Source organism: Manis pentadactyla, chromosome 5, assembly GCF_030020395.1.
Source record: "Manis pentadactyla isolate mManPen7 chromosome 5, mManPen7.hap1, whole genome shotgun sequence".
Classification (NCBI taxonomy): domain Eukaryota; kingdom Metazoa; phylum Chordata; class Mammalia; order Pholidota; family Manidae; genus Manis; species Manis pentadactyla.
In genome coordinates, this window is record NC_080023.1 from 58,190,819 (window position 1) to 58,767,534 (window position 576,716).

The 576,716-nt window shown below is 38.0% G+C and overlaps 3 protein-coding genes across 7 annotated transcripts; 1 reads left to right on the forward strand and 2 right to left on the reverse strand.

Moving 5' to 3' along the window:
• Positions 1–85,500: 85,500 nt before the first annotated feature.
• Positions 85,501–402,192, forward strand: SLC4A4 (solute carrier family 4 member 4). 4 transcript variants are annotated; one of them, XM_036878971.2, is made up of 26 exons: positions 85,501–86,081; positions 125,112–125,185; positions 142,355–142,534; positions 215,573–215,708; positions 225,131–225,291; positions 231,694–231,846; positions 270,234–270,310; positions 297,642–297,799; positions 304,295–304,382; positions 306,605–306,759; positions 307,387–307,506; positions 309,627–309,801; positions 321,999–322,132; positions 328,309–328,580; positions 340,271–340,341; positions 351,273–351,464; positions 362,853–362,966; positions 364,729–364,890; positions 377,777–377,955; positions 379,099–379,171; positions 386,485–386,553; positions 388,895–389,068; positions 391,219–391,380; positions 394,748–394,844; positions 397,195–397,274; positions 397,928–402,192. In XM_036878971.2, exons 2-25 carry the CDS (start codon positions 125,113–125,115, stop codon positions 397,236–397,238), a joined length of 3,219 nt encoding a protein of 1,072 aa, XP_036734866.1. In that variant the 5' UTR covers positions 85,501–86,081; position 125,112; the 3' UTR covers positions 397,239–397,274; positions 397,928–402,192. The 4 variants fall into 4 exon arrangements, with proteins under 4 accessions (XP_036734866.1, XP_036734865.1, XP_057358284.1 ...); XM_036878970.2 differs by having other exon boundaries at positions 85,502–86,081; positions 231,694–231,873; XM_057502301.1 differs by lacking the exon at positions 85,501–86,081 and adding an exon at positions 124,643–124,769 and having other exon boundaries at positions 231,694–231,873.
• Positions 402,193–512,796: 110,604 nt separating this feature from the next.
• LOC130683960 (AF4/FMR2 family member 3-like) lies at positions 512,797–513,866 on the reverse strand. The gene has a single exon (XM_057503245.1). It carries the CDS (start codon positions 513,820–513,822, stop codon positions 512,797–512,799), a length of 1,026 nt encoding a protein of 341 aa, XP_057359228.1. The 5' UTR covers positions 513,823–513,866.
• Positions 513,867–525,091: 11,225 nt separating this feature from the next.
• Positions 525,092–563,834, reverse strand: GC (GC vitamin D binding protein). 2 transcript variants are annotated; one of them, XM_036878973.2, is made up of 13 exons: positions 563,634–563,834; positions 552,488–552,557; positions 551,833–551,965; positions 549,931–550,142; positions 548,676–548,808; positions 548,275–548,369; positions 544,848–544,977; positions 543,619–543,821; positions 542,881–543,010; positions 542,282–542,379; positions 540,202–540,334; positions 534,058–534,112; positions 525,092–525,646 (listed from the first exon to the last, which is right to left on the reverse strand). In XM_036878973.2, exons 1-12 carry the CDS (start codon positions 563,689–563,691, stop codon positions 534,083–534,085), a joined length of 1,425 nt encoding a protein of 474 aa, XP_036734868.2. In that variant the 5' UTR covers positions 563,692–563,834; the 3' UTR covers positions 525,092–525,646; positions 534,058–534,082. The 2 variants fall into 2 exon arrangements, with proteins under 2 accessions (XP_036734868.2, XP_036734867.2); XM_036878972.2 differs by lacking the exon at positions 525,092–525,646 and adding an exon at positions 530,461–530,619 and having other exon boundaries at positions 563,634–563,832.
• Between the last annotated feature and the right edge of the window lie 12,882 nt (positions 563,835–576,716).

Genomic DNA, 576,716 nt, shown 5'->3' on the forward strand with positions numbered 1-576,716 from the left:
GGCATAAGTATGTCAAATGAGAGGAATGAATAGTTTGAATTTTCTAGGACTTGGATCTGTTATATGCATATGCCATTTCCATGTGTTTTGAAGTTCGCTAAAGGAGTTCTTTTATGTACTAGCTTAAAAGTGCAGTTTGAGTGCAAGATAACCCTTAGTACCAAAATGATGGAAAATTGGAGGGGGAAATGGTACAGGAAGCGGAATTTACCTTCCAATGAATGATTCCTTTATTCCTCTCCTCTACCACTACCATTCACTATCAAATTTTCCTCCTTCGCAAATATAATAAAACTTGTTTACATATAATACATATAATTTATGTACAGTCTATATTCATATATGTTTATTGCTTTAAACTTGTTATTCAGTTGATGCTTTTTTTTTTATAAAATAGGTTTATCCTCAAGTTTATTAGTAATGTGACTACTCTGAATCCATTTTAGTTTTTTGCCTCAAATAAAATAAATATCACAATCTATGTCCTTTGCATTAGAAAAAAGTTGACTCAGAAGTCAAACTAGGTAACTACTTTAGTTTTTGGTTTAGCTTTTGTGATAAGCTTTAAAATGTTTTAGATACAGAATATCAAGTATCATAAATAGAACAAAAGTACCATATACAAAATCCTTTCACATAACCATCTTTTATCCTTGCAAGTCTGTGGTAGTCAAAATTTATGACCATTTTACAGATGCGAAAGTCTAAGGGATTTCTCAAGATCCCACAAAAATTAAAGCTAAAACAAGAACCCAAATATTTTAACTCTAGCATGACAGTTCATTTTATTTTAGTGAATAATGACTCTATTTTTACCTCTTATTTAAGGTTATTTTTCTTCCTTAATGTTGAGCAGTATTTAATGCCCATTTAAAATAGCAATTTGAAAATAAAAATTTGATAACAAAAGTAGCTTAAGCCATGATTGTCTCATAGTTAAATCAGTAGTTATAGCCCTTTGCCACTTGAGGTCATTATATACTTGATTATTCCTCTGCTCTGGCTATAATCAAAGCAAAATTATTTAGATGGGGAGTGGTTGGAAAAAAGATGAGCTGATGAGAAGTTTTGGGCATTGCCAAAGCAAAAGCATTAATCAATTAATAAATACTTGATTGAGTGAGATTTTATGTGTACAGATTCAGGAGGAAAAAAGAAAATGAGCTGCCAGATTAAATATAGGCAATCAAAACGGCAGTGCTTTTGAAATTATTTCACTATATATATATATATATATATATATACATATATATATATGTATATATATATATATATGAAAGTGCTATACAACTCCCAGCTGTTTCTCTAAGGAATTAGATTGAATAATACCAATTGCTAAATTTTTTATGAGATAGTACTTGGTTAGATAATTATATTTAACAGTTTCCCGGGATATTTCATTTTCTAATGTTCACTCATTAGACTGCATATTAAGCACTGTCTTGCAAGACTTTTTTACCTTTTACTTAGCAATATATATATACAAAGAGGCTTACAGTTATTTTTACTATTCTGTGGAACTAAATGGCACTTAAAGAGATTATTGTTTTTCTAAGAAGAAAGGTTTACTTAAAACCAAGAGGTGGAAGTGATTCAGTGACAGAGGTAGGTGACACCTAATCTTTAATTGACCCATATTCTGAGACATACCGCTTTTTAAGGTTACTTGGTGTCACTTCAAAGGATGGTGATGAATGCTGATCCTTTGATGATACTGAATATATTTACACGTATATGTATGGTTTTTACTATTATCCCTTATTTAAACTTACAAGATTCAATCAAAAGTAGGACAGCTCCTAAAGCTGCCATTTTGTTCTTGCTGATATTGTCAGCTGGAGTGGAAACACTTTATATTAAAAGAGTAAATTAGGAAATTGGCTAATGTTATGAAACAATTTATGGTCCATTTGGCTCAGCAACCCTATTTTATGTTATACAATGCTTAGAATACTATCAACTCACAGGCTTGGGAACAGAATAGGCAATATGGGCATAAGTTATTATTTTGCTGATGTTTGATAGGAACTGATTTCTGGATTAATAAGTGAAATAAGCCTGTTAAGTATGGTAACTAACTGAACAGACTGACCTTAAACAGACAACTGAATATTGTCCTCTTCAGAATAGTTACCTTGAGAGACTATACATTTATTCCAAAGGTTCTGCTCTCATTCAAAACACTCTTGGATCTGAATTTAGAGGAAGAATCATATACATATATATTTTTTTAAATAATTATTTTTTATTGAAGGGTAGTTGACGCACAGTATTACATTACATTAGTTTCAAGTGTACAACACAGTGGTAGAACATTTATATACATAATTCGAGGTTCCAGCTATCACCCTACCAAGCTGTTACAATATCTTGACTATATTCCTTATGCTATACATTACATCCCGGTTACTTATTTCTTTTACCATTGGAAGTCTGTCCTTTTTTTTTTTTTTTTTTTTGTGAGGGCATCTCTCATATTTATTGATCAAATGGTTGTTAACAACAATAAAATTCTGTATAGGGGAGTCAGTGCTCAATGCACAATCATTAATCCACCCCAAGCCTAATTTTCGTCAGTCTCCAATCTTCTGAGGCATAACAAGTTCTTACATAGAGAACAAATTCTTACATAATGAATAAGTTACATAGTGAACAGTACAAGGGCAGTCATCACAGAAACTTTTGGTTTTGCTCATGCATTATGAACTCTAAACAGTCAGTTCAAATATGAATACTCATTTGGTTTTTATACTTGATTTATATGTGGATACCACATTTCTCTCTTTATTATTATTATTTTTAATAAAATGCTGAAGTAGTAGGTAGATACAAGATAAAGGTAGAAAACATAGTTTAGTGTTGTAAGAGAGCAAATGTAGATGATCAGGTGTGTGCCTGTAGACTATGTGTTAATCCAAGCTAGACAAGGGCAATAAAACATCCACGTATGCAGAAGATTTCTCTCAGAACAGGGGGGATGAGGTTCTAAGCCTCACCTCTGTTGATCCCCAATTTCTCACCTGATGGCCCCCCTGCGACTGTGCCTGTCTTAGGTTGTTCCTCCCTTGAGGAATCTTACCCGTCTCTGGCTAACCAGTCATCTTCCAGGGCCATACAGGGAAATGTGAAGTTGGTAAGTGAGAGGGAAGCTTTATTGTTTGAAAAGGTTAGCTTTTTACTTCTTTGCATATTTATGCCCTGTGGCTTCTATGCCCAGCATTTGTCTTGAGGTATCTTTACCACTTGGAAGAATTATGATACTCGGTAAATTTGATATGAGGCACAAATTCTATTTAAGGGTTGTAATTAGGAAGGAAGAAGAAAAGCTATAGAAGTAGCAGGCGGAAGAAAACATGGGAAGATTGATTATTTCTTTGACATATCTTCTTGTAGAGTAACTTCAGCATATATAGGTTTTAAGCTACTACTTAAATTGCGCACACACATTAACATAATAGGAGTATAGTTACATAACCAAAGCATATCTGTAATTACCAGCCATCTCCAGTGAAACCAAGAAAACCAGTTAGGCACCTTAGGCATTTGTGAAAACTTATCTATGATATGGTGGATATTGTCCAACTGAACTTGAACAGTCTGAGAGAAATCAGACAAATTAAAACAACCCATTCCTGGGGACTGTTCACATGCCATATGTTCTTTTAACAGTAAATAGTCTGTAGTTGTAAGACTTTGGAGCGCTACAATTTGCACTTCTCCAAATTCTTGGTTGAGTTCCAACAGTATAGATCCAGTCCAATTTGTTGTTTTACTGTATGCACAGGCCAGCTTAGATAACTCCTTCCTCATTCCCATGGCAAGTCCAGGAACTGGTGGGATGAGTGCATCTACAGCTGTAGCAGTGCGTGGATCTTTGTTGGGGTTTTTTGATGATCATCTTCTGGCATGAGTCTTCCAGAGAGTGCAGATGTTGGAAGTTCTTTTTCATATCGTACCTTAGTTAATTTTCGGGGTAGCCCAATTAGGCTTTGATCCTCTGTATAAACACAAACAGACCCTTTGCCTACACTTTTATATGCCCTTTATACCCTTGTGTAGAACTCATTGGAGGTTACCACACAGGAACTGCCCTTTTTTTTTTTTTTTTGCTTTGTTTTTGGTATCACTAATCTACACTTACATGACGAATATTATGTTTACTAGGCTCTCCCCTATACCAGGTCCCCCCTATAAACCCCTTTACAGTCACTGTCCATCAGCATAGCAAAATGTTGTAGAATCACTACTTGCCTTCTCTGTGTTGTACAGCCCTCCCTTTTCTCCTACCCCCCCATGCATGTTAATCTTAATACCCCCCTACTTCTCCCCCCCTTATCCCTCCCTACCCACCCATCCTCCCCAGTCCCTTTCCCTTTGGTACCTGTTAGTCCATTCTTGAGTTCTGTGATTCTGCTGCTGTTTTGTTCCTTCAGTTTTTCCTTTGTTCTTATATTCCACAGATCAGTGAAATCATTTGGTATTTCTCTTTCTCCGCTTGGCTTGTTTCACTGAGCATAATACCCTCCAGCTCCATCCATGTTGCTGCAAATGATTGGATTTGCCCTTTTCTTATGGCTGAGTAGTATTCCATTGTGTATATGTACCACATCTTCTTTATCCATTCGTCTATTGATGGACATTTAGGTTGCTTCCAATTCTTGGCTATTGTAAATAGTGCTGCAATAAACATAGGGGTGCATCTGTCTTTCTCAAACTTGATTGCTGCGTTCTTAGGGTAAATTCCTAGGAGTGGAATTCCTGGGTCAAATGGTAAGTCTGTTTTGAGCATTTTGATGTACCTCCATACTGCTTTCCACAATGGTTGAACTAACTTACATTCCTACCAGCAGTGTAGGAGGGTTCCCCTTTCTCCACAGCCTCGCCAATATTTGTTGTTGTTTGTCTTTTGGATGGCAGCTATCCTTACTGGTGTGAGGTGATACCTCATTGTAGTTTTAATTTGCATTTCTCTGATAATTAGCGATGTGGAGCATCTTTTTATGTGCCTGTTGGCCATCTGTATTTCTTTTTTGGAGAACTGTCTGTTCAGTTCCTCTGCCCATTTTTTAATTGGGTTATTTGTTTTTTGTTTGTTGAGGCGTGTGAGCTCCTTATATATTCTGGACGTCAAGCCTTTATCGGATGTGTCATTTTCAAATATATTCTCCCATACTGTAGGGATCCTTCTTGTTCTATTGATGGTGTCTTTTGCTGTACAGAAGCTTTTCAGCTTAATATAGTCCCACTTACTCATTTTTGCTGTTGTTTTCCTTGCCCGGGGAGATATGTTCAAGAAGAGGTCACTCATGTTTATGTCTAAGAGGTTTTTGCCTATGTTTTCTTCCAAGAGTTTAATGGTTTCATGACTTACATTCAGGTCTTTGATCCATTTTGAGTTTACTTTTGTATATGGGGTTAGACAATGGTCCAGTTTCATTCTCCTACATGTAGCTGTCCAGTTTTGCCAGCACCACCTGTTGAAGAGACTGTCATTTCGCCATTGTATGTCCATGGCTCCTTTATCAAATATTAATTGACCATATATGTCTGGGTTAATGTCTGGATTCTCTAGTCTGTTCCATTGGTCTGTGGCTCTGCTCTTGTGCCAGTACCAAATTGTCTTGATTAGTATGGCTTTATAGTAGAGCTTGAAGTTGGGGAGTGAGATCCCCCCTACTTTATTCTTCTTTCTCAGGATTGCTTTGGCTATTCGGGGTCTTTGGTGTTTCCATATGAATTTTTGAATTATTTGTTCCAGTTCATTGAAGAATGTTGCTGGTAGTTTCATAGGGATTGCATCAAATCTGTATATTGCTTTGGGCAGGATGGCCATTTTGACGATATTAATTCTTCCTAGCCACGAGCATGGGATGAGTTTCCATCTGTTAGTGTCCCCTTTAATTTCTCTTAAGAGTGACTTGTAGTTTTCAGAGTATAAGTCTTTCACTTCTTTGGTTAGGTTTATTCCTAGGTATTTTATTTTTTTTGATGCAATTGTGAATGGAGTTGTTTTCCTGATTTCTCTTTCTGTTGGTTCTTTGTTAGTATATAGGAAAGCCACAGATTTCTGTGTGTTGATTTTGTATCCTGCAACTTTGCTGTATTCCGATATCAGTTCTAGTAGTTTTGGGGTGGAGTCTTTAGGGTTTTTTATGTACAGTATCATGTCATCTGCAAATAGTGACAGTTTAACTTCTTCTTTACCAATCTGGATTCCTTGTATTTCTTTATTTTGTCTGATTGCCGTGGCTAGGACCTCCAGTACTATGTTAAATAACAGTGGGGAGAGTGCGCATCCCTGTCTAATTCCGATCTCAGAGGAAATGCTTTCAGCTTCTCGCTGTTCAATATAATGTTGGCTGTGGGTTTATCATAGATGGCCTTTATTATGTTGAGGTACTTGCCCTCTATTCCCATTTTGCTGAGAGTTTTTAACATGAATGGATGTTGAACTTTGTCAAATGCTTTTTCAGCATCTATGGAGATGATCATGTGGTTTTTGTCTTTCTTTTTGTTGATGTGGTGGATGATGTTGATGGACTTTCGAATGTTGTACCATCCTTGCATCCCTGGGATGAATCCCACTTGGTCATGGTGTATGATCCTTTTGATGTATTTTTGAATTCGGTTTGCTAATATTTTGTTGAGTATTTTTGCATCTACGTTCATCAGGGATATTGGTCTGTAGTTTTCTTTTTTGGTGGGGTCTTTGCCTGGTTTTGGTATTAGGGTGATGTTAGCTTCATAGAATGAGTTTGGGAGTATCCCCTCCTCCTCTATTTTTTGGAAAACTTTAAGGAGAATGGGTATTATGTCTTCCCTGTATGTCTTATAAAATTCCGAGGTAAATCCATCTGGCCCGGGGGTTTTGTTCTTTGGTAGTTTTTTGATTATCGCTTCAATTTCGTTTCTGGTAATTGGTCTGTTTAGATTTTCTGTTTCTTCCTGGGTCAATCTTGGAAGGTTATATTTTTCTAGGAAGTTGTCCATTTCTCCTAGGTTTCCCAGCTTGTTAGCATATAGGTTTTCATAGTATTCTCCAATAATTCTTTGCATTTCCGTGGGGTCCTTCGTGATTTTTCCTTTCTCGTTTCTGATACTGTTGATTTGTGTTGACTCTCTTTTCTTCTTAATAAGTCTGGCTAGAGGCTTATCTATTTTGTTTATTTTCTCGAAGAACCAGCTCTTGGTTTCATTGATTTTTGCTATTGTTTTCTTCTTCTCAATTTTATTTATTTCTTCTCTGATCTTTATTATGTCCCTCCTTCTGCTGACCTTAGGCCTCATCTGTTCTTCTTTTTCCAATTTCGATAATTGTGACATTAGACCATTCATTTTGGATTGCTCTTCCTTTTTTAAATATGCTTGGATTGCTATATACTTTCCTCTTAAGACTGCTTTTGCTGTGTCCCACAGAAGTTGGGGCTTAGTGTTGTTGTTGTCATTTGTTTCCATATATTGCTGGATCTCCATTTTGATTTGGTCATTGATCCATTGATTATTTAGGAGCGTGTTGTTAAGCCTCCATGTGTTTGTGAGCCTCTTTGCTTTCTTTGTACAGTTTATTTCTAGTTTTATGCCTTTGTGGTCTGAAAAGTTGGTTGGTAGGATTTCAATGTTTTGGAATTTTCTGAGGCTCTTTTTGTGGCCTAGTATGTGGTCTATTCTGGAGAATGTTCCATGTGCACTTGAGAAGAATGTATATCCCGCTGCTTTTGGATGTCGAGTTCTATAGATGTCTATTAGGTCCATCTGCTCTACTGTGTTGTTCAGCGCTTCCGTGTCCTTACTTATTTTCTGCCCAGTGGATCTATCCTTTGGGGTGAGTGGTGTGTTGAAGTCTCCTAGAATGAATGCATTGCAGTCTATTTCCCCCTTTAGTTCTGTTAGTATTTGTTTCACATATGCTGGTGCTCCTGTGTTGGGTTCATATATATTTATAATGGTTATATCCTCTTGTTGGACTGAGCCCTTTATCATTATGTAGTGTCCTTCTTTATCTTGTTACTTTCTTTGTTTTGAAGTCTATTTTGTCTGATATTAGTACTGCAACCCCTGCTTTCTTCTCACTGTTGTTTGCTTGAAATATGTTTTTCCATCCCTTGACTTTTAGTCTGTACATGTCTTTGGGTTTGAGGTGAGTTTCTTGTAAGCAGCATATAGATGGGTCTTGCTTTTTTATCCATTTTGTTACTCTGTGTCTTTTGATTGGTGCATTCAGTCCATTAACATTTAGGGTGACTATTGAGAGATATGTACTTATTGCCATTGCAGGCTTTAAATTCGTGGTTACCAAAGGTTCAAGGTTAGCCTCTTTAGTATCTTACTGCCTAACTTAGCTCGCTTATTGAGCTGTTATATACACTGTCTGGAGATTCTTTTCTTCTCTCCCTTCTTGTTCCTCCTCCTCAATTCTTCATATGTTGGGTGTTTTGTGCTGTGCTCTTTCTAGGAGTGCTCCCATCTAGAGCAGTCCCTGTAAGATGTTCTGTAGAGGTGGTTTGTGGAAAGCAAATTCCCTCAGCTTTTGTTTGTCTGGGAATTGTTTAATCCCACCGTCATATTTGAATGATAGTCGTGCTGGATACAGTATCCTTGGTTCAAGGCCCTTCTGTTTCATTGTATTAAATATATCATGCCATTCTCTTCTGGCCTGTAGCGTTTCTGTTGAGAAATCTGACGTTAGCCTGATGGGTTTCCCCTTATAGGTGACCTTTTTCTCTCTAGCTGCCTTTAGCACTCTTTCCTTGTCCTTGATCTTTGCCATTTTAATTATTATGTGTGTTGGTGTTGTCCTTCTTGGATCCTTTCTGTTGGGGGTTCTGTGTATTTCCGTGGTCTGTTCGATTACTTCCTCCCCCAGTGTGGGCAAGTTTTCAGCAATTATTTCTTCTAAGATACTTTCCATCTCTTTTCCTCTCTCTTCTTCTTCTGGAACCCCTATAATACGGATATTGTTCCTTTTGGATTGGTCACACAGTTCTCTTAATATTGTTTCATTCCTGGAGATCCTTTTGTCTCTCTCTATGTCAGCTTCTATGCGTTCCTGTTCTCTGATTTCAATTCCATCAATGGCCTCTTGCATTCTATCCATTCTCCTTATAAACCCTTCCAGAGTTTGTTTCATTTCTGCGATCTCCTTTCTGGCATCTGTGATCTCCTTCCGGACTTCATCCCATTTCTCTTGTGTATTTCTCTGCATCTCTGTCAGCATGATTATGATTCTTATTTTGAATTCTTTTTCAGGGAGACTGGTTAGGTCTGTCTCCTTCTCTGGTGTTGTCTCTGTGATCTTTGTCTGCCTGTAGCTTTGCCTTTTCATGGTGATAGGAATAGTCTGCAGAACTGGGACGAGTGACGGCTGGAAGGACTTCCTTTCTTGTTGGTTTGTGGCCCTCCTCTCCTGGGAGAACAGCGACCTCTAGTGGCTTGTGCTGCGCAGCTGCACGCAGACAGGGTTTCTGCTTCCTGCCCGGCTGCTATGGAGTTAATCTCCGCTGTTGCTGTGGGCGTGGCCTGGCTCGGGCAGTTACTCCAAAATGGTGGAGTCGCGTTGGAGCAGGAGCTGCTGGGAGGCTATTTATCTCCGTAAGGGGCCTCCCTGCTCCCTGCAGCCCAGGGGTTAGGGTGCCCAGAGATCCCGGATTCCCTACCTCTGGATTAAGTGACCCGCCCTGCCCCTTTAAGACTTCCAAAAAGTACCCGCCAAAACAAAACAATGCCCACCGAAAAAAAAAAAAGAAAAAAAATTTTTTTTAATTAAAAAAAAAAGGTGGTCGTTCGTTTTTCTTTATTCTCCGGTGCCAGCCTCAGGCCTCTGCTCACCGGTCTTTCTGCCCTGTTTCCCTAGTATTGGGGTCCTATCCCTTTAAGACTTCCAAAAAGCGCTGGCCAGAACAAAACAGCAAAAAAGCAAAAAAAAAATGGTCGCGCGCTTTTCTTATGTCCTCTGTCGCCCAGCCTCCAGTGCCTGCTCACTGTTCTTGCTGCCCTGTTTTCCTAGTATCGAGCGCCCTGCACTCTGGCCTGGATGGCGGGGGCTGGGTGTTCGGCAGCCCTGGGCTCCGTCTCCCTCCCGCTCTGCCTATTCTTCTCCCGCCGGGGGCTGGGGGGAGGGGCGCTCGGCTCCCGCGGGGCCGGGGCTTGTATCTTACCCCCTTCGCGAGGCGCTGGGTTCTCTCAGGTGCGGATGTGGTCTGGATATTGTCCTGTGTCCTCTGGTCTTTATTCTAGGAAGGGTTGTCTTTGTTATATTTTCATAGATATATGTTGTTTTGGGAGGAGATTTCCGCTGCTCTACTCACTCCGCCATCTTCCGCCCCTCCGAATCATATATTTTTTAATGACCATAAATCATTTAGTGACTAAAGTGGGTAGCAAAACTTGAAAAGTTCTTTTGACCATGAGAGAAGGTAACAGTGAGGCACTTAGATCTCTTCTTGTTCAGTTAATGAAATATATGTGAAGGAAATTAATACGTTTTTCCTAATTCATTTGTTTTGAGTAATGTCAGATTCTAACCTGAACATATAGCCTTCTGCGTATGGTTACTTTGAAGGCACTAGTAAGTATAGGAGGTTCTGTTGATAGTTAAAAAAAATTGTGTCCCATTATGTTTGCATCTGTTGTATTGTTAAGAATTTATCTTTAACATTTTTAACATCACAGAGGCAGTAGTGATTAGGAAGGCTCCCAAGACAGACTGCTGGCCTCAAATCCTGGCCCTGCCACTTAATATCTAACTTCGGACAAGTAATTATAATCTTGGTCAAGTAGAATATTTCAATTTATATTTATTTATAATATATCTCAATTTAGCCATTATTAGTGGTTCTATTATTTTCTTTTATTCAGTGTCTTAGTTGCTGAAAGCATCTGGAAAATTGGTAAATTTGTGTGGCTATTAGAAAAGAGTGAATATGGTAGAACTATAGTAGGATATCCACTGTACTTTTAAAGTGGAAATAGCTTTAGTATGATCACCTTTCCCTCTTTCTTTCTATTGTATAAATGTATGGTATATTTTTGTGTAGAGAGATTCACCAAACTATTTATTATGGTTATCTTTAGTGAGTGGGATTGGAGTAGTGGTTGAGATTCTTGGGAGAATGCCTTTGGTATAAAAATTTAAACTTGGGCAATTCATTTAATACTTAATTTACTTATTCAGCAAATAATTATTGCTGTCCTACTGCCTACCGAGAACTGATGAAGGAACTGCTCTTCCCCTTGAATTTTGAAGCTATATAAAGGAGATTAGATTGCTACCCAAGTTCTTAGCATTTTCCTTTATTTTCTGTACTTTATGTTTTGAGTGGTGCTGAATATAAGTATATTATGTTATCTCCATTAATGTTCCAGAAAATCATAATTTTCATTTGTGAATGAAAAGTTCTGCTTATTTTAAAATATAAAATTAGCTTTATTATTTTTAGATTATAAAAATAATAAATATTTGTTACTAACACCAAGAGACCTCATGGGAAGTAGATGGGATTATTAAGCTATGGTTTTATTTATAGCTTACATCAAGGTACATAAGGATCTTTGTATCCCTTCAGAAGATAGGTTGCAAAAAAGAACTCTCAATATTTTTAAATAATCTTTAATGTCTATTTATTTAGAAATTGACCTTGCTTTTTCTATTCTTGTAAAACTTAGAAGCCTATTACATTTGTTTAACTAAAAGAACACTATGATTAGTATTATGAGTCCAATATTTCAGCGCTGGGAAGTGATGAAAAGAGCAGAATGCTATATTCCCCACTTCACCGAAACTGTTACCCAAATGTTCCTGTAAGGCTATGGTTGTAAGCTGTAGGCAAAAATCCTGCATTGGCCTCATACCTGTTGGGACTGCATGCAGTTAAAGAATGCTATCTTTGGTGGAACAGTGCAGGTAATATAATACCTGGATAATACTTGATATTATTTAATAAGGACAAAAAAAGTTAATGAAACGTTTGACTGGTTTCTATCTCTTGGTGTTCTGCAATGTCTATTATATTGAAAACAGTAATCAACATAAAGGAGAAAGGGGAGACATACCTAATTAATATATCCACTGGATATGTTAATTTCTATTGATTTATAATTTAAGATGATTTTGCTTATATGTCCAGTTGACCTTCAGTTGGTAGTGATATTAAACCTATTTTTCCTTTCTGTATAAAAGTATGGTATGCCCATTAAAACAATTTAGAGATTGCACAGATGTTTGAATAAGAAGAAACTCCTGAATTCCATCATTCAGAGGTAACACTATCCTAGCAGACTGTTATCTTCCAGCTTTATGTACTTGCATCTACAAAGAAGCATTTTTCTTTTTTACTAAACAGAGATAACACTCTAGATTCAGTTTTGTGCACTGCTTTTTTTCCTTAAATTATATTATAAAAAATTTCCATTTCTAAGTTATTTTTGAAAATGCAAGTAAGCCCATAATTTCTTAATTCTACAAGGTTTGAAATGTATAGAAAATATGAGAAGAAAAAGAAATTTGTAGTCTTACCACTGAGAAATAACCACTTACACATTAGTATTTCCTTCTAAGCTGTGAGATTCTTTGCTCCCACCTTCAAACAAAACTTAAATGTCTATGGTAACTCCTTTTTAGTTTGTATTTTTGAGTGAATAATAATTTTGAAAAGTGAATTTCTTTATCACTATAAAATTAATATGATTTGTAAATTCATATTCTTAGTATATAGAACTTTTCCATTGGTAAAGAACCTCTAATCCAAGATAACTTGTCATTTTTCCCCATAAAATATATTTTTACATACTTACATGTATAGATAAAATTTAAAAGTTGAATCCTTATACTATATTATGTTGGAATCATTAGGGAGATAGTGGTATGTTTGTGTGTGTGTCTGTGTGTGTGTTGGCAAATAGAGAATCTGAAGGTAAGATCTGCCTCTTTTTTATCTGGATGACCTAGGGAAATCTGCAACTTATGTGAGCCTGTTTTCTCATTTTTCAGGCTGTAATGCTAGAACCTTTCCAAGGCACATGTTGTAAGGGGCCAATAATATAAAATCTGTGAAAGGATTTCTTAAATCATAAACCAAACAGAAGTGTTAACAGTTAACTACTCAAAGAGCTCTATCAAAGAAAAATAAAAGTCAAAGGCAATTCTTGATGCCAGCAAGTTATGGTCAGAGTTCCTTTCAAAACAAATGGAAATTAGGTATGGGAACCATCCTGTAAGAAATGCAGAAGGTAACATTGCCTTGGCTTTCACATCTTTCTTAGTAAAATGTACAAGTTTTTCTAACCAACCACATGGAAAGATCCTAGGGCAAAGAGAATATAGTTCTTTTTGTACGATTCTAATTTTGAACAAGCCATGTTTATGTACCTAGCACTTAGAAGAAAAGAAAAAGCAAGAGAAAAATGGTGTATCTGCTCGCTACCACCTGCTATTTTTAGATTGGCCAGGAAGCCCTATTTGGCTGCCTTTGCCCATCCCATTTGGCAACTCTTGAGCCTGCATCATTCACAGATACAAGAAGCTTAGAAGGTAGAAAACTGAATTTATTTTATTTTTCTGATGTAATTGATGGAAAAAAACATCATCACAAGCAATTTGAAGGACATTAGCCATAAGTAAAACAGAGTTTTCATTTAGTGAGATGGGTTTATGCAACACAGAAGACATGATGTATTTCTACCTTTCTGCCTTAATATGGGGTGAGGAAGGGAGAAACCTGTCCTGATTTGATTTTTATTATTAAGAGAAATACTAATTTAGAAGATTCAAATACCATGCATATACACAAATACATATATGCTCACAAGTCTTTATGACCTTTTAGAATAAAATCCTTAGAAAAGAAAGACAAACATGAATGCCAAGGAAAGAAGCACAGAAACAATCATAGAAATAACAGATTTTAAGATTAATGTACTAAGTGAATTTAAAATCCAACATAATAGAAGGTAAATAGAAAAATCTAATTTTCTATTTACTTGGATAAAGGATATAATATTATATCCATGGGTCAGTTTTAAATGAGTATACATATGGGTATTTTACAGATAATAAAATTTCACTTACTATCTACTTTCTATAAAGTGTTCTGAAACACTTCTGTTGTTTGGTATAGTAATTTACCGAAAGCTTATTAAGAGGCAGGTTATATATGCTATGTAATTTTTCTTTACCTATTTTATGTGATCATTTTACTAGCTTCCTACATTAACTTACTTTTAACTGTTAAACTTTGTTAAATTACCGTATTCCTATAGCTGAAGAATTTTATTAAACATGTTAAATGTTAAGTGCTCAATAAATGTTTTCTGTTATTATAGTTGTAAATTATAATTATTTTGATATTTTTAATATGTGCACAAATTCTAATACAATTACATTAGACAATTCATTTAAACCCAGTCCCATTACAAGCCATTTTAATTATTTTGCATAATTGCACATTTAAGATGAAATTCACTTTCTCATATAGCTGTTCCAAAGTTGATGTTTTCCTCCATTTTCAAAAGGATTTGAGAAAACTTACTTTGTAAGCTTAGTCTTATGTCTAACAGTAATACAAAATAATTTTGCCTAGGAAAAGCTATAGATATTGCTCTATTTAAATTTGTGATTATGAAATCAGTAATATATAAAGGAGAATTCATGTACAATGACTTAAATTCAAAGATAAAAATATTTTTACACATCTAATTGTAAAGGGAGTTCAGGAAGCATTTGTAAAGTGCTTTATTGTTTGCAAAGGACCTTTGTGTACTCTATTATTTAATCCTCACAAAAATACCCCTGTGAGGTAAATAGTATTCCTTTTATAGAGTAAAAAACCTGAGGTTCACAGAGATGACAATTTGCATGTGACAAAGCCAAGGTTTCAGCAAGAGACTGGGTTACTGGGATGCATTCTGTGAAACATGCCAACGCAGGAAGGGATTTGTAGAAGGTTCTTGGGGGTCCTTTCAAGTCCCTTCTATAGTTATAGGTGGGAGGCAGCATGGTGTAGTTGGAAGCACAAGGGAAGACCTGGATTTACTATATCCAGGCCTTGAGCAAGTAATTTGCTTCTCTTAACCTCAATTACTCATCTGTAAAACAGGAACTGTTTTTAATACCTTGGAGTATTATTGAAAAGAAAAGATAATGTAGAAAAGGGCTAGGCACTTAAGTGTTCATTGGAGCTATTGTTAATATATATAAATCCAAATGCAGTAGTCTGTCCAAAATAACCATAAATGCCACGTAATCCACCAGAGCCATATCTTTGAAGGTGTGTGTAGTGCTATTAATTAGCATCTACTTTTGGTGAATGAGGAAAATGAGTGGAGAATTTGCTGAAGAGCAGAGAAAGGAATTGCAGAATTGAACTCATGGTTGTGTTTTGAAGTGGAAACCAAAATCAAAAATAAAAGCAATGCAGATGGAAGGAAGAACATTGTAGGAGTAAGAAATAGCCCAGAACCTAGCTCAGAGCTAGGAAAGTTTATGAGAATCACTTGGCTACATTCTGGGCACACCATTTTGGGCCAACATATGTCAGAGAATCCTCCAGTGACCTCTGTGGTTCAGGGAAATGGAAAGGTTTAGCAGTGGAGTGGAATGGCTCACACTGATTGACCTAAGTGGAAATTTTGGCTGTGCTACTTGCTAGCTGTCTGACTTTGGACAAGTTACTTGATATCTCCTATCTCTTCTGTGCAAGGAGGATAACGAAACTTAACCTTGTGAAGTTGTTTCAAGATTAAATAACATATATATGTAAAATGTTTTCTTGCTTTATTTACTACTTCCTCTGCCAACATAAATATAAGATTTGTATGGGCAGGACCTGTGTTTTGTACCTGTTGTGTACATATAATCATACATCCTCTAATTTTATTGAATGACTAAAAAATGAACTTGTCAAAGTGTGTGTGTACAAGTATATATATGTATTATAAACATGCATGTAATAAGTCCATATACCTCACTGGATGACTCAAGGAAAATACTCCCCAACTGCAGTGGCATTATAAAATTTTTGTTATAATCCATCCTTGTCTAAATTTCTATTACATTTATTGCCCAACCATTTAAGTAATATTTAATCACATATTGTTTTACGTCATTATGTTTTATGTTCCTAATTGGACTGTTAGGCTCATTTAGAGTAGAAAGTGGTATTACTCCATCATCCAGTCCAATGCTATGCTTATAGTATTCTTATTGGAATAAGAATATGTTGTGAATTACTGGGCCACATAACCAAGAATTTATACTTGATACTGGGGATTGGTCAATGTAGAGTTTTAGCTGAAGATAAAGAAAATGTTTTCTTCAGTTGTCTTCAATGGAAATTTGTAAGATGAAAGACATGATGTCAGTGGGCAGGAAAAGGACAGAAAGATCTATATGAGAGTATTTATGTGCTAATCGCAGAACAGAATTTGTGTTGGTGAATATTTTGAGTTATTCTTTGACAAACATGATCTCTCTTCTGAGTCTTTGTACGTGTTGCCTGGAAAATTCCCCTTACTCCCTCTCCTTCATTTGTTCCTAAAAGTCTTTCTGTTTTCAGCTCAATGTCACTTTCTCCAAGAAGCCTCTGCAACACTAACCTAAGTCTGGATTAAGTGCCTCTCTCTCAACTTTGTTCCCATAGCACCCTATACTTTCCCTATCACAACATATATAAAATTATATTGTAATTTTCTGTTTGTGTCCTCTACTAGATGATAACTCCATGAGGGGTAGGAGTTATATATGTACCATTATACCCTAGCACAGTGCCTATTCCTCAATAAATATCTGTTGAATAAACAAATGAAAAATGTCCAAAGGAAAGGAAAAAAAGTCTTCAAAATAGTAACCATCACCTATTGGATGTCTGTTGAGTGACTGGGCCTTCATGTAAGTTAATTCTTAATCCTTGCAACAATCCAGATGGGGCAATTGAGTTTAGAGAACTTAACTTGCAAAGTAATACTGCTGAGATTTTAACCAGGATCTCTAAATCTAGGGCCTCTGTTCTTTGCACTTGATAATTCTGCTTCTCTCATGTTACATTTGTAAAAGTTGTTATAGGCTCCAGAACATTTTCACTCCTTATGACAGCCTTGTAAAGCTAGGCATTATCTGTCATTTTATATATAGTAAATGGCAAAGCCACGATTTTCAAATGAAATATTCTGGATACAGGTTCATTCCCTTTTCCCTGATAACAGCTGTCTCATTTTGGAGGATTCAAAGATGTAAGGCCTTTAAAAAATGGTAACATGATTTTGCAAATGATAAGGAATTTTTGATTTATAAATAATAGAAACAATTGCAGGTAGTTGTATTTTAGCAGGGCTAGAATAAATTTCTGTATCTTCTCATTTTTTTCCCCAGAAGATACAAATTAATAAAGTTGGGAATAATTGCTATTAATACTATCATGTTCTTGATATTCTTTTCTGGCCTCATATTGGTATGTGCTCAGAATTCATAGGATACTTACAGAAGAGACTGCTGATGGGACAAAATGGTACTGTTGGATGACTTCATGCAGCTCCTTTACCACTGGTCATCCTTCTTGTAGCACTTGGTTTTGCAGTTACTTTGCTTATTCCACGTCCCTCAAATTGTGGCTTCTGGTAGGAGGGACTTCGGGGGTTTGCCACAAAGTTCATTGACTTTGGCCACTGTTAGTCTATGACTTTACTTTGCTCTTTACCCTCTTACCAAAAATTACTTCCGTTGTGAAGTAAAGGGAGTGGGAATGAGGTAGTGGGGAGAGTGTTGCAGTTTTGACTGAAACAAGCTGAGGCTCAGCGTGAAAGGAAGCAAATCTCTATTATAACACCTTCCAAAAAGTGGAGAAGCCTCCCATAATGGGGAGAAAAGAAAGTTAAGTGTGAAAAGGAGTACAAATCTATTTTCTTAGTCCTGCTGGAGTTTGGCAGCTGCTTTAACACAGATCACCAGACTAAGGCAATGCAAATGCAAAATATCTAAAAGGAATTCTTTTTTAATTTCAAGAAGTACTTTTCAAAGCATTAAAAGATTATCGTTTTCTAAAACAACACAAAATTGCATTATAGTATCTTACTAAAATGTTAGATTTAAGTGAAAGACTTTAAAGCCATTTGAAAAATTGAAAATAAATTGCCTTAAAGCAAATATAATCCCAACATATATCTTGATTGTCAGCTACTTTGTTCTGCTCTGTACTGTTCTGTAAATGTTTAGTGAAGTCACAGTTCATTATTTACTTTTCTTTGATCTCTCTGCCAGCTAAATATATTTGTGTTTCTGTTTTCCTTGTGACTGCATTTGTACTATCTGCAATTGGGATTGTTGCTGCATTGCTTAGTTTTACTCTTTCTGGGGCAGAAAGAGAAGAATGTGGATAAGCTGTGCCCAGGTAGTCTGTGGTTGAATATGAGAAAATCCCCAGCTAGTTTTCTTTTAATTGGAGTATAGTTTATATACAGTAAAGTTTCTAAATTTTAAACAAACATTTTAAAGCATGTATACATGCATCTAACCACCACCCATCAAAATACAGAATATTTCCACTATCACAGAAGGCTCCCAGATGTGCCTTCCCTGATATATCTGCTCCCAAGCATAATCACTATTCTGATTTCCATCACTATAAATTAGTTTTGTCTGGACAACCATTTTTAACAGTGCTTCTCAATGTGAATGGGAATGATTGATATAAAATTTTGGAATTAGGAGCAAGTTCAAATTCCTTGGGATAACATGTATAACAGTTGTGGTACAGCCATCACTTCCTAAAGGCAGAGAAATTACCATCTGGTTCCATTCAGTTCCACATTAGCGGGCAGGGTTTTCCCTCAGATATACATCTCCTCCACAGAGGATGTCCAAGTTCCCCACTTTAAGTCTCACTCTGTTCAACGGACATCTTAAGAGTAGCCAGGTTAGTTGGCCGATACCCATAGGCAAAGCATCCCTAAGGGATCCACACTGAGAATAACTCATCTCTGAGTCCTTTTCTCTGTGTTTCTGGACCTAAAAATTTCTCACTCATACTTTGAAAGGATCCTTGGTCCTGGACCCCACCCAGGTCTGTTCTCCATCTCTACTTGTCCCTATCTCAGCTCCAGACATATTTACTCTGAACAAAAAAGCTGGAAGCATACATCTATACTTTTTCTGTCTCACACTTAGCCCATTAGGTTTTTGGGTTTCTATTTCTGCTCCTGGGCTAGGAGAAGGTAATTGTATTCTTGGAGATAATTTCCTATCAGTACATATAGATTTGCCTTACTCTTAGAAGGTTGCATATATACCATTATATTAGATATATCCCAATTGTTCCAAAGTTTCGACATTTTGTTAAATAAATGTCTTTGTACATGTCTTGTCACATCACATGTATTTAAAATGCATGGGGTAAATTCTTAGAAGGGATTTCTGAGTGAAATGTGTACACTTAAAATTTAATCTAATAGTGCCAAATTGCTCTCAGTTGAGCTGGTACCAATTCCCACCAACCATGTATAGATGCTCCTTTTTTTTAATTGAAGTTTCATTGATATACAATCTTATATTGGGTTCAAATATACAACAGTGGTTCAACAGTTACCCATACTATCAAATCCTCACCCTCACTAGTGTGGTTTCTATCTGTCAATATAAGAAGATGTTACAGAATCACTAGCTATGTTCTCCCTGCTGTATTACTATCTGCGTGACCAACTTATATTGAGAATTTTTGTGTGCTTTTATCCCCCTCACACTACCCACCCACACATCCAAACACCTCTTCCATGGTACCACCAGTCATTTCTCAGTGTCTACGAGTTTACTGCTAGTTTGTTCATTTTGTTTTGCTTTGTTTTTATATTCCACAAATAAATGAAATCATATGGTATTTGTCTTTCTCCACCTGGCTTATTTCACTTAGCATAGTACACTCTAGATCTATTCATGTTGCAAATGGCAGGATTTTTTTCTTTAATGGCTGAATAATATTCCATTGTGTGTATTTACCACCTCTTTTTTAATCCAGTCATTTATTGAGGGACACTTAGGTTGCTTCCATATCTTGGTTATTATAAATAATGTTGCAGTAAACATAGGGGTGCATATATCTTTTTGAATCATGGATTTTGTTTCCTTTGGGTAAATTCCTAGAAGTGTAATTAGTGGATTGAATGGTATTTCTATTTTTAATTTTTTGAGGAACCTCCATACTGCTTTCCACAGCAATTATACCAATTTACATTCCCACCAACAGTGTAGGAGGGTTCCCATTTCTCCACATCCTCACTGATTTGTTGTCTTTTGGATAGTGGCCAGTCTAACAGGTTGAAGTGATACCTCTTTTTCTTGGTTTGCATTTCCCTGATGATTAGCGATGTGGAGCATCTTTTCATGTGCCTGTTGGCTATTTGTATTTCTTTGAAGAAATGTCTGTTCAGGTCTTCTGCCCATTTTTAATCAGATTATTTATTTATTTTTATGTTAAATTGTATGAGTTTTTTTCACTTATTTTATATGTTAACCCCTTATCAGTTAAGTCATTTACAAATATATTCTCCCATACCATAGGTTGCCTTTTTGTTCTGCTGCTGGTGTCCTTTGTCGTACAGACAAGCTTTTTAGTTTGACGTAGTCCCACTTGTTCATTTTTTATTTTGTTTTTCCCTTGCCTGAGGAGATGTGTCCAGGAAAAAATTGCTCGTATTTATGTTCAAGAGGTTTTTGCCTGTTTTCTTCTAAGAGTTTTATGGTTTCAGGTCTTATATTTAGGTCTTTGATCCATTTCAAGTTTACTTTTGTGTATGGAGTTAGACAGTAGTCTAGTTTCATTCTCTCTCGGGTAGCTGTCCAGTTTTCCCAACACTGGTTGTTGAAGAGGATGTCATTTTCCCATTATATTCATGGCTCCTTTGTTATATATTAATTGATCATGTATGCATGGGTTTATATCTGGACTGTCTATTCTGTTCCATTAATTTATGGGTTCTTGTGCCAGTATCATACTTTTTTGATTACTGTAGCTTTGTAGTACAAGTTGAAGTCAGGGAGTGTGATACCCCCAGCTTTGTTCTTTCTCAGGATTGCTTTGGCTATTTAGGATCTTTTGTGGTTCCATTTGAACTTTAGAATTATTTGTTCTAGTTCATTGAGAAATGCCTGTGGTATTTTGATAGGGATTGCATTGAATCTGTAAATTGCTTTGGGCGGGATGGCCATTTTGGCAATATTAATTCTTCCTAACCATGAGCACGGGTTAGCTTTCCATGAGTGTCTTACAATTTATTTATTTTCTCTCATGAGTGTCTTATAGTTTTCAGAGTACAGGTCTTTCACCTCCTTGGTTAGATTTATTCCTAGGTTTTCCATTCTTTTTGATAGACCTGTAAATGGAATTGTTTTCCTGATTTCTCTTTCTGCTAGTTCATTGTTAGTATGTAGGAATGCAACAGATTTCTGCATATTAATTTTGTATCCTGTAGCTTTACTGAATCCAGTTAGCAGTTTTTGGTGGTAGATGCTCTGTTTTATACTTGTTGAAAATTTGTTTTTAATGTGCTTATCGCATTTTCACCATGTGGAAATTTTATATTTTTATGTATTTGAATTTATCAGTTTCTAATGATTTCCAGGTTTTCTGTGGTAAGGGCCTCCCCTACTCTGAGTCTATTAAAAAATTCTTGTTTCTAGTGCCTTATTTCTTTTTAGTGTTTAAAGCTTTTTTGTTTTAATTTTTTTATTTTGATATAATGTTGAACAACATTATGATTAGTAGACTCCCCCCATTATCAAGTCCCCCCCACATACCCCATTACAGTCATTGTCCATCAGTGTAGTAAGATGTAGTGTTTAAAGCTTTTATGTGCCAAAAATTAATCTTGGTATGAAAGATATAACAGTTTGTTTTATGGCTGGCTAACCTCATTGTTCCAAAACCATTTACTTAATATTCCATTTTTACTCCTACTGATGTGGAATGCTACCTTTATACTAAATCCCCTAATATATTTGTCTGTTTCTATACCTTATATTCTGTGATTCATCTGTACGTCACTCATTCAGTGGCACCATTGGGGAGGCTTCAAAATAAGATACATACTGGGCTTGTTCGCCTCTTATTATTAATTTAATATTTTTAGCATTTCCAAGTTTCTTGGCTGTTTTCTTCTTCCATATGCACTTTAAATACACTTTGTTATTTTTCCAACAAATATTCTGATGGTATTTTATTGGGATTGTATCACATTTATAGATTAGAAAGAATAGCTGTCTTTCTGATGTTGAATCTTTATAATCATGAACTTCATAATCATTTGCATATATTTACGGTTATCTTTTGTATTTCTTAAAGTCTCAAAATGTTCTTCGTAGTTCCTGCACATTTCTTATCAAGTTCTTTCCTAAATATTTTGCCATGCTTTTTAAAATTGTAAATGGGATTTTCTCTTCCTCTACATTTTTAAACTGATTATATTAATACATATTAAGGCAATTAATGTCCATATTAATTTTGTGGTCATTCACATTGCTGAATTCTATTTTAGTTGTAATTGTTTTTTTATACCTTTAAGTTGAAGCAATTGGTAGATGATCTGCAAATTAGAATGGTAGCTCCTCCTTTGCTACCTAATTTTTTCCATTGACCAATTTCTATGACTACTGTCTCCTTCAGAACAATGTTAGATAATAATAGAATGGTCACTGTTAACATTTAAATTTGTGAGTGTTCAAAATAGCTATAAAATGTGTTTCCACCATAAAGAATATGTTTTTAAAAGGGAATGACAGAACGACAAAATGTTTCCTGAAAGAATATTTTATATTTTTAATATTTTAGGTGTTTGGCATTTGTTTAAATGAATCTTTTCAGTGATACCTTCCCTGACCACCTATTTAAAATTGCACCTCTTTTCCCTGCTAGTCTTTCTTATCCTTTTTTCCTGGCCTATTTTTCTTCATAGTATTTATCACAATTTCACAAGCTATATATTTCACTTATGTAATTTACTTTTTTTGGTTGTTTTATTGAAGTATAGTTGATACACAGTACTTTATTGGTTTCAAGTATACAACATAATGATTAGACAGTTATACACATTATTAAAGCTTACTCCAAGTATTGTATTTACTATCTGTCAACATAGAAAGTTGTTGTAAAGAACTATTGACTATATTCTCTATGCTGTACTTTCATCCCTGTGACTAATTTATATTATTTTTGAGATTTTGTGCCCTTTCACTTACTTAATTTTATAATATATGTTTCTCTCCACTGGAAACAATAGCAGGATTGTTACCTATTTTCTGTTTACTGCTGTATAATTAACACCTAGAACAATAACTAACACTTAATAAATGCCAAAAAATACTTGACGGATGAAACTTCCTAAGAAAATTGAGGAAAGGTGCCATGAGAGAAATATGCTAGCCTCCATTAGATGTCAGTAAAGAATAGGAATTAATTACCTGAAGAACTAGGTGAGATTTAAAATTTGTTTTTGATATTATCACATTTTAAATTTGTTATATTGTCTTTTTCTCCATAGTGACGAGCAATAAATGAACATTTTCAAATCCCAGTGGGTCTGCTAAATAAGGACAGGGTGGTGGTAGCTGTAAAGAGAACAGGCTGAGACCTGAAGCAGCAGGAATTCCCAGATAGCTCCTAAGTGCCATTCATTTTGAAGAACAAAATACTTCTCACTTGTTTTGCAGCAGTGACCACAAAAATATTTCACTAGAAAGAGAATTTACCAGGACTTGAACAGCAGAGTACGATCTTAATATCTCAAAACAGATTTTCTTTTCTTTGTACCTAATTTACCATTAAAATTAAACACACTAAAATTCTTCCTTTCACTAAAGTAGTAAGAAACTTCATTCTAAAAGAGGTAATTTAAGCCCAGGATGTAACTATGATTACTAAGAAAAAGAAAAAAAGGAAGAGAGGGAGACAGGAAGGAAGAAAAAGGGAAAGTTTATGAGATTTAGACAAATTAGATAGTAAAATTTTGTTCAAGTTCTGTTGGGAAATTGTTCTAGTGGCCTCAGTGCGGGGAAATGAGTTGCTTAGCAGTGACTGCTAAAAGTACAGTAACTAGAAAGATGAGGTTATTGCATGCTGGCACATATCCCTAGCTAGTGCTTAGTAGCTGTTTTGAGTTGCAGTTCTGATATACTGTCGATGCTTCTCCTTAAAGTTTGCTTACCACAGGATGGGGATTAAGCTGAACCTAGAGGACATGTATCAATGCTTAATTCAGAAGCAAAAATTTGGGATCTCTAGCTCAGAGATGCTCTTCACATTTGTGCTATTATTAGCACAATGATTAGGCTGAATTTAGACATAGCCCTCTATTCTGTTTCACCTGATGGGAAAATAGAAGGTTACTGCATTTAGACTGAAGGAAATCATGAATGTCAGCCTGCTATTAGCATTGTTTTCAGATGAAAAATGCAAGAGTCACATGTTAGGATCTTGAAGTGGATTTCAAAGTAGTCTGCTCATCAAAACTAGTCTGTCCCCTCCTTGGTATTGTGATTCCTGTTAATGGATTCCTTTCCTTCCTTCCACTTGATCACAGATACAAGTAAAGGACTGACTTCAGTGCAGTAAAGGAAGTATAATCCCATCTTTTGTCTCAGTTCAATGAGAGACAAGACAAAAGACCTTACCATGCTCTGTAAAGTACTTGGTGGTATCCAGCTTCACTTCTTACTACTTTCTTTGCTCGCTTCACAGCCGACTGGTCTCTTAATTCTTGACTATGCCAAGCCCACTCTTGTGCTAGGGACTTTGCCCTTGTTGGTTACTCTGCCGGTTATATTTCTGCCCCAGATCTCTGTGGCTTGCTTCAAGCATTTCCTTCAGGTCTGGGCTGAAATGTCATCTTATTAAACATGCCTTATTTGACTACCCTATCTAAAATAACATCTCCTTCTCCCTGCTTCTCTTTCCTACTACTTTTGTTTTTACCCTGTTGTATGTTCGCTTACTGTTTTTATCACCATCTGACCAATTATGTATTTGTTTATAGTCTGTCTTCCTCCACTAGAATGTAATCTCCATCAGAGCAGGGACTTGTTTTGTTCACTGCTGCATTCCCAGTGCCTAGAATGGTGTCTGAAAAGTGAAGCAGATGCTTAATAAATGTTGGTTGAATGAATAAAGGCAACTTTAGTCCTTGGCACTTTAACATACAGGTTTTTTTTTCTCTTTAGTATGCATAATTTTTCTGTGGCACATAAAGATGTATTATTTAGCATTAGTAGTTATTTAGTTTTGGAAAATTTTTTGTAAGTATGAACATTAGAAAATAATATAATAGGATATGGTGAAGTTTCTGTATGAAGTTGGTTCATACAGAACCAACTATATTCTATAGTTTTATGTAGTTATATTCAATGTAGTTCTATACTCAAAAGTTATAATTTTGGTTCCTACCTTTTTTACCCATGATACTCAACGTTAGGTAGACAAAGATAAAGACCAAAATATGATATATATGCAACTCTTCATTATCCATCCTAATGCATAAGCTACTTGATATAACTATTTTGCTTGTGTTTGGTTTTTATACTTTCCCTGAGTTAAAGAGGATCAGTGTTTTGGTTGAGAACATTTAGTCATAGGCTTTTCAAGGAGAAAAAGAAAATAAGAAAAAAAATGAGTATTGTAGCAGGTGTTTTTGTTATCTGTTCTGCTTATGATGCCTAAGAAAGCAAGACTAGTTATGGATCACTCTCCTCTTATCCTTTTTTCCCCTGCTGCACTCCCTTAATTTCTGCTAACACAGGTAGATTAGAGTATTCTGTACATTAAGAGACAAGATTTACTATCCTACAAATAAACCCAATCACTAAATATACATTATTTAGAAATCAGTGCAAATATGTTTATGTTAGTCAAGTGTAAGTCTGAGGAAAAGGCATTTCAGATAGAATGGGTCTTTTTTTTATCTCGTTACTTGGAAAATCTTGGTAAGAAAAGATGAGATTCCAGAAAATACAAGAAAAAAAAGGATGTATTCTCTGTAGAAAAGATGGTACAAGAAAATAACATGGATACAGGAGTATTATGGTCCCATGAAGGTATGCTGAAAGTTAACTGATTCATTGTGGGCCCTCAAAATGCATCAAATCATCTTTGAATGTACAATTAATGTTCATTTGTACTATTATTCTTCATTTAATTATGTGGCATTATCTGAATGCCCACTATGTGCCAATTTTTTGTTTGTTGCACTTAAGAATACAAAATTGAATGAATAATAGGGCCCTACCCTCAAATGTTCACAACCTAATTATGAAGAAAAACATTTCAGTCAGTAAGTGTGATGAATTCCTTAGAAATATACCAGCTATGGGGAAAGTTACAGAGTTGGCCCCCAGAAGGGAATTATCAATTCAAGCTGGGAAGGATTTGTCTGAGGGGAGCACTGAGTAGTAGAATTTAGGAAAGGCATAAGGAAGGAAGATATCTTGTCTGCAGGTAAGAGTTAGAATGATGTTTAAAAAAATTAATTCATACAACAAAAGAAAAAATAGATACATTGGATTTCAAAATTAATAACTTTTGCTCCAAAGGATGCGATTAAAAGTAAAAAGACAACCCACAGAATGGGAGAAAATTTTTGCAAATCATGTGACTTGTATCTAGAATACATAAAGAACTCCTACTACTAAACAATAAAAAGATAAATAACCCAACTTAAAAAACAGGTAAAAGCATCTGAATAGCATTTCTCCAAAGAAAATACATAAATTGCTAATAAGCACATAAAAAGACACATAATGTAATATCATTACTCATCAGGGAAATGGAAACTAAAGTCAAAATGAGATAACACTTCACACCTTCCCTGCTAAGATGCCTATAATAAAAAAGATAGCAACAGGTGTTGGCAAGGAATGGAGAAACTGGCATTATTTTCACGAGTTTCATTCACACTCAGATGGAGGGGATTATAGAGCCTTCACACCAGGGGTGTAAATCTTGGAGACCATCTTAGAATTTGCCATCCACTCTTAGTTTTCTGCCCAAATTTCTCTTTATCCTTTTGTTCTACCTACTGCAGGATTTTGTCAACTTTATCTTCTAAATCTTGGATTGAATATTTTAAAAAATGTTGGCAAGCATATTTAACTTCAAAGAGTACTTTCATATTTCTTGAATGTTTAGTTCTTTCATCTAAGAGAGTTTGTGTGTAATAACCTTTCATGTCTGTCTCTGAGTTTGATGTATAGTTGAATTTTTTTTATCAGTTTGCATAAACTGTTTCCTCAGAATTTTGTTTTCCTTGATTTTTTTTTTCTCCTGTTTACATGTTGCAGCTTCTGACTTTCATGTTGGAGTTGGTCCTTTAATGTTTAGTGACTCCTTACTGTCCATCCACATTTGAAATGAGTTACAGAGAAGGTGATTGGAAGCTCTGCAGGCTTGTGTTCTGGTTGGTTTTACTGTACAGTGATTGGACAGGGACCCAGCTTTTCTGTTAGAGGACTCAGAAATGCCAACTTGGGTAGTTTCTCCAGAGAATTCTTCAGCCTCTTGTGGGGACAATGAACTGTCAGCATTCTGGAAGCTGAATGGGGGAAGGAGTCCTGGGTTCTATGATTCAGCATGCAGATTTTTAGTCCCCTTGCTTTCAGTATGGGGAACCTTATCCTTGCCCCTGGCTGAGACACAGCTGTTTTAATATCTCAGTGAATAAATCTGTCTTCTCCCAAGGAGTTGTGTGGGTTGAGGAAGGGCATCTTGGGGTCTAACTATCTAATAAAACCTTCTAATTATTCTTTCTGTTTGAGTCACACTGAGGGAAAAAATACAAGATTAGTGTGGCACAAACCTTATATAATTTAGGGGCTCCCCTTTAAGGAAAAGAATAAAAAATTATAACTGATCTTTGGTAAGCCTATGTAAGAGAGTAAAACTTCATTACTTCTCTCTTTTGCTTTTATATATACTAGTGCCTTCAATTTTGCAGGTTCTGGGTAATAAGTTGAAAAATTTCTGTAAAGCTGCTTAAATCTCTGCTCAGATAAATCAGTTTCATTTGTCCATCTACTTCCTACCTTTAGCTGTTTTGTTGACCTCTCTCCATCTGTTATTTCTCTGTTGTTATCTTTTTTCTTCTGAGTGTTTAGGAGGAAGCAAAGAAAAATCAGAGTGATCTGTCAGGTTTAACCCTGAGCTTCTGTAAACTCACTTTACAGTTGGAAGAGATCTTAGAAATTCAGGGGTCCTTAACCTGGATTTTAAGGAGATCTGTGAAACTTCTACCCAAATTTTGTGCAGAATTTTGTATGGAAGCATTTGTGTCTATTTTTTGGGGGTAGGAAAGGATCTATAACTCTTATTAGATTCTCAAAAGTTAACATCCCTTGATATTCACAGTTAAGGAAATTGTGGTTAAGAGAGATAAAGGTTAGACATCTCCTTTCCATGTGACTGGCAATAGAAAGGTCCTTGGTTCTTAGTAGCGAAGTCACCTAGGGGGAGAATATTTCAAGCTATGAGCTTTCTAACTTCAGTTTTGCTTAGTATATTCTAGTCCTCTCTCATGGGTGTATAAATATGGACACATACAGAATCTTTGCTTTTCCTAGTTGAAGGTCTTCTCTCTCATTTAGACTGTTTTATCTCCCCTTGTGGTGAAGTCATTTTCTTAGAGAATGATGTCCATGGTTGTAAATAAAGTGTGAGGATCTCAACTTGCACCTTAACTGTGTTTATCCCAGGTTTGGCCATTCTGGGTAGTCTGTGTCTTAGGTCTCTTAAAATTTCAAGGCCTCTAGGAGTCTATATAGCAACTGCAGCCTACACAGCAATAACTCATCCTAAAGGAATAAGTGTTAAGAGGCATCCTAGAGTAGGTTGGTGTCTTGCCAATGGGTTTCAGCCCCGGACAAGTTCACAATGGATTCAGTGTGCCAAAGAAATGACAGTAAAACGTTCTTGGGGTGAGAGGGTTATATCCAACTTTTATTTCCAGGGTGGCACTAAAATATTCTCCACTCAGAGCAAGTCTGCATGTAGCAAGCCAGTCTCTGCCTCTGGGCCTCTCTACCTGTGCAGCTGTCCTCTGGGCCTCTGTCCTCAGTGCTGCCACCACTCCAACCTCTGCTCTGCTCTCCTGCAGTCTTATGGCTGTGCCACCCTGTCATCTAGAGCACTGGGCAGAGCTCTTTATATAGAGTCAATACCAATGTAATGCCCACACGTGTGTAGTGAGCCAGCCAGCCAGGGCCAGGTGAGAATCCTGGTCACAGGAACTTTCATTTTATCCACAGTTGGGGATTGGTAACTTGGGGATACATTGAGGCATTCTTCAACTCATACTCTGTCCAGGCCCCATGGATCTCTGAGTGCTAGGGAGGGCCTTCATATAAAATCTCAAGGAGATATTCTCATGAAATCTCTGGAACACTGGAAGAACAAAACATTGCTGCTTTGGGATTCATATAACAATTTAGAACTGAAGTCATGAAAGGTTATTCCCTATTTTGGTGGAATTGTGATAGAATGTCGTTACAACAGTTTCAGGGTATTTCTATGGGAAGGTGAGAGTTTTAGAGGCTATAGTAATCATCTTAGAGGTCAGGAAATCACAAATATGATGGTCATTGTTTAGCAGCAGAGAGAACTGTGGTCATTGCTGGTAGGACACTGAGGTAGTGAGAACATGGGACACGTGCAATGTGGGAGAGCACCTATGGCTGTAGAAAGGACATGTCCTTTTGTGCTTATAATTTCAGATAGGCTATTTGATTAAAAACTCAGCAATCAGAGTGATTTCCCAGTATCATTGAACCTTCAAGTCCTGTGATAGGATTTGATTTTCACCAAAATAAGTGCTGTGATTCATGTATGGATCATTTTCCACAGAGGCAAGGCTGCCAGCAAGTCTTCATATGTCACTGTCTGGAGATTACAACCCTGTGGGTACTAAGTACTCAGTGGAATCAATAAAAATAGGAAATGTTGGTTCTGTGGGAACTGTGTCCCACAATCCAGAAATGCTAATAAGCAGTTCTGCCTATGTGCTGTCAGCAACAGCCCTCTCTGGGGGGATAATATATTGATCAGCCTCTAGAGGTCAGTGACTTCCCCAGTGAGAGAAGCCTGGCTAATCCCTTAGTTTCTCCGACGGCAGGTCCGGAAGGATCCTGTTGCCAGGAAGCGAAGGTAGTTGTTACCGTGACAGCAGGAGTGCAGCGTGCTTCTTTCTCTCCTGGTCCCCATGTGATCCTTCGTTGTGACGCCTGTGTGTTTATACCTGTGCAAGACTGAGGAAGGTAGACAAGTGACGTGTCACATATGCCCCCTTCAGGAGGCTGGGCCGGGCCCACTGGGATTGCTGGTCAGTCTCCCTTTACTCCACTCTCAGATGTCAACTGATGGGACTGCGTAAGCCAGAGAAGGAATTCTCAGGGAAGGCAGCATGATTCCTGATATGGGCAAAGTGCTGGGTAAGTAAGGGCACCTGAACTTTCAACAAACTGATTGAAATTCTTAGCACTGGACACATGTAAGAGGATGACTGTCTTTCTTTCCAGTGGCCTTACATGTTGCTGGACAATTCTCAACTTCGCCTCAGAATTACCTCAGGTGTTTGCACTCTCCCTGCCATTTTCACATTATTTTTTCTATCTAGTTTCTATTCAAACACCTTGTAAATTGAGGATTTCTTGTGCTGTGGCTTCTAAGCGTTCGGGGGTGAGTTGGGGGCATTAGATTGGAGGTGACTCTGGCTACCGTTAGTGTCAGTGGCTCCTCACGTCGCCTGGATTCATGTACACAGTTGTCCCTGATGCAGGGGTACCGTCAGTCATCATCTCTCTTCCATCGTCAGGCTTCAGACTAAATTTCTAGGTACTGCATAAATTCTATTTAAAACAAGTGTCAGTATTTAATGTTTCTCATTGTTTATAAATGAAGAGATGGTTATCATGACAAATATTCCTAAGTGAATATATTTGATCACTTGCAGTTTCTCCCTCTCTCCTCTCCCGTTTCCCATTCCTTCTTTCCTTAACCAGAAATCCTCTTCGAAAAGTCCATACCTGAGAGGGATGAAAAACACTGGAAAGAATGATCTAATTCAAACTTGTGTTTTATTTTATTATGGGTTTTTCCTCTGAAGCACAAGGTCTTTCATAAACATGCTGTCTTTCACAGCATCAAGTTACAGTGACATGACCATCTTAGGCTTTCCCACCCTAGAAGCACAAAAGCACTCACATTTCAATTGCTCTATGCTCCACCTACCTATTACAGTTCCCGTGGAGTTCCCTCCCTCCACGTACTTGTGGAAATTCCCCCACAAGATGTGCTTCATTTCTCCCTGCAGAGCCTGGGCTGGAGCTCCCTCCCAGGGCCTTCTAAAGTGGGTAGCCATAGCTGCCAGCACTGGAACTCTGCTGTGGCGGTAGTCTGGCTGCAGATCCAGAAATGCGGATGCTACCACCTCACTGGTGCCAGCATGCTACAGTGCTGCCACTGCTGCCTTGGTGTGACCCTTGTCTCAGGCAACCCAGCTAGAGGTACTTCTGCAAAGGGAGAAAAAGAATGCTCCCTTTCTCTATGGTACAGTGAAGATGACGGGTTCTGGGCTGGGTTAGCCGGAAAGCGTAATGACTTAGCTATACAATGTTTTCTTCTGAGTGGAACTGCATTGCTCCTGCTGCAGCCAGAACTTCCACATGGAACTAATCTAGTTGGAGCTTTGATGTTGCAGCTGCCTTTGAGCCTGGTAAGCTGGGACTTTGCTGCCACCAACACCTCATTTGGGATCCCTGCTAATATCTTGGCCAATTTTGTTTTTGAGAATGCAAAATAGAATGTTTCTGTTTTTGGTTTTGAGAATGGTGGGAAGGCTTGTGCCCAAAAGTTTTAAAATTGTGATACAGCTCTTAATTCATATGCACAGGGTTCAAACATGCTGCTGGAAGGCATGTGTGCCCTTGGGTTCTGATATCAGCTGCTGAATTCACTGCACCTAACCCTTACATCCTTTGCTGAATTTACTACACCAGATACCTTGCTCCCTTTGGTAAATTTCCTTTTGTCTCTTGTTATATCTTATTTTATTTGAGATTCACCCAGTTAATCAGACACAGTTGTATATGTGTGAAATCTAACTGGGGTCAGGATTTAATTATTTTCCCAGGAGAATCTGTAGTCTCAAGCAATCTATTTTATTCCAATAGATTGTGTTTGTTGGAGGAATGAAGAATGGTGGATGGCCTCTTATTCTCCCTAACTTGGATGTGTCTGAATCTCAGCATCAGTTCAGCCAAGGCTCTTCATTTGTAATCAGCCATAGTTCACGTTTCAAATATTTTATTTACATAGAGCTCCCTGACCCATAGGATACTGTATCTCTGATCTCCCTTTCTCTTCCCATGCTTTTTAACCTTTACTTTGATATCTTCCCCTTCCCTAACCTGCCTACTCAGAACAGCTACCAAACTGCTCCATGTTCCTTGTGTTTACCAGTGGCTGGTCAGTTTCTTTCCCATGACCTTCTTTCCTTTTCCTCAGAAAGAGAATGTAAAATGCCTATAAATTCCCCATCTCACAGTACTTATTATTTCTCACAACTTTTCCCACCTCAGTGGTGCAGTTGAAATGATAAACTATTTCAATCATTCAAAATAATGTTGAAATAACTACTGCAAATATTCAGGAATCTATAGATATAAATACAAATACCATGTAGCCAACCTCCTACATTTAACACCTGTGAACATTTTGAAATAAATACAACATAACAGATATAATCAAAGTCCTCTGCTTACTTCTCCCTAACCCATAAAATCCTTAAATCCCCCAGAAGTAAGCATTCCTGAGGTAGGTTTTTTTCCTTCCCATCAATGTTTTACGCATTTCATTTACATGTATGTATCAATATTAGTATATAATATTTTATGGGTTCAAAAATTAAATATATTCACTACATAACATCTTCCAACTTGATTTCTTCATTCAAACTTAGGTTTTTCAGATTTTTTCCATGTTGTTATCAACATATGTGCGTCTTGCCAATGGGTTTCAGCCCCGGGCAAGTTCGCCATAGATTCAGTCTGACCAAAGAAATGAGAGTAGAACATTCTTAGGGTGAAAGGGTTATACCTAACTTGATTTCCACAGTGGCAGGTCAATTCCTCAAATCCCATCCACTCAGAGCAAGTCTGTATGCAGCAAGCCAGTCTCTGCCTCTGGGCGTCTCTGCCTGCACAGCCGTCCTCTGGGCCTCAGTCCTCAGCGCTGCCATCACTCCAGCCTCTGCTCTGCTTTCCTGCAGCCTTGCAGCTGTGCAACTGTGTTGCCCAGAGCACTGGGCAAGGTCTTTATATAGAGTCAATAGCAACATACTGCCCACATGTGTGCAGTGAGCTAGTCAGCCAGGGCCAGGTGAGAATCCTGGTCACAGGAACTTACATTTTATCCACATGTGTGTGTGTGTGTATTTAGGTGTAATTTATTTGTTTTAACTACTATACAGATTATATTTAAGAATATACCACACTGACTTTATCCATTTCTCAGTTGATAGGTCACATAGCTGCTTTGAAGAAGAAATTCTCTTCTTTCACACTTTTCCAAATTTTGCTTTCTTACCTCTGAAAAATTTCATTACTAATTCCTGATTCTGATTACTGGCTCAATGCTGAAAGCCTTCTTATTTTACTTGGCTCCAGTGTTGAAGCAAGTAAATTGGTACTTGATCCAAATCCAAAAGGCAACTTAAGGACAAGAAAGGAGTACAGAGTTATAAGATGTGAAATGATGACTTAAAGATGCTCTAAGGATTCGTATGACCTTGGTAAAGATGGTGTGACTGGAACAGCAAGACTATGGTGCTCTGTGGTAAGCCTGAGCTTGAAGTCTAGCTCCATTCTTTTCTGGTCATGTAAACTCGACAATTCTCTCTAAACCTTTAAATCTCTAAAACTTAAATCATGTATACCTTATAGAGTTATTTTGAGTGTTAAATAATTCATATAAGACTTGAAGAGCCTGGCACAAGGTAAGTATTCTAGTCATTTTCATTACAAGTAATGGTTACCAGCTTACTTGAGTATGTATGTCTCTATTTTAGTAGCGGTGTTCTAACTCTGCCTCTTAGCTGGAGGTGGTGTGTGTATGTATTCAAGTGTATTCAAGGCAGATTGGGTAGGCAGCTACTTTAAAGCTCTTATAATCTTAAGCTTATATGAAATGTCCTCCAACACATGCTTTAAAGGCAAGATGGACTTTTTGATATGTTGAGAATTCTGTATTAATTCAAGGGAATTGCTCAATATCCCAACATCTTTTAAGAGCATTATCAATAATGGGATATAAAGATTGTGTTAAGTAGACTCAGATACACTGAGGAGTGACTGGTGGTTATCATGGGGAAGGGGTTTGAGTGGGGAGGGTGCCGGGATAAATGGGCACAAAAGTTCTCAATCATAATATAAGTTGGTCACGAGGATAGTAGTACAGAATGGAGAATATAATCAGTGATTCTGTAACATCTTCCTGTGTTGATAACTATTAGTAACTGCAGTAGTGGGGGTGAGGATTTAATAATATGGGTTACTATTGAACCACTGTGTTGTATACTTGAAATCAGTATAAGATTGTATATCAACTGCACTTCAGTAAAAAAAAGATTGTGTTAAAGTATGCTTCATAAAAGTAACTACATAATTCTGCATTAAATATAATTTAAAATGGCCTTCTCATATGTATGTTTTAACCTAATCTGAGATGTCCATGGAAGAGAAGGGTGTATATGTGCAGATAAAGGTAGTGGTAGGCTGTCAGGTTCAGGAGGGACACTTTGTGGCCTGAGGGATTTCAGTAACTTTGTCTTCATTCCCATAAAACCTGTGTATTACTGCTCCTTGAAGGCATTATTCAGCCAAATACATACAAATGCTATTAAAAGAGAGAAGGTTTGTTATTTGCTGGGAAAAATGCTAAGGCTAGAGGTAGAATGGGAACTCTTTCAGAGTGGTTTTATCTTCCAAAGTCTCAAATAATTAGTAGGAGTTACTCAGAAGTTGGTTATTTCAACCGCTCTAATACAGCAGTGACTGTGATGATTATAGCCAGACACAGAAGGAAGTGCTGTCAGATGGGAGTGTTGAGCCCAAGGAAAATCCTCACAGGAGGCTGTTCATTGTGGAGTAGTTTGAGACAGTGATGCACTAATCCTGAGGATAAACTGAGGGGGTGTTGGTTAAATCCCAAACTCTCAAGCAGTCAGCCATGGTTCGTGGGCCCTCCCAGTTAGTCTGAGTACTTATTCTCTTTATTTGGTGGGCATTCTAAAATTTTCAGTTCTTGCACAGGGACAAAAACTGAAAAGGTATGGGCTTTGGGAAATACTGCACGCCTCTGTCAGAACCTGGTTCCTTATACTAGTTTTGCATCCATTTTCCAGAATTACATGCATAATGCAAGACTTTCCTCTCTCAAATATAATAATGTCTGTATTAATGACTAAGATAACATGGACATTTTTTTTTACTGCATTTGTACAGTAACTAGTAAATCTTTGAGGATTACATATGGGCTATATATAATAATAACTCAGTAAGGAAATATGTGGATAATTTTCACTAAGGGATACAAGATAATGTAAACAGGAATAGGCAGTCTGTTAAGGATAATCTGGTTGTAATTTCCATACTAAGACTCATTTTAAGTATGAGTTTTTCTTAGAAAATTCAAATCCTTATGGTTGATGGATTTCAATAGATTTTTACTTTCCTACATTTTAATAGGATACTATTTTTCTTATATTGGCTTATAGGGACTTTTTCATACTGATAACCATTTTAAAATTAATATTTATATTTATATATTTCAAATCCCAAAAAGAGATTAGGAGTAGCTAGCCTTATAGCAGTTCTTGAAGAGATTTGCTGAGACAAGTTTCCTATATATTTTCTAGGAAGAAATCTTTGATTTTCAGTATTTTGCCAATTAATGGAAATTTGTACATCATATTACCTCAGCAATAAGAGTTCAGAAATCTAAAAATAGAATGCCAAGAATAGAATGTAAAAGGGGGGAAAGAGGAAAGGAAATGAAGAGGAGATTCTTACATGGACTTAAGTTATCATGAGGTATCACACCATCAATGAAAAACCTTATATTGTTTCAGATTCATCAAGTAATTGCTATTTTTCTTCTTATAGATACCCACACCTGTTTCACAACCTCCCTTGGCTGTAAACCTGAGCACTGATGCTTGATCTATTGTAAGTCTGAATGTCATTTTTGGAAAATTACAGCTTTGCATTTTAACCTCTCCTGTCTTTACTTAAAAAAAAAATTTAAATCATAAATGGATTTTAGGAACAGAAAAGCCTTTTCGTTTCTGTTAGCAAATGTCTGACCTTGTTCTGAATTGATAAACTGTAGGTCTACTTTACTAAAATAAACTCCCAGAGTTCCTCTTGTGATCTTGGTGGGTGCTCAATAAATCATTGATATTGTTGATGATGAATCTAGTCAATAAAAGCATGTGGACATGCATTTTTCCCTTTTGTGACTTGATATAAAATATTTCCTTTTCAAACTGTTGTAGGGGGGTAATTATTTGTAGATCTTACAGCAGTGGGTTATTTAGACATCCTATTATAAGTTAGATACGATAGTTTTTATCTTCACATGGAAACAAATTGGAGAGAAGTAATGAGCCACCATTTGGAATTGTTGGCAACTTTATATGTTCAAAAAAATGAAGTCACAAAAGCAGGAGAACAAAAGGCCTCATCTTGGCTGATTAGAGGATTTAACCAACCAGCAGTTGGTGTTGGCACCAAAATGTCAGCCAGACTGTTAAAAAAAAATATCAGGGGCTGATAACTCTGTCCTTTGTGGGGAAAAGATCTAAAATGTGTTTGTCATTATACCTTTTGATACAATGTTTCCCTTAGGGTACAAATTTCCCTTATGAATTTTTAATTGGAAGAAATGTGGATATGGCATTGCAAGAAAAGCCAAAAGGGGGATACACAGTAATAAAATGTAGTGGCTCTTCCTCAAGGAAGCTTTATGTATCCTTTGCAGTTTGGGAGGCAGAGTATTAAGTCTTGTATTGTCAGGGTATCTTCTCCTGCCTGTATCTAAGCACCCAGTGGCTCACTGATGCTGATGTTCAGAGGGAAAGACCAGGAAAAATGGATAGGAGAGGTACTCACATTTATTGTAAAGTGCCTCTGCAGTGTGGAGTGACAAATACAGGATCCTTCTCCAAACATTAAGTAGTGTGTTTCTATTTTTGGCATCACATTATAAATAGGACTCATGCTTATTGTGATACAGAAAAAAATGCCTTTAAGGAGATTTATGTTCTCGTCTACCATTTTGTAATATTTAAACCTACAGTATTTTTATAGATGATGCTAATTTGTTAGTGAGGTTTATTAGCTATATGAGTCTCAGCCCTTGGTACAAGTAAGGATATGTGGTCAGGGGAAACTCTAAAAATGTTTTCTGACAAACCCCAATATACTAATATGGAGTATTAGCTGCACACGGTGAGGTTAGCCAAGTTCTCTATTCTCTCTCTTTTTTTCTAATTAAAAAAATTTTTGCACATTTTTGGATTACAAGAAGCTGTATATTTTGTCTGAGTCTTTATTCTCCCAGGACAAGAATGGTTGTTTTTCTTCCTGCAGTTGAAGTTCCCTGGAGCCAAGTCATACATTTTCTAGCTTGAGTCGGCTGACTTTTGTGTTACATATGCCCCATCAGTTTTCAGTGGACAGGCTAAAAGCTAAGCAATTGAGGTTTTTTTTTAACCTATGGAATTGGACTTGTTTCAAATTGTTGACCATTAAAACCCTATGTGTGAGTTTCACACACTGCATAATATGAGCTTTCTCTTTCATCAGCATAATCTGTTCAGAGGAGTACTATGAGCCTAACCATGGTACAGAGGGGTTCCAGTCTTCACGGTGAGCCTTTGGGATCTGGGATCAGACCCTAGGATATAGGGTCCTAGGGTCCTGAGGAGTGACTGGTGGTTTCTTCCCTCCTGTCTGGTTAGGCGCAATAGCTAGCAAACAGCAAGTAAAACCCTTCATCCTGGAAAAGATCTATGGGCAGAGCATTTGATCACAGAAGAGCAGAGATGAGTTTCAGGAAGGATACAAAAGGCCAGATGGCCCTGCAGAGGTCTGCCAAAATTTCAGAGGCCCTAGGACAGCCAAGCCAACGAATGGACTGCGCTCTCTCTCTTACATGGACAACACTAAGGCAAGGAGTCCTGGTTATTTAGCAAAAAAATATGTGTCCAGGATTAGAAAAAAGTGGGACTTTCTATCTAACTGCTTCCTAATATATTGGCTGGACTTTGTGATCCTTGCATCTGCTGCCTTTTGTTCATTTGCTCATTTGCTCATTGATTGCACAGGTTCTGTTTGGATAGTGTTTGATTTTTACTGATTGCCCTCTTTCCTTTACATAATTACTTATTGAGTGACTGATAAAATCTGGGCCCTGATTTAAAGTTGGATATATATCATGAACAAGATGGACATGGCTTTTGCCCTCATGGAGCTTGTAGCCTAGCAGGAAAAATAGAAAATGGAACAAGTAGAACAATAATGCATAATGAAGAATATGAAAGAGAAGGTACATAGTCCTGTAGGTACACATTGCAGGGGAACCTAGTGTAATGCAGAGGTCAGAGAAGATCTCCCTGGAAGGGATATATAGGCTGAAACCTGAAGGATAATTAGGAGTTTGCTAGTGAAGTAATAAAATATGCCAGATAAAGAGGACAGTGTGTATGAAGTTGTGAAATTGAGAGATATTTTGGCGTAGTTGAGCAACTGGAAGGTAAAGAGGAGGGAAGAATAAAATGGAAGTCCTGGAGGGTTTCTGTAATATCTCTCCCTTCCTATATCCTAGGGTCTAGGCAGGCATGAGGGAGGCTGGGAGAAGGTTTTGGTGGGCATGGAGATTTAAATTTTGGGGGGAGGAAGTACTTCTTTGGAAGTGGAACATGTCTCCAGAAATGCATCATGGGGACAGGGATTGACTTAGAAAGGCAGGGGATTGGGATCAGGTTAGGGTTAAATTATCCATAGAGCATGGCTGCTTGTGTGGTTGGAGGGTGAAGTGAATGGGGAACAGTTTGAGAATCAGTAGGATGTAGAAATAACTTGAGGAAACCTGGATGGTATGTGTAGAGACAGAGAGAGGCTTAAAAGAATCCTGAGAAACACTGACATTTAGCTGACAGACAGAGGAAGCTGCAAAAAAGATTGAGAAGGAGAGGCTAGAAAGAGAGAAGAATAACTAGCAAAGAGTATCACAGAAGTGACAAAAGAGTCTTTTCAGTCAGACATACCTCAGGACTCAAAATTCAAGCAGGCCAGGGATGGGGGCAAAAAATCCAGTAATTAAAATTAATAATAATTTAATGAAATATTTTTAAAAACCTAAGTTAGTGTGAAAATCTATGATGGGCAAAACAGAACTTTTAAATAAAGACATAGTAAGAATTATTGAAATTTTTTTCCCTTAGGCTCCAATAATTTTCCTTGGGATACTAGTACACTATGAGATTTAGAATCTTTTATATTTAAAAGTTTGGTATTTTGTTCATAGAGAGAGTGATAAATTGTATTAAATGTAGTTGAGGAGTCAGTCAAGAAATGGGTTGAGTCCATTCGATTACAGGATAAGCTATTGGTATTAGATCTTTTCTCCACCTTGTTTTAGTAAGTCATAATGGAGGTTATTTGATTGTCTCCAACATAATCACCACCTCCTAAAACAGCTGAGTCCTTTTCTGAATTAGAAGATTGTATAAATGCAAACATGTTTTTTTCTTAAAAAATTTTTTATTGTGGTAAAATACATGTATCATAAAATTTACCATCTAACCATCTAAGTGTACAGTCTAGTAATATTAAGTACCTTTATACTGTTGTGTAACAATCACCATCATTCATCTCCAGAACTCTTTTCACACTGCAAAACTGAAACTCTATACCCATTAAAAACCTTTTTTGATTTAAAGTTTATTTTGCCTGTTATTAGTATAGCCACTCCCACTTTCTTTTGGTTACTCTCTGCATGGACTTTTCCCATCCTTTCACTGGTCTCTTGTAGACAGACAGCTTATAGTTGGATCATGTTTCCCCTCACCCTACTCATTTTGCCAATCTCTGTCTTTTGATTAGAGAGCTTTAACTCATTTACATTTAAAGTAGTTACTGATAAGGAGGGACTTCTGTCATTTTGCCAAGAGCTGTCTAAAATTAACTCCAATTTACTGTCTAAGCCTTCCCCTGCAAGTTCTGAGTCTTTATTAGACTCCAGAGTTCCAAAATAGTTAACATCAGGCAGATTTTGCCAGTGTAATTGTTGTCTTGGTGGGGAAACAGATTCCTGGTACTCCCCAACCCACTATCTTCCCAGGATCCTCTCTCCCCAAAGATACATTTTTAACTTTATGATACCTTTCAGATTAACTTTAAGGTGAAGTAAAATAATTCCTTAATTTTATGAAGGAATTCATAAAATTCATCTTCATAAATTCTCTAGATGGATCCTTATTCTTGACTAAATTCATGGAGCAGGCATATCTGAGGGTCAGCAATATATGCATATGTACTGGGGAGCCAGGTAACTAGATATAATGGCTAAACAAGTCCATGTTAAACCTGAGAGAAGTCAATTGCTGTGTTGGTGTAGTTTGTTTTTTTTTTTTAACTGTTTGTGAGCCACTAGATTCTTTTTAAATAATTTGCTTCCTGATAGGCCTCTCAGTTTGAAGTTCTATGTATAAATCTGTGTTCTATGTATAATCTGAAGTTCTATGTATAAAATTGTGCTACATATGGTACAATCCCCAGATCCCTCTCTAATAAAGATATTTATCTACTTTCCTTCTCAAGTGCTCTCTGTTGCTCTTTATCATACCTCAGGTCCTTTTATGCTTAGATGTTATTTTTTAATCTAATTATGGTTAGGATACCTTAGCAGATTAGAAGTAACATGTCATATCCCAACTATCTCTCTAAAATCTAGGGACCTCCAACTTCACCTCTCAGTGTATCAAAAGCTTAAGTACATTTACATGGTAAAAAATTTTCATTTATATCTCGTAAACTCAACCTCTGGCCTGAGGATGACCAGTCATCATGGTTTGGCTAAAACTGTCTGGGTTTTAGTACTAAAATCCTGTGTTCTAGTAAACCGATCAGTACTAAGCAAACCTGTACAATTGGTCACCCTATGAGACCTACAAATATTCCCTGGATTCCTTTAGTACAGTCACCTAACTCTTCCACGTCTAAGAATAACAGGTGACTTTGCTTATTTTACATGTTCACGTTCTTGCTAATTTCTGAGAATTTTGTTCAAGGATATGAACATTTAGAGTAAAAAGGGAGTTAGGATATCCTGAATTAAAACAATCTCCTTTTGCAGGTGAATAAAATCTCAATTGCATGAGAAAGTTTTGGCCATTTTCATTCCACTCTGGTGACCATGGTACCAGATTTCTGCAATGTCTTCAAATATCTTCTTTCCCACTAATTAAAAACAAATGATTATATTGGAACATCAGCTACAGTAACAGGAAAAAGTAGCTTTCAGTTAGTTTTAAATTGTCCAATAATCTTTTCCTAATGCCTCTATTTGCGTCACTGGCATTTTACCTTCCCTCGTGTCTAAAGTTCAGTGTCTCTTGTGGATTACTCATATTATCTGAGTGTGAAAATAAATATGGTCAGATTAATTAGCATCAGTTTTAATAAGATCCCAAAGTAATTTTACACAATGCTTCCTGGGAAGAAAGAAATTAAGCTTGATAACTGAAATGATGGGATCTAAAATAGAAGCAAAGCAAAGGGCACGAAAGAAAATAAGCAAGGAAAAGGGAGAAAGATTTTGTGTGTACCGTGTAATGTGGACAAGGTTTTCTTTTCAGAATCACATAATAGGCCTTTGTTATTTTGCCTCCAAGGAAGTCAGAGTCCAGTGATTTTCAAATACGTAGACTAATCTGGTAGGCTTGTTGAAAATTCAAATTCTTGGCTCCCATCCTTGGTCATTCTGATTCAGTAGCTCTTGAGTGTGACCTGGGAACGTCAATTTCTAATAATCTTCAAAAGTGATTAAAATGCATTTGGTCAAAGTAGAGATGTTTGGAAACCACTGAGCTAGGCTATTTGAAGAGGCTTTCCTATTTTTCACTTTGGGAAAAAATATTTAATGGTTCTTCCTCAGACTTTACTTTTTTGAGATGGCAAGTATTATGTTTCTTTTAAGGAGAGGAAAATTGAGAAAGTTAGAGTCACATTTTAACATGCAAGAATATAAGAAAAAGAGGATCTTTATCAAGTTTCATCTTGAAGGGTATATTAAGGTCCTGAAATAAGACCTTCTAGTAAGAGTGTGTGTGTGTGAATTCCTCCAGAGGGCATGTGGGACTGTGCAAGGCAATTTGTACATTCTACACTTGACCATGTAAAGAGACAGGGTAGAGGTGGCCCCTGGAAATTGCACAAGAGTCCAGAATTTTTCAACACTTGTCTGACCTGTGCTGTACAGATTGTCCAGCTCTAGTTGAGTAAAGAAATGGCTGAAGTCTCTCTTGTTCACTACCCGTTATTGAATTATCTCTTATTAAGTATATGTTTATGCAGCCATGTACATATACGCACATACCCTGAAGAGTCCTCTGGGAAACTAACACAAGGCCCCAAGTTCTTAATTATCAGAGTGGATTCCCAGCCCTTTCACTTAATGTTATACCAGAAGATGTGCTTGGCAATTAATTAGATGAGCTGTAAAACTAGAATCCTGACCACTTGTGGTCATTAAAGATCCCAGGGCATTTTCCTTATGGCAGGTGGAGTCCTGGAGTAATTCCAACCATGGTAATTAAATTAGGTTCTGCCCATCTTCCCTTTACACTTTCAAGTGGACTTTGTTCCCTCTCTATCCTTAATTGCAGTGTACTTGAACATTATTAAGGAACCAGTAGACTCTACAGATGACTACAGTGTAGTAACAGTGTCTCCTAATTTATGGAGTGAGATTCATTGGGTCAGTGGTGGACAGGCATACTTTGCACAAAAGGGAAATTGTTAGATTGGCACCTAAAGAGGCATGAAATCACTCCTGAAAAATTAAGACTGTTGAACATTTCATTATATAATTAAAAGTACATGTCCTAATAGCTTTCAAAAGTCTTTTTATTTTGCTTTTCCTTTATTGATGATATTTCTGTAAACAAAGTAATTAATAGGCATACTTTGTTAGCAGACTGAATCTATGTGTTTAATAACAAAACACCAAATATAAAAATGCTGATCTCAGTCACTAGGCTAGAGGTAGAAATAAGAACAGTGAGACATACTGGGAACCAATTTGATGGCTTGAAATTTGCTGATGCAGAATTCTACCTGTTTCTTCATTATAAACAATTAGTCTCCTTCTTTCTAATCTTCTAATACATTTTTCCAAAGTGGGGAGGTTTTGAGGGCTGTATACTTTCTCTTATAAGTTACAGTTTTTCATTCCTACAAATTGTTTTCTTCATGCAAATTTTTTAAGCAAATGAGAATTTGGTGAGCTGTATATTTACTGAAAATAGAGTGCTGTTATGGAAGGTGAACAGACTCCTAAAAGTTATATTAGCAGGATAGTTATTATTATTATTTTATTATATGTCTGTTTCTGGGAATTAAAATTCTGTCCAAAATATTTTTAAAGATATGAATGAAATTTTATTTTTTTCCATTTGAAAAGTATTCAACCCACATTCTGTTAAGAGACCCGAAAGCCCTTTATTTGGCATGCAGATTAACTCATACATATTCAGGAAAGTAAAATGTACTCCTCAGTTTATATGTGTTGTCAACATGTTTAAGTCCAGTTGGAAATTGTTTTTGTCTGCTTTTGTTATTATTGTTAAACTAATTTTCTTTTTCAAGTAATACACCTGGTTCAAAATTTCTTACTTTTAACACAACATGGGTCAGCACCCACACCCACACACTCATACAATGCTCAAAACTTGAGAATTGTGTAACTATTTTCTGTGCATCTCTTCTTTAATCCACAGTAAATATTGCTTCACTTTAACTGGATAAAAGAGAAAAAAAATAGAAGTCAGAAAATGGATACCAGCTGGTTTTCATTATAAGAAAGCTGGTTTTTTTAACCTGGGTTAATGTGAGGAAGAATTTTTAGTAAGTGCATGAAGGATGCTTGTAAAAATGTTTTAAGTATAAATATATTCCTGTAATGAAAAGAAGTGGGATTTTATCCTTAGAGAGTCTTTCAAAGTAGCAAAAATTCTCAGAAATATAGATGGTTTGTGAATATATCTGTCCTGTACTTGAAAAAAAATTGTAGGTAGTGATTATTTGTTTGTTTATTTAAATGGTAAAAATTTAAAAGCTTAAAGAAAGGAAAAAAGGGAGAAGCAGTACATCAGATGGTGCTATTTCTTATACCTGTTTAAAATGACTTAATGGAATTTTAGCTACAGGTAGCTGATTGAAACGTGTTCATCTCCCTTTTCTTTTAGAGACTTCTCTAAAATGAAAGTAAACAATAAAAACTCTTTGCACTGGCAATGTCAAAGAAATTGGGATAAAGGGCATTCTCTAATGGGAGAATTCCCACATTATTAATGTAGCATGGGGATTTACCTTCTATGGGTGAAGTCCTAGCCCTTTCAAAATAGAAGGGGTCTGATGTACTAACTATATTAGTTCAAAATAACTTCTCATTTCCATAATAATTTTGTCTTTGATGCAAAATTCAGAAGTTTATTTCTTAATTTTAAACATACTTTCTAGTTTTTATTTGGTTATTGATTTCTAACTTAATTGCTTTTGGAAATCGTATGTTCTATTTCTATTCCATTAGTAGTTTCCCTAGAAATTATAGCATGAATATTTAATTCATCAAAGTCTAAAGTTAATCAATACCTTTACCTTTTTCCTTGGACGATACAAGGTCCTTAGGACACCTTAACCTCATATCTCACTCCTCTTTTGCATGGTATTGTTGTCATTAATTGATTAATCCACAGGATATTATTATTATTGATTTATATAGATAATGTTTATTTAGATTTTTAGAAATCTATGTACTTACCACTTTATTTTGCTCTTCATTTCTTTTTTCTTCTTTAGCACTCCATCTAGGAGTACTTTTCTTTGTGGCCCAAATACACCCATTAGAATTTCCTTTACTAAAGATCTATTTGTGTTGAACTTTGTTTTTGCTTTTCTCAAAAAAAGCCTTATTATGTCTTTATTCTTGAACTATTACTACCTGTATAATTCCACTTGGTAAGTAGTCTTTTTTTAGTATATTAGAAATATTATGCCACTATGTTCTGGCTTCCAGTGTTGCTGTTGAGAAGTTAACTGTCAACCTATTACTTATTTTTAGTTGATCTCCTTTTATCTCCAGATGCTTTTATGATTTATTGCTGTTTTTGAGGTTCTGCTGTTCATCATGATGTGTGTCAGTTCGAATTTCTTTTTATTTATCCTATGTGTCACCTCCAAAGCATTTACCATTGCTTCTATCAGGCAGCAGCAAACACCAGTCTGGGATTGCCTTAACCACATTCGTGGCTTCGAGGTTCCTTGACCACCCAGGTGACAATGCTTCACTATTTTTTGAAGTTGTTGTCCTTTGGAACCTTACCTTACTGATGAGAATCTAATTCTCCTTTTAGAATTTCTACAACGTGTAGGCCCTGGGCCTTGATATTTTTTCCTTGGGTTTTCAAATGCCATCAGAGCTATACTGCCTCATGCTGCCTTATCTCTCTAGTCTCTGCTTTCCTTTCAGTTTTGGCCTGCTAATTGCTTAATACCTTGTGATCTCTTTGGTGCTTTAAAGAAGATTGAGCCAATATTTGATCTGGAAATTTTAGTCATTTTCAGTGGGATGGTGGCCTGAATAACCTTTTCAGTCATTGTTGGAAATCAGAAATATTTCAACATAATTCTGGAACCATGAAGTAGAAGGAAAACTGATGTAGCTAAGTGTAGAATTTGACCACTGAGTGTTTTCAGAAGAGGACATATAGAAATTTGATTTGCCCCAACAGAACTTCACAAAGGTTTCAGGTTCAGAGATGCCAGATAAGAAGAAGGTGGAGGGGGATTATACAGCCTCAACGAGACTGGTTGCATAACACTGGCAGCAGGTGCCATCCACTCCTTAAGTTTTTTTGAAGAAACTGAACTTTCCCAGACCTCCACATGCTAGCCTTGGAGGTTCCAGATGATTCCCTTAGACATGTCCTTGCCTACCCACCACAAAATGAAATCCATTGGTTAAAACAGTTAATGTACACAGAAGTTCCAACCATTTTTTTCATGTGTATGTGCTTCATGTCAGTATGGACAGGCAACCAAAGAAAAGCAAAGAATTGTGGGAAGTTTGTTTTGTGAAAGAAGAGATAGAAATAAATGAATAAACAACATAAATCCAGAAGAAACAGCAGCAGTACAGAAAACTCCAAAAGACAAAATAAAACTTATGCCCTTGTAGAGATAAGATAGTACTTTCATAAAACAAGAACAGAATAAAATGAAAAGATAAAAGAGAACAAGAAGGATTCTATTGAAAAGTAAAAATGTAATAGCTTAAAATACCTCAACGGGAGAGGATCATTCATGATAGAACAAAGTCAAAGGTAAGGAAAATAGGAGAGAGGAGATAAAGGAGCAGTCAACTGATTGGTGGTCTAGGAAGAGATAGAGGAAATGGAGAGGAGGAATTGGTTAATTATGTAATATGAAATATGGCAGGTTTCTTGATCAAAAGGGCACAATGAATGCAAAATGAATGAATGCAAAGACCCATATCAAGGCAGATAAGCATTACATTGCAATATGCTGTGTAAAAAGAGAAAGATCTAAAAGCTCGCAAAGAGAAAAATTTAGGTTACTTTCAAAGAGGAAATACTCAGAATGTCATTGAATTTCTCAAAGCAACACTGATTGGTACAAAACAATAGAGGAATAACCCTAAAATTTGAGAGAAAAGGGTTTGAGTCTAGAATTCTATGTCTCAGTGAACTATCAATAAAACTGGCGAAGAATAAAGACTTTTTAAGATGTCCAAGGGTTCAGGAAATTTACCGCCCTTTCGTAAGAAATTTGCTGAAGATATATTCTAGTGAAACAACAGAAAAAATCTTTAAAAAGTAGATTTAAGACAGAAAAAGTAAAGAAGAGTCATTAAAGTCCCAGGATAACTCCAGGGCCAGAGGCCTAGACTAATCAAATTGCAGTAAGTTGCCAGAGGGTTTCCGGGGGGGATTTATTTCTCTCCACATCTGCAAAAGACTCCATAGTATTACTGATATGGTAGAGAACTTAGAAATAAAAATGGAGAATTATTATCATAAAGATCCTGTAAGAAGCAAAGAAAGGCAATTAGAAACTTTAGGGAAAACAATTATCCAAGAAAGAAAATGTATCTGTCTCTTCAGTGAATGACATTTATATGATCATATTACACAAATGTTGTTTATTAATTTAGTAAAAATAATTATATAACAAGTAGTATGCTGATAAATTTTTAAAAATAGCTCTAAAAATATACACATTTACATACATTTATTATAAATTTTACTTATATAGAAGATAAATAGTCCATAACTTAGAAATAATAATTAAAAATATACAAAATTCTTCTGTAAATTCCATAAAGCAATTGATTCTCAGTGTTTTTGTTGGGTTTCTGCTAAATTCTATAGACAACTGATTGTTGCAACTGACATATGAACATACTTCTGATATAAATGTTAATTGAATTTTCTTTTACCTTAACAAGTAAGAAAACAGTGAAACAATGAAGACATATATAAAAACTTCAATGACATAAACAACTTCTTTTCTGAAATGAGTAATAATTTTTGAATTATGGAAAAAATTCCCTAATTTTTTTCTTTTATTCACAATATAATGGAATTACTGAGGAGTCTGTTCACTGAGGATGTTTTGCATCAATGGAGTACAGATTAATATTTTAAAGTTTCACCTAAATAAAAAACTTTTCTCTATTATTTTCCTGAGCTGAAAGTCTAGACAATCAACCAACAAACAAATCAGGCCCAGATTTGTAATATTTGATGATTTCTGTGGTGAAATGCTCCAGCCATGGTCAATATCAAGCTAACAATGTGATCTCACTGAACACAAAGTTGGCAAAGTATGTGTAGTAGCATACAATTATACAGTATCTCTATAATACACATACAATAAATGTATGTAATTTTAATAGCATAGATAACAGTAAAATGTAGTAACATAATTAGGAAGTATAAGTTTTGAGTGTTTATTACCTTTGTTTTTAATATAATTTATTTCATTACACATCTGTGTAATTTAATATTTAATATAGCTATTTTTAATACTTGGCTCACAGAATTCTGAAAACAATTGGCTCTTGCAATCTGGCACAAGGAGGTTCCAACATACCACTAGATGGTACAGGTGCCATCTATTGTGGGTATAAAGTAGATTAATCTTCACTGTTCATAGCATAAAGCAAACAGATGATGAATAAAGATGTTAAATGAAAAATAAGTTTTTCTAGGGATTTAATGTAATCACTAAGTTATTGAAATATAATTATAGGAAGAAGAATGGGGAGGCTGAGCGGTTATAGGGCAGGACAAAGCATATGTCTTTTTGACTCTGTGATCTTGTTTTCTTCAGGTAAATCCCAGCAGTGGAATTCCTGGGTCAAATGGCATTTCTATTTTTAGTTTTCTGAGTAACCTCCATATTGCTTTCCACAACAGTTGAACCAGTTTACATTCCCACCAACAGGTAGAAGGGTTCCCCTTTCTCCACATCCTCGCCAGCATTTGTTGTTCCCTGTCTTTTGGATGTTGGCTTCTTTGAGCATATTTCATATGACAATTACCTTGTAATATCTTCTAAAGACAAAATAGAAAGATAATTTATAGTTTCCCTTAGTATGACTGATCAAAATTTGTTTTCTTAAATTGATAATAATTTGCTATTAATTAGTACTGTTATACAGATTTTTGGGATTTAGGCAGATTCTGAGGAACCTTTATCATGTTTATATTTGAGCTATTAGATTTTGGGGAGGCTCATATTTTATCATACAAGACTAACCTTAAATGTTCTTTGAACTAACAATACTAACCAATCAAAGCAAACTCAAATGCATCTTAAAAACTGCCCTTATGTTGCAGTGAGCTACATAATTATATAACCAAATGATTCTTATGCTATATACTTTGACTTACTGATAAACATGTGTAGGAGTTCTGTCATAGGAACGCTTGTTCTTATTTTCTTTGCTAGACTGGTGGCAATTTTGTATGCCACTTTATCTGGAACTGCTAGATTTCATCAGGGCAAGATAAATGAGCCATGCTAAGATGTGCTCTGATAGATGGCAATATGTGAAATATGTGACTTCACACACAGACATCTTCACTGATAATAGTATTGCCAAGGTTGATGTCTTACAAACACAAGATGTATGATAAATTAATTCAGTTTCATATAAATAAAATAAAAAAACTAAAAAAAAAATAAATTACTTAAAGTTGAATATGACAGGATAATTTCCATGAGAACTAAGTCTTTTGCACATATCTGATGGCTGGAAGAATTTTCCTCAGCTTAGCTTCTGGTTCTATAATTTCAAACTTGTTTCTCTCCACTAACACATATTCTTGGCCTTTCATGCCATAGAACACATTCATATTATGATACAACCTCTGTGCACTTTCACATCCCAGTCACACATGAGTCAGTACAGTGGGCAGGAACATTCTTGGAAGGCATCCTCCAATGGGCTGGTAATAACCTAAGTGCACATGCAAGAACCTCAGGACCACATAAAGATACCCCACCAAACCCAAGCTGAGTGTACCCCTAACTGTACTTCCCTTTATTTGGATTCCAAAAAAAATGCTTGCAGCTATTTGTGCCCCATATAACACTTAAGAGGGGTAGCAGAGAGAAGTCAGAATGGAAAGGAATATCCATCCTAATTGTGGCCACACTACCTTAGCTGTATCTCACCTCTGCAGGGTTTTCGGAAATGTAACAAGGGAGATGCTCATGGAAGTGAGGAGTCCTGCACTTTAGCTTCATTAGCTTCATGGTGAATTTGTCTCTATCTTCAGAAAGTGAAGGGAAACAGTTACAAGTATTTTAATTGTGCTTAAAGGCATTTGGCACTTAATAAAATATAGAATCTTGCTGCACATTCTTTCAAAATTCCTTCCTTATTAAAAAATGAAAAAGAAACTCATTTGCCTATCTTTTACCACCTATGTCAGCCATTAAAAATAAATAGGTGTAGAACCAGATTTTGAATTGCTACTCACCAAATGTTAATCAAAGGTTAGCAAAAAGTGTATTAAATCATATTGCTTGCATTAAAAATATTGATTTTTTTCACAGATGACAACAAAGGATTTTTGTACCATATATACAGAAAATAAAAGTATTTAAAATATTATTTATTTCACCCTTTAACTATAAAAATAAAAATATTTGAAATAGTGTTTATTTCAACTTTTAAACTATGTTATACAAAGTACATAATACATCAATTTGTTGTACATGCATTATGTGTATACATATATACATATATCCATACACTTATACCCATTTAGGGGTATGCTAAAACATCTTTACTAATAAGATACACAATCCCAAATACTTGGGTATCATTGAATTAGCCTTTAATGACCCTCAAAATCTGACTTTAAAGGACCTCAACTCTAGCTAGCTTGAATTATTCTCAGTCCTTAAAACAAGTCTTTGTATTCCTATGTAGTATCATTACTCAAGTAAGTCCTATCCCAGCTTTCCACTTGGAATATCCCCTTTTTCCTGGGCAGTGCAGATCATATCTATCTTCAAAGACCTATTCTTCAAAGCCTCCCTTGATTTCTTCAGTTTTCAGAGTTCCCTCAATCAGTTAAATGAATATTACTTACTATCTTTAATATGTTGTTGGCACTAAGTGAAGGCCCACTTTAAGGTATCTCTTTTATTGTATTATTTATTTTAATGCATATATATCATTTTTTGCAGCTTCTCAAAGGCAAAAACCCCTCTTTTGTACTTTTGTATCCTCACAGCACCTAACAAGTCTAAGTTAATAATAGATCCTCTCTGAAGATTTGTGGAATCAATACCTTTTTTGGAAAAAATCAAGTTAAAGGGAGATATCTCTGAAGTTCACAAAACCCTCTGTGGGGCTGGGGGATATGTGTGAAGGCAATCATAATGACAGGCTTTTTCTTTCCAGTGACACACTAGGAGAAATGTCTCCCCTTTACACATCTCTCCCATGCTGAGAATGTAGTCCCCACAATGAACGCCAAGCAAGTGGGGTACCCTAGAGTCTCAAACTGTGACACCGACTAGAAAGAATAGCTTTATTTAGAATCACAATGAGATTAACATATTCTTTTCAAATGAGATCATTTTATCTTCTCAACAACTTAACTTTTCTGCCTTATTCATCATAAGAACACTTTCATTAACACTGGCAGATGGGAGGGTGGGGCTGTGCCTGTCCATCTTGCACTACTTTGGCATCTCTGGAGAAAGAAAACAAATAGATGAAAAAGAAATCCTATCTCGTTTTTAGGTATCCTTGTGGTGGTTCCTTTCTGTATTGCCTTTATGGAAGTGCATTTTCACTGTCCCTCTAGAGATGCTGGCTCTTTTTTAACAGCAGAGATCCTCCTTGCTCAGCAGGCCTCCAGGATCAAGCAGCTAAAAGTGTGAGATTTGGGGGAACTGCATGACTTAAACAGATCATTAAAAAGCCATTGTGCTGTAACCAGGTTTATGATGTCTTTTCATCTCAACACCTGCCAACATCTCTAAGTTCTAATTAGCTGCCAATCAGGGTAAAATGCTCAGAAGAAGCATCCTTGTGCCTTGTGCCTGGAATGACTATGTGGAAGTATATGCAAATTACTTGGATTAAAGATAAGAGAGAATCTGTACTTAATAGAATGAAAAGCTATATTAATGTAGGATTATCAGACACTGGCACATGTGTTATTGACCTTGTAATGATGCCAGACTGACTAATACTGTGATCTAGAGCCCAGACATCCTGCACACTGGTAAAGCGTGCTGGCTGTGGCCTGGCTAGTTCCTTTTGAATCACAGGGAAATCACAGAGTGGGAAGAACCAAGCATCCAATAATCTGAGTGTGTCTGGGGTCCCAAGTCTGTGAGATTGGGACAAGCTCTACCCTGAGCCACCCACCTTTTCCCATCTGTATCTATCTCTTACTGTGTATCAGGCGCTCCAGATGGAGCTTCCTGTGCAATTGTTAATTATTATTATTATTTTTATCTCTTCACCCATAATGTCTCTAAATCTCCTGGCACTGCGGCTGTTGTCTTTGTTGGAAAGAGATGATAGCCTTCTGAGATGGTGATGGCGGCATTTCTTTGTGAGCTCTCAGGAGCAATGTGGATACTATTTAAGTTTTAAAAAATAATAATTATGTCCTGACACTTTAAAAAAGTGAATTTCTTTGTAATTAGTTCTAGTGTTTAGGACTGCTTTGAAATTTGCTAGGGTTTTCCCTTTAAACAAGGAAAAAAGATTCAGCTTGTTTCCCTTATTTGGGATCCTTTGGGATGAAAAGCACTACAGAAATGTAAGCTATTATTAATCCGCCCCTTCTCCAGACACATGTCAACGGGGACTCTGAAATGTATATGGGCTGATGGTGCTTCTCAACTCAAAGGAAACTGCAAAATTATTTTTAAGCATATACTTTGAATTTGCCCAAAGCCCATCTATTTCCATGGAAATGGAAGTGGTGTCGTGTGGTTGAAGCTCCTGTTGGCTTCAGCAGTTGCAGCAGGTTCAGCTGGCTGGATGCTACCTCCTGGATAATACCAGTGCTTTTCCCTAAGTGTTTTGTGTAGCAAGATGGGGAGTGGGTTTGGTTCTTTCTCGAAGCAGGGGGGTAAACAGTTCTTGCAGGTTGCCTCTGAAGCTTTGCATTCCATAATAGAATATTGATGACTATTATGTCTTTTGCAATTGCTTACAGCTGTTGCATAGCAAGAGGAAGAGAAAGTCATCATGTCTTTCCCATGTAGCTTTACCAGTTGTGTGCTTAGTTGGAATTTTTGAGTAGTACTTCCTTTTCATTGTTGGTTCACAGTTGATGTTGACTGACCCCAAACAATTCAGAAATGATGGTTTCCAGTACCATTGTCCTCCATGGGATATTAACCTGCATGTGTGTATCACTGTTGGCCACTGAATAGGCAGGGCAGAGAGACACTTATGACCACCCCAGTGCAGATGCACATGTGGAGAAGAATGTGGTGGGAACAAGTGGGCTCCAAGCACCGTAGGAATAGACACAACTGCAGAGCTGCATTGTGTATCAGTTCATGTAAGTGCATTGGTGAAGTTCCATGTTCACCAGGGTAGCATTTGTGGAAATTTGCAGTATTTTCATTAAAACTGGGAAATGAAGGAAAGCACTAGAGCCCTTTTTAGTTCCCTGTCCCTGAACTCCTCAAGAATTTTAAGAGTCTTAGGTTAGTACCATGGGATGCATCAAAACATCCTATCAAGATCCCAGTTGGACTCTATTTCTTGGATAGCTGTGAGGCTAAGTCTTCACAGTGTGTTTCAGTTATCTTTTCCCCCTGAAACTCAGTGGTTTAAACTAAAATCGTTTATATTCTTATGATTTTTTTAGTCTTTGTTCTCTTTGCTGTTCAGTCTAGAAGATTCTGTTGATATGTCCTCAAGCTCAGAGATTCTTTCCTCAGCTGTGTCTGGTCTGCTGCTGAGTTCATTGTAATTATTCGTCATTTCTGTTACAGTTTTTTTTTTTAATCCTAGAGTTTCTTTTGGTTCCTTCTTAGGATTTCTATCTCTTTGCTTACACTGCCCATCCAGTTTGCATACTGTCTACTTTATCCATTAGTATCTTAGCATATTAATCATCATTGTTCTAAATTCCCTGTCTAATAATTCCAACATCCCTGTCATGTCTGTTTCTGATGGTTGCTCTGTCTCTTCAAATTGTGTTTTTGCCTTTGGTATGCTTTGTAGTTTTTCTTGATACCTGAGCATGGTGTACTGAGTAAAAGGAACTGCTGTAAAAGATTTTTAGTAATGTGGTGGTAATAAGTCAGAGGAAGGAAGTGTTCTATAGTCCTGTCTTATGATAAGGTCCAGTCTTTCAGTGAGCCTACACCTCTGGACTGTGAACCTCACATATGCCTCTCAGGGATTCTTTCTCCCTCTAAGGTGGGACAAGATGGGCTGGAGTGGGCTGAAATTGGGTATTCCCTTCTCCCATGTGGAGGCAAGATATTTCCCTTCCAGGTCAGGTAGGCTTTGGTAACACCCCAGCAGGTTAGGCCCTGGTTAACTAGTTCCCCCTGAGGGCAGGCCTTGTTAAGAAGAACAGAGTACTCTGGCTACTTCAAAATAGTTCCTTATCGGGTACAAATTTCCAATTTTAAAATAAATAAGTCACAAGAGTGAGAAGTAAAGCATGGGAATATAGTCAATAAGATTGTAATAACTTGGTGTGGTGACAGACGGTAACTACACCTATGATTGTGAGCATTTCATAATGTATATAACTATCAAATCACTATGTTGTACACCTGAAACTAATATTGTATGTCTTCTATACTTAAATTTAAAAAAGAGGGCTCGTTCCCTTTCCCTCTGCTGGAAACATGAGAAGATTTTTCTCCTACATTTACTATGGAAATCTAGTTGAGTGTATGCATGTGAATTTCACAGTATTGTGGGTGGGACCCCTGTGACCAGGTCCTCCTGGAGTCTTCTACTCTCACAGTTGTCCACACTGAGTTTCCAGCAATTCCTCAGTTACAGTACAGGTTTTCCTGCCAGGTGCTGCTTCTCAGCGTGGTACCTGCCAGTAAATTGTTACTCTGTGTATTCTCGTCTCTTTCTTTCCAGTATTGGTGGCAGTGGTTTTCCCTGTGTCCTCCCATCTCCTACGGATCCAAGAAGAGTTGTTCATTTTTCAGTCTGTTTAGCTTTGACTTGTTAGGATAGAGTGGCAACTTTAAGATGCTTACATGCGGAACTGGAAAACTTGTTTATGATTCTTTATTTTGGCTATGATTCAGCAAGGACAGTGTTATTCTGCCCCTTGTGCTGTTATCTCCCAGGACGTTTCACTCCCATGGCTGGCAGATTGGTGCTCAGCTGGGGCAGTCGGCCAAGGGCACCTCTGGTGGCAGGACTCCTGGATTCCTCTCCAAGTAGCCAGTCTGGGCATCCTCACAGCAAGGTGGTCCAGGACACTCAGGTTCCTTGCATTCTAACCAGCTTTCCCCAGAGTGTAAAAGCAGAAGCTCTGCCCTTTTGAAGGCTTAGTCTTGAACTGGGCTCAGAGCATCACTTGGGTCCAATGTCAGGGTATCTCAGATTCAAGGGAGGGGCTACACCAGGATGTGAGGACCAGGAAGTGTGTTTCACTAGAGGCTATCAATGTAATAGTCCTCCACTTGGTTTCCTGGTTCTGGTGGCTGTCTCTGCCTTGATACCCCCATTCTAAACTTGACACCCACATTCCTCAATGTTCTAGGGTCCTGCCTTCCTTTTGCCAGAACTTCCAAGGACTGAAGTCCTTCTCTCCAAGTTTGTCCTCATGGCAGTTACCAAATACTTTGTCCTGCCTTGTCAGCACAACCACTAATTCCCCCCAGGAAGTTTTCTGGAGGCTGCCTATCAAATTGCCTCAGGCTTTGCTATGTTCCTGACTCTCAGTTAGAAGCCTGAATATAACTAGGTACATGGTACAGTGTGCCAAGGAGTGTGGGGAATTGCAAGAGAAAAACACAAACCGTCTTCTCTAAAAGTTGATTTTACTAAAAAATATTGGTTTAAAAATTTCTCTGTTCAATTGTTTTTTTATATGAAAGCTTTTCCATAAAAGCACATATGAATATGTCATGGAATAAAACACATCCTATTGAATACTTAAGATAGAATGCAAGGCTTCAAGCACATTTAAAATTTAGTGTAGCTGTTTCAACTTATACCCCCCAGACTCCTGGGGGCCTGGGTGTACCCTTGCATGTCACTGCAGGTCTGCTCAGTTTCTGTTACTAGAGACTCTTTCTCGTCTTGCTTATCCTGCCACCCACCCAGGCCCAGATAAGACCACCTTGTGGCCTGAACTCTGACTATGGTACTTCTGATGCTTGTCTACAGCAGCTTCCCTGTGAAGGGGGAAAGCTGTTCCATGAAGGTGGAAAAGTACATTGTTTCTCTATCCTCTGCCTAGGGCCCAAATATTGTTCTAAACTTTGCTCCATTAAAATCAAGCCCTGCCATTTGCTCTGTATACCTCCACTGCCACTTGCTTTCCCAGGCTTTCTATACCACTGACTGAGAACACTCAGTCAATACAACACTGGATGGGATCACTGTAAGTGGAAGACCGAGAGGCCAGGGATTTCCTCCTCTGTTGCTGTCCTTAGCATGGCGGAGAGGCTCCATGGTGCCACTGGGAACTCTAGCAACTCCTCCTTCTGACTCCATGGTATTCTGCGAAGTCTCCAAAGGCTGCACTGCCCTTAGGCTGAGTCAGTTACTGTGACTCCAGTCCTGTCTCCCCATTGGGGAAAGGATGGTGCCTAGAGAACTTAGGGGTGACTTTTAGACAGGCCTCAGGAATGCCAGCAAGTTTTGTCTCCTCTGTGTGCAGCAGAGGCTGGGTGGAGCCTCTACTGAAGCAGGTGACATAAGGCAGTGGACTATGGTCAGTGCTTGACTCCCATGGTTGCTGGGAGTCGACTGCTGAATTCCAAGAAGACTTTAAGTGACTAAGAGGAATTAGGTTGCTCTTTAACATGACTTAAATATTTTCACTAGATCCCAGAAGCGAATGCTTGACTACTTGGAGTTGTTGAGGTCCAGCCAGCCTGTCTCCTGAAAGAACTTATTATTTTGGATTCAACTGAGACCCTTAGCAAAAGACTTTTGAATTTGTTCTAATTAAGTTTTCAAATCCTCAGAACTCTCCTAGAGGTTTGTAGTGCTGCAGAGACGGGTCTTAAGTGAGCCACTAGATCTTAAACCTTTCCATATCCATAGTCCTGTCATTTTGAATGGCTAGATTTAGAGCCTAGTGTAGCCACGCTCTCTGTGAGCACAGTCTCAGGTATTCATCACAAATCCCATTTTGATGTTTCTGAATCCAGCATTTGTCTCATCCCAGAGCCTTTTGCTAGGTGCTCTGGAGCCAGGGAATTCAGTACTAAGCAGTCCTTGAGGATCTAGAGATGAGCAGACCCAAATTTGTAAGCCCAGTATAGTTAGAGAAGAACCCTCATGCTTAGCTAAGTGATTTCCTCACTAATCTTACATAGGAATATATGTTTTGAGTTCTCTTGAGAGAGAGCCAGAAGTTCACCTGACACTTGGAACAGATTAGAACAGAGCTAATTATTGCCCTTTAGGAACTCCTGAAGAGTCGATGGTAGGGTGGGGTTGCCTATAAACCCCATATGTGATGTATACTATCTTCTGAGGAGCCATCTGGTATGGGCCATCTGAGATTCCAAATTAGACTCAAGACTCAATTACTTCATACTTTCAAGGATCAGTATACTGTTCAGAGCAAAGGTCTGCTGTCAAACTGGTTTGAAATACCATTTCCTCCTATGCTAACTGTGTAACCTTGGATAAGTTACATAATCTCTTGCAATCTCACTTTTTTTTTTCATAAATATATGGTAACAAGTACCTACCTAAAGGAATGTTGGGTGGGCTAAATGAGATGATCTGTCTGGCATGTAGTAAACCCTCTGTAATTCTTAAAATAATATCAGTAATAACACTGGCATTTTTGGTACAATTTAATTGTAAGTCTGACACAATATTAAGCATGTTACATGCTTTACAAACAAAGAGGCTGTGTTGCTATGATAGGCTAATGTTAGCTAAGAGATGAAGAAGCTGAGACTTCTGCCTGAACCCAAAACCTGCTCTTATGCTTGATCAAAGACAGATCTCTCTGTGTTCTGACGGCTCCTTCCTGTAAGGGGCTGCAGGAACCCTTCAGAGGAAGGTGGTGGAATGACAGTCTGGCTTTGCTACCAGTTCGTCCACCAGTTCTCTGAGTTGGAGTGAATCTCTAACTTAAGCTTGGCTCTGGTGCAGACTTAGGCCTAGACTCCACTCTAATCAATGAGAACATTATCTCTAGGCTAAGAGGCATTTTACTGCTGACTCTGCTCTGAGTTATGATAGATGCCTCCATCTTGGACTCAAGTCCTGATAACTGGATCCCTGTCATATTTCCTTTGGTGTCCGCTTTATACTCCACCCTGTACCTTAGTTCCTGAAGACTCATCCTCCACTGATTGCCAATCCATGAAACTCCTTGATACTGATTACTTCTCTGCCTAGACATCAGTCTATTCTCTGGCCAGGATACCTGAACACTCTCCCCAGTGTTCCTCCTGTGATATATAAACTAATGCTTCCTGGATTATCTTCTTACCCTGAATGGATCTTTTCATTCATTCATTCTTTTAGTAATATTCAGTGGACATGACTATAAGCTTCCTGATCTCAAGACACCCACAAGGTTCTTTAACCTCTCTTTTAGAGGCTTCTTCTCAGAGCATGAACAAAACTTCATTTCTTCTGAGAAATAGTTCCTGGTTCTGCCATAACTTCATTCTTATTTGCTTTCTGCACATTTCCTAGACATTCAACAGTCTTAGGATTGAAAATTCTCAAGTGGTTGCTGCCTGTGCCCCTTGGAAACTTGAGCTCTGAGGGAAACTCTAATCACTGATTCCACCTGAAAAAAAGTGGAGATGAATAAGGGCACTGCAGTTGAGGTATGTTGTGTTAACACAGGGAGACTCCTGTTTCTGGTTTGTTCTGCTTACAGGTTTAAAGGCAAAGGATCACTTTAATGGAAGGTTCATTCACAAAGACCCCAAACTAGTTTGGTTGGCAAGGATGGCTCCAAACAGGCAGAGAAAATGCTCTGGGGATTTGCTCTTTTGCTGATGTTGGGCCCCACTAAAAAGATCTTGTTGGTTTTTCTGTATAAGAATGCTCCATGGATATGTTTTCTGAATTTGTTTCTATATTTAACAGTGTCATAGCAGGACTTCAAGAGACAGACTTCGTGCATTATTTCAGTGTGGCCTTGGAATGACAAACCAGGTAGTTAAGCTGATTAATGAGGGGTATGCCCTGTCACCACTTCAAATAAAAGGAAGTCAGAGGGGTCAATAAGTGAACTCTTTCTAGAGGCCAGTTTTATCACCCCTATTAAAATATTATCACTACCCATTTCTTGGCTGCCTTACTAATCAATTCTTTTTTAAAAAAAAAATTACTTTGATTTTTAGGCCAGGCTCTTTCCCAAAGCCTGCCCAGGCAAACAAGATAAATCACAGGTGGCGATCACACCAAATGATGGTCATGTTTAATGTTAACTCTCCTATAAAACTCTAAGCAGTTTCTATGGGAAAGAACTGTCCTTAGTAGGAATAGAAAGGTGCAATCAAGGGCACACCAAGACCTTCCATTCTTTTCAGTTTGAGAAATCAGTGTATTATTAAATCTCATTCAATTCATATTATCTCCAAGGATCTCTGTAGTCAGTGAGCAAAGTTCTCTTGAACAAGCATATCTCAAGGTTCATAGATTATCCAAATACTGTTTCTTCTCTGAACTGATTGTATCTTTCCACCTTTATCACAGTGATTCACACTTCCCTGCCAGGAAAACTGGATTTTCTATTTTGCAGGGAGGGAAAGAGGCTGGTAGAGTATGTTGGACCAGAAGAAAGGGTACAGGTAAAAATCAATGAGTTAATGAGTGCTCCATCTTTTTCTGTTTAACCACAATGGATCATACAACTGGGAGTGTAGTGGTGATTAATCTAGTTCATCAAGCTAAACTGCTTCTTTTGGGGATAGTTGAGGTGCTCGCTTTTCTGTTTCCCTTTTCTTGGATTTTCTAGTAAATGCCTTCAATTTCCACTTATATTTGTAACAGATATCACAAACACATGATTTTGACTCTCCTTTCAAAGCTGCTGCTCCTCACCCCCAACTGCTCCATCTCATTAAAAAGCATCATTTAGAGCTCCCTAAGGTGCTCAGGTTCCAAACCTAGGGTTTCTTTTTGATTTCTCTCTTCCTCACTTCCCCACACTGTGGCAACCCATTGGTGGTTTACTTTCACAATGTGTATCAAATACAACCACTTCTCATCACCTTCATTGCTATCACAGTGGTTCAAGACAACATCGGTCATCTCTCACCCGGATGCCTGCAGACTCCTAAGCGTCTGCTCTTTCCCTCCTTCAGTAAAATCTTAGAGCCAAAGTGATCATGCAACTTCCTTGCTCAAATGTTTAAATGAGTTCCGGTCACATTTAGAACAAAATCTAAATCTCTTAAGAGTGTCTGCAAGAGCCTTATGATCTGTTTTTTGTGTTCATTTTCTGCTGTTCTTTCCCTCATTCATGCTGCTCCCACCACATGGCCTCAAGCACTGTAAGATTTCCCCATCTCAGACCTTATGCTCTTGCTCTTTTCTTCTCTTGGATTATTTTTCTCTTACACCTTCACCTAGCTTGCTCTTTCACTTCACTTGGGTCTCGGTTCAAATATCTTCACCCCTTCAGAAATGTCTTCTTGACCACCTTACATAAATAAGTTTTAAAACTTTGTTTATAGTTTGTTTTCCCTAGTGGAATTAATTCCAAGAAGTCAGGGACCTCATGTGCCTTCCTCATTAGTATCCCCAGCACCTAGAACAGTGCCCAGACCATATTAGTGCAGAATAAATATTGAACAAATGGATGAATCTATTTGTGTATATACTCTTCTGGAAACTCGACTGGAGAGAATTAAATATATTAAAGATCAGCAAGGCTCTAGAGCCACGGTTTGGAGAATAAAAAGAGAGAGAATAAGGAAGAAGACAATACTGGTTCCTTAGGCAGCTGCTTTCTAATATTCCCCATTTTTAGTCAGAAGGCTTAAACTAAACTAAAATAACACTGATAATTTATTATGCCTAAAACATAGGAGCAGGGAATACAAAGTTGCATAACACATGGCCCCAAATACTTATATGGGGTGTGCGTGTGTGTAAGAGGGACAGATCTTACTTAAAAAGGAGAAAGGAAACTTTTCCTACAAACTGCAGGTAGTAATTGCTCTGTAGTCCAACCTAATATATAGAAATGCTATAAGATGCTGTGTAGTTAGAGTATAGCTCTAGGACAGAGCTTCGCAGTGAATTTGTAAGTTACAAGTGTGCTTCATGAGCAGCCTCGTCTTTTTGCTAAAACCAAAATAAACATATTAAAAGTAAAACTAAATACTATGTATAAAAAAGAATGGGAAGCAGGTAAGCACTATGCATAAAGCAAAGGAGAAAGATAAATGTTTTGGAATCCACGGAGGTAAACTTTCTGAGACCATGTAGTGTCATTTCTGTGCACCTGCAGCATTCAAACTCAACCTGTTCTCATTGTCTCTCTTTTAGGAGAAAATAGTCATCCATCATGTTACCAATGCCAAGTATCCACCCATGACATTTATAGCAGAGGCTGCATCCTGTTACAGGGAATTCACCAACCCGAGTCTCATTCTCTTGGCAGTACCTTTCCGTGTTCTCCTTGGAGATGATATCCAGCAGTTGGAAATACTGTAGAGTGAACTCAACTCTGTGAAGTCATTCCAACAGATTAACCAGTTTTTTCAGGAGAGAATTATGTGTGTGTTTGGGTTGGGGGGAGTTGGGAAATATGTGGGTTTTGTTGTTAACAAGAAGCCTTTCTCTTCCTCTCCTTTCAAATTTCTCTTCATTAACTTCTTTAGTCTTCTTTCTCCTTTTTGTTCACACACTCTCCTCCCTCTGCTCTTCCTGTCCTCTTTTCCTCCTCCTCACCTCTTCTATTGGCTCCCCAACTCTCACTGGAGTTGGTGGGTGATGACAACCAGTGAATAATAAGCAGTCAGAGAGATGATTTCCAAAGTCAACTGTGGGAAACCAAACCACACGCCACAGTGATGCTTTTCCTTCCTTTCTTTGCACACTTCTCCCTTGTGCGAACCAAGGAACTTTTTTTCTGCCAGTGCCAATGATGGAGTGGAGCTGCAGGGAGAGGAAATAGGAAACAAATGGGGCTTGACTTCATCATACCAGTTCTTCTGTCAGAATATCAAGTTAATTTATAGCATCATAACATGGGACATCATATTTGAGGATGTGGAATTAAATCAAGTAGGATCTCATGTTTTCTCAGGAGAAGGTCTTTCTGAGCAGTGGGCCTGAGGAGGCATTGCAGTCATCTGTCTGCACTGTAGCCAGAAAACTAGCTGTTTTTCCACATTTCTAAGGCAGTGTTTGTTTTGGCTGGATCCCATGTGCCTAGTAAAGCACTGGTCTGGCCTGGTGGTCCTGAGGGAAGATAGAGCACTTCCAACAGTGACTCTAGGGGGAACTAGGCTGGTCTCAAGGAACCCTGGGCCTAACCCAATGAGAGATGAAGTTCTTTCTTCCATGTTCCTCCTTGCCTTTTGAAGTTCAGGTGGGTGACTAGATTCAGAAGCTTATTCCACAATGCCAGGAGGAGAGTCATGGAATCACAGAACCTTAAACTGAAAAGGATTTTAAAGGTCATGGACCCACTATTGACTGATTCTCCTTCCTTCCTTTTGGCATCTGAACAGTGACAGTGAACTTCCCAGGTCCTGAGATAGTACATCCAATATTTATCATTTCAGAGACAGCTCTGATGATTGGAAAATTCTTCTTCCTGTTGAGTTAACATCTGTCTTCTGCCTAAAATGTTCCCATTGTTCCTTCTCAGTGTTCTACTGGTGTCCTGTGAAACAAGTCTTGGATCAATCTTAAAGGAAACTGGGTCTCCCAGACCCCTTAAAAGAATGAATCTCCTAAGGTCTTCAGTAAAAAATACCTCAACCCTTGAAGCTGGGATTAAAGGAAGTGGTTGAAGCAAGTGTACCACAAACTCAGTGAGCTTAATCAAAATGGCATAATTCTCCTTGAAATTTTCTCATTATTAATTTTTTAGAAGATGGCATGGAGGCACTCTTCACTATTATTATTATTAGTTTAAAACCAGAAGCCTGAAAGTAGATTCAACACCAAGAAAAAAAATCATATGCAAATTCTCTTTCCCAAGTGATCAGAGTCTTTTTTGTGATCTCTCCTCAGATATGACTTAGGGGCCTTGGTTCAAAAAGGTCATAGAACTACAGGGCACAGCTTTTCTTTAGCAAGGAACAGGAAGTTCTAAATTTTGTATGTTAAAAGCATGGAGTGTGAGAGCGTTAGATTTCTTCAGCTGCAAGATCAAACTAGAGGCAACCTCTAACTTCTTTCAGGAGTGAGTCCAAAAATCTATAACTGTCCATAGATATGGAGGTGCTTTTTACTCTGTTTTTCACTATTTATTTGTTCAACAAATGTTTATTAAGCACCAATTAAATGTCAGGAACTGTGCTCCAAACAGCTGGGGGTGGAAAACGGACAGTGTGCTTGTTTTACCTTCTGAGGCTTAACTTGGAACTAGTTTTGTCAATTCTGTTGATAGGTTTGGAAGAAATTTGCTGTTTGCTAATGGCTTTTCTCTTCCAATCACTATGAAAATGTGGTGGGGCCAGAGTTTTACTGGCCTGCTTTCAAAGATGGCATTATTTTTTTGATCCATCAAATGGAGCTGCTAAATCCAATTAGCCACCTGGCTTAAGTGTTCATAAATTTAAGCATGAATTTTATTATATATTAATATTATCTGCTTATAAACACTTTTTGTTTGGCATATGTTTATAAAACCATTTTTATGCTTCAATACCCCTTAAATTTTATGGCTGATAAAGAAAATACACTGCTCATCTTGAGTATTGTTACAAAAATAAATGTTGAGCCCTAACAATCCTCAGAGTGTCCAAGCAGTGAGTTTCCGTACACAGTCATGTTGCCTAGGGAAACGAGATTATCTGGGAACAGAGAGACCAACTCAGGTTTGGCTGAGGGTGGTGGGCAGAGGTAGCCACTAGGTTCTGGGGAAAACCAAGAGCCGTATGGTAATACTTGGCTGGGAAAACTGATGTCCTTCTCATAAACGGAGATGGTCTGCAAGTTGCCTTCCTCTGGGAACCAAGGTTTAGGTTCAGCCAGAAATAGTGGTATGTAAACACCCTGATTTCCTCATATACAGGCAGAGAACTGAGCCAGTAAATACACAGAACCTTTTTTAGTCCACAGAAAGCAAATGAAAGCCCAGTTAAGTGTGTTAACTAAATGAAAGGTACATTCAATTTCCAAAATGCTTTAAAGGTCCTGCCAGTCAGCAGAACTAGCAGAAAAGATGATTTAAAAAATGAAATCCTTTGCATTATTCCATCAGTTGGTCCCAACTAGCAACCCTCTGAATAAGGGCACAGAGATGGGACTAGGAGCAGCACAGGTGGGGGTGCTTGGGGACTTGTGACCTAAATTCCCCTTTTGGCAGCTTGCTTTGTCCTTTAGGCTGCTAAGTGCTCTGGGGCCATCCTCCTTCTGGTTTTAGTTGACCATATCTTTCACATTAGCTCTCCTCACTTTTTTCTTGTTTTTCTTTTATCCTCTTGTAAAGTCTAAAAGAATGTGGGGATGGTAATAGAAGAGTAGTTACAGTGTGATCAGGTGTTGGAGGGGAAATATTTTGCTTTCTGAAAGTCCATGCCTAAATTATTCTCATGTGATACTATTTTATTCCTAACTGTGGAGAAATGAGGATATCCTGCACTGGCCTAATAGCAGCCACTAGCCACATGTAGCCACCCATGTGGTGATCAAACACTTGAACTGTGATTAGTAGACTAAATAACTGAAAATTTAATGATACATTTTAGAGGAATGAGGAGAGAATGTATTTGTACAAGAGAGTGTAAAAAAGAATTCTGACAGGAACTCCTGTCCCTCCACTGTACAATCAGCAAAGAATGTGGGTAAGTTAGTTAACAATTGGGGTGGACATGATTGGAAGATTATTAGGAAAATGTATATTGGGCTTAGTTAAAGAAAAATAGAAAGAGAATAATAAATATTATAAGCACTAACCCCCCGAGGTAGGCAGAAATGCTAAAATACATTAGTGACTAAGTCAGGAGGTCAAAGATAGTAATGGTACATGTTATAGATTAAGGAGGAACTAGAAAAAAAAGCAAATTTATGCCAGTTAAAGAAGAGTTGTAAATGATAGGTCATTTATTATTTCTTGTATTTGTGAAGGAGAATTTGATGATTCATGCTATGGAAAAGATTAACATAAGTCTGTTTTTGTATCATTTTTAAAATGAAAAAATTAGATTTCATCTATAAGTCATTTCACTCTTATAAATTGCCAAGGGTTGGAGTATGGCCTAAATTTTCAAACTGTGGCTTGCAGCCTACTAGTGGGCCACAAAGTCACTTTAGTGGGTCACAACGAGCATTTGAAAAAAGAATAGCATAGAAACTTAGCTTGCATTTCCTAATATAAGGGAAATTACGGTTTTGTGAAATTCGTTTTTATCATGTGTGTTTGTGTAAGGTAGGTATGGGGTTGAAAAAGTCTGAAAGCCCCCAGTCCAGATGACTTCTCATAAATCCTTGAAATTCTGGTGTATAACAATTCTGCATATAATGTGCTTTGAGTTCTGTAGTTGGAAATTGTTTTGTAGGATTTTGGGTATTTCTTCCATCTAGGAACAGCACTAATTTCTGTTGAATGGAATTTGACTTAGGTGTCTCCACTTTGGACTGCAAAATAGGAGCATTTAATTATTAAAGAGCCAAATAAAGAACAAACTTCATTAATGTCATCTTTAAGGAACTTCAAAAATGTGCAGCTGGTAAACATAATTAAGGGGTACCTCCAGTACATGAAATTATTTCTTTAACATTTCTGTTGCATTTTTCTGAATGACTTTTTTAGTATTATTCAGTTGGGGACATTCTAAGTGTATGATTAGATTAAATGTCTGTATGATTTTTTTTTAAAGCCTGTTTGGTATGACAGGTACTGGAAACATTTATTTACATTTCTTGATAATATATGTATTCATAAACTTTGCACATCATGACTCTTTATAGAACAGTCAATGCAGAATTTACAAGAATATACATAATCTCTGCTGTCTTTTCATGCACTAATTTAATAAAAAGTAGCCCAGTGCATCATTCCTTATGTTTCTTTGCTATTTTCCACAAAAGCCCAGTTTTGGACTTGTGGGAATGCTGATGCACTGACTAAACAGGCCAATTCTGTGGCTTAGAATTCCAGAGTGCTGCGTAAGAGGCTGTGGTGGTGGGAGGTAATTAGATTTCCTGATAGCCTGTACTGTTCATGCACTGGTTGGAGATTTTGAAGGAGGTTGGAGGTGTCACCTCTTGAAGGATTCTTGACACCTGAGCACAGTCAAATGAGATGAATGATTTTTAAATTTGTAGCATTAATGAAAATCGCATTACTGTGATGTGTTTTCACACCATGCACTGCTATGTGCGTACCTCACATACATGGGACATATTTTTGGTGTGTCATCATAGCCATCTTTGGTCACAAATTTTACAAGTGAAGATTATGGGAATGCCATCACAACTGCATCTAATATAATCAAATGTATTGATATGAAGACAGGGAAATTACACCTTGAGAGAAGTTGGCTTATGTCCAAACAAGAAGTACATCCGTCATGATTCTGTAGGCGGCTCATATAAAAGTATCATATCAAAAGAGAAACAGTAGCCCTTGGAACAATATGAGGCTTATTTTATAGTGAAGCCATCTTTGCTACCACTATTATTCTCCTATGGATTTATTGCATTTCATCAGCAATAGTTTTTGGCCTCTTTTTAGCAATGCTGAGGCAACATTTCCTTTTGGCTCCAGACTCTTAACAGCTTTAATTAATACTACTTATTCAGCTCATGCTTTGCAGTTTTATTTTTGCAAATGATTTATAATCATTTTTATTAGTTATTCTAAATTGAGATTTAGAATGGCTTGTCATAAAGAAAATGCTTCATGTTTGAGAATGGAGACTATTCCTACCCGACATTTGTCTAAATAGCATAATTATGGCTGTATTACTCATGGATTGTTAATTATTTATTCCTTAATCTGTAGATGTAAATACACCACTTCAACTTCAATTATGGAAGGTCTACAAACCTGAATTGTGAAGTTCAACTGTTATCTGTAAGAATTCTTAAAGCAAAGTTGAGCATGTGTCTATGGCTAAAACATTATTAAAGAAAAAGGAAGTTGGAGTAATGATATAACTTATTAGACACTAATGACAATCCAAATTTAGTAGTGTGTGTAATGATAATGCCATTAGAAATCAAGAGTATTAAAATAATAAGTAAATCTCATGTAAATCAGAATACATCACTTTTATATAAAAATTATACATGTTAATAGAATGTATATTAATGTGTTTGTGACAAGATCAAACTGGTAATTGGAAAATACCTTTCTCATGTGATACGAATCAAGATTGTCATTAGAATGCTTATTTTTGAATTGAATTTTCTAGATTTCACATACACCAAAAGGACAAAAGATTAGCATAAGCAGTATTTTAATGACTTTGCATTTACCACTTTACATACATTTTGTGGTGTAATGTACAAATTCAAAGCTCTGAAATTAGGAAACTTATAATGAAATGTAATGTTCTTATTACATTACTCAGTACACAATTTTCAACTAATTGCTGATTATTCAAATACCTTCTAATCTTGAGATTATGTGTTCCTCAGTTTGCCTTTTTGTGCTTGCCTTATGGATATCACACTATCCAGGTAAGAACCTTTGGGGGAGGAGGCCTCCAGAAGGGAGAAGGGGTGACGCAGTGACTGTTCCTCATTCGCTGGCCCCAGACAAACAAGGCAACAGTGGGAAGAGGAATATAAGACTAAGAAACTATGTGTACCAGGGAAGCTGGCATCCACCTGATTTAATACCATGTTTTCAGAATTTAAGTCCAATTTTCAGACTATCAAGTGATGAGAAATAGATTTCATGAAAAATTTTCTTTCCCTTTAAGCATGATGTATACAGGAGAAATAAACTATAAAGAACAACCTGGGTTTATGGGGAAAGGTCCAATTAAAAAATCAGAATGTCAGGCAAACACTTCCTGGACTCAGTGTGTCTCTTTTTTTAGGAATGGGTAATATAAACATGTAGCCTCATAGCATCTGCATAGATAGTAAATACGATAAAAAGATTTATGAATGTATAACTGTGACCTGAATGAAAGGGCATGTCCAAACACAATGAATCCAATTTCCTACTTACACTGGCAAAGAAACCAACCACTGTGCCTAAAAAAAACCCATTTAGTTTTATTAGCTAAATAAACAGACTAATCAACACCACTGATCCCCTGCTCCACTTAACCCAAAGCTTTTTGAAAAGCTGGGATGTTTCTCAAAGGCAAGCTACAGATTTTAAATGCTGAATTGAGGTTTTAAATACACCAGAACTCAAGTGACAGTTTCCATGGTGACCTTCCTGCAGCCACTTACTTGGAATGGCAAAGTACCTCCCCTTCAAAATCAAGTCCCTAAGTGCCTTTAGTCTTGTAGCAATGTGCTGAAAAGGAATGGCTGGCTTTGGAAAGGATATTTGGTATTGGCAGGCACTTCTTATGTCCGCATAGATTCTGATTCCTCATTGACCAGATTCTGGGGGTTTTGCTAGAACAACATCCCTTTTTGCCACCCGTGGTGTCTGGGTCAGTGTATGGAGATGGAGAGTATGGGTAAGGTGTGGGTAGGCCAGGAAGAGATGAGTTAGCTTGTGTGCCCTTTTCAGGTTGCAAGTACCCACAGAGGAGTCTTGTGAACTGGAGAACAGAATCCTCTAGTCACATGTTCCATTGTTTTTACCTGCAAGATCTTAAAAGTTCAGTCTTTTTACCCAGGAAACACTTGGGTGGATTTCACAATGCCTCATATATAGTTTATTAAAAAATATATATCTAATGAAGTAACAAAATAAAAATAATGAGATATAACTTATAAAAGAAATATATAGATTCGCAATTTGTGTGCATGTGTGTGCATAGCTATACATCTATGTCTATATAATAAAAGAATATGCCAGAATCTCCTGTATTGCTAAATGATGATCAACAAATTTATCTGAAAATTTGGGTAGTTTTCCATTGAATTAGGGTTCAAAAAATAAAAAAGATGTGGCTTTCTGCAATATGGAATCTATCATAACAATAGCCAACACTTATTGAATGCTACCTATGTGCCAGAGCCTCTAAGTACTTTTAATTCATGTACTTTTCACAACAACTTGATGAAGTAGATACCTTTACAAATGTTAGGACTGAGCCTCGAAGAAAGAAGTTAGGTAACATTGACCAAGGTCATACAGGTAGTAAATGAGTGTGCCAGGATTTAAAGCCATGTAGTTTGAATCTAGAGGAGACAGTCTTATCCATGACCTAATACTATGTCTTCCTTGATGACTACTATTTCCAAGGAATGAAACACATTTCCTATAGTTTTATTTTATACACATGTCCAGGTAAGTGTTACCTCCAGGAGTTTTTTTTCTTCTCTCTCTAAGAGCACAGGGCTAGCCAGTACAAATGTGAAATTTTGCTTGATACCATTTTTTGGGTGCTTGGAAAAATTGTAGTTCTTCTATATATCAAGCTATTCTCATGTGGAACTCCATTTTATTTCTATAGCAATATAATAGGAAACAGAGGGACATTCACCTTATAGATTCAGAAACCAGCTTAAAAAGTGATGAGAGGAGCCAGAAACGGGGAAAGATGGAAGCAAGGGGATGGGAATGCGCTGTCACACAACTTGGGGAGGGCATCATGAGAGGGAAGAGAGCAGGGATGACAGATGAGGAAAAAGTCGGTGCTTAGAGACAAGGAGGGAGCTATGGAAAACACAAACTTAGTCTAAACAAAGCATGTAATTAAAGAGAATTAGACAAATACATTCACAGACTAGCAATGCAGTATTTACAGCTAGGAATATGTTTTCACCACATTTTAAAAGTAAAAAACAAAACACTGAAACAACTTTGATAATTCTTTTAAAAATGGGCTTTGCACTAATTTCTCCTCACCAGCACATTCTCCTTTCATATACTGGCTAGGTATAAAAAAATGAGGCTTTGATGAGATTTGAAGGAAGATCTATATGGTAGAGAAGTAGGGTACCTTCAATAATAAATATTTACCATCCACATAAATATAAAAATCTTAAGAATGCATAGAATTGCAAAGAAACTATTTCTGCGATATCGGTCAGGGTTCTGTGCCTGAGGAAGGAGGTGCCTATCAAGGTGCAGAGGGAGAAGAGACTTCAGTGTTTCCATCTTGACTTGCTTCCCCTTAGAAGATGAAACCCTGAGTGCGCCACAGGGTTCTGATGGAGATACCACCTTGCGCTCTCTCCCACAAGGCAAATAAACCTCTCAGCATGCGATAATAAACAATTTGTGTGATTCCCCTAAAGGCAAGTACAGTGTTACAAAGTGAGAAAAGTGTCCTGTGGCAGTTTGATGATTTCATTAACTTGTGCTCCAAGAGCGTTTACTGCGCTATGCAACATCGTCATCCCCAGCCCAGCGCCCTGCTGTGTTTTCCGGAGGGGATGATGCGGCGCCAGGGACGGTGGGGGCAGAAAGTGTTCTCCAGCTGCCGTCCTGACAGCTCCCCAGACTTCCAGTGGGCAGATCTCCATCTATTCTCTTTCAATGATGGCTGTTGTCTAACCCTGTTTGTAATGAATCAATTGCCGATTTGTATACTTACTTAGTATTTATTTTCCTTAGAAACTTTACAGTAAGCCCCATGAGGACAAGGACGACATCATGTCTTGTTAATTGTTTATTCCCACGACTGAGCATAGTGTTTGACACATAAACTCTATAAATTGCTGAATGAACAAAAAACTAAGTTCAGAGTAAAAATCAAAACAGGAGGAGCATGGGATGTGATGAAAGAAAGACATTAGAGATTAGAGACTCTAGGTCTAACATTGTGTGTTAGAATAATTTTATTAAGACTTACTAAGGTGAAGGAAAGGCACAACGGTGGGAGAGAATAATATCTACTCTCATGGCGTATCTAATTCTGTTCTCAGAATTTACAAAAGGAATAAAAAGGCATAGAAATGGATGTGTTTCTCTTTCATTCTGACCATACTCCCACCCCAATCTATGAACTGGATGTAGGATTACAGTGGGGTTTGCAGTTCCACAGGAAATAAGGGAATGAATTTAATAATGAAGACATATCGGTGTTTATTTCCATGCCAAGCGTGGCCTTAGTTCTGTCAACATCACTTTGCAAAGAATATTCTTGCTCACCCAATTGAAGATAGAATACAGATCGAGGCATTCAATATGTTTGAAGGACTGAGAGGATTATTTAAAATTACTTTGGCACTCTGTGTCTTTTCTTTGCATGGTTACTGAACTCCAAGTAATATCCCACCTCTGCCACCAGCACTGACAGCCCATCAGCCCAGTAATAGTAGAGATTGCTCAGAGAAGAACAGTAGAACCAAGCTTCAAACCCAGGGTGGTATGACTTCAAAACTCATGCTCTTTTCTGTTTCACTCTTGTTACAAAGTGTAATATTCATAGGCAGGTCCTCCTGTAAGGAATAGGACAGTTACACCCCCTGTGACACCACTAATCTCAGGTAAATGCATGATTATTAGTCAGATTAATTCCAAGGTTTTAGTGTCTCACCTCAAGGCTAAGTGGCAGAACGCCTGAGTTCTGCTGACTTTGCCCTGATCTCTTGTCCTTATCTTTTTAAAGGAGTCATGCTTCATGTGAGTGCGTATGAATCACTAATCAATGTTGAGCATGAGACAGTGGATTAGATTAGTTCAGGAAAGTACTAAGATCATTACTATGAAAGAACGTTTTATCATTATGCTTGATTTGAGTCAAGGTGTCTTAAAACTTGGAAAGACAGTGGAAAAGAAAAATAATTATTTAAGGCTACCATACAGAGTCAAAACTTCTTTATGTAAGATTAGGAAGACAAGACACCCAAGTACTCAGCAAATGCATTTATTTGATATTTCAATTCCATGTATTTTTTCACCTACTCTATTGCTCCTGGCTTTTTTGAATACTATTTTTGGTGACATTTTCTCTTGAAAACAATGTTCCTAAAATTGTTCTATGGTTCTTTATCAGTCATTACTGATTCAATCTTTGGCTGAGATGAGGGGCTCAGGGAGCTAGAAATCAGAATAAGAGGTAGAAAGGAGATGACTTGTTAGAAAGTGATTTGGTAACCCAAACTGGGAAGGAAATAAAAATTTCAAGTCAGGTTGACCATATCAGACACATCATTTGGCCATAGAAGTAGGCAGGCCATTAAATATTTTATAAAGATAATCATTTGCTCCACTCTTTTCCTTCACTTATACTTAATAATGAGAGTGGCTAAGGCGTGGGCTTTATTTTTGTCATTACAGTGTCATCAGATTGTCTAAATGAAATGGGTGTGTCCCCTGCACTGTGTGTGACACTAGTGCCCCTGAGGAGCATGCTCTACATTAGCCCCATCAGCCATGAGTTTTGATTGAGATGCACCTACACAAGGGGGTAGAATGCTTTGATAAATATTTAGAATATTTATCACCTTCCTCCAACTCTTAAATACTGGATATAGTCTTTTGGTCTATTTCTTTGTGCAGTGGTGTCCCAGAGTAATTTTATAGCATTCCAGTCATTGATGTAATATGATAATCGACTTGTCTCAGTGTGTGGCAACATGGTTGAGCAAAGAGGCATGCTACCATCTGCAATAAAACAGAACAAGAAGTGTGAAGACATACTAAGAAGGCTTGAAAGGTAGATCTTTTCAAATAAACATGATTACATTCCAGTGTGTTTTATTACTGTAGTCTGTCTTTAGTTTCAAGCAGGGGTTGATGAAGTGTGGTTCTTCTGGCCACACCCATCAATCTTCACATTGCCTACAGCTGCTTTCTCACTACGGCAGAGTTAAGGGTAGTTGAGGCAGAACAAAGGGCTGGCGAAGCCAGAAACATCTCCTTTCTGACTCTGCAGAAAAAGTTTGGTGAGCCTTGGTTTCAACTAATTTCTTATTGGGTATATATTTATGAACTATAATTCAAACTATTCAGAAAAACAAAAATTGTTTTGAAGTTGTTATAGTACATTGTTTAAAAAATTACATGACTGTATAATTCCCCAAATGAAGATTTCCAAATGGCATCTGGGACACTCTAAGGCTTTACAGACTGAGTAGTTTATTTCTGTGTGAAGAAATGAAAAAAAAAAAGCATATAAGCACATGTAATTGCTGTTTGTTAGGTGCTTCCAGAATCTTAACACTCCAGATAAAATACACCAATATTGTTATTACCCATGTGGCATAATAGTGAAGGCATATGTAGAGTCAACAGCCTTGAGTTGAGTTTATTTTGCCCATAAAAGACTAAAAGTTTCATATTGATTATGGATCTGCAAGAATAATCAAAACTTACTGGCTCACTGAGGAGTATAACATGATCAAAGACCACCACTGTCAGAGCCAGGAGGCAGTGGCTCAAATGATTGTTCTTTTGGGGGATGTAATTTATTATTAGCACTTGCTGAAGTCACTCATATGAAGGAATTATCGGTCACTAAGTATTTCTGACTGTTGTAGAGGCAAAACATTGATTTTATTCATTCACAAGATAGCAGGTTAAGATAATTCCTGTGAAAATAACTTACTTTCAAAATTTAGTATATTCTGTTAAAATGGCTTTCAAACCAAGATATTATTTTGAAAGAAATATTCTAATATTCAAGCCCAAATTCTTCTGTCTTGCACTTGAAAGAAAGATGAAGAGAAAATATTGACTGTTAAAAAAAGAAAAAACAGAGGACTATATTTGAAAACAAAACAACTTGGTGTTCCAATTCCCAGCCATCTGTCATAGCTGGGAATTTTATCTATTAGCTGTCTATTTTATTGGCAGCTCTATTCGTGTGAACTTAGAGATATTTGCAGGAAAACTTATGGAACGTAAGGGAATGCTTGTGGAATTTAGGGAAAATCACAAGATTTGAAATGTGCATATGTGCAACAGGTCTTTAAAATATGGCTTCATTTGACTCTAGCTTGTATCAAACTTAAATATGTTATTACCAAACTTAATTTGACCAAGAAGAATTAAGTGCCAAATCTATGTCTGAATTTCAGATTCCTTGTCTGTTCTATAGCCACTGCTGAAATGGTTACTCAACCTTCATTTGAGTAAGTAAGATGACATCTGGTTTAAGAATTTTGTTTGGGGATTGCATACTCCACTAGGAAGATAGTGCTGAACTGTACAGGCAGAAAATCAATAGGATTATAGTTTAAATATATTTATTCCCAAAATGTTTGACTGGCTGATCTGGTTGCTCTTGCTGCTTAATGAACTACCCCAACATTTAGTAACTTACAATAATCATGTATTATGCTCATTGATTCTGTGGGTCAGGACAAAGCTTGGCAAGATGGCTTGTCTTTGCTCCACATTGTCTAGGATCTCAAATGAGGTTTGAGGGCTGGGGTGATTTGGTGGTGGGGGGCAGGAATCATCTGGAGACCCCTTCACTCATCTGGCTAGTGTCTGTGTTGGGAAGACTTGGAGACTGGAACTTCCAACTGGACTGTTTACAAGTGGTTTCTCTGTGTGGCTGCGCCAAGCAGAGTGGCTTGGAGCCAAGCATGGCAGGACTTGGGACGGCTGGATTTCTTACATGGAAGTGCAAGGCTCCACGTATGGCTGTTCCAGCAAAGAAAGTGATAGTTGCATCATCTCTTATGGCCATTCATCCTCACTTCCACTGGTTCTATTGATGAAAGCAGTCCCTAGGTGATCCAAATTCAAGTAGAAAAGAATTAGACTCTAACTCTTTATAGGGGAGTAGTAAGGTCACATTGGAGAAGATTTGGGAATGGGAGATGTGGCTGAGAACCTCTTTGGGAAATACAATCTGCCACACTGGCCACAGAAAAAGTGAGTACACAACTGAGGAAATGTGCGGGTTCAGTGAAATGTTGGCATTTCTGTGATGTTGGTTGTTCATTAGAACTGGATGTCATCTCAAGAGGCATCTCAAGTGTACTATGTTCACAACAGTGTTCTATGTCTTCCCCCTAAATTAAAACAGTGGTTTTTGTCTTCTCCAAACTTGGTCCTCATCAGGTGCCTCTGTGTTAAAAAATGGCACCATTTCCTGGCCAAAACTTAGGAGTCATTCTTGATTTTTCTCGTTTTCTTCAACTGTTACCTTTAATCTGTCAAGTCCACCCAGTTCTACCTCCAAAATGCCTCTCCAGTTCATCTACTCTCCATCTTCAGTGCTCTGCCCCTAATGCAAGCTGTCAGCTCCTCTCCAGTCCATTCTCCACTTAGGAGTAAGAACGAAGTTCCCAAATCTTAAATTTGATTATGTGATACTCTTGATTATAAATCTTCAGTAGCTTCTGATTACTCTTAGCATATGATGCTAATTCCTTCCTGGATCTGTAAAACCTTGAAAGATCTGGCTCCTGCCTTTTGCAAACCTCATCTCCTACCACTCTCGCCTTTGCTCCTTGTGCTCCACCCTTACTGATCTCCTTTTGTTCTTCAACCTTCAAGAGTCTTTGAACCTGCTGTTTCCTCTGCTTGGAGTACTTTCCCCATAGTTTTCTGCATGGCTGGCTCATTTAAAGTCAACTGTTACCTCCTTAAGCAAATCTGAAGTATTCTCTCCTTTCTCATCATATTAATTTCTATATTGGAAATTATTATTCTATATATTTGTTCACTTATTTATTGCCTCTCTTTCCAACCAGAATTAACTGAAGATAGTGGCCTTGTCTGTCTTGCTCACCCTGCTTTTTCAGTACTTTGTTAGATCTTGTGCACAATAAGCATTCCACAAATACTTTTTTGGATGAATAAATGAAAGATTGGTTAAAACAAGGAGGAACATATACTTAAATCCAATTTTTCTTAAAAAGTTATCCATATTCTACTAAAGTCCATTACTGAACATAAAGATGATTTTTACATTAATGGCCTCAGAAAAGTAAAAACTTACAGGTGTTTTTAAAATTTCAACCTGACTTTTCAAGAAAGACCTTACTATATTTGAAGTTATAATTGTTATCAACTAAACCTAGGTTTCATTTATTCAATATGTCATTTATTCCTTCTGTTTTTAGTGAAAGCCTACTGTATGCATGGGACTGTACTATAGAGATGAAGAATGTAAAAAAAAAACTGTATGAGATACATTTCTCATTTTTACAGAGCTTATAATTTTGTGGGAGAAATGAGGAACACATACCTGAAGCTTCATTACATTGAGCTGGTTTAAGGGACATGTAGGTGGCAAATCTACATCACTATGGAGGACAAAGAGGTCTTTTTATGCTGAACTAGTCAGAGAAGATAATATGTATTAGGTAGTATGTTAACTGGATATTTAAAAATAAAAGGCTTTCAGGGACTCTCTTGTCCCTTCCTGGCGTGAGCCAGGAGCTGTGTCCTCTCACTTTAATTTTAAATAAAAGCCTCTGCCTTCCTATCCTAAAAAAATGAAAATAAAAATAAAAGGCTTTCAATAGGTGGAGATGGAACCAGAGGAAAGAAAGGAATTCCTGGTAAAATAAGTTAGTGTGAGCAAGTGACCAGAACCAAGAAAACAAAATACATGTTTAGGAAATTGTGAGAAGTCTGGGTTGTTGGAGCACCAAGCTATGTATGTGATCAGTAGCAAATTCAGCTGGTTGAAACCAGGTCATGAAAGGCCACTAACTCCAAACTAAGTCACTTGGACTTCATTCAATAGTTGATGAAGAACATTGAAAGTGTTTTTTTTTTTTTTTAAGGGAGGACAGGAGCTTAATCAAAACAGACCTGCTTTGTGTTCAGTTTAGACTGAAAATGGAGATGTGTAGCGAAGAAGCAGTTGTGGAGGTAAGGAGCCCAAAGTTTTCCCATCAAGGACCAAAGACCATGTAACTCAGCTCCTTCCATGTACCTCCTAGGGGTAGAAGGAGTTACCACGATATGGTGGAGAGAGAAGGGGCTTGGGCTTAGTTTCAGAACACTGGTTCTACAACTTCGGTGCTTGTATGACCTGAGGTCAGTCACTTGATATTTCTTTGCCTCTGTTTCCTTAATTATTAAATAGGGATAGTTTTTATCCTATGGTAAAGGTTTCCATGAGTATAAGGAAGTGCTTGACAAATGATAGTTAATATTAATTGTAGAATGTGGAATTGAATTTATTTGCTTACAGTCTTTTAGCATTACGTTGGACTACTTCCATTTGCCTTCATTGATGGTCTACGCTAAAATAAAGCATGATTATGAGAACAGCTTGTTAGACAGAACCACTGTTCCTACCACATAATATTTTCTTCTGTATTCTCTAAAAATCATCTCCATCTTCTTAATTACTCTGCTCTTTATTCCAAATAGTAACTGCAGTGTCAGCCAAAACTTCTGAAGTGTTGTTTCTCTAGATGGAATGTCTTTTACTCTTGCCAGGATAGAAAAAAGTGTTAAATAGGTACTCAATATTTATTGTAGTTTAATTAATCAAAGCAGCAGTAATAGAACTTGAGGGCCACTGACTGGACCAGAGAGACCCACCTAACACTCTTTCTTCTACTTTGTTCCATTTGCTTTAATTCTTTCTTCCTCTTCAGGGCTTATTTTAATACCTTCCATGGACTAGGATGCCAGGCTATTGATTCCAAGGCACCACTAAATTTATGAAGAAATGTGAGTACTAAGAAGTGACTTGGGGTTATTTTCCCTGGATCATAGTTGTCAAAGTACTTAAATGGAAAATTGAGAGGAAAGGAATTTACCTTGCAGTAATTTGAATGTGACCCCTCTTTCCAGATTCTGACTTACCGTTACATATGCTAACACAGATATTGACAAATTTTTGCTAAATACTAACATTAAGCTTAAGCAAGTAAGAAGAGCTAAAGGAAGTTTGTCACCAATTTCTGTATAATTCTGGAATGAAATGTTAGCTTTTGGTAAACAGAGATTAGAGCCTCAAAATTTAACTTAGGGATGAAGATTGCTAGTACAAGGCCCAGGCCCTATACACCAACACAATGATAACAATACCAGAACACCAAGAAAAGGTTTCCTTCCCTCACTTGTATCTTAATATGAAAAATCAAAAAGTCAAGAAGGAAAAGTACAAGCAAATACCATGGTCTTACCTGTTTGTGGAAAGTTATTAATGACCTTCAGACATATATGCTGTGTGTCTGTTGTATGCCCTGTAGGGATGATAGTAGCTAGAAAACACACAGATATGACTGAAGTTAAAAGAAAACATTACTGAAAAATCTCATTTTAAATAGCTGTGATAAAGAAGTAGCCATGTTAAAGAAGAAAATAAAACCAAAATACAGTGTCTTCAACTTCCAAAAATTCTGGTTCAGGATAGCTGAGTTCTCAGAAGTATATGTAGGTGTTGCTATCAATGTGTATGTGTATTCTGTCAGATTCGGCTGGAGTTGGAGCAGTAAATGCAGTTCAGGTGTCACATTGCGTGGTTTTCTCCAATAATTAGCTAACTCTTCTGGATCAGATGTTTTAAGTCAAAAGAAAGACTAACTCTTAACTCCAAACTTCCTCAGAATTGAGGAAATCTGAAACAGCTGCCATGTGTGAGAATGTATGGGGTTCTGGTGTTCATGTGGCTCCTTGTGGTGACAGCAGTGATGCCATAACTAAGAATAGGGTTACTATGAAGACTAAGTGAGCTCATTTATGCTAAGTAATTAGAACCATCCCTGGAAGATGGTAACAACTATGTAGGTGCTGATGATTATAGTATTAGTACTGTAAGTTGGATTTGTCAGATATTGCATTCGTAATACTTTCCTTGCCAGAGAGCAGGAACTGTCAATAGAGAGCCTGTTCCATATGAATTTTCATACACAGAAGGGCAATTCTGGAATTGTGTTGAGATAAGAGCACAATATTACCAACTGGGTTTAGAAAGATGGCACCAGATTCGGATGCCCCTTGCCTTTTTTCCTAGCCTCTCTCTTTTGTACCAAAAGCCAGTGTGTCCATACTCACAATTAGCCTCCATAACCACAACATAAAAAAAAAATACGATATCAACTGTAAACCATAAATTTAAATTATACAAAGAAGAAAATATGCCAGAATATTAGCAGTCTTCTCTGAAAGAGGATATTTCTCACTGTTATTCCTTTTTCTATACTTTAGGGCTTTTTAATAATGAAGCTATATTTACTATTATAATGGAAAAAGGAGCATATTTTCATTTTTGAAAACCTTGAGTTATAATCTGAGGCACAGCAAGATGCTGTATTGAGGAAATTTAAAGAATTGAGGAAATCTGAAACAGTTGCCATGTATGAAAATGTATGGAGTTCTGGAATTCATATGGCTTCTTTTGGTGATGGCAGTGATACCATTACTAGTAATAGGGTTATTATGAAAATTAAATGAGTTCATTTATGCTAAGTAATTAGCACAGTCCCCCCTAGAAGATGGTAACAACTCTGTAGGTGCTGACTGTTATAGTATTAGTACTGTAAGTTTAAAAAATTTTTATTGTTTTTATTTGCCCAAATGCAAGAAAAGCAGCAATATCCTTCTGAGGATCTTTTTATCCCCCAATGCTGATTTGAGCAGAGCCCAGGTGGCAGCGAGCAAACACCGTTCAGCCCTGAGCCACACCCAGTAACTAGGAAAGGCTCGGACTTGCCAGTCCTGTCTTTGGCATCACGGCAGTCACTGCTACAGTTTGTAAGGACGTCAATCTCACTGTCAATCAGAAGGGTTTCTGTTTAATTATATACTTATTTGTATGGAAACATAGCTGTAGGCATGTAAATGGAATTTCTTATATACTTTAAATTCAAATTTAAATTAAAAACTCAACAGTCTTTCCAGATGGCTCAATATTTAGAAAAGTACAAGAATACAGTGAAACGTCTCCTTCCTATGCCTACTCAAAAATCACCTAGTTTTCTTCCTAGGAGGCAAATAATACTTTTAGTTGCTTATGTATCCTTCTGAGATATTTTATGTACATGCAAATAAATACACAGATGTAGTCTAGAAGTTCCTGTATGAGAAGTATGATGTCCTAAGGAATTTGTGGAGTCTGAATCTGTCTTAACAGAATTATTTTCCAGTTGAGTAAGACTCTATGTTTAATGTTTCAAAAAGAGTAGATGACATCAATCATTCTGTAAGTAATTATTGAGTTTCTACTATGTATAAGGCACCATGCTAGATGCTGTTTGTCCTGTCAAGTTGCTTTAAAAATTTTTAATATTTATGCATCTTGTCGTTCAGCTCTGTGTGCTCAAACATCACCATATCAGAGGCCTTCCCTACTCCTACCTGAAAGTAGTTCTCCTTTGCCCTCTCACCATGTTTTATTTCTTCTCGAGCTGGGGTGATTCTGTAACTTTTTACCAATTTCTCTTTTGAGAGTGAAAGGGAGTGCTGTTTTTATTACACATGGATAACAGCAGTAAACTGGACCTGTAAAATGGAATGGTTGGCCACCCTATTCACAGCATGTACTACTTCAGAGCTTTTTGTATTCCAACGAAATGGAAGTTATCTTGTCCATTTATTTGTTTACTTGTAAGCTCCATGAAGCAAGAACTCGTGTCTGCTTGTTTCAGGAATCCATCACCTACAGGGGTCTTTGACACTTAGTGAGTAGGTTCTTAATAAATATTTGTGGACTGAATGGATGATCCAATCATGCTCCGTGTTCTGTGTAGAAGTAAGCATCCATTGGTCAGCAGTGAGAAATTAAAAGGTCATAAAGGGCAGATTTGCTCAGAATATTTCTTACATCAGGATGGTGGATAAAGGGGCCAAGTTTTAATATTCATATTTTAATCTCACAGCATTTCCTGTAGATAAATTGGACTGGCTGATGGGCCCTTAAAGTGTCAACTTTGTTTTGTTACTTGCAAGGAGACTGAGGTGCTCTGGTCTCTAAGATAGGCCTGGCCTGGGAAACAGACCTGTGGGACAAGAATGGTCATGGCCCAGTTTGATCCAGTGGTCGGTTAATCTGTAGAAAAACTCTCTCCATGCAATGGAACAGCTGTGTCCATGTGAGTTAAGCAAGGGCAACTTTAGAGCAGCCTGCCATCTGGGCTTATTTATCGCCTGAGAAGGTGGGAGGCCAGCTGGAGACAAAGGAACAAGCACCTTTCTGTATATGGGAGGTGGCCGGTACACACACGCACGCACACACACACACACACGCACACACACACACACACGCAGAAGGGAGGTGGCCAGTGTGGTCGGTCACACACACACACACACAGAATCCAAGGTCCCTGCGAGTTGGTTCTGGCAGAGAAGTCTGATGTAATTCTCTATTCTCTGACCTAAAACCAGACCAATCTTATAACTCAGGGGGCATAGATTTTAGTGGCCTAGTAGTTCATTTAAGTTTTCCTTTTCCTTTCTAAACAGAGGCCTGTGTCCCGTGTTACGCTGATCCATGGGAGAATTGCTGTAGGAGGAAGAGGCTGAAATGCTGGCCTGGGTTATTAAGCAGCATTCATAATAAATGTGTCAATACCATTTCTGAAAAATTTACATGTTTATCACAAACATATTGTTCACATTGTATTAGAGGAAAATATTCTGGTATCCTATCAGAACTTTTTTTGTAATTATTTTGATTTTACTGCTTTATCCCTTGATTTTACTGCTGAGGGAAATGAGGACCATAGAGGTTAAATAATATGACTCCCTCACCATTAAAAGAGATAGGCTCCTATTTCTAGAAGTTACAACCTCTCCTAATATTTGACTTTAGATATGTGAATTAAAAATGACAGTCAGATACAGTTAAGAGCTTAGTAGTTTAAGCTTTGAAGCAATTTACAGCAAGTTTAACCAAAGTTATTTTCCCTAGCTTATGCCATGATGGCACCTTGTAAAAATAGTGTTCACCTTTATTTTCACCTCATTTAAAGGGATTACAGCTATTTTTAAACCAGGGTTTTGAAGAAAGGAATATAGATTTTAACTCTAGGACAGTTGAATTTATCCAGAAATTTGTCAGACTGAATATGAACTTTCTGGGGTGTAAATGAAACAAAAATGAGGCCATTAAGTGATATTTTTCTCTCTTTCTCTATATCTTTAGTTTCATCCCAGCCTACACCCAGGATGAGAAGAAAAAGTGATTTTCTTACCTTACTCATACATCATGAAGTGGTTGCACTGATTACAGAGTGGCAATTTTAATGATATTGCAATGTTTAATAACAAAACAACTGCAAACTAACAAACATCAGCACAAAGAAAACCTTACTCTGTATAGCAAAGTATTTATCTAACTTCCACCAAAGAGCTCAGTATTTAAAGAGGACCTGATATTGCAAAACATTTCTGATCATTCTTTGAGGTTTGTAGTATCCACCAACATCTTTTTGCTTAGGCCCCCAAGTGAATGTAATAATTTTGGATAACTCCAGGATAAACATTCAATGATATATTTCACCTTCCTTTTCTTTTCCAATAAAATAAAATAATGAAAAAACTCCAATATAATAATTATGAGTTCTGCTATTGTTGAACAAAGTGCTTTATAGATAATATTTAGTGACAAGCCATCACTTTCCTTATTTTTTATTGAGGGAACATAAATACAGAAGTCTTTAAGTACAAAAATGCAGAGGTCTTTAACAGAGGTGTGACTATTCCAAGTCACACAAAGATTAGGAAAACTCTTTATGGCAATAATCCTATCTGTGGGTCAGCTCTGTACTCTTCTTACTTTGCATAATTAACACAGGGCCAATTAGTTGCATTATTTTACTACATGCAAATTTTCTTGTTTTGAAATCAAATAGTGTCAAGCTTATGCAAGACCAGAAAGGCCTTGAATGCCTATTCAAAAACTTTCGTCATTATTGTTGGAGATATGATGTCAGAAGGTTTCACCACCTGCTGCCACTAGATGGTGCTTGTCATTGAAACAAAATTCTTGCATCTTGCTTTTTTCTTTAGATGTCTGTTCCGACCTTGGGTGATAAGAAAGAAACTTGATTGATAACCTAAGTAGTGGGTAGGCAGTCCAGAAAGTCATTTAGTGCAGACAGTTATTGATTAAAAAAACAAATCATTATTAGTGAAGATTACTTACACTGTTTTTCTAATTCCATTAATTTTTCTGTTCATTATTCTTGTCAACAATCTGTGTGAACCCTAAGACAGAACAAATAAAGCTTTCTTTGGGCTTATGAAAAATCAAGAGATATAACTCAGGTTTTAGGACAGATGAAAAAAGATCTCAGGATTCATTGTCCTCAGCCAGAAGAGTAATAGCAAAGGTGACCCCATGCAGAGTTAACAAGAAAAGTTAATTAATGACCTTTCAAAGGAGAAACACATGTATCTCAATTACTGGACAATAATCGATAGGAAAGGAAATGGAACATGTTTTTTTAATTGTGGGATAGCAAACATCAAGTAATGAGAATGATAACAGAGATTGTTGGCTCTTTGCCAAAGACAACACTTCCTCTCATTAATTTAAGGCACACACATACCTCACCCTCTAGTGCTCTAATTGCCCCCCTGCTTCTCACCCCACACACCACCTTTATACCCTTTTCAGGGTATAATTTTGCCAATCTTGATAATGGCTCCAGGAGTTACCTCTTTGGTTTGCTTGAAGGACAGTTTGATATATTTTGCAGCAGAATATTGGAAAACACAAGTTTCTTGTCCTTTTCCTTTCCCCAGCATTCAGTAACGCTGCCTATTCTGGCTGGTTCACGATTATAATGAGAAATTGCCAGCTATGTTGAAATACATAATCCACTGTGTGAAAAACTACTGAACAGCAGTGGCAAATTCTTAATACTAAGTGGCTTCCCTTTGCCTGTGGGCTTACTTTGGGGTTGCTGATTCTGGCTGTGTGCTCAGGGACTGAAAGTTAATTTTAATGTTAGTCTATAAACAAAATATAAGTATGCAGACAAAAACTTTAAAGCTAAAATTTTTAAAAATTTCTGTTTTGAATTTCCCATGTCACTGCAGTGGGTCATGTAGAATGTGTGAACATATATGTGAGCCAGATGTAACAACAGCCAAACACACAACTTTAGTATATTTTAATTTCAGCCGTTAGATAGCTTGTGGTGCCTTCTGGACATTGACTAAGGATTTTAAACATAGCAAATTTTAGAAAACGTACAAGCTTATACTAACTTCCAAGCACTGGTGAGGTACAATGGATAATGTCAGGTTTTAAATATTGAAAAGAAAAGCCTCTGTCCCCAAATTATTTTCCTCTATATATTTTTTTCCCTGGAGGTCTTACTAGTTATAGCTTAATATTGAAGAAAGAAAGAACCAGGAGCAGGTAGTCTGGACGTGGAGCTATTTCTCTTGGGCTTTACGTGTTTGGTGGTTACTATTGAAAATGTAGTTTAGTCAGTGACTTCCACACTTAAATATTTTTACACACACACACATATATATAATACGTATTAATAGGAAATGCATATATGCTTATGTAATATACTGTGTGGCTCAAATTCATTAAGTGACTACTCTTTAACAGTACTCAGAACATTAGATGGTGTCACTGCTGATAGTTGGTTCATATCTTAATGGCTTACTAAACTGATCGTAATGGGGCTGGGTTACTGATACATTATTAGTACTATTTGCTTGGTAAATGGTACTTAAACCTCATTAATTAGTCTCAGGGACAGAGTAAATACAAATGATCACTTTGTACTACGCTCAAGTAACTGCTTGGATGGCTAAAGATGTTTCCCAAAATGCTAGAGGAAGACAGGAGCCATCAGTGACCTAAGCGAAGGGCAAAGTTGAGAACGATGCTCTGTCTACACTTTGTTTGCTATAAGTGAACGAAGACAATTCCGTGTGTCGATAGCACTCTACCTATATCCTCAAGTTTATAAAGTAGCATAAAGAGTGATCTGGGGCTGAGAAAAGCGAGCAACTTCAGTTCTGCGTGAGAGAACAGGCTCTCGCCAGCGGGGAACTCTTGTGAATAGGACAAAAAGCTGGACCTAACAGCCCGTTCAGGGCGTGAGAAGGAACCCAGGAAGGCGAAGCCCGGTCGGGAGCCGGGTCGTTGGCCAGGTCCAGGCAGGCGCGGCGCGGCGCGAGGCGCCCGAGCCCCCGGCGGAGGCGGTGCGGCCCCAGGCCCCTCCCCGCGCCGCGGATGCCCGGGCGGCTGACGCCAAGCGGCGGCCCGGAGAGTGGGGGCCGGGCGGGAGCGAGCGAGGGCAGGGCAGGGGGCCGGCCGAGGCCACTCGCGGCTTTAAATATGGATCGCGGGCTCGCGCTCATGGCACAGCCCGCGCCACGGCCGCCTCCCGCGATTCCCTGTCCCCGGGCTCGCTCACGAGGGGTGCCCGGGCCGGCACCACTGCTGCAGTGTGGTTACTGGCGGCAACCCCGGAGATCCCCATAAATATGCAGGAGCTGCGGAAGGCAAAGTAGAGTAGCCGCCAGCGCTCTCACGCTCTCCCCCGCCGCACACCCCGAGGGCCGTGTAGACATCTCCCCCGGCCACCTTCTGCCCCTTCCTCGCGGGCCGTTCAGGTTCCCGCCGTGCCGGCTCCGGGGGCCCTCCCAGTCCGACGCCTCACCCAGTTCACGCCTCCCTCCGCCCCGGAGCGCGCACCCACCCGGGCGGCAAAGTTGTGACTACTTGGCCGCCGGTGGCCCGCAGCCCGCTCGATCCGCGCCTCGCGCCGACAACTTCCCGCCGCTCGGCCCCGCCGCGTCCCGGGCCCGCGCTTGCGGGGATCCCGCGGGGGCCCAGCCTCCAGCCCCGGCGGCGCGCCGGGCAGGGCTTCGGCGGCTGCGGCGGCGGTGGCAGCGGCCGCTGCGGCCCCACACTCCGCCGCCAAACTGGAGGAGCGACGGAAGCCGGACCCCAGGAGGTGAGCGCTCGGCCGCGGCAGCGGTGGAGAGGGTCGGCCGCGCCCCGCGTCTCGCGGCGGCGGCGGGCCCGGGGGCCGGTCTGGGAGGGCGCGCAGGCGGCCTGGGCGCGCTCCGGGCGGGGAAAAGCGGTCAGCTGCGGGCCGGGCATCCCCGGACTGGGCGCCGGCCGGGTGTGGAGGCTGCTCCCGCGGAAACGTACTTCCCTCCGCCTCACACTTTTTTTCCTCTTCAGCGTTGAGAGGAGGAGTTTGGATTGTCCTGTTTCTCCCCCACTGCAGAGTCCCCTGCGCGCAACCGGGCGTTGCTGCCGGGACGGTGGGGCCCGCGGACTCGGCATGCTGGGCTCGGGCGCGGTGACACGTGTATGCCTGTGAGCCTGGGTGGTCCCTGGGCACCTGCTCGAGGGGGAAACATCCCCAAGTCCATCAGCGGGAGGAGTTTTGCAGGACTTGGTGCTCCCGAATCCGCGGCCCCCACTTCATGGCCGGCTCTGGGACGGAGCATTCACATCTCTCCCTGGCACGCCGAAAGCGGGGGGTGAGTCAGGCAGATTCTCTGTAAGTGGCACACACAATTATATGCGATGGATTCGGAAGGCGGAGGCCGAGGTCAAACTGGGCTTTCTCCTGGCCAGCGACAGCGCAGCTCTTCCTCAGGCACTGGGCGGCGTATGCGCCTGGGCGAGGACAGGTGATCTCTCCTCCGTGACTGCATTTCACCCAGTCCTTGCCGGGCCGGTGATCACAGTCACCAGAGGAGGCAGGAACCGGTTACTCCATCAGTAAACTGCAGCAAACACAAGGAGCAAGTTGTTAAAGAACAAAGGGAAAAATCCCCAAATTCTGAACTTGATGTGAAAGATGGAGAAGGAAGCCATTCTGCCTCTGTTCTACCATTTGTAAAGCACTTTTTTTTCTTTCAGTTCCTTGTGAACCTTCTGTTTTTCCCACCCTTCATTCCTCCCCCAGGCCTTACCAACTCAGCCTAATTGCCCACAGCAAGTTCTGGATTTCCAATCCTGACATTGAAGAGCAGTTAACCACTTTGGTTACCCTCCTCATTCTTTTTCCCACTTCCCTTCAGTGTTGGAGAAAGTTGCTGCAAATGGGAAATTGTGAACACCAGGCAGTACTAAACACACACTTGTCTCCAATCCTGGAACAATTCCTTTCCTGAAAGGCACTACAGTGTATGACATTTCCCTTTTTTCTTGTATCTGGGACTTGGAGTTAGAGTATTACCTGAATGAAAGTGTACATTGCCCTTTAGGGTTTATTTACTTTTTTCATTTTGATTTTAACAGTTTTCTTCAATGCAGTTAGAAAAGTATTCAGTGACTTCTTAAAGCCAATGTAGTATCTTTTGAAAAGATTTCTGACTTAAGAACTCCCTCCTTGTATCTGTCACATTAACATTTAAATAATTTTCCTGGTCATTATAGCACTTAGTTTGAAGTTATTAGTGTAACTTCATTCCACGGAAGCATGTCAGCTATTTTTCTATAGCTTTCATAACTGAGAAAAAAACTTTTACTTTCATTTTAAAGTTAAATGTAAGATAGGATTCTGTTCTCTGTATATTAAATCTTGGAATTGAATTGTTTTAACTTTCTCTCAGAGTCTCCAATAAGATGATGCAAAAACTCCAACATTTATGGATGAAAAGAGGGAAGTAGTGCCCTTAGGAACTGTTGAGGCACAGGCAGGACATATATAAGCTTGGGGTTGGGGCAGGTGAGATGGGATATTTGGATAGTTCCAGGCAGGTCTACCTCTGAGAAACAGGAAACTAAGATTGCTCCCCCCTCCTCACCAACTCCCTTACCATATTGTATGACAGTGTTTTCAAAAATGAGGTTTTCCATATCTCTTAATGTTTCAGAATCATTCTGAAGACTTACTAACATCTATAAATCACCTCGGCCATGAGATTGTCACAATGTAGTCAGTTTATAGTGATTTCTTTCAGGTCATTTTCTCAGTATATAACTTTACATGTTACAATATTAGGGTTATTATTTAGACTTTTAAGTGATTAGACCCCAATATTTTGGGTTTACAATAATGTGCGAGGGGAATACAGGGAATCATAATATTTAGAGAAAAAGAAATGCCATAGAAATCGGGTAACTTTGGGACAACTTCCAGCACACGCTGGTGGTAATTTCATTTTTCACTGGGCTCTGCTAAGTACAATTTTGAGGTTCTAATTCCTTGTTCCGATAACAAGAGAGAGCGTCTGGCCATAGCTTGCATCTTAAGGAAAAACACACCACTTAAGGAAAGGAAATGCACATTAGCTGGTCAATCACGTAGATAATCAGGTTTGCCTGCCTGCCTCTGAGGGCGCTGCAGTCCGCAAGGACTGTTGTCAGGGGAGCGCGGGGAGAGAATCCCCTGCTGCTCAGAGAGGCAGCGCGCCGCGGCCGCTTGGTTCCTGCAGTTTTCTTTCTGATCATTTTAAATAATATGAATGAAATCTAAGACTGGAGTTGGTAGACATTAATATTAGGGGTAGAAGGACAAACTGAGAAGAGAAAAAGCTAAGGATAATAAAAGTTTCTACAGAGTTTTTCCTGGATTGCTGAAGGAAGGAACCAGGGTACAGGACTTGATGGGGTAAAGGAGGGGATAGGCAGAACTCTTCCGGCCGGCACAGGGTCTGAGGCCTGCCTGTGAGTTAGGAAATTTATGTATTTTGGGGGAGTCATTTAGCAAAATAGTTTGGGAACATCCAGGAAGGTGATAAGGCCTTACAAAACTAGGTCTTGCTACTTCCAGAAATTTTTTGCCCAAGGTGAGAACTTTAAAGGAAGGAAAGAATAATGCTTCTCTCATAGAAGGCCAGGGCTCAGTTGTATTCCATATACATTTTACCGTTCTCCCAATATACAAACATTTGCTATGTTTGTGTCACGAAACAGACAATATTCTGCTGCCGTTCTAACGTGAAGACAATATTTTATGTGGCCTGTAGTGCACACCTTAGTTACTTTTCCAGCAATGAAGATGGAGCCTCCTGACCCACCCTTTTACTTGGTTCTTTTGTCTGATGTACATTTACATACACAGATACTCGCTCCCTCTCTCTCAAATACTATTCATTTGAAGAGGTGGCTGATTTTATTTTCTCTTAAACCTTATTTATGACTGTCATAATGATTTCGTGGCACTGACTTTTATTGCATTTCTCTAGTCTTAGCAGCTCAGTGGCACTTCAAACAAGGCATCAAAAAAGCCAGCTATCAGCGGTGATGGATTTATTGCTGTGGCAAAGAAGAGATAAAACTTTTTCTTCCAATCTTTTTCATGATATCCTTCATTTATTCCTTAATGATCAGGTTTTACTTGTTTTTGAATTATGTATTCAAAAAAGATGGTGGTAGAAAGAGTAAGGGTGAAACTACATGTATCTGTAGCTGTTTTCGTGAGTCAAAACATCATCTTCTTCCCTGCAGACTAAGTAGATGTAAGGGGTTACTATGCTCATTGAAAGATGAGGAAACTAAGACACAAAGAACTTCGTAAGCCTTTCTTGAACTAAATGGAAAACTGTTGGTGGAGGTAGGAATTAATATTTCATCTTTGCTCTAGTGATACCTGTTTAATTGAATGACTGTTATCAAATGAATGTTGCCTTAGTCACAGCTGAAGATACTAAAGCCCGATGAAGTTTTCTCCTGGTTTAAAGAGATGCTTTCCATTCCCTGTTTGTAATTCTGCTCCACAGCAGCCACTTGCCTCAACTTGATTTTAGGTCTCTCAGTGCCAGGGAGTTCCCTGTGAAGGGTTTCTCCTTCTGTGTACCATGTTAGCTCCTGTCTTGACAGAGGACTTCATGGAGATAGAATCCAGAAAGAAGTTACATGGAATTAGGATGTTAAAGGAAATAACCACTGGCTGATATTTTGGAGTTTTGTTTTTTAACTTTGTGGATTATTGTGTAGAAAAAGGGTATCCTCAGATTAACCCGAATTTCTGTATTAGAAACCTTAAAAAGGTTTTAAACCCATAGTATATTTTCTGGGGGAGTTTAAAAATCAAAATTAATACAAATACAAAATGAGAAAGGACTATATATTGTCTTTAAAACTAATATAATGTTCTGTGAATGATACGACTAGAAAAGCTCTTTGAAATGTCTTATGTAAGAAGTTGGCAGTTTCTTTTCTTTTTTTAAGTATATTTACTGATTGATAATCTCCTTTATACTATTTTCAAACAAGTAAACTTGTGGGATCTGGAATTCCATGTTAGTTAATTCTAGTTTTAACCCAGAGTTCTAGTTTTCACTGATGGAGTTCAGTAACAACTTTATCTATTTGCAACTCCTGTATTTGACATATTCTCCAAAAAAAGCCTCTGAGCAGGCAAAATAGGGAGTAAAAAGAAAAAGACTTACATTAAAGAGGGTTCACTTTACTCATAGGAGATCAGTCAGAATCTCTTTACTCGTAACTCACATACTGTTTTTATATGGCTGGTTGTAGGATTTCTAATCCCATGGCAAACAGTAAAATAGAAATTAGGACAGAAATGGCCTAATATCAGCAGACACATGGGTAACATTGAAAAATGCCACAGGATCACTTGGTATTAAAGGAAGAACTAGACAAAATTTGAAAAGCAAACATAAGAATTAGAAGAGGCATGGTGCTTGAGGACTGGACATATCCTGAGGGCATCCCTTCTCACTCATTCCCTTTCTCCTTTCCTCCTTCCTCTCCATCTACTTAAGTTTTTATTGAAATACAACACTTGTATAGAAAAGTGCCATGTCACTGAGTCTTAACTAAACAGCTCAGTGATTTAGTGAGATGAACCCATCCATGCAACCAGCACCAAGGCCAAGGTGCAGACCAGTGTCAGCAGCCAGGAACCCTCTCTCCCTCCCCACCACGTCATTTCCCCCCAAAGGTCACTTCTCTCCTGACTTCTGAGACTATAGGTCACTTTGGTCTATTAGTGAACTCTCTTCTAGGATACATGATGTGTCCTCTTGTGTCTGACTTCTTTTGTTTGTGAGATTCATTCATGTTTTGTGTGTGTACCAGTGTGTTTCTTCTTGTTGCTCTGCAGTGTTTCACTATGTAAGAATGCACAACTTATTTATGATTTTGCTCTTGATGGACATGTGGGTTGTTTCCCATTTTGGGCTATTAGAAACAGTGCTGCAGTGAACGTTCTTACATATGACGTGGGACACGTGGGAATTTGGGTTGTGTGTGTGTTGTGAGTTCAATTGCTGGGCTGGTCTTAGTGGATTGTGCCTTTTTTCACAAGTGGTGCCAAGTCATACTCTTCTCAGCACATTATTAGGGTTAGGAGAGCGTTTCCACGTCTTTACAAACAGTTGCTATTCTCTGTCTTTTTTGTTTTAGCCATTTGGGTGGATGTATGTGATATCACCTGTGGTTTTAATTTGTATTTCCCAGGGTAACTTTTGTTTCTTTTTATATGTTTATTGGCTATAGTGTTTTTGAAGTACTTGTTCAGGTTTTTTGCTCTTCGGGTTTTTGTCCAGTATGTTATTCCAAGTAACAAAGATTTTAATACTTGGGAAGGAAATTTCTCTTATTTGTTTAAAAAACTCAGCTAACCAGGCAAACTCATTCACCAATGCCTCCATTTAATAAGTAAAATAAATGGGGGAAGATAGTAGAAATATTTTGAACTTGTAAACATCATAGTCTGGATCTGTGAAACCCTGTCCTTAAGAAACCAACTTGAATACAACACTAACAAACATGGAGAACTTATCCTCAGTTCTTAACATAGAAGTGGAGCATTTTGTAATGTGCTATTGCCCAGTGACTGATGGAGATATGCATTTGGAAGATATGGGTTGGAGACCCTGTGCTCTTACTTGCCAGTTATTTGATTTGGGAGGGTTTAAAAATCATCTTCTTTTCATTATTAAAATGATTATAAAACCTAATGCACAGAGGTGTTATGAGGTGATCTTAATGAAACTATTTCAGAATGGTAAATGGCCATACTTTGTTATTGTTGTTGTATTCCATAACACTCCTTATTCTTGAGTTGAATTGGGTCAGCACTGAGAACAGTTCCCGATGCATTAGTAAATGTTTGTTGGCTGAATGAACCACACATTTAAACATCTTTCTTAAGCTGTTACTCTGAGTGATTCAATCTATGTTTTAAACATTTTTTTCTCCAGGACTTTTACTTTTTATTGCTAAAGTGAGTTGGGAACAGGCTTTGTTAAACATCTGCTTGAAAAATTGAGTCTCATAGCCAGCAGTTTGAGATCACCTGTTTGACTATATAGCTCATATCAAATTTATGCCCCCAAGTAACACACACAGGACCTGGATAACCCTTGAAAATGATTATAGTGCTCTTCACCCCATGGGTGAGCCCCAAAAGCTTATGCTCTGAATATTTTTAGCTTCTATAATTAGAATGCTGGCCAACAGATTTCCAGATTTAAATACTGTAATGGGGTCTCCAGTCCTGATACATTGGAAGCCATGTTTCATGCAAAATTGAATGTTTAATGATGAATAAGAGGCTGAAAACTGGAGCTTGTAGAGGCTTTTCAGCTTAATATGGATAGGCATTTCTTACATATGTTGATTATAATACCAAGAGCAAACTTGCTCTTTATACAAACTGATAAATGTTTGTGTAAAGCTGCAATTGTTAATTCTTTGAAGAATCTGATTCTCAGCTGTAGGTTTGACTTTGTAACCCTCTATTTTCTGCATTGGAAAAAAGGTTTAGTGCCGTATGTCTACTTTTAAATTAAATAGAATTAAAATGTGTATGCTTTTTGCTTTGAAGAATTACAAAATGAGTGATAGTAGGTATCTCTGCAAAATCAGGCGTGTCTCAGAAGGAACTTGGATTTTGATGTGGAAATCTAATTAATTTACCCAATGACTGATTTTTTCCTTTTTTCTTGAGAATTTTTAATTTTTTTTCTTTTGAGAGCAGACAGTGGTCTTCGTTGGGTGGCTGTCATCATTTAAGTATACCTGTTTTGTGGTAGTCAGTACTGAGCATATGATATTCCTTCAGAGTAACATACGTTGGTCTACATCTTTGTGAGCATCCCCCATATATGTTTCACCCAAATATGGATGCTTTAGGGTGATGTAGTGGAAACAGAATTGTCTGGTACCGTGGACAGCTTTTGTTTTTTGTTACAGACAAAATGCTATGTATGGAAAATTGAAATAAATACAAAGGGTAATTATGGGAAGCCTTGTTAAATGACTGTTTTAAAAACAGTGAATTTCAGAAAATCTCATCTTCTGTTCTGTTTGATTTCATTCCTGTAAGAAGTTAAACTGGGTCATTTTAAAACAAATGCATCCAGGCATATCTGGTTATTTGCTGTGTTAAATGCTGGAAGAAAGGCTCCCTTCTGTATTACTCAGCACTTGAGTCATTTAAAAAAATGGCGTTATGGATTAAGGGAAGAACAACTGTTTAAAGAATAGGAGCATGACAATGATAATGTCTAGACTGATAGCCCGTATTAATGGGATTAGTGCTTCCACTTCTTGTGCTCTTTAGCATGGAAACCTGTTGTCTATATGGCTTGATGGGATATTCCTTCTGTTAATACAAGCCAGGTTTTGTACCTTCTCTCCCAGAATGATCATGAATGAAGCTATGAAAGTGTTACTTGGTGAAACATGTTTGTTCTGAGTGAGGGTTCAGTGAAATCGTCAGACTGAAGGTTTGCCTGGTCCCCGAGTGTGGATGTCTGCACATCCTGAAATTCCCCTCTGCATGTTGCATGTTGACCGCAGCTGCAGGGAGACCTCACACTAGAACTGCTTCAAAAATTCCTTCATTCCTTTGACCTCTAGAGACTCTGTCCTTAGGAATGTGAGATGAGTACTCATGATGTTAGCCGAGGAGGGCCTCATGGTAGGAGACTGCTAAAGTACTGATTGCAATCGCCTTTAGAAAATTGCTGAGCGTTAATAGATTAAGGAGAAACAGCTCACACGTTTGCACTTTTACAAGTTGAGCTCCTTTGCCAGAGAAGAGAGAAGGTGATAGGAAATGTCTCAGAAGACTTAGATAAATGAGATCAGATAATTTCCTTGGGAAAAAAATACATTAAGAAATGAAACAAAAACACTAATCCAAAAACATCAGAAGAAAACATAGTTCAAGCACTCACATGTTTTTACTGCCACAACTTTAGGTAATGAATTATACACTTTAATCGATCGCTCTGTTCCTTACTGCTCTGCCCTGCTCTTTGCTTCATATGTGTTCATGTGGGTCCTCTTACACTTTATGCTTTTTCCATGCAAGAACTGTGTCAGACTATCTTTTCTGGTCCTCACAGTGGCTAGCATATTTTATAGTGAAAATATTTATTTAATGGAATGATAATTAGTTAAAAAATCAACATTCAGAGATACCCAAATTTATCTAAACTCTTGTTTCTCCTAGAGATATTCCTCCTGTTAAAGTAGCTCTGATCATTGCTTTTAGGTCTTATCCAACAGTTCCTGTGAAATTTGTTGTCATGAAGTTTGAAATCTAGTAACTTTTGGGATGGAACTTTGTTGTTAGGGTTTGCAATGGGTTCTAATTCCTCAGGAAAATTACCTAACCTTTCTGATTAGATATGAATGTATTATATCTGTCCTCTGAATTGGACCACAGTTTCATTTACTGTTCTTTCTGAGATTGAAAATGAGTCATTAGTGTTTTAGAAACAACTTTCATTTTTATACACTCACAAGAAGTTGTGAAAATATAGTACATTTGTTAAATAGCCTTCACGGAGCTTCCCCTTGTGAGTACAGCTTTGAGGTTTGTGAAGAGGTGTTCGCCTAAAAAGATTTATAAGGAAATGTAATTTTTATGCCTTCTCTGAAGAATATATGGTAGGTATTGTCAAAAATGCAGAATTGGTTACATCTAGTATTTTCTGGATTCCAGTAGGAAAAGGTGCTCCCATAGTAGGCAAGGGGAAAGAGTAATTCATTCAGTCATTCCGTTATTTACATCTGTGAATTTTGTGTTCACCTCATTCAAATAATTTTTTTATGTCAATCATATTGAGCTAGGAGTTTTAAATTCAGATGTTGCTCTAATAACATCTTTGGAAGATAAAAATGTAAGTGAAGAAAAGTACTATTGTTAGGGTACCATGATAATACTTCATTTTATGTAAAGGTAAGAGAATATCATTATAGTATATGTGTGTGTGTTAGGTGTTTATTATTTGCCTTGTAATATATGTGCCTTACAATATATGTGAATGTACATTATGTTGAGACATTTTAGAATAGGTGTTTTATTTATTATATATACATATTTCAAATGCACTCTGAATATGTTTCACTATTCTTTAGTATATTGGTAAATTTTACATTTGAACACATATTTGAGTTCAGTTATCACTCCTTAATGGGGATCTTCTGATGCTGTCTGTCTGTGTTCCTGCATGTGGCCAAACCACCTGGAATGCTCCCGTGGAGCTCTGGTTTTGCATTGCGAGGCAGACATAACTGGGAAAGGTCTTGAGAAATGCACTGTGTATCATGAGAATAGAGGAGTGTCTTTCAGAGAACAGACGGAAATCTACTTGAAATGCTTATAGTCTGAACAATGAAGTCTGAAAGGAGACCTCACCTAAGCCTATAAGGTCATGAACACTTGCCAGCAAATCTGAGAACACCAGAGCCAGGAGGGCCACTTACAATTGGGAGAAATAGGTTTAGCATAAATCAGTTTAAATTTGTGTACTAAGTATTTACGTGAGCAGTTTCTCCAAGAGGAGAAACTGGCTTCCCCAAGAGGAGAAGGTCTAGAACAAACCTTGGGGTAGATTAAATATTCATATAATTTAAGAGAGATTTTTTTGGACAGTGTTCTCTCTTTACCTAGGACTTTCTCATAGCACTTTGTCAAGTTACTTATCATTTTGTAGAATGATTTCTGTTCTTTGATGTTACTAGCAGATGTCACTAAATGTTGGTCTGGAGGATTGTGGGTCTGACCTCACATTATGTTTCCCATAAAGTTTACTTGCCTCAGCTTATCTTATCTCAGCTCTTGACCTTGCCCAGAAGGCACTAGAATAAATGCATTGTTACAGTTGAGGTTATAAAGTGATCAGATCTTTGGGACCTCCTTGTAAAATTTCTCTGCATATGGTCTGTACTTTGTTGCTGATAAAATGAAATTGGACGTTATTTTTGGATTGAAATCAATACATTTGGCTCTAGGTTCATTTGGGATAATTCCACTAATCTGAAATAGTTTGATTTCCCAAAGAAATGAAATATTATTTTATTTTGTGCAAGTTTAAAAATAATTATGTTGGATACTTTTCTTAAAGTAATATTATGCTCACAAATAAAATAGCTTGGACAGTCCAGTGCCATATATTCCTGTTTGACCCACAGCTTTTAGCTTCTGTGATGGAAAGACTCTAGTACATGGTGTGTCTACAGTGTCCTTTGTAGAAAAACCAGAGCAGCAGAAAGAACCAGGTTAGTGCATGTGGCTCAGGCAGCTGCTTGAGGCAGGAACTGGTGGAATAATTTCTTAGGCCTGTAGAGACAGTGAGGGCTTCAGTCCTAAGGTGGGTGTCCAGGAATATGGGATCTATGGAACTCTGATGACTTGGGGGATTGTGAAGGGATGATGTGAACCCTGAAGCATGGGTAGTAGGTGTCATGAGGTCAGAGTCTGTGGAATCCAGAAAGGGGAAATAATATTTTGAGGAGACAATTTCTGGGAAATTGTGAATCTGCTTAAATTGTGGGAGTGGTCTATTTGTCTACTGTCATTAGAATATGAAGTATTCACTGTAATTGAATATCTGATAACTGAAGCTTACCTAATTAAGAGGCCAAACTAAAATGGTCTTAAAGTATGTTTCTGCTGTCTATCATTCCAAAATGAATTGCACACTCCTGTCTCCTTTCTTAACAACGTGTTGAGTATACTTCCTCTCTTGTTCCTCTCTCATGGCCATCATTCCACAATTCAGCGGTGCTCTCGGGTCTGGAGATGGGTGAGCAGTTGCTCCTGCACCACACGCTTCCCTGCCATTGTGCTTCAAACATTCTCTTTGCTTTTTCTTTCTGTTGTGAAGATCATGTCCTAGCTGTGTCTAAACAGGGCTTAAGGGCCTCAACTGTTTGCTTACATGCTGGGCAGTGACCCCCCCCAAGGTATCTGTTTTGATGAGTTGAACCTTTATGAATGAATGCAGGTTTGACTATGGCTGGGATGAGAGGTGGGAGAGAGGGGGAAAGGAGGGTATGGTGCTTTTTGCTATGCCCTAGGGACGAGGCTTAGCCACAGTGAGAGACAGGCTTTAAGGGAAAGCTGAAGGATCCATTTTCATGAGGTCTCTGAGAGGGTTGCTTTGGGATCCAGGTAGCAGAGTGGGGCTCTAGGGTAGGTGGCCTGAGGCAGTGATTGTATGAGGGTTTAGCATCTTAGGAGACCAGGAGAGAGCATCTTGGGTAGGAAAGTGGCATTCTTAAGTAGGCTGGTCATCCTCAAGAGGCCCAGGGGAAGAACATGAGCCTGGAGCCTGGGCTTGAATCCTCCTGCCTTAGGTTAGGTTCCCTGGGAAGCAATTTCTGATGGTGCAGGATGTTTACAGCGGCTTGTGCTGAGGGAGCAGACCTGTGAAGGGAGTGAAGGAGGTTGGCTCAGGAAGAGGGAGGAGTTGAGGTTCGATTCCACAGCAACAAAGGCCTCAGCTGACTCCACCAGGCGCTGGAGTCAAGAAGCTGCTGCCTTGGGGAAGGCCCCAGATCCAAGGATACCCTGCAGAGTCCCCACTGGAGGTCAGGGAACCAGGCCTTCTCACCCTGCACGAGCCAGTCATGAGATGTGGGCTGCCCTTGGGCTGGGGTGACCACAGGTCGGGTGGCTCTGTCTGGATAAGACAGTTTTCAGAGTAAGGCTGCATCATCAGTCATCACACTGCCACTGGTGGGGGGTGCCCCTCGGTTCTGAAGCACCCATAGTCTTAATGCCTCAGGATTTGGGCCACTCATTGCTTCCAGTCTTCATCTGCATCTGTCTCATTTTAATTCCTAGGGTTCAAGTAAGTTAATATATACAGAATGCTTAGAAAAGTCCTTACTAGCACATGGTAAGGATAATTTAGGTGTTAGTTATTATGCTCATACCTAGCATGATCTTTCCCTTATAATACGGTTCTTTTATTAAACTATGAGTTTGAAGGCTAATGCTCTCATTAATCTTTCTAATTTTCTTTGTAAGAGGAAAACACCTGACAATATCTTAGTAAGAAATAATATGAGGTACTATGTATTTTAGTACTATTTGCATCTTTGATTTCTGGGAAATTTTACCAGAGAAGGACAAAAGGAATCATCACTGATGATGACAGTGGAAGGAGTTGGACATTGGGTGAATGAGATCTTTAGGTGTGTACATGTGAGTTCTCAGCCTCTCTCCAGGTGAGTTAGAGAAGGCCCTCTGCGCTCATGGGGAGCGGCCCGCCGGCTGCTGCAGAGTTGAAGAGTGAATCGGTGAAAGCAGCTCATGTCCAGGTAATGTTGTTGGGCTGGGAAGGTCCTTAGAGTCTTGGTCTTTCCTGTCACTCTGGTTCTAGAGCTAAACGTCACAACATACAATCAATAAATACAGCATTATCATTTAATTAAATTGTCTCATTTCTTAAACATTTCAGAATGATTTCTTTTCAATATTTTAATATTTAAATCCTATAAATGTAGGGCAGATCACCTGGAGTGTTTTAGAAATTTGGTTTGACTCAAAGTAACGTTCTCATGGAAGCTCAGTCTCTGCCACCTCATTTCTCATTCACTTGAAGACATGGTTAATTCCTTTGGACAGCTTTTATCTCCTTCATATTCATAGATGGAGAACATTTCATTTGAGATGACTGCCCTCTCCACCCTCTGCCCAAGTATGGCAACTATATCATAGTAAGTTGTTCACTTTTCAAGAATTATCAGATTCAGAGATGATCGAGAACATAGGCCAGAAACTACTTCTGTAAGCCCTCAGATGTGTCTTTTTTTCTGTCTGTACCAGCAGCCCAGTGTCACACACCCTGTGAAGCCAGTAGAGCAGAGGAGAAATACTGTAACCCCTCCTTTGCAAGAGTATTTTTAAAAAGACTTTCCTTAGATCCATTTTCCTCCCTGTTTTTAAGTTGCTTGTGGCTATTCTCAATTTCTTTTAAAGAAATGAGACTTAGTGGATGAACCATGAAAAATAATTTACCTGCATGTTTATTATACAATATCTGTAGAAGATGAGGATTATAGGGAATACAATATCAAGCTGAGTCAATGAGAAATTTTGTCTTGGCTATTTTGACATTAATCTAATTTTCAAGTTGCACAGTCTGTTGTGGGTTCCTTGCAGAATCCTGTCCTCTTGTTACACGAGCCAAGAGCTGAATGGAGATCATCCCCATGTCAGCAACCAGCGGGTCCTTTTTTTATTATTATGGTTAGGAATGTCGAGCATATTTAAGGTTTCATTTCCACATTTTTGGTGGGGAGATGTTTGGAAGGTGAATATAGATAAAAGATTTAAGGCTGACAAAAAGATGTGTAAAGGTATTAAAGTGACAAAAATTCTTCTTGAAACAAACCCTTTCTAAAAGCAAAGATGACTTTTAAAATTTCATTTTGGGATTAAAATATATAAACCCTCTTTTTTAGAGAGATGTTGTTGAGCCTGATTTGATGGGAAACAAGTCCCTTATCCAAGAAGATTATGTCGATACAGCTTTTAATTCTCAAAAACATGAAATTATGAATTTGTATGGATGTGTAGGAGAGATGAAGTAAAAAGAAAAAAAATTCAGATAAAATTTATTGTCTCCAAAATGGGCATAGGTGTAAATCATTTTACTTTGTGTATTTAATCTCAAATTGACCACAATAATTGTGTGATGGCTTTGCAGAGCACGGCCTGCAAGTGACTCTCCACTTAAAAACCACTTAATGCTGCCCTCTATTTTTTTCAGCACGGATGCAGGTGGGTTTTAATTGGATTTTAGTTTATACTTTGGTGAAAAAACAGCTCTTACTTGTGGGCCATTGTTTTGAGTTTTAAAATGAATAAGTTTAAGCCAGAAAATACAAGAGATAAGGAGGAAAATACGTCTGACCAGAGTAATTTTTTATTTAAATAGAATAGCATATTGCTTTCATTTAGAGCATTAATTAAGGCCAATTCTTAGGTAGTTTGTCTAAATTTATGCACATAATGCAGTAAATGTTTGCTTAAATGATAACTAATACAGTAGAAGTACATTGAACTTTAATTATTCTCAAAGTTACAAATGAAATATTTAGTAAATTCACTGTTTATTATATTACTTAAAGAAAAGGCAGGAGAGGAAGGACACTTAATAAGCATATTGCTGTAAATGCCAGTGGAGGCACATTAGAATTTACACTTCTCTGAAAATTAAGGACTATCTTTTTACTCATGGCATTTCCAAAGGTTGGCCAAAGGGAAAGGAAAGGAAGGTTCAAAATGGGTGTTGGCTGTTTGGTCAAATGGTCTAAATAAAATGGAAAAAGAAAACATGGACTTATACTAATGGTTCAGTTTCCAACAATAAGCCTGGTGAGTTCACTTTAAGTGTGGTTTGCTGAAAAATGATGATGATTTTTAGCCCTTTGCTTCTGATCACCAAAGCACTTTCCAAATATTGAATAATTAATTTCCTCAACCCTCACATGGGGTAGAATAGCAAGCACATCTTTCTGTTTACCAGGATACCATTAGGGATAAGCCTGGAAATGTTGGTTTTTATTTTTAGAGGTTTCTCTGCTCTCCAAGGTGACCAGCTTTTTCAGTGCTCTCCTGGTGTTCAGTCACAGGGCCATAGGGGAATTCACAGGTCAAGGATGCTGAATTCTTGAAAATGTTTCCTTCTCGTTGTTCACTTTCCATCTTTCTCTGCCTGATCATATAATTTAATAAATGGAATAGTAAGTATTAGTTAACTCTCAGTAATTAGTACAGCCTCTTCTTATCTGGAAGATTCAGAATTTGGGAAGCCTGGTGGAACTATGAGAACAAATCTAAGCGGCCAAAAAGTCACGTCTGAAAATAGTTTTAATAAATTAAAGAAATGAATCTTTCATAAAATGATTTTGTATCTTTAACTTAATCTTGGAGTCTGAGGAATGAATATACTATTTATATGCTTAATAGTGCATTATAAACAGTCGAGGTATGTATCATATATAGAGAACAAGCTCACATTAAAAAAATTCGGCAACAAGAAAGAATATGAGAGGCTAATTTAGACAAAATAAGTACAGAATAAAGTGGGTAATTGAACACTGGAGTTAGTACATCTAAAAGGACTTTGAGATGAGAGAGGCCACGAGTGAGGGTGTGGCATGGCGGGAGCCTTAAGGAACGCATGTGGGCGGGACTCAGGCGCTGGGTTCTGGTGGTGGCCCTGGCCTAACTGCGTAATGCTGCAGTGGCTGGGCTGATTCCTGGCTTGTTTGTGTTGGCAGCGTCAGGATGTCTACTGATGAGCTCTCTGGGGAGATTAGGATGAAGTCGCTGTGGCAGACGGCAGTGGCTGTCCATCCCTCAGGTCCTCAACCTTTGAAATAGAGAAGAGCAAGGACCTTTTTTTGAGAGCAGCTAATCCCTTTATGCACCGAGAAACTCAGCAGATAACGAAGAGAATGCTGTGATGATTATTTCTGATGAATGCTAAGTTTCTTGGTGTAGGAGTAACACCTTTAAAAGCAGAGCAGAGTGAGAATCTTCAGGTCCTTTCAAGGAGATGAAGTCTTAGGAATCGAATGTGCTGGTTCACACCTGCCTACTGAATTCAGGGGCAGGATCTTAATCTTGAGGGCTGGAGTCCATGACTGGGCTTTTAGGGGCCCATGTGCCCCCCGCTATTGTATACAGAATTTGTATAAATATATGTTTTTGGAGGAGGGCATCCAGAGCATTCGATGTTGCTAAAGCTGTCCCACACACCAAACATTTACTATTTAATATGGACTAGTGTCCCTCAAGAATGGTTACTTAGTTCCCTCCAAATAGCAACAACAGCAAAAATACAAATTTCCAGCTGTCTACTTCCCCAAAATCTCTATGGAAGGGAAATGAGAACCTATCAGCTCTAGGATATCACTTTGAAAAATCTCATGTTTTTATGTTATCAGAAACATCAGAAAGTGCAATGATGCAATCAAAACCAGTGAACATTGTTATTTAAGTACAGTACATTAAATTTGGAAAGGTAGTGATCGAGTCTTTCTTATCTGTAATCAGTCATGGGGCTTTCATACTATCAGATCTGAAGAAGGTGTGCTCATAAGTATAAGGCAGATTCAGTTGTGCATTTGTAATTTAGCTTATATCCAGACATGATGTGCTTTGGTAGTACTTTTTTATGGGAAAATGTTCATTCAATATGTGATAGAACTCGTATGGCAATTAGGGGAATTCTTTGCCTTACGTAGTTCCTTTTATAAGCAATATTTTAAGGTTAATTTAATCTTTGTAAATATGATCATGTTTATGTGAAATTTTGCAAATTAGATCTTGATTTTAGTTCATAAAGGGAAGCTTAATATTTAAAGGAATAATGCAATATAAGAGAATTGGTCAATTGTGCAAAATAAGACCAACAAATTAGAGTTCTTTGAGTTCATGGATGACCTTTGGGGAGCAGGGGTTCAATAACCTCATAAAATTATAGCAACGTTTTAATTAAATATTCATATACCCATTTTGAGAATCCACAGCGTTCATCATTTTTAAAAGGTCCATTGCCTCCCAAAAAGAGTAAGAGTCATTAGCTTGTAGTATTTATATATGCTTATCTAAAAAGAAGTCTTACACAATTTTGAAGATTTTGCTCAACTTCAGAAATTTAAATAGGTCATTGATAAGGAATAAATGGTACAACAAAATGGAGTTCAAAAGTGTTCAGGGCTGCTATGATCCAAATGTTTGTGTCACCCTAAAATTTGTATCTGAACCCTTGAGGGAGATAGTGGCAGGTAGGGCCTTTGGGAAGTGATGAGGTGATGAGGCTGGTGCTCCCCAGTGCCTTCTGCCCTGTGAGGATACAATGAGAATCTGCCATCTGGGGAAGGGCCCTCATCTGCCCATGTGGGCACTTTGATCCCCAACTTGCAGCCTCTGGAACTGTGAGCTATACATTTCTGTTGCCTCTCAGCTTCTTTTCTCTGATTTAAGTGTTTAGGGCTGAGGACAGTGACTGATAAGTATATATTAGATTTGACAACTGTATAAGAAAATAAACAAGAAAGATTAAACCAGTGACTCTGGATTAACTGAGGACCTGGGATTGAATATATGGGTTGAAATTCATTGATAATTCATGAGTTTCATTATGACTGGTAATTGGGATCATTTCACCCATGAAATGCACATTCATTTTGATTATTGGAATAAAAAAGGAGACAGTGGCATTCTTACCCAAGTGATTGATTTGGGTTTCATTTTTCTACCATAGATAGGCACTGAAGGCAAATCATGCAGTGGTTAAGTATTCACACTCTGGCATCAGGCTGGATGGACATATTACTTAGCTTTTTAAGGCTGTGGTCTTGGGCAGGTCAGTTGACATCCCTGTGACCTCATCTGTAAAATACGCATGACAGTAGTACTGATCTCATAGGATAGTTGTGGAAAACTCTAGTGTATATTGACAAAGTACCTGTGTCATGGTAAGGACTTAATAATTGTTAGTTTATGGCAACTTTTGGAGTGATGTCTGCCAATAAGCTAGATAGGGTAGTACAGGCTGAAAGGACAGCAAGATGAAATGGGGTGTTGGATGTATTCCAGACACTATAATCATCCTGTGAGTAAATGAGACTTGACAGTTTATGTTATTGATGCTAATCTGAAGATTTATGGAGATGTTTCTTTAATTTAATATGTCTAGACACATGGGTCCTTCAAATAGAATATTTCTAAGCTTATCAGTTCAAAATTACAAAAATTAAAAAAAAATCTATAACCATTTGTGAGTATAAATTTATAGGATGTGCTCACATATCCTTAAAGGGAAGTATGCCTACAGGTATAAATCACTGTTGATTTTTAAAGTTAAATATGATTTCCCATCGTTTCATGGATATTTAACTTTCTTTTGTTCACATACACGCACAACCACGCAAAACAAAGGTCGCTGACTGAAGTGCATTTTAAGATGCTGAAATCAGATCATTTAGTAATAAACTTAATTTCCATCTTTCTGCAGTGGTAAGGGAAGCTTTGGGAGTGGGCAAGTTAGGCAGAATTTTGCTGCTTCAAATTCTCTGTGAATCACTCATGGTCTTCCAAACAACTTTGCATATCTAAGAGTTGCACAAAAGCTTTTTTTTCCTTATGTAGAAGAAAATTAGTGCTTGAGTTCTATTTTTTCTCTTTTATATCTAATAAATTTTTGGAAGATTTCCTTCCTTTGAGAAATTAAAATAATATAAAACAAGGTTATTATTATAGATATGTAGATATACTATTGGCTAATCATATCTCCAGAATTGAAAAAAAGATATGGAAATAAAGTCTGATATTACAGTTTATCACATTACATTAAAAGGGCTGTATTTTAGTGTGTGGAAGTAAAACTTGGCTTCTTTTTTTTTTTTTGGTACTAAAATCTCATCTCAATTTATCAGTTACAGTTTTCTTTCCTACTATGGTCTTTGCTTTCATTATGTTCATCTGATTCTTCTATTTCAAGTCACCTTCCTGTTTATGATTGTGGGAAAAACAAGTTAAGCTAATTGCTTTGGGTTCTAGAATGTCTGCATCAGTGTCCTGGGTTGTTTGTACCATCTCCTGAGGGTCCTAGATGGTACTCAGATAATCCTTCCTTGGATCTAGGATAATTGTTGAAATATGAACAAAGGAAAGTTTGACATGACATGAATATATCTCAGCTTTTCTCTGGAGTTTCCAGACTTGAAATTGACTAGTAATTGGTTGGAATATTTGGTTGTGAGAAATGACTGCAGTCACACTAGAAACCTCTGATCTTTAGAATGGTTCTGTGCTCTTTATGCCATATTAACAGTCTTCAGAACATCTATGTCATCTATTTCATGCCCTTGAGATTTAATCTCATGATCAGAATAAAAACGGCATAGTTGACCTTCCATGATACACTCACATACATATTTTTTCAGTGCTCAATATTATATGGAAATCTAAAGGAACTCCTACATGATTTATGCTATTGGACTCAGTATATTTTACTTTTGAAATTAAAATTGGCATTTTTATTTAATAGTCAACTATTGTTCTGACCATCATATTGGGATTTTAGGAGAAAAAAGCATAGTCTATGTTCTCCCATGTACGTGTCCAACAGCCCACTGATAGGGGGAGGCGATTCAGACACATTTAGGAAGTAGAATACCACAAGGATGCTCTAAGAACAGGTTCAAGAGCATGTAGGGTAAATGAGGTTCACAGATGAGATGCCAAGGCAGTGGAAACCCTTCTTTTTCTCTTCCTCTTCTTTTGAATACAATATCAGATCACATAGCTTCAGATAATAAAGATGTATCATAACATGGTTATTAGTAAGCTCTTTGTAATGCATTTTGAACATGTCAGTTTTATTCTTCTGACTTTCCTCAGAATGCTATGAGTGTTTCAGCCTGTTAGAAAGAACTTACATGCCCTTACATATGATAGGGAACTCAATTTGCTCAGTATCCCCTTTTCAGTTATACATTATTTCCCTCAAGGTATTGTGGAAAAGCTAGGTTTTAAAGGTAACTTAACTTTTTGATGGTTAACTGTGCCAAATGAAAACTGTCTTTAGTAGTGACAAAAACTTATGGCTGCCAGAAAATGGGAAAAATAAATGATAATCTGATCTTGGATTAACTATTTACAACTTTCAGGAAATGCCAGTTTTATTTCATTATGATCACTATTTTTATTTTGTTGTTCTTGTATGTTTTTGGGGGCTGTTTCAGTGCTTTCTGCGATCTCTCCCCTGTCTCCTGAGGTGCTTGGCTGTGAAGACCTCAGAGACTTGGACATTTATGCATTTTGCAGGGGGAGGACTATGACCCTGGTTATCTCTTCAGTTCCTTTTGCTTCTTACCTGTGCTTCCTTTGGGCAAGCAGATGCTGCCAATCTGGAGCTCGTCATTTTCTGAATAGTAGGCAAGAGATGGCTAGCATTCTTTTTCTTTTCGACTCTTGAATAGCCGTTATCTGATTTAAGGAGAAATCATGCCATTTATGTCAAAAAAAGGTAATTACTTAAATATACTCACAACAGCAGTTGCCAGAAATGTTGAAGAAATTAGTGTCATCTTTGAGCAGGTTTGAGTTTTTGGTCAATGTATTGTATGTGTTAAAATGACTAACCTTGGTAATTTTTCAGGAAGAAATTTCTTATGGGTTGTTTCTCACAAAGAAGATATTAGTTGTGATCTCTCTCTCTCTTTGTGCCTCCCTCCTTCCACTTCCCAAGCCCAACCCAAGTAGAAGCCTAGGGAAATTAACCCAACTAGGAAAAATAGTTTCTTCTTGCTACCGGGAATGCTGTGTTTATAGACCAAAAGGACGTAAGAAATGTCTGTTAATGTTGAACAGGTATATTTCTCAGAGTTTGAAGCTATGCAGAATTATCTGTTAATGTGTCTTTCTACCTCAGTAGCCTGTGGCTTCTCAGGGAAGTGGCTGTATCTTACTCATTTTCTGTGTCACCAGTCTCCTGCATGGACTTCCATGGAGTAGGTTCTCAATAAAAAGTTCAGGTGAACTGACCTGGAGATGTACAACTGTAGTGAGAAGACACAATATTGGATAATCAACGTTGGAGGAACTGTATGACAAATCTGAACAGATTTCAAACCAAATATACAACAAAGAAAACTCACATTCAGAATGTCTTTCTTTTTAATTTATCTGGGGGACATTTATTCACTTGCCCATCCATGTGGTTTTTAGATTGCTTTCAAATATCTTTGTGTTTTAGAGTGACTGCATCATATACTTTTCCCACAAAAACACTCTCACGAGCAGTTTATCTTTTCATAATTACCTTCTCTCTTCCTTTGCTTACTCCTACACTCTTTGGGCTTTGGGTGGTGATTTAAAAAGGATTTATGCTTTATTTGCTTTTAACAATATAAAGAACCAGTGATTCTCCTATGACTCTATACTATGGTAAATTTAGATCTGTCATTCTTTGCTGTATTTAAAAGACAAAAGTTTTTATATACTGCCTCTGAAACTCCAGTTTGCAAAATTGAAACATCAAAATGGTACATGGTAGCTTACACTGTTCCTGAGTTTTTTTTTTTTTTAGATCAGGAGGATAGAAAGACATTTTATGCCTATAACACAAAACACTGACAATCAATATCTATCCATATTATTAACAATATACCAGCAAATACTAGCAGTGACCTTAATGTTGCTGCATTCTGAAGTTTTAAAAATACATGTGTGCGTTTATTGTAGCTTCCTGATAAATGTGAGCTTGAATCTGAAGATATGGGATCCTTCCTTAGGTAGACAGACTTTTATAAATCTACTCTGCTAAGAAGGTGGAGAATTTGGCAATTTAGTCATGTCCCCCATAACTTTAAACACATATTAGTTACAGTATTTCTTCAATTTATCTAATTTGTTATTTTTTGTGTGGAGAGCTTATAGTGCTCCATGGATCTTGTGATAACCACCTAGACGCAGAATTATATGTTAATTCAGGCCCAAGGTTTTCAAAGGGAGCCTTGTCACTTGTAGCTGAAGGAACAGACATGAGGAAGCAGAGCTGTTTGGAGTTTCTGTGTTGGGGTTGTAAAATTTACAACCAGCTTCATTGGTGTGATGACTATAGTGCAGATCACCAAGGAAGTCAGCCAGTTGTCAGCCTGTCTCACTGGCCATTTTGGAGACAACTTAGATGCTACCCAAGAAAATCTAACCTTCCAGCCTTACTTACACAGTGTGTCTGCCCTCAAAGAGTCTGTCTTCCATCTGAAATAATAAATTCAGGTCTCATTCCAAAATTATCTGATTCCCTCCTGAAATGTTGAGGTCCCCATCTCTATCATTATTATTATTATTATTTGGTTTGGAATACTTTGGCTTTTTCCTAATGCCGTATGCACTGAGCTTTAGTTTCTCACTTGGTTAGATTCAGGGTTAATGTTAATAATTGTCACCATCCTGTGTTTAATCCTTAGTATCAGGAGTGGGTCGAGGCAGTTTGTCTGGCTGGGGAAGCAGCAAGGAAGCGGCTCAGTTCTTTGGCGCTGGACCAAAGTGGGGGTTTGCCCTTGCTTGGAGCTCAGGGGGATACACCTGCCACGACCTGCCCTGATCTGAGGGGCTCACCAGCAATGAGACAAAGGCCAGGAGATTACAGATCAGAATTGGGTTCCACTGGGCAGAGTTATGCTGGGATTGGAGGACTATGGGATGTGAAAGTGTGAGGCAGAGTTGTGACTGGGTGAACGAGGAGGTGGTGGCCTGTATTAAAGAGACTGGGATAGCATGGGTATGAGGGAGCCAAGCAGTGTGATCACCACAAAGCCAAAAACTCCTCCAGTGCTGGGCAGAGGCTTCTAAACTAAGAGCTCAGTGTAAGATCTCTGACATCTTGCAAGTCTGATTCACCCTACGTGCACTGTGTTGCTGACTTGCATGTAATTTGTCCCCTCCTTTATTCTCCTTCCTAGTGATAATCCTGAATTTTTCTCTATGAAAGATTCATAGGGACGTTACAAGAGCGCAGTAAAGTGGAAGTAGGGGACCCTCTGTTCTTGTGCCTGGGATTGCAGACACCAGAGCCTGACTTCCAGGCCCCTTCCGTCGGGGATCCTGCGTTGCGACTGCGTCCCAGGTGCTCTTCACCCGCGGCCGTCGCTGTGATTACGCGCCCACGGTGCATCAGGAGGTGGAGTGAAGGGTGAAGAGCACAGGCGGAACCCTCCCTCTCCGCCTCTCCCACTCAGGCTTTGTCCAGCTGGCACTGCTGCCCCAGCCATTTCTCCTGGTGCGGCCCCGGCCCGTTCTGTGGACGGCCGTGTGGAGCACTGAACTGTGTGGGCGCCCGCTTTGGCTCTGGCTCACGGTGCTGAGGGCTGTAGATGCGCCTCCTAACCTGGCTTCCGCGGCCTTGTATACAGTACTTCAGAGGCGCCACCCTCGGCCTGGGATGGCACTGGCCGACCCCTGTTAGAAAAATCATGGCCCCACGGCGACGGAAGAGAATTTAGGGGGAATGGTTTGTCCTGCTACTCCAGGTACATTGCGGGTTTTCTGAGCTATTTGTATTTTCTGATCAAAAAGTTAGTGGGATGATGGGTTTACTAGTGCTTCTGAATCTTTTTCACGTCATAGAATGCCCACTAAGAAGCAATATTTGTACGGATGTCTGGGCAAGCAGTTGACATCTTGCGTCCGGAGCCGGGGTGGGAGTCCGGCGTGCGCCTGGCCCTGCCCAGCAGCCCCCAGGAGTGTGCATTGGGCTGCGGTGCCCACTTACGACTTATTCCCAGCACACTGGCTGGGGACCATCAGAGTTTACAGCTGACTCAGTACCAGCTTTGTCCAAGTGAAGTAAATTCTGCTCTAGGAACTTGGGTTAAGATTTTGCTTCTGCAATTTCTTCATGTGCTTAGGACCTTTGTTTGTCTAAATTGCCTTATCTCTAACCTAGATTCAACATAGTACCTATCTTCTTACTGGCTGTGAGGCATGTTGAGAAAAACCAATAAATTGTGTGTGACTCCTTTGAGCACCTTCAAAGTAATACCCCAAAATGATCAGGTGGTATCAGAAAACTTTGCAAGTCATTTTGTCTGCCTGCCCTTCCTCTACTCAGTCTTGTTGATTGTACAGAGATGAAAACATCACAGATGGGCTTTGGGATTTTTTTTGAATTCATTAATTTGCTTTTGACTGCTTTTTTGGTTTACTAAGAACTTTGTATTCTGGTCGTGTCCAAGGGGCAGATGGTTATGCTTTCAAAACACCTTATTGCCATAACAGCACCCGTTTAAGTCGTCAGCACACTGCTCCCTGTTTCACCATGTCCAGTGCCTTGATTTGGTCCTGTGGAGAAGTGATGCCCTTCCGCTGACCCCCCAGCGGTCACTACTTTTGTACCTTTTGAACTAGGATGGAGGAGGACATATCAGATGAACTCTTGGGCGCTTTCACAGCCAGTAAAGGAGAGCATGCGTTTCCCAGTCAGACAGACCTGGGTGTGACTCTCCCTTCTTCCTTTCTTAGGCTCTGCGCTCTCAGGCCATGCTCTGTGGAAATGGGTTTCTTCCTCTGTAAAATGTATCTAGTGGTAACTGTAGAGCTCATGCATTGTGGAATAACAAGTGAGTGGTCTCCAGGGAGCAGCCAATAGTGGATGCACAACAAAGTGTATCTGTAATTGTCATTAGAGATAATTTTTTCGTGTTACACAGAGTCAGTATTTCTACTACACAAGAGAAATGATTGCTCAACTGTGACATTTGACATTTGTATTTTAGGATAGCATTAATTTCAGAAAATTAGCTCTTACTAAAGATAAGTTAGTGAAGACCTTGGGATACATTTGTTTGCTTCTTTCCTTGCCTGTGTCTCCCACTCACTTCTATTTTTATTTCTCTTTTATTCTGATTTAAAAAAAAGTAGTACTTGGGGTCATTTCTAAGCTTTTCCTGGTCACAAAAATTGCACAAGCAGGTTTGTGTTTCACAGAGTGACCACCTTTCAAAAATACTCTGCTGGCTTGTGTCCAGTCCCCAGCCATGTTCCATTCAGTCCTCCGAGTATTATCAACAAGTTGAGAAATTTGACCCGGTATATCTAGAGGTATGTGCTGATAATTTCTTTCCTTCATGCCCCTGTACTTTATATAACGTTTAGACAAGGAAAGCCTCTCTCATCCTTTGTTCCCCGGCTTCCACCCTGGGACTCATGCGCTTGGAAAAGGCTTTGGAAGAACCACCACCTGGCTCTCCTTTCTGTTTCTTGTGTGGGAGCAGCATGGCAGGAGAGCATTGGAATCAGGCAGAGCCACCGGCTGGCAGCGTGACCTTCATGAACTCGTGCCTGTCTGGGAAAGGTTAATAATAATAATAATCCTAGCTGCGCGTGTTGCCTCCAGCTCCATGCCAAATGCCTACCCTGCAGGGCCCTTCTGTTACATTATCTCATAGCTTCCCGACAACTGAACGCTGCAGGTATTGCTAAACCCATTTATGAGATGAGAGAACTGAGACCCAGAGAGTTGATAAGTTACCTTCACTTATAAAAATTATTCTTTACTAATTTTTTTAAGAGACATGTTGTGAGTGGGACAAGATCAGGAAAACGAAAATTGGACAGGAAATACTACTTTAGATCTGCCAGACATCAAAGTTTCTTTTCTTAAGCAGACTAATGCTTACAGATACTGAGTAAGAAGATGTTTCTATTAGTGAATGGGCCATCAATGCTAATGACAAAACAATGCAGATCAGTAGTGTAATGAAGTAGTAAATGACTTGACTACTAACAAAATGTCATTTGTATTGCATAGTGGGGAGTTTTTATCTGTCAGTGCTTATTATATGTTTGTCTTTCAAAGCCCATAGTAAGCAAAAATCTAACAGAAACCAGTGATGCTCAGCGGATCATCACATCAATTTGGTCTAAGTGTCATATGTGTACTTAGCTTTCTGTCCTGGTGTTGACTGTTAGTTTTGAAGAACTGTAAGCACAGGCAGGAAGACTTACAAAAGAGACTTGGAGGTCTCTGTCAGGTCTCACCTGCACTGTATTTGGCTACGACGACTAAGCTGGGAGGACTGAAAGTCAAAACAAACGGAGATTAGAGAGAAAATGATCTTAATTTCTTCTAAGACTCTTCTTGGCAAAGGGGATTTTTTTCTTCTGATATTTAAATGAGGAAATAACTCTTCTTTTTAAATAGTGGCTCATGAAATTAATTCATGTTGGTGATAGTTCACAAGTAAGTCCCAAACCTCCAGAGGGGGTATGTCAAGACCCTGAACAGATCTTTAAGAGCTGAGTGATATTATACTTTGCTCTTTAGTGTCATGTACTTATCCAGATAATTGATTTTTGAGATAAGGAGAAAAGTAAATATAAAACATTGCCTTAGACAATGTGAAAGTGATTTCTTCTTCGAACAGGTTTGTCTCAACTGATGATGGTTAATTCTGTGATTATTTATTAGAGGTAATACTGGTATTTATCCTCCAACTTTAGTTATTGTTTAATGACCTTTCTAACCAAGTGCCTGCTGCTTCTAGTTACTTTTGGAGTACTATCATTATATATGGTTGTTTGAAACTCAAGATGTATTTCTACATAGAAAACAATATTAGAATGATGCTTAGCATTCCATTGGAACCCTCACAAGTTACTTCACCTATCATGTACCTGAAACAATATGTTCAGCACTATACTATATTATTAGTAATTTTAATACTTTTAGCTGACATATGGGTTCCATTAGAGGCTATATAACCTTGAAAACTTGCTTACATCTTCATTCTCACTGTTATCACCTGTAAAATAAGAATAATAATAACATTTATTTGTGGACTGTGTTTAAATAAAGCACTTATTGCATGAGCTTTTATTATTATTACCCTAATTTGACTACATTTGCAGTAAATAGATTTTTGTGAGTTGGCTTTGGAACCTAACCAACAAATGCAATATTATTTCTTTGGGGATAATAAGTGTCCTGTGTCTGGCAAGAAGGGAATGTTGTGTCTCTGGGAACATTCTTCTTCTGTGTGTCCCTTGTACCCGGCCAGTGTCTAGCAATAGAAGGCACTGTGGCAGTTCTTGGATACCTTTCATTCTTCCAAGATCCCAGGGAAAGCTCACTGTCTTTTGCACAGAAACCATATATTTGTGTGTACAGGCCATCCTGACTTTGACAGACTCAGCTTTCCTACAAACTGTACTTGGGTATGTATGAACTCCCATCATCTACCTTGTTCTGCACACTCTTCGGTGTGCCGGCTGACACATGGAGGGACATTTGCAGCAACACTGGGCACCACCCGCTTAACTGAGTGCCAAGCCAGCTGCTCAGTTTTGTCTGTGTCGCCAGGTTTATGTGTGCCTCGGTGTTTGTCACTGCAAATGTTTGGGTGCCAGTTTTACACAATGGAGGGGAAAAATTAAAAATGCTGATGCTAATAAACATAGACCTTATGAACTTTGTTTTGCTTTGGTTAAGATGGAGAGCATTAGATGTGCAAGGTACCCAGTGCTTATATGAGAACCTGTGTATTAAGGTGTAAAGGAAAAGAAAAAACATGAAATGCTTAATATACATTTTTATTTATTATGTCTAAAATGAGGGATATAAATGTGGGTTTTAAGTTTTTTATTCTTTGGGAACAGACCCATTTTTTATAACATGTAAATACACTTGTTATGATTTTTATAATATATGTTTTCTAGAATCCACTAGGCATAGAAGAAGGGAAGCTTGTATAGGATAATTTTAAAGTTTTTTTAAAAAAAACTTTTTATTTTAGAGAATTTCACACATGAACAGAAGAAAAGAGAATAGTATGAGGAAATCCTGTGTATCCATTACCCAGCCTCACAGTTACTAACGTGGTGCCGATTTTGTTTCACCCCCACCCTCCACTCTTTTTCTTTTTGTTGCTGGAGTATTTTAAAGCAAATCCCAGATCTTATCATTTCACCAATTAATACTTTATTTCTAAGAAATAAAGACATTAAAAAAACCCAGTGTCTTTATCATACTTAATTAACAATAATTCTTTAGTGTCATCTAATACCCAATTAATATTGAAGCTTCCTTAATTGTCTCAAAAAAGTTTTGAAACAGTTGATTGGTTTGAATTAGGATTTCATCCTTCCTATCGCATTTGATAGTTATGTCTTGTAGGTCTCTTCTTTCCTACCAGGTTGAAGAGGATGTTTTTCAGCTGGGGAGCACTGTACTTCTGCAGGGTGGCCCGCTCCTTGGCAGCCAAGAAACCACTAGAGCCAGACAAACATTTATTCCATCCTTAGTTGTGGTGACAAGCTGAGAGCATTTCCCCACAAAGGGCAATAGATGTAACTATGGAATTGGCCATCTTCCTGTGTCCTTTCATTCTTATAAAATTAATCCAAAAAACTTATAGTTAAAAACAATTTCAAATGTATTCCTTTATTCAAAGCATAGATTTGAATCATGGGGGTTAAAAAGCCACCAACAAATCAATTGCATGCTAGTCTCCTGATATCTGCATATCAATCACCTGCTCTGACATCTTTTAACACTAAGGGTTGCCACCGCTGGGCAAATTGAGGCAGGCAACGATTTCAGTGGCAGCTCCTTGAGCCATGAACATTGAGGCTAGTTTGGCAGAAGTCAATGAAGATTATATGAATAAGTTAACTTAGCTTGGCCTTACTTCTGAGTACTGATACATTGCTTAGCACTTGCACAAGGCTAATGTCAGTGGGCAGGTGCTGAATGCTAGGGATAAAGTTTCCTAAGGCATGTCAGCCTACTCTTTGATTCGCAGACACAGGACTGGGTCAGGTTCTGGCATGGCGGCTGTAGGGCAATGGCCCAGCAGAACCCACCTGTAACTTCTGTGCTACACTAGTTATGGCCTCTGGAAGGCCTTCTGAGCAGAAGTAGATTCTCGGAAGGACCTTAATGCAAATGATTATATAGTGATGAAGATTCAAAAAGTAAAGAAGATTGTAAGCCTGAGGAAATATTGCTGCCACTCAGAACCCTCTAGGAGTTTCTAGTTGCTCAGAGTGTCAACGCCTGTAGAACTGCCTCCCAGGCCACGCATCCTTCCCTGCCTGTGCCTTTGCCTCTCTTACCTTGCCTCCTGCTCTCCATGCTCACTCTGCTCTAGCCACTGGCAACTTCCAAGTTCCAAGAATCTGCCAGCTCTCTGCTGCCTCAGGGCCTTTGCATCTGCTATTTCCACACACACTCCCTCACCTCCCTCAGGGCTTTGCTCCACTGTTGCTCAGTGCTGCCTTCCCTAACTGCATATTTAGAATTTCCCCCATGCTCGCCCCACGAGCATCCCCTAAATCTCTTCCTTGCTTATGCTTTTCCATGGAAGTTTCACCTTCTAACATATTAAACTTTTTACTTACTAAATTTTGCTTATTGTCTATTTCCTACCATGGATTTACTGTACCTAGAATAATGCCCAGTCATAGTAGACACTCAGTGAATTATTTAAAATGAGTGAGTACATGAGTTAAACTCTGAAATATTTGATCACAAGTATACAGAGAGATTCCTTGGGGAAAATGAAGGATAAACTTTGAACAGCATTATGGAAAGAGACATTTTAGTAAGGGAATGGAGACCAGATAGAGAGGTTCTCTTCATTGTTCACGTAACAGTGAACTGTACTCCTAAAGTTTATGAGATAAAAGTTGTTTTTCTGCTTGGCAGAGTAGCCCAGTGATGTACTCTTCCGGCTTTTGATGTAGTAGATCCTTGGCATGTGTGAATCCAACAATTGTGATTTCAGCTATCTGCTGGTACCCCTGAATGGTCATACCCTGTAGTCATCTGTGCTTTGTAGAGACACATGTGGTGTCTCAGCACTGCAGGTCATCCCAGTTGCCTTCTCTTCCTTGAGAGTTCAGAAACGTATGAAGCTACACTTGACCACATGTTATATCAGAAATTATGCTACACACGTATTTGTGAATTTGGGCATTTGCAAAACGATTGGGGAGGGAATGGTTCGTGAATTTCAAGTGTCTGCATATACTCTATAGGTGTTCTGGTGAGTCTGCTCTTTCACCAAAAGTCGGTTTAATATTTGTGATCCCAGTTCCTAAAGAGTTTGGAAAAGATTAATCAAATCAGCTAAAGAGAGGCAGCATGACTTGTAGTAGTACAATTATAGACTTGTAAAGCTGGACTGCCTAGGTTCAAATCCTGACTTCAATAGTTATTAGCTGTGTGACTCTGGACAAGTTATTTAACCTCTCTGTGCCTCAGAGATGATGATAAAAATGGCACTTACCTCATTGGATTGTTGTGAGAATTAAATGACTTAATATTTGTAAAGCAGTTGTTAATAGTATGTGACACATAGCTCAACCTAAGTGATTGCTACATAAAAATAAAGACATTTATTTGGGAGGCCTGTTAGAGGATGCTTCAGCCATCAGCCAGTGGGCCTGCCAAGATAGGGAAAGAGGTGAGTGCAAGTGATAAGCTTTCAAGTTATAAGAAAGCATATTTAAGGTAAGCAGTATGGAAAAAAAAAAATTCTTGAAGGTAATGATAGCAAAAAAAAAAAAAATACACAGCAGATTTCAAATACTTAGCTAAAAATTAAAATGTAAAACATCAATTACATGTTAAAATGATAATACCTTACATCTAGTGGGTTAAATAAAATATATTGTTACAGTTAAAAAAAAATCCTTGAAGGTAATGCCTGATAGGCATGGATTAGTTAATTACGCAGGAGTATGGTAGGGTGGTTAAAACTGTGGACTGCTGAGTTCAACTGCCTACCTGGTTTTCTTGTCACACTGACTGTGTGACTTGGGGCTAATTACTTAACTTCAAATTACAATTCCCAAATAGGATGGGGAAAGTACTCTCCTCATGGAGTTGTTGAGGATTGAATTAAATAATCATTGTAAAGTGTTTAGCAGAACTCTCTGGCATATGGGAAGTGTTTAGACATGGGACTTTAAAAAATTCGTAGGTGATGAGAGCCCCTGCATGGTTACGGGTGTTGGGATCCTTAAGCTGTCACCCTCAGCCTGTCCTGTTGCTGAACCAATCAGACAAAACCTCACAGCCCTGAGAATGAAGTAGTGCGTGCCTGATGCCCAGCTCAGTGCCTGGCAGGTAGCAAAAACCCAGTCAAATGCTGGGAACCTCATTTCCGCCAGCAGGCTTGGGGGTTCAGGGTGGAAGATGCAGAGTGTGGCTGCCACCCTGGGTGGAGGTGGGAAGGGAAGGCAGGCGCCTGTCTCCAGCATCAGTTCTAGTTGTCAGAGGTGTGTATGTCAGGGGCTGTACCTGACTCGATGCCATCTGGCATCTAAAAACTTTTATTTATTTATTCCAGAAACTTATTTAGTATCCTAAATCACTTCAGAAGTGTTTTAGGCTAATATTAAAGGACACAGAATTGAGAGGTTACCTAATTTTATCAACATCATGCACTAAAGAGCACAGCTGGGATTTGTGCTTAGTTTTGCCTGGTTTTGCATATATGTAGATGGGCCAGTTTCTGTACCTGACCATCATATAAAATAATGTTCCCAAGGGAAAAATTTTAAAAAAGCAGATTTGCAAGTGAGTTGTTTTGAGTTTTTTGAGGTGTTTGTAGATTCATATGCATATTTGAGAAATAGTGCCAAGAGCCCACTGGTATACTTTGCCAGTTTTCCTCAGGGTTACATTTTACAAAACCTCAATACAATATCGCAACCAGGATATTGGCACTGATACAATCCACTGAACTTACTCAGATTTCCTCCGTTTTACTTGTTCTCCTTTTCTGCGTGTTTGTGTGTATTGAGTTCTATTTAATTTTATCACCTGTATAGAATCGTGTATCTACCACCATAGGGAAGGTACTGGACAGAGCCAACTCCACAGGGTCCCTCATGTTGCCCACTTACAACCACAAACACCCCCTCCCCCAATCTCCCCCATCCTATTCTCTGGCTACCACTCATCTACCCTTCAGATCTAAAATTTTGTCACTTCAAAAAGTGTTATGTAACTGGAATCATACAGTATGTAACCTTTTGGGATAGATTTTTTTTCCACTCAGTGTGATTCCCTGGAGAGGCATTCAGTTTGTTTGTTTTGTGTACCAATAGTCTGTTCCTCTTTATTGCTAAGCAAGTCTTCCATGGTATGGGTGCACTATAGTGCGTGTAATCATTCACCTATTGAAAGACATCTGGGCTAATTCTAGTTTTTGGCTATGACAAATAAACCTGCTATGAACATTCATGTAGAAGTTTTTATGTGAACATAAGTTTTCATTTCTCTGGGATAAGTGCCCAAGAATACAAATGAACCTTTAATGCAATGCGTAAATCCAGAATTATGTTTGGAGTGATCCTGCTCTGGATTATGTTTCCACCTTTCCTCCAGTCCACAGTCTGAACTCATGTGGGGCTGTCACCCATTTCTCCCTGGCCCTGGGCCTGTGTAAATTTCCAGACTGATTAGGGCACTCCTGCACTCTGCAGAGGGGATTTGCTTTGCTTTGTTGCCGGCTGACCTCCAGAGTGCCTCTCCGTTAGTCACGCTCCTTAGGTTTGCCACACTGAGGTCTCTGCCCCAGCATGTAAGTCTGCAGCTCCAGCCACCTCTACAGTGAAGCCAGCCAGTGTGTTCTTCTCCCTTCCTTCCTGCGGGAGTGAAGGGCCCTTGTGGGACCTGGTGACGATTTGAAGGGCACTGTTGGAGCTTTGCCTCCGCTCTGGCCTCTGCTTCCCTGTAGTGAACGCACGTTGCCAAAAGATGGCAGTGCTCTTTGCGGCCGCTGAGATTGCTCTCCCCTGTCGCCTGTGGTTTGGAGAATCGATATTCATGTTTTTTTGTGTGTGTGTTGAAATGTGCACAGCAGATTTTCCAAAACAACAAAGGCACCAATAAAATGCTGTGTGGTTTCAAAAATTTGAAAGACAACATCACGTTTGCAAATGATTTATAATGAAAATAATTCCCCACTTAGAAAGGATTTGAATAGGGAATAGAATTCAGAGATGTGTGTGTGAGTGTGTAATTTCAGATGTCAGTATGGGTTGTTGCATTCTGTGTAGCTCCTGAAAAAGACCTGTGAAAATGCTGGTTTTTGCCCCCCCATCTGATCTATGACCAGCATAGTAGCAGGGACAGTGGGCTTTTGAGCTCTGAGATTTGAGATTAACATCTCGTAGTCCTCAAGTAAAGGCCCTTATGTGCGCTGTAAATATAATTGCTAGGGCAGCAAGGGCTAATGATAACAAAACTCTTCATTTCCTTGTATTTGTCCAACCCCTGTGTGCGTCACTTCGGTGTGTGCGGGCATGTGGTAAGGAACTGTTTAAACATTTGCTATCCACAGGAAAGTCGTTGTAAAGTGAGAGATTATGGGGTTCACTGATGTCGTAAACAGATCAAGCTAGTGAGAATAAAGCGAGATGAGTTTAAATATGAGGTTAACAACTACACTTAAGCTGTATGAACAGGAAGAACCAGCGGTGCCAAACTCAGATACGGACGTGTTGAAAACCGGAGCTATTCTGCTCCTCGAGTGCTGTCCCCGGGGGCCTTTTTGGAAGTAGTCAGAAAGCCCCCATGTGAGGGTGCGGAGGGCAGTGGGCTGGCTTTGGGACTGGGCCACAGTGCAGAGTGTGTCCTCTACTGTGCATGCCAGGGTGCCAAGGTCGGGGGGGTCTGTCTTCCTCTTCTCTGCATCTGAGTGCTGCTCACGCTATGGCCACACTCCTGGGTGACAAGGGAACAGGTGGCTCCACGTTAAGCAGCAGGCTTTGTGCTAGTGCATCCGTTGGCAAAAGCCTCAGGTTAGGAGAACTGCTCTGTATAAAGTTCTAACTCTGAAACCAGATGCTGTTACTATAGAGACGGTGAAATGCCACCGTGGGAGGCACACCAGGGGAGGATGGGAGAAGGGGGGTGGGAGGGCAAGTGAGGCGAGTCTGAAGGCTAGCTTACCCAGACCTTCAACCTTTAGCAGCACGGGGACAGCAGGCTGGCATTCTGCTACTTGGGTGCTGGCAGCCTGCCACTTGCTGACCAGCTGAGTGGCAGCTGCTTGCGCGGTGCAGACTTGCTGGTGAGCACGTTGGCAGTTGGCGAGGGCCCTTGGGGTGGGAACTCAGGGGAGTGGAATGTAGATGGGTGCCCAAGGCCCAGTGGTTGACAGTTTTGCACAGATGTTTCTCGTGGTGGGCTTCAGTCACCCTCTCGAGTCTGTCACTGGTTAGGACCTGCTGGGGAAAGCTGGTCCGATTGGCAGTGGATTTGACTTGTGTTACAGTTGAATCATATTAGTGTCCCAGAATAATGGAGAATGAGAGAAACGCCATGTTGGGTGTGGACTTCTGAGGAAGGGGTGTAACTACTGCTGTCAGAGGCCCTGCTGAAGGAAGGCATTATTGGCTCCTTGTGGATTTTATACTGACTGGTGTGACCCTTATCCCCGTGATGCTTGTGGGAAGCTTCCAAATCTATTCTGAACTTTGCCTCACGCTGGTGATGTGAGCAGCCCAGGGAGTTGTTGAGAAGGTGCTCTTTCCCTGCTTCACTCCAGCAAGTGCAGCACATGTGCAAGGAACATTCTGAGAATGGATTTGGGGTCCTGATTAGGGACTAGATGAGTTAATTTCTTCCTATTGATAGAGGAGAAAACGGGTTGGGCCAGATGGTCATTTAAAAGTTATCTTTCTTACTAATAATAGCAAGTAACTGCTGGGAGAATTTTAGGGGAGGAATGCAAGTCCAAGGAACTGATGTTTGTGGTGTAAAGGTGAGAAAAAGCTGTAAAATCCCTATGCCTGGTGCAGAAGGCCAGATGCGCCATGCTGGCCTCGCCCTTGAGGAGAGGGATGCCCTGGGAAAGGCTGCTGGCGCGGGCAGGTGTGTGTTTTCAGTCCGTGGTACCTATCTTCTTGGCTTCCTGCAGAGAAGAAGCTGCTTGCAGATGCTCTGCATTGTCCATCAGGAAGAAGAGGTTTTTAATTACTTGCTATGTATAGTCTTGGAGGGAATGCGAAATATGTGTCAAAGAGCCAAGGAATGCAGCGGTCATTACCCTTACTTTGACTCCGATGGGGCATAGGGACAGTGCTCCAGGCAGGCCGGGTGGCTTCTCAGCCCCGGAAGAGCCCCTGTGGTCTCCTATAGTTTTTACTAGTTTTCTGCCTTTACTTCTGCTTTGGTTGGTTGTTGCATGCAATTTTGGGAAGGGCTTAGGCTAAACATTTGTTTAGGAAATTATATAAAAAGATCAACAGAAAGACTTTACAACCAGCTCGATTAATGGGGGGGTATAGAAATGATGCTCTACAGAAACTGCATTGGATTCTGTAGTTGATAGGACTGGAGAGGGTTAGTTCTATGAAGAAATGTGGGCTGAGCTCCTCTTTGTTTTCCAAAGGGGAGACCGTACTGTTAATACACATGCAGTAGAACAGGGCTACGGGATTTTGTTGTGCTTCTGAGGTCTTCTAAGAAAACTTCGCCATTAAGCAGCCATCCTTATCTCTGTTTACAAACGTGTCTGTCCTACTGATGTCCTACTTGTTCCTTGGGCTGACTCTCCTGGATTGCTGGGGAAACCTTCTGGGAGGCAGATGTGATTACAGTAGAGCCCTCATGTATCTTGCTCATCACTGAATCTCCAGTGCCTCAGAGTGTGTCTGGAACTTAGTAGGCACTCAGTGGATATTTCCTGAATGAATGATTGGGGGAGGGTGGGAAGGAGACGGTATGACTGAATGGCTGTGTGTGCCTAGCACTGTGTACGGTATGTTTTGCATGCTCTGGTCATTGTCACCGCTGACCTCCATATTGCCAAGTTCAGTTTTCACTTCTCCGTCTCCACCTCGACAGCCTTTCAGTAGCAACATTCTCCTCTTTTATTTCCTTGACACTGCCCTTCCCTGGTTTTCCTTGTACCTCTGGCTGCTTTTGTTCCTCTGTCCTGCTTGTGAATGTTGGCATGCCTCAGCACTTGGTCTTGGATATACACCTCTATTTCAAGATTTTCTTCCTGGATGACCTCATGTAGTCAGAACTTCTGATACCGGTTGTATTCACTGAAGCTCCAATCTTCATCTTCAGCCCTAGCCTCCTGAGATATAGACTTAGACATTTAGGTATGTGCCCCATAGCTTCTTTTCATACGTAATAAACATCTCAACCATGAAGTGTCCAGAAAAGAACTCTGATTCCTTCCCCAAAACCTGTTTCTCCCACAGCTTTCCCTGGGTTCTTGAGATAGTTTCCAAGTATCTTTGGTCCTGTTCTCCATTTTTCATATAGCAGCCAGAGCTGATGCTTTCAAATGTAAAACAGCTCAAGTCATTTCCCATCTTAAAACTCTCAACTATAGTTAATAATACTGCCTTGCATATTTGAAAGTTGCTAAGAGAGGCTGTCTTAGAAGTTCCCATTACAGGAAAAAAACCCTTTGTATTTATGTGTGGTGATAGATGTTAACTAGTTATGATCATTTCACAATATATACAAATATCAAATTATTATGTTTTATACCTGAAGCTAATATAATGTTATATGTCAGTTATACACCAGTAAAACAAGACAAAATAAAAGAAACTCTTCACAGCTTCTGTAACCTAAACTTCTGATGGCTTACCATAGCCTGCATGGGCCTGATTCCCTCTAGCATATTGTCCACTACCGCTGACCTTCTGTCCTTCTGTCAGCCTCACTGACCTCGTTTCTGTCCTGGGAATATTCTAAATCTGTTGCCACCTTAGGGCTTTTGCACTTGCTCCCTTTGCTTGGAATGCTCTGCCCTCAGGTCTTCCAATACCTGGTTCCTTCTATCACTTTTGTCTCTGCTCAAACATCATCCCTTCAGAAGCCTCAGCTGAATCACCTTATGCCAAGTAGCCCCCTGCCTCATTTTATTTTCTGCAAAGCACTTAATGCTCTCTAAGATTACCTTGTTCATCTGTTTATTATAGTTTCTTAGGCATTTTGTCTGTCTGATTCACAGATGTATTCCCCTCTCTCTGAAGAGTGCCAGGAGTGCAACAGACACTAAATAAATATTTGCTGAATCAGTGAATATGCTTTCTCATTTAATTTTCATGGGACCTGAGCCTCAGAGAGGATGGCAAATGACTTCTCAAGTCTTCAAGGCATTTTCTTTTCTCCTATAATCCTGATGGTGGATTCATATCCTATTTGCATTTAGGTTTATATTTTTAGTTTGAGTTTAGAGAAGGAAAAAGATACATATCAGACTGAACTATTTTATATGAGACTTGTATCTCTGAAAGGTGATATTCTGCAGGTGTCTGAAGGTAATGAGTTTCTTCGTGGCATTGCTCACCAGTAAAGGTCAAGGTAAAAAGAGAAGAAAGGAAAAAAGAAAGGAAAGAAACTACTTTTATAAAACACGTAATAGTTGCTAGGCACAAAACTGAGTGCTTTCATGTCTGTTGCCTAATTCGAATCTCAAAACAATCCTGAAAAGTTATTATTACCTTGAATTTTACAGATGGAATAACTGAAGTTCCAAAAAGCTAAAAACGCTTTGCTCGAGGTGATACAAATGCTAAGTGGTAGAACACATTTCTTTTTTGCTATTATTAATGTACAATTACATGAGCAATATTATGGTTACTAGACTCCCCCTATTAGCAAGTCCCACCACATACCCCATTACAGTCACTGTCCATCAGCATAGTAAGATGCTATAGAATCACTACTTGTCTTCTCTGTGTTATACTGCCTTCTCCGTATCCCCCCCACTACATTATGTATGACAATTGTAATACCCCTTTCCCCCCCTTATCCCTCCCTTCCCACCCAACTTCCCTAGTTCCTTTCCCTTTGGTAACTGTTAGTCCATTCTTGGGTTCTGTGAGTCTGCTGCTGTTTTGGGTAGAACACATTTCTTAAACTGAGCTCTGCCTGACACCAAATTTCTGACTTTTTATGCTAACTTGGTTGCCTGGTGGGATGGATATGTTCCTAAAATAGAAAGGATGAAAATGTGAATTCACTGCATATCCACATAGACTGTAACATATCTGAAGCATAAGAATAAGTGTTATAGACAATATGGAAAAGAGACCTACAGTATGCAATGCCTGAGCATATAACTGGATAAGCAGAATACAGAGTGAACATTTGGTTTTCTGGCAGAGCTCATGTATGGTATGACATAGAGCAGCTGCCCCCAGAGAAAGTTCTTTGTTTCTAGACTGGTATGACACAAGCAGCATTTGAGCAATTCGGGATTTCTTTCTGCTTTCACTATAAATAGAGTTCATGGAATTCTGTATGTCAAAGTTAATGCAATGAAGAGGAGTCACAATAAGATAGAAATAAACCTTAACTCATTCTATAAACTAAGAAGCAGGTTTGGCATCAGGAGGCCAAAAACACTGTCATTACTTGGATGGATTCTGAGCTCTTATTTAGCATATGAAATTGCAGAGTAGATCCTATTATGTAAGGAGACATGAAGACGGCATAATGTGGCTACAACTTTGTGCCCTTCTGAGAAGAGCTAAAATGACAGTTTAAACAGAGAGAGATGTGTGATAAGAATGTGGAAAATGAATGAATGAGTGGCATATATATGTGACAGTTGCTGAAGCCGGGTTGCTAGATAATCCTCAGATGTCAGATTTCCGTAAGGCCAACATGTGACTCAAAGCTTGCCACTCAACAGAGAACACTGGGCTGGGCTGTGTTAGGAGGCTGGCTGGAAGCTAGGCTCCCACTGTGCACTAGCCTAACTCCCTGTCGCTTCTGTGTGTGGGTGTGCATGTGTGCGTGCGTGTGTGTGTGTGTGTGTGTGTGTGTGTGTGAGGGTATACATTTTTATGTAGTGGGTGGGTGTTTAAAGAGCTAAGCACTGAAGCTGGATTTCCACAAACGATCATCACGAGCACTCCAGACACACCAAACTTCCTCTCTTGGTATTTTTTTTTTTTTTTGCCTTCATCTTTTCTATTTTTATTTGCAAGTCACAAACGGGAGAACCCCCAACATCCAGCCTACAGGATTGAGATGACTTTCTCTCACCTGTCCATGTGGGTGCCTTCTCAAGGTTAGAACTGAAGCTATGTGGGACCGGCATATTCCCCAGCACCAGATCAGAGGAGCTGCGTGCAGAAGTGGCAGACACCAAGGGGAGAGTGACTCTGCCCTGTGAACATGAACAGCAGCTTGCAGGTCAACCTGCCCAGGAGCTGGGCTACTTCCAGTGGCTCACTCCAGGAGAAGTCTGAGCATTCTTTTTTTCTTTTTTATTACTATAGGATGGAGGATGAAGCTGTCCTGGACAGAGGGGCTTCTTTCCTTAAGCATGTGTGTGATGAAGAAGAAGTAGAAGGTGAGATTTTTGGGTCTGGGGAAGTATATATTCATGTGTCTATGTCTTTGTAGATAACACCACTCACACATTTCATGTATCTTTTATTTATGAAATTAAAAACCAAAGCTTTCCTATGGAGTTTCATTAATCTCTACATTTTCCTTCAACACAAAGTAATTTTAAGAACTTCACTGGACCATCAGAATATGAATCAGTGTTGTCCTGCATGGTTAAAACGGTGGTGGTGGGGGTCTCACTTTGAGGCAGGTGCCCCTATTAGTGTGCTTCTCTGTTGAAAATAAATATTTTGCTGGATAATATTAACCACCTTCTAATGACTAATTCAAGGAAGCTTCTAGGTTTATATAAATGTGTTTGGCATCATCTTCTAGCAAAGATATCTAACAAGATAGCTTGTGGGGTAGAGAAACAGATGTTACAGAAGGAAAATGATACTATTTGTAGGAAAAATGGATCTCAATTGAGGATATAAAGAGGAGTAATCATGGATGTGTCTCAGAAGAAGATGGACAATTTCTTGCTTAAACACCTCCAGGACCTCTTTGCTAATAATGTTCCCCAGTGCCTGTTAAAAACCAAATAAGAGTTCATTTCATCCAGTGCTATGCTGTTTGTAATGTGCATTCTCTTCTCCTTTCCTGTGACTTCACACTAATGTGGGAATAATACTGTTTATTTATTGGTGAGAAGGCAGGGCTTCATTGTTATTTATTAATGTAATTGCATGAAGGCATCAGAGATGTGCAAAGTATTATTAATAATTTTAATCAGATTTAAAAGATAATCAGAATTATAGACAGTACTCATACAGTTAGATGAAACCTACAGGTGAACTCTGTCATACATTCTGCTCTTTAAAATCACCTGAGAGACAATTCATATGTATTTTGGAAACTCTAATCTGATTGTTGCCATTGGCTAAACATTTAATACTTGCTGAACACTTGGACCAGGGTGGTGGTGGGGTTGGGCAAAAAAGGGTGGGTGGTGTGTGTTTGGAGTGATTCTTTCACCAGACTGCACACCAGGTCCCAGGCAAGCAATGCCCCTGTGCCACCTGGAGTAGTTTGACTAGTGTGGCCATTGTGTCCTTTCTCATGTTTCCTTAGTAAGTTTCTTTTGACCATGTAGTGGTGGAGCATTGGGCCCTCTACCCCCACCCATTTCCCTTCTTCCCACATTTATGCTCTTGAGACTGACTAATAAGAATTTGATGCCTAAGTTTCTTAGGGAAAAGGAAACTACAATATTTTCTTTCATATTGTTTTATGGGTTCCTTGCACTTTTATAACATGACTGTGGGAAAATGTCAAGTTGGTGAATGCAAAATAGTAAAACTTTTGTCTTCTGATTCTTAACCTATGATATTAGGTCTCCATTGTGGTGATTCTGCCACCGTCCCAGTGTCAGGGAACAGTTAAGAATCTTAAAGTTATAGCATATGAATGTAAGAAATATTATAGGATTAAGCAAATATTCTATAGTTTCAGGACAATTAGAGTAGAAAAATCAGTGAGAAAGCCTGGGAATGAGATGTACTCTGCGTGTGTGCGTGTGCGTGTGTGTGTGTTTTCCTTGAGAATAATGTTCTAGCTAAGTTCACAGGAGATGTAAATCGCCTCTTGAGTTCGTAAGGTCTGTGGGATTGACTGCACTCTACCGCAGTAGGATATTGTACATGGGCTTCTTAAGGCCTTGACGAAGAGGTTTATTTCCTGAAGTATTTCCCTTGATTTTCAAGCACAAAAATTAAGTCAACAATGTAATGAATAGGACACAAATCTGTAGCCAGGTTTCTTAAAGGAGAAACAAAAAAGACAACAGAAATGGTAAAGCATCTGTGAAATTGTTTGGCTTTGTGATGATTAAAGTTGCCACATGGATTTTGTGTATTTTCGTATTCTGACAAGACTTCTATTTTAATGGTTATCTTTCATGTCAATGAGAGCCTGAGCTGATGACATTTCTTTCAAGGCAGGTTGAGCTCGTTACCTGTTGCTGAATCTTGAGGCCCCATGGGATGGTTGCTTACAGTGTTGTTATGTGGTGGAGAATGTCCAAGAGTGCAGGCTGCTCTGTAGTACAAGTGCTGAACTACAACCAGGAACCATTTGTTTCTAATTCAGTGTCCTTCCCAGTGATGCTCACATTTTCTCAACTTGGCTTCATCTAGTGGGAATGGGAGGACATACATTTTTATAGTAACTCTAGGTGAAAGTGTGAAGAAGTTGAAATGGACCTGGTGCTTGATGGCTTCGCCACGGTCCTGCTAGTCAAGAAGGAAGCAACAGACAACTTGGCTGTCAGGACCTCTAATAAGGATTCATATTTTGAGTGGGATTGTTTTCTTCAAGGACCCAATATGAGTTTATCTCTTATTTTTAATGCATACAGAAGTGTGTATCTCTTTTGTCTCTGAAATAGCTGAGTTTGTGGTCCATTGATAGCAGAAATAAGGGATCCAGTTTTAAGGATCAGAAATTCAAATGGCAAGATGCTGGAACACCTTAGTTTTGTGTTATCAAATATGTTTCCTTTTATCCAAATAGTTATTGCTCTTGCTTCTAGGATAAACATGGTTGAACTATATTGCAGCACACTTGGCAGAAGTCAACTTAAAATAAAACTTTGTTTTTTAAAAGTAATTGGCACAAATAAGATGTACTACCAATAAGCTATTATTAGGGTGACTAAGGTGCAATAGCTCTGGGTACTGTGAAATGTTCATGCTTTTAGAATGTTTCTTAAGGTCCCCTAATTTGGGGTCATTGGATTCAGATCAGCCTGAAGGCAAGAAGAGCCAGATGCTCTTCACGGAGGGGAGAGCGAGACTTCCAGCCACACCCTCAGTTCACCTGGTAACTTTACTCTCAGTGGGTGGCATGACACTTAATCCACATTCTCAAAATTCAAGAGAAAAACTGTCAACTGCAAAACTCAAAAAATAGAGTGAGTCAGAAGAGGAGTCATCCTCTGTTTAAATAATGAATTTATCTGTGTGGAGCAGATTTAAAGACCTAAATCTCATTGCCACATAATTTCCCTCATGTGCATTTGTGTTACTCATTTGAAGAGATACTCTTTAAAAAAGGAAACCAAGTGCCAATTTTAATCTTTAAAATAAAGAGGAGTTTTTATATCCTCTCTTTCATTGGCTGTCTGGTACTGTGGATGGCTTTGTAAAGTTAACATTTTGGCACAGAGTGGTTACTGTGGGTAAAGTCATTTAAAAATTCCTATGTTTCAGAGGCTCATACTTGCTTCTGTACCAAAGGCTAGTTCCAGTTCAGGCCGTTCCACAGAATTATTGTGTAGATGACAAATTGATATTAGCAGAAGGATCCAGAAATGCCGACCATGAGGAGCAGCACTAAGATTTCATTTCAAACACACTTGGAGGAAGTTGCCAAATTTTGTTGGGTGAACCAAGGTTGAGAGAGGAAGAAAGAGTCCCAGGTAGCTCTTTCCAAACAGAAGGAAATCCTATGGATGTTTTATCCTTAAAAAGTCAGCCAGGATTTTGGATCTGTATGATATAAACAGATTACTTAATATTCTCAGATTTTGCAAGAGGGGAAAAGAGCAAACTCCACCTTATCCTTTGAGATAAGGCCTTGGCTCTGTAGGGCTAGGTGACTTCCCAGCAAAGCCTTGGCAACTCTGACTTTATGAGGAGGGGCGTTTTCTTAACATCAAGTCTAACCAGCAGCTCAGGAAGCATAAAGTACAGCAAGACAATATTGGCTGAAGTATGTCTCCATTTCTGAAGTTTGATTGGTGCTCTCAAAGTTATTATGATACATTGTTGTGGTTTTCCTCTTCCATTCAAAACCAAGTCCAAAAGGAAGTGCGCTCCCATCTGTCCAAATGGAAGAATAATTCCACAAATTCCCATGTCTGCTGATGGACATTAAAAGGAAGAGTATTGTTGAAAATGCATGGAATTTACAAGAGGATTATTTTTAGGGAAGTAGAAGTTATTAAGTAGGGCATGGTCTGAAAGAGAGTAGACATTCATTGACTATTAAAACAATTGAATAAATGAATAGATAACAAAAACTAAATGAAGCTGTGTAGAATTACTCCATGTAACCTAAAATCTTTGTTTAAATTTTTAGTTACAGATTTTGTTCCCTTAGTATTCTTAGGCAAATGAGATAAGAATGCACAATGGTCCTGTCCTTGCTATTACTCCTGTTTGACTTTGCATAGATCATTGACATATTTATCTCATTTATCTATAAGAAAAACAAGCTCCTAAAACACCTCTGCCTTATTCTCTTTTTTCTACTTCATCTTTTGAAGAGAGAGACTAAAATGATGAAAGGGTGGCTATTGTCTTTTTGGAGATCAGGATCTCAACATTTTACAGACATGAAATCATAATGACCTAAACCTATTTTTCACTAGAGGATATTGTGATGATGTATTTATGTATACTGGAAGAGGTAGTATTCTAGAAAAAGTGGGGCTGGGTAGACATTTGTTAATAATTACAATGTGAAAATGTAATTGCCAAGAAGGAGTGAATGAAAACCTATCAGATGGGAAAGGAGGGGCCCAGGCAGGGCTGGGGCTATTCTGAGCCCTGGATATAAGTGTCCGGTTGCATTTTGCTGACCTCTTCTCCGCTGTTCACTCTAATTGCTCATAAGCAGTGTGTACAGAGGAGACCCTCAGGCAAACATTGCTGAAGGAAAGCCTTCTTAAAAGAAACATGTACCCACACATTGGAGAGCTTTAAAGGAGTGTGGTGAGGTGTTTAAAGTTGATGCTTGAACAGCAACTTGGGTTTCCCAGGGCGGGCTGAGCCCAACTTGGCCCTGCTTCCTTCTCATCAAGGCTTCTGCTGAAAGCCTGCCAGAGGCCCTAAAGCAGGCAGCACTTAGCTCAGGAGCTCTGTGACTCCTCCTGCTGAACTGTGTCAGTGAAGAGAAATATTTGTACGTAGATTTCTTTAGTTTAAAGGAAATCTGATGATAATTTCATGGGTTTTGATGATAATTTCATGGGCTGCATAGGAACCAGCCATTCCTTCCTAGAGTTTTCCAGTTGTAGAGAATTCCCTGGCAGTACCATATGGGCTGAAGCCCTCCTGAAGCCACTTTCTGTTCCAGGTGTCTCATTATTCTATGACAATTAGCCATTACAAATTGAACTCGATACTTGGATTGTGTTTTGCAAGGATCCAAAAATTCTGAAATAATACACTTGCAGCAATTTTGTCTACAGATTGAGTTTCTTTTTGGAAGCATTTTATCTGGTTATATTTTTGAGACATTGATATTTACTTTTGGGACATTTTATTTGATGTTTGTTTATCTCATTAATTTTATTCCTAGATTGTTAAAGCAGGGTGGCTAAACATCATTTTGGGAATAAAAGTTTTAAAACTTGTGTGAAGTCTATTGTCAAATCATTGCATAAGTGAAGGAAGCAAATTACAGTTTGGGTTTTGGGTTTTCTTGCTCTGTTTTAATAATTACCAGAAACAATGTTGCTACTGTATCTGGTATTAGGAATAGGAGTGCTGTATATTATTTCATTCCCTCTGCTCTTTCTTTTTGATTGATAAAGCCTCATTAATAATTTTCAATGATTATTATCATTCCAAAAATTCTAACTGGATTAAATGTTTTTTATTTGCTTAATTCATTTTTACTGACATCTATCCTTTGCCTTCCTAACCACACTTATACTTCTTGTATTGGAAAAGGTAAGCAAAATGGCTAAGTGAAGTTTCCCAAGGCCTGCTGTCTATTTTTCTTTGGTCATTCTGATTCCATTTAAGCTTTGGGTATGAGATCTGATTTTCATGGTTAAACTGACCTAATGTACATCACCCCTAATTTGTTAGATTATCTCTTTTTCCAAGAAGAGGCATATTAACTGTAACTGTAAGCAGGATAAAATAGAAGTGTGTGCCTATTGTCTAATAAAGCCTGCAAAATTTCTTCTTCTGGAAAACAGATTTAAGTGTATGGTATTTTCCCACCAATGAGGAGGATTCAAGGGTCTATTATGTGGATATGCAATGTATATACACATATATTATTTATGTATTTGTGTGTATATTCCTTCCCCCACCAACACACACACACACATACAGAGACTAGAATAATTCTGTTCCCTACTGGCTATTATGTAACTTAGATGCCAACTAAGTGAGATTATGTAACAATATAGAAATAATACTATGTATTCAAATCTGAGCTAAATTTCTCCATCTTTATCACAAGATTCAGAATTACCAGAGGAATTGAGAACTAGGGCTGATAAGGGAGAGTAGAGTGAGAATAGAATAAAGCTGAATAAAGCTTAGTTGAGGCTCTCTTACTGCTCTGGTTACTCTGGTGGTGAAGTTTTGTTTGATTCTATTTGACTTTGCTTGGCTGATAGCATTTAAGGGATTGAAGTGAGAGCCAGCCATACAGGAGTTCACAGGCGGTCCCCAGCATTGTGCTCCTGAAGTTGCTCTTTGCAGGTTGGATGAAGGTGGAGGCAGGGAGGGTGGCGAGTGACAGCCACTGAATCAGTAGTACAGGTGACTTAAATAACTTCCTTCTCAGAAGAGCTGCAGAAGCTTTTAAATCTGGTTGTTTCTATCTTTCCATAGAGTTAGAATTAGAAGGCAGCTACCCTAAGGGCTGTATCCAATGTGTTCACCTTTCTTTATACTCTGATGACTTTGAAAGGAGAACAGACTCTACCTGAACCTCAAGACGTTGTTCTATTGACCCTTTTCATGGGTCAATGCTCAGTAATGTTTACCAGGCCAAAACTTCTGGAAATACAAATAAGTTTTGACTTTTCATATTACTGGCCAGCATATCAGCTTTAGAGGACCAGAATTGCACATTTATAGATTGGTTAAATCACCATACCACCTCTAGCTGATCATTAAATTTTCAACAAATAATTCTACTGAAAAACAAAGGAAATGTCTTGGTTGTAGAATGGAAGCTCAAAATTAAATCCAGCGGATGCATGAATTTGGCAAATTAAATCAGTATATGATTGTTCAGGTACTTCGGTCTGTGCTGTGGGTTAGAGAGCACTGTGGACAACCAGGAGTCTCAGAACCTATTTCTGTTCCTGGCTCTGCCCTGCCTCTCTGGGTGACAAGAGGCCAGTCATTCTTGTGTAGTTACATTTCTATCATGTAAAGTGAGGTTAATAACCTATCTTTTTATCTACCTACCAGAGATGCTCTAAGGATTCTTAGATAATACCATCAAAATACTTTGATATTTGCAGTAAACCATTGAAAAATTAATTTCTGAATCTCAGTTTTTCATACAAAGAGATAGCATTTGAACCTCCTCACCCTCTAGCTTTGCTAGGAGTTTAAGTAAATTAATTTGAAATGCCCAAGGTGAACCGTATCAATAAGATACTATCTCCCTTAGATATATTCCCTGCATGTAATTTATCTTCATGCTTGGTAGTTTCTTGCCAGTGGTTGCTGTGAGTGCAGTATGCTTTTGGACTAAAGCTAATACTGATAACCTGGTAGTCAACAAATTAGTTGACTAGTACTATGTTAACTCTTCTTATTAGCTAACTGATGGAGGATACTTTTTTCTTCTTCTTCTTCTTCAATCGTATCAAAATGTTAAGAACAGTTGTAGATATAAGCTCTAATGTGTTGCTTTTTCAAGTTACATGTATTATGTATTATGGAATGTTATGCCATATTCCAATTAGAACCACAATCAGTATTCAGTTAAATAAACCAATCATTATTTAAGGACACAAGGTTGGCTGATAATATAGAGAGTGTATCATGTATGTGGTTGAGTTTACAAGGGAGACAAGGGTATGTACTTCCCATAGAGTGGCATCAAGTTGGGACCAGGAATTAGCTAGGTCAGGAGTGATGGAAGCATCACCAGCAGGCATGTAGAAGGCCCAGAGGGGAGAAAGAGGCAAGTTTACTTGAGAAGTGGAAATAAGGCAAATGCGGCTAAGTGATGTGAACAGGGAGAAAGTGGCCTGAGGTGGATAGGACTGAAATAATTCATGGTTTTTATGCTATGCTAAAGGTTTAGGATTTTATTGAGTGTGCACTGGGGAGGTTGCCAAAGGGTTATAAGCAGGCAAGTCAAAATTTGCATTAAAAAAAAAAACCCTTTGACTGCTAGATGGAGAGAGTATCCTGAGGAGACAAAGACAAAAGTGGGAGACTGTTGCTAGGATTCAACTGATAAATGACTTGGGGTTGGATTAGAGTGGGAACAAAAGAGACAGAGACAAATGGGCTGAATTGCCAGGACCTGCTAATGCACAGATGGGTGGATGGGGATGATTATTGCTTCTGGATTTCTTAGGAGCAGTTTGGGAGATTCATGTGCCGTTTTGTGGAGGCTTGAGGTCTGTTCCCTCTGGAGTGGGAAGGGAATTAAGAAAGAGAGATGGATGAGAAGTAGAAGAAGCACCTGCAAGAATCAGAAGTGGGAAGAATCAAAAGGAGAAGAATAAAATAAAGGTGTTGAAATAGCGGATGAAGAGGTGAGAGGGAAAGAAGCCTGGCTGGCCTCACTTTTTCATAAGCTCTTCCTTTTCGGAATGAGCACTGCCCTGGAAAAGTCAGGAAGCCAGGATCCTTGTCCTTGTTATTTCAGTTACTGGAAGCAAATCATTTTAACCTTTCCAAGTCTCATCTATCCATCTGGAAGGTGAGAACATAGAACTACACTTTCTCTAAGATCTTTGTAGCTCTAAACATTCTGTAACAGTGCTAAATATTTTAATTGGTTAAGTGTAGTGGAGCAAATAGAGGAAAAGGTGAAAGGTTCTCTATGACTTCTCAAAGTGACCAGTGGTGGTGGGTGGGAGGACAGATGTCACAGATGGAACATCTGATGTTCTGGGGCAGCTTATGGAACTAAGGGTGGTGGGTTCGAATGGGTCATTCTGTGCTGATAAGACAGAGACAGTTTTGGAGAATTCCTGAGCCTTTTTTTCTTTAGGTAATTATTAACCTGAAATGAGTGATTTTTTTTTTCTGGGGGTGGGGGGTGGCTGTATTTTGCAGTGGAAGACAGGATGTTGGTCGACTGCTACTGTGGTCGTGGGAAAATGGGACAGGGGGCCTTGTATATCCAGGAGCACCAAGAATCCCAGTGCCTGCATCATTAGCTGGTTATTTGGCTTCAGCTGGTTCACTGGTAAATGGAAAGAGTGAACCAGGTGATGTTTCAGGTCATTTCAGCTCTAAAACTGTGATTATGTGCTACTCTTTCAATCAGTGTCATCCTTCTCTTTGTTGGCAGCATGTGGAAAATTACAGTCATGAAGATTCTGGGACTGGGCTGAACTAGGCAAATTTTCCCAAGTTCTTGGTCACTGTTTCAGCTATAGCATTATCCATCTCATTCACCTGTATACAGGTATGTGAGAGGAGGGAATCATGTGAACTAATATTAAATATAGCTGATTAGCCACGAGTGCATTAGCTGCATGGTGGATTATCTGCCTATAGCAACTAAAGACCATCCTTCCTATTGCCCAGTCAGGGCTTAAGCCAGTGCTAAATGGGAAGCCCTAATAGAGTGTGAGACAGACAATGTGGTTAGGATGAGAGTGTGAATGAGTGCATTTATATGTCTCCCTAAGCTGCCTGTCTGGCTGCAATTGCAAATCCAGTCGTCAATGACCACTGGATTAGCCATTGTTCTCTCTCTTCCAACCCTACTTCCCATTCTGTTGTGCAAATGGTGACCACAGAGGAATACTGGAAATGGTCAGTTCTCTGTGTTTGGCTCATAGGTGGCTTTTGCCTGGTGGCATATGTACTGCACATTAAAATTCTCCAGCTCTTTGAGGGTTCTGGGCATCAAGATGAGTGGCAGGTTCATCTCTTTCCGTTGGGTGCTTCCTCGTTGCTCTGAACCCCGCCCTGCCTGGCACTGGCCTTCCCAGGCCGTTTGGCTCCACTGTTCCCTGTTCAGTAAAATGAAAGGCCAACACTCACTGCCTGAAAGCTCTTGGGAAACTCTGCCCAGAGCAGAGCGGACACTGCCAGGCACTTGTTGCTGGGCAGGGTGAGGGGAAGCTGAGGCTGTGGAAGGTGTTGCCTCTTCAGAACATGTAGGCTCTGTATGAGGACTAACGCAGGTGACTGAGGGGCGACTTAGACTTGATTGGAAGTTGGCTTTTTTGTTCTGCTTTCAGGAGTGTGTTTGCAGGAGAGCAGAGCGAGGGGCTCAACGGGGGTGGGAAAAGGGAGAAATTGTGCTGTGCTTCTTTCCCCTTTGGAAAAGGAAGGGGGAAAGAGGATTAACACCTGTGTGGCACCTTTTTGTGCCAGGCGTGGAGGGTGACATTTCTTGTCCACATGATTCAATTGGGATAGTCCGTAAGCATGACACCTATCTATCTCTGTATCTATACATTCATATCTGGATTGATATAAATATAGAGCTATAGATATAGATTATATTTTATATCTATAGATATGAATATAAAAGAAGTTTTGCTAGAGCAAAGTTGAAATTACTTTGGAGAATCAACTTGTTAGAGATTGTGAAGCACTTTAGGAACTGCAGTTTAGAAAAGATAAAGTGATTTTTAGTCCTGTTTATTTATTATGGTGGGCTTTCGTACTCCCTTTAAGTGCTTGTTCTAACTTAGATACTTTCAAATAATTGATGATAACTGAACACGATGAGGAGTTGTATTTCTTTAAAAATGTTCACTAATTCAGACTTTTCATATAGTGCCAGCTAGTTTTTGCTTCTAGTATCAGTTATTGGTCAGGAAACTTCCACACTGGCCTTAGGGTCCTCACCTTTACTGAAGGACTATAATTAGAACTATTTTGCTAAAAATGAGCACTTAAAAGGCAGGTGCACTTAAAAGGAGAAACATTTGCTGAGCCAAAAGACAGGAGTTTAGCCAAGTAATAAGCTCAACTCCCCTTCAAGACTTTTTTCCTGTAGCTGTTCTTGTCTAGAGATTATCATCATCATCATTATCAAATATTAAATATTAAAAGTACTGTGCTCAGTAAGCGCCAGGTAGCAAGCTGAGATTCCTTATCAGTCTTGCTTGGAGAGCCTCAGGTTGCCTTAAGGATTTCTTGGAGGCTCTCAGTGAACCAAATTCCCAGGCAGTTGAGTGGGAAGGAAAGTATTTCCCTGTTTTTCATTGCTTTTACTATTTATTTGCTTGCATGCCCTATCCTAAATGTAATTGGTGGTGTTAATATTAAAATAGTTCCTCATAAACATTCAAAATGATCTATAAATAGATCACATACATAATATGCAATTACCTATTAATAAACAGCTACATTATTTTTTCACTGTGAAAATTTGCTCTTATCCAAAATAGAAAAATAGGCAGCATTCCTTGCCCTGGGTAGTGCTATATGTGCCCCATGTGGATCCTCATGCAAACTTTCACCAAGGGCCACCGGCACCTGCTAACTGCAGCATTGCACCAAGCCTTTGGGAGGATGTTTTCTTGTCATGAGCTAGTATTTATGCCCAAGCACATTAGCAATGTTACTTTGATTATATCTTATTAGAGCTGCTTGTGGACACTCTGATGGGTTTGTGAGTAATAAGTTATTTCTATTTCATTTATTAAAGTGTTTAGGGTTATACATGCTGATCTATTATATTAAGTGCCAAACATACAACCTCCATGGTCTCTGGACTTGATACTATGATTCTGTTTCAGGTTCTTATTCAAGTACTTCTAAAAAAATCTTGGAGATTTGTTTTGATCCAAGAAGTAAAGTCTATAGCATCTTTTTATAATCTATTGCTCATCCAGGGACTCTATCTCCTCTTCTTCATTTTGCTTTTCATAATTACAAAGATATAATAAATATCTCTTTTAATTTTGCTTCCCTGCCCTACATTCTGCTTGGCAACAGCTACAGCATGTTTTAGGCATCTTGGCATAAGATCAGTTTACTTTAGATAAGCTAGGAAAGGCAGTATTTAACTTATGTTTTGAGAATATTGCTGATTAGTTCTGAAAGAATGACATAAAGTGCTAAGTGTTATGGAATCTTTGCTTTGAACTGAATTGAACAGAAATTCAGTTGATCATAGAAGAAACAACAATGTAGATAAAAGTGAGATTTGGAACATCCCCCAATGTTTAATTAAAGATGCAGGCAAGAGGATAGGATGGCAAAGATTTTACCTGTCCTCTGGTATCTTTGAGATAGATATATATTTATAGGTCTAAATCTTTGCCTAAAAATCTACCTTCCCCCCAGGCTACCCCCAGCTGTGCTCATCCTCCTACCTCCCATACTGAGTGAGGTTAGTGTATAAAGTGCATGTCATGAAACTGTCTGCCCACCACAGGGTAGCCTGAGATTTGTGTCTTTTGTTTCCAGCAGCTAGCATGAGAAAGGAACCATAATCAGTTATCAGATTGATAGTATAAATACAGCATCTGTTGCATCCCCCTAAACCCCCAAAACCAAAAACAAACAGCACCTCAGTGGTGATGAAGTACTCATTGTTCTTACACTGAACCGGAGAGAGAATTGGTGGGATGTATTAGCTGGGGACTTACCCTTGTAAATATCCTTAACTTTCCTTAACCTTTGGCTTCTTGCGTGTACAGTGGGGATAATAGCAATATTTAATTCATGCAGTTGTGAGGACTGTGTGAGGCAATAGATGTAAGAGACCTAGCCAGAAACCAGCACATTTGCAAGTCTTCAAGAACTGGTTGCTATTATCTGTGTGTATGGTAAACACAGCAACATGTTTCCTAAAGAAGCTAATAGATCTAATTTTGCAAATAGAGGTGTATACTGTTGACCACCCAGTCCTCTATAGAACTTTTAGTTTGGCTGATGGAAATCCTTTTCTGGTTTGATGGATTTAATTCTGCAGAGTTTTAAGTCATCCTGGGTGGTGAAGTGGGTGTCTGTGAAAGCCTCTTTAACTTGAGTGACTACAGAGTTTGTAAGTGTGAAGAGTTGTCTGTTGCCTTGAAAACATGAGCGCAGCTACCAATGCCCTTAGTTTAGAAATATCTTAGGAATTGGAAGAATTGGACATGATAGCATCACTATACTTCTATTTTAAATTGTTTTAATTTTTTTATTGAAGTATCATTGATATACAATCTTATATTGGTTTCAAGTTTACAACACAGTGGTTCAACAGTTACCCACGTTATTAAATCCTCACCCCAGTAGTACAGTTACTATCTGTCAACACAGGAAGATGTAACAGAATCATTGACTATATTCTCCATGCAGTACTACTATCCCCGTGATCAACTTATAGGATGATCGAGAATTTTTGAGCATCACTGTGGTTCTCCTTTGACTGAGGTGAAACAAATGTGAAGGGGAAGAAAAACCAAGGATCACATAGTGGAAGTTTCTGATATTCAGAGATTACCAGGAAAGCCATGTTTTCTTCCTAGTAGTACTGGCTGTGGGATGGATTGTGAGATATTCCCAAGACATTTAGAGCTTGTTGGGAACTTGTACCATCTGTCAGAGAAAGGCATGCATGGTATTTATTTGAACACATGATACTGAGGCCACTGCCAAATCAAGGGCTGAATGCCCTTTGACTCACACCTAAATGTGCACTGTCAAATGGAGGTTTCAGTAACTTTACTTCATAAAATTTTGAGGAGCAAGAATGTACTCTTTAATAACATTTAAACCAACTGCCTTTTCCTTATGAATTACAACTATTAAAAATTTATTTTGCTCCTTTTAAAATTATCTTTAGAAGCAGTTTTTATTGAAATTTCTAACAAGGTTTTTTTTTTTTTTTGAGCCTACAATTCCCTTATAAATTAAGCAAGTAACTGTCTCTGATTCATTGAGCATCTTAATGTTTTGCAGACTCTTGTTGGATTGGAAAGCTGTCAGGTTTCTTGTTTGCATTTTACATGTAAAATAATACTGGACCCTCAGCCTTTGTGGCTTTCCTAAGTGCTTGATATCATATTATAAGTTGTAATTTTAAAATAGCCATCAGTCTTCATGACATATCTCTGATACCAGTAAAGATATTTTATTGATAATAAATATTGAGATTCACCTATGATATTCTTCATATTCTGTGAATATTCTTAATATTCTATTATGATCACAGTAGCATATGGTAATCAGTAATTCTGTTTCTATTGATCCTGAAGACAGGTGTTCTGTGGGGGAAATAAGAATATTTCCATTTGAACTCATTTTACTCTTGGTACTTTTTGTTACTGCACACATATGCTTATGAAATATTTGAGCATCACCTTGAGAAACCAGGCTTTACCTTCAGTCCCCAAAGCGAGCTGAAGTGGAGAGTGAGTGGGAAGTCACTGATGGAACACAAGAACTGTCTCTGAGCTCCTAAAGGTTTTTAGTCTCAGGACCATATTCCTTTCCTTTGATCTGGACACAGACAGAAAAGGAAAATTTAGTTACCAGTAATATATGAGAGGAGAAAAGAGGATGCTTTGAGTTTTGAATTGAATTGATGCTCGAGCTTAGTGCCATGATCTCCTCTAGCAGCTCCTGGAAGGCATTACCTCCTTATTCAGGGAATATTTTACTGTACTGTGAGGATCCCTACAAAAAGTTCTCTAGCCCTCTGTGGGCACCAGAGAAGTGTAACTTCCCAGGGTTGTCACTGAGAGTATTCAGATGCCCAAGAGTGGTTGTATATGGGATGGGGGTGGGAACAGAGAATGACTGCAAATGGGCATGCGGGATCTTTTTGGACTGGTGGAAATGTTCTAAAATTAGACTGTGGTGGTGGTTGCACAGCTCTGTGGATATTCTAAAAATCATTGACTTGTGCCTTTAAAATAAGTGAGTTTTATGGCGTGTAAATTATACCTCAACAAAGCTGATAAAAAATTGTCTGAAACTTGGGATGTCCTGAAAGGAATTCCGTCACTGCCTGGTATCAGGGCCCGTTGGGCAGTACCAATCTGAAAGCGTCCCCATCTGTGTGAAGGTGTGATGGAGTGAGCAGGAAAGGCCCCAAGGCAGGAGCTGGAGGACAAGAGGAGAGACTGAGTCCCACCCATACGGCAGGGAGGAGGCCTGTGATCACGATGGGAATGAATGGTGCCCCTTTGCTGGTGATTACAACTCCAGCTGGGTTCCAAAAGGTGAAGAACATTCCTCTCCTTGGGCTTTGAAAGCTCACTTTCTGAATGGCCCTAACTCTTTCATTAGCTTGCTAGCTTGACCGTAACAACATTATCACCAGGAAGCATATTTTAAAATCCTATCAGCCCATACTCACTGTCTTTTCAATGATTTGTCAAATGTGCTTTGCAGATTTGGGTAAATATATTTTTAAAAATTTCCCTGTATAACATCAATATGACTAATGTAACTTAACCACATCTTTCTTTTTCTGCTTAGTTGCTATTATTTAATAAAGTGTAGAGAACATTTAACGTGACAGGTTTTTTTTTTTTTAAAGTGCAACCTCTTAATTTTTTATGTTTTCCTAATTCCTGAATAAGGGCAACCAAGCTTCCAGTGTTTGATTTACTAAAGAAATTGGTTGGCTCTGCTTACATATGTTGTGTGATTTGAGATAAAGCTGCAGGACTCCCTAAGTGATCTGGGGCACAGGAAACAATTGACACTGTTTCTTAATCCACATAGTTTCTCAGACATTTCCTGCTTCCTAGTATAATAAAGCTTTCCCATGAGAACAATTTACTTGCAAAGGGTTAGGCCTGATAAATTTCTCATTGGCACTCATTCTGTGGGGGGCATGTTACCGTGCTTTGCAGGAAGCTGAGTTGGTATATGTGTTTGTATGTGTGCTGGGGAGGGGGGAGGTTCATTCCAGGTATTAGATACTTTGTTTTGAATGCTCACACCTTCACTTAGGGTATGGCATTCCGTGGTTGCAGCTTCTTTCTGGAAGGAGCATTTAATTGTTCCAGTACTTTCAATCTGAGGGAACACCCCCATGAATTATGGTGCTTTTAGATACACCTGATAAGTTACTGTGGAAAGTTATTCATGACCACCTACATCAGATGTGCTGTCGTGTATGTGTGGTACATGTTAGGTGTGACATTACCTGGAGCATTGTAGAGTGGTCATCAAGGAATAATTCCAGAATGGGAAAGGAAACCCGCTAATGAGAGCATCTAATCTAATTTGTAGGTCAAACGAAAAGTTCTCACATTACCTCAGATATGGTGGTTCCCATATTCAGAAGTTGGGCTGCATATAAAGTGAAAGTAAAAGTTTCCCAATTAAAAAAAAAGGATGTGAAACTTTGGTTTCTTTTTCTCTCCTGTCTTACTAGATTTTATAAAAATTATACCACTTCTCAGTTTTACAGCATCTTCCATCTAGAGAACTAAAAGCATTTTACAATCTTTTTTCTTCATGCCCTTCTCTTCAAGGCAATTTTTGCTGGGCTGGGTTTATTTTTATCATTGCAACAACCAGTTTTTAGAAACTTTTGGAAACGAAAAAAGAAAAATGAGAATGGCACTGTAGCTGACATTCATTTTAGCTGTTTCCTAGTGTGAACATTTGAGTATTTCTAAAATCTTCTCTCCAAGTATGTCTTATTATTTCTGTTTGTCCCAATTCTAAGTTGCTGTTCTGCTGATTGGGTAAAAAAAAGTTTTTTTTTTTTTTTTTCCGGAAATGATTATCTCCAGCAGAATAACTTCTTGAACTTTGAGTTAGGTCTTTATTTTTTGCCATTCCAAGAGCTCTTTTCTCAGTACCCTGTTCAATGTAGTCACACTCATAGATGGTTAGAACTGGAAGGACCTTCAGGGATTACCCAGTGTAAGCCTCTCATTATACAAATGCTGTGTTTGAGGTCCAGAATAGATAAGGGACATGTTCAAGGTCAAATAGTTAATTGGTGGCAGAGGTATAACTAGAATCAAGGATTCTTGATTTCCGGCTCAGTATTCTTTGGTTTTCCTAAACAAAAGTAGTTTATCTGGATAGACTATCTAGAATATACCTTTGCAGAACCCTAGTGTTAATCAATAGGTTGAATTACACTTTTGCTCAGAAAATTGTAAGGAAAATTTATTTTTCCAGTTTTAGTGTGACAAATATGAATGATAACATTGATGTCAAAGACATTTTCTTCTAAGCTGTGTGAATCTGGTGGAATTTATATGCAGTAGAGATGAGATTGGAAATGACTGGTGATTTGTGTTCTTCCTTAGGCCACCATACAATCTACATTGGGGTCCATGTGCCGAAGAGCTACAGGAGAAGGAGACGCCACAAGAGGAAGACAGGGCACAAAGAAAAGAAGGAAAAGGAGAGAATCTCTGAGAACTACTCTGATAAGTCAGACGTGGAAAATGCCGATGACTCCAGCAGCAGCATCCTGAAACCTCTCAGTGAGTACTCGCGGGCTGCTGGTGCCTCTCTTACTCCTGTATCCTTGGGGCAGATACTCTGTAGGCTCTTGTGGCCCATGGGAGGGATGCAGTGATTCGGGGATTGTCTCCTCTGAAGGGTAATGTCTACAGAGACACTTTCCTTGTTTCAGCAGGCTGGTCTAGGAAGAGATCTGGTAGGATCTGAGTGGATTAGAAAAGATCTGACAAAGTTAAGGCCTGGTGTTGTAGTTTACATTATGACTAGTGAAATAGGTCAGAATGTTATAGATGGTGTTTAACTACAGTAAGCAGCAGTGAATGGAAGACTCAAACTTTTGAATTGTTTCCTGCTTAGAAATAGACAATACTGAGGCAGTAGGTCAAGGTGAGAATTATATAGATACAGCATGTATAGGGTTATAGATGACATTTAACCAGGTTGCTGGCCAGGTTGATGATTTAAAAAGGAATAGTGGAAAGGTATGCTGTAAATCAGAGAAGAATGTAGAGTGGCCCAGCTGTTGAAATGTTAAACATATTAGATATTGTACATTGGATAGCAATGTGATTAAGGACAGAACAGCAGGAGGCCAAAGAACACCCGGGATTCAAGTGATAGGGTGGACTGTGTGTATATTCTTTTTCTTACTTGTGGTATGGAGACTACTTGGCTATCTGGGTAACTTTGCAGCTGAAGTAAGAATGACTTTAAGAGTAGAAGGGAGAAGCAGTAGAAACAGATGCCAATTTTGGGAGATTCTCCAACAGGAGTTACATAGTGACAGCTTTCCATGTTGGCAGAGCTCTATACAGTCTTTATTTCTTTGCTACAGTTGCAGAAATACAGAACTGCAATAAAATGCATTGTGGGTGGCCCAGGGAAAGATACAGTTCAGTCATTGCAAGTGATGAGAGTCCAGATTAGAATGAACAGCTCAGAGGGTTGAAAAGTGAATTTAGAGTTAAAGAGAGTGTGAAGTACAGTGATGTGAGTCTGTGTATCTTTCATAGTCTCAGTACTGGAACTGAGCAGGTGGCTTAGAAGCTAGAGAGGTGCAGTACAGATGAACCACTAAAGTAAAGAGAAAACATCTGAGGAGAGCTTGGAGATGGACCAGTAAATTAAAATTTAAAGGTGTTGGAATAAGTGTGAGGCAGCAGAGCCCAAAGGGCAGGAGATCAAAATTATGTACCTCTCGGGCTGGAATGTTGGGGGAGTCTTTCTGAAAGGAATCCTTCATATACTGACAAAAACAATGGGGTTTTAAGCAAAGTCCTTGAAATGCAGATAAAAAAGGTCACAGTTAATAGGAGGAACAAGAGATAACATCCCTTTACAAATGAATTACTACTGTTTATCTTGGTTTGCTGTTTGTTTTTGGCGAGGCCTGAGCCAGAAACCAGGATGCTCTCACCAGGGTATGTGAGCTCACTCAGCGGTGTGTACATTTGCCTTCTCTCCCACCCCCTCTTGCTCATAAGCCATGCCTTGTTCTGCCATCTAAGAACTAGAGTACATTATCACTGTAGATACTAAAAAGGGAAGAGAAGCTCACCTAGACAAACGGGCTAAGGGATTTTGAGATAATTTTGTACCAACTTTTCAGGAAGGGCAATGGAAATAATGCCAGTGATACTCTAGTAGGTAGTAGGGAGTGAAGAGATCAGAAAGATACTGAGACTGGGTGTGTGCCAACCATGGGAGTATTTTATGTGGCATTCGGGGACCAGTTAGAGCACAGCATGTAAAATAAACAAGGCAGTCCATTCCCTTTACCCTTAGAGGTCTCTGCCCTGGGGACTGCGTTGTGTTGTATACTTGGTTTCTGAAGGAATTGTACATAGAGACCGTTGTTAAGGACCAAATTGCTCAACGATCATAAGGAAATTATTTGTAAATGTGCATTTTCTACTTATTTTCCTGCTAGTCAGTAAGTTATGCTGAAATGTGCCTTTGATAGATTTGATATGAGTCATCCAATTTGACATGAAGGTCCTCTTAGAATTACCACACTTTCTCTACTGCTTATCACAGAGACTAGATGGATTGGCAGCTGGTTTATCTGGGGCAGTTCTATTTAAAAGTCAGAATTGCTCCCAGGTATAGAAAGACATTTAAGCCTATGATTTGGAGGTTAAAATCAGCTACAGACCTCTGGCACCTACATGACAAAAAAAATCCTATGGGAAAACTCTCTTACAGAAATATCTGCCTAGTACACCATTATTGCCTTTTATGATCAGCCACAGTTTCTATTATCCCTGGGTCTGGGGTGTTTGAGTTACTTATGTATCTAGACACACCACGTTCTATAGACCATATTCCTGCATGGGCCTGCATTGTGTCAGATGATGCTTACAACTTTTGAAAAATCCCCACAAATAGAGTAACTTGATGAGAATCATCCTGATTCTTTGTTGCTAACCCATATGCAGTCCATCAGTGGCTTCTGTTGGTTCTGCCTCTCAAAGTCATCTGAATCTGTCTACTCCTTTTCAGTTTGGCTGCCACATTCTGGTTCAGGAATCATCATCTCTTGCTTAGACAACTCCCTCCATTTTTCAAGTCCTTTTTTCACAGTGGCAACAGCGATCATCCTAAAATTTAAATTGGATCATGCCATTCCTCTGTTGAAAATGTCCTGTTATCCTTAGAGTAAAATCTCAGGTTGGCATCATGGCCCACATTGTCTCTCCAGTCCTGCTTTGTGTCATTCTTTCCTTGCTCGCTTTATTTTAACCACATTGATTTTTCAGTTCCTTGGTGCCCAAACCTTTCCTGCCTCAGGGCCTTTGCACATGCAATCCTATCTTTCTGGAATGGTCATCTCATTCTTGTCTGGTTAGCTTTTCTCTCCCTTTATGTTCCAGCTTTAAAATTTTTGCTATTCAGAGAAGCCTCTTCCTATTACTATACCCACTGGAAGTTTTCTAGAGTTATTCTTTCTCAACTCTGTTTCTCATACTACGTTTCAACTTCAATTTTGCGAATCTACAGTTTTGTCTTGTGCTGAGGCTAGCTTGTGAGCTCCCTGAGTGATAGGATCAGATTTGTATAGTTCACTGTGTTATCTCCAGCACCTAGCTCACTGCCAGGCATACAGTATGTGCTTCACAAATGCTTATTGAAGAGCAGTTGAATGGATGGATTGCTACTACAGAGGAAGATATAAACATTGCTTTTATTTGTCTGAGTATTTCCCATTATAAAGATCTAGCTGACTTTCTTGTTTTTAATCTTTGCACATAATCTTTATATTTCCCTGTACTGCCTTCTTCCTTACCACATAAAAGCTGTCCTAACTTTTAATTATTTCACTTTTGAAAGTGCTTTATTATTTTAACTACTGCTAAAGTGGTATTTTGGTCTGGGTGGCTGATTCCTGAGAGTGTTCAGTTGCTTGTCGCGCACAGCTGATAAAAGAAATCGGTCCACAGGGCACATGGATTCATTGCATACACTTAAAAATACTCACTATTCCACAGAGAACTCAGGCAGTTCGGTTTCAGAAGCCACATTAAGGAGGCATGGAATTGAATAGTAAAGGGCATTTAGAAGAAGAAACAAGCCAAATGTCTTCCAGTATTTAGTCACATCAGGAAGATGTTGTAATGAGCAGATTCATTTAGTTCAGAGATGCTTTTTCTTTTCTCTGTGGCTCTGGTGTCAAGGCAGGGCTTCTAAAAAGTGAATGCACGTTTTGAGCTTTGAGGATGAAGCTAGCTAGTGTCATCTCCTCTCAGAGCTCAGCAGCAGCTCCAGATCCTTGCACAGCTGCACTTTCCAGTGGGTGCCGAGCTGGTTTGGGACACAGATAAGGAAATGTGTCTGAGAAGTGCGGTTTGCTGAGCAATGGCAGAGAGGCTGGGGAAGAGTGAAATGGAAGCAAGCAGGAGGAGAGACCAGGGAATGAGGAGGTGGTGTGGAGTGGGTGGTGGAGAGAAAAGTTAGATTGTGCTCTTTCTTAAAAATAATCCTTTTACCTCCTCCACCATGTACTTTTTTTTTTTTCCTATGTTAGCAGCTGCCATCCTCTGAGGGGTGCTCAGAAAGTGGGTGGGAAAGTGGTCCTTGATGAGACAGTCTTTGGAAACACAGCACAACTTCCCACCACAGATGTTTTTGACTTCTGAACTTCTCATCTTGTTAGTGTCCTGGGATATTCATGGGAAAATTCATAAGCCACTTTGTGACTACAGAGACTCCAAGGTTGTATAGAATGTTAGGAAACAGAGCTATGAACAGAATATCCTGTTCAGCATATTGGTCTGATGTGTAATATATTTCTTAATAAGCTTGAACATGCATCAAAGCCTGCAGGTGCTGCCTCTCACCCGTATGTCTTCGCCCATTTGGAATCATACCGCTAGGTATGTGTATACAGATGCTCATTCAGTCTTGCGGTATTCTTTTTTAGCAACTTGGATGTGTGCCAGAACTGATGGATTTATGCTAGTGAACATTGTTGTGTGAGCCTGAAACAATGGATGCCAGTTGGTGATCCAGCTATATTCAGGAAGCTGAAACAGAGAAACGGGTAGCTGCCTTTGTTTGGTGCTTCTGGGTGAATGCAGAATACCCTTCTCGAAGAGCCAAGATTATTTAAGGTTTTATCATTTGCCTTCTGCTTTTCCCAATGCACAGTCCATGCCTTTCCCCAACCCAGCCTCATCCTTCTTGGTGCATTTCTACTTTCCTTTGATTTTTAAAATGTTTTCAGGCAAGACCCTTAATTCTCTTGTCATAAAGTAAGATTTCTTTGGTTTTCTGTATGCTAATAGCATATCCCCCAAAGGAATCAGTATGCAGGAGAGAGGGGAATCTTTAGAATGTGTGTAAAATGAGGAAGATTCTGTCCCTGTTAAGAAACAAAACAAAACACAAATGCAGAAGAACTGTACTGCTTCTTTCATCCTCTTCTGTTTTTCATCTTATGTAAGGAGGAGAAAGTTCTTCATCTTTAAGTCTGAAACAATGGCTTTTTATGTTAAAAATAATCGAAAGCTTAGTTTTCTTTCTCAGAAAGAGCACTTGTAATGCAATTTTACTGTCAAGGTTAGTAGCTCATATTTGAGCCAGATCGAGTCTGAATCCGAGCTCATACTAGCAGTGTAACTTTGGCAAGATACTAACCTCTCTGTGCTCCAGTTCTTCATCTGTAAAAAAGGGATAATGATAATTCATAGCATCCTGAGTATTAAATGAGCAGTACATCTGGCTAGCAATTATTTTTTATTTTCTCTGAACACTTTCTTCAAGCTCTTTTCCCATTCATTTTACACCAGTAATGCCCAAAGCTTCAAGCTAAAACTTTGTAGAGGATTAATTCCCTGTTAACACTAATCATTATTTTTTAAACTCTTCCGGCCTTTTCTGCTACAAATTTCCACTAGCTTTTCTTTGGCTTAAGCTGTCAGTGTGGCTCCTGGCTTCCAGAGGCATCTTTGGGAGAGCGAACTGCAGTTCAGTCTTTTAACTCACCAGCCTGGATGCTGGGGGGACAGGTGAAGGGCCTGGGGAAACAAGACTTGCAAGACACAGAACAATACCTCCTGTGGTAGTCGCTTGTGTACAGTACTACCACCAGCAAATGACTCTGCCTGCCACGTGTGTCTAGTTTAACAGTTGGCATTTAGTTAGCAGTTGGAATTCCCAGTTCTGGGCTCCTACAAACCAATGGGCTGTTTGCTCTTTTCATGGGAAGGCTCTTTTATGGACTCTTTCTTAGTGAAATTAATCAGGTCAAGAAGGGCTGTTGGGTGGGACAAGTCAGCAACTTGAAGGCAGGGCTGTGCAGGAAGGAGAAAGGTTTGGCATACCTGTGTTTTCGGTGGCACTGGGTTGCTCTGAATGTTGTGTTTCGTGTGGTATGAATAATTGCCATTTATTCCTCAGTGGTGCTGATGAATACAGGAGCACTGTCGTGGTGCTTCTGTCTTTAGCCAGTTAACTACATACGTCTCTTTGGGAGCCTTGCATTTCTGAAATGCAGTTCTTGTGAAGTCACTTTGGAATGCCCTCCAAGTGGCAGTTCTTACGCTACGAGAGGGTGTCACTTCTTATTGCCTCCGACTAGTCTGTTACAATAGTTACTCTGCTTTATCATGCCATGGGTTGTTATGAATACTGTGCTTACATGTGTCATGGGAGACTTGATGTTGCCGCTATTTATAGTGACTCATGAATCTGGGAGGCCTCAGAGGGCTCTGCTGTGCTCCGGGTGCTGGGGTATTTGAGTCTAAAGAGAGATTGTGACTTGGGTTCGAAAATAGGGGAAAACCAGAGCCATGTGTAGAATTTAAGATGTGAAATATCCTTTAGTGAAGTGAATGGGGGTGTAAGTGACTCCTGCCACAGGCATTACCACCTACACAGAAGGCAGGGCACCTCCTGTGGTCTGGGTTCAGGTTTATAAGACAGGAAGCTTGAGGCGTGATTGTGTTTGTGAGTCTTTGTGCGATTGGAATGCCCTTGAGAGAATGAAAGACTCTGGCAAGGATCTTCTTGAAATGGTATCCTGTTTAGGAAACTTCTCATATTGAAGGAAATAAATCTGTATGAGGTCTTAATACCAGGGATTGAGATTCAGGGCTTTGTGAGTTTGAGTTGCTGATGCAGAAGTAGTTAGGATGGGGGACCACGGGGGACCATGAGTATACACTATAAATAAATTCTCCGGAATTCTTCCATGACTACAATCAGGACACAGGAATGTTGGATTCTTTTAATAACTTTCCCATGGATGGGGAGTGTTACTTCACTTTTCAGCACATTTTTATAGAGGTGTCGTGAGCACAGAGTCACCATTATCCTGGCTACCTATATAATCAAAACTCTCAATTGTCCTCAATTTTTTCGTGTTCTTTTTCTTCCATGGCCAGCCACTCACTGAGTCCCATTTGCTTTTCCTTCAAAAGGTCTCTTATGTCTGCCTTTTCCTTTAAATTCCTAAGGCAACATCTTATTTGGGTTTTCAGCCTTTGGGTTCTTTCTTGAAATAGAAGAGAAATATTTCAGACAAGGCTGCCAGATGTCAAAATATCACGTCCATCTAGTTTCTCCCTAATTAAACAAACAAGCAATTAAAACAAAAACCTTCTAATGCTCCTCAATACTTAAAGCAGGTTCCTAACTTGGGGTTCTTAGACATGAAGAGCAAATTGACAATGTAATGAAGTTCCTTTCCTCTGCTGTTTTTAACATTTGAAGTAGTTTAATGAAAATCACAGGTTTCCTCTGTTTCAGCAAGCCTTAGAGAGTGCACTTATAACCAGCTCATAGTGATTCTCTCAGCTTTTGAACTCCTGAGGCAGGTCTTGCCCACATTACATATTCTGCAACTTAGACCTCTGCTGCTTCAAGTACCGACTTACTCTGTCACTCAGGTATGTGTCATCTCTGCAGCAGTATTGTTAGGGCCGCAAGGGCAGGAGCGACATCTTCTACTTATTTTGAGTCATGTTCTGAAATAGCATATCCTTTGACTCAATGCATAAATAAAATGTCCAGAAATTACCAATTAGTGAAAAATATTCTGATCTGCCTGATGAAACAACAACTAGAGAGGAAATGTTACATACTTATTCAGCATTAACAAATACCTTACCTAAAAAAATGTTATTCTGCCCAACCTAAATCTTAGTGAAATGTGATTAAGACAGAAATCACCAGAGCTGTGCAATAGGATGAGTTGAATAATGGTGAAATGAAAAGAGGGAAGGCCAGGAGAGGCCATTTTTTTCCCAAGCCATATAGTTCTACAACTTTGTTTTGCAATGACTAATTAGAACATAAATACAAGAGAAATTCTCCATGTTTTCAAAACAGAAATAAAAGTGCTACCCTGCATATACTTTTTCTCATGGGAAGATATTAAAATATGTGAGATTATACAGGTCAATGTAAGAATGCAAAATATTATTTGTGATGGCATTTCTCTAAAGAACCATATGGCATAATGAGTTGGAATAAGCCTGCCCTTGCTTATTTAGGACTCATATTCCATGGTGGTGAGTGAGGATAGCATATAAAAGAGGCTACTTAAGAGAGTGAGATTTGTTAATTACCGAATGTGTCACCAAGGCTTTGTGAAGTGTCTTACATAGAGAATGTTAAGAATTGTTTATGTATGTGCATTATGGATAAACAGATTAATCCATATCAATGCAGAGATGAACTTAGATGACCTTTGTACATCCTTCTCAGAATTATGATTTAATGATTTTGAAACGAGAACATCCCTAAATTTTTTTTCTTTTGCTGTTTGCCAAATAAGCAGAATTCCATTTTTCAAAAGAGCAGTATGCCCTTGCTACCCTCTAGAAGCCATTTTTGGTAGAGATGTTACTGTGATTCAGCACTTCATATTAAAATTATCCTTTGTCAGTTACCAAAATTTTACCACAAAGACCACAAGAGAAAGCAATTACATTTAACTGATTCTGCTTCATTTATGAGGCTTTGGGAAGGAATAATTTAGGTGTAATGGAAAGTGTAACTTCTGAATGCAAATTCACAATAAACATGTGGACCACATAGCTAGCTGTGTTCATTCAAATTGAAGTTGTTTTCAGCAGAAAATAGGGCAATTTCTGTTGCCAAGTAATGGGAATAGCAATTTCTGTAACTAGAAATTCACTGTAAATTCGCCCAACATCCTGAACACATTGCATGAGCAACTATAAAATCCTAAGTCAATTCTTTGTCTAAAGTAAGAGTGGCTCTTTATTTCTTGTGAAACTACTGAATGCCCCAAACAAACAAACACCAAGGAAACAGCAAAAAATTTCAAAAATATTTTTGGATTATTTTTTTATTGAAGTCCACACCCAGAAACAGCTAATACTCTTCTCTTGTTCCTCCAATTCTTAAATAGATTTTGAGCAAAAGGTACTCTGGTTAAGAAGGGCCGAAGGTGGATAACTAGTATTCACTGGCCACTTCATTTAAATCAAATGCTACTCTAAGATTTTGAAAGTGTGAGTGAAAAGTGTGGGGCTTGAGGAAACTTTTATGAGCTATCACTTGCGTGCTCAAATCAAATTTGTAAGGTTTATGGATTTTCCCCCCTCACCCCTGCCACAAAACTGACTGGGAATCTGCCCATGCTATATTCTCTCTAAGCTCCTTTTGTTCTGTTATGATTCTTTCTGAGATTTGTGAAAACATCTAGAGGTGAATATAATGGGGTAAATTTGAGGATCTTTTTTGCACTCTTTGTATACAGTGAGCGGCAAGCTTTCCCTTCCTGGCGGGCGGCGGGAGTGTAGGCTTTAAGAGCGGGAGTGGGCAAGCTTTATTTTACTAGAAGGCTCATACAGTTTAGATGGAAAAGAAATCAGTCAAGGGCCTTGTATAAGAAGAAAAACCAACCTGGAGAATGTTTTTATTTTTAAATCACAGTTGAGCTTTAAAAATGTCATTGAGTTGTGTATTTCGGCCAGGTGTAAGATAGAGCGAGAAAACGCGTGAATGACGGTGAAGGTAAGAGGAGACAGATGAGGCGAAGAAGTCTGAGAGAGAAGTGGAGGAGCCTGACTGTCAAGAAAGACAGCAAGACCAAAGAAAAACAGGAAAATCACTGGGCGAGTGGCAAAAGCTAACACTGCACCTCAAAATAGAGCCTGTTGCTGTGGCGTCTACCTGCCTTACCTTTAGTTCCCTGAGGATAGTTTTTTTCACCATGATTATGAACTGATTACAGTGATACCTAACTCACTTCCTTTCATTCCTATACTTACATTACCTCTTTGTATTGGCTTTAGAGTCTTATAAAACTCTAGTTTTTGTCTTATACTAGTTTTTTTCTTAATACTTGTTTTTGTTTGGTCTAGAGTGTGTGTGTGTGTGTGTGTGTGTAATACCAGAACACCACAGAGTAAAAACTTTAGCACACTAAAAAGCCCTTTAAAATAGTCTTTTGTCTTCTAACAGGTCATTTATTGTAACTCTGCCATTCAGTTTATCTCCTTATGGGAGAGTACCACTAGTATTTGTTCAGACACAGACAAAGCTGGAGGATAGTACTTACTTTCTACAGAGGCTCCCCCAAGTGTCCACACAAAGTCCAAGACTGGCCCCTTAGTAATCTGCCTGATGACAGTGGAAAATCAAAATGAGGCAGTGGTACTTTTTTGGAAGACAGCTGGGCCTAGGAGAATTTTTGTAAGCAATGATCTGTTCTTTAATTGAAACCACTGGATGTGGTTAGTAGTTTATTTTAAAAACACCATATGTTAGTCCATTCCTGTATATTGTGACAATCATGGTTTAATCAAACCCTGCTTGTGGCATTTCTGTTCAGTGTTCATAAAAGAGCAGCCTGCTTCCTTGATATGCTGAACTCTGTGCCAAATGCCAACACATTCACAATTACAGTTTGGCTTTTAGGCAATTATGCAACTTTTTGAGTATGTGGTAGGTTTTTATTTATTTTCTCACTTTCACTAATTTGTCATATTCTTAAATGGAAAAATATTTTCTTAGCCTTTTGTTTGGTGAACAGTGACTTTTACTCCTTTTTGCATGGTTCCCCTGAGAGGAAATAAGCTAATGTAACTGCTTTTTGACTCTTCTTCTGGCCAGAAAGCCAAACTAATGTAGGATCTCATTGAGACATGATCTATTTATATGAACCATAAGCTTGTAAACTTGTCATCGTCCTTCATGGTTCTGGGGAGGCACCCCCTTAGCCACTGCAACGCAGTGGGAAAGACATGCAGCCAGAGCCCTGAGCCTTCAATTCAGTGCAGTGTGAGTCAGTTTAGTTCATTTCAGTTTAATCCATTTTGATCCAATACAAGAAATATTAATGGAGTACTTCTTTTCAGGCATCATCCTGGGCACTGGACCTGCAGAGATGAAAATTCCATTAAAAAACTAACATTTTAGATGAAAAAAATGACAGAAATCAGACAAATTTCAGAGAATGTGATAATTGCTATAGTGGAGTTTACATAAGGTGGTATAAGAGCATAGAGGAAGGTGCCTGTTTGGCAAGGGGATGGGGAGAAGGCCTCACGGAGGAGGAAGTAGCCCCTGAGTGGAGCCTTGGAGTGGCAGGAGTATGCCAGGGGGTGGGAGAGGGAGGGTGGGGACCTAGATAGGTTTCACTGCCCCATTCACCCAGGAATGGACTACAGCTAGTGCACAGCAATGTGCTTCTACCAAAACATCCCTTCTTCCTTAGAAAGAAAAAATATGGTTGATTTCTTTTTGTACTTAAGTTATCACAAAAGTTCATTTCAGGAGACCCTGCTTATTAGTCTGTGTGATACCCATTCTCCTCTTCTTTACCCTCAAAACTTCATTATGTTTATGACAGAAATGTGTCAAAACCTAAATGTGCTAAAAATCTTGATTTCCCAGGTTCCTTTGTGGCTAGAGGTGGCCATGTGACTTAGTCCTGACCAAGGAGATGTCAGCCTAAGTGTAGTGGGTGGTGTTTAAAGAAATGTATTGTTTCCTGATGGAAGGGATAGGTGGCTGGCTCACACTGTAATGGGTATTAGTGAATAAATATTTTAGTTCCATTATTTCCTCCATAAATAGTAAAAAAATTGTCATGTGATTTTGTTTCTATAACATAAGACATGGCATCTCTTAACTTTGTCATTATCTCTGGTGAACCTGAATAAGCCCTTACATTTTCTAGGTTTATCTGTTTATATGTTGATTTATCCATTCTCTCTTTCCTTACAAAGGAAGGTTATGACAAGTAATAAGAATGACTCTGTCTATAACGTAACTTGAATTTCACTGACAAAATGTTGCTGATAATAATAATAATAATGATAATAATAAATATTTGTTGAACACAAGCTCTCACCTAGGTACTCTGCAGGTACCCACCCAGAAATAATCTTAGTTTTCCTTATTAAAGCTCTCTGAGGTTAATGTTCTCTTTTTTGGGATTGAGGACCCTGAAGCTCACCAAAGTGGGTAACTCACCTGACATTACATGGTTGGAAAGTAGCTTTCCTGGGACACTGGAGTCTGACTCCAAGCAAAGGATCTTAACCATGGTACTAGAATGATTATGAAAAAGGTCAGATTAGGCTTTCTCAGAGCTTTGTGCTAGAGGGCATGAACATCGAAACACATTGTACAATCCACATTCAATTTGTATTGTCAATGTTGATTCTTTATGTACTCAGACTGCTCTGCAGAGTGATAAAGAACAAGCAAAATAAAAAACAAAAGCAAAAAAAAAGAGATATTACATAAATATATAATAGAATATTACTCAGCCATAAAAAAGAATGAAATCCTGCCATTCGTAGCAACATGGATGAACATAGAGGGTATTATGCTAAGTGAAATAAGTCATACAGAAAATGACAAATGCCATCTGATTTCATTTACATGTGGGATCTAAAAAACAAAAGAACAGACAAGATTGAAGTGGACAAATATAGAGAACAGACTGGGGGTTATCGTGGTGTGGGGAAGAGAAGAGTGAAATAGGTGAAGGAGAAAAAAATTAGTGAGGATGTTTGATATCTTCATCTGGGTGATGGTTACGTGAGTTTACACACATGTCAAAATTCATCAAACTGTACATCTGTGCATTTTATTATATGTACCTCAATATAAAAGACTTTAAAAATAAAAAAAATCTTTAAATAAAAAATTACTTAAGCAAAATAGATTAAGAAGGCTTTCCTTTTGTTCCTTGAAATTCTTTGTTTAATCCAGAAATCTTAGCTTTGAATCTGAGACATCAGGCACCTTTTTATTACAGATTTTCTAAGTAAATAACTTCACTGTTTGAGAAAGCACATTAAAAAATCTATGACTAAAGTAGCTAAAATGGACTAGATGAAATGGGTAGTATGGATGGATGTTGCTGTGGACAGATAGTTTTCCTTTCTGGGTGAAATGAACTATTTATGTTAAAACCTGTTATCTGTTTTATAAATAAATCTATCAATCATCATTTGTTCATCCATTCTTTAAACTTTATTTTGAATTTTAAAGTTTTGAAATTTGGTCATTTATCTTGGTTATGTACTTTGGAAATATTTTGGTTTCAAGTGATTTATTATAAAATGTCACTCAACTTCCCTGCTCTAGGAAGTCCTTAACACTCTGGTCTGTTCCTTCTCAACAAATGGAAATCATGAGAAAGTTACTCAGTCCTGAGGACTCTAGGAGGACTTTTTTTTTTTTGGTATCATTAATCTATAATTACATGAGGAATATTATGTTTACTAGACTCTCCCCATCACCAAGTGCCACCCACATACCCCATTACAGTCACTGTCCATCAGTGGCCACTTACCCATCAACTGTGAGTCTTCTGCTGTTTTGCTCCTTCAGTTTTTTTCTTTGTTCTTATACTCTATATATGAGTGAAATCATTTGATACTTGTTTTTCTCCACCTGGCTTATTTCACTGAGCATAATACCCTCTAGCTCCATCCATGTTGTTCCAAATAGTAGGATTTGTTTTCTTCTTATGCCTGAATAATCTACCATTTGCAACAACATGGATGGAGCTGGAGGATATTATGCTCAGTGAAATAAGCCAGGTGGAGAAAGACAAATGCCAAATGATTTCCCTCATTATGCTTTTTGGGTGTTGAGGCATGTGAGTTCTTTATATATTTTGGATGTTAATCCCTTGTCAGATATGTCATTTACAAATATATTTTCCCGTACTGCAGGATGCCTTTTTGTTCTGTTGATGGTGTCCTTTGCCATACAGAAACTTTTTAGCTTGATGTAGTCCCATGTGTTCATTTTTGCTTTTGTTTCCCTTTCTCAAGGAGATGCGTTCAGGAAGAAGTTGCTCATGCTTATACTCAGATTTTTGCCTATGTTGTCTTCTAAGAGTTTTATGGTTTCATGACTTACATTAAGATCTTTGATCCATTTCGAGTTTACTTTGTACATGGGGTTAAACAATAATCCAGTTTCATTCTCTTGCATGTAGCTGTCCAGTTTTGCCAACACCAGCTGTTGAAGAGGCTGTCCTTTCCCCATTGTATGTCCATGGCTCCTTTGTTGCATATTAATTGACCGTATATGTTTGGGTTAGTATCTGGACTCTCTATTCTGTTCCACTGGTCTGTGGGTCTATTCTTGTGCCAGTACCAAATTGTCTTGATTACTGTGGCTTTGTAGTAGAGCTTGAAGTTGGGAAGCAAGATCCCCTCCTGCTTTATTCTTCCTTCTCAGGATTGCTTTGGCTATTCGGGATCTTTTGTGGTTCCATACAAATTTCAGAACTATTTTTTCAGTTCATTGAAGAATGCTGTTGGTATTTTGATAGGGATTGCATTGAATCTATAGATTGCTTTAGGCAGGATGGCCATTTTGACAATATTAATTCTTTCTAGCCAAGAGCATGGGATGAATTTCCATTTGTTAGTGTCCTCTTTAATATCTCTTAAGAGTGTCTTGTAGTTTTCAGGGTATAGGTCTTTCACTTCCTTGGTTAGGTTTATTCCTAAGTAATTTATTCTTTTTGATGCAATTGTGAATGGAATTGTTTTCCTGATTTCTCTTTTTGCTAGCTCATCATCAGTGCATAGGAAAGCAACAGATTTCTGAGTCTTAATTTTGTATCCTGCAACTTTGCTGAATTCAGATATTAGTTCTAGTAGTTTTGGAGTGAAGTCTTTCGGGTTTTTTATGTACAATGTATGTCATCTGCAAATAGTGACAGTTTGACTTCTTCTTTACTATCTGGATGCCTTGTATTTCTTTGTTTTGTTTCATTGCCATGGCTAGGACCTCCAGTACTGTGTTGAATAACAGTGGGGAGAGTGGGCATCCCTGTCTATTTCCTAATCTTAGAGGAAAAGCTATCAGCTGTTCACTGTTAAGTATGATGTTGGCTGTGGGTTTGTCATATATGGTCTTTATTATATTGAGGTACTTGCTGTCCATACCCATTTTGTTGAGAGTTTTTATCATGAATGGATGTTGAATTTTGTTGAATGCTTTTTCAGCATCTATGGAGATGATCATGTGGTTTTTGTCCTTCTTTTTGTTGATGTGGTGGATGATATTGATGGATTTTCGAATGTTGTACCATCCTTGCATCCCTGAGATGAATCCCACTTAATCATGGTGTATGATCCTCTTGATGTATTTTTGAATTCAATTTGCTAATATTTTGTTGAGTATTTTTGCATCTATGTTCATCAGGGATATTGGTCTGTAATTTTCTTTTTTTGTGGTGTATTTGCCTGGTTTTGGTATTAGAGTGATGCTGGCCTCATAGAATGAGTTTGGGAGTATTCCCTCCTCTTCTATTTTTTGGAAAACTTCAAGGAGAAGGGGTATTATGTCTTCTCTATATGTCTGGTAAAATTCAGTGGTGAATCCATCTGGTCTGGGAGTTTTGTTCTTGGGTAGTTTTTTGATTACCAATTCAATTTCGTTGCTGGTAATTGGTCTATTTAGATTTTCTGTTTCTTCCTTGGTTAGTCTTGGAAGGTTGTATTTTTCTAGAAAGTTGTCTATTTCTTCTAGGTTATCCAGCTTGTTAGCATATAGATTTTCATAGTATTCTTTAATAATTCTTTGTATTTCTGTGGGGTCCATTGTGATTTTTCCTTTCTCATTTCTAATTTTGTTTATGTGTGTAGATTCTCTTTTTCTCTTAATAAGTCTGGCTAGGGGTTTATCTATTTTGTTTATTTTCTCAAAGAACCAGCTCTTGGTTTCATTGATTTTTTTGTATTGTTTTATTCATTTCAATTTTATTTATTTCTTCTCTGATCTTTATTATGTCCCTCCTTCTGCTGACTTTGTACCTCATTTGTTCTTCTTTTTCCAATTTCAATAATTGTGACTTTACACTATTCATTTGGGATGGTTGTTCCTTCTTTAAATAGGCCTGAATTGCTATATACTTTCCTCTTAGTACTGTCTTCAGTGCATCCCACAGAAGTTGGTGCTTTTTGCTGCTGTTGTCATTTGTCTCCATATATTGCTTGATCTCTGTTTTAATTTGGTCATTGATCCTTTGATTATTTAGGAGCATGTTGTTAAGCCTCCATGTGTTTGTGGGCCTTTTTGTTTTCTTTGTACAATTTATTTCTAGTTTTATACCTTTGTGGTCTGAGCAGTTGGTTGGTAGAATCTTAATCTTTTTGAATTTACTGAGGTTCTTTTTGTGGCCTAGTATGTGGTCTATTCTGGAAAATGTTCTATGTGCACTTGAGAAGTATGTGTATCCTGCTGCTTTTGGGTGTAGAGTTCTGTTGATGTCTGTTAGGTCCATCTGTTCTAGTATGTTGTTCAGTCCCTCTGTGTCCTTACTTATTTTCTGTCTGGTGGATCTGTCCTTTGGAGGTTCAAGGGTAGCTTCTTTACTATCTAACCATCTGGTGAGTTGAAGTCTCCTAGGATGAATGCATTGCATTCCATTTCCTCCTTTAATTCTGGTAGTACTTGTTTCACATATGTTGGTGCTCCTGTGTTGAGTACATATACATTTTTAATGGTTCTATCCTTTTGTTGGACTGTCCCCTTTATCATTATGTAGTGTTCTTCTTTATCTCTTGTTACTCTTTGTTTTGAAGTCTCTTTTGTCTGATACAAGTACTGCAACTCCTGCTTTTTTCTCCCTATTGTATGCATGAATTATCTTTTTCCATCCCTTCTCTTTTAGTCTATGTATGTCTTTGGTTTTGAGGTGAGTGTCTTGCAAGCAGTATATAGATGGGTCTTGCTTATCTATCTATTCTATTACTCTGTGTCTTTTGATTGTTGCATTCAGTCCATTTACATTTAGGGTGATTATTGAAAGGTTTGTACTTATTGCCTTTGCAGGGTTTAGATTCATGTTTACCAAAGGTTCAAGGGTAGCTTCTTTACTATCTAACCATCTAACTTAGCTCTCTTATTAAGATATTATAAATATAGTCTGATGATTCTTTATTTCTCTCCCTTCTTATTCTTCCTCCTCCATTCTTTATATGTTAGGTGTTTTATTCTGTATTCTTGGTGTTTCCTTTGACTGCTTTTGTGGGTAGTTGATTTTGTTTTTTGCCTTTAGTTAGTGTTTGGTTGGTCTGCTTTCTTTGGTGTGATTTTATTTTCTCTGGTGACATCTATGTAGCCTTAGAAGTGCTTCCATCTAGAGCATTCCCTTTAAAATATCCTGTAGAGGTGGTTTGTGGGAGGCAAATTCCCTCAACTTTTGCTTGTCTGGGAGTTTTTTAATCCATCCTTCATATTAAAATGATAATCATGCTGGATACAGTATTCTTGGTTCAAGGCCCTTCTGTTTCATTGCATTAAATATATCATGCCATTCTCTTCTGGCCTGTAAGGTTTCTGTTGAGAAGTCTGATGATAGCCCGATCTTTTCTCTCTCTCTGGCTGCGTTTAATACTCTGTCCTTGTCTTTGATTTTTGCCATTTTAATTCTTATATGTCTTGATTTTGTCCTCCTTGGGTCCTTTGTGGTGGGAGATCTGTGGGCTTCCATGGTCTGAGAGACTATTTCCTCCCCCAGTTTGGAGAAGTTTTTACCACTTATTTCTTCAAAGACACTTTCTATCCATTTTTCTCTCCTTCTTCTGGTACCCCTATAATGTGAATATTGTTCCATTTGGATTGGTCACACAGTTCTCTTAATATTCTTTCATTCCTGGAGATCCTTTTTTCTCTCCCTGCCTCAGCTTCTCTGTATTCCTGTTCTCTGATTTCTATTCCATAAACAGTCTCTTGCACCTCATCCAGTCTGCTCTTAAGTCCTTCCAGTGATTGTTTCATTTCTGTAATCTCCTTCCTGACTTCCTCCCTTTGCTCTTGCATATTTCTCTGCAGGTCCATCAGCATGGTTATGACCTTTATTTTGAATTCTTTTTCAGGATGACTGGTTATATCTATCTCCCCAGACCCTCTCTCTAGGGTTGTCTGGGTGATTCTTGACTGGACCAGATTCTTCTCCCTTTTCATGACAATACAGGTAGTCACAGGCAGGTGGCACTTGTGTCAGCTGGGAGGACAAAGTCCCTTCCTGCTTGCTGGTCTCTTTGCCCTTCTCCGCTGCCTGTGTCAGTTACCCACACATCAATCCTCTGAGCTGCTGTGGGTGCGGCAGCCCTCAGGGTAGCCCAGAGCCCTGCGGGGAGTGGCAGGTGCGCCGTGTGTGTTCTTCTGTGAGAACGGCACCCCTTCACACCTTGATCCAGTTTCTCTGTCTGTACTGGGCAGTTGCGTGCCAGCAGCAGCCTCTGAGTGTGGCCCGTGTAGCTGTGCTCTGGGAGGAGACTGGGCGTTTGCTGTGGGTGGGGCCGCTCTGTGGCTGCTCTGCCGCTGTGGTGGTGCAGTGCTGGCTGGGAGAACAAATGGCAGGCTGCTTATCGCCGTGAGGGGCTTTGGGGCTGGGTTACCCCCCAGGGGCTTGGGGCGCCTGAAGTTTGTTAGGATTCCCAGCCTGCTGGGCTGAGTGTGCCGGGACGATTCCATCCAGCTTTTAATCCCCTGTCCCTTTAAGACTTTCATAAAGCACTCACTTTTCTTTTGTCCCAGTTAGAGCCGGCTGTGGGGATCTGCTCTCAGATTTTACTTTTTCCGCTTCTCTAATATCCAGTACACCATGCAATGTGTGTCTGTACTCCCGGTGCAGATTACTAGGGCTGGTTATTTAGCAGTCCTGGGCTTCCACTCCCTCCCGCTCTGATTCTTTCCTCCCACTGGTCAGCTGGGGTAGGGGAATGCTCAGGTCCCTCCACGTCATGGCTTTGTATCTTACCCTTTTTGTGAGATGCTGAGTTCTTGCAGTTGTAGATGTAGTCTGACTGTTGTACTGTATCTCCTGGTGTCTCTGTTAGGCGTAGTTGTATTTGTTGTATTTTCAAAAATATATATGGTTTTGGAAGGAGATTTCCTCCGCCCTACTTACACCACCATCTTGGCTCCTCCTTATACGTCTAGGGAGACTCTTAAACTGCAGGATCACAGCCGCATCAGGAGAGATGAGAGACCTCATTTGTCTACCCTTCCTTCCATCCAGAATATTTATGTCAGATGTTCTGTGTGCCAGGTTCAGTGTTAGCTGCTGGGGATATGATGGTGGGCAAAATTAAAGACAACTTTCTACACTTAGGGAGTTAATAGTCTGTTTGGAGTTACAGTAACTGATCCAACACCTATGCCAATAAATGTTAAATTGCACCTATGGTGAGTGATGTGTGGAATGTGGCCCATGGTGCTATAAAATCTGATAATAGTGGGATTTGACCAAAATAGGGAGATCAGGAAATGACTTCTGTGAGGAAGTCATACTTGACTTGAGATCTGAAGGATGAGAAAGTAAAGAATTTGGTGAAGTTTGAAGAGAAGAACCCTGCAGGTAAAACACCTGACCTGGCTCCATGCCAGGAGGAAGTGTGGACGCAACTGCACTCGTGTATGACGTGCGCTATCAGCACTGCTGGACTACATGAGGCCTCTGGGAGAAAAAATCCACCTGATACATAAAAAAATTCAGTTTGCATTGACTGATATCTGTCAAGGTGAAAGGTGCCAATTTCAGGCTAATAATTTGGCTTGTAGAATGCCATATGCACACAGTAAGGTGAAGCATCGGTTTTTTATTTGAGTATAAATAGAACTTTTTGCTTTCCTGCTTCATCTTTCCCAAGGCTGTTTTATCTGCTGGACCTCCAACTTCTGTTTATGTGTCATTGCTGTCTTTTCTGCAAATACATCTTCCTACTGTATCTGTGTGTCAAATAAAGGATCTGTTTTTGAGCCCCTAGTGAGTCTCAGCAAAAGCTTTGGCATTGGCAGGAGAAGTGCATTCCTACCTTCTCTAGGGGCTCTGTGACTGTCTATTGTGATGTAACTCTCTGGGCTGTCAAGATCGTCCCAAGGGTACCAGTGCTACAGTTAGAATATAGAAGGGTGGTGGGGCAAACCATTCTGGGTGAATTTTTCAGGAACATTAACTTTAAATCATAAGCATGCCTTTTCTATCTGTGACTCACAAGATGTAAGGAAGAGAAAGAAGATTGAATGACAGGGTTAAGAGGATTCAAAACCTCATCTCTGCTTCTGCTTACTCAATAACTTCCTTCCAGAATGGCTTTTCATATATCACAAGAGTGGGCAATGATATCTTACTATGGCAGTTAGTACTTATTCTGTTAGAGCCAGGGCAGGAAGAGAAGTTTCTGATGCAAAGGGAGAATTTGTTTGGCCAGAGGAATTATGGAGCCTTTATATACTAAGTACATTAGTATATTTTTGTTCACTGTACTTTTTAAGTCCATGATCAAGAAATGTGAATTTTCCCTAAAAAAGAAATCAGAAAAGGTCCCAGGAGGACCTCATTGACTCTAGCAAAAATGTTTTTTATAGCACTTCTTATGTCTTCACACTTGACTTTTTCCTCCTTTGATCCAAGTTGCATTTTTCCATCCAAGGTATTTTGGATGACATTGAAAAATGTCCTTGGGCTTTTTGTGCACAGTTCAAAGGGCATTCAGAGTTGACTAAGGTGAGGTGACTATATGTTGCAAGATATTTTAGTTCTGGATATTGCTATATAATTTACAAAGGCTTTTATGAACAGTTGTGCAGTTGCTCCATCCTTGATGCCATTAGGGTGAGAATTATTTCTGTTCTAGAAATACGAATCAGATATTCCCACAGGCTAATAACTTGTCTGAGGTCACACATCCTGTATTGGAGGAGTCAGGCTTAGGAGAAGGTCTTTGATCTCTTGGTCTAGCTCTCTTTATACTGTATCATGAAGCTATAATGCGGGACTGGTTGGACTGAAAAGGAGGGGCATCTGATCTGGTGCAGTCAAGTCCTGGAGGATTCCATTATTCTTTTCTCCAAAGCTTGGTGTATGCAAAATTAGAAAATTAAAGCTATGAATAGTTGTTTTCCACTTGATTGGTCTAAAGTCAACTGAATCCCAGAGAAAACTCCACTGAAAGCAGGTTGCCTTGGAAATGGATGAGCATAGCAGTATAAGAGCGTTTACTGTATCTAGAATTCCAGCAGTTTAGGTGATAGTTGTGTCTTTCTGAAGGACGTGGGCAGACTCTGAACGGGCTGTTCCTGTGGCTCACCAGCTTGGCCATTTTTGCCCTTACTTCAGCAGTCACTCATTTTCACAGATGTCTTTTAAAAATCCTCTTTTGTTGTTACTCCTCTGAGTCCAGAATATACAGAAGTAACTGCTTCTTGGCATATTGCGTAGCTAGTCCTTGCCTACCAAATAGCTGGTGTGAGGAAATGCATGCTGACTGCAGTAGGAACATGCCACATTTGTACAGTCATTTAGAGAGAATAAAAGGGCTGTCACCTCCATGACTGTGTCTGATCCTTTTAACAACCCTGTGAGAAATCTAATGTCTGTTTTATCATTCCCTTATTTTACAGATGAAGAAGAGCAGGATGTACAAAATGATATTGCACAGTGGTTAGGACCTGGGCTTAGAGCCATAGTGTGAGTGCAGATTCCCATCTGCCTTACTTACCAGCTTTTTGATGGGGGGCCAGTCACTTGACTGTTCTAAGTCTCAGTTCTTAGAATCTGTAAAAAAAGGTAAGAAAAGTACCTGTTTTGCTGGGTTGCTGTGAGGGCTGAATGAATTATGAGGTCTTCAGGGGCACTGGCAAATAGTAAGGCTCAGTTTACTCAGGCATACTTCAGAGAGATGGCAGATGCAGTCTCAATAAAGGCAATGTTGCCATAAAGCAAGTCAAATGGATTATTTTGGTTTCCTGGCATATAAAAGTTATGTTTATGCTACACTGTAGTGTGTTAAGTGTACAATACATTATGTCTTAAGAAAACAATATCCATACCTTAATTAAAAAATACTTTATTGTTAAAAAGTGCTAACCATCATCTAAGCTTTCAGGGAGACATAATCACTGATCACAGATCACCATAAAAATATAACAGAAATATTGAAATCTTGTGAGAATTACTAAAATATAACAGATATGAAGCAAGCAAATGCTGTGGGAAAATGGCACCAATGGACTTGGTCCATGTAGGGTTGCCCCAAAACTTTCATTTGTAAAGAAAAGTGAAGTGCAATAAGGTATGCGTGTATTAGTTATTATCATTAAGCGACTTGATCATGTTCACACATTAGCAAGGAGCAGGGTTGGGACTTGAACCTGTGACTTTCAGTTCCACCTTTACCTTACCATTTTCCAGCATACCATTCTGCAGCAACTGCCTTGTTTCTCTTGTCCAGGGGCAGGCAGCTGCTGCACTGAGTTACTACTGAGGGGGAATGGGTTTTTGGAATAAAAGACTTTGAGGTGCAAAGAGAATATCTGAACTCCTAGAATAAGTCAGCAAATTATTCTAAAAATGGAGAAACACCTACCCTTCCTATTATTAAGAGCTGCTTAGTTCTAGCCCTAATTTAGCTTTAAAAAAAATCTCCCATCTCTGAATTACATTAACAGTGTGTGAGTACTCTCAGAGGTGCCAGTTGAGTGACATATATCCGCTGTCATTGGTAGGGGATTAAGGACAGATGCTTATTCCCACGTTGTAAGCCCCTTGGTGACCCACAGTCAGTTCCTGTGGGTGGGTCTTGTGAGCGGGAGGGTGCAGCTCACATGCTCATGAGGAACCATGGCCTCATCTACATTGTTCTCTAAGCAAAATCAGTTTGATGAATGGCTGGACAACAAATAGGCTTGAGATGTTTACTGAGTTGGGATGGATCCTTGAGGGGTTGCCATTTGTTTCCATTATGCCTCATCTTCTCTTTAAGGGGGTCCTGGTCCTGGAGCTCCCCGGCCAGCCTGGGTGGTGGCTGCCTCGGGCCCAGCCCAGCATGTCTTCTGTTCACCTGCAGGGGTCCTCAGTGCCGCACCATCGCCTGCGTGTGGCGCCGTCACTGTTGTGCGAGTTCCCCTCACCTTTGGTTAAAGAAATAATAATACCTGAGTCTACAGAGCGTAAGAGGTTACAAAGCCCAGTTGTATACATGAATGATTTTGAGAGGTCTTTGGAGGTTAATTATTCCCCCTTGCCATGAGAAACTATTGATCTGGGAGGTTAAATGAATTGCCCAATGAGAGAATAAGTGTGAGAAATACTAGGGACTTGAACATCTCAATTCTGGTGCCCCTTTCATAAGACTTAATATTTTCCTTCTGGCTGAGTTAATTAGCTCATAGCTTCTCACATTCTACAAAAGATTTGGGCATCTTGTAATAATTCAATATGGGTGAAGATAGATGTCAAAACCGGAGCAATGTACAAGATGCAGAACCACTAGGACCAATGTAGTTCTAGAGTTAAATTCAGTTTGTCTCTGAGCTTCCTGGGAGCCAAGATAAAAAGAGAGACATAATTGGTTACATATTTCTTATCAGTAAAGGAAAAGCATGCTGAAGGATTATATTCTAAAAGAAATGTTTCACTTGATATTTTAGATATTGGGCAATAAGAATAATTGAAGATAATGCTCTCATCCAAATTTTATAGCTGTGCAATAACATAAAAATGCATGGCAAGGGGGCTGACATTTGTTGGGTGCCTATTGTGCATCCAGCACCCTGCTAGGGACTTTGCATACCTTTTTTTATTTAACCCTCATAAACATTTAATTATTTTAACTACCTTTTAAAGGTATCATTATACCAATTTAATGATAAGGAAACCACCTCAAAGAATTTATATAACTTCCTCAAGGTCACATAGCTAGTAAAGGAGACCAAGACCCTGTCTGACTCTAGGTCCATGCTCTCCCCACTCTGTCATACTTCAAGGCGTTAAGTTAACTAGAAGCAAGTATGTTGTCTTCTAGTGGTTCTTCACTATCCAGGTGTGTTTTTAGAGGACCCAGAGTAGATGGTCATCTTCTAAAAATCATTTCTTTCATTCGGGCTTTGGTAGGAGGTGGGTCGTAGAAAAGCTCCTGTTGCTACTTGACCTAAACTACGTATAATGGTTATTTGTTGTTGAGTACTATGCACATCATAAACATTATCTTCTTTAGTCCTCCCAGCAGTCCAGTGAGGGAGGTACTACTATTATTATTTCCATTTTGCAGATGAGGAAATGGAGGCACACTGTGGTTAAATGATTCACCAAGGGTCCTACAGTTGCTCAGTGGTAGACTCAAATACAGATCTCTCTGACACTAATGAACATGCACTTCACCATTGTGCTAGTGAGTCTCTTGTTAAACAAGTGGCAAAATTGTTAATTTCTTGAACAACCAAGATTCTAATCTGGTCTCCTGTGTGGATGGAAGATCATCTGACCTCAGCACTGAGACAGTCTGAAGGGATACCTACAGGCAAGTCCAAATTTCCTTGAAAGGCGGCTGGGTCAGCTTCAGCATATGTTCAAGCTTTAGTGTGCATATTCCTTATTGTACAAGTATGAATGATATGGCTTTGACATGAAAAGTTATCAAAGAAGTTGTTCCTAATGACTTTTACAACCACAGGAAAACCTTAAAAATGTTTCAGTGGATTTTATTTTAAGGGGTCTCTGAAGAATGCCCAAGGGTGAAATAACTACTAGATACAGGGTGTCAAGAATTGATATGGATGAGTTTAAATTTGGAGAAATCATATTTAATGATTTTAATTCACATTAGTTAATATAGGACTGTTCTTTTTTTATTGAAGTGTCGATACACAATCTTGTATTGGTTTCAAATGTACAACAGTAGTTCAACAGTTATCCATATTATTAAATCCTCACCCCCTCTAGTGCAGTTCCTATCAATGTAGAAAGATGCAGAACTGTTCTTTTTGACAGTTCCTCAATGTTATGATCAACTGTGTAAGTGAAGTCACTCCCATTTTGTGATTATTTTAATGATAATAACCACCACTTCTACTGTCACCACAGCAAGAACAGGTAACATTCACTGACTATTGGTCCAAGTGTTTGATAAGTAGTAGCTCATTTAATACTCATAATAAGACTATAAGGGAAGTATAATTATTAACTCCTTTTTATAGGTGAGGAAACTCACCCAAGATGATAAATGGCTTTTGCAAGTGATATTACATCCTTAAAAATAGAAATGAAAAATAATGGCCATAGGATGTAGAAAACAGCATTAAGATTGGTAGCTTCCTTAGAAGGAAGATAATTTTGCACAGTCTAGTTCTTGTGGTGAGGGAAGTAGGAAATAACTGGGAGTCTGTTGAGTTCGTGTAGTTTGGTTAATAATTGGTTTCAGTGCAGAGTCAAAAGCTGGTTTAAAGTCCAGAAAAATTAAAATCTTGTGACATTGTTCTTGACACATTTCCTCACAAGGTAAGGCACATTGTTTCAGTTATTGAGAGTAGCAAATTTTTGCCTAAATCCACTTGCTCCTTAAGATGAATATTGGATTGAGATGTCTAGATGTGTATTGATGAAAAACTGTTGTAATGTTTTGGGAGATTAGTGTAGCAATTAAAAAGTCTGTAGCTCTGAGAAGCATATTGGCTATTGGACGCTGAAATCAGATTGACCTGAATAAGGTGAATGGCCTTGAGCTAGTTTTACCAACTTCTCTCAGTCTCAGTTTCCTCTCCTGAAAAATGGAGACATACTACATAACTCATATAGTTACTGTGATGAGATAATCAATATAAAGTGCTTAGCCTAGTGACTGGCATGTAAAAGCTTTCAATAAATATGTGTCATATAAGATTGTCCATTAAAAATGGAGTAAACTATTTTCTGAGTTCATTCAGATAGAATTATACATGAAGAATTAAAGCAAACAGTTTGACAAGGATGGGGTGTCACCAAATAGAATATTCCTGAGTGGTTTAGGTGTCAAAATTTAAGTCTGCACATGCAATTAGTATCTTTGGAGGAGTTTGAGGCTCTAATTGTCAAAATCTGTAGAAATATTTGTTTTCTAATCTGAAAGCAGTGAAGGTATCCTGTGGTAGAGCAGAGAGCACAGAGCCACACTCCAAAGGTGGATTTCTCATCCTGCTGTGCTGTTTACCAGCTCTGTGAGGTTGGCCACTTCACTGAATGTTTTTGGGCTTTGATTTCCTGAGCCCGGGTGTTAGGGGCTAGTACAGGTAATCTCTAAGTGTTCTTCCAGCTACCATGTTCTATTGTAAATTAACTTAGCTCACACGAAACTAGGTAAATTAATCAGTAAAAAAGAAAAGGTTGCCAGAAGAGAGCTTTTTCAGAAGATAGTCACAAATAAAATAGAGAGGGACTAAATGAAATTGAAACAAAACTCCAAAGTAGGTTGCCGGAGATTATGTTTTTTATTCCAGAATGTCCCTTAGGGCCAAATGGCCCTTCATTGTCTTTCCTTGATTCCTTTGGAGAAATAGCCTCAGTTCATTCATAGCTGAAGATCTTTTGCTTCCTTCCTGGAATGAAAAAAAATTCTTTTAGATTCTTTCACTGCAACAGCAGGAGTGGCCCCAAAGGGTGCAGTCCCAGGAAACGTCCTTAACTGTTGCCAGTGGCAATACAACCCTTTTCTGAGTCTTCCTAAGCTGTCACCAGAGTGAACATATGAATGAATCAAATGAATAATGGAGATAAATCCAAATAACAGAACACAGTTTTTTTTTTCTCCCCAAAACCAAATTTTGTCTTGAGCAAATGGTCATTTAAATTAGAGATACAGTTGGCATGGGGCCATGGAAAGTCTTGTCACTTTCTTTCTACAGTACTTCCTGAAATGTTTCCCTTTCATCTGGGACTTGTTCAGACTGGCTATCATAATTTTCCTTAAAATAATGGTGACAAGAAGTGATGATGTAGGGTACATTCTAGAACTGTTTTTTTTTTTTTCCTTTCAAGTTTCAAGGTAATAAGATTTTTGTCAGACATTTAGCTCTTCCTTCTCTGAGAGTGCTCTTTGAGAGCAGTACTAATACACAGCAGGTCAACAGCACAAATTACTTAGTTGAGCCTCCAGGTTTAATGTATGAGACAACTGAGGACAAGTGACTTGGCTAAGGAGGCCCACAGAGTTAACTTAGACCTCTAGCACTCCTAGTGTTTTCTCCACCAGCCATATTTCCTTCCTGTGTTGGCTGCAGCTACCTAATTCGTACATCGTAACTTGAATTTGCCACAACAGTAACCATCTTCCACTAACATTAGAACTTTAGAAGAGTGGAAGGATTTTCCTTCTTTCTGAAGCCATGCTGCTAAATGAGGTTGAGGGTCAAATCCCTGAGGATGTGGGCTGCCCTGCTCTCCTGAAGAAATAAATACTAGAAAAGCAAAGTGAAAGCATACGTGGTGGAGCTAATGCCTCCAAGGCAATTAGTGAACAAGTGAGATCTAAGGTCAGGTAGGAGGACTCTTCAAGGGGAGAGAGTGTGGCCATTAGCCTGGAGGAATCCTGTGGCAGTGCAAACTGGAATAATATAGGCTTTCTAAAAAACTTTTTATTTTGAGAAAAATAGATTTACAGTTAATTGCATGAGATAGTACAGAGGGGTCCTGTGTACCCTTTATCTCACTTCCCTCATTGGTTACATCTTATATAATTGTCATGTAATATCAAAACCAGGAAATTGATACTCTACTATGTGTGTATATAGTTTCCTGTCATTTTATCACTGCACTATAGATTACTGTAAACACCATTGCAATCAAGGTCCAGATTAGTTTCATTACCAGAGAGACCTTCCTAGGGCTCTTTATAGTTACACCCTCTCCTTTCACCTCATCTCTAACCTTTGACATCTGTTAATCTGTTTTCCAACTCTATAATTTTGTCATTTCATGAATGTTACATAAAATGAATGATACAGTATATGAACTTTTTGGATTAGCTTTTTTTTCAGTCAGCCATCAGTATTCCCTTGAGATACATCCAAATTGTTGCAAATAGTTCATTTTTGTTGTTGTTGAGTAGAACTATGGTATGGATATGCCATAGTTTAACTATTTACCCACTAAGAGATTTTTTGGTTGTTTCTGGTTCAGATTGTACAAATAAAGCTGCTTGAAACAATTGTGTACAGACTTTTGAATGGACATCATTTCATTTCTCTGAGATAAATGCCCAGGAGTGGAGTTGCTGGGCTGTATGATAAATGGATATTGAGTTTTTAAAGAAACTGTCAGTTTTTCAGGGTGTATGTACCATTTTGCTTTCCCACCAGCAATGTATGAACAGTCCAGTTTCTCTGCATCCTCACCAGCATTTTATGATGTCAGTGTTTTTTATTTTAGCTGTTCTAATAGATATGAAGTGATAATCTTGTTCTGGTCCTAACCTGCAATTCCCTAATGGTTGATGGTACTGAGTACATTCTTATTTGCCCTGTGTATATCATCTTTGGTGATGTATCTCCTTGTAGCTTTTGTCCATTTTCTAATGAGGTTGTTGTATTTTTTTTATATTGAATTTTGAGATCTGTTTTGAGAGTTCTGAAACTCTCTGTATTGTGTTATGGAAATGCCCCCTCTGATATAAAATATGTATGAAGTGTTTATGTGTATCTAATACTACAGTGGATGAATTGATTGACAGATTCTATTTCAAAAATACTTGGAGGATTATAATGCCATGTTAAATATTATGTGTCCTCTTGGAATTGTCAACCCATTCGCAATATCTCAGTATTAGCAGTGAAATGTAAACTGTTGATTAGAACAATGCATGACATCAGTGACTGGTAGCATAGGGCATTCTACTAATTTTCTCTCTTTGTTGTTCTCTTTAATTTTCTAAATTGAGTTGACTACATGATGCATATTATTGCCTTCTTATATTTCTTTTTATATAACCTCAGTTCTTGCTCACTGGTAGAAGTTCTGAAGAAGAGCAGCATTTTAATGAGCCCTGCTTAACTTTGGTTTGAGATTTGAACAGAAAAGGAATGGAAAAATTCTCTCAGGTATTAGGAAAGAAAAGTAGCTGTGGTCTGATGAAGTTACAAGTGGGCTCTGTGGAAAGCCAGCAAAGAGTCCATTTGGCCAGCTCACTATAATGTACAGCAAGTGGGGATGTTAGCTGAGTTAGGAAAGGAGGTAATCTTGAGGCCGATTTTAATGGACCGGAACCATATGCCAATTAGTACTAATTGTAGAACACATGTGACTGGTGCCTGCATTTTTCAAATATGCAGAGAAAAAGGGACGATTTAAAGCTGAGGTCTGACAAATAGATTTTGTTTATAAATCTGATGAACAAAATTTCGTTATGGAAAGGCCTACAAAGTGCCTGTCATGCGTCTCTGAAAAGGTATGCCACTCTTTGTCTTTTATGACAACCTAAGACTGTTAGCATCTCACTGCGGGCAGCAGACAGTGCCTGTGGCACTGCCGATGTGTCTTATATTCTTTAATGTCATCGTGATGGTCATCTTCTCTCTCCCTCCTTCCCTGCTCCTCATTGCTCTTTTATTGTCTCAGGAAGCCTTTAAATGACAACCCCACTTCCATCTATGATCTTTGCATGCCCTTTCATGGAGATGTCTCCTGAAACAAGAGGCTGATCTAGGTACAGTGTGTCGGCAGGAGCTGAGTATGTGCAATCCTGGCGTTTGACTCACCGAGTTTCTCTTCTTTCATTAAAGTCACCCATGGCTGAATTAGTTCTGCCTCAGTTGCTTTGAATGTCTTGGCCTGTGTAGGTGGGAAGCCATCAGAATCTTGGTAGGATGTGGTCTGAAGGACACTCTTGTTTCATACGTGCAGGTCCAGAGCCTCATCACCCTAATTTCCAGGGAAGGAAATGTTAGCCTGCAGGGAGAGCAGCTTTTGAGTCAACTTTACTACCATCTGACCCCCATTCTTTCTTTATGAGTCATGGTTGTAGATGACCAAATTGTATTTGTGAAGAATTTGTTGCAATTTACAGCAGTTGGGTTTGGTATGAAACCTTGATTACTTCTCTTCTACAGAGCTTCCACTGGCTTTGCATGTGTTCCAGGTCCTAGGGAACTTGCGCCAGAGCTCAGTGTAAGCTGATCCCGGGCTGGACCCGGCGTCATCCTTTCAGACCCAAGTGAGCTTTTTATAGTCTGCTTGCTACAGATCTCTCCTCCTTTTGCTTCTTGATTTATGCTTAAGGAGGAGAGTGAATGATCATCTTAGAATTTTCTCAGTAGTCAGCTTTCAGGAACAGAGTCATTTTTTTCCCTTTGTCTTGACTTGTAAGGTCTATAAACTTCAGTTGGAAGCGGAGCCCATGGTGATAAGGGTAATAGGAGCAATGCTAGTAGTAGTATGATGTCATAGGCAAAAATAAGCCTCTATCAGTTATATTTCCCAGAATGGAAATAAAGGGCTCCTACTTGTAATTCAGATCGGGATCATTTGAGATGTAGTGCTCTCTGCCAGGCTCATGGCTACTCCTTCAATGGTAGAAAGACGTGATTTTTACCACAAGTATTTTTTATAGAATTTGAGCATGAAGGGAGTTAAAGGACCAGCTATTCTGTCTCCCACAAAAGCAGAAATCGTTGCTATGCTTTTTCTGACTGGTCATAATTTACAGTCCAAGGGCCTGGAGCTCACTGCTTGCACTGTGGTCCATACCATTTGTGGAGAGTTTAATTGTTAAAATGCCTTCCATTACATTGGATCAAAGTCAGCCTTTCTGTGATTTTGACCCTTTGGTCTTAGCTGTGCCCTTGATAAATACTTTTTCCCTTTTCCACATTACAGCCCTTGAAGATAAGATGGAATTGTAACATAGCTCTGCTTCGGGTGACTTGATATTTTTCTGTTATGTGCTGTTTATCTATCTTCTTCCAAGTCACTGCTAACGATGTTGAATAGAACAGGATATTACTTCTCTAAGCTGATCTGGTTTCATTAATCTAGTCTCTGTGTGGACGTCTCTCTGAACTGTTGCATTTATACTATGATGATGACATACTTATATGACCTGGTCTTGGAGCCCCTTTGGTCCCATGCATGCTTTTGTTCCCCATTCTTATCTTGTATGTCTCTGTAATTGTACACTTCAGGTTGGCTTCTCATTCTGCTCTATATTGCCCCTAGTCACCTTTGGTTTTCTGCTGTTTCCTCCGTTAGTCATTTTGGGTAGCTACCTGCCAACCTACTTCTCTCACTGATAGCATTGGACTGGTGCTCCCAGCTGGGGAGTCTCTGTAGGCTATTGTTTAGCCACAGAATAATATTCCTTGGCATGGGCTTCCTGACTGGTATCCTGCAGGGAAGCAAAGTCAGTATCTGGAGCACTTAAGAAACCTGACTTCTTAATGATGGCCAGTTTTAAACAGTTCCTGGATTACTCAATGAGATGTTGTTAAAAAGATATACTTAAAAGAAAAGTTTAATCTTGATTTTTTTGAACTTTTTCTACCCTGTCCATTTCAAAATTTGTACTTAGATTAAGATTTTATGGTAAGATCTATTTCCTTCTTTGTTTTCTAGTAATTTTCCATAGTGACAAATGCTAGCTGTGTTTATTATGATGTTTTATGACAAAACTGAAGGAGCAATTCTCAAACTGGGTTGGACCTCAGAACCACTTGGAGGTCTTGTTAAAAATTCAGACTTTTGGCTTCACTCCCAGAGATTCTGACTAAGTAAGTTGGGGTGTTTCTCAGGAGTGTTTTATGCAAGTGCTTCATGTGGATTATTTTGCAGGTGGTCAGTAGACCAAACATTGAAAAGCCTGGGATGTAAAGGACAATCTGTTTCTACTTACAAGTTGGTGCATGCTTTGTACTGTATTGTCAAAGGGTCATTTGCTTTGGAGACTCATATTTTTCCCCTAGCATGTGTCTCTTCTTGTGCTTTATTTCAATACAGAAACATCCAACCAAACTGGAATCATAAACAGCAGTTTCTATAATTTTGTGCAAAGTTAGGTCAGACATTATTTGTTGTCTTTAGTTATGATATCCAGAAAACACTTAACTTACTAAGTTGGACAGAATAATTTACATTACATTTGCATATAGCTATACCATCAGGCAGTATTTTCACTGCATGATTATTTTTATTATTATTATGACTTTCTTTTTTTAAGTTCACTCTTGGTGAGGTTAAATAACAGTAACTTCTTGAGACCAGGTCTTTAGTAAATGGTAGAGCCAAGATTTGAGCTAGATTTTTCTGATACCAAAGTTCATGCTCTTACAATGGATAGTGTGAAGGCAGATTGCCAAGACTGATTACACTCCTCTAATTAGATGTCTCTGTCCTCAGAAGGATGTGTGGAAGTATTTCCAGGCAAGTTACCAGTACCTATTACAGCAAATTGCCAGTATATGTTATACAAAGCCATGCTACAAGTCACTCTAGAAAGAACAAAAAGTAACAGAGAGAAAGAACTAACCAGGAGGAAAGTAGACAAAGTATAAAAATTAAAACCAAGTGAAAGGAAATCCAATTGTGTATTTTAGAAAACTTGATAAAAATAACATTTTATACTCTTCTCTCACTGAAAGTGAAAAGGGTGGGAAAGGAATGAATTCTGGTCTATATACATTCTGATGTTAGCCATTGTTCTGGAAGAAGCAGTAGAGTTGTCCTGTGTTTTATAGGCTTTTGGGTATCATTCAGTCTTTCATGTATGAGATCATATTTCCATTACTAATACCAACTGGCATTTGACCTTTCATGTTTATGCTTTGGTGGTGATTGTCTCTATATCTTCAATGTATAGTATGGCCTTTGTGTTTTAAATCAGAAGTTTGCTTTCAACTGATGCATCTTGTGTTGTACTAATGCTTTCCTGCCATTGATAGAAAAGTTTCATTGATACTGTATGGGTGTCTATGAAAATTAAAAATTAAAAATTTTGGTTTTAGTAGTTTTGATTTTAGTAGTTCAGTAGTTGTGTTGGAAAATGATCACTTTTAACACAGAAGAAACAAACAAAAATTTAAAATATATGTATATTTTTTGCCCTGAATCCTCTCAATTATGGGACAAAATAAAGTATTTTTTATTTACTAAATTTTACCAAGATTCATTGTAAATAAATGACTTGAAGCATCTTTTTTTATCTCAAGTCAAACTTTTATCATGACCTCATCTCTTACTGATGGTAATGAAAATCCCCGGGATTTAATGTCTTGACATCTTTTAATTCTCTGTCTACCAAAGTATATTTAGCAATGTCTATATCCATCTGTATTTTCATACTTACCAATTACGTATGGATAGTTTTGGTTCTGATAGTCTAGGGGACTGTGCCAGAAAGAGTCAGCATTCAGAATAACATCTTATTTGAACGGATTGTATCTTGCGTGATGCCCTACTGAACAGCCATGGGTGGAAGGTCTGGGATACATCAGTTCACACTTATGCTTTCTAAATGCTTTTCTTTCAGGGAGAGTCGCTGAAAATGTCAGAGGCTCTGCCCTGATGGAGACAGTGAGCCCAGGCAGCTCTTGATGGTTTGGCTTGAAAACAAGGAGTTGGAGAGTAAGTGCAGGGCAGGGCCTCTAGGGGAGCTTCCAGGGCATCTGGAGCCATCAGGCCTGTGTGCTCACTCAAAATACCTGTTGTAGTTAGTTATTTATCCAATTGGAAAAATATCCATAGAAATACTGTGCAGAAAATCCTGATGATTTCTTCATTCTATCCTATGAGTAAGAAAAAGCTTATTCTAGTTCTCTTTTCCTTTCCTTTGTATGACTGGCATCAAAATATGTATGACCTTCGTGTGTCTTGGTGAAATGCAGACTGCTTCTCACTGTCAGGGTGATTGGAGGAACTGTATTCTAGGTTCCCAAACTTTAGGGTCTTAAGCAGAGGCCTAGGCTGACCTCGGTAATGTGCCTTCTTATGCCTTTGAGAGCAGCGTGGAGCAGAGCAGGTGAGGGAACCAGGGTTCCAGTAGAGGCAGGAGTAGTTAGGCTGGGCACGAAATGATTATTTTTCCTCCAGCAGGTGGACAAGCTAAAGAGGAAAACATGAAAGAGGATTTAAAGCCCATTTAAAGAAGGAAAGTGTTGATAATGGAATATTTTAAAACTTTTTAATTGAAGGAAATTGTATCTCTTCTGCTGGTTGAAACGTACACTAGATGTGTAGTGTTTCTTATAGGATTCGGGTATAGGATTATGATACTGGCCAGCCATGACAACTACTTTATTAACAACTAGTTAATGGATACTTATCAATTATTCTAAATGTTTTAATATAAGAACTAAAGTGTTACTATAAATAAGAGAGATTCCCTGCTTCCAAGGAGTTTCATAGTCTAGCAGGGGTCAAGAGAAAATGTACCTATGACACAAGTTGAGGTCACATCCAAGTAACATATCAGTAGGTGGAGAAAAAAATAGCTAAGTATCAAGTGATTGAAGAGTAGTGCTAAAGACTTGGGGCTGAGGTAGGAGCTGGGTTTTGAACTACATAATGAAGGAAGAGAGAGAAACATAATTGGCAAATGGAAATGGGAAGAAACGTATGTGTGAGGACACAGATTTGGAAATTACTATAAGGAAGTCATGTGTGGTGATTCTTGGCACACTGGCTTGGTTGACATGAAACTTCCATGGCCACGGATAATTTGTAATGAATTTAATTATTGGTTTGATGCAATAGACTGAAGGAATGTCCCATAGGTCCTTGAGTTCATGCAATATGCTGAAAAATGATAGCTATCATAGTTATTTATGTGGCGGTACCCATGATGAGTTGGAGTGATAGAGGTAGAGGTGGCAAGAGTGTTAGGGGGCTGCTTTATAATCCAGGTATAAAGTAATGAGAGTTGACTGTGGGGCATCAGGAAAGTCTGCTGGTCTGCAAAACAAGGGGCTCAGTTTTTGAGGTGTACATTTCAGGTGTCAGGGGTCATAGCCTCAGATGACCAACCAGTAACTGGAGTTGGGATTATAATTTGAGAGGCCAAGCCTAATTGTTGGCTTTTGAGGCATCTGTGCAAGGTGATAATTCAGTACTGTGTGTAGTATGTGTTTCATAGTGATGAATACTGAAGGAGAATGCAGAAAGCTAAGTTTTGAACCTTAGAGATGTTGCCAGGGAGGGTGGAGGCAGACAAAGAGAACAGTCAGCAAATGAGACAAAGAGGTAGCAGAAGAACATGGAGAACATTCAAGGAAACCATGCGAGGAGAGAATTTCAACAGTGTTAAATGAAGCATAGAGGTCAAGGGGACTGAAAACTGTAGAAGGGCCTATTGGATTTGTTAAGGGGAAAGGTTTTTGGAGACTTAGAAAAATGGGTTTCTAGCGAGGTTTCATTGCAGAAGTATATCAGGCTTTTCTAGGTACTCTGCATGACAACGAGATAATGTTTAGTAAATAAATCCCTGTATAATTGCTTCAGGACATATGACTGAATATCTGCATCTTCAGTATTTCAAGGAAAATTATGAGGTCACCTCAGGGTGGAATTAAGGTTAGATTTCTCATACTACGGAAACTGGTCAAGTGATTCGGTGGGTCATGTGAGAGAGAACCCTCAAAGCTGAATTGGATTCACAAAATCATATTGGCTCTGGGGAGGGTCTTTGGGAAAACATAAAACACAAACCATGTTTGAAGGCCTCTCCTTGGGTGCTGTTATTTGGTGGATGCTAACAGATGATCTTGAAGTGTTCCTTAGAAATGTTGAACTGTGGAAAATAGTAAGAATCAGATTAAAGTTTATGAAAATAATTAACATTAATTTTGTGGAAGTGGAGGCACCAAAGAAATTTTGGTCAAGTTCAACCCAAAGCTCTAAATGTAATGACCTGTTATTAATGTGATGCTAAAAAATCATAACTGTTTTGTAAGAAACATCAGTCTAGTTGAATAAATGGAGCTGATAGGTTTGACATGGTGAAGAACTCAAATTGGAAAAAAGCAGGCAGTTTTTCATGATTCAAAGGAAGAAGTTGGTAGAAAGTAAAGTTTTCAATTTATCTCCTAGTTCAGTAATTAGTGGTAGTCTCATAAATTATAAAACCTGAAACTGTAGTTATAATGGGATCTAACAGGTTAATTGGATGAAAATGCAGTGCTTTTTTTGGAGAGTTAAATATGTGATTTTGGAGTTCTGATCACATGACAACAAACTAATTAAGTAGAGATGAAGGTAAAGATGGGATTAAAGTTTTCTTTTTCTTTCCTTTTATGCTCATTTTTCTTTAAGTCCAGAACTAACTAGCAGTTTAATACAGTTTTGCTATAATTGAGGATGTGACTTTAACGTTTCCACAAATTTTTATGTCTCTACAGAAAAACATGACTTATTTGTGCTGTTTCTCTAAATAAAATATGGTCTTTTCCAGTGTCCTATAAAAGGCAATTTATTTAGGAGAACTTGAAACTATGCTTAAGCTTCGAGTGCATGGGAATCTGAAAATTTCCTGGTTTTCTGTTGAAGTTGGTCCTTCACTGATATTCATTATAGCATGTTTCTTCTTGATTTCCCGAAAGCTGCTGTGTGATACAGGATGCATATTGAATTGAGCCAATAATGTTCAAAGGCCTGGAAATTTTCTAAATTCATATATTTGAACTCCACCTTGTTACCAAAAAGATCCAAGGTGACATATAGTTATTACATCAACTAAAAGAATACAAAATAAATTATAAATAAGTGGGAAATGAAAGGGAAAAAAATGATAGAAACTTAAGTATAATCAAGAAAGAACAAATGTAAACCATCAAGTAGTCATAGTCAGGTGGCACTTTTGTTTTTAAGTTTTCTACCAACCAGGAAAAAATTACAACACTTGATTACTTATTCAGTTTATAGAGACCATGAGTTAAAAACCAATCACTTGCTTAGGAGAAGCACAAGTATCACCAACAAGAATACAGAAAGAAATGAAGAGGACTTCGTGGAATGCAAGGAACAACTCCCTTAACAGCATCCTGATTGGAGACCAGTCAAGTGCTCCAAGTTCCACTGAGCTGGCTCCTTGAGTCCACAGAATTCTGGTGCCAAATGAAAAATCCTTCTGCAAAGTCAATTCAGTGGTGGGTCTTCAGGGTCAGTTAGATAATTTTCTTAGTACATATATTTAGGATAACTTTTTTTCCCACCGCATGTGTTTTGAACTTTCAGAGCATCCATTACAAACCAGGACATACCCCTGTCACTCATAAGGTCTGGGTACTCGCACTAAAAGCATTGGCTACAAGCTTTCTTCTTCCTGTGGGCCAGCAGGTTGGGTGAGCTCTCATAAATCAGTGAAGGGTGAGGTAATTGTTACATAACTGGTTTTTGGAATACATGATAAAGACATTCCAAGGAAAAGGGTCTGCAGTTCCTGAGTGAAAATATAAAAGAGAATTTAACCTGACAAAATTTTTCAGAAAGAGCTTTCACTACTCTTTCAAAAACTAGGAGTGTATTAGTAACTATTGTAGATTCTTTCTGGAACAAGGTGGAACATTCAGAAAAATGAACTAAGAAAAATAGGAAGATTTCTGTGTGATTAAGGGAGAAGAAAATTCTCCAGTTAGGAACCGTTTCCTCTAGGAAGCTGTCTGGAGTTGCAGTGGAAAAGATTCCCCTGACAGGGATGCACCTCATCTCACTCTAGAGTGTCCTGATCATTGTATTTTCCTTGATGCGGGACTCAAGTTGCTGCAGAGCTTCGTAAACTCATCGCATTAGATCATGGGTTGATGTAAAGTTCATGTTTGGATGTTTTCAACTTGGTTGGCTCCTGGCTAGAGGAAGAATGTATGTCTACAGTGGGCCCTGAAACAGATTAAACATGTTTGAAATGTTTTTTTATGTCAATGGAGTGGGTAGTAATATTTCTTTTGCAGTGAGCTAGCAAGTGTGCCTGTTAAGAGCATTCCTGAACACAGGATGAATCAGAGACCGATTAGCTGTAATTTAAGTAGGGCATCTGGAAACTGCTCATGAGGGAGGTTTTGTCATTAATTATATAAGATACACATGCCATTGATTTAAGGACTAAAGACAGAGATTACACCTTACCAAACTGATTTCTGTCTCATTGTATGTTCTCTTTTAATTTAAATTTTAGGACTTGCTGCTTTAAAAGTAGTTGGCTTTCTTTAGCCAGTGATCTGTAAAGAACAAATGGTACCCATAACTGGTACAAATATTACATGTACAGTTATGTTTAATTTAAAACATGACAAGTCACTAGTCAAAAAGACATATTTTAGTTTTTATTCTCGCAAAGAATTCAATCCTGTTCCATAAAACAGATTCTTTACAATGCATTGCTCTTCTGAGTTCTTTCATTTGCTTTTCTACAATTTTGAGCATTTAGGTCTGCCAGAGTTATAAAGTATGTTTATCTAGACCTTTAGTTTTTAGGTATGGATGAGTGGGGGAAATAATCTCAATGACAGAAGTGGGGAACAGGCCTCATTTCTGTAGGGAGTGTAATTGGGGACAAAGGACTAAAGTTTAGGACCATTATGGCTGTAGATGTGGATTGAGGAGTGACCTACTTCAAAAATACTTTTCTTCTTGTAAAAGTAATAAATGTATATATGTGTTAAAGAAAATAAAATTCATATTGATAAGCAAAAAGGAGAATGTAACAATGATCTAGGATCTGTAGATGACCATTAATATTTTAGACATATCCTCCTCCATTTTTATATGAAACATACATATTTGTGACAAAAGGCTATTGTACTATAAATACTACCTTTGTAATCTGCTCCTTCTCTCCTAATAGTATCTCATAAACATGTTCCTAGATCATTATACAGTGTTATAACCATCCCAGTGTCATTTTTAATGGCTGTTGTACAGATGTATCATAATTTATGTAATCATTTCCTTGTTTTGGAGTGTTAGGCCCCTCCTCACTTTGATTATCATAAGTAGTGCTTATTTAACAAGATCCCTGTTGTTAAATCCTGGAGCACATCCATGGTTATTTCCTCAGACTAGGCAGAACTGAAAGCTTTTGCCACACAGCCTCACTGTCCTCCTCCAAGTCGATATTAGTTCACTCCTTGACCAGTGACAGATGAGAAGGAGTGTTGTGGTAGCATCCTCCTTTGAGGGAATAGCTGAAGCTTCGCCATCATAGTGTGACTTAGAATGATTGACTCTTTAGCCCAGCACCTGGGACCTCCTTCTTAGGGGCTGGGACATTCTTCGGCTCCTACTCTATTGCATCAGGTAATATTTTAGGCTGACTCCTTCCTGAGCCAGATGCCTTCTTACAATTTAAAATCACATGCCTGGGTCAGTCATGGACTGTGGCAAAGGGAAAAGCTCCTTTCCTCTCCACACCTGCCTTTCTTTGAGGTCTTCTCCCCCAGACCCATCCACGATACTGTTGCCCTGCTTAGAGTTCAAGTCATTTCCCATCAGACTCTAGCACACCAAAACTGGGGCCTGCTGCTCTATCTGTGCGCTTAGAGATGGGCAGGGATTGTCTCTTGATCCTCTGGGGCACATTAGGCCCTGGAGCTGCAAACCCTAGTTATTTATGTAGCAACTCTGGACTGGTTTCCCTTTGGTTTGGAATACACTGATTCTTTTTAGTGTCCGTGTAAGAGATTTTCAGGAGCTTTACCTTGATTTTCCTAAGAGAGGAGGCAATCCTAGAGCTGAATCTTCAACATTGATTGGAGAAGAGAATTTTTATAGTCCCTTCTGCCTTATCACTTTAAGAAAACCTAAATAATGTCACTTACTTTAAATTAAAGTGGGCTCAGCCATGGCAGCAGCTGCCCATTCCTCCATTGCTTAGTAGTTGTTTCCAGGTCCTTAGTGGCCCTGCCTTCAAGCAAATCTTTTAAATGTGTTTTTTCATTTTCTTTCTTTCTTTCTTTTACCTTATACAAATAAAATATAATTGTATCTTTCTTTCCATAGTTCAAACATTATGGAGCAAGAAATCAAAGCTTCTAATCGCTTTGTTCTTGATCCCTTTCTTCTCGGGGTTTTTCTACTCCTTCCTCTTTGGATTTATATACATTTAAATGCACATCTAGAAAAATATTAACCTGTATTTTGCAATACGTATAATTAGAAATTGACCTGTTTGTATGTGATGACTGATAAACTGTGAACCTAAAAATCCAATTTGAACCTTTTAGCAGCATTTCTATAAGAAATGTCTGGATGAATGGCAAAGCTCTAGACTCTTCAAGTTTATTTTTTAATTCAGAGTTGGATGGATGTATTTTTTGTTTGGGGGCCATTGGTTACTTTTAGATGTTATCAGACTATATCATAATGTTTTAAACATCAATAAAGGATATGGGAAGACTGAACTATGATTTGATAATTTTTAATAATTATAGGTATTGTCACCTTAATTGTTTTCCTAATTTTAAATAGTGGCTTATTTATGTGTATTTGGCATGACTTAGAGTTGATCATCTCAAATAATTCTCCATTTATCACACATGCTTGAAAATCTGCTCTTTCAGGTTAAAAGAGAGAAATAGTCTGTCCTTGTAGATACATCATTCTGCAGACATATCAGTTTGCCTTATTGGCTGGATGATAGGAAATAAAGGGCAGAAAAAAAGAAATTCTCCTCCATTAGATATTATTTTGTTCTCACGTATTATCTGGATTTTAAAGTATTATTGGAAAAAATATCCCTAATCCTTTATTAAAGATAAAAGACTAGCTCTTACAAAGTATAGGTTGTTTGCAGAACTGAGAAATATTGGAAATATGTCTTGGCTCATCTAGTTGGCCACTCTTGGGAACCAGTAACACCAAGTGGCTCAGCTTAGTTGCACTCAGTGTCAAGAGACGTTCCAGGGTTTCCCATGTGTTGGGAGGGGACCCAAGACAAAGAGGTCCTTGTCAAACTCAGCTAGAGACTTGGCTGTGGGACAGAGTCCTTGAAGAATCTGTGTTAGCTGTGCCCTGCCCAGTAGCATACTGCCACAGTGCTCGTTCTGCAAACTATCAGCATCGTGGAGTGAGTTTGTGTCTCCAGGCAGGCACTCTGAGCTTCTTTAGCTTACTGGCTCCATTATTATCCCTGAACACTGGAGCTGACATTCTCTGTAAAATCACATCATGCATCCATGGTTAAAAACTGCTTTTTGTTTTTTTATGTGTGGTTATTTCTGTAGGAGACATAGTACTATCTTTACATCTACCTTTCTGCTTTGTCAGAAATTTGTATGTTAATGTACATAAATATATGCATATTTATGTTTTAGATATATAAATACTTACATATACTTAAGATTTATGTGAAGTTTTAAAATTTACCAACGCATTAGTTTATTTTGCCACAGTAAAGAGCATAGTATTTGAAATCAGAAGACCTGCGTTTAAGCTCTGCTGCTGCTTCTTAACTCTGCCTCTGAAGCTGTTTCTTTTTCTTTTTTTTGTTAAATTAAAGTATCATTGATATACATACTTATGTTGGTTTCAAATATAACACAGTGGTTCAACAGTTACCCATATTATTAAATCCAGTTACTCTTTAGCCAACATAGGAAGATGTTACAGAATCATTGGCTGTATTCTTCATGCTGTACTACCATTCCCATGACCAACTTATATTATGAAGCTGTTTCCATTTTCCTTTACCATCCTGATTAGGACCGTGAGCCTCAGTAAGGTAAAATATTCAAAGCACTTTGTCCACTATACACTGCCAAACAAATGTTAATCATTGTTAGTATTTTATACTCTCTCCAGAATAATCAAACATTATACTGTATGAATGTTATGTGAATGAAAGGCTCATGAAGAGAAGACATGAGCAATACTGGCATAGGTCTTTTTATTGCTCTTTGTTATGCTTTTGTACAAACTGAAGGTTTGTGGCAACCCTGTGTCAAGCAAGTCTGTTGGCACCATTTTTCCAACAGTATTTGCTCCTATCATGTCTCTCGCATTTTGGTAATTCTTGCAGTATTTTAAGCCTTTTCATTATTATATTTGCATTGGTTATCTGTGATCAGGGGGATGAAGTCACAGATCCTCCCACCACTTCCCTGCCCCATGGATGGCAAAAATGAATCTCTTGGCTGATTCCATAGTTCATTTATATCCAGAATAAAACTTTCCTCTGGAAACATAAATGATGTTCACATCATGAACATCTAGATATGGGAGATGTCCTGCTTCAAAAAAGATATTGTAAGAATACACATAATAGCTAGACTAACAAATACAATTTACTTTATTTTATTTCATTTTTGTATTGTAGAGTCAGAGATGAATAAAGGTGAATAAGAGAACAGAGATGAATAAAAGCTTAGTTCCTCTATAGCTTTCTGAAAGGCTGCATTTGAAGGATTAGGTTCAATTGTTCAGGTTGATAGTGTTTTGTACTTTACATTGATGCTTAAAAAGTAGCATTTATCAACTCTTAAAATAGTAATTTTATGAGTCACCAGATACACAAATATAGTCAAATGTGTACTATACTTTTTAGAGAAATTATCTGGTTGTTAGGGTCAAAATGAGAATCCTTGATCACAGTAAACAGTAAAAGAAACAGTTTAGGAAAGAAGATACAGTATTTCCTGAGGTGAGTTTCACATCCTGGAAAATGTGTTTCCTCCATTGGGCACTGGAGCCATCTTCAGGATAGAAAATGTCAACAGACACAGTTCAGTTTCAGGCATGGGTATGCCCTGTGTTTTCCAGTTTGTAGAAGGGTTTCTGATTATCAGTTGGGACTTGGTTTTCATCTGTCCAGCTTCATTTGTGAGTGGCCAGTTTCCTTTCACCCTGTCGCTTCATCTTCAATTTGTTTGTTCTTTGCATTGGGAATGCTTAACTTTTCTGTTGAAGATATTCTCTGGGGTCCAACTTAAGTGAATCTTAAGAAATTTTATTTGTTAGTGTAGCTATCATGTATTCTTACATCTTTTTTGAAGCAGGACATTTCCCATATCTAGATATTCATGATGTGAACATCATTTATATTTCCAAAGGGAAGTTTTATTCTGGGTTTGAATGAACTGTGAAATTAGCCAAGAGATTCATTTTTGCCATCCATGGAGCAAGAAAGTGGTGGGAGGATATGTGACTTCATCCCCCGGGGCACTGACCGGCCTCCCTGTCGTCTAGGCCATAGGAAATGGGCATGTGGAAGCTGGAGCTGAGAAAATGCATAACACTTACTTTGATAAGACTGACACATTCCCTGTTTTGGCCTCTGTGTTTGCTGCTTGATGCTTTTGTTGTATTGCAAAAGATGGTATAGCTTAGTAAGATGTTATTTCAGTTTCAAGGTAGGAATGACATTGTTATAAATTTGGGGACGAGGCACATATTTATGTTTGGAGTTGTGTATTTAGTTTTGTGGTCTTGGAAGTAGTGGCGATTTTTTTGAGTCTTAGTAAAGGAAATACTTAAAACCCCTGAAGCAACCAGGTTATTGATAAAGTGTGTATTGTAGTGGTAGAAAGAGCAATGTGCTTAGAGTAATGAATCTTTAAAAAAAATTCATGGCTCTTCTAATAGCTTGCTGTACATAGATTTTTCCATTAATGTCTCTGACATCTGTTTTCTTGTTTAGAAAATGATATTTCTATATTTTCTAAGATCCCTTCCAGATCTAAACTTCTGTGACTCTGAGATTTTTCTCAATGACTACATTCACCAATTTCTTCCACTGAATATGACAGTAATAAATATTCCTTATCAGTGAAAATTACCTTTAAAGAGATGTGGCAAAGAGAGTATGTGCAGATGGGCCTCTGGGTCCTGAACCTACTGGTTGCCTCTCCAGCTGAACTGTGCTGCCTGTGGTGTTGGGTCCTGGCTGCCTGGTTCTCCACCTCTATATGAACTGAAATTCTGGAGGGTAGGCATGATATCAGTGCCTAGATTTCAGCAAACTGTTTCTAGACAGGACACGTATATTTCAGTGGTGACCTTCAGGGGTGATGATGCTCTCTCCTTCACTGTATGACCTCAGGTGACACTAAGATTGGAACTTAAGGGAAGGAGGATGGAGCCATGGTAGGCTTAAATAGGGCATTTTGGAGGCGCCAACATCATATACTCACCTGAGCAAATGGATTTTAGATTATTTCTCAAATTCCACCATGTTTCCTTAAACTTCTTCACTTTTTGTACTAATCATTTTTCTGGTGTTTACAATACATTCTATTATAAATGAGGTTTACCATCTGCCAGAAAGAAAAGTACAAAAATCAGGCTGTGGCTGTCTTTTACTCTCTCAAAAGTAATTTCCAGTAGATCTTATTTTCCTCTACTTAGTCTCTCCTATGCATGTGTTAGTGATCTTGAGTCATGCATCTCACGAACTTGAGGCTCATTACAGATATAAATCTGAAGATTTAGTAGAAGAAGGGAGGGAGAGATAACCACTATGATGGGATGGGGAGGGGAGTTGATTGGTTATTCATGTAATGCTTTTTGAGACTAAAGAAAAGCAGATTGGTTGTTTATAATAAAATTTAGCCCAAATGGAATTTGCACAGTTGTAAGGTTCATTTCACAGCAATGCAATATGCCTATTAGCGTTTCACACATCTCCCTGTCACTCTGTCAGAATGTTTGCACATGACTTTGTTGCTCATACTTAAAGGTGCTGTTTGTCTCTTGGCATCTTTCCCAGGGACAATTGCTTGAAAAACAACTCTTCTAGTATACATAGATGAAAAGTACCTATTTATGACCCATCCTATTTCAGTTTTTGATTTTTTTATTAGGAATCACAATTTCTGTTACTATTAGCAGAAAGAATAAGATGGGAGGCCATAGTTTACCATTGCAGTCCAGGGTTGAGATCACAAGCCTGTGTGTGACTTTGAAGACTGTCTGCTCTTTCTCGACAGAGTTGCTACCATAACATACCAGATGAATGTTTTATCTCCTTTACTTTCCTTGTTTCCCATTTTTTCTCCCCCTCTCTCCTGTTCATCCCCCACTTCCCTCCCTCCCTCCTTCATTCCTTTCCTTCCTTTCTTCCCCTCCATATTTAAGTACTTGCAAGAAAAGGGCACCAATGGCTTGTTTTGCTGCATCTCCAGATTCTGTTTTATCACTGTCTGTTGAGTGCCTGTTACACTCTTGGCTCTGTGCTAGGCCCATTCCTATGCATTGTCTCATTGAATCCTCAGAGCAGTCCTGTGAGAATGCTATTTCATCCCCATTCCATCGATGAGGAAACTTCTGCCTGATTCACACAGCTGGTATGCAGCAGAGTCTGAATCTGAAATTAGGCCTCCTGGATCCTCCCTCTACTGGGTAGGAACTCTGTGTTTCAGTTTGGAAGTGCTCTTTTTGAAAAAGAGCCACACCTTCATGTAGAAGCAAGACAGCTGTGACTAAATGAGGACAACATGAAACTAGATTCAGTTCCAGGTTCCCCAGTTTATTTAGTTGGCTTTGAACAAATTTTATAACCTCTGTATGTTAGAGTCCATGGGATAGTAAATGTCATTCGATATGTGTCTCTATTCATTGTCATTTATACTTATAGTTTTGTAAGACGCTTGAAACTAAATCCCAACACAGTTGTCTGTACAGCACAGCATTTAATAGAAGTTTTATTACTTAAATTGATTGTTAACAAATGTGCTGAGCAGAATCCAATTATTCAATGGGCCAATCAATTCATATTTATTGAATTCCTACTCTGTGACTGATAACTTACATTTATTATCTCATTTAATCCTTATTCCTGTGAGTTCTATCCATATATGATAAAAATGAGGCTCGTGAACTCATGGAAATAGCAAGCAGAATGTTGGTTGTAGGGCTATGGGCTGGGGGAAATGGACAGATTTTGATCCAAGGGTACAAACTTCCAGTTATAGGATGAAAAATTCTGATGATCTAACGTACAGTATGGTAACAGCAGTTAACAATACTGTATTATATACTTGAAAGTTGCTAGAGAGTAAATCTTAAATGTTTTCACCACACACGTATAAGGTAATTATGTGAGATGAGGTGTTAACTAACCTAATTGTGGAAAGCATTCCACAGTATGTACTTGTATCAAATGATAACATTTTATACCTTGAACTTTCACCAACTTTCACACTTATATGTTAATTACATTTTAGTAAAGCTGGAAATAAATGAGGATCATAGAAGTTAAATAACTTTCCCAAGGTGCTGTTACTAGCAGAGTGTGGAGCTGGGACTTGGGTCTCTGAGAGCACAAAAGGAGTACAGTGGCCACAAGTGTGGAATTTGAGTTAAATTTAGTTCCCAGTTGTGTTTCTTACTCGCTGTGTAACCTTGGGCGAATGATATGACCTCCCTAAACCTTAATATTTAGAACAAACTATTTTAGAGGGCTCTTGTGAGAATAAAATTGCAGCTATGCATGTCTGTAGCACAGCCTGCCACCGTGAGGTATGTGATGGCCTCCACCTATAGTGGTTTACTGTGTTCATTGAGAGATGAAGCAGAAAGATGAACTGTAAACAAAATCATGTATGTTTCATACTATATGATAAAATGGTAAAACATGCAGTTTTATCAAAGAGAAGACTGGTGTGGAGCACATGGTGTATCAGAACTTGTACCAGGGCTGGGCTACACAAACTCTTTTCCCATCTTTGCCACTTGTGTACTGCAGATCACTGAGCAAATTATCCACTTCTGTGTTCCATTTGTTCATTCGTTCCTCGGTACCTAGCATTATTATATGCAAAGAACTTAGAATGGGGACTAAGTATAAAGAGTAGTAATCATTTAATAGCTAATAGAAATTTTTATTTTTCATTTATGTATGTCTTTGCCCTGAGTTCATTTACCAGTGATGCCACCTCACGAACATTCATTGTCATCTGCAAAAATAGTATTCTCCTGTATATTTTCTGATTGACAGGGGACAAAAAGAGAAGGTGACTTATTTTAGGAAGCAGGTTGCATTTTCATGACCTCCTCCTCTTGGTTTAAAGTACTGATCATAAGGTCCTGGTTAGTGCCACAAGGAACTCACATGTATTTTGCTAATTACAAATCATGCTTCTTGGTGGCCCCTTTAACTGCTAAAATGACCTCCAGATTCTGATTTTACTTCACTCTTTATTAATAGTTAACAAACTGTTTAATGCATGGCAGGAAAGCCAAGTAAGCCTGAAGCGTTTAGAAAACTGCATGTGAATTAGTTGTAAACTGTTCCAGTAAACATTAAATGGGCAGCAATTACTTAAAGTGATTGCCTAAGTTTCATTAAAGTATTTAAGAGAAAAATGTGCAGTTAATGCTGCTTTAATTATAAGGAACTCATTAAGGCAGCTTCAATCTGGGGTTTACCAAACCAGCCCAATTTACAACCTTACCCAAGGCATCTGTTAAAAAACAGATTCCTGACGTGCCTCCCTTCCCCCCTCACACCTACTGAGACTAGGGAACCTGGTAATCTGTGTTTTTTAACTACCTCAGGTAAATCTGATGATCAGGCCTGTTTGGAAAACACAACTCAGGTGTTGTCTGGCTAAAAGCCTGTTTCTTTTTGCTTTAAAAATCGGAAAAAGAGCTTAAAGATCTTCACTATAACTGGTTATCAAGGGAGGTTAATAGTGGTGAATATAGAGTGAGAGTAGTTGAGAAAATGGAAGTCTGTGAGGTTTGGATTGCCTTTCTTGAATCGTCACCATCAGAAGCAACACAATTCACTGGGCTACAGCAGGAAATGCTATTTAACTTTATTTTAGATTTACAAGTTTTCTGTTTTTTTTTTTTGTGTGTGTAGGTGAGAAGTATGGATGAAAGTAAGGTAATCTTATCAGATGTTGTCTGATAATGGAAGTAGTGTATTTATGAGCAAGGTTGCAAAAGGAGTGCTGAGCACACTTTTGGAACAAGTAGCCTAACCACAGATGACTGGAAACAAACAGCAGGAAGCTATATTCTCAAGGTGTGTGCAGCCAGAACACAAAGATGCTGAGATGCAAAGAGCAGTCGACTTCAGTAGGTGACTACAACTATTAACTACAGCTTTACATCTATATTCACTGTGATAAAAACTGCCGAATGAATATTCCCTTTCCACTCCCCAACTGTGGCACTACCCTAAACAGCTTTCTATAACACACACCTGGGTCTGCCACTCCCTGCTTGGCTTGAGACCCTCTTCCGTATTGGTATTATGGGATAAAGTCTAAAGGCCTTATCAAAGTATATAGGGCCATTCATGATTTAGCTCATATCTGTTTTTACAGTCTCCTCTCTCTACTCTTACCATATTTTCATTCACTGCTGCAGCCACATGGAACTGTAGGCTTCCAAAGCATTGAAAAAAATATTTTCTATTAAGGTATTATTGATATACACTTTTATGAAGGTTTCCCATGAAATAAACATGTGGTTACTACATTTACCCATATTATCAAGTCCCCACCCATACCCCAATGCAGTCACTGTCCATCAGTGTAATAATATGTCACAGATTCACTATTTGCCTTCTCTGTGCTACACTGTTTTCCTCGTGAATCCCCCCACACCATGTGTACTAAACATAATACCCCTCCCCTTTGGTAACCACTAGTCCCTTCTTGGAGTCTGTGAGTCTGCTGCTATTTTGTTCCTTCAGTTTTGCTTCATTGTTATACTCCACAAATGAGGGAAATCATTTGGCACTTATCTTTCTCCTCCTGGCTTATTTCACTGAGCATAATGTCCTCCAGCTCCACACATGTTGTAGCATATGGTAGGATTTGTTTCTTTTTTATGGCTGAATAGTATTCCATTCTGTATATGTACCACCTCTTCTTAATCCATCCATCTACTGATGGATACTTAGGTTGCTTCCATATCTTGGCTATTGTAAATAGTGCTGCAATAAACATAGGGGTGCTATGTCTTTTTGAGTCTGAGAAGTAGTATTCTTTGGGTAAATTCCAAGGAGTGGGATTCCTGGGTCAAATGGCATTTCTATTTTTAGTTTTATGAGGAACCTCCATATTGCTTTCCACAATGGTTGAACTAGCTTACATTCCCACCAGCAGTGTAGGAAGGTTCCCCTTTCTCCAAATCCTCGCCAGCATTTGTTGTTCTTAGTCTTTTTGATGCTGGCCATCCTTACTGGTGTGAAGCGATTTCTCATTGTGGTTTTAATTTGCATTTCCCCGATGATTAGTGATGTGGAGCATCTTTTCATGTGTCTGTTGGCCATCTGAATTTCTTCTTTGAAGAATTGTCTCTTCATATCCTCTGCCCATTTTTTAATTGCGTTATTTGCTTTTTGGTTATTGAGGCATGTGAGTTCTTTATATATTTTGGATGTTAACCCCTTGTCGGATATGTCATTTACAAATATATTCTCCTATACTGTAGGATGCCTTTTTGTTCTGTTGATGGTGTCCTTTGCCATACATAAACTTGTTAGTTTGATGTAGTCCCATGTGTTCATTTTTGCTTTTGTTTCCCTTTCTCAAGGAGATGCGTTCAGCAAGAAGTTGCTCATGCTTTTACTATGGAGATTTTTGCTTATGTTGTCTTCTAAGAGTTTTATGGGTTCATGACTTACATTCAGGTCTTTGATCTATTTCGAGTTTACTTTTGTGTATGGGGTTAATAATCCAGTTTCATTCTCTTGCATGTTGTTGAAGAGGCTGTCATTTCCCCATTGTATGTCCATGGCTCCTTAATCATATATTAATTGACTATATATGGTTGGGTTTATATCAGGGCTCTAGTCTGTTCCATTGTTCTATAGTTCTGTTTTGTGCCAGTACCAAATTGTCTTGATTACTGTGGCTTTGTAGTAGAGCTTGAAATTGGGGAGCATAATCCCCCTAGCTTTATTCTTCCTTCTCAGGATTGCTTTGGCTATTTGGGCTCTTTTCTGATTCCCTATGAATTTTAGAATGATTTGCTCTAGTTCATTGAAGAATGCTGTTGGTATTTTGATAGGAATTGCATTGAATCTAGAGATTGCTTTAGGTAGGTTGGCCATTTTGACAATATTAATTCTTCCTATCCATGAGCATGGGATGTATTTCCATTTATTGGTATCTTCTTTAATTTCTCTCATGAGTGTCTTGTAGTTTTCAGGGTATAGGTCTTTCACTTCCTTGGTTTGGTTTATTCCTAGGTATTTTATTCTTTTTGATATAACTGTAAATGGAATTGTTTTCCTGATTTCTCTTTCTGCTAGTTCATTGTTAGTGTATAGGAATGCAACAGATTTCTGTGTATTAATTTTGTATCCTGCAATTTTGCTGAATTCAGATATTAGATCTAGTAGTTTTGGAGTGGATTCTTTAGGGTTTTCTATGTACAATATCATGTCATCTGCAAACAGAGACAGTTTAACTTCTTCCTTGCCAATCTGGATGCCTTTTATTTCTTTGTGTTGTCTGATTTCCATGGCTAGGACCTCCAGTACTATGTTGAATATAAGTGAGGAGAGTGGGCATCCTTGTCTTGTTCCCAATCTTAAAGCAAGAGCTTTCAGCTTCTTGCTGTTAAGTATAATGTTGGCTGTGGGTTTGTCATATATGGCCTTTATTATGTTGAGGTACTTGCCCTCTATACCCATTTTGTTGAGAGTTTTTATCATGAATGGATGTTGAATTTTGTCAAATGCTTTTACAGCATCTATGGAGATGATTATGTGGTTTTTGTCCTTTTTGTTGATGGGGTGGATGATGTTGATGGATTTTCCAATGTTGTATCATCCTTGCATCCCTGGCATAAATCCTACTTGATTATGATGGATGATCTTTTTGATGTATTTTTGAATTCAGTTTGCTAATATTTTGTTGAGTATTTTTGCATCTACATTCATCAGGGATATTGGTCTGTAATTTTCTTTTTTGTGGGGGTTCTTTGTCTGGTTTTGGTATTAGAGTGATGCTAGCCTCATAGAATGAGTTTGGAAGTATTCCCTTCTCTTCTATTTTTGGAAAAATTTAAGGAGAATGGGTAGTAGGTCTTCACTAATTGTTTGATAAAATTCAGTGGTGAAGCCATCTGGTCCATGAGTTTTGTTCTTAGGTAGGTTTTTGATTACCAGTTCAATTACATTGCTGGTAATTGGCCTGTTCAGATTTTCTGTTTCTTCCATGGTCAGCCTTGGAAGGTTGTATTTTTCTAGAAAGTTGTCAATTTTTTCTAGGTTATCCAGTTTGTTAACATGTAGATTTTCATAGTATTCTCTAATAATTCTTTTTATTTCTGTGGTGTCCGTAGTGATTTTTCTGTTTTCATTTGTGATTCTGTTGATGTGTGTAGATTCTCTTTTTCTCTTAATAAATCTGGCTAGGGGTTTATCTATTTTATTTTCTTAAAGAACCAGCTCTTGGTTTCATTGATTTTTTGTACTGTTTTATTCATTTCAATTTTATTTATTTCTTCTCTGATCTTTATTATGTCCCTCCTTCTGCTGACTCTGTGCCTCAGTTGTTCTTTTTTTTCCAGTTTCAATAATTGTGACTTTACACTATTCATTTGGGATTGTTCTTCCTTCTTTAAGTAGGCCTGGATTGTTATATACTTTCCTCTTAGAACTGCCTTTGCTGGGTCCCACAGAAGTTGAGGCTTTTTGCTGTTGTTGTCATTTGTCTCCATATATTGCTTGATCTCTGTTTTTATTTGGTCATTAATCCATTGGTTATTTAGGAGCATGTTGTGAAGCCTCCATGTGTTTGTGGGATTTTTCATTTTCTTTGCATAATTTATTTTTAGTTTCATACTTTTGTGGTCTGAGAAACTGGTTGGTACAATTAAATCTTTTTGAATTTACTGAGGCTCTTTTTGTGGCCTAGTATATGATCTATTCTTGAAAATGTTCCATGTGCACTTGAGAAGAATGTGTATTCTGCTGCTTTTGGGTGTAGAGTTCTGTAGATGTCTGTTAGGTTCATGTGTTCTAATGTGTTGTTCAGTGCCTCTGTGTCCTTACTTATTTTCTGTCTGGTTGTTCTGTCCTTCAGATTGAGTGGAGTGTTGAAGTCTCCTAGAATGAATGCATTGCATTCTATGTCCCCTTTTAATTCTGTTAGTATTTGTTTCACGGTGCTCCTTTGTTGGGTGCATAGATAATTATAATGGTTATATCTTCTTGTTGTATTAACCATTTTATCATTATGTAGTGTCCTTCTTTGCCTCTTGTGACTTTCTTTGTTTTGAAGTCTATTTTGTCTCATACAAGTACTGCAACTCCTGCTTTTTCCTCTCTATTAGTTGCATGAAATATCTTTTTCCATCCCTTGGCTTTTAGTCTATGTATGTCTTTGGTTTTTAAAGTGAGTCTGTTGTTGGCAGCATATAGATGGGTCTTGTTTTTTAATCCTTTCAGTGACTCTATGTCTTTTGATTGATGCATTCAGTCCCTTTACATTTAGGGTGATTATTGATAGGTATGTACTTATTGCCATTGCAGGCTTTGGATTCATGGTTACCAAAGGTTAAAGGTTAACTTCCTTACTATCTAAGAGTCTAACTTAACTCACTTAATATGCTTTTACAAACACAATCTAAAGGTTCTTTTTTCCCCCTCCTTTTACTTTCTCCTCCATTCTTTATATATTAGGTATTATATTCTGTACTCTTTGTCCATCACTTGATTGACTTTGGGAATAGTTGATTTAATTTTGCATTTGCTTAGTAATTAAGTGTTCTACTTTCTTTACTGTGGTTTTATTACCTCTGGTGACAGCTATCAAGCCTTAGGAACACTTCCATCTATAGCAGTCCCTCCAAAATACACTGTAGAAACGGTTTGTAGGAGGTAAATTCTCTCAGCTTTTGCTTATGTGGAAATTGTTTAATCCCTCCTTCAAATTTAAATGATAATCTTCCCAGATAAAGTATTATTGCTTCCACACCCTTCTACTTCATTGCATTAAATACATCATGCCACTCCCTTCTGACCTGTAAGGTTTCTGCAGAGAAGTCTGATGATAGCCTGATGGGCTTTCCTTTGTAAGTGATCTTATTTCTCTTTCTGGCTGCTTTTAATACTCTGTCCTTATCCTATATGTCTTGGTGTTGTCTTCCTTGGGTCTCTTATATTGGGAGATATGTGCACCTCCATGGCCTGAGACACTATATCCTTCCACAGATTGGGGAAGTTTTTGGCAATTACATCCTCAAAGACCCTTTGTATCCCTTTTTGTGTCTCTTCTTCTTCTGATACCCCTATAATGCAAATATGGTTATGTTTAGATTGGTCACACAGTTCTCTCAATATTCTTTCATTCTTAAAGATCCTTTTTTTCTCTCTGTGGCTCAGCTTCTTTTATTCTACTTCTCTAGTTTCTCTTAAATTTTTCATCTCCTCCACCATAACTAATCTGCTTTTAATACCCTGTGTTGTGCTGGTCAACAATTGGATCTCCAACCTGAATTCATTCCTGAGTTCTTGGATATTTTTGTGTACCTCCATGAGCATGTTAATGATTTTTATTTTGAAATCCCTTCAGGAATATTCATGAGGTCAATTTTATTTGAATCTTTCTCAGGTGTTTTATTCATAATTTTACTTTGAACCAGGTTTCTGTGGCGTTTCCTATTTGTATATGGTGCCCTCTAGTGCCTGCTAGCTCTACTCTCTGGAGCTGCTCAGTCCCTGAAGCAATGTCGGGGGTCACAGGGGAGTGGTATTGGTGCCTAGGTGGAGGAAAGAGCTGTTTCCTGCTTCCCAGCTGCTATGCCTGCCTCCACTGCCAGAACCCATGGGCCGAGCACACACGTATAAGCCTCTATGCTTTCCGTTTTTAGTTGCTGTGGTTGGGGCTTCCCTCCGGCTGGTCTAACACCAGGGTAGGATATGCCAGTTTGTAAGCCAAGTGGGGCTGGCCAGGAGAAAGGTGCAGTAGGCTGCATAACACGGAGGGGGTCCTTGGAGCTGTGTAGCCAGCCAGGGAGCTGGAGCACCTGAAGATTTAGGAAGTTCCTAACCTGCTGCACAGAGTGCACCTGGACAATTTTGTCTCCCTGTCCTTTCTCCTGAGCAGTAAGCTCTGTGCAATCCTTGCCTCTTTAGCAGCCCTCTTGCTGTTACGAAGTCTCTCAGACTGCCTGCCTTTCTTTTGTCCCAGAGCAGCCGGATATGGATCCCTGCTTTCCACAAGCAGCTGGAATCTCAGTCTCCATAGGTATTCTTCCTGTCTTAGCTTTCCAACTCCCTAATCATGAGAGTACCATGAAAGCACCATGAAATGTGGGTTTCTGCTCCCAGAGCAGATCTCTGGAGTTAGGTATTCAGCAGTCCCAGGCCTCTAACCCCTCCCTGCTCCGTTTCTCTTCCTCTCGGGGTGGGGGAAGGGCTTGGGTCCTGCTGGGCCATGACTTTGTTGCATTACCCTGTTCCATGAGGTTTATTCTTTTCTCCAGGTGTATGTGGTTTGTCACAGCCCTCTTTCCTGTTGCTGTTTCAGGATTAGTTGTATTAATTATATTTTCATATTATATGCAGTTTTAGGAGGAAGCCTCTCACGCTGCCATCTTTAATTCCACAGCATTTTAAGGAACAAACATCAACATTTTTCTGTTATAGCCCCTAGCATAGTGCAGCAGGGGCTTAGTACACAGTAGGTGCTTAATCAGTGTTTATTGGATAAATAAATAAATGAAAAGCAGTTAACACACTTACTGTAATTATCTGTTTAAATGTGGGATTTTCCCTTTTGGGATTTGAGCCCACCCAGAGCACTGTAGTATGTGCCCAGTTTCTGACACATTATATATACTCATCACAGATTTCTGAATGAATCGGTAGCTTGATAGAATCACACACTACAGGTACTTTGTATATTCATGGTCAACCCTTAGTTATCTATGCTATTGAAGGGAGCTTGGATAACCCCAAAATATTAAATAATAGTATGTTTGATTTTCTTGGAATTTATAAAATTATCAAGCCAAGCAATGACTATCAGAATCTTGAGAGCTGGATAATTGGCTGACTTTCTAGGTTCCTCCCTTTCCTATGAAATTCTTTGTTTTTCTCTTTAAGTCCAATAGCATCAAACCTAATACTCATGCCAATACCACATATTTAGGCAGAGCTAGCTTGTTCTAAAAACTCTCTGTGGTTCACACCTCACCACGATTAAGAAGGCAAGTGTTTTGAACTTTGTAAGGACTTTGACTTGAATTGGAGTTCCTGGGAAAACAAAAATAGACAAAAGATATTGAATAATCACTGTATTACTTTATCATAGTTAATTTAGACCATCTTCAATAAATCCGAGAAGACTTCCTTCTCACACCTGGCTCAGGTACTCCCAGAGGTGAGTGCTATGAAGCATAGGCCAAACAGATAATATTCACCTGAAGCATCACTTTTACTTGGTGTCTTGCCTATAGGGGTGACTGGCCCCAGGCAAGTTCAGTCAGACCGAATAACAACAATGGAGCATTAGGGATAAAAGGGTTTATACCAAGCTTTTTTCTCATGGTGGCAGGTTGTGTGCTGGAATCACGTCTGCCTCTGGGACAGTCTGAATGCCATAAGCCCATCTCTGACTCTGCCTCTGGGCCTCTCTGCAGCCTCGCAGCCCCAGAGCACTGGGTGGAGCCCTTCACAGAGAGTCAGTAATAGCTCATTGCCGACAGAAGTGCAAGCCTGAGCCCTTCACAGAGAGTCAGTAATAGCTCATTGCCAACAGAAGCGCAAGCCTGCACCTGTGAGCATTGCCTGTGCACCATGGGCAATCGGGCCTTGCTCAGGTGAATCCTGGCTGTAGGAATTTCTGTTTTCCCTACACTTGGATATTTGGAAAGAAATATTTTTGTAATAAACATAGAACTATTAATTTTAAGTACAATATCCATGAGACTCTTTAAAGTTTAAAGACAAAGCATGGAGATTTACAGAGATATTTCGAGGCTGGGCAGATGCCTCACTTATCCCCTCTTATTAAAGTTTTGAAGAACACACACATTAGACTTAAGGATTGATTTGTGACATGGAAGATTTAATTACTATAGCATAGACATTTTCAATTAAAATACACCTATGATGACAAATCCCCTTTAAAGCCTTAGGTTTTTTACTTCCTTGCTGAGGGCTGAAATTTCCTCACCCTATCATGGACATAAAAGACAGTGGTACAAGCATTACCTTCGCTTAGTTGCATGAGAAACCAGTTAGGACCCAAAGCTTCAGAGAGATGCCTTCCTCTTTTTGAGAACAAGCTAAATCATGAACTGCTTTATTTAGAGCCAGTTGGAGGTACTTCTGGCAATTCCAAACCATTTAAAAAACAAAAGTTATGGTTATTAATTTTTGAGGCCACAAAAGCATGAATCAACATTATAGCAGTGTCAGTATCTCAGTAGGAACTGGTTTCAACTGAACTGTGGCAGCAAAATAAATGTTTGCAGATTGTTTTGACAGAATGTCATCCAGTGGGCTTCAGTTTATTTGCCAGCCGCTTTTCTTTTGAAACAGAGTTGCTGCACTTAAAGTAGAGAATAAAATCCTCCCTCTGAACATTTCTGGACCTTAGTAAATGACTCTATTTGCGACATTTGTAATGTAGATCTGCATATGTTTTTAATAGGAACTGAATATGTTGCTAAGAGATGAGCCTCCAAATGTGTTCACCAAGGCAGAGATTAGGGCAATGGATCCCTATAGCCAAGTGGTCATTTTTGGTGGTACACCCTTGTACGGCAGGCCTTTTAAAAACATAGGACACATGTTTTTAAAGCTTTCAATACAGCACTGTGAAACAGAATGTGTGTTTTTTTTTTAGTTAAGGTACTGAATTGTTGTAAGCACTGCTGTAACCTTGACAGATAGTTTTAAAAATTGTAATGCTCCTTGGCTAATCTTTATAGGTACTAATTTTTTTTTCTGAGATTTTATGATGATGTGTGTATGTACTGTTAGGTGACTGCATTCTTATTGCCCAGTGTATATCAATTACTGAAACTTAGATACATGCAATCGTAAAGTTACGTTAGTTTATTCTCTGGAATGAATGTCTTATGTTTTTTGAAAGTTGCTTGATGAGTTTGAAGAAAACAATTTACCAAAACAATAACATCCATTTTATACAAAACTCCTCCTGTATGTGTTTGTATGTGTTTCATCTGAATCTTTAACAGATCTGTAGCCCCCAAAGGTAAAACTGACAAGTTAATAGGCTGAGTTGTTTGAGCTCTGGAATGAATTTAGACAGCTCTTACAGACATTCATAATTGGAGGAAAATAAGTTAAAAGGAATAGAATGGACGGCTTGTTGAAAAGTAAAGGAATAATGGCTCAATCCCAAGCTAAGTGTAGGAAAAGTTTAGCACTCATGGAAGGCATTTGGTGATATTAGTGCTTGGTTACATTAAAGGGAAAAAAATACATTGTTATTCAAGATTTTAACATGCCTCACTTTCAAAGAGTTCAACTCAATGACCAGATACATTTTGAAGATATGGACTATTAGCTCTTGAAGGGTGCCCTGTATTCAGAAATACAGTAGAAATAGAGATGAAGGGGGAAGCACCCTATAATAAAGAGGATGGACCTTGGGGTCAGCCAAATCTATGGCTGCATTCTGAGTCTAGAATGAAAACAGCATGAAAGTTTCCCATTATTAAATTTGTGATCTGGTTAAAGTGCATAACCTCTTTGAACATATTTCGTTTATGAATATAGAAATAATAATACTTAGGTTGTAAGAGTGTCCTTAAAAGAAATAATATATGTTCCTGATAAGTGCTATTTAGTGATGGATGTTCTTAATAATATTTCCAATCAAGTACATTAACTAATATTACAATTTAAACTACTCAGCTGGAAAAAAATAGAAAACAAGCTGAAGATCCTCTTCAATAAATCCCATATTAGTAACTGCCTTTTGAATAGGGCTGCATGTGATGATCAACTGATGGAAGAATGAAACGCTCTGATAGTGGAAAATAGAAGTATAATAAATTTTGGAAGAAAAGATTGTAGTGTGTGTGTAGCCCAGTCTGCTTATAGGTGTTACATCCCAAATAAGATTGTAAGCAAAGTTATTGTTCTCAAAGTCTCTGGTCCTTTAAAACAGGAATAAGGCCAAGATGAAACCCACTTACTTCTGAAGTGGATTTCAGCATGTGAAAGAATACATCTTTTTTTTTTGACTCAGCTCAGAACATACTAATTTCATAGGCAAACTAACCATTATTCATGGAAGCATATACCATACAAAATTTCCTGAAAAATTTTAATTTCAGTTGATGTTTCTGAAGTGAGTTCTTGGTCATTTCCATCTATATGATTAAAATGAATCACTCTTAAGGAGAAAATTTAGTGTTAACTGGCTTAGTGTCCATATAATAGAATTTTAACATTTAGGTCTATTTTATATTAGTGGCCAAGAAAAAATAAGTAGAAACTGACTTTCAGAATCTGTTTAGGGGATTCATTTGGCTGGGGTCACAAGTAACTATTAGATGGCATTGTGGGGTGTGTGTTAAAGTAGGATTAGATGAATATGACATTATAAGAACTGGGCATTGGCCAATTTTTCTCCAAGTATGCAAGGCAGAAGTTCAGAGTTTATTTAATAACTATAATTATTTTTATGTAAACCAACAATGGAATCTGTAAAAATATTTGAGCTCTTGTTTTGAAAAATTAAGACTTTTTTTAGGAATATGATTGAGAACTGATTTACAAGGGTAATTTCAACATTAGTTTTGTTCTACCATAGAGAGAATCACACTTCCTAAAATCTCTATTAGGCAAGAGTAGAGACTGGGTGGATATATCTTAGGGTACAACAGTCATAATATGTGTGCATTTTGGGTGCAGCTCAGAGATAACCAGTGTTGTTTAGTATTTATTGTGTATCTCTTGAGTTGCTGATAGTATATTTGATTTGAAGACACTCCTTGAAAAGAAAAGGTGGCTGTCAGTACTGACCTGTGAATCAAAACATCTGCTCTGCACCAAATTTCAACATTCATTCCTATAAGTCATCGTTGGGCAAAGTTTAGTTCCTTTCAGCACATATTCTTCTTTGTGATCCATCATGCATGCCTTTCCCTTTCTGTCTTTGGAAATCCTCATCCTTATTCACACGTTTTTTCTTCTTCCAGCGAAGTCGTAGCTTTTTGGTCATCTTAAATACTTAGTGTTTACTTAGGTCTCTGGAGTTGGTAATGTGCCTTTGCCTCTTAATTTTTGTTGTCACAATTGATGATAAATTCATTGATAAAAGAAGAGTAAATATCTCATTCATCGTGCAGCTCTTCTATGCAGCTAGTGCTGAAACACTTCTAATTAATGCACGCCACACATCTTCGACTAAATAATGATAAATCAGGGTGAGAATATTGCTCAGGATTAGTTTCCCCTCCAAATGCCAAATTCAGTTTTTTCAAACTTTGCATTTGCAACAGGAAAGATGAGATCAAAAACAACAGAATGAATAGTGTATTATTAGTGCTTTTATTAGTGTAGTATAAGTAGATCCTTTAATATAATAGTACTGTCTTACATTTCTGAATATATTTTTGTAAGCTAGAAGAGTAAAATTCAATTGCACCATCTCTTGTGATCTCTTCACTTTTCCTGTTGTTGTTATATGTCAGCAGATGTGGAAGCTGAGTCAGAGTGTACAGGGGGATTTTGCTCAGGTGGAATTGCTGAGCATGGCATCTAGGTTAGACTTTTGATTCTGTCATCCCACCCATGATTATTGTTGACCGGGGTCCTGGTGTCATGAGGGTAAATGCCCTGTGCCATCACCAGACAGGAGAGCATGCTTAGAGCACCATCTGAGCAGTGAATGATCCCTAAGCTGTAAAGATCCATTTCCCCTGAAGTTGTGCTATCCAAGTGCTGCAAACACTTCAATGATCATGTGGGGGAGTTTTGCTGACATATCAGCAAGGTTTGGAGAGTCTTTAGTATTGTATGTGAATCCTCCTGAAAATGATTTGAGAACAACCCTCCCCCAACCCCCACCCCCAGCAATAGTGCTATAGTTCATTTTCATAATTAGGAGAGAACTTGAGAGTTTGTATTTAATATTTGTCTTGACTTTCAGGCCCTACTTTTTTACCTACCTATCAATATTGGGTTGCTTTTATTCAGTTTACCCTAGCTTCCTGTTCTTAACTTGGCAACTTGACCTTGAGTCCCCCTTCCGGGTCCTTGAGGTTTGTGGCTGGTGTCTGTTGGCTTGGACACGTGCACCTTGGCCTCCTTGTACGGGTTTTGGTTCATCGTGTTTTTCTGGCCCAGAGGGCCTCCTGTTGCCTTAGCAGGAGTGCCCTGTCTCATTCTTTATCGCTCTCTATAACTGAACCCCAGATTCCCCACTTTGCTGGTGGCTCTTTCCAGCCCTGCCCACATAAGGAAGGTGACAGAGGGATTTGGACAATTTTCAGGTAAAAATACCTGTTTTCTGCTTTATAAGGTTGCTAAAACATTTTAAGAACATAGTTGTAGGAAAGACAACTCATGTAGTCTTTGAGCTCATGTAGGTCTTGGAAAGTGTGATAAATTGACAAATGTATCTCTAAACTGGCTTAAACTGACTCATGATGGGGTTTGATAAATACACTTTCAATGAGCACCATCTGAGCAGTGAACGATCCCTAAGCTGTAAAGATCCATTTCCCCTGAAGTTGTGCAATCCAAGTGCTGCAAACACTTCATTGATCATGTGGGGGAGTTTTGCTGACATATCAACAAGGTTTGGAGAGTCTTTAGTATTGTATGTGAATCCTCCTGAAAATGATTTGAGAACAACCCTCCCCTCAGGATTAGTTTCCCCTCCTATTTCAATGAACAATAAAATGGGATCAACTAACTTTTTAGAAACATTTTAGAATAGAAGAGCATAATTTGTTACAGAAATAAACTTCTTTCTAAGTTATCCATACAATTAAAGAAGGGGTGGTCTGAGAAGACAAAGGAACTCTTAGGTTTTATGATTGATATTTAATGAATTGGAAGTTCTGCACCCAAGAAAGAATAGTCATGCCTCACACATCACTGCAAGCCATAGAAGTGACTAAATACTTTCTCTGCCTGTTCTTTCTCAACAGGAAGCTCTTAATATCAAATCACTTTTAAAGTAGCCCTCATTTACCTCCCCCCAATGAACTGAGGTTATCTCCAGATGATGTGAAGTGTTATATGTAGGCTTTTTATATAAACAATTTTAGATAGAAAGAGTCTAGTGAAAACATACTGTTTTGAAAAGGATAACTTCTTTATTTCTACTAATGTAACTGTGAAATACATAGATGGTTCATAGCATGCTTTAATAGGAAATCAAAGTCCCTGACCAGCTCATATCCACACTCTGATCTCTGTTTTCCCTCAGCTTCGTGTAGTTTAGCTCTGTGAGTAATTTAGAAAGAAGGAAGTTTATTTCTATAACAAATTGTGCTCCTCTATTCTAAAATGTTTCTAAAAACCTGCTGATCCCATTTTATTGTTCTTTGAAAATGGATTTAGCAAATCTCTCTTGATAATTTGGGAAAATACCTAATGAAACAACATGAAAACTCATTTATATTAATTAGACTGGTTGTTCACACTGCCATTTCTCAAGAAGTTGAACTCAGGTTTTACAAGTGATCCTTTAGGTTCTGGCCTGGTTTTGAGGTCTTGGCTGGCCAATGGACATCTGTGGTCGGCTGGCTTCCCTAATGCAGAGTCTTGGGTAGATTAAAACAAGGCAAATGAAGCACTGTGTTGTCTGAGAACACTGAAACTATAAATGTCAAGTAGGCAGTGCTGGGGGACCTGTTGATAGTTTTTTCCTTTGCTGAGAATGTAATTAAGCTTCAGAGAGGTTGGGGATTGCTGCCACTCATTCTGGATCCTGAACACAGAGTGAACTTACGACAGAAAAGAAGAAAAGCTTACCGTAGAACCCTGTTGACATTTCTGTATTTTGTTTAGAGTGCTAGCAAAATCTTCAGAGCATTTATGGGAAACATGACCTTTTTTTTCCCCTTTGGAAAGAAACAGCACCCATGTATTGTTTCCTTGATGCCACCATAACCTACTTTCCCTTTTTAATGGGATTATATTTTGAGTCACATTTCTCAATATTGCTATCTGGCAAAAATAGGTAAAACTTTTGGCAATGTTGGGGGAAGACAGAAATCCTAAAGATTCTTAAGGCTTGGTGCCTTTGTCTTTTTAAGCATTTTGACAGAGTGTCCAGGAAGGAGGGTGCCTTCTTTTATAAGTGGTGTCATCTAATGGCAGCATTAGCATGGGGGCTGTGACATGAATGTTGGAGCAATAAATTTAGCTACTTTCTATAAAAAATAGTTGCACTTGAACAGGTCTGCATAATTTATTTTGGGAATCATGAAGATTTCCTAATGTTGATGAGAATTAAGTTCCAACTTCAGAAACATCAGGGTATAAATTGTGCTGGTAATTGTTTTGAGTCGAACCTGGAGAAAATGCTGATGTGTTCACTCTTAAGCAGAGTGATTCATCATATAAACCTTATCATGGACAGCTCTGACCGAGCAAAGAGAAGTGAATAAGAGAGAGAGAAATTAAAGGAAAATGAAAATGGGAGCTATGACATGCATTAGGAAGGTTTAAGTCTTTTAGGAAGAGGTTGCTGGGTAGCTATATTCTTTACCATCTTAATTATTGGGTAAGTTCTTCTTTATAGAAAGCATCTTATCTTTCCATGCCACTTGCATGAAGCCCCTCATCCTTGTCCCCATTATTCTCTGCCCATGGGGTTATTTTTAGACATGTGTGGCTGTTCAGTCTGCTAGCTTTCAGATCCATGCTCAGTCCTGTTACATGATTCAGAATTAGCTGTTGGAACCCATAGATAGCAGTAAAGGCAAATGTGAGCAGGTTGATTGTTTTGGACATTTACTGAGAAAGATAATTGAGCTCCGGCAGTTTCAAGTACCGTAGAGAAGTGATAAATATGGCACTGATTTGACATGACTCTCCTTGAATTATCAATTAAAAATCCCTTAGTTGGTTTGCTTTCCTTATAATAATGTTGTTGATGTTAATTTTAGAAAATTTGGAAATTACACATAAGCAAATGAGGAAAACAGCAGTATCAATAGTTCCATCATTTGGGGATAATGACCATTAATGTGTGGTATATATCCTTCAGGTGTCTTCTATACATACTATACATACTGTATAAATTAGTAAGCTTTTAATTGTAAGTGCAAGAAATCCAGTGGAATAAACATCAAAGAAAGTATTGATTCATGGAAGGAAGGATCTTGGTATAGCTGGGTCTTTGGGGAAAGTAATTTGGTCTGAACAAAAGACTAGAAAGAAGTTAAAAGCAAGAATCAGAAGTTAGTGCTTATCCAGATAGGTAAGGCATTAGGTACCTTGTAATTTTAACAAGGTGAAATATCCTGGTGGTTAATAGTGAGTGAATGGACATGGTTACAGGAATTCCTATTCCTTCCTTTTGGAAATTCCTTGGCATGTGGCAGGTGTCAAAAGACTTAATTTAGGACTCAAGTAGGGTTAGGGCAATACCCCAAACTGTACTGACCCATCAGATCCACGTTGTCTGTCATGACATTCCATCTAGACTTCTTGGTCACCTGCTTCCCCCTGCCCCCCACACCATGTTGCTTTGGCACCCCAGGTATTGCCTCCTTGGGAACTTTGGGCACTGAATCCCTTGGCATGGTATTAGCATTGCCATGCTGGGCCCTGGGGCTGGTGTCTGTGATGTGGTACTCTCCCCAGGTGGTTTTGCTGACAGAGGGCATCAATAAGGTGTCTGGAACCCAAAGGATGAACATGTGTGAAACATCCCTTGGGGACTCAGAAACTGCTTGAGAGGCAGATTTATCCATGGGTGTGTGGTCTTGTGCTATACAACTCAGGCAGCGTCAGTGAAATTGGGTGATGCCTGTTTCATTGAGCCCATCTTCTCCCCAAAGGCTATGCTAACCTGGATTAAGTAAAGAAGGGAAAAGGATATTGTATAAAGCCTAGACAAAAAAGTAAAAAAATTTAGTTTTACCAGTAGTTAGTTTAGTTACTGTATTAGCAGCTTTGGCTGCCGTAACAAAATGCCATGGATTGGATAGCTTCACTAACAGGAATTTACTTCTCACAGTTCTGGAGGCTGAAAAGTCCCAGATCAAGGTTGTTGGCATCTTGGTTTCCTGGTGAGGGCCCACTTCCTGGCTTGTAGACGGCAGCCTTCTCACTGTGTCCTCACATGGTAGATATAAAGAAGCAGGGAGCTCTCTGGTATCTCTTTTTGTAAGGGCACTAATCCCATCATGAGGACCCCATCCTCATGACCTCATCTAATCTTAATTATCTCCCAAAGGTCCCATTTTCAAATACCATCACATTGAGAATTAGGGTTTCAACAGATGAATTTTGGAGGGACATAATTCAGTCCATAACTGTTAAGTAATATAGGTCACCACTGAGGCTGCTAAACCCTTAAATGACTGATTTGTATTTTATGTCTCTCTGATAGTCTTAAAATATTGAAATACTATTAATATATAATTAATATAATTGGAATAATTAACAAAAGAATCAGCAGACCAAAGAGGCCTTGAGGCAATGTTTTTTTCAATACTGTATAGCCTGGTGTTTCATAGATAACATTTATTTGACTGTTAGACATCACTGGGACTACTTCTTGGTGAATAGTTTAGCAGCATGTTAAAAACACATAGTAATATTACCAGTGAGAGCCTAGTTTTAATTTTTCCAGCCCACTGTGTTGGCAGAAATTATGAGGAAGGAAGACAGAATAAGTTGGGGAATGTAAGGGCCACCACCATTTTGTACTGAAGAATTTTGAATGTCTTATAGATCTAACTTAAGTTTTAATAACACTTTTGTATTGTAAACCATAGGTAAGTTATTTTTCTTAACATTATGAAGATGAAAGGCTAAGACATAGGTATGCCCCAAAAATGATGTAGTGGACTTCAGTTTTTATCATCTTTTGCTAGCTGAAAGTGAATTTACTCTGCTCCTAAGGAACATAGTTTGGTAGTTTCCTGAAATCTAGGCTCTTAGTGCTGGTGACTCTTTATAGCTGAATAATAATGTCATGGCATATTAAAGGTAATTGTCATAATTGACAGCTTTTCATGTGTGGGAGCTTATTAATACATGGATACCTAAGTATTTTTAAAATTATCCATCTTAATGAATGCTATTTGACTGTTTCAATTTCTTAGCTAATTTGAAACAGAGAAAGTAACCATCTAATTTACCTGTCTAGAGCATGCCAGCATGTAAGTCAATAGTCATTTTCTGGATTTGTTGCAGTAGAGGTAGGTTAAGTCATGGAGAAAGTCTAGATGACTTGTATCGATCAGTCTCAGAAAACTTGGATTTTATAAAAACAAGTTCTTCAATGCAATTATTTTGAAGATGCTAATATGTGGGTGGTTAAAACAAGTTAACTTTATCCTAATCCATTAAAATGGAATCCTGGATATGTATATCAGGCCTCTTTTGGTTTTACATGACAAAAATAAAATCCCAGATTACTTTCATTTACTTAAAGGGAATTGTCACATGATGGAAAAATAACTGACTTCAGGTATGGCTGGATCTATGTACGTAAGTGATGCCATCATGAAGCTGTGTCTGCCTTGGTTCTGAGTTCTCCCGTGCTCACTTTATTCCTAGGCAGGCTCTTACCTTAAGGTTGCAATATGGCCATCTTCACTCAAAGTATTTATTACCATCTTAGCACCTTAGCATAAAGTGAACATCTATTTCCTGGTAGTTCCAATAAAAGGCTGACACTTTCACTTACTGATACTTCCTCTGATTGGCCTGGATTAGGTAAAGTGTCCACTCAAAATTAATTCTATTTATGAGGAGTTTTGATAATCTTATTCTCCAGAGGTGGCTCAAAGGGTGTGACTCAGTCTCAATGGATTTAGGAAGAGGGTTCTAAAGGAAAACGGGATACTGTTGCCAGAAAAAGAGATTAGGGGTGCTGGATGAGCAATAATAACATAGCCACTGCAATTGTGTGTGTGTCTTTTAGAGATTTATATGCATATCAAATTTTATTTATATAGCTGTTTCTCATTTATTATAGTTACTAATGTAAGAAATGAAGTTTGAGGATATTTATATATACATTTAAATGTATTTTTAGCATACATCAGTAGACTAATAATTAGGTAAATTGTGTAAGTTTTAACAACCACTGTATTGACCAACAACCTTTATCTCAGAATGAAGGAGAGAAATGAATACTTCAAATGATAACTGTCTAAGCCAGTTAGTGATAGCACACTAATAACTTAAAGAAATAAATAGTTTTTCTTTTTATACTTTGGTTTAGAGCTAAGAATTTACCAGATGGTGGACTCTGCCAGAGAGAAATACAAAATCTGAAAGTCCTCATTTAACCCACAGAAGGGAATTTGCATGTAAAGTTGTCATGCTCAGTGTGAACTTTTCATTATGAACATTATTTCGATAAATAATTTTTTTTTTCGGTAGCCTGCAGGGTGGCCACAGTAGGATGCTTCCCAGACCAAAGATAAAAGGACATATTCACAAATTGCCTTTTAGTGGATAATGACCCAAATGTTCAATTAATTTGCTGTAGGACTATTTCATATGCCATTATGATTTCTGCCTCTTCTGAAATCCAGCACATTGACTGTCTGTACTGTTCATACTGTAATCTGCACCCAATATGTTTTCTTTTAAATTAGACCATCCACTGAAGAGTGGTGGCTAAGGAATGGGTTTGGAAATAATAACACAAGTGGGCTTGAGTTCTTATCACTTACCAGTTGTGTAATCTTGGGGAAGTCTCTTAGCCTCCTAATACTCATTTCCCCTATCTGTAATATAAGAGTAATACAAGAGACTAAGTATGGTAGTGATTTCATAAGCTGTGTCAAATAAATGATGTAATAACATTCAAAAGTGTTAGCCATTGCATATTGCATTTTTATTTATAGAATATTTCCTATTGCTGTGTGTTATTTTCCCATCCATAAGTTCCTTGAAGACAGGGACCTTATCTAAAAAATATTTTGCATCCTCTCAACAAATGGAATCCTGTATTGTACACACCAAAAACTAATAAATATTAAGTTACCAAATACGAGTGTAAAACTCTACTTCAGTTATTGTTATTGTTAAGCCTCAGGGAGACAGAAAAGAAGCAAAGAGAGGTTTTTTTGTGAGGAACTAGGGCAGAAAATATGTATGTTCATTCTTTCATTCATTCTCTTGCTCACTTTTTCATCAGTTGTTTTTAATATAACTTCACTGTGCACAAAGTAGGCACCGAGAGTAATTTAGGCAAAGGGAAGAACCAGATTGATTGGCTTAAGAAAGGTGCAAAGACCAAGTACAACAATGAATAGCACACAAACCAGTGGGTATTAAATGCCTTAATAGAAGCACAGATTAAATGTTTGTGGTCACTCAGGGTAGGAGGAGATTGCATCTAGCAGAGGAAAATACCTTACTTGAAGTGTTCATTCTTTTATTTGTGGCATACTCCACAGTGGTGAGTGGAAATACAGGTAGTGATGACTGTATTTTGGCTATGGTGCAGCTCATGCAAAGGTGGATTAAGGGGAAGGGTAGACTAAGAATAGTTTTCACAACTTAGATATTTTCCATTTCAGAGCCCTTAATTGTAAGCTACTTTCGGAAAGGTTATATTTTTTGTGTACTTGAAAAAGTCCAAGGTTTATTCATCCATATCTAATTCATTAATGTAATATTTAAAGTGCACAATACTGTGTTGGTCTTTGAGGAAGGTACTAGAAAGACCTTGTCTTCTAGGAGCTCAGTGGTCCAATTGGAGAAAGAAGTCGTATCTACAAAAGTTGGGTAATAATGAGCAGGCTGTATATTTGTTGATGCCTAAATGAGTAATTCAGACACACAGTGTTGTTATAGTTTGAATAAAGGAAAAATATATGTTTCTGTGAATAGTTACTATAGGTTATTAGAGAAAACAGAATTTTCATCTAAGCATTAGAAATTGAGTCAGTTAGATAGAGAAGAGAGAAAAGAGTGAGTATTCTAGATGGGAGAAAATGAAAAGGACCTGAAAGTGAGCAGGTATATTCTCCTGTCACAATATACTACTGGGTTGCTGTGGGAGACAGGATTGGACACAGACTGGGGCCAGAGGGACAGGAAAGGCAAACTGAGCATCGGCTCGTCCAGCCAGGCCTGGTGGAGAAGGTGCCTCTCGCATACCATCTTTGACTGGCAGATAGTGGCTGCTCTGAAGCCAGGCTGAGCCTCAGGGAACGAATGTGATAATGTCTAAGTGATGTCTGCTGTGGGTGCTGGCGGTGGGAGCAGGCTTGGGCAGCGCTGTCACGGATTTTCTTTTCTTGTTAGCGAGGGGGACGTGGGGGCGCTGCTTCTCCCCAACCCCCGTAGCCCATCACATTGTCATCCTGCAAGTGGACACTGGGCAGAGGTGTCCCTCCAGGGAATTCTACAGCTACTCAAAAAAGCCCAAAACACATTCTGAGCAGAGGATAGAATGAAAAAAAAAAAAAAAAAGAGGCAGATTAGAATCATTAATTTGGTTTTGATCTACAGGCCTTCTGTTTTGACAGAGGTGATTGGATTAACTTGACAGTTTCTCTCTCTCCCTTCCTTCCTTCCTCCCTGCCATCTTTTCATTTTTTTTTCCAGGTTCTCTTTTATGATGAAACTAGGTTAGTTATTACTTAGAATCATAGTCTATTCATCTGTAATGCAGGTTGATTTTCTGATGTTTTCTTGCCCCAGAAATTAAAGCAAGGCTAAAGTGGTTTCATTATTCCCCTTGTTCATTTATTGGCTGTTTCCCAGTGTGCAGGTACACCCTTGTGTTCTCATTATTAAAGCTACTTAATTCACTGAAGTAACACATGCAGACCTTTGGCTTTTCTCTTTCCTAGTGCATGTATTTTCTATGTGTAGGTGTTCTCAAGGTCAATATCTGCACTTTCTTAGAAGCTGAGCAGGGTTTAATGTTAAGGGCAAGTGATCTGAAACTAATTTAAACCTTGCATTAGCTACTATAATGATCATCATCATCCCATTTTTCAGGTGGGGAACTTGAGACACAAAGAGTTTAACTAACTTGTCTCAGCATGTAAGTAGCATATAAGCCACACAGCATACAAGTATCAGAGTTTGGATTCAAATCCAAGCAGTTTGGTTCCTGAATCTCAGAGTGGTGCTGTCTTATATTTAGCTCACTTCCCTATCTGATCAAAAGTTACGGGAAAAAAATGAATTCCTAACGTACTTTCATTAGGGAGACCCACACTCTGCATAGCTTTGTTTTAAGAATGATGTTAGAAATTGGGAAGGGTAATTGCTGGCCCGGGAGGATGCCACTACCACAGGTTGATATTTACAATACAATTACTGTGGTCTCTTACTTGTAATTCCCCAGGGAAGCTTAACAGGAACAACTGAGGAACAAAACTTACTAGTGTACAATCTGGTTTTTGACACATGAATTTGAAATTTTATCACAAAGGGATTGTAATTCTGGTGCCCAGAGGCTGTATTTAATAAATAAGACAACTTATAAAAGGTGTTTAGACGTGGTGCCTAGACAACAGGACCAGGGCTACGTTACAGCCTCCTTCCGTTCCACTTTGCACAAGTTGCCCCTGAGTTGCTGTCTGGAAGGCAGTAAGTCATGTTTTCCTAGCTCCCGAATGCCAGACCTCAGAGCACTGGTCTGTGGATTAGAGCTGAGCAGAGATGTGTGCTATGTCTATCAGGAGATTCTGTTCTTTAAGCAGGAGAAACATTTATTATTCTCCGTTAGAGGTGTGGACAACCCATGTCACATTTTTTAGAAATGGACAAAAAATTGATTCTCTAAAATGTAGGGTTTTCCTTTCTAAAAGTTAGTTTTACCTCAGGGATCTTTGAGGTTGAATGTTGAGGAAAGTCAGTCAAATTTGGGATTGTCAGTTTCAAAACCACTATGATGAATAACTACATTTCGGGTAGTGTGAGCACCCTACTCCTTAGAAGCATCTGGATTCTAAATTCTGCCCATCATTACTCACCTTTCATAATTTTTTCATGCCCTCTCTGATCCACTAAAATAGTTACGCTTCCTATTTTTTTATTGGAAAGGCATTGCAAATGTTTTTATACAAAAGTCCTGGAACTTTAGATTTTTTTTTTTTGTCCTGGAGATATTAAGAAATTCTAAAGCCATTTTTATTCTAATTACAGAAGTAAAACATATTCTGTATTGATATGTATTCAATTGCCTTATTTTAATATTCTGCAAGCACAGAACAGTTTGCGGATATTTTTGTTTGTTGATTTATGTACTAATGTATTTAACCAATTAATTGTTTACTAATTAGTTAATTAGTTAATGTTTGTTTCTTCTGAAATGTAAACTTGATAAGAAGAGAGATCTTTTTTTTCAGGTTCTTTGCTTTATCTTCAGAACCTGAAACAAAGCTTATTTGGAGATAGACAGTACTCAATAACTATTCCTGAATGAGTACATGAATGAATTATGCCCATGTTAAAATTGATGGAAAAGTGAGAGAAAGAAGATAGCAACCCTAGAAATAAACTGTATAACTTTAAAAAGATGAATATACAGGCAGTCCTTGCTTTGCACAGTAGTGCTGGACCATAAAAATGACTATTCAAATTGAAATTATGTAGAACAATCCTAACAATGGGACTAGTTATTATTGTTCTTTAACCTTAAAATTTTTTTGCCAAATCGTTATAATGTCTCTTGCTCTTGGCTATAAAAGTGTAGGGAAATGAAAAAAAAACAGTAAAACCAGTATATATAGTACATGCTAATTTAGAACAGAACATTAAAATTAAAGTATTATACTTCTTTGTAAAACCTTATCAGGAGTAGTTTGAATAGTGCTTGCCTTCTTCCTATTTATAATTTATGAAATGGAATGAGCATCTTTTATTTATTTTTATTTTTTATTTTGGTATCATTAATCTACAATTACAGAAAGAACATTATGTTTGCTAGGTTCCCCCCTTCACCAAGTCCCCCCCACATGCCCCTTCACAGCCACTGTCCATCTGCGTAGTAAGATGGTGAGCATCTTTTCTATTCCCAGATGAACTGCATTCTCCTCTCTAAGTTTGGACCAGCTTCCAACATTTTATCCTTTTGCTTTCCATGTCAAGAAATGTCTCTCCAAGAATTCCTTTCATGTGAAATTTTTTTTGTCAGCATCACTTCCTCTGGGACATCTTTATCTTTTAGGTGCAACCACTTTCCTTATTTATGCTTGATAAGTTGCCTTTACTATATATTTCGGCTTTACATCTAGGTCTCTCAAATGGCAAGTGGAAGCATTATAAATATTTCCATGGTCAGCTGTGTCTTCTACAACTTCATTTACATTTGACACAGATTTTTGTTTCTGTGCTCTACTTGCATCTGTGTTGCCAATTCCTTCTTTTGATTACCCATGCTGTATGAATTTATTAGGAGACAGAAGGCAGTGCAAGGACACACTTTGCTGTCTGTACATAACTAGACGACAAATGTGCAGTGACCAATCACTGACGGACTTTGAAAGAAACATTATAATTGGTAATACTGACCTAGTGCACAAGTTATTTAAATAGTAACTTATGCACTGAAGGGCTAGCAGGGAGTTTGTTCTTCATACTCATAGTTAATATACTATGCTGACTGGAATTTGAACTGTGTTATTGGGGGACTAGTGTTGTTTGACTGAATGAGGTAACTGAAATCCACACACATTAGAATCCTGCAATTTGAGGGCTACCTCAATTCCAAACTTTATTTTATGGATATATATGTATTTTTTCTTCATGAAAGTGAGATCATTTTGTGTATATGATTTTCAAATTTTTTTCATTTAATATTTTATGGTATATACATCAAAGAACAATAATCTTGACTTCACATTTTATGACTACATGGCATTATATTGAACAGTATAGTTTATTTAACTAATCCTCCTTTATGTACATGTAGGCTTTTTCTGTTTTTTCTCAGTTATTACCAGTGTTGCAGTGGTCACCTCTGTATCTCAGTCTTTGAGATAACTATTATTTATTTGAAACTAATGTCCTTATGGTAAAATTGCTGGCTCATAAGATATATACACTTTTAAAACATTTCCCCATCTTTCCATATTTCCCTGTAGGGTGTATTCCCGTTTAGGCTTTTATCAGTGATCTATATTGAGAGGTGCTGGCGCTTCTGTCTTAAACCTGTGCCAGCATTGGGATTATTATGTTTTCTAATTTTTGCTATTTTAATGGGTAAAACATGTATTGCATTTTAGTAATTAGTTTTGGTTACTAGTTAGGTTGATTATTTTTCATGTGCTAACTTGTAGTAAATATATTTTGGTCTATGGAATTTTATTCTGTATTATGGTAGTTTTCATATAGTAATTTTTTTTTTATTAGGTAGTTTGAGTACACATATTTCTACAAATTTTTGTGTGATTTTTAAAAAATATATCTATATATCTGTGTACCTGGACTGCATTCACATGTAAGCACCGTTTTTCATTTTGTCCAGGAATTATACAGTATCCATGGGCCTTAGTTTTACAGTATGACAATCAGTTTTCCAAATGCTTTCTTTCTTTTTTTTGTTTGAAGAAAGAGAAAATAACCCCAAACCTGGGGGAAGTTCTAGTTAATTTTTCATTACATGATTTTTAGGAGATGGGGTCAAAAGGAGCTAGTAGGACATTCAATTATGTGCTTGAGTGTGTTGGAAAGTTTTTTTTTTTCCCTGAGGTGTACAATATTTTACTTAGGCTTGTTTTTCAAGTGTGTTGAAGTGTGACTAAACATTTTTGGTACTGCCATTTTGTAAAGAGACCCTGTCTTGTTAAATATTCTTAATCAACTTTGCAGTTAGCCGGTTATGGGGAGTGAGGAGCCTGGGCGTGGGCTTTAGGCATTGGACGGAGGGAAGGCGGGTGGGAGGCGGAGTCCCGGGGAAAGGTCAGGGCTGGGGTGTTCCCACTGCTGCAGAAACAGTGATTGGCTCAAGCTGGTTTCTGTCTAATAATGTTGGATGGGTCATGAGTGGTGAAGGAGGGAGAGTCATGCAGTTGGACCTCAGTTCATCTGAGAGCTGAAGGTTCTTTGTCAGACACCACTCAGAACTGGAGTCCTGTCCTGGAGAGTGCTGGAGAGTTGAGATACAGTTCAGACCCAAAGGAACCGAGAAGGACTTTGATTCCTTTTCATCTTTAGGTTGGCATAAGGGAGGCTCAGCAAGCAAGATGTCCACTGAAAATGTGGACGGGAAGCCCAACAGCTTTGGGGACAGAGGAAGAGCTCCGAGCTACACTTTCCTCAGGGTCGTGCAGCCCATGTTTAACCACAGCATTTTCACTTCCACAGTCTCTCCTGCGGCAGAACGTATCCGATTCATCTTGGGCGAGGAGGATGACAGCCCAGCACCCCCTCAGCTCTTCACCGAACTGGATGAGCTGCTGGCTGTGGACGGGCAGGAGATGGAGTGGAAGGAGACAGCAAGGTGAGGCATGACTGACCGTGTGCAGCACTGACTTGGGGGAACAAGCGTGGGCCAAGGAAGCTGTCTGTGAGCAGCCTTCTCCAACTTTGGCACTTTGAATCACTGATGAGCTTGATGTTGAATGCACTCAGGAATAAAAGGATTCTTTTCTTCTCTTTTTCATTTACAGGGAAGCAGGACACCTTTTATTTCACGCTGAAATATTGTTTCATTGATCCATGTTGTTTTAATTTTAATCTTTATAAGGAATTAGAAGTAAATTTACATTCACATGCTATTTAATAGTAAAATATTTAAAAAAGATACAAGCACCCAGACATGACAGCCTAGAGATATGTGTCCACATTCTCCACATACCAAGGTATCTCATAAAATCATGTCTGACTTACTACCCATTCCTGGTTAGGAGGGAGATTGCGAAGACAATGACTGTTAACCCACAAACTTGCTATTAATTCAAGTAAAAACCTGTCATCTTTTACATAGAAAGCAAGTAGAAGATTCACTTGAATTTGGAGTTTAGAGGCCTGAGTTCAGTTTCAGACTCTGTCACCTGTTAGCTATGTAACACTCACTTTTCAAAACTTTGATTTCATCATCAATAGTGGATAAATATCTACTACATATATGTATGTATGCTATATAAGATAGGTACTATATGTAAATATAGTATTCAACACATGTCTACATCACTGATACATACATACACATATGTATGTATGGAAATGCTTTATAAGTTGTTAAGCATTATGCAAATATCTAAGTTTTCTTTAATCTCACAGTAACAGAGCTTTTTTTTCTTTGGATATATAGGTTCAGTTATGTGCTCCACACTAAATCTTCTATGGCATGTAACAATTATGTTTATATAAAGACTTTGATATAATGCAGTTAATGATCTCTCAGTCATCAATACATGGAGATTCAGCATGTTTCACTTTCACAAACAAAACAATTTTAAGATTGCCTTTTATAGTCTGTAATTTAATTCAAATCAGTTATGTTCAACCAGTGTGTTTTGAATGCATGGTATGTGTTAGGCACTGTTTTGGGTACTGGGAATACAGAAGAGAGCAACCGAAGTCTATGTGGAGATCACTATATCTTACAAAAAAGTTTTAAGTGAGTTCAACATAATATATTTATTTACAAGCTGGGGCATGAGGCAAGCAAGTCATCATCCTAGCTTTGGGTTCAAAAAAAAAAAAGCAAAGATAGGTGAATGTCTCCTGTGGATATAGAAGGGAAAGGGATTTATGTCTGCTCTTCTGGTTCTAGTTATGTCATTAAAGAGTCAGAAAGAAATTATTTTTAATCATCTATGATCAGTAAGAGCTGATGATATATAAAGGAGCACTGACCCAATAGCCTTTCCTTTTCTGGATGAAGATTGTTTCAAGAGTTAAAGGCAGAACTTTTATTTTCTGGGGCATCTCTTAAAAGCTTTATACATCAAGTTAATTGGGTTTCTTTTTTTTTTTTTTGTAGTTTTCATTTAGTTAATCAGACTTGTGCTTTATAAGATTATGGATTTATTATTATTTCCACAGTACTAAGTACCATTGAATGTCTTCAGCCATTTAGGATTTTTAATAGTGGAGAAGTCATAAATTAATTCATTTGATAATGGCAGAGAAGCTTTTATTCTTCACCAAGAATTTCTGTGTAGCTTATCCTTATGGAAAGACCTGCTTTTAAAAAGTTTAGTAGGAAAAAGCGTTTAGTGGAATCCATGGATAATTTCCTATCTTCTATAACTTAAACTGTGCTCAGAAAAAAGTCATTACAGTTTACTTCTGGCCCTCACAGTAGCATGAAGGAAAGAGACTCAATCTTAAATATCTTATTTTCTATTTGCTGAATAAGTCTTCTCTTTCTAATATTCAGACACCAAGAGTGGGTGTGCTTGTTTGAACTCTTCTGTTGGATAGCAAATTAATATTTTCTCCTAGTTAAAAAGCTTCCCTGTCTAATCTCTAATGCTCTCCCATCTCTAATGCTCCCTCTTGAAGCTCTTCATTCTCTGCTCTTTGGGGTAGAGTGATTGTCTCTTGTTACCCTCTCTCAATACCAATATCCTGGATATTAAAAGTCCTCCAGAAAGTATACTTTTAGTTCACAAAACAGCTTCCAAAAGGATTTCAAAGTGAAAACTTTTGCTGGAATCCCCATCTCATTCCTTCTTTCCCTTCTTTCTAACAGAGGAAAGTAGAGGACCGTTGGGCCGGTGCGGCCTGAATCAGGTGTTGGCGAGGTCTGGGTTTGTCTTGGCTTTGCTGCTAACGAGCTGTTTAACTTTGGACAAGTCATGTACTCATGCAGTCTTCCTGAGCTTGAGTTTCCTGTTTTGTCAAATAAGGGTCATTTTGTAAACCACTTTTTATTGCATTATAGTTCATATACAATATTATATTTGGTTTCAGATGAACAATTTAGTGATTCATCAATTATATTCATTATTAGATGCTCACCCTGACAAGTGTGGTTAACAAGGATCATTTTTTGTTGCATGATATATGATCTCTCACATCATACATGTTTTATAGGTCTAAAATTCCATTGCTGTGTATATACTGGTGTCATCAGCTGTGACTAGAAGAGCTACTTTGAATCTTATTTTCATCTTGAATTTTTGTGTGGGTGTCTGTCATGGAGTAGAACTCAGGTGTAGCTTTCTTTCTTACTTTCAGCCAAAGGTAGACTCTGCTTTATTTTATATGACCCCTGGTCCTAGAAGTGTGGAGAGATCACAGTTTGTTGTGTCCATTGAGAGATCACACTCAACATTGAATGAGATGGATGTAGTATTTTCATTTAAGAATCTTAAAAATTCAAGTGGTCTGAATACTTTGCCATCATTATCCTTAAAGATTTTATTTCCTTGGGACAATGTGTGTCACTTTTGATGATATTATCAGTGCCCCAGAGACTGTACTGCTGGAGAGGAAGTGTGATGGGAGTACACAGTGTGTCAGGAGGAAGTTGTTTACTGAACTTCTGGTCTACTTACCCAGATCTGCTCCTCCTTCAGAGTTCCCTACTGCAATGAACACTTCCATTTTTCTAGTTGCTCAGGCCAGAAACATCAGTCTTCCTTGACTCCTGCCTTTCTCTAAACCTCTTACTTGATCCATTGGCAAATGCTGTCTCTTTTACCCTCAAAAATATTCAGGTATTTAGAATCAAACCACATCTATTATTTGGTACTTAATCCTGGTCCACCCACCATTTCTCACCTGGATTACTGCAAGTGCTGCCCCATTAGTTCATCTGCTTGCATCTGCCCTTACCTCCCTCATGAACTAGCCACCGTGATTTCTTTGATCTCATCCTCTACTTCTTTTCCCCTTGTTTGCTCCGCTGAAGCCTCACTGACCAGTCATGCTCCTGTGAAAGGGACTTTGCACTTGATCTTACCTCTTTCTGAAATGCTCTCCTTTCTGCACCCCATAGTTATCTGTAAGGTTCATTTCCTCACCTTCTTCAGGTCTTTATTCAAATATCACCTTCTCAGTGGCTGCTCTCTCTAAAATTGAAATCTTCCCCCCTTATGCCCTAACCCCCATGTCCTCCATTATTTTGGTCCTTAGCCCTTATCACCACTTAACATATTACATATCTTGTTACGGTCTCTTGTAAATAAAATTAAGCTCCATGAGGGCAGGAATTTTTGGTTGTTTTGCTCACCACTGTATTCCTAGTGCCAAAAACTACCTGGCTCATAGTCCACAATCACAAAATAGGTAGTAACAGAATGAATGAATAGAGAAATAGAAGCTTGATTCATAGTATACTGCTCCACCTAAATCCTAAATTGGGAGGTTTGGAAGTGATTGTACCCCCAGAAATGATTCAGATTTTCAGTAATCTTTTACTTCATACAACATACTCTTTCAGATTGTTTTTGTATTCATTTCTGACTACCATTTCTGATGTCCATTTACCAGATATGACAAGTTCTTCTTTTTTTCCATTTAAAGCTCTCCAGTCTACCAAACTAGTAAAAGTTTAGGACTTAAAAGGGATTCATATTCTATATGAAAATATGATATGAATATTTTTCTCACTAACTTATACAATTGAGAATTCTTTGCTTTACTTTGAAAACCCTAATTCATAAATTAATTTATTCCATAGAGAACTAACCCATCAGACTTCTTCAGCTTAATTTAGTTACTACTGTGAGCCCACACCTCCACGGAACACAATACTACCCTTTTAATGGTTTATACTTTTCAGTTGACTAATTATTTGATATAACCAAGAATATCCTACACTGATTCTCAGTATTACTGCAGTTCTAGTCCTACTCAGGAAATTCAGGTTTTAGCTCTTTGTCTCAAAGAATAAAATGAATGGTTTCAGTAGTAGGGAAAGTATCCCAAATTAAGACTTGGAAAGCACAGTAGTCATATAAAACTATGACTAACAGAAGTCTTAATTCATATTAAGTTCAAAGTATAACCAATGCTACTACCCTCTTTTCTTTACATCTTTCCCCTGCTCTTCCCTTTCCTAAAAGTTAAAACTTTGAATTTTCATTTGCTTTTCCACCTTAGAGCCCAAGTTGAAGACTGTACATGCAGTAGAATGATCAGACCTGGGAAATGTATGTGATCATGGAGTCAAAGACTACTTTTTTTTAAAAGGGTACTCCTGAGTCTGCAGTCATTAGAATACTGAGAATCAGGAATTTAGCAGTAATTATAATAGGATATTTAGTATTAGTGAAGAAGCCTGTGCTTCTCATTAAGAATTCTAAGTGGCTAGGCATTAGCTAATTGGTTCATGAAGCAAACTGGTAAAAGACTGTGTCATGGTCCAGCTTTGGTGCTGGCCCAAAGCCAGGAGGAAAGCCTACCATCCTCTTCCTACCCAGGCTCTTTACTTTGAATCAGTGATGTCTCTGCAAAAATAGTGACTGGCTCTCTGTTTTTCTTCAATGAATATTATGATGAACAGTATTAGAATTTACCACTGCTATAAGAACTTAAAGATCTCTCTCCCAATGTCATTCAAATTTTACTGCCAAACCTGGGTAAAAAGGAAAGCTGTCAGAAGTTTCAACAGGCCAACAAGGGAAAAGGCACCCATGTTTCACTGGTAGTGGGACAGCACAAATGAACGCCCATTTGTGTTTCTCCTCAGCAGACTCAACTGGCCTTCTTCTGGAGAACCTGATTTCAGGGCATGGCCATCAGGCACAGATACCTACACTTCCACTGCGGATTTGGAGAGAGGGTGCTGTCTTCCTAATCTATGCTGACTTTTCTATCTCTTCTCTACTGGATTACTTTGGAGCATTCCATTTCAGACCAAGTTCATATTTTCTGTAACAGAACGGCTGAAGGAAAAGGAATTTAATCATCTATATAATTATTTGTAGTTACATGCACTGTTTTGCAATAGCTTTCACAGTTGATCTAGACATTTAAGGGTTCACATTAAAAATATTTCTCTCAGATACATGCTAGTATTAGCTTCTTTTGTGTGTGAGGAGATACTTATTAGTTAGCAAGAAATTTATGATCATTTTAATAGCTTTATGTAGTTGGATTATGTTCCAGGGCAAAAGTCATGTCTGTTTTCCACTGTAAAATTTGGCTTGTGTTCAAGTTAGAGGTCTCGTCTTTTCTTAATTATAGTTAATCATCTGATTGGAAAGTTGCAAAATTAGTGATTCCCAGTGGGCCTCGTTTCTTCAACAAAACGAGTGAAGTTCTGTTTGGCTGGCAGTCCCTCAGAGTGTGTTAAACTACAGTGTACTCTATCGTTGTTCTTCTAAGACCTTGGAATAAATAAACTTAGCCTGATAAACTCTTCCTCCAAGGTTACAACAGTTTAGTAATTGCAGGCTTTTGAAAAGCTAACTTCTGAAGTTAATTTTCTCATACATGTCAAGTACCAGGACAAAAGGAAAAGTAGGAAACTTTCTGTAAATATATTGTTTTTCATTATTGTTAAGGAGGGTAGATAGTGGCTTTTAGTATACTTTGCAATAAAAATATCTGTTTTTTAATGTAATTACATGGTTCTAAAGCACCTCTACAAATTCACAGGCGCTTGGATAGGCTGAACCTTGGTACCTTTGCCTTAGCCTTTTCTTTAATGGGTTCTGAGTTGAACTGAGTAGTTTTTAGTTTTGTTTTTCAAATTTGTCCTTGATATGTGAAGAAGATAGACAGAATATGTGTAGTTTCTGGAATGAAACTACTGGCAAGCAATCTGTTTAAATGGTCAAACTATTACTTTATGCCTGGAAGCATGTGTTGGAAGTATAATTAGCTTCTTAAACAATCAGAACAATACACTTTAAAAGAATTTAATAGTCATTATCCCAGAGTTCCTCATATGCTGTCAGCTATACTATGACTTCATCACAACATTCAGTGTGTACTGAACTCAGAACGAAATAGATGCTAAACTGAACTGTGAGATAATATTTGTACCTTAAGAATGTAGATTCTAAGGAGCTGGCTAATTTTGAGACTTTACATTGCCATTCCTTTATGGTTAAATCTTTTATTTTATTTTTTGAAGAGCTAACTTCTGAAGTTAATTTTCTCATACATGTCAAGTACCAGGACAAAAGGAAAAGTAGGAAACTTATTGTAAATATATTGTTTTTCATTATTGTTAGGGAGGGTAGATAGTGGCTTTTAGTACACTTCACAATAAAAATATCTGTTTTTTAATGTAATTAAATGGTTCTAAAGCACCTCTACAAATTCACGGGTGCTTGGATAGGCTGAACCTTGGTACCTTTGCCTTAGCCATATACTTTAATGGGTATATCCTAGAAATATTTATTAAACACTTACTACCATATTCTAAGGGATGAGGTTTCAGGAATTAAGACTATGGTTAAATCTTGACCTAAAGGGCTGCATGTTCCAGGAGAGTGAGTAATGCTATTCCATAAATCCAAGATAGTTGGGGTTTATGATTTCTAAATATTTTTTTGAGTGTACTGGTTCAAAGTCATATTTAAGTCCAGTGAGGTTACCTACAATTTAAACAGGGGGTCGGGATTACAGAAATAAAAGAACAGTCACAAAGAATGCAGTGGTTTTGTTCCTTTTTTTTTTTAGAGAAAATTTTATTGAACTTACATACTTCGGACAGTTGAGGATGATTGATGGCAGAAAGAGCCACTGTCATATACTGTATGTAAATGAGAAGTAATTTTCTTCCAAGAGATGGTTTTGGCAATACAGATTTGTGGCAACTGATAGACAGGGGACTCATGTAGGCTGTATGAAATACTGAATTTCTGGCTGGCCCTTGTTATTCATTTTGTGCTTCTATTCTATGACCAAATATTCTGTCCTTCAGCTAATACGAATTCTCAGGAATAAAAACAAGGAGTAAATAAAATTGTTTTTGATGATTAAAAAAATACACCAGACATTATGATTTCACCATCAAAGACAATTTTATTAACCTTGTAATTAGATAATATGATTGTATGTAACCTTGAATTGGTTTCATATATTATGGAATCATCTATCTTCCTGAATCTTATCTTGAGCAATAAATTATAATATCAGTATTGTATCAGATCAATATCAGATATAAATATGACTCATATGCCAGTTACCAACAAACATGGTTAGAGAGTGTGTGAACAAGCTTGAAAAGGTAATACACCTAAAGTTAACCAATGTAATAAACTCTGTAAAATGATTACTCTCGAAATAACCCCTATTGCCTCTTACCGTTTTGGCAAATTCATGCAATTCTATAAGAGTTTGATGTAAAATTGTCATTTTTCTCCCACTTCCTTTGATTTCTGTGGTGTTAATAGCAACCAAAGTGAAAAATTGCTAATTGAATTACACACACACACACACACACACACACACACACTCTCATAAGAATATTAAAGGTCTCTCACTCTCTTTTGGAGTGTTTTGCAACCATTTTTGTAGAACAAAATCAAGTCTGAAGTTTTTGAACTTGGGTGATGATGTTGGTGTTTTAACTTGTGAGGAAAATGTAAAAATCTCCACTGTTTATGTTGTTTGGGATAGAGGGGGCATAGATTTGAGGATGTGATTGAGGTAAGGTTACCATTGACCTGTGGGAGTTTCCTGGATGGGAAAGGCTTCCTGACAGGAGAATGGAGGGCTTCTGGATATGACTAAAGTACTCATGAATCACATGAGTGCTGGGCTTGATTAAAATTCTAAGTTTTCTTTGACATTGTGACTGATCTCTTGATCTACTTTCACTCCTGGTTCTACTAATGTATTTTTTTTTCCTCTTCTGAGGGCGGAGAGCAATCTATAAATAATACCTTATGTAGAGCTTCTTCTGATTTCTGCCCTTTGTTCTCATCTTCAGTGAGTTAGGTGAGAGTTTAGCTTTTCTAGGAAAACATTTTTCAATCATTAAACCTTTGGGTGAAGAATGTAGAAAAACAACTTTTAACCCCTTCTTCATCTTTTTTCAATATCTTTCAGAAGGGTTGAAGTGAGAGAAAGAAGCGCTGGGTCATAATGAATAGTAAAATGATGACGCTTTCCTGTTTTCCTTGACCAGTGCAGTTAGAGTTCTATATGTGTAATATGTGGGATATAAAGACTGTCAAATGTATTTTCTTTCATTTTCGTTAAACGTTTTTTATTGCTATATTGCTAAGTTATCAAAATGTTTAGGAGTATTGAAAGAAGCAGCTGTGAAAGTGTGTTTGTTCCATTGAGAAGGTTGATAGATCTCATTATCAAAGTAACTGTGTTTCATGAGCTTGTGCATTTGTAAACACATGTGGAGCCAGACTCGAAAGGTGAAGCTTCTATTGGAAACTTAATGAGAGGGGAACATGTGTCAACTGAGAAATATATATACTAAAGTAAGACATATATTTAACATATATATGCAAATATATATATATTAAAGACCTGGCCCTCTTTAAGCATTAAAAGGGAATTTTATATTCATTTGACCACATACTGTATTTTTCAAATTTCAAGATAATTATTGGGTCATAGCTGATATTTCACCTTGTATAAACTTGCTTCATGAAGTCACAACATAATTCTCACAGTGTTGGTTATTTTTATACACCATAGGTTCTACCCACATGGAGAATTTTGAAATGTGCATTTTTTCAATTTTTGAAAGATTTAGTTAAATAATCATTCTTAAGGATTTCAGGGTTACATGCAAACAGATATAACACCAAAGATGCTTTGGCTCCTTTTGGTTTATTTTCTTTCTTTCTAACATTAGCGGAAGGAGTGGTGTAGTGACTTTGGTGTATTTATAAAGGTAATGCAATTAATGATATAATAAGTTTTTAAGACTTCACGAGAGGAGCCATTGGAAGCATTGGTGGGAGTGGAGATGGAGGGGTTGATGTTGCTATTTCCAGAGGAAGTTAGAACAGTTTTAATTGCTATTCATTAATATGTTCCTAGGTGGATTAAGTTTGAAGAAAAAGTGGAACAGGGTGGGGAGAGATGGAGCAAGCCCCATGTGGCCACATTATCCCTTCACAGCTTATTTGAACTGAGGACATGTATGGAGAAGGGATCCATCATGCTTGACAGGGAGGCCTCTTCCCTCCCACAGTTGGTGGGTAAGTATGTTGTTTTAAGTTCTCGTCATTTTTTCAGCCTTACCTGCCTATCCATGAGTCTCCGTGAATACAAATGACTTCTAGTGTAAGCAGAGTTGAATATTCTATAACATTTATTCTCTTTTTTATATTATAAATTAGTATGGCTTTTACAGAAATTTGGAAAATGTTAAAGAAAATAAAAAAGTATCCATCATACCACTATTGGTCATAGGTATTGTTAACATTTTGGCACATTTTCTTCTAGGTTTTTTCCCAATCTTCTCTCTTATGCTTTAATTTTTTGTTATTTTTTATTACAATTGGGATCATGTTGATCATATTGTATACATAAAGATTTGCATTTACTTCCTTTGCATATTATAATGAGATCAGTGTTTGAATAACTCCCCCACCCATCCCCATCCTTGGTTACATTGGACTAGAAGTCTGGACACCAGATTTCTAGAACTCTTGAACTTAGATATTGCACTGAGCTTCTCTGGGCCTCAGTTTCATCATCTGTAAAATAGGATTTAAATCCTCTGTAAGAAGGAAAATAGTCTAGTTCCAGATTTGGGGCTAATGTTGTAGGTAGAAGTCAAGCTCATTTAACTATAGTTAGAGAAAGGTGGTATGGGGCCAGGAGCCAACAGAACCTTATAGGTTAGTGACTGAGTTGGGTCACATTGATGCCAAGGATCATTTTTACAACCATGGGCAAGTCACTGAACCTCATGGTGTAGGGCAGCTTTGACATATTTGGCAATTAGTGTTGTGTAATGGATAACTCATCATGTTGAACTCCTTGGGCACACATTGCTGCTTTCCAAACAGTAGTAATTGTTTCCTTTTCTAGCCTGAGGCTGGTGTAAGCTGCCTTACTATCTTTCAGATCCAGGTTTGCTAAAGATCATGTTTCCTTCAAAAAGAGGGGCAGGGGATGTGCTTGGTATTCCTAGAAAAATTCTACACCCAAGGTGACTACTGGACCTGTTTGGATGACTGTGCTTTCCCACTCTAGGGTGCCTGCTTTGGGATTGTTGGGAAGAGGATGTGGCTCATGGCCCTATGGGAAGTGACCAGGGTTAAATTTGTGTGCAATTTCAGACTTACTAAAAAATTTCTCTGACTGTCACAGAAGGCTTTTCTATGGCATCTGTGTCTTTACAGACAATGGGAAGGTTATAGTATTTGTACTGGAAGAAAAGATGAATTATCAAATGTGACATATGACTGCTGATGTGTATGTATCTGATTCTTCTTCAGAGAGCTTGTTAGTTTGATTTGCAGTTAAGTCCTACACTTTTTCATGTATCTGAGGTGTTTAAGGTGCTAGTGGAGAAGGGAGGAGGGCTAACGAAGATGCTGGGTGGACAGAATTAATTAGCACGTGCATTTATTCAGCATTGTATACAAGCTTCTACAATGTGCCAGACATTGTTCAAGGCTCTGGAATTAGGTTTGCAAATCTACTACTTTGTAAATGGGGTCGGTTATAACTCCACATCCACATAGGTAGTTAGAAGATAATGTAGGAAATATTGCTCTGTGTAGAATTTTTCATATATGACAAGGCAAGTCAGGCTATGGGCTCCATCTTCCCTGGGTATGATAATCTAATGGGTATTTGATATGTGACATGTGAGAGATCTTGGATTATTGCACCCAGGGAAGATGGAGCTAGCCTGTCTGCAAAGGCAGAGAGAAGTGAACAAGGAATGGTTTTCCAGGTGATTTGTTTCACTGGCTTTTCTTCATTTATTAAAAGCTGCAAGAGGGATTGTTGTCCAAAAAAGTATTATGGTTAGCAGAAATCAGTAAAGTTTTTGATAATTGCAATTTCTGTATTTTCAGACTATAAGAACTAATCTGGAGCAAAGATGTCTGAAATTAGACAGGTTGAAAAATGAGTTAGAAGTGCATTAATGCAGAGCAAAATGGAAGTTAAAACGACTGAACAGTGTATAGGCAGTTTAGGGGGAGGCTGTATATTTTGGTTTAAGGATCACCAGAAAGGTTCCTATATTTAAAAAAAAAAATCCTCCTCTAGGCCCATGTTACTTCCTGAAACTCCACTATTTGGAATTTCATTTCTCTGAGCCCAAGGTTTGCCTTCTATTAAAATGTACGTATTCTGTGTATCTCTGATACCATGAGATGTAGATTGGTGTTGTAGAAAGAATAATGGGTTTAAAATTGGGGGAGTTTAATTAATATCTACCCCTACTAGCATGTATGACCATGGGCAAAGCAAGTTTGAAAGTTTGGAAGAATGTAATTGACTGAAAAGAAATACTTAAAAATCATCTGAAAGAATCAAAATCTTAAAGAGTTAAAAAACATGAAGTAAAAAGACCTTATTTCATTTTAAATGACAGAAGGTGGCACAGTAGCTAGAAGAGTTATTGTCATTATTTGGTTATTAAAAAATCCTTTTCTAGCAGAAGATGGAGTGGAGTTGTTTGGTCCTGAATCACGCTGTAATTCGGCCACGTGAGGGCCAGGAACAGTGAGCAACTGTGAAAGCAGGTGTTAACGTAAAAATTTCAGCCTAATTCTGATTCTCCTTAGGACCTCTCCTTGTTTTTTCTGTGAAGAACCCCTCTGAATGCTAATAGAATGATTTGTTTTTAAAGTATTTAAAGGATAAACCAACATTCTCATGGATTATTTTAATAGCATTATTATTACTGTCATCATTGTAATTCTACATTTAAAGAGTGTCATTCACATAGGAAGCCAAGTACATGGGAATTTTCCATCCCTGCTAGCTAAAAAAATTATAAGCCATTTCAGGTATTTTATTATGATGGGAAATGGATTAGGAAAATGTAGTTCTATTTCTGGAGTTCTCATTTTTATATTTAAAGACATTCCTGAGCTGTGCATGTTGGCAGATGTGTTAGTCATGTTACTTCTTGCTTTCTACACCTTTTTATGTTTTCAGAACAGTAATATACTTATTTTTTTTAATCACAAAGCTAATGTATGCTCATTTTTAAATAATGCAGAATGACATAACACACAAAAATCAGAATAAGCTTTATCCTTCAGAGCCATCTTCCTAGCATTTCTTCCATATATCTCTCTTTACACACATGAAACTTATTTTTCAAAATGGGATCGTACTAGAACACTTTAATCTGCCCCTTTAACTTAAAAACATAATATGAAGTTCTTTCCATGACATTAAACATAAATGCAAAATCATTTTTTATGGCTATTATTGGGTATTTGAGTTGCCTTTGAGTTTTTATTGTAAGGAAAAGAAGTGAACACTTCTGTTATACTTTTGTGAAGTTGCTTATTTCCTGACTATAGATTTCTAATGGTGTACTAGAGTTTGAACATATCAAAGGTTTTGTTCCATACTTGCCAAGTGGCCTTCAGGAAAGCTTATCCCAGTCATCCGTTTCATCATCAATAGCTGGAATCCCTATTGCACACTTCCTTCACATCACTGGGGACAAGTCTTTTATATTTTGATACTTTAAAGATTAAAAAATATCTTATAATTGGTTATATTTGTTATCTTACCAATAGGTTTCAGCCCCAGGCAAGTTCACTATGGATTCAATGTGACCAAAGAAATGACAGTAGAATGTTCTTGGGATGAAAGGGTTATACCCAACTTTATTTCCACCATGGCAGGTCAATCACTAGAATCCTGTCTACTCAGAGCTAGTCTGCATGCAGCAATCCAGTCTCTGCCTCTGGGCCTCTCTGTCCCTGCAGCCATCTCAGTCTCTGTCCTCGGCACTGCCCCACTCCAGCCTCTGCTCTGCTCTCCTATAGCCTTGCAGCCGTGCCACTGTTTCACTCAGAGCCCTGGGCAGAGCAATTTATATAGAGTAAATAATCATGTATTGCCCACACATGTGTAGCGAGTGAGCCAACCAGGGCCAGGTGAGAATCCTGCCCTCAGGAACCTTCACTTCATCCACATTTGTGTAAGTTTGTTTAAATTGTCTTCGTCTTGAAGTTTACTATTTCTTGGGTCTTTATGTTTCTTTTAAAAATTTTGGTCACTGCTAGCCACTTTTCTGTTGCAGAAACATATTCTCTTGGTTTGTAGAAGTTCTGTATATATATATAAAAAAACTTCCTTAATACAGAGCTTACTTTTTAAATAGAGAAAAGTATTGTGTGATATGGAAAAATATCTAACCTGTGAGTCAGAAGGTCTGGTTTCCTTCGGGGTTTTTTTTCTCTGAGTAGGCTGTGTCTGTCAGCAAGTCACCTCTCTTGTCCTCTTTCTTAACTGTGTAACAAGTTGAACCAGGTGTTTCCTGAGGTTCCTTTCAGCTCTGCTCTCATCTGCACTTGGCATATTGTCTCCCAACTGGTAGCATCTGTGGGATTTTGAACACTGAAGGCTTAATTTCAGTGTAACTGAAATGTTACTGCCCCCACTTTTCTTGAAAGGTCTTGTAGTTTTTGCTATAAAAGATCCCTGTAATGTGGGCCATTTTTAGGGAAACTTAACGAAGGGCATAAGCCACACAGATGTTTTAACCTGTTCTAACTGGTGATTTCCAGGCATTAGTAACAGAAGGCCAGCTGTGCATATATATGGATTGGTTTGTGTTACAAGCAAGAATAGAGGGAGGCCGTGCCAGGAAGGGTAGATAAGAAACACTTTAATCCATAACCTGGAATTAGAGTAGGAGTTTGATAATACTTGGAGCAGATATGCTGGGGCTGTTTGTTTTCTTTATGGATGTTCTGTGAAATGGACCTTCCACGTTGCACAAGACTTACAGGGAAAGTAGAGGGGTTGTGTTTGGTAGCACCTAATAATTATGCTGTGTAACAGAGGGGTTAATTGTAATTACAGGATCAGTTCTGAGAGTTATATTGAGAAAGGTTTGTGTAGTTAAAAATTCTCAGAGCTAAAGATTACTCTCAAACCAAAATATTCCTATGGGACCCGCTCCTCCTGCCTTGACCAGGCTCCCTACCAAGTGGTCCAGTGTTTTCTGACATTTATGGCATCTGTGTAGGACATACAATGGAAAATCCTGGGTTCAACCTTCACATGGCTTCTGAGTAGATGATTATACACTGTGTTATAAATTGTCAGTTTCTAAACTTGATCTTCTGTGAGGCACAGTCATGCCCAAGCAAAGCCCCCCAAACACCTTTTTTACAAAGGTGAGAATGCTTGAGAGATGTTGTTTCTCCACCAGTTCCCATCAGTTTTCTTGTTAGGGTTTTGGAAGAGAAGGGCTTTTGTTCTCTTTTCCACTTTTGTATATGAGAAGTTTGCCTGAGAGGGAAATACTGACCTGTGGGAGATGCACTCATACACCTAAAGGCGGGTCCAGGAGCCGCTGTGGCCCTAACGCAGGGGACAGCAGCTCTGCCTGCATTCGGTGGGTTGCAGGCTGCCACTGTGCATCTCTCCCAGATTCTGTGATGTTTTGTCCTGAGCCCTATTCCAGACTGAGGAAATGTGTACCTGTGATGTGACATTAAAGTAGGAAGCACCAGGTTATGTTTATACCATTATACCACTGCTGACGTGCTGACCTGTATGAAAGAGGATTTCTTCTTTTCTATTAGAGTAAAATGTCCTCCAGCAGAGCTATGCATGGGGCAGTTTCTGTGAAACACAGCCATCTTTTCTAGTAAAAACATTCTTAAAAAAAAGAGCTAATAGAAATTTTAATTTTTTTTACAGTCAGACTAAGATATTAAAACTTCCTAGAGAATTCTGGTCAGGTAATGCTTTAAAAGGACTAATGGAATATACTGGAAAGGCTTTAGTTGGATCTAAATAAGAATAAGCCTCCCTTCTTAGAAAAGACTAAGTCATAATTTTGTAGTTTAATATTTTTTTATTGGATCAACTGGTGTTCAAATAACCTGATATGAGGAAGGTATTGTTTTCCTTTACTTTGTGCTATTATAAAAAAAATGTAACATTACAGAAGAATTCGGGAAAATACATTTAAAAATCAGTAATGTGATTATGTTGAATTTTGCATATTCTCTTTAGGTTTTCCTCATGTCATATATATTTCTGGCACACTTGCTATGATAAGAGTACATGAAATTTTCTAATCTTGCTCATTTTTAATTGAAAAAATGTAAATTACTAATTTATTGTGTTACTTCTAGAAAACTGAGATTAATGTGAAAGCACTATTAACTAGGATCGAAAAAGGTGAACAAGACAATTCTTCCTTTCCAAACATATAATTAATACTGGAGTATTTATAACTCTCTTAATAATGCCATTTTCATATTTCTGTGCCCTTCATCTTTACCCTTCACATACTGTGGGAAGTTGGAAATCTGGAAAGTGGTATATTGATATCAAATTTGAGGGTATCCATAAAGTTAGAGTAAAAATTAACTTCATGGTCTTGTGACTGAGTTTTGTTTTTGTTGTTCTCTGCCTTGTTTTTGTATCAGAGATGATCGTTGACCATCAGATTGAGACAGGCCTATTGAAACCTGACCTTAAGGACAAAGTGACCTATACTTTACTCCGGAGGCACCGGCATCAAACCAAGAAATCCAACCTTCGATCCCTAGCTGACATTGGGAAGACAGTCTCCAGTGCAAGTAGGATGTTTACCAACCCTGATAATGGTAATGCAGGGGCCAACTGGCTGCTGCTCTATCAGTCTCACTCACCTTTCCTCCATCTTTTGTCATCTTCTTCGTTTTCTTAAGCTCCTCTCCATATTTCTTCTTTGTTCAAGTTTCAATGCCATAGCTGTTCCAGAATGACACTTCCTATCCAATTGGGCAGGTTTGCGGTCCCGTTGAAAACATGTCAGTGGTTATTGTAGGCTGCAAACACAGCGATGCCTCGCTTGCTCCATATACATCTATTCTGACTGAAATGTTTTGGTAATAACGCTCTGATGGAACACCTGATCCTTTCAGATGAGTCGGTGACCTTGCAGATTACTGAGTGCATCAGGAAGTATGTTTTTGACATAGTGGTTTGCCAGAATTCAGAGGATAGACTACCTTATAGTAAAGGGTCAGAAATCTAGAATCCTGAAGTGCTTGCTTGGTATGTGAGATGGTGTCCAGCCTATAAATGATCAAAGTAAGGCTCAATGTTATTTTTACTAGTAAAAAACCAATCTACTCTTTTTTGCTATATGATAATGATGGTTTGATATGAGGATAATCAATCAGGGTGGGATATGAACCCCATTATATAGCAAGAGAAAAGGCACTGTGTCTTATTTATACACTGTTGCATTTACCAGAGTCTCCTGTAAAGTGTTTATCTTCTGTATCATTGTCTTTATTTCAAATAAATTTCCTGTTGGGTTCAGTCTGAGAAGAGAGCAGTTAATTGCCATGAGGTACAGAAGACAAAGGCATGTTAGAAAATGTTGCTAATCATTGGGCTGGTGGCAGTAGGTCTTTCCCGTCCCTCACTGTCTTTGTCACTCCCAAGAGAAGTGAGTAGCTAAGGGAGCTTCTCATTCACTGCCCTGGTGTGTGCTTTCAGAATAACAGAAAACATACTGATAAAAAAGGTCACCCAAGTGAATTGTATAAACTGAATCAGGCACTCAATTTCTGGAAATTGGCATTTTCTGACTTAATATTAAACCTAATAGTTGGCTGGAAGAGAGCTTACTACTAGCAAACTTTCTCTGGTATATTTTTGAACAGTTCTAATATTGTAGTTTCTAAACGTGTGGTTTAGTCATTAAGTAAAACCAAATTAAAAGTTCAGTGTTATTGAGCAACTTTTATATTGACTTCACTGCTGCCATAAATTCTTTTTTAAAGCAAAACTGGTTATAAATAAATAATTAAAATAAACATACTCTTTAAAAAAAAACTTTCATAAAGGGACGAATCTAATTAGAACATTTTTGTTACAATTTGATGGCCCCATGATTTCCTAGAATATTGCTGCTGACTGGAAATGTTTTGTTTTTTGTCTTTCTCTGTTTTTTTTTTTATTGTATTTTTGAAGAGTTTAGTAGTTGGACAAGTTATGCAATGAACAGTTTGTTATATGGGTAGTACAAATATTTTATTTTAGAAACAACCCATGCTTTAAAAATCATGGCACCTAAAGTAAAAGTCTATCTTTTATTTATTATCCTCTTTCTTACATAAAATGAAATTCCATGATTTGGAGATTTTTTTAAATCATCAAATTGGTGGTGCTTATAAAGGAGCAAGAAAGTGCTTTGTTTTAAAATATTGCTGTATTTGCAAAAAGAAGAGGAAAGAATATAGTACAATGAGGGTGGTTTCTACCAGTATGGTGTGACCTTCGCTTTCATGGAAGTGCAGGTGGAGTAGAAATTAGGAACAGATGGGTCTCCAAAGCCCATATTTTGTGCTTTAGAACTCTTTGCATGTAGAATACAATTGAGTTGATACATCCCCATTTTTCAATCTTTTATCCTGTCAGTGATCTTCATACTTCAGAGGAAAGTTGAAATTGCCTTTGTCATTCACCTTTTCACTTGGGAAATGTTATGTATGCTGGGCAGAAAGCAAGTAGGGAGGATAGCTGATCAGCTTACACCCTGAAGCATGGACTATGATTAGGCCCTTTAAACATGTTATTATTGGCCTTTGCATTACCTAACTCCTTTTAAATATCCAAAGGCAAGGTTTGGCTTTGAGAGATTCTGTAGTAATGAATTTTATGTGCCTTCAAGGTACATTATTATAAATTATCAGATGGTAAATTTTTGGTTTTCTAGAGGCACTTATTCTTAAGGCACTTCCAAGTTTATATAGTTACTTTTATATGTTAGGGTTTGATTGTTTAGTATCTTTAACAACTATGAAATGTTATTAGAATAAATTTCTAAAATAATTATAGAACCATTGCTATTATTTTAATAAATCAGAATCTTGTATCTATTGTTGGAGCTAGATTCTGCTACTGTATCCCCCCATGTAAAATCCAGAGAAACGCACATCACCTTAGTGTTCTGTCATAAGCTAGAAAGTAGACGTGGTGACATTGCCAGCTCTAGTTATGATGGCAACCCTGCAATTAATAGATGATATTTATGGAGATACTTCAGAATTGGAATTATTTTCATTGTCACATGGTGTGCTGGAGCCATCTCTCATCTACTCACAGGAGCCAGTTGTTATCAGGAATTTTGTAAGCTGGTTGTTAAACACAGCCACTATAAAAATTAAATTATGTAAACACACAAATAATCATATTCAAAACAAGGCCAATAAACACTCAAAATTCATCACTTCCTACTTATTTTGTTGCATTTTGCTGCACTCTTCAGGTTATTTACATCTGTCGTGTATATATGGTGGAAACACTATAAAATGGTGTGCTAGTCACCTCTCCCCAGCTCTGCATTCAGTGACTTAATATTGGTAGCTTAAAATCAGCCGTGATTGTGGTATTGACATTATAGAAATCAGCAAATGCTGCAAATCAGGGCTTAATTTATTGTTTTGTCAGTTGTCTCTAGATTTTAGAAAGTGATGGAGATAATGCTAATAATGCAGATTAAACCTCAAAGTGTATAGTGTCTATAGTCATTGTCTTAGTAAATTTGGGATTCGATGACAAATTACCATAGACTGGATGGCTTAAACAGCAAGCATCTATTTCTCACACTTCTGCAGACTGGGGAGTTTAAGCTCAAGGTGTGCATATTTGCTTTTTGGTGAGGGCTCTCTCCTTGGCTGGTAGATGCTTTCCTTCCTATTTCCTTTCCACGGCGGAGAGATGGATCACCTTCCTGCTTCTTCCCAGAAGAGTGCTAATGCCATTCATGAAGGCTCTGTCCTCATGACCTGATTTCCTCCCAAAGGCCCCACCTCCTAAAACTATCACATTGGGTGGGAGGTTAGAATTTCACATACGAATTTTGAGAGGATACAAACGTTCGATTCAAAACAGCTGTTAAAATGAGAAAGCACAAAGAATTGAGGAAATATTCTGTTAATTAAGAAACTATTACCCAGCTTAGCAAAGGAGTTACATCATTCATGAGTGAGTGTGATCTGACATATGTCTTCATTGTTTCCCTTTTGTCTTGTTAACATGTCTGATAATGGATGTTCCACATGGATGCCAGAACTATGCATGTTTACCAGTTGCAGCCGTAAGTTGGCCACTGATGAGGGTTTGGTAGACATCAGCTAAAGCATTCTGTGAAGATCAGTGGGCTGTATGCAAGGACAACAGCATATTGTATGTTTTTTCATTGTATGTGTGCTGCACATTCTTTATATTGGTAAAATTTACTAAACACACACACACACATACACATACATTTTCCCCCTAGAGAGCTGGTTTTCAAACATTTACCAGCACACCACTACCAGCCCACCATCCATCCATCACTACAGACTAATTCTTATTTTTCAGGGTCCTGCTGTGGTTTTGGGTTCAAGATGGTTTAATGTTTTTAAAAAGACATGAAAACATTTTTATTTGTAATAAATCAGGGAAGAAGCAGGCTAGCTTCCAAGATGTTAATTATGGTGAAATTTCCACTTGTCTGAGACATCTGTGAATTCTGATGGACATGTCTGCCAGGTACTGAATTTCAGGCAAGTGCTGTAATTTCTCAATATATTAACTGAGGCATTTCTTTGTAGTTAGTGTTGCATGAAATAACGAGTCATTCATTTTCTTTGGTGTTAGATTTTCCTTTACCTACTCTATTTCTCACTATTGTTTCAGGTTGAAATGTGAAATTGCCATTTTTGTGGGTAAAATAAGCTTGACTATTGGAAATTTCATATGGTTCTACTTCAGTAATTTGGTCTGAGATACTTGGATAATAGTTCTCTATAATTATAGTTTACTATGAAAACTGAGTTTTTAAAAAATCATGGTTTATAGGACAAGCGAATTTTTTAAAAGCATTATTTACTATTTAAATGGATACTTCTGATATATATTGTCTCAATATGCAAAAGATGAATGAGACCTCATTTAAAGACTAAGACCAACTAGGACTTTTAATTTTAATTTAGGAATTTTAATTTTAACTATTCAACTTTCACAAATTTTGTGGAAATTTGGGCAAAGCCACCGTCAACTTGTAACTGTAATTTATTTATTTATTTTTGGCTTTTTGACTTTTTTTCCCACCAGAATATCATAAAAATATGTTCATTGCTCTCCCTGGCCTAGGAATACATATGCCCTTTACTGAGAAGTGACTTTGGTCCGAGATTTTGAGTTCATTTTCCCCCCAATCTGGATTCTTGACTCCATTTTTTTTTCTTTAATTTAATTTAATTTTTCAAAAAAATTTGGAAAAGTAATTTAGTGCTCAGTTTTGATGTCTGTAAAGCAGAGATAATAAAAATTAAATGGCATAATACATGTAAAATGTATAGAAGAATGGTAACTGGCACATAGTAATCACTCAACAAATACTATTATATTATATATAATATGCTTAAGCACATTAAGGAAGAAAAATCTCATACTGAGTAAGAGTGGTATCTAGAATGATATTTGTTCTGTAGCCTGCTATCTGGGAAGAAACTGATGGATATAGCTCTGATTTATTTAGTCTCCTTAGGTATTGGTATCTGATACCAAATAGAGTAAGGGAGAAAAGGAAGCCCTTCTCATCACAGTACCCTCTTACAGAGTAGTCTGTGTTTCTCAATGATTATATTTATTGCTAAATGGCTGACGGGGAAACACTATACCACACTGAGAATCCAGGACCTAACAAAGTTGCTCCAGCAGGCAGTGGGGAGCTGGGAAAGGTGGCAGCTCCCAGCCAGGGCAGCTGGTGCCTGGCCTCACTCTGTTTCCTCCATGCTTTCTACTGTGCACTGTGGCTTCTTCTGTATTTTTAGGGGACTCGTTCCTGTTTGAACCTCTGGATTTTCTTCAGTTCACCACCTCAATTCACATACCGTCAAGTCTGAGAAATGTTATGCTCTTGCTTGGGTTCAAGATGGTTTAATGTTTTTAAACCATTTGTCACTGCTTACCTGCTCCCTGGATTTTCAGTGTTATTTACCAGGTGGGATGACACTTCCTAGCTCTCACACTGCTGTTTCTGACATAGCACATGACACCTCTAGGTGTTTTAAGAAGTGTAGTCTATTGCTGTTACCTACAGTAACAAAGGAAGCAACAGCATGAACAATGGAAAGAAATCAATTTTTTAGTTAATAGTAATTCTGGGGTCTATTGAAATCTAAGTGGGATTAGCTAGGCTCTTGTTGCTTTGGATCTAATGTGAGATTAGGCATATTCAGGCTATTTGGTTTGGGCATTAGATCAGGCTGCCTAGATACTGGCATGTGATAGGTCTGGCTGGGACCACTTCCAGGTATGTCAGCTTTTTCAGTCCCTTTAGAAATTCTTAGCTTTGTGTCTACGTTTTGGATTCTATCTTATCCCAGTTGTCTCTGGCTGGGTTGTTCTCCTTCACAGCTCCTCTTTTCCCCATACCCTTGAATTCAGACCTGGTTCTTGGATCAGTGGGTAAGGCAGATATTTCCCTAATTTCTCACAAAGATTCTGTTCCTCTGAAGAAGGCCATCATGCTTCTCCAGTTCTGAAACAGTTCAGCTGACATCTTGTGTCTCTCAGGCCAATATCACCTTAAGATGAGAGTCATCTCCCGAGTGTCTGCAGACAATCAGCTCTGTCCAAAAACCAATGGTGCACATCTGTCTGTTTTGTTCAGGACTCTAAATCTGCATGCATTTGTACAGTGCAGATGAATGCCCTGGCCAGAGCCCAGTGAATGATCAAGCCCTTCTCAGTCTTAGATTAAATGAACCAATCCATGGAAAGTTTCTAGGGAAGTGTCTTAAAGAAAGAAAGCATTCCTTAGTAGTAACTGAATAACAGTAGTATTTTTAATTCCTCTATTGGACACCACTCTTATTTTCCTTTCTTTTCCTTAGGCAAGTAAGTGACTGTGATTCCAGATTTATAATGTTCAAATCTTTAAATAAACAGTAATACATTTTTCACAAGAGTAATCCCCTTTCAGTATTTGTTAGTTTGTTTAGCTTTTTATGGCAATGAAGAGTTGAGATCAAGAGATGCAACACAGGTGAGTATTTAGTTTTTGGTGTTTAAAACCTATCTTATAATCCTCTTGAAGACATGGCATCATCTTTCCAAAAGCTTCATGGCCATCCCAGGCTAATACTTAGTTGCAGTGTGATTTTGAGCAATTTACATGATATTCTTGGGCCTTATTTTTTTATATCTGTAAGATAAAGGTAGTTATCTTACTCTGTTTATATAACCAGGAGTTTATATAACCCACAAATGAGACATCTCTGTGAAAAATATTTAGTAAGTGTAACATGAGATACCACTGTAAGGAACAGCTATTATTCAGAAATATTTCAAGGGACAAATTTAGTGTTGTTCAGATTTAAGACTTAGGACAGAGCTTCATTTCACCTCCAGTATGTTTTGTTCTGTGATTTTCTGTGTCTCTCAATTTATTTTTCCCACCTCTCTATGAAAACATTCTTGGAGTTTTATTTTTAAAATAGTACTGCTTTCATTATTAACTGTACAGATGCCAAATAATGCATAATGAGGTGTCACTCACTGGCTTAGTAATATTTTTAATTTAGGGTCTAAAGATTGATCAGTATGTCTGAGAAGTGACAGTTCTTAGCTACCAACAAGTAATATATGTAAGAAGGATGTTACTATAAAATAAACAGAATTTTAAAATTATACTAATTGCCCATCTGTCCTCCACAGCCAGGGTCTGTGAGTCAGTGAGGAATGCAGTGGTTGTCTTTGTCTTATCCCACTGCATGTAGAAAAGCCATGTACTTAAATGTACAAAAGCCATGAACTGCTGCTGCTCACTCTTCATAAATTGTCTCCCAAGGCTGGAGGTCCTTCAAAGAGCCACCCTTGTGAAGCCTTGTTTTCCCTGCCTCATCTTGCTTTAGGAGCAGATAGGACAGTAGGTGCAGATCTGGGGCCATTTCCTGGTCTCTGTGACAGAGCAATAGAGTAGGAGAGGGAAGGACAGGAAAGTGTGAAGAGAGGCAAAAACAGAGACATAAGATGTGAGCACTGTGGACTCCTTTTAATATCATACCAAAAGGAAAAAGGAGGAATAAAATTAAAGTTCTCCAAGAATGATTAAGCCTGCCTCATTCTACTCAAACCCTGTTTAAATACACATACAAAAGGACAAAAGATCTTTTCAGGTTTGTGAACCTGGTTTCTTAAAAAATCACATTTTTAATTTAAAGCTGAATTAAATTAGGTTGTGGTTGCTATCATTAGTATTTTCTAACACACTTCACGACGTCGCACAAGGAAATTTCATTCTGTCAATGACAACAGTAGTAACAATAATAATATGTCCCATTAGTTTAACACTAGCGTTGTTTCCCTATGATGTTTCTAATGTATATATGTATAATGTTTCATCTACATTTGCAGATGAAAAACCTGAAGCTCTGAAATGTAAAACAACTTGTCCAGGCATAAAAAATGGAGCAACCTAGTGTGCTTAATAACAGTATGTTAATTCATCTACAATGGATAATGAGCTTCTTCAACCGTAATTTATTTCCCACATATCAGTGAGTTCAGGTCTCTTGTGTGGTAGTGAAGGGCTCTGGAAATCACTCTATAGCTGGGCAGGGATGCAGTTCAAACACGGCAGGTGGATGTCTTTATTGGCTTTCCAAGTGGAGATTTCTAGGCAACTTGTCTTATGTTTACAGGCGAAATGGTACTATACTTGTGAGTTAAACTTTTTGGTCGAATAACAGTGTGAAATGTATAGTAGGTACTCAATAACTATTTGAAAATATACAACACTGAAATTGTGAGTGAGTCCTAAAACTTCAACATGAGTAAAATTTATTTTTTTCTTAATAGACTTGTTAAAAAAGTTTTTTGCTGGAGAGTTTTTTTTGGTGTGTTAGTGTGACTCAAGTAGAGACATCCTCACTTGAACAGATTTAAGATTGATGGATTTGGACAAGTTGATTCTCAGGGAGAACATGGATCATTAAAAAAATCCCTCCTCACGACACCTTTTTCTGCAGTCTAGATATTGGAAACCGTCACTCAAAAATCTTTAGAGCTATATATCTTTAGATCTTTTCTCAGTAAGTCACTGTAATATAAACCAGTTTCTATGTTTTTATGCCTGGAATCAGGCAAAAGTCATTTAAAAGAGAACATGTAAGACAGTAGCAAGGCGAAGTTGTTTATTTTGTAACTTAAGTGTAGAGGAGGTGAAAGCACTGTTGGGAAAAGGTGTGTATAATATATCATCACCATGGTGTAATTACAAATTGTTAGGCTCCAGCTTTGGGAACAACTCTCCAAAATTCTATCTTTGTAGTAAATTTGTGAAAAGAAACAAAAACATGAAAGGGTCACAGAGTTTCTATCTCTTCTTGCACAGAGGGTCCAACAAAGTCAAATGATGGAATTTGCCAATATAAGTAATGGATGCTGTGAGCCTCCCAATTTTCATGAGGGCAAGCAGCCAGATGGCTCCGATCAGCTTTACAAAAACACAGGCTCAAGTCTCTATGGCAGTTTCATTTCCATGCCCGTCTTTGGAGCCAGGTTTTTTGCCAGTATGTGCCAGCCTCCATTCCACTGTCCTCTTGATGGAGAGGCTCAGTCAACAGAGACTAGATATGCAAAAAGGAGTTTCCAGCTTTAGTTCCCCAAAAATAACACACTGACATGTTGAAGGGAGCAGAGAGAAATTCCTGGGGAAAGTTAGTTATCAGCACCAAGTTTTGGAACAGCTGCTGACCTCTTGCACTTATTTTAGGAGCCAGCCATGGTATCAGTGATAAAATTTTGGGAGCTTCATACTGACAAGAAGCTAAACAATGTGAACACTCTTTTGAGTTTACTTTGCATTACCAACTTCCATCACTTATCACTGATCTGGAATTTAGTTGGCCCTTGCTAGAGTCTGGATAAATGGTTGTCAGTTGCCTAGCTTCTTTCATTTCCTTTAGCTAAGCCTGCAGGGATATCTGCTCTGTGAGCAAGTCACTCAGGGGAAAGGAGGTGAAACTTGGTCAGTATGATAATATATGTTTCTAAATGCTTCCCTCTTGACAAAAGCAATTTTGGAATCATCTCAACTGGTTCATTTCCCTTTTTCATTTTTCTTGGTGCAATAAAAACTTGCAAAGAAGTTCAATTATGGGAAACAATTAAAAATTCAGATTGCAAAGAGAAGACATCAGATTTGCCTCAAACAGGTGCTGGCACAGATGGCCCACTCACAAGTCCTGGCTTTATTTACAGCTTTTAAACACAGACAGATAAATTGACAAAAATGTTTCTAGATTTTATAATGTGCTGAATTCCCAAATTTGGCCATAAACTTACATTAATTTATAAATGATTCCATTTAAAACTTGACTTCCCAAGGCACAAATAATATTAAGAAAACCATTTGTCTTTCCTGTTTTTTGCACACTTATGTGAATAGATTATTTAACGTTTGCATTTGGTGTTGGGTATACTTTGTTTGCTGTCTTGATTATTTAATGATTATCTTTATTATTAATGGGAAAAAACTTTCTCAGGTCAAATTACATATAGTCTGATGGTTACATATTTCCGACCTCATTGTCATTCTTTGAAGGATAATTATGCTACCTGTTTCTTACTAGCCTTTGAGGGAGATATTTGAGAAGAACAGCAAAATAGATGACAAGAAGCCCAAATGAAACTATCTTCAGGCAGAAGTATATGGTGTTCTCCAACTGATGAAAAGTATCTGGAGGAGCCATACTATATATCTAGCTGGCATCATTACTCTTTTATGTGGCTTAAGGTTTGTTCTCGCTGCACCGAATATTAAAATGATAGTAAAGTAAGTATTAGAGGCACTTGAAAATTAGGATGAATATGCAGTTCTAAATTGGTTTGTTAAGGTACTGATTGATCTACATCCCAGTCTTATGTTGCTGAAGGTCTGAATAAAAAAGAGGCAAAGGAAAGTGAAAACCAGTCCCATATTCATCAAGGAAATTATTTCAGAGGTAGGAGTATGAAATGTTGCTTGGTATTGTCTACCACACCCATAGAAGGATCTTTTGGGTAGATGATAAGAAAGCTCTTTACTAATAGCACGTCCTACCCCTTGTGCTTTACAGAACTGTGTGTGACTTCCCCCTGTGTGTGCTTTCGTGGTGCCAAATTATTAACAGTCTTGATCTCACATCTTGGGATTAGTATTCATGATGTAAATCTTTCTTCCGGATACAATCCAAGTTTTGTGTATTAGGACTGCAGGGCGGGCCATCCGCTGGTACCTGGGGGACCCTAATGATTGAATGTGATTTTTTAGGCTTTTCCTTCTGTGTTGGGATTTGCCCCATCTAAGGATGCATGGTCATGGGAGGGGGCATTTGTCAATGTGATATGTCATTGTTCTCCTCTAACCCGCTTGTGTGCTTTGCTTTAGTATTTTTTTCTTCTTAATGCTTCCATCCTCATCCTTGCTGTGGCTGCTCATGTGTCCTCCCCCTCCTGTCTTCTGCTTCTGACACTAAAGCCCACAGCCCGCTTGAGAACTCAGTGCCCTGCCTAGCAACCCGCACCTTGGACGATGACCCCCGAGTGCGGCGCACCCCCAGCGTGGGATGGCTGAGTAAGTCAATGGCGGGGCAGAGGGTGGTGGCAGTGGTGGGCAGTGGGAGTGCAGGAGACTGGGCTGGTGGGTACCGAGTGGAGGGCGTCCTGAAGAATGCCTGAAAGGCTAAGGCTCACAGATTCCTAAGCTGCCAATCACTGTTTTATTCCTTAAGGAGAGTTTCAGTAATAATGTGCTTTCTGGGTGATCTGCCATCCTGAATTCAAACTGAGAATGTTGTAAGGCAGTAGAAAGAGTTCAAGACGAAGGGCACGGCCTGGCACGGGCAGCACTCCCTCCATGGAATGCTTCTTGGAACCTTCTGGTTTCCTCAGGGGCATCATGATGCCAGGCCTTCCTATTACCTCAGAGAATTGAGAGGAACATTACTTAAGATGAAGTCTCTGAAAGTGGTTCAAAAACATTTAAGTGCTGGGTAAGAGGAAGAACTTACTGAGTTAATGCCCTAAAAAACATCTAAATACTCTTTATACTTCATAAAGGAAGTAGGTGTCAAGGACAATGAAAGCATAGCATCAGATAGAATTTTTTAAAGTAAAGCACTTTGTTAAAGAGACAAGATTTATATGCCTAAAAACCAAAAGAGAAAAGAACAGGCACAGAAAACTACATAGTCTTTCCCATAAGGTTTCCAAATTTGGTTTTATATGATAGCAGTTTCTTCTAGCTGTTAAGGAGCCCATCCATGGTGACATCATTAGGCTTTTAACTGTTCTTACCCTTCTTATAATAAATTAATAAATGTATTGATTATGCTTTTTACTATTTTAGTGTGACAGAATTTCACTTTTCTGAAAGAAGTTGTCTTTCCTAGATAATTTAAAGGGGGAAGTTTTAGTTCAAACTAAAATAGTGTTCTGAAATACTAAGTGAAATGACTAAATGACTGAAAATAGACACACACACACACAAGATTATGGGAACATCTACTTCTCCTGGGGGTTGTGATGGTAAAAGGGGCCTTTGGAAGAGATGATTTTAGGGCCAAATCATAAAGAATGAGTAAGAGTTTGGTGGTGGGAGAACTTAGGGAAGGGACGCTTATTGCACTATTGTAATGATTATGCTATATAGTAGGTCTAAGAAGCTTGAATAACAATTTTTTTCTTGAATAATAATAAAAGTTGCAAACATTAATTTGTCACTTTTAGGCACAGACCATGAGTTAAGTACTTTACCTGATACCATTTAATATTCTGAACATTTCTGTGAAGTAGCCATTGTTATTTTCCACATTTTACTGATGAAGAAATGGGGGCTTGAGAACTTTAATAACTTGCTTAAAGCATACAATGTCTAGGGAAGCTCTTGAATTTCATCATATGGTAGTTTCACGGGTAATACCTTATTGGAGTTAAAGTATAGGAAATTCACATGGTTAGATTGCCAAAAAGATACACTGACCTCATAATGAAACTCTAACACTTGCATGTTCCTCTGCAAGAACCAGGCATCCCTTCTAATAAATTTCTTTTTTTCCCCCAGCAATGCCTCATGGCATTTAATTTAATTTAAATTTAATTCGAATATGAAATGTAGTCATTGGCGTTTGGACTCCGGCAGGATTGGGCTTGAATCCTGAATCTAACCACTTACTGGCTTCCTGACTCAGGGGAGATCACTTCTCTGCTGTAAATTTGGAGTTCTCAACTATAAAGTTGGGTTAATCTTACCAACAGAGGATTGTTGTAAGAATTAAGTTAGAAATATGTAAGGTCTTTAGCATACTGCCCAGCACTTGATGAATTCAGCATTACTGTTATTAGCAAAGTGATTATAGGAATTGCTCAAGAAACTGTAGCTGTTTTTATCCTCTGAAAGTTTCATCTGTTTCATTGAAACACTGTTGTGGATAATGTGTCAAGAAAATTGACTAAAATGTTTAGTTTGTCATGATATGGAAATACAGTAATTATTTGGAAATCAACATAAGACCACACCCTGGACTAGTCTTCCTAAGATCACACATTTTGGTCATCAGAGAGGATTCTTTACATTGTCTCTGTGGTACATTCTCTAGCTAAACAAACAGCTTTGATGTATACAGGCATACCTCATTTTATTGAAGTTTGCTTTATTGCACATCACAGATACTGTATTTTTTACAAATTGCAGGTTTGTGGCAACCCTGTGTTGAGCAAGTTTTTCAGTGCCATTTTCCAACAGCATTTGCCACTTTGTGTGTCTCTATCACATTTTAGTGATTTTTGAAGTATTTCAAACTTCCTGTTTTTATTATATTTGTAGTGTCTGTGATCAGTGATCATTGATGTTATTATCATAATTGTTTTGGGGGACCATGAACTGCACCAATATCACAGTGAACTTAATGGATAAATGTTATGTGTGTTCTGACTGCTCCACTGATGGGCCATTCCTCCATCTCTCTCCCTCTCCTCTGGCCTCCCTTTTCCCTGAAATAGAACAATATTGAAATTCAGCCAATTAATAACCCTTCGGTGGCCTCTAAGTGTTCAGTGTAAAGACGAGTTGCACATCTCTCACTTTGAGTCAAAAGCTAGAAATGATTAAGCTTAGTGAGAAAGGCATGCCAAAAAATGAGATAGGCTGAAATCTAGGCTTCCTGCACCAAATGGTTAGCCAAATTGTGAATGCAAAAGAGAGGTTCTTGAAGGAAATTTAAAATGCTGCTCCTGTGAATGCATGAATGATAAGAAAGCAAAACAGACTTATTGATGATATGAAGAAAGTTTGAGTGGTCTGGATAGAAGATCAAACCAGCCACAACATTCCCTTAAGCCAAAGCCTAATACAGAGCAAGGCCCTAACTCTTCAATTCTGTGATGGCTGAAGATGCATAAGAAAAGTTGGAACCTAGCAGAGGTTTATGAGGTTTAAGTAAAGAACCATCTCCATAACATCAGAGTGCAAGGTGAAGCAGCAGGTGCTGATATAGAAGCTGTAGCAAGTTATCCAGAAAATCTAGCTGAGATAAATACTGAAGGTGGCTGCATTAGACCATAGATTTTCAGTGTAGATGAGACAGCCTTATATTGGAAGAAGATGTCATCTAGGACTTTCATAGCTGGAAAGGGAAATTAATGCCTGCTCCAAAGCTTTAAGGACAAGGTGACTCTACTGTTAGGGGCTAATGCAGCTGGTGGCTACGCTGAAGCCAATACTCAGTTACCATTCTGAAAATACTAAGGTGCTTAAGAATTATGCTAAATATACCTGTGTTCTGTGCATGGAACAACAAATTTGTTGATAACATAGTTTACTGAATTTGTAAGCCCACTGTTGAGACCTACTGCTCAGAGAAAAGATTAATTTTTTTAAAATCTTTGGGTGATATTTATTTAATTCTTTATATTTTCCTGTATTTTGTGAATTTTCAATAATGGACAATCATCATTGTATAACCAAGAAAAATATGTATATATACACATACATACATACATTTTTTTTTTTTGAGAGGACATCTCTCATATTTATTGATCAGATGGTTGTTAACAACAATAAAATTCTGTATAGGGGACTCAATGCACAATCATTAATCAACCCCAAGCCTAATTCTCAACAGTCTCCAATCTTCTAAAGCATAACAAACAAGTTCTTACATGGTGAACAAGTTCTTACATAGTGAATAAGTTCTTACATGGTGAACAGTGCAAGGGCAGTCATATCACAGAAACTTTCGGTTTTGATCATGCATCATGAACTATAAACGATCAGGTCAAATATTATTTGTTTGATTTTTATACTTGATTTATATGTGAATCCCATATTTCTCCATCATCATCATTATTATTATTATTATTTTTAATAAAATGCTGAAGTGGTAGGTAGATGCAAGATAAAGGTAGAAAACATAGTTTAGTGCTGTAAGAGGGGAAATGTAGATGATCAGGTGTGTGCCTATAGACTAAGTATTAATCCAAGCTAGACAAGGGCAATAAAACATCCACGGATGCAGAATATTTCTCTCAAAACAGGGGGGGTGAGGTTCTAAGCCTCATCTCTGTTGATCCCCAATTTCTCACCTGATGGCTCCCCTGCGACTGTGCCTGTCTTAGGTTGTTCCTCCCTTGAGGAATCTTACCCGTCTCTGGCTAACCAGTCATCTTCCGGGGCCATACAGGGAAATGTAAAGTTGGTAAGTGAGAGAGAAGCAATATTGTTTGAAAAGGTTAGCTTTTTACTTCTTTGCATATTTATGCCCTGTGGCTTCTATGCCCAGCATTTGTCTTGAGGTATCTTTACCACTTGGAAGAATTATGATACTTGGTAATTTCGATATGAGGCACAAATTCTACTTAAGGGTTGTAATTAGGAAGGAAGAAGAAAAGCTATAGAAGTAGCAGGTGGAAGAAAACATGGGAAGATTGATTATTTCTTTGACATATCTTCTTGTAGTGTAACATAAGCATGTATAGGTTTCAAACTACTAATTAAATTGCATGCACACATTAACATAATAGGAATACAGCTACATAACCAAAGCAAACCTACAATTACCAGCCATATCCAGTGAAACCAAGAAAACCAGTTAGGCACCCTAGGCATTTGTGAAAACTTATCAATGATATGATGGATATTGTCTAACTGAATTTGAATAGTTTGAGAAAAATCAGACAAATTAAAACAACACATTCCTGGGAACTGTTCACATCCCATATGTTCTTTTAACAGTAGATAGTCTATAGTCACAAGATTTTGGAGTGCTGCAACTTGCACTTCTCCTAATTCTTGGTTGAGTTCCAGCAGTATAGATCCAGTCAAATTTGTTGTTTTACTGTATGCACAGGCCAGCTTAGATATCTCCTTCTTCATTCCAATGGCAAGTCCAGGAACCAGTGGGAATGAATGCAGCTACAACTGCAACAGCGCCAGGATCTTTGTTAAAGTTTTTTGATGATCATCTTCTGGAATGACTCTTCCAGAAAATGTTGATGTTGGAAGTTCTTCTTCCTATCGTATCTTAATTTGTTTTCTGGGTAGCCAAATTAGGCTTTGATCCTCTGTATAAATACAAACAAACCCTTTGCCCACACTTTGATATGCCCTTTATACCATTGTGAAGAACTTATTGGAGATCACCACACAGGAACTGTTTTTTTTTTTTAAGAGAAAGTAATATTATCAGAAAAATGTACTTCCATAGCTGATCATCTGACACCCTTTAAATGATCAAAATTAAGGATATTTAAAGCATGCATTAATCGGTGATTTGCAGTTAGTTTTATCCTATCAGGGAGTAATCCCCCTTTTCTTTTTTTTTTGTTATCATTAATCTACAATTACATAAAGAATATTATGTTTACTAGGCTCTCCCCTATATCAGGTCCCCCCCAACAAACCCCTTTACACTCACAGTCCATCAGCATAGCAAAATGTAGTAGAGTCACTACTTGTCTTCTCTGTGTTGTACAGCCCTCCCCTTTCTCCCACTCCCCCCATTAAGCATGCTAATCATAATACCCCCTTTTGTTTCTTACCCCCCTTATCCCTCCCTACCCACCCATCCTCCCCAGTCCCTGTCCCTTTGGTACCTATTAGTCCATTCTTGGGTTCTGTGATTCTGCTGCTATTTTGTTCCTTCAGTTTTTCCTTTGTTCTTATACTCCACAAATGAGTGAAATCATTTGGTATTTCTCTTTTCTCCACTTGGCTGATTTCACTGAGCATAATACCCTCTAGCTCCATCCATTTTGTTGCAAATGGTAGGATTTGTTTTCTTCTTATGGCTGAATAATATTCCATTGTTTATATGTACCACATCTTCTTTATCCATTCATCTACTGATGGACACTTAGGTTGCTTCCAATTCTTGGCTATTGTAAATAGTGCTGCGATAAACATAGGGGTGCATCTGTCTTTTTCAAACTGGAGTGCTGCATTCATAGGGTAAATTCCTAGGAGTGAAATTCCTTTGTCAAATGGTAAGTCTATTTTGAGCTTTTTGAGGAACCTCCATACTGCTTTCCACAATGGTTGAAAAAGATTACTTTTAAAATACTTCTTACTGCTCATTGACGTAAGGTTTGTTCTCGCACCAAATCATCCAATGCACCTCATCATCCAAGAGTTCTGATAGAGGTGGACAATGAGGTCCATGTTGTTTTCATGCTTACACGACATCCATTCTATAGCCCATGGACCAACGAGTGTTGTTTTTAAGAAAGAAATTTCATAAGTCTGCAGCTATCATAGTGATTCCTTTGATAGTTCTGGGTAAAATAAATGGAAAACCTTCTGGAAAGGGTTCATCATCCTAAATACCATTAAGAATTTTCATGATTCATGGGATGATGCCAAAATATCAACATTAACAAGAGTTTTGGAAGAAGTTGCTTCCAACTCTCATAAAATGATTTTGAAGATTTTAAGACTTCAGTGGAGGAAGTAACTATAGATGTAGAAATGGCAGAGTTACTAGAGTTAGAAGTGGAGCCTAAAGATATGACTGAATTTCTGCATCTCAACATAAAAATTTAAATGATGCCTCTGATGGATGAGCAAAGAAAGTGGTTTCTTGAGATAGAATCTACTCCTGGTGGAGATGCTATAAAGATTGTTGAAATGCCAACAAAGGATTTAGAATATTACATTTACTTAGCTGATGAAGCAGTGGCAGGGTTTGAGAGGACTGACTGTAATTTTGAAAGAAGTTCTGTGGGCAAAATGCTTTCAAACAGCATCACATGCTAGATAATCATTTATGAAATCAAGAGTTAATTGATGTGGCAAACTTCATGGTCTTATTTTAACAAATTACAACAGCCATCCCAACCTTCAGCAACCATCACCCTGATCAAGTCAGCAGCCAGAAACATCTAGGTATGACCCTCTACCAACAAAAAGATATGGCTCACTAAAAGTGCAAATTATGGTTAGCATTTTTTAGCAATAAAGTATATTTTAATTAAGCAATGTACAGTTTTCTAGACATAGTGCTATTGCACACTTAAGACTACAATATCGTATAGACATAACTTTTCTAGGTACTGGAAAATCAAATGATTTATTTGACTCACTTTATTGCAATATTTGCTTTATTGTAGTGGTCTGGAACCACACTTCAGTATCCCCGAGGTCTGCCTCTCTCAGTCACCTTCCCTGTTACTTCCTGCATCAGCTCAATAAACTTAAGTTACACGTAATATTAAATACGAACATATGCAAAGTGGTTTTAAATCCTGCTGGTTCTACTGACCTCTCCAACTTTATTTCATCTCTTTTCAGTATGGAGCTCCAGTCTAATTGGCTTGTCCTTTTTCTTTTGGCTTACATTGCAGTAAGTCCTACTTTCATACCTTAGTTGCTATCTCTACCCTTCCGAGAATGCCTTTTCAATTATGTCTCTCCAAAGCTGTTCATTAGGGTCCAAGTGAAGTGCATCTCCTTTGTCAAATAATCCTCATAAACACAAAAGATCTTTTCAGGTCTTAAGAATTCCCTTGTCTGTGTTTCACAATTGAAGGTTTACCCTATATTGTTGTATGTTGTCCTCGGATGTTTCATTGTTTGTATTTTTTCAGCTACGTATAAAAGCTTCGATAGGGCAGGGGCTGTAGCTCATGCTTTTGTGTCTTCTCTAGTGCAGTGTAGGAACTTAAAACATGTGAGTTGTACAGCACATGTTTATTGATCCTTGATAGTCCCTCATTTCATTTAAAGCAATCGACAGCCCATCTTGGCCCATCTTGGCATAGTAAACTATTAACCAGAAGTGAATATTGTTCTCCTACAAAAACTGTGGCCTGATAAATTTGGTTATCTGTTTATTCTAATTGTTGATGTGGAAGTGTTTTCCACAAACACTGTCCCCCCAAATCAACTGAAGAACAGATTTGTGAATGTGGTCCCATTGATTTATTCTCTCAGGGTTTTTAGCAAGATATTTTCAGGCTTCGTGTAACTTGAAGTACCTACCTTTCAAAAGCTACTTTTAAAGTTGCTTTGGGGAGTAAGCTCTCATTATTTTTACATTGTGTGGTTCTTATCTTAAGTTGTCACCTGAGGCTCATATGCATTTACAGCTCTTCTCTATTTCAAATGCTGCCAGGGTATTGAATTAGAAGTTGGAACAAAACCAAAAATGATTTCTTCTTACAGATCTCACCAGCAGGTCTGAAACCAGCCTGGGCCACTGAGAACAAAAGAGCTTTCAGCTCTACTTCTCAGGACAAGTTAATACCCACCTAAATGCTTTGCTATTATCAGAGCATAGGAGCATAACTTATCTTTGTGGATCCTGGAGTGGCTGTTCACTCTGCACGCTTATCTTTGAATTTAGTTTGACATCTAACAGTCGGCATCTTCTGAGACCTTAGAAAATAAGTTGTGTCTTTTTGCAGTTATTGGCAGTTGACATCAGCGGCTTCAGACTCTTAGGTTTGTACTTCAAAGAAGAAAATGAGGTTAAGGGTTTTTCCCTGCCATTGCCTGCACATTCCAGCATCTGTCTCCACTTTGCTGTGTGTTATGACTATCTGTGTAGTTTGTAAACCTACTGGGCAGGGATCTCCTGGTCCAGTTCAGTGTCTCACTTTGTGGGTTCTTATCCAGAGTTTGATGTGATTGCTATCCTAAGTATTACTATTAGAGAATACCACTCTTTTAAAAAAATGAAACCACAGTGATGTGACTTTGTAGATTTTTGTTTCATCCTACAACCAGCTTACATGGTTAACATTAGAATTTAAAGAATTGAATTGCAATTGGGAATTTTTTGTTCTTAAAGAAATCTTAAAAAAAATTTCTCTTTGGATATTCCTGGAATTAAGCAATTCAGAGTCTTTCATCTGTTGAGAAGTTTTCTGATTAAATAAGAGTTGTAATTTTATCTGGCTCTAGAGTTTTCTTAAGAAGTTTTGGAACTTCCTTAGGAAAGTGGTGAAGCCAAAGAGTTCACATTAACAAGGTCAAGGCAACCACTTTTCACCGAGCTCTTACCCTTCTCATTCAGTAATCCAGGGGGAGAGAAGAAGGTGAGGGAAATTCACAGGTAACAAGGATTTGGGAAGGGCAGTGGAAGTGCTACCTGAAGAGTAGAAGGACAGACATGTCTGTCTATAGTGTGTGACACAGTCGTATGCTCTATGCTCTCTGAGAATGCTTATCAGAAGAAGGAATAGTGGGACATAAAAAGAGAATTGGGAAACATTTTTTTTTTCTTAGAGGAGATAGGCTTTTCACTTTCTTTCTTTGAATTGAGGTATAATTGACATACAGCATTGTTAGTTTCAGGTGTACAATATAATGATCTCATGTATGTATGTTTTGCAAAATGATCACTGCAATAAGACTAGTTACAATCTGTTACCACGCAGTTACACATTTTTTCTTGTGATGAGAGCTATTAAGATCTGCTCTTTTAGCAACTTTCAAAGATGCAGTGCAATATTATTAACTATAGCCACCATGCTGTACCTTGCATCGTCATGACTTATTTTATTACTGGGAATTTGCACCTTCTGACCCCTTTCCCCATTTCATCTGCTCCTCACCCCCGGCCTCTGAGAGCCACCAGTCTGTTCTTGCAGTAGACTTCAATGGCCCATAAGGGATGGGTGGGTTGTACTTCTAGAAATGGAGACTGTAGCAGAAGCTGGATGAGATACTAAAAGGCAAGGCTGGGCTGAAAGCAAAGTGTAAAAGCAGCCAGGTTGTTGAGAAAGCATAAAGTAGAGTTTGTGTGAGGTACAGTAAGTTGACACATTTGATTAGCAGAGAGGGGATGAAAATGAAACCTGGGTGTTAAGGAGGCAAAATAATTGAGCCAGTTTCTGGAAGGTCTTTGAAAGGTTTTCAGCATGGAGGTGGCATGGTCAGAGCTGTGTATTAGGGAGATTAATCTGCCAGGAGTTATTTCAATGGAATAGAATGAGGAAATATTTGAGTTTGGGAAAGAGGAGGTGATTTGTAGTAGACAAGTTAGAATGAGGATCTAGGCTAAGGTTATGACTCTGGAAATGCAGAGGAGGGAATAATGCAAGAAATGTTTTAGTGACATAGTGGAGTGAGGATGATTTGAGGGGGTAGAAAGAGGTGGATTTCCTAACTTCCTTTCTCCTCTGCTTCCACAGCAACTAGTAGTCAAGTCAGGCTGGATTTTGCTACAGTGACATCTAGCCCCAAACATCTCAGTTACTTAATATCACAGGTGTTGCTTACTCACACTACTGCCCGTGTCTAATGTGGATCTTCAGGGAGCACTGCTCATCATTGTTGGTGAGGATCCAGGCTGATGAAGCCTTCTCTCAGTACATGTACCCACAATCTCTGCAGCCATGGGGCAGGAGGGAGCGCTGACTCACAGGCTGTCTCTTCAGCTTTTGCCCCCAAATGACACATGAAGCTTTCACTCACATTTCATTTGCTGTAGTCAGTCATATGTCCACACCTAACTGCTAAGAATTATTATCCTCCTATGTGCTCAGAAGGTGGAGATTCAGAAATACTTGGTGGATAGCACTAAGGACTACCACCCAGTCATAAAAGAGATTGTAGCCTTGACTTTGGAGTATCTTTTTAGCAATGCTGAGAGTAGTGTAGCTCTGCAAGGCCAGTGTGCAGAAAATATTCTCTGTTATACTCTTACAGATGGAGGATGAGGGCTTTCCTAAAGTAAGGGAGGGCACGTTCACCAGTTCAAGGTCTACTGAAGAATTCCTGGGGCTTTATGGGAGACTTCTGAGATGGACTAGATTAATTTGAAACTGATGGAGAGTCTTTCACGCAGATACATGGTAAACCATTCTTATTAGACCAAACAGTGGTTTAATTCTTGGAGACAACTGAAGATCTAACTACTTGAATTAGTATGTCTGTACACATGTGAGTACGAGAGGCTGGAGGAGAAGCAAATGTAATATTCTAGCTGCAGATATCAATTTCAAAGTTAATAATGAAATTTCTTCTTGGCAGCAAGCAGGAGAATTTTACTTTGATGAAAATTGCTGGCAGAATCATCAGAAATAATGGCTTTTCTTTCTGTGGTAAACTGGGTGTCTGTGGTCTTTAGGGTTGTTATGGTAATTAGGATCCCAAGTCTACTCTTAATGCATCCTACATGTCAGTAGCTCCTTATCCACCCCTTGTCAGGTCGAAAGCCCCTGTCACCTCAGATTCCTCCCTGTCCTCCATACTCCATACCCTTCTGCTGTTTTCCTCCCAATTCATTCCTGCCCTTCCTGATTCTCCATTACACTGCTCACTTCAGATTCTCATCATCTCTTGGATAAACTATTTCAGGGGTCTCCTGTTTTCCCAGCTTCATTCTTACCCCTTAATCCATCATTCATGACTCCCAGAAAGACCTATCTAAGCCACAAATGCAAACATGTTCCTCCCTGTGCTTAAAACCCTTTAATGACAGCTCCCTGTCCTCCAGACTCTCAAGCCAAAGCTCTGTAGCCTGTTAGGAGGTAGAAGATCATGCCCAAGTTCTCTAACCTGTGAGAAGCCCCTTCACAAATCTCTTGACATTTCCACTCTTATACAAGTTCCATTAGTATTTGGATTGTCATATACTTAGATTCCATGCCTTTCAATCTCTATCCCATATTCATGCTGTTCCAGCTACTCCCATCTGACATGACTAAATCTAACCTATCCTTGAAGCTCTTATTTCCCCCAGGATACTTTTTTTCATATCCCTCTTTTCCCTCCATTCTACCAAAGTGCCTCTCCCTCATTTCTGCTCTCATATCTGCCCCTCACCAATTGCTTTATCCTCACTCTATGGTACAAGTATGTTTGCTACATTGTTGCCAAAGGGCTCTAGAGGCCTGAGTCACATCTCATTCATCTTTGAATCCCCATTGCAAAGCACAATGTCACACATTTAATAGATGTTCAGTAAATGTTGAACGGAAATAATCCATTCCCTTAACTCCTGCCCTGATAAATTATTTGTTAACTGTGTGCTGTCAGTTACACTTGTATCTCTTTTGTCCTGACTAGGCTGATTTGTCCCCTCTAGGTTGATGCAAAAGATATGCTCTCATTAGTTTTATGAGCTTAGTCAATCTGAAAAGAAACAAGAAAGAAAATAGAATATGTAGCATTGACTGTATAGCATCCATTTGTCTGAGACAAACCCTGTGAACAACGGGCAGTTCTATTTTTGCTTTTGACTATTGGAAACTCTTGGAAGGAATGGTAATTAACTGTTCAAATTCATCTACATTTTCTTATTTATATAACCTAGTTTCCTCCCTTCCTCTCTCCCTCCCTCCTTCCTTCCTTCCTTCTTCCTTCTTTCCTTTATTCATTTCTTTCCTTCTTTCTTTCCTTCTTCCTTCTTTCCTTTATTCATTTCTTTCTTTCTTTCTTTCTTTCTTTCTTTCTTTCTTTCTTTCTTTCTTTCTTTCTTTCTTTCTTTCTTTCTTTCTTTCTTTCTTTCTTTCTTTCTTTCTTTCTTTCTTTCTTTCTTTCTTTCTTTCCTCTTTCTTTCTCTCTTTCTCTCTCTCTCTCTCTCTCTCTCTCTTTCTTTCTTTCTTTCTTTCTTTCTTTCTTTCTTTCTTTCTTTCTTTCTTTCTTTCTTTCTTTCTTTCTTTCTTTCTTTCTTTCTTTCTTTCTTTCTTTCTTTCTTTCTTTCCTCTTTCTCTCTTTCTTTTTCTTTCTCTCTCTCTTTCTCTCTCTGTCTCTCTTTCTGTGGGGAGCTGCTTATGGGCCATGAATTCTGATGCCTCTGCCACAGACTGGGGTTCTTTTGAAGAAAATTGTGATTTGTTCCTCACTCGGAGCCTAATAGTGCCAGGCACATAAACACTTCATAAATATTTGTTGGTTAAATGAATACTTAGCCCGAAAATAAGAAAAGATTGAACGAAGAGGTAATATGGAATCCTGGAGAAGGAATGATTTCTCTGAATTTGTCAGATTATAGTCTCTACATAGAAACTAACCAGCCTCACTAGCTTGAGGAAGGTCTGCTGCTTTCCTGTGACTGTTGATAATCATAGAATTTGAGAACTGAGTTCGTTGGCCAGGGCCCCCATTTCTTGCTAACTAGATCATTCTATCGACGGGTGACATGCCACTGCCAAGGCGACTGTGGTTATCAGCAGCTGTCATTTATTACACTTGGTGCTGTCTCCTTTAATCCCCATGAAACATTTTTATGAATAAGCATCAGTAACCCTTGTTACAGATGGAGATGCTGGGGTCAGTGATGGCTGGTACTTACGGCAGTCATTAGGGCTGTTCACAAATGTAGCTCTTACTCCTTCTGGGTACATATGAGGACTGCACTTCCTCTGCCACTTGGAGTTAGGTGTGACACATGACTTGCTTTGGCCAGTGAAACATCAGCAGAAGAGATGGTTGTCATTCCTCATGAGAACTTTAAGGGCCAGTACACGCTCCATGAGTTTCTTCTCCTTCAAGCCAGCAGTGTTTTAGAGAGTGGCTGCTCCGTGCATCTAGGTCCTGGCCTAAGGACAGAGATGCAGAACCAAACCCCCGGTCAATCCACAGTGGACATTATTATGAGTGAGAAATAAATCATTGTTTAAGGCATGAGAATATGAGGTTTTTCTTCTACTTTAACCTTACCCATCTGGCAGGTGGAGCTCGAGGTCACTCAGTAAGTTGGGGACCTGGGTTTAAACTCAGTTGTGTAGATTCCAGATGATATGGTTACTTTTTATTTCTTTCTCTGTTTCTTATTCTCTCCATCCTCAGGTCTCCCTGCTTTCAGCCACGGTACTGCTCTTGTCTGCTAGCAGGAGGTGTGGACACTGATGAATCAGTTTTGTTGTTTCAAGTCAGAAAGTGAAATTCCTGGTGTTTATCAATGAGAGGCAACAAGTCAGCATTCAGAAGTGTAATTTTCTGGGATGGTTCTGCTTTCTAAGGCCCATTCTTATCAACCCCAGGTAACACCTGGAGTACACAGACTATTATGGGCTGTGATCAGCTTTTGTTGTAGAAAGAGCCATATACTGTGATGGGTTTGCAGGTAGTAACCATGGTTACAAATCAAACCATCTTAGGTTTGTTTTTGAAGACAAGTTTTCCCTTCAATGAAAGTCATACTTTAAAAGTTGATTTTTCTAGTATACACTTAAGCTGGGGTCTGGGTTTTAGGAACGCTGTAGGAGTCAAGGTTGAATCAATTTCCAAAGGACCTCTTTGAATAATTTTTGTCTGTGTTTCTAGGGACATATCTGGAGCCTGTAAGACTTTCATCTTAACTAGCTGGTGGCTTAGCCTGTACATGTTGTTGTTATTTATAATAACGTCAGTGATTACTTGTGACTGTTGCCTTCTGTAAGAATGATTATTATCACCACAGAAAAAAAAAAAAATTATCCCTTCCACTTTAGTGGTGATAATTTTATTATATCCAGTTACAGTGATACTTACTGGGTGTTACATTAATTCATTCAAATTGCCAATTCATTCATTAACTTAAATTTTTAAAATTCTATTCCACCATGCTCAGGTAGGGGCTAGAAAAATACAACAAATGAGGCAGACACAGTCCCTGGTTCAACTTGCTATTTCCAAGGGGAGAATGATATTTGTGATAAACTGGTTCTCCTGAACAGAGTAATTGTGGAAAGAGTGGGTCGTCACATCTGAGGGAAAGAATGAGAATCTAGAGATCATTTAGGGGGTGATCAGATAGTGAGAGATCTGACTCAGCCATAGAGGGGTTGATTAGAGGAGCTGGAGAAAGGGCCACTTACTTAGTTCATGAAAGCTGGCCTACTACAAGTATTAGAAGACTTTGTTTTGGTGCTTCAGAGAACAGAATGAGGCCCTATGGATGAACCTTTTAGAAAAGAAGATACTGACTTGAGACTCCTTATGTTTTAGATAAGGGTTTGAATGTCATTTTCATTTTCATGATTCAATGATTCATGAATTTCAGTGCTTTTCCAAAACCTTTTACCAAGTTCAAGCTAGTAAAGCTCTACTGGCAGGGATATAGTGCCATCCCTCTTGTATGAAGAAGTAGGGTTTCTCCATCAGGGGCCTGTGTTTACCAGCTTTCGGGAGGGCATGAGAGCTGCAGAGACCAACTCCCCAGTGCTAGGGAATTGTAAAAGGAAAAGCAAGGGTCTCTAGCTTACGAAAAGCTGTAGGTTATTTTTAAGTTAGGTGTATTAAAATGGAAGCGAGCTCTTTTTGAGCATGCATGTGCTTTGGCTGGCATATACATTTGGTGTTTGGTCCATCTAGATGCTACTACTTACCTGGGAAGTTGAGACAGTTTATCACATGTGAGAATGAATTTATTACCATGAAATGGATTACTTCATTAAATGGCAAATTTCCTGTCATCAAAAACATATAAGCAGCTAATAGGAGACTGCATATGTATCTCATGTTGTAGGAGAAAATCTGCTTGGGAGAGAAGTTAGTTGAGGATCTGCAGGTGCGCTTTAACTCTGGCTCTGTGAGCCACATCTATAACATACCAAGCCTTCCGGAGCATCTACCCTGTGGGGCATTTAAACTTAATGTACCTTTTGCATTGTACTCTTGCTCCAGGTAATGTATACTTGTGAAAAAAATTCCAGCATTACTGTAATGAGGAATTTCTGAAGCTAAAGTCTTAACACTGATTCAGGTTATTATTGATATGAGTTTCGTTCTCACTTTTTTCTTCATCTTGGTTCGGCAGAGAATAGATTTTTTAGAAAGTACCTTTGCCCCCTGATGTAAACAATCTTTGAATAACATAACTAGACCAAATGAAACATTCTTAGAGTCTCTGCATCTTTTTGTTGTTGAGAGTTCAATATTTTACCATTTTCTCTTTTCCCATCCATTCACTCTCCATACCAGTTCAGCAGTAAATAAAGAAAGGCATATGTTGCCCTCAAATCAGACTGACAGGTGCTAAAATGAACTAGTCTCCTCAGAAAACATTAGAGATTACCTAGAAATTTCTATCAGCATTTCGTAACATACATAACTTGGTACATTGCATAGGTTTCTGAAGTAAATAATTATTAATTATTTCTGTGCTTAGTGAGACATCTAATACTTTTTCTAGATGCTCTTTAACTTTGGTTTGCCTTAAGTCATCACATACCCTCTGTGGGATGAATAACAGCTCTTTTAGGTCTCAGTCCTGATTCTTGAGTCACCTTGGTGATTTCCGCCTCCAGCTGCAACTTCTCACTTCTCTGAACTCGTCCCCTTAGGCTGGTAAATAACAAATGATGGGATCTTACCATGGAAATTATAGTTCACAATTTTCTAAGGATCTCGAGTGAGAGGGGATTTATACATATGATTGTAGGCCAAAAGGAAAGAGAAGAAAAGTGATATTTATTGCATATCTGTGCAGGACACTTGCTCATATGTTTCCTTTCTTAATCCTTGCAAGAATCCTGTATGGGATTATCATTCCATTTTACAATCTTTTCTTACTCTGTGTTCTTTCCATGATATGATGATAAAGATATCTCTTGGTTTCCTTTTATATTTCCCCTTATGGACTCATTGTTTTCATCTGTGAGGGGAAGGTGTGAACCACCACCCAGTACTAGATAGAAAAATGATGGCATGGAATTTGATGTCATGCAGGTCTGTGTCATGAAATTAAATATTCTCACCTTTGGGATTTTTTAGAACTAGGTGACTAGATATGATTTAGGAGTAGGACATTAATTATCACTCAGAACTGTAAGCATCTCCATCTGGCTTGGGCTTTTCCACAGGAAGGAAATCCAGGGCCCATCTTAATTTAGACTAGAATTCTCCAGAGTGACTCTAGGCTCACTTGAGACCTCAAAGCACTCATGCCATTTGGAAGCTAGATTTGGCTGACTTGTCTAATAAACCTCTCCGAGGGGAGACAGTGGGTGTGTGAGCAAGCACGCACCAGGGAAGGTGCTGTACCCTGCCTTTGCTCTTGCTCAGACTTTGGCGCTTCAGTGTGGAGAGGCTTCAGGCCACTGGCATGATAGAGGCTTAGTGGGTCCAGAGGCGTTCATGCCCTGCTTTCCTGGCGGCACTCTCTGAGTGGTGGGTCACCTGTGGTCGCCACTTGTCCAGTGTGTCTCGGCTAATTGGATTTGCATCAGTAAGGCCATGAAGACTTAATACAGAAGGAATCCCATTTGAATGGCTTTCTTTCAGGTTATGTTTTGTAGATATAACTCAAGAGCAGTTAGGAGGGGCTGCATTTATAGCTGGAAGACTAGAGAACATGTCTATTACTTTTAAGGTTTTCTCCATCTATGTCTATGCCTATGCCTATACCAATATCCCTATCTAAACCAATACTGATATTGACAGCCGTCTCTATTTATCTGCTGCAGATGTAGGACTGTACTAAGTAGCCTGCTTTTCTGAACAAACTTTTTTTTTCCTGCGTATACTTTTAGGTATAAGATGTTTGGTGACTAGAGTTATAGATAAAAATCTTAACTAATTCAGGCAGCACCTTCAGGAAAACTTTCTTTTGCCATAATTTAAAAAATAGTGTAAATGTTATTTCATGGAGCATGTTAAACATACTTAGAGTTAATTTTATATTCTTAAAATTTTGATCTCCAACTTTATATTAAATTTTGATTTATTTCTCCCAATGTCTGCATATTCAATAATGTTTCAACTTAATCTCAGGTACTTAGAAATAAAAAAAGTAGATTGAATTAACATTTATCATTTGCTAAATAGATGTAAGCATTATATTTTTATTAAAGTATAATGTACAAATGGTTATGAAATTAAATAGCACAGAAGGACTTTAATGAAAAACCAACTCCTTTGCTTCATTTTCCTTGTTCTGAGGTCTGCCCTTCTACCAACCACTTTAACTGTTTAAATTGTTTCTAATTTTTTTTTAGTTTTTTTCATGATTATTTTCATATCTCTGTATACAAAGCTTATCTTACTATTATTGATTTGTCAATCTTAAATGTTTTCTCTTAGTTTTTTGTTTACTAGAAAAGATTTGATCTATTTTGAACATGTTCTTCCTCCAAATATTATTACTATATCATTATTTCTAGTCCTGTTATTAATTACATTTGTAATTTTAAGGAATGAACTTACGCTTTTATTTCTTTTTGTATCAAGTATAATGGGATGTTTGACTTCTACCTGGTAAGAAAAGGATATTAACTTCCCTTCCCTTCCTGCTCCTCTCTCTCCTTGCTACTATTACGTCCAGACTTCCAGTTATTGTCAGTATTGGTCAGATTTCCTTTTTTGTCTCTATCTATAAATACATTCTATGTATTCTCTATCAGCTGATTCTATGGTAGGAAATATATAAACAACATTTACAGTGTTATGACTATATGAATATAGTTTTCTGTAAAGATATGTAACAGGTTATAATTACATTCTCTTGTACAGTCTTGGTGTGTTTTTCTGACCTAGAGTTTTAAATTGCATTTTGTGGGGGTATTACCTTTTGTTATCATGTTCCCAAGCTCTTTCAGTATTTCAAGAATACCGATGAGTTCTATAGACCTCCTTGCCAATGCATCCTCCTTGCTGTTTCCTGCCCCTGCTCCCCCTGCTCCACAGGCACCATCACCTCAGACCTGCCGCACAGCTGCTCTTCTCGCATTTACTGTCATTGCTCTCCTGAGTTGGAGACCATGTATTCTTTTTCTTATTTTATTTCTTCTTTTTGGTAAATAGCATTTCAAGTAAATGTTGTATAAAGGGACATATAAAAGTTGACAGTTTTTTAGGAGTTTTTCCTGGCCTGAAAATTTCTTTATTATTTTTTTCATTCTCGATTGATAATTCGGGTAAGTATAGAATTCTAAGTTGAAAATAATTTTTCTTCCAGAACTTCCAAAGCATGTTTCCATTTTCTTCTACTTATTCTATATTGATTAAGAGAATTGCAAAGTCTAATTCTTATTTCTTTTCCTCTTGAGATAGAAAATTGTAGACTATTCTCTTCATTCTTGGTGTGATAAAGTTTCACAATGATTCATCTACATACATGGCTGGATTTGTGTGTGTGTGCGGTTTGCTTTGTTTATTTTTCTGTAGGGACCCTTGTGATTTGAAAAAAATGTGTCCTTTAGCTCTGGAATATTCCCTTTAATAGTGTTCTTTCCTCCATTTTCCTTTTTCTGGTATAGTAGGACTTCTGATAGTCAGATGTTGGCTTTCCTGGATTGATCCTCTGTATTTTCCTCAAATTTTCTAGCTTTTTGTCCCCTTTCCCCTTACATTTTGGAAGATTTTTTTTGTTTTCATTTCTAACCCCTATATTGTTTTCTTTTCTTTTGTTTTTTTGCAATCATGTATATTCTTTAAAGGTAATTATAACTCTAAAACATTTCCTTGTCCTATATTTCATAACATCCTTTCCATGTTTTATAGATGCAGTATCTTCTCAAACTTCTCTGCAAACTAATAGAATTTTTGTTTTAACTTTCTAAATTATACTTTTTTTGATTTTTTTTGGTGGGTGTTTTAGTTTTGGGCTTCCTCTTTCAAATGTCTAATGATCCTCAATTGTGCTTCTGTGTTTAAGAAAGAGGATTTGTTTAAGAGTGAATAGGAAAGGTTATCCTGAGGTGCCCCCTAGATTCTAGAGTTCAGAAGACTTTGTTCTGATCTACAAACACCTGCGGTAATTGCCCTGGTCTTTTCTGAATACCTCTTAAGCCAAGAGCCCTGTGGTGTAAATGCCTTGGCTGATCTGTGTTCTGCCCACTGGGCTGGAATTAAGCTTTCTGTGCATAGACTTCCCAGGAACTGAGCCCTTTCAGCCTGTACCTTTTTATACTCCATTATACTTGGCATCTTCCAGCATGAAGCTTCTTCAGAGTTTTTCAGGGAAGATCTCTTTTTTGAATACATGCCTCTCTGCACATATTTTGCACTGTAATTTCTACATGGTGTAAATAGTATCAGGTTCTCATAGCCCCTCTTCTCATCTTCCAGAAAGTTTTTGAAGTATCTTGTCTCTCTTGGTCTTCTACCAGTTCCTTTAATTAATGTGCATACTTTTTTCAAAAGTATTTTTTTTTTATCTATCATTTTAAAAGTACTTAGGGAGGAAGAGTTGATAAACTCATCTGCTAAGTTATGTACTAAGTTGAACTGGTAGCCTTCTTAAATTATTTCAATTTAGATACTTCGTCAATTCAGAGACTTCCTCTGTTTATCTAAATTAGCAAAGTTTTACTGTATCTTGGATCTGATGTCTATGTATAGATACAAGAGAGTAGGCCCAACTTAGAAAATCAGACACTTGGAAAGTTGTGGCTTGGAAAGATGTGACTGTGAAAACCTATTGAAATTCTTACTTACTTTGGCTTAAGGGCATTTAGTAAAATCACTCTGGATCAGTGTCTGTTTTATTTACTTCTGTCAGTATTTGCCATTGGGTCTTTCCCACTTAGCCTTTTACCAGCTAGCATAGGCTTGTTGAAGGTATTCTTTTCTTTTCTATTTTTATGAGATAAGGCCACAAATTATTTTATATGCTTCTACCTATATTCTTTGGATGAAATAAGTTTTTGTTTGTAGTTTTATATTGTGTGTGTGTGTGCTTGGGAGACACAGAGAAAGAGCTATTATAGAATCACAAACATTGTACTTAATTACAGGGACCACAGATTCCTTGAAGAACTTTATGGAGACTTTCCTATTTAGTATGTTTTCCAGTCCTTGCTTGTTTTCCAGTGTTTCCTCAGCTGAATGGAGATTTTTTAAATGCCTTGGTGTATGTGTGTGTGTGTGTGTGTGTGTGTGTGTGTGTGTATGCATGCAAAGAAAGAAAGAGAATGAGATGCTTTAAAAAAAATACTGAACTATATGTTTTAAATCATAATAAAAATGAAATATCCAGTGCAATATTATTAGAATGGAAGTCACCATGATTAGAGTATTTTGCTTTTGCTGGTTGAAATTTAGAAAGAATTAGAAGAGATGAAGCTTGTGTGTTGGTGGACATTGAGATGTCTAAAACCTAACATTGAATCTCGGAAAAAGCCCACAGAGTAGTCAGAAAATTCAAAACAGACAGGGTCAGTGGGGTTGAGGTTGGATAGATTATCAAGGGGCATGTGGACAGCAGAGGTCTCAAAAGGGTAGAGAATTGTCTTTAAAAGATAGTATTTGTGCGGACTCCTTGGCATAGGTGTCTGTTAGGCTGTGGTTTGGCCTTTGCACACCTCCAGCCCTCTCTGTAAGGATGTGTTTCCTAGTACCTTTGTCCGTATGGTAGGGATGCCATCAGCTTTTGGCTAGACCTTTGCTCATATACTTTGATGTTTTCTGGATCTTTGGATGTCTTCTGCCTCCCTCCAGATTTACTTCACTCTCCAAGTCAATCCATTCTTTGTCTCTACCCAGGGCTCTCCTTTCCTTTCTCTGAGGTTCTGATGCCTCTCTCATTTCTCATCTCTTGATTCTTCCTTCACAGGGGGTTTCTCTTCCTCCCCTTTATCACTTCCTTTTTCTGTTTCCACTGCTGACTGACAGCCTGTTAGCCAGTCTGGCAGTGTCCTTCTGTTCTGTTAGTTCTGGGCTGCCTACAACCTTCTTCCTTATTGACTGTGAGGCTTTCCGAGTCCGACGGCTCTTGGAGTGTGCCCACAGCATCTCTCTCCTTAGGGACTGGACTTTGAAGAGTAGTGTTTATAGTAGTGACTCCAAGTGGAGGTAAAATGATACTCTGTTGCTATTATTCATTCATTCACAAATATTAAGCACCACTAGTGCCAGGCTCTGAGGCCATGACTGTGAACGAGACAATCTAGGGGCCTTTGCTTTGGGCTCTTGGAGTTTATGTTATATTAAATCATGAACAAACAACAGAAATTCTCAAATGAACATAAAAAAATAAAAAAAATAAAAAAATAATGAACCAAGCAAAATATACAAACTGATTTTCTCTTAGTTATGGAATTCCTTCAAAGAGCTCCTCCTGATGATATTTTTACCTTTCCTTAGGTCAGTATTTGTATTTTAAGTATCCCTGTGTTTTATTTGGAGGTGGGGAATGAAAATGGGTTGAGGTTTTAATGACAGGTGTATTTTATTATTTTTAGTGGGGACAGCTCTTGATACTCTGTTGCTATGGAAGGCTAGGAATCTGTCTGACATAATCCAGGATTATCTTTTCAGCCAGTCCTTCTAGGCTTTCTCCAACCCATTGCGAGTATCCCAACTGATTTATTCTACTTGTTCCATTATGTTTCTGTTTTTAGTGGTTGAAATTGGAGTTGGAGTGACTTAAAATGTGGAAAACCCATATAGAAATAATGGAGAAATTGGCTGTATGTATTTTGTAGAATTTTACAAACACTTGGCTATGACTATGAATTAGGGAATTCAGGATCATGTGGCATTATTACTTTTTATAATTACATTGCTCTTGCTTTTAGCATTCTTTCTCCTTTGTCACAGAGCTGTGGTTTGGGGCTACTATTTAATCACAGGGGAAAACAGAGTCACTGAGTTCAATGTTTTTCTCCCTTCGCTTTTTTGTATTTATGAAAATGAAAAAATAAAGAAATGCACACTTCATTTTTGGGAACAGCTAAATTAGAGACCCAGAACATTTCTGCCTTAAACATCCTTAGTGATATTGTATTATACATAATTGGCATGGAAATAGAATATAGTCTTTGTACATTAAATTTTCTCTTTATTAGAAATAATGAAGTTTTATGTGTTTGATGTGTAAACAGCCTAGAGAGACTCTTTCTTACCCTCAGGAGCAGTGGGATTGGTATTAAGAGATCCACATTTAAATTATAGCTTTACCACTTGCTGTGTCACCATGAACTTAAACTCCTTGAAGTTCATTTAGTTTATGTGTAAAGTGGTAATAATGATACTAACCTCATTTACTTGATGAGGCTTAAGTAAAATAATGCAAATTAAATTATCTAGTACTCAGAAGGATTAATGGATTCTTAATCTTAGATATAGACATTTTCTAATATATTTGTTATGTCAACAAAGGGGGGAAAAGAATATCAGTGAATCAGCGGGATACAGAACACATAGCCTTTATTACTCTGAAATTACGTTTATTAGTTCTGTGGTTTTTAGCAGGGCAAATCAGACCCTTACCTCTGAATTATGACAGTAATGGCCAGATTCACTTAAATGTCTATTGCATGTAAGTTAACTTAGTTATTTTTCATGCTAAAACTTATATTTAATTATTATTAAGTATAAAAAACTCAGTTTAGCTCCCAGGCCAGGTGGTCTTTGTTTTTGCTGGCTACTAGGTTCTGTATTGGTTCAGTATTAAAATAAGAGGTTGAGTGAGGGGAGTCTATGTATCATTGTATTACGTGCATGTTTACTTGTAATCCAATATGTACACATTTAAATACTGTCTTTTCCCTATGCTGTCCATTCTGCTCACCTCTTTTTATTTAATCTAATAGGTTTAATTCCAAAGGCCTTTATGAATTGCTACATGTGTACTAAAGAATAACAGTGTTTCAAACTTAGTACAGAATGCAATTAATTTTCAAACTTAGTGCAGAAAACAGTGTGTACCTGCCAAGTGGGTACTTTGAAAATGAAATTGTTTTTGATTGTGTGAAACTGCTTGAAAATGTGATTCTACAAAGTTTCTTTTTCTTACAGCCAGAAAACAGTGATATGGTAATTAGTTATGATTATGCACCTGAGGCTGACTCTTCCTGTTCTCCTCTTGTAAAAGTCGAATTTAAAAAAACAAAGTTTCGTTGAACCAAGAGCAGTTATGTGATGTTTGTATGCCCTAGATTTTAGGTGGGAAGGGCCTCCTGGTGATAGCTTTCCAGTAAATGAATCATCATCTGCATAAGACGTAGCATACTCTGGGGCCCCCTTGCATTTCACTGTTTTGGTACAAGGTGACATTTTCCTCAACTACCCCCATTCACTCAGGATTCAGTATAAGTTTACATTATAGGACAAAACTCTTAAGTGGAAAGTACTGATTTATTCTGACAATGTGTCTCATTGAATGTCAGGTGCAAAATACCTACAATAGAACGTGGTTAGGGACTAGTTGTATAACGGCTTCCCAGGTTTGCTAAAATGCCACACACGAATTTCTGATTCCAGTAAACTCTGGTTTGTAATCTCCTTTGGCTCTTGTTCTTGTCTTCTTTGATTTGGGTAATATGTTTCTGATTAAACAGTCAGTTTCCAAAACAGAGTATTTTTAAATTTATTTGATTGTATAGGTGAAGATTTAGAGGAAAAACTGAGTAAGACACTTTTTGTGTGTTGATGTGGTGAGGGTTCTTAAGATATGATAATTTGGAGCAGTGGCTTGGAGGAGGAGAGCAATGTTTTCAGAACTACCCCTCTGGACACTTCAATTTATCTATGTTTCTTTCAATTCAGAGTCAGACTGGGATACACCCTCTGGTTCAGATACTGGTTTATACTTTTTCATGACCTTTGAATATACTGGTCTCTGTGTTCTAGTGAAATCTTTGGTTTTGTATCAATGTAAAATCAAATAAACTCATCACATTTGGAACAGGTAGCTGGTCTAATTAGAGCAATGGTTCTCAAACTTAAGCATGCTTCAGAATCACTTGGAAGGTTTGTTAAAAGTGGCATTGATGGGCACCATACCCAGAGTTTTGATATATAGTACTCCCCCTAATCCATGGGAATAAATTCCAAGACCCCCAGTGGATGCCTAAAACCACAGACAGGACTAAACTTTATATATACAATGGTTATACTATAAATACATAATTCATGATAAAGTTTAATTTATAAATTAGGCACATTAAAGGATTAACTATAATTAAAAATAGAACAGTTATAACAATACACTGTTATAAAAGTTAAGTGAATGCGGTGTCTCTTAGAATATCTTACTGTGTTGTATTTACCCTTCTTGTGATGATGTAAGATGGCACAATGCCTGCATGAGGAGACGACATGAGGCGAGTGATGCAGATGTTGTGACGTAGCATTGGGCTACTATTGACCTCCTGACAGTAAATGCATCAGAAGGAGGATTGTCTGCTTTCAGACCTTAGTTGACTGTGGATGATGGAAACTGTGGAAAACGAAACCATGTATAAGGGGGAACTTCTATAGTTGGTCTGAGCTGAGTCCCAAAAATCTGCTTTTCTAACAGGTGATCAGATGATACTGATACTGGTGGTCTGAGACCACACTTCGAAAACAAGTGCATTAGGAAGCATTTGTCTCTGGTTCTAGGTGTTAGGCTGTAGTGGTAGGAAGTTTGCTAGGGAGAGAGGTCAGAAAAGATTGCAGATTGTTCATCATCATGCTTAGGGTTTACCTAGAAGTGTTCATTTCTGAATTCTTCTAGTATATTACAAAGTTAAACATCAGTGAAACTGTTAATATTACTTTTATTAATGAGAATCAGATAAGGTTAGGAGAGACAATAGGTTTGGTTGTTTCTTAACGTTTGTCTAGTCTTCCCCATCTGGGTCCTACATATTGCTTGGACCTGTGCCTTTCTCTGCTCTCTCATATAGTACAAATATAGATAGCCATGCTATAACATCTTTCAAAAAGGAGAGAAATGATGAGATAGGATATGAATCTTCTTGGAAAAGTTGTGACATAATCAAGATTACTATTATAACAGAACCGTATTCATTTGGCATCTACCTATTCAGATTTTGCAGCAGTGAGGATAGGGGTTGAAGTGCACCTTTGCAGTATTTAGAGTTTCCTAAGTAAATCAATGAATTTGGGATATTGCCCAGGAAATTTAAATTACTTAATGAAAAATTGGTTTCAAATTATTTCAATGCTGTCACTTACATACAATTGATTGGATAATAAGAAATAAACCTTATATATTTACATGAGCTACTGTTAATTTATGATTAGGTTTGCTAAGGTTTCATTGCCTTAGAAATATATAGTTCAGATTTCTTATTCAGGAAGAATTTTCACCCAGTTAGTTCAAATAGCTGGTTTTGTTTTTTAATGTAAAGTGCAAAATTATGCTTACTCATCATTTCCTATTAGATTCAAGCCCAACATTATTTGGGAGCATTCATGTTTGTACCTGGTGTCTTTTGTATTGAGTGGGCACTGGAAACCTGGTAGGTAGTTCAGAGAGGAAAATGTGGCCTTCAAAAAGGTTCTTTTAATTTTGCTCATAAAGCAGTTTTTCAGATGTTACTTTCCTTTGAAAAATGCCCTGTGCTCAAATTTTTCTACAATAAAGCATCCTATCAGGTAAAGAGTTTAAGAGAGCTAGGCCATGCTTACTCAATGAAATGCAGTGGAGTGGAAAATGTCCTATCTTGCTAGCTCAAGAAAATTATGATTTTTCTGATATAGTAGTTAAAGACAATTAACTATTGATTTCCCTTAACATGCCTTTTGTGAAATTGTGTTTTGAAGTTTCAATATGAAGGAATTAAACCCTGTAATCTAAAGAATTGTTTGGAAGCACATGTGAAGCTTTGTTGGACCTTCGGTGCTTGTTTTTCAACCCTTGTCCTTTGGGTGTGAAGACCAGCCTGAGTCAGATCATTGAGGATTAATGATGAATGCATTACTCAGCACCCTGCCTTCAAAAAGTTACTCTTTTGCTTACTAAGCCTAGAAATATTTCAGGTCCAGCTGCAGATGAACAGAATATTATTCTTTTGATTTACACAGTCCACTTGACGATTGTCCAGCACCCTTGCTGGGGTCCCTCCCCTCTGTTGTCATACAACAATGTCTTAAGTCACTGGCTGGATTGCTAGTGGATTTTATCTACAGCAGCTTTATTGCCAGGGAGCTTGCTTCCCATGAAATATTCCTGATGAAACTCATCCTTTAACTCGAATAAGAAGTTTGGCATGTTAAGGGAAATCAGGAAGTAAGAGAACCTATGGTAGCACTACTTTGAGGCAAAGAGTGGGAATTCTGGATTGGATGCCTGCTAAGGGAAAATATTCTGGATAAAATGTTGGCCAGAAAAGGAGATGCAGGTGGTTTTTTGGGTTGATCAAAGCAAGCAGTGCCCTGGGAAGGACTAAAGTGGCCTGGGGAGAGGAGGTCCAGGCCTGAATCATGGGTCCAGCTCTGCTGACATGAGGGAGGAGCCCATGTCCACAAGGGACTGGAAAAGGAAAGGACACCAGGTAGAGTAGGATGTATGTAAAGGGCACTGACAAAAAGCAAACCAACCTAGGAGTAAATTCCTGTTTATGCTTGTTTAGATGTTTCTTTCAAAGTTTTACTTACCTTGAATAGAGCCAGGCACTAAGACTTAAACATAGTGTTTGGGTTTTTAGGTACTTTCAATTTAACCATGTTTGTGCTTCAGCCTGGACTCCAGAAAAGCCTTCAAGAGAATCCTAATGTAGCTAAAGCATCATCACCATTCCCATCCTCATCTACCTGCATTTACGAAGTATACAACCAAAGTCTTTGTGGTTTTGAAAATAAGTTTTTAATTAGGATTCACTTTTGTTTTTCCAGGCAGCCCAGCCATGGCCCACAGGAATCTGACTTCTTCTAGCCTGAATGACATTTCTGATAAGCCAGAAAAGGACCAGGTAAGTCAAGGATTCTTGCTTCTTTGTAATATAAGACAAAATATATCTAGAAGATGCTGGGAAAAGACTAGAAATGATGGTTCCTTAGGTTAAAATGAATCAGTGGTTGTCAATGGGGGCTTCTGCACTTTCTCTGAGGGAAGGGGAAGCAGTGTGGGAAGGAACCTAAGTTCGGAAGGTAGGAATTAGAGTCTTGACTCCAGCCCTTACAGTCTGTTCTCTTGGGCAGTTTCAGTCTCAGAACTGTGGCTGCCACAGCTTTAGAATAGTAATAGCTGTCCCTACCTCAGGGTTATTGTGAGGACTGAAAGTGATCATTTATGAAAAAGTATATTGGTAAATTATAAAGGGCTAAGAAATGGTGGCAATTGTTAACTTTTGGGGAATACATCAGGCAAAGGTAATGAAAGTCAGTCTTGCTGGCTGTGTACTTGTCTACTAGAACATAGAGTCAGTAGCCTATTGGAAATGAAGAGCAGTTTGGTTTTGAATGTTGATTTGCTTCCTTTTGAAAAGAATATGGTAGAAATTTGGCCATTTTCCCAGTAGGGTGGGTATCTGGGCTTGGAACTAATAGAAAGTGCTGAGTAGGCATAATATTGCACTATACATTAAAAACAGAACCAGTTATTTAGACTAACTGGGTGGAAATTCTACCTGAGTAAAGAAATCCTTGGTGAATCCAGAAAAGTACAGGGAAGGGGAAATCTTGCTTCCTTCTGAAATGGCATTTAGATTCTTCCTTCCTTCTCCTGCTCATCAGCAGTGCTCTAAAAGGGTCTTCATCACCTCAGACTGAATTGTTAGAAAAGCCTTTGAAACTAATCTCTTGTCTCCACTTTTTCCAGTTCAATACCCTTTTTATATAGCCCCCATATTTCCCCCCAGATCAAAAAAGCTTTTAATGGCTTCCTATTAAGTAAAATTCAGAATTCCCTATCTGACTTGTAAGATTCTCTGATGCTATCCTTCTCATATTTATTTATCTGTGTTTCCCAAATGAAAGACTCTCTGCTTTGGTCAAGCCTAATTACCCTTCTTTTACTTTGAGATTAACTTTTGACTCCTAGAACTGCTCTTTTTTCATATCCTAATATGGATAGCTCTCCTCCCTTGCATTTGCCTACTTCTTGAAATGACTGGGGAGAGTATTATCTGAATATTGGATACACTGGTAGGTATATATTAAGAGTGGAAAAGGGAAAACTCAGTCCACTAAGACTTGCTGAGAATTGCCCTTGAAACAATTTGGCACATTTTGGTTCCATTTGGTATTTACCTAGCAACATTCTGATTATGTGGTTTTCCAGGGATCTTGATACTGGGTAAGGCAGAGTTAGGAATATCTGGTTGACAGACTTTTGAGATCTTCCTTTATTAGGCACAGGTCTTCTCTTGCCAGGAATTTGCCAATAAGCAGCTGGTATATGGTAGCTGAGAGAACTTTCATACCTTCTTGATGTCTTCATCTGGGCATATGCAGAAGTATGATGGCTTAAGATGTGCCTTGTGTAAGATTTGACTCCAGTGTTAGGAGAAATACATTGGAACATTAGGATTTTGGGGTGTTTGTTTTGCTATAAAGTTGTGTGTGTGTAGTTCTTAAAAATAAGAATCTTGGATGCCTGTCACTAACATCTCACATTAATCAAGGTTCATGTTAAGATGAAACCTGGAAGATGTAGTTTAGGAGTTCTGTTCCTTTTACTTTTAAAGCCAGAAGTAAAGGTTGATGAGTATATCATTTTAAGAACAGCTTTCCTTCCATGCTGTATCTATTACAGTAGCCATAGTTAATCCAATGAGCTCTTCATCCCCCAAAGAAGAAAAACTCCATTTTTTGCTTCCCACCAGAGTTTGAGGAGAAGCTTTGTAACTGACCCATGATCTCCTCTACAGCCCAGGGTAGAGTAGGAATTCAAACTAGTATTTCTAGTATCTATACTTCCTATTTTCACAACTTCAAATACAAAAGCTCCTGGAGCATTTTAGGGTGAGAAGAAGAAAATGATCTTGCAAGAAAATGAAGCTATGGCAAAAAAAAGCAATAAACCTGGTCTTTTATTTTTTTAACCTGTTTTTCCCCCCCCCCCTCTGCTTGGGTAGGAAGAAATGGTTTCCAGGCTCAAATTTATTCTGAAAAAGCTTTTATAATTAATTAGCCAATGTCCTGGAAATGATCTTGGCAATAAAGTCAAACTTGTGCTGTATACTTTTCCAAGTTGGCCCAAAAAACTTCCATCCGACTGGAACTGAAGTTTCTGATTGACTGATTATTCTGCCTGGATACAATTTGAACAGTTGTAATGGTGCTGCACAACTTCCTAGAGCCATATAACTTACCAGTAGCAAGAGAAATGGGTTTAATGTGCAGAGTTATGGAGAGGAGGAAAATTTCTCTTTTTGACAGCTACATGGTGACAAAATTTAAGGGCATATTTTCTATGAGATTCTGTTTTGGGAAAACAGAAGAAACAAATCTGTGCACTGCACTTTTTCTCTCTGGCTCTGCCAAGCCTATGTACTTAGGATTTCAGTTGCGGCTGTCTTACTGAGAAATAGCTCAAAATAGTTAACAGCAGAAGAGCAAAGCCAAAATGTAGGTGATTTAATGCTTTAACAATATTCCAGATTGGATGTTATATTTATTAAGCAGAAAAACACCTGGGGAGAAGTAGGTTTAAAAAAAAATATGTCTGGAGCTCATCTATTTGTAAATCTACATAAATAATCTCTTCTGTTTTGCTGCTGTGGAGAGTTGTTTTCTTCATTATCAGGTTATCTTCTGCAATTACCTTAGATTGATTTATTTTTCTATCTCCTTTTATTCTTTAAAAAATTTGCAAGTGCAGTGGGTACTCATTAAATGCAGTGGTTTAGTTCTAATTCTCAGGTGAGTATGGAATCAGCTGGGAGGATAAGAAAATCTTTCTCATCATTTTGCCTCTTAGCTTTAACTCTGGTGGAAGTCCTGTGCTAAGTGTATGACTTTAAAAGGACTTGACTTACTTTTTCATGTTTATCAGTAATTCAGTCACTTCTCACAGTGGTATGTGAGGCCAGGGAAGTACACAGGGGGACTTTCTAATTTTATTCTAAATGCAGTGAGACACTGAGTTTTCCCGGGAAGAATTGTATGCTCTCATTTACATTTTAAAGTGTTCCCTGGGCATGCTGTGTGATAGGGGGGAGGAATTTGCCCATATTCTGGATCCTCTGGTATTGGTCCTGTAATTAAACACTGGAGAGCAGCACGGCATTCAACTGAAAGCTCTACAGACCCAAGAACCAGTTTTCTTACTGTTTTGACCATAGACATTAGGACCTTTTTCCTATCAACAAAGGAAGTTCTTCTCCATAGAAGTATTGTAAGAAAGAAAGAATTTCCTAGTTAAAATGTTTTCCATGTATGATTCATTAGATTAAGTTAATATTAATTCAAAATTAAGGCAATTTACTATACTATAAGTGGATATAGGCCACCAAGAGCAGTGGGACTGAGCTTGTGGGCGATTGCAGCTGCACCTCCAGTTCTCTTGCTGATGTTGCTATTGGCTGATGTCAGGGGTGTCACCTGGTAACACGTGACTCATGAAATTTCCCCTAGAGGCATCTCTGAGGAACAGTGACAAGCATCTTAGTGTTCATTGTTCAGAGAGGAGCATTGAGGTGTGTAGGCACAGGACTGAGCAGCAAGTGGGGCTCCTAAACCATACCCTTACCTCTTTCTGTGAAAGAATTGAACCCCAGGAGCATTGCAGGCATTTCTGTACTCAACATTTAATAAAAGGAATGGCAGGTCTTACATTTTAAATAATTAACTGGCACATTTTATATATGTCACTTTTTTCTTCCCTTTTCAATAGGTAGCATTCTGCCTGTATTCCAATATCACAAATACCCTTAGGATGTATTGCATAGAGTAGTAGAATGAGTCAACAGTTGCTTTTGGTGGACGTCTACTCTCATGTCACACATTACCTATTTCTGACCAAACTTCATTGAAAAAGCAAACTTGTTTTCCCTTTGGAAGTGGAAAATTGTTACAAAGCCAGAAAATAGCCAGACCTTATGATGAACAACCTAAGGGCATGGTTAAAAAATCTTTATGATTGTTGTAAATATATACATGGAGTTGTTCATTACCTGCCAAAGTAACATGTTATTATCTACAGTATTTTTTTAAATTTCAGTCTTTTCTGATTGGAAAGTATACAGAATTGCTGTAAAAATTCAAACAAAGCAAAAATGAATAAAACAAAGTGAAAATTCATGAATTCTCACCCTCAAAATAACCACTACTAGAGTTTGATGTAGAGTTGTCTAGACTTTTCCTTTGCTTAAATATTATGTACTTAATTATGTAAAATACAAATGGGGTCATATTGTTCTGCAACTAGATTTTTAAAAACCTAATGGAATCCATGAACATCTACTTTGTTCTTAAGGGCCATATGATACACATGAATCATATTCTATTTAGCTGATCTATTAGTAGGTATTTTGTTATTTTAATTTCTTTGCAATTACAAAGAAGCCTTTAGGAAATGTCCTTATTGAGATTTTTTTTTATCCTTTCGTATTTCTGGAGAAGAAACTTTTTAAAGTGGAATTGGTGGTTCACCATGTATTCCCAATGACTATCCCAAAAGATTATACTAATTTGTGTCCTAGAGCTTTTAAACATTTTAATAAACCCTCCACTGCTAGGATACTGTTTGCTAGTCAGATCTGAGTTTCTTCTTTATGATTCACTCCACTGAAAGCTCAGTGACTCAGTTAAAGTGGGAAGAATCTCCATCACTAGTGTCTGCCTCTCAGCTCACTTCGGGGTCTTTTTCCAGAAGCTTAAAATATTGAGGCTAAAACTGCATTTGTTCTCCAGGCCTAATTGGATCTCTGAGCTGGCAAACCTGCCCATATCCTGAGGCAGAGGCCGTGGCTGTTGACTTGGCCACCTGCATGTTTCTTATTGCTTCTGCTACTCCCAGTTCTGAGAGGAATCCTTCAGACTCGGTAGGAATTTCCTTGGCAACCAAAAATAGCTTCATGTCAAGAGCCCTTCTTGGTGGTCAGTATTTGGCACACAGAGGGAAAAGGCAAGAAGAGCTGGACAACTGTTCCCTCTGAAGCAGCATTCAACACTTGGCTCTGCAGTGCCTTCCTGGCGCCTCCTCCCCACCCCCTGGAGAACTAAGTGAACTTGCATCCAGACTGTAAAGTTGGTTAAATGAAAAGTTTATATCTCATATGCAAGGGCTTTAATAGGAGCTTTGAAGGAGTGTTGTCATCCGGGATAACTGAAAAAAGATCAGCAAACCATTGTTTACTTTTTGGGGAGTATTTGCAGTTTTGCAACTGGCTTTCCGATTCCCCTCTCACCAGCAAACCTCTGCAGAGATTTATGAAGAGGCCATGCCATGGGAGGAAGTTTTTCTTGCTCTGTTTCAGAAAGAGATGGGCTTCCCGCTGTTCCCAGCTCACTTGTCTGATAGATCCAGTCTCATGACCTTAACAATCATCAGCAGAGAGCTGCCCGATTTCTCCCCGTGTTACCACCAATGGCCTGGTTTCACTCCCTAGAACTGAGCTGAGATGAGAACAACCTTGCTTCCTTTTTCTCTGCTACCATGATAAAAGGGCAGAATAATTGTCCTATAATCTGAAAGCCAGTACTTGATATTACTGCCTGATCAGTGTTCTACACATATACATACATGAAACTAGAAAGTAACTGAGTCATTGTGTAGGAAGCCATTGTAACAACTTTGAACTTCCAGATTAACTGTACTGTTGACATTCAGTGGCTCTACCTGATTGTATTGAGTCTATTTCTCTATAAAGAAAAATAGCAATAATTAACAACAACTAATGTAGATCAGACACTTTTCACACTAATGCTTTAGGGTTAATACTATCAGCCCTAGTTTACATGTTAGCAAACATGAGGCACAAGGAAATTAAATAATTTCCCTAAAGTTAAATAACATCCAAGTGGAAGAGCTACATTCTTCCAGCTGTGGAAGTTTATGCTCCTACTGAGTGTGGGGTGCCTTCTTGGAGGAGTGTGTTTTAGGTCCCAAGGCCCAGTCACACTGATAGCTACTGGCCTTCAGTTTGTCTTTGAGGCATAAATCATGCTGAATAAGCTAATCATCAGAATTACTATTAAATAGACCAACAATTAAAAAAAACACTCTTAAGGGCCTGTGGTGACCAGATGTGTCTGCTGCCACAGTGATTAAAAGCCTCGGTGAACCAAGCATTTGTCGTGTGCCTGCACCCTGAATGGTTTTTTGGTGGAGGTCAGTGAGGCGAGGCTAGTAGGAAAAAAAAAGTATAAAATAGGATCTCAGATTGTGAGTTTATATTCAGCTGGAGAGACCAAATAAACTGTGTGGTGTAACAGACAGTAAAGTACAAAAATTCAGTAAAAGACAAGATAACTGTGTGGGTCAGGCCCATCACTTAAAGAGAAAACAAGAGACTTTAGAAGCCTCTTTCCGTTTTAAAGAACATAAATAACAGAAGATAAGAGTTTTAGCCAAATAAATCAGTCTTCTTTGGAGAAAGAGGTAAGAAATGGGAGAAATAAATTGAAATGTAGCTTGCTACAGTTTAACAATACAAGTGAATGACTTGGTTTATCCAATAAATGGAAAATAGCCAAATAAAACACTTTACTTTGGGCAAAGTGTTAGATAAGGTATGGGAGAAGTAAATTGCGATGTTAATTGTCTGCAGTTTAACAATACAAGTAAATGACTATGTTTATTGAATAAATGGAAAATAATAGGACTTAAGAATTCTTTGAAATAATGGCCCCTAAACCCCCATATTTGATGAAATTCAACAAAATTTCAATGTAATATTTTTTTTGTAGTTAGTTAACTAAAAATCTAGGAAAGGTGGATCAGATTAGTCAGCTAGTTGATTTGTCCCTGGACAGTAGATACTCACTTGATTTATAGGTCCTTACTTGCAACACCCCATAGTTCCTAGACTTTCAGGCTGTTCAGTATTTTTTCTTACTATAGTCACCTCTAGGGCATTAAGTCTGATAGGTAAACATCATTATAACTTTCATTTTTTTTTTTCTGCTAAGAGGAGAAAGAAACTACTATTGAACTTTTTCATTAAGCTGATCTCAGAAATAGCATTGAAGACTTAAGAGTGTGAAACCTTAACTCCTCTGAACCTCAGTTTCCTGATTCACACATATAATTCAGTCTGAACTGCCTTCTTGACATGGTTATTGTGTTCAGGAAGAATGTGTTTAATACATTTAAAATTTTATACAAAGCTTAATTATCACTGTCATTTTCATTATTTAAATATGCTACTGCTTTTTATTTTTGGTTTTGTTTTGCAGTAAGATTGGGTAGGGTGGAAATCAATTTCAGTTTAGATTTCATTCCTCATCTTTTAAATTTACATTGCTTAAAAATTGAAGGAACAAAGCAGCAGCAGACTCAGAGACTCCAAGAAGGGACTAGTGTTACCAAAGGGGAGGGGTAGGGTAGGGTGGGTGGGGAGGGAGGGAGAAGAGGATTGTGGGGTATCATGATTAGTGCACATGGTTTGTGTGGGGTCACAAGGAAGAGAGTGTAGCACAGAGAAGACAAGTAGGGACTCTGTGGCATCTTACTACACTGATGGACAGTGACTACAATGGGATATGGGGGGGACATGGTAATATGGGTGAATGTAGTAACCACATTGTTTTTCACGTGAAAACTTCATAAGAGTGTATATCAATAATACTTTAATAAAAAAAAATGGCAAAAAAATTTTTCATTGCTTAACTGGCTTATGGAGGGTGGGGTTGGGGGGTAGTTCATGCTCTTAACTTCTGCACTCCACTGCTCTATGTGCACTCTAATGAAATGTGTCTCATTGTCCTTCCAGGAGTATTGGGAATGCATGCACATTTCCTTTAGATCCAAATATCTCTGTTCCAAATATCTCTGTTCCTTTCTACATTTTCAAAGTCCTACCTTTAATTCAAGATCTAAGTCGAATGCTTCTTTTTCCTTACATACCACCTGCGACTTTCTGGCTCATATTAATTGCTCCTGTTTCAAATTTCTGACACTCCTTAACACTGATTAGTTGTCACTTCACATGGACTTACTTTTGTTACTGTTTTTTAATCGAATGTATGGTTGGGGTTGGTGAGGCAGAGGGTCTGGAGAGGAGGGAGAGGCAGGAGTTTTATGAGTTAGTTGCTGATGTAATGATGCTGATGGCAAAGGAAGAATCAGCCTCTACTTACCCTTTCAGAGCTTTTCTTTAAAGGCTGAGAAAAATGATTATGACAGTTTCTCAGAGAATGGTGATTTCTCAAAGGGTTGTTATTGTCTCATCTTTTCATTTTGGTGCTTTCAAAATTAGGATTTCTTATCATGGTCACTGACAGAATGTTTCAATGGGTGAAAATTTCAGTTGCTTGAAATGCACATTCTTGCCCATCTCATGCATCAAAAATTTTTTTCAGCTAGGACAATCATGTAAATGCTAGCATTTCAAATATATAGTTTGCTCTTTCATTTGTTAAAATCCATTTACACATTTTTCTCATAATGAAAGCTCAATGAACATACTTAACTGGCTGATTGACGCAGTTTAAAGAAAACACTGAATCTCTTTTATTTATATAAAACAAGTGTAGTGTATCGCAAGGACATATTGGAAAAGCCAACTGTCAACACAGAAAGATGTTCTATTCCGAGATGACATGGTATTGCTAAGTTTTCCCAAGCACGTTTCAAATCATGGACTATTCAACATTCTACTTTTAGACATGAGCTACTTCACTTTTATGAAATCTGTGAGAAATCATGGGTAAGGCAGATCCATCTTGGAAAGGATTTGTTACTGAATGGGATTTATTAAATTTACTAGTTCAATACATTTATAACCCTATTTCACTTATACATCTTATAGTTTTGATTCTCAGGGTAGCATTATAGTAGAGATCCAAGTACATTATTGACAATAAAAAAGAACAAGTCAAGTATAAATCCAGCTATGCATTAGGGATGACTTGTTTCAGAAAAACCTTTAGGTCAGAAATGAAATAAATGTGTGTCTCTTCTCATGGTGTCTTTGATTGCTTTACTTATTGTTTTGCACATGAAAGGGATAAAGCCCATTTCAGTATCAGCTTATTTGTGATACTGAGAAATAAGGGGAATTCCAGAATTTCAGTAAGTAGCCTCCACGTTCAGGCTTTGTGTGAAGGAAAACTAGGAGCATGATTTATTGCCTTGTTGACTTACGATCTCTGAGAAGGATCCCCAGATGTTGTATCTGGAAGGAAGGTCTTGTTTAGAGAAATAAGTACCACTACCACTTACAGAGTTGTGAGGCTCTTTTTCAAAGTGCAGAATTCTCATGGAGTAACTCCTTATTTAATAATAAATCCCATTCCTGCTGCCCTGTAAGGAAAGGAATAAGATACACTGTGAAACAAAGCAGTCAGGGGAAAATGGAGCAAATAAAATAAGTGAGGCAGTATATTTTTACTTTTTGGTATGATTCAGGAGAAAGTAGCAAAATAGAACCCTAGGAGGCTTTTAATTTTTTAGAATAGATCTTAATTTAGAATGATTCCTTATTAAATCATTTGCATGGGAATATACAGGTAAAATTTTGCAGTGGAGCATTTTCTCTTTCCTCTCTTCTTTCCTGAAAATAACAAGCTGCTAGTCAGTCAATAGCAGTATGTTAAGAATTATTTTTACATTCATACAAACCATTATGATTTTTTGATGTATTTTTTATTGCAGTATAGTTTATCTACAATATTATATTGGTTTCAAGTACACACCATTATGATTTTTAAATCTGAGAACACAGAAAGCTGATAAAGTACCGTGAGAGAATATGACAGGCTTTACACTGAAGAAGGGTACAGAGTGTGTCGCTTATGGCTCAAAGCTCTTTAATAGCCTCCCATTGCCTTTTTGATGAGCCCAGAATCCTTAGCATGGCCTTTAAAACCCTAAGTTATCCTGTTTAATGTCTCCCTCCAAAGCCATTTTGCAAGGTCCTCTCCCTGGCTGACTGTACTGCGACCACACAAATGTTCTTTCAGGTCCAGTGATGTGCCACTCCTCCCCTACCCCAACCTGCCTGGGCCTTTGCACATGCTGTTCTTGTGAGGGAAATGCTCTTCTTGTGCCTCCCCAGTCTAGGCTAGAGACTGCTGTTATAAGTTCTTGTTGTACATTGAGCTTTCCCCCATGACACCTACCAAAACTGTCACTGGATAATTGCCTATTTTAACTTTTGGCTAATTGCTTGTCTTCAGTAGTAGCCCATTTGCTTTAAAACTGAAGCGATGATGTCTGGAAAATTATACCTCATGGATTACAGACTGCCAGTGGCCTGTTTTTGTATGGCTGGCAAGTGAATGGTTATAGTTTGAAAATGTTGGTAAAAAAAAAAAAAGAATATGTCAGAGACTGTATTTGCCTACAAAACATAAAATATTTACTATTTGACCTTGAAAAGAAAACGTTTGCCAACCTGTGATCTAAATCATTGCCATGTATGCTGATTGAAGAACATAAGTAGGTATACTACATTTCCTTTTCTGAGCAGGCCACTGGCTTGTAGTAGGCATCCATAGGGTCCATGATGATGGTATAAGCACCTTGATGAGCTGAGGGCTGTGTGACTATCACAGGGATCTTAGCTGGAGAACTCTTGTGCTCGAAGTGTGGGGACTAAAACCCAGTGTAAAGTGGAAGGAGTTTCTAATGCCATGGCACTTTTTGGCTTGTACCACCCAGTTGAAGATAATTTGTTAACAGTTTGGATTAAAATACAATGTGTGCTTGTCAGGTTCTCAGAGGACACAAAATTGGGAAGGTTAATCAAATTCTATGATTTAAAATGTAAATGTAAATTTTAAATCAGAATTAAGATGGAGAATGATCTTGACACACTGGAATCACAAGGAATTTAACAAGGATAAAGGCAAATTATGTCAGCTCAAAACATGAAGTGAATAAGAACATACGAAAAATCCTACTTCATTTGGACAGCAATTTATGGCTTTCATTGGAATTCCATTTTTTAAAGTTGCCTGTTATTCAGGCACAGTTGAAGGGATGTGCCTGTGGTGACCAGCATGTTGAAATGCCTGGGCACTAACCCAAGAACTAAAGGAAATCATCTGAAACTTTTAAGGATGAGAAAGTCTGAGCAGTAGGAAATTCATGAAGGTTGCCCTCAGTGAAAGAGAACAGATTTACTGTCTTGCTCTAGACATGAAATTGTGATAGCAGGCACATGTATCTTGGAGGTAGTTTTTATTTTAATATAAGGATGAAGTACATGGGAAATAGAGCTTTACCACTAATTTATTTATGAAGCTTCTACTAATTCCTCCTCTGAACTAAACACTGTATAAGAATCAGGACCACAAAATGAACAGGACATGGTGTCTGTCCTTCAGGGCTTCTGATGACAGACTATAAGACAAACCTGTAAAAATGTAGGGTGGTAGATGTCTTAGCCCAAAGAAGAGTGTGAATTCTGCCAGGGGCTGGGCAGTGGGCTGAGGTGACATTTGCATTAAGTCTTGAATTGAATGCATTGTCTTTTGCTATAATGTTCAAGAAGAAGCATAGACTGTATGTTAGGAATATAGTCATTGGGTGGGAAATTGGACTAGAAAGTTTTTGAGTTCTTAAAAGATCTGAATTAATGAATCTTAAATGAATGGCACATAGGGATTCAAAATTTAAAAACCAGGCAGAATTTAGCAGCAGAATACCATGGAACAAAGTAGTGAATGGGCCCTCAGGCTCAGTATTCATGACAGTACAGTGTAACCCAGTGGTGCTCAGTCAGAGTCCACCAGGTGCAAATGAAGAACGTCTCAGGGAAATCTCTGTAGAGCTGTTGTCTGCTCTTGTGTCAGAACTTTAGTCTCTTGATTCCCTTTTTCTGCTTCTGCAGTCTTTCTTATTGTTCTAATTTGGTGCATGTTCTCAGAGACCTCAGTGAAGGGTATGTTAAAAAAAAATCTGCTAAATAAATAATAGCATGACTACTACAGATTTAATTATAGCTGTACAGCTGCCTTTTGAAGTGTTCTGCTGGGGCCGTATGGTCCCTTGTACATCCCAGCCCTGGAAGGACTTGGTTTAAATGTTTCCCAGCTGAGAGTACTGAATTCTCAGAAATCTGCTAGCAGCCATTTGGAAGGCAATAGATGGAGTGCCTCACCTCTGCTTCTCTGTGGGGATGGACATTTTATCAACAATTTCTTATTAGACCTCAAGTCATCAGATATTAAAGCACCCACTCAGACAGGTCTTAAGAGTATTGGTTACTTCTTAGTTTTATAGGCTAATTTTTGTCACCACACTGGATGTGCTAAGTGGAAATTACTTCTACATTTAACCTCTTTGACTCAATGGCTTTTTTAAAGAAGTGTTTTAATGGATGATTCTTTTAATCATTTTCTGTCCAAGTGATGTGGGGAGAACAAAGTAGAGGAGGGCATCTGTCTTGCCCCTGTTGCTGTCCTGGGAGTGTGACCTAGAATATTTTGCTTCTCTGGGTCTTTCTAGGTCCCTTTCAGGTCCAGAATTCTCTGAAAATCAGCAGGGAACATGTTTTTGCTGGTGCTGTGCATCTAGACAAGGGGGGCAGACTTTCCTTTTCCCATTGTGGCATCTGTGTGTTTCTTCCTTTTGTGCTCAGGAAGCCCAAATTTCCATTCCTTGGGCCACAAAAATCTTTCAGAATGAACTCTTGTGTAAAGGTCTAACCCTCAGAGAGTAACAGTTTGGGCCTTGTTATGTACTTCAGTTCAGAGAGTGACTAACACTGTGGTTCTTAAACTCTTTACACATCAAGGATGGACTTGAGTCTGTGATGAAGCAATGGATGCTTTCACCAGAGAAATGCACAATAAATGTGTAGGCACAAAACCTGCATGTAATTTCAAAGCGCCCATCAACCCTCTGGATCCCCACCAGGGACCTCAAGTTCAGAACTGCTGCTCTGTGCTTTGATAAGAACCCTGCCTTTTCCTTTGTTTCAAGTGAAAGGAAGGGCAGGTGAGGTTGAGGACAGAGAAGTAGAAGATGTGAAGCTCTGATGTTCCGTGGTGCCAAGATCAGGGCTCTGCCCAGCTCATGTACTGCATGGGGGCGGAGCAAATGGTGCGGGCAGCACAAGGAAGGCATTCTGCATAGGTGCTTGTCAAGCCACTAACTTCCAACCCTTGGTTGCCTCCATTGCCTCTGATGATTCCACCCCACCCCCACTCTCATCCCTTGAACTTGCTGTTTTTTAAAAAGCAGTCTGTGTTTTTTTAATTAGCTGCGCTGGCTGGGCTGTGTGTGGAAAAGACTGTGCATGAAACATGTTGCCTTAAACTATAATTGTCTCTTGAAGTCACTAACCCCACAATGCTAGTTTTTGTTTTGTCTTCATTTGGTTGTTCCCTCTGCAACTCCTCTCTCCCAGTGGCAGCTGGCGATGTGGGCCAGAAAGAATGAAAGAAATCTTGTGTTTTAGGGTCTTTCTTTTTGAGGTGGGAGAGGAAAGACTGGAAACAGATACTGATTTTTAGATGTTAATAGGTAAGGTGAGAGTTAAAAGTAAAGCATTACATGGGTTATTTTTTTTTCCTGATGGAAACAGTCATTCAAGGACAATATATCAAGCTGAGGAAATGCAGATAAAGTGAGGCTGTTAGTGAGGAATTAGATTGGTTTTACAGTAGAGCTACACTGAGCCACCCACACTCACCTCAGCCTTCAGTTTATATGATTTTTTAGCCTCCCATGGAGGAGGTGTCTCCACAGTCTTTTCAAGTAGAGAGGTGCTGTATTGGATGGGTATATGTATTTAAGTCTATGATGCAAACTAGGGGAGAATTTCTTCCTAAAATTCACAGAATTGTATATCTGAATTAAATGTGGCACCAACCCTAACTTTATTTTATGCTATTCCTTTGGAAGAGAAGAATTTTATTTTGCCTATCACCTCTTTCTCATATATTCTAGGGTTATATTAAAACCCTAACATGATAATAATTGTGGTTACCATTTATTGAATTACCTCCTACACCATTTCAGACATTGTACTGGGAACTTCTACATACTATGTATAACCTGTAATGTATTATCATCAATTCCACTTTTCAGATGAAGGAGTAAATGCAGAAGATGAATAACTGTAGTCTTCTTAGTGACTGTTGCTTAGGTTAACATAAAGTGAAACTTCAGGGCACAGATAATTTTAGTACTCAGCCAAATTTTCACTGGTGTATCTGTTATTCACCAGTGTTGGTGAAATATTTGCTTTTGATGTTAGGAAGTATTAGCCATTTGGGAAAATGCAGTTCTAGAGTTGTGTCTCCTTTTAGACCCTTCCTTGCCTTCACTCTGTCTATCCAGGCATTCCGCAAATGCTTATATTCTGTGTCTTAATTTTTCTCAAATCTGTTTTCAGTGTTCTATCCCCACTGATGGTCTCTTGATTCATGGCTCCATTGTATTCCTCCATTTATCACATTTGTAGAGGGGCCTATCACCTGCTGAGCACTGTGCTTAAACACTTCAAACATCATCTCGTTTGCTACTCTTAGCTTTATGAGTGGTCATTTATTGTTCTCATTTTACAGATGAGGAAACTCACCTTAAAGAAATGAAATAATTTGCCCAAGTCCCACAACTAGTAAAATGAGAACTGAGATTTGCTTATTGCTCTGAGTCCACAGCTTATTCTTTTTATCTCTACTTGGATTTAAAACTGCTAGAGAACAATCACCAAGCTTAGCACAGGAAAGTTGGGTTTGGGAGGCAGAGAGCCTTTGGTTTGCGTGCTTGCTCTGTCTTTCCTAGTTTCATGATCGTCATCTAGTTGTGTAATCTCTAAATCATTTCTCCCTGGGTAAATAGTGACAATAACTTGCTTACAAAAATGTGGTGAGAATTTAGTAAGATAACATATGCAGAATTCCTGGTCTGATATCTGGCCAGGAACCATTGATTTAAAAATGTTAGTGACCATTGTTAATATTACTCTTAACAATTTAAAAATTATTATTGAAGACTTTTGTGCTTCTTGGTTATAGTGGTACTTTTAGAATACTGTTTTACCAAACAAAGATTCAAAATCTTAAATTATGGAGGAATTTGGTGTGCAGCTCTTCTCCAAAAGCAGGACTCCTTTTCTGCATCTCACTGATAAATCCTGGGGAAGGGTATGACTTTCAGGCACTTCAGCAGGGAATTTTTTAAGACAGTGAATGGTAGCTAACAAGTAACCCAAATATAGAAGTTAGTTTTCATTGATGTGCTCGGTTTGGAACCACTAACTGCTCTTTGCTTCTCACTGGATGCCTTTCTTAAGTACACTGCCATCAAATGGAGCATGTTTCCCTGGAGCCCCCAGGGTCGACGTTTGTATTTATGCAGCAGAGGATAAGGACGCTGCAGCCCAGGTGTGATCACATGGAGTCCATCCATGCATTTGATGAACGTTTAGTGAACACTGACTGTGATGTTCTGGGGAAACATAATTGCATACCACGTGGTTTCTTTTCACAGAACCCTTTTTAAAGGTACTTCTTGTTGAATAAGACACAGCCGAGCCAGCCAGTGAATGCATGATGATAAGCATAACCACAGAGGGAGGGCTAGGTCCCTTAAGGAGAACAAAGTCAGGGAAAGCTGGGCAAGGCAGTGTCAGGCTTACATTCTCTGTAATTCTTGGTGGAGTTTGGAATTGCGGGTTGTTGCTGGCATCTAAGGGGCGAGGCAGGGCAGGGAGGGCAGGCATCAAGGTAGAGGGCATTTTCCACCAGATAGAGTAGTGGGGGTTTCAAGTCTCCTTCCTTGACGCATGGAGCAGGTAATCTGCCTTTACATGCAGTGAGGTTCATGACATGGCATTGGAGGAGGAAAAAGAACTTTTAAAAACATTACCTAACTCAGTACCTAGAGTTTGCAGGTTCTTGATTTTTTATAATACTTTTTAAAGTGCTATTTACTTTATTGGGATTTTCTGCTTCCCCACCCTCTCTGACCCATTTTATTTTATGTAATTAATTCCTGTTATTAAATGATATTAAAAAATTTTTAAGTTATCTCTACAGAGCCTAAGCCATTGTAGATGCTTGACATTGGTTTGCTGTATAAAAGGCTCAGAGATTTCAGGACAGAGATTTTAGGTGATAAAATATATTCATCAGAAATCTAAGGGTTTCTTGGTTTAGTGAGTGGAAAGAACATTAAAAGTGAGAATTCATATCCTGGCTTGGCCTGTAGGAGTTTCCTGAAGTCCCTTAAACTTTTTTAACTTTATTTTCCCTTATCTGCAAAATGATTTAATATTATATTTCTTATAAGCTTGCTGTAGAAATTCAAGTAAGATTGTGAAAGTGTTTTAAAAACTGTAAACAGCTGTAAACATATTGGCAGCATTATATTTTAATGATATAAGGCATAAGAAAATGTGACTAGCAATTTTGACAAGTTGAATTTTAAACTAGGTCAGTACTTGAAATGTCATCCACTTTAAGAAATCAGAACTGAAGGGTTGTACTTACTGTTATATTTAGTTTAATAGCCATTTGTAAATGTGCCGCTCCACAGAATCATTTGCATTAATGGTGGTAAGATGTCTATATTGGGAAGAAAAAATTAGAAAATCATATTTCCACCCTCAGGGGACTGTTTTCATTTTCTATGTTTTAAAATGGGATAAATGAAAGTAGAAGAATGTTCAAAAAGAAAAAACGTAGCTACAGAAGCTTTGGGCACCCTGTCTTATTTAAGGTCATTCTTTCATATTTTGTACACTCTGAAAATTTCAGATCATGTCACAGATGGTCAGTACTAATAACATTACAAGTGATTGCCTGAATTTTGACTTCTGTTGGCAATCAAGCTGTAGGCCTCTTAAACATTAGGCTAAGGCTTTTCAAGTTTAGCCTTTGGAAATACTCTTCTAAATCACAGTTTGGAGATAACCTAAAGGGCAGTCAGAGCTTCCATTAAAAGCAAAACAAAAAAACATTTGTAGTAATTATGTCTTCAGTTTTCTCTATCACATCAAAAAATCCTATCCCAAAAATTAGCCTAAGGGATGGGTAAAGAATATCTTGTTGAACAGGAAAATTTTAAGATGATTTTTTTAGGTGGTCTTGGACTAAAAAGTGATACTTGGCTAGGCTTATAAAGCAGCGATTCTTACCTTTTTCTTTCTTCTACCATTTCCTAGTTGATCAACCATAAAATTTACAGTAAAGAAGTAAGATGTAGGAATGGAATGCTCAGGTGTGTTTAAGGTGGTGTTTGTGCACATTCTTCAGGATAGACCCTGTCCTCGGTCCAGTGCTCTCTTTAAAAGATCATCAGGGGAAATGTGTCCACAGAGAAACAAGGCCAAGGAACCCTTCGTTTTTGGTTTAGTCTTTGGCTGCAGACACTGTAGCAGACCCCTGGAGAATTAGGCAGGGCCTCTGCCTCATCTTGCTAGCTGTCAAGAACCTAGAAGCCAAACAGTCCCCTGCACTTGGAACTCAAGAGCAGGCCCACTTTTGTACTGGGAACCCCCTACTACAAAATACGGCTGGGATAGAGCTTTCAGTGAGAAGAACTTTTTTCCCAATACTGGGGGAAAAGCTGGTGTAGGCTAATTGTCTTAGAATCTGAGTTCAGATCAGCCCTCTTCTCCCTTAGATATAGGATGACAGGGCTGTGGGAAAATGGAGGGAGGAAGGGAGATAGGGACAGTCTTCAATTAGCCATAGTAGCCAACTGTAGGTAATGAATGAGCTCCAGCCATCATACTCCAGGATTCCCAGAGTTTGATACTGTAGATCTGGTCCAAATAGATAAACATAATACTTGGTAGGACAAATCTATTTCAGAATTATCCCAGGGATTCATTTTCATGAGGCTGTTTTGATGGCCTACTTCTTCATCCCAGCCCCATTGGAGGCTAATTTTAACCCGAGGAAAGTCTACTTGATTGGTTTATTTTATATTTATGTTGAATAGTGGGACATTAGGGTTTCTATACCATTGGAAAATAAAGGCAGGAATCCATTACCTTAGACATAGCATCCAGGTGGTCTCCCAGATATGCATAGTAGGAAGAGAGAAGGCAGGGAGGTCTTCTTTACATGTTGGAAAAACTAAAAAGAAGGGCAGAGGAGTGAGCCCCACATTTTTTATATCTTGCTAGTTATTTTATCCCTTACCTCTTCTAATCTTTATAAAAGCCTTGAAGTATGAATAAGGGCTATGGAATATGGTTTAGTTTTTACTGCCTTTGATTTCCTTTAAGGGCTTCCTGCCAAGGGAGAGCTATGTGTAAGCCAAATTTGCAATGAAATAATAGTTTATTTATTAATAAACTCATTATAGTAAAGCTATTTTATTAAAGCAAAACAGATATGTGTGATTTATATACACACATATATATATGTACATATACATACATACGCATATGTATAAATCATAAACCTACCTGATGTTTTTCACCTTGTGAACACACCTGTATAACTCTCCTTTCCTCAGGTTATAAAGGGAATATGTTTGTTTTTTTGTCAGGATTTCTTCTCTTATTTTATTATATTCTTCTTTGTACCTTCTTTTAGTTTTGTTCCTTGAGCAAATCAGATCCTTGAGCAAATTAGATCATCACACTTTAGCTTTTCTTCTTTTATAATATTTGCAGTTAAGTCCATGAATTTTACTCGATGTGCCTGTTTAGCTGCATTCCACAAATTCCGATATGTCGTATTTTCATGTATGAGAAACATTGACTTTAATAGGTCAATGATACATATTTTAATCTCTAGGATATCTACTTTTAATATAGATTCTGTTAAAATTCTCCATCTTATAATCAATATTTTAAAGACATTATCAAGTTTTTTCAAAGTTTGTATTTGGTAACTATAGTATGTACCTGTCCTTTAAGTTTGTTTTTAATTTATTTTATTTTCTTTTCAGTTCCAGTATTTGATTTTGTCTACTAATATGCCTAATAATTTCTGATTGGATGTCAGAGGTACTAGAGATAATTTGATACTCTGGATGATGTTTTTTTCTTCAGAGATTATTTCTTTTGCTTTTGAATGGCATTTAGGTAAGGGACAGGTCATCTTAATATTCAGTCTAGAATTGAGCTGATTGGAAGCTGGGTTTCAGTCTTTATGTGGCTCGGTCTATTACTGATTTGCCCTTGCACCTCAGGCCTTGTCCTTTAGGGGACCCAGCTCGGTGCCTGACATGTTTGTCCATCCATCACTTTGAGCCTGCTGAATTCTCTGCTCAATTTCTCAACCTCTACAGCTACTTAGGAATCATCAAATACCTTTGGCAGAAAATCAGAGCTGAATTTAGCCCCACTTTCTTGCACTTTCCTTCTTCAGAGATATTGGCTTCTCAAGTTTTTAATGTCATAGTAACTTTATGAATGCCTTTAAACAGATTACAAAATCCAGCTTTCCATTTTTCTTTCTGGAAGGGTTGTGATACAACATAGTTTAGTATAGCTGGAAGTGAAGTCTCTTAGTAACGCTTTTTAGGTTGGAAATCTCTAGTTCAGCAAATACACAGCTCCAGGCCTATAACCATCCATACAGAATCTAAACCCTTGGGTTCACAGATTTAAGAGACACATATTAAGGTAGAGAAATATAGTTGAGCCTATGAAAGAAACTCTGAATCTACTGATCTAATCAGCCACATAGATGAAGGCATCAAGTCTGTTTTCTTCCATTTACTTGTCTTGCTGTAAGGAAAAACAGCTTGCTTCTTGTCTTCAAGGCACTGTAACCCTCCTATTAGGAAAAAGTCCCAGTGAATATATCAGACTCTAATCCATTGAATTGACCACTTTTTTTCAACGTTCCCAAAGTGTAAGGAAGGGAGTAGGCAGAGGCAGAATAATCTCACTCATGGTAAATGAGAGAACACTTTTCTCCTACCCTAGTAGTTAATATTGTTTGCATGTAGTAAATGAATAAATTCTTATGCAGAGAGCATAAATAAAATACTTAGATGCTGTTTGACCTAGGGTTTTCCCTCATACTTTTGAGTTTCTTGAATTTTAAGTTTCCATAGCATATAATTATTCTCTAATGCCATATCTTAGGCACTGCTCAAATGTCATTTCAGTGAGATTAAGGTATAGGATGACCATAAATTAAGACACTTTTGAGAATGATAGAAGGTAATGTTAACATTTAAAGCAGGACAGTGGGGTACACTGGGACTGTCATAAGCAAACTGATTATGGGGACTCTACTTTACTACTAACATAGAGTGACCTAGGATGATTTTGAGCTTACCAGATGAGTTTGTTTGGGAAAGAATAATAGCTGACATTTGCAAAGAAAATAGAGGAGATGAAAGTCATCAGGAAGAAGAGAAAATAATAAGAAGAGAGGAAAGACCACCAGTAAAAAAGCCAGGAGTAAGCTCTTTGTCCAGGAGGAAATTCAGATGTTAGCATGTGACAGAAGGAGGCATTAGGCGGGGTGGATCGAGAATAGGTACAGACTGGAAGATTAAATCATTCTCATGGAAAGGAAAAGAGAATTCATGGAATGGGGTAGCAGTAGGTATATGCTTTGTAAAAATAATGAGTAAGTATCCTCAAATTTAGGTGATTTTAAAAAACATCACTTGTAATAGGGACATTGACCAGCCTATAATATCACCTTCTAATCAGATTCAAATGACAAAGCATGAGTACTGGTTATAAATGACAATTTATTATGGGTATACTTATTTTAACATGTCCCAATAATGGCAGGAAAAAGAGGCACGGTTTAGATACCTGCCTAGTAACTGAGGAATCATATGGTCGCCTGGGCCTGTATAGCAGGTGGTGCTGTAGGTCTGTGAGGAGACGGTAAGGAGGCTGGGAGGACCTAATGTTAATCAGATGGTTCTTCCAATTAACACTGGTTAGCAGTTACATTGTGATGGTTCCATACAGAAAACCCAAAATACGCAGTCTGTTTTTATGCAAGATGGCAGGAGAATCTGTGGCCTTAGTGGAGTATAGAAGATTGACTTTTTCAATTAGTGATATATGTTGCATGTTACTTGTGTATGAGGAACTTTTCCATAGTCACACAGAGCTGTTATCCCAAGTAAGCTATCTCTTTTGTAATCGGCCCATTAGTTCTGCTTTATCCATTCATAATCTTTACTTTCCTGGTGTGCTTATACTGTGATCGCTGGGTTATTAGGAAAGCAGAAAAAGCTAGGAAGGTTAAAAAATTATAAGGGTGAACATTTATGGTAGAGGACAAGCTATATAACTCTGAGAAATTATAGCAAGACCTTACTCTGAAAGAAAGAATACAGGCTAGAATGAAAGAAACCTGAAATGTACACATCTGGTTTCACAGAGTTGGTAGTGTTTCCTGGTAGAGACAAAAAAGGGACAAAATCTTGGAATTAGTCAAAGTATCTTTTATCAGTAATAAAAAAAAAAAATGGCAGCCATTTGAAGTCCATTTCTTTGAAATCACTGGGAATTTTTATTCACTGTGTGTTCTCGTGGGTGACCCCTGCATGAAAGCTAGGCTGTGTATCCCTTGGAGAAGCAACTAATGATCTATAAGAAAGGAATGTCGAACTTGATCTTTGGAATTCAATCCAGAGGAGTTTGTTGGGTGATTTTCAACCTGATTTGAAAGCCCTACTTTCTATTCTTGCTTTCATTAGTCTTTATTATTCTTTGTAATTCCAGGTTATTTCTCACCTTTTTCTTTAATTTTACTTTTTCTTAGTATTATGTAAGCACAGAATTGTTCCTTTATCAGATTTTTTTAGCCGTTACTTTTTCCTTTATCAGATACTATTGGGATACTTAAAATGGTAACACATATGGATGATTATTTGATGAGCCTGCCTTTATGAGACAGATCTTTAAGCACTGATTCAGAGAAGAGCCTTTCTTGAACTCCATTGCTGGTTGGGATTAATGCATTTTGTGATCTCCAATTGAACAAGATACCTTTCATATGGTATTTATGTTTCTTCTTTCATTTTAGTTATTTTTGTATTTGCTTCTCTCTATTGGACTGTAAACTCCTGGGAAATGGGTCTGTCTGTTCTAATACCAGGCCTTGAAGATAGAGGCACCCATAAAGTTTGGAGAGAATTAAGTGTAACTGAGAGGAGATTTAAATGGGAGGTTAGAAAATTTCTATCCAATGAAGCAATGTAAAATCTGTTTTCATATCATAATGTACTTTATCTCCTAGTAGGAGACAGAGGCATATTCAAACCTCTGCTAGATCTATAGCATAGAGACTTATTTAGTTTTATTTAGCCTGGCATTCCTTAAAGTTATTTGACAAATGTACTTTTGTGAAGGACTGGACTGTACAGTATACAGAAATCACCTCAAATTAATCAAAGCCCAAAAGGGAATTTTCTGACTTATATAACTATTAAGAATTCTTGATGAGTTTGCAGAATGGAGAAGCTACAGGATCTCAGGGCCTGGGACCTGGGACTCAGCAATCTCTCTCTTCATCCATTTTTCTCTCCTGCTTTTGTCTGGTTTGTTTTGGGGGCTGGTTTCATTCCCTCTTGGTATGGATGGCCCTGCGTCAGTCCATTCATGGAGGGGAACAACCTCAGGTGAAAGGGAGAACATTGATTTTTACACATTCAAATATGAATTTTCCCAAAAAGTTTGGTCCTTGCCTTGGTCATGCATCCATCCTTGAGACCAATCAGTGTTATCGGTGCGAGTTCATTAAGATGGTTTATTTCTAGGCCTTTTGTCCATTTAGGTGGCCTGGATAGTGATGGGATGTCTGGAACCTATTACTTTAAGAGAGGAGCTAGGAAAGCTCATTAGGAAGAGCAGAAATAATAGCCACCATTCGTTCATTCCACAAATATTTATTCAGCCTTTCTCCTCAGGCGCTCCTGTAGGTATCAGGGACACAACACTGAACAGAGCAGGAGGATATTCCTATGTTCATGGAGTTTACCTTCTACTGAGAAGGCAAATAATAAAGAAGTAAAATGTAGCACATTTGTGATAAATGCAGTGAAGAAAATAACAAAGCAGGAAAGAGGAGTAAGAAGAATCTGTGGGGAGAAAGAGTTTGAAATTTTATCCAGTGTGGCCAGGGAAAGGCTCACTGATGAGAAGGTGACTTTTAAATAAAAATCCAAAGGAGGTGAGGGAGGGAGCCAGGCAGACATTCCATTCAGAGGCCATAGCAGTGTAAAGGCCCTGAGTTGAGAGTCTGCCTGGCTTGTTTGAGGGCAGACTAGAAGGCTGGAGGGCTGGGCATGGAGAAGAGCAGGAGACGGCAGCGGGAAACCGGGGCGGGGGGCTGAGAGCCAGATGGCGCTGGGGTTGTGGGTCCTCGTAACAGCAGCGTTGCCTTCCCTCTTAGTGAAATGGGGACAATATGGGGCTTTGAGCAGGAGTGTTGTTATCTGACTCCTGATTTGAAGGCTGTGCTCACTTTGGTGAATAGACTGGGGGTAAGAGCAGAAGCAGATAATCTAGTCAGGAGGCCGGTGCCATCACCCAGGAGAGACAACACTGCAACGTGGATCAAGGTGGTGGCAGTGAAGGTGGTGAGAAGTGGCTGGATTCTGCATTTGAATACAGAGCCATCAGGATTTGCTGAGAGAATGGACATGGGGGTATGAGGGCAAGAGAGGCGTTGATGATGACAGCTAGGTTTTGGCCTGAGCAGTGGCAGCCTGGAGTTGACATTAGCCAGAGGAGGAGGATGATAGGAAAAGCTGGTTTGAGGGGACTGTCATGGAGGCTCCAGTTTGGATATATGAATTGTGAAATGCCTGTTAGACATCCAGTTGGAGATATACAGGTCTGGAGTTCAGGGAACTCCTCTAGGCAGTTCAGGGAACTCCAGATATAAATTTATGGCTAAAGATATAAATTTGTGAGTCTTCCACATATAGATGGTATTTAAAGACATGAGACTTGATTAAATCACCCAGGGAGTGTGTGCAGATAGCAAAGAGCCTCCACGGATGGAGTTCTGGCACACCTCAGGCACCACAGCCACACATTTTCATTATAGAACAGCTATTAGTTTCTCTGATAAGAGTAGTACTTCACAAATGAAGTTTGAGAGACCCTGATCTAAAGGAACAAATCTTTATAACTACTTCTCTTTAGAGCATTTAGAATGTAGTTTATTTCCTTTGGCCTTAAAAATATACTCCTGCTTTTCCAATATGGGTACAGTAATCCCAGTAAATGTACCGTGGTACTAGTAAGACGTTCTGTAGAGATGTATAATCACCATGGGATGTTCTGCATGTGTTGTGAGTCAGATAGTTGCTTTGTGACAGGTGTACACATAGAAGGTTCCGGAATGAGCCTTTAAAACTTCTCTTTTTGGGGGCATTCGATGGTCTTTTGGTCTGCTTTTTAGGGTTACAAAGTTCCTTCCGTTCATAATATTTATTACAGCTGAATTACATGCAAAGTAGGTGTCTAGTCTAGTATAATAGGGGATCAACTATTTAACCCTCAAGAAACATGGTGAAAAAATTGAAACCTTGACAGAAACATGATTCAGAAATGAGTGCTTCTGGATTTCCCAAGGAAGTAGGCTGAGATGGCAGAAAGGCTCTTGCTGATCTCTGAAGAATGTTTAGAAAAGGTAGAAATGTAGAAAAGACAGTTTTTGATAATGAGTTTAGGAGTCTAAGTGCATCAAAGGGGATTCTGATCAGATCAACCGCCTAGCTAGAGCAAAGAGTCTCCTGGAGAGAATGGGAAGTCAAAGCAGATCATTATAGAGCTTTGTGCCCACTAATGGTAATGGAACTCTGGAAAGTGTTTGAGGAAGATTATTTTAGCAGCAGTATTTTGCCATGCATTTGGGCCACTTGGTCATATCATACACTCTACTTTTGTGTTACAGAGAACGGTTTATTACTGCAGCTTCTTTAGGCAATAATAACAATTTGGCAATTTGATGTTTCTTAGACCCTTTCATGGCTACTTTTTGTATCAGCAAAATGTAAACAGAATCTTTAAAAATTAGCATTTCTTGGAGTGTAAATGGTGTAAACTTCGGAAAGCTCCCTTACTGCTTAGAAGCAGTCTTTTTTCTAACATCCAAATGTTTTAGCAACTATATCTTGCCTTTCCTTTTTTTTTTGTTTTTTTGTTTTTTTCTGTTTCCACTAAATTATTCCAACTTTCTTGGGGTTTTTTTTTGCCTCACAGTTTTCTTCTTATATGAAGTACCAAATTAAAAAAAAAATTCCGTAAAAATTCTACTGAGGGGGATGGAATTTTAGGGATCAGTATTCATGACATTTATTTTCCCTAATTAAGAACTCTTTAAATGGAAATTGAAAATAAAATGTTACCATAACCTATTTATTAATGGGAAAAATTGGGCTATGCCTGTTCCTTCCCGTCTCAGCAGTAATCCATGGCAAAGAACACAAAATTCACAAGTAACTTGACTGAGCGGGGAGACATTTATAGTGATGATGATAAATATGTATCAGAAGTCTGTGCCTTTCATATAATCCTGCAAAATTTTTATCTCCATCCTTCCAGGATTGTTGAAATGTTTTCCTTGAGCTATTGGAGGTGTTTACCACTCACTGAGGGCAACACTCCTATCCTCTGTGCAGTGGGGTGGGGGAGAACGGATAACACCTGCAACATAAGCTTTCAAAGTGACAGTATTAAGCAACCTTCATTCTCCAGGAAAACTGCTTTACACCTTTACCTCTCACTTCAAACTGCCACATACTCACCCTGCTCCTCCTCCTCACTTATATTTCACTACAAAGTATGAGCCCTCAGATGCTCTCAGCTCCACCGGTTCTGCCAGCTCACCCTGCTCCGCACCTTCCCTGGCTGGGACTGGTAAGCTCTCTACGCTCCTGCCTGAAGCCCACCCACTAGGCATGCAGGGTGGATTCCCTGTCTCTCCAGTGCCAATAAACGCTCTCGACCAGATTGTTCTTACCAACATTCTAAAGTGTTATCTGATTTCCCATTAAAAAAAAAATTCCCTATTTTGTGCCTTCCTCTACCTACCTCCCCATTTCTTGCTTCTTCTTGATAGCAACATTTCTCAAAATAATTATGCCCATTCTCTGTCTCCACTTATTCACCTCTCATTCTTCACTGGGTACTCTGGTGCCCACTGTCATGGCCCATATTAACAGCACCCAGCACCTCCATCTTGCTAAGTTCATTGATCCATTCTTAGTCATCATCTTACTTGGATTTTCAGCAGGCTTTGAGTCAGCTGATACACTTTCCTTATTGAGCCCTTTCTCTGCCCAGTTGTTGGTGAAGTGTTGCTTGCCTCCTACCTCACTGGCTGCTCCTTTTCAGTGTCCTCTGCCAAGATCTCCCCACCATCCCTATAAATGGTCAAGTGCCTCTGGGTGTAGATCTTATCTGTCTTCTCTATTTACACTCACACCCAAGGTCATGCTGTCTGTCCCATGGGCTTGAATAATGTGCATATGGTGATGTCTCCCAAATTTATGTCTCTCTACTCCACCTTTCCATGGGTACTTTTAATAGGCAAGCACCACTTAAAACATTCAACACTCCTTACTGTGGCCTTCAAGGCTCTTACCACCTCTGCCCCCCACCCTTTCCTATACAACTTCATTTGCTGCTATTTTCTCTCCTTTGTTCCTTCAACTGTCACTGCACTCACCTTCTTTCTATTCCTCTGCCAAGCTCTTTCCTATCTAAGAAACTTTGCATTTGCTGTTCCCTTTGCTTAGAATGTTCTGTGCCCAGATCTTTGCATGGTTTTCCCCTCACTCCAGTGTCAATTATATTACATCAGAGGCTTTTCCTGATCACACTGTCTAAAATAATTCTCTTACCTGTTTTATTTTACCTTCTTAGCACTTATCATTACTCCTAACTATACTGTATTTCTCTCTCTGCCGAAATGTGAGCCCAGGAGGACATGTAACTAGCTGATCCCTCCCTGTGTTCCCAGGGCTTAGATCAGTGACCAGCTCATAGTAGACTTTCAACATGTTTACTGAGTGAATGAATAAATAAATGAATTGTCTTATATGTAAACATTGCTTTATATGTAAGCTGTGTGATCATACCCTCAATAGTTTTGAATCCAAAGTACAATGTTTATTATAATAAAATGATTAAGCATAATAGAGAAGTGGCTAGCTAGGGCTATATTATATATGTTGCATATAGACTAATATAAAGGAATTCCCTTGAGTGGTCTGTGGAGTGTCTCTTCTTGTTCCATTCTCTTGAAATAAATTGTGTTTTCTTGGCTCTTCCCATGCAGCTGAAGAATAAGTTCATGAAAAAGCTCCCGCGTGATGCGGAAGCCTCCAACGTGCTTGTTGGGGAGGTAGACTTCTTGGACACTCCTTTCATTGCCTTTGTGCGGCTGCAGCAGGCGGTCATGTTGGGCGCCCTGACTGAGGTCCCTGTGCCTACAAGGTAAGCAGCTCCCTGTCCTGCTGGGTCTGCTGTGTGGTGGAAGGGAAATCCCCTCTCCCTCAGGCCAGATAATCAACAGAATGGGATATATCCAGAGCAAGCATGTTGGAAAGGTTTAATCTGAAATAATGGTTTAGTCTGACTTCCATGCTATTAAATAACTTGGCACTTGAATAGTAGTGATAATAATAACAATTATGACAATTTATTGGGCTATGTTCTAGTTTCTTCTTATGGATTACTCTATTTAATCCTCACAATAATGTTTTAAAAGTATAAACTATAGGTATATGGATTTTACAGATGGAGAAAGTGAGTCTGGGAGTTTAAGTAACTTGTCGCAGGTCCTACAGACGGTAAATGGTTCAGAAGTCAGAGTTGCTTTCATTTGCTCTGTTTTATCAGAATATTGTTAGTGGATATATATGTATTATATATATGTACATATACATACATACACATATGTAAAAACCATTAAGCTGTACGTGTAAATTTGCACACCTAACTGCTGTGTTGTGTCATGGCACCTCAGTTTTTTATTTTAAAAACAAGCATATTGCTGTTATAGTCATGCACTCATTACACTGCACAGTACTTGAGATTCATCCTGTTTCTGTCTCTACAACTGAGCTCAATAGAGTTAAGAAGCTTGACTATGGGGTGCAATAAGTGAGCAGAAATTTATGCTTCACTTAACCTTGTGCTGAAGAAGAGTTTAAACAGAAGCTTATATCTTCAAGTTGACATCAGAAAATTATCGTATGAATAGTAACATTTCTGGGTGTGTGTGTCCAAGTTTTTTAGAGTCCTAGGGCAAAGACAGGTGACTTTTCTCTTCTTTAGGTTTCTCTTCTTTAGGTTTCCCCAGATGAGCAGGAAAGGCTATGAACCCTCCTCAGTCCCCTCGGTTGGTCTGAGCATGATAAACTGACCAAGACAATGGACTTTGTTTTGAGCCAAATTAGGAAAATGAGAACATTTCCATACAGTCTCCCAATTCATAGATTACAGGCCATTTTATCTGATCATGCAGACAGTTTCCCCCCCATTTTCATATTTCTTATTCTTAAGCACTTAAAATTGAAATAATGCCTGTTGTTATGAGGCAGTCATTGGACAAATAGCAGAGGAAAGGGGATGATCATTGCTTTTCGATTAATGGGGTTATCATGATTTGTGTTTTCTGTAACTTAGCTTTATGCTGGAAAACATTCCAGCAGAGCCTTGCAGTTCTAGTTGAGCAATCACTGGACGACCAGCCAGCTGACTCGGATAATGGCTTCTGTCCAGCTCGTGTGCCCCTGTGGCTTGATTTATGTCTCTTTGGACTAACTTTACTGGGGTTGAAAGAAGAAAAGGATGCCAAGAAGTGTTAAATTGCTCCTGTGTTTTTATTTTTGTTATTATTTTTCTTTGGATTCTACATATAAAAGGACTTTAAAAGGGTTTTGTATAACAATAATACAAGTTCATGGAGTGGCAAATCATGACCATTTTTGTGTCCCCCTCATCATCTGCTCCTGTCTGGCTCGTTCTTTTCTTTTGTACCCTAGAGAGGTACTCATCTGGAGGTGAAATATAACATCATTTGAATTAGCAAATTGAACCCAATAATTCATGGGAATGTAATTCAATAATGTCATAAAACTATGTCATATGTCAGGACAATAATCTAAACAATATATCCTAGCATGTTAACATTTTTCCAGGAAATAGTTTTATCCATTTACTGTCCTCTGAACCAATGTAAGCTATTATCACTGAATAGGGAACCTCATTAGCCTTTTTGTGTATGAGTAATGTGGGGCCGTTTACAATGGCTGCATCCTGTGAAATCCAATAAAGGAAATCCCACCAGGAATGTGGTAGTCATCGTGAAAGTCTGTTTCTGCCCTCAGCGATGTGCTTTAACGTGCATGCTACCCTGTTATACTATAGGGAGGCCGTGAAGTCTGTTTTTGTGCACATTTTGTAATCATCACTTTTCCTTTAGAAGTTGTAAAAAGTTCTGCTCTTAAGCTTATTATTATTGTCATTATTACTATTTATATTAAACAGTATTGCTGTGGAGGACCTTTTAGAAAATGTGACTCTAGTGGCTCCTCTTGTGTAGAGTTTGCAAGTTTCTCTATTTCCTCTGTTACTTGGCTGATGTATTTTAGCTTTCTAGTTGCAGCTGGACTACCATGCAGGTGGCTGTTACCTACTTAGGGGCACCTCTTGCCATCCATGTGAAGGCAAATGAACTCTGCTCTTTGCTCTTTGGTGACCTGCTGGGATATGCCTTTGATTTTCCTAGCATCTTGCAGACACTCTGCTTGCTATCATCTTACATCTGTCCACAGAGGCTGCCACTCACTTATATTTATGAGCTTTCTGAGGGATAAATATGATTATCCCATTTTACAGTTGAGAGATGGAGGCAAAGGAAAGATTCACAATTGGTGCTAGCAATATAACTGCAGATTTCTGACGCTGAAACCAGGCTTTTTAGGGAGAATCTAAGGAGATATCTAGAGTGGTTTGAAATAAAATATTTTAGGGTTTCTCTTTGAAGAATAATAAAGGCCCCTGATCAGTTTGTCCTTTTCTGACCTTGGTTTCCACTCATGAGGCAAATAGTTATTCAGTGAGTTATTATAGTTCTTAGTCCTCTAAAAAATAAGAATGTTTACCCTTTAGTATCACTATAAGTTAATGTATACTTCTTGTTTTAAATAATGATTTGCCTTAAAGAAGTAGTTTTTGCTCAATTGTCAAAACCTTAAAAAAGCTTGCTAGGGGGATGGGGATGGAGGTCCTGCTAGTTCAGTTCTGTCTCGTCCTGCAATCCAGTTGCTTGCTGCTGTTTACCATGTGGAATGTGGTTGGTTATGGTGGGTTGTGGTCCTCATTAATTTCTTGTGGAAGCTACAGTTTAGCCACATTTTCCAAAGCTGCTAAATATGAATAATGGTTATTTAATTCAGTAATGTTTTGAGAGAAGGGAGTAAAGGCTTAGTACATACTGAGTTTATTCTAGAAATAGCTGTGACATATCAGGAAAGAGGGGTTGTACATCCTTTCTGAAAAGATTGAGAGGTTTAGGAAGGCTGGTTCTTTTTCTGATATTATTCTCTGTTTCTGCCTGTAATTATTTTGTGAATGTGAGCATAGTCCATTGGTTCCGGACACAGATCATCTGGTACTTATTTTTGTTGTGGAGAATGCTAGAGGCATCCTCTCCAGGCATAATTAGTTCTGTGTAAAAGCTCATAAGAGGAGAAGAGCCTCATGAAGATTCTTGAGACAACAAGGCACATTTAAAAATTCAAACTATGACTTATTTGCAGTTATGAGTAAATAAAAAGAACTCAGTAGCATAAATGAATTTTTTCCCCCGAGCTGTCAACATGGGCTGTATCCTTCCAGCCACACAAATGTGATGTTTACTTTAATTTGTTAATAAAGAAAAAAGCTTCTGGTTAAAAATAACATCTGTCCATTGACAAAAAACAGCTTGGGTCATGAAAGGAGTTTTCAGTACATTATAAAAGCTGAGTTTGGCAAGATGTCCTTTCAGAAAAGTTGTAACAGCTTTTACTTCTTTGAGGGTTAAAGGGGAAAGAACATGTTTTAGGCAGAGGGAACTTCAACTTGATGAGTTGTTTGGTGTTGTTAGTTTCCTCATATTTCTCATCCCCATTTCAACCATGCAGTCCAAATGAGGGGCTTCTTAAGGGTCTCCATTGCTACAGATGAAATTTTTGACCTGAGGTGATGTTTCATGCTTCTTATAGGAGGCCAGATTTCCTCTCTGTATCATTTTAAGGAGATGGATTTACCTAACGGTTCCTGAGTGAAGTAATGGAAAATTTTAACTTGATATGTAACATTTTATTTCTATTTAGCACTTGGTGATTTTCCATTAAAAAGAGAGTGTGTGTGTATATATATTATACATATATACATATGTATAATATACACATATGTTTTTTGAATAAAATTACTTGATTCAGAAAAGAGGAGTTAAACTTTTATATCTACGTTCTGAAACAACATAAATTTCATATGCTGGGTTTATTGCTATAGATATAGTATAGTCACCATTGGTCTGCCACTTCACATTTAAGGTGAAGAATCCATCACTCAATCAGCTCTTGGGATAGTTACCCATCGTCCACCAAAGTGTGTATTTGAGGACTATTAATGACTGAGGGTATTTTTATCACCTCCTAACAAGACAGTATTTGGCTCTGATGCCATGTAGTCAATCTGATCATTCATGTGTCATAAATGTGTATTTCCATAATGTCTACTTGTAAACTATAATTATGTTGGAGATGCTGGAGAGATGTAGAAAGAGTTGTAGAGTGGTTTTGGGAAGGTCTTAGATATTTTATATTAAGAGAAAAATTAATATTTAGATACATTGAAATAATAAAAAATGGTAGACAAAGGAAACCCATTATTTAAAAATGTAGTAAGTAAAGGATGCAGCTGTTAGTTATTTTCTCTTGCTGCCCTGCATCTTGCTCCTTTTGCCTAAAACTATACCTTTATTGTCTTGCCTGGCAGCTGGCTGTAGTTAGACAGGCAAATAGAACTGGGAAATGTGACCAGTACTACAGTTGTTTCTTAATGGGATTTATATTTTGCTTTAGTAGTTAAATATTTTTTGCATGTGTTTCACCGAAATCATTGATCAGTCCCTTTAGAAAAAGACATTTTACTGTATGTAATGCTATATGTAGTGGTATATTAATTTAGGTCAGCTTCAAAATAAGAAAAGTTCCAGTATCAGTTGAACTTTGGTGTTAGTGAAACGAGCATTCAATTCTCATGACGACTTCCTTCATGCTCGAGTTGACTCTCGTGGCTGCCAGTTGCTCTGCTCTTTCATCTGCTGTGGTAACACTTGAAAGTGAGGGCACCGCCCCACCGCACAACTGGCTCCTAAGCGAACAAATGCTGAACCACTTTATGGTTATTTTGGTCTAAATCTGAGTATTCAAACTTTCACATACCTTCTTACATTCTTAATTTCTGATTTTTGTCCTTCCTTTTAGTATTGAATTTTATAATGATAAAAAATGGAGAGTATTTATTTTGGGGCATTTTGGAACAGACCCTAACACTTTGAAGAATATTTGCTGTCCATCCATTTTTATTTAAAGTGAGGTATATAAATAAATAAGAAAAATCAAACTCTACCAAGCAAAGTCCTGAACTATTCCTGTCCCATAAAATCTTACCTAAGATTTCTTGTTGCCAGCTAAGTGTTCATGACATCTTTCCCCAGGGTGACCTATGGAAGCCATTTTGGGGATGGCTTTTCTCTCTTCAGTCACAACCCTGGTGTGCAGGCTAGGCAGGCAGAGTTGTGTGTTGGAAAGAACAGAAGGTAAGAGGTCCTTTCTGCTCTCTCTCATTTGCCAGGCACAGCCTTGGACTCCTTTGTTAACCTCCCCAAGCCTCAGTTGCTTCACCATTAAATGAGGGTCTATCCTTATTGCAAAGGGTTGTAGTAGGAAGTTTAAATAAGGTGATGAATGTGAAATGCTTTGCAAGCTTTAAAAAGCTGAGCAGACCTATGATGTGAATATTCTTACTGCCTCATTAACTCCATATGAGGTAGGACATTATAAGTATGGCTTATATTTATATCCAATGTTACATTTTGTATCTTTTTTCTTTCTCATTGACTGATATGGATTCTTCCTCCCCAGTTGAGACATGCATCTTTGCCCTTGTGATCAGTAAAGGTTTCCTCCCAACATGGTAAGAGGTGAACCTAGGTGGGGATAAACTCATTATTTCAAGTTTCAGGACTGACTTACCATGGAGCAGTGCTTCTGCATTATCAAGAAAACAAGTTTGGAAGGGAAAATGAGGACACCCCCAAAAGAATTTTAACTATGAATGATACTTTATTTTCAATTCCTCTCATATTTTTCTTTCTTTACTTTGGCTGTCAGCATGCAACTTAGTTGTAGAGGACTTGGTTTTTGCTGATTCCCAATCACTTCTGAGGAGAAACATTTCTTAAAATATGGAGAATATCATTGGTCACTGCATATATTGGGTAAAGAGAAGTCAGGAAAATGTAAAGATGCACTTGGAAAGAGATGTACAGGAAAATGTTAAGTTTTTATGGTTATTGTGCTTAATGGGTTTTTTCCAAAGATTCTGAAAGTCAGTGGAAATGAGAGAGAGGAAAGTTTAGAAAAGAAAGATTGAATGACTCATAAAGCGAAACTTTCTTTCTCAGAGGAGAAGCTTCTCAGGTTTTCATGTTAAATTCTCCTTTGCCTCCAAATAAACTGAACAATGATTTGTGTTTCAGAATAGTATAAAAGAGTATCTTTCATATTAACCAAGAATATTACCTGTGTTTTAAAGATGAATCCTAGACCTAACCTTTATTTTTTAACTAACACAAACATGTCTCAGCTTTTGTATATTGACTTTGATGAAATGTGTGTTATAGCCTTTGCTTCTTTCCCCTTCCATTAGGTTCTTGTTCATTCTCTTAGGTCCTAAGGGGAAAGCCAAGTCCTACCATGAGATTGGCAGAGCCATCGCCACCTTGATGTCTGATGAGGTAGGTAATCTGGAAGACGGTGATCTGGGATGTCCTACTTGTGCTGATTCCATCCTGTGAGTTGTCTGTCAGAATGTATTCAATTGGAATTATGTGCTTACCAGCCTTTATAACATGACATACAGTCATTCATGGCAAACATTGATACAGCTTTCAAAAAATAAATTTAATGTTAGAATAAAACATCTTCTTTTCTGTTCTTAAACATGTTCAATTCTTAAAACATATGTTAAATATTCTTTAAAAAATTCAAGTGTCTGTATTAACTTAAAATTTAGCTCTTAAAATGTTTAATATATTCATTCTGGGAATTCAATGTCTGTGTAGAAATGGTGGGTTCTATAAAATAATGCATAATAAAGTGGACAATGCATTTTTCTTTAGGCATCAGAAAGTGCCTGTTTTTATGGTTTTCTTATTTTGTGGGAAGAAATGATACACATACTAAAATGCATTAGCTATTGTTACTACTGCAAAGTATCTAGTACTTTGGATGACCTTGCTCTCATAACAGCTTGAATGTCATTATATACATTTTAGACATGGTTAAATTCCAAACTAGTCTATAGTAGGAGAAATAGTAGTAGACTATAGGATCACAGCTTTCTGCCTCTATCTTACTAGCTTATTATTTTCCCAAAGATTTTGCTTTTGCTTCGTAGATTTGTCAGTTTGTCCATGTGCTAGGTGGAGAATAAGGCATTTAGTCATGGAAGTTCTCTTTGGTGATTATTCAGACAGTTACTTAATCAGGAACTGTGAGCATGGATGCATAGCTGTGCTGTTTTTATCCCCCTTGAGGGGGAAACTCAGCATCTCAGTGGGTTCTTTTATTTATTTTTGTAAGTTTGTATTTTTTTAAAAATTCTTTTTGTAAGCTGTATCAATTAGAAATGCTTTAGGTTCCAAGTGACAGACAATCTGGCTTAGGGTGCCATGAACATTTTGGGGTTTATTGTGCTCACATATCAGGAAATTTGGAGGTAGGTAGTTACTAGAGTTGGTTTAACTTAACAGCTTAATGATAAATCAAGAGACAAGATCTTAAGATGTTAACTACAGTCAGCTTGTCATCTCTTCTGTAGTCAAGGCAGGAAGAGGGGAGGAGGGTGTTAGCTGTGTCTGTCTCTTAGTAGGTATTATAGAGCTTTCCCAGACATCCTTTTTCTTTAATTCGTCGGTCAGAATGTTGATCCTTGTTTGCAGGGGAGGCTAAGAAAGTGCCTCTCTCACTTTCCAGCCTCTCTAGTGGGAGGTAGCAAGAGAAAACGAGGTTGAGGCCAGCTGTGTCCACCATGGGCAATATGCTGGCCCTGTGTGTTGCCCTCCTCCCAACCCCACTGCCCCCAGACCATTTCATGTTATTTGTTTGATAGCTTTTAAAAGTTCTTGTTCCAGAGAAGAAATTTTAGTAGCAATCCTTAAAAATAAGTAAGGATGATGAACAGGGGCCATCTTCTCTCCTGGAGACTAAAGAATTTGACTTATGGGGAGTAAAAGACTTAGGTTATGTTTAAAGGACTTCAGATTATCAGCTAGACTAGAATAATCGAATGAATGACAAAGAGAATTATGTACGTTCTGAAAGCTTCTTCTTTGGATATCTGTATAAAAAAACAGGAAGCATGTGCTCTCTTGGATGGTTTAATTGTTGCTTTGCTCAAAGATAGACTGATGGTCACCTGCTTGAAGCCCTTTACGTTATTTATTGCCAATATAACTCAGATTTTTCTTTTTTTAATAGCTAACATTATTTATGTGTTTGAGAGCTGCAGTGTTTTGGTCTTAACCCGATCTTAACACTCAGCTTGAACCTTTCCTTCTTGATTCATCAGCAGTGGTTTGTCCCAGTAGCTTTCATTTCAGAGAATGACTTTCAGTATATTTCTCCAAACCATTTCATCTGGCTTCCATAGCAACTGTATCAGTAGCAGTACACACTGTAGGAGGAAAAAGGCAATGTTGTTTTACAGTATTGATAGAAAAAAACATATAAAAGAAACAGAGCTGTTTTCTCATGCCTCTACCTATATTCTTTGAATTCATAATCTAAATACTGAAGTATTGTGGGACAAGCTAAGTAATAAGAAATATGATAGTATGGTTATGTTTAATATATATTAAATATTAAATTGGATTGTGGATTGCATTCAGGCTCGACACAATGCGAGGCATGCAGAAGGTTCTCACATCGGATCAGCACATCTCTTATTACTCTTTAGGTTTTCCATGACATTGCTTACAAAGCGAAAGATAGGCAGGACCTGATTGCTGGCATTGATGAATTCCTGGATGAAGTGATTGTCCTTCCCCCTGGGGAGTGGGATCCAGCGATCAGGATAGAGCCTCCTAAGAGTCTTCCATCATCTGACAAGAGGTAAATTATCAGGCAATTGGGAATTTTTTTATCCTTGAGAAGGAGGTTGTGTTTGGGGAAGAAAAAGGGGTCAGGCAGCTGCCCTAATATTTTCAGGTTTCCCATTTAAGTTGATGTATTATCTCAAATGAATCACTTATGTGCCTTGCTTTGACATTTCATTGACACTGTAAAATGAATGTTATATATTAGGATGTTCTTTAGTAGTTACAAATTAGCTCAGTTTATGATATTGAAGTATATCACAGAGATTCTTTGTGGATGTTTTTGGAAGTCCATGTACATATGGGAATATCAGTTTACTCAAGATCAGTCTCTGTAGATGTAAGAAGTTAAGAAATTGGGATATGCTAATAAAGGATATGCCATTTTCTGGAAATCTGTTATTTTACAGGTGAAATATTTCCCTCCTATACAATATATAATTCATTCAAGTTTTCTGTTCCTTCAGTCATTTGTCTTCACTGTAAACACAGCACTTTAAAAGTTGTTTGTTTGGATGGAAGAAGTAATAATGATCTTTCTTCCAAAGGGTTTTTAGTCTATCTCCTTACTAGTTAGTGCATGACATAGCTAAGAAGCAGATGAATAAAATAATGTTCTTGTGGGCTCTGTTGTCTTGCTTAGAAAGAATATGTACTCGGGTGGAGAGAATGTGCAGATGAATGGGGACACGCCCCATGATGGAGGCCACGGAGGAGGGGGAGGCGGCCATGCAGACTGTGAAGAATTGCAGCGAACTGGACGGTAACCGATAGATTCTTTTGCCATTCTTGATGAGGTTCTCTTTAGATCTAAACTTCCCATCATCTTTCAATCAGCATTTTATTCACTGGTTTGTACATGTGCTCAGCCAACAACTATTTATAGTGTACCTGTTAGTCCCAGGCACTGGGGATGCTGCAGCGGAGTAAACAAAAATCCCTGTCCTGATGAGTCTTACTTTGTAGTGTTGGAGACAAACAATGAGCAAGTAAAGAAATGTGGTGATGGTTTTGTGGGGAATAATAAAGCAGAGGTAAGAAGTTTTGTGATGGGAGAAAGATACGATTTTAGTTTTATATTTGGGGTGGTGTGGTCGGAAAATATCTTAAAGAGAATTGCAGCATTTGCAGGAAGGCCTGAAGGAGGAAGGAGGGAGACAGACCATGCAGATGTGGAGTGAGGCGAGGGGACCACAGAGCCCCTGCGCAGGATGGCTTGGCATCGAGGCCAGTGTGACTGGAGTGGGGGGATGAGGGGTGTTAGAGAAAGTCAGCAGGATCCTGGGTGGATGTGTGTGGCAGGAGGCCTGAGAAATATGCCAGTCTCCCCCTCTTGGCTTTCATGATTCCATCTCTTCCCTGTATGTTGACTCAAAGGTGGGTACTCTGTTACAGAAATGTGGAGCTCACAAGTTATGGTTGCCCTAACCTGCAGTTGAGAATTCAGATTTCCCAGATTGCCTCGGCTAAATCTCTTTTCTTGATAATTCTTCCTTTTCCACTGTTAGGTTCTCCATTTCAGTTTGGATTAAGTAAAATTTTAAGTAAGAGACTCATTTTAGGAAGATAAAGATTTTCAAAAACACTGTAGATTTGTGGAAAACACAGAAGTATGTTGTTTTAATATGCAGTTGAACTTGAATGAAATTATTTTCTTCCCCTGATGACCCACTTGGGTTTCTCTTCTGAACTAAGAGGACATTATTTCCCTCCTCTTTCATATTAAATAGAGAACAGAAAACCTTCTCTATCCGCATTTTTTCTGAATAGTTATTTATAAACTATTTTCATTAGGAATATCCTTTCCTTTTCTGCAGATATGAGTTCTGGGATTAAACTTTTTATTTAATCAAACTAATTTCACTCTTCCATATTTTTCCTTTTCCAAATGCATTCAGCATCCACAGTATGCCTGGTGCCATGCATGGCCTTGTACATAGCAAGAAAAATGAATCAGGGAACTGAATGCAGCTGAAGGCCAGCAAGCACCTGGATAGATGGACAACCCTGATGAAGTGTGACAGCCCGTAGTGGGAATTTGAACTATGCGTGGAAAGTTAGGACATCAGAGAGCTATTGAGCTCTGAGGGAGGGCATCTGGGCCGAAGGAACAGCTCAGGGAAGGCTGAGGCTGTGAGATCTGGTTGGGAGGGTGAGTTGCTGATACTTACATAAGGCACCTGATCTGTTAGCATTTGTATGGGGCTTAGTTTGCAGTGCTCTGTCACTACACACCTGCTGACTGCCTCCCTTAGTTCCTTCAGGTCCTTACCCCAAAGTCACCTGCTTGGAAGGCCCGTTCTAGCTTCTGACAGTTCACCCATCACTCCCTGAGCACTTCATCACCCTCTTAATTTTTTCCTGGGTTTTTAGAACCACACATTTTATTCTGTCTGTTCCCTACATAGAAAGTAAACCCTATGAGGGCAGGTATTTTCACCTGTGTTGCCCACTGCTGTATCTCCAGTGTCTGGAATAATGCTGGGCACATCACAGGTGCTCAGTAAACGTCAGTGGAGTGGACAGGGCTGGGAAGAAAGCTATGGCAAGATATAAAAGGCCCTATATGATCTGCTCACATGTCTGGATGTTTTTCTTCAGACAGTGAGAAATTTTAATTCATTTACACAAGTTACTCTCATCTAAAGACCAACTGTTTGGTCTTTAGGGAATGTGACATTTAATTTGGTGTCCAAAAAAGAGACAGACAGAAGAAAATGTATTCCTCCTCAGCTTTCTGGCTTTATCTTAAGTGGTTAAATAGTGCTTGTTGATTCAAGCACTTTAAATACAAACTCTTTGTGGTTTTTGATAAGCTATCTCTTGGTTACTTTTCTGGTAATTTATTTTGCACTGTCCCATGTTTTCTCTCCCCCTACCCAGGTTCTGTGGTGGACTCATTAAGGACATAAAGAGGAAAGCACCGGTTTTTGCAAGTGATTTTTATGACGCTTTAAATATTCAGGCACTTTCAGCAATTCTCTTCATTTATCTGGCAACTGTAACTAACGCTATCACTTTTGGAGGACTGCTTGGGGATGCCACTGACAACATGCAGGTGGGTTTGGTTTGCAGGAGACACAAATAGTACAGCCCAGATTGCCTTCCTCATCCCTCCAGCTCAGCTAGCGGCAGATGGCCTTTCAGTTACTCAGCGTGATTTTCTTTCTTTTGCTGGATGCTGCCTTTCACTTTGCTTCTGGCCTGCTGCTGTATTTCCAGCATTTTAGTAATTACAAAAATAGCTCAGTGAAATCTGGTTGGAATCACAAGTGGGGAAAAGAAGAGAAGGAAATGAGGATGTGCAGTTCTATTTGGGCAAGAGTGTATCAGCTGTTTTAATTTTGTGAGGGCACAAGGTTTATATCTACTACCTTGAACATACAAACCATATTCTGTTAAAGCTGATGATCAGACTCTTTTGGGGAATGTATAATTAACTTCATTTTACACATGAGCAAACAGATGCATCAAAAAAATTGAGTGATTTGCTCAAGCTTGGATTTGCATTTCTATCAGTAGAACTCAGCTTTACAGAATACAAGCTAAGGGTTGTCTCTCCTGTTCCTGAATGTGCCTCTCATTAAGCTGTAAAGACTTTGGCTTGACTTATTTTGGACAAACACGGTTTTTTGATTACTTTGCAGGTGGTATTTGCCTGCCTTGTATGTATCAATAGTTGCTAAAGTTTTAGTGATAGGAAAGATGTTTTAGATCACAGAGTCATGAATGAAATGGATATAATTAAGAAAATCATAATTTAGCTCTTTTCAAACTCTGACCCTCTACTTTGCTACTTACTACGTTTGACCCATGTGACATTCAGAAATACTGTCAACCAGCTTGCTTTTAAAAAAAATACAACTGATTCAAAAGGTTTGCTTTTCTTCTACTTCTGTTTTCTTCCCTGAGCACATTCATGTTTCAGATTTCTGCCTGAAACACAAAAATAAGGTGGAGGCTGTCTATGACATCTGTGTTAACCCAAGTAAAAAGGAAGAAATTAAACAATTTAGTTTAAGAACGCTTTTATCTGTTAGCCCTTATCTATTGCTGTACAGTACTTTGGGGTATCTGTACAGCTGGGTGGTTCTCTTGCTGGTCCTCACAGCTGTAGTGAGGTGGCAACTGCAGTGGGAGGTACCTGAGGACTTCCTCACTTAATGCCTGGGGCCTAGGCTGGGATGTCTGGAACAGCTGGAGACTGAGGACTCTCCGCCTGACTTCCAGATGGCAGCTTGGGCTTTCCCACAGCCGGGACTGCGATGGTCCCGAGGAGCTCATGCTCCATTGCGAGGGGCATCTGTGGCCGCCGCTCAGTTCTGCTTGTTCCCATGTGAATGTGTACTTGCGTTACTTCATTTTCTGGTTTTTGAAGAGAGGCTGAAAACTCAAATTCTTATGTGGAATATGGTGATTTTTAAATATTGACAGCTTACTAGCACTTAAAAAATAACATTGTGCAGACCAGAGAGCACCTATCTGCAGTATGGGGAATAGAAATAAAGTGTGATAGGAACAGAGGTGAAGTTAACAAAGAGGGTGTACTTCTCTTTTGTCTTCATTCATAAGGCCTCATGAATAAATTAAATTTTAACAGAGATGTCAATACTAGTATTTTATAGAATCTGATCTCTATGCAAATTGTGCAGTCACTCATCCACATGGGAGCATAATGATAACCAGAGCAGATCATTCGAGAAAACAAGTGGGAAAGAGCCCTGGGGAAACCCTCTGAGGCTGGCATGAAGAGGTAATACAGACATACATGTGTTAAGAAAATAAAAGAAAGTTGTGATGTTGAGAGGGTGGCAAGAACAAAACCACCTGTCTTTCAGAATATAGAGACTTTCTGGGGCAGGTAATTTTCAACATTTTTTTCCCAGGGATATTCTTGGGATGGAGAAATTATGACACTTCCTATGTGTTAGTTTATTGACTTTTTTTTAACTGGGTTGAACTTTTTCAACCTCGTAAGATTTAGCTTTAAAACACTGCATCTGAGAAAATTTGTTCACGTCTGTTGTTGATAGCTCCTGGATGAGTTAATGTCCTTACGAACGAGTTTGTGGGGAAGTAAAGGATTGTGTTGTGTGACATATGTAGTTACTGTGGGTATTTCCTCAGTGATGAAGGTCAGGGGAAAGACCTTGCTGGCGAAGTGTGTTCTGGTTTCTGAGGCTGTTAAGAGAAACAAATGCTTTCAGCGCTTCAGAATGTTAAGTGGTTCACTGAAATGGCCATGTTACTAGTGGGAGGTGATTTGATTCCAAGTGTTCTAATTCAAACCGATGAGGCTGTTTGTCGGACATAGTTTGATGGTTTTATTAATAGATTTTGTAACTTCTATTGATGATTTCACTGAAACTGAAATAATTGTTTCAAAAATTTTCTGAACGAAAATGTTGAAGGACATTTTTTTCTCACTTATGAAGACTTTTTCCTTTAAAAAATGTGTTGTCAAAGTACTACAATTTGGTACTTCTAGAAGACATTGGGGGTAGCAGGAAAACTAAGAAAGAGGGATAGAAAATTAATGATAATATATATGTGTTACACTGAACAATCTATCATTAATTTCTTTTGGGTGAACTAATGCTAGTAATGCATGGATGCATAGATTTAAGCACTAGATTTATAGATCTAAAATAATCTGTGTAAATAGAAATAAGTGTGTGTGCACACACACACGTGCACAGACCCAACTCAATGTTATATAGTAATTTTCCATATTTCAGTATTTTAATTTGAAATTTTACCTATAGTCATCAAATTAGGTATTCTTGCAATGGCAACTGACTTAGGTAAATATAAATATTGGTTTATCTATTTTAAGACCTAGGGGATAAGGTGAATTAATATGTTGAAGAGTATTTCAAGGCTGAAAGGCTATGTACTTTAATGTACAGAAGTTTTGATGCTCTGGTAGTAGCAGACTTGAATTGACATCAAGACAACAAAATATTTTGTGGATTTGGTACTAAGGCCCAGGTCATTTCACATGTTTATGGCAGAGTTTGATTCATGCCCTTGCAAATATTTCTTGAGTGTCTGTTGTGCACCAGATACTATTTTAAGTACTGGGGATACAGATAAGTGACCAAAATAGGTAAGAATCCCTATTCTGATGGTATTTACAGTCTAGGGTGTTGATAAAACAATCTTTTTCAGTACCCCAAGAGATAGCAGAAATGGTGGGCTTGTTTAGGAGGCTAAGTCCTCTGGCTCCATTTGGCTTTCTAAACACTAGATCAAGACTAAGCAGAAAGACTAAGCAGAAAAGATTGATACAGCCTGAAGTAATCTTGAATTGTATCACAGCCTTCATGAATGTGGCAGTGGGTTATTCGCAAAAGCACAGGCAGCTCAAATGAGTCAACTGAGAACAGTCTCCTTGCTTTTAAAGGCAGACAGCTTAGAGATGGTTCACGTAGGGCCTTTATTGTCAGGCCACAAATAGACATGGGTACTGGGTGGAAACATGTTGTGAAAACACAGATGAGTCACTGCACTGCTGTTGTTTAAGCAGATTCTTCCAGCTTCTGTGCAGGAGGTCTTGCTGCTCAAAGATAGGAATTCACATGTAAGCATTTATTTCAGAGCTGATACACACACACAATATTCACACATATAAATATGTGAGCTGTATATATTTAATATTCCCACATTTGTATGTGTGTGTGTGTGTGTGTAGCTCCATATTATTAGAAGCAGTTCTTGGGAGCCATAGAGATAATTTCCCATGGACCTATGTTCAAAATAAGAGTTGGAGCTACTGTGGCTCCAAGTATAATCAATTAATAATGGCAACAGAGATGACTGTACACATTCCCCAACTTGGCATATGCGTTTTGACCATTAGGCTGCTCTAAGACTCTGATGCTTTAGAGTGGGTGCTCATGGATTCCTTGCTAAGTATGGGCAATTAAAGTTTACCTTGGGCTTTGGGAGTGACTGAACCACTTTGGCAAGAGTTGACCTTACTTTCATCTAGGATTCAGCCTTGCCCTTTGGCTGTTTCTTATTCTTAGAGTTCAACAATGAGGGAGGAGAGCATAAGCTTTCTGAGGTCCAGGAATTGTATGGTATTCTCATTATCCTGTTCAGTGAGTTGCACCATAAAAATGCTGTGGTCCCCTTGCCATACTGTGAAGTTAAAAGGGCTTTTTAGCCTTACCACCCTAGAAACTTTTTTTACCGCTAAACTTTTTACAACTGAACTCACTGCCTTGTATTTATGTTCTTGGTTGCCGAGAAGGTATACTGTTCTAGTCATTGAAATACCTCTCATTGTTAAACATCAATATAGCAAATATTTATGCATAGCTTAGTCTGTGGGCAAGATGCCATTTTTAGGGAACACTTTTTGATCCTTTGTGGAAGTTACTGTGTTATTTAAAGGTTGTTGTTCTTAGCTTTATGGAACACAGAAAAGTATATTAACTTAAATTGACATTGTTGATTATGAATGACTGAGTGCAGTCTAGAGTGAAGACTGAGTGAAGAAAGTCATTAAAATTTTTTTCCAGGAGTAAATATAATCCTGTTTTCACAAACCTTTTAGCAAAAGGGTACAGTAAGATAATTAGAAATCTGTGAATTTTGTGATATTTATGGAGCACATTTTAAGGGAATTTGTCTCATAATAAGGAACATTTATAGCTGGCAGCTCCAAATATGAGACTTTATTTTAACATGCTGCTGTGCTGAGAATATTTAATCAATCTGCTTAAGTTGGAAATGTATAATTTCTTAGTCACCTATATATGCCTCGATAAGATAGATACTTCTTTATGAAGATTATGTGAAATTTATAACAGCAAGATTAAAGCAAATTGATCATTACTTCACTATAGTGAGGACTGTACAGTCATTTCAACATACCTAAATGTACTTAGGCACCAAAGTGCATTTCTTCCTTGAAGTGGAAATACAGAGTGATGTGTTTATCTATCTGAAATCATCCTCCAGAAATATATTCCAGTTTCAAAAAGTTAGGTGGGGACAGCTTGTTTGGAAAGATATACTTTGGTTGTTTGATAGAGAAAAACAAATGTCTCTTTAGTGACAAAGTAAGGGGCTCTATAATGCTTCTTTGCTTCCAGTGTATATGGCCATTCCTTCTCCTGGGAAGGAACTTTAAATAATTTGCTTCACTTCATGTACAAGTTCCGAATTAAACCTGTTTGCTTAAAGTTCAGTAAATTGTGACCAGAATTCATTGCCATTCCTTCTCCTGGGAAGGAACTTTAAATAATTTGCTTCACTTCATGTACAAGTTCTGAATTAAACCTGTTTGCTTAAAGTTCAGTAAATTGTGACCAGAATTCATTTACTAGATCTTATTTAGTTTTTTGTTTTTTCATTTCCATTGTCAATTCTATTGTCTTGGTGATCAGAAAATGATAGTATTTGGGTTGGGGATCCCAAATGTTGCTAAATTCAAAATTATTTTGTTTGGCTTGAAATTATTTCAAAGTAGCTTTATTTTTAATAAAATATAATTGTGCATTATAGAAAATTCAAAAAATACAGAAAAACTACAAAAAAAATTTTCCCCTTTAACTCATCACCCAGAAATAACTACTATTAACATTTTCATGAGCATCTTCCTATATGTCTTGCAATGCATATGTAAGTAGATAGATTGATGTATAGGATTTATATAAATGAGGTCATATATATAGTGTTTCATAACATGACTAGTATTTAGTGGAAGTCTTTCCACCTCAGTATGGATCTTGAAAATCATTTTAACGACTACATCTATTTATACACATAATGCATGTGCTATAATTTATTTAACAAATCCCCTATTAGTAGGTATTCAGTTTTCTCCCAATTTTCTAATTTATAAACAAACTGTGGTGCTTAACTTCATTTTCGTTCTTTGTAATTACCTTCTTAGAGTAAATTTGTAGTAGAATGGTTGCAAGATATGCTTATCTTTTTAGTATATTTATTTTAAATCACACTCCACAAAGGTTATACCAATTTCTATTTCTACCAATAATGTACAAGAGGCCCACTCCCATGCACCCTTGCAAAAACAAGATTTTGTCCCATATTCTTATTTTTGTGAAAACAACAAAGGTTGAAAAATAATAGCTCAAATTCCTTTGATTTTTAGTGAGGGTGAATATTCTCCCACATTTTATTGCCTGTCTGTAGTTTATGGTGCATCATTGGTATATTTTCCTTTTAGGTATTTGTTGTTTTCTCATTGACTTGTAAGAACTCCTTGTGTAAAAAGAATATTTTCCCTTTTCCTGTCAGAAACATCACAAATATATGTTCCTAGATCTGCCATATGTCTTTTCATCTTATTTATGAGTTCTGTTGCTGTACAGATTTCAATTTTTATGTCATCAAAATCTTTAATCTTTATGGTTTCTTGTTTTTGTGATATATTTGGAGAATCTTGGAGATACTCCAAGATTAGAAAAATATTTACCCACATATCTTAGTTCTTTTATGTTTTCACTTAAATTTTTTATCCATCTGGAATTGATTTTTGTGTAAGTTTACACTGGCAATTGGGCCCTTCAAATGATCTCCACACATATGCACAGCTCTTTAAACAGAAAAATATTGTAAAGCCTCCCTGTTCTGTCCATCCATCCTATTAGACTTGGAGTTGAGGCTCTTCGGTAGATCTTTGGCACATACTTTCCTTTTTCAAGCAGAGAGCTAATTTGTCTTTAATGCTTTCCCTTTTTTTTCAGTGCCTGCTGGGCAGTGTAAAACAGAAGTTTATGATGACAAAGCACGTTTAGGCAGAATAGACGGCAGTAAGGATTTGGCAGCTGTGATCTGTCAGGACAGAAATCCCTGATTTGTAGGCTATAGCTACACAGGTGCAATTAAAAATGAGGGTTGTATAACCAATCATCTTCTCAAAAGTAGATGAATGGTCTTTATAACCTAACTGAGCCTTAACAATGCTATCCGACATTTCTTATTTTGAAAGAGGAGGGGTGGTTTCATGAATGGGTGAACCTCAACTTTGGGCCACATGGGAATCATCTGGGGAATTAAAAAAAAAAAAACACTAATAATACTGATTCCCAGGCCTGATCTTCAGAGCACCTGACTTAGCTGTTCAAGGTGGAGCTAAAGAATTGGTAATATTTTTCCTTAAAAAAAAAGCTTCCCAGATAATTCTCATGTGACTCAAATTTGATTTAGATACTTATATCATTTTTCCATTTCTTTCTGATCATGTGGCTTGACTTATGCTGGGGACCTGACATCAAAACTCCTACAGGTAATTCAGATCCGACTGCCTATTTTCAGTGGATGTCTTTAAATGGCAGTAGGCTGCATTATTTTTCTTGGCTAAATTTCAAATTCAAATACTTATCCAGAGAAATTTAATTTTATTGTTCAACATTCTACATAGTTTGCATAGGTTACCAACAACATGGGCTGAAATTTCTTTTCATGGTTAGGAACATTTTAGTTTTCTTCAAAAAACTTGAAATATAACAATAATGGTGGTAAATGATTTATCATTTACTGCCACCAAAATATTTTATTTTCCAAGTTTTATTTGGTTGAAAACTGTCAAAGAAATATAAAACATGTTTTCTTGGGTATTGTGCCATTTTTCTCATCTGATTATTGCCATCCAACCTCTCTACACTGGGTTTTGATTATAAGTAGAACTAATAATTTTCTTAACAAAGAGGACATAAAACAACAAAGGTCATTCTTTGGTGTTATGTGAAGATACTACACTGCAGTAAAGTCAATGTTGGCAGCATAAACTTTTAGCTTTTAATGTTTTGTCATCTTCTGAATGTGCTTGCTTTCCGTTAGCCATGACAGGTGTGATGGCCCTGGCAGCCCTTGTCACAAGTAGCTCAAAGACGTAGGACACTGGTGCTGCCAATCATGGTTAGACTTTGTTTGTTTGTTTGTTTGTTTGTTTTCAGAATCCTGCCCCTATGGTCTGCTTTCTTTTATGCCTGATTTTTCTATTATGGGACTTGTGCTGATTTTCTTGGTGTTTTGTAAAATAAAGACTATCTTTGGTGTAACTTGATACCCTGATATAAGAAGAAGAATGCTCACCAATTGTTTTGCATGTGGGTTTTGACTTCACTGCTGTAAAGTAAAACAAACTGTTTTGTTTTGTTACAATTGATTCCATGTGTTCAGTAAGACAAGGACTGAAAGGAAGCAACTCTCAATGGCTCTAGTGTCGCCCCATAAGGTTTCTGTTGATTTAGAATTTGCCCTGGGAAATCCTGAAGATCTAAAGAGGCTTTTTTCCCCTTTTCCTCTGAGCACTGATCTGTTCTTTTCATGTCACTCCTTTTACTTTCCCTCTCCATCTCCTTCCTCTTTAGAAGTAAAGAGAAATAATAGAGGCAGGCTGGGAAGAAGGGGATGAAAACAGCAAAGGAAAGGGAATCAACATTGTATTGAAACTCTACTTTATTCTTATTAGCTCTTTACATATTGTCTTACTTAGTCTAAATAATTGTCCTGTGAAGCAGCCGTTGATTTTACAGAAGAGAGAATTAAGATTTAGAGAGGTTGATAACTGGGGAAGCTGAGATTTAATTTATCCCTGACTCCAAGACATGCTTTTCATGCTAAGTCACCCAGAAGAGAAGGAAATCATCTAGTTCAACTTCCTCATCTTATATCTAAATAAACATATTATGTATATGTTACTACTCATCAAAAATGTATTATATCAGAGACTGTGCTAAACATTTAATATATATTATCTAATCTAATATGCATACTAATTGTATAAGGCAGAGAGATTAAGAAACTTGCTTTAAGTTATTGATTGAATAAATGATACAGTCTAGATGTCAACTTGAGATTGTCTGACTCAAGTTCATTGTTATACTATATCATCTTGATGTTCTTCTATGTGAAGAAATTGAAATTGACAGAGGTTAAGTGATATTCCCCAGATCCTCAGCTCTTTGGTGGCAGAACAAGGTTTAGATTCCGGATTTCCTGACTGCTAGTTGTTTGCTCTTTCTGCTGTTCTGCAGGGGGCTACGCTTGATATGACATAGAATAAAGTAAAAGCCTAACCAAAATGGGGCTGGAACACTTTGTGGCACCTGATTCTGCCACACCTCAGAGCTCAGCCATCTGTATTATCACGAATTGCAAGGGAGCTTGTTCCCCTGTGAAGAAATCAGACATAGAATGTCTTTCTGAGTTACAGCTATTAAGAATCCACAGATGCAAACATGATTTTCCTTTTTTATTTTAGTGGACTTTGAATATAATAAATCAGAAAAGGAGTTTTGGATAGTTCATATTATAAATTGCTTTAAATTCTGGTTACAGTTATTATTCACTGCATGAAATTATTTTTAAAATTTCTGTATTGTCAAGAGTAACATGTCAAAATGTGGTGAAAATAGTTCTTTTCTCAGAAATGCTAGAAGCATCTCTAATTCAAGCAAGTTCCCAGTGCAGTGTACATAATAAATCACCTGTTTCAAAATTGTCAGCAACAGAATGGAAACTGTAGCACTTACTAAAAGATCAAGTACTGAAATAAAAATAATCTGTCTTTTAACAGTCTCATGGCTTCCATAAATCAAACCCGTTTTCTGGAAGAAATTAGTTGTTATCTTTACTGAATGAGCAACAACGGCTATTGACCTTTGATAAGTGGAACCTGGGGAGTGATTTGGACTTTACTTCTTTGATTCCTTTAGCATTTAGTTAGTGCCTGCAGAGCACATGGAGGGATGGTGTGTGGCATGAGGGGAGGAGGTGAAACATGATGACTATGGGAGACCCTGGTCTTGCTCTCACTGAGATTAATAGTGACGTCACATCAAGTAGAGAATTCTCAATCTCCCATCCCTCCTTCTTTCTTCATGTTCTCCCTCACACCCAGGCTGTGCTGTATTTTGATACTTCAGTAGTGATGACAAATAGACACTTCTTCATGCTTGATAAAGAATGATGCCGTGTAACTGTGCCTATATCATGTAGCCAGAGTGACTTGTCTGCCCATCTGGAGCATTCCAGTCCTACCCTTTCATGTTACACTGAAGTAAGTCATGAAAAGGAAAGGTAAATTACAAAGACATAGACAGCCCAATGTCTGTGTGCAGGGAGTGAAAAACTACATGTCCAAGAAAATCCCAGCAGAAGGCATATATTTTATCCTTGCTAATGGTGAGGTAGTGGTTGGGCAGGTATCCTTACTGCAAAGACTTTTGTGCCTTATTCAATGTGGATTTGTTCACATCATTTAAATGCCCCCTCTCCCCAACCCCAAATCTCAATATCTTCGTGTGTAAGCAGTCAAGGCTGGTTTTATTTATTGGGCACTAGGGAATCTTCTCTGCATCAGTGCAGCCTGGGCCTGCTAGTGTTACTTGTCCTACTCTCTGTGCCCTTGAGGGACAATGAGGTGTGTACTCTGATTTTGTGTGGGATGGCTGGAAAGTCATGAGATGGCACCCTTCAGCCATGCAGTAGAACTCACATCCATGGAAATAGGGCCTTTCCTGCCAGACTTCAAACCTAGACTTCTTGGACAGAAGTAGTTTTTCTGGATTGTTTCAGAATGTGTCTGCTCACCAGGCTTAGCCTTTGTCAACCCTAGTTTTTTTTCCCCCTCCCCACCCCAACCCATTTATTATGTAGTGCTACTCTAAAGGATTTCTCTTTTCTGAATGGTGCTCTACCCTTAAAAAAGGAAGATGTGCTATTGCCATTGCCATTCTAAGGAGGATATTGCTAGTTCTGAAGCAGTATAAGAAATATTTTGAGTGATCATTATACCAGTCTTTGAATGAGTATAGCACTTAGTGTATTTAAGATTATAAAAAAGCAATTTATAATTGTTTTGTGTTTACAATATCATGAGTGAATGACAGATTGTTGGAGAACCTCTGGGACAGTGGATAGAGGTGGCTTAAGTGAGGCTAACAGGAGATGCATTAGCTGGTTGAGGGGTGAGGGGGCAGGGAATGACTGAAGCATCTCAGATTCCCCAGAAATATACCCTGTTTCAGTCAGAGGTCAGTTTAGATTCTGAGGTAGCTTGTTTTATGTAAACATAAATCATACTTCTATGAACAGGTAATTTATTGTTCAGTTGAAAAGGGAAAACTTCCTACTACGTTTTTTTTTTAGTATACACATGCAGTTACAGAGATCACACAATTTCACTCTACTATGTTAATTAATCTACCACTAAATATATTTTTTGTGTCTTTTAAAGCTATAGAATGTCTTTATATACTCATTTGAGCAATGTTTTATCTTATGGGTTTTATGGTTCAGATGAATACTTCCATATGAATAAAGGATCTCTGTCATCTTTTTCTAGTTAAAAATCATCCCTTGATAAAATACTGTTTCAGGTTTACAAAAGGACCTGCCCTGTGCTTTTCTAACTGAAGCTTGGAATGCTGAAAAATACAGGGAACAGGCTAGCTTGCCATCTTCTGAGGCATTGGTCCCAATGATGTGATTAAGAAAGTTAGAATAATTTTGTAAGTAAATGATGCTTAATGGCTTGTGTTTCTTTGTTCTTGTTTTGCTCAAGGAAAATAATGGGTTGATTTCCAGAGATATAACTGCAGGGAGATGGGACCACATTTATTTCCTCTAAGATAAAGTTAACAGAAGTGCTTGTGTGAGTTTACGTTGGACAAGGAATATGAAATAAGAATGTTTTCTTGGAATTTGTGTCTTAGAGGATGGAGAGCAAATCACTTTTTGTGCCCCTTTTGTTCCCCTCTCTACTTGAAAAGCTTTCCTCTGGAAAAAATAGCTTTTGTGCATAAAATGTAGCTACTCAAAAGTACCTCCTGTATGCGAGGTGAAATCAGGCTGAAACAAATACTGAAGGTAACCACAGAGAGGAAAAGTCCTGAAAGTATGAAAAGCCACCCCAAAGTACTAAATCAGTTCTGCCCACTTGGTGGGATTAATGTGATTTTATGTAAAGAAGCTTCAATTAGTATTTTTAGAATGGCTGAGAGTCAGCATTTGCCTTCTGTAGTCAGCCATCAGTCATTACAGGTACTATAGTGCTTGGAGCCATCAGCCCTTGGAGTGCGGATCAACGACCAAATCATATGTGTGGTGAAATTCATATTGGTGAGAATATTCGTTCTTCACGTTGGTTTGCTATGTTTGCTATGACCCTCATAATAGCATATTCATGGGGTCTAACTTCCCTAGGGACATCACACATGGGATAAAAAAGACGTGTTTCTTCTAACACCTATACTTTCTTTCTCTCAGGGCGTGTTGGAGAGCTTTCTGGGCACAGCTGTCTCCGGAGCCGTCTTTTGCCTCTTTGCTGGTCAACCACTCACTATTTTGAGCAGCACAGGACCTGTTCTAGTTTTTGAAAGGCTTCTATTTAATTTCAGCAAGTATGTATACACACATCTAATTATACATTGGGATTGTTTAATTGTAGAACCTTCATAGTCAAGATAGAGCATGGACTAGTAATTAGGTAGGTCAGAATACAGGAATTCTAAGATTTGGAGATTGAAGGGCCCTTCAAAATTAAGTTGTACAGCACTCATTTTACACTTGACTTAGCTGAGGAACCCGTACGTTGTATTACCTGCTTGCCCTGCCTCGAGGTCTTGCGGTGGGCTTCAGGGGCTGCCCCGGGGGCTGCGGCAGACGGGCTCCTGCACCTGCTGGCTTCCCGTGGGGTCGGCCGGTGTGGGGACCGACGGGACGGGAAGGAGAGCGGGCAGCATGCGTCGGCCGCCCCGCGCCGCCCCGTCTCTGCTTTAGCGCCGCAGTCTGGTTCCCTGAGGACAGCCCCTGCCCGGTGGCTCTCCCATCCCGGGTCTAGTCCTCGCTGAGCTCTGGTGACTCCATTCACGTCCTTGGCCTTTTCGAGGTAGGATTGGCCCCCTGAGGTTGCTAGTGCCTGAGGGTCTTGCTGTTCTCTGTTACTCACCCCCCAGTAAATAGCCTGTTTGTTAAGTTTTCCTCAGAATCCCATTTGAGAATGCAAACTATTATTTTATAGTTACTTTTAAAAAAATATTTTACAGACGCTCTGTCATTTGCTTATATACTGTAATAATAGTGTAATATTTTGTCTAGATCAAGTGTGTTTGTGTGGAAACACTGTTTCTTTAAATGCCTTCTATGTCCTGCCGTGATCCTAAACACTAAAGAACTGAAATGTCCTGTTCAAGGTCACGTGGCTCATTAATGAAAGAGACTGGATGCTCCTGTGGATCCAGGGCTCCTAGCCCCAATTGCAGCATTCTTAATTAAAGATACATTTCAAGACTCAGCTGTGTAATAACTAACATTTATTGAGTGCTCACCATGTACCCAGTATTATCCTAAAAGCTTACATGCACTACCTCATTTAATTGTTACAAGCAGGCCTATGAGGTGGGGCCTGTTTCCTGTTCTGTAGGTGAGAAAGCAGTCACAGATGGGAAAGTACAGTGCTGAAGGTTATATCACCAGTCGTTGGCAGGGCTGGGACTTGATTTTCTGCTGACTCCAGACCCTGCATCTCCTATGGAATCACTAGATGCTACTAATGGGCATGACAATTGTGATACATATATTTTCTTTTAGAAATGGATGGATCATTTTTAGAAGGAGAAAATCAGGTTTGGTTAATTATGCAAGTAACCACGTTAGCTCACAAATAGATTGAAATTACATTGGGTGTTCTGGTCTCTTTCTAATGAACTTGATACCTCTCAGAATTGTCTTTTTTGGCAGATCTCAGGCTGTAGACACACTGCAGAATTTCATGTGACTTGCTAGAACTCCTTGTTAGAGTTTCCATATTCTTATAATCTCATACGTTTTTAGGAATTTAATGTTAGAAATATCATTGCCTGTACAATACCCCATAATTTAAGGAGTCATATAATGGCCTTTGAAACTGTATGTGCCATCAAAAATAACCACAAGAAAGAAGAGGGACTGAGGATTTTAAAAATGCATTTCGAAAATTTGGTTGGAACATAGCAAAGGTATCCTCTGAACTTAAAGTTCTAAAGTTTGAATAATGGTGTCAAGTTTTCTGTAGTTCATTACTACTGATCCCTCCTCCATCATAGTTTTCAGAAGGACATTGGAAAGAATTCTGTTCTTGTCAGTTTATAGAAAGAGTCAAACAGTTTTTATATGTTTAAGAAAACATTGTGTGAGACAAGAAAGCCTTTGTGGAAAGATTAAACAAGCATGTACTATAAACAGGAACAAACGTGTTACCTTTGCAGAAAGATTTATTGGATGCAATGTGATCAGAGCTTTAATCTACTGAAAACATTTGCATCCCAGTTTACTTTAGATAATTGTAGGATAGAGATTATTTCCTTTCACCAAGCAAATTCTTTTCTCATTTTTCCTTCTGTTTCATCATAATTGGTTATGTAAACATAGTTTAGAATAATTTATTTGGAAACAGTTGTAAAGCAACAAGAAACGTGAGAAACTATGCTTTAAATCTATCATTGAGTAACATGTGGCTCTTCTGCGGCAAACTTTATTATTTTATTCAGATGCTCTGTCATTTGCTTGTATACTGTAATAGTAGTATAATATTTTGTCTAGATCAAGTGTGTTTGTGTGGAACACTGTTTCTCTAAATGCATTTCATCCGTTACTAGTCCTATTAGATGCTCCATGAAAACAATAGTTTCCATGAGCCCAGTGAGTCTGGGAAATTCTGTGTATTATATCTATGCATTAACTGACTAAGGGATCTGAGAAGTCCCTCAGTAAGGACACTGTTTTACTCTATATTGCTCAAGTTTTCCCCAACATAGTTTACCAGTTTTTGAGAAATAGGCAAAATGCTTGTTTTTATGTTTGGTAGATTCAAACAATAGCTCCATATTCTCCACAGAGTTATCTCTGACGTAGGATGTGAATGATGTGCTATCACCTTTTAAAAATTAGTAACAGAATGAAAGAAAAGAGCTCACAGCTCTTTCCAAATGACCCTTGTTTTGTTTTCCAAAATCTGCAGTCTCCTTTGTATTATTTTTACATATTAATCCCCATAATAGAAAATTAGATTCCTTTTCTTTCTCTTGAGAGAGCAGTCTGAAAGAAGTTTTAACACTCTGTTGAAAGCATGCAGCAACTTTGTAACTGAAGGTAGATTTTAACCTGTATGATTGTCATTTAGTCATTCAATATTTTTCCTTATAATCTTTGGGTAATTTCAGTCATTAGAGGCCATCAAGTGATTATTTTATTTTGTTACATAGCTGGATTAATTCATTTAGTTTAGGAAGTCTATATTTGTCAGTGGCTGACATTAATTTCTGTAGCGTGTCTCAAATATGAGTTCTGAGTTTGTACTTGGTTTTATGCTTCTCAGAAACTATAATTCAAAATATCTAGGAACACTGTGATACCATAAGGATATAAACCCATTTTCTCCTTCTAATTCTCCAGTTTCTTTTGTCCTACTGTCATTTCCTGTTACTTTTTATAATTTAATTACCACTTAAACTTGGCACTGAGGGGACTAATAGCCTCATTGGATGTAATATTGTCATTTTATTGTAGTCATTATTATCTATCAACCTGTTTAGAAAAGTTTCTCATCTCATATTCTTCTTTCTTCTTGCTGCTGTAAACATACCACTTTTATAATGAAGTGCAATTGATTTCAGTGATTTTATTTAGGTCAGTCATATAGAGCTACTCTGGGAATGTTTAAGTATTTCAAAGCCTCTTTTGGTGTATTGTTTAGGTCCTAAGATCTAAGTTTATACATGCATTTTTTCCTTTGTACTGAAACTGATAGTGTTCCTAACCACAAGCTAGTTGATGGATTTGTGTCTCATTCTGTCTTGTAAACATCAATTCTGTAGGCAAACAACATTCTTAGACCAAATCAAGATTGCTCTAACTTTCATCTTGTTAGGAAAGCAAAAATAGGTAATAGCTTAAAACTTCTGTTTTAAGAAAAGAAAGTCTGTTGGCTCAGAAGTAATAGAAGTGTTTCTTAGCTGTGGCTTGGAGGCTGCTTTATTATGTGATAATGTAAGTTATTTCAAATTCATAGAATTCAGCTTTTTCTATAGTCTCCTTATCTCACAAGGACATGCATTGGATTAAACAGTGGGTTTGCAGACATGAAGAGAACTGTAAAGGAATGCATAGATGCCTTCAGAAGGGTTCTAGGAGATCCATAGAAGAGAACTTCCTCCCCAAGTGTTAATAATCTCCTGCTTTGGTAACATAGTCCACTTTGTGCTGTTTGGTGAGAAGAGGGAGACCAACGACAATGATTTCAAGGCCCACCCTCTCATGAGCTAAATACAAATTACATAGAGAAACTACAGTGTAATTCTTAATAGGACTGGTCCAAGAATACAGAGATTTGGTTTTTGGTCCAGCTCTGCCACTAAAACCTTGAAATCTTGGCCTTGGACAAACGACTTAACTTTTATTGGCCCTGTGTCCTCGCCTGTAAAGTGAGGCATAATTGACTAATTGATATGTGTATCAGTCAGGAATTTTCAGAGAAACAAATAATAAACATAATAAACCAAGAAAATATGTGTGCATGTGTGTGTGTATATGTATGTATATGTATATATAAAGAAATTTACTATAAGGAATTGGCTCACACAATTACAGAGGCTGGTGAATCCAAAATCTGCAGGGTGATCCAACAGGCTGGAAACACAGGAGAGCTGATGTCCAGTTCCAGTATGAAGACAGTCTGCTGCAGAACTAGGAAGAGCTGATGTTACAGATAAAGTCTATAGGCAGTTTGCAGAATTCTGTTGTGCTGGGGGTTGGCTGGTATTTTGTCTTATAGTTGGAAAACTGATTGGATGAGGCCTCCCCACATTATAGAAAGCAAGCTGCTTTACTCAGTCTACCAATTAAAATGTTAATCTCATCAAAACCACTCTTATAGAAACACCCAAAATAGTATTTGATCAAATGTCTGGACACCCAGTGGCCTAGCCAAGTTGACACATAAAATTAACCATTACAGCATCTAAGGAACTTATAATTCTAATATTGTATACATTTTTCACTCAATCATCTGGTTACCTGCGACTGTTCATAGGCCAACATCAATAACTGTCTCAGTCAAGTTCTAAGCCACAGGTGTGCCTTAATTTATCTAGCAAGTCTTTATTGGAAACCTTCTAGGTCCCAGTCTCATGCTAGGTACAGAACTTGAATTTTGTTCTAGGAGCTGTGTGAAGCTATCCAGAGGTTTTAGAGGGGGTATCTGATTTAAATTTTAAAAGATCATTTTGGCTGTGACATATAAATGGCTTTGAGCAGGGCAAGCATGGATATTAGTAAGGAGATGTTTGTAATAATCAGGCAAAGGCTTGGGGACTCCATGCTGGGTCGGTGGTGGCGAAAGCATTGATACAATGCCTTCAGGAAAGTATTAAAACATATAATAATGGTTATCAGAAACTCATTGTCTAAAAACAAGGCTGTAGAGCTTCAAGCATCTATTATCCTCAATTTTTTTCTTATATTTCATACAAGAAATGTGACTGCTACCATCTGCATTTTCATCACAAATTATGAGAAAAAAATACTATAAAGCACTCTCCACATACTTTTAAAGGAATCAGTATGATGAGGTAAAATGTCAACATTTGACCCATCTTTTCCCAAATGTGAATCTTGAACTAAGACACTTATAAGAAACGGAAAGGGCATCAAAAAACATTCCCCTTAGATGGAGGTGGCCTGTTGTGACCGCTGTGGGACAGGCACAGATGGAAACAAGGTGGCCGCAAGATGCTTCACACACAGCGTTGGGAGACGGAGATCATGTCTGCAGGCAAGCTTCGTGAGAGGTGGGGGCATCTGGCTGTCACATGGCAGGACAGCCTTTCTTGGTCTGGTCACAGCCTCCGTATCTAGTCTCATCTCATCGCGTTGGTTGCACTCTCTCCACAGTGAACATTACATGCAGTCTGTTGCCACGTGCCTTTTTGAAGTACACTTCTTGGTCTGTCCAGAAAGTTCCTACTTATCCTTATATACCTTGAGGTTTTTCTGCAACTTCTTTTGTGCCCCCAGCCAGAATTAGTTACTCCCCCTTTATTGACACTGTGTGGGAACCTTGAGATATCACCTATTATTTTATAGTGTGGTGATGTTTATCAGCTTGCCTCCCTCAGCATGCTGTAATGACTTGGGGACAGAGAACACGTCTGTCTTGGTGTCTTCATTTGCCAGTAAAGGTCAGAAACATTTATTGAGTGCATACTGGGTACCAGTGTTATACTTTCATATGTTGATTCTGTAAACCCCATGAAGGCAGGGACCCTATTTTTTGAATGAGAAAATTAATGTGGTATACACATATAAATGGCATGACTATTTTGATATGTTTTTTCAAACTGCTGGAATTATTTAAGGTAGCATAATAATATTCCTAGACCAAATCCTTAAACTTATTACTTTTGGATAAAATTCAGAATAAGCTTTGTATTTTGTGGTGATCTTGAATTTCTAGCAGTTATATGTAGTCATTTGGTAGTTTTATGTTTTTCTTTGTGTTGCATGGAGGAGAAGTCTAAATACCTTTCTTTCTTCTTTCTAGGGACCATAATTTTGACTATTTGGAGTTTCGCCTTTGGATTGGCCTGTGGTCAGCCTTCCTGTGTCTCGTGCTGGTGGCCACTGATGCCAGCTTCTTGGTTCAGTACTTCACTCGCTTCACTGAAGAGGGCTTCTCTTCTCTGATTAGCTTCATCTTTATTTATGATGCTTTTAAGAAGATGATTAAGCTAGCCGATTACTACCCCATCAACTCTGACTTCAAAGTGGGCTACAATACTCACTTCTCCTGCGTCTGCGTGCCGCCTGGCCCAGGTGACATCATCATGCTTAGTTTTGTGCTTACCCTGGATTTGGGGGAAGGTGTAGGCTCCATGCATGCAAACTTTCAACGTGGTATCATGATCCTCAGGAAAAGGTTTTACTTTATTTCATCTGAGAAACCATCCTGCTGAATTTCAAGTCTCAGTGCCTGAGGTATCTTAGCCCTGTGATTCAATCACAGTGAAACGGGGAGCTCTGGAATGTGAAAATAATTAGCTCAATACTTGGAAATGAACTCACACTTTAGTATTTGCAAGGAAATTTTGTACACATTATTCTTGATCTTCTTATCTGATAGATGAGGAACCAGGTACATATATTGACAGTTGTAAGGACCAGACAAATCTACTCCTCTGAACTTCTATCCCATATTTCGCTGCATATTGCTGTAGGAATCTTTTCCTTAAGAAAACTCTAAGTTGATTATTTTAAGCTTATAGAAGAGATGAGAAACTGATTCACTTGGTGTAATTTGAAATATGAATTTAAAAGAAATCCAGGCTGGAGTCACTGGTAAAGTAGAGCTTTATAGTTCATCTGTACTGAACACATAAATAAGAAAGAAAAATAGGAATATTATGTTTTCAGAGAAGATTTATATTCTTGAGTTAGGAAAGACATAAAAGTGAGTTCTGGATAAGGAACATGATTCTATATATTTTAGTACTTTAACATCTGTCTTGCAAACCCGAATCAGCATCAGAACTTTTTCACAAAAAAGTGCTCCACTGGTCACTGGAATTTTTTCCTGGAGTCATTCATCATCATTTTATAATATGGAAGATATTTGGGAAAAAAGACACTTGGAGACAGTTGTGGCTTTACATGTGCTCTAGTAGAAGCAGGGGTGGACATTTTTGTCAGACAATTAAATGGCAATAGTGCTAGTGATCTCAAGTTATATAATTAGCCACAGGTCAATTGTCCTTTAAAATAAAAGTTGATATACAATCCATGCTTTTTAATAAAGGTCTGACAGAAAGTATAGCAGTGGCCTGAGGACTGGGCATAAATATAGGGCACATTCATGCAATATCCACTTTTACTTATAAATTCTGAGGAAAAAAACCTTAATATTTATAGTAAAACAAATGTGGTTATACTATAGACTAGAGTGCAAAATCATTACAAATTTAAAAACTAAACAAGATACTATGAAGAATTTTCATGCTTATGACAGGCTGTGTCATATTCCTCCCAGGTATTTTGGTGGTATATCAACATTCTTCTCTGCCACTTTAGTGGAGAAGTCTTAAAGGACTTAAAGATTCATATGAATCTTGAATGGTCAGAGAAAAGAGAAGAGCATCTCTGTAAATATGGGCCAGTCGGCAACAGTGATGAAAAACCAGGCATTGCTGGTCTTTGTACCCATGGGTTCTTTTTGTCTTGTTGAAGGAAAATCACATTAAATTAAAACCCATGCTTAAAAGCAAAGTAGAGACAGGTGCAAAGTGGAAATTTAAAGATTCAGGCAACATGAATGACATATTTTTAGAAACTTATTATTGTTATAAAAGTCTATTATTGTTAAGATGTATACTGATTAGAAATATTTCATAACTTAAAAAGTGTTTGCAAAAGAGTAAGCACTCAGTACATGATAGATAGTATTATGAGAATCTATTAAGTATGTTTCCCAGAGACACACAGATGTACAACTACATAGAGCTCTTCTCAGGAGAGAAAGGGGTAAACCCTCTGCAACCATCCATGCTGAGCTTTCAGGAGAAGTCCAAACTATATACATTCAAAAGACAGCATCACAGACATATTTAATTGTGGAGGTTGAACTTTCTTGGTCATTTATTGCTGTCTATCTATATGTCTGTATTTATTTATTTGTGAAATAGTCCATAAGCTGACTTCTTAGGCAAGTGTGAGTAATCATACTTCAAGATTTTCTGAAGGAAAACAATACTACTCAGTTGTTTCGGGGTTTGAGGTGGTCATAAAGCTTTATGAATGAAGGCTTTGCTAACCCACATCGCAAAGATCTACCCAGTATCACCCCATACCACCTGAGGCTAATGGAAACTTGCATTCATTGTTTTAATTGGATGCTAGTAGAGAATATGAGACCAAAGAAGACATTTGAATGTGTTGTAGTTGTGAAAAATACGACAAGATTTTACATGTAATTTTCCTTCTAAGAAGATCTTTGTTTTCTTGAAAAAGTGATACTAAGGCTTAAACCTGTTTTACACTTGTTGCAAATACTGGCTGAAGCGGTGATAGATAGCTTTCCGCTTGACCTGTTTTCCCTAGAATGCGTAAAAAGCCTGTCCTAAATAGCTAGGCCTAATCTTAGAAAGACCCTCACAATTTCTACTACCTCTAGGTGGTACCAGTGTAGCAATGTAGCAGGGTTTTGGAGTTAGAAAAATCTTGTACTCAGGTCCCAGTTTAGTAATGCCTGATGTTTGACTTTGGGCAAACTCCTTAAGGTAGGTCTGCCTTCCTCATCTGTAAAATGGGCTTAATAATAATACCTTCCTGATAGAATTATTTTGAAGAAAAATAATGGGGTATTACAGATAAGGTTCTTAGGATACTTTTTAATATGCAACAAGTAAGTAAATGTTAACTGCCAATATTATTGCTGTTATTATTTATTAAAATTTAGAGTTAGTAAGTATGAATGATAGAACAAAACACTCCTCATCATTCTGTAACAAGACTTTTGGTTGCACCCTGTATTTTTAGAGTCATCCAGTTGAATAGCATTCATGAAAGATGTGTACATGAATGCGAGAAATCACTTAAACCTATGGGGATGAAATCTGTTTCTGTTTTGGAAAAAGGAAAATGGATAGTTACATTTCCATGGCAGTCTCATGTTTGATAAAACCCTTAAGATAAATAATTGTGTATTTCTTCTATAACCTTAATACTTTTTTGATAGAAAACTGCATAGATCCACCATGAATTTAGTACTTTGTGGTAGCAAACTGAAAATGATAGAGAATAATGCAGTTGCATGTACAGCTAGAGTAAGTCTTCTAAAAACAATAAATGGGCCTTTTATCACAACATGCACTCCTAGTAAAAGAATTCAATCAATGAATCAATAATATTTAAACTGGCAGATGACTTGTTTTTCAACACTGGAACTGTATGTAACTGAACCACCAACTGTGCAGATGGAGTGGTGATCCTGCAAACTGAGAAGTGGTTTTACAGGAAAGGAAATAGGGGTCACTTAATCACTAGGAAAGCTCTGGTTTATTTCTAGGTCTTTCTTGTTCTCTCTGGCTTATGAAAAAAATCTCATCACTTCCTCAGTTTCCTTTTCTTAATGAGTCTTTTCTTCCCTTCCTCTCTCCCACATCTATTGCTCAGGAACCCAAGTCATAAACCTAGGTTCACATTTACTGAAGAACTAAGGAAGGTCAGTTGCAAGGGCTAAAAGGGAAATTAGCATGAACTTTGACCTATCAGTTGGGTGAATTCATGGTGCTGTGCTAAAATTTCCTTTTCTTAGAAATGGGATAACTGTTAGTTAAAGTAGAGGTAATAGATGTCATGATCCCCACTGTGCCTTGATGACTACACAGTAGAGATGTGTGAGAAAGATGGTTCAGTTCAAAAGCTGAAAGTGAAAATCAAAAAATACCTAATTGAAGGATAATTCACAATATTTCATTTCATCACCAACATCCCAATTTAGAAAACTGTTAATGTGATAAAGCGTAAACAGTGTGTGCTTCAGAGTGAAGGAGACTGTTTGGATTCTGGCTCTGACCAGCAGGTGATCCTGGGCAAGGCTCATTAAATTACCTAATCTCTTTGTTTCATATTCTGTGAGCTGGGTTTGTAATTTTACCTACTCATAGGGGTTTCTGTAAAGATTAAATGAAATAGTGTATGTAAGACTGTTTGGCACCTAATAGACATTGAGTAAAAAAAAAATTTTTTAAATTTCTCACTGTCCCATGAAAGGTGCCCCAGACAGTTTAATCTTCTCATTGTGTTTTAAAGGAGCTCAGACATTTAATATTCCCTGACATTTTTGTAGAGAAAGAGTAATTAGGCTTCTACTGGAAGCCTACCAAAAGAAAAATTAACAACTACTGGGCTGCTATAGATAAATATGAAACATTGAAGCTGTATTTAAGGGAGAACCTGTTAAGGAGTTTAATGCATCATAAATCATTTAGTACTTACTATTCTACTGAATCTCAAGGCTGTGAAACTGTTGTACACAATACATAGTCACATGAAAGGAGGCTTTAAGTCTTAGAGGCAAGATGTTCAGTTCTTCCAAGAGGAATCTATCTTAATTCATTCAAAAACATAAATGCTAGAAAACAGCAGCAGACTCAGAGACTCCAAGAATAGCCTAGTGGTTACCAAAGGAAAGGAGAGGGGGAGGGTGGGTAGGAGGGAGGGTGAAGGGGATCGAGGGGTATTATGATTAGTACACATGGTGTGGGGGGATTAGAGGGAAGACAGTGTAGCACAGAGAGGACAAGTAGTGACTCTGTGGCATCTTCATCTTACTACACTGATGGACAGTGACTGCAGTGGGGTATGGGGGGTGGGCTTGATAATATGGGTGAATGTAGTAACCACATTGTTTTTCATGTGAAACCTTCATAAGAATGTATATCAACCATACCTTAATTTAAAAAAAAATACATATATAAAAAAAACCATAAATGCTAGAATTTTGCAAATGGTAAACAGGACGTGGACTTTCTCCTTCCTTTTCCCCCCTCCTTCTCTTGCTTTTTTTTCTTTCTCCTTCTGCCATCAACAGAAATTTACTGAGGACCTGTTTCATTGTTTTTTAAGAACTGTGTGACTTGCAGTGAAGTAGAATACATGCACGTGCACACACACACACACACACACACACACACACACACACACACATACACCCATTGGCTTTTATAAAATGTGTTGTTTTTAAAATAGCATTAATTACTTTTGGAATAAACAGAGGTCAGATTTTCAGTTGACCTAGACTTTAGAAATAAGTTTCTACTCTAGTACTTGTGTTCATTTGCTAATGTGCCAAGGTTGCAGTGACTATACAATCAGGGGCATGTGAATATTTTAGAAAAGGTCAAAATTAATTCTCTGACCAGGTGTTTACTTTGTATCTGGAGGGGAAAGAAACCTTGCTAAAAATGATAAACAAAATTAGAAAAATCCCCTCAAGGGGATAGACACTGTAATTCATTGTTAACAGATGGGGTGTATTTTATTGATTCATTGTTGACAGTTCCAGGGAGAATGTGCTCAATAATGGATGAATGATTAAGAGGAATAAAGCCTTTCTCAGACACTCAGTATCTCTAAGTAAAATAAGGCTTTTTCATTGGGGTGAAACTACAAGATCAAAACAAGTGACTGGAAGCAGCCATGGCTTTCATTTCCACACCTTTGTTTTATTGACAGCATGAGGAGGCTTCCAAGATACTCTAACATGGTTATCACCAGAGTGGAATTTTATTACCATTTCTTTCTATATAATTTTTCTATTACCTTAATAAATGCTGTGTACCAATATGTTATAACCATTAAAAAGAGCTCCTGGATCATTTCTCCTGTGGTTCCATATTATAGTTAATATGTGTTTCATAATTAGACAGTCCATTAAGAGAAAATTAGGAAGTAAAAGGTAATCCTAATTTTTCTTCCATAACCGGCACTATATTTATGCAATTTTATTTTTATTAAGTGTCATTCCCTTTAAATTATATAGTAGATTTAAATCATAGACTAATGGTTAAACCGGAGGTGCAAGGTCTTCTGGTATAGCCCTACTTAGGTTGAATTTTTGTGAGGATACTGCACCAGTATAGCTGACATTTTATCATTCACAGTAAGATGGTCTTTTGAGAAAACCATAGATGCTTGAATGATCCATCATTTTAGTTTTTCCTCTGACTGCTCTAACCTATATTTTATCAATTTCTGTATAACACTAGCAGGAATCAGAAAAGGAGAAGCAGTGAATTTGGGTAATGGCCAGACCTGGATAATTCTCTAGCACTGGGTTTATTAAAAACAGATTTGGAAAACTTACCCCAAAATAATGTCTGTACACATCTTATATGTAATGATAGGCAGGTATGGAAGAGAAGGTTTTGTGAAAATAGTGGCTGAATATATCCAGCTTCATAGCAGATAGTTGCTCAGCTCTTCAACTTGCAGTGTGGTGTCACAGGTGGACATGGGAAAGAATGTCCATGGATTGAAGAGGGCCGTGACTTGAACTTGCCTAGTTACAATGGAAATCTCAAGTGTAAGGCTTGATAAAAATACTTAGGGAAACAAAAAGGATTATAACAAGAAAAAGTGAAGGAAAAACTTCAATTTGTTTGTTTTAAGATTTAAGAGTGAGAGAGTGGCTGGTAATTTCCCTAAGAGCTACTTCTTCCAACGTTTTCTTCATTTACCTTGTCTCTACGAAAGCCATTTTTGCCCTTTTATTGATCTGGAAATTTAAAGTGTAAATATTTGACTTAATCAAGAGGCACTTGTGTTCTCAAATTATCCAGGACCCTTAAATAAACCTGACATGGCCAAACAAGCTTATTCAATTTTATTTTGTACCTATTCTAGTTACTCAGTTTCCATAAGATGTTGCTTTATTAAACAGAATGGAATAAAACATTGAAGTTTCATTATTACGGCAAATACTCATAAATTCTTTCTTATTAAGAGCAGGTTAATCAGTTCCACATTGTAATAACCCTAAGAAGCTAGTCTGTGGGTATAGATTCAGATTTGGTTACCATTTATTAAGCACCAGTCAAGTATCCAAGCACCAGACATTTTACTTGGGGATTTTAGTAAACTATATTTTAATATATATTCTAATGTATATGTACTTAACCATCACATAAACCTTGTGAGATAGCTGATATTCTTTCCAGGGCTGATGTTCTACTTTCTCCAAGTCTTAAAGCTAGTAGTAATCTTAGCTGCCATTTGTCAGATCTTACCCAGTACTGGACACTGTGCTAAGTTTGGCCTATGCTGTCTTATTTAATCTGCACAGTAACCTTTGAGGTGGATGATTTCAAATCCAATTTCACAAATGAAGGACCTGTGATCACAAGGAATGAGGTAACTCCACTAGATAATATGGCAAGAGAATCTGGGGACACTAGGCTCCAGGAGGAGGAGGAGCAGAATTGCAGCTCAGTTCTCCTATGCCTCCTTTCTCCACATTGTGATGTGGTGGAACGTCAAAGCAAACATCTGCTTCTGTGGCCAGTTGTCTGTACTTGATCTTCGCGTCAAGTGAGCTTTTGTGCAAATTCCTGATGGTACAATTACTGCTGATGTGTGAAGCACAGTAGTCCCTGGTGCCAGGTCGCTAGAGAATAAAGAAGGTGAACAGTTGATACTCCTGTGCAATTGATATTCCTGATGCAGCAAGAGGTGCACAAACATGGACCCAGGGATGTCACCTCCTTTTTCTGCTTGTAGTTCCTGTAGCCTGTTCTTTGTCTGGATTTCTCAGTAAACATAAAGAAGAAAAGCCAGCTAAAATGGAAAACTCCAAGGCACATTTTTAAATGTCTGTTACTGACAATGTTTATTTCCCTGTTCCAGAGGATCAACTAGAAATCACAGGAAGGAAGATCAAGAAGTGAAAATCCAGGGAATATAAAACCATCAACCTGTGGGAACTCCCTAAAACCAAGTACAGGACATAGACTGTCCCAGTGACAATTGGCCGATTCTAAATTAACCAAATTCTTAGGGTAGAGTTTCTTTGGTTCATAAGCCAAGGTGCTGAGCAAATAGTGAAGACAGAGTGCAATGTATTTGGACTTTTCTATTTGACCTTTCCAGAATCCTAATTAAGGATACTGCAAATTCTGTATACACTGATCATTCTGCAGTTGGTTGCCAAAATATTTACATTGGATCCACTAGATCCAAATGGTGACCAGTGGCTCTCAAAACCAGGCCTCCCAATTGGAATTGATATTTTTTTCTTCTGTGAGCTTAAAGAATATACTTTTAATCTTATTTATGGATTCTACCATATTCTGCCAATATGTTTGTGTGGAAGTGCTAGTTTAGATGTTTATTTTGAAATCTTCCTCTTGAAGCAGCTACTTATTAAAATAAGTAGTAAAAGTTTATATTTTTTATTGTCTTTTTGGTCTTTGGGATTTTGAGAACAAATGTGCTTTAATAACTTGTCTCAGAGGAAAACTGATAAGGTAAAAGGAATTTAGATGCACAGAATTGACATATGTCCAGAACATGGAAAAACAATTACTAAAAGTTGAGATTGGGATCTTATTTTTAGTCTGTGGTCTTTGTTACCTGTCATTTATTTCACAAAGAAGGAACCTTGAATATCTTTCCCCCCCTCACTCCTTCCTCCTTGTTTTTATGTGGAAAAGTGTGTTGCAAAAAGACCTTCACTCTCTTGTGACAGGAAGCTCAAAAAATTCCATTAAGGAGTCTAGCTCAGGAAGAAAAGCTTCTCTCACATCATCTAAATAGTGCCTGTGATTTTACATAGGCTGTTTTCCTTCAAACCCTTTGACAGGGTAGACATTTCAGCTCACATTTGAGATTCACATCATCTAACTATCCCACCTTGAATTCTGTGCCACATAAATCACTTTAACTTTGAAGGCTAGAAATACTGGGTGGGAAAAGAAAGAATGCCAAGCAAGGTTTTGGTACCATCTCTACTTCTGGATGGATTTATTGTCTTGGGCAAGAAACCTGGAGTATTTTGTTTCAGAGTCCCATCCAACATAAAACAGGTAAAAAAGTATACCTGTTACATGCTCTCATGTTTTAAATGAGCAAAGGGACTAATGTAAGAAAATGTACTTTAAACTTTTGAGAGCAAAATAGTAACAAAAATCTAGGTTTTATTATTAATAATTTATAAACATCTTCCTTTTGGGAATGAATTGTATTTGATTTTGTTGCTTGGCAAGTGTCTTTAGCCCATTTTGATTCTTTCTGTGACCTGTAATGAAACAGAAAATAAGAAAAGTTGCCAAGAAAATAGGGAAGCCCTGGCAGCAGCTAGCTTTAGGTTAGAAGTTTTACAATTCCAGGACCTTCAAAGATCAGAATGGATTCCAAAATTGAGGAAAACTCAAACTAATTTTCCCCCCTTTTATTTGTTTCCTTATTTAATTTCTCTTGCCTTTAAATTTGTAATCATTAAATGACTCCTTTCCTAGCTTCTTTTATTGACAGTAAGCAAATGTATTTTTAACTGTATAATTGGTAAATTATACTTAAGTATAATTAACCAATAAAATTGTAATATATTTGAAGTGTGCAATGTAATGAGTTCATATATGTATATGTTTGTGAAAGGATTTCCATCAAATTAACACATCAATCTCTTCACATATTTATTTTATTTGGTGAGAACATTAAATTCTACTTTCTTAGCAAATTTCATTTATAAAATGCAGCAACTATAGTTACCATGTTATATATTAGACCCTCAGACCTTATGCCTCTTATAATTGAAAGTTTGTACCCTTTTACCAACCTTTCCCTATTTTCCCCACCCTCCAGTTCCTAGTAACACCATTCCATTCACAGTTTCTTTGAGTTTGACTTTCTTTTTTTAGATTTCATCAATAAATGATACCAGGCAATATTTGTCATCTTCTGGATTATTTCACTTACCATAATGCCCTCCAGTTTCTTCCATGTTTTTAGAAATGGCAGGATTTCCTTCTTTTTTAAGGTTGAATAATAAAGAAATACTTCTAAGTTTTTGTTAGTTAACTGCCAGTCTGGGCAGTTTCTGGGGAAAAACAGTGACCAAGACATGCCCCTTCTAGTCTTCCCTCAGGGATTTTCTAAATTTCAACAGTTAGATAAACCTGTTTGTTTCTCCTTAAAAGTTTTTTATATAGACAGGAACTAATAGATGGCAAACTAAAAAGGCATCCTGGGGGCTTGGGGTGGGGGCAGGCAGGTGGTGCTCAGGGGCTATTAATAGCAATCTAGATGATAAATTGAGTATGTGATCGCTAATCATCAGGGAAATGCAAATCAAAACTACAAGAGATATCACCTCACACTGGTTAGAATGGACAGTATCCAAAAGACAAGAAATAATAAATGTTGGTGAGGATGTGGGGACCCTCCTACACTTTTAGTGGGACTGCAAGTTGGTGCAACCATGTGGAAAGCAGTATGAAGGCTCCTCATAAAACTAAAAATAGAAATACCATTCAATCCAGTAATTCTGCTTCTAGTAATTTACCCAAAGAAAACAAAATCCAGGAGTCAAAAAGACATATGCACCCCTATATTTATTGCTGCACTTTTTGCAATAGTCAAGATATAGAAGCAACCCTACGTGTCCATCAATAGATGAAGGGAGAAAGAAGAGGTGGTACATGTACACAATGCAATATTATTCAGCCATAAAAAGAAAAGGAATCCTGCCATTTGCAACAATGTGGATGGATCTAGCGGGTATTAGGCTCAGTGAAATAAGCCAGGCAGAGAAAGACAAATATGATATGACTTCACTTATTTGTGGAATAAAAAAAACAAAGCAAACAAAAGGAGAAAAACAGCATTAGACACATAGACACTGAGAAGTGACTAGTAGTTACCAAGGGGGAGGGCTTAGGGTAGGTGGGGAAAGAAGGTGAGGGGCATAAAGGGGCACAATAATTTGCGATTATAATTGCGTTGTCACATAATATAAGTTGGTCACAGGGACAGTAGTTCAATGTAGCCAATGATTCTGCAACATCTTTCTACATTGCCACACTAGAATGGGTGAGGATTTTATAATGTGGGTAACTGTTGAACCACTGTGTTGTAAGTTTGAAACAAACATAAGATTGTATATCAACAATACTTCAATTAAGAAAAAAAAGGAAAAAGATGAATTGTGATTTTCAAAGACAAAAAATTCTGATGTACTATTTCACAGTATTTCCATAAGTTTAGAGATTCTGAGTAACACTTTATTTTATAATATAAAAAGCTTCATATAATAAGAAAATGGTTTATCTGAGAAAGAAAAATATTTTAGTTATAGAATATTTTTAAAGTACTATGTTTTAGACTTACAGAGAAAAAATAGCAATGAACTATTTCCAAGAGGAATGATGGTTTTATAAATAAATTAGGTTCTTCTGCAAGGGTCATCTTAATAAATCTATAAATGATGCCAAATTATGTTAAAATATTTTTTAATTAAATCTTTATTCCACTGTATTTATATAGTTTGTGTATTTAGTACTTTTTAATTTTCACACATCTTTTTAAAGTAGACTTCCTCATATACAGTCTAAATTTCCAAATAATTCCAAATCAGTTAATTCTTAATTAATAAAGCTCCAGTTTGTGAGATTTGACTGTGCATGAAGTGAAGTCATTCATCAACTCACTTAGTAATAGCCATTTCTTCCACCTGGAAAACTATATCAAGTGTCTTTTAGTATAGAAGCTTTTTGTTTTTGTTTTTTTGAAACCTGAAACAAATTTTAATAAAATTTCCTTAAATATTTGCCAGTATATCTTATTAGATGTGTCCAAATCTTTGGTTATTTATCTAGGTGAAAGGTGAATACAGTTATAATAAATAAAAATTTATTGTGCCCTTATGTTGTTATCGATGATGGCTCTTTTAGATTCCTAATTATGCATTTAGATAATTTTTCTTTTATAGTAAAAAAATTGTCTTTTTCTTACAGCTAATATCTCAATATCCAATGACACCATATTGGCTCCAGAGGATCTGCCAACCATTTCTTCTACTGCCACAGTATGTGACTTATATTTAAACCACTTGCATATTGTATACTCTAATTACAATAGTCATAATATGATGTCTCCTGTCATTCAGCAATCCTAGCAGGAACACATTTAATAATCAGTGGTAGTGGAGGTACAATAAAGCACTTTCTTTGCTTTAGTAAGCTTTTTTTCCTTTTTGTTTTGAACTGAAGTGACTATTTTCTCCTACTACATGTTTATAAACCTTCTGAGGAATGTAACTGCTATATCCCGTTGTCACCTTGAAATATTTTCACAGGGGAAAATGAGGGAAATAAAAAATGAGAGCACAATATCCTCTCTTTTTCTGGTATGATTAAGAATTCTGACCACCAAATGGTGCTGTGTTCTCTTCACTGAGGGCGATTGTAGCAGGACATTTCCCCTGTCATTTAGAAAGGACCGTGCCTCTGTCACATGATATCCTTTCCCATGGCTTGTAACCAAGGATCTTTAAGAGACTGGAACGAAGCTATAAAAATGAGCTGTTTTGCATGGAAGATCACAGACTGGAAGGAGACTTTTGTGTTGGAGAAAAAGGGGAAAGTGCTGTTTCAGACTTCCAATTGTGTTCATTCTACACTGGATATGGAATCTTACCAGAGAATATCAATCTCTCAGTTATAAAGACAGAAACCCTAATACCTTGTATTGATAGAGTGCCCATCTCTCAGGAGACGAGAACACTTCTGCAGATATTATGTAATCACTGCCTACAACATCCCTTTAAAAAATGTTTTGTATCTTTCCTGGACAACTTCTTTGACCCTCTTCCTCTGTTGTTTTCATGTACTGTGTCTCTCTTGACTTCTTCCCTTACTGTTAACATTTTCTCTTATTTTCTCCAAACTTTGCTTCTCTGTTTCTTCCATGTTTGATTATATGTGAGAGCATGTACATGTTTTAAAAGCCACCTGTGGAAAAGAATTCAGTTTGCAGTCTTTGAGCCAGCCAGCCTTCTGCTTAAAAGGACTTGATTAAAACAGAGAAAAAGATTTCCTTCTGACTTCAAAGAATTTAAATTAAAATCTAATTAAAAATTTTAAAAATACATAATTAATTAAAAACATAAGTTAATTTGCAAAAACAATGAATAGAACACTCACTTTCACTAACTTAAAAAGAGATTGCTCCTAACTGAATTCTTTTTGTAATGAATCAAAGAAGGCTTTAAAATTAATGAATTTTTAAGCCCTGCCTTTGAGCAAGTCCTGGAGTGACTCTAGTAATTTATATATAAATATAATAAAATGTCACTATAAGATTTATGGCAAACAAATGGAAGTTGTGGTTGAATTCTGGTATGATGATGATAGAGGACATAAAGTCACAATAATGATTATAATTTAGCTATCATATATAGAGCAGCTATTCAAGAACAGGTGATTTACACATATTCTAATCATTATAAACCTTAATATGTATTATAATCATTAACACAAACTACCAGGCATCTCCCCTTTATAGATGAGAGAAACTGAAGCTCCAGGAGGTAAATAACCTTTCTTGTTCTAGGTCACATAGCCATAAATCAGTTGAAGAAAGATTTCAACTGTGGTCTGCGTGGTTCTAAGACTTGTACTGATGGTATACCATGATGCCTCAGTGTTTGCAAGGTGAAATGTTTACCCTTTCAGGTCCTCTGAATGCTGTGTACCCAGGGCAACAGTCCTCTTGTGTGCCAGTTACACACCTTAATTAAAATATTAAGCTGCTGTGTTGAGCAACTTTAGAGAAGAAATTAGGAAAAAAATGTGTGTGTATAATTATGAAGGACAACTTTTATTCTGTTACTCATTTTACCTTTTCCAGCTATACCAATTCTTAAGTATAATTTGCACATGTACTACATATATATATATATATATATATATGTATAAAACAGAGAGGTGAGCTAGAAATGAGTATTAAAGAGGTAATATTACTTAGTATCATCAGTAATAACTACCACTTATTGAGCATCTACTAAGGGCCAGCCTCTTTACACTGTTTATAATACTTACAATAAATTTATAAGTTGTTAACTGTGTTTTACAGATGAAACAGAGGCTTAGAAAGGTTATCTAAACTTCTAAAGGCCATATCACCAGTATATAGTCAAACCATGATTTGAACTCAGAGCTTTTTAACTCCAAAATCTACCTGTTTCCATTATTTGGGGAAACAGGATAGTGTTTCATGAAGGACTTTCAGATGCTGATTTTTTATGTCAGACTGCCTGGTTTCAGATGCAGGGTTCTGCTGCTTACCAGGCTGTGGAACCTTCTGTTTCCCATCTATGAAATGGTGATGATAATAGTATTTACCTCAAAGATAATATAAATAACCAATTAATAAATAGGTAGGACTTCTAACAGATGGCACGTTATCTCCCGGTCATTATTAGGTACTGGTGTTATTCCATTTAGGTGGCATTATCATTACATGTGGCCATGTTGCCACCATAACTATGGTTGGTGGAGAGAAGAAATTGGAAGCCACTGCTTCTGACAGGCTCCTGTGCCCTCTGTCTGTGCAGCCATGATGGCTCTGCCACCCTGAGCCTGTCCCAGGACTTAGAGTTGTCAGGCTTATTCCCTTCTTTCCATTCAGTCATAATTAGAACATGATAGAAAGTCTGTCACAGTGAAACGCAGCCCCTGGGCACCAGTAAGACTCCCTCACACAGAGCCCTGTGGCGTCCTGTCACAAGAGGGAGGCCTTTTCTCTTCAGCTTCATGAGCGTGAAGACAGGTTATCTTCTTTCTAGTAGTATGTGACCTAGAGTTTTGTTTGTTTGATTTTTGTTTTTCCAACAAGAGGAGCCCCACTGTATTGCCAGGAAGCTAGGGAGGAGCAGGGCAAGGGCGGGTCTCTTCAGGCATCCCATGGCTCAGCAGGACTGCCAGGCCCCAGGTCTGCCTGGATGGCGGGAGGGGATCAGCCTCCTACTCGCTGTGGTCTGTCCTGGGGCTAGGGCATAGGAGCATGGGTGTGTTTTCAGGGGGAAACAGCAGATAACACAGGGCATTTGAGCATGACGATAGAGATTACAACTCCAGAGTAGCTATCCCTCAAGATAAAAAGGCAGATTGTCCATTATTTCCATTATTGGTGGCATCATTGCATCTTTAATTCTTCTCATGATATTCTCAGAGATTTCTCTCTTGGCAAATTCCTTTAACCTACAGATAAAATTCTTTAAAAGTTACTTTAAACTTTGAGATCAACCAGTTAATCCACACTGTATCTACACAACGAACATTAAGGTATGCTGGCTTCCTTCCACTTACCAGCTCTCAGAGGGAGAGACTAGATTTCAAAATCTAATGTCAGTCTCTTCTGAGCAGGTGATTAAATGAATCAGTTAGGGTTTTTTTTTCACATTAGATTCCTTTTTTTAAATTTATTAAATTGAGGCATACCTTAAAACACCCCATTCTTATGTGTTCATTGCAATGAATTTTGATGATGTTACACACTCATATAACCACTACCTAAAACAAGATATGCTGTGAACACATTGATCATCTTAGAAAGTCCTGTGGAATGCTCCATATCTTGTTTTGTGCCCCAGTTTTCTGAGCCATGGGAGCTCTGTCTTTGCCCAGATGCACTGCCCCCAACATTCAGAGGGAAGATGGCTTAGCTCTTTCAGAGGTCCCTGAATGCCTCAGAGGGCTTTCTCTCAGCTCAACCACCCAGACTCCCATTTTAGGAAAGTGGCTTTCTTACATTTGGTGGAGACTTTATGTCCAAGGAGGTATTTCTCTCAGCTCTCCAGTCTACCCTCCAGCATTTTCTATATTACCTGTGCACTTGGCAAAGACCATGAGAAAGTTTGTTGAGTGGATACAGGCTCAGTGTATTCTTAGGGCTCCTTGGAATTCTAATAGATCATGGTAGTGTACATGCAGCCATTTAAAATTCATTCAAAATTTGGCTAATTTCTCCTCACCTCCATCTACAGTTTATCTTCAACTACTAATCTGCCAAGGATGAGGCAGCCATGAATTTCTTCTTTCCCATGAAGGTCTTATAATGTTTTTTTTTTAGTTTATTTAGGTTTCTTTGCATCCTCATCTCTCTGGTGGGTTTTTAAAAGTGATGATTTGCTAGCTTATCCAGCTTGCTTTGTTTGTGAGGTTGGGAGTGACAGCTTTCTCTATCTTAATCACAAGCAGAACAACCACTTCGTTTTGATATTTTGCAGTAGTACATATAATTGCGGACAAGTGCAACTCAGAGGCATCCTGTAGATCAAAGTGTAAGACTATAGATTATTGTGAATCTGGCTTATCCACTGCAGGGCAAAAACCCTAAATGAGTACTTTCGCTACTTAACCTTGACACTTTTATTTGTTGCATTGCACTCATTTATATATATTTTAAAAGGCACATATTTTCTCAGTCAGTATTCAAGGAGAGCAATGTAGAATCTTTAATTTCTATTTTTTGCTTAATACAGAGAAGCATATCATATCTGCATGGAGATAATGTTAATCTTGGAGCTAAGAACTATTACAGTTTCATAAATTCTGCTTGGCAGTCAGACATGGAAGTGAAAGTGCTTTGATTTGATGTACCTTCTGGGTGATTCTAGGAATTAACACTCATTTTCATGGGCAACGGAATGTCATATTAATCTGTGCATAGCATCCTTGTGATTTCCTCTGATTAAGAAAGTCAAGTGCAAAAGCCCTTCTATCCTTAAATCTTCTTGAATATTACCTGTTCATAATTTTTAAAAATTTTATGGAAAATTTAAACATGCACTCAAATAGAATAGTACAGCGAATCCCCATATGCCATCACTACCTAGCTTCAATGACTTCCTATATTTTGCCTATCCTCTCTCATACACCCCCATTTTGTCTTTGGGGTGGATGCTATAGTATTATGTATTTTAAAATTAATCCCTTGGTATACATTCTACTTTCATGACTTACAAACAAATCCACTCAATGCAAATAGAGTAATTCTCTAGAAAATGATATCCAGAAAATATTGAAATCTCTTTTCATGAAACTGAGCTCAGTTAAGATCCTCAGACATCGGTCCCATTTCCTTTACACTCCTTTCTCACTGCCCACATGCACAATCTGCATTGGCCCATCTGGTTCACACACTGCGAGTTTCTCCATTCGGGAAGTTTTGAGTAGAAGACTTATTTGATGAGTGAATGAAGCGTTCCTGTGTCCCCGACTCAGCGCCTTGGTTGTGGTGTCTACCTAACGTGTGTACCTCTTTACTTCTGCCTGTACAGAAACCAATTCAGTCCAAAGTGTGTCGCTTTTACTCCCTTTTCCAATAGCTTTCGTTTCTCTCTCCAACATTTTGTCCTGGTTTTGTTGTCCTGCCACTCTTCCTTCTACTGTTTTTTGAATATGAGTTTTACAAGAACCAGTCTTTTCTTTTTCGCTTTTGCTGTGCTCTGTGAAACTTATTAGCCCCTCTTTTCATTTACCAATGTTTGTACCATTCATTTGGACACTTTTTTTACTACCTGGTATTATTAGTTAATATTTAAGTGGACACATTTTATTTCTCTGAGGAAATTTCAAATAAAATTGTTGTTTTATTCTTCTTCGTTGCTCTCTTAAAGCTTATCTTAGTTTATCCATGTAATCAGGGCCCAGTGCACTTTCTGTTTTCTACATGCTAGTATTACTCAAAACAGCCTGTGACTTACTGAAATAGCATCACCAGATTTAGCCAAAAAAAAAAGTCCCAGTTTGTGAATTTCAGATAATGAACAATTTTTAAATATAAGTATATATTATAAGTATATATTTTAGTATACTAAAAATATTATTCATTGTTTATCTAAGATTTACTTATGGCTGAGCATCCTTTATTTTACCTGGAACTCTAAATTGAAAGTTAGTTTTACTTTAATTTTAATTTTGTCCTCCAGATAAAAAGCATTGACAAATTGGTAGATATATTGCTTAAACATGTCAAGTATTTGGGTTTTGATGAATGAGTTCATTCAATAACTATGATTTCTTTTGGTGGCTGCTATATTGTAAATTGAACCCTATTTCTGCGTTGGTCTGCTCTTCTTATTTCTTGGTGACACACCATCCCTTTGGTTTGCAGGTACTATACTTTTGTAATTTCTCATTTTCACCCATCCCTGGTTCAAACAGTTGGCCAAATCCTAGTCAGTCTCAATCTCTCCCCTGCTCCCCGCTCCCTGTTCCTCTCTCCCTCTCTGTCTCCCTCCATCTCTCCATCTCTCTCACTCTCTGCCTTGCTCTCCTTCTGTCTTTCACATTTCTCCATTCTTATTTTTCCCAGCACCCCCTTCATCCTTCTACCCCCCAAAACAGGGCTCTTTCTCATCCCCCACAAACACCTTAAACATCATCACCAGCCCTGAAGAGCTTGCTTTGATCCTGTAGTGCTTGCATGCTCTAGCCTGTCCTTCTGCTACTACTACATTTCTTGGAAAAAGAGTCTGAAATTGCTCTTTCAGTTTTTTCATTCTCACTTATTTCTCAGCTTTTGAATACTCCCTCAAGAAATAACTAAAACTCTTTTAGTTAAAAAACAGAAACAAAAACAATGGATTTTGCTCAGTCTTTTTCTCTCATCATAGTCTCTGCAACATTAGGTCATCTCAACCCTCCCCCACATATTACTATTTTCTCCTCCCTTGATTTTCAACATTCTTATGGTACTGTTTCTTTTATCCATCACTCTCATGACACTTGCTTAGTCTTTTGTGTTATCTTCACTTCCACTGTAGGTACCCTAGATGTTCTACACTTTTTTCTTTCAGCACATTTTCCCTTTTTATTAAATCTTATTACTTTAGTGATCAACTCTTTGCAGCTGACCCCTAAATCGGGATCTCCAAAATTTGCCTTTTCTAGATCCAGGTCTCCAGACCTGTTAGATATCTTTCTGAGCATTTCCACCTTCATATCACTGATGGTCTCATTGAGGGGAGCTGCAATTTACTTGCAATAGAAAGTTAAAAGCATCATGAGAAATAGAGATGTGCTTATGAGAGTTCTGACAGGCAGGACTTTTGTGATCATGTTCCCATTTGTGTTTTTCTTAAAGCTCTGATTTAAGCATTTAATACTACATATAGAATTTTGCATAGGACATAAGGATCAAAGCTAGAGAGGAGTGAGAATCACCTGTAAGGAGTAAAGGACAGAAGTAGTGAGACAAAAGTCTTCTGAATTAAGCCCTAAAGAGACAATGGTGGCTTGAACGAGGGTGGTAGCAACAGTTATGGGTGAGATGTGGTCCAATTTAGGGTGTATTTTGACATAATCTTCGCCAAAAAGTGACTTGTGAGGAAGAGGAATTAACTATGACCTCAAGGTTTTCTGTCCTTAGAATCTAGAAGGATGAAGTTGCTATTAACAGAGATGGACAAGATCATAGGGGCAGCAGACCTAAGGAGGGAGTAAGAGTTAGTTTTGTGCATGTGAAATTTAAAATGCCCATGAGGATTCAAGGAGGGATGCAGTTTACTAAGAAGCGGTTACCAAGTGACTGATTGTTATTTGAATTTGAGAACATTTGATGATGAGTTAAGAAATCATTGTTAATCTTGAAATCATAAATTTTCTCTTAGAGTAAATGAGAATTGGAATGTGGTTGAAATACACAGAGAGTGGCATAGCATGAGGACAGAATTATCTGTTAAAGCAGCACTAGGGCAGTACTTCTGAAGCTTCTTTGTATCACTGCTTCTTTGAGTTCCTAATTAAATCTGTGGTTGCCCTTCCCAGATAAGTATACATGCACATGACGTTTTCCATGGTATTTCAGGGCACTCAGGGATTTCTTTCCTCTTCAGGCCACTTGACATCTATGCTGCATATGTTCAGTACAGCACTGCCCTCTTTCAGGAGCCAGTATTATTTGCATTTTCCACCATGACTTACTGAACTGTAATCAGAGTAGTTTTCATGTGAAGAAGACTGTTCATTGTAGAGCATTTTTCACAGTGATCTTCATGGTACTTTCTCGGCTCTTTTTAAAAATTGAGGTACATGCAATAAAATGCACAAGTCTTAGTGTACAGCTTCATGAATTTTGACACATGTATACACTCCTGTGTATTTTCATGTATTTAAGTGAAAAAGTCCTATTTGCAGTTGCACAGGGAAGTGAAGTTACTTGTTTCTGTTCTCCAGTAATATAGTGGTAGAGCTGAGATTGAAGCCCATGAGGCTATTTTCTTAGGGTGCAGTTTTGATAGGTGTTCAGTATTTCCTTCAAAGTAAGTTCTTCAGGAAATGTATGAACCTGGGGAAGGATCTTATACACCTTTGTGCTTTTTCTATGACAACGCAATCTGAAAATTACAACTGAATAAAACCAGAATAACTTACAATGAAGCAAACAGTATCAAAAACACTATCCATGAAATAATAATAAAAGTACAAAGGTTGTCAAACAAAATTGTGTAGCATACAAATATGATGAAGTCATAAGAGTTTTATTTAGAAGTAAATATAAATACTTTATGTAAAGTATCATAGGAGTCTTAGACAAGAAATTAGGGTAGGCAAGCTTTTTCTATAATGGACCAGATGGAAAATATTGTAGGGTTTGTGAGTCAGACAGTCTTTGTTGAAATTACTCAACACTGCAGTTGTAGCACAAATACAGCCACAAACAATATATAAACAAATGAGAATAACTATGTTTCAATAAAGCTTTATTTATAAAAACAATGGCCACCTAAATTTGGCCTCTGGGATGTAGTTTGCTCCATCTTGGATTAAACTACTCATGGTAATTTTAGGTAACTTTTAATAAGTAATTACTAGATAGGTAACTTTTAATAAGGCAGCATTGTTTTTAAAGCAATGTTTCACTGAGACTGAGCTAGGATTCCAGAAAGGTGACTCAGGGGATGCCTTGAGGTAGGTGGGGGTGTTGAAAAAGAGAGGCTCGAGGCCTCCTAACTATATAGGGCAGAAGAGCTCAGTTTTAAATATTAGGATTCTGGGTAAATTTTACATGAAAAAGGTTTTTCCTGATTATTAAAATTTGAAAACCATTAGATTATAGCAAGCAATAACTTGAATCAGTGTGGTTTCTATTATTTTCAGATTCCCTTTGCATAAGCAAAGCAAAATGGATCTCTGAAGCAACAAATACCATCTTTGCCCAAAAGAACCTGTCTCCTAGACTTAAAAATTGAGATGTGTTCGAGTAAAAATTATATAAATTGGTATCTGTGACAATTAAATTATTGACTAATTGTCTCACACTCTACTTTGCATAGTTACATATACACACCATTAACAGATGAGTGATGCTTTGTCATAAGGTTTAGTTTGTTTGTGATACTGATCCTCCCTGAAGTTCATGGATTCACCTTCACTGATTTGAGCTTATATGGAATAACACTGAAATAACACAAATAATGTAGATGCCTTTTCAGTGATATTTAATAGAATTATTTATTACTAGAGTTTAAGTTTTCTGGGAGTGGGGAACTTTGTGTATTAAGATCTATATACTGAGATATACATGCTGCCTAAAGTTTTTATACTTAAGCCCTTAGTGAAAGATGGTGTTTGGAGGCTAAATTTTCTGTATGATGATTCAAAGAATCATTTGGGGCTTACACAACAGTGATATTGTTATTTTAAGTTCTTGTAGGCAAGAACACATGTGTGTCATTTCATGTACATCTGTGTAGTTTTCACCTCAACCTGACTCTCTAGAAAAAATAATAAAACAGCCTGCTGAAATTCTTCTAATGCACCTTACCTCTTTGGGGAATTTACAAAGAAGGATTCTGCTGATGTTAAAGAACTACAGTGAAATTATGGTAAATTTTTGCTGATCTTAAAACAAAGAAACTTGTTACCTATTATGACCTCTAAAGTTTAAATGTGTTCTGCTAAAAACATTCATATGCAGAAATCTGAAAAAAAAATGAGACATGATTAATCACCTCTCAGGAGCAGAGTTTGATAAAAGAATAATTATGCAATTCAGCTGTTTACAAATTGAAGTTGGTACAGAAAGAGTATTTCAGGGAAAAATCTAGAGTTTATTTTTTTATTGACTTATTTAAGCACTTTACCTTTTGAGCTCTATAAAAATATGAACTCTTTCTAGCCAGAGATTCTTCTTTTGTGTGTGTCATTTTCTTTTATGATTGGATCACTTTATCAAGATAATTCAATGAATAGTAAAGGATATTGGTGATGTGTTTGGTGGGAGGTAGAACTCTTTCCTCCAAAAAACAGGAGAAATTCATTTTTCTGTATTTATTTGTAAGATTTTTAAATAGCTCTTTTGTAAGCACATGGCATGCCCATTAACCCTAGACCCAAGAGAAAGTCCAAGATCACTTTGTTGACTGATTTCGTGCTTTGCTGACAGCCCATTTCCTGGGTCATTGACAGCCTTCTCATTGTGTCCTCACAAGGCAGAAGGGACCAGGGAGCTCATTTGTGAAAGTGCTGGGTAAATGAGTAGTTACCTCATATAACTTTTAGAGTGCATTTACAATAGGGTCATCAGCTGTAAGCACAAAAAGCTGTACATGCAAAAATAAAGTGATTTTTGAACAATAAAGGTGTTTCAGAAAGTCTCGCATTTTGAGACTTAGGATATTTTTGTGTCTCAGTTTACTCTGGAGAAAGTTGAAGGAAAGAAGGACTTTGTGGTTTGTTTCTGTTGAACAAATAAGTGATTGTAGGGTTGTAGCTCAAACTAGGTAACAGATTGCATCATCTTCATTGTATTTGCAATAATAGCTAACTAGCCCCCTGGCCTCCCTTACCTGTTAATCCTTTAATGTTTCATCAGTTTTCACCTTCAGTGGTTACCCTCAGACTCTTTTACAGAAAATTTTACCATAATCACTATGTAGCTCATCAAGTATCAAGCACTGCTTTTGATGCTTTTGATGATTAGAAAAATTTTAATGTTTTTGTTTTTCAGTACCATAATGCTACCTTTGACTGGGCATTTTTATCAATGAAGGAGTGTTCGAAATATGGAGGAAATCTTGTGGGAAACAATTGCAGTTTTGTTCCTGATATCACACTGATGTCTTTTATCCTCTTCCTGGGCACCTACACCTCTTCCATGGCTCTGAAAAAATTCAAAACTAGTCGTTATTTTCCAACCACAGTAAGTACTGAACCGTAAGAAATTTTCATTGAATTAACAGTATATCAATGATAATACAATTTTACAAAATGAAAAAGGCACCTACAACTCAACCTTTCCAGTACAATTTTATGTATTTAAAAAATTACATTCCACTCTTTTTGTACATGTGCATAGATATTTTTAATATAATTGTTGCCCAGTTTTGAAAAACCTTCCAAGGATTTTGTTCAAATAATTTTGTTATAAATGATGACTTTCACAATTCTCACTGTACAGAAAGGAAAAAATGGGTGTACTCTAGTATCTAAAAATGCATGAGTAAGAAAAAGACCTCTTAAATCCATAGTTTTTCAGTACATTAGCAAAAGCTCTTCATCAATATTAATCCGGAATTTTGATGTAGAATTTCTTGTTCGTCAGCTGTACATGTGAATAATTTTAGTAGTTGAATTACGGGCAGTGGAGGTTAACTTGGGTTATTATGGCAGTACTGGTATACAATATGAGAGTCGTCTGAGCCAAACTTACCTTCCCATAATGCTGCAGGATGGAAATCTAGATAACTGAGCTGGTTGTGCAGACATCCTGTCTCCCATTAATTTGCTTGGGTGAACTTAAAGTCAAAACTGTGGTTCAGAGAGAGACGACAAGATAAGACCTACATTTAGTTAATGGCATTTTGTTTTTTAACCTGCAGAATGAAACTAAGATAATTCCTTTGCAGTTCAATTCTCAGTGTGTAGGATGTCAACATTTCTTAGGTAATCTACCTGATTTTTATCAATGGACTGTTCTATACCACTGGAATCTCATGAAATCTCTCCACTTGTGTTTTGTGTGGAAGAGGAGAAACATTAGAGACATGAGATGCAGCTGATGAAATTTCTTCTTTCAATCCTTAGAAAATGAAACTTAAAATTAATATATTCACTTTTTCCTAGGAAATTTTGGGATGCTCTGATTCTTCTTATAAAATTGAAAACAAAGGGAAGGGTTGATACTTAGTCCAGTTGGGCTGCTATAACAAAATACCACAGACCCGGGGAGGCTGGAAAGTCCAATGGCCCTCTGGCTGGTTCATAACCAGCACCCTTTTGCGGTGTCCTAACATGGTAGAAAAGCTAGGGATCTCTGTGAGATCTCCTCTGTAAAAACATTACTCTGATTCATGAAGTCTCCGCCCATATGACCTAAGCACCTCCTGAAGACCCCACCTCCTTATGCCACTTTCTTTGGGGATTAGGATTTCAACATATGAAGGTGGGAGGCAGACAATCTTCAGACCATAGTGATAATGAAATGTCTCAAACTAGCTGCCCAAGGAATGAAAAATTCCCACAAAGTGAAATACAATAAGAAAAGCATTTTACTTAGCCTAGAATGGACATCACAAAATGGTGGTCTACAGCAGAATTCAGCAGACAGCCATTCTTTGTTTAGCAACTCCTGTGCCTTCCCTTCCCTCATCCCCAAACCCCCTCCCCGGCCACCCTCCACCCCCATCACCAGTTTTAAGTACCCGCGGGGGCGTGCACAGATGCGCATACACATGCACACACACATATACACTTGTGTGTGCGAGCGCACGCACGCCCTTTAGGTAGACCTGTATTTCTTTGCAGGTAGGTGTTGTCCTCACAATTCTCTATTGTCCAAGACTTGGCGGTTTCATACATTCAGATTAACCTCCTGTCCCTAAAGACATCTAAGCCTGTAACACCACCTCACACACTGGAGAATGTGGTTACTTAATCCACCTCTTTAGTCGCATGAGTTTTGTGTGGAATAGATTCTTGGATACAGGTTTGGGGGATAATTTCTTCTTCTTTATTGAGGCTTTTCCTTCCTAATTATTAATTCATTGGACATCTCTCTTTTTTTTTGACTCATACTTAGGGAATTATTGCCCTTTTTGTCTTTCCCACTTGACAAAGTCTGATGTTATTTAGGCATAGTAGGTGGAAAAGTAGATAATTTATGAAGCAATGTTGTCTTAATTTGCAAAATAAACTAGTTTTAACCTTCAGATGTATAGAGATGATTTGAACTATTAGAGCATCACCTTTTTCTTCCAGCAATAACTTTCAAATTGATAATAGCTCTTCAGACTTAAAGAAATATACTCCTTACAAGAGTCAAGCAGGTCAATTCTCAGCCACTGATAAATGCTAGTAAGAAAGTGACAAACATGTGAAAAATAGAATTATGATAGCATTCTAGTTACAATTCCTGTTAAGAAAGTTCTCAGTATAGTTTAGAATTGTTTACCAAATCATAAATGAGGGGAAAATATATGTCATTTCTAAGGAGCAATGTGTGTATGCTTTCAGACTCCTCTCTCTACGCTCATCTCACCTTCACAGCTAAATTATAATAATACATACAGAAGTTCAGACATACATATATGAAGAAGAGCATCTTTTGCCAAAATATACTTTCATGTAAGCTGCCATTTACAAGGATGGTCTCCCTTGGTAGGAGCAGATAGGTTTATAGATTCTTATACTTATATATTATATTCTACAATTAAAACTTATATGCTTAAACACTTACATGCTTAAAATTTATGCTTGAAATATGCTCAAAAGTATGTCCTGAAATCAGACAATCCTTGATCACTGTGGCAATAATCAAGCCTAACTGTTACTACTTCCTTGTTCACACCAACAATTCACATGGAACCTCGAAAGTTTCAAAATGCTGATGTTGGATAATGGTGCCCTTGTTGTACACAATATCCTGTTCTCCTTTAGCCAGCACGGTCATTTGTCTTTGTATTCTCAGTTGTAAACATTTGTATGAGTTGTTAGTCAATTAAGACTGTAAACAGCTGGAAAACTGTGATACTTCTGTTTTATTCCTTGTGTCAATTAGCATAAGGTTATGTGCAGGGCAGGTACTCAGTAGTTGCTGACTAGTGTAAACCAGTCAAGCAGAGATAAATGCTGCATTTTGTGGAAAGAGGACTGATGAAGGAACCCAGAAGCGGTAGGTTCTAGTGCCAGCCCTACCATTACTTATAGTGTGCACTTTGGTACTAACTGGACTGCAGCTACCACACCCATTATGGGAGAGCTCTGCTAGATGAGAATTAACATCCTTTTAAAGAAACCTCTAGTATTTGCTTGTCTTAGAGTTTTCTGACTCCATCTCATAAATTAAATAAATTCTTCACATTAGACTAGTGCTTATAGCAATAATCAGGACTTTATAAATTTCCAAAATTTAATATAACTAATAATTATCTTTATGCCAGGTCTGCTTTGCAGTTGCTGCCAACCTCTCTGTGGATGATCCATAGTTATCATATAGCAAAGGCAAAATGTGGCTTTTCTTTCCTCATTTGTACTCATTTTCCTGTGTTCCTTATCTCAGCTAATAATATCACTTATCTTCACAGCCACCCAAGATCCAAATCTTAAAATCATATTTGCTGTTATGAGTCAGAGTCCCAGCAGTCCATCAGGATGAGCACTTACGATGAAACAGTTTGCTCTTGCTAGCCTGTGTAGGAATGTGATTTGCAGCTCAAGCACTTCCAGAGAACCCCAATGCTTACTGGAACATTGGTGGCTTACCAGAGCCCCATTGACTGTCCCCTTTGTGCTAACCATTCTTTTGAGAGGGGTGCCTCAGTCTGTTACCCCATAACATTACTGGTCTGTTACATCAGCCTCAAGTTTTTAGTCAAAAGCTTTTGGCATCAAAGCCTCCTGTGGGAGTATCCCAGCATGATCTGTGATCTTCTGTGGCAGATGGCTCAGAGCATTAACATGCAATGTTGTTCCAGAGTCCTGTACCAGCAAGTGATCGCGTGCATGGAACAAAGATATGTGCTGCATATGTGGTGGCAAGATGAAAGCAGTAGCTCAGAGATCGAGGAAGACTGTGATAAATAGAATCCATAAAGCTACAGAGCCTGTGAAGTAGGCAAAATTATTGGTACTTTAATATAGTCAAATCCAGTGTGACCACCTTATGTATGTAATTGGCAGAAAAATGTCTTTCTTAAGGAACTACGTAATTTCCTCTTTTTCCCGTTTTAGAATAAGTAACAGTTCTAACCCTCAAGTGAATTGATATAACAGTAATAAGATTCATTTTAAATATGCTTGTTAGTTGTTATTGTCCTTTAATAAACAAATTCAGTAAATTACAGGTCACATCAACAGCCAAGATACCTTCTGTGCTCTATTTAGATGACATTTGAGCAGAATGTATTTTGGTATCTTTCTTAAAAAATAAATACAGTATTCTATATTCTCTAATTAATTACTATACTCAATATTGAAAAAAATTGTGATTCTAACATGTGCTTGGTGCAATACTAGATGGTAGGGGTACAAGACAAGTAATTCATGGGCCCTTAACATAGTAGGAACTTAATATAGATTTGTTGAATTAAGCTAGATTTGGGGATTTCCAAATGAGAATGACTCATTTCGATCCTTCTGCCCTAGTCCTGCTTACTGTCTCCTGGGGGATCATAGTTTGGGTGCCTTCTTGAGGTCTCAGTGAACTGATGGTGGTCTTTGAGGAAGAGGCTTTATGGATGAGAAAAAAATGTAGGGCCTCAGGAATTTCAATAAAAACATAATGAACATTTTAGTTAACTGATGTATTTAGATTTTATCCATGTAAAACACACTCTAGAATTCTACAATTAGCAGTATTTTTGGAACCATGAATCTTACCCTCTGACAAGTCTATTAAAATTAGATGTATTTAGTTTATAAATGACTTTTCACAAGAATCAGTTAACTTCCCCATTCAGTTTTCTTTTCTCTCAGAAACTTTCTTGGTGAGTAGTAAAAACTGCCATCTAAACAATGTATCCAAAATGAGTAAGAAATAATGGGCATGTATTCTACCTCCCATTCTAGCATTAGTGATACTGGATAACATTTAGCTGGTCCTTGCAGAAACACCAGACCACATCGTGCCACTGAAACTCATTTAGAAACATTTTTTTAGAAGAGGTCATTTAGAAAATAATGTTGCTGTCAGTGAAAGGAAACCATATTTTCAAATTCTTGTGTTATTTTGTACCAAGGAAAGTCATTTTTAAAGTCAAATTTGTTTTTAATGCCAAATTGATTTTTGTATTTTTTTTCTTAAAAATGACAGATACAGTCAACCTGAATGGAACCCTAAGAAAAATAAGCTGGGAACACTAATTGGCCAGAGTGTTTTGTGAGAGCTTGTAATGCTGGCATGGGGCAGTTCGGGACAGAAGGAGCAGTGTTAACCGTGGTACCTGGGTGGTCCTGAGTGCATTCAGCTTACCTGTCCATCAGGGAAAAGGCAGCATCATCGAAATCCACCCGTTAATAAAAATGGGCTCTGGCTCCACTTTCAGATTGTCTGATTTATACCTATGACTTAATAATTATTCCTTTTACATTTTAATTTTTGTACCTTAATGTAATTTATAAAACCATCTCCCTTTTTAATCCCTGGAACCCTTTATTTTGGAGATATATCCCTGAAGACCCTGTTAGAAGGTCAAGACATTTTGACAATTGGGTCTTAATTGTTGACATTTAGGGCCAGGACTTTGCATACCATCTAGTCCAACATTGCCTCTTAATATCTGACAAGTGGTTGTCTATGGGATACTTGAATGCTTCCTGGAGGAGGAACTTCCTGTGTCCGAAGGCAGCCCTGATGGGAACACAAATCTGCCTCACCATGGCCCCTGGCCTCAGTGTGTGCCCCTGCCCTCTGAAGCTACACAGGATAGTGTTAGTCTTTCTTTCCTATGGCAGATTTCACATATTTGAAGGCAGTTTTTCCCTACAACTTCTTGAGGCTGATGCTCAGTTTTTATGCAGTATGGTTCCTGGAATCCCATTCTTCTGGTTATCTGTCTCTGGGTCCACATGATTTCAATTTAGAATACAGTGGCCAGATTAGAATATAGTATTTCCCATGGGATTTGATCATTTGCTCTGGCACAAACTCATTCAGTCCTTTGTTCTACTGCTCAGCTTTGAGGCAGGAAGAGGCCTGGGATCACTAGTCTCCTTAGCATCCCTGCTGAACCCCTGTAGTAGGCCTCCTCACCTCTGTTCCATGTTGGAAAAGCATATTTTTCAGGTAGACTTCCATTGTCAAGCTCTAAGCCCCACCCAGTTCCCATTAACAATACCCAAATCACTCTGACTCTGGAATTTACAACATTTAAATCCTAGAGTCTAAGTGAGACTTTCCTTTTATTGAATTCTAATGATAGTGGGTATTATTGACTTGAAGTACATTGTGTTTTTGAATGCTATGCTGGTATTAATACTTATTTCTTTTACAGTGCTTTATAGCATTGGCTACCAGTGGGGGGATTGAATTTCAAAATTCTCATGGCATTTTGTGTCTTTTCATAATTACCAAATGGCACATATTTGTCTAGTATACTTTTTTGTGTAGAACAAATGCTTTTTTACATTGTTATTTAGCATTTTCCAAGTGCCACCATCATGAGACAAATTGACATCATGAATTAATATTTTTGGAGAACCCACAGGGTGCCTGCTGCTGTGCCTGTCTGTTTATAACAACTCCATCTATTGAGCACAGCTCTGCATGCTCAGCACCTTTACCCAGTTCATTTAGGAGCAGCTGCAGTCCTTGCAAAGTGAAAAACCAAATGTCCTCTGGGGCTTCAAGGGAACTGAATGCATTTTCCCCCCCTGTAAATTAGCTAGCTCCTCACTGTTGGTGTCTCTATGATTATGACTCTCTTAATAATTAATACAGTATCATCCTTCATGAAGAGCATATGTAGGATAGATTTATTAGGTTGTTTTTGCCCAAGCATATAGTTATTTGAATTTCCCTTCCCATCCACTTAATTTCTTCTTTGCTTAGGTAGTTTAAATATTTAAGCTGGTTGCTTCTCAGTAGATCAGTTGAGATACTTGGTAATTAATTCTGCAGAGGACAGAAATGTTTTCTCCTCTTCATTTTTATGATTAAATAAATATTATTTAATTAAATAAAAGAGCCCAAAGCCAGTTGGATATAAAAGAACCTTAGATGAAACATGCTTTGTTTTCCTCATTCATGAATGAAGGTAAGAATTATCATGTTGCAGCACATCTGTGTACCATTTAAAAAAACTTTTTTTAAAATGGCAAGCCCTGGCTATGTATGAGTTATCTTAGTTTCTTTGTCACTTAGATTGTGATAGTTTATATTCCTACGATATTGAAGTCTGAGCCTGGAAAGACTTAGCATTTGGTTGGATGGATACCCATACATTATGATGTTTGTCCCACCTAAGTCTGAGGCCTCTGAATTCAAAGGACTGGGCGTGAAATCTTGTGGTAAAAGGTTTTCTCATGAAACCTTTGGCACTTCTAATCACTACCAATGATAATAACGAGTAGGGAATTAGGAAGTATGGATTTCTAACTTGATTTATGCACTGAAACAAATAGAGTTTTTGAAATAGATCAATTTTGATGAAAATGGAAGGGAATTCATATATGTTTCTTTTTCTAAATGTGTTTGGAAATGTGAGAAGAGCCCAAAGACAGTGCTTCTTATCTCCTTAAAGTCAAACTCAAAGCTCCTGTACACAGTCCTAGAGTGTATCTAGTAAGCTGTATGTACTCAATGCTTGACATTTTTAGGACAATTTCTAGTTCTACTGTCAATTTTCCCTCAGTCAAATTAAAGTTTAATTTTAGTTATAGGTAAGACCTGAATAGCTTGTTAAAATAGCACCCCTACGTGCCTTCTCTAATTGGAAGATTTAGAGTTGAATATGAAAGTGGCCTAGGAAAAAATCAATTTCCGTGATTATGAAGTTTAAACTGAATCCAATATCTTAGAAATGAGTGTCTTACAATAAACATGCTCCAAGAGTGATTTCTGCTGTAATTGAAATGTATTGTAATTTTAAGGGGAATGACAGGGAAATTGAAGTGAGTATATTATACAGAACATAACACCCTGGCTGTGATTCTTAATGAGGTTAAGCAATATTATTAATAGAGTAGCTTTTTTCCCCATAAATTTTAAGAAATGTAAAACTTTATTAGCACTTATTTTTTAAGCTCTTGTATATTTATGGTATAATAGTGCCATACTTGGTAAGAATACCATTGGCTGAGATGTTCTTCCAAATTTGCATACACACACACACACATACACAAATTGGGGAAACCAATGACTAAAGTAAAAAAGATAAATCGTTTATATAGTTAGTAGTTTGCCGTGACTGCTTTATCAAAAATTACAAACTTAATTACTTAAAACAATACAAATTTCCTATCTTGAGATCTAGGAGTCAGAAGTCTGAAATGGGTCTCAATAGGCTAAAATCAAGGTGTTGGCAGGGCTGCATTCCTTCTGGAGACTCCGGGGAAGTTCCATTTCCTTGCCTTTTCCAGCTTCTAGAGGCTGCACACACTCCTTGGCTTATCGACCCTTTCCATCTTCAAAGCCGGTAATGCCCAGCTGAGTCTCACACTGCATCTCTCTGATACTGATTCTTCTGCCTCCCTCTTTGACTTATAAGGACCCTTACGATTTCATGGTGGCCAACAGAATCATCCCGGATTATTTCACCAATCGCAAGATCATCTGATTAGCAACCTTAATTCTTTCTGAACTTTAATTCTCCCTAGCCAGTCAACATTTCCTATTCATAGGTTCCAGGAATTAGGATATGGATGTCTTTAGTGAGGCATTATTCTGCCTACTACTTTATTTGACCTACATTTTAACATGATTATTCTGGGTGATAATAGCCACGGAGGTGGTGAGAAGTAACGGGATCCTGTTTTGAAGATAATTTGACGACCTGTTAAATGTAGGATGTGAGAATAAGAGAAGTATCCTGTGGATGGGACAATGTTTTTGGTCTAAGCAGTAGGAAAAATAAGCGGCCAGTAATTAAGATTAAGAAAACTACCAGAAGAGCAGGTTAGTACTTCCGTGTTCAGTTTATGGAAGGCTGGGAATGCCTTTCCCACTAAAGCAGCAGTTTCCCAGGTGCCTGATAGTGATTCCAGTTTGTAGATCCATCCCTTAGGCCAGAGGTATAGGCCCAATGGGAATTCCTACCAAGGAACTACTTCCGGGATTCATTTGCCACCCTCTACTTCCCTTCTCCTGTATATGTAAAAAAAGAGGAGCACTGTCTTTGAAAACTCTTCCCCCCTTTCTGAGCAACTTCTAGGATAGCTGAGTTGTCATCAGGTTGTATTTGCTGGATAAGGACTGGGAGGGCAATAAAGAAGAAATAGCTTATTTTTTTTTGCCTTTGTAATAACTTCTGGTCTTCCAGCAGTTTATGACCTACTAGATCAGAGAGATTGTTTAACATCTTAAGATATTCCTGAACCTGCTTCACATGACATCTTTTGCCAGACCATCCTGTACTGCCTATGTCAATACTTACATGCACAAATGTAAGAAATGGGTGTTTCCTCCAGTACTGCGCCTTTGGGAAACATCCTTTTTCTGCAGGGATTCCAGGTACTTCCAAGCAAAATTAGCTCTGAGTAGCAGGTCCATATTATTACTGGGCTTTTATTTCTTGTTTCTGGGAACTGAAGATTCCTTTCAAAGACCTCCTGGAAGTAGATTATTAGTTGTTCCAGTGGCTTCTGCAGCCAAAGAGGCCTTGGAGAACTTGAAATAACAACAGTTAGTTAATGTATATTAGCAGAGTTTATTATGTTCTGGGTGTTACGTTAAGCACTTTCATGGTTTACATTATTTAGTTATCAACAAGTCAATTAAATCGTAGGGATTATTTTGGCAACATTTTGCAATTGGAGTAATTGAAGCTAAGAAAGGTAAGTATTTACAGATGGGAAGTAATGGTGCTGGAGTTCCAAAGCAGTTTAATCTGACTTTGAAATTGTACTTTTAACCTCTGTACTGTATTTTTTGCCCCAAATTGATTCCTGCCCTCTATTTGTACTTGATATTATTGTGTGTGATTGGTGTTAACCCGTCCCTAAAATGTCCCATAGCTGGCTTTCTGCCCTTCTGTGTGTGCTTCTCAAGAAAACTAGACCTAACAGTCCAAGAAGGAAGGAGGTCCTGGCCAAAAGGTCCACCTTTGCTCCTGTGTCTGGTTTGTCCCTCAGGCAGCTGAGCCCTGGTCATGGCCAGAAATTGAGTGCTGCTGCCATCTGCAGCATACCCACATCGCCAACTAGTCCTCTTCCCTTCAGTTTCTATTGAACACCTGACTGCAGAAGTCCTGCTGATCTCTCAAAAGAACCTCTGTCCTGAGCACTGTGCAGCCACTCAGCCCATCACTGATTTATCTTCATTTAGCAGCACGAGAAAAATGACTGCTTCCTCTGACATAACTTGGTGACTGCTGATGCAACCCTGATTTTATTTAGGAGCAGGCTTCTTAGTGCATGACTTGACTGAAAGCTTCCTGAAGACATGGGTTGTGTTTTGTTCACTGTAGTATCATTAGCGCCAAGCAAAGTACTGGGAACTGAGTGGATTCTTGTTGAACAATCGGATTGTGCATGTGTATATTCTACCATGTGTACACATACCTTATGGGGAAACTCAGGTGTCTGTACCCTAATAATGCTCGTAGGCCATTGACAGTGCCCCTGGACACCATAGAAGAGCCGCCAAGCAACAGCATGGTTTCAGGCACCCTCAACTGACTCAGAAACAGCCATTCTGTACCTACTCAGTGGGGAAGGTTTGGGTTTTTAATGCCACATCCCATAAAGCCTAGCCCTTGTCCTGACTGGACCTAAACTTAGGAAGTGTGAAGGTTGTCAGCTAATGGCGACCACAACCAAGAAGTGGTGGAGAGATGCCCCCCATACAGGAGGTTTTAAGCACCAGCCGAGAGTGGAAAATACCTTCTTTGACAAAGTTAGTGATGCCATCAAATATTTCCGTCTTCCAGCACTTTATTTCCCTGAGGACTTACGTCCACTCAGTGGACTGGAACTTGCAGCCCCTTCCCTGAGATTCTTGATGTTTCCCGGTTACCTTAGGAATTTATCTTGCTTTGTACTCACACCACCACCTCCCAAATAATGAACAGAATTCTGTGTTTGGGTGAAGACTTTGACAATATGCCTTGAGAATTCACCCTTATCCAGGTCTCCATTGTGCTGCATGCACAAGGAGTACTGAGGGTTGCGTTATCTTTGATTTCCCCTCCCCTGCCTATACACACACACACAAAACCTCTTCTGTGAGATTATATTATTTCTGGCCAGGTGAGAAAATGATGCAGAAACAATTAAAACAATGATCTCTCTGCAGTGTGACACCTATTTTAATTTGTTGATGAAACTGTTGCTATGAACTGTTAACAAATACAGAATTGTTTGTTCACTTGACACACAGGTAAAATATATGTATCCATTGCTAAACAGTCCTTGGTTTCTCTCTTTATTTTTCCAGGCAAGAAAACTGATCAGTGACTTTGCCATTATCTTGTCTATCCTCATCTTTTGTGTAATAGATGCCCTGGTAGGTGTGGATACTCCAAAACTAATTGTGCCAAGCGAGTTCAAGGTTGGTGAACTTCCATCTTTTGGTCTTCCTGCCACTCTTTAGGTTTCTTTCCTTCCCCCATTCTAGTTTGTCATCTCTCTCTTTGAGTTACTTTTGTACAGTTATCCTTTTTTTATTATTATTATTTTAAATGTTCTTGCCAGGTGCTTATATACATTTTGTCTATTTTTTCACTAAAATTAAATACCTGACTAGGATCAGATGCAAGGTTCACATTATATTGATTTTTATTGAAAGATACCTTATAATAACATTACAAAGTTTGCTTTATTTTTTAGAGCATTTTAGAATAGCCAAAGTATTTTCGTACAACTTATCACCTTCATGTAACTATTCATGTAATAATTCTAGGATGCAATGTAACTATTGATTTTATGAAGTTGAGATTGAAGCTCATAATGAACAAGATTACATTACTAATTCAATTATTTTTTCCTGCCATATAAACACACATTTATATGTAATTATGCAGTTTATTGTAAAGAATATACAGGAGTTCATTTTATAAACCTTTTTGGCATGTATAGGCCAAATGGGTAAATTTTACATTTCAGTCATTCTTAAATATGCCACCTAATTTTCCATTATAAGTCTCCCACCTATTTTGTAGAATCCTTCTAGCCTCTCTATCCATCACTGAGACTATATACTTGCTAATAAAAATTTAACTGTAGTTTTAGCTTAATAACTACTATAAGGAAGAGCTAGCTATCTATGTTAAAGGAAACAGAATAGTCTTTTGCATTATCTCTGCCATCTCATATTCATTAGCAAAAATAAATTCTCATTCATTCAGTCAGTTCATTTAAGTCAATACTCTTTGAAAGTTTGCTTTGAATCAGGCCTGTACCAGGGATTTTGAATGCATTGGTAAGCAAGACAAAGTTCCTTCTCTTACAAGCTCACAACCTAGTAAAGGTAGTAAAATGGGGATGGATTCAGAGATGGAGTTTGAGTAGTGAAATGGAAGACAGAAATATCTTTGGATATTCTTTGGATATCTTTGGATAAGCAGTGAGACATTCTTGATAGTAAATGTGGAGAAAATAATTCATAGACAGGCTTCCATTTTAGTTTATTTGCATTGTATAAAGTCAGGAAAAGGATAGGAAAGTATGTTTCTTTGTAGTAGAGATGTAGATCTACTGACAGAAGATAGATGGAGAGCTGGAAAAATGATCACAGTTTTCATTTTTTGTGATATTTCTGAGGATTTAGCCAGCTATTCCAAGTCATTTTTCCTATGTAAAATAAGAAAGACTAGAGTGTTTAAATACATTCAATGATAACATATAAAATATCTGTAGTGTTTTATATATTGTGAAACTATTGCAACTTGGCAGTGTTGGAAACAAGTTTCGTATAATTGCTGAAACCCATGAACAAAATTTGTGGTGGATTTGTAATTTCTTGCTTGCCTCTTTGCTGAATGTTATACATTTGTGTTTTCCTTACAGCTGCTCCTTAAACTTAAATCACTCCCATCTGAGTCCCTATCTGAGATCATCCTAAGTGCACAAAGTGGCATTTACTTCTTTTCTAACAGCCTGTATTCTCAGTCTCCTTCATTTAAACTACTGACTTAAAAATAACCTCCTTTAGGAATTTTTTGGTGAATAATCTTCTTCATCCAACCAGTCAAACAGTTTCTATCTTTCAATATGTTGTCTGTCCAAAAATAAAAGTGTGTCTCCCCCATTGATTTTTCACCAAATAGTATGTATTACTATTGTTTTGAAAAATGTTTTCTTGCTTCTTTAAGCCAACAAGTCCAAACCGAGGTTGGTTTGTTCCACCATTTGGAGGAAACCCCTGGTGGGTGTACCTTGCAGCTGCCATCCCTGCCTTGCTGGTTACCATTCTGATTTTCATGGACCAGCAAATCACAGCTGTGATTGTAAACCGGAAAGAACATAAACTCAAGGTAAATGTTCATAATAATGGTTTCCATTACCTTCTACTTGTAGAACTTGAAAATACTAATTGATTCAAAACCAAGGCAGTTTTATTGGGAGTTATATTATAGCTGATGTTCTTTAAGACTTAGCAGAGTCATAGATCACCTGTGCACACATCACCTCAATATAATACTTTAGGAAGACCTCATTTAAACCCCCAAAAAGTTGTTTCAAATGTTATTTCCTTTGTCACCAAAGAGGGCAGTATAAACTGTTTACCACTCAGCCACTGTCATCCTACATTCATTTTAATATGGTAGTGGTCCTAATGAAGACAATGACGTGCTTTTTCTCAAACTACTGAAAAAAAAATGTGGGTTTTCTTTTTTAATCTATTCACTTGGTAAGTAACAATAAATTTTCTATTGTTGAACCAACTTTGAAACTGGTAGTACATAGTTTCTGTTTTATACATAGTTGGATTCCATTTGTGTGTGTGTGTGTGTATGATTTTTGCATCTCTGTTTAAGCATGATATTGGCCTCTTACAGTGTCCCTGCCTAATTTTCATATCAGGAATATACTGTCCTTATAAAATGATCTAAGGAGTGTTTCTCCTCCTATTCCACTCCCCTCCCATTCTATAAAATTGAAAATAACGTTCTCTTTATTGTGTATAACATGTAAATTATTCTTTTCTTTGAATGATCAGCTATGCTTGTAAAACTATCTGGTCTGGGTGTTTTCTGTGTGGAACTTATGAAACAGATGAGCAAAATGTTTTAATGGCTATAAAACATTCAAAATTTCTGTTTTTCTATTTTAGTAACATTTCTAATTTTTTTCATTTCCTTCATATTTTCAATTTATTGGTATGTTTATATTATCTTTTGTCATATTTCTGATCTGATCTGTTAGTTTTTCCTTTAAATTCCTAATTTGGATGTACTGATTTGTGGTTTTTATTTCCCTTGATCAATCTAACCTGAGGTTTGTTAATTTTATTAGTCTTTTTCAAAGCAGATTTTTTACTATATTGATTTCCTGTACTATTTCTCTGTTTTCTGTTAATATTTACTTTATTTGTTTTGAAGCCATATTATTAAGTGCATCCACATTTATATTTATCTTTTCAGTAAATTGAACTTTTTATGTGACTTGTTTCTGGTAATGCTTTTTGCCTTAAAGTTTATTTTATTTTGTACTAACAAAGCTCTATTAACTTTTAGTTTTCACTTGCCTGATACGTATATTTCCATCCCTTTATTTTCAGCCTACCTGGTGTCTTGTGTCTCTTTGTAAATAACACATAGCTGGACTTCTAAAAATTCCATTTTTACAATCTTTGCTTTTAACTAAAGTGTTTAATTCATTTAAATTGATGGCATGACTGATAGATTTGGATTCAGTTTTACCACATTATTTTTCCTTTCTATTTGTCTAACTTTCTCTATGTTTTTTTCTTTTTAATTCTCCTTTCCTTCCCTCTTCTAAGTTGGTACAATTTTGTTTTTCTTATTTTCTTTGTTCAACTTTATTTTCTATTAATTTGGAAGTTATGCATTTTATTTTTTCTTTCAGGGGCTATATTGCATATTTTAAGATCTAAAGTTAGTATTTTTACTCTCCTTAATAATGCTGAGGGCTAACGAATGCTTCAATTTTTATATTTCTTCATGAGTCATGTGCTGTTATTCCCCAGATTTTATTGCTATCTGGATTTTTAATTAGACATGGTCAATATTTTTAGAGTTATGTACAAGCTTACTATTTCCTTTGCTCATTTTCTTTCTTTCTCTCTCTTTTTTTTTTTGTATTTCAGACCTTCCTTTTTGGACTATTTTCCCTAGGCTGAATTATTTCCCTTAAAAAGCACTTATCTGCCAGATTTTTGAGATTTCCTCCTATGAGAGTATTTTGGTGGTAAACTCTCTCATTTGTGTTGGCTTGAAAGTATTTGCCTCATTCTTATTCTTGAAAGGTAGTTTCTCTGAATATATAGTATAGGTTGAAAATTAATGCTTATAAAACTAATACTTACACTAATACAATGTTTTGTTTTTCCCAACATTTGGAAGCTATTTTACATTATTTTTGACTTGGATAAAAATGAACTGTCAGTTTAATTCTCATTACTTTGAATGTATCATTTTTTTCTTTTGGATGCTTTTATAATCTTTTTTGTCTTGATTCTGGAGTTTCACTATAACTTGTATAATAATAGATTTATTTTGATTACATATTGGATGATTGGGCTTCCTCATTCTTCATGTCTTTTACCAATTATGGAATATTGTAAGCTTTTGACTCTTTTAAAAACTTACAAGTAGAATTTCATTGCACATCCCATCTTGTGCTCCATTTCTACTAACCTGTTTTGTTTTGTTTTTTCACATTTCCTATCCCTTGGTTTCTGTATTATGTTTTGGGGTAATTTCTTCAGATATTTCTTTTTGCTAATTCTTTTTTCTGTTGGTTCAAATCTAATACCAAAGTAGTCCATTGAATTTTTTCTTTCAATAATTATGTTTTTTTTTAAATTTAGAGATCCTATTTTGCTCTTTTTGAAATATTCCTGTTCAATAATGATAACCCCTAACTTCTTTATTATTCTTCAGTATACTCCTTTATTTATTATTTTATATTTTTGCAGTCTTTGCAGGTTTGATTTAGAACATTATTTCCTCAGCTGACTTACTCCTGGTGTCTTTTGTTCTCATATATTTAGTGATTTAAAAACATATTGTGAGTTCATCTTTCTATGCATTGCTTCAAAGCCTTCCAGAGATTTTGTTTGCTTCTGGGAGGTATAGGAGAGGTCAGCCAACCCAGGGACACTTTTTAAAAAATTTATTCTTATAAAAATATTTTATTATGAAAAATTTTAAACATTTATAAAAGTAGACAGAATTGTATAACCCCAGATATTTATTACCCAATCTAACAATTATCAACTCGTATCCAATCTTGAATTATTTACATCGCCACCATCTTATTCCCTTCCTTTAGTACTTTGAAGTAAGTGTAAAGAACATTCCATATTATTCACACAGTTTACAAAGTTTGCATTTCTAAAGATAAAATGTCCTTAAAAGCATGACCACAATACCATTATCAGTCTAAAAGGAGTTAATAAACTTTCTCAATATCATCAACTGTCCAGTCAATATTTAAATTTATGAATGTGTCATAAATACAGTAAACTTAAAAAATATAATTTATTTGTTTAAATCTGGATCCAAATAAAGTTCAGACATTATTATCTTAAATCTTGTATAAACATTAAGTTCATGTATTTCCCCTTCCATCTACCTGTTTGTTCTCCCTTGTAATTTATTTGTTGAGGAAAATCAGGTTTGTTTTTCTGTTTATCTTTTACTATATAACAAGTCACCTGAAAACATAGTGATTTAAAACAATAATTTGTTATCATCTCTCATGCTTCTTTGGGTTGACAGGGCTCACCTGGATACTTCTTGCCCAAGGTCTCTCCTGCTGCTACAGTTAGATAGTGACTGAGGCTGATGCCCCCTAAAGGCCTAACTGGGCAGAATGTCCAAGATGGCTTCTTCACTCACTCCCAGGTCTCATATAACCCATATCTTGATATTCCTTGGTGTGTCTGTCTCTTTTCTCTCTCCCCACATGGTATCTGATCCTTTGGGGCCTTTTCATGCTTTTTTTTTTTACCATGACAGTCTTGGGTCATTTGCACTTACTGCATGGCAAGTGACTTCCAAGAATTAAGAAGTGGAAGATGAGAGGCCGTTTCAAAGTTATACCTGCAACTGGCACAGCTTTTCCTCTTCACTTTGCCATAGTTGATCAGCCAAAATAGCCAGAGGGCCAGCCTCCATTCAAGGGGGTGAGGAAGGATTCCTTTGTTGATGGAGGAATTGCAATTTTACACTATAGAAAAATATGTGGAATCGGAGATATTTTTCCTGCCACATTTGTGGCAGAATTTGTCATGGTCTGGATCTTGGTGATTGCTTTCCTGTGGTATCATTTAGCGTGTTCTTTTGTCCTCTGTATTTCCTTTAAATTGGTCATTGGATCTAGAAGCTTGATGAAGTATAGTTTTGATATTTTGTATCTATATCTATTTCTTTTGAGGATGGGGTGGCAACATGTTCATAGTAGGTCAGGAACACTTTACACAGCATTTTTGGCCTAAGGTTTTCCAGACCCCAGAGATAGTGTGAATTCCAGCCCAAAACTCAGTTGTGGGTTTATGGTTATGAATATCTTTGGAAATTCTTTTTATCTTTTCTTACAGCATTATATCTAGTGGCTAGGCCAAGAGAGACATGTATCCTCACTGTTATTCTCTGTAGGGTATTTTTTTTTTCCTAGTGACTAACTGAGTATGCTGTGTTTAAAGTGTCCTAGTTTTATCTTGGGAGGCATCACCCATCTATATCCTTTTTCTCCCATATCCCTAGGATTGGTCTCCTGTACCTAGAGTTCAGGTGGTCATTCTTTCTGATTCAGGCCTTAAACCTCCGCATAGCCTCTCAGGTCAGGCCTACATTCCAGGGCTTACTGACACTGTAGATTTACTCTTTCTTATTACCATTATTTTTTGTCTCTAGGTGTTTCTCTTACTTCCTGGCAGATAAGCCATGATTTCTAAAAGATATTTTCTGTATCATGTCCAGGATTTTTAGATGTTCTATACTGGGAGGTATTTTAGGGTTGTTTTTGTTTGAAAGGCTGGAAATGGATGTTGACTAATATATTTTATTCTGAAAAAAATTTGGAAACATACTCTTAGTTTTGATACATAGTTGGCCAGATTTGCTGTGTCTTTGGAGGTAAATGCTTATTGTTTTTGGCTCATTAAGTTTTATTAGTAAAATTCAGATTTTGAATTTGGAAAATTTTAGGATTGATTACATATAAAATTTTTTATTCTCCTATTCCCTATAGAAAACATTGGAAAATCAAGGCTTATTAAGATTTACTCCTTAAAATAGGAATTGAGTGTATTAAAAATAACTTTTCATCACTTTTGGAATTGCTTATTTGGAATCATTCCTTGGGCTAACAATAGTTACAGAATAAGTACATCTTTTGACACAAATCTAATGATATCAGTGGAGAAATCATCACAAATCAAAGGCTTTTCACTCTGGGTATTGCGTTGTTCACATTTTGTTAGGTTGAAAACTATAAAGGGCCTTGCTATGAAATTAATTCAAAAGAGAAACCTGAAACAGTGAGAAAGATGGAGGCGTTTTGATATTAAAAGCAGCATGCTTTGGGGTGGCCTTAGATTTGGCTTTGTGTCAAGTGGTCCCGGCTGGCTGGCTGCCTTGGATGAGATAGGATCCACCTTTCCGCTCTGCTGAACAGGTCTATATTGATGTAGGAAAGCCAAGGCACTTGGCTTATTTTGACTATCATTTGGGGTAGTTATGCCCCACATTATCTCTGCAGAGCACTCAGAAGCAAGCTGGGCTCAGCAAGGTCATGACTTGCCCAGGGTCACTCGCTGAGTCACTGCAGAGGTAGGAAGAGAATCTGAGCTTCAGACTGCAGAGCACAGGGTACTTCTCACAAGGAAAGTGATTTTAAGTATGTGGGAGGGAAAAATAGTTTTGAATAGGCAGCTAGAAATAGATAGTAGGTGGTTTTAGCAACACATTTTCTCTGTCCTCCAACCTTTCATTTGAGTGTATTTTCTTGGATAACTCTAAAATTTGCCCTGTTTTTATTTTCCCTTTCTATTCCTGCTCTCAAAACCTTAGAACCAGTCCTTTTATTTCACATCTAGACTATTTTAATGGTTTAGTCATTAGTTAATAACCGGTCTCCTTTGCTTCATTTCAAAAGCAGTAATTTTTAAAAGTGTTCTCCTATGTCAGTCCTGTATTTCTAAACCTTTACACCTTATTCCTTTAAATCTTTGTCCCTTGAAGAATGTCAGACTGCCCTAGCTTGGACTTATGTCTTTTTGTGGAAATATCTCAACCTAAATTTAAAAAGATTATCTCCACATATTGTACAACACTCTGGTCAGATTAACTGGTTTCTCCTCAAATCTGACAAGTTCTACTGTTCATTGTTCCAACTTTCCTCCCCACCCCGATGGTCACCACTGATCAAAATCTTCCCCATCCTTTAAGATGCTCCAGATATAAAAACTTGTCAGAGTAGCCTTCACTCTAGATGTAATTTCTATTGCTCTTGTTTTTGTTCTTAGTATATTTGTACTCCTCTGTGGCGTTGGGCCCCTGATGTCTTGCATGGTAGTTATCTCACCTAATTACCTTAGTTCCTTTTCTGGGCCAAAACATCTTTAAGGCAAGGACCATGTTTTACTCCCCTGTCCAGCTCTCACATGGTCCATCAAATGATTTCCATATGGCAGATTCGGTAAATGCATATTGAAGAACTGTGTTACCTTGTGCCATGTGGTTCTCAGTCATTGCACTGTGTGAGGTGGGTGCTAACAGGAAAACATGCCGGCCCATCTCCAGTTCTCACTGTGAGTGCTTATGTTATTCAAAGCACCGTTCAGATGTTATCACTGCAGGAAGATTTTGTGGGCTCACTCTAGACATAGTTAAACACTTTAGCCTCTGTATGTTGGGATGTGTTTTTCAGACCTCCTTGAACCTCTGTTAAATGCATTACAATTTGTATACAAATCTGAGTTCTAATCCAACTGTGGGCCCCTTGGTGGTGGGAACTATGTCATGGTTCTTGATATCCCCATAAACCAGCTTCTTGTCGGGATCACAGGGGACTCCTAGCAGTATGTATGTTCTGTGCCTGTGTGTATGTGTGCTGCTCCTGGCCCCTTTGTTATCATCTTGTAAACTTTAGACTGTTAGGCTACTCTTTTTCTCTCAAAGATTTTAATTTCTGTGGCTGTATTCCTAAATGACTTTGTTCTATATTAGCAAAGCATATACAATATCCGAAGGAAGTAAAACCTTACTTCCTATCCTTAGACTTAACATAATCTACAATTTCTCCAATGATCTCCAAGTAGAACATCCTTTGGATTTATATTCATGAAGACAAGGACTTTTTTAAACTTTAAAGGACATGTTTAACCTGTTAATCACTTATTGTGTCCTTGCTTGTGTAAGATGTTGATAAAAATTGTCCTCACTGTCTCGTCTTGAGCATGTTTAGTGGATTTCCCCATTCACCACCCATCTCCACCACCAAGGTTGCCACTCACCTTCCTGTTTTGTGCCTTGTATCTTGTACATACAGTGAATCATTTGCTTCCACATCTGGCTTCAACTAACAATCTTTAAACCACTTAAAGGCAGATGTTCTGTCTTATTGTTTTATCTAATACAAGGCCTATCATAGAATAGGTGTTCAGTGAATGTTTATTAAATATCAGTCTTCCAAACAAAGATGTGAGCAAATGCAAAGACCTCAGGGTGGGAGGGAGCTTGGTGTGTTAGGGAAGAGATAGCAAGCCAGTGGGACTGCAACACGGGAATCAGTGATTCAAGACAAGGCCAAAGGGAGTGGAGCCAGATCCCACAGAACCAAGGTTCTCAACCTTGGCATTACTGACACTGTGCATGATTCTTGGTGGTGGTGGCTGTCCTGTGTCCTGTAGGCTATTTAGCAGCATCTGGCATCTACCTCCTAGATGCCAGTTGCACCCTTTCCCCAAAGTTGTGACAACCAAAAATGTCTTCAGACATTGGCTAATGTTCCCTGGGGTGGGGTGGGGGGAAATAGTTCTGGAAAGAAATACTGATATAGACCTTAGAGATGATTTTACAGTGTTTAGGTTTTATTCTAAGTGAAACAAGAAGCCATTGGAGGACTTTGAGCAGGGACGTATCATGTTATGACTGAGATTTTTAAACATTACTCTGTGAGGAGAGTGGGCCGTCAGAGACCAGAGGACATGAGGGACTTCAGTGGCAAGAGCGGCACTGGGGGCCCAGTGTTGCAGTTGGTCTGAAGGAAGCAGGGGGCTTTGAGCTGAATTTTGAAGGAGAGGATGGGTTTAAACAGACATCAAGATATAGAAATCGAGTGCCAGTTTGAAGAGTGGCACCGAGGTTGCAAGGCACGTTCAGGGAATGAGGAAGCGTCGGGAATCCTTCAAGACCCTGGTGCAGGGTCAGATGTGGGGCCTCCACCGGGCGCTCATCATGGCTCCACTCTGTCCTGGGCAGCCTGCTCACCTCCCACTGCCCCTGACCCCTGGCATGCCAGCCTGGATGGGCAGCATCACAGCTGCCTTTCGAACACTCCATCTAGCAGCAGTAAGGATGGACAAGAAAGGTGCAAGATGTAGGCGGGCGGAGGGCGATGATGAGAGGCTGCTCTGTGATCCAGGTGGGGGACTGAGAATCTGAAAAAGTCAGTGGCAATAGGCAGAGGGGTAAAGAACAATTCATATGGTATTTCTGAAAAATGCTGTTTTCTATATTTCTTAGAGTACTGCTTCTATTTAAAAATGCCAATATTTGAATATTTTTATTCCATCCAAATCTAGTTATTCAGATACTTTTGGCTAAGACATCTTAGAAGTGGCTTTTTTTTCTATGTATAGGTTCATTTTATGGGAGCAACTTCTCTAACATTACTGTTCGTGCTTTGGAGTCTTTATGGCAATAGCTGGGGTACCATAATTTTTTGAGCATAGTTTTTACCATTCTGAGTGCTTACTGTATATAGGATACTGTATTAGACATTGTAAGCCTTGAATATTGAAATTTAGCAAAATAAATGCATTGTTTTTTCCCCTTAGACTCAGTTTCTTTACAGTCTCCCATCTGTCCATTGTCTTTCCCTGGTGCTGTTACTTTAGCTTAAACCGCATCATCTCCAGCCTGTACTATGGCAGTGCTCCCACATCTGTGCTCCCAGCCTCCACTCTTGACCACTTCCAGTACATCCTCTATCACCCAAGAGACCCTTCCTTCTAAACAGAAATTGGATCATATCACTTGCCTACTTAAAAGCCTTCAATGGCTCTTATACTCCAAGGTCTTCAGCAAAACATCAAAGTTCTTAACTTCTCTAGCCTTATTTCCTACTTTTCCCATCTCCTCCATGCCAACTCTCTTTCATTTTTTCTCAAACTGGCAGCCTATTTGCCTAGTTTTTTCTCCTGCTTCCCCATATCTCACCTCCCAGCTGGTTATGGCTCACACTTGAGGACTCAGCTTAAGTACCTTCTGTGCAAACCACCCCTGACTGTGGGCTGAATTGGGTTCTCCTCCTAGATGCTCCCATGACACCCCAAGCTCACCCCAGCACAGACCTTTAACACTGTGGTATTGCAAATGCATGTTGGCTTGTCCAGCTCTACCACTACACTGTAGACCACATGAGAGCAAGGATTGTGTATAATCTGTAATTCTACTTCTAGGATCTAGCAGAGTACCATTGAATGAATGAGTTAACATTCATTCATTTATCCAACAAACATTTATCTAGTGTGTCCACTTTGTGGTAGGAACCATGACAGGCATGGGGTTTCAGTGGTGAACAAACACACATGTGGCCCCTGTTCTCATGGAGCCTCTGGTCCATGAGGGAGAGAGGCATCATTCCAGTAATCATACAAAATGTGACACTGCACATATGGCTGGTGCTATGAAGTAGAGGTGATGGTGCTTTAAGAGTCTATAAGAGGGAGTTTGACCTAGTCCGGGAGGTACAGGGAGGTTCCTGAGACAGTGGTAGTTATACTGAGATCTAAAGCATTAGTAGGAATTAGCTAAATGAGGTTGGGTGGGAAGAATGTTCTAGTCAGGCACAGGAATCACTGTGTATGCATAGGCTTTACAAGAGGATGTAAGCTGACAAGAATGAATGCTTGAAGTAATCCAGGGGCTGCAGTGAGAGAGGCAGCTGCATCCCTGTGGAGCAGGCAGTGCTTTTGGGTCACACTGATGATTTCCCCTTCCTTGTAAGAGCATCAAGAAGTCTGCACATTGTTGAGGGAAAGGAAGACTTTTTGAAAGGAGTGATGTCGGTGCACAGAGTAATTATGTATCTGTAATTATTTTATCCCAGGATTTTTGTTTACTTTGGTGGTTTTGCATAATTACCTTTATTTTCTACTTTCTAAAACCCTCATTGGTATTATGTAGTCCCTCTTTGCTAGTCTTTAGGATATCTTACTCAAACTAGTTTCAGTTGAAAGAGAGCAAAAAAGGATGGATATGGCTCCTGGTAGCATGCATGACTTTTTCTGCAACAGCTATTTTTTTGACCCATTGATCTGGCCAGTGTGCACATCCTTAATTTATTGCAGTTTCCTTGGTGCCAAAATCTGAGGATCCTGCCCATTGGTTCCCATCTTGGTACCTCTTATATGTCTTGAGGAATTTAGTCTGAATAGGGCTTGAAACTATGTGATATTCCAGCTATTGTTCACTGCTCCCTTTATCCCCACAGATGATTCACACTTCTACCAATTAACAAAGTTTTAATATTTTTGTGTGACTAGTTAGGAGTTTATAGTTGCATTCTGAAGAATGTAAACATGCTATTTGCCATTCATTTTCTGATAAACATGAATTGAGAATTGACTATGCATCATGAACTCTGCTAAGGTATTCAGAATACAGAGAAAAATAGACACAGTCCAGGTCTTCATGTTACTTATGGTCTAATGTCCAAGACAGATAAATACACATATAATGTCAAGACAGTGTGATGAGTACTGTGATAGAGGATAGCAAAAAGTGCCAGGGGAATATAAAGGAGGAGATCTAACCTAATCAGACCCACTCATCTCATCTGGGCTGAGGTGGGAAAGACTACCAGAAAAGATTAAGGCAGAAAAGATTAAGTCTTAAGGATGAGTAGGGCTGATTGAAGGGAAGAAGGCAGGGTGGAGGTTATTCCAGGTGCCCCAAAGGGTGCTGTATGGGCAAAGACACAAAGGCATCAGGGTGGAAGATGTATTTGAGGAACTGCATGTGGTTGGAAGTAGCCATGACATGGGTCCAGGTGGAGGAGGTGAAAATTGAGGCTGCAGGTATGATCAGGGGCCAGATCGTGAATTGACTACAATGAGGTCATAAGACACACCCACAGGCAGGAGCGAGCAGACCCTCTAGGCTCTGCCTGAGGTACAGCGGATCCAGCCACTTCCTGTCACCTTGACTGCCGTCCCCCTGAGTCTGACCATCACAGTGTGTTGCATCGACTGCGGTATTTGTCATTCAATTTTTGTTAAATGTTAGCTGAGAATTGACTATCGATAATCACACGCTGGTCTTAGTGTCCTTGACTGTCTTCAATCTGTTCATAGCACAGCAGACATAGTGCTTAGAACACAAGTAAATCATGTCACTCCTCCATTTAAAATTCTCCACTGGCTTCCCATTGTACTCAGTGTGCTGAGTACTTATTACTGTTTAAGATACTGTGTAGTTTATAGTTTACTTATTTATGTTTATTGTCTCCCTCAAGAGAATGGAAACACTTCAAATGCAGGAATCTTTGTCTGTTTTATTCACAGATATGCCACCAACCTAGAACTATGCCTGTTTTAATAAGTTGGCAGTCAATATTTATTCAAACAATGAATTACTGAGACTCCAGCTATATCATGATTTTTACCTCATTACTCAGTATCAAACAAGTTTATTTCAGCTCCTCCCCACCTTTGCCCTCCCTTCCTTTACCCTTCCCACTCCCACTTCAAACCCTTATACTTTCAAACCATTTATACTGAAATGAACTGGTTTTATGAATATATACTAACCTATTTGTCTCTCAAGGAGATTTTCATTTTTAGTCAAGCCTGGACTGAGTAAATACATGCTTTTCTTTCTTGTGTCAGCTATCCTTGCTTGCGATGTGTTCTCTGAGGACTTGATCAGACACATGTGTGCGAGGCAGGGGTGAAATCTTGGCATTTCAGTGAGAGGAGAGCAGTGTTCTGACTAACTATAACAGGATCTGAACGATAACAGTCGCCGGGTTCCTTGTGTAAATCACTCTCTCTGTTTAAAGCCGGCCTCTCATTCCCTCAGATGGTCGCACTCTGGCTCTTGGTGTGGCTGCTTCCATGCTGTGATAATGGACTGCCTGTTTTCTCAGGCTCTGTAGGGGTATTAAGCATTTGATTTCTTCATAAATAGAGCAGAGAAATATAACCATAGAATAACATTTTAGACACATTTAATAGTATTTTTTTAGTGAGTAAAAGAGCTAGACCTTTTGTTACATTGTCTGCTCTTCCAGTCAGTAAATGTTATTGTGACCATTGGGCAGTGTTTGAAATCAGTGTATTCTGATTAAGGGGGTATTAATTAAGATAATGTTTTAGGTTGTTGAACGGTTATTTTCAAATACTAAGAAAGGTGAAAAGTGGTCTTTTACACCCCTTCTGAAGTTTGCTTTTGGATCCTTAGTCTATGTAGGCTGAATACTGTCTAGGTGAAAAACAGTCAAGCAGAAGAAGGCAGAGTGCCTGCTTTTGAGGTGCTTGTCATGCTTATATTTACAACAATCAATACCACTGCTGTTATCATCACCTTTTATTGAGGCCTTACTATTCAACAACCATTACCATTTAAGTTCCTACAAGATACTTTGCCTTTGTTACATTATTGAATGATTCCAGTAACTCTTCAAGGTAGCTGTATATCTCCATCGTTCTGATTGCAAAATTTGGATACAGAGAGAACAATTCACAATAAACAAATAATAAGCTGTGAATTGAACCAAGCTAATGGAGGTGGCATATGGCAGCTTTGTCTTTCACTGCTGGGGGAATAATGTGAGGAAATAAAGTCTCCTCCCTTGAGGAACTTACCTTCCAGTAGATATTTTTAGCAAGCAAAGTGAGTTGGTTTCTTTTGGTGATCTTAATTTCCATCTGGAAATATGATGAGAGAGAAATACGGTGTTTACAGTGTTTTATCCATATGGTTTTGTTCTCTCTTTCTGTAGAAAGGAGCTGGATATCACCTGGATCTCTTTTGGGTGGCCATTCTCATGGTGGTGTGCTCCTTCATGGCTCTCCCATGGTATGTGGCTGCCACTGTCATCTCCATTGCTCACATTGACAGCTTGAAGATGGAGACAGAGACTTCTGCACCTGGAGAACAACCAAAGTTTTTAGGAGTGAGGTATGTCAGAGAAAAATGGCTCTACCAAACAAATCATGCACACATCTCTGTGTCAGTCATGAGGAAATGGGCAGATATGGAGAATGGGTGATGATTAATTTATTCCTGCACTTGCTGTTCTAGAAAGGAATAAATTTTCATTAGTGAGTCTTCAATAATTTTTGAGTTCACTTCTTGTATTACATAAATGTCCTTTGACTAATGAAGGGATAAGTGATACAACGTCAAAGCGCAAAAAGGTCATTCATTTTTTTCTTCAACCTATGGGGCATTTTGGTGCTGTGGTACTTGCTCTGTTACAATTACATAAAGGCCAAACCCTTTCATCTTTCAGCTCTATTGAGACTCCCAAAACTCTTGAGTCTGCTTATGATTTTTAAGATTCTGTGAAGGGAAAGGAATTCTTATTTTTTCAATTCATTTTCTGTCCCCATAGCACTGAGAACCTTGACCTTCAGCTGTTAAATTTGGGTAGCCGTGAAGAGCTTGTACAAGACGTTTATACTCTGTGCAGTGCTTTTTGCAGCAAAGCCTGCTTCTAAGTACTTGGGTGAATAACTCACATGACAGAGTCATCGTTCCCCATGCCACAGTGGTGGGTGATTCTTTTTTGGGGCTGAGGAGCTGTTAGGTGGGAGTCATATTTGTTGAAAAAGTACTCTTGTTGTTGTAGATTTGAAAATTAGACTGATGGGATTTATTGCACTTAACAAAATTTCCCTGAGCTGTTTGTTAATCAGCATGTGGGACAATGTAATATCTGTCTCCTGTGAAAGAAGGTGTAATTACACAGCAGCAGAAGCTGTTTAAAAACAAGGGCTTCAGAGAGGCCAGTAATCGATGGACCAGGAGCTAGTGATTTTCTTTCTTTCTTTCTTGATTCTACAAGGGGCAAAGGTTTATCAGAATTGCTTTTCTTTTGATGAACTCAAATCACTTATTGCAGTAGTTTTAAGGAAAAAGTTATAGTTATGTTGAGCTTATATGCTGCCCTCGAGGTATTAATTACATATGATACCAACACCTTTGCTGTTTTGACCAAACGTTGATTTGGTGAATTTATAATCTTTTTTGAAGGTGAAAAGACAACAGTGTGTTTATGCAAACGAGTCATAGACTGGTAATCTTTCGATTTGGTTTCAGGGAGCAGAGAGTCACTGGAACCCTTGTGTTTATTCTGACTGGCCTGTCCGTCTTCATGGCCCCCATTTTGAAGGTAAATAAATACCTGAGATGCTCGCCACTTCTTCTCAGAACACTGACAGATGATTGAACTTGTGAAGAGCAGAATCCTCATCTGCAGGATTCTCATCAGTTCTGTGACACACCGAAGCAGGGGTCAGAATGAGGACTTTACAAAACTTTTTTCTTGATTTGCTTCTCAGTCCTGTTATTATTGGTGCAGTCATGTGGTAATCATATTAAATGACTGATATCCAAGCTTTGTGACCTATGCAAATGACAGTTTCATACAGCTCGATCTGACTGATTGACCTTCCCTACCCCCACATTTTTTACTCCCCTGTTCTCCCTACATCCTTTATTCACATCATTTTCCATTCACTTGTCCCTAAATCCCCACATTAGACTCCTAGATAAATGAATGACTCAGGATAACCATATTGTTAATTTTCTTCTTAATTATCTCTGTTTTTCTATTTTCTTTGAATCAGAAGGCCTAATATCCACAGAAGGAGATTAACAAGTAGAAAACTTTAGAAATGAGTTTTGAAGAAGTAAAATGATATGGTAGATTATTTAAAAAGTCAAGAGTCAAATATTATAGGTTTGATTGATGTGCTGAATAGCTACCTAAATAGATAAACTATATGTGAAAGCCTATTTAGAAGCAGAGCTAGGACAAAAAAGTGTTGATGTATACCTGTAATGAAGTTTCCAGTTTCCCTTTGTGACACAGCTTTTTATTTTTTTCTCTTACATAAGCAATAATAGCCAATTATTGATAATTTGTATGTTATGCTTTGCACTGCACTACAAAACATGAAAACCCCCATAGACCTAAAAGCTGTAAAGGGCCATTGTTAACAAGACCCTTCAGATTTTTCTCTGAAAGTTCTTATTTATTTTTAAGCAATCCTAATGTCCAGAGTTTTTCAAAATGCTTATTTTATTATGCAAGTAATGGTGTAATGCATGCTGATATAGAATTCCAACAATCCAAAGTACAGATCCTGCAAGGCAAAAGCCCTTCATTTCTCTCACATTGGCACATTTATAATTCAGTTGCTAATCAGATAAATTTAAGGAAAGTGGAACTATAATTTCTTAGCCTACAGCTAAGAATGCCTTTTGTTGTCAGAATATTTAGATTAATACATACATTATGCACAAAATACTTGTAAATGGTTAAAAGATTCAAAGATTCATCTTTTTCACAATGTCAATAGCAAATTAACTGAATTAATGTCTGATTGGAATTATGAAGGAATATTTATCTCATGTAACACCAGGGGAACTACTCTTTAACCACAAAGAACTTACTTCTGGTTACATACAGAGGACCTTAAAAGATCTTACGTTTTGCAGGGACAGAGAGAAATCTCTTATCACTTTTGCCAGCACAAAGCAAGTTGCGGTGGAGGTTTGAAGTTGTGAGTTTCACAGCATCAAATCCACTGCCGAAATGCCGTAAGTTCCCCTGTGGCCCCATAGCCACCAGCACTTCAGGTGCTGGAGACCTGTGGGGACACCTTTTTACCACAGTCAGTGGGACCTCATCTGGATGGATCAATTTTTAAAGAGGTCACTGTGGGCAATTATGACCCCACATTGTAGGAGGCTTTACTAGGAATGAATTTGCCCTGGGGTGCCCTGAAGGTGGGCTCATGTGACAGAATGGCAAGGTTTCTTTTATAGGGTCCCTTAGTGCTTAGCCACTAGGCAGGGATAAATAGAAATCTTTCCATCTGTTCAAATGTATTCATTATCCCCCCACCCATTTTTTCTTCTATTTTTGTATTATTTCTTTTCATTAATGCAGTATCAAATCCTAATTTAGAAAAGTCAGGTATGTTTAAAAGTTTTGTTGGTTTTTGTTGTTACAGCAAATTGGCTTTAATCTCAGAGAATCTGTCAGCTGAGTAATCATGTATGATTCCAAAGGGATGCAGTGAACAGACAGTGTATAAGTTGCTATATTTAGGAAGAGCTACAAGACTCACATTTTCAACAACGCCTCTTCTTAGCTATTTTCTCACCCTGCACCCAAATATGGCTGCAGAGGAGTTACGGCTGAAAACCCTTTTGTTCTTTATTTTATAATGATTCTTTTTGCCCTGTTATGCAGAGCACCTTAGTAAGTACAGGAACATATTAGAATACAGAAAAATGAGAGAGAAATGTAAGGGATCAATCGTCATGAGCTTGCATTACCTTTGAGCTTTCTTCCTTGAGCAGCCCTTGCTATGGCTGACCCTCATTCAGCTGCTATTATCCATAGTTGTGGTCATTTCCACCTAGCAACTTTGGGTCAGTGCAAAGAGTCATACAAATCATAGCAAACATTTTTATTGGGCAAGGTTTTACCCAAAATGTGGGAAATGAAATTGTTTTGTTCACGTAGTTTCCAGCATGTTGTGGAACACCTAGATTTAAAACCAGCAATAAAATAGTCTAGGATTGACTATCTTGATTCTTCACTTTAGTGAGTAAGGCTCTTCCTTACTCAGGACTCACAGCTAACTTTAGATCAGGTGCCTTTCTTACCATTGCAGTTTGGTAAATCATGTGCATTCACCACAGAGTCCTTGTTAGCTTGTCTGAAAAGTCAATACAGGAAGAAGCTGACATTGAGGGTACAGTTTAACTACAACTAAGTTATGACTAAGTAAAAGTCAAGATTAACTATTAACCTCAGAATTCACATAGAAAGTGGTATCAGAGGTTATTGTGGAGGAGGGAATGTTTTTCCTCCACCATGTGACTGTATTTTAAAGGAACTGGTGATAACTTTAGAGTATGGTTTTATATCAAAGTGTGCCATTAAAAGGCAGATGAGATGAGTAGGATCAAGAGAAATGTGTGACTTTTACTTTTTCAAACGACATGGCTCATCACCTTCCCTGCCCAGCTCCCTGCACCCCTCACAAGTTTAGGGGTCTCTAATGACCCTAGTAATTTCCTCCTAGGCGTTAAGTAGTGTAAGTAGTCGTTCCTCATGCCTACTTATGCAGGCTACTTTGAACATGAAATGTATGACCTCCGTTTGGATGTATTTGCTGAAATCTATCTTTTTACTGGAAGAATGTAAGGAATCACAGTGCAGTAGCTTTAAGTTCACGAGGATACCCTGTGACCTTAACCAGCTCCAGTCATACATGCCTCACATCTCACCACTGACTCAGTACGGAACTGTTGGGAAGCAGGGAGAACTGGCTTCCCAGGCTGGTTAAACAGTTTAGATCTGTGTTTCTGCAGCAGAATTATTGCCTGTTATGCTAGTGTGCTGTAGGGGAGATGAGGGGAGAAGGAAGAGCCGCAGAAAGATGAAAGGCAGTTCCTGGAGCTTACTTTTTCCATTCATCTGGCAAACCGAAAGACAGTTCAAGTAAAGTTCACTGCTGCTTCTGTTGCCTGTGCTGGAGTTGGTTTATCTTTAACATGAGGAGGGCCCAAAAGTCACTTTTCAGATTTGCTGGTTTTCTCAGTGTGGAGGATAGGCTTTAACTTGTGTTTGTTGAGCTCCTACAGTGTGCCCCACCCTCTGCTCAATGGGGGGAACCAGGAGAAATGGCAATGAAGATGATGATGAGGATAATGATTATAATAGCTCCCATTTATTGAGCTTGGCATTGACTGAGGGTTCTGCATGGATTTTATTTCATTCTCCAATGAAACCTATGAAAAATATAATTATATCCATTTTACAGATAAGAAAAATTATGAATAACTTGCCAGATCAAAAAGTTCTTAAATGGTAGAGTCAGGATTTGAACTTGTTCAGTTCCAGCTCCAAAGCCTGATCTCAGAACCATAATGGTTTATCACCTTCTAACATAAAACACTGTTTGCCCTCAAAGAACTCAGATACTGTCATTTCCCATGAAATGATCTTACCTAGCTTTTTTGATGCAATTTTCAATTCTCATATGTAAAGAGAAATGTGGCATTTTCACAAATTCCTCATCATACCTCACTCCACGGTTTCTTCAGTGACAAGGGCCAGATTGCAAGTCAGTGACTGCTCTAAGGCTTAAGGACATTAGGCTGTTATTTTAATAGTGTGTTCCTGAAAACAGTTACTATAGTTCAAAGGGCAATATTGCAGAACTTAAATAAAACCAAGACTTCAAATCTGACTTTTGCAGCCATCCTTCGGGCCAGTCCTCCCATGACCCCTGCCCCCACCAGGGAGGGAACAAAAAGAGTTGAGTTTTCATTTGCAGGTTTCTCAGCTTGCCAGTGATGTTCCTGATAATAATCACAGCAATACCACATTTACCACTTATCGAGTATTATGACCAGGCCCTGAACCAGGTGTTATCTGTTACATAATCTTTATCATAACTTCTATATAGATGCAAATATTGAGGATAGAAGTTAATCATTTACTTTGGATTCTGCAATGCATGGAACCAGAATTGGAACCCAGGTCTAACTTCTGTGCCTGTGCTTTTAATGAGCACCTCAGTCTGGGTGTCTCTCTCTCTCTCTCACTCACACACGCACGTGCACATGCACGTGTGCGATGACAGCTCTTCTGCTGGGAGGCCTCACTCCTGTGCTGAATTCTGTGCTGTGGACAGCTACAACCTACCTGTATTATTACATTTAAATTTTCACATCTTTTTCTTATGGGAATATTCTAACATTATCAGAAAATCAAAGGGAGGGTTAAGGGGGGAAAAGCATGGAACTACATTCACCAGAATTTGAAAATTTGGTGACATAGTCTCAGTATGTTACATCTTCATTGGCTTCATCTCAATTTCATTATCCTATCTGGTTATAGGATCATGTATTTAATTTTTCATGTTTAATGTTTATTTAAAGCATTGTAATATTTATTGATAATTATGCTTTGTGGCTTTCTGGGTATGGTTGATTATGTAATTCTCTTTGCATAATTTCATCATTTGGCAATTCTTGATATTCCTAGGAGTCTAGTATATACTTTACTTTTGGTTTCAATTTCTCCTGTCTTGCTTTATAAAAATGTCTTCCTGCTATTACTATGCATATTATACTAGTTTAATTTAAAATGGGATCTCATCTTTTTAAAACATATTCTTTTCCTTCCTTTGGGAGGATAGAAATTTCTATTATGATGAGTGATTCTATTGTGATGAATTTTTAAGGACTGACCTTCTGATATGACTCATGAACCAAATCTAATGAAAAAATATTCTCTAAACCAGTAATTCTGTCAAATTTCATCAAGATTTCCAAACTAGACAATTTTTATTGAGACACTACACTATCATAAAGAAAATGGTGAATTTCAAAAGCTACTGTGTAACATTGAGGTTGGCCAAAAATCTAATTAATAGCCTTCTTTATATATACACCTTATGGTAATAGCCTTTCTTATATGTTCATTATAGGAAAAATGTATCCTTTTCACCAAAGAATTTTTAAAAAATCATATCTAAAACTATTTTCCTGCCCATACCCCATTCTGAATTAGCAATATCTTCTGATTTATTCTGTGGCAGACTTGGTGATACCTGTCATCATAACTTTAGAAAGAATAGACTTAGGCGCCAGGGCACCAATGCCCTTCACTCTGGCATTTGAACTACAATAGAGAAAATATTTAGTTAAACTTAAGTGAGGGGTGGATATATAAGGCTCAGCTTGCCTCTGTGATTACTTTCTTTCAAGCCAGAAAATACTTTACTCGGATTAAAAAGTAACTACCACAGGATTTCTAATTAGTTTCCAGTGGACTCTACTTCTCTTTTCCCCTCCCAACTGTCCTTCCTTCCCAAGGAATTAGAAATAAAATGACAAGAAAGAAATTGTTATATATTAAAGAAAAATATGGGAGTATGCTTGCCTGAAGAAGATATTTTAAAATTTAAGAACTGAGCCAAAGCTATAAAATGGCCCCTTTGTTAGTATTATTTTTTATTTTTGGGTAGATTTGTACAGAGAAATCGTAAGGAACGGCAGCATGCCCATTCTGAAGGAAATCAAGGCATGTGTCAGAACTCAAGCAGCTTGAACTTGATGTGCTCACCTCCGTGTGGTGACTGTGGGGTGTTACAGCACACCACTTACCCACCACTCACTGTCCGTCCCACCCTCTTCAATATTAGATGTCATTCATTTTTTTCCTGAGATCAAGATCAAATCAGCTATGTTAAAATTGTGAGTCATGTTTAGAAGAAGCATGTGATGTTTCATAAAAATAAGCATATTTATTCCACCTGAATTTAATGATTCTTCCAGCAACCAATAACAATTGGAGACAGTGATGACATGTTTAGAATTTACTGCTTCTCCAGTAGTGGCCAAGGGGTCTCAGGTACAGATCTGTTTTAGATAATTTCCAGGAGAGGCAGAAGTTGTACTTCACTTAATATATGCATTAGTTCTTTAAAATTCCTCTAAAGTCATACTGTTTTGTGGCTACAATAGTCTCCTTTACGTAGATTTGGCAAGATCGGATTTCATTGATTGTGGTTTTTGAGAACTCTTGAAATTACCTGAACTTTTCACAACCCAAACTTAAAAACCTTTTGCTGTCCAGATAGAAGACTTCCCAGAAATAGAATCATTGTTGATATGCTCAGTATCTGCAGTATTAGAGACATTTCAAAGGTCTAGGAATAGATAAAACTTGCGAACATCACATTAGACTTTCCATTGTTAAAACATTTTGTATTATTGTAAAAAACACTTGCTAATTAATGCACAAAAATGTATTAATTCAGTTTGAAAAGATGTGTATTAATACATGTGTGTAGTTAATTGCTTCCAGATGCTTAGCGCTCCTTTCAAGCTGTGTTCTCATTAGTTAGTCCTCTTAATATTCCTGAGAGGAAGAGAGGGAACCGTCATTTGATGTTTACTTAATTGAAAGAGGCATTTACACACCAACCTGATAGATCATTTGGCAAAAATGACTGTGGAAAAAAATCAACAGACTGCTGTGAAAGAAACTTGGTCTCAGGAGAGAGGCAGCTCTCTACCTCTCTTTCTACCTCACAGTCTATGGAAGCATCTAGTTTACCTAGTCATTCCTTTTAAGGGGAAATGGAAACAGAAAGTTCTTTTCCCATTAAAATGAAAATTTTTGTGAAGGTCATGCATGCTCACTGTAAAAGAAAAATGCAAACAGGCATCAAATGAAAACTGAAGTTCTCCTTCATCCTCCATTTATTTCTAGTACCAAGGGTTTAAAAGTTTATCAATGATGAATAAAGTACACTAATTAGAGGTCACTCTGTTATTATGTCTATTTTAATTTTAGTTTCAGATTTGCCTTTATTTAAACAATCTCTTTCCATTACTGTTTTTATTATTATTGTTCTTAACTTTTCTCCAATTTTTTCCCCTTTCTAGTTTATTCCCATGCCTGTCCTCTATGGAGTGTTCCTGTATATGGGGGTAGCATCCCTCAACGGTGTGCAGGTAAGTTTTCCATAGCAATCTAAGTATAGTCATGTTTTTCTAATGGTTAGAACAATCCAGTAATGGATCTTTGAAGACAAGTGTGCTAATCATTAACTGCTTAGTTTTTAAAATGTATTTATTTACTACATTCTCCATTTTACTGCTTTGCATTTCTCATTTAACTAATAGAGTGATCTTCTGTTAAGAAATATTATCATATATACCTATTCTTGAAATAAGCTGTTAAGGGTCATTTGACTAAGAAAGTGAGAGAATTGTGACCTCCCTCCCTTCCTTCATAGAAAGAACTTTAACCTTTGCAGTGTACTCCTCCATATACTATTTATCAGTTTGCCTGTTCTCTGTACTAAGAACAGGTTATTGTGATTGATTGGATGTGCTTTTCACACAGCTGAGATCAGTGATCAAAAGTTTTGTACCAAGAAAAGAATAAAGTCAATGTGGTTTATGTGCTCCTTTTGTTGAAAACTTCAGCTCTTCACAACATGGGTAAAATTGGACGCTTTGAAAAAAATCATTAGGGAATACTCTGTAAGGGACTTTGTCTTTCAATGGAGGCTTAATTTAATTGGCACCAGGAAAGTGGAAGTACTTCTGCTGCTTTCCAGCACCTTGTTAATTGTGGCCTTATTTAGCACTTAGTAATGTTCTAATGGGAAAAGACTGCATGTTCTGTGAACATCGTAAGAATCTATTTAAACCCCTTCATAATGGTCCCTGTTTTCATTTATTGAATTTAGATTAATTTGGTTTTAGAGTCAGAGAGAACTGGCAAGTGGCCCGATCCCAAAAAAGAGAAAAGGCTATTTTTTCTTTGTTCAGGTCCACTGAGTAGCATTCTTCCTCATTTGGATATTTGCTGAAAAGTAGCAGGTGGTTCTTCATAGACTGGACTGGGTGAACGTGAATGTGGCCCCTGAAACGTTTGGGAAGTAAAAATATGTAACAAACACTTAATTTTTACCTGGCATTGTAATATTCTGTTTTCTCCTAAATGGCAAGATATGAAACTAATATGGCCCCCAAACTAACGGTTATTTTTGTTTGGTCTTGATAGGTCAGTCTAGATCAGAAGTTTGATTTTATGTGGTCTAGATGCCTAGTTGATGATTGGAGCTCAGTGCGTGTTTATTAAATTAAATACAAGAAAAAAACCAATGATTTCCTGATGGGAAACAGATCCTTTGGTGAAGGGACAGCGAGCAGATGTCTTCAGTTCTTCAGTGCTGTTGCCCCATTGCCTTTTCTCTTTTCCTTACTTTTCTCTTGACTCTTCCTCATTTAGACCTTTTGGCAAGATTTGATTTAACAAGAAATTTTGTGACCCAATCTTTATAGATTGCAAGACCCCCACCACTCAAAAATAGGTCCAGAGGGAGAACAAAAAAATATAGGTTAGACAGGAAATCACTTAAGAGAATATTGTCTGTGATAGTCTAGTTCACTTTTACACCTCTTCCTTTCCTCTAGAAAGAGAGTAGGGATACCATTTCAGAGTTCTTACGACATAACAAGTCAATTCATTAGCTATTACTGAGCATCTTCTATCTGAAAGATCCTATGCTAGGTACTTACGTAGCACCTTTATCATTATTAACAATATAAACTCATCAGTTATTTGTGGCACAGCACCTAGCACACAGGTGCTCAGCAGTCACTTCAGTATCTGTTTATACATGGAAGTGTGATAGCCTCTTCCAGATTCAGATATCTAATTGTTGGTTCTCTGAAACTCATTGTAATATTCCCGTGGCTTTTCTCTGAAAACAAATGGCAATGAATTGCTGAAGGTATTAGTTTAGTTATACCACAGATAATGTGAAATTTATGAAAATACTGATGCATTCCCATTTTCAAGTTGGATACTTCCTTTATATCCTTGATACATCCCTGAAAAGTATATGATGCATAGTAGCAACTCTTCTTCTTTCAGATAAGACAATTGAGGCAGAGTGGGATACGTGAATTAAATGTCTTCTTTCAGCATATCATAATGGTCACAAGATCCTCTCTCCTGTGACTCAGATAGTAAAAATAGAAAGGAAAAGAGGAGCTTCAAGAATGTATACATTGCCTGTAACTATTCTTTCTGGGTCCCTTCATCTCATATGTCTCATAACATTCTTGCAAAATAATAACAAAAGTCAGAAGACTTGGACTATGTCTTCCTGCACTAGACTAAATCTCTGCACTCCCTGACCAGTGTTCTCTAAAAAGGACACTGTTTGCCTAAATCACAGAGTATAAGGCACTAGTGGTTAGTTAGGCATAATGGAAATGACTTGTGTATCAGCTTTTCAAGTAATGCATTTGCCCTCTCTTCCCCTTTTCTCCCCAGTTCATGGATCGTCTGAAGCTGCTGCTGATGCCCCTGAAACACCAGCCTGACTTTATCTACCTGCGCCATGTCCCCCTGCGCAGAGTCCACCTGTTCACTTTCCTGCAGGTGTTGTGTCTAGCCCTGCTCTGGATCCTCAAGTCAACTGTGGCTGCTATCATTTTTCCAGTCATGGTAGGGATTCCTTGCATTGAACCTACCCATAGAGTCACACCAATATCACATGATTATTTTAATATGGAAGACAAATGTATCTTTTATGTACGGTTCTAGCTTTTTCCAACTTTGGCCAAATCCCTTTGATTTTATCTGTAGTGGTTTACAGTCCCTACGTGTGTGGCTGTTGGTGCTGGACTTGAGGGTCAGAGTCAGCCGAGTTCAGACACCAGCTCTGACTGGCTTGTGAGGCTCCCTGAGCTGCCATGAACTTATCAGCTAAGTGGGGATGGCATTGTTATTTTTATTCTGAGCATCAATAATGAATATCAAGTGTACAGCACAATGCCTGACATGTAGTAGATGCAGGGCATGTTAGTTATCTTTAAGATACTGTTGTACAATAACAAATAACAAAATACAGTACACTTAAGTCCAAATAATCGAGAACAAGATCAGCAAATTATGAAAGGGTGGCCAGTGAATTAGAGGAAATGGAGTGAGAAGTTCAGTTTTTGAAGTTCTTGCTAGTTTTGAAATTCATGCCGAGTTTAAGGATAACTCTGGGCTATCTTTATCATGATATGATGAGAAGCAAGATAAAATAACTCATGTTCCACTCTGAATCACAAGTAAAAAGAGGGAAAAAAAGGAAATGCTAACTCTGTATTTGATGTCATCCATGAATTTTATACTTTCCCATCACTTTCCACTGCTTCCTGGAAACGCACAAGCATACACTTGAAACAAGTCTCAAAACCAGTCCTATGTCTGTTCTGTTTCCCCTACAGCTTTGGAAACAGAATTGTCAAACACAAACCATATTTTAGTTTTTATAAAAATTCTCTTGCTGTCAGCCCAGGATTATTATTTTCTTTTGTGTATGTTTGTTGCTCTTAATTGATTTTTCTCCAGAGAAGCAGCAAAAATGTAGTATAAAATATTGGTGATACTTCTAGAGTCAGACTTTTTTTTCCTCGATGATCCTTCCTATCTCTTTCTTTTTTCTTAAACTCTATTAAACTTACTGGAAAGCACACTAGGGTGAGAAATGACTCCCATTTGCCTGTTAGTATAATCTACCTTTTAGTTTTGCTAAAACCAGGAAAATCAAAATCTTAGACTTGGATAAATTTGAGATATATCTAGTAAATCACTTATTATGCTAAAAAAATCAATATTTTACTTTATAAAGTATTTTTTTATCTTTTCAGAGCTTTTATTTGATCAACAAAATGTCATGTACTGTCAGTGGGGCAGATGTTATTAATTTATTTAGGAGATGAGGAAACTGACATATAAGGAACATGATGTGGATAAAGACAACTGTTTGAGACAGAGTCACAACTCTTCCATCCCAGTGAATTCTGATTTTACTGTTGAGCAAAGACATCTTTAATGTACCCTCATCAGTTACTCTTCTTAAGCAATTCATAGAATCAGAGATACATAGTTTAAGAATGCTAATTTTAGGGGCAGATAGCTGGGACCCTTTGTATTTTTCTTTATCTGGCTTTGTGATGTTGGATTGCATACTTATGTTTCTAAGCTTCAGTGTCCTCAACTGTTAAAATGGAGATTATAATCTCCACTTTTGAGTCTGTTATGGGCAGTCATAAGAAAATGCTGCTTAAGAGTTTAGCACAGCATCTGACACGGTAAGTATCCAGTTAGTGGAAGTGCCTGGTAGATTAGGTGGTCTATGAATATTCAAATACTTCATTAATACTTTGACGATGTCTTAGTGTACTGCATGTTGTATAGATATTCTTGATTTTCAGAAACCTGTATAGTGTTTTAATTTTGAATAATTAGAAATTAAATGCAGGCTGTTTTTTCCCTTTAAGCTTTCAGGTTATCCTAGTAGAAATCTGACATAGAAGGAAATGGTTTAAAAATAATCCTTTCACATTGAAATTCTAAGTGAATATGATCGTACATTTCCATGAACAAAACTTAGGTTTCACTTAAGACTCTTATGAGCCAATTTTCCCCATGAAGAAAATGTTTATGGTCCATTTAATATGTCCATTTAAGCTAGGTGAATTCTATCATACTCTAGCCTTATACAAAGTAGGGTTTTACTGCTCTTTATAGGGCAGTACTAATACTCACAATGACTTCAGCTGACATGGTGTCTTTCATATTTCTTATATTTAACCTTCTAGATCTTGGCACTTGTAGCTGTCAGAAAAGGCATGGACTACCTCTTCTCCCAGCACGACCTCAGCTTCCTAGATGATGTCATTCCAGAAAAGGACAAGAAAAAGAAGGAAGATGAAAAGAAAAAGAAAAAGAAAAAAGGAAGTCTGGACAGTGACAATGATGATGTAAGGAACTTTCCAGAATTCCAAAGCAAAGCTAGTTAAAGAAACAAATGTGAAAAATGTAAATTTTTTATCCCTTATGTGAGATGCATAGCTGAGTTCCAAAAATGTTTATCTGGGCCATGTTACATGTTACTCCTAACTTTCCTTTGCCCTTCATTTTTTCTCCTAGGTTTTTTATATTTTCTGAAAATTTTCTGTAACTATTCGTACATAGAAGTAATAGTGATAAAATGACTTCTATAAAAAAAAATAAAAGGCCTCCACTTCTAAAGAACTCCAGTTTCATAGATTAAAAAAAAAGTTTGCTCAGTAATGCTATAAAATATATTTAGCAAGTGCTATTGATAATCCAGGATTTAAATTTGAGATAATAACTCAGTTTTGTGTAATTTTAAGCCTAATCTGGACAATACAGGTGACCTTGCCACCTATGACCTATGTGTCTCTCTGAGCAGGCTGTCAACCAAAGCTGTCTGCTCCTGTACTTACCCTCGCATTAGACTTTGACATGATTTAGGATTATTTCTCTGTAACCCTTCAATGTAAAAGGAAAGGAAATTTGGAGTGTAGTTCTTTTTACATAATTGTAATAGTCAGGGTCATAGTCTAGATGATCCTCCTGCAAATGGGTTGTTAAGTTGAGAAATAAAATGACTGCCTATTTTTTGTGTAAAAGGTCATTGCACAGAAATACAGACACACTCCAAAGGGGGTCTGTGATCAGTGCCAAGAGAAAAGCTGGAATTTGTTTAATGCACCTAAACACACACACACACACACACACACACACACACACACACAACTTATCCCAGTAGCCTTTTGAAAGGAGTACAAAAATGACATTTTCTATGTGAAGGTCTACTCTGGATTTTATACAGTGCAGTCTCCCCCTGGTGCACCCTTCCAAAGTAGAAATATAGATGATTTTGGATGTCTACTCTGTACTTGATAATTTTGATTGATCTCCCATACTTGTCCTTATTGCCATAACAGCTCTTAATATATATTTTTGTTCCAGTTTTACAGAGGAGGAAATTTAGAGTGAGCCATGTTAAATCATTTTTCTAGGTGTACAGAGCCATAGTGGCAAAGCCAGAGCTCGAATCCAGGCCTATCTGGTTATTTCTAGTCACTCAGGCTCCCCCACTGCATTTTGTCTTTTTTTTTTTTTTTAATAATTTGGAAATAGTACAGTGAAGGAAGGTAACAAACAAAAAATTGAATTTCAGATAAACTGACCCAGTAAGAAAAGGCTAAATATATGGGGCCCATTTAGCTGAAGAGAGAAAGTCTGAGGGAGCTTAGTGACAGTCATCATCCATTTTCAATGAGAGCAGGTGTATAGATTTTCTCTTTCCAGTGATGACAGAAAAAAATGTGTTTAATTGCAGCACAAATTAAGATGCAGTATTAAAAAGAATGATGTGTTTATATATTGAATAGAAATCAAAATTTGAAATTAATTTCTAGACCACCAAGACAAAAAACAAAAAGCTTGCCTGAACTATTGAGATAATCAAAGTAGTATTTCATCCTGAATTTTCCAAAAGAGTACCTCAGCTAATGTGCATGAACACCAAACTTGAAACTCATTACCGACTACTAAGATATGAAGTAATACTATAGAATCATTTCTAATAGTGATTAAGAAAAAGTAAAATACCAACCTTTGGAAATGTTTTACTTAGTGCTCTCCTAATGTCAAAAGTTAGAGCAAATGAGCTCCTGGGTTCTTCCCATTCTTAGATTCAATTTTCAACAAATTGTATTTTATTTAATAATGCTATTCTTTTAATTAATGATATTTACCACTTTCAGCTCCATGTTTCCAACAGATTTCTTAAAGATAATGTGTAATGCTTGTTTCCTCTCTTTTCCTTTCTCTTCTTCCCCCAGCCTCCACCAAAACAAGCTTATATATTTGTTCTAGAGTGAATCTAACCAGGCAATTGGAGTACGTCTGTGTAATAAGTTCTGTGTGTTTAGCTCAGTCTTTGGGGGCTTTACCTTAGGAAGGTGGCTCTCCTGATGTTCACCTGATAATTGTGGGGTCCACGGATTTGGGGAGCCACCCACGGGCATGGGACTTAGAACTCAAATATTCATGAGCAGAAGTAGTGAAAATTATGGCTTGCCAACATTTTGAGCCACTCAAGCCGTTTTTGAACCTGCCTGATACACTGTGATTGAGGGCTGGCAGCCAACCTGTTCATCTAGAAATGCTATTATTTGGGAAAATGTTTGAAATGCTGTCATAAAACTGGTCCTTCTTAACATTCTCATAAAGGCAGATGTGTGTGTGAGATCTTAATTTCTTTTGTCAATTTAAATGCACGATCTTAGCCTTAAAAACAATATTGTGGCTCATTACCCTCTTTAGGTTTATCAGAAAGGAATTTTCAAAATGAGTAGTACGCTTTATGTTAGGATTTATTTATTTTTTCTGTATTTCATTTGACCCCCTAGTTGCCATTTTTTTTTCTTTAAACTGAAGCTAATCTCCTTGGTACTTTCAGTTAAGAGATGAATTTGATCTTTTCAGTCCAAACATAGACTTGGATTCAATAGAATGGATTCTAAAAAAAAATAAAGTGGTAATCCTGTGGAAATCTGTTCTAGTTTTGGCTTAGGCAGCCTGTTTTATAAGCTGCCCCATGATTAGCTGCCTGGTTTTATCATTTTATTCTGGTTATGATTCTTGCTTATCTGACCACCATAGCCACCTTCCTTTTGATTTTTTCTCATGTTCTGTTAAATTTTCAAATATCTTTAGTAGAGACAAATTGAAATAAACTGTTAACCCCAAAATAGTTTTGATAGCATATTAGAGTAAGGGAGGGAAGATTTATTTTCAAGTGTATGTATAGGACTCCTTGACTGTTGATGTTAGAAAGTCTTCTACCTGTCTTGGAAGGAAATATGATCATCATTTTCCTAGAGATGGAATCAGGAAGCATAAATGAAAACAAGAATTTCCAGACTATATTATAGTTTAGGAAGTTTCCTAGATTTAATTTTTCACCTTTGAGATTCTTTGCTTTACACATACAACAAACCCATAAATATTCGCTGATTGGGAATCCAGCTTATGGAAAGCTTTGCACTTGTTTTAATCTGTAGTGATCTCCATTTGGTGTGGTCCTGCTTTTAATAGACTAGATCCCATTAACCCAGAAGAGATGAGGAATATATGTGAAAGAGAAAAATGGTAGAATTTGAAAACTTGGCGAAGTGAACTTTATTATATTTAAGGCTTTTCTCCTTAGTACAATGTAAATGTAAACATGATAGGTTTGATCTGTACTGGCAGGTAGGGAGGGCTGTGTATGAAAAGCTATCTAAAAACTGTTGTGAATTTCTTTCACAGTCTGACTGCCCATACTCAGAAAAAGTTCCAAGTATTAAAATTCCAATGGACATCATGGAACAGCAGCCTTTTCTAAGTGAGAGCAAACCTTCCGACAGTGAGTAGAACTAACCTCTCGCACGCCTGTTTACTGTGATTTGCACTTGGCAAAGAAAAACTTTAGAACCGTCATTTCCATTAACTTTCTTTCTATTTTCTTCCTTTTTTCTATGTGAAGATTTGCACTTCATTATTATAACACTTCGATTTTACATTCCTGGGGCTTTGCTCTTCTTCCTTTTATCCATAATCTTTTAAGTTTTTGTTTGGTAGTCTTTTTCCGATTCAGGTTATCACCAGTTTATGCAATTGTTAGCAGCTTGTAACCATGTTCTGAATTGATTTTTCTTTTTTTCTGTTGGTGTTTAGAATTGCAGCTTATAATACTGCATCACCGTCTGTTACTGTTCGTCTTCCTCAGGCTTCGGCCAATGGCCAGATCAGCTCAAAAGAGAAATTGCATCATGAGTCTCTCAATGCTCAGCAGATCAATTGCTAATATTGAGAATTTTGAATAATTGTTACTTTCAATTAAATTGGCAATAATAAAATATTAACACAAACTTTTAGATAGAACTTATTAGACATGTGCATTTTCTTCCTAATTTCTTCATTCCCCTTCTGCTACTTCAAAGTCACCTTTGTGACTACACTGCTCTTTCTAGGGTAATAACCTCGTGGCTCAGATGTAATGGTTTCTGAAATGTCATCTTTCTCTTTGTACCTGAGTTAACAGGCCACTAGAAAAGGGGGAACCTCTGTAGTAACATCAGTGAACATCTCAGGCTTTTCCAATAGCAAGTAGCAATTGCCTCCAAACTACTTTCACTTTGAGTTCTCATCTGAAGAAAATGTATTCTTTTAGATCCAGATGCACTTCAAAGTCCACTGATCTGTTATAGGAAAAAAGACAGTCGAGACATGTTTATTTCTAGTTGACAATGCTACTTCAATTTTAATAAGAGCATACCAAGAAAAGCTTGAAATGAATGGCTCTTTGTAAAAATAGGTATAGTTATCCACAGCTGTGTAATAGATTACCACAAAACTTATCAACTTAAAAACAACAAACTTGTATTTTCTCATAGTTCCTGACATTCAAGAATTTAAGAAAGGCTGATCTGGGTGGTTCTGGCTCAGGCTCATGAGATTACAGTCAAACTTGGAGCTGGAGCTGAGTCTGAAGACTTCACAGGAACTCGGGATCTGCTTCCAAGCTCACACTCAAGGCAGCTGGCAGGTTTCATTCCCTGGCCCATGAGCATCTCCATAGGGATACCATGATACGGCTTCCCCCAGAGCCAGTGATAACAGAGAGAAACCAAGACAGAAGCTACAGTCCCTTATAACTGAATCTCAGAAGTGACATATCATCATTTCTACTCTAGTCTGTTGGGCAGGCAACCAACCTGTGCAATGGGGGAAGGATTTACACAAGGCCGTGAATACCAGGGGGCAGGGAGTATTGGGGACCATCTCGGTGGCTGGTTACCACACTGACTTTAAAGAACAGAGAATTAAAGCAATCTCACCTTTGGTGTCCTATCTGCAACCTATAACTTGTAACTGAGGCTAATTTCTTTTCAGTCCTATCAACAGGATTTAGCTAGTATTTCCTTTTTGAATCCAAGCACTCCCATCCATGTTCTGGTTTCATTTTTCCTCTCTCAAGCATTAATAGTGAAAGGAGACTGTGAAAGGAACACAGTATATACATCTTCTGTTGGCACCATGACTTGATACAGCCCTTCTCAGTACAGTTTAAAGGCTGCTCAGAAAAAAACTCCACTGGCTAGAATTTGAGGTTCCTGGGAAAAGTTTATGGCAAGTGGTGAGTGCTGCTTGTTCTTCATTCTCTCAGAAACCCTGTAGAAGGGCACATAGAAAGCTGATGTGATGTTAGAAATTTACTTAAGCAAAATACCCAGATTGTTCTAACCAAACTCTTTCCTAATGTCATATTAATCTTCTTTAAACCATAAAAGAACAACATTGATAGTAGAGGTACAAGATAAATAAGTTCCTCAAAATCTTTTTTTCCCCTATGAATAACAGCAGGACAAAATTGTGACCCCTGAAGAGGGAAGGAAATCCAAGGGCAAGCCTTAGACAGACATTAAGCAGATCATCTCGTCCTTTAAATCAGTTCTCCTGCTACCCCCTCACTGCAAAGAACAACAGCGGTCCATCCGAGAAAACCCATAAAGGGTGCTAAGGGATTTCACCTTCACACTACTCAAATTCTTAGCTTGGTACAATGTTTATTGACATGGTCTAAAGTTGCCTTCCTTACTCTTTCCAGTTGTGAAAGATATATCAGTTTTGGTGAAGATTTTTATTTTCACTCTAATTTTATATGTTGCCAAAGACTACTATTTATAATTTAAAAAAAAAATTTTTTTTTCCAGGAGAAAGATCACCAACATTCCTTGAACGCCACACATCATGCTGATGAAATTCCTTTCCTTCAGTCCCTCGATATGCCAAGGTAAAGGATGGCCTGGTATTTTACCTTGTTCTGTGGGATGATTGTCCCACAGAAATAGTCTATGGCGGGTTATTGGCAGATCACCTGGCTCTTTTTCTCTCTACAATTTATCTTAAATAAATTACCCAATCATCAAACCCCACCCCCAGTTTTCTGGGAGACTGCGTTCTCAGAGACCTACTCACTTATTCTTAGAAATGATAGCATCTTTCAGGATCATTAAGGCAGAGCCCAGGATCAGTGTTAGTTCTTGTCACTTTAGCATCATCTCTGGTTTAAGGGGTGATGCGTCTCCTGGCAGCTGTCCTCTAGCAGTTTCCTTCCCTCTGCACACAGCTCTAGAGATTTCAGATCCTACTTGATTTTCAAAAAGGTGAAATCTCTGAATGTTTCCTCATGTTTTTTTTTTCCCCTTTAATTTCTGACAGTATCACCCACCTGGCAGACACTGGTGAATTTCTTGCCTTTATTGGTACCTTCAATCCCATTTGAAAATGTTTACTTGTTTTTAAGACAGAAAGAGGAGAGGAGTATTTAAAGACAACAAAGGACACATTCGGCTTCTGCGATACGCATAAACATTTGACAGATGATAAAGGAAATCTGATTTACTTACTATTTTCCTTCTGTTTTTTTTTTTTCTTTTTCTCTAGTCCTCCTAGAACTCCAGTAAAAGTTGTGCCTCAAATTAGACTAGAACTTGAGCCTGAAGACAATGATTATTTCTGGAGGAGCAAGGGAACAGAAACTACATTGTAACCTGTTTGTCTTTCTTAAAACTGACAATTTTTGTTGTGAATGTTCTTGTTTTTTTGTTTGGTTCTTTCTTTTTTAACCTTTGTTGTGTTTTGGTTTTTGGTCACCAGCCAAATAATACAGCACTCTCTCTGCTTCTCTCTTGCATAGGTGAAATCAGGACAGTAGTCACCATTCCTTAAAAGCACCTGCAGGGTCCCCTTTTTTGTTCTTGTACTTTCAGATGTGTCCTCCACTCTGATCCCTCGGTCACTCGAGACACGCACAGACCCTGGCCTTTTCCTTTATTAGTAGAGAGCAAAGATAGTCAGGATTTTACAACACCTTTTATTAAAATATTGAAGGAACTTAACTTGAGCTTTGGAGCTGTGCTTACTGGCTTGTCTTTCTGTCTGGAAGAACAGACCTTGGCTTCCAGGCAAGAGTTCCTTCTTGCTTATAGAGCTCTCCAGGACTGGAAAAAGTGCTGCTATTTTAACTTGCTCTTGCTTATAAACCCTTTTCTTAGATTATCAAAAGAAGAAAAACGGAAGGTACTTTACTCCCTGTAGAGAAACTATTGCCAATCTTGTAGCAAGTGCTGAAATACCCCTTTTTCCTATGCAACTTTTTTAAACCCTTTAATGAACTTATCTGTTGAGTACATTGAAGAATATTTTTCTTCCTAGATTTTATTGTTTAAATTATGGAGCCTAACCTGCAACTTATTTTTTGTCAATTTTTTAAACTTTTTTTTAATTACTGTAAAGAAAATGAATTTTTTCCTGCAGCAGGAAACATAGTTTTGAGTAGTTCTACCTCTTATTTGTAGCTGCCAGGCTTTCTGTAAAAATTGTATTGTATATAATGTGATTTTACACACACACACACACACACACACACATGCATGCACGCACACACGCACATACACAATCTCTAGGGTAAGCCAGAGGGCTATATCAGATTAAAAACACCATGTTTCTAAGCATCCATTTTTCCCTTTCTTTAAAGGAAATTTAACTGTTCTATGAAGGAGATTGGGGAGAAGGGAGAGGCTTTTATGTAATGGGAAGAACTGATGTTTTGTTAACAATAGTATCTGGGCATAGATGCTGATTGTATTACCATGTCAATGTCCTATGCAGTATTGTTAGAAATTTTTTTCTTTTTGAAATATTTGTCTGTTTGTGTATGTACTCTGTGTGTGTTTGGTGCACATATGTGCAAAGTTAGAAAGAGACAGAGAGACAGCAGGCAAAGGGCAAAGTTACCAGACCTCTTGTGTCAGTTTTCATGAAACTCAAATCACATATGACAAATCCATCAAAGGTCCAAGAGACTTACCATTATGCAAATGAGAGTAAATATATTTGGTTACCCAGATATCAGTCATAACCATCATTGATAAAGTAGCCCATATTCCCCATACAAAACCCATAGGAATATTAATAAATCACTCACACATTGATAGGAATGCAGATAGATCTGCAGAGGCATATGTGTATACATGTTAACGTACTCATATTTTTTTAGGATGGAAAGGCAATTATTCCTTGTGATAGGGGCATTTAGAGTAGATATGTGCAGATATATGTGGATGTGTATTTCAAAGTACCATATTGAAAATCAGCAAAAAGAAAATTAGGTCTATATTAGCTAAATTTAGCATGTTATCTAAATATAATGTTTGTAATAGGTTGCATTATGTATTGTGAATCTGCATTAAAAACATTTTAAATATTGAATCCATAATTTTGGATTCATATAACCATATTTGTGATATATCCTAACTAAAACAGGTTGTTGGTGGAAGACTAGAAGCAGAATGAAACTACTTATTTTGGTTTCAGAATATGCCTATATGGACTCCCACTCATTTTATACCCCTTAAATTATAATTCTGTCCTCTTTTAAGTTTTTACTATAAAAATATTATTATCCTGAACTACTGTTTTATAGTATCTGATAATCTTAAAACTTTTAATTTTATACAAATTAGACATAAATGACCTGCAATGTTTTTCATTAAAATTAAAGTTACAAATTACATGTTGTTTAAGACCTCACATGTCAAATTTTGGTATCACATTTGTATTTCGAACTATCCTTCCAACGATTACTCTATTGTATCTAATGTTTCATTACCCTTACATAAAATAAGTTCAACCTAACCTATGATCTTGTTAAATTAAAGATGCTTTTGTTCTTTTATATAAAGAACTTTTACAAAAAGCTCTGGATAAAACTTATTTTTCTGATCATGAATCAAATATTTGAGGATTTATACCCCTTCCCTTCACTTTCAAAGAACTGCTGGAACAAGTTAACTCAGTATTTCAGCCTTTGAATAGATCTAAAAGCTATCTGAATTCCCATTTATGGTCCATATTCTGTGACAGAAGGTTGAAATTCATGACATGAATGCAAAATAGTAACTTAGTTTTAGAACAGTTAATATCAAACCATTTCAGTATTTTGGAACCCAGGGAAGTTTTTACAAAAACACTACTTTTAGAGGAATAAAAGTGATTACCAAACAAGCAAAACCTGAGGTCCATATAGAGCCACCAAATTATCTACATTTCAACTGAATTTACTTGTCTAAGAACTAACCAGGTTTTGGGGTGCTTTCATTTTTATGTAAACTGGACACACAGAATACAACAGAAAATTTTTTACAAAGTGTTTTTCCCTGATGTGAATACTGAGGTAGAACATTCAAGCTTTTAGAAGTGCAGGACTAAGTACACACTCCGAGATATTAACCGGAAATCCTGTGGTTGTACAAACTTAACTGTTGGCAGGAAAGAGATCACTAGGCCAAGGGTCTGCCTTAGCAAAGGAGCATTAAGGCCTTTGGTTTTGCATTTGAAAGAAAATCTCAAGGAGACGCTGTTTTCCTAGATAAAAGTCAGTCTTCTCTAATATATAAAACAATGTTGGAATTCAAATTATTTTGTGTGCCATAGGCAATATGTTTCTGTCTCTTTTTTTCTGTCAAGCAGTGGAGGTGGAGTGGGAGGATGGAGGCTTAAAGACAATCAAAATCCTCTCTACTCACCTCCCCACCTCATAGAATGGGGCAGGGGACGGGCCAGAGGGGGAAATTGTCTGCCATCAGTGATTCAGTTTGTGTATACTCTATGTACAGTGCACCACCACACACAGAGGAAATCTTTTATTTGCTATATATTGATGTTGAATACAGAGAAGGATTGTCTTCCGAATTTTTGGTTCTTTTTTTCTTAACCTGTGTTAAAGTACTTGAAATGTATTGACTGCTGACTATCTTTAAAAAACAAAACCATGTGAGTCATATTACAGAGGTTGACATTGTGCAGGGATGGGACAAAGCTTCCTTCAATCCTTTTCATACCACTTAAGGGTTTTGGATCGAGAGCTTGAGATTTTCTTATTATTCCATATTTCCCATCTACTCTTCACAGCGTGAGCCTGAAGCCCAAGGGCACCAATGGCTACTACAATCAAATGATATTTTATAGCACTTGACTATCTGAAGAGTCTTGGGACTTTTCAGAATGAAGATTTCATTGAGATTCATTGCAGCCTGAAATAAAAAAAATTTGTGATAAATGCTAATCAGTCAAGTTGCATTTTGACCAGAAATTTGTATATGTCCTATTTCTTGGCTCATTTCTTTGTGCTCTATGGGTACAATACAAAAATCCTGAATTCTTTTTTCCTAGGCAAATTTTGCAACTCAGGGCTAAAGTAATCCAGTGAAACTTTTAGAGCCAGAAGTAACTTTGTCCCAGTCCTACAATGTGAAAGGAGTAAATAATTGCCTCTTTTTAGCCATTTTCATGGCTGGTACATACCTGTACACATTACTTTTCAGAATCAGTATGCACTTTCAGATATTCTTATTTTTATTCTCTTAAGTCTTTATTAACTTTGGAGGGATGATGCATCTTTTTATTTTAAATGAAGTAGATCAACATGGTGAAACAAACTGATAAAGAACAGAAAACATTTCAATATATTACTAATAATTTTTTCCAATATAAAACCTAAAATTCCTATAACATTATAGTATTTTACAGTTTTATGAAGCTTTCTATTGTGACTTTTATGGAATTAAGAGATGAAGAAGATGAGATATTTTAGCATTTATATTTTTCAAAATTAAATGTATACTTAAAATAAAGTAACTTTATGCATTTATGAGTGTCAGTGCTTTTGTTCAACTTTTGAAATAATTATTAAATGCCTACTATTTTACTCCTTTGGTGCTACGGGGAATCTGAAGATGAGTAAGTTAGAGTCTTTGACCTCACTTGTTTATGACACTGCAGGCAGGAGGATAAAATAAGCATCCAAGTGATAGAAAATAAGGGATTGTAAGAATTATCTGTTCAAGTATTAGTGAAATGTTATCATGCATGGGGTGAAAGAAAAAAATATACCCAACTAAGCAATGGAATGGTTTTATTGAGAAGGTAGTAAGTATTGTTCTCTTACAAAGTTTGTGAAACATAAAATGACATTATCTTGAATCTGTGATGATATATATATAGTCAGTTAATTTTCAAAGGAAAAATACTGCTAAGTATAAGCACTTATTAAAAAATGATTATTCAAATAAACAAAATTCTGGAATGGTACACCACAGAGGATAATGACACACACTTCCTGCTGGGTCTATCCAGGCTCCGAAGTAATATTTACAATTCTCTAGGAAACTTCAGCCCTAAGTTATAATCAGAGAGTGGGAGATGGGTTGAAGGGAGAAGAGATGAGAAAGAGCCATTGGTAGCAGTAAAAAGTTACATTGGATAAAAAGGAAATGAGGCAGGGATATTAGTTATAACAACCTTTTGATCATTTTAATATAGATTCAAGAGCTCTGAGCATCTTGATTGCAGTGGCAGTGAGAGTGGGGAGCAGGAGATGGGGTTTGGATTTTATCTCTGAGCAGGAAGAAGCAGCAGAAGCCAAACTCAGAATAGATTACAACATGGGAGACTTGGTTCAGTTCTTCATACATGCCCACAGAGACTTCATTAAATATTGTCATGCATGATGATAACCAAGTCAGGAAATTAGAACCAAATCATGTTTTGTTTATTATGAAAAAGAGATGTGCACTTCAGCAACTTATCATCCACCACATCCACCTGACCTACCTAAGAAGAGGGCAGTGCAGCACGGCTGTCTTTCAACTGCCAAACCATGTGTTCCAAGGTCTAGATACCACAGTTCTGGGAGCAGAGTGCAAATCCTTACTCAGAATCTGTTTACACTCCTTTTATTCAAAATGTTTGAATTTGTTAAGCTTGATCATCTATGGATTTCTCAGAGCCTAAAGCATGGGAAACAACAGAGAAGATTTCTCATAGGAAAACCTGAGTTAGCAAGAATTAATAGTTTCTTCCTGATAAGAAGAGAGAAGATATCAAAAAACTGCATAAAATATACTGAAGAACTTAAGAATCAGGCTGTAAACTATGAAGACATGGACACCACAACAGGTCTTAAAGGTAATATGTACTGGTTTTATATTGATTAAAGTCTTTTGAAATGATTAAGTTGATTATCTAAAAGGTAAAAATATATTGTAGTTAATGCTCAGAATGATGATTTCGGGGCATAGGAGAATATTAAGCTATGTTCTAATTCTGTTCACTCATTATAAGCACTTTATGGGGTATTTGCTAGAGAACCAAAAATAAGACATGATTCCTAACCTTTAGTATCTTACAGTCAAATCGGGAAGAAAGGACTTTCTCTTCGCTAGGCTTTTTGCCTTTATATTTGGGAAAGGAAGTTCCACCCAGCAGACTTCCCCTTATGTCTCATTGGGTAGATCTGAATTACCCACACACTTTTAAATGAATCACTGTCTAAAAGCAAATTTGATTTATCTTCTGGGGTTAGGCTGGGATTGGACCTATCCTTCCTGAGCTCAAGGTATCTCAGTCTATTTCCTGAACAACTTGGAGTTGGTGTGATGGGGTGGGAAGAATGGATGCTGAAAGGTGAAATAGCACAGTATTATCTTTCATTTAGAAAACATTCTCCAGTATCTGGAATGCTGTTGTCTTCCTTTAGCCTATTTCATTTGACCTTGTACATCAGGCTGACCTGGTAAAGTTTAGCTTAGTCAGGATATTTCAAATGTGGAGATTCAGTGAGAGAATTGTCAAGAGGGTGCATCACTTGAGCATTAGCTGTTGTGGAGCTTCAATAATTGATGAGTTTTCTCAACTGTCAGACACAATTGCTGACTTTGGGCAGAACTACAAGTAACTATGAATTAGTGGATTAGTGACTATATATAAGCTGTTTTTAAAGGATCATCTCTTTGAAGGGTGAGACTGATTAGATGCTATGATTAGAAAAGTGCTGAGTGTATTTTTGATGCCATGATACATATCCTCATACTAAATATGTAATTTAATACAAAATGTATCTTTTTATATAATGCTTCTAGAATACCACACAAGCTGACATATTCATTATGAATACAAGTTAGCTTTAATATTTCAATATCTTAATTATTTATTATCTGAGATGGGAGGCTTGACTCTTCCATTAAGAAGCTACAAAATGATGCTGTTGGGTTATTTATGAATCCTTGTGAAGGATAACACCGGCAGGGCATGTTTTCTTTGAGTGCAGTGCTTAAGAAATCAAACAAAGTCTGTTACTTCAAAGACTTGGAACAGTGTCTTTGAACTGGGTGATGGTGACTTTTATGGAAGGAAGTGGAGTGCAGTGGTTAAGCATCAAGGCCTTGGAGTCAGCTTTGAATCCTAGGCTTGCAAAATCTTCTGAGTCTGTTTCCCATCTGTATGTGGAGTCAATACCAATATGGTATTTATCTCTTAAGATGGTTGAAATGGGGAATGAGAAAAAGCATCTAAGATATTTAGTATAGCACCTGTCAAAACTCATTGATTCATATTTCAGCAATTCAAAATATATAATAATTTGAAGAAAGCCTGAGATAAATTTTATGTTTGTGTGATTGCTAAAAAGCAGCTTCCAAGCAAATTAAAACTTAAGATTTTCATGGAAAACTTCAAAACGACTTGAGAACTAATTGTTTGCAAACATTTAAAAGCGCTTTCAGAGTGTCTATCCCATGGAAAGAATTAATAGACAATCAAACTCCACTACCTATAAAAGTATATTCCCTGAAACCTCCAATGGACAAGTATTTATTTAACAATCATTTCTAGTTTCACTATGTGGTAAGCAATGTTCCAGACGCTTTACAAATACTAATTCATCCTCATAACACCCCAGTGAGAGAGGTACTCCTATGTCTCCTGTTTGTAGTTGGAGACACTGGAAGACAGAGGGCTGAGGGCATTGCCCAGGGTAACTAGTGCTCCACTCCCAGCACTCTTTCAGGACCTAGGCTCTCACTGTAGGTGTGTTGGCTGATGATAGAGGTGAGTCGCTCCCCAGAAATTTCCCTTGGCCACAGGTAACTGCTTCCCCCCAGGTTATGCCCCTCGCTCAGGGGCACTGTCATTCAATGCCGCATGGGGATCAGCTAAGGCCTCTGTTGCAGCTGCGTCATAGACCACTTTTCCTCTCCGTCAGGCCTGTTCCCCTCACTCCCGCACAAGTGTTGATCCCTACAGCACCCTCCGATGAACCTCCTGCATGGAAATCTCTGCCTCAGAGCCTGTCTCCCAGGAGCCCAGCCTAAGAAACACATATTAAGTGGTATTGCTGACTGGAGCAGTCTGGCTCCAGCCTCTCTCCCGTTAACCACTAAGCCATGTTGTATATTATAACAATTCACTTTGAAAATATGCTTTGTAAAGTAAGAGTTTCACTTAAGAAACATTCCATATGACCGGTTTTTCAGTAACCCAGCTGTGCTCCGCATGTGCCCAGACAGGCAAAGTTGTCAATGTTCCTTTTTTTGGATAAATGTTCTGAGATCTTTTAGCTCTGTTACACCCTAGGTCTCACTACAATGACAAGCCAATGGACTCGGCAAGTGACTCTCAGAGTAAGATGATAGATACTTTTAGTGATAGGTTAGAAACCAGTATAGAACTAGCTCCATAAAAGAGGGTTCCTCAAATCCTCTTAGGTGCTCAGACCTTTTGAGTTTCTGTGACACTGTGAGAGTAACTTCAGCTTTCCAGTTCAAAGAAGCACAGGTGATATCCTGATGATTCCTCTAATATCTTAAAGTAGGTCTTGCATCTCATGTGCCATTCCTTAGGAATACATTCTGATCCCAAGCCAGTGGAAAATCTGTTGAGCTGAGCTTCCACAGGTCTCTTCCCAACCTCAGTGATATGTCTTAGAACATGAGACAGCAAGCCTAACTCCCCCACGCCATGTTTCAGCACTTACTCTCCTAGCACAATAGAGTGCTCATGTTACCAAACAACAGCTGAAGCTTCTTGTGAGGGTGAGAATATATCAGAAGCTCCCACCTCGTATAAGTGCTGCAAGGCTCAAGGACATTTTTAAAAGGTCAGTACCTTCAGCAAAGTTCCAGAAGGGGAAGAAAGGCCATATTGGTTAGCTCAGGCAAAATATGTTGACGCAACAAAGGCTTCAGAAACCCATGGGCTCATAACAAAGGCTTATTTCCGACTTCTGCAACAAGTCAATTACAAGTTGGCTGAATCTTTCTACTCCATGTCATCTTTGCTCCAAGATTCAGGATGATGGAGTACCGCATCTGGATAGAGCTGAATTTGCGGCAGAGGAAAGTAGAGCCCAAGGGAACCACTGATGGCTATTAAAGCTTCTCTTAATTCATTGTCCCAAACAAGTCACATGACCAGGGCTGAGGTCAATAGGGAGGGATGTATAATCCTTCCTCAGAAAAAGATAGCAAATGAACAGTATAAAACACAGTCTTGTCCAGTCCCCAATTTTATTCAGAAATATTTGTTTCCCTTCCTTCTGTACACAACAGATACTCATTTCCCTCCCAGAGGAGAAAAATCCAGAAGTCCAGGAATAGCATCAAGATGAAAGTAAACAATTTTGTGATTGCCTGCACTGTATCAGGTCTGAGTGTGGTTTCTTTTCATCAAGAGACCCACACACTCACTATTCAATCATACAAGAGAAAAAGAGAGGGTAATTGTAACAAATACTCCCTTTATAAAAGGAGAGTAATCAGAGGCAGGAAGCAATTCTAAAATCACTTTGGAGAAATCTTTCAATAACTCCCTACTCTGAGGATGAGGAAGGCTTCTTATCAGGCCCCTGTTCTGTTCCCAGAGAGTAAGCTCCCAGTCTGTTATCCTCTGTGGCTCTTGGCTCTACCCTCTGGAAAGCTTTTCTTTCCCCAACATCATTCTTGGCCAAAACTGAAGAGAACATTGGAGAAGATGTCCCAGTGGATCTTAACAGCTTTCTCAGCCCACTTCCTCTATATGGAATATTGGGCGCCAAGGGTCATTGGAGTCAAGAACAATCACAGTCATATTTGGTCCCAACTAATACAATATTCTCAGAATTAGGCTTTTTTATTTATTTGATTCTAGCCAGCTTCATGTGTCTATAGCCTGATCCTCAATTCTTTTGAAGACATTCCTCTTCCTCTAAACTGAATTACAGGTGACTTGAGCTGATCAGGTTTCTTGGAGGTGAGGGTAGATTTATGTCCTTAGACCCTTATCCATGAGCTATTTCATCCAAATGAAAGGACTCCATCTTAATTCAAAAGTTTCAGTGAAGTATATTATGACCATGTGTTTGATTTGGTCCTTGGAATGAGGTGAATTTATTTGCTCTTTTGTAAGTCAAATACTCTCAGTTTTGCCTCTATGGTTGGGGAAGAGAAACAAAAGCATCTTTCAATTCTGTTCCCTTTCATCTCTGATTGCATATTGATGCTTTCCTTAAACAAATTGACCTCTGTCCCATATTACCTCCCTAAGTGTGCCACTAACTTTGTTTACCAATCTCTATGCCTAAATCCAAAGATGACTTAGTACATTAACTGTCTTCTAAGTTAATGTGAGCAACAGATTTACCAAATGTTTTGCCAAGGTATGATATAGGGTGTCATCTTTCCAAACTCTTACTAACAAAGTTTCCTCCCTACCCACTGGCAGGACTCTGTCACTTAGCTTAGGTTTTTGTTGGCTAGCACTGCATTTCTAGGTACCAAATTCCATATAAACCAGTTTAGGTTAAATTGGGCCATGCTAACAAGTAACCACAAAATCTCAGTGGATTTTAGCATCAGAGATTAATTTCTCAAGCTACATATGAGCATGGTCCTGCACTAGTTCATCTTCATTCCAGAACCTAGGTTGGTGGGGCATCCTCTATCTAGACATTTCCAGTCTTTTGACAGAGGGAACAGAGAACACGGCATGCACACACAACAGCTCTTAGAGCTTCTGCTCATAAGTGCCCCACATCTCTTCTAATCACAAAACAAGTGATATGGCCAAGACTGGAGGTGGTAAAGTACAATACTTTCAGATGGAGGAGCAACGTGTAAAATCTAATACAACTAACTAAGTTCATCAGCTCTATTATAGAAAGATAAGGAGAGACACATTTTATCCATCCTGTGAACATCAGTTGTGATTTTCCCTTGGTTTAGCTGATTAATAGCATTAATATAATCTATGGGACCAGAGACTGTCTGTATTTATAATGGTCCTTACTGAAGATTACTGGCAAAACCACAGTTGGTTGTGAGATTCTGCTTGTTTCTATTAGAGTATTTTTACTGAGCATAGTTCCTATTTCCTATGCAAGATAACCTGTATATAAATTATTTCCATTTCTATACCATCTTTTTAGAGTTGAAGAATAAAATATATTAAATTTAAGAATGCAGTGCAATGAAACTGTGCATTTGTATACACCTGTGTAACTTCCCCTTAGATCAAGATAGAGAATATTTCCAGTACTACAAAAGGTGCATTTATGAGTTTCTCAGTCAGTATTTCTCCTATAACATTTAAGTAACCACTGTTCTGACTTTGATCACCTTTGATCACCTTAGTGTTGTCTACTCTTAGATTTCATGTAAAGAAATCATGTAATATATACTCTTTTCTGTTTAGCTTCTTTCACCTTTCATATAGTCTTTGAAAACTATCGATGTTGCAGTATGTATCGGTACTTTCCTTTTTTAATGAGGGGTATTTTTCCATTATATTAATATATATTTATCATTCTTCTCTTGATGGGTGTTTGGGTTATTTCCAGTCTGTACCTGTTATGGTAGAGCTGCTGTGACCATTCTTGCATGTGGTTGTATGTACTCTAGACTCTTGGGTATGTACTAGGAGTGGAACTGCAAGGAAATTTCCCCCCAAGTCTATGGCTTACCTTTTCATTTTATTAACAATGTCCTTTGCAGAGTGGAAGTTTTACATTTTGATGACAATTTATTGATTTATTTTCCTTTTAGATATGCTTTTTGTGTTCTACTTAAGAAATTAGATGTTATGCTTTTTGTGTTCTATATAAAAATCTTTACCAAACCCAAGATCACTAAGATTTTAGTAAATTTTATCATTTTAGCTCTTACATTTATTTCTATGGTCTATTTGAAGATAAATTATGATATGGGATGAGGTAACAGTCAAGGTTCATTATTTTGCATATAGGCCTTCAATTTCTCCAGCACCATTTGTCAAAATTCCTTCATGGAATTGCTTTGTATCTTAGCTGGAAATTGATTGACAATATGTGTGGGTATATCTCTACTCTGTTCCATTGATCTACTTGTCTATCTTGACACAAGTAATATGCTATCTTGATTACTGTAACTTTATAATAAGTCTTAAAATCAGATGGTTTAAGTCCTCCAACTCTATTCCCTTCCAAAACTATTTAGGCTAGTCTTAATTCTTTAAATTTCATAAATATTTTAGAGTGAGCATGTCAGTTTCTAAAACAAAAGAAAAAAATTTGGGTATGTTTGCTGAGTTTTTTTTTAATTACTGTTGTGCTGAATCTATAAATCTGACAAGAATTCTAGTTACATATCCAAGGGAAATTTATGCCCATGGGTTCCAGTACATGTGTACAGGAATGTCCATATCATTATTGTTTATTACAATCCCCAATTTGGTATTATGATAATCCCAAGCAAAATGAATATCCATCTATATTAAAACAGATAAATATATTCTATGCAGAAAAGGAAATAAATGAACTACAATATATGCATCAATATATTAGTCAGGGTGCCCCAGAGAAATAGGACCAACAGGATGTGGTGAGAGAAAAAGGTTTATCATAAGGCGCTGGTTCACATGATTATGGAGACTGACAAGTCCCGAGATCTGCAGGGTGAGCTGGCAAACTGGAGATCCAGTAGAGCCAGTGGTGCAGTTCCATTCCAAGTCTGAAGGCCCGAGAGCCAGGAGTGCTGACAGTTTAGTTCTAGTCTGAATGCCACAGGCCCGAGACTCAGGAAGGGCCAGCGTTTCAGTTCGAGTTCAAAGTCAGAAAGAAAATGATGCCTGAGCCCAAAGGCAGTCGGGAAGGGGTTCTCTGTATTCGCAGCAAGACCAGCTTTTTTATTCTATTTGGGCCTTTAATTGGATGAGACCTATGTGCATTAGGGAGGGATGGCAATCTGCTTTACTCAGTCTACCAGTTCAAATGTTACTCTCTTCCTGCCACACCCAGAGAAACATGGAACAAATGTGTGGGCACCCCTGTTCCGGTCACAGTAACACACAAAATTAACTGTCAAAACATCAGCCAATCTCTCAAATAGTATGTTGAAGGAAAGAATCAAGTTACAAATAATACATGGGTATAACTCTGTGTATATAAATTTTTGAAAAGGCAAAATAAACTATTTTCATGTGTATCATGTATAAAGTGGTAAGAAAGCTTAAAAGTCAGACTTACAGTTAGCCTGAAGAGTAAGGGAAGGGGAATCAGTGGTTTCCTTCTGTAGTACCAGCAATTTCTTAACCTCATGGTAGCTACAGAATGTTTATTTTACAATTATTTTTAAAGAGTATACATATATTATATACATATATTATTTTATATTTGACTTATATATTATTCATATACACACAAACATAGGTGTGTGTCTATGTTATACATATTCTTTAGGGATGACACCTTTCACAACAACAAAAAATGGAAAAAAGTGGTTACTACAGGTTCTTTAGGCATGTGTTGGTGCTGTTGGCTTGGGGGGCTCACTGTAAGGCAGGTTGGTGGGACTACTTAGGCTGGAACACCCAGCTGTCGCTACCTGGGTCTTTTCTCTTGGTCTGGCCAGTTTGTCCAGGAAGAAATCCGTTTACCTGCCAGAGAGATGGACAAGGATGGGAGCTGGGCAGTCTCAAAATTCCATGTAGAACCTTTCACTTAATTCTCTTATTTTCCGTCTGACACTCCCTTAACTGAGTCCACAGTCCCAAGTCCAGGGTTCTTTTGGTTGAACTTTTCTGGAGAATAAACCCCCAGGCTTGTGCTGGTATGAGGAGGGATAACTGCCGGGTGTATGTGGTGTGGAAAGGGACCTAGGGATCAAACTGCTTGCTATATGCCTTTTATCCTTTCTTCTCCTGTTAGCCCACCCACACTCCCATTTCACGTAGCTCATGCCTCAAATTCCCACTCTTTCTGGGGTTTGTTGTACCGATTAGCTTGCTTGTTCCTGCCACTGTGATTTACCTTTTATTTTTCTTAGTCTGTTAAGACTCCTTCTAGTTGTCCTATTGCTTTCCAGCTTCCATTACTTTTTGGCTGTCATTTCTTCTATTTTCTTCATCATTGTGCTTTTATGTCAGCCTACAAACACACTGCAAAAAGTCCACAATCCAGAGTCTGTCTCTTGCTTAATAAATACTACTGTTCTCCAATAAAAGGAGACAGGGCTTACTGGGAAAATGGTTGATTCTAGGGCTGGTTCATGGATAACACAAAGTGATCCTGTAGCATCTTGTGCCAAAAAGCAAGGAAATGCTAAAATAATGTAAATATGAGGGCTTGTCAGAGACACAAAAGCTGACCTGAAAGAGTTCTCAATGGCCAAAACAATTTGAGCAACAAAATAAATGCTGTAGTTTTGGATAATAATCAAAAGAATAAAATAAATATGTGAGTCCCAGCTGAAATAATTGATGATAATAGATAAATAAATGGGGGAGAAGAAAATTCTTTCTTATAAAAAAGAAAATTCTTTCAAATTAAATGTGTAGATAGATACTCCCCTGTCCAGGAGGTGGAACTTGATTCCTCTCCCCTTGCATGTGGGCTGGACTTACTTTTTCACAAAGAAGAGACTGAGGAAAGAGAGGAATAATAGCCTTTTTATACCTGGCAAACACTACTTCCACCAACTGATGGGGTTAACATCAAGGATGGATGCCAGGACCCCTGATTTGATGCTCTTGAGAATACTTCACCTGTGTGATATTCTTCCCCAAGGCCCTAGTTCCAGTTTAATCATGAGAAAACATCAGACAAGTCTATCTAGATTGGAGGATGTTCTGCAAAATACCTGACCAATTCTCTTTAAAATTGTCAGTCACGAAAAATAAGGACAAACTAATAAACTGCTGCAGATTGGAGCAGGCTAATGAGACATGAAAACTAATGGCAGTTTTGTGTCCTGAATTGGATCCTGGAGCAGAAAAAGCACATTAGTGAAAAAAAAAAGGTGAAATATGGATAACATCTGTTATTTACTTACTCATTATTGTACCAATGTTAATTTCTCAGTTTTTGTAACTGTATCATGGCCACCTAAGATGTTTATCTTAAGGGAAAGAATATTTTTAACATTTCTTTTGTAATTTTTTGTAATTCTAAAATTATTCCAAAACAAAAAGGTGATTTAAAGAAACGCTTGTAGAGGAGTCCCAAGAGGGAACTATGTCCTGCCAGGTTTGATTGGAAGTTTGTCATCCTGGTAAAGGCCTTTTGCGCTTCAAGACTCAGCTGGGTGGTGACTGCCTGCCAGGGGCCTCCTGGGACTCCCCTAGACATGGGATTTCATGGCACCTGGCACTGGCCTCTTTTATGGCACTTACCACAGTGTCTCCCCAGTGGACTGGGCAGTCTCAAGGGCAGGGACCAAGCTCTATTCATTATTTTGTCTTCAGTATCTGGCAAAATGCCTCTGGAAGGCATGTATTATATTTAATAAATATGTGTGTCTCAGCCAAGTTGATTATGGAGTAAGCACAGCCTCTTCAGTGTGAGAAATAAAGTGAAGAAAAGCCAATTACTACTTCTTTAAAAATCAAGTTCCCACTGGAATATTCCTTTGTTTACTGTTTGCTCCAAAACACCCTATATTTCTTTCAAAGTAAAATATAGCCCAGTCCATTGCTGCAAATCACAGGGAGCTATAGCAACCAGAGCTAGGCTGTGACGAAAAGCGAAGGTTTAATTAGCCTTATTTCAGTGACATTCTTCCTAATAGTAAACCATGCACCCTGAGAACAGTCTCACTCCTAAGCATTAGGGGAATTATGCTTTTAAAGGTGAACTTGAGCCACATGATGTTTAATGGGCTGGAGATGCAGGGAATATTTGACATTGGTAGCCTCTCCGTGTGGTGTTTTTCTTTTATCTTTGCTGGTTTCTTTTCATGAAATGATCAGAAAATTACCATGACTATATTCCCATAGATTGAAAATTAGCCTGCTAAGATTGCGCCTAAATCAGATTCTGATGACTAAGAATTAATCTATTTTAGCAGAAGCATGTCTAACGGAAATCAGTAGAGCTCTTCTCTGTCACAGAAGAACAGCCGCTCCTGCCACCTGTGATTGATATGCAGTAGCTGAATGTGGAAATCATTCAGGTCTAAATCCCTTTGTTCTCTAGCCAACATTGATCAAATTTTGTTTTTCTAGAGCATATCTGTTCACATGCACAGCCTTCATGAGGTTCATAAAGCCTTCATCTTAAAGGTGAAAAAGAAATGCTTTAAGAGAGTATTTAAATCTCTTTGGCTAACCCATAGCAGTGATTTCCTAACCCTGATTTTGTGATTCTGCCTGGATCCAGTTATTTCAAGAGATGGCAGAAGGCTATTAGTTTTAAGTTCAAAGTTTAAAATATTTCTGACCCATTTCTATTTTAATTATCATAGGAAAAATTGCAAACAATAAAACAATGTGATGAAGAACTGTAACTCTAAAAAAGCAACATAGAGGGAATTTATTTATTCACAGTGTATTCAGCATTTATTAATTGAATACCTACTAGTGCCAGGTATTGTGGTATGTGCTCAATAAAATAGCTGCTCCCCTTACCCTCTGGGACTTTCAGCCTGGAGGGAAAGAAACACAAAGGAAGTCCATGGTAGATTTTCAGTTGTCTACATTACAGCGTTTGTCTACTGATTTATGCCATTTCCCTTGCTTCTGTCAGAGGCTCACTTTCAAATATAAGTCAAGGGTGAATAGATAACCTAGAGTAGGTCAAGTAGAAATTGATCTACATGGTTTGATTTAAGGGTTCTATTGCTTTAAAACTTCTCTTCAATATGGGTATGACACTAACCTTCCAGGACTAGTAATCCTTGTTAAAACACAGACACTCCTGGGAGTATTACAAGCTGCTTCTTTAAATAGTATTTCCCCTCAGCCACTCTAGCCCCAAGTCCACAATCTGTATCCTGGAGCCAATCTTCCTGCCTCCGAATTCTTCTCTTCTACCTTTTAACCAAGGCCCATAGCAAATACTACCTCATCTTCTATGAAACTTTTCCTGATATATTTTTGACGTTACTCTTATTGTTTGTATCAATTATTTGATGCCTAATGTGTTTTGTCCTGTATCATAGCAATTAGGCAATTGACATATTATGTTTTATATTTATCTTAGAAAAGAGGAAAGGTTAAAGTCAATGACCTGAGACTTCACCTCAGAAAACTAGAAAAAAAATCAGAGTAACCCAAACTAAATAGAAAGAAAGAAAGAATAAAAATAAAGCTAGGATGGTTGTTATTAAAAAACAAAAGAAAGTGTTGGCAAGAATGTGGAGAGATTAGACAGTGTTGTGCACTGTTGGTGGGAATGCAAATTGGTGCAGCCACTAGGGAGAACAGTATAGAGGGGCCTCAAAAACATTAAAAATACAACTAATCACAATATCTAGTGATCCTAATTTTGGGTATTTATCCAAAAGAATTGAAAGCAGGAGCTCAAAGAGATATCAGTGCCCCCATGTTCATTGCAGCATGACTCTCGATAGCCAAGGTACAGAAACAACCTAAGCATCCCTCAGCAGGTGAACAGATAAAGACAATGTGCTGCAGACATACAGCGGAATATTGCTCAGCCTTAAAAAAGAGGATATCCTGCAGTATGAGATGAAATGGACGAACTTTGAGGACATCATGCTAAGTGAAATAAGCCAGTCACTGAAGGACAAACATTACATAATTTCATTTATATATCTAACATAGTCAAACTCATAGAAGCAAATAACAAAATGGCAGTTACCAGAGGCTGGGGGGAGGGAGAAGTGGGGAGTTGCTAATTCACACATGTAACGTTTCAGTTATACAAGATGAATAAATTCTAGAGATCTGAAATACAATATTGTGCCCATAGATAACAATGCTGAATTGTATTTTTAAAAATATGTTAAGAGGGTAGGTCATATATTAAGTGTGTATATATATATACACACAGACACACACATATCAGGCAGTTGTAAATGTGATAAAAAAACAATACTAGCACAGATTTATATAGTATTTACTATGTGCCAGGCACTCTTCTAGTTTTCACATGTTAGCTCATTGAATCCTCACACCACCACCCTGAAATAGTATTTATTATTATCCTTCATTTTGAAGATGAAACACAGATTAAATAAATTGTCCAACTAATAAAGTGGTGGGGGATTAGAATCCAAAAAGTTGGGAGCCAGAAGCTGGCCCTGAATCCCTAGTCCACATCGGCAGGAGGTAGAGCTGCAGATAATGGAGTCAGAGACGCCCCTCGGCTGAGACTCAGGAGCAGAGGCCTGAATGAGGTGCGACGGCTGCTGCCTTCGCACACAGAACGCATCATAAGGCCATTAATCCATTATCAGGTTCGTTTTATCTTTCATTTTTCAGTTAGATTGCCCTTTTGTTTCCCTCCAAATTCTAGTCCAAGTTCGTAGACCTCAGGCTTGGGTACACATGCCTTAACCTATTTCAGGCTCTCTCCGGAACTTTCTGGAGTTCATCGCCCCCTCCCTCTGTCACAGAGGTGGACGTGTCAACCCTCAGACTGCCTCAAAGCACCCTCATTGAGGTATTAGGAAATAGACGGATGGCTGTAAATGATCCCCAAAGACTCCTGTGAGCGGCATGGTTCCAGGGAAATGGATCAGGTGTGTGCCTGATCAGGGCCGCTGAGAGCTGAGGCGGGAGGGCGGCAAACTCGCATTTCAATTCCTCCGCATTTCAGCCGGAGGGCAGTTGGGGCCATGCTGCTCCTGCCTGCTCAGCGTTGAGGGGCACCCCCATGGACTCTGGCCCCGGTCTAGAGGTAAGAACAAGATAAGTGAGGCAAGAGCAAACAGGGTAGCTCAAACAAGTAATGGTTTCCCTTAGAAATCATTTAAAAACTAGAAGTATCACATTTTAAATTAGTTTGGGTCTAAAACGGAAAGGGATGTCTGCGTGGGAACTAGAGGCTTGCCATTTTTTTCCAAGGCGGATAACTTTAAGATTAGTTAGGGCAAAACAAATAGACTTTAATACTTTGCAATTGTTTTGTCCAGTAAACATTTGTTTAGCAGCTGCTGTGTTAGGAGACCTCTCACTCTAGTTAGGGAAGATAGCTCTGAACGTGCAATGTAGCAAGAGGTATGACCTTAGCTCTCAGTAATACTGCTTCATCTAGCTGGCAGGAGACTAGGAAAGGTTGCCATTTTTGCTTATAATTCCAAAAAGCAAACACAAGTTCCAAATTTCTTAGTCCACCCATCTGCCAGTGTAACAGGCTTCTAAACATATATGTTGAAAATTTCTTGGGCTATTTCTAAACTCACTGCCATTATTGGAGAGTTTGTCTTTGCCCACCTTCCCAAACACCTCTTCCCACAGTACCTGTTATACCCACCCCTCTAATTACCACACTCTCTCTTTGATTTGTTAGAATTTCTACTGAGAAATGGAATTTTCTGATAATTATCTCCCTTCCAACCTATGTTCAGGTACTCCACTGACCAACAGAAAACCTTTGTTTTATTAGTGACTTCACTTTACCTTTCCCCCTGTAATTTCAAAATTTAGAGGCAGTTAAATGTGACCAAGTTGTTGGCTCCTATTTACTTTTTGCCTCAAAAGAGAGCACTGTGTTTGCTTTTCCTGGCATCTTGAGAACAGGTATCTTTCTGATGTTGATTCTGCGGACAGAAATACGGTATGCTCTTCCAATTATTCATTCCAGCCCATTGCTTCTGATTTCCAGGGTTTCCTTCCAAGCATCAGTAAGCACATGTGGCCAGGCAATGAGGATATTTACATGATTTGTTACTCAGATTTGCCCCTTGGAGTCAGCTTGAGAAGCCACAGGTTGATGGGACTCAGTGGGTCTGTTTCCTTCCCGTTGGTGCCCAGGCTCTAGGTAACTCTCATTCTTGTCATACTCTTTCACTTCCTGATAATCATCCTTGTTCTGCATTGCAAACCATACCCCTAAATCCTCCCCCAGACACCCCCAAATATAGGCAATAAATAAATGACTCTGCCCCTAATAACTGTTTACTTCATTTGCATGTGGTTTTTTCATTAAGAAGACATTCCAATAAGGAGTTGGTACCAGCACTGGGATGACTCTGAGTTGAGCATGTGCCCTGCAGCTTTGACAGACCTTAAAACTCAGCTTGGTCTGTTCTTGGTGACTCTAACTATGGGGATTAAAGACTGCAAAGGATCCTGCCTGCTTTCTCCTTTGTTTTCTCTCTCTCTCTCCTGAAGTTCTGGCTGGCTGGCACAGTGCCTCCTGGATTCAGTAATGCAACTCTTTCTACTTCCACTGACTGATGTGGGGGCAATTCCCCTTCTCCTGTAGTATAGGTTCCCCCTTCTGACATTTCCTTCCCACAAGTTGCTGAGAGTCTGTAACTTTAGCGCTTACTCTCAACTCTCACCCCAAACTGTGATAGGATCACGACTGAGTAAATGCCACATTTTCAATAGAGCCAAACACTGACATATTAATCATGTAAGGTTATTCTCTTGAAATATTTAAATAACATAACTTAGAACTTCTGGCACAAATTATTTAAATGATTTGACTCTGCTGAGAAACGCATTGCAGTAGAACATGTCCTGGACAGGGAGTTAGACTTCGGTTTGAAATCCACCCCTGACAGTTATTATCTGTGGCTTTGGAAATTCAGGCACATTTCTTAAACTCTTTGAACTTTGCTATTATCACCAAGGAGAATGACAAAACCTGTGTCACAAGGACACTGTTGGAATGTAATGGGAATTGTCTATGTAAGCACCTTAGTGCATGACATTGCAGCCAATATATTCAGGCTGTTAAGTGCATGGAATTTGGGCTTGATTCCTGGCAATGCCATTCAATGGTTATATGACCTTCAGAGAGGTGTTTATCTTTTTTCTGCCTCAGTGCCCTCATTTGTTAAACAGGGATAAGATTTCCTGTCTCCTAGGGTTGTTGTGTGGGTTAAATAAAATGATGAAAGTAAAGTGCTTAGCACAGTGCCTAGCAAGTTAATAAATGTTGCAGGAATGTCAGCTCTGTTAATATGATGCTATTCCATAGCTATTATTAACACTTGCTTAATAAACATACTTATATCTGAATTTGACAAAAGGAAGCTTCTCTCAGGAAAATAATTTCTTTAGAAACAAAAACAAGGAGGCACTGTGCATTATGTAAGAAAAATGCACTCAGTTAGGCAGCCTGCCCGATGACCATAAGCCACTTTACATGGACCTTCCACCCAGTCTTAGAAAAATAAATTTTGAGGGAGTCACAGAAGTTTCCTCACTTTCACTCTTGCATTAAGATGCACTCGGAGACTGGTATGTAGATATTGTTCAGATAATATCTGTGAAAATAATGCTGTTGTATAGCATGGAGGCATTTGAAAAAGTTTTGAAAGTATTTGTCAAAATACATCTTTGTCTACCATGGGAGGCAGGCGTAAGGCATGATACTTTTCTTCATGAAGACAGACTCAACAAGGTTATTTTTCCATAAATGACCTGAGGAAAGGTTGGTGTAGAATTTAGTCCAAGTGAAATACCAAGGTATGTAGGTAATTTACAGAATTACCTGAATGTTGATTTTTTTTTTTCTTCTTGGAACATGTTATTATTATTTTCCTCTATGTGAACCCTGGTGAGGTGAGGAAATGCTATATAAAAAACAATTTCAAAACTCTGCTATGAGTAGTCTGGAAACAAGTGGAAGTGTTAAAAGGCCTTTTTAATTCCAACATTCTGTTCATGAAGAATCATTATAAAAGATCATATATCTGCTGGTTTTGTAAGTACTACTTATTAGTTGCAGTCATGGAGAACGAATGGGTCTGGAGGTAGCATACTGATGTCTCTACCCAGCCCCCTTTGTTTTCTTAACCCCAGCCCTATGGAAATGCTTTCATCCAGAATTTGCTGGCAAATTTAATACCCTACTTTCAGGAAAATATAAAAGTACTGGGTTGCAGTGTATGCTGATTTCTGTTGTGCACACATTTCTGCCATGGTTGATTTCAAGCTACCCATCTGGAGCGGAGAAGAGATGCACACGGTCAACCTCAGTGCATTGAAGCTGACTCCAGCCCATCACTGCTCCTGGTCCTTGCCTGACATCGACTGGTGGGACTGACGTCAACCACACTCCAGACAAAAGGCTGGACACGTGAATGAGACATGGCCAGTCCTCGTGCTCAATCCCTTTGCCTGAGGTTGGCCCAAGGGGGGACATGTGACCCAGTTTGAGTTAGTCAAGTCTTTGTAAGGAATTTGATATCTGAAAGCTGGTGAGAACGTTTTTCTTTGCTCTTGAATAATGAGCTGTGATAACATGAACTCAGAGCTTCTAGAGCCTTGTTCTCTGTGCATATGTTGTAGGAGAGAAGGAGGACCAGCAAGCACTAGGAGAGAAAAAAGGTAGGTGGAGAGAGAGAATGACATCATCATGTTTTCAGTACCTCTTACCACTACATGAGACAAAATTTCCATTCATTGCTTAAGTTAACTTGAATTCCATTTCTACAACTTGCCATTTAGTACATATCTGGCATATACAAGTGATAGAATACTACAGAACTATTAAGATGATTTTGAAGTATAATAATTCACATTTGAAGATTTTTCTACAATTACCAGGAATTTTACTTTAGATTTTTTGAAGTTTTTAAAAATGCATATGGATTAAAGTCACTTGTTTTCTGTAGCTTTTGTATTTCCCACTGTCCCTTGAAAATTGGCATTTTAAAGGGCTAAATGATCCATACTACATATATATTAATTTTTCACTAAAATAGGAACATACAAAATTCCCTCAAAAAGTAATCCTCAGACCCCAATCTGAGTTCAAGACATACAAATCTAGAAAGATAATACAGGTACCTATGTTCTTCAGAAAACAAACACAATCCCTTCTCTCTACATTGTACACAGTATCTTAGAACCATCAGTTTCCAAGTCTTCTCCGATAGCCATATGATTCCTCTGGTGCCAGAAGCTGAAATTTTTATTCCAAAAATTTCCAAAAGTGCCTCTTGTGCTTTTTTATTTATTAAAGGAGTCACCACAGAGAAGTGAGTGTTGGGACACTGCTACCTCATGTTTCAGAGTCCTGGCTGGGTCTGCATTGCGGCTTGGCATTTCCTAGCCAGGTGACCTTGGGTAAGTACTTAGCTTGGTAAGAACCAGTTGCCTTACATGTCAAATGAGAATATTTATATTCTAGGAGATTCCTCCTTTTTCATTGACAATACATGCCACTACTTTTTCTGAGATTTCCTCTTTCCTGCCCTGTCATCTACATAACTGTCTTGGACATTGCTAAGGTGGTGAAATAAGAGTGAGGTTTTCCATTCTTCAGCCCACCAAATACCTGTCGTGGGGCTTTCCCTTTCCCACCCGGCTGCCATTTGGTGAATAAAGTTTCTTATGCTCTGTTTTGGGGTACAAAGAAGTATTGTGTCTTGATATAAGTTTCCACAAGAGGCTTTGTAAAATTTTGGACCCAGATAGATACTTATGTGCCAGATGGCACACTGCTGAGGAGGAGGCAGCTGGTAATAGGTGCTGTTCTCTGCCCGGTATTGACGTGGCTTTTCAGGAAGCACAGGGATAGTTTATTATTTTGGCTCCCATTCTGCTTCCTAGAGCTGGCCACTTACGATGATTGGCCACATTGCCATGCTAACACCCATCTCATCGCTAACTCCCCAAGATCCTTCTGGTCTAAAGACTTTGTCCTCTTTGAGGTCACGGCCCCACCACTCCCTTTTCTTTCTCTTTCAGCCCTGGAAACTCTCCACCATCTTCCTTCCAAGTGTAAGATTTGGAGTCATTTCCTTCCTTCTTTTTTGTTTTTTAATCTTGGTGGTACAAACTCTTTGACCCACTTCCTGCAAGACACTTTTGAGTCTCAAGGAATGGGCTGGGAAGCATAAAACAAAACAAAATGCAGCCAACCCACAAGAACCGAATGAGAACCCACAGATGAATCCCAGTGTATTGTTCTCTTCACTTTCCTTGCAGAAAAATGCTAAAGCTACTGGATTCCTCTGACCCCCTGGGGGAAGGATGAAAATGCATTAAAGAAAGTAAAATCAGAAAGAAGGACATTTGAAGATTTTATTAACTTGGTATAACAGACATGGACCCTACTGAGCCCTTCTGGTCTCTTGTTGGGCATCTGAATAAACTTTGGCCCAAAGTGGTCCCTTTCCAGGAATATTAGAATGGCAACTCTAATTGGATAGCCTTTCTTTGGTGTTAAAAATTCAAGATGTAAAACTTGAGAGTCTATTAGTTACCCTGTTTTCTGTCATATATGCCCAAGAACCAGAAGAAATCCACCTACAGACCAAGAAGAGTGGGAGACTTGCAAAGGGGAGCAGACGAGGCAGACACAGTAAGGAACTCGATAGCATTTTTCTGGGATCCAGTCCCAGCGGCTTCAGAGTTCTAGCTACATTCTCATCACGGGGCTCTATGAGCTGGGTTGCTGACACTTTTGACCCAGTGTCCTATTACAAATATCTGCTGCATAGAGATTCTGTGCAGTTTATACACAGTACACTCTTTGAATTTCTTAATATAATATATGTAACTTAATAAGCATAGAGAATGTTGCTGTTACTGTGTAAAAAAATTCACTTTTTCAGACTCATGGTTATCAAGATTTCTCAGTCACTATTCATGCTTGTCTAAGACAAAATGATTTACTCATTTCCTATCCCTTCCATCCATGTTTAGGGTAAGGAATCGTTCTTGTTCTTTTTCACCATTACATACCCTTGGGTGCCCTTACTTACTGAGAGCAATGTATGACACATATTAACCATTAAATGATGATTTGTTCAGTGGATGCACTTGGGATATAATATAGTAACAATTGATTAATTTCTATGATTTAAGAGCAAGCAAACCAATCACTCTTAACTGTTGCTATGTATATTGAAATCAAAAGTTAGTGTTAATGAAAAAAATCTGATATTTGAAAATGTCTGATAAAACTTCCCAACAAAGGATGCTTAAGTTTTGTATTCATTCTGAAAAGTGACCTACTGGTGCAGATTTGGGATTTCTTTAATAAACATCCACAAAAGGCTATAATGTTCTGAACTTATCTTAACCTAATAGAGGAAGATTAGTTTTACTTGGGGCAAAAGGTAAAAAATATCATTATTCTATGAAATGGCACATATCTTTTATTACACCTTACATTTTTAAACTTCCTTGTTTGCAGATTTTAAGTGATATTTCAAAGACAGCCTCTGTTACGCATTTGTTACGTGATTTATGGTAAGGAGAGGATCGTTTTCTAGAAAAGCGTGTTAATATTAACCTCTACTATTTGAGGGAAATGTTGACTTAACAAAGGTACTTTCCTAATGACTTACCTGGCTTGGCATTTCACTGTAATTCCACTTGGTACTATGGAAGTCACACATTATTTATCAGCAAATTTAGTGCTTTATTCTTCTATTCCATAGTGGACAAAAGAAATCTCTGAAGAGACTTCAACTTTGGCCTTTTTCCGTCTTTTAAGACCATTCCTCTCAGCTATTATTCTTTCCAATGAAGTTTTGTTTGTTCCTTTTTTGGAGACAAGAATGTACCTAATGAAAACCTTCAACAATAAATTGTACAAACATGAGGCAAAAACTGTGCTCGACCTTATCTGAAGGTAGATGGAGAAGATCCAGAGTTTAAATTATGGAATGAAAGAAAAAAGACTGGCCCTAAAATGGTGAAAATTTGCTTTTTGATGTTTTTGTTCACCATGGATACCTTCAAGAAACTGTTGAAAGCTGTGAATCCACTCCCTAGAGAAATCTATACATCAGTATATACAAAATTCTTCATAGCACTTCAGAGAGTTTACAAACATGCTGAAAGAGTTACTAAGTTGCTTCCCATGATGATTTGTCCAAGAGAAGTATGGCGTTTGTTGTTTTACTTCTGAACTGGCTTAATTTCTATTTATTGAAATACTGAGATATTAAAGATGCTTTCGGCTCTGTGAGTCTTCAAAAGATATCTTTTCTGCAAAATGAAATGTGCATTCATATTACAAATATTGAAATGGAGGGAAGCATCTGCTCTTTCTGAAATAGTACCTATAATGAGACATGAACCATAATTTTGGGAGGAGAATAGATTTATAAAAATTGACTGTATCAGATTGGATGGAAAATTAGGTTCATTAATCATGAAGAGTCAATGCACTGAAATGTTCTAAGTATTATCTTCTAATATCATAAATAAAATTGGGATGAGTTTTCATTTTACATAAAATAATAAATCAAGAACACAAAAATGCTAGGGAAATTTGTTGCTATTTTTTTTCCAAACATTTCAGCAGGGTATGGCAAGAAGACTTACGCTGATGGTACTAAGTTTGTGTTAGACCACAGGGACATGTCAGCTCCTACAACAATATATATTTTAAAAAATATGAATTAACACCATGCTAGATAAAGGATATTTGATGTTTTCCTTCACTAGTGTTCATTTAGAATAGAAGTACAGGATATACATAATAACATAAATATCCATAAGGTGCTTCTGGCATAGACACTAGCAATAAATACTTGCCTCTGATGATACACATTGACATTTGAGAAGCATTCAGTTACTCTGTTATGAGGTCATTAGATACAATTTCTTCCACTTCTATCACCATCATTATAAAACAACATTATCTTTCTCACCATCATCTTCCAGTCAATGTTCTTATTTAAACACATCCATTCTGACCAAAGCATTTTAACCTTATTGCCTTGTACTTTGATTGGAAAATCACAGAATATATGTCCTTTAGATTCCCACCTGAGAATATTACATGCAACTGTTTGCTTTTAATTCTCAGACAGACAAGAGAAGGCTGCATTTCGTATGTCCCGGAAGATGACTGGTTAGCCAGAGACGGGTAAGATTCCTCAAGGGAGGAACAACCTAAGGCAGGCACAGTCGCAGGGGGGCCATCAGGTGAGAAATTGGGGATCAATAAAGGTGAGGCTTAGAACCTCACCCCCCTGTTTTGAGAGAAATCTTCTGCATCCAAAGCTTTTTTGAAGGATCGGAAATCCATGTGTACTTCTTGACCAGTATTTTCAAAATTTTTGGATTGAAGCCCAGAGTGTGACTTAGTACACTGTACATACACATAAAAGCAAACATTTTTCAAAATATATTTATTATCTGTAACATTTAAATAAAGTACAATATAGTTAAATATATATTATTCTGTTCTATTTTATTTTAGCCTATTTCATAAAATTGCTGTCCCCTTAAATTGATTTCACAATCCCAGAAGAATGAAGGCAGTTTATAAAATCCTGCTCAAAGTGAAAAGTTCTCAGAATTTTGTGTATAAAAGAAAATTCCAAGGAGCCCTTTCCTAATGCAGATCCCTGTGTCTGTAGTTCAGTGGCTATCACATGTGCCTCATAAAATGCAGATTACCAGACCTGCCTTCAGAGATCTGATTCACTAGGATTGTGTGCAGTTCAAGAATCTACAATATTCAAAAGCTTCCAAGTTTTGAGAACTAGGTTCTACACAGTAATCCACGTTCTATGCTTGTATTAAATTAGATCAGTTCAAAAGTAAACATTTGCACTAGGCCGTGTTGGCTTCCTGCAGAGTTGTTTTTATTAAGATAAGTTTTGGTGTCTTATCCTCCGTTTTCACGGAAGAATTCAGTGAGGAATTCAGTATTACACTTTCATAGGAATGTCATTGCAGCATAGCAGTGTTGCCTCTGTGAAACGTCAAGTGAAATTATTTTCAGTACTATACACTCAGAGATATTTCACCTCCCTCAAAGAAGTGCTATTTTTTCTTAATATCAAAGAGGATCATATAACTGACTGTCTTGTGCTATGATAGCCAAAACTGTTTTCTGTTTTAACTATTGTATTCCTACCACCTAGAGCAGTGGTAGGCTCATCGTAGATATTAACGAAATAAATATTTGTTGAATTGAATGTTTTCCTCTCACTTTGGTTGATAACAACATTGGAGGCAAATTCATACCTCAGGTTTGACACCATGTTCATATAATGGCCTATTTTATATAATGGTGTACTTGCTATAGTTTTATAATTTTGACATCCTATGCTTTGTATGCATCTAGGTTTCTGTCTGGCAAGTTTATATATGGGGTGGAGTCTATTTAAATAAATATCACCAACAGCTGTTATGTGCATAATGCATAGTAGTTTGAAATTATTTTCATATGTATAGCTTATTTTTTCCTCACAAGAGGCTGATTAAAAAAAAAAAAACTTAGAGAGGTTCCATGATTGACCCAATTCAGACCAGTATTTTCTGCCTATACAACTCACATTCCTTGCATTATGCCAGAGGTTGGTAAATACAGAGCCTGGACCATATACCATTTTTCCATGGGCCCTTGAGCCATCATAAAACATTTCTAAATATTGAAAAAAATTTCCAAAAAAAACTAATATTTTGTGACATGTGAAAGTATCCATAAGTAGAGTTTTATTGGAGCATAATCACACCCATTTGTTTACCTATCAGCCATGGCTGCGTCCAAGCTACAGTGGAAGAAGTGAGTTGCTGCTATGGAGACAAGAAAATGTATGTATGACCTGCAAAACCTAAAATATTTATGTTTGGCCCTTTACAGAAAATGTTGCTGACCCCTGCATTGTACCTTCTCTTTTGCTGACCCTCACTCCAACCAACCTACTTCTTTTTGGGAAAATGTTGACTGCAAAGGAGGAGCAGCAGGTAAGGTGGCTGACCATGAATTAGAGTATTTTCCCTGATTTTAGATAAGCTGCATAAATAAATCTCTGCTCAAGTGTCAATTGTCTTTTAGATTAAACTCAAATATTCCTTAATATTTCTGTTCAGTTTATTGTGCTGGCCACAATTTAGGTAATTTCACAAGTCTACAGTTAATGCCCATTTTCAAATAAACAGACGTATCTTTTCATCTTAGTGGGTCTGTGCTTTAGTATTTTCTCTAGAGATGGTCTAGTTTCCATATCTTGATCTAATCTGTAAGTATAATAATGTTTTGTTTTAAGATAGAATTGTCCCCAGTCAACCCATCACATCAGATCTGTGGTGAGTAAAGAAGCTGGGAGGGTCTGAATAGGGTCATCAGTCCTGGAAGTTTCTGTTTCTTGACCCTAATAGTAGAGTTTCAGCCTCATCCTAGGATGGGAGTGGGGAAAGGCGAGTAAATAGGGGAAGGTAGGCAGAGGGAGTGAGACTAAAAGGAAAATGTGTGGGATGATAGAGTTTGTACACATGATACCCAATTCATCTTCATAAACTCCTGTACCATTCTGGAGCCCTGGCTTTACTTGTGGAAATAAACTATGTAAAGCAGTGAATGTTCACTTAAGGTCACCATCTGGCCCTGCTGCTCCTGAGTTCTTGGTTCTTAAATCACACAGCAGTCTACCGCTCTGCTATGTGTGTCTATCATAAATTCATAATCCTTTCAAACCTTCAGGAGGGGATGAGGACTTCAACAAAACCATTACAAATACGGCTGTGGTTATAGAATATTTGTTTCCCTGAACGTATTGTGGAAAGTTGGCTTCCCACGTTTGCTGCTGACATACAGCTGGAGACTACAGCATGCATTTAATTATGCAGAAAACCTGTCTTTTGAATCATACCCCTCTGCATCCCATTTTGTGTCGGAACACATAACAAGAATGACTTGCTATGAATAGTTTTGAGAATCTCAAGAAAAGTCATTTAATGATCAGAGATCTATTACTGTATTGAACAGGATATTTACAGCTATAAGGGTTGCATCAGAGCAGAAAAGTCAGCATCTGTCTGTGTGTTGTTCCTGTGTATTTCCTATACTAGGCCATAAAGGTTCATCTTGTTACTCTAGTCTAAAAAGGATTGGGGACCAACCAGAACGTTTAAATTAGTTTTGGGTAATTTTGTCTTGAAACAGGTTCCAGGCCTACCATTATCTGGGGGGAGGCAGCCTGGGTGTGGCTGAGCCCTGGTGGCCCATCTGCTCCCACAGCTGGAGGGGAAAAGCAAGATGTGAATCAGGCAGCTCCCTCGCCTGTCTTCTCAGTCCAGTGGCGGGGGAGGGGCTTGCTCCCAGGCTTTGCTCTTTCTCATCCTTTCATGCCCACATACTAGTTTGACAAAGTTGTTGAAAATGTGCCTCTTGTGGAGAATGTACTCAGAAGGAGACATCTTTTACCCAGCTCTTGTCCTATGGAGCTTCTGTGCAGCACACAGTTGAAAGGTCCAACTGTCTGACCTTCTTGCCTAAGCAGTTGTTGATTAATTCACCTCTTCTCTTCATTGTGTCATGACTGACTATGAATAGGGAAATAGGCTCGAGGGAAGGAAAAAGAAAAGGTGGAAATTAGTGTTTATCAAATATCACCTAAGTTATATGCTTTAAGTGCATATTTTACATTTTATTTCAGAAAAAGTTACAAATGTGACTAGCCCCTTGGAAATGGCTCTATTGGTTGTTACTGTCATTCATACTTTATAGATGAAAAAAACGACTTCTCAAAGAGGTAAAGCAACTTGCTAAAATCACATGCTGGCCACTGGCCACCATGTCTAAATTCAGTGTCTCTTTCTGCCAGACCACATGTACTCACAAATCTATGAGCAGGCACAGAAAACCACCTCTCTCCGAGAGCAATAGTGCTAAATACTTTACTGGGTTACTGCCATATACAGAAGGATATTACCCAAATTGGTGTTTATGCTCCTTTTTAGGGAAACTGTACTACTGTGTCTTTTTCTCGTGGTGTACTGATTCAGGGCAAGTCTAAGTTTTTTTGGTGTGTTTGTTTTTTAGTAGTAATAAAGTACCACCTGTTAAAGCCCTACTTGTATATTACATTGCCTATTTATTAGTATACACCAACCATTCCAGAACTTTTTACTGTATCCAGAGCCTGGTCCCTTGTTAGTGTTAGTTGGTTAGAAAATATGAATTTTCAAAATAGGCTTTTCTAACTTCTTCCCAGAACATCTGTCCATTGCTTCAGATGCATGCTTCTCAGGATCCTTCCCAGTTCTATCAACTCCATTCTCTCGACAGACTGTAACATAAAGTAGGGTCCAGGGCTTATACTCTTTCAGAATGTGAAGAAGGAAGCATGAAAGCCAGAAAGGACAAAAGGAGAGAAACGGTCTGTTCACTGGCAGAATATAAAAAGAACAGATTGTGGTACAAAGCATCCCATCTGTAGTTCAGAGTAGCCTTTGAAGCTTCGTCATGAAGGCTGGTCAAGACTAAACCCAGCATGAGGTTATTTTGCCTCTATCACCCTAGATAGTGACTCAGATAAACCCTAAGGGCATGTCTTTTTCTGTGGATGGCTTACTTCTTTATCTGTGTTAATTGAACATGCCATTTGAGTAAATCTCTCAAGTGAAATGAAAAATTAGTGATCAATGATAGTGATCTAGCACCCGAATGATCACAAACCAGTAATCCTTTCCACTGTGGAATGCCTTATGTAATTATTTCATATTACATGTGGCTCCAGTCAATAGAGCTCAGAGTAATTTACATTGTCATATGCCATTTAAAGAAAGGTCCTTAAATTCTTATACACACATCAAACAATTTAAATAGTGGGTTATCATAAGACCCTTCAGTTCTCATTCTGGAACAGGTAAAAAGTTCAACAACCCCTCGGGAGAAGCAGTATATCTTTTGTGACTGTCCTTTATGTGACCACAGGGACAATGGGTTTGCGTATCTTCTGCACCTACTTGCCAGATGGTGTCTGCTTATCTAGACTATGTCAAGTCATTTCTGTTGAAGTCACTTTTCTATCTCTTCCTGGTATCACAGAATTCACAGTCGTATGTTTTTGTGGTAGATTAGATCAGCTTAGGTAGTATATACTTGACTGAAGAGGTTTTAGAAATATTTTTTCTTTTTTACCTAGAAAATATATATTGTACCTCTTTCTGGAATTCAACGCTGGTGTTTTGGAAAATGTGACCAGTGATTGCTGTGTTGGCATCAAACAGCAGTTACTCGGATGCTTATAGATGTTTGTTTTTATGTCTCTGTCCCAGCCTCCTATCAGTTTTAGATAAAATTTCTGCATATGATACTAATGATGGCTCTCCAATATTTGTCAATGATCCTTCTATGCTGAATTTTGACTGTGGTTTATGGTCAAAAGAATTAAAATCACTTTTTCCCCTTAGAGTCTCTTGCCTTTCATTCCCTTTGGCTCAGCTCATAGTTCAGCCCATCCCGCCTGTATTTCCATCTGCTCCAGGTCTCTCTTCTTCCTGCTAGAGTAACAATGCAGCCACTTGCACAACTGGCTGGTAATGGATCCAAGGTGGAGGAAAGAGGAAAGAAGAGTCTTTAACAGAGTGTTCTGGGAAGTCTTCACAATCCAGAAGCAGTAATGAGACACTAAATCAATATGGAAATGAACCTACAGAAATTCACCCTTACTTTTTATTTCATAATCTGAAATACTTTACACAATCTGTAAACATTTTCCAGGTTTTATCAATGTTTAGTATAATGTCCAGTCATACTTCTTTCTGTGGAAGCAAGAGAAAAGCATGCTTCTTCTAAACGTGAAAGCTAGAGAAGTCTGCCAATGTAGATACTTTATTTATATAGCAATATATGGAAATGTTTCACTTCTGATAAACTGTAGTCCCAGAAAAGAAAGGTTTACATTATTAAGCTTGAAAACCTTAATTAAATATATTGGTGGCATATGGACAGATTTCTAGAAAAAACTTTACATTATGTTGATGACTTAGGATCATGATTATGAATATTAAATCTCTGTACTTTATAGAACAATTCTCTTTTGGTAAGTAGCACCTATGTTAATAAAGAGTAAAAAAGTACTATTTCTGATACCATGCTGAATTAGTTTGCTAGAGCTATCATAAAAAATTTCACAGGCTGAGTGGCTTAAATAACACACTTATTTCTCACTGTTCTGGAGGCTAGAAGTCCAAGATCAAGGTTTTGGAAGGTTTTGGTTTCTTCTGATGTCTCTCTTCTTGATTTGCAGATACTACCTTCTTGCTGTGTCCTCACTTATAGCAACATCAGATTGGATTATGGCCGAACAGCCTCATTTTAACTTATTCACTTCTTTTCTTTTTAATTTTAATTTTTGTTAATTTTATTGAAGTATAGTTGATGTACAATTTGTATTGGTTTCAAGGATACAACACAGTGGTTTATCTCTGACCCATATTATTAAATCCTCACCCTCGCTAATGTAGTTACTATCTGTCAACATAGGAAAATGTTACAGAATCATTGGCTATATTCTCCATGCTGTACTACCATCCCCATGGACAACTTATATTACAATTGAAAATCTTAGTGCCCTTTTATCCCCCACCCTCCCCATGCACCCACCCCAGCCCCTCTCCCACACTAATCACCAAGCACTCCTCAGTATCTATGAGTCTACTGTTATTTTGTTCATTTTGTTTTTATATTCCAAAAATAAGTGAAATCATATGGCATTTGTCTTTCTCCACCTGGGTTATTTCACTTAGCATAATACCCTCTAGATCCTTCCCTATTGTTGCAAATGGCAAGATTTCCTTTTTTAACAGCTGAATAATAAATATTCTGTTGTGTATATGTACCACCTCTTCTTTATCCATTTATCAATTGATAGACACTTTGGTTGCTTCCTATCTTGGCTGTTGTAAATAATGTGGCAATAAAGATAAGGGTGCATATATTTTTCTTGGTCATTTTAACTGGTGTGAGGTGATATCTCATTGTGGTTCTAATTTGCATTTCCCTGATGTGGAGCATCTTTTCATAAGCTTGACAGCCAATTGTATTTCTTCTTTGGAGAAGTGTCTATTCAGGTTGTCCAAACATTTTTTAATTGGGTTATTTGTTTTTTGGGTGTTGAGGCATATGAGTTCTTTATATATTTTGGATGTTAACCCTTTCACAGATGAGTCATTTACAAATATATTCTCCCATACTGTGGGATGCTTTTTGTTCTGCTGATGGTGTCCTTTGCTGTACAGAAGCTTTTTAGTTTGATGTAGTCCCATTTGTTCATTTTTTATTTTGTTTCCCTTGCCTGAGGAGATGTGCCCAGGGAGAAATTTCTCATGTTTATGTTCAAGATATTTTTGCCTGTGTTTTCTTCTAAGAGTTCTATGGTTTCATGTTTTGCATTTAGATCTGTAATCCATTTCAAGTTTACTTTTGTGTATGGAGTTAGATGTAATGCAATTTCATTCTCTTGCATGTAGATGTCCAGTTTTTCCAACACCAGTTATTGAATAGACTGTCTTTTCCCCATTCATGGCTCCTTTATCATATATTAATTGACCGTATATGTGTGAATTTATATCTGGGCTCTCTATTCTGTTCCATTGATCTATTATTCTGTTGTGCCAGTTTTGATTACTGGCAGTTTTGATAGGTTGTTTTGATTACTGTAGCCTTGTAGTATAGCTTGATATCAGGGATCATGAAATCACCAGCTTTGTTCTTCTTTCTCAGGGTGGCTCTGACTATTTGGGGTCAAATTCCACATGAATTTTAGAATTATTTGCAGTAGTTCATTGAAAACTGCCATTGGTATTTTGACAGGGATTGTATTGAATCTGTAAATTGCTTTGGGCAGGATGTCAATTTTGACAATGTTAATTCTTCTTAACCATAAGCAAGGGATAGATTTCCATTTATTTGTGTCTTCTTTAATTTCTCTCATGAGAGTCAGATAGTTTTCAGAGTACAGGCCTTTCACCTCTTGGTTAGGTTTATTCCTAGATATTTTATTCTTTTTCATGCTTTTGTAACTCGAGTTGTTTTCCTGATTTCTCTTTCTGCCAGCTCATCGTTAGTATATACGAATGCAACAGATTTCTATGTATTAATTTTGTGTTCTGCAACTCTGCTGAATCCAGTTATCAGCTCTAATCATTTTTTGGTGGATTAGGGTTGTCTATATATAATATCATGTTTTCTGCAAATACTGACAGTTTTACTTCTTCTTCACCAATTTGGATGCTTTTTATCTTTTTATCCAGTCAGAAAGCCATTTTTTTGAGGAGTTTTTGTAATGAATAGAATGAATGAATAATAGATCTACCGTATTGTTGAATTTTGTCAAATGCTTTTTCAGCATCCATTGAGATGATCATGTATTTTTTATCCTTTTTATTCATGTGGTGTATGATGTTGATTGATTTATGAATATTTTACCATCCTTGCATCCTTGGAATAAGCCCCATGTGGTTATGATGGATGATCTTTTTCATGTATTTTTTAATTTGGTTTGCTAGTATTTTGTTGAGGATTTTTGCATCTTTGTTCATAAGGAATATTTGTCTATAATTTTCTTTTTTAGGATTTCTTTTCCTGTTTTGGTATAAGAGTGATGCTGGCCTCATAGAATGAGTTTGGAAGTATTCCCTCCTCTTCTACATTTTGAAATACTTTAAGAAGGTTGGGTATTAGCTTTTCCTTAAATGTTTAGTAGAATTCAGCTGGAAGGCCATCTGGTTATGGACTTTAGTTTGTTGGCAGTTTTTTGATCACCAATTCAATTTCATTCCTTGTAACTGATCTGTTCAGATTTTCTGTTTCCTCCTGGGTTGGTCTTGGAAAGTTGTATTTAGGAATTTGTCCATTTCTTTTAGGTTGTCCAATTCCTTGGCATATAATTTTTCATAGTACTCTCTAATAATTTTTTGTATTTTTTTTGTGGTATCCATTGTGACTATTACTTTTTCATTGCTGATTTATTTATTTGTGTACTCTCTTTTTTTCTTCTAAAGTCTATCCAGGGGTTTGTCTATTTTGTTTATTTTCTCAAAGAAACAGCTCTTGGTTTCATTGGTTATTTTCTTTTGTTTTATTCTTCTCTTTATTTCTTCTCTGATCTTTTCTTTATTATGTTCCTCCTTCTGCTTACTTTGGGTTTCATTTGTTCTTTATTTTCCAATTTCTTTAATTGTGAGTTTAGACTGTTTATTTGGTATTGCTCTTGTTTCTGAGCTAGGCCTGTCTTGTGATGTACTTCCCTCTTAGAAGAGCTTTTGCAGCATTCCACAAATTTTGGACTGTTTAATTTTTGTTTTCATTTGTATCCATGTATTGCTTGATTTCTGCTTTGATTTGTTCATTGATCCATTGATTATTTAGAAGCATGTTGTTTAGCATCCATGTGTTTGTGTGTTTTCTTTGGGTAATTTATTTCTAGTTTCATACCACTGTGTTCTGAGAAATTGCTTGATACAATTTCAATCTTTTTTAATTTATTGAGGCTCCTGTTGTAGTCTAGTATGTGATCTATTCTGGAAAACAGTCCATGTAAATTGAGAAAAATGTGTATCCTGTTGCTTTAGGATGGAGTGTTCCATAGATATCTGTTAAGTCCATCTGATCTACTGTATTGTTTAGTGCCTCTGTTTCCTTATTTCCTGTCTGGTTGATCTATTGATGGGAGAGGTGTGCTAAAGTCTCCTAAAATGAATGAATTCCAGTCTATTGCCCCCTTTAATTCTATTAGTATTTATTTTATATATTTAGGTGTTTCTGTGTTGGGTGCATAGATATTTATAATAGTTTATCCTTCTGTTGGTCTGATCCCTTTATCATTATGTAATGTCCTTCTTTGTCTTTTGTTACTTTCTTTGTTTTGAGGTCTATTTTGTCTGATACAGGTTCTGCTAGTCTTGCTTTTCTCTCCCTATTATTTGTATGAAATATTTTTTCCATCCCTTTGCTTTCAGTCTATGTCTGTCTTTGTGTCAGAAATGAGTCTCTTGTAGGCAGCATATGGATGTGTCTTGTTTCTTTATCCATTCTGCCACTCTATGTATTTTTATTGTTGATTCAGTCCATTTACATTTAAGGTAATTATTGTTAAGTATGTACTTACTGCCATTTTATTAATTGTTTTCTGGTTGTTTTTGTTGTTCCTCTGTTCCTTTCTTCCTCTCTTGTACTATCCTCTTGTTACTTGATGGTTTTATTTAGTGTTGTGATTAGATTTCTCTTTTTTAATTTTATTGTGTCTCTATTATAGGCTTTAGGTTTAGGGTAATCATAAGGTTCATATCTAGCTTCCTAACTATGTAACAAGTCTATATTAAGTTGATGATTGTTCTGTTTCAAACACAGTCTGAAAGTACTGTTTCTTCTTCCTCCTCAACACTTTATGTATTAGATGTCATAATCTGCACTTTTTGTGTATCCCTTAGCTGATTTAGTGTGCAGTTGGTTTTACTTCTTTTATTTTGTTTTGTTTTGATTTTGCACTTGCTTAGTAAGTAATTGATCTATTTCCTTTACAGTGGGTTTATTTTCACTGGTGGAAACTATTTAGTCTTAAGAATGTTTTCATTTACAAAAATCCCTTTAACATATCTGGTAATGCTGGTTTAGTTGTTATAAATTCCTTGAGCCTTTATTTATCTAGGAAATTTTTTATCTCCTTCAAGTTCGATTAATAATATTGCTGGGTAGAGGATTCTTGGTTGAAGGGCCTTCTGTTTCAATACATTAAATATTTCATGCCATTCCCTTGTGGCCTGAAATTTCTGCTGAGAAGTCTGCTGAGAGTATGATAGGGTTTCCCTTATAGGCAATCATTTTTCTGTCTCTGGATGCTTTCAGTACCCTCTCCTTATCCCTGATCTTTGCCATTTTAATTATTATATATCTTGGTTGTCTTGCTGGAGTTCATTTTGTTAGGGATTCTCTGTGCTTCCATGACCTGGGTGTCTATTTCCTTCCCCAGATTGGGGAAGTTTTCAACAATTATTTTCTCAAAGAGACTTTCTATCTCTTTGTCTCTCTCTTCTCCATTTGGTACCTCTATTATGTGAATATTGTTTCATTTAGAGTTGCCAGACAGCTCTCTTATCATTCTTTCATTCCTAGAGGTCCTTTTCTCTCTTTGTTCCTCAGCTTCATTGTATTCCTCTTCTCTAATTTCTATCTCATTGATTGTCTCCTCTACTTGCATCAATCTATTATTCATTTTCTCCAATGTATATTTCATTTCAGTTACTGTTTTCTTCAGCTCTAAGTGGCTCTTTTTTAGCTCTTCTATCTCTTTGTTGAAGTCCTCCCTGAAATCTGCAATAATTTTCTACAGATTAGTGAGCATATTTCTGACTGTTACTTTGAAATATTTATCAAGAAGATTGGTGACCTCTGCTTTATTTAGCCATCTCTCTAATCTTATCCTATTCCTTTGTTTGGAACATACTCCTCTGCTCTGCCTCATTTTGTCAGGGTTTCTGTGTTTCTTCCTTTGTATTAGATAGATACACTGTGCTCCTTGGTCTAAAAAGTAATGGCTTTATGAAGAAGGCATCCTGTGGTGCTCAGAAGCTCAAGATTCTTTCCTCTCCAGTGCCTGCTTCTCCTTTGCAGTGGAGCTCCAGAAGCTGTTGGTGGGTTATGTGTGGGGCCACCTTTCTGTCTGTCCGCCAGTGTCAGCAGTGGTCTACCTAAGTCCTCTATGGACAGCAGTTTGCCTCAGCCAGCCCTTTGTGAGTAGAGCAGCAGTGCTTATGCTAGGATCACTGCATGCTATGCTTCCTTCTCCCTGCCTTGCAGTAATGGTGGGACTTCTGGGCTAAGGGGGTGGGTACATGGCAATGTGCGGCATCCAGGCTGGGTCACCTGTGGAGAGGAAGTAGCTCTCAGAGCTGGCCTCTGAAGCCCTAGTATGGCTGAGACAGAGCTAAGAAAGCCTGGAAAACCCCCCTCTGCCTACCAGACAGCAAAGTCTGACATTGCTAGGCTGAATGGACTGGCCACTTGTGATACTAAGGGAAGTGCCTCAGAGCTGAGCCACCAGAGATGTGAATGGAGCATTTGGGGCTCTGAATAGTGCCTAACATGTTGGGCATGTAGTCCAACTGCCTTTACTCCTGTGGAGAGAGCTCTGTCCACCCCTTGCCCTCTGGCATCCCTCCTGCCACTGGCAAATCTTTCAAACTGCCACCTCTGTTTTGGGTCTCAGCAGGACCTGAGGATCATGCCTTTCCTCCACAAGTGGCAGGAGTCTCAGCATTCCAGATTGTTCCAGCTCTCCCTGGTGTCCAGCCCCACTAATTACCAGAATCCAGTGCAATGTGGACTTGTGTTCCCAGAGCAGATCTCCAGGGCCAGGTGTGCAGAGTTCCTAAGCTCCTACCCCCTCCCCGCTCTGTTCCTCTTCTTCCTGCCTGTGGGCATGGGTGGGGAAGGGCTGGGGTCCCAGTTGATAGTGGCTCTGCCACTTTACCCTTCTCTGTGTAGTCTACTCCTTTTCACCAGGTGAGGATGATCTGTTCTTCAGTCTTTGGCTCGTTTTCAGGTTTAGTTGTACTTGCTGAGGTTGCTTCCTTGGTGCGTGTGTGTGAGGAGGTTTCTGCCTTGTTTTCCTATACCACCATCTTTTTTCTCCCCTGTGTCCTTAATCACTTCTTTAAAAGCCTATTTCCAAATACAGTCACAGTTTATGGTACTGGGAGTTAATGTTTCAACATATGAATTTTTCATGGACACAATTCAGCCCATAACACATGGGACCTCTTACTGAATTCTGAAAACTACATTTTTAGCTTTGAATCAACTTAGTTAGGAAAGGTTTTGAATCAAATGAGGTGTTAGGAAGAGTTGAATGGAGAAAAATTGAATCACTCTTTCCTTTAAAAAATTATTTTTCGTAGTTGTTATCTTAGTCTGGTCTTACCTAAATATCTAAGCCCGAGACAGTCGTTTATTTGAGAAATGACCCCAAAGAATAGGAGAACACACTTGGGACAAGTCAAATAGAGAAGGAGGGAAAACAAATGCAAGATTATGTTATTGAGTCTGTCATTGCTGCGGACAACTGAGGCTCAGTCTTGCTGGAAACTTCTGGAAAGCCATGTAGACTGCTACTGCGAATTTTCTCTTAGAAGGGAAAAAAGGAGGGAAGAATTACCCACTCACTTCTATTCCTCATTGATGAAAAATTGTCTATCAATTCTTTCACTTCCAGGTTGTGCATGCATGGGTGTGCCAGACCAAGAAGTTAGGGAGGTACCAGAGGATGTGGTGGAGCTGAGGTGAGGAGTTATCTATTCTTACCTGAGTGATGCTCGTTGCTGCATCAATGGCTGGAGTGAAAGGTAAGTGGACAGAATATAGAGCAGGTACAAGAAATAGCCAATCTCTTGACAGCCACCACCTCCTCCCACTACCAATATCATAATTATCATTAAGATCACCATAAACATCTTAATATATAAGAACACTTTGTTAACAAATTTGCATGAAATATTTGCAGTAGCTCCCTTATCCTTGGTTTCAGGTACCCAAAATCAGCAGTTGTCTGTAACAGATGATCTTCCTTTGGACAAGGTGTGTCAGAGGGTCAATAGTAGCCTAAAGGTATGTCAAGTGCCTGTGTCATTCACTTCACTTCATCTCATCAAAAAGTATTCTTATCATTTCACATCATCACAAAAAGAAGTGTGAGTACATTACAATAAGATATTTGAGAGAAGAGTGATTCCACATCCATATCTTTTGCTACAGTATACAGACAGTCCTCAACTTATGATGGTTCAATTTACATTTCTTTCACTTTACTATGGTGTGAAGAAGGTGATACACATTCAGTAGCAACTGTACTTCACATTTTGAATTTTGATTTTTTCCTGGGCTAGGGATATGTTGTATGATATTCTTTTGTGATGTCAGGCAGCAGCAGCTAGCCACAGCTCCCAGTCAGCAATACAATCACCAGCATAAATATCTCATATGCTTACAACCACCCCATACCCATACAACTACACTGGTTTTCATTTTCAGTACAGTATTCAAGTTATGTGAGATAGTCAATACTTTATTAAAACATGGGCTTTATGTTAGATGATTTTGCCCCGCTGTAGCCTAATGTAATCATTACGAGCATGTTTAAGGTAGGCTAGACTAAGCTATGATGTTTGGTAGGTTAGATGTATTAAGTACCTTTTCAATGTATTATATTTTCAACTTATGATGGGTTTATTAGGACTCCATCATAAATCAAAGAAGGTCTGTATTGTTATGTGTTCTATTTTATTGTTTGTTTCTATTAATCTCTTACTATGCCTAATTTATAGGCATATCATAACTTTATCATAAGTATGTATATATAGGAAAAACATAATATATATAGGGTTCATTAATATCTGTGGTTTCAGGTATCCACTAGGGGTTTTAGAATATATCCCTGTGGATAAGGAGTGACTATGTGTAATTATCATATGCAGAAACATTGTGCTTCAACATTTCCTAATTTCTGGAACTCATAACATAATTTTATTTTTAAATTATCTTAGGGGCTTATTATATAACCTGTATAATTAGGAGTGCCACTCTAACTATAATATCTGTTCATGTATTATTTTAGCAAATATTTACTGAGACTTCATCTGGTATTAGAACTATGTAAGTTGCAAGGCTTACAAAGAGGAAGGTCTGGCCCTCACTCCTAAGGAACTCATATACTATTAGGTTTATTGATTCTCAGTAATAGAAACATGCCAAATGTAATTTATGGAAAGGACACGGGAGGATAACAGGTTGAGAACAGGTGTAGAAGGAAGCAGTAAACAAGGGCTCTCCAAAAAGGAAAAAGAGAAGCACAGCATGGTCCCGTGAAAAGCTGTTCAATTAGCAACTTCCACCATGGTGGGTGATGGAGCTCCATCTGTTTCTTCCCTCCTTTTATGAGTATCAAGATTCAGAGCCCCAGGAGAGAGCACATAAGGAGAGAGCTTAGTTCCCAGGCCTGTTTCTTGGTTCCTCAGAGTGGAGAGACCTGTTTCCTTTGGTCTTCTTAATAGAAAATGGACGATAGTCCTCCTATCCCAAACTGCCCCCCACCAGTGGGGGGAGTAGCATAGTATGCTAGAACTGGCTTGTACTGTTCATGAGAGCCATTTGTTCTGGACGTTTATAAGCCAGTTGTTAAATACAGTAGTTACTTAAAATGAAGTGAGTTTAACTTACCATTAAATAAATTGTATTAAAAACAAAGGTAATAAATACTCAATACTCCTAATTATTTTACTACATTTTACTATCACTTACATCCTTAGGGTTATTTACATTACTATGGCTGTGTAGTGGAAATATTACTGACAGTGACATCACATCAGTACTTGAAATTGACAAAGGTGTGACTGTTTCACAGCAGAGAAATTCACAAATGCTACAAAATGGAACTTGATTTACTATTTTGCTGACTGTCTAGATTTAAGAAAGTGATGGAGAAATGTAAATAAAGCAGATTAAATTTAAAATTGTGTCATGTCTACAGCCATTACCTTGTGAAGAACACAAAAAGCGGAAGAAATATTTATTCAGGATTCAGAAACCATTATCAGAATCATCAAAGAACTCATGTCATTAATGAGCAAGAAAGTTTAGATATACATCTTTGATGTTTCACTTTGCCTTACTCATTATCATCCATGAAAACACGAACCACCTTTGAGTTGTAAATATACTCATCAACTGTAACTGTAGTTTGACTACAAGAGTTTGGCAAAAACCAGCAAAAGCTTTCTATGAGAATTAATTGGCTATATGGAATTTACAATGAAGAGATAGAGTGCTATATATTTTATTATTATTTATAAATTGTGTGTTGTTTATGAGTAAAATTTATAATAAAATGTGTATATATGTGTATATATATGTGTATATATATATATATATGTATGTATGTATGTATGTATGTATGTATGTGTGTTAGCCAGTTATTAAGCATTTATCAGCACACCACTGGGTAGAAGTAATTCCTCCAAAGGAAATCAGGATATGCTGAACAGCCAAAAACATAAATTTAAAAATATTTCCTAACATGTAGATGTATAAACAGGCAATTGCACCACAACACATAGACCATACATGGGACGGAAGAGCTCAAAAAGCATAGAAAAGACTGAAAGGAGACAAAGGGTTGAGGTTAAGTCAAGGTCAAAGGAAGTACATTATCTTGTATTTCTATTATGAAATATGAGACTAGGTGATAGCCTTGAAAATGTGGGGGTGAGGTGCCAGAGTGGCATTGATGAGAGTGACAAATTTTTTTAGGGCTATTTTGGAGGGTATAATATCTTATTATTTCCTGTAATGCCCAGATACTCCTTCATATATAGTAGCTTCAGTAATATTTGTCCATTGGATGTATAAATCCACCATTTTGTTAATGGTTCTGGCTTTGCTATGCACTCACTGAGTGACATTGAGCAATTAATCTCTCTGTCCCTTGGTTTTCTAATCTGTAAAGTGGGGATAATAATATTAGCTAATTTATCATGCAGCTTTGGGAATTAAAACTGTTTGGCACACGGGAAGCCTTAAACTCGGCAGCCAGTTAGAATCTGCTGTTGCTTCTCTTCTTTATTATTATTATTATTATTTTAGTTCCATGTTTTTTTTCTAACTTTTTGACTCTTCCCTTAATAACATGTTGTCAGTGATTATTTCCTCTGTTTATACTGTGTCTGTCTCTTATAGTGCCATTTATCTCCTCCAGTGTCTTTGGTGAGGAATTGAAAAATGGCCCTGATGACAATCAGACCACAATATTCTCAATAGAATTGCTAAGAGCAAGCCATAGTCAAGGCCCCTCCTTCACCACAGGAATGACTGAGCACCCCTCTCTCTGACAAACATGGATGATTGCCCCCTAACCAGCAGCAACTCTGGGCTGGCTGTAATCCTTCCACCTCTCGGATGAAAAGGTTAGGATTCCTAATCATTGAACGTTCCTGCTCCTTGAGAGCTTCCAATCCAGACCTGATCGCTACTTCCTTAGAATCATTCAGCATAAGTTCAAATCCTATAAAAAGCCTTTCTCAGCTTCCCCTTACTGAGCTGCTCTTCTGGTTCCTACGGAGGGGGAGGGGGAGGCTCCCTTACTGCTGCAAGGTAAATACGTTCAATCTTATTTATTTTTTACATGTGTGCTTCTGGTAATCTTTGGTCTGTTAACCTCAACAGTGGGTATATAATAAGAGATTGGACAGAAAGATGGAAAGCCGCATATAATTTGTTAGGAATTGTGTATTAAGTAAGAACAAATATGAGTTTTAGTAAGTTGATAAGGGAAGCAGTATGTTGGCAGAGGTTCAAAGGACAAAGATCCACCTGTACTGCATTGTTGAGTGGTGGAGCATTGAGCTGACACATAAATGTGACATTGTTTGTTTGTTTGTTTCTTTTTTTAAAATAATTAATTAATTAATTTTTATTTTTTTGAAGAACATTATGTTTACTAGGCTCTCCCCTACCCCAAGTCCCCCCCACAAACCCCATTACAGTCACTGTCCATCAGCATAGTAAGATGTTGTAGAATCACTACTTGTCTTCTCTGTGTTGCAAAGCCCTCCCCTTTCCCCCACCCCCCATATTATACATGCTAATCATAATACCTCCTTTCTTTTTCCCTGCCCTTATCCCTCCCTACCCTCCCATTCTCCCCAGTCTCTTTCCCTTTGGTAACTGTTGGTCCATTCTTGGGTTCTGTGATTCTGCTGCTGTTTGGTTCCTTCAGTTTTTCTTTTGTTCTTATACTTCACAGATGAGTGAAATCATTTGGTACTTGTCTTTCTCCGCTTGGCTTATTTCACTGAGCATAATACCCTCTAGCTCCATCCATGTTGTTGCAAATGGTAGGATTTGTTTTCTTCTTATGGCTGAATAATATTCCATTGTGTATATGTACCACATCTTCTTTATCCATTCATCTACTGATGGACACTTAGGTTGCTTCCATTTCTTGGCTATTGTAAATAGTGCTGCGATAAACATAGGGGTGCATCTGTCTTTTTCAAACTGGAGTGCTGCATCCTTAGGGTAAATTCCTAGAAGTGGAATTCTTGGGTCAAATGGTAAGTCTATTTTGAGCATTTTGAGGAACCTCCATACTGCTTTCCACAATGGTTGAACTAATTTACATTCCCTCCAACAGTATAGAAGGGTTCCCCTTTCTCTGCAACCTCGCCAACATTTGTTGTTGTTTGTCTTTTGGATGGTGGCCATCCTTACTGGTGTGAGGTGATATCTCATTGTGGTTTTAATTTGCATTTCTCTGATAACTAGCGATGTGGAGCATCTTTTCATGTGTCTGTTGGCCATTTGAATTTCTTCTTTGGAGAACTGTCTGTTTAGCTCCTCTGCACATTTTTAAATTGGATTATTTGCTTTTTGTTTATTGAGGAGCATGAGCTCTTTATATATTTTGGATGTCAAGCCTTTATCGGATCTGTCATTTACAAAAATATTCTCCCATACTGTAGGTTACCTTTTTGTTCTATTGATGGTGTACTTTGCTGTACAGAAGCTTTTCAGCTTGATATAGTCCCACTTGTTCATTTGTGCTTTTGTTTTTCTTGCCTGGGGAGATATATTCATGAAGAAGTCGCTAATGTTCACATCCAAGAGATTTTTGCCTATGTTTTTTTCTAAGAGTTTTAAGGTTTCATGACTTACATTCAGGTCTTTGATCCATTTTGAATTTACTTTTGTGTAAGGGGTTAGACAGTGATCCAGTTTCATTCTCTTACATGAAGGTGTCCAGTTCTGCCAGCACCATCTGTTGAAGAGACTGTCATTTCCCCATTGTATGTCCATGGCTCCTTTATTGAATATTAATTGACCATACATGTTTGGATTAATGTCTGGAGTCTCGAATCTGTTCCACTGGTCTGTGGCTCTGTTCTTGTGCCAGTACCAAATTGTCTTGATTACTATGGCTTTGTAGTAGAGCATGAAGTTGGGGAGTGAGATCCCCCCCTCCCCACTTATTCTTCTTTCTCAGGATTGCTTTGGCTATTCGGGGTCTTTGGTGTTTCCATATGAATTTTTGAACTATTTGTTCCAGTTCATTGAAGAATGTTGTTGGTAATTTGATAGGGATTGCATCAAATCTGTATATTGCTTTGGGCAGGATGGCCATTTTGACTATATTAATTCTTCCTAACCAAGAGCATGGGATGGGTTTCCATTTGTTAGTGTCCTCTTTAACTTCTCTTAAGAGTGTCTTATAGTTTTCAGGGTATAGATCTTTCACTTCTTTGGTTAGGTTTATTCCTAGGTATTTTATTCTTTTTGATGCAATTGTGAATGGAATTGTTTTCCTGATTTCTCTTTCTATTGGCTCATTGTTAGTGTATAGGAAAGCCACAGATTTCTCTGTGTTAATTTTGTATCCTGCAACCTTGCTGTATTCCAATATCAGTTCTGTATCCAGACCTCATTTGTTCTTCTTTTTCCAATTTTGATAACTGTGACATTAGAGTATTTATTTGGGTTGGTTCTTCCTTCTTTAAATATGCCTGGATTGCTATATACTTTCCTCTTAAGACTGCTTTCGCTGCATCCCACAGAAGTTGGGGCTTTGTGTTGTTGTTGTCATTTATGTCCATATATTGCTGGATCTCCATTTTAATGGGTTTTTTATGTACAATATCATGTCATCTGCAAATAGTGACAGTTTAACTTCTTTTTTACCAATCTGGATTCCTTGTATTTCTTTGTTTTGTCTAATTGCTGTGGCTAGGACCTCCAGTACTATGTTAAATAACAGTGGGGAGAGTGGGCATCCCTGTCTTGTTCCCGATCTCAGAGGAAAAGCTTTCAGCTTCTCACTGTTCAGTATGATGTTGGCTGTGGGTTTATAGTATATGGCCGTTATTATGTGGAGGTACTTGCCCTCTATACCCATTTTATTGAGAGTTTTTATCATGAATGGATGTTGAATTTTGTCGAATGCTTTTTCGGCATCTATGGAGATGATCATGTGGTTTATGTCTTTCTTTTTGTTGATGCAGTGGATGATGTTGATTGATTTTCGAATGTTGTACCATCCTTGCATCCCTGGGATGAATCCCACTTGGTCATGGTGTATGATCCTTTTGATATACTTTTGTATTCGGTTTGCTAATATTTTATTAAGTATTTTTGCATCTACATTCATCAGGGATATTGGTCTGTAATTTTCTTTTTTGGCGGGGTCTTTGCCTGGTTTTGGTATTAGGGTGATGTTGGCTTCTTAGAATGAGTTTGGGAGTATTCCGTCCTCTTCTATTTTTTGGAAAACTTAAAGGAGAATGGGTATTATCTCTTCTCTGTGTGTCTGATAAAATTCCGAGGTAAATCCATCCGGCCTGGGTGTTTTGTTCTTGGGTAGTTTTTTGATTACCGCTTCAATTTCTTTGCTGGTAATTGGTTTGTTTAGATTTTGTGTTTCTCCTTGGTCAGTCTTGGAAGGTTGTATTTTTCTAGGAAGTTGTGCATTTCTTCTAAGTTCTCCAGCTTCTTAGCATATAGGTTTTCATAGTAGTCTCCAATAATTCTTTGTATTTCTGTTGGGTCCGTCATGATGTTTCCTTTCTCATTTCTGATTCTGTTGATGTGTGTTGACTTTGACTCTCTTTTTCTCTTAATAAGTCTGGCTAGAGGCTTATCTACTTTGTTTATTTTCTCAAAGAACCAGCTCTTGGTTTCATTGATTTTTTCTATTGTTTTATTCTTCTCAGTTTTGTTGATTTCTTCTCTGATCTTTATTATGTCCCTCTTTCTGCTGACTTTAGGCCTCATTTGTTCTTCCTTTTCCAATTTTAATACCTGTGATGTTAGAGTATTTATTTGGGTTTGTTCTTCCTTCTTTAAATATGCCTGGATTACTATATACTTTCCTCTTAAGACTGCTTTCGCTGCGTCCCACAGAAGTTGGGGCTTTTTGTTGTTGTTGTCATTTATTTCCATATATTGCTGGATCTCCATTTTAATTTGGTCATTGATCCATTGACTATTTAGAAGCGTGTTGTTAAGCCTCCATGTGTTTGTGAGCCTTTTTGCTTTCTTGGTACAATTTATTTCTAGTTTTATACCTTTGTGGTCTAAAAAGTTGGTTGGTAGGATTTCAATCTTTTTGAATTTACTGAGGCTCTTTTTATGGCCTAGTATGTGGTCTATTCTGGAGAATGTTCCATGTGCACTTGAGAAGAATGTGTATCCTGTTGCTTTTGGGTGTAGAGTTCTATAGATGTCTATTAGGTCCATCTGTTCTAGTGTGTTGTTCAGTGCCTCTGTGTCCTTACTTATTTTCTGTCTGGTGGATCTGTCCTTTGGAGTGAATGGTGTGTTAAAGTCTCCTAAAATGAATGCATTGCATTCTATTTCCTCCTTTAGTTCTGTTAATATTTGTTTCACATATGCTGGTGCTTCTGTATTGGGTGCATATATATTTATAATGGTTATATCCTCTTGTTGGACTGAGCCCTTTATCATTATGTAATATCCTTCTTTATCTCTTGTTACTTTCTTCGTTTTGAAGTCTATTTTGTTTGATACTAGTATTGCAACTCCTGCCTTTTTCTCCTTATTGTTTGCATGAAATATCTTTTTTCCATCCCTTGACTTTTAGTCTGTGCATGTCTTTGGGTTTGAGGTGAGTCTCTTGTAAGCAGCATATAGATGGGTCTTGTTTTTTATCCATTCAGTGACTCTATGTCTTTTGATTGGTGCATTCAGTCTATTTACATTTAGGGTGATTATTGATAGGTATGTACTTATTGTCATTTCAGGCTTTAGATTCGTGGTTACCAAAGGTTCCAGGTTACTTTCCTTACTATCTAAGCATCTAACTTAACTCACTTAGTATGCTGTTACAAACACAATCTAAAGGTTCTTTTCTATTTCTCCTCCTTTTTCTTCCTCCTTCATTCTTTATATATTAGGTGTCAGATTCTATGCTTTTCCTCTATCCCTTGATTGGCTTTGGGGATAGTCAGTTTAATTTTGCATTTGTCTCGCAATCAGCTGCTCCACCCTCCCTACCATGATTTTACTACCTCTGGTGTCCAACCATCGGAACACTTCCATCTATAGCAGTCCCTCCAAAATAGACAGCAGAGATGGTTTGTGGGAGGTAAACTCTCTCAGCTTTTGCTTATCTGAAAATTGTTTAATCCCTCCTTGAAATTTAAATGATAATCTCACCGGATAAAGTAATCTTGGTTCCAGGCCCTTCTGCTTCATGGCATTAAATACATCATGTCACTCCCTTCTGTCCTTTAAGGTTTCTGCTGAGAAGTCTGTTGTTAGTCTGATGGGCTTTCCTTTGTATGTGATCTTATTTCTGCCTCTGGCTGCTTTTAACAGTCTGTCCTTATCTTTGTTCTTCCCCATTTTAATTACTATGTGTCTTGCTGTTGTCTTCCTTGGGTCCCTTGTGTAGGGTGATCTGAGGATCTCCATGGCCTGAGAGACTATCTCCTTCCCCAGACTGGGGAAGTTTTCAGCAACTACCTCCTCGAAGACACTTTCTATCCCTTTTTCTCTCTCTTCTTCTTCTGGTATCCCTATAATGTGAATATTGTTCCGCTTGGATTGGTCACACAGTTCTCTCAATATTCTTTCATTTTTAGAGATCCTTTTTTCTCTCTGTGCCTCAGTTTCTTTGTATTCCTCTTCTCCAGTTTCTGTTTCATTTATTGTCTCCTCCATCGTATCCAACCTGCTTTTAATACCGTTCATTGTGTTCTTTAATGATTGGATCTCAGACCTAAATTCATTCCTGAGTTCTTGGATGTCTTTCCGTACCTCCATTAGGATGTTGATTATTTTTATTTTGAACTCCCTTTCAGGAAGAGTCACGAGGTCCATATCATTTAAATCTTTCTCGGGAGTTGTAGTAACAATTTTACTCTGGTCAAGGTTCCCTTGGCATTTCATATGTCTGTATATGGCGCCCTCTAGTGTCCAGAAGCTCTATTCTGGAGCTGCTGAGCCCCTGAAGCAATATCGGGGGTTGCAGGGGAGCGGTACTGGGTGTAGGAAAGAGCTGTTCCCCGCGTCCTGGCTCCTGTGCCTATCTCCACTGCCTGAGCCAGTGGGCCAGGCACACAGGTATAAGTTTTTGTCCCAGAGCAGCCAGATATGGATCCCTGCTTTGCACAAGCAGCCGGAATCCCAATCTTCCCAGGAACTCTGCCTGTATTAACTTTCCAACCCTGTAGTCATGCGAGTCTCATGTAAGTAACATGAAATGTAGGTTCGTTCTCCCAGAGCAGATCTCCGGAGCTAGGTATTCAGCAGTCCCAGGCCCACTCCCTCCCTGCTCCGTTTCTCTTCCTCCCACCGGGTGGGGGAAGGGCTCGGGTCCCGCGGAGCCACAGCTCTGGTACGTTACCCCGTTCGCTGAGTTCTGCTCTTTTCTCCAGGTGTGTGCAGTCTGACACCGTCCTCTTTCCTGTTGCTCTCTCAGGATTAGTTGCGCCAATTAAATTTTCTAATTGTATCCAGTTTTAGGAGGGAGCCTCTGTCTCTCCTCTCACGCCACCATCTTTTCTGTTTCTTTCTTTAGAAGAAAAACCCCCACCATCAGGAAAGTGGATCTATAAAGAGTGCAAAGAACTTTTTTCCTGAAACTATTTATGCCTAAGTTGCTGACATTACACCTTAGCACCCCGGAATACTTTACTGTGTGCTTCCAAAAGAAGGACATAAACAAATATAACCCTCCAGTCATGAAATTAACACTGATACCTTACTACCGTTTCATTCTCAGAGCACATTTAAGTAACAACCTTTATACTTAAAAAGACAGTTCAAAATCACGTGCGGCATTCAGTTGTCATGTTTCTTTACTCTCCCCCTACATCTGGAGCAGCTGTCTTTCCTTGACTAACAGTCCTGACACTCTTGGGCATCATAGGCCAAGGATTTTAGAGAATGCCCTTTTCTCTTTGGGTTTGTCTAACATTTCCTTACCTTTAGATTCATGTTATGTATCTCTGGCAGAAACATCACAAAAGTGGCGCTGCGTTCATTTTTTTGCATGTTAGCCGGTGTGGGGCCATTTCCTGTTGTCCTGTTGCTGGCGGTGTTTACTTTAATCACTTTGATAAGGTGGTGTCTGCCTGAGTCGGCCACTGTGAAGTTACTCTTTTAACCTGTGTAGCATTTTTTCACTGGAAGGTATTTTGAGACCATGTAAAATCCCCTTTCTCACAGTTTCAATATTTTTGTTTAATTGCTTTTTTTAACATGCACTCATGATTTCCAATTTTATTTTGTTTCTTTAAAGACTATTTTTTTTTAGAACATGGCTTGACCTAGCCTACTTTAAACCTGCTCAGATCATTAGCCTACAGTTGGGCAAAATCATCTAACACAAAGTCTGTATTATAATAAATTTAGATTCACAGCAAAATTGAGAAGAAGTTACAGAGATTGCCCATAGGCCTCCTGCTCACGTACGTATAGCCTTCTCCACTATCAACATCCTTAACAGAATGGTATATTTATCATTATTATATTTAACTTAATTGATTACAATGTCTCTAGAAACTGAGGTCTGAGTGCTAGGTATGCATAATTGTTTTTGCTGTTAATCATGTCCTCTCAATGCACAGAGCTGGGAAATATATGTACACATGCTCATGTGCGTGCGTGCGCGCGCACACACACACACACACACACTTACATCTATATTTATGTCTCTGTCATATACATAATTTTAAAAAGCCCTGAGTTTACACTAAAGCCTTCAATTCCAATCAACACCACAAGGTTCTTTTCCATATTTGTAACTCCATTCTCTGACAGTGAAAAACCCACACCATTGCCCTTAATATAGTTATTAAGTTTTCATCTGCATGTAGGTCACTTACTCCCCCCACTGATCTTGCCCCTTCCCTCCCCAGGATGTTCTCCTCTCCTTACTCCATTCAGGTTTTTAGTACTCATGCTAGGCTGCTGTCATATCTCCTTCCCCTGTATGGGTAGTCTTCACTCCATCTGGGCTCTTACACCCCACACTGGGCCTCTGTCCCACACAGAAACCTTCCTCACCCCTCTTGGGCTCTGGTACCTTGTACTGAATCACCCCCACACCCAGGCATCCCCCTCACCCAGCTTGGGCTCCAATTTCCCCCACCAGGCCACCCTTCCCACGCAGATATCCTTCTCTGTCTGCTTGGGCCTTGACACCCTCTGTCAGCCCCTCATGAGTGTCTTCCTTACCCTCTTTGGCTGTGACATTCTGCCATGGCTATATGTCTGTGCATATGCTCAGGCTCCAGCACCTTATGCCAGGCTACCCCCGCATGGATGTCTTCTCACCCTGGGGTAGTGCTGCCGTCCCACATCTCACTCTGATCATGCTCCAAAACCCAGCTCTGGGCCCCTGTGGCTCTGCACGCCGAGGCCGAAACCCACCACGCTCAGCCACACCTCGGTGTCTATGGCTGACATGTCCAGGAAAGTAAGTGAAGGGAAGAGGAAGGAGGCTGTTGGTTTATTTTTAATTAGGAATTATTTCCTTTTTTCTTTTGTTATCTGTGTGTTTTACTATCTGGCATTTTTGTTTTTCTGTGGTAGAATCTAGAGACCTACCATTCTAAGGCACAGGAGGTTACCTGGAATATTTTATTTTTGTTAGATCAAAACTACCACTGGCTATGCCTTAATCAGATTAGATTCAACACAGGCCTTTTTCAATCTGGACCCACCCTATTTGTTTGCCTCCTTTCCGTGTACTTTCTGCCATGTAACTTAGCAGTTCTACTCCTTTTAGCTGACCGCAAATATGCTGTGCACTTTCACACTCTTGCCTCTGCTCTCCCTTCTTCCTGGTGTGCCCTCACCTCCTTTTCTAGCTGGAAACCTCTGAGTCATTCTTTAAGATGCCGATCAAATGGCACTTCTTGGTGAAGTCTTTCCCAAGAGCCCATTGCGGAGTAGGTCCTTCCTGCCTCTATAGACAGTATTTAGAGCACATGCTATTAAACTTCTGCCACTGACTGCCTGTGTGACCTTGGACAAATTGTTTACCCTTCCTGAATTTCAGTTTCCTTGGCTGCAAAGTAATGATAATACTATAACTGGATCAACCTCCTGGAGTTGTTATAAAGGTGAATTGTGATAATGTATAACCTATCACAAATTGTCAAAATGCTAATTATTGCTATTATGATAATTATCTGCTTATATGTCTCCCACAAAAGATCATGTGCTCTTAGATTCAGTCCCAGTACTTAATCCAACATCCAAAACATGCAATAAACATTTTTTGAAGGAGTTTATTCATTTTGAAAATTTGTAAAAGTGTGTATTCTCTCCCAGGCATGTGTTATGCAATACTGTGACTAAAATAAGGATACTGTCTGACCTTGTGGGATCCATAGCCTAATTGGAAATAGGGAATTTAGCAAATAATTGTAAAAATGAATAAATAAATAAATGAAAATTGTGATAAGCCTTAAGAAGGATAAGTATAAGATCAGTAAAAGAATAAAGTGGGTGCTAATTTAGAGAAGGTGGTAGAAAAAAGTGATATTTGCCTGACACATGAAATCTGAGTAGAAATTAAACAAGTGAGAAGTGCACAAAAGATGAACAACATGAGTGAAAATGTGAGGCAAGAAGGAACTTGGCTCCATTAAACCCGGTTTCCAGATGCAAGGAAAGAGCATGAAAGGTAGGGCGAGCGTGAGATGAGGTTTAGGAGGTGGTCTGAGGCCATGCCAAATCAAATTTAGGGAATTTTGTGGATTATGAAATCTGTAATGGAAAGCCCTTGAACTTTTCAGTTGGAAGTATGACATGATCCTGGTTTCCCCCACAAAATACAGATCTTCCTGAACTTCTGATGGTGTTATCTCCCCATAAATTGATCATGTTTGAGAATATCATTAGTCAGAGATGCATTTAATACACCTCATCTACTGAATATCATGGCTTAACCTAGCCTACTTTAAACCTGCTCAGATCATTAGCCTACAGTTGGGCAAAATCATCTAACACAAAGTCTGTATTATAATAAATTACTGATTACTTCATGTAATTTATTGAATCCCGTACTGAAAGTGAAAAGCAGAATGGTTGTGTGGGTGCAGAATGGTTGTGAGCTTGTTGCTGACCCTTGTGACCCTGTGCCTGACTATGCTCTGAGGCTGTCTGCCGCTGCCCTGCACCATGAGAGAGCATCTTACTATGCACATTGCTAACCTAGGAAAAGATCAAAACTCAAAACTGGAACTTTGGTTTCTACTGAATGCATATCACTTTCACACCATTGTAAAGTCTAAAAACCAAAAGTCGAATCATTGAAAGTAGGGATTGTCTGTACCCTGGGGTGAACCTATAGCAGGGGCCCCATCAGGAGGAAATGGAATCCCAGGGAGGAGTAGACTAGGTGGGAGCAGTAGAGACAGAGAGAAGGTGGAGAGATTGGAAGTGCATTTGGGAGATAGCCTAGACAGGCCCGGGGATGGTTTGAATGCAGTTGGTATGCGGTGGTGGTGGTGGAAACTGGGGAGGGGCAGTTTTTTGAGAGTTTTTTGAGAGAAGGGAAAGATGTCAGTTTTGGACGTATTAAGTGTGTTTGAGATGACTGCAAGATGTCTAAGAGGAAGTGTCAGGTACACTGTTGATTAGATGTCTGGAGTTCAGAGGAGAATCTAAGCTCAGTATACAAAGGAGTAAACTCAAAAATCAGAAAAACAATTGATATTAACCAGTAGTCTTTACATTTTAGAGACAAAATTCCGAAGGTCCCCAGAAATTCAGAAAGGTTGAATCATGGTATGGTATTTGTATGAGGGACACATTTCTCTTTGTTACAGTGGAGTTTTGTTAGACTCTGCACTTTACTATATATATGCCTTGACTTAAGTTAAAAACAAGTAAACAAAAAAAATTAGTTTCTCTTTTTAAACTGCATATATTTTAATTTTTTTAATTAATTAAAACAATAATTAAAAAAACAATTGTCTCTAATTCAGTAAATATAATAAGCTATATCGGTTATTTTTTAGAGTCTAGAAGTTAAGAAACTTTCTACCTGCCAATTACTGATCACTTGCTGTCTCCTTTCTCTACTGAATGAAGTTTGCAGCTGATGTAGAGTTTATAAAATAAATTCTAAAGTTTTCCCTATAAGCTATTCTATTCCCCACTGGGCTATGGCCTTCGTGAAGGCCATGATTACATCACCTTATAGGATTTGGCACTTCTCAGTGCCTGACTAGAGTCTCATAATGAATATATTTGGTACACGACTAGACCAATAGGAAAAATCCTTAGTTCTACAGTTGGACAAATAGTTTACTATTAAATGTATTTTAAAACTAGTCTTCAATGCTAAAAAAAATAGAACTGAATGGTTATATGTAGAGGATTTGGTTGGATAGTTAAGAAAGAAATCGACCAGCTGAAAACCTATAAAAATTAACAGTTAAAAAATGCTGAAAGATTATTTTATAGTCACATTAGTAATCATAGAAAGCATAATGAAAAATAGAGTTACGTTCACATCAGTAACAGAATCATTGAATTCTTAACAATAATATAAAATAGAAATTATTGAATTTATACACAGAAAACTGCAAAACTGAGACATTAAAAAAGTCTAGTAAATGAAGAAATATACCATGATTCTGGATGGGAAAACTAAATATTGTAAAAATGTTAGTTATCTACTAATTTGTTATGGGCTTAATAAAAATTTCAACTTCTTTTAAATTTTGATGAAGGGATTCTAAAATTACTGTAAAAAAATGAATGGGTAGGTTGGAGCCAAGATGGTGGCGTGAGTAGAGCAGTGGAAATCTCCTCCCAAAACTACATATATTTTTGAAAATACAAAAAATACCACTCTTCCTAAAAGAGATACCAGAAGACACAGGACAACAGCCAGACTACATCCACACCTGTGAGAACCCAGTGCCTCGCGAAGGGGGTAAGACACAAGCTGCAGCCCAGCGGGACCCGAGCGCCCCTCACCCCAGCTCCGGGCGGGAGGAGAGGAGTCGGAGCGGGGAGGGAGAGGGAGCCCAGGACTGCTAAATAGCCAGCCCCAGCTATCCGCACTGGAGCACAGACAGTGCGTGCATGGGGTGCTGGAAACTAGGGAAACAGGACAATAAAACCTGTGAGCTGGTCCCCGCAGCCAGGACCCCTGGGACAAAGAAAAGCGAGTTCTTTTTGAAAGTCTTAAAGGGACAGGGACCCCACAGCTGGACAGAAGCATCCCAGGACACTTAGCCCAGCAGCTGGGAACCCTGGGGAACTCTAGGCACTCTAACCCCCTGGGCAGCAGGGCAGCTTGGAGGCCCTTCACAGATATAAACAGCCTCCCGGCCATTTCCCCTCCAATGCGGCTCCGCCATATAGGAGTAGCAGCCCGAGGCAGGCCACGCCCACAGCAAATGCTGAGCTAAACTCCATAGCGGCCGGGAAAGAATCAGAAGCCTCGTCTGCACGCAGCTGCCCAGCACAAGCTGCTAGAGGTCGCTGTTCTCCAAGGAGAGGAAGGACACAAACCAACAAGAAGGGATGTTTTCCCAGCCATCACTTGCGACAGCTCCGCAAACTATCTCTATCTCCATGAAAAGGCAGAAAAATTTGATACAGAGCAAAATCACAACCCTTGAGAAGGAGATAGACCTAACCAGTCTTCCTGAAAAAGAATTCAAAACAAAAATCATAAACATGCTGATGGAACTGCAGAGAAATATACAAGAGCTAAGGGATGATGTCTGGAGGGAGATTACAGAAGTGAAACAATCTCTGGAAGCATTTATAAGCAGAATGGATAAGATACAGGAGGCCATTGATGGAATAGAAACCAGAGAACAGGAACGCATAGAAGCTGATGCAGAGAGGGATAAAAGGATCTCCAGGAATAAAACAATACTAAGAGAACTGTGTGACCAATCCAAAAGGAACAGTATCTGCATTATAGGGGTACCAGAAGAAGAAGAAGAGAGAGAAAGGGATAGAAAGTGTCATTGAAGAAATAATTGCTGAAAACTTCCCCAAACTGGGGGAGGAAATAGTTGCTCAGACTACAGAAGCACACAGAAACCCCAACAGAAGGGACTCAAAGAGGACAACACCAAGACACATAATAATTAAAATGGCAAAGATCAAGGACAAGGACAGAGTATTAAAGGCAGCCAAAGAGAGAAAAAAGGTCACTTACAAAGGAAAACCCATCAGGCTATCATCAGACTTCTCAACAGAAACCTTACAGGCCAGAAGAGAATGGCATGATATATTTAATGCAATGAAACAGAAGGGCCTTGAACCAAGGATACTGTATCCAGCACGATTATCATTTAAATATGAAGGAGGGATTAAACAATTCCCAGACAAGCAAAAGTTGAGGGAATTTGCCTCCCACAAACCACCTCTACAGGGTATTTTAGAGGGACTGCTCTAGATGGGAGCACTCCTAAAAAGAGCACAGAACAAAACGCCCAGCATATGAAGAATGGAGGAGGAGGAATAAGAAGAGAGAGAAATAACCATCAGACTATGTTTATAATAGCTAAATAAGCAAGTTAAGTTACACAGTAAGGTAGTAAAGAAGCTAATCTTGAACCTTTGGTAACCACTAATCTAAAGCCTGCAATGGCAATAAGTATATATCTTTCAATAATCACCCTAAATGTAAATGGACTGAATGCACCAATTAAAAGACACAGAGTAATAGAGTATATAAAAAAGCAAGACCCATCTATATGCTGCTTACAAGAGACTCACCTCAAACCCAAAGACATGCACGAATTAAAAGTCAAGGGATGGAAAAAGATATTTCATGCAAATAACAGGGAGAAAAAAGCAGGTGTTGCAATACTAGTATCAGACAAAATAGACTTCAAAACAAAGAAAGTAACAAGAGATAAAGAAGGACACTACATAATGATAAAGGGCTCTGTCCAACAAGAGGATATAACCATTATAAACATATATGCACCCAACACAGGAGCACCAATATATGTGAAACAAATACTAACAGAATTAAAGGAGGAAATAGAATGTAATGAATTCATTATGGGAGACTTGAACACACCACTCACTCCAAAGGACAGATCCACTGGACAGAAAATAAGTAAGGACACAGAGTGAGAAAATAAGTAACGACACAATAGAACAGATGGACCTAATAGACCTCTATAGAAGCAATAGGATACGCATTCTTCTCAAGTTCACATGGAACATTCTCCAGAAGAGACCACATACTAGGCCACAAAAAGAGCCTCAGTAAATTCAAAAAGATTGAAACCCTACCAACCAACTTTTCAGACCACAAAGGTATAAAACTAGAAATAAATTGTACCAAGAAAGCAAAAAGGCTCACAAACACATGGAGGCTTAACAACATGCTCCTAAATAATAAATGGATCAACGACCAAATTAAAATGGAGATCCAGCAATATATGGAAATAAATGACAACAACAACACAAAGCCCCAACTGCTGTGGGATGCAGCAAAAGCAGTCTTAAGAGGAAAGTATATAGTAATCCAGGCATATTTAAAGAAGGAAGAACAATCCCAAATGAATAGTCTAATGTCACAATTATCAAAATTGGAAAAAGAAGAACAAATGAGGCCTAAGGTCAGCAGACAGAGGGGCATAATAAAGATCAGAGAAGAAATAAATAAAATTGACAAGAATAAAACAATAGAAAAAATCAATGAAACCAAGAGGTGGTTCTTTGAGAAAATAAACAAAATAGATAAGCCTCTAGCCAGACTTATTAAGAGAAAAAGAGAGTCAACACACATCAACAGAATCAGAAACGAGAAAGGAAAAATTACGACGGACCCCACAGAAATACAAAGAATTATTAGAAAATACTATGAAAACCTGTATGCTAACAAGCTGGAAAACCTAGGCGAAATGGACAACCTCCTAGAAAAATACAAACTTCCAAGACTGACCAAGGAAGAAACACAAAATCTAAACAGAACAATTACCAGCAACGAAATTGAAGCGGTAATAAAAAAACTACCCCCCCGGTCCAGATGGATTTACCTCAGAATTTTATCAGACATACAGAGAAGATATAACACCCAGTCTCCTTAACGTTTTCCAAAAAATGGAAGAGGAGGGAATACTCCCAAACTCATTCTTTGAAGCCAACATCATCCTAATACCAAAACCAGGAAAAGACCCCACCAAAAAAGAAAACTACAGACCAATATCTCTGATGAACGTAGATGCAAAAATACTCAACAAAATATTAGCAAACTGAATTCAAATATACATCAAGAGGATCATACACCATGACCAAGTGGGATTCATCCCAGGGATGCAAGGATGGTACAATATTCGAAAATCCATCATCATCTACCACATCAACAAAAAGAAGGACAAAAACTACATTGTCATCTCCATAGATGCTGGAAAAGCATTCGACAAAATTCAACATCCATTCATGATAAAAATTCTCTACAAAATGGGCATAGAGGGCAAGTACCTCGACATAATAAAGGCCATATATGAGAAACCCACAGCTAACATCATACTGAACAGCAAGAGGTTGAAAGCTTTTCCTCTGAGATCGGGAACAAGACAGGGATGCCCACTCTCCCCACTGTTGTTCAACATAGTACTGGAGTCCTAGCCACAGCAATTAGACAAAAAAAGAAATACAAGGAATCTAGATTGGTAAAGAAGAAGTTAAACTGTCACTATTTGCAGATGACATGATATTGTACATAAAAAACCCTAAAGACTCCACCCCAAAACTACTAGAACTAATATCTGAATTCAGCAAAGTTGCAGGATACAAAATTAACACACAGAAATCTGTGGCTTTCCTATACACTAACAATGAACTAATAGAAAGAGAAATCAGGAAAACAATTCCATTCACAATAGCATCAGAAAGAATAAAATACCTAGGAATAAACCTAACCAAGGAAGTGAAAGACCTATACCCTGAAAACTACAAGACACTCTTAAGAGAAATTAAAGAGGACACTAACAAATGGAAACTCATGTCATGCTCCTGGCTAGGAAGAATTAATATTGTCAAAATGGCCATCCTGCCCAAAACAATATACAGATTCGATGCAATCCCTATCAAATTACCAAAAGCATTTTTCAATGAACTGGAATAAATAGTTCAAAAATTCATATGGGAACACCCAAGAACCCGAATAGCTAGAGCAATCCTGAGAAGGAAAAATAAAGTGGGGGGGATCTCGCTCCCCAACTTCATGCTCTACTACAAAGCCACAGTAATCAAGAAAATTTGGTACTGGCACAAGAACAGAGCCACAGACCAATGGAACAGAATAGACTCCAAACATTAACCCAAACATATATGGTCAATTAATATATGATAAAGGAGCCATGGACATACAATGGGGAAATGACCATCTCTTCAACAGATGATGCTGGCAAAACTGGACAGCTACATGTAACAGAATGAAACTGGATCACTGTCTAACCCCATACACAAAAGTAAATTCGAAATGGATCAAAGACTTGAACGTAAGTCATGAAACCATAAAACTCTTAGAAAAAAACATAGGCAAAAATCTCTTAGACATAAACATGAGTGACCTCTTCTTGAACATATCTCCCCGGGCAAGGGAAACAAAAGCAAAAATGAACAAGTGGGACTATATCAAGCTGAAAAGCTTCTGTACAGCAAAGGACACCATCAATAGAACAAAAGGTAACCTACAGTATTGGAGAATATATTCATAAATGACAGATCCGATAAAGGGTTGACATCCAAAATATATAAGAGCTCACACACCTCAACAAACAAAAAGCAAATAATCCAATTAAAAAATGGGCAGAGGAGCTGAATAGACAGTTCTCTAAAGAAGAAATTCAGATTGCCAACAGACACATGAAAAGATGCTCCACATCGCTTGTCATCAGAGAAATGCAAATTAAAACCACAATGAGATATCACCTCACACCAGTAAGGATGGCCATCATTGAAAAGAGAAACAACAACAAATATTGGTGAGGTTGCAGAGAAAGGGGAACCCTCCTACACTGCTGGTGGGAATGTAAATTAGTTCAACCATTGTGGAAAGCAGTATGGAGGTTCCTCAAAAAACTCAAAATAGAAATACCGTTTGACCCAGGAATTCCACTCCTAGGAATTTACCCTAAGAATGCAACACTCCAGTTTGAAAAAGACATATGCACCCCTATGTTTACCGCTGCACTATTTACAATAGCCTAGATATGGAAGCAACCTAAATGTCCATCAGTAGATGAATGGATAAAGAAGATGTGGTACATATACACAATGGAATATTACTCAGCCATTAGAAAAAAAACAGATCTTACCATTTGCAACAACATGGATGGAGCTAGAGGGTATTATGCTCAGTGAAATAAGCCAGGCGGAGAAAGACAAGTACCAAATGATTTCACTCATATGTGAAGTATAAGAACAAAGGAAAACTGAAGAAACAAAACAGCAGCAGAATCACAGAACCCAAGAATGGACTAATAGTTACCAAAGGGAAAGGAACTGGGGAGGATGGGTGGAAAGGGAGGGACAAGGGCGGGGAAAAAGAAAGGGGGCATTACAATTAGCATGTATAGTGTGTGTGGGGGCACGTGGAGGGATGTGCAACACAGAGAAGACAAGTAGTGATTTTACAGCATTTTACTAAGCTGATGGACAGTGACTCTGAAGGGGTATGTGGGGGGGACTTGGTGAAGGGGGAGCCTAGTAATCACAATGTTCTTCATGTAATTGTAGATCAATGATACCAAACTAAAAAAAAAAAAAATCAATGAGTGAGAATTACTTAAAAATTAGGAAAAAATACTATATGTAAAATTTATCAAACATTAGAAAACATTATAAAATTAAAATAATCAACAAAGTGATAATGATAGAAAATAGTCCAGGAGATTCAAGAGACATAAAAATGTAATTATCGTTAAGTCAGAAACTGTGGAGGCTCTCAAATGTTACTCTTCTTGCACAATTATATAATGAGAGAGAGAAACATCTGCAGATACTTGGCCAGAAATCAGAGCTTTATTTTACTCACAGCTGAAACTGTTCCCAGACAAGCGCCTCCATGCCTAAAACTGCAGATGACATGATGAGAGGTGGATGGATAATCCTACACGTGTTGTGATACTGCATTGTAGGCAAGGACCTGGAACTATGAATTTCTTCACTTAAATAGAAGGGGACAGTATCTGCCTCTCTCCTGGAAGAAGGGGAAAAATCATGGATTCTTACTCTGCGATGCAAAGAAATCACTTTAGAAGGAAGATAAAACCAGTTCCCCAAGTATTCAGGATTTCTTCTCCTTTGAAATGTAAACACAAAGACAAATGACACTGTAAATACTTCACTGTAAAGTGGTCTTGCCATTATTCAATCTCCCTTTCCTTTAATTTGGGTACCTATCCTGGACCAGAACCTTTTGGCTCTTAGGGATAGGAGGTCTATTATTCTTCGCATGGGAGCAATAAGCTCCACCTTTAAGGGGACAAATATCCAAAGTTCTAATACTCAGGCAAGTGGAAAACATTTTTTTTTCTGGTGAAAGTAAAAGAAAATAATCTCAGTTGACACAGCGTATCAATTCCCATGGAGGCCAGAACTTTGCAGGAACACAGAAATCCAGGGAAAATCTGTTTTCTTACTTCATACATGAAATATATATTAACATATGTTAAAGTTTTTCAATAAGTGGTACTAGAAAATTGAGTTTATGATTTGGGTAAACTTCTAAAATCCTTAAAGAGTTAAATGTGGAAAATCAGAAAGTAAAAAGTTTTGGAGAAAATAGAAATTAATTCATTATCAAATGCCTGTATGAGGAAAGATTTTCCAGACTTGAAAGTAACACAAGGAATCAGAAGGGAAATATGTTAGCTTTGGTTTTATGAACTCATGAAATGTCTATAAAAGCCAAGAATATAAATTAAGAGGCAAACAGAATGTATTCCAAAAAATATAATGGAGAAGGGATAACTATTTCCAAAATATATGATTACATTGGTAAAGTATTCTTACAATTCTTGTGAGTATAAACACAGATATCTTTTTGGAAATTAATTAGTAAAATTATAGCTATTGCCTTAAAATGTTTATATTATTTAGTGTAGTCAATCTAATGTTAGGGATCTATATTAAGAATATGAATGTAATGATAGAGTTTTATGCACAAAAGAGTTTCATAGCTATATATAAACAAAATAGAAATAAATATTTTAATGATACAGTTCTTTTTTTTATGATGATTATGCAATAACCATAAAATAACTATGTATGTAGTCGTGGAATCACATTAACTAAGAATAATGAGAGTCCAAAGTGGCCATTAGGAGCTCCAATCATCTTACTTCTGCAGAGCGAGATGGATGCAATGGTTTCCTCGGGTTAAGAACCACTGATGTGTACTGGACACCTCAGAATTGAGAAGTCTAAACTGGAGTCTTGTATATGGTCTCTTACATCCTGCTGGTCACATTAGCAATATTGTTGCTGTGTAATCAGCACTGCACTTTAATGCTGTTGCTATATTGTATGCTTTTCTTGCAAAACCGTAGGTGTGAAAATCCTGTCACCTTGGCTCCTGAGAATGTTCTTTAGCAATTGAAAACTGTTTGACTGTCACTACTGGCAGCACCAATGGCAGAGACTTTCAGGGGCATCACATTTTGAAGAAACCCCAACAGTCCCCCTGTTACTGGTATAAACTTCCTTGAAATTCCTTGGACCTGTGGGGACAAAGCAACATTATGATCATATGTTTCATGCCTTGGCCAGGGAAAAAGGATTTTTGGTTGATCTTTTATATGGTAAAATAACTCAGGCCATTTCTAGTCTTGCTGGAATTAACCCTTGAAAAGCCCAAAATATTAGAAGCAGATGGCTTGATGGGAAAACCCAACATTAGATTTGGGATGACTTTTTTTCAAAAGAGTGATGAATATCTCAGCAGCCCTTCAAAGACTGACTGATCCACTAACAGATGCCACGATCAGATCTCTCTGCTGACTGCATATCCATCTTGCAGCTACTACTGCATATATACATAGAGAATCCGGGAGACTTCAAGAATATAGCTGTGAATTGTTTATTTAAATGTAAATTAGATTCACCAGCTGTTGCTGCTACTAGTATTAGCAACCCTAAGGCAGCATTTTATCCTAGCAACCAGAGAGGATATAGGTAGCAAATTTCAATTTTATAAGAGAAACAAAAATGGTCAGAAATCATAGAAGCAATATGTCATTCAAATTCATCTATTTCACAACAAAATACCTTTCAAACAGAATGAAGGAAGGCTGCAATTGATTGCTTCAAAAGATTTTAGCAGAGTAACTATTACCACCAAGATGACTGAAGTCAGTAGTCTGCAACAATATTTGGTAGGTTCTATTCTAGAAAGTGCTTTCTTTTTGTAAATTAACAAAAATTGTGTAAATGGAGTCAATAATTTAACAACTTAAACTCTTCAATGGTGAAGCCAAATTTACATGGATTGCCTTTATGCAAATTTATTTTTAGATTATTACCTTGGTCTTCTACTTTATAGGGTAGATATTTATTTCATGGCCAGTGTTCTTCTTGGAAAATTTGTCATCAGAATATTTTAAAACATTTCCACTTCTGGCAGACTTGAACTCTTGACATGTAGGAATTGATTCTGACATACAGGCCTTCTTGCATAGCATGTTTTGGTAAAAATTTACTGAACAAAATTCAGAAGGCATTTGATTTAGAATCAAGTTTTATCATTTATCCAGATATCACCCATCTCTTATCTATTATCAATCTATCATTGTAACTCTGGGGGGAAAAACCCGGGCAAAATACCTTTGAAACCGAAATCAGTCAAAGGGAGAAATAAAGTGGGAGAAACCTGTTTACTTCTTACAAGCAGTCCACTCTGCTCTCCCATGTCTCTGGCAACCTGGTTGCAGAAGAGGCCCCCACCCAACATCTCTGGTCCAGATAAGCCCTTGTTTGCCCTTGTAATTACCTGTTGATATGGAGATGGACTACTTCTCTCCACCCCTTGGAAACACCTGTTGATATGGAGATGCACTAAAGCCAGGCAAGAGATTCTGGAAATATTGCAATTTTACCCACAATCATCTATCACCTGTCTGAGTTTCGCTATGGGATTGGCAAGGTTTTTTCAAGAGTTTTTTTTTTTTTACCACTTTGGAATTCTCCTAAAACCTCAAAGGCAAAACTTCATTATTAGAATATGGGTCTTCATAATTATACATATTCCAAACCTGCAATACAAAATCCCTACTAGATACTAAGTTACTACATTGTTCCAGATCTCAGCACTTTTAATATGAAATAAAACAAATCAATGTTCAAGTATCTCCATATTTTTGTTTGTTATAAAAGGATAAATGATTTATTACAATTGCTTAGTTATCTGTGCTGGTCTGAAAAAAGTCCATATTATTGATTCAGTCATTGCATTTTAATCAATATTTCCAAGCATAAGATGTTATGTTGTCGTTGATTATTTTTATAGTCGAGTCGTTATCAAGTAAAATTACTAGTTTGGTTCGACGTTTAGGTTTTTTTATCTTATCAACCTTACATAGATGATGAATGAACAATGCAAAAAATGGAAGTAAAGGATTCATGTAATTCATAAAAGAAGACATAATTTGACCATTTCCTGAATGACTGAGAAATAGATTATGAATAGTGACTAAAATAAGTTTTGGTGACTAGAACCAAATGGATCCAGTTGGGGATGGTGGGGTTGGGAGAGAGAAGTGCTCAAATAAAGTCTGCAAGCTTATAATTCAAAAACTGTGGAGCTAGGATCCAAGGCAACTTAGCCCACATCACCAGAGACAGCAAGAAAGCAGCCATTGTAAGGCACCTATGTCTTCTTGCTCATTGCTCCTGGGGACCCAACAGGGTCTCCTTCTGTTCCTTCTTCTAAAACCAGAACTGTTAAAAGATAAACTGAGGCATATTAAAATTTTTAAGAGTTTATTGGAGCAAAAATTGATTTGAATTGGGTAGCATGCAGTCTAGAAGAGAGGAAGGAGCTCTGAGGAGCTGATAAAATGAAGGATTTTGATAGGCAGAAGGGAGTGGGAACGAGGAAATTATACAGGTCCCAAAGTGGGTTGGTATATTGCAAAGTTACTTTCCTCTAGGGGATTGTGGGTGTCTATCAGGAAGATTTCCTACTTAGGGCTGATTAGATGATTCCTGATTGACTGTTTCTGGAAGAGGCTAAGCTGTGATGAAGTGAAGTCTCAGTTTGGTGATGTGAGTATTGGCATCGGTGACACCATTTGGGGTCTTGTTTTTAACAGCTATTCTGATTTTTCTTACAGCTTGTTGGTGAAGTCTATACATAGTGAGAAGTAACTATGCTCTTTCTCACTTCTGGATGAAGCTTCACACTTAGACCTGAACAAGAGGGTCCTGCTCTCAGTCCTGCACTGTCAAAGGTCCCACTCTGGCCCTCCTGCAGCTGTGCTCGTCCCCTGAGGTACAGGGCTCTAGGGGGTCAAGAGGACGGCCTGATCCGAAACCATTGCTGTCCGCCTCCTCCAGCTAAACTGTCTTCTGGATGCTCTGGGCTCTGGAATTCCCCATCCAAACAGAGCTGAGCCTATATCAATGGCCTGACTGTGACTTTTTATGAGGAAGACCATCTTGCTGCCTCTGGGGATTTGGATGGCAGTTTGGGATGGGAAGGAGGCAGAAGATTTCAGGCTGGGAACTGTGGCTGGGACTGGGGGTTGAATCTCCCCACCAGGTTTGGGTGCAAAACTCTAAGAAGTCCACTCATGCTAAATTTAAACATGTCTGTCCAGCTTTAGGGTTCTTTGGGGAAACTAAAAGACTGATATCCACCAGGGAATGGGACTGGGACACTGTGGGGAGAAATTACCTAGCAGGGACTGGATCAGATCAGGGGCAGCCTCTGGGCGTAGAGTAGGAGGACCTCTGTGTAGGGTCAGACCTCGATTTTTATTACTTCTTGTTATTTTCTTTAATGTTCTTCCCAAAACTAACAGAAATATTTGATTCCCTGGATTTGTTCTCTATGAGGCCTTAAAATGACACACCTGAGAGACTTTTGACACTATTTTTAAGCAACTAAATTATCTTTAAGACCATTTTTAACTCCCTACTTTAAAGAGCTCATCCAGCAGTGTATTATGATTTATAAAATGTTACACGGTCAAATAAGTTTGGGTGACATGGATATATCACATCCTTCAAGCATCTTAGAGCGACCACATTATGCAGACATCCCTGCTCAAGTCCTCCAGCAACCTATCTTTCTATGAATACTTACTTCCAAACTGCTTTATAGCTCTCTTAACCTGCTCCATCAAGATACCCACCTGACCTTCCAGAACTATCCACAGTGGCCTCCAGAACACATGGCCTATCACCAACAAACTGCCTTTCATGATCAGCCTATTGGCCTTACACAGATGATGGTCACCACCATGAATGCTCCTTTACCTTCTCACTCTAACTGAAAACTGCTCTGAGGTCAGTGTATTCCTTGTGGATTTCTCCCCATACCCTAAATACTTAGAACCTGGAGTGGAGGTAGGGGTATCCTTGGCGACTGGCTCTGTTGTGATCTTGTTCCTCACTATTTCTTAAATTCTTTCCTTCCTCTTTATTTGCACAGCTACCCTAATCTGAACTCAAGAAATGTCTCCAGATCCCGCAGTAGCCCCTACCTGCACTTCCCGTCCCCTGTGGTCAGTCCTCCACACTGCCGTGATATTGATCTTTTTAATCATGTCATTTCCTTGCTTAAAATCCTTCAATAGCTCCCCACAGCTTTCAAGATAAAGTTCAAATTCTTTCATTTAGTATATAAGGCCTTTCATGACCCCATTTCTTTCTGTATTTTCAGTTTTATTGTCGCCACTCCTTTACTCTCACCCTTTGCTCCAGCCTTACTGAGCAATTTGTAGTTCTCAGCCATTTCCCAGAGAACCAGACAACTTTCCAGGACAGCTCCTGCCAGACAGACTCACGTGCACTGTGCCTGTGCCCCTAACACTGTCCATCCCCACCCTCCACCTCAGCATTGCCTGTGCTGTGCCACGCTCTTTGATTTACAACATCCCTAGGCAAATACCATGTCTTAGTCAGATTTGAATCCCTAGTACTGGTAGGTGTTTACTGAGTAAATGAATAAAGGCAGGGATACCAAAGCTGCTGTGCCAGTATTAATGTGAAATAATTTTAAGTTTTTCTTTTCATCAGAAATGGAACTGGCTTATGTTGACTAGTTCATTTTCTTTGTATTGGTTTCCATGAAGGTAAGTGTTTGTGTATGTGTTGGGTGCTGGTGGTGGGGATGCCTGTGTGTGTCGTGTGGTTGTGGATGGGGAGGCTGCAGGAAAAGGTGACTTTCCTAAAGATGCCCTCAAACACCCAGTTATCAGGAACAGTGGAGTATTAATTCCTGAAACTACCTATCTGGAATGTACTTATGGGCTAGGATTAAAGTCTTTTAGGGCTTTTAACTCTAGTTTTGTGTGCATATTATTTTGGCAAGTCATCAAATCAACATGAGATTCTTAATAACATCAAACTCTAATCAAACAAATTTGCTGTTCACAGAAATAACCCTCAGAGATTTGACATGGACTAACCAGCTAATGAGGATAATGTACTTTAAAATCAGACTGGCTGGAAAATTAGGCAGTCAAAGTGTGTTTCATGCTCTTCTCTTAGCCTGGAATGTCCTCTCTTTGCTTTTCTGCTTGGCAAACTCAAATTTGTTCACAAAGACTTTCTTGCATTGCCCAGACTGATGTAAGCATCACCCCATGCGTCCCTGTACCCTGTGATCCTTAGCACCCTGGTGAGCTGTGAATTCTTCAAGAACAAGGACTGGCTGTGAGTGTTTGTCCCCAGTTCCTCATATTGTCTCTAGCCACAGTAGAAGCCAGTGGATATTGCTTAGATTTCTGGATCTTGGGAGACAACAAACTCAGAACATGCCTCTATGGCTTGACTATAGAGAAATAACTTGTTTATACAGTAACTACATACATGCTTATAGGAAAATCAAACCCACTACTTCTCAAAAATTTAGAATATGCAGAAGTGTACTGAAAGGACATTTAAATTCCTTGCAATCTTTACACCTACCCAGTATTAATTACTGTTAACATGTTGAATATTTTACTTCTGTGTACATACAACATTTGAAGGTCTAATTTAAATATTTAAGACACATTTAAATATTTAGCTTAGCTTCAGATCAAATCAAGAATCATAAAATGTGACACACTCCTAAGAGATCAAATACTCCCTTGAGGCAGAGCACTTTCAAGGACAGGAGGAACATGTGAGATTAAAATAGGAAGCTCAATTTAGGGGACCATTTAGCCTTGAAGGAGCTATTTACTCTGTATGAGTGAACATTTTATGCTGGAACCACATTTTGTTTGTATAGGATTAGTCTTTTGGCTTTTTCCTCCTTTTCTAAACCTGTTTTATAAAGATTGAAGAATCAGTTATTCTAATCCTCAGGGCTTGTTTGTCCTGTTTACTGGCTGAGGGTTAGCAGGCAGCCAGGATGAAGAGAAATGATTCCAGAACTTTTGAGTAGATACTCCTGGGTAGCCCTTGGCTTCCAGTTCCTGAAGTAATGCCTCAACTGTTCCAAATATTACCAGGTATATACTCTGGTCCTTCAATGTTTGGTTTTTGGGATGGCAGTGACGTCACCTGAGCATATATATATATTAGGAATGCAGAACCTCTATCCCACCCCATATCCACTGACTCAGCAACTACACTGTAACTATATTGCCAGGTGACCCTAAGCACATTATTTTGAGAAGCAGGGAATGGTATAAGACAGCACCACAGCTGGGTAGAATCCTTTGCATTACAGTGGCAGATTACTCATCTTTGATGGTTTTGACTTTTAAATCATCATCCAGATCTGACTTTTGATTGACCTGTTGGGTTCACACTGCTCTCTGGAGAGGTTACTTGAAGCTCTCAGCCTTTTCTATACTCCTGCCCACAGCTCGATTATGTTGTTGGCTGCTGATTCCACCACTGCTGCACCTTCCATAAACCTCTCATCCTGTTGAAATTACTGGCTTTTATGTACTCTTAGACATTTCACTGGATGAAACAGTCTTCTGTTGGTCTCCAGCAGTCAGCTGCTGGCTTCCACCTCAGGATGGCAGCACTACTGTGGTGATATTGTTCTTTTATCTTCCTTCTTACTTGCATGCCTGGAGCTGCACCCCTCTGACTGTATGAGCTGAGGCAGGTGCTGTATAAGGTGCTATTCTTGTTCTTTGGATGGGACAATTGAGGTTTGGAGGAAATACAAATCCCCCCAATTCACATGGCATTTAGTGGACAGAACCAGAACTGACCTGACATCAACAAAGCTTCCTAGAAACACTTTGAGTAACTGGTCTCCAGAACAGCCTGCCACAATCCCTTCCTCCTTTATCTTCTTGTGTAGTATAAGTGTTGGTCTGTGAGAGCAATAGAATATGGCAGAAGTGATGTTATGTCATTTCTGAGATGAGGTTATAAAAGATAATGTAGCCTCTGTCTTGCCTTCTCTCTCTTTTGGATCATTTACTAGGAAAGCCATCTTGTGGTGAGCTGTCCTATGGAGAGGCCCATGTATGGAGCAACCGAAGCCTCCTGCCAACAGCTGTGTGAGTGAATTTGGAAGCAGTCAAATTCATCTTGACTCCATCCTAGTCAATGCTTCAAATTCTGTAGCTCCAGCTGACATCTTCACTGCAGCCTGCTGAGGAACACTGAGCTTGAATCATCCAGATAAGCTGCTTCATCAGAAACCATGTGAGACCACAGATGATTGCTGTTTAAGTCATTAAGTACTGGAGTCATTTGTTATGCAGCTGTAGATACCTAATACATATTCCATATTTGTTTTGTTTCTGCCAAAATACAAATGACCTGAGGACTTTAAGCAGTCATAGTGGCCAGATAATTTGAGCCACAATAATTATATGAGAAAAACTAATATGAAAATTTCAATAACTAAATAATGTAGGATTTAGGACCAGGACTGGGTAGCATCTAGGATGCTATTTATGGGTCATGCATGTGCAGGGCTGTTACAAGTATAACCCTGACAGTGGGTGCCACCTTAAATGTTATAACCCTTGTGTTTCATATGACTCACTATAGCCCCTGTCAGTCTAGGAGAAGATACAATAGCAAAATTGAATTTAAAGTGTTAATCAAGTTTAAAATCAAGTTTAAAAAAAACTGAAATCTTCAAGCTCTAAAAATTAAGAGAAGCTTACCATGGAAGGGGAAGCTAATATTCAGTGATTATTTGCCATATGTCACACACTCTGGAGAGTGTTGCACTATTAGCTGTGTCTTAGTGAGTTTGGGAAGCTCTAACAAAGTACCATAGACTGAGTGGCTTATAAACAACAGAAATTTATTTCTCACAGTTCTGGAGAGGCCAAGATCAGGGTGTCTCATGGTTAGATGGTGTCTGGGGCCCTCTCCCAGACGGCAGACTTCTCATCGTATTTTCCCTCGGAGGGAAGAGCTCTCTGAGGTCTCTTTCACCAGGGCACTAATCCCATTCATGAGGACTCCATCCTCATGAGCTAATCACCTTCTCTCTTCCCTCCTCCCAATACCATCACATTTGGGGTTAGGATTCAACACATAATTTTAGGATGGCACAAATATTCATTTGACAGCAAGATGATTGGATCCTCATAAACATTTTGTGAGTAAGTTATTATTAAGTTCATCTTAGAGAAGAGAAAGTTAAGGTTCAGAAATGTTAACGTCATTGAAAGTTCTCACTAGGAGTTAGGAAGAGAGTTTGATTCCAAAACCATATTCTTTTCACTACAATACCACCCCTGATGGCTCTTGTTGGGCTAAGTCTTTCACTCTGTGAAAACTGGGTAAAGGAAAAATTTCACTACAGTGATTACTTATATATAATATCTACGGAGGGGAGAAACAACAAAGAAACATGTTGTTACAAAGGTAGAAGAATACCTGACTTGGCAATAAAAGTCATTTTGGTTAAATGGTGGCATCAACAATTGTGAATGAGTAATTTGAAGCTCTAAGACTTCTAAGTTTGAAACAGTTTATCTTAAACATTGGAAAAAGAGTCTTATGACTTAAAACGTGCAGTTTTATTGGGATTTAATGAATTTTGAGCCATATCATGACCAAATTGGGTTAATTTAATAATGGAAATGTGCTACCATAGAATTCTTCTCAAATAAGCAACTTAATCGATAGAACTTGTATAAATTAAAGTCAAAGAACAGTTTGAATGAATAACCAATAGTCTCTGGAACTTGATTTCTTGATGTCTAATCACTAATACATAGGCTATTGAGTCATTGAATTTCACTTTGACCATCACAAAAGTAAATATTCAGTCAGCATTTAAAAAGAATTTCATGATCATTAATTGATACTACATCCTATTTGATGGGAAAAATGATTTTCTCCTTTAAAACACAAATTGAAGTAACTTGACTCTTTGAACAAAAATTGCTTTAAAATACAGTTTACTGAGGCAAAACTGAAGCTAAGAATGAAGATATTGGACTTTTAGGCTTAGGCCAGGAGCAAAAATTAGGGTACCAATTAGGTTACCAACAATATTAGATCTCTTAATTAAAAGAGAAAGTTTAACTACCAAAGAAATGGAAAAATGGTTAAAAAATAAAGGTTTTTTTTTGGTGAAATGAACTTTGAATACATTTGATACTTAACCACATGTTATTTTTTTGTAACCATATGTTATTTTTTGTTATTAGTTTCCCTTTCATGTAGGATTGTAATCTCCTAGTTAGAAAGAACTACATTTCTTGGATTCACCATGTTTCCAGCACATTATCAAAAATGAAATCTAATAAATATCATAGTGATCACTACAGAAAGAAAAAAATCCGTAAAATTATAAATGGGTATCTATCGCACTGTACTGGATGCTGTACAAAGCAAATGAGCTAGTGACGCAATTCTGTATTTTCTATCCTGAGAAATAACATCAAAAACAGAAAAATCAAATTATTGTTTGGTCATAAAATCATTCTTGGAATTTCCTAAGAAAAATAAGCATATTTTTCTTATTCTGGTTTTCACTGATGTTTGATGTGATTATATTCACAACAGAGAAGCTCTAATCAAAGAATAGTTTCAAGGGGAGGTAAAGTACCACACAAAACAGGATTAAAAGCAGAGATAACCAAAAGGATTGTTTCAACCAAGAAACAACCTCTTCCTTAATTCTCAATTTCCTTTGAAGGCCCCCTTTTGCTCAGGAAATGTAATATCCATCTTTCCACAGTTAAGACCAAAATCAATAGAAATGTTCGGCATTTATTTCTCATCTTATGAGCCCAATGTTATTAAACTCAACTAGAACCTTCTGTTGTCAGTTTGGGAAGGTGGAGTCATCTAAGGGTAAGAGGGTTTTATGAGGTTGTAGGAAGAAAGCAGTATATGAAATAATATCAGCATTCATTCATTGATTTATTAATTCGTTCAACACACATTTTTCATTCTAGATGCTAGTGAATAAAATTGACCAAAAAAAAATTCATGTCACTGTACATACATTCTAGAGAGAGGAGAAATAAGTAAAACACAAAGGACATTAAATATTGGTATGATGAAAAATAAATCAGGGAGAGGGGGTAAAGGGTGCCAGGTGGTGAGAGTATTAGGGGTTTGCTGTTTTAAATAGGGGGTCAGGAAGGCCTCAGTGAGAAGCTGACATGGAGCAGATATCTAACAAAAGTGAGGGATGAGCCATGTGGACAACTGTGGGAAGTCCAGTCCAGTCAGAAGAAACCACAAGTACAAAGACCCTGAGGTAGAAGTGGACTTACCGTCTTGGAGAAGAGCAAGGAGGCTGAAGTGGAGGTAATGAGGGCAAGAGAAATCGGAGGTGAAGTTAGAGAAATGAGGACCAGGTCTTGGGAGTCCATTTTGAGTTTTGTGGCTTTCCCTGTCAGTGAGATGGGTTTTGAGCAGAAGGGAGGCATAATCTACTTTATATTTTAATACAGTCACTTTATTGGCATTTTGAGAAGAGGCTATAGGGCACATCTGGTCTTATCTGAATCTCAGTTGTGACATATGAAGGAGTTCTCTCATCCTGTGGCAGGTAGGAACCGGATGTGACTGCTGTTCATGCTGGGGGCTTCTGGGGACAGTGCTGTTTCTGTTGTGGAACTGAAAAGACCATGGGTCTCTACGTCAGAGAGACTTACATTTGATTTTGGCTCCTTCCTTTACCCATGGGTGATGTTTGCAACTAACTTAATCTCAGTGAGTTTTAGTTTTCTCATCTGTAAAACAGAGCTCGGCAGAGTATCAAATGAAATCATTATGTGGCGTGCTCAGTGTGACATTGTCACACAGTAGGCACTCAATAAATATTACAATTATTGTGAGCTTCTCCCATTACACTAAAAGCCTTTGAGGCTCATGCCTGAGCCTGGCATCCCATTGGTGCCACAGGTCACGCTCCCTTCCCTGGCTTGGGGTGTGAACAGCAGTGCTGTCTAGGCAGTCTGGCTCCTGGGACCTCACACAGGGCGACGGTGTGGCACTGTGCCAACCCCCTGCACGCCTGGGAGAGGAGAGGCAACCTTGCTGTGCCTCTCAGAGTTTCGTTTGAAATCTATAGTCTCAAACGCTAGGGGCCTTGGGGAGATTGAAAAATTATTTACAGCATTTCCTATCCATCCCCTCCCACTAAAAGTACTAAAATGAAGTTGCCTAGAACAATGGCTCATAGACTTTTTTACAGCATGGTGCACATAGAAAATCATATTTGTATAGGCCATTTGGGTAAGTGGATGAGAGCCCTTGTCGCTGGAAGTTATAGATCCAGGAACTTCAGCTACCCCAGTTCTGCCCTGCCACCTCTAGAGTGGAGGGATGGATGTTTTGACCCAGTTATCTTATAGCATTCGGGTAAACAGCCATCTTGGTTTACACAGAATTTAGGGTTTTCTAAGATGTGGGATTTTCAGTGTTAAAAATGGGCAGGTTCCAGGCACACCAGGAGAAGTTGCTCACCCTACATACCATTTGGGAACCTCTGGACTAGACTATAGCCTGTAACTTTGGCTGAGTCTATGAGGGAAATGAGTAAATGGGGAAAAATGGAGAATCTAGAAGGGCATCTGGATTCATAGTGGAAAAGGCAGAGAGTTTATGGTAGTAGAGGTCTGAGAGGGGAAAGGAAAGGAGCCAAGAATTTTGAGTTGCTTTTTGGGGTGTATTTTTAGATGGCTTACTCTTTGTGGAGAGATTAGAGTGGAATAAAAGGGGACCTTGAGAACAGATGTTTTCCAATTATTTTTGGATCCTAGTACCTGTTAGCACAACTGGGCCTGATGATGACTCAGGTTTGCATAGATAACCCTGGGAGTTAGACATGAAGCCAAGAGAGCTTGGTCAAGGGTTATCTGAGGGACAGGCTCTGTGAGCTTCTCAACATTGCTTTTCTTTCTGACATTGAAACATTTTCTTTAAATCCAGCTTGTGTAGTTGATTCTCACTTTCATGACAATAGAGCATCCTTACTTGAAACAGTCCTTAGTGGAAAAGCAAATGAGCTTCTGTAACATCTGTTTCCCTTGTCTGGTGTCTCAGCTGCGGGGATGCAGGTGAGGTGCACGCCTGGTGCCCCAGCTGTGCCCTTTCTGACACCTCCCCCTCTGCCTGGGGTCAGCTGCTGTTTCATGAATGAAAAGGATGCTTTGGGACTTTAAAAGGTCTTATGAGCTTTCTTTAATTTTCTTTATATTTTTTCCATGCCCCTCACTTAGTTTTAACACTCTTTACCTGAACAAAGGAGGAAATTACTGAACAATCATTTTTGTGATTTAAAACATGTTCTGCTTTACTTCTCTTTATTTATGTTGTTTGCTCTTTACCTCAGGCACTCAGGAGGACTGAGGTAACAAACTTCCAGAAGCACTGATATTTGGCCAGGCCATTTCTTGCCAACCATTCACCCCCATGGTATGAACAAAGAATTGTGCCAGGTCACCACCATTTTACTAAGTAGTGACCATGGTGGCTGCCAGAATGATTTCTAACACCTTAGGTCCTGGAAATGAGGTCGTCCTTGCTGTTATTTTCCTTGTAGTACTTGAAGATGTATTGAATACAGTCACTGTGCTCAAGTTTGTCTCCCTTTAGGATTTGGTTGGTGGCATTAAGTTGGATAAAGAGGTAAGTTTAGGAGAGAAAAGTAGGCTTTAATTTAAAACAAAGCAAAGGAATGCTAACACAGGAAGGAGAAATGGATAATTCACATTCAAGGGGAAGGGATAGTGTGACAGAAAAAGATCTTGGGGTGTTAGCAGGCGAGGTGAAGGGAGGTAGGGATCCTATGCAGCTCTGTTCCTTAATGTGCTACAGTCTCTTAAAATGTGTGTGTTTAAGGTAGTAAAGCCTCAGTACATCTTCAGGAGGGCACTTGAAAATGGTTCCTTGGCCTTTGTAAAGTGGCCCCGAGTAGTTCTTTCAGTGCTGGCTGAGAATATTTCCCCATCAGCTTTGCACTCTCCAGTTCCTCCGTAACAGAAGTGATAAGACTGCTCCATCTCCCATTTGGTTTGCTTGGTCCACAAAAATCATTCCTGGACTTGGCTTAATCTAAAGTGTTTTGGGAAAATTTTGTCCTCAGATAAAAGGAAAATCTTAAGGAGAGGAAACTCATTAATTCTTATTACACATTTAGGTATAGTTTCAGTGTGAAGAAATATGAGATCATTTCCTAAAAGCAGCCAGAGACGGTGGGAGAGAGAAGGCAGCATGAGGAGAAGACATCAGGATAGAGGAAGGAGGAGACAAACTATTCCAGAAGGTAAGCTTTGCTTCCTGTCCAGTGTGCCGGCCTCTCTGCCTGCCCTGACTGAATTCTCCCAAGTGTCTTCCTGTCTGCATTTTAGCTTTGTCATATTTTCTTCATGGCTCTCTATTGCTCAGACTTTGGTTCAAAACAGTATGTTAAATAATATACACAAATGTGTTTATTTCCAGATACCAAAACTAAACTAGTTTTGTGGAGTTTCTAATCTCTTCTATCAAGAAGTTATGCCAATGTGATTTCAGGGATCTGTGGAATGCTCGTAATGGAATGTGCACTTACCAAACTTACAGGTCAAAGATAATGCAGGAGAATCAGGTTCTTGAAAGGACAATAGCTAATTCTTGAGGACTGGGAAATGTGTATGCTATCAGTGTTTTGTGTGGATGGGGGAAAAGAAGCAGACAGACTTCCCTGGGCCTGGCCACTTTCTGGTACAGAATTCTTTACTTGGCTGCTGTAGACATCTTCATTCTTCCTGGGGAAATTTGCCTCGTGTGGGAGAGTGAGAGGCAGGTTGTGGAGGCTTTCAAGGTTGGGCTAGGATGAGGCTATAGACAACATATTATAAGATTTCTCTCTTGGAGTTAGTATGGGACACTAGAAATAGTTTGTGGGGCTTGTGATCAAAAATAATTTCCTCAGAGCTGCTTTAGATTAGAAGCAATGCCAGAATGAAAAGGGAGCCTGATAAAAATGTTTAATAATTCTGCATGTTATGCAATGTCTTTCTGCATATTAATCTTAGTCAACCTTAGAGAAAGTATCCTATTCACTTCTAAAATTCAACCTGTTTTGGGTCTTTTGTCCTTGAAAGAACTCCTATTCTCTTTCACCCAATCAGTGGATCAGATGGTGATTCATTAAAAAATAAAAACGGGTGCCTACTATGTGCAAGGTGTGATACTAGTACAGGAGGAACAAAAATGAATGAGAGCCTTGTATGGTATTCTGAGGAGTTTAGGCTTTATTCCATATGTCCTGGAAAACCATTAAATATTTCTTGGATAAATTTATGATCATATTTACAGTTTAGGAAGGTCACTCTGTTGTTAGTTTGGACGACATACTACAGGAGGATAAGACCATTCAGGATTAATTTGGAAAGAATTCTTATCTAAATAATATTGCTTCTTCCAATCCAGAAACATGGTATATAATTCCATTTCTTTTGACATTCTTTAATTTCTCTTAGCAATGTTTTGTTGTTTTCCTGAAACATTTCTTGCATGTATATTATTAAGTTTATTCCTCTGCGTTTCCTGTTTCTGATGCTACTATAAATGGTATTGTTTTTAAATTTCAGTCTCCAATTGCTTGTTGCTAGCTTATAAAAATTCAATTGATTTGTGCATAGTGTTTATTAAATGTGTGTCACATTGACATAACCTTCTAGATAGAAGAGTTTGGGGACCCAATGAGAGTGAAGACATAGACACGTTTGTGCTCATTACTTCCTTTGACGTCTTTGATTTTCTCTATTTCCTTTTCACTCTTCCACTTTTCTTGATTTTTATTGTGTATTCTTTTCTTCCTTCTACTTACCTTGGGTTTAATTTTTTCTTATTTTACCAGCTTAAACATGGTGCTTAGGCCATTGATTTGAGATCTTTTCTAATGCAATAAAATAAAACTACAGATTCCTCTCTAAGCACTGTTTTAGCCGCTTCCCACTAATGCCAATATGCTGGGTTTTTATTTTCATTTATTTTAAAACATTTTTTAATTTCCATTGTGATTTCTTCTTTGACTAGTATGTTGCTTAAAAGTTTAGTTTCCAAATATTTGGGGGTTTTCTAGATGTTTTTTCTGTTGCTGATTTCTAATGTAATTTAGTTGTGGAAAGTTATATATATAGTGTGTGATTTTAATCCTTTTAAAGTTGTCTAAACTAGTTTTATGGCATGACATTTTGCCTACCTTGATGATAGACACACTTTGCAACCTTGTGTCTATAGAGCAAATATATACCAGTTTAAGCTCTCAATTCTACCTCTGTGACTTTTGGTATGTTTCTAATGTTTCTATTGACTGATTTTTCTGGTCATTTGTCATATTTTCCTGCTTCTTTGCATATCTAACTTATTTTTAATGGTTGTCAAATATCAGATTTTATGTTGAGTGCTCGATACTATTGTGTTAATTTAATGAGTTTTGAACTTTTTTTCTGAAGACAGCTAAGACACTTGCGGATCAGTTTGATCATTTCACAGCTCATTTTTAAACTCTTTCTTTGGGGTAGATATAGAGTAGCTTTTATTCTAGAACTAAATTTATTCTTACCTCTAAGGCATGGCCCTTCTACAGTCCACTGAATGCCTTGTGTATTCAGCAAAGTCTGTGCATTCTGGCCGGAGGGCCTTCATACTCTTCCTGGCCCATTCTGAGTTCCAGGGCTTATTTATCTGTCAGCTCCCTGGTGATTGCTTTTTCCCAGAAATTTTTCTTGTCTATTCTCACAGATTTCAGCTTATAAGTGGGCAAATTTCTATTTAGTCAGACTCAAAGTGAGCCTTATACAGATTTCTGGAGCTCTTTCTCTATGTGATTTGTGCTATCTTGTATGTTGCCTTGCAAAATTCTAGTACTTCTTGCCTCCCTGAATTCCAGTGTGTGTCTGCTCAACACAGTGAGACTGCTGGCTTCTTCCGCCCTGTCATCTGAGTGATGGTTCGGTTCAGCTAGCCTTCCTCTCCCTACATCACCTCCATTTCTCAAGGATCATAATGGTTGTGATGATCGTTGTCCAACATCTGAAGATAGTAGTTTCTTGTACTTTGTGTAGTTGTGTAGTGGCCTGGAGGGTAATTCTTACTCTCTTATGGACAGAAGTAGAAGTCTATTTTGCCTCCTATCCCTCAGCCTGTTCCCTGATGTCATATTTCTTTTCCCCACTACCCAGTCCTCTAGGATATTTTTTTTTTTTGTCTCACTCTTTTGGGTGGGTGGGTGGAAAGGGCTTAGACCTTGTGAACAATTAAAAGGGGATAAGGAAAAAAGAGCAAAGCATTTATAAGGCAAGGAAATCTTTTACTTCTAGTATTGGTTCCTTTATTAACAAGTTTCCCAATCATTATTATGCTAAAACAATTATAAGCTTTTTCAGCCTTACTTAATATTGCTAAGATTGTCCCCTTCTCATTAGGCTGGTATATTACTATACTAAAAGAATCTGTTCTTTTCCCTGTTGTAACAAAACTCTCTTGTTGTTTTGTTAGTTTTTTGTGGCTCAGAATCCCAGAAGGAGACCTCAGAAAGTAGTGAAGAGTGGAGAAAACAACAAGATATTATAAAAGCTGGCAAAAAACTGGGTCTCAGGCACGGTGGTTATAGGAACATTCTTCTTGAAGTTAATGTTTGCTTCTCATGGAAACATAGTTTTAATGTCTGTCCACAGTCATTTATCATTCATATTTCTACCTAGGAGAGTATTTATTTAAGATCTAAGGAGGTTAGCACGAATACCCTTGGGAAGAGACCCAAGAGATAGAGTTAATTTTTCCCATATGACCTGCTTTTTGTTATTTTTTATTTTATGACTCTGACATAACTGGTTATTCCTTTACTTATCTCAAAAGATACTGAGGTTATTTTTCATAGGCACTTTTTTTTTTAGGTAGATGTAAGTCACCTTAATAAACTAGTTAAGCACAATATTTGTAAATGTCTCTGTACCCCTGTATTTTTAAGAAAGTGGTATTTAGTATGACAAATCTTCTTTATATGTGTTATAATTTTATTTTACATAATGCTTGTTATCATGATATATACTCAATTGTTTCTTACAGATTTACTCTTGCTCCACTGCAATTTGTCCTGTTTGTCCTCCATCCTACCTTTCATATTCACTCTATCCTTTTCTGTCCTGCTTTGATCCCCAGGTTTATGAAATACATTGTTTGACTCCCATGTCTGGCTCTATTTCTTTGATGGTTGGGTCCAGAAAATTTAGAATCCCAGGAGAAACTTGGAGGGTGAAGGAGGGAGGAAAGGACAGGCACTTTGTCTCCTCCTCCTTTCCACTCTGATGGTGACTCTTATGGAGTGATTTTCCTCTCTTGCTTCAGCTCTCACAGGTCTCAGGTGCCTTCTGTATGTCCCTCCAGGATTTGGGGTAGTAATACCTCCTCTCTGTTGCTAGTCCATGGGAAATTCACTAACCCCTGTTGGCTGCATTAATTTAATCCATGCCCCTATAAGTAGTCCCTTCATTAAACTCTCTTCAGTTGGACCCTTTAGGGAGGCTCTTTTTCTTGCGGGTATCCTGAGTGATAATAAATACCTTCCCACATACTGTCTTTTTAAAACCTAAGCCAAATAAGGTCACCCCCCCCCATTCCAAACTCTTTAAAGATCTTTCTTTACAAGTGGTATCAAATCCAAACTCCTTGACAGAACCTCATGACCTTAACTGTCTGATTTCATCTCATTCCATTCTCTCCCCCTCTAACCTGGTCTAGGCACACCGGTTCTCTTTAATTCCTGTGAATGTTCCAAGCTCATTCATGCCTTGGAGCCTTGTATACTTGCTGTTTTCTCAACCTGGCAAATCTCTCCCTAGGTCTTTACATGGCTGATTCTTTCTTATCATTCATGTTTCTGCTCAATTTTCACCTCCTCTGAGAGATTTTCATTGATTGACTTATCTAAATAGATCTCCTTCAATATTCTAAATCCTATTTTTAATCCCACCTTATTTTCTAAAAGCAATTCTTCCTCTTAGAAATAACTTAATTTTCTAGTTGTTTATTATCTGTCTATTCTCACTAATAACTAAGGAGCTAGGCTCAAGACCTTTGTGTATCTTGTTCACCATTGCATCTTTATAAAGCGTGAAGCCAGCGTGTGGGCACATCATGGACCCTTGACAATTGTTTATTGAATAAGTGAATGAAAGATTAATTTAATGAAGGATCGAAATAATAAATGAATCTAAATTAATCAAAGAGTTCTTAATCCTCTGGAAGGTGAATTGAGCATATAAATCCATTCTTAGAAAATGTATCCTGTTCTATTTACAGCTCTGGATGGAGGGGCAGTGCAAGCAAGTTTGACTTAGGGAAAGAAAAACATATTTAGTATAGCGGAGCTGAGAATGTTGCAAAGACCATAACCAGGAGAATGGCATGGGCCAAGGCTTCAGGAGGCAGAATGGCCCTGTTTTAAAGGGGATAATACAGTAGAAAACAAACTCAAACAATCTCAAGCTAGGTCAGGAAGGGGCTGTCTCAGTAAAGGCCAAGAAGAGCAAGAGGAATCATGGAGCCAAACAGATTTGAAGTCAATTCGGTAGCTAAAGTCTTGGGAATATGAAAAAGTATCCACGTAAGACCTAGGCAAACATGCTCCTACATGCTCTAAGTGCAGATCTGTGGTTGTCTGCTTCTCCGACCAGCAGCGTGCCTAGCTGATGTGCTTTCTCAGCCCTTTGGGCACCCAGGCCTCTCCCTGAGCACCTGGATATCAGCAGGGAAGCCTTGGGGTTTCTCAGTTGGGTTTGTTAGGCAGTGCCTTTTTTTCCAGCAGAGTCAGCAATTCTAGCAGAAGGTTGCTTTCTTTTGAGATGCTACCCCTCTGCTTAAAGCTGCACAGGCTCTGCACACATAGACTCTTTCAGGAACACAGCCATGGCATCTCTTTGGAGTATGGCATGCTACCTTTTCACTTCCCATTTCAAGCTTGAATTCTTTCCCTAGCTGTGGGAGCCTCCCAAGCCCTGGCTCTTCTCAGATACCCAAAGACCATGCTGACTGATTTGTCTATCCTGCCCTTCAGTAACAGGGTTGAAAGGTGGTTGCCCTTCCCCAAGTTCATTGCTTACTTATTCAGAGACTGATAAGGCTACTCCATTGTGCTAAAATTTAACCTCATTAATTAGTGGATAAAAAAAGTCAAATTAGGTAAAGATATCAATGAAATCTGTGTGTTATTGATACTCATACCAAATGCAACCGAGCCCTCCTCAGTAGCTCCTAAAAATTGCTGTGGCCTACAGAGCAGTATTTAGGCCTACTTCATAGCTGTGAGGAACAGTGACTTACAGTTGTCTCTCACCACACCAAAGGTAGCAGAATCACACCAGAAAATCAGAAAACTGTGTTTCCCTGAGGGAATTCTAGGACAGGACTGTAATAGAAACTTCTTCCATGATGGAAATGTTTTATATCTGTGCTGTCCACTGGTCATTCATAGCTGTTGAACACTTGAAATGTGGACAGTACAGTAAGGAACTGAATTTTAAGTTTTATTCAAATATAAATAATTTAATTTTAAATTTAAAAAGTCCACATGTGGCTAGTGGCTGCCATATTAGAGAACAATCCTAGAATCTGCCTACAAATACAACCCAGCACACTGGCAAAATTTTACACTTCCACTTATTTATAAGATATGATCCAATGGAGGGATTGGCAAGAGTCAGAATTATTTTGGAAGAATACCACACATGAACAAGAATATATCTTGTTCAAGCACTGACTTGTAAAGGGGTGTTTCTTCTTGGTCTTTTCTTTCTGGAAACCATACTGGATAGAGCCAAAACGTATTTCTATTGTTAATCACCAATTACTTCCTTATGTGACTTTGATAAACTTGCAGTCAGTGTAGCTGAAGAAGTTTCTGATACTGTTTGGAGTCTGCACTGACCATGCATTCTCAATTAAACCCCACACTAATTCTCTAATACACATCCTTGCTGAAAAGTCAGTATCAGTTCTGAAAAATCCAAACGCTATTTTGTCTTTCTGACATTGTTCAAAATCCATCTTTTAAAGTACAGAGCCACTCAGCATTGGCTATAGAGTTACATTGACTATATTCTAAAGCTTTAGCTAGCTCTATTTGCTTATTTCATGCAGTTGTATAAGTGCTGGTCTCTGGCTGTTTTCCAGTGTGAATGACTCATGCTACCTGTAAAACTTTCCTTCAGTGACCTTCCAAGAAACAGACACCTTAGTGGGATTAAACATGTATGTAAGGCATCTATTAAGGGAAGGTGCTTCTGTGAAAGGAAGTAATGAGGTACCCAGAGAAGGCTGGGAGAATTATCTGACTGCTTTGCAAGTCTAACCTAGAGTGAAGGAGAAGAAGAGAATGGGTGGAATGCCACACAGTTTCAGCAAAACCATCAGGGAATCCTCCTGCCAAAGATGGCCAACCAAAAATCTCATGTCTTTCTGGAACAGGATCTGCCTAGTATCACAGTTGCACTCAGTCAATGGCTGGAACAGCCTATGGGAGGGCAACCTGGAAGCAAGCACTCAGAGGAATCTCCGAGCTGGAGCCTTTGGTCAACTGCACCTTCTATAGCAGGGGCTGGGCAGAGCACATTGACAAGGCCCCACACCTTGTACAATTCCTGCTTCGGGTATGATGGGCAGACAAGAAATGAAAGAGGATAGAGAGGATGGCTAGAAAAAAGAACATCTGAACATTAAATATAAGATGCTGCTCCACTCTGAATTTATTCCCTTTTCCTCTAAGGTTAATTCCAATTCTTCTCTATCAAATCTTTCCACAGACTGCAAAAATTGGGATTGGTGGTCATCTTCTTGCCACCTTTCTAGTCTTTTCAGTTAAATTGTTAACATAACCATTTACAAATGGGTCACACTGGGTCTGGCCAAGCAGGGCTACATCAGTAATGCTTGGGGATGGAAAAACTCAACCAATAGTATTTTTCAAACCACTACTACTGAATTCTAGTCCTTTATTTCCAGAATACACCAAAAAGAAGCTTTTTCTTCCCTTGTGTTTTGCTTGGAAGCTACTTTTATCAATTTTTCTATAGTTTTGGGGTCTTTGAGGGGGCCAAATAAATAGTACACTTCTTCCTCATTAAGTGTCAGAATAACTGAGAATAACAACAAAAGAGTCGATAGAAAGAGGCCCCCAAAATGCTCTTAATTACTGATAAAACTACTATTGGAGACTTTGACTTATATCTGTGGATGAGTTGGCATCCCTAATGCTGAATGCCGAATTAGGAGGTCCATCTGTTTAGCTTTGTCTGCACTAGAACAGAGCAGGCATCCTCTCTCCAAGTGCAGATTCTACCCAAGCCATAGAAAAGAGCATATTCCCTGAAAGCTTTCACAGTTTCTCTATCAAATTCATTGAATAGGTTAAGTCATTTCTACGCCTCTGGGACTGAATGAGTGAGGGAGGTAGTGAGAGGCCAGGGGTGTTAAATTAATGGAAGGAAAAATCAGTGATGGGGAAGATGTGTGTCCTCCATAACATGAAAGGCAGAGTACCCAAATGACCCATGTCAGGGAATATGCAGGCCCAGTAATAAACAGAGGCCAATTACTCTCTTGTGTGGTGTGGCTCTAAAATTATTTTGAGAATTCTGAATTCATCTAATAGTTACATTTATATACCATCTTCTCTTTAGACCCTTGAAAAATATGTTTGCTTTCTTTGTTTTGGCTTGAAATTTTGGGTTAACTGTTTTTAAAGAAGCTCATAAAAGCTATGAATTTTCCCCTACCAAAAATATATATAAACTCAATTTCTGCCTTAGTGATTAAACAACATGTGGGATTTTTTTCTTGACTTAAAACTCCAGGTCTCTTTCCTACACTGTTTTTATTTTGCATTACATATGCACACACACACACACACACACACACACACACACACACACACATGTTGGACTTGAGGATCTAAAGGCTCTTTCTCTCATTTTTGTTTCTCTTAAACCCACTTGAGATGAACCAAAATCAGTGTAATCCTGACTTGATCTTATGTAAAATGGTTCATAAACTCATTCTAAGAAAATGTTCCTTAATGCCATTTCCATATTACTGTGGAATTAAATCCCCTTTCTCAAACTCACGTTTACATTATTTTTCTCAGGTTAGAAACTCCGTCTGAATTTTATTGATTTTGGGAGAAAATTATAGTAATTGAGCTATTCTATATTGTGAGGGAGTATAGGGCATCTGGTGGGAACCTGGGCGTTGGAGTCTTAAATCCGAGCTCTTTGACATTGTTGGTATGACTGACTACATCTTGTGGGACTTACATTCTGTATAAAGTGAGAACAATGATTCCACCTGTGTCACAGGTCTACGGTGAGAATGAAAAGTATTTAGTATGATGCCTGGCATTTAACCAGCTGGCAATAAGAGTAAGCTATTCTTACTATTATTATTTTTATTCAACTTTGTTTTCCCAGCATGTGCAACAAAAGCTGACACAAAATAAGTGCTCATGAAATATTTATTGGACAAATTTAATCACTTTGTTCCTCTTGTGCCCAAGACTAGTAGGCGTTAGTATAGTTTTTGTCATCATATGATGGAATTCAAAACAGACTTGAGACTCTTTAGTTCTTCTGGACCAGCAGAATCCATCTGAAGAGATGATAATAAATAATGTAGCATCTCTAGATATTAACCCATTAAGAGACTATCTCTTGCACTCACATTTACTCAGAAACTTCTCTTTAGGATAAGTCACAAGGCCTCTGCTCAGTGAATATACTAAGAGTATCATTACAGAGAGGTTTGTGATCTACTTGTTTGAGCAGACTCTTTTTAGAATTGGTGCAATTCTTTGGGAGTCAAAAGGTAAACTAAGTTAGAACTGATCTAAGTGGTAAAAATAACCTATCTGAACCCATTTGCTCTTTTTTTCCCCTGTTACAACTGTATCTATATCTATAAAGATAGATGGATATAGATATACATACTTACAATGATCTTTCACTATTCCATAGATTCTAGATAATTCTCACCAAACCTCTTAACCTCAGTATGTTCACCAAGTGTTTTTGTATCAGGAAACACAGGCTAAACAAATGTTTGTTTTAAAAAGTGCTTCATGCCTTTAGTGTTCTCTCTCTCTCATGATTCCTCCCATCTGCCTTGCTGGACAGATAGAATCTTAGGAGGATGTCAGCTTGCCAAATAATTGAGATTCTTTTCAGTAATATAGGACCCAAATCAGAAACATTCCTGGAGACTAGTACATTTACAAATGTAATTGCTTATACAGATGTGTGGTGGAATGGAATAAAATGTTAGGTATGACAACAAATTATAGAAATATGAGGCTGCCTTCAGGCACATGAATATATACATGAGAGTAGAAATATTTGGGTGGGAATTATTACTAAGGATGTGGGATCTTTGAAACAATATTTGGAAACAGAAGATTCCAAGTTAAAATCAAGGGAACCAGTCAGTAAATATTTCTTGAGCACTAATTATGTGTCAATCATAGAGAATAAAGCCATGAATGAGACAGGCACAGCCCTAGCCTGGGCTTTTAGCTAGGTGCAAGAGACAGTCATTAAGTAAACACAACAATTCAGCAATTCAGGAGGGCACAGTATTTTGAAGAAGTTCAGGGTCCTGTTGAATTTATGGTAAGTGTAGGCTGGGGAGGAGAGGGATATTTCATGTCTAAGAGGTTGAGGAAGAAGGTTTCTTTCTCAGGGAATGATGCTTAAGCTAAAACTTAAGGGTGGGTAGCTAGAACAGGACAAAGGAGGTTGCTCCATGTAGGTGAAGAGATGGCAAAGGAGAATCTCAGTGTTTTAGTTTTCTAGGGCTGCTGAAACAGAGTACTACACACTGAGTAGTTTATTGTCTAACAGTCTTGGAGGCTAGAAGTCCAAGACAAAGCTGTCAGCAGTGCTGGTTCCTTCTGAAGGTTGGGAGGGAAAGTCGGCTCCCTGCCTCTCTCCTGGCTTCTGGGGGATTTCTGCAATCTCTGGTGTCTTTGACTTGTAGAAGCATCATCCCCCTTTTGCCTACATCTTCACATGGACATCTCCTTATGTGGGTCTATGTCCACATTTCCTCCATTTATAAGAACAGTAGCCATACTGGATTAGGGGCCCACATTAGTCCAGAATGACCCTATCTTAACTAATTAAATCTACTTCTTTGGAATTGACCGTATTTCCAAAGAAGGTCACATTCTGAAATACTGGGAGTATCTCAGATACACAGAACATTCTGGGGGCACACAATTCAACCCATAATGCTCAGTATGCCTAGATTAGAGAGAAAGGAGGGGATTTGATGTGATATCAAAAAATAATTAGGGTCCAGGTGCACAACACATTTTAGGTCAAGTTAGAATTCTGCACATTTTTCTAAGGGCCATTGTAAATCATTTATGAGTTTTAAGCAGGGGAATGAACATGATCAGATTTGTGTTTTAAATGATTTCTGTGGCTTCAGTGTGGGAGAAGATTAGTAGGTGGGTAAGATGCTCCATTGCATCTCTCTGCTTTTCTGTCACAGCATTCCGTTAGTCCCTGCCTTAGAGACCCTCCTCCCAACTCCAAGGCCGTGAGCGCCATTTCGCTGGGTGCCCAAATCTCTTCCTTTTGTGAAATGCTCTCTTGGGATATTTTTGATGCTTCTGAATTCATCTGTCACGCTTCCTGTGTTTTTCTCCTTTAGACACCAACAGATAACAAAATTTAAATATGCACAAAGAATTCAATTCAGTCTAGTAACTCTTGATTTTTTCAGATCATTGTTACTTCACATTAAAGTTCAAATGAAAACATTGCCAGTGAAGATGTTTAACAATTAATAAAAAGACAATCTGTGGGCATAAAATTGTGTAAAATCCAGTATGTAAGTCTGGGCTTTGCAGGGCAGTGAGAGAGATCCTTGCATTCCTTCTTGGTCGGTGACTTGCATAGGCAAAAGCAAGTCTGATTCAGGTGACTTTCCCAGAGCTCCTGCTGACTCCCCAGTAAGCCATGAGATTTGAGGCTTCAAACCCCACACCACTGCAGCCCTGGCTGGCTGCTTTATACTAATAGGCAGAAAACTACTTCTAGTGATCTAATCTTCTCAAAGGATTATGCCTGGGGATAATAAAACTTTACTAAATGCCCGTGGGAATTTAAAAATAGCCTTTGTAGTGAAGGTAATCTATTGTCATACTGCATGGCAATAAAATGGAAGGATATTGAAAATGATCAACAGAGTAATTAAAAGATACAGTGAAGGGGCCTCTGAGTCTGAGTTGCTAGGAAAGAAAAAAAGACCATGACCATCATTTAAAAATTGATTTTAAGCCTTAACATGTGCTTTCTGGGGTCATCAGCATCAGCATAGCAAGGTTTATTCTCCATTTTGTTTTAGTCCTAAAGCAAAACTTCTCTCTTTCTTCCATTTCATTTATAAACTGTCAGAACTGGACATGCTTCAGCAAATATTTGGTCAGAACCTTCTGCATTAGTTGAGGCTCAGACTAGGTTGATGTAATGAAGAGAATCCAACAAGAGTAGTCTAAACAAGGGAAGCATTTTTTCTTCTCTGTCATGTAAAGTCTGGAGGTAAATGGTAAGTGACCCCTCCGAGCTAAAAGGAAGCCTGGAAACACAGTCTCCAGCTGGGTACTCTTGTGCTTAGCTAAAAATTGGGGGACTTATTACTAAAAGGGATACTAAGGCAATCAATGATTTGTATCACACTTCTGTCCTCTGTTAAGGGATTAAGACCCAGAGAGTCAAAAGTCCCACGGCTGTTGAGACTTAGATTTCCAGATTGCTGGAAGGGGGGAAACTTTATTAAGTGTCCCTGGGACTTGCCCCCTGTCCTTTTATATTGCTGATATTTTATATTGCTGTTATCATTATATATTATATTTATATTTATATAATTATATAATATATTTAATATCAGTTGATATTTTATATAATTATATAATATGTTTTATATCAGCTGATATTAAATATCATATTGCTGATATTAAAAGGAACTGTGGATAAAGGTCAAGAGTTTGTTCCTTGGTTTCCAAGGATTTCTAGGAATTAATTAATTCTAAGGATTGGTTCAAAAAACCCTTTCAATTTACTGTGTTCCTTGTCAAAATAGAAAGATAATGGTAAGCTTTTCTTTACTTGCTCTAGAATAGTTTTCTCCATACCAATGTACTACTCTCAACCCTTAATTCATATCAAACCATCTTTGTGTCTTTTACAAAATTTCTAATTAAAAACCCAGCTTTCTGAGGAGTCTGCCACTATTTATCCTAGTTAGCTTTTCACATATTGTCTTTAGTCCTGAGGTTGTCACATTATTTGCTCAGATGCACAAAGTAACACATACAATGACATAGAATGTGATCATTCTATTTATGTTAATAGAAATCCTTAATTCCTATTTTCTTAGATGTCTTCCCCACCATTTCATTGAGAGAAACATGATCAAACTGAATAAGCAGTTAAGGGATATGAGATTTTATAAGTGTAGAAACAAATAATTATATTCCTTTCTTTCACAGAAGTATTGAAAGTAATACTTTTTCAGAAGACCTAATTTACCCCTGTTTTATTCTTAGAATCATATTGTGTTTGAGGGAGTTTTTAACTAAACTTAAAAACTCCATGTCTAAGTGGTGGCACTTTAGACTCTCTGAGGCTTTATCAGATAATAAGATTTCGGTATTCTGTTTTCTCTTGAGCAGTCCTGTGCAAGATTATTTCCTCTTTTCAGAGTAGCCATGTTTTAGCCCCAAAGATGATATAGGCCTTACTTACACACTGGAGAAATCCTGAGGTGGTATTTTTCTGAGATGAAGATGATTCAGTACTGCACATCTCCTTATACAACTATTCAAGGTGTGTTTGTGACTAAATAGTAAGTCTTTAAAAGGTCCTCAGGAAAATAAGCATTGGGATAGCATTTGTTTTCTTTAGATACAGTAAAGGTAGCTTTCCTTGTCCTTTTCTTAAATTTCTTAAATTTGCTTTTGAGGTTTGCCACCTCTGACAATAACATTCAGTGTAGGGAGTGAGAATGGTGGTGCTCAAAATAATGTTCAGATTTTTTGAGTCCCAAATTCAGACATTTGAAATTTTATTTGTCTTTGCTTCGTTCTTTCTTATTTAAGAAAATTTTGTTCTGTACCTCTCCTGCCCCTCTCGCCAACAAACCTAAAATGTTTACCCTCTTTTCAACATTTCTATTTCACACTCTCTTATTCACACCTAAACGTGTCATGCTGGTTTGTCTCTATTTCAATAGGAACCACATAAAAACTTAGGGGTAAGACAGGAAGTTGGCAAAATGGAAAGCTTCGGCTTGTTGATGTTACCCAGAAGTTGTACCCAAACTCTGCCTATGTTATTAACCTCTGCTCCACAGACTTTTCCTGTTCACTGTGACCCCTTATAGCCTCTGAACTAACTTTTGACCCTTTGTAAGCCTTTGTCTACTAGAATTAATGCATGCGTCCACTGCCCCTGGCTCACAGGGTTCCTGATAACTTACAGGCTCTGAGCCCCTCCCTGAGTCTGGCCCACTTGTACTCCACACCCCATTCTAGGTCCTCAGCCATGTCTCAGCTGTCCTAGTGATCTTGTGTCCATTACCAATATTATCTTTTCTTTAACAGGTTATAAGCAAATGCCTATGCCATGTCAGATTTCAAAAGTTTAAAGAATATATAATAGTGTTGCTCGTTTTAAAAAAAGCTAAACAATTAAATTGTCAACATATTTAATAATATGCATGTTTTTTTGTGCTAGGAATGACATTTTAATATTAAACTATTCTTTATATTAAAGTAATATTTCTATACAGCTGAGGGAAATAGGATAACTTGAAGTAACGCAGAGATGGGAAATATAAATCTGTTACTTTAGGTTTCTCTTCTCTTGATCAATTTCTTCTTCCCTAAATTCTAAGGTATTATTTAGAGCATACTCAAGCATTTACCTGGAAAACTCCTAAGACAAGAAATCATCTACCTGTTCTAAATTTTCAAAAAGTGAAATCAGTAAACAAGTTAGCTAAGGATTCAAACATTTATGCTCAGTTTAGCTTTCCAAGAAAAAAAAGAGAATAGTCACCTTAGAGAAACTCATTCAGATGATTAGAAAGTTAAGTTTGCAGTTGACAATGAAGAAGGAAAAGAAATAGCTTGTTTATTGGAGTAGTTTTTTCTTAAATCCATTTTTAAAAGTAATATTTTCATTTTTTCTGTAATTCCACATTATTATAGAAAAGTTATAAGATACAAAAACTGAAAGGAAAAATGTCATGCAGAGACTACTACTCTCCTGGGGCAATTTCAACCTTAAGAAGTAACTAAAGAAGGAGGTGACATTCTATAGGGAAATAAAATGCAGTAGGAAGCAGCAGACACAAAAATAGCAAGAATTTTACAACATTGTAATACTATCATGTAATCAGATTGCTTTCTTTAAACCATCTTTAAAAAATGGCAATGTAGCTGAGTCGAAGCAATGTTGTATGTGGACAGTATAGGACTAGGAGTTTTTATGGAGAGAACCAAAAAGGTGCCAAAGAAGAGAGCCAGAGGCTGGAAGCAGTAAAACTGAACTTCCCCTACTTGGAAATGTTGCTAGTTACTGGGGCGTCTCTCTTGCTCTTCTCTTAGACATCTAGATATTGAATTCTTCTCAAATCAGTTCTCATACTTTCTTCTCTTCCTAGTCCATTCTCCTACCCAACTCTTCCACAACCTGTTTCTCACAGGAATAATAATACTAATAACAATAATGTCAAATGTTTATATAACACATTTATGGCTTATAAATGTTGCCATATATATCATCTTTAATATTTGTATAAGCATTCATTCTTTCAACTAATATGTAATGATCATTAGCTTTCTAAGTGAACAGAATTAGCCTAATGAATTAGTAGTTATGATCCTCTTTATGGACATGAGAAAATGGTGCATAGGAAGTTTAGGAAACTTTCCCAAAAGAACACACCTTTTATTTAAATCCAGGATTCAACTCTATGACTGTTTACTCTTAAGTACTATATTTTTTCCTTGATACCTTGAATATTGAGCTAAAGGGTTAATAAGCGTGACTTTCTGTGACTGGGCTCCATAGTGCTCTATAAAAACAAATTGTTTCTGATGGAATTTTAAGCCCTGAAGTTTGTTTGGACTTAATCTTTAGTGGATACCATGTCCTCAATTAATTTTGTTATAAATGCCTTATGCTGATGAACAAACACTGAAGAATTTTTTTGATTCAGACATATCTAGCTGTGTAAAATCCAAAGGGCTTTTCTAAGATTCATGGACAAAAATAGTAAATATCCTGCACCAAACAGCATACCTTAATTCTTTCTGTCTTATTTTTGAATACACCATATATAAATTTCATTAGAGTAAGGCTTTTGGGTGTTTTGCTCAGGGCTGTATTCCCAGTATCTAGAATAGTGATCCATAGAATACATTCAATAAATAGTTGTTGAATGAATGAAAGCACATTGTTCTTTGTTGGTATAGAGATAAAAATGAATGTAAAGTGTTTTGCATACATCATTCATTCAACAAGCTAAATACCTGGTCAGTCACTGTGGTAGGAACTGAGGATAAAAGATAGATTATACCCGAATTATTTTGTAAGTCAGGACTTTTCAGTTGCAGGTGATGGAAATCCAATATGCTTGCTTAATCAAAAAGAAAAATGAAATGCATTGGCTCAGATAACTGGGAAGTTTGAGAAATATGGCTTTAGGCATGGCTTACTCAGGAGTTTTCTGTGCTACTGAAACATCTGCTTCCTCTTCACTTCCCTGTTCTGCTTTCTTTGCATCAGCTTTATTTTTAGGTAGGCTACTCTTAAAGAACAGCAAGGAAGGATAACAGTATCCCCACACTTTATATTCTTGACTTACTTTTAACTAGTGATATCAGCCTCTTTCCTGAGAATTGTTGTAATATAAGTGAGAGATGATGATGATGATCTGAACTAAGTTAGTATCGACAGGAATGATAAAACATGAACTAAACTGAACATACTTATCAGGTAGAACTGCTTGGAGATAGCACAAGAGGGAAAGGACGAGTCAAGGATGGCTCCAATTTATTGACCAGAGGAGTGAATGGTAGTGTCGTTTACTGAGATGCAGAACACTCAAGTTGTGCCAGATATTGTGAGGCTGAGGATTTAGTTTGGGGTATGTTGAGTCTGAGGTTTCAATAACAATTTAAAAAAGGGATAGGCATTCTGATCTAAAAACTAGGCCAGAAATCTTGGCTAGAGACATCTCATTGGAAGCCATCAAGCATGATGATGGTAATTGACACCATGAGAGTAGATAAGATTACATAGGAAAAGTGAAGGGAGTGTGAACAGAAAATGTCTTAATACAGAACCTTGAAGAATACTTTAGGATAAGGGATGGATAAAGGAGGGCGAGTCCACAAAGGGTACTAAAGAAGAATAAACAGAAACTTAGAATAGGGTATCATAAAAGTCAGGGGAGAAAGTATTGAGAAGTACAGTGTTACCAACATCAGCATCAAATGCTGTTGAGAATTTAAGAAACATTAAGGATAAAATACATTGGAAATGGGATGGAGGTTCTTGTCAAGACCACTGGTGACCTTGTGAAAAGCACTCCAGGGGAATGGTGGGGATGGAAACCAGACTGCTGTGTACAGGGGTGTGGTCAGAACTGGGAAAACAAGGAGAAAATTTCCAATACATTTTTCTGTAAAAGAGAATAAAAAATAGGATAATGACTGGAGCAGGACATGAGATTGAGGAAGGACTTCCATTTTTAATTAGGAGAGATTGAAAATATTTGAATGCTCATGGGAAGGAGCCGGCAGAGAGTGAGAAGTGGGAGACAGGAGAGAGGGAATAACAAAGAAGAGCTGAAACATGGAGACGGGAAAAAGGCGGGAGGAGATGGGTCCAGGGCGTAAGTGGAAGCGTTTATCATTGATAGATGGGGCAATACCTTTCTCAGTCTAACAGGAGGCAAGGAAGAAAAGGTGGATGCAGATATAGATGGGCTATTTCATCTTGGTGATTAGAAATTGAGAGATTTCTTTATGATTAAAGTAACTGTATGTTCTAGTTTGAGAAAATCTTGGTAGAGACCTGTTGTCCTAGTGTAATTATAAGAGTACCTCCCAACTACTCTCAAAATTATCTCCATCCAGGTGAGAGATTATATCATCACCTTACTGAAAATGGCTTCTGTTTTAGCATTGGTGGTAAGATTTAGGCACAGGCTTGAGGAAACTGAAAGGGTAGGAAGGCAGTAGCTATGGACTGTGGGAGAGCAAGCTGACCAGAGCGTAAGAGGCTGTAAGATGATGTTGCAGGCTCAACCGAGTTGGGAATGATTTTCTAGAAGCACCACTGTATATCTGGCACTGTACCATTACCATCTAAGACCAGTATTCCTGTGCAAAAAGCTGACTCAGCAGTCATATAATTGTTCATCGTCACAATGGTGAGAGGTAGCTCTGGATTTGAACCCAGGTCCTTCTGATTCCAAAATATGTACGCTTAACTACTTACTACCTTGTATTGGCATGAACCCTCTTGGGATTTTAGATAGTATAAAGCACTACCTGTGAGCTCGACTGCCATGCTACATATTGTGTCACCTTTCTTCATCTGTGGCATAGAGTTGGTATTGCTTTGATTACACACATGTATGTGCTTTATACTCCAAATCTGTAAAGTACAATTTAAAAAATACTCCTTTTACATCAATGTGTAAGTTCCTAAACAAAGCTAAGAGAGTGAGGACTGTAGGTTATAATTATTGTTTATAATTATATATTCTATTCTATTCTATTCTATTTTATATTTAATTATGGTATGTGCTTCAGATGAAGTGTCACAACAGGCTGGTATGGACCATTGGTTGTGAGGGAAGGTCACTGGTGATATGTTACTAATAACAGTTTGCATGTTACTTACTTTAAAAAACAAAAAGAATTAGAATACATTCAAAGTCATCTTTGCATGTGTATGGTAGGGCAGGAGAGAGGCAAGGCATGATCGCTGTGATTCCATAAACTGAGACAAATGTTCTCCTTCTTACCTTCTCTTAATGGTGGGCTGGGAAACATTTTCCACTTTCAAGACTGCTGTGTGTATACAAGGCCTGAGGGGTGAGGGGAGGTGGAGATTTGATCTGGTCTCTTTGAAGCATTTAAGAAAAAATTCCTGGAACTTCAAAGCTTTCATTGGAACTTTGTGATGAATTCTCTATCACCTTTGGGTTAGAAGGAATTTTGGTTTTTGGAGTAAATATTTGCATAAACTTTTGATTATGCAAAGGAAAAATAAAATCCTATTCTGGAATGCTGGTTTTGGAATAAAAGAAATCCAACTGCTGCACAAAACAGGTAAGCAATTGTGCTTTCTGTGGTCACACTAGCATTTCTGAAAGATTGTTATGGAGTTAACTGGTTTGAATTCTATTAGGCAGCTCGAACAAAGTAAAGATGGGACTGTCTCAGTGTGCAGAGGGAATGAGTCCTAGGAATTTAGTTGACAGCTGAGGAATGACTGATGAATTTCAGGAGTGGGATTCTATACCTTTTTGTACTGTAGTTACCTTACATTTCCATAAATGTTCCATTTATTCAACAGGCCCTCACTGATACTGTATGCCAGGCAATATTCTAGTTGTTTGAGACACATCGATGACAAAACAAAGATCCCTGACTGAGGGTAGCTTATATTATAGCAGAATTGTTTCAGTCTTTTGAATAATAAAGTCTTGTGTCAGCTGTGTTTTGGAGAAGGGAAGATGGTGTCTAGTTTTGGAGCGAGGCAGAGCTGACCCGACTTCACCAGCATGGAGAGTAGTATAAGATGGGCGGGTGGGGGAGTGGCTGACAGGGAAGCCTGACATGCCACAACCAGGAGAACGTAAGCTCTATTTGCAGATTCTCAGGACTTGTGAAAGGATCTGGACTTTGTGTAGTTATACATAATACAGACTCAGATGGTAATTATTTGGGTATTAAAAGGAGGGAGAATCCAACAACATAGTAGGCACTTGTGTTATGCCTGCAATAACATGAATTTAATTCTCAAACTGTTGATTGTATTACCTGGAGTGGGAGAAAAAGGTGGCATCAGAAACAGTGTACAGGGAATTGAGCTTAAATATCATTTATGTCTATGCATGTATAAATACCGTCATGTCTCATGAATGCCCACTGCGGAAGAAAGGTTGAGAATCATTGAAATAAAAGAAATCCAACTGCTCCACAAAACATGTAAGCAATTGTGTTTTCTGTGGTGACACTAGCATTTCCGAAAGATTGTTATGGAGTTACCTGGTTTGAGTTCTCTTAGGCAGCTCGAACAAAGTAAAGATGGGACTGTTCACCAAGAACATACATACGAACGTGGAGCAAAAGTTACCTGTCAGTGTAGTTTATTGAAAAGCAACAGAGACACCCCCTATCTAAAAGAATCCTAGATTACATGACTCAATAGCTAATGCCAAATGGAGATGTTTTTATTTTCAGCCCAAAGGTATTATCCATATAAATATTTCTTCCCTCTATCCTACATGGTTGTAGCTTTATGATTGATCAGATGATCATTCTTGAAAAACATAAATTGCATAAGAATAACTTGGATTATCATGGTATTTTGCTATCCATGATTCTATTTTCTTTCAGATTTTTTCTCCCTAATAAAATTAAATGCATTTTATCCCAGCTACATCAGTAGTAAGTAATGCCTTTAGGTGTCCTCTGGTTACATTTATCAGGTTGAGATGCATCCAAATTCAGTTTAAGCTTACATTTTATAGTACGTGATGCACTCATTTAGTTTCCTAACCACACAGAACACCAAATGGACTTTTAATTCAACTTCATGCTTATGGAGTTATTGACCTAGAACAGTTTTTGTCCTTCTGGGTCATACTGATGAATTATGCAGCATTTATAAGAACAAAATAAAAACATTTCAACTTTCATTCATATATAAATAAATTTTCTTTGGCCTATGTGTGAATCCCTTCCTTAGCTCCAGCTTTGTTTTAAACATCTCAATATAGTTTTCAATTCCACATCAGTTTCTTAAAACTCATCAGTCAGTAAGGTCTGTTATGTGTGGCACGATAGTGGCCCGCAAAGATGCCCACATCCTAGTCCCCAGAAACTGTGAATACATTAGGTTACATAGCAAAGTGGAATTAAGGTTACAAAAAGAATTAAGGTTCCTAATCAACCAGATTTAAAATCCAGGAAGGTTACCCTGGATTATCTGGGGGAGTGGGGGTGGGGTCCCAATGTGATCATAAGGATCCTTAAAAATGGAAAAAGGAAGCAGAAGAGTCAGAGGGAAACACAATTACAGACAAAAGGCACATGGAGATGTAATGCTGCCAGCTTTGGAGATGCAGGGAGAGGGCCGTGCACCCAAGGATGTGTGTGGCTCTCAAAGCTGGAAAGGGCAAGGTGACGGGTTCACCTCTAGAGCTTTTCAGGAAGAAAGCAGACATGTGAGCACCTTGATTTTAGCTTCTGACCTCCAGAATTGTTTCATTTTAGATGAATTTGAATAGTTTGTGTTTTCTGAGCAATTAGTCTATTCCACGGATGTCGTCAGGTGTATGTATGTAAACCTTTGTATAGTGGCCCCTAATTTTCCTTCCAAGGTATGTAGTCTGTCATGGCATCCCCTCTTTTGTTCCTGTTTTCAAAGTCTTTGCAGTCCTGTTTGGATCTGACCGGCCTGAGTATCATTCAGTGACAAGTCGGAGACCTGGGAAATGATCTGACTCTTAGTTTAGTTCTCAGAGTCTTTCTTGTATTGCCAGGCAGTCAGACCCATGGCATGGGGTGAGCCCCGGAGGAGACAGCTGCCTCTGTAAGTTGCTTCCTTCATCTCCTTCCTCTCTGTGACATCCTTAGTACTTTTCAGTTCCCTGAGGCTCCCCTTTTCAGTCCTGCTGCCAGAAAACTGGAACTTGATTTAGTCTGGTCTGCGAGGCATTTCTTATGATTCCAGAAGGGTTTGTGGCTTGGTGGTTGAAAGAGAGAAAACTAACGGGCAGGAAGCTTTTCTTCCCTCAGAGTTTTGGGCACCTGCAGGTCCTCCTGCACTGTGCTGCCGGGTGGGCGCCACCCTGCTCCTCAGCCTAAACTAGAGAGCTTTTCCTGGGACTTTTCTGTCCTTACTTGTGCTTACTTCTGGGCTGTTGGCTGCTGGGCATATAGGCCAGGGGGTACCAGTGATAAGAAAGGTAAATACACTGCTGTTTCAGTGGTGCTCCAAATCTTGACTTCCTTCCTAATCCACCTGCTCTGAGTCTTCAAATAGCTGCTCCATGCATTCTGTCCAGGTTTTCAGCTACATTCAGTGGGAGAGACAGAATAGAATGTGTTTACTCTGTGTTACTCCAAACTGAAACTGGATGAAAAATTTTTACAGATGGGAAGGTAATGCACTTTGAACTGATGAAATTTTGCAATTGTAAATTTGATGGAGGACACCAGTGCCCCGATGGGATGGTGATGATGGGGACCATATATGAAGATCAAAGTTAAATGGAGCCTTCTTTGTAACTTCACCCAGAGCTGCTTCAGCTCTCAAACTCATTCCCTTCCCCTGTTCCTCCCTGGCTTCCTTGAAGGCCCCCTGTTAAAGGATTGTAGTCCTTTGCAATTCAGGAAGACCATTTACCATGAGCCCCAGTATTATAGGAGTGCAAACAGCATCAGAGAATTCCACCCCATTGCCCTATTTTCCAGTCACTGTCTACTAATGGTTTCATTTGTCAATATTTGCTAATTTCATCATCATTTGCACCTGACATCTGTAGTAAACTTAAAATTGTTTGCATATAAAATTTCTTGGATGAACCATAAGGATCTTTATAGTTTTATAGCTTCACTTTAAACTATTAAATTTTTCTTAGGCTGTTAGTTAACCAATTCAGAAGCCTGTTGAAATGGTGAGAGTTCACACTGTTCTAAAGTGCATGGAAAGATGATTACATGTAATTTGCTAGAATCCTCCCTGTCACCAGTAAATCTCCTGTAAGCAGTTTAGTTGCTCACACACTGAAAAGTATGTGGATTAGGGAGTCAAAGACCATGTGGGAATTTATAAAGATCAGGAACACTGGCTGACCCTATTGAATCCAGTTTTCTCTTCTTCATGATCAGCTTAGAATCAGAATATTATTGCTGAAATTAGACTGTTAGTTTTACCTTACAAAAAACAAAATGACATGACTAGCTTCAGGTTACACAGCTAGTGGATGCCAAGCCAGGCCTGGGCTCTAGGTTTCTGATGTCCAGCCTCTGGTAGGATGGTTAAGAAGCAATTCTAGAGAAACTACCATAAGCAGACATGGCATTCAGGGTACCAGGGGCCAGTAACTAATGGGCATGCAGACAGTTTATGTCCTTTTGAAGCCCATATCCTGGCTTTAGCTCTTGTTTGGGGTGGCTGAATTCTTTTGTATGCTTGTATATGCGTTCAGCTTGAAGGTCAGAAGAGGGTTGAAGGTTGGGTGGCTTATGACACTGAACTCCAGTCAGTCACTCAACAGGACACCATCACAGGCTTTTGCTTTTGGTGTCTAGTCCATTGCATTATTCACAACAACAGTAATGAAGGCAAACATTCACTGAGAGCATGTGAGTGCCAAGTGGCAGGCTGGTCACTGGTGATGAAAAGGGTAGGCCAGGCTTGGTCTCTATCCTTTTTTTTTTTTTTTTTATTTTTTTTATTTTTTTAATAATTATTTTTTATTGAAGGGTAGTTGACACACAGTATTACATTACATGAGTTTCAAGTGTACAACACAGTGGTAGAACATTTATATACATAATTCTAGGTTCCAGCTATCACCCTACCAGGCTGTTACAATATCTTGACTATATTCCTTATGCTATACATTACATCCCGGTTACTAATTTATTTTACCATTGGAAGTCTGTCCTTCTTTTTTTTTTTTTTTTTTTTTTTTGTGAGGGCATCTCTCATATTTATTGATCAAATGGTTGTTAACGACAATAAAATTCTGTATAGGGGAGTCAATGCTCAATGCACAATCATTATTCCACCCCAAGCCTAATTTTTGTCAGTCTCCAATCTTCTGAGGCATAACAAACAAGTTTTTACATGTAGAACAAATTCTTACATAATGAATAAGTTACATAGTGAACAGTACAAGGGCAGTCATCACAGAAACTTTCGGTTTTGCTCATGCATTATGAACTATAAACAGTCAGTTCAAATATGAATACTCATTTGGTTTTTATACTTGATTTATATGTGGATACCACATTTCTCTCTTTATTATTATTATTTTTAATAAAATGCTGAAGTGGTAGGTAGATACAAGATAAAGGTAGAAAACATAGTTTAGTGTTGTAAGAGAGCACATGTAGATGATCAGGTGTGTGCCTGTAGACTATGTGTTAATCCAAGCTAGACCAGGGCAATAAAACATCCACGTATGCAGAAGATTTCTCTCAGAACGGGGGGGTGAGGTTCTAAGCCTCACCTCTGTTGATCCCCAATTTCTCACCTGATGGCCCCCCTGCGACTGTGCCTGTCTTAGGTTGTTCCTCCCTTGAGGAATCTTACCCGTCTCTGGCTAACCAGTCATCTTCCGGGGCCATACAAGGAAATGTGAAGTTGGTAAGTGAGAGAGAAGCCTTATTGTTTGAAAAAGTTAGCTTTTTACTTCTTTGCATATTTATGCCCTGTGGCTTCTATGCCCAGCATTTGTCTTGAGGTATCTTTACCACTTGGAAGAATTATGATACTCGGTAAATTTGATATGAGGCACGAATTCTATTTAAGGGTTGTAATTAGGAAGGAAGAAGAAAAGCTATAGAAGTAGCAGGCGGAAGAAAACATGGGAAGATTGATTATTTCTTTGATATATCTTCTTGTAGAGTAACTTCAGCATGTATAGGTTTTAAGCTACTACTTAAATTGCACACACACATTAACATAATAGGAGTATAGTTACATAACCAAAGCATATCTGTAATTACCAGCCATCTGCATTGAAACCAAGAAAACCAGTTAGGCACCTTAGGCATTTGTGAAAACTTATCTATGATATGGTGGATATTGTCCAAATGAACTTGAACAGTCTGAGAGAAATCAGACAAATTAAAACAACCCATTCCTGGGGACTGTTCACATGCCATATGTTCTTTTAACAATAAATAGTTTGTAGTTGTAAGACTTTGGAGCGCTACAATTTGCACTTCTCCAAATTCTTGGTTGAGTTCCAACAGTATAGATCCAGTCCAATTTTGTTGTTTTACTGTATGCACAGGCCAGCTTAGATATCTCCTTCCTCATTCCCATGGCAAGTCCAGGAACTGGTGGGATGAGTGCATCTACAGCTGTAGCAGTGCGTGGATCTTTGTTGGGGTTTTTTGATGATCATCTTCTGGCATGAGTCTTCCAGAGGGTGCAGATGTTGGAAGTTCTTTTTCATATCGTATCTTAGTTCATTTTCGGGGTAGCCCAATTAGGCTTTGATCCTCTGTACAAACACAAACAGACCCTTTGCCTACACTTTTATATGCCCTTTATACCCTTGTGTAGAACTCGTTGGAGGTTACCACACAGGAACTGCCCTTTTTTTTTTTTTGCTATCACTAATCTACACTTACCTGACGAATATTATGTTTACTAGGCTCTCCCCTATACCAGGTCTCCCCTATAAACCCCTTTACAGTCACTGTCCATCAGCATAGCAAAATGTTGTAGAATCACTACTTGCCTTCTCTGTGTTGTACAGCCCTCCCTTTTCTCCTACCCCCCCATGCATGTTAATCTTAATACCCCCCTACTTCTCCCCCCCTTATCCCTCCCTACCCACCCATCCTCCCCAGTCCCTTTCCCTTTGGTACCTGTTAGTCCATTCTTGAGTTCTGTGATTCTGCTGCTGTTTTGTTCCTTCAGTTTTTCCTTTGTTCTTATATTCCACAGATAAGTGAAATCATTTGGTATTTCTCTTTCTCCGCTTGGCTTGTTTCACTGAGCATAATACCCTCCAGCTCCATCCATGTTGCTGCAAATGATTGGATTTGCCCTTTTCTTATAGCTGAGTAGTATTCCATTGTGTATATGTACCACATCTTCTTTATCCATTCATCTATTGATGGACATTTAGGTTGCTTCCAATTCTTGGCTATTGTAAATAGTGCTGCAATAAACATAGGGGTGCATCTGTCTTTCTCAAACTTGATTGCTGCATTCTTAGGGTAAATTCCTAGGAGTGGAATTCCTGGGTCAAATGGTAAGTCTGTTTTGAGCATTTTGATGTACCTCCATACTGCTTTCCACAATGGTTGAACTAACTTACATTCCCACCAGCAGTGTAGGAGGGTTCCCCTTTCTCCACAGCCTCGCCAACATTTGTTGTTGTTTGTCTTTTGGATGGCAGCCATCCTTACTGGTGTGAGGTGATACCTCATTGTAGTTTTAATTTGCATTTCTCTGATAATTAGCGATGTGGAGCATCTTTTCATGTGTCTGTTGGCCATCTGTATTTCTTTTTTGGTGAACTGTCTGTTCAGTTCCTCTGCCCATTTTTTAATTGGGTTATTTGTTTTTTGTTTGTTGAGGCGTGAGAGGTCCTTATATATTCTGGACGTCAAGCCTTTATCGGATGTGTCATTTTCAAATATATTCTCCCATACTGTAGGGATCCTTCTTGTTCTATTGATGGTGTCTTTTGCTGTACAGAAGCTTTTCAGCTTAATATAGTCCCACTTACTCATTTTTGCTGTTGTTTTCCTTGCCCGGGGAGATATGTTCAAGAAGAGGTCACTCATGTTTATGTCTAAGAGGTTTTCGCCTATGTTTTCTTCCAGGAGTTTAATGGTTTCATGGCTTACATTCAGGTCTTTGATCCATTTTGAGTTTACTTTTGTATATGGGGTTAGACAATGGTCCAGTTTCATTCTCCTACATGTAGCTGTCCAGTTTTGCCAGCACCACCTGTTGAAGAGACTGTCATTTCGCCATTGTATGTCCATGGCTCCTTTATCAAATATTAATTGACCATATATGTCTGGGTTAATGTCTGGATTCTCTAGTCTGTTCCATTGGTCTGTGGCTCTGCTCTTGTGCCAGTACCAAATTGTCTTGATTACTATGGCTTTATAGTAGAGCTTGAAGTTGGGGAGTGAGATCCCCCCTACTTTATTCTTCTTTCTCAGGATTGCTTTGGCTATTCGGGGTCTTTGGTGTTTCCATATGAATTTTTGAATTATTTGTTCCAGTTCATTGAAGAATGTTGCTGGTAGTTTCATAGGGATTGCATCAAATCTGTATATTGCTTTGGGCAGGATGGCCATTTTAACGATATTAATTCTTCCTAGCCACGAGCATGGGATGAGTTTCCATCTGTTAGTGTCCCCTTTAATTTCTCTTAAGAGTGACTTGTAGTTTTCAGAGTATAAGTCTTTCACTTCTTTGGTTAGGTTTATTCCTAGGTATTTTATTTTTTTTGATGCAATTGTGAATGGAGTTGTTTTCCTGATTTCTCTCTCTGTTGGTTCATTGTTAGTATATAGGAAAGCCACAGATTTCTGTGTGTTGATTTTGTATCCTGCAACTTTGCTGTATTCCGATATCAGTTCTAGTAGTTTTGGGGTGGAGTCTTTAGGGTTTTTTATGTACAGTATCATGTCATCTGCAAATAGTGACAGTTTAACTTCTTCTTTACCAATCTGGATTCCTTGTATTTCTTTATTTTGTCTGATTGCCGTGGCTAGGACCTCCAGTACTATGTTAAATAACAGTGGAGAGAGTGGGCATCCCTGTCTAGTTCCCGATCTCAGAGGAAATGCTTTCAGCTTCTCGCTGTTCAATATAATGTTGGCTGTGGGTTTATCATAGATGGCCTTTATTATGTTGAGGTACTTGCCCTCTATTCCCATTTTGCTGAGAGTTTTTAACATGAATGGATGTTGAACTTTGTCAAATGCTTTTTCAGCATCTATGGAGATGATCATGTGGTTTTTGTCTTTCTTTTTGTTGATGTGGTGGATGATGTTGATGGACTTTCGAATGTTGTACCATCCTTGCATCCCTGGAATGAATCCCACTTGGTCATGGTGTATGATCCTTTTGATGTATTTTTGAATTCGGTTTACTAATATTTTGTTGAGTATTTTTGCATCTACGTTCATCAGGGATATTGGTCTGTAGTTTTCTTTTTTGGTGGGGTCTTTGCCTGGTTTTGGTATTAGGGTGATGTTAGCTTCATAGAATGAGTTTGGGAGTATCCCCTCCTCTTCTATTTCTTGGAAAACTTTAAGGAGAATGGGTATTATGTCTTCCCTGCATGTCTGATAAAATTCCGAGGTAAATCCATCTGGCCCGGGGGTTTTGTTCTTTGGTAGTTTTTTGATTACCTCTTCAATTTCATTGCTGGTAATTGGTCTGTTTAGATTTTCTGTTTCTTCCTGGGTCAATCTTGGAAGGTTATATTTTTCTAGGAAGTTGTCCATTTCTCCTAGGTTTCCCAGCTTGTTAGCATATAGGTTTTCATAGTATTCTCCAATAATTCTTTGCATTTCCGTGGGGTCCGTCGTGATTTTTCCTTTCTCGTTTCTGATACTGTTGATTTGTGTTGACTCTCTTTTCTTCTTAATAAGTCTGGCTAGAGGCTTATCTATTTTGTTTATTTTCTCGAAGAACCAGCTCTTGGTTTCATTGATTTTTGCTATTGTTTTATTCTTCTCAATTTTATTTATTTCTTCTCTGATCTTTATTATGTCCCTCCTTCTGCTGACCTTAGGCCTCATCTGTTCTTCTTTTTCCAATTTCGATAATTGTGACATTAGACCATTCATTTGGGATTGCTCTTCCTTTTTTAAATATGCTTGGATTGCTATATACTTTCCTCTTAAGACTGCTTTTGCTGTGTCCCACAGAAGTTGGGGCTTAGTGTTGTTGTTGTCATTTGTTTCCATATATTGCTGGATCTCCATTTTGATTTGGTCATTGATCCATTGATTATTTAGGAGCGTGTTGTTAAGCCTCCATGTGTTCGTGAGCCTCTTTGCTTTCTTTGTACAGTTTATTTCTAGTTTTATGCCTTTGTGGTCTGAAAAGTTGGTTGGTAGGATTTCAATCTTTTGGAATTTTCTGAGGCTCTTTTTGTGGCCTAGTATGTGGTCTATTCTGGAGAATGTTCCATGTGCACTTGAGAAGAATGTATATCCCGCTGCTTTTGGATGTAGAGTTCTATAGATGTCTATTAGGTCCATCTGCTCTACTGTGTTGTTCAGTGCTTCCGTGTCCTTACTTATTTTCTGCCCAGTGGATCTATCCTTTGGGGTGAGTGGTGTGTTGAAGTCTCCTAGAATGAATGCATTGCAGTCTATATCCCCCTTTAGTTCTGTTAGTATTTGTTTCACATATGCTGGTGCTCCTGTGTTGGGTGCATATATATTTAGAATGGTTATATCCTCTTGTTTGACTGAGCCCTTTATCATTATGTAGTGTCCTTCTTTGTCTCTTGTTACTTTCTTTGTTTTGAAGTCTATTTTGTCTGATATTAGTACTGCAACCCCTGCTTTCTTCTCACTGTTGTTTGCTTGAAATATGTTTTTCCATCCCTTGACTTTTAGTCTGTACATGTCTTTGGGTTTGAGGTGAGTTTCTTGTAAGCAGCATATAGATGGGTCTTACTTTTTTATCCATTCTGTTACTCTGTGTCTTTTGATTGGTGCATTCAACCCATTAACATTTAGGGTGACTATTGAAAGATATGTACTTATTGCCATTGCAGGCTTTAAATTCGTGGTTACCAAAGGTTCAAGGTTAGCCTCTTTAGTATCTTACTGCCTAACTTAGCTCGCTTATTGAGCTGTTATATACACTGTCTGGAGATTCTTTTCTTCTCTCCCTTCTTGTTCCTCCTCCTCGATTCTTCATATGTTGGGTGTTTTGTGCTGTGCTCTTTCTAGGAGTGCTCCCATCTAGAGCAGTCCCTGTAAGATGTTCTGTAGAGGTGGTTTGTGGAAAGCAAATTCCCTCAGCTTTTGTTTGTCTGGGAATTGTTTAATCCCACCATCATATTTGAATGATAGTCGTGCTGGATACAGTATCCTTGGTTCAAGGCCCTTCTGTTTCATTGTATTAAATATATCATGCCATTCTCTTCTGGCCTGTAGGGTTTCTGTTGAGAAATCTGACGTTAGCCTGATGGGTTTCCCTTTATAGGTGACCTTTTTCTCTCTAGCTGCCTTTAACACTCTTTCCTTGTCCTTGATCTTTGCCATTTTAATTATTATGTGTCTTGGTGTTGCCCTTCTTGGATCCTTTCTGTTGGGGGTTCTGTGTATTTCCGTGGTCTGTTTGATTACTTCCTCCCCCAGTGTGGGGAAGTTTTCAGCAATTATTTCTTCTAAGATACTTTCCATCTCTTTGCCTCTCTCTTCTTCTTCTGGGACCCCTATAATACGGATATTGCTCCTTTTAGATTGGTCACACAGTTCTCTTAATATTGTTTCATTCCTGGAGATCCTTTTGTCTCTCTCTATGTCAGCTTCCATGCGTTCCTGTTCTCTGATTTCAATTCCATCAATGGCCTCTTGCAATCTATCCATTCTGCTTATAAACCCTTCCAGAGTTTGTTTCATTTCTGCGATCTCCTTTCTGGCATCTGTGATCTCTTTCCGGACTTCATCCCATTTTTCTTGCGTATTTCTCTGCATCTCTGTCAGCATGTTTATGATTCTTATTTTGAATTCTTTGTCAGGAAGACTGGTTAGGTCTGTCTCCTTCTCTGGTGTTGTCTCTGTGATCTTTGTCTGCCTGTAGCTTTGCCTTTTCATGGTGATAGGAATAGTCTGCAGAACTGGGACGAGTGACGGCTGGAAGGACTTCCTTTCTTGTTGGTTTGTGGCCCTCCTCTCCTGGGAGAACAGCGGCCTCTAGTGGCTTGTGCTGCGCAGCTGGGCGCAGACAGGGTTTCTGCTTCCTGCCCGGCTGCTATGGAGTTAATCTCCGCTGTTGCTGTGGGCGTGGCCTGGCTCGGGCAGCTACTCCAAAATGGTGTAGTCACGTTGGAGCAGGAGCTGCTGGGAGGCTATTTATCTCTGTAAGGGGCCTCCCTGCTCCCTGCAGCCCAGGGGTTAGGGTGCCCAGAGGTCCCGGATTCCCTACCTCTGGATTAAGTGGCCCGCCCTGCCCCTTTAAGACTTCCAAAAAGCACCCGCCAAAACAACGACCACAAAAAAAAACAAGAAAAAAAATTTTTTTAATTAAAAAAAATATATATTTTTATTTAAAAAAAAAAGGTGGTCGTTCGTTTTTCTTTATTCTCCGGTGCCAGCCTCAGGCCTCTGCTCACCGGTCTTTCTGCCCTGTTTCCCTAATATTGGGGTCCCTGTCCCTTTAAGACTTCCAAACAGCGCTCGCCAAAACAAAGCAGCAAAAAAGCAAAAAAAAAAAATGGTCGCGCGCTTTTCTTATGTCCTCTGTCGCCCAGCCTCCAGTGCCTGCTCACTGTTATTGCTGCCCTGTTTTCCCAGTATCGAGGGCCCTACACTCTGGCCCGGATGGCTGGGGCTGGGTGTTCGGCAGCCCTGGGCTCCGTCTCCCTCCCGCTCTGCCTGCTCTTCTTCCGCCGGGAGCTGGGGGGAGGGGCGCTCGGCTCCCGCGGGGCCGGGGCTTGTATCTTACCCCCTTCACGAGGCGCTGGGTTCTCTCAGGTGTGGATGTGGTCTGGATATTGTCCTGTGTCCTCTGGTCTTTATTCTAGGAAGGGTTGTCTTTGTTATATTTTCCTAGATATATGTTGTTTTGGGAGGAGATTTCCGCTGCTCTACTCACGCCGCCATCTTCCGCCCCCCTATTTTTGGTCTCTATCCTTAATGAGCTCAGTGTAGTGGGATCTGTGTCTGCTGAATTTTTCCTGAGATAAAGAATATGTAAATGAAGGTCCATCTTTTTTCTTTTTCTTCCGTTTTGTATTTATTATTCTTTCTAAATGTGGAATATGCATTTAAGAACTATTTTAATCTTACTTGCCTTTTTGAAGGCCTGGAGGCAACTTTAGTGAATAAAGAACTGGTGGTATAAGCAGATGTATTCATTTTTTTGACTTTTCAAAACAGTTTAGTTTATTCTTTTTCTTTTTGGTAATTTTTATTAAGGTATAATTGATATACAGTCTTATAAAGGTTTCACATAAACAACATTGTGATTATTACATTCACCCATATTATCAAATTCCCCCCGTACACACCCCATTTCAGTCACTGTCCATCAGTGTAGTAAGATGTTATAGAGGCACTACTTATCTTCTCTGTGCTACACTGCCTTTCCCATGACCCCTCTACATTATTTGTGCTAATCATAATGGCCCTTAATCCCCTTCTCCCTCCCTCTCCCCCTGCCCTACCTACCCCCTTTCTTTGGTAACTGCTAGTCCCTTCTGGTAGTCTGGGAGTCTGTTGCTGTTTTGTTCCTTCAGTTTTGCTTTGTTGTTATACTCCACAGATGAGTGAAATCATTTGGTACTTGTCTTTTTCCACCTGGCTTATTTCACTGAGCATAATACCCTCTAGCTCCATCCATGTTGTTGTAAATGGTAGGATTTGTCTTCTTATGGTTGAATAACATTCCATTGTGTATATGTACCACATTTTCTTTATCATTCATCTACTGATGGACACTTAAGTTGCTTCCATTTCTTTGCTATTGTAAATAGTGCTGCAATAAACATAGGGGTGCATATGTCTTTTTGAATCTGAGAACTTGTATTCTTTGGGTAAATCCTTTGGTAAATTCCAGGTCAAATGGTATTTCTATTTTTAGTTTTTTGAGGAACCTCCATATTGCTTTCCACAATGGTTGAACTAGCTTACATTCCCACCAGCAGTGTAGGAGGGTTCCCCTTTCTCTGCATCCTCGCCAGCATTTGTTGTTTTTAGTCTTTTCAATGCTGGCCGTCCTAACTGGTATGAGGTGATATCCATTGTGATTTTTATTTGCATTTCCCTGATAATTAGCCATGTGGAGCATCTTTTCATGTGTCTGTTGGCCATCTGAATTTCTTTGTTGGAGAAGCATCTGCTCAGATCCTCCATCCAGTTTTTAATTGGGTTATTTGCTTTTTGGGTGTTGAGGCATGTGAGTTCTTTATATATTTTGGATGTTAACCCGTTATCGGATGTCATTTATGAATACGTTCTCCCATACCTTTTTGATATGGTAGAATGCCTTTCTGTTCTACTGATGCTGTGCAGAAAATTTTTAGTTTGATGTAGTCCCATTTGTTCATTTTTGTTTCCTTTGACTGAGGAGATGTGTTCAGGAAAAAGTTGCTCATGTTTATATTCAAGAGATTTTCGCCTAAATTTTCTTCTAAGAGTTTTATGGTTCCATGACTTAAATTCAGATCTTTTATCCATTTTGAGTTTACTTTTGTGTACATAGTTAGACAATAATCCAGTTTCATTCTCTTACATATAGTTGTCCAGTTTTGCCAACACCAATTGTTGAAGAAGCTGTCATTTCCCCATTGTATATCCATGGCTCCTTTATTGTATACTAATTTGCTGTACAGATTTGAGTTTATATCTGGGCTCTCTATTCTGTTCTATTAGTCTATGGGTCTGTTCTTGTGCCAGTACCAAATTTTTTTTATTACTGTGGCTTTGTAGTAGAGGTTGAAGTTGAGGAGCATAATCCCCTGAGCTTTATTCTTCCTTCTGAGGTTTGTTTTGGCTATTAGAGTCTTTTGAATGGTTCCATATGAATTTTAGAACTATTTGTTCCAGCTCATTGAAGAATGTTGTTGGTATTTTGATAGGGATTGCATTGAATCTGTAGATTTGTTTAGGCAGGATGGCCATTTTGACAATATTAATTCTTCCTATCCTTGAACATGGGATGTATTTCCATTTATTAGTGTCTTCTTTAATTTCTCTCATAAGTGTCATGTAGTTTTCAGTGTCTCAGTCTTTCACCTCCTTGGTTAGGTTTATTCCTAGGTATTTTATTCTTTTTGATGCAATTGTTAATGGAGTTGTTTTCTTGATTTCTCTTTCTTCCAGTTCATCATTAGTATATAGAAATGCAACAAATTTCTGTGTATTAATTTTTTATCCTGCAACATTGCTGAATTCAAATATTAGTTCTAATAGTTTTGGGGGGGATTCTTTAGGGTATTTTTTATGTACAATATCATGTCATCTGCAAACAGTGACAGTTTAACTTAGTCCTTACCAATCTGGATGCCTTTTGTTTCTTTGTGTTGTCTGATTGCTGTGGCTAGGACCTCCAGTACTATGTTGAATAAAAATAGAGTAACTTCCTTTTCTTGTTCCTAATCTTAAGAGGAAAAGCTTTCAGCTTTTCACTGTTAGGTATGATGTTGCCTGTGGGTTTGTTGTATATGGTCTTTATTATGTTGAGGTACTTTGCCCTCTATGCCCATTTTCTTGAGCGTTTTTATCATGAATGGATGTTGAATTTTGTTGAATGCTTTTTCAGCATCTATGGAGATGATCATGTGGTTTTTGTCCTTTTTGTTGATGTGGTGGATGATGTTGGTGGATTTTTGAATATTGTACCATCCTTGCATCCCTGTAATAAATCCCACTTGTTCATGATGGATGATCTTTTTGATGTATTTTTTAATTTAGTTTGCTAATATTTTGTCGAGTATTTTTCCATCTAGATTCAGCAGGGATATTGGTCTGTAATTTTCTTTTTCTGTAGTGTTTTTGCCTGGTTTTGGTATTAGAGTGATGCTGGCCTCATAGAATAAGTTAGGAAGTATTCTCTTCTCTTTTACTTCTTGGGAAACTTTAAGGAGGATGGATATTAGGTTGTCTCTAAATGTTTGATAAAATTCAGTGGTGAAGCCATCTAGTCCAGGACTTTTGTTCTTGGGTAGTTTTTTGATTACTGATTCAATTTCCTTGCTGGTAATTGGTCTGTTCAGATTTTCTGTTTCTTCCTGGGTCAGTCTGGAAAGTTGTATTTTTCTGGAAAGTTGTCCATTTCTTCTAGGTTATCCAATTTTTAGCATATAATTTTTCATAGTATTCTGTAATAATTATTTGTATATATGTGTTAACTGTTGTGATTTTTCCTTTCTCATTTCTGATTCTGTTTATGTGTGTACACTATCTTTTTCTCTTGGTAAGTCTGGCTAGGGGTTTATCTATTTTGTTTATTTTGTTGAAGAAACAGCTCTTGGTTCCCTTGATTCTTTATACAGTTTTATTCTTCTCAATTTTATTTATTACTGCTCTGATCTTTATTATGTCCCTCCTTCTTTTTCTAGTTTCATTAATTGTGCATTTAAACTGTTCATTTGGGATTGTTCTTCTTTCTTGAAGTAAGCCTGTATTGCTATATATGTTCCTCTCTGAATGGCTTTCACTGCATCTCACAGGTTTTGGGGTATTGAGTTGTTTTTTTCATTTGTCTCCATATATTGCTTGATCTCTGTTTTAATTTAGTCATTGATCCATTGAGTATTTAGGAGCATGTTGTTAAGCCTCCATGTATTGTGGTCTTTTTTGTTTTACTTGCATAATTTATTTCTTGTTTCATACTACTGAATTTACTGAGGTTCTTTTTGTGTCCTAGTATGTGACCTATTTTGGAAAATGCACCTGAGAAGAATGTGTATCCTGCTGCTTTTGGGTGGAGTGTACTGTAGATGTCTGTTAGGTCCATCTGTTCTAATACATTGTTCAGTGCCTCTGTGTCCTTACTTATTTTCTGTCTGGTTGATCTGTCCTTTGGAACAAGTGGTGTGTTGAAGTCTCCTAAAATGAGTGCATTGCATTCTATTTCCCTCTTTAATTCTGTTAGTATTTGCTTCACATATTTGGGTGCTCCTATGTTGGGTACATAGATATTTATAATGGTTATATCCTCATGTTGAACTGGGCCCTTTATCATTATATAATGTCATTCTTTGTCTCTTGTGACTTTCTTTGTTTTGAAGTCTATTTTGTCTGATACACATACTATAACTCCTGCTTTTTTCTCCCTATTATTTGCATGAAGTATCTTTTTCCATCCCTTCACTTTTAGTCTGTATATGTCTTTGGGTTTCAAGTGAATCTTCTGTAGGCAGCATATGGATGGGTCTTGTTTTCTTTTTTTATTCATTCTGTAAGTCTATGTCCTTTGATTGGTGCATTCAGTCCATTTACTTTTTTTTTTTTTTTTTAACATTAGCAATTTGATTTATTAGAGACAGACAACAAAGCATTACTAACAAATGATTTTATAGCTAAACCTTAATTACTTGTGCAACTGCATCAATTCAGTGTGGACAAATAATTACATGATTAATCGTGCAGTAACATTAAATGTAACCTAACAGTAAGATGAAATGGATTATCTCAATACTCTTTTCTTAGCCAAGTATTTCTGCATTGGTGGTTAGGCTCCTAGGTTTTTGTTTTTGTTTTTGTTTTTTAACCTGCCAAAAAATAAGGGGGGAGCAACTTAAAGGAGAGTAGGTGTATGGGTGAATATGTGACAGAGATTCCAGGAGAGGAAGAATGGAAATACATGTTGAATCTGCACCTTCGGTTTGGTGAAAGAGATAGAAAGTCAGAGCATTCTATCCCCGAGAGCCTGGACCATGGGAGACAATTAAATGTTTGTTCTTTAAATGAATAATCACAGTAATTCTTAAATACCAATAATAAGGAACAGAGTATGGCCAAATAATAATAATTTCGTGGTTTGTGTACGTGTGTGTGTTTTCAATGAATTGCCATATCCATGAAATCATCTTAGTTTACACAATTAAGATTAAAAGAGTAGGTTTAACCACTCCAAACTCGTAGATGGGGAATTTATCTACCCACTTAGCAACTATTTCATAAACACCTCCTACGCAAAATTACAACTGGAGGATCAGACCCACACATCAGTCTGTTAACTTAAAACTGTATTGTTTTATATATATATATATATATATATATATATGTTTCTATCCCTACTGGTACTACAGCACACTCCTGAGAAGTTTAAGACACTTACGTCAGGACAGCAAAAAAATCTGACTTGTAGGTAGAAAACTAATGCTCCAGAAATAAGATAATTAATAATGAGAATGTATATGCCAACACCCAAACACATGTGCCTGTGTGCACATTATCTGCCTTGGTACCAAAAAGGGACCAAGTAAAATGAAGCCACCAAAAACAGAAGCTAAGGTTCTACATGAAATAGTGAAATAAGCTTTTACTTATTCTAAAATCTAAGACAGAAAATTTTATTTTATAGCTTAACATATTTTATGTTCTAATTGAAATCGCCCACTCAGTCTTAAGCAAAGAATGATAATCAAGTCATAATTTTTCTTCAAAATCACTTATCTGACAAAAATTACATGATTGCCCTTGAGAACATCTTTCTGATGTTTGCTCCATGAAGAGGATTACGTTTGCAAAAATAATTGATGGTGTCTGTTATTCTTCCAAGGATTTCTCTTCTTTTTAAAATACCTACCATGCCATCATCCTGGTTGGTTTTTTCTCCTTAATTATTAACTTGTCTAATTCTGCCAAATGCTTATCTGTCATTGGCTCTGCCTATGATTTGAGCAGTTCTCCAAAATCAATTTCATTGACATCATGAAGTCCCATAGTGGTAAGATCTGTGCATAACATTTCCAAACTGCATTGTACCTACAGCTTATTGTCAGATAATCACAATAGCCCATAGTGAGAGACAAACAGGATGGACAGATGAAAGGTTAGGAAAGAGATGTCTGAGTGGGGATTGATCTTATGCATGGGCAGGGCATGAGCAAATACTGTTGTATTACAATGACTTGATTTTTCTCTGCAGCCCTGGAACTGACTGAACTCTCAGAATGACTGGAGGAGGTAAAGTACTAAGATGCGCTATTTAGAGAGGGAGCAGTACCAGCTGGGCTCAGCTTCTCCTCCTTACTTCAGAAACGCCCTTTGCTTTCCAAGCACTCAGACTCTCACTCAGTTCCCTCTGTGTCCTCACCAACTCCCCAAAATGCTCACCCTGACCTGCCTGCCAATGTCTTCCTTTCCCTTCTTCCATGATTTCCCAATCCTGGGTATGATTATGTCTACACTTTACTTGGAAAATAGCTACCTAACAAAAAAAATGGACCTGAGCTAGACTATTCACGACTGAGCAGGGATCAAGTGAAGGAGCCTCCCCACCCCCCTGCCCTGGCACATCTCCCTTTGCCAGGACTCTTCTGCTCCTGATTCAAAGGACTGACTTCACCAAGGCAGATGCACCCTCATGGTTAAGAATGTGGGGTCTGAAAGCAGGCAGCTGGCTGCATATCCTGGCCCTCTAACTTACTATGGGACCTCAGGTGAGCTGTTAACCTCTCTGTGATGAGGTTTCCTTACCTGTAAATGGAGGTAACATGAGTGCTATACTCTGCTGAGTCAGTTAAGAGGATTAAGGACGGTAATATCTGGAAAGGGCTTGAAACAATGCCTGGCAGCCAGTGAGTAGTAAGTGTTAGTCCTTACTGGGGAACTTGAAGCATCATCTAGAGCTCAGTTAACACCATGCCCCATACTACAGCCTTGGGATCCAGCAGTAATATGCATTGCCTGGGCTCTGAAATGTGAAAAGGGGTCTGTATTAGCAGAATTTCAAAGGCACCTGCGCATTCACAGGCTGTGATCTGGAGGTGGGGAAGTGGGGACAGCCACTCAGTAGTGCCTGTGTCCCTTGGCAGCTGTATGACTCTTGGTTGAAAATCTAATGTCTTCAATTTCTTTCTTCTGCTCTCCTTGTTTGGGGATGCTGAACTTGGAAAGCTTGTTGGCCTTGGCTCTGGCAGACTCGGGCTTGGTGGCTGGGACTCCCCGGTAGGACGTGCAGTGCACGCTGGTTTCTGTGGATGACTTAAGCTTTGGAGACTCATCAGGAGCCTGATCTTGGCCATCCATTGGCCGCACATACGCGGTCAGTTTCTGCTGGACCAGGCTGGGTTTTGAAGCCAGAGAAGGAGGGAAGTTCTGAACACAGTGTCCGCTGCTGCTGTGCTTGCCTGCCATAGCAGGTGGCCTGTCCTGAGTCTGAAGACCCACCTCTACATTGCACACTTGTTTGGCCCGTGGCTGCTGTCTGCCCACACCATCTCCAAGCAAGGTCCTGAGAGAGCCCTGTTGTGTTGCTCTCTGTTGGCCATCAGATGGCGGGTGCCCAGCCTTCTGCCAGCCCATGGTGCCCCTCTTACTCTGCTGCACGGGGACAGCTGCTGGTGTGGAAGATGCAGCACTACAGACAGATGAGGGCTGGGTCTGGGCTCTTGAATCTGCAACAAAATGTTCATCAATCTTGTTCACGGGAGCCTGAGGAACCCCAGGTTTGGGAACGCCAACGAGATGACTCTGATTAGATCTATCAGTTAAAAAGTCTTTCATTTCATCATAATTGCCTAAAGTATTCTGGATCCGGTTGGAGAGTTCATCCCCCTTGTTAGTCTTGTAGGGTTCACTGAAGAGGGAGTAACTCGAATTAAATGTTCCATCATCCTGTTGAGTCTCCTGATTTCTTCTCTCTCGCTCTTTCCTCCGTAACACATTTCTATCTGGTTCATAGACACTCCTGCATCTGCTGGCTGACGACTGAAATTCCACAACTAGAGAATCATTCCTCTGGTTTAAGATGTCTTCACCCCACAGCGACTCGAGGTCCCATTCCTGGAGCAGGGCTAAGTCGAAGCTGTCCATGGTGGGAGGTGTCAACGCCGCCGTCGCCGAGGCTTGGGCCGCCCGCGCGCTGGAACGAAAGGTGCCGCTCAAGGTGCATCCCGGCCGTGCCGGAGCGGCCGCCGCCTGTCCTCCCGCCAGCCCCCGCCCGGGTCGGCGCCCCTGGTGCCCCCCGCCCCTGACTCCGGGCCGGCCGGCCGGGCAGCAGCGGCCGGCGCACTCCTCAGTCCATTTACTTTTAAGATGATTATTGATAGATATGTACTTATTGCCATTGCAGGCTTCAGATTTGTGGTTACCAGAGGTTGAAGGGGAGCTTCTTTACTTAGTATGCTATTTCAAGCACAATATAAAGGTTCTTTTTTTCCCCTCCCTTCTTTTTCTTTCTCCTCCACTCTTTATATTTTAGGTGTCATATTCTGTTCTTTGTGTATCCCTTGACTGACTTTGTGGGTAGTTGATTTAATTTTGCATTTGCTTAGTAATTAATAGGTCTACTTCCTTTACTGTGTTTTTATATTTTCTGATGACAGCTATTTAACCTTGGGAACACTTTCATCTATAGTAGTCCCTCCAACATACACTGTAGAGATGGTTTGTGGGAGGTAATTTCCCTCAACTTCTGCTTATCTGGAAATTGTTTAATCCCTGCTTCAAATTTTAGTATAATCTTGCTGGGTAGAGTACCTGTGGTTCAAGCCCCTTTTGTTTCATTGCATTAAATATATCATGCCACTCTCTTGTGGCCTGTAAGGTTTCCACTGAGATATCTGATGATAGCCTGATGGGTTTCCTTTGTATGTGATCCTTTTTCTCTCTCTGGCTGCTTGTAATACTCTGTCCTTGTTCTTCATCTTTGCCATTTTAATTATTATATGCCTTGGTGTTGTCCTCCTTGGGGCCCTTGTGTTGGGAGACCTGTGCACTTCCATGGCATGAGAGACTCTGTCCTTCCCCAGACTGTGGAAATTTTCAGCAATTATTTTCTCAAAGAGACTGTCTATCTCTCTCTCTTTTCTTCTTCTGGCACCCCTATAATGCAAATATTCTTCCATTTGGATTGGTCACACAGTTCTCTTAATATTTTCATTCCTAAAGATCCTTTTTTCTCTCTGTGCCTCAGATTCTTTGTATTACTGTTCTCTAATTTCTGTTCCACTTACTTTCTCCTCTACTTCATCTAATCTGCTTTTAAATTCCTCCACTGTATGTTTCATTTCAGATACTGTATTTTTCAAAGTCTTTATCTCTTGAAGTCCTCTCTGAGATCTTGAATATTTTTCTGTAGCTCCATGAACATGTTTATGATTTTTATTTTGAAATCTTTATCAGGAAGATTGCTGATTTCAGTTTCACTTAGCCCTCTTTCTGTTGTTTGAGGGATTTTGGTTTGTACCAGGTTCTTTTGCCATTTCACATTTTTAATGATTCCTGTGAAAAAATAATTTTGTGTAAGTGGTGCCCTCTAGTGCCCAGAAACTCTCCTCTCTGGGGCTGCCCAGCCCCTGGAGTGATGGTGAGGGTTGCAGGCACACAGCCCCAGTGCCTGCCAGGAGGAAAGAGTTCTTTCCTGTTTCCCAGATGCAGTGTCTGCCTCCACTAACAGGGCCAGTGGGAAAAGCACACAGGGAAGAGCCTCTATTCTATGCCATTGTAGCTGCCATAGGTGGGGCCACCCTCCTGCTGGCTGGTGCGATGGCAGGGGCAGTAGGTTTGCAAACCGGTGTTGGCTGGAGGATGGAGTGGCAGGATGTGTATTGCAGTGCGGGGCCTCAGCGCTGCATTGCCAGTCAGGGGGATGGAGTGCATGAAGCTCCTGAACATTCCTAACCTGCTTGGCTGAGTGTGCCAGGACGATTTTGTCCACCTGTCCTTTCTCCTGAGCAGCAAGCTCTGTGTAATCCTTGCCTCTTTAGCAGCCCTCTTACTGTTGGGAAGTCTTTCAAAGTGCCCACATTTCTTTTTTCCTGGAGTGGCTGGTTGTGGGTACCTGTTCTTCACAAGTTGCTGAAATCTCAGACTCTCTGAGTATTCTACCTTTCTTTGTTTTAAAAGTCCTCCAATCTCCAAAGCACCATGTAATGTGGGTTCATGCTCCTAGAGCAGATCCCCAGAGGTGGATATTTAGCAGTCCTTGGCTTCTACTCCATCCTTGCTCCATTTCTCTTCCTCCTGTCAGTGAGCTGGGGTCAGAGTAGGGCTTGGGTCCTGCCAGATAATGGCTTTGCTACTTTACCTTTTCCATGAGGTCTTCTCTTTTCCCTAGATGTAGCAATTCTGTTGCAATCTTCTTTCCAGTCACTCTTTCAAGATTAGTTGTATTTGCTGTATTTTCATGTTATGTGTGCTTTTGGGAGAGGTTTCTGTCTCACTTCTCACTCTGCCATCTTGTTAAATCCCCTCAGCAGGTGTATTCTTAATACAGCCTCATTATAGGGTTTGGAGTCCTTCTAAAAGTTGGAAACCACAAGTTCTCTGAGTTCCCTCATCATCCTTGGCAGCCTCAGATCTTGGTATGCTCCTAAATTTCAGGATTCTCATCCTCATCCCTGCTGGCATCTAAAGTGTGTAGAGGTTTCTGACCCAGCTCACCCCTGGTTTGGCTTTCTCATCACTGTCTCTGATCTTAAATGGCTGGACTACATCTTCTATCAAACTTGCCCTGGGCTGGGCTATGTACTCTGATTCATCATTCCCTGACCAGACTCACCCTGTTACACAAACAAGTTGTCAGCATACACCTTTACTACAGCCAAACAAATTATATGATGAACACTGAATTACCAAAACAAAAACGGAGAGAGAAATTTGTTTTGGTGTAGTTCTTTGGAAAAGGAGGTGGGGTGAGTAAACAGATGGTTCCTGGTAGTAACTATATCCAGTTTCTGTTCTGTTTTGCACCTTAATTCTGCTAGGTTATAACCTCAAATATTTTCAAAGTGATGATAGCTAATGAGGTCAAAACACCACAGTGCTTCTAGGAATTTTGTTTATTTGGATGACTTAATGTCTTTGGCTTCTTCAGTATTTTATGTCTTCAAGGCTTTAAACAAATACCTAAAAGAATATGGCAACTCTTGTCACACAATATGTAACACAGTAGTTTTATTTAGAAGTCATAAAGTTGATGATTTTGTGAATAAACGGAGCCAATTCAGGAGGAACCAGAGACATTGGCTTCTGCAAGCCAGGTTAGGTAATATTTTAGAGGTAGTAGTCTTTGTAGCATTTTGTTAAGGCTGAAAGCCATCCACGTTTACCCGGAGGCCTTTGGGTTGACTCCCCATTCCTTCAGGGGGAGTCCAACACACTACAGGCTATCATTCCAGATTCTTTCAAGGAGTTCTAGTGAAGACTGATTAAGGCAGAGCACCTAGACTCCTTGAGGACCTACAGATCCAAGGCTTGGAACTTTCTGTAGCAACTTAGAGAGTATTCCATGAGCTACTTCTGCCCCCATGTGCTGTCCTGTGCAGACTCTGACCTTGTAAGTGAGAATTGGCCTAAAGCTTAAACCTTCAAATATCGGGAGAGAAGGGTGGTCTGAGGGGGTCCAAATGCCATTGAACAAAGTCATAATAATTAAAAAACGCACAAAACCATAATGGCTGACATTTATTAATTGCTTTACTTGTCGTATCTATTTACTCATTACAATAACCCTTAAAGTTACTTCTATTTTCCCTATTTTACACATGAGGAAACAAAAATACTATTTTTATCTCATAGATTAAAAGTGGAATTTTTCTTTGTACCAAATGCAGACTTTATGACTCAAGGTAGAAACAGGGGACTTTACTATTTAAACACATCTTGTTCTTTCTATGGTAACAATATTCAGTTACACTTTTAGACCTGGAATATGTCCTTTGATTTCATGGTAGGTAATCAGAAACTCTGAGAGGCTCATTTGTTCAAGATCATACAAGTAATAAATGGCAGAGCTGAGAGTAAAACTCAAGTCTCGTGGTGACCAAGGCAAAACTCTTCCATTAACTCTTTAATAGTAGAACTCAGATGGTAGGAAGGTTCAATTGGCTGCCTGCAATCATAGAGTAGCCCGGAATCTGCTACCATCTAGTGGATCAACTGAATAATATTCCAAAAAGTTTCAGATACTGGACATAGAGCATTGCACACACGCACACACACAGAGTCTATTGTCAGGGATTTGGGGTGAATAAGGAATTGTAGAGGTTATCTAGTCATTGCCTACATTCTACAGATGGGCATATGGGGAGAGTGAATGAAAGATCCAGGTCACACAATGTGATGACAGCAAAAATGGAATTAAACTTGGTTTCCTCTCTTTCAGTTCACTGCTCTTTTCCTCTGGTACTCCATCAGTGGGAGAGGAAAGGTCCTTTCAATTCACAGAATAAAAAATCAAAATATTTGCCTGATGTATTCTGAGGATCTCGGCACATTACCATATCACTCAACTTTCTATTTTAGCTACAGTTCTTAGTCATATTAATGGAAGGGAAAAGTGGTGTGTCTAATGTGGATATATATCTATATCTCTATACCTGTTTATTTTATAGCTCTGTCCATACCTCTACCTATATTAATAATCATTTTTTCTTAGGCTAACACTAGAATAAATTTCAATTTCTTGGGCACTTGATAATTTACGATAGCTGAGAAGTACACTAGGTGGCAGTAGACTGCTGGTCAGTATTTTCCAAAAAGTCAAAAATTAAAAATCGTTGCTAGAGTATACATAATATAGTATATATACATCATATAAAATATACTTTATGCCATTAAAGTCATAGTAGCAGAGAAGCTTTATTAAAAGCTTCTAAGATGCTTATTTCAAAAACAGACTTTTGTTTCTACTTTTGATAAATCTATTTTGCATATCAAGTAGCATACAAGATCTGCCACAGTAAACTTTAGAAAATTTTCTAAGAGTTGGTTTGTTGAATCTATGCATCAAATAGAAAATAACTTTAAGTGGTGGATTCTTTCTTCTTTGTCACATTTGCTAGTTTGTTTCTTCAGTTCTTTTACCTAAATCAATGTACTGTATGTTTGTGGGTGTAAGAACTGTTTATTTGGTGGTATTCTTTTGAAAAACAGCAGAGGAGCTGGGACATAGAGAAACATAGGCTTCTTTCAAGGAAAAGCAATTCTTGTCCCTTTTTTGGATTATCTTGGCCATATGGGAGATTATGGAGATTTTCTTAATTTTTACCTCTTTTCTCTACCTTCTGGATATACTTCTCCAAGCCATTCTCACAGGTGGGAGCCATCATCAAGTATCTTATTATTGGTTATCATCTTCAATTTTTCAGAATGCTGGACACATTTGAAAAATTCCACCATATTTTCAGCAATTTTATAATAGCACCAGAAAGGAAGGGAGGGGAGAAGGTAGAAAAGTTAAAATTTTTTGGACCCAGAAAAAAATATGAAACAAGCTTGGCTATTAGAATATATAAATAGAAAATGCCTTTCTGGCCAAATCATGAAAAGTTTCTTTTATTATAACTTTGGGCACAATTTAGAGAAGCTGTTCTCCTTAACTATTTTGCCCAGTGGGCAGAGACAAGTGGGGCATACAAGTTGAGATCTGGGCTCTGAAGGTCAGATTGCCCAGCTTTGAATATCAACTCCACCACCAGTAACTAATGAGTAGCCTTTAGCTAATCACTTAGTGTCCTTGTGTGTCAATTTTCTGATTTATAAAAGTGGCATAATTATTATAGCTATCTCATAGAAGTTTATGTGTGTGTGAACATGAGATAGTGCAGTTAAAGATTTTGAACAGTGCTTGGCACATAGTAAGCAAAAATTTTCAGTGATCAAAATAATTATTATTAATGGGCCTTTGTTAGAAATCTTGATGCAATCTAAGTCTAGGCTTAGCTCAGTGGGACCATGAATCAGATAACATTTCTCTTGAACCAGTCTCCATTCTAGCCATTTAGAATTCATTCTATTCCTTGGAGAATAGTTCTTCGGTGTCTTGGAAAAAGCAGGGTTTCCTGTGAATGTGTTGAATCTAACTCTGCCCTGTTCTCTGTGGGGACTATGCTACCCCAGCACGACCAAGATCAGTCTAAGGCTAGGGGAGCCGTCTCCCTTTCTCTCTCAACAGGTGTTAAAATTGGTTGTCATCAGAAGAGAAAATGTCGAATAGGCAGCTCTTCAACAGTACATGGACAATGCTAAGTTCTAGACTAGTCCTTGGTTTACTGGTTCCTGGGTGGAGACTGTGGGCACAACTGATCTCTGAAGTTGGTATCTTTATGACAGGTTGGGGCTGTGCCAAGAAGATGTGGGCCTCGGAGCCCTGGAGGATTGCATTGGAGAAATCAGTGGGATACCACATAATATCCTCCTCATTTCACTCAACCATTGTCACAGGCCATTAGAAAAAGTCACTGTGGACCTGGACTGTACCTCGTGTGGGAGCAATTAAGTCCTGGAATAGCACTTTGAGACTTTCAGACCTAATTTCCATAACTGAATTAGAATATTTTTTCTTTCCTGTTGGATCTCAGGTTTGCAATTTATTTAATAATGGTGATCATACTCTCATTTAATAAACATTATCATCTTTGGCTCATGTAAGGCCCCACTCTTGTGTTAGAGCTCCTACCTCATTTCCCTCTGCCTATTAGTCACCATGCTATGTGCTCCCTATGCATACTTTCTTTGTATCTGTTCTTGTTAAATAGGAAATTTTGTTTTGCATGTATGCATTTTAAATTTATTTAGATGGTATTGTGTGAAAAACACCATTGTGCTTCATGTATTTTTTTGTTGACACTATGATTTTAAGATCCATCCATGTTGCTATATGTACATGTTCTGGTGTCTTTAATGTCTGTGTAATATTCCATAGTATGCATCCATCACATTCTACCTGTTTAATCTTCTAGACTAGAGCTAAATATCCAGTTTTTGTTTGATTCTCTGCTTCCACAAACAACACTACAAAAACATCCTCCTGCATGTTCTCTTGTGGACCCTTGTGACAATAATAAATATATAGTTTATAGAGAGAGAAAGAGGTGCAGAATATGGGGTCAGGGTTTATGCACATGTGTAATTGACTGAAGGCTGCTAGATTCCTCTCAGAACATGTAGCCAGCAGTGTATGAGGGATCATTTCACCCAAATCTCCACCAACTCTTGGCATTATCCAGCCTTTCAAGTTTATTCAGTTGTACAGAGGTAAAATATCTCATTATTGTTTTAATTAGCATTTATCTGATAAAAAGTGAGTTTATCCCTTTATATGCTTGTAAGCCTTTTTGGATTTCCTCATCTATAAACTGCATTTTTTCTTAATAGGCTTTATTTTTTAGATTGGCTTTAGATTTAGAGAAAGATTGACAGATAGCACAGGGAGTCCCCACATTCCCACCCCCGCCCCTGCACCTTCCCTTATTAGCACCTGCACACTGTGATACATTTGCTGTGATTAACCAACCGCAGTTCCTTCAGATTTCCTTTGGTTTTGCCTCATGCCCTGTTCCTGGCCTGGGACCCCACTCAGGGAGCCACAGCACATTCAGTCTTCGTGGCCCCTTAGGCTTCCCTTGGCTGTGATGGCTTTGCAGAAGTTTCTTATTTTTGATGATAATGACAGTTTTGAGGAATACTGGTCCAGGTGTTTTGCAGAATGTCCATCTACTGGGATTTGTCTGATGTTTTTCTCATTAATAAACTGAGTTTATAAGTTCTTAGGAGGAATAACACAGAAATGAAGTTTCACTTTCATTCCATCATATCAAGGGTATGTACTATCTACATGATTGGCGACTATTAATGTTGACTTTGATCACCTGGCTGAAGCAGTATTTTTCAGGTTTCTCCACTATAAAGTTTCGTTTCCTCGCTTCTATATGCTGTACTCTTTGGAAGGAAGTCACTACGCAAAGACACACATTTAAGGAGTGGGAAGTTATGCTCCCCACCCTTTAAGGGGGACTATCTCAGACTATCTCAACAATTCATTTGTAATTCTTCTGCAGGGGGATTTTGTTTCTTCTCTCTTATTTATTAATTTAAGCAACCATTTATTTATAGTAGTATAGGCTGATTTATGGACTTTCATTGTATACTTTGGATTATAATCCAATGCTACCATATCTATTTTGTTTCAGCTTTGACCACTGGGAACTCTTTATATTGGCTCCTGTGTCCTTTTGACTTACCCTAATTTTTGTGTTTTGTTTTATTCTGTTTTTGATCATGTTCATTCTTTCAAGCACTGCAAAACTGTCTAAGCTCATTTTGAATATTTCCTCCTCTAGTCTTAGAATAGCCATTTCTCCAAGGATTCCTAGCCCCTTTTATTGGAGAACAGTATTAGAAACCAAGATCCAAGTACTAGGTGTATTCATTGTTGCAGGGTTATTGTTTCTTTTAGAGCAAACAAACATATGTATATATACTAACCCCTGTATATGTGCACATCTATAAATGTTTCTCTGTGTAAGCATCTGACTTCTTATGGTGTTTCCCACTCTAATCCATTGCCAGGTGTTTCCCACTCTAATCCATTGCCACATGGATAATTTCAATCTCTTCTTGTTTATTTGTAAATTTTCATTCTACCTATGAGAAGCTTGGCTACTGCCATCTTCCACTTAATTGTTCAATTCCTGTTTTACGTAGAGCAGTAACAGAATTGTTAACACATATCCCCAGAGGAAATAAGATGAACTGGTGTAAGTGCTAATGGGTAGTTTCTTTGCCTTTAGTCATACAGGCTCCATTTATTTCTAAAGTTGTGTAGGTTGACACCTTTTTCCCCAGCTTCTTTGGTGAAGTTGCTTCGTACGTCTGTAATACAGTGAGATTCTCTTGTCACAGTCTGCATTCTTTCCTAGGATCCTTGACCTCCTGAGAAATCTTTGAAAATTGCATGCATACTATTTGTGTTCTATAGTTCTATGGGTTTTAACAAACGCATGGTGTCATTTATCCACCATTACATATTATATAAAATAGGGTAACCACTCTGAAAATACTTCTGCTCCACCTGTTCATTTGATTGATGCATTTTAATTTTTTCATTCATGGGTTTTGTTACATTTTCTAAATGTTACTGCTTTGTTGGTTTTAGAGTTACAAATGCATTATTGATCTGCATATGTCTGTGAACTTTACCTCTGCTATCCTTTGTTGAACACAGCTCCTTAATATAATAGAGTTGATTAATACTCTGCCTATGGTTTGTCCTTTTTGAATTTTTCATGAATAGGAATAGGCATTTCTTAACCCTTATATTAAGAATACATTTACCTGAGTTTTTTCTCTTAACTCCAGAGAATTATTCTTTTACTTTAAAGTCTTTGCTACAGTTGTAGTCTACCTTGGTATGTGCTGTTTGATAGGATTCCACTTTAATTTTTCTACATATGGTATCAAAATTCTACACCATCTACAAAATAATCTAACCTTTTTGTATTGATTTCTGATGTGACTACTATAGTGTTTTAAGTTCCTATATATACCTGGACTTCTATTGTGTTTAACTATTTGCATATTATTTTATTATGTGTTGTTTATATGGCTTTGTATTATGTTTTAATACCTAGTTATGTACATTCCACACATCACTCTTCTTTTTTATGTTTCTTTGTTGTAGACTTTTATATTTCTGCATATATTTTCATATAAGGACTTTAAGTGACTGATAAAAAAATATCATCTGGAATTTTAAAGGGGGATTGCATTTAATTTATAGATAAATTTGAAGAGAATTGATATTTTTATGATAGTGAGTCATTCACTCCTAGAGCATGGATTGTCCTTTCACTTATTCAGACTGTATTTTATAATTTTATTAGGATTTTAAACTTTTCTGAATGCATGAGCACTTTTTAGAAGCTTTTCTCCTCTTTGTCTGCCTAAGGTTGAATCCACTACAATTCAACCTCCCTCTTCTACTAATGTCCCCAACTCAAGACAGCCTGTAGGGGATTCTTTGGCCTCAGACCCTCCAAGTGTTCTCAAAATTGTTATTATTATGGTTGTTAGTTCCTCACATCATATTAGTTTCCTTTCACATTACCAGTTTACTAAGCTTGAATTTGGAGGAGAGAGGGCCAGCAGCTCGATTTACTTTTCCAGGATAAGCTAGGGTGCAATTTGATGCTGTTAAACCTGTTCGGGTGAGGCTGTGTACTGGTTTTGTGTGTGGAGAAAAGGGGATGGAGTCACTTACTTGACCCATTTCAGTACCTATAAAATGCAGGCCTGACAGAAAACTGCAGATTCAGGTGTAAGAGTATAAACGGAGGCCCACAGAGCATATGTCTACATATGTGAAAGTTTGAAATCAAGCTGACAAGCTGTTAAGTAAATAAAATATGTTCTATCCTCTTAACTTGGCAAATATACATTCATAACAACCTGAAAATCCAGGTTTAAGTTTAAAAACCTTAGATTCCCCTGAACTCTGTAACGGAACTTGACAGAATGCAGAAAGCCAGCCTCCAGCCCATGGCCTGTCCCTGTTTTCCTTCCTAGTTCCCTCTCTGTCCAGCTCTGTGATGGTCTCATACACATGCACGCACAGACCGTGACCCTTATGACTAAACAAACGACTGCCTCTTGGCCCACCAACAATGTGGTCTACCTACCTAGAGAGGAGGCCTGTGCTGGGAGTCTACATGGCAGTCTGGCATCCTGGGTACAAAGTGAGGTCTGAAAGGAGGAAGACTGGATCCTTGGATGGCCGTGTCCCTTTGACCCCATGGTTGCCTGGTCTTATGTGGAGGGTCCTGGCTGGACGAAGGCTAAACAGGGTGCCCTTAAGTGGGGTGCCCAGAGCTGGGGCTCTGTGTGCCTGGGTCTAAGGGAGGTATTGGTCAAATACTATGTTCCATTCAGGTTTTGAAAAAAGAAATGAAATTCCGTTTAAACTCTGAAGAGGTATAGTTGTTGCCTAACATGGGTGCAAGGGAGAGCTTTCTGCTGGGGAAGTCAAATGAGCTGTGGGTTATGCAAAGAGAGATTAGCTTCTCCCAAATCCCTTTCCTTTCTGTACTACCTGCAATAAGCAAATATGAATCACAAGTTCCCTCTTTCCAGCCCAGCTATTAAATGAGGGTAAGAGACCTAAAACAGAGGCTGGGAAGTGTGGATGGTGACTAGGCAAAACATGCGACCTTTTAATGAAACCTCACTAAGTATGGATAGTACTGTAGTTTTAAAGTTGTGTTCTGGTTGGGTTTAAAATCAAGTAATGTGTTGACTTAATTATCTGTATATAGAAAAAGGGCCCAATCCTGAAAAGTCCCCGCCATTGATGTTCTTAGCATTTTATTAAATGGGCAAAATGAGTCTTTTATTGAGAAAAAGAGGATGAAGAGGGCAAGATACAAAGCTTGTTTCTATTTTGTACAAATTGTGTTCTGGCCTGGCAGTTGTGCAAATTGATCTCTGATCAGGAGGGGTCAACTATACCATATTTCATATAAAGTAGTGGAAAAAACTCACATCTTCTAGGTTTGCAAGTCAAGAGACAGTGGTGTTTAAATGGTCATTTACCTTCCTTCCTGGGCCTCAAATCCTTATGAGTAGATGAATGATGAATCGTGAGGCCCTCACTGCTCTCCCAGCACACCAGAAGCTCTGGGTGGATCTAGGCTTGTGGTAGGTGCTCTGATAGCCTGAGTTACTGGGTAGAAATCCAATCCTTTGTCTGGTATTTCCCATATACTTGCAAAAATTTAAGCAGAGGAGTGGAGGCGTTGCCCAGCCTCTCAGACAGGTGCTTCTGAGAGGACTGCCTCTGCTCTTCAGCTGAGTAACTAAACCATTGCACATCCTGGCTTCATGGTTGTTTTTCAGGAATAGCTAAGAACTAGAAGATCTGAAAGACATATTTTTAAAAACAATGACCTATGCTGAATTTATGGCAATAACAGTGTGGATGTAAAATTTTTACATCAGTATACTTTCTTAAGTGTTTGCATTAGATGACCATGCCTTTGATTAGAGAAACAACAATTGTAGAATTGAGTTGTGCTAATTAAAAGTTATATAATTGACTTTATGTAAATGACAGTTGATGAGAGTATGATTTTATTTGATTAAAATTAATCATAGGTTTCATCATTGCAGTCTTTTGAGTTAATAACTGATGATCCTTTACAATGTAATTCTCTGCTCTTTTACGTAGAAACAACCAATTAGAAGTTAGAGTAATGGTTGAGTATAACTATTGGTTTAACATGAGTATATTAGACATTGTAATTGGGAACACATGAAATGACAACGAGCCATTTGTATGACAAACTGGATGAGAAAAACCTGTAGACAAAATTCATTTTTTTCTCTTCTATGTTGTCTATAGCATTTTTGGCCTTATTCTGACTCTACATTAGTTTCCTAATTTAATCTGATTAGTTTTATAATATTCAAACTCATTCTATGAACTACTTCTCATATTACTGATATGGAAAATAGTTTTTAGAAATATTGGTGATTTTGTTTCTGCACAGCAGGTTAACATTTGATTTAGGCTTCTATTTACATTATTTTCCCAGCCTTAGGAGAGCTTTGTCATTTTCTGCATGACCACTGCCAATGACAAATGCATTGGTCTAAGAGTTTTGTGTAGATGGTGGTTTTAAAACATCTGCAAATATTTTGATACTCCATTCATTCAAAAATACAGTCTATGTAACCCCCTGTCCCTTGAAACTGGGTGGGTCTTTGCACTACTTACTGAATAGAATGTGGTAGAAAGGATGCTCCTGACTTTTGAGGGTCAATTAGATGAGGTAATGTAGGAATATCCTTTAAGAAGTAATACAGTGTGTAGAAAATGAACTATTGCACTGTTTTTTTCATTTTTTTCTTACCCAATCTTAGCTGGAGCTTAATAGTGAGAAGATTGTCATATTCCACGACTCACACTATCTTTTAAGAGAAAAAATGAGTTGAATTTCTCTCAAAGTTTTAAACATTCTCAGGAACTAAATGAAAAATTTAGATGGATTATCTGGTCTCCCATGTACAAAGTTGCCAAGTTGACACAGTTGTTATAATCTCTGAAAATAAAACTGAACATTCTGTATCTTGTTAACTTGGCTCCAAGCTTTTCCTGTACCAGTAGAGCTGCAGCACAAAGTAAGCACATTCCAGGTGATTGCATGCTATTAATTTTATTAAAGCCTGATTTCAGAATTGGTGTCTGCACATCCATCTGCATTTACATGTGCCATGCACAAGGTGGAGGCAAAGATTTTTGTTTGAAGGAGGCATTCCTTCCTAAGGCCTTTCCATGGTGCTGCGCACAACAGATACAAAGACCCATACTTACTTCTGATACTGAAGAGTGAGGACACAGTCACCTAATCATTGTTAGAAACTTTCTTACTGGGGTAGAAGCAATGTCAGAATCCCAACTCCTGAGGTATGGGGTGAGTAAGTAGGTATTATTGTTAATTGCTAACTACAATTTGCCAAAAAAACACACAAATTATGAAACAAGAGTATAATACTTTTAGGTACAATTAGGTACTTTCCTGGTCTGATGGGAGAAGAATATCTCAGATCCTGGAAGAAATGGGCAAGGGTAAAATAGCCCTTGGGAAAGGACATCTTTTGACTTGATTATCTGTGACTGGGTTTTCTTTAATGGAATACAAAAATTTCATTCCATAATTGACAAAATTCTCATAATGCAAGGGCAGATTGACGTAAAACAGTGCTAGAAATTTATGTTGCTGGTATAATCCATTTAGCAAACAGGTACTTAATTAGTTGATCTCAGGTGCTCTCCTTTTTCTAGTTTGGGTGAGGACTCCAAGCTTCTCAAGTAGTGATTTGTAGACTAAGCTGCACAGCAAGTTGCATTTAAGACTGATTAAATCTGGAGCTTTGAGACGGGGTCCTGGGCAACTCTTCTGTTTATTTTTCCTGCCTTCAAAATTCTTCACGTGGTTCTAATATGCAGCTAGGGTTGAGAATCACTTGTCTGTAGGTTGGGTGGGTGTGAAAATTCTGTGCTGGGAAGGGCTGCACTCAAAGGGAGAACAGAAGCACAAAAAGACAATATTCTAAGCCTTCTCATTTATTTTTAGTGATCTATCTCCAAATGGAAATTGGGAAAACTATAAAGTTGCTTAAATTATTGCTTCATTAGAGTATATTGCTTTTGAATTAAATGACATAATTAGAAAAAGACATAATAGAAAAATTTTAATGTGTTTTCTTAGAGTATGTTTTCAAATTAAAATCTCCAAAAAGTGCTTTGTTTTTCAGGGGAGGTATTAATACACTAATCCTGAGTAGCCCATTTAAGGCAATGGTTGTTAGGTGATTGATGTCTTTAGAATCATGTGTGGAATGACTTAGGGATTCAGAAAAACACAGGCAATATTGAAACTTGAAAGACTATAAGCTTTGTAAAGGACAACAAAATGACAGAAGGTTTGTGTGACAGTTAAGTTTTATGTGTAAACTTGGCTAGGCTGTGGTGCCCATTCGTTTAGTCAAAATATTAGCCTACACATTGCTCTAAAGGTATTTTGTAGCTGTGATTAACATTTACTACCAGCTGACTTTAAATAAAGGCAATCACTCTTGATGATGTGCTTGGTGTCATCCAATCAGTTGAAGGTCTTAAAAGTAGAAACTAAGGTTTCCCAGAGCAGAAGAATTCTATCTCAAGACTTTAATGTGGAAAAACTGTGTGAGTTTCCACACTGTCAGCCTGCCTTACAGCCTTCAGACTGGTCAGCTACACAATCGTGTAAGTCAATTCCTTAAAACAAGTTTCTCCATTTCTCTATCTCCTATTTCCCTGGAGATCCCTGGCATAATCTTTATTAAATGTTATTCATAGAAACAAAGTATTGTTGGTTTCTATTATGGTGAGGGCCCCATTTTTTGGAAAAAGTTGACATTTAAGGTGTAAAAAGAGAACTACCCATATAGTAGACATTAAGTAGTAAAATCAGCTATGGTTGACAGATGGAAATTTAAAAACATCTCTTTTAATGTAGAGAAGTATAAGAAGTAAGCATAAATTTTGGTAGTATCTTCTCAAAAGATCTCTGCTTCCTATAGAGTGGAACAAATACAGATATGAGTATGCATGTAAAGTCTAAAAATTAAATTCCTGTACTCAAACGATGGAATATTTGGGTCAGCAATTCTTAGTATAAAAAATGGTGAAAGGTGTTCAGAATTTGCTGGAAAATATATGCGGGGGAAACATGAAAGTACTACTCAATCATGTGATGTTTATTGAATACTTAGTGACAAAATGCCTGGAAAGGCATAAAAATACTTGACCAAACTGGAATACTTAGTAGTACTTAACAGTGTAAATGTAATTTTTAAAATAAGAACAGAGTAGACCTTTCTAACATTAATTTCTCAGCAATAATTCTGGATGATATCCAAAGGGGGTGAGTGGTTAAATTTAGGGAATATTAAATTGTATATGGTAAATTGTGACTCTTAAAGGGAGATAGACTACATTGCTCCCAAAACTATTTTGATCAGGGAACACACTCTTCAAGTATGCCCATTAATCTTGTATGGCATGCTGGAGTTGAACACTAAGTCTCTGTTTTGTTCTTTTACTGTTATGTGAGGCCGCTCATTTGCCTTTATGGAATCTCCCTCTTGTATTTTTATCAAAAGTATTTACTTCACAGAGTTGGTTTTGAAGCTTTGGTGAGGTAATTTTGGAAGGAAAAACTTTTAAAGATCTAAATCGTAAATATGTGGTGGATAGCTCATTGCTTTTTTACTGCATGGCATCTGAAGAACTTCCCTGTGTGAGGTGAATTTCCTAGTTTGGAATCTTTATGGGAGGTAGGGCTGCATCTTCTACTACAGAAGCTGTGAGGGGGCAGGCATTTCATTTTCCAGTCCCTGGCAGCTGACGTCTTGGGCATTGACCTGGTTTAATGAAATGCTCCTTGCAGAGACTCAGAATTGTGAGGAGTGACCAGGAGGTGAATTTGGTGAATGCGACTCCAGTTATATTTGCTATAAATGTGCTTCATCTCTACCATCTACATCTACCATGAGTTGAATTCAGACTCCTTAACTATACATATGGAAGGTTTTCCTTGACTTATTGGTATTGGTTTCACAAAGTTATTTATGCTGAAAATATCTTTCAAAGCAAAATATATTGAGTTAGAACACCTTTTTCTGTGGGCAAAGAAGACACACAGAAAGAATATATGTAGTCTGTATATATTGTAAATTAAGCTGAAATCATCATATTTTTAGAACTTTGACTCAAATTGCTTTGAGGATTTATCTTTAGTAAAAAAACAAAAACAAAAAAAACCAAACACTTCAGGCCACAGAGATTTTCTTTTTGCAAGGAAGAGCCTACCTAATTGCTGCCATACAACTTGCAGCTGGGAGCAAGAAGGTATTCTCAGGAGGGTTCCTTTTTTCCCCCCACCTTTGTGTAAAGAAGTGAGCTATCTCAGGCTGTTTATGGTGGAAGGCTGGCTAACTTTTCCTTAATGGTACCTATTAAGCCTGTAAGGCAACAGGGAAATGGAGCTCGGTGTTGGAAATTGTAGATTCTCAATGTTCTAGAAAAAAGCAGGGGCTTATGAAATCGACGCCATCTATTGCAGTATCTTTGGGACACTCACAGGAACGGTGCTGAAGATCAACACTGTAACACCAGCCTCAGTGGCATTTATGGGTTGCATTATATTTCAATTTATTTTGATAGCAAATCATTATATGAGATATTGTTGCTGATAAAAAGCAGGGAGTATCCCAGCTGTCTCCCCAGGGGGGTTTGCTTGGGGACGGCTATCAGATGTCATTCCTGGGGTGGTTCCAGCTCTAGGTCTATGAGAATAATGGAAATAAATGTTAGAAAAGCAGAGCTAATGGATGATAATATAATACTGCTTAACAGGTACATACAAGGTCAAGTTATTTTTATATTTAAAGATAAATTTGTCTAGCATGACCCATATGTCACTACAGCCCACCTGATAGGTCCAGAATAAAAAATGTAAGAAATCTGTAAGACCTGTATAGAAAGCCATCACTGTTATGCCAAGGTACATCCCACAGGTTCTTCTTGTTCTTTGAACTAGTGATGCATTCCTGCTCTGAGAATGAATAATTGCAGGCAGAACAAAGCAGCAATCAATAGTACATGAGGTTCCCTGGTCATGGGACTGAGGTATAGTTCAGTAGTTATTTAAGTAAAACAGTGAGTGTGAGTTTTATCAAATCACCTTCTAATTTATAATGAAGCAAATGTGTCTCCCCCTTGGCCTTTTCCCTCCCATACACTACAGGGGTCATACCATAATTCTATTTGCACAGAGCAAGAAATTCCATTTTTCATTGCTCTCAGTGAGTTTAAGCCTTGGAGTGAGGATGAGATGGTGGACATATCTGTGCTTTGCTCCCTTATGTCTCTCTCATTATGTAGGCACGTGGCCATGTGGAGTGTGATTCTGGTAGTATTTTCTATCCAACGTGATTCTGCAGCATGAGCCAACTCCTTTATCTGTTTGCAGCACTTTTCCCAAAGCTGAAGGAAAAAAGATAACTGGCTTTGTGGGAATTAAGAGGCAATAATTCCCTCTCTAATGGGGCATGCAAATGTGGCCATAATCAATTTTGAGGCTTGAAGAAAAAAAGTCAAGGGAACCTATGGTCAAGATCACAACCCAAGTATATAATAAGACTTCAGTTAAAAATGAAATAGCATTAAACTGTTGACTGGAAGACATGAATTGTAGGTGTTCCCATCTTTCAGTACACCTTGAGACAAAGGCTTCATCTACTAAAAGTTGTTCAAGTCTCTAAAAAGGGGTAAGCTTTCTATGAAAAGAAATACATAGCCAGCCGAAGTGGGTTTAATAGTTTGAGGAACTGCTTTCCATTAAATGACATGTGCCACTTCTGCCATTGAAGAGCTTATCCATTAAAATAAAAAAATCATAGAAGGACATGGGTATATTCTAAAGCAATTTACAATATGCTGAAAAGACTGGTCTGTCTGGGGGAAAAAGTGCTCACGCTGTTTGGAATCATTAAGTCCTGGGTCCAGAGCAGCTCATGACTGGGACTGCGTCACTTTTGGGCAATGCTGCTGCTAACTGAATGAATCCAGGGTTGTCCTATAAAGCCACAACTGGCTGGCAGTGTTCTAGAAACCTAATAAAACACTTAGGCTGTGGCACCATTATCTATGGATATCAAGTGCCCTAGACCTACAATCTTGTGAGCAAGGTATTTGCTCTCTCAAAGCCATCCAACTGTTAATACAACAATGTTGGTAGCCCTTTGTTATTGCATATTATGATTATAATAGCAGGCAGTGAAGAAAATTGAGCTCAGAAGAGTCAGTGCATGTTGTTGAAATCTAAAGAAGGAATATGTGAGTGATTTCTATTTTAGGAGCTTCCCACTGATGACTGAAATGTGTTTGGGTAGCCAAAAATTGAATGATGCAGAAATTGAAGGACTAATTAAAGGCCATAGGAAATTATTGACTAATACAGAAGAGATGATTTTTAAAAATTTATAGAAGGGGAAAAGCAGATGGCTGAAGCAGAAGAATCAGTATTAGAATCTTCATTAATATCATCAAAAAAATTGAGTTCATCTGTTGACTTAGTGTTAAAAGTATTTCTGAAAGTTTAGGTTAAAAAAAAAATCTCTTAATCCATCAAATTAGTGTTGCTGCCCCTTTTCTTAGGATAACCTCTGCTATTTCAATTCGTGCTCCCAGAGCCTGAGAGAATATATGTGAGACACCAGGGAAAAGTACTGAGTTCCTAAAGTGTAACATGGTCCAGTGAAAACAAACTCAGGGGCAGAGTTTTCACATAGTTTTCCAAATAATCCTAATTCTTATTAAAGCTTGAGATATCTTGAAGAGTAAGAGGCGAGGTAACTGTTGTACATTGGGATTTTTAACTCTATAAAGATTAATACAGATTGAGACGGAGACTGGATTAATTCAAATGGATGACAAGAAATAGTTTAGCAGCAACAGAGACCAGATACAATTTTTATCTCTAAAATATTTACACTGCAAGTACTTGGCTTTTACTGTTTTTGGAGGTATGATTGATGACATTAGTTTCAGGTGTGCTTTTAATTTCCCCCCAGAAATTATTCAGAGAACTTACTTTCCCCTTAGGACATAATATCTGTATACCAAAGCACAGGAATATATAGGAAGGGCAACTTGTTTCAGGTTGGATTCGTATCATCAGTAGAAGCAGCAGCAGGAAGAACTTTGCCAGTATTACCACTGCTATTTTATAATGTATCATCATCTCCCTAGTCATTGCAACAGTGCAGAGAGAGATTGCAATTTCCTTAAGGAAATTGAGCTTTGGAGTATAAATAACTTGCTCAAGTTCACAAAGAAAAATAGTTGGAGTGGGGAATCTAATCTGAATTGGTGACAGCTAGTTCCTTGACCACCCTATCGTACTGCCTCTGAGTGTTTTCTTTTTTACTGTTTCAGATGACTCAGTAGTTGATAGCTGAAAGCCTAAATATAGTGGAATGATTTAATTTTATTAGTCAGTGGCTTTTGTGTCCGTATCATGTTGGGGAAAGTGAGTAAATCAGCAAAATAAAAATTTTACATTATTGAAAAGCCTCCGTTCAGTGAAGGTCTGAGATAAACCAAAACCATTGTCTTCATCATTTTTTAATCTCAGAAGTAATATCTCTAAAATGAACACAATTAAATCTTGAGAGAAAATATTTTGTTGAAATGTGCAGAGTTGAGCTCACCTTAAATGTAAAGTATGGAGGTCTGTCTAAATTATTTTATGGTCTTAATATCTCCATCAGGCATTTTTTAAAGGGTAAAAATGTAATATCTGAAAGAAGCAAGTGACAGTATTTCAACAGTGTTGCTTTAATTTGAAGACTGCTTCTTTCCTCCTAAGAACCCTGCTATGTTATCTTTAAGACTTGATGGACTCTGTTTAAACATTTTTTTTTTTCTATTGAGTGTATCAGAATCCCTGTATTGATCTCCATACTGTCATCTTAGATGTGAGGTCATGAGGAATATACAACCAGGCTCAGGACCTGGATTCTACTTGTAAATATGCGAGAAGTTGGTTATGTATACTTGTGTAAACTCTTTAACTTTTCATATGCTTAATATTCTCATCTGTAAAATGAGTTTGAATAGATAATGGAATAAATAACTTGCATAGTCCTCTTCCCATGCTATGATTTTTAAAATATGTTGTACAAAGCTGGGTTCTTTGTTGCTTTAAAAACTATACTTACCTAAGACAGTATACATGGATCAGGTTTATAGGACATTTTTCATTTCAGTGTCGATCTGAAATGAAAAAGGATGTCATCTAAGTAATCAGTATTTTATTTGTAGACTATCATACAGAAGGCATATGCAAATTGGAACCTTAAAGCAAAGGATTCTTGTCAAAACGCAGTTTTATATTAAACTTGTCATACTTCACATTTTTATATTGTCCCTCCCCTTGAAGAGTTTAGTGTTTCAAATATAGACAAGAAAAAAATGACGACAGAGTAACTACTAACTTTTGAATATGTCCAGAATGTTAAGGGATAACAGAAAAGCTTGAGTGCCAGGGAAGGATTCCCAGAGAAAGTGATGTCTAAATGGAATCCTGAAGCTTGACGAAAGATTCACCCAGATTCTGGAGTGAGGATAGGGCCATGTGGGGTGAGTCATGTGCAAAAACCTTGAGGTAAGAGCAAATTTAATATACTTGGAAACCTGCAAGTAGTTCAGGACAACCAAAGCTGGAGGAACAAGAAGTAATAGTGGATCAGGTTGGGGAGGAAATCAAAGGTTTCCTCAAGGAATCAATTCTTGAGTAAAAAAAAAAAAAAACAATTCATTTTGGAAGCAGTGGAGACAAATTGGAGGGGTATACAGTTGACCCTCTAATTTGAACTGTGTGAGAACACTTATATGTGGATTTTTAAAAATAAGTACATTGGAAATTATTTTTGGAGATTTGCAAGCATTTGAAAAAACACTTGTTTTCTCTAGCTTTATTGTATGAATATAGTATATATACATATACAAAATATTTGTTAATTGATGTTATCAATAAGGTTTCTGGTCAACACTTGGCTATTAAGTTTTGGGGGAGTCAAAAGTTTTATGTTGATTTTAGACTGTATGGGGGATTGGCACCCCTAACCCCCTCAGTTTCAAGGGTCAACCATGTTATCCATTTTGTGTTTACAAATGTCATTTTGACCTTAGTATAGAGTTGGGGTGTGAAGTACTGGGGAAGGACTGAAGATAGGAGACCAACTGGGAAGCTGTAATCCAGGTAACATATTGGCCTGAATTTAAATACCAATAAGCAGAAAGAAAGGAGGTGGGAGCAGAGATATTGAGAAGTTAGAATTTATAAGGTTTTGAATTTAATTGAATGCATATAGAAAAAAAAAGGCAAAACAGGGATCATGGTTTTTATCTTGGACAAGAGCTAAATGGTGGTGATATTCATAAGTTTAGGAAATACAAGAGGAGGTTTTAAGGGGAAGATTTCAGACATTGAGTTTGAAGTTCGTTTGGAACAGCAGAGCACCATAAACAATTGGACAGAAAGCATGGTATTGAGGTGAACAATCATAGATGGGGGTAGATGTCTGGAAATTAAAGGCATTTCTGTGGATGAGAACACTGGGGGAAATGCAGTTTCGTGGAAATTGAAGAAGACCAATGGAAAAAACTCTGGAAAACAAATTTAAGAGATGGCTCAAAGAGGACAATGTGAAACAGAATGAGAGGGGACAAATCATAGGAGGACAAAGGTAGAATATGATAATACAGATGCCAGACATTCCTTCAAGAAGAAAGGAGTAGTTGTGGGTATCAAGCGTCCTGCAGAGAAGGCCATTGAGGACTGAAAAATGTTTACTGGATTTAGCCAGGAGATTGTCAGTGTGACCTTGTCGTTAGTGGTGTGTGCCATCAGAAGCCATACCGCAAAGGGTTGAGGAATTGACAGGAGGAGTAAAAAATGAGAGTATATACTAATCTTTTAAGAGTCTTGGCTGTAAAAGGAAGGAAAAGCAAAATAGCTAGGGAGTAGTGTCTAAAGTATCTTGTTTTTTAAGGTTAGGAGATAAGGAACTTTAGAACCATTAAAAAGATATTGTTGAAGGAAAAGAAAAATAATTAAGGAAAGATGATTCCAAGGTAGTGGGATGAATGGAATTCAGGATAATACTACTGATCTGGTACCTTTTTTGCTATTTAACAATAATTTAAGATTTTCAGTCTACAGTAGTCTTTTGGTATCAATACTTAGCTTTAGTCATTAACTAAATTAGGGCTAAAGTCTATAACAATGACATGAAATGAGAGTAACAGACTCCTATGAAATAAACTTATGTAAGATTACATGACAGGAAAATCGTATCTTACTCAACTCATGTGTAAAAGAGGAGTTAAAATGGTACCTAACATTTAGAATTGTTTTAGATTATTCCATAAGTACATACATGCAAAGCTCTTAGTATTCTGCTTAAGATACTGTAATGGCTTAATAAATGCTAGCTATGGCACTGAGGATGACAAAATCTGAAAGACGTAACAAACTATAGTGGATATGCCAGTTTCCCTTGAAGTATGAGAGAGAAGAAGAAAGGGGGTGAGAAGGGGAGAGTCAGTCGGTCTCCTCTTTGCCCAGCTTCCACTTGGCTATTTGCATTTGTCTGTTTTCAAGATTTTAAGTGGTGTTCTTAAAACTTTGGGAAGTCATAGTTAGTGCCCACTAACACTCTGCTGGGACATCTTAGAGGAAGCATAGTAATAGGTTCTTGGGAGAATGAATAGGGATGCCTTGTCTGAATGATGGTGGGAGAGAAAAAAATTTCAATCTAATTTTGCAACTGTTTTTGCAGTCAATGGGTGTCTGTGGAGTTAAAAAAAAAAAAAAACAGTTCTGAAAGTGCCATGGTGAAACCAAAAGAAAATTACACTGGTGATTCTATTTCCTAGTCATTTCAAGGTCAGGGTGAGGGTAGGGGGTAGGTCACCACACAATGAAACATTATGTTCAGAAGCTCCTTTTGCTATTCCTCAAATGGCTGTAGCAAGTATATTTAAACTGGCAGGTAGAAATGGATCCCTGGATATAAGTTGGAGTGAATGTAGTAGACGGGCATTACCTTTAAGGAGAAAAACTGTCAGTCAAATATAGGAAAAGGTGATTTCAGAATAGATTATAGCCCAAATATTGTAGGGTAATGGAACAAATATTCACACTAAGCATTGATGAGTGGATGCTTAGATTTTGCCTTAACAGAGTCAGAAAGTAGAGGTGAGCTTGCTGAGCTGGCTATGAGATCAACATAGGAAGATACAATGGAAACACCAGAGAATCTGATCTGAGTGCTCTAAATAATCGAATGTGCACAAGTATTCTCAACACCATTCATCTTTAGCCATTACTGAAAGCATGGCTACTCAGGAGCAGCACTGCTATAAATTTACTTATTGTAAAGCAAGAAAAAAATAAAGTCACAAACCTGCCTTCTCATTCATCATTGTAGTTGAAATAAAATTTTAAATTGGCAATATGTTATAATGAAAAATATACTGAGAAGCAACTCAGCAAAAAGCAAGAGACTCAAAGGTAGCATGCATTTTATGCATAAAGTTCAATTTGTCTTGTGTGATGGAAAAAAGGAAAATGTGTATTTGGATAAACAGATAAAGGGACTGGGAAAGGGTTATAGACATGCTACTTTTGACAGAGGATAAATAAAATAAACCCACCAAAGACCTTTTTTAATGACTGAATGAGACCCTCAGCAAATTATGCTGGTGGCAAAAACTTCAGGTAAGGTCATTTTGTTTGGGCTAAGGCAACCTAAATTCAGCTTTTCTATTACTCAAAGCAAGTTGGTAATAAAAGAAGGGACTGTTCAGTTGTTTCATGGCAAACGTTTAATGCCAATAGTGATCAAAATATCCTAACAATTCGACTCTTCCAGTTTTTATTTAGGATCTCAATAGGTTGAACTTTAATAAAAGATGAACATGATATATTTCTCAACAGAATTTTAAAAACAGGCTTTTATTCTACTCTACTTCCTTCTGGAATTGACTTTAAAAATTGTTACAAGCAAGATTAACAAATAGGTTTGTAATTGAAATGTAAATGTAGAAACTAGAAATAAGAATCTCTGAGGATATAAAGAAGAAAAATGAACGAGGTGATGTAGCTCAGTTTGTCAAACTAATCAAGGCTGTCAGGCACTGTACAGCAGAGGACAGAACTTCACTGAAATACTGAGAATTGGTATATGGAGCCCAGACTTAAACATGTGCGTGTGCGCGCGCACACACACACACACACTTTACACAGCCTAATTTTTAAAGAGCCACTTCAATTATAAAAGAGATGCTACTGATAACAGGGAAGAGACATTTGCTAGTTGGTAGAGAAAATCACATGAGACAGAAAGGGAATATCTTGGCTTAACTCGTAGAATGTCCTCATACATGAAGCTATGTGGCAGTGCGACAAGCTACCTTTAAGAGCAAATGAATTGACTACAGGTATTTTTGGAGGTTGAAGGAATCCACTCAGTGAAAAGTTACACTAAGTGATCTTTGTTTTTTTCTGATATTTAAACTTTCATGATTTTTATTTAGTTCTTGGATATTTTCAAATGTGCTCTAATAGAAATAAAATAGAAAAATAATAGAATAATGAAACCAGGTTTGGTTACTTTTGTGGTTTGTATGGACAAAAATTTCATGTAAATTCTTGAACCTCTTTTTTTTAACTTATATAAAAGGATTTCTAATTGGCATTAACATTAGTTTGATTAGTATTGACTTTTACATTCCAGTTATTTTTATGTAAGGACACGAAAAGTGATGGATCAAAAATGGATCATAAATCCTACTTCCTTAACATGACAAAATCAACAATAGTAAGATCTAGTAAAATAATCTTAGCACCACTGCCAGAGTAGGGAAGGGATATGACTTACCATGAACCTCAGAAAGAGGTGAGCAAAGTATTTTGGTACAGCATAGAGTTGTTTCTTAACTCTGCCTCTGTATTCCAGAAACAGAATGAGTGAGATGATGAAGTTCTTGGAATTGTCACTAATAAGTCCAAATCGGCAGTGAATGACATGAAGTATTGTGTTTATCTTTTGACTGTTCAAAATAATTGAAATGACTATTGGGGAGTAATAGGCCAAATGGAGGATGTGAGCAAATGGGCTTACTGTATCTGAAAAAGGCCAATAAAACATTTCCCCATGGAATAGGATAGATACTGGCTTGATGGAGGAAATCCTAGTGTAAGACACTTAAGAGAACTTCAGAGCACAGGTGTACTGACCATGGGCCTATCCAGACTAAACTGGGCTCTCCTCCCTCCTTCACACCTTCAGTTTACATAAAGATAGAACACAAAATATCTGCTTCACACTGGGGTTTATAGGTCAAAACCAGTAGGGCACAGATGCAGTGAAAGGGATGAGATAATCAACTATCAGAGAAAGCAAAAGGTTTGGCTAGAACTGCCTGTGTTATGCACAAGGTAAAAAATAAATGATCTGGCAATATGTGAATAAGTTGAAGGTAGAGAGGGGAAATAGAAGCTGGGGGAGAGAAGGAGAGTGGAGGAGGTGGGAGACAGGAGCAGGGGGTGATCAACATTTAAATAGGAACCTCAGAACCAAGACATCAGGAGGAGTGGAGAGGGAACTTGGAAGACTTCTAATTTCTTTAGCTTTCAGAATTGGAAGCCAATTGGTAGTGTCTTAAAGAAAAATTTGTAATTTAAAATGACTCCATTTTGATATCAAATCTTTTTCCAACTTGTTTCTTTACTATGTTATTTTCTACATTTATGTGACTTTTAGTAATTCCTCAGTTGCTTTTTTTTCTTGTGTTCCACTAAAGCAAAATTTGATTATAATTTAGACAAATTGCAGTATGATCCTTTTTCTAAAAGTATATCAATTCACCTATTGATACCTGTATGTACATACATGCATGTATGTCATATACATATATATCAAATAAAATTCATGAAACGCCCTCACTATGTGACATGGGCTATTTCTACTCTATTTTTCTTTTCTTGCATTTAAAAAAAGCTGTTAATAGGTTACAGCCTACAATTTGAAAAACAGTGTAATACACTTTGCTGCCTGTATTCACAAACACTTTTGTTATTGTAAAATTTCATGATTTTTGCAGTGCTTCGGTTTGCTTTTATATTAGCAGGGCATGGGAATAGCCATTTGTTTCTTTGTCATCTTTACAATGAAATTATCAGGAAAAAGTCTGCCACATAATGGCATTTCAATAGCAAAGACATGAGTGACTCTGAACACATAAGTTCTTAAAATATTGTGCAGTGATTTAAGTAGAGGGTTAAATTTTCTGACCTCTGAATCACAGTAGAGAGGAGGTGAGTTTATGGAACAGCATTTGGAGGCAAAGTCTGAGCGCTTATCAACGAGTTCTTCGAGTTCCGTGGAGCTGGCATCAGGCAATTTTGCTCTTAATCTCTCTGCCAATCTGAAATACCATTTTTATGTAAGGTTTTACCAGATGTATTTTGTACACATTTGCAGTGCAAAATGATAGCCACTTTAGATCCTTTGCTTTTAAATTAGCAATGAAAGATGAAAACAGAAATAGTTCTTTTCAAGGAAATCTTTGTGGAATGATTCTTAGTGACTCAGTTTGAGATAAGAAAGATCTCCATTTCTTTTTGAGATCATGAAAGTAAACATACAGATTGCTGCTGAATTTGAATTCCAGCCTTTCCCCTTTTGTCCACTCAGTCACATCACCATGGATGGCTCCTCTTCTGTTCTCCCAGACCTTTCATCTTCTCTCCAGATCTTAATTTCAAGCTCCTTAAAGAATATTTCCCTTCTAGAACTTTATGCCATTTTAAAACTTTTTCTGTTCTCTCATATTTTACAGTTTCCCCCACTTCTCAACCAGCTGTGATGGAATACAAGGTAAGAAACTTTGGCTCCTGTCTCCAACTCTTCCACTAACTTGCTCTCCGTCTCACTTTTAAGACAGTGCTAGGACTTCTCTTGATTCCATCCTGGTTGGAGTGGCCTGTGGCCTTGGTTAACTCTCTACCCTCCTAAGAGACAACTCAGGCTGTTTTTATGACTTTCTCCAAGAAATACTTGCCATCCCAGCAGTGGGAGGTAACAGAGACCCAAATTTACCTAGAATTGGGGTTAGTAAGGTAGATGCTGGGAAAGTGCAAGAGGGTGAGATGGACTAATTTGTTCATAAAACTATTATTGAAATGAAACTACCCCAGCTGGGAGCAGGGAAAAGTTAGACCAGAAGGAACTCGGGATGGGGACGGAACTGAAAACAGGCATGGGGGTGTGGGATTCAAATACTGTTGCTCAGTTGTCTCAGTCTTCTCTAATTTCATAATATGAAATTAATTCTACATTGACATTTTTAATGCATCAATATTATATAAATCATCAATCATCAGACAAGAATGTTAATGAACTATTGGCTAACACTGTTTTTTTTAAATCAAGTCCTTGAAGATATTGTAATTTATATTTTCCATGCAATCCTGGAGTTCAAAACTATTGGCAAAGTACTTAATCTTGCAATATTTGTTTTACAGTCTATACTGACTTCATAATATTGGAAAATTAATTATATAATTAACTGGGAAACAACCTTTTGAACTTCAGTTTTTCACAATTTTTCATTTTCTTTAGAGCTTTTTTTAAGGCAGACTTCATGGACATCATTGAAATAAGTGTCCTACTTTTGGGATACTTCAGAATTGTCTTTTTGTGGAGTTTGATTTGTGCTGACTTGAGACCTATGTTGATCAAGATGATTTGAAATAGATGTAAGAAATTCACTTAACAAAGTTGGGAATGATATGGTCTCAACAGAGACAGTAAAACTTCTTTCATTATTGCCTATTATTTTAGAGTTAACACCTATTTAGAAGAAGTGCTTTCTTAAGAAACATGCTATTGTTCAGCATTATTGATGGTTGACATGTGTATTTCCAATTTATAAAGAATACATGCTGGTGATCAGCACTACACGTGTGTCCTCTTGTCAGACAGAATGTCATGAAAGTTATATACCATTTTTCAGCAGTTTTATAGTTTCTCAATTATTTAAAGCAGCATCTACAGATAGCTTTAGGACAAGAATGAACTATATGGGTCAACTTGGTATTTTTTGAATCAAATCCCTCAGATCTTGTAAATTACACTTTTGGGGCTGTATTCTAATGACCGCTCACCTGATACACGTGACCTATTTTCCACAGAACTCACTTTCTTCATACACAGAATGTAGATTCTGACTGCTTTTTAAAACTCTTAATCATACCTCTCTTTTTTATTGCTCAGTTAGCACATCATAAATCTTCAACTGTACTTCCAAATCACAATACCAGGCTAGTATTATTGATAAGTCTGGAGGAAACAGCCAGAACAAGTCCCTTACTTTTTCTTGTATTCAATAAATGTGTTCTCTGAATAATCTGCACACAGTTCTTGTCCTTTGTCAATGAAAGAAGATAATTCCTTCTTCAGTTGAGGGCCCTGCAAGAAAACAATTACATAACAAAATTATTTGTCTTGGAACACTCTTTCAGGAGATGTTAAATCAGAATTCCATGCAATGTATCAGTAGGGGAGTTTTTCTACACCAGATATTGGCAAACATTATGTGAGGCCAGACAGTATATATTTTAGGTCTCATAAGCCATATATAGTCTCTGTTGTAATTATTTAACTCTGCCAATATGGCACAAAAGCAGCCATAAACAATGAGTACTGCTATATTCTTTTTTAAATTTTATTAAATTATCATTTATATACAACCTTAATATATGGCTATATTCTAATTAAACTTCATGATCACTGAAATTTGAGTTTCAAAAAATTTTCATGTGTCCAAAAAATATTTTTCAAACCACTTAAAAATGTAAGACCATTTTTATCTCAGGCCATGTACACACAGGCATTGGGCCACATTTTGTGTATCAGTTTGCCAACCCTTGATTTATTCCAGCATTGGTAAGGACAATGTAGAAATAGTACCACTGCATTGAAACAGCCAGTAGAGTCTGCAGAATCGCAGCATTCACCAAGGCTTTTCAGGGTTGGTGCAAGTATTTTACTGAGGAATACTTCTGGAACTTGATTCTTCCTACTTAGGTCAAACACATACCTGGCATGAGAGAGAAAGGAGATATTATTTAACCTGGGTTGCTTTGTGTGTCTGTCATGTTTTGAAATTTGACATCTACTATAAAAGAGCACCTGGCTTTTGCATCTTTATTAAAAAAAAGGTTTAGCTAAAACATTGCAACAGGTTTTGGATTTCAAACAATATTCCTATTGAAATGCAAACTATTAATAGTTGCATTGAAGTCGATAATGAATTGTGACTAGGTAATACTGAATTAAAGCTCTATTATATACACACACACACACACAGACATATCTATATAAGCGTGTATCCACTTCACTTCATAGAACTGTCCTTTATAAAAATGATGAGTATTTAGATATAAATTAGAGTTTCAGTCTAAATTCTGCTTTATAATACTGGTAATTGATTTTCTGACCTGTTAATTCAAGCTTTGTGAAATATTTTTATACCATGAGTATGCATATACTAGTAGTATATGCAACTTGCAGTGTATGCAACCCATGGTATATTTTAGTTCTTGGCTGAAAATGGATAAATGTTCACCATTCTGTGTAGTTTGTTATCTAATGCTGGTGAATATCAATACTGTCAAGAAAACAATTACTCAAATCAATTTTACTCACTGATCCATGGCTTTGGTGTTTTCTTTGTCACACACATGTTTACTTGTGGGCAACTCAACATCTGGCAACTGAGGGGGCTGGGCAGCTGGCATGAAGTGAATGCACATAAAAATGTCCATGGGTGTTTTTTCTTCACAACAGTCCTTAAACTTAGAGTTCTTAGTAGATAAATTGTCACAGATTTTTACTGTGTATTCAGGCAGCTACAAAAGAAATCATGAGTTTGTGCATTACTAGTTTTCCTAGTTGGTCTAATTAAAATAAGGAAGGCTTACATAGGCTTATAAGCTCTGGAGTGGTGTACATACAAGTCAGTATAAATGTTCTTAGGAAGTAAATTGGTAAAATATTTTTTGGAGAGCAATTTGTCAATAGGTACTAAGAGTCTTAAAATGTGCAGATTGACTTCTAAGGGCTTACTTTCAACAAACAATTATGGGTGAAGGGAAAATTTAGCTATAAGGGCAAAGTTGTTTAAAATACTGAAAAACTGAAACAACCTAAATCCAATAGGAGACTGGTTAAATAAAAATATGGTATATCTAGGTAGACAGATACAGTACACACAATGCAGCTATACAGTAGAATCCTACTTAGCCATTATAACTCAGGAGATAGAAAAATACCTACTAACACAGACATGTATTCTTAGTGGAAAAAGACCAGGTAACATAACATATCTATTCCTAAAAAGACCCACAGATTGGAGTGACCTTTTTCTAAAACAACTGTTCAAATTCTACTTGAGAGAATTATGTTAATGAAAAAGGGGGTGGTATTGAGGTGACCATTAAATTATAATAGGTATAATGGTTGCAGTGTCGTCTAATGGAATTTTGTGATGATGAAATGATCTGTACCGGTATGTCCAATACTACTGGGCATTTGGAATGTGGCTAGTGTTACCAAAAAACAGAAGGTTAAATTACTTGAATTATACCTAAATATTAAATAACCATATGTGGCTAGGGATACTGCATTGGGCTGTGTAGGTAGAGTAAGGTCTTGGAAATCAGATGATCTTGTACTTATATATAGACTTTGCCACTTGTGACTTTGAATTATTGATCCTTGCTAATCTTCTGTTTCCCCATGTGCAAAATGGAGTTAAATTTCATAGGAAGTCTGAGGATCCACTGAGATGGAGCATGTAAAAAGCAATTTCGAAGAGTGCCTGATGCTCAGTACCTGGCACGTGATGAGGATGGTCGTGATGGGGACCCTCTTACCTCCTTGGCCATGCAGTCCTCAGAGGTGGACTCACAGCACTTGGCGAGGATTGTGGTAACATCTTCAGCGAGCGGCAAAACATCCTCCAGATCAGCAGTGGGCACTTTCTGGGCTAATTTTATGAGATGGCTGAACAGTTATAAATGAATCGTTAGCTTACCCACATTCTCAGTTTTCTTGGTTTCATTATGAACGTACAGTCTGGAGGAAACCACACTTTCAACTCTGGTCTCAGTAGCTGCAAGGGGCACATCTGCTAAATGATGGGTCCTACGTATGGAAGCCACTATTCAAATTCAGTCATCCCCAATGAATATTTTCATATTTTTCAATACTGATATGCAGCTTGTCTGGTTGGATCTTCAGAGTTGGTGAATGCCTTTAAAATGTTAGATCTTAAACAGCAGCAAAGAAAACACTAATGTCTCTGTGCATAAGGCCAATGGTGTGCTTTTATAGCCCCTCATAGTCTTCTTAAAACATGTTTTTATAAATTCATTTAGAAACACGTAAAAAAAATGAAGACCTACAGTCCTAGATCACAGAGTTAATAAATGTTGATGTTTTGGTGTATTACTTGAAGTATTTCATAAAGTTTACAAAGTATTAAGTATTTTAGAAGGAATTATGCTGTGTTCTACTACTCATCTTGCCTTTTTCACTTAATATATCAGGAATATGTTGTATGTCATTAAATATCTTTTAAAATTGTGGCAACAAATATATAAAACTGGTTAAGATGACACATCTAATATTAAGTGCATAGTTCAGTAATGTTAAGTATAGTTGCATTGTTATATAACAGATCTCTAGAATCTTTTCATCTTGTAAAATTGAAACTACATCCTTTAAGTATTGATTGCTCTCCCTCACCACCACCGCAACCCTTTGCAATGACCTTTTAATTTTGTTTCTGTGATTTCAACTACTTTAGATACTATATATGAGTGAAATTGTACTATTTGTTGTTTGTCCTTTTATGACCACTTAGTTCACTCAGCATAATGTCCTCAATATTTACCCATGTCGCAACTTGTAACAGGATTCTTTTTTAAGGCTGCATAAGGTTGAATTGTATCTATGTAAGTCTCTCTTTATCCCTTTATCTGTCAGTGGACATTAAGGTTGTTTCTACGTCTTGGCTATTGCAAATAATGCTGCAATGAACATGGGTGTACAAATATCTCTTTGAGATCCTGCTTTGAATTCCTCTTGACATATATATGCAAAAAGTAGGATTGCTAGATCATATGGTAATTCTGTTTTAAACTTTTGAGGACCCCTCCATACTGTTTTCCATGATGGCTGTGCCATTTTTCAATCAATAGTGTAAAAGGAGTCTAATTTCTCCACATTGGTCAACACTATTTTACTATTTTCTGTTCTCTTGGTAGTGGATATGAGACCTCATTTTGGTTTTGATTTGCACCTATCATGGGATTAATGATGCTGGACATCTTTTCAAATGCTTGTTGGACATTTATGCCTTTTTTTTGTTGGAGAATTGCCTGTTCAGTTCTTTTTCCTCAATTTATTTTTGTTGAGTGGTAGCAGTCCATTATTCATTCTGGATATTAAACCTTTATTAGATATATGACTTATAAATATTTTTTTCTCCTATTCTGTAGGTTGCCATTTTGCTTGACTGATTATTTCCTTTAATGTACAGAAATTTGTTTGTAGTCCCATTTGTCTCTGATTTTGTTGACTATGCTTTGGTGTCATTTCCAGAAAATCATTGCCAAATTCAACATCCTGAAGATTTTGCCTATGTTTTCTTCTAGGAATCTTATAGTCTTAGGTCTTATATTTAGGTCTTGAATCCACTTTGAATTAATTTTAATACATGGTATAAAGTAAGGGTTTGACTTTGTTCTTTTCTAAGAAGATACCCAATTTTCCCAGCATCATTTGTTAAACAGACTCTTTCCCTATTGTGTAGTTGTGGCACCCTTGTCAAAAATCCTTTGGCCAAATACAAGGATTTGCTTGAGTCCTCTATTCTGTTCCATTTGTCTGTATCTTTTTATGCCAGTACCACAGCATCTGGATCACTGTTGCTTTGCAGTATGTTTTGAAACCAGGAAGTGTGAGCCCTCCAAACTTTTTCTCAAGATTGTTTTGACTATACAGAGTCCCTTGATATGCCATACAAATTTAAGGATGCTTTCTATTTCTGCAAAAACATTGCCATTGAGATATTGATAGGGATTGCACTGATTTTATAGATTGCTTTGGATAGTGTGGATATTTTAACACTATAGTCCCAATCCATGAGCATGAAATGTCTATTGTATTTTTTTTGGCTTCTTGTAACAATATTTTTTAGTTTTCATTAAATATTTTTTTATAATATATAACAAACTATGGCATTATCTCATATGGATATATCATAACTGATTTAAGTATTCTCTATTCTAGGAACATCTGGGAAGTCTCTTCTATTTAAAAACTGTGGCTAATATTTGTATCTAAATCTTTGTTCATATTCAGTGCTATTTCCTTTTGAGTAAATTCCTTGAAACTAATGTAAGTATAAATTAATGACTTAGATACATTTTTGTAGGTGGCTTTATATTATAAGTCTCTATGTTCTACTTGCCAAATACACTGTCTTAATTCAAAAGTAAAGCTAAAGGGACGGTCTAGAGAAAATGCCTTTTAGTATTTTAGTAGTTCTAATGGAAGATTATTTTTAAAGGACTCATGAAAGGACTTTCTATTTCTATTAGGGAATTTTAGGATCTGGTGCCAGCACAAAATAGATTATTTCATTACCATTATAGGGGAAAAAAATCTTCTGGATCAGAATAAAAGAAATTAAAGAGATTAGGTATACTGAAAAGATAAAGCTGACAAATCTAGATGTCTGGGAGACATATGAAAGAAGCATGAACACAAACTATCAAAATAAAAAAACAGAATTAACTGCTATATGAAAATAAAAGTGAAGGTTACAAATAAAGTAAATAAGTAATTGGAATAAACCCACGAAACTTGAGAGATACACTGTGTAGCACAAAGCATCATATAACAAATAGTTTGGGAAGTCTCCTCCCAAGAAAACTTGGGCAAAGTAAGTAACAGGTGATGAAAAAAAAACCTTTATTTTTCCTTTGTGGTTGTAATATATGCTAATATTAATATTGAAGGAATAATGTCTACAGTCTACCATTTTCCCATAAGAGCGTATGGAAAAGGTTGATGGATTAAAAACAAATTTCATGTTTTGCAATGCAGACTTCTTCCTTATTGCTCATATTTTGCATATAGAAAAAAAAGTGGGTCATATTTTTGAGGGTTGTGGAGTATGAGAGTATACACTCTTACACTACACCTCCTATTATCAACATTGTCTTAAAGAATTCTAATAGTATGGATAAATAGTGCAGAATCAATCATCTAAGCATGGTGCTTAAACTTTACCTGAGCCTTGATTTCTCCTTCCCATAAGCAGCATATTGTGAACAGACTCTACTTGACATGGTGGTGAGAAGCGATAAATATTTAATCTGGAGTCTCTAGAAAATAAGTGACAGAATCTCATTAGATGATCAAGATTCATTGAAAGCGGTACATATGAAAGGCAAAAAGAGACTATGATCATGACTTTTTGATAACTAGAAAGCTGAGTTCTAACCAAAGGAACTTACTGATATTTCTGTCCCAGAAGGGATTGTATTTTTTTTTCATTTAACAAAATGCAAGAAAGGCATTTTAGGAACTTACTGATTCCAGAATGTGCAATTCTACCATTATTTAAGTGGAATGACTTTAAAAGAAGGAAAAAAAAAAAGACCATAACTATGTAATAAAATGATACTTACCTCTCTTAAAAAGCATACTGTTGGGCTTGGTGAGGTGCAGCAGGACCCCACCATAGAGAGATAACTCTTGGTGTAACTGACTAAAAGTGACAGAGGAGCTTGTCCATAATTAATGGAATATTCATACATAAATCTGTGGGAAGGAAAATAGGATTGGTTAAAATATGTATGGGGAAACAAAATCGGCTTTTTTGTAAGTATTTTGAGAAAGAATGTATATTACATTAGCTTAATATCTAGAAAGCACAAGGATTTAAAGATTAGAATTCTGGTCACTATTTAAAATTTTTAAAGTAGGCTGTTCCCTGCATTTCCATCTGGATTACTTGAAAGGAGGGGCCGTTTGTTCATTTATTCATTTAGTGCCTATGAGGTGCATGGCCCATGGTAGCTGCTTATTGTTGATGGAACAGATTTAAATGAATGTAATGGGTTTACCTTTCATTATCTATCTCAGTTTACTATTCTAGACAATTGCAGTGTAAAAGTTTGCTTATTTGTTGAAATACTGATTTGGGGGAGCATAAGCCCTAAAGGCTTAAAAGAAACTCTGAAATCTTCAGCAAGATTTCTGAAAATGTACAGGGATGGGCAAGTCAACCAATTTTTATAAAATTATGACCCTGATTTCTTTTAAAGTCAATTTGAATGACATTGCTTTTAACTTTTGTATATCTATTTTTCCATTGTTTACAAACAGATTTCCCCCCTTTTTAAATTATCTTCTAAGACTAATATAAAGAATCAATATATGATCTGGCTCCTCATAGGTGTTAAGCAATGAGAAGGTCAAAGTAATATGTTATGTGGTACAACGTGTCATGTTCACAACTATTTCTGGAGATGTGTTGTAGGAATGAAAACTATTCTTTGTTTTGCTGGAAATATTTAAAATGCACAGCAATACAATTATATCAGAGGGAATATGCAAGGATCCCTAACATAAGTGGGGATCATAAGAGCTGCTGTCCTTATGTTCTATACTTGAACATTAGGTGGACAGGAGACACATGGGATTCTGCTTCACATAAGAGACCTAGGACGAATGAGTGGGACTTCTGATTTCATCTCTGTCTGTCTGAAAAGTATATTTACAACAATTGGCACTGACAGATGGGTGAGATCGTAGGTGAGAGTCAAGTGGAAATTGCCTGGGTTGCTGTGGAAGAGATGTTTGGGTAGAATAGGGGGTTAGATCAGACATACTTCTGAGATTTTATGCCCTGATGTTTTACTTATGATGAAACCTGCTTACTGCTCAGCAAATCCCTTGGGATCTTTCCTGAATGCCTCACAGATTTCATCATTTGTTGGTTCTACATAGGTAGGAAATTCTTGTGGCTGGTGCTTCAGGGCAGCCATGCAGAGTTTCTGCTCAAGGCCCTCTTTGGTGCAGCACTCAGCCGTTCCTGGATGGACTGGGTATGGAGAGTCTCTTTCACAGGACTTAGCAGACAATGCTGAGGTCTGGAATGACAGAAGAAAATCAAGTTAACTTGTAAATGCAAGTTTCCAGGCTTGTAGTTCTCCATTCAGTGAAACATGTTAGTCTTAAATTTTAAAATTCTCATTAAACTGTCCACACTGAAAGCTCCATGAGATGATCTATTAATATAAATTGCATAATTATAGGCAAATACAGGGTCTTATGTTAATGAATGGCTGAGTAGGAACTTTCCTGAGCAAGTGGACTGTGTTTGCAGCCATTAGAGGATTTATCCTCTAGCAGTGTTTCTCCATGAAGATACTAATATCTCTGAGGATGAGGGAGGTCATTTAAAACTCCATGTGTGAGTCTGAGAGGATCTGCTACCTGATTTCTGTTGCAGACCCCATTGAAAATGAGGACTTCCCTCTGTCCTCTTCTCCCTGTATTAAATGAGCAGACTCTTACTAACTTGACTGTTTTAATCTTTGACATTGGTTTGTATTCTTACCCACTGGTTCTTGGGCCTGCTTTTGTATTAGAATCATAAAATGTAGAAAGTACCTGAGCTACACAATGCAGAAATTGTGATTCAGTAGGTCAAAGATGAGTCTTGAGTCTTGCTTTCCCCAGAGCCCCAACATTTATTCTCATGTACAGCACAGAACGAAAACACTGCTGCAACTTAATTGACCGTCTCAGCACTGATCTGCTTGTACATGTGGGCAAACTAAACCAATGGTGAGAGTGTCACCCAAACAATCATAGCAACAAAATGTTTGGGGGAAGAATTTGATATTTGGAATGAAAATGTAGAATAGAAATTATCATGGAAAAAATTTGGGATTTACATCGGGACAAGTACTTTGACATTTTTAAACTTATTTTTTAACATTGTCATCTTTTTAAGGAAAACTTCTAAAGATCTTTCCTATCAGTATGGAAAACATAATGAATCAGTTATGTGAACCCAAAGTAGACATCTCATTCTCTCCCACAACTACTTTCCATCACTCTAAGAATTTAAGAAATGTAGTTCTTGGTGGGACAAGATGAACATAAAATTCTTAGTAGATAAGGGCTAGATAAAGCAATTAATGGGTAAGAAAATCATTGTTTAGAATATATTCTAATCAGGTCTGGAGCAGTTAACAGCTGCAGGCTTGAGCAGGGAGGCATTTTTTCGTAGAGGCCCTTCTCAAGGAGCATCTAAGTATCATTTGCATTGGGTCTGACGACTGCATTAGGAAATTGCTAGGAACACCTGTGGTTTCACTTTTTTGAGCTATGGTCTGTATTTTGAACCCCATTGTTTCAGCATTTTAATTTCTACATATATATTTTAGGGAACAAAACCTGGAACCTAATATATATAGGGCAACTTTCAACCCCAAATTAGTTTAGCGAACATTATATTACTCTGGGGTAGTTGGTACCAGTCTTGGAATGATAAAAGCCTATCCATATCCAAACGTTTAAGAACATATTAGAATTATTTCAAGAGGTTCATGAATCAAAGTATGACTGTTTTCTGATTCGAACCTTGTAGAACTAATAGGCAAAATTGATTAATTATGTGAATATAAGTCTGGGCTGTAGGGATAGATGCTTCCCATTTTCCCTAAACTTGGGGGAGATGGAGTGGCAAAGATTTCCCCAAGATTCGGCTTTAAGGCCAGTGTTGGCTTCCTTCTGTGGGCCATGGTAGACATGGCCGGCCATGCAACCTACCCTCTCGTCATAGCAGTCAGGGTCAGCCCCTTCAGCACAGCAGGCTTCTGTCAAAGAGACAACTTCTTTCACGAGGTGACTGATCTGGTCAAATGTGCTGCTGGGAAACTTTCTGCTGTATAGGACCATTGACCTGAGGGGCAAAGCAAGTCAGTATGTTTAAAATTTAAAAATTTTATAATTGGACATGATAGGAAATCTGTCCAACATTTTTAAAGGAATATTGTACACATTTTCTTGATTAATAGAAATTTTTGTCCTAGGTAAACCTACCTTGTAAAGCAGTAGGAAGTGGATTTGGGAGCCTCAGGTTCTCTTTCCTTTCTTCAGCCCTCCAAACAGACTTGTTCTGTACCTGGTTACCTTTGTTTATTAGAATCCTAACATGTACTATCTGAATTTTAATTTACCATAGAAAACTATGTTTACTTATTCTCTTTTAACTCATTAATAAAATGACAAGTTCTTAGACCATAGGAACAATAGTTTCACTGATATCTTTTTATGTTTTCCACTCACCTGACTTCTCTGCCCACATTGACCATGGGGCTCTTTCCTCTTTATGATGGCAGAGATCAGTTCAGCCAGACTAAAGTTAGCTAAAGCGTAGTTTCATTCAGGGTCACGATCAAGACAGAGACTACATCCTACTTACAAAGATGCGAAGTCCTCTTTTCCCAGACTGGCAAGTTCCTTGCAGACTTTCTCCTTTTCATAATCTCGGCCTAGGAACCAGAAATAGAATTGTTTGTATCTTCTCCTTATTAATGAATTCTCTTAGGTCCTATCTTTATAATAAAACCAAAATGGGACTTTATTCCTCCCTACTTTCTTTAGTAAGAATCTTCTTTAGATATCTTCATTAGATATTTGTAGATATCTTCATTTAAGCCTTTGAAAGAAACAAGAACTGAAAGTACATGGAGTATGTGTCTCCATCCCCAAGGGACGAGCTTCCCCTCTAATGTAGGACTTCAAAGGAGCTGTGTGAGAGCCGGGGTCAGCCCCCTTGCTCCATTACCCACCTTCAGACTCTGTGAGGGGAAGCTAGGAATTCAGCTAAGGGGAAAGATGGAAATTAGGCAAAATATTTTTTTGGAGAAAGTCATCAGTATGGTGGGTTCGGGGGAATGGCAGAGAGTGTTTCCCCTCACCTCAAGCATAGTGAGAGGGGCTCCAAGGAAGACACAGAACTTGATAGGTGACCCTTGGAGTTTGGGGTATCATGGACAGGTGTCTGATTCAGATTAAAGAAATCTAAAGGGTGAGAGGGGCTGGTTAAGTGACCTGGGGCAACAAAGGAAAGGGCTGTGAGTGGGAAGCTGTGCTGTGGCCTGTGGACCTGATGTCAATCAGGCAGGATTAGAGACCGGCCTGCAGTTGTCTTAAATGTGCCCACTCCTCTCCTCCAAGGGCCATGTAGAGGTCAGTGAGCTGTTCTCAGTGGGACACCTCTGAGCAGAGGCAGGCAGTCTGAAATTCAGAGGGCCAAAGGGAAGTCTTAAGGCACCAGCTGGATGTGAGAGATCTCTGAAGAAGCCACAAGAAATGTCACATCTCCTATAACTAGAAGGAAACAGTAGCTGCCCATTGAATTAGTTCTCCCTTCAGCTTACCTCTCCTGCTGGCCTCTTCCTTCCTTGAAAGAGCTAAAATCAGTCTAGAGAGTAGGAGGAAGGAGAAGAGAAGAGGCAGAGGAAAGTGTACATGTCTTCCTTTGCCACCACGGGCAACAGGACGGAACAGGCCTGATCTGGACCGACAGCTTTAACATTAAATGAACTTAAGAATTTTTGACTATTAAACCAGACATCCCCATGACTGTATAAGGATGTTCAAAAGGACCAGAGGACTTTTTGAGTGAATAGAAAAATCATAGAACCCACTCTTAAGTCCATTCAAGTGGTTGGGAAGAGTGGGTTCCCACCGGAGATTAATTCTTTTTGATGCTGAGACCCGTCTGTCCAGCACGCCTACTACATGTACGAAGGGGTGGAAGCATGAAGGGCAGCCAAAGTCTTCCTTCCCTGATTCACCATTTATGCAAGTAAATCTAGGAAATTTCTCAACCATTTGTCATCTTTTGAGGAAAAAAGAAGGCCCAGCTTCTTTTCTGAGATAAGTGTTTTTCACATTTAATAACCTTTCCTCCTGGATTTATTATTGGGAAATCCATCTTGGGTCAGGCAGCGGTTGTCATGCCTTTTACCTCTCACCTCTGATGGTTACAGCTCTGCAGAAGAGTAAATATACATAAGCTAGGGTAGAAATTCTTAGTTTGGAGTGGAGGTGGTTGGATACGGACTGGGGGAGGGTGTGTGTGTGTGATCTTTTCCTTTTAAAAAGGTTCTCTTTAGGATTTGTTAGACTGAGTGGTGAAAATGCCTGATACTGGTGAAAACTTCCAGTAGAGGAAGCTGTTGCCCCATATCTTTCGGGTAGACTACTTGAAGTCTATTACTGAAGGGAAAAGAATCAGAGCTGAGAGATAAAGACATTCTTAAGCAACACTTTATGATAAGGGACCCATTCAAATACCATCAAAGTCACGTAGAAGGTAGAAAATAACTTGTTCAAATCCCAGATTTTCTTGGAAATTAGCACAAGACAGTAGGATTGATAAACCTAATAGCCAATGGAGTATAAAAGCCAATTGCAGTGAACCTCTATTACATCTGAAAACCTTCACATCTAGTACATTTTCTGGAATTTATTGGCCAGTTTACAAGGTTGGATATTGTCACAGCTTCAAAAGGTCAAAATTAGTCAGAAAACTTCCTTTAATCACTAATGGTATTCGGTGGAACTGAAGATTAGGGCATATAGGATAAGAATTTAGGGTAGAGCTGTCCTCCCATAGTGAAGAGATGTACCATTAGGATGTCAATAGACTTGTTTTATGTTGATCCTAAGGTAGAGCTGGGAAAAATGGCTGGTGGTAGATTTTACCTCAATGGGAGGGAATTTTATAGTAAGGCTAACTAATAACTGAAGTGATGAACAACCTTTTGAAAAAATGAGTTTGTTTTGTCCTGAAAATATTCAAATAGAGTTTAACCATATATACTAAGGATTCCTGAATTTAGTACAAGATTGTACCCTCACAATCTTTAAGACAACTTCCAAGGATTATAAAATAATCCTTTTAAAAAAAATCTCATCCAAAGAGATCTATAAGTTATAAGGCTAAACAAATATGTATGGAAAAATTATATGGAATCTTTATTCCCAAAGCTTATGTGTTTTTAGTTACAAAAAATAGCTCTAGTAAGTTCTTTCTCTTCTTAATGCAAAGGAGTTAACTTTTAGTAAACTCTCCTTATAAAATTGAAGAGGTCATATTCAGATGGGGTACCTTAGACCACTTGAAGAATTAATTGTTACTAGCATTCCAGATTCAGATTCCTCACTTCACCAAGAAAGAATTTCATTCAGGATGTATGTGTATGGGGATGTGTCAGTGCATGTGAATGTAGCGTAAGTGGACCCTGCAGATTATCCCGTTTAATAGCTTTAACTAAATCAATTAGTATTTGCACAGAAGTACATTAGAATCCATGGGTTTTATGCTTTAGTTAGAATGAAAATGGTAACAGAAAAGTGAGAAACTAGATATACTACAGATACGAAATGGTTCTGGAATCATTTTTCCTGTAACATTCAGCCTAGAGCATGACAGAAGCAAAGGAGGAAACCTAAAGGGAGGCATTCTGAAAGTTCAGAATTAAAATATAAGGCTAAAACTGCTCTTAGAAAAGTAACCTACAGAGGAAGCCGTTGTACCATGTATGTTTCAGGGGACTATTCAAAATATATTTGATTAAAAAAAAATCTCATCCAAAGAGATCTATAACTTATAAGGCTAAGCAAATATGTTAATCATTTTCTCATCTCCTGAAAACAACAAATACTGAGATAATTTGCACGGTGATTATTACAAATTGATTCCTCATTCCTTGGCATATAGCTTAACAAATATTTTCATGCCAGTTGAGCTTACTTTGAATCACAGGATTTAATTATATTATGAATGGTTTATGACATACTCTGTTCTGTACTGTGCCATGTGAAGGCAATAAAGAAGGCAATCTGGACTTTGATACAGCCCCAGTAAATATTGGCATAATCCTAGTGACATTGGTGAAATCATTTTCACATCAAGTGACCCCTCTGGGGTAATGTTTACAAATTTCATTAACAGAATTTTTGGTTTTTGCAATAGCATGTCCATTCCATCTGTATTGTGAAACATTCTTGTAAGTCCGTGTCTAATTCTGGACTTAAAACAAATTAGACTTACTTTCAGGAAATCTTTACTGCTCCATGCACTTCACCTCTTCCAGCACAGCTGACAATATTCATTCATACATGCAACAGATGTGTTCTGAAGACTTACTCTGAGCCAGGCACTGGATTCAGAATTGAATATGCAATGGAGAGCAAAATAGACCCATCTCTCCCCTCACGGAACTCTGAATCTAGTGGGGATAGATAATAGGACACTCTCTTGGTACAAACTTTGCTAAAAAGTATATTTGAATGCTGAAACTATTACTGTTAGAATTTCTCTAAAACCAATTTGGTCCCCTAGAGAAACTGTTCATATGCCAGGTGCAGTGGAGGGACCCTAAATTAACACTGAATTGAATAAATGCTTATACAGGATGCTAAGAACTGCCTTAAGTTCCTATTTCTCTGTTGTGTTCTGGAGAATTATGGGTTTTCAGAGCTGTTGGGCATTCTGTGTTTTTGTAATTTCATTAGTTTGGCATTCTTATTTCTGTTCTTCCCTGATGCATTTGTGTCAGAAAAGGTCAGTATATTTGACGTACATGTGTGTTAAATTTTAAGAATATAGTTTGTAATGTTCATACTAGTCAGCTGGTTATTGATTTCAGAGTAATGGTTTTACTTGAGAAATTAAACATTGTGCTAGGCTAGTTTAGGAAGCTGCCCTGATGGTTGGAAAAAAAACTACTGATATATCATTAGAAACACTGCTAAGGAAGAAGTGTTATTTGAACCGATAATCTGTCATTTCATTTTTCAGACACTTATTGGGTCTCATTTCCATTGACATGCTGAATCATTATTATATAAAGCATTGATCTGGTTTTTCATATTGATGTATTGATATATGCAGGCAGGTGTGTTGTTTCCTGAACTTGAGTCAATGGAAAAAAATTCAATTTTTTAAATACTAAATCTAGAGCCCTACATGACAACTATACACTAACCAATCTAGAAGAAATTAATGTACTTCTTAGGATGCCATCAGTGGAACAAATGGAGCTTCATTTCAGATTTTCAAAATTCAAAAATGGTAGAAGATACAGGGTCATTGGGTCAGTTGCCCAGAAACTACAGTGGCTGTAGAGGGTGACTTCATAGATCCACTCACACATGATGTCATTGGGTTCATTGCCGGTGGTAGTCTGCACAGATGTGAACACAAAGTCCCAGAGGAGGCATTCTTCCTCCATGCATATCATTCCACCTCCCCTCCCCTTCACAGGGTCGGGCATCTTGTTATTTACAAATGCTTTTGTAGGGTGGGGATAGGGGAACAAGTTTCCCTCTTTCACCATTGGAATGAGTGAGGATGATACCTTGTGCATATTGATGTGGAAATGGAATGCATTGCAGAGCTTAGTTTTTAAAGCAATATAAGAAAAATGCACCATGCAAAAGAAAATCTGAAGCCACTAATACTTCAGGAACTCAAGTCTGGTAGAGATAATATACAGCACCAACGGTGATCATTGCCGTAGAAGAGGTTGAAATAAAACACTATGAAACTTTGGAATGGAAGAGACTTTTAGAAAACCTCATGAAAAGAATTATTACTTGAATCAGACTATGAGTGATGGACAGGATTTTAACAGGCATAAATAGGAGAGGAATTTTAAGTGGAGAGAATAATATGAAGAGCTATCTTGAGTTAGAAAATCACAAGTCCTAGCGGGAGAATGAGTAATCCATAAGGAAACTGAAGGGTGGGGCTTAAACATGGAATTGACAGCTAACATCTCACTGTTTTTAAGGCAATAGGGTATCTATTGAAACATATTCATGTAGGGGAATGGCCAACTCATAGCTTTATTCAAGAAGAGTGACCTTGGATTAAGATGAATAGTACCTTCTTCATAAGGCTGTTCTGTGAAATATGTTAATCTGTGTAAAAATGCTTAGCACATCTCCTGTCTAACGTGGTAAGCACTCAATGTATGTTAACAACTTTATATTAAGATCAAGTGATAATATATATTATCAGATACTATATACCCTTGTGATATGGCTATCATGTGATTTTGCTCGGATCTTCCTCTCAGGTGGTAGGCTAAATCATTTTCTGATCAGAGGAATATGGAAGAAAAGATAAAAATAGAGAACTCCCAGGAAGCAGGGAAATGAGTGGGCACGCCCCCTAGTCATCGCCTGGCCAGCTCTCCCTGGATCTGGCCAGTAGGACAGTAGTCTACCAACTGTGAGATGCCTCGACGCAGTGCTCCTCTGGTGAAGTCCCAGGCAGTCACAGGATCCAGGTACCTACCGTATGAGACTTCTATTGCTACTGTACCAAATTACCACAGATTCAGGCTTAAAGCTGACCATTCTGTTGGAGAGTCTGACATGGTCTCCCTGGGCTCAGATCCGCAGCTGTCTGCAGGGCTGGGTTGTTCCTGGAGGCTTTGGGGAAGAGTCGGCTGCCTTTCCTCTTTCAGCTTCTAGTGGTAGCCTGTGTTCCTTGGCTCCAGGCCCCCTTCTTCCATCTTCAAAGTCAGCAACTTTGCATCTCTCTGGGCCGTTTCCCCTCAGTTGCATCTTCCTCTGACTTTTCTTCTGCTTCCCTCTTCTAAAGCCCCTTGTCATTATTTTGGCCCCTCCCAGATAATCCGGCATTATTCTCCTGCTGTAAGGTCAGCTGATTAGCAAACATTTCTTCAGCTGCAACGTTAATTCCCTTTTGTGATGTGACCTGACTTAGTCACAGGTGACTGGCATCAGGATCTGGGCCCATATTCTGCCTACCAAACACTCATGATTTAATGAAGTCTCATCAGCCACCAGCTGACTGATTCTAAACAGAGAGCAGAGCTGGGCGGGGGGATTTGTATCTGCCTGATCCCTCGAATCCCACCAGCCAGCTGCTTAGCTCAGCCTCACCATTTCATTCATTTCTCAATAGTGATCCTGATTTTTATGTAATTCATTTTTGGACCACGCTTACCACATTATATAAGATTTTGTAGTGTATTTAATATGAATTCATTGAGAAAGGGATAGGCAGGGGTTTGGTTAGGGAGCCACTACAATAGCCATGTGAAGGAGACCAAGGGCCTGGACAAGGACAGTGTCTGAAGATGTAGGTGGCAGGGAGTGTTCACAGGTAGCTTTGGGCTCGATATCTGCGGAAGGTAAAGGGGAGGGACAAAGGGAAATGGAGGAGGCTTCTACAGCAGAATGCTCTGTGCAAGGCTCATTTATTTCAGGGTTGTAATGTATAGAAAGTGGAAATAACTGAACACAGACAACACATATGAATAAAATAAAATTCAAGGTGACTGTACAGGCTTGAGCATAAATAATTCAGAGGTGATGGTCCAGGGAAATAAACAGGGAAGTTAGAGGACAGAGCCAGTTTCACTGAATTGGAAAGAACAGGAATTTGGGTCAGTTATGGATGACCATAGAAGGCAGCATGAATTTCATTTAATTCTCCCTAAATTGGTGTTAGTGACTCGTTCTTTTGTCATTCTTAGATTTAGTGAAAGATGGTATTTCAGAAATCTGTCTTATGAGAGGCAGCAAAGCAGTGATTGTGAGCATTGTGCCTGTAAATCCAACTATTGATGTAAAATTCTGATTCTGCTACTTAACTCAGATACCTTGGATAAATTACTTAATCTCTCTTTCTCTCAGTTTCCCTCATTTATAAAATGGGGATAATAGTACTGAGTTCATCATGGTACTGTAAGGATGAAACAGATTTATCCAAAAGATTTTCAACATACTGGCACATTATAAATATTAGCTATTTTATTCTGTGTATAAAATCTAGTGCCAATGCTTTACAGTAGATACTTTATAAATATTTTATTTCTATTATAGAGCTGCTATTCAATTTCTATTATAGAGCTTCCAGGTAGCTATTATGTGTCCTGACATTGAACTTTCCTTAAATATTCAGAACTACCTTACGTTGGTACTGTCACAATCCTAAATTTGTGGTTTTATACAAAAAAATTTATTGAATACTTACTATAAGATTGTGTTTTAAAACTGGGAATTATAGAAAGGAACAAAAATAAGGACCTTGATTTCTTGGAACTTCTACATTTCATACTTGTTACAATAAACAACAGCTGGTGCTAAGTTAAGGCAATGAATGCTGAAAAGAAAAAGCAGGGTAAGGGGATGAAGAAAGATGGAGTGGTAGGTGCTACTTGGGTAGGTGTGTCAAGGAAACCTCTACAGGTGACCTTGGAGCATATGCACCAGGAGAGGAAGGAAGCCATGTGGTATTGGGGCGTCATTGTTCTAATAGGTGGGAGGAGCTAGTGCAAACCCGAGGAGCAGAGTACACATGGTGTGGGTAGCGCAGAGGCCAGTGTGACTGAAGCAGAGTGAACTGGGGGGAAATAGGAGGGAGAAGGGTAGCAGAGACAATAAGGAAGTTGTGACCATATATACCCAGAGAGAAGGCAATCGATTCCTTTTAAGGATTTCTTCTTTTCTTCCCTATACAGATTAACTTTGTGGTCTTGTAAAGTACACGTACATATCCCCATGCCCCACACAGATGGTGAGTGCATGCTTAGCATTGCACCTTACAATAGGAAGTGTAACATTGCTATTGATTTCCAGGGAGGTTAGCATTCCTTTCTGACTTCAGTTCCTCCTCCTTTCCCCTCTGGCTATGCCTCTTTTATGCTTTCGCTCTGGCTGCTTTGTGAACTTGGATCAGACCATGCTTCTTCCTAATTCAGGACTTCTGCACCTGCATTCGTCCATCTTGAAACACACTTCTAGATCTTTGCATGGCTGTCTTCTTTCCATCAAGAACATCTCAAATCCTATGTCACCTCCTCAAAAACCATTATGTAGGTTTTGCAGAAAAGATATAAAGACATACCTGGGAAAACAGAGAAGATACCTACTTATCCTAAATTACTTCTCCCTGGCATTCTGTATAGCTTTGTTTCTGAATCAAACCTAGGACAATTTTGTACTTATGGCTGCTGATGAAGGGACAACTTGTAGAGAATAAACTTGATTCAATGGTGAGTTGGGAGATTGGGATAACTCATATTGTCTAGGGCTGTTTTGACAGACAAGTGGAAGAAGGAAAAAAATACAGCTTACCCACCAACCCAAAGAAGACTTACTTTCTTCATGGTGTTTGATATCATGTTTAGTGAAAATATGCATGCTGTGAAAGAGATGCTTAAAGCAAAATGAAAAACAACCATAATAAATATCCTGTTCTTGTCAACAGCTCTAATAAACTGCAGTGGTTTATTTCCTGCAGCATTATTTCCCTGGTAACCGAGTAGCTGTGTCAGGAGCCTTCTTGCTTATTTCTTGGGAAGGGCACGATACAGTTTGTATTAGTGCTGTATCCATTTCAGTCTTGAGGAAAGAAGCCAAATAGAGGCAAATGGCAGACACAGCCTTCTTGCCACTGCTGGGGCAGCTAAAGTGAATATTTTCTTTGACTACCATCCAGACTGGCACATTTGCTAAGCTCTTCTCTCCAAGGTGTACCCGCGGGTGTGTGAACAAATCCCCAGGGCTGTCTGATGGGAGGGGGCTGGCCTGGCTGGAGAGGAGCTGATGTTCATGTTGAGCTGTAGCAACATCCATTTTAGACCTGAAGTCTCCCAAACAACACTTCCATTCTCTACAAGTTGTCCCTTCCATGGGTATATGTGTATTTGGGAAACTCCGGGTTAACTTTTCTTATATGATTTCTCAGAACCTTTAGGACAAAAAAGACCTTGAACTGTGAACTAACCAAGACAGATTAACATACAGCTTTTTTTCTTAAATACTTTTGGCCATAGAAACATTTTTCCAGGATGAATCTTGAGTGAACTACACTTCAGAAAAAGGTGTTCTAGATAAATGCTGTGGGTTGTGATTAGCTCCCTAGAACTGTAACAGAGAGAGGGAATTGCAACCCAAGCCAATCCCCCACCGCCCAAGACTCCTCACAGCTCCTTTAACCTGTACCCTTTGTAACTTTCTGCCAGGAGGGAGCACACCTAGCTTCCAGGTGAATCACTCAGTCCTTGGGTCATGCTGAGGTGTTGTAGAATGGCTGATGGGTCAGAGCTCCTGTCTCCAAATATTGGGCATTTACTACTTACAAATATATTTTATGTCTCAAGGGATATTTTCCAACATATGGCACCTAGGTAACCTAAGGAAAGTTTGTTGTGGAGTCCAGACCTTCAGACTTTTAAAATTTCCATCAGAGGCTGAAAGAATGCTGAAAGCTGTTGAAATAGAGGTTGCAGAATGCTGTTATTCTTCAAAGGACATTGCAAGTCTTTGGGGTGAAGCCAGTTTATACCTGCTGAGTCAGCAGTGCAAAATGATGACTCCTGTCTCACATTTTGGCTTCCACATACAATTCCAGGGCCCAGCCATTTCTGTACCTTCTGTGTGTTAGAGATCCTGAATTGAACCTGCTTCAGTAAGATTTTTTCAAGTTCAGGTCCACCCCACAGTAACCATGAGCAAAGGAGTAAGCTTTCAGGGATTTTGGAACTTGGCCTACTCAAAGGTCTTGTAAGGGACACTACTTTATTTATACGCTACTCTCTATTAGACTTTGTAGTCTTACATAGGACCATAGCTTACTTAAGGATCTATAATTAAGACATACTTGGAACTAATTTGAGTGACAAAAGTGAGATCAAGAAAAAGTGAATGTAAAAAGATTATGAAAAGCAGGAGTAAGATTATTCATGTCATAATTCATAACCAATAGTTCCTAAAATTATTACACTGGTTAAATACATTAATATGAATATTAATACTATGAGTTGGGTGAGGCTATTGCCTGACAATACTAAATGAAAATTTAAATTTTTCCATCTAAAAATGCAGAGACCCTTATAAGCATTAAAGAATCATCCATAAAAGTAAATTGAAATTGATTATGGGAAGTTCCTAATATGCAAAATTTATGAAGTTATATGTTTCACACAATTTTAGCATGTAGCACTTAAAAAGGTTTTTAAACATTGTTCAAAGATGGAAATACCATTTGAAGAATAAACAATGAAAAATATAGTTCAGTTATCTTGGTCATGCTTCAAACTATTAAATTCTTTTATGTGGTATATTTTTAAAACTATAACACATTTTCAAATATTAAATGTAGAGGATTCCTTGAAGATGGTCAAAGAAATCTCAGTTGAGGTCATGCATCATTGATATATTCTCTCAGTGCCAGTAAGTGAAGGCTGGGGAAAAAAGTGAGGATTACAACCTGCATTTGCATTGTCTTTTAACTAAAAAGCTAACTTCAAATCATTTCCTCTAGATCTTATTTAAAAAAATCAGGATAACTGACACATTGTACGTTTTTAATGAGATTTTCTTGACTTTTTGGCAATTCCAGTTGAATGCTGTATGCCATGTTTGAACTCAAATTCTTCCCACTCTCCACAACATATTCACCAATCCTTTTGTTTTCCACCTTTTGTATAATTTTAACATGTAAAATTATAACAGGAAATTAGACTAGGAAGAGTTCTTGTAAATGGTCACACCACTGGAAGTCTTACCTCTCTCTAAAGCACGCACAAATGTGAAAGCAAGCAGGAGAACCAGGGTCCTCTTCATTTTTCTGCCTTCAAGTTCTGCAGTGGCCCCGTCTCCTGCAGGCTATCCAGGAAAAAGCGGCAGCCCAAAGTAACCAATTCCCTTTTACTGAGATTCCCAACCATGAGCTGATCAATTATTAATCTCTACACAGAAGCAAGACTAGTCATCCTTGGCCCACAAGAGATAAAATAATATCAATCAAAGCAAATAGACACCCTGGGGAAAATGTTAGGTGGAAAATTCAGGAGATTTTAATCATTAACTTCGTCAAACTGTGAAGAGTCAGGGTATACAGAGGTGTCCCCCCATCCCACTGCTGCTTTTCACTAAAATTTAATGTATTGGGCACATCACTCCTCCCCCTACTCTCCCCACCCCACCCCCACTCTCTAGGGTTATGTATCTCCTTTAGCCATTCCTTACCCTTCTCATGTATAAATGGAAACTTGGAGATTGTCTATTTCCCTGTCTCTGTCTGTCTGTCCCTCTCTGTTAACCTACTACAAATAAAATATTACTTTAAAATATTGCAGACAAGAAATTTTTAAGTAAGGGTGAGGTAAGAGAAACAAACATCATAATTGCTCTGATACATAATTTCAGTGCTATAGAATTTAATTGACAATGATGGGATAGTACTTTATGTATATGTGCTATATTATACTTTTTGAAGCACTGATATATATATTAAAAATAACTCTTAAAGTGAGGCAAATAACTGGGAGGTTATGTGACTTGCCCAAATCACAAAAGTTAGTGGCAAATCTTGGACTCCCTATAGCTAACTTAAAGTTCTTCCTACTAATGGTGTATAATTAGTATACTTTAGGATAATATAACTTGAGAGCTCAGTGGGCTTGTAGATATGGTATCTAATACACTCATTTTGTAGAAGAGGGAACTAGACTTGCCCAGAGAGGCTCTGGTAGCTATCATCATCATCCCCTCACTGGAATCAGGTCAGCCCCTGGTTCTTGCAGAGGTCCTCATTTATGGAAACAGGGTCAGAAAAGGGCTGGTACACAAGCTCTGGAATCAAATCCCTGCTCAGTTCTTGTTGGGTGTGTAACTTGGGAAATTGTCTTTAAGTCTGTCATATGCAAAATGGTTATGATTCTTAGTAACCTTTGTCACAAGATTGTTAATTAAGATAATCCATGTGCAGGGTTTACTGTAACACCAAACATGTGATAATGTGCATTAATGTTAGCTGTTCTTTTTTTTCTAGTTACTGCCTTCTTTCTCCACTGGCTCTCCAGATTTATATTTGAGAAGGTATTGGAATTAATGAGGCTGGAACTTGGTGGAAAATCTTTTAGCCAATCCTGTCTTCTAGGTTTAGGACCAGCACAGATAAATGATCTAGAGTTCCAATATTAATGCAGTAGGTAAGGATTGATTGCATGGAGAAATTTCATTAAAATCTCAAGGTGTGCTAGGCTATGACGTTTTTTGACAGATCTTCCATCTATATTGAAAATAGTTTCATGTGAAACCTTCATAAGAGTGTATATCAATAATACCTTAATAAAAAAATCTGTAAAAAAAAAATAGTTGTTGTTAGATCCAGAAATGTTGGATTTCCAGCTAGTTGGAGAAAGTAACTAAGATCAAAGCAGAGATATCACTGTAAGGCTAAAGGAAATACTATGATAAAGGGGAAGAGAACATACTGTAATACTGTAAGTACTGCTAGAGGCAATATGGGAGGTTCATCTTGCTGTTCCAGGACCTAATACATGCTGTTCAAAGATCAACTTCCTGCCTATCACAAGTACTCTGAACTTTTCCTTGGCTAAACTCCTAGTTTGCTTCGGAAGTTAATTAAAAATGTGTTTTAAATTATTTGGAAATAAAATCTAAACAAGTGCCAATGTGTCTAAAAATAACTGAGAAACCCAAAACTTGGAGAATAGCTGATAACATATTGTAATTTCCATTTTTAAGATAATAAAATATGTACTTTGTATAGTATTTCACGGTATTTCTGTCATCTTTTGATGTTTAGTTCACTCAAAGACACAATTGTTTCCCATTAATTTTGCTACCATGTATAAGATCAGCCTGTTTCACTTTTTTAAAAAATTGTAACTTTTTCTCTGCTTTTGCAATAACAGCTACTACCACTTTTGTTTAATGATAAACTACATGTAGCAAGAATTGCAACATCTCATTTTGAGAAATCCCTCCACAAGTTACCAATGCATTCTTCTGGTTGAGTTTATCTTTCTCAAACTGAAAATTGGCACTCATGTGCTAGTAGATAGATATATGGACCTTTTCTCAGTCTTGTTTATGTACCTCCTTAACTCTCAAATGTTCATTACTTAAAACAATTCTAAAACTGGCTTAAATGAGAAGTCTCATGTTACATTGAGACTTCTCCAGTAAGTCAGATGGGGGGAACAGGGAGAAAAAGAATGAGTCAAATCTGACACTCTGTTACAACAGCAGTTACAAGCAGCAAAAGAATTCATTAAATAATTTTTAAAGAATTAAGTATTTAACCAGTGGAATTTCACAGGAGTTGTTTTGCCTGTAAAGAACTGATCTGAAGTAGTCTCCCTTCTCTTTCTCTTGATGTTGGCTTCAGAAGAAATGTAGTTTTTGCTCTAATGAAGGCTAGTTCTAGGCAAGACTGTGAGACAAATCCCATCTTTAGTACTTTCCTATCACATTCTCCTCATCTAAGATCTAATAACTCTTGGATCTTACACTCTTTAGCAAAGCATTGTTTTTAACATTTCCATGCTGTTGCAGACTGCTTAGAAACCCTTCCGTTATAGCAGAAATGACCTTTTCAAAATAATTTTGTCAGTGTGTTCTTTACAGTCAGATTCTCTGTATTATTAAAGTGCATTATCTTTCTCTAATAAATGACCTGATCCAATGAATGTTAGTGTCCTCCAAGTTGAGGTGCAGATTGTGTGAGGAACAGGGCCTACACACAATTTAGATTGCAGAATGTTTTTGTTGCCCAACCATTTTCCTGTTCTTGACTCCCATGAGGAATTCCATTATCTTTATAATACGTCTCCCTCTTTACTTAGGTTTATTCAAGCTGCATTGCTACTGTTTGCAGTTAGAAGCGTTCAAGCCTCCCTACTTGTAACCGTTTAGTTAAATGCCTGTGCTTAAAAGTGGTGACTTCATCTTACCTATCTCTGTAAGGTACTTTTTGCCTTATATATTAAAGTCTAGTACAGAACCATTTGTGATTCAATCAGCACATTGTGCTGCAGGGCCTCTGAAGGGCTTTGTTACACTCTTTTTCTTGGAAGATCCCTGGCTCCATTTTGTATGTTTGCTCTCTTTCAGTAGAAGAAAGCTTTCACTTAACAGATATTTTACTCACACCACTTCCAGGTATAATGCAAAGCCGTTGGTTTTACAATGGCACATAGACCTTCATGGACCTCATGGACCTTCTCATCTAGTTAGGGAGGCAGATAATGAAATCAAAATAATAAATGCATTGACTGGTGAGTATGTGTGGAGAATGGAGAGAGGATAAGAGTAGATGCAGAGAATCCAGTTCAAAGGCTGCTTTAAGAAGTCCAGGCAAGGGATGACGTGACTTAGTACTGGCACTGGGAGAGGAGACTACTTGGAAGACAGAATTGGGGGTGGTAGTGAACTAGAAATTGAGAAGGAGGAATCTGAGGTGATTCCCCAAGGTTTCTGGCTTAAGAGAACAGGTGAGTCTTAAGGCCATTTTCTGGTCTAGAACACACTGGCGGAGACAAGTAGTTTGGGGAAGATGTTGTATTCTGGGGGAATTTTGAGTTTTTGAGTAAGGCATGTTGATCTAGTGCTCTGGAGGCCAGACGAGGCCTGAATTTCCAGGCTGCACTGAGCCTCCCTTCTCTGTGCTCTGCTCTTACTACAACTTGTGCATCTAGGTATTCCCAGCACCTTGCACAGAAACTCACATGGTAAGTCCTCAGTGATAATCAGTTTAGTGGAGGAATTTAAATGTCTGGTGTAAATTTATCAATGCTGTGTTTAAAACTAAAGACTATGATAGGTCTATAATTTGCTTTTGCTCATTGAGATCCAGGTAAAATTTGAGTGAATCACTGTTGGGATGAACAAGCCAATCCATTTTTAATTTTACTTGGATTTTCATGTAAATCTGAAAATGACTCATTTGTATTAAAACAAAAGAGTCTATTATATATATTCAACATAAAGCAGGAGTTAGAAAGTCTAATGAACATAAATGGGTTTATTAAGCAAGAGGGCTTCATTTATTTTAAAAGGTTAACTTGAGCTAAAATTAGAGAAACTACCAGGCTCTATCTACCAAGGCTGTAGTAGTTTAAGAAGTCTTATGTGATAAACTGCTAACTAATCATAACTCTCCCAAGAACATGTTCATAAAAAAAATATATCACTGAAAAGAACCATATTTAAGAAAAATGCCTTTTCAGACTATAAGTAAACAATTTTATCTGTTTGGAAAAAAAGAGAAGAAAGTAAAAGGAATTCAGGAACAAGTTTCATGAGTTTTCATCAATAACCTTGGACAATACCTCTTTCTGCCTCTATTGTTTGATGGAATAAAAAATTCTATAACTATCACTATTATGACTATCTCATCATAACTAGTGAACTGTCAGACATTCTTAGCTTTTTTAAGAAAAAAGATATCTAGGTTCAGGTAATTAAGAAAATATTTATATGTATTTCTTGCTCAACTATTTTTCAACACTGGAGCGAAGTAATTTTTAAAAACAGATCTGAGTATTAAAACAGTGCAGTTACTTTTTTAGAGCATTGTTAATGGTAGTATACTTTGGCAGCATTTATAGAGGCAGAGGCTGATAAAGAGAAAATGAGAATATGGGGGAGAATGAAGATGAAAGAAAGGAATGAGAAAATGAACCCATTTATAATAAAATGTCCATTGTGGACACATTGATGTGCTCACAATGTACATGATATTTCTATTTCGCATTTTAAAATACTTTCTAAGAATAGAATGGGGTCCTCAAAATCTGTTAGTATTCAGAGACTGTGTTAACCTTCATTAAGAGTTTCTAATAATGCTGTTTCCATGCATTCCCTAATAAGCAAGACTCTAAAGAGGAAAGGATAGCAAGGTGACTAAATGAAGGTGATATTTAAATTGGATTATATGGGTTTTTAAAAGTTTTCAGGCTCATATTTGCTAAAAATGGAATAAAATTAAATGTAAGTCATTCCCAGAGGAATTAACGACTAACAAAAGGGGACTGACAAGAAGCCTACATTTCAGAACACGTACCAGGGCGTCACTCTTTCTGGGAGGGGGAGGGAGATTGAGAAAGAGCAGGCTGTGAGTCACTTCAGAAAAATGCAGAAAAAGTTTTGAACCAGCCAATAAAAATTAAGACAATGTAAAGAAAGCCTAATATGGATATAACTTGCTTAGGTGACGTCTAGGAAAGAATGTGAACCCTGTAGTAGTCAGTGAATGAGGAGCCGAAGGAGGGACTCCCGTGCTAAGGAATAACCTGCTTGTTGTAACCGCCCCGAGTGTGGCTGCTTACCAGACACCAGATCTTGCAAGACCGCTGTTAAAGCCTTGCTTTGCTGTTCTCTTTGACTCCCTGTCTACTTATTAAGTTTGGACCAGTGAGCGTGTTTCTCACAATTTTGGAACATTAGCTAAAATATTAGATAATGCATTTTCTCCAAGAAGAATCTTAGATTATCTTGGTTTTCATGAATTTCCTTTTTTTTAGGGGCAAGTGAAAAGACAAGAAATAAAAAATTTTGTGAAACTAATTGTGATAGGCAGAATAATGCCTCTTTCCCCTCCTCCCCAAAAGATGCTGATGTCTTAATCCAAGATCTTTGGAACTGTGAATGTTACCTACATGGCAAGGGGAAATTAAGATTGCTTATCAGATTACTCTAAAATATGGAGATTTTCCTGGATTATCCAGGGTGGGTCCAATGTGATCACAAGAGTCCCTTCAACGTGGAAGAAAAAGGCAGAAGATTAAAGTCGGAAAGATGTGAGGAGGAAAGCAGAGTTTGGAGAGGCGTGACTGCTGGCTTTGAAGATGAAAGGGTCCATAAGCCCCAAAATGCAGGCAGCCTCTAGACGTTGGAAAGGGCAAGAAAACAGAGATGGATGTTAAAATCTCCAGCTCTAGTTGAAGACTTTCCTGTTTTCTCTTGTATTTCTGTACTGTTTAACTTCTTGAAATTTGAAACTATGTTATAGGCATATAGACTTATTATTGTTATATAGTATAAAACACTCCTCTTATAAATATATCCTTCTTTACATAGGATAAATACTTTATTTTGAAGTCATTTTTGTCTAATATTAGCCATGAGAGCTTTCTTATGCTTGCTGTTTGTGTAGTGTATCTTTTCCATGTTTTTACTTTGAACCTATTTGCAGCTTTGCACTTAACATGAATCTCTTGAAAAAGGCAGATAGTTACATCTTAAGTGTGATATAAGTATAAGAAATACATATTTGGTCATTCATATGACCAAATATTTATTTCGCAGGTATATTGGTCTTCAGTTTCTAAAAACACTGCAGTCTTAAAGGTGAAACAGGTGTTTTGTCATGTTAATGAGAGACCCCCACCTGAGGGTGGGGGCTGGAGGTTGAATTAGCCAATGGCCAGTAATTTAGTCAGTCATGACTATGCAATGAAGGCCTCATAAAAACCCCTGAGAAGAGCTTTTTTGCTTGCTCTCTCTGTCTGCTGTGAGCCACTCTATCTGCTCTACTGGGTTGGGTCCTGCTTCTCAGTCAGAGAGAACTTCTATGCTTGGGGAACCAGAACACCTCCACATGCCACCAAGCCAGTCCCCAAGCCCCACAAGATAGAAGGTCCTTTATTTGGGACTTTGCCCTGTGTTTCTCTTCATCTGGCTCTTAATTTGTATCCTTTATGGTATTCTTTATTAAACTGGTAAATGTAAGTGTTTTCCTGAGTTCTGTGAACCGCTCTAGCAAATTAATCGAACCCAAGGGGGAGGTCATGGGAACCTCCGATCTGTAGTGGGTAGGTCAGAAGCACAGGTAACTGCCTGAGGCTTTCAACTGGCATCTGGAGAGGGGGGTGGAGGGCAGTCTTGTAGGACAGAGCCCTTAACCTGGGAATCGTGCAGATATCCAGGCAGATAGCATCGGAATTGAGCTGAGTTCTCCAACACCCTGCTGATGTTCGAGAATTGCTTGGTTTAAGTATACGTGGGAAGACCCCTCCCACATATTTACACACATTGGAATTGGATCTGGATACCACAATGGTTATACTACTATGACTGTGGTGTATAATATTGTTACTGTTATAAGTATATGTAGGGAAATAATACACCATTTCATTTGGTGTTGGATGAGTGGAATCACATTAAGATTTATAATCTCTACCTTTTAATTGGAGTATTTATATTTAAATATGATTGAGTTTGAATCTACCATCTTATTTGTTTTATATGCTTGAGTGTCTTACATTTTTCTCTTTATTTTGTTCTTGTTTTCTTGCCTCTTTAGTGTCAATTGAATATTTTAATTTTTTTGTGGTTTCTGAGCTGTTTCACTTTTTAGAGGTTGCTCTAAGACCAACAGCATTAATCTTTCATATATCAAAGTTTATTGGTTTTTGCATCTGATACTTCACACTTTGTATTTCACACTTCCCATTTTCCATCTGATAGTTTGTTTCTCACTTTCCCACTTCTCACTTCATATTTTCATTTCCCATTTCACACATTTAAAAAGCTTACACAGTATAATACCATTTACCCATCCCACACTTTGTGCTGTTTCTGTCTTTCCTTGTATTCATGTCTTATAAACGTTTCTAGGCTGTTCTTTTGACCTTTAAATATGTTGTCCCATTAACTTCCGTTAAGTAGCCAGCATTCTTATCACCGGTGTATCCTTTTTCTCTGATTACTCCCAAGAATAGCACTTTACTTTTGGTTTTTAGTAGCTACACTTTGATGTGCATAGGGTGGTTCTTTTCATACCTATTTTGAAAAGAGTTCATTGAGCTTCTTATATCTGTAAGTCAATGTTTTTTATCAAATTTGTGAAATGTTCAGCCATTATTTTTGAAGGGCTTTTCTGCCACATTCTCTTCTCTGGGGGACTATATCATATGTGCTCTCAGTGGTGTAGTAAACTAGCTGACACTCTCCCACATGTCCTCAAGGTACTTTTCAGTATCTTTAATCTTTGTTCTCTCTGTTCTTCAGTTTGTATAATTCCCATTCATTAGTCTCAAGTTCCTTACTCTTCTATCCTTAAATCTTTCTCCTTATTTAAAAAAGCTGCTTTAGAGTTTTTGTCTACTAAATACTATGTTTGGGCCATCTCAGTGTTTGTTTCTATTGACTTCTTATCTGGATTATCAGTGACATTTGTGTTTCTTTGACTACATAGTGGTTTTTTCACTATACACCAGATGTTACTGAAGATACGTTGTAGAAACTCTATAACCTGTTATATTTCTGTAACTTTGACTTGTTTCAGAGGTCACTTTAATTACTGGCCAATCATTTTGAACTTGTGAGCATAATTTTGCCTTTTCTTAGGGTGGATGTATGGGAAGCACAATGTGTTGCCCAAGCCTCTGTTATTGGAAGGACTCAAGCTTCTAACTTCTGTCTCTTGTTCCTGTAGGAAAGACTTGGAGTTTAGGCTCTCTACAGGTGAGTGTAGAGTAGGTCTTACTCTATAATGAGTTCTTTACTTCCAAAATGATGTCTTTCTAGTGTCTTAGCTGAATGTTTTGGTGTTTAAAAAGTGAAAATAAAGTCTCTCCACTAGCTGGCTGACCTCCAAGGTCTTCTAGCACTGCTTGACTTCTAGTCTCTTTTCTTTTCTCAACATCATAGTAGCCACTTTTGGTAAACTTTGTAAATTCTTTATTTTAAAGCAAAATTACTGAGGTATTTAAATCCTATGATGTTTACCTATTTAAGGTATAAAATTGAATGGCTTTTGGTATATGAATTATATTTCAATATAGTTGATACCTTAAACAACCAAATCCCTACCCATTAGCAAGCCTCGTACACCTTTACTGTATGCATGCAGGGCCCAGTCTTTGGTGTAGGTCGTTTGAGGGAGTTCATAGTCTACTGAACACATTTCCTGCCCCTACACAGATTCTCGCTTCTGCTACCTGCCCCTCAAATTCCACTTGTTTGAAGTGCCCTAAATTTTAACCTTTGCTTCCTCAGCTCAGTGCTGTGCTTAGATTCCAGCTCAATATGCTGAGGTCAGGACATTGTCCACAAACAGAGAGCCAGAATAACCTTGGGACTTGTGAGGTGCCCTACTCAGAGGGATCTCAAGTTTACATTACCTGTTGTCTGATGCCTGAAAGCAGGTACCTCATTAGTGGTTTCTTAGAGCAGGAGCTTTTGTATGGTACTTGATTTTCATGTTGTTCCTTCAGATCCAGAAGGGGAAATACTCTATATGCATAAGCACCATTACAAATGCCTAAAATATATCTGAAAGCTTTGCCTTTGTTAACAGTAATAAAAAAGTATTTAAGAATTTTACTGGCTATCCTAAAATGTCAGAATGACTAGACTTCAATTTTAAAACGTTTCTACTCAACTTCCTGGTAGCTTTTACTTTTTACCTATTCTGAAAGTGAATTTTAATGCTAAGATGGAAATTAGTCTCAGTATTGGAAAGACAAAGTGTTTGAAAATAGCAACTTAATTTTTCTGTAATTTGTGGAGTGAACAAAATTAATATTTTGAATGAATTGATTTTATTGTAGTCTTAAATAATGTCTTTATTTCTTTGGGCAGTCTTTGGACTATGTATATTGGACATAAGCTTTTATTCTAATAACTTCATGCATTTATCATTTTAATTTTTCATTCTCACCTATTCCAGTGAACACTATTTCAGTAGTCAGGTTTTTCAGTGCATTTAATTGGTGCAATTAGTGTTTGGAGTTTGAACTTAGTATTTTTGTATATCTTTTTTGGGGGATTGACATTTTCCTTCTAAGATTATTGACAGGCAAGATCGTATTTGATAGTCTGTCCAGTTCTGTGCCTGCCATGGTCAGGTTGGGTCCATATGGTCTTTCATAGAAAAGAAGACCCTTAGGATAGTCTAACCAGCACTTGTGATTTTTATAGGGAATTAAAATTAAACCATCCAGTACTACAGTTTTTTCACATTGCTTTTCTCATTGATACGCCAGAGTTTAGTTAGTGCTGTTCTGACATCCTTTTGATTGAATTGACTGGATAGCAGTCAAATTGCTACCCAGTTCAGTCAAACTGCCATTTTGAATACTCAACTGTGTGACTAAGATAGAAGCAGATCTGATGAACTCCATTTGATGTCATATCTAAACTCCAAGTTGGGGATAACAAGAGCTAGCAGAGGAAAATTGTTTTCTGGTAACAGAAATTTTTATTCTCATTCTATTTCTAATGCAGTTTCTCAAAAGAAAAAGAAGGATTCTCTGATTTCCTATTAGAAAGCTCACTTTTGATATTCACTTCAAATGTGGAGACTTTAAAAAGGAGGATAATGCATAATGAATAATGATAGGTAACTTCACATATTTCTCTTCTGCTTTATTCAAAGTACTGCTGTGTGAATTCTGAGATGTGCTTTGAAAAAGGAGTCCAGTTAGACACACAAAGGGATGTAGTGCAGCAGTCAGTGGCTGTTTCTTCTATTTATTTCTGGTTATCTTTCTTCAGATATCTAGATTTCTGCTGGATTCTCACAAAGAAAATTTGGTGTAAAGTCATAGCTCTTAAGTCTTTTGGACAATATGAATGGATATAGATGAATGCTAATAACAATAGCATATGTGCTTCCATATTGTTTAGTTTATAAATCATTTCCATATGCTTTTTGTTTCATTTGCTCTGGATAGCAATTTATACATTGATAGACAGAACATTATAAACTAATTTTACAAATAAGGATGCTGAAGCTTAGATAGTATCAGTGTCATTCGAAATTCTTTGAGATTGGAGTATAGAACCTGACTCTAAGACCAGAGTATTTCCCACTAAGTGGATTAGTCTAGACCATCCCTATTGGTAGGGTAGGGTAGATGGCTTTCCCCTGATGGAATAAAAAATCTCTTAGAACAGTAGAAAAGAGCATGAACTTTGGTTATAGGCCGAGATTTGTATGTAAGCTTTACCAATTAACTTTGGTTAATACAGTATTACAAGTTGAATGATAACAATTTAAATGGAAATTCTACTTAAAACATCTACTCAAACATAAGAATTCAATTCAAAATGCACACATATAACTTTTGTTTTTTTAGGATACATCATTTTTCTCAACCATAGTTAATTCATAAGTGTTAAATTGTTTAATTCTATAAATATTGACTGATAAGTCAGAGGAAGAAATAATATAAAAAACTTATGTTTTTAAAAACAACTCTACCTAGTCTGTAGTCATGTGGCATAAGTATAGTAGCACATTGTTCATAAAATTCTTTGTTTATTGTTAATTATAATAATTTGACTAGCATTAATAGCTTACTCAAACACATTTTTATTGATCCAGGTGCTATACTAAGTACTGGGATAAGGTAATAAAAATGCAGACAAAGCATTTGCCTCTGTAGAATATAATTCTAGTGGAATAGACTAGATATTCATGTTTTAATAAATAGTTACATGTTAAGTAGTGATAATTGCTTTCTGATGCAAAAGTTGCTAGTGGACCCTCTTTGTGTAGTTATTTTACACTGGGAGGACCCTGATCAACCTATGTGCTTTTAAATGTGTGTGGCATATCTTTTCTGCTATTAACAGTCCTCTAATAAATACAATTATATCATTTTTAACTTTAAGTATGTTTGAGCCATTGCTGTTCAAGGAAAATTGTTTGATAATGAGCAGCCCATTCAATACCATTTGTTTTTTAAAGTTTTGAAATTTTTTTTAAAGTCACTGAGTAACAAGGAGAATTAGACTTGTGATTCAGCTGTATTTCTTTACCTTCTAGTCAATAAAAAATCTAACAATCACAAAAGTAAAAGGTAGAAGAGCTATGGTAATAAATAAAAGCACAAAAAGATTTTGCAGAATATAGAACAACAGGGAAAAACCACAAAGTATATAAGCAATAGATGAAGCATCCCCTTTTTTGGTGGGGTGTTAATGGTAATAAAAAGAAAACATTACCATTTTTCCTTGTTATTACCTCTTTTCTCCTTCATCTCTTATAATGCCTTCATGATATATTACCTAAAATGTGTGCAGTGCTTAAGAATTTAAATTAGCTTTTCCAAGTTTATCTAAAATAAAGGTTGTTGTTCTTATATATACATTGGTAGGCAGAACATTACAAATTAAATTTACATATAGGAATTTGGAATTCTTACTAAGAAGATTACTGATTTACAGTAAATTGGAGATGTGGTGAAGATTATTTTCAGTGAGAATTTTCTGATCATCAACTTGTGTTTTAGGTCATTCTTAAATTTACTCCAAGTTTGTCAAATTCCAATAAAAAATCCACTGGTACTTAGGTAAAATTCTAAATGACCTAGCCCCCAAATTCCCAAGACTGTATAGACGCTATTAGTAATATTTCTATTTCTATACTGCAGCTATTGTAGCCTAAATGTTCATTGCTCAGCAACCTGGACTGGCTAGATTAATTAATAGTGTTTTTTTCCCAGTCTTTGGGAAAGGAATCAATGTTATCGCAAAGTCAGTAGATCCATATGCATAGCATACTACTAAGAGACATTGACTTGGAGTTTAACATTTGCTATGCACTATGCTGAACACTTTAGATGGATTTCCTCACTCGACCTTTATGGTAGCACATGAAGAATATATATCATCAATCTCTTTTTTATAGAGGAGAAAGCTGAGCCTTAGAGAGTTTTCTTGAAAGTAGAATCTGAATTTAAAACACTTTGATCCAGGCCATTTCTAAACCAGTTCTCTCCTATCAGCAAGTAAGCAATGACTGAAAACGAAGCATATTTCTTATGCTACTATTTTTCAATCATACCTAGTACTCTTCTGACCATTGAAATGCACTTTTATTTGAA

Excerpts from the sequence above, each read along its gene's own strand:
- LOC130683960 (XM_057503245.1), bottom strand. The coding sequence starts at position 513,822 with ATGGACAGCTTCGACTTAGCCCTGCTCCAGGAATGGGACCTCGAGTCG.
- SLC4A4 (XM_036878970.2), top strand. The coding sequence starts at position 125,113 with ATGGAGGATGAAGCTGTCCTGGACAGAGGGGCTTCTTTCCTTAAGCAT. Across the intron at positions 225,292-231,693 it reads TTCCCTCCCACAGTTGGTGG|AGATGATCGTTGACCATCAG; the intron begins GTAAGTATGTTG and ends TTTTTGTATCAG. Across the intron at positions 386,554-388,894 it reads CATCCCTCAACGGTGTGCAG|TTCATGGATCGTCTGAAGCT; the intron begins GTAAGTTTTCCA and ends TTTTCTCCCCAG.
- GC (XM_036878973.2), bottom strand. The coding sequence starts at position 563,691 with ATGAAGAGGACCCTGGTTCTCCTGCTTGCTTTCACATTTGTGCGTGCT. Across the intron at positions 552,558-563,633 it reads TGTGCGTGCTTTAGAGAGAG|GCCGAGATTATGAAAAGGAG; the intron begins GTAAGACTTCCA and ends TCTGGTTCCTAG. Across the intron at positions 543,011-543,618 it reads AACACCAAAGCCATGGATCA|GTATGTGTTTGACCTAAGTA; the intron begins GTGAGTAAAATT and ends CTCTCATGCCAG.